Source organism: Carcharhinus amblyrhynchos, chromosome 27, assembly GCF_965287045.1.
Source record: "Carcharhinus amblyrhynchos chromosome 27, sCarAmb.v2.hapA, whole genome shotgun sequence".
NCBI lineage: Eukaryota > Metazoa > Chordata > Chondrichthyes > Carcharhiniformes > Carcharhinidae > Carcharhinus > Carcharhinus amblyrhynchos.
Window position 1 is genome coordinate 9,775,115 of NC_137350.1, and position 537,111 is coordinate 10,312,225.

Here is a 537,111-nt window from a genome sequence, read left to right on the forward strand (position 1 = left end):
CAGGCTGGAGAGTCTGCATTTGACTGAAAATGAGAAGCTGGTTTTAGAACAGGCAAGCACCATTCCTCAAACCTCTTCCTGTCAGCTGATCAGACCACACACTTTGTTTTCTAGTACCTCAAAGCCACTCTAATGTATCTACGTGCACCTTTGCTTAAAACAAACACTTCCTATCATTTGATGTGAAGGTGCAGAGAAAGGGTGGAAGCCATAAAAAGGCCAACAGCAAAGAGAGCCTCAGCAGCATAAATCCACAAGGTCGAATGTACCTGTCGTTGACTGAGGCTTTTATAGTTTACAACGTGTTATAACTCGGCACAACATTGAAGGCCGAAGAGTCTGTACTGTGCTGTACTGTTCTATGTTCTATGAAGTAGCCTCACTCAGTCTCTTTACGAGACTCATTAGAAATTGTAGAGGGAATAGTGAAATCCCGGGAATTATGTAACAGATCAAGGGGAATTTGATGCAACTTTAACTATAATGGCTTTATTGCCAACAGAGTATTTATTTACACGCACAGCAAGGCAAGGCAAGACTACGGGAGGGGAGAAATTTCCTGTCCCACTGCAGGAATCATAGCAGGTGGGATAGAAAATTTGGCAGACCGTTTAAAGGTCTGTTGAGTACAGAAGGAGAATTTCCAATCCTGAGGCGCATGCGATCAAAAAAAAATCCCACCCCACACTTACCGCTGATTTTCAAGACTTCTGGGATCCAATTGCCCCCCTTGTCCCATGCTCCGCTACCCTCCTGCTCATTAACCAGCCTCCCTGCCAGAGCGATCCACAGGGTCCTTGCTGGTCATGTGGTCCCTGGAACGCTCCCTCCCCCCGGCTCTCTCCAAAGGGCAAGCTATTCCCGATTATATACAAAATGCTAGCTGGAGTCATTTATTAAAAGACACCATTCACAGGGTGTTGGTGTCACTGGTAGGACAACATTTATTATCCATCGCTTTACTCATGATGTACAATGATTGTCCTTGAATAGCTATGTGGGGAAGGTATTCATGACATGGAGATGCTGGTGTTGGACTGGGGTAAACACAGTAAGAAGTCTCACAACACCAGGTTAAAGTCCAACAGGTTTATTTGGTAGCAAAAGCCACTAGCCTTCAGAGCAGCGCTCCGAAAGCTAGTGGCTTTTGCTACCAAATAAACCTGTTGGACTTTAACCTGGTGTTGTGAGACTTCTTACTGGGGAAGGTATTCCCAGGCTATTGTTCGGTCGACTTTCCAGGATGTTGACCCAGGAACAGTGAAGGATTAAGGGATACTCCTAAAGCAAGTACATTAAGTAGTTTGTCAGCGTGTTGGGCTGAACTGGGTGCTAGAAACCATGCAGATGTTATCTGCAAAGGCATTTCAACTAGAAACATCTGTTTGTGGTGGTGTGTAGTTTCATTTTGGAGTGGCGTAAGAAGCCATGTGAAACCCCCAGTGAGAGTAATCAGCCCAGTCATCATGTAACAATTACCAAGGACTATTTACTAAACTACAGAAATGATAAATACACATGACTCAGACTATAAAACTCCTAAACACAAACACTGTTAATATAGAAATTACCCTTTGTTCCAAAATATATATCTGTGATCCTGAATTCCTTAGGACTTTGTCATTTCCAAACAATGTCCACATTAGATAAATCTGAATCAAATTGATCTGATAGCGATCACACAATATGAAGCAAATGATCAACTCTGGGAAATGTCTTTTCCTGCTCCAGCGAAGATATTTAAACTGCCTTTGCGAAGATTCCTGAACTATCTGGACTCCAAGACTCCTTAGATGTTAAAATGGTCTCTTGAGCTGCAAAACTGACCTTGCCAGTTCTCAGATGTTACAATGTCTGCTCAGCTGTTAAGATGTTAAATTAGACAATGCTGGAAAATCTCAGCAGGTCTGACAGCATCTGTGGGGAGAGAAGAGAGCCAACGTTTCGAGTCTAGATGACCCTTCGTCAGAGCAAAGAGAATCAGCGGAGATTTATTCTACAGAGGTGGGAGGGAAGGGTGTGGAAATGAACAAAAGGAATGTAAATGAGGATACAGATGCAGCCTGATTGATTTCTTAGACATCTAGGTAAGCTGTTTCCTGATGATAGCTATTTATACTTCATTCTGTCTGCTAATCTCATTACTGGAGAGGGTTGCACCTCATCATCCCCTTTGAGTGCTGGCTACTGCTATTGCGAGGTAGATCCATGACACACCACCCACCCCTTCTTAAAAGTGCAATGCATTAATTTGAAAGATGTTTCATTTTTCAACACTTTTTTTTTCTAACCATTTTTATCTCAGAGAACATTACAAAATTTAAAAGCTTGCATTAACACAGAAAATGCCCCAGGGGATTTACACCCACGGTTCCCAGTCCATCACGCAAACCAGCCTCCCATTCATTGATTCCATCTACACTTCCCACTGCCTCGGAGATGCAGCCAGCATAACCAAGGATGCCACGTATTCCAGACGTACCCTCTACCATCTTCTTCCATCAGAAAAAAGATGCAAAAATCTGAGGTCGCGTCCCAACTGATTCAAGAACAGCTTTTTCCCTGCTACCATCAAACTTTCAAATGGACTGACCAGATATTAAGTTGATCTTTCTTTACACCCCAGCTATGATTGTAACACTACATTGTGCACCTTTTGTTTTCTTCACCTCTATGTGCTCTATGAACGGTATGCTTTGCCTATGTAGTGTGCAAGAAACATTGCTTTTCACTGTACCCCAAAACATCTGACAATAAATCAAATCAAATCAAATTAGAAGTCTGTCATACTCGTGGTAGAGCATCTGCAAAGATGCTTTCTCTCGCAGCCACATGGAAAATTTTTAAGTTGAATGGTTGTAATAGCAAACTCAATCGGAATAACTGGGTATCCAATCCCAAAGTCTCTCCAGAACTTTCAAAGGGCTGTGTTTTGTACATGCGACTAACTCGTGCTGGGCTGCTGCCAATCTTGAAATGTTGTAACATCAGTCCAAGCTGAACATTTCTTTCTCACTGGTCAAATACTTCTGCTGCTGATGGTTTAACTTTCTTGAGAAATATTCCACTGGCTTCTCAAAGCCAAGTTCATCTTCTTGCAAGAACATCGCTCCCACCCTAGCACCTACCGCCAGTTTATACTGCTTGTCATCACTGGGTGCTGCCAACACTGGTCTACCATCAACATGGTCTTAAAATAGTTGAATGTCGTTTGCCAGCCCTCTGCCCAGTTAAGGTGCTTGTTCTTCTTTCAGAGTTCTCTGGGTGGTGCTACCACACTGTTGAAGTTGCAGGGGCATTCTTCATCCTGAACGGCATGACGTTGAGCTGATAAAATCCTTGAGGCATCAGGAAGCCAAGGGCATCCTTTGCTCTCCCAGTTGAAGGTACTTGCCAATAGCCCTTCAGTAAATCTATTTTAGTGATGAATTTCGACTGTCCAACTCTTTTGATGCCGCTTTCCGAACGTGGATATGCCATTCACCCACCTGTAGTTCATGCACAGTCTCTGGGCTCCATCCATCTTGGGCACCATGACGATGGGGAAGATCTGGCAGCATGGTGGCACAGTGGTTAGCACTGTTGCCTCACAGCGCCAGGGGACCCGGGTTCAATTCCGGCCTTGGGTTACTCTCTGTGTGGAGATTGCACATTCTCCTTGTGTCAGGGTACGCTGGTTTTCTCCCACACTCCAAAGATGTACAGTTTAGATGGATTGATGGCAGTAAAATTGTCCCTTATGTTCCCAAGATGTGTAGTTTAGATCTATTAGCCATGGTAAATGTGTGGGGTTACAGGATTTGGGTGGGGAGGGAGCCTGGGCGCTGTAAGGATTCTATCATTATACAATGATTCAATCACTAGAACGCATTTTGATAATGTCATTCTGGAGCAAATACTCAATTTCCTCCTGAACCTGTGATAACTAATCTGGACGTCACATACACCATGAATCACTAACCCCATCAAACGTTGTTTAATCCGACACACACTTATAGGATTGCAGTAACTCTGTCAGTTCTCTGGCTCTTAACTGGGAGATGACTTAATCATTTCCTTAGCATTTCCTCATGACACAAATGTCATAATTTCACCCCTTGTCTTCCTCCTGCTTCATTACTAACAAGATCTCTAACCCAATATTTCATTAGCATGTTCACATGACACACACTGTGTGACTTGTGTCTGTCTGCAGTACATATTTACCTCACGTTATTTCCTTTCCATGGCCCACAGAATCTAGCTGACACAGGTAATAACATGAGAATTCTCCCTCCTGTTGTAAACCTATGGGTCCGGGCTTTCCTGTCTTTATTTCCTGCTGGGCTATCTTCAAATGTTTCCTCACCACCTCACAGGCCCCATTCAGTTGTTCCCTGAAATTTGAACCAAAATTGCGCGACCGTCGACTCTGGCGAGATCTTATGGTTCTGCTGGCGGCACATCCCAGTCGTGGGTTTCCCAACAGCGCAGGGTGAATTCAACGGGAAACCCCATTGACAATGGCAGGACCATAAGATCCACCGCCAGCAAGCGGCACTCCACCTCCCACCATTGCGAAACAGAAGCAGAGAGGGAGGAAAATCCTGCCCGTAGTCTAACAGTGTAGTCTCTGACATTGTACTTAGCAACCTTTCATGAATTAACTTCAATAGTCCTCTGATTTCCTGTTGGGTCGATCAATGACACTTGCTACCTGTTGATTATCAGCTAAAAATTTGAGGGCTTTCCCAGGCTTCCTGCTCCATTATTTAAGCAGCTCATTTCAAATAAATGGCTGACTGTCTTTGCTAAAATAAACGGCCTCAACCGGGATCTTGGGTTCATGTCACACTAACTGTAACCCCCATGATTTGCAACATCTCACTTACTGTCCTGTCTGGAGACAATACGCATCTCTTTAACCTGTGTTTAACGCTATCTCCACTCACATTGTCTACACCTTTAAGACTTGGTTAGGTGTAAAGACTCATATTGTAATCAGTATTCTGTAAACCGTGTGCCCTGTTTGTGATCAGAACTCCCCACTCACCTGACGAAGGAGCAGTGCTCCGAAAGCTAGTGGTGTTTGCTACCAAATAAACCTGTTGGACTTTAACCTGGTGTTGTGAGATTTCTTACTTCGCTAAAATAATGCAGAGATCAAATTTTGACAGATTTGAAGTCTAATGTTTAGGTTTAAATGGCACACATCATTCCTTTGTGTAACGCGCCCTGGCCTAACCTACACATGTGACCTCCTGGAACAAAAAAAAATCAAGCAGTGTTCATTGTTTGGCAGAACACAAGTTTATAATTGTTGAAGGCAGGACTCCAAGAGCTCAAAGCTGACACCCAAAGACTCCCTGTTGGCGAACACTTCAGCAGTCATGGGCATTCGGTCTCTGATCTTCAGGTAAGCATTCTCCAAGGCAGCCTTCACGACACACGACAGTGCAGAGTCGCTGAGCAGAGACTGATAGCCAAGTTCCGCACACATGAGGACGGTCTCAAGAGGGATCTTGGGTTCATGTCGCACTATCTGTAACCCCCGTGACTTGCCTGGGGCTTGTAAAATCTCACTTACTGTCCTGTCTGGAGACAATACACATCTCTTTAACCTATGCTAATGCTATCTCCACTCACATTGTCTGCATCTTTAAGACTTGAATAGCAGGTTAGCTGTAAAGACTTGCATTCTAATCAGTATTCTGTAAACTCTGTGTGTCTTTATACGCCCTCCTCTGATCAGAACTTTCCACACACCTGACAAAGGTACAGTGTTTCCGAAAACATGTAGGATTGCTATCAATTAAACTGGTTGGACTTAAACCTGGTGTTGTGAAACTTATCACTGAGTTTACTCAAAGACAAATCCAGAAGATAGAATCATTAAATCCTTACAGTACAGAAGGAGGCCATTCGGCCCATCGAGCCTGCGCCGGCCGCAATCCTACCCAGGCCCCATTCCTGCAACCCTACACATTTATCCTGCTGTCCCACTGACATTAAGGGCCAATTTCCCATGGCCAATCAACCTAATCTGCACATCTTTGGACTAAGGACATGTGGTGGAAAGCGAGAGAGATCCAGCAGTATTCCCATCATCGAGAGCAAGCAAAGCTTTTTTTCAAGCCTTCGGGGCCATCCATAGACTGAGGTCAAATGGACAAAATCCCCATTCGCTCACAGGTGTTTGTCTTCGTAAGGATGACAATACCAGCTGCCAAATCTGGGAAGAACATTTTCAACATGAAGTATAAATAAAATGTAATTTTACAAATAAATAAAAAGGAATAAAATGTCTCATTTTAAAAGTAGGGGCGGCACGTAGGCACAGTGGTTAGCACTACTGCCTCACGGTGCTAGGGACCTGCATTCGATTCCCAGCTTGGGTTGCTGTCCGTGTGGAATTTGCACATTCTCCTCATGTCTGTGTGGGCTTCCTCCGGTGCACTGATAGCCCAATGATGTGCAGGTTAGGTTGGTTTCCCCTGATAGCCCAACGATGTGCAGGTTAGGGGGAATGGCCATGCTAAATTGCCCGTTAGTGTCAGAGGGATTAGCAGGGTAAATGCATGGAGTTGTGGGGATTGGGCCTGGGTGGGATTGAGGTCAGTGCAGGCTCGGTGGGCCGAATGACCTCCTTCTGCACTGTCGGGATTCTATGAAATAAGTTTTGGTGAATCCACATTGCCGACGGATACTCTCCAGTTCCTGGGTTGGGATCCACGTAGGAAGTGTCGTTGTGGGGAGAGCTGCAACAAGTAACCAAACAGCTGAAAAGCAGCCAGGCCTGTGGCCCCCAGTGCTGTTCCAGTTGGGGGCTTCAAACATGGTGGGCCACTTGGCTGATCATCAAATTCAATGTCCTGATTCCCCCTTCCTCCCCATATCCTTAGATCCTATGAGCCCCAAGAACTATATCTAGTTTCTTCCTGATGATGATCTTTCGGAGTGTCGGTGCAGACTTGCTGGGCCGAATGGCCTTCATCTACCCTGTAGGGATTCTATAATTCTATGATATGATGATATTGAGTGCATCATTCCTTGAATTCAATCACTCTAATCCATTGTTAAAACCACCTCCTCTCACCAGGTAACAGAGAAGGAAAGGGAACACTGCTGGTTACTAAGTCAGGCAAAGGGCCATTGATAGACAAATATGTGTGCCAGGAGATCTGTCAAGTCATCATTCTGATGTGGAATGTTTACAAGGTTCTCCGAGCTGTATTTTTACCAAGTGAGATAGGAATCTGACTACCCAACTGTTTGAGCAGTTCCTGTCCAACGGGCAGGATTCTCTGATCTCGCCTTCTCCCACCCCACTGCCAGCCAGAATGGAGAACATGGCGCTCAGTGCAAGTGCATATGAATATCTTCCACTTGTCCTGGATGAGTGCTGCTTCAACAAGACTTAAATAGCTTAACCCAGCTCAAAGCAGCTCGCTTGATCCACATTTTATCGCTGTATTAAACAGTCACTCCCTCCATCACCAGTGTACAGTGATGTGGACCATCGACAAAATGTCCTTTAGGGAAGGAAATCTGCCATCCTTACCTGGTCTGGCCTACATGTGACTCCAGATCCACAGCAATGGAGTTGATTTTCAAATGCCCTGTGGAATGGAGTGCAGTTAGGGGCAGGCAATAAATATTGGCCCAGCCAGTGACACCCACCTTCCGTACAATGAATAAAAAGAAATGTACCGCAGCAACTCCTTCGACAACACTTACCAAACTCCCCACCTCTACCAAGAGAAGAACAAGTAGGTACATGGGAACTACCTGCAAGATCCCTTGGAAACCATTTATCTTTCTGACTTGGAACTATATTGCCTCACTGTCACAAGATCAAAATGCAGGAACTCCCTTCCAAACAGCATTGTAGGTTTACCTACATCAAAGTTGATTTGATTTGATCTGTTTTATTATTGTCACATGTATTAGCATACAGTGAAAAGTATTGTTTCTCGCACACTATACAAAGGATACCATTCATAGAGAAGAAAGGAGAGATTGCAGAATATAATGTCTTAGCTAGGGTGTAGAGAAAGATCAACTTAATGCGAGGTAGGTCCATTCAAAAGTCTGATGGCAGCAGGGAAGAATTTGTTTTTGAGTCGGTTGGTACATGTCTTCAGATTTTTGTATCTTTTTCCCGTTGGAAGAAGGTGGAAGAGAGTATGTCTGCATTGGATCCTTAGTTATACTGGCTGCTTTTCCAAGGGGGCGAGAAGTGTAGACAAAGTCAATGGATGGGAGGCTGGTTTGCGTGATGGATTGGGCTACATTCACGACCCTTTGTAGTTTCTTGGGGTCTTGGGCAGGGCAGGAGCCATTCCAAGCTGTGACATAACCACAGAAGGCTGAGGGGGGATCTTATAGAGATGTATAAGATAATGAAGGGGATGGATAGGGTAGAGGTAGAGAGATTCTTCCCGCTTAGAAAGGATAGCAGGACTAGAGGACACAGCCTCAAGATAAGGGGGGCGGTGGGCGCAGTTTAGATCAGAGTTGAAGAGGAACTTCTTCACTCAAAGGGTGGTGAATCTCTGGAATTCTCTGCCCGTTGAAGTGGTGGAGGCTGCCTCGCTAAATATATTTAAGTCACGGGTAGATAGGTTTCTGATAGACAAGGGAATCAAGGGTTATGGGGAGAAAGCAGGAAAGTGGAACTGATCCACTTCAGATCAGCCATGATCTTATTGAATGGCGGGGGCAGGCTCAAAGGGCTAGATGGCCTACTCCTGCTCCTATTTCTTATGTTCTTTTGTTCTTATGTTCTTAACCAGAAAGAATATTTTCTATGCTGCATCTGTAAAAGTTGGTGAGAGTCAAAGGGGATGTGTTAAATTCCCTCAGCCTTCTGAGAAAGTAGAGGCATTGGTGGGTTTTCTTAACTATAGTGTCGGCATGGGGGGGGACCAGGACAGTTTAAGAAGCTCATCACCACCTCCTCAAAAGTTAATTGGTCCTTGCTGACCTTGCTAGCAATGATCAATGGATGAATAAAGATAAATGGATTGTTAGCTGATTATTTATAGATGAGATATCTCAACTTCTCTGAAGTCTGACTCAGTTTCTGTGGCATGGATCCAAATCTATCTACTTCCTTGATGCCATGAAGAAGTTGGGATGCTTAGGAAGCAATATTTGAAATGGAATACAACACGAAAGAGAATTGTTTTTCTCGAAATACATAAATATCATGACATTTCCCCAGAGGCCCTTTTGAACATGTGTATCACTAATTATGGGTTACCCACTGCTCCTCAACTGCACAAGAGCTTGTTTCACATCACCGCAGCCTTCATCACAGCATTCGAATGAGCTTCCTTCATCATCTTGGTTTCCATTGAGGCAAAATTAACCTTACAGACGTCCTCATTGCTAAGTTATAGGTTGAAGTTTTACTTGTGGCCCGCACTGAATGCAGGACGAGCAGTCATACACCACAGCTTCTTTCATGCCAACAGCTGTTTATCAAACACAAAATTAAATAAGAACAAAATAAGTAACAGATGTTGTTGTGAGACTATTTTTTTTTTCACTCCGAAGCCGGTTAATGAGCAGGATTTTCACCCTTGTGGAGGGAGTCAGGAAAATTCCAGGCTTGACCCACACACCTCAGGAGAAACTGCCCACAAAGGTGGGATTTTCATTGTGGCGGGGGGAGGATTGGGGTGGGGGTGGGGGGTGGGGGTTGGTGGGGGGGTAAGACAAAGGGGGGGTGGGAGATGGTTGATTGGTTGGGTCAGGGTTTGCTGACTGCAGTCGGGCTAGCCCAACGTGGGAGAATGTTCAGAGGGGCTGTGGGGTCAGGAGGTGATCTATTTGAAAGGCCGATTTTGGTGTTGTGGGACTTCACCCCACTTATAATCAACCCAGAAAGGCCCTCACCGCTCATACTCCCTCACCCCCACTAACTTCCCATGGCCATCCATCCACCTCATGCCCCCCACCCATACCCTAAGGCCCCTCATGCCCACATGCCAATGCATGCCCCTTCAAACTACCCCAATGAGCCATCATGCCACATTGCCAAGCAAGGGTACTTCTAGGCCCATTCACCCAATTGACCCTCATTAGTAGAATGTGCAAAAAACACTTTACAAAAGTCATTCATTGATAATTTTGCACTTAAAAATGCCTTTTTACTACAGCCCAATAAAAATGTCAAACATCTGCACTCTTCAAAGTATCAACAGCTCAAACTGCAAGCGCTTGAAATCTCTTAACCTTGCACAAATAAAAATCATGGAATTGATATATAGATCAGTGAGCCAGAGCTGCCAATGAAGAAATGGGGTCTCTGGGGTTTTGGTGTTTTAATGAGCTAATCAACTTCTGGGCTCTCAGTGAAGCCTCATTATGTATGATGGGCTTAGAGCACAGATATCCATTAAAGTACTAAAATACCTTAGCATGGGGGTCATAGGGGGTGGGGTAGAGGGCACAGCTTGTCGTGGGGGACATGAAGAGCCATAGAAGATGGGTGGGTGGCATGGTTTGTCATGGGAACATGAGCTGTCACAGGGGTTGTTAGGAGGTGCATACCTTGTCATGCAGGACATGAGATTCATAGTGGGTGGTTAGGTAACACAGTTTGGCATGGGGTGCATGAGGAAGAAATTTTGAATTTACCTTTCAAAATGTTCTCTTATGCAGATCACAACAGCTCTGAGATGCGTTAAACCAAACTCTTTAAACAGCTTTCCTGAATCCATGAACATTGCAGAGGATGGTGACCTGTCTCTCCTCACCATGGAGCTGGCCAGGTCGGGAGTGCAGTGTGTGGGATCACGACCTGAGCCAGCCTTCACTTTTTAAAAAAAAAACATTCACCAAAATCAAAAATCCCAGGAATGGGGCTGAGAACTCCGGAATCAGGACCCGCCCACCATTTTGAACGGGCTCCCGAGACATTGCGACTCGGCAAAGAAATCCGACCCAAAATTGTATCAATCACTTCATCAGTAACGCTCAGAAAGCGAGAGTTCATCCAATGGAGTCTCTGCTGGCTGTATTGCTTCAGTAACAGAACAGTTGTAATTCCCATGTGACAACACGAAGGAAAATGTACATTTATATAGAGCCTTTAAGACAATAAAATGTTCCCAAGGCACTTCGCTGCACTGTTAAAAAGGGACATTAGACCCTGAACCATGTGTATTGTTGGGTCAGGTGGCCAAAAGCTTGGTCAAAGAGTTGGTTTGAAGGTAAAAGTGAATCAAACTCAGTTTTTACATTTTCAGATATCTCACACCCAGTCTTGGCTTTGATAATACATCCCACAGAGTGAGTATTTATTGGCATTCAGTAAATGTCAATGATCGAAATCAAGTTGGATCTGTGCATGAGAAATTTTCCATTCAGATTCATAGCCTGAGCGTTCCAATTGAACAACTGGTAGGGGAGAGCTTGCCGCAGGCGTTGGACTGCAGAATGCAATGCCGGAATAGAGTGTGAACTGTTATATAATGCTGCCTTTAAATTCTCTCAGACTCATTCAATCTCAGATTCCAAATAAAAAACCCTAAACATTGCCTGCTGTAAGCAGTGCCATTGGCGTAGCTGGTGTAAAAGAGAAGAGGAGAGGAGAGTGGAAGGAGACTCATGTGGAGTACAGGCACAGGCTAGAACAGTTAAAGTAAATGGACAATTTGTCATAGAAGCCCCACAGTCCAGAAAGAGGCCATTCAGCCCATCGAGTCTGCACTGACCACAAATCCCACCCAGGCTCTTACCCCCCCCCCCATATATTTACCCACTAATCCCTCTAACCTTCGCATCTCAGGACACTAACAGCAATTTTAGCGTGGCCAATCCACCTAACCCGCACATCTTTGGACTGTGGGAGGAAACCGGAGCACCCGGAGGAAACCCACGCAGACACGAGGAGTATGTGCAAACTCCACACACATAGTCACCCAAGCCGGGGGAATCGAACCCAGGTCCCTGGAGCTGTGAAGTGGCAGTGCTAACCACTGTGCTACCATGCCACTGTTACATAACGATTTGCACTGTTTCTAAGAGCAATCACTGAGGAGAAATTATAAGGGAAAAATGTTGTGACAAAGAAGGATGTTTAGTTTGAAGGAAAGGCAAATGCAAATATATACAATTTTGCTTTGCTTTGCTAAGCAGTTCTAAGTAGCAAGAGAAAATGGCAATTGCTAATGTAACCCAGATGGCTTATGCTAATTAACAAATGTGTGCAGGTAAAATTAACCAACAATTTGGCAGGTCACGAAGTAATTAATGTCCTGAGGTGCCCATCAATTCTGGAAAGCATTGAGCAAAACTGGTGGACATCACCTGGTGCCATTTTGTGATCACTCGGCCACGGAGCGGAGACGGGACCCAGGTGAGCGTGTCCAGCTGGACCATCCCCGGCCAGACGCCGCCAAAGCAGGCCCGCCAGGCCATTCACACCCCCCCGAGAAAAGGGCCCTGCTTCTGTTCCAGGTCCCAAATGGGTATCTGGTTTCACCAACGGAGCTAATTACGAACACAAAGAAAGCCAGCGTTGTCCAGATTGGAACGTCGATGGTGCAAACTCAAGGCTGTGAGACAATTAATGGCCTGCAGTGCCCACCTGCTGCAGGAAAGTTCAAGCAATCTGATGCACATTGCGGGGTCATAGTTCATGCATACCTGGGAATATGCTAAATAACTGAACATGGGCGTGTCAGGTCCAGGAATGGGTTGATCGGATAGGCCTCAGGCCTGCTCGACAAGTTTCTGCTTTTTTTTTGTTCAAACTTATCCTTAAATTTTTTTATGCGTCAAAACTTCTTGTTGGTTTTAGTGGAGGTTTTTTTTTAGCAATACATATCTGGCAGTGTCCCAATTATGTGATTGGTTTGTTAAAATCCACCCAAGTAGATAACTGCAAGATGGGGTTTGTACACAAGACTTCTACCGGAGTTATTTCTCAATCTTGGTTCAGTTACTTTTGTTTTTCTCATGCGACATTTGATCATCAAGGAACTGCAATCTAAGTTTAAAATCAAAATATCTCTGCCTTGGCTGCTGAGGGACTATTATGTAACAACATTGTTTCATGTTCGCTATTTCTAGGTTCTTATTAATTCTTTTATTTTAAGATAACTCAGCCCCGAACTTGCTCAGGATGCAATCAAAGTGATTTATGCTGGCGTTATTCCAGATAATCCCCTCCGGAACTGAATTTGTCATCTTTAGTTAGATTAATGGGAAGGCAGCTCATTAGCATGGGACAGGAAGGTCCAACTTTCTTTCTATTCATTCATGGGACATGGGCGTTGCTGGCTGGCTAGCATTTATTGCCCATCCGAGAAAGAAAATGCTGGAAAATCTCAGCAGGTCTGGCAGCATCTGTAAGTAGAGAAAAGAGCTGACGTTTCGAGTCCAGATGACCCTTTGTCAAAGCAATTGTGATCACTCAGCTTTGGCAAAGGGTCCTCTAGACTCCAAACATCAGCTCATTTCTCCCCTTACGGATACTGCCAGACCCGCTGAGATTTTCCAGCATTTTCTCTTTTTCCAGCATCCGCAGTAATTTGCTTTTATTTACTACCCATCCCTAGTTGCCCTCGAGAAGGTGGTGATGAGCTGCCTTCTTGAATCGCTGCAGTCCATGGTCTGTGGGTTCACCCACAATGTCATTAGGGAGAGAATTCCAGGACTTTGACCCAGCGAAGGAACGGCGACATATTTCCAAGTCAGGATGGTGAGTGGCTTGGAGGGGAACTTGCAGGTGGTGGTGTTCCCATTTATCTGCTGCCTTTGTCCTTCTAGATGGAATTGGTCGTAGGTTTGGAAGGTGTTATCTAAGGATCTTTACAGTGCATCTTGTAGATAGTACACACTGCTGCTACTGAGCGTTGGTGGTGGAGGGATTGAATGTTTGTAAATGTGGTGCCGATCAAGTAGGCTGTTTTGTCCTGGATGGTGTCCAGCTTCTTGAGTCTTATTGGAGTTGCACTTATCCAGGCAAGAGTGGAGTATTCCATCACAGTCCTGACCTGTGCCTTGTAGATGTTGGATAGGCTTTGGGGAGTCAGGACTCTGATCTGCTCTTGTAGCCACTGTGTTTATGTGGTGAGTCCAGTTGAGTTTCTGGCCAATGGTAACCCTAAGGATGTTGACAGTAGGGTATTCAGTGATGGTCACACCATTGAATGTCAAGGAGTGGTGGTCTTTTATTGGTGATGGTCATTGTCTGACATTTGTGTGGTGCAAATGTTACTTGTCACTTGTCAGCCCAAGCCTGGTTATTGTCCAGATCTTGTTGCATTTGAACGTGGACTGCTTCAGTATCTGAGGAGTCATGAATGGTGCTGAATATTGTACAATCACTAACAGACATCCCCACTTCTGACCTTATGATGGAGGGAAGGTTGTTAATGAAGCAGCTGAAGATTGTTGGGTCTAGGACACTATCCTGAGGAATTCCTGCAGACATGCCCTGGAGCTGGGATGATTGACCCTTCACAACCATTGCCGTCTTCCTATGTGCCCGGCATAGAACATAGAACATAAAACATTACAGCACAGTACAGGCCCTTCGGCCCTCAATGTTGCGCCGACATGTGAAACCAATCTAAAGCCCATCTAACCCATACTATTCCAATATCATCAATATGTTTATCCAATGACCATTCAAAGGCATGATTCCATCCAGCAGAGAGTTTGCCCCCAATACCAATCGATTCCAATTTTGTTAGGGCTCCTTGATGTCACACTTGGTCGAATGCGGCCTTGATGTCAAGGGCTGTCACTCTCACCTCACCTCCGGAATTCAGCTCTTTTGTCCATGTTTGAACCAAGGCTGTAATGAGGTCAGGAGCTGGGTGACCCTGGCAAAACCCAAACTGGGCATCACTGAGCAGGTTATTGCTGAGTAGGTGCTGCTTGATGACCCCTTCCATCACTTTATTGATGATCGAGAGTAGACTGATTGGGCGGTAATTGGCCAGGTTGGATGTATCCTGCTTTTTGTGTACCTGGGCAATTTTCCACATTGTTGGGTAGATGCCAGCATTGTAACTGCCATCTAACATACACCTTTGGTATCTGTTTGCCCTCAGCTGGGCCATTACCTGGTTCCAACCAGAAGGAAGGTTGATTTCTGAACATAAAAGCAAAATACTGCAGATTCTGGAATCTAAAACAAAAACAGAAAATGTTGGAAAATCGCAGCAGGTCTGACAGCATCTGTGGAGAGAGAGAAAACAGAGCCAATATTTTGTGTCTGACTCCAGACTTGAAATGTTGCCTCTATTCACTCCCCACAGATACTGTCTAACAAAAAACAAAGAACAACACAGCACGGGAAACAGGCCCTTCGGCCCAACGAGCCCGCGCCGCCATTTTAACATTATGAGTCCCCTCTCCACTCATGACCCTTGTCTATGCTTATGGCATTCCGCATTGAGGGAAGACTAATTTAGGGACAATTTGTTACACCAATCAGCCTGACAGCACATCTTTGGGGTGTGGGAGGAAACTGGAGCACCCGGAGAAAACCCACGCAGGCACGGGGAGAATGCGCAAACTCCCGCAGACACTGGCCCAAATCCATGTATCTGCACAGCAAACAGTGATAGTCACTGAGCTGTCGTGTTGCCCAGCATCTGGTCCAGTTTAAGCATTCACTAACGACGTGAAGTACTAGGCTACTCTCGAAACATCCAAGAGCAGCCCTTGTACGATCCATCACGTGTATGCCCCTTGTTGGACAACCTGCTGAAATTTTCTGATTTACGAATGCCGTTTCTATTTATTTATCCCTTTAGAAACACAGGCTTAGGGCCCGCTAATGGGACCCTCCTCTCTCATGTGGAGACAGTGTATGTGAAGCTTGGCCATACCAGCTGCCAGTCCCACCTCCAAATGAGGATCAAGGGCCAGGAATGTGAAACTTTGAGAGTTCATCTCCTGCCCTTTAAATAGAAGTTCTTCCTCGTTCGAGACGCTGAGAAAAGTCCCAGAAACTGGAAGTTTTGGGGCATTCCACTGCTCTCCCACCTTTATACATTCAGCCCCGTTATTTCTAACAGTAACTATGAAGTAAAGTAGTAAGCTATAATTACACGCTGAAAGCTGTCACCCTTCCCTTTCATTTTAAAACTAACCTAATTCATGCCTTTCTAAAAGTGCTTCTCCTCCTTTGCCCTTCCAGGACGCCACACGTCAGTATTGGTCCCACTAGCGTTTGCCGGAGGCACTTTTTTTTAATCTGATATATTCGCTTTTATCAACTTGATGAAGTGCCATCTTACATTGCCAGATAAATTTTTAAAATTTCCTTGAAATCTATTCCTGGCAACCCTTCACCGTCGAATCGACAGATTAAAATCTCTCTCATTATGTAAATCAGGCGTATGAGTAGGAAGCTGCTCTGTATCGAACTAATTCTTAGAACCTTTATATTGATTTGATCTACTTTCCGATATATAAATCTGTACATAGAGGCCATGTTCGTCATCTTTAAATTCGCGTGCAAAGACTGTGTGGAGGTGATTTTAACCCGAGTTAATCCCAAAGGGTGGACCATTCACGGCATGGTCGCACATGTGGGTGCCATAAGCACAGACATGGGTCAAGGGTGGAAGAGGAAAAGTACATTGTTAAAATGGCGGCACGGGCTCGTTAGGCTGAAGGGCCTGTTTCCCGTGCTGTGTTGTTCTTTGTTCTTTGCTTAGCACTGTTGCCTCATTCTGTCACGAACCCGGGTACGGTTCCCGGCTTGGGTGCCTTTACGGAGTTTGCACATTCTCCCCGTGTCTGCATGGGTTTCCTCCGGGTGCTCCGGTTTCCTCCCACAGTCTGAAAGACGTGCTGGTTAGGGTGCATTGGCCGTGCTAAATTCGCCCTCAGCGTAACCCGAACAGGCGCCGGAGCGTAGCGACGAAGGGACTTTCACAATAACTTTATTGCAGTGTTAATGCACAAAGAACAAAGATCAGTACAGCAAAGGAAACAGGCCCTTCGGCCCTCCAAGCCTGCGCCACTCATTGGTCCAACTAGACCATTCGTTTGTATCCCTCCATTCCCAGGCTGCTCATGTGACTATCCAGGTAATTCTTAAACGATGCCAGCGTGTCCGCCTCCACCACCTTACTTGGCAGCGCATTCCAGGTCCCCACCACCCTCTGCGTAAAAAACGTCACTCTGATATCGGAGTTATACCTCGCCCCTCTCGCCTTGAGCCTGTGACCCCTCGTGACCGTGTAAGCCTGTTTGTGACATAAATAAACAAACTTAAGCCCTCCCATTTTGAATTCCACACTTCTCCCTGGATATGCTGCAAGAGCACCCTCCAAAGACAACTTCTTCACACCAGCACGTCAGCACGTGGCTGCAATTTTAACTGGGTGGCCTGAGTTGCTTGTTGTCGTGGATTTCCTGCCCGCTGATGCCAGCAGCGAGATGAGAAGGAACAAGGAGAGATCAAAAGAGATACGCTCGTTTAACTTCTCTCCTGGGATCACGGGAAAGGTTTGGATTTCCCCGGCATGGACTCAGCCCCCTTCCCAAACACACAAACCCTGCCAGGTGACCCCAGACACCAATCCCACCTCTTTTCTGTCGATGGACAGCCTCTCAGCCACTTGATGCCCGGAATGGAAAGTGGACTGTTATATTTGAGGTCTAATTATGGGCTACACAGAGACCCCGTGGTAGGTAGGTGTAAATCAAAGAGAAATGCTTGATTTTACATCGTAACAATAGTACAGTCAATCCAAGACTGATTCTGGCAAGCTCCAACCAGGATCACTTGACCTGTTCCCTGAAAGGGACACATGCTCAACTACATACACAACATTCACCATTACTTAACTGAAGCTGAGGAATTAAAATAGCTCAGGCCTCATTTCTGGATCAGTGTCACGACGTACCCACCTGAAACCCATCCGGAATTACTGTTGCGACCTTTGTGGGCAACATCATACAGCCTTAGATTTCAGACGTGGGTTGGAACCATTTATAGGTCCTGTCCCAATGTTTCTATGAACATACAGATGAACTAACTAATTACAAGCAGGAGTAGGCCATTCAGCCCCTCAAATCTGCTTTACCATTTGATAAAATTGATTGATCTCAATATGGCGTCAACCCTACTTTCCTATCTGTTCTCAAAAAGAACATAAGAACATAAGAAATAGGAGCAGGAGTAGGCCATCTAGCCCTTCGAGCCTGCCCCGCCATTCAATAAGATCATGGCTGATCTGTCGTGGCTCAGTTCCACTTTCCCGCCCTCTCCCCATAACCCTTAATCTCCTTGCCTATCAAAAACCTATCAACCCGCGTCTTAAAAATATTTAGCGAGGCAGCCTCCACCACCTCAACGGGCAGAGAATTCCAGAGATTCACCACCCTTTGAGTGAAGAAGTTCCTCCTCAACTCCGTTCTAAACCGCCCCCCCTTTATCTTGAGGCTGTGCCCCCTAGTCCTACTGTCTTTTTTGAGCGAGAAGAGTCTCTCCACCTCTATCCTATCCATCCCATTCATCATCTTATACGTCTCAATGAGATCTCCCCTCATTCTTCTAAACTCTAATGAGTACAAGCCTAGTTTATTCAGCCTCTCCTCATAGCTCAACCCCCTCAACTCCGGTATCAGCCTAGTAAACCTCCTCTGCACTCCCTCCAAGGCCAAAATATCTTTGCGCCGGTGCGGCGCCCAAAACTGCACACAGTACTCCAGCTGCGGCCTCACCAATGCCCTATACAGCTGCAGCAAGACCTCCCTACTTTTATATTCAATCCCCCTCACTATGAAGGCCAGCATCCCATTCGCCTTCCTGACCACCTGCTGCACCTGCAAGCTGGGTTTTTGCGACTCATGCACAAGGACCCCGAGGTCCCTCTGCACCGTCGCCTGCTGCAGTTTTTCGCCACGTAAGTAATAGTCCTTCCTACCATTATTCCTACCAAAGTGGACCACCTCACACTTGCCAACATTAAGTTCCATTTGCCATTTCCTGGCCCATTCGCCCAGCCTATCTAGATCCTTCTGCAGACTCTCCACACCCTCCGCACAACTTGCCGTTCCCCCAATCTTGGTGTCATCAGCAAATTTCGACATCCTACACTCGGTTCCCTCCTCCAGATCATCTATATAAATGGTAAAAAGCTGAGGCCCCAGCACCGACCCCTGGGGCACTCCACTAGTCACCATCCGCCAATCCGAATAGTACCCATTGACCCCCACTCTCTGCCTCCTATTTGACAACCAATCCTCTATCCACGCTAACACCCTACCCCCTACTCCATGTCCCTCGACCTTCTGCAATAACCTCTTGTGAGGTACTTTGTCAAACGCCTTCTGAAAATCAAGAAAGACCACATCCACCGGCTCTCCTCTATCCACTGCCCTAGACACATCCTCATAGAACTCCAGTAAATTTGTCAGACACGACTTCCCTTTAATGAAACCGTGCTGCGTCTGCTCTATCAAGCAATTCCCTTCAAGATGCCTCGCAATTTCCTCCTTAATGACGGATTCTACCATTTTACCTACCACAGACATTAAACTAACCGGCCTATAATTCCCCGCCTTTTGCCTGGCACCCTTCTTAAACAACGGCGTAACATTAGCCGTTTTCCAATCCTCCGGCACTTCCCTGGAATCCAGCGACGTCTGGAAAATAACCACCAAGGCATCCACTATCACCTCCGCCATTTCTTTCAGAACCCTCGGATGCATTCCATCCGGTCCTGGGGACTTGTCCACAATCAGCCCCTCCAGTCTGTCGAGCACCGCCTCTCTAGTAACAGTAATGTCATTAAGACCCTCCAGTCCTACCACCTTTCCATCGCTAACACCCGGCAAATTATTCACGTCCTCCTCCGTGAAGACAGAAACAAAAAAGTTATTCAATACCTTAGCCATATCCCCATCCCCTACCACTAGGTCCCCTTTCTCATCCTCTAAAGGACCAACGTTCACCCTAGCCAGCCTCTTCCTTTTTATATATTTATAAAAGCTCCTGCTATCCTTTTTTATATTAAGCGCTAGCCCAGCCTCATAGTTTCTCCTATCCTTCTTTATCAACTTCTTTGTCAATCTTTGTTGACATTTAAACCTCTCCCAATCCTCTTCTCGCCCACTACTCTTAGCTACTCTAAATTCCTCCGCTTTTAATTTAACACTTTCCTTCACCTCCTTCGTTATCCACGGCTTATTACCTCTCCTCCTACTGTCCTTTTTGACCATCGGAATAAATTTCTGCTGAGCACCAAGAAAGATCTCCTTAAAGATCCTCCACTGCTCCTCAGCAGACCCTCCCTCCAACGTGCTCCCCCAGTCCACATTTGCCAATTCTTCTCTCATCCTACCGTACTCCCCTCTATTCAAACAAAGTACGCGTGTCTGGGAACCCACTTTCTCCTCCTCCATCTGCACCAGAAACTCCACCATACAATGATCACTCTCCCCAAGAGGATCCTTCACCGCAAGGTCCCTAATTCTACCCGCCTCATTACATAGCACCAGATCCAAGATAGCTCTCTCCCTCATTGGCTCCAACACGCACTGTTCCAGGAAACTATCCCGGCAGCATTCCAAGAACTCCTCCTCGAGCCCACCGCATCCAACATGGGTCGACCAATCAATATGCAGATTGAAATCCCCCATAACCTTTGACTCCCTTGGTAATCAAGGATCTATCTAACTTAGCCTTAAAAAGGTTCAGCCACCCTGCATCCACTGCTCTGTGCTCCCACATTCTGCATAATTTTCCCAGTGGCAAACGGTTAAAGGCCTATCAGTCAAGGCCAGATTCTTAAACCTGCATATCACCGTCTCCATCTCACACCAGAGATCTTTTTTAAATGATTTGTTCTTGGATGTTGGAAAGGTCACCTCCTTTACCCATTGTTCGGAGAACCATGCATTTCTGGCAGTGATAGCATACAGCAGGCTTTAGGCAGGGAATTCCAGAATTTCATCTGGAGGTAATGATGGAATAATGGTGGATGTCTGAGTCGGGGTGGTGTTCCTGTGACATGGCTGTGGTTGAGTTTACAGGGATGGGAAGTGTTGCCATGGGCCACCCTGACTCCTGCTACAACAGGGGACATGTCATAGAGTCATAGAGCCATACAACACAGAAAAGGTCCTTCAGCCCATCAAGTTTGCATTGACAACGTCTACCACTAAAAGCACACTAATTCAATTTACCTGCATTTGCCCCATATCTTTGAACGTTATGATATTTCAAGTGCTCATTCAAACATTTTTTTGACGGTTATAAGGTTTCTGGCCTCCACTACTTTCCCAGGAAGTGCAGTCCAGATCCCACCACCTTCTGAGTGAACAGGATTTTCTCAAATCCCCTCTGAATCGCCTGCTCCTTACCTAAAACTATGCTCCCTCATGATTGACCCCTCAACCAAGGGGAACAGCTGTCCCCTCCTCACCCTGCCCATACCCCTCATGGTCTTATACGGCTCAATCGTGCCCCCCCTCGGCCTTCTCTGCTCTGGAGAAAACAATCCAGTCTCGCCTTAAAACTCAAATGCTGTACCCCAGGCAACATCTTGGTGAACCTCCTCAGTACCCTCTCTAGTGCAATCACATCCTTCCTACAGTGAGGTGATCAGAACATCATGTATTACTCCAGCTGTGGCCTAATTCTGGTAGAGTTGTTGATATTTGAACAAAGAAAATTACAGCACAGGAACAGGCCCCCAAGCCAACCCCGACCATGCTGCCTGCCTGAAGTAAAACCCCCTACCCTTCAGGAGACCATATCCCTCCATTCCCACCCTATTCGCAGAGACTATTTCCTCGGGTGGGTGTAGATGTTACTGGGGGGACATCACTATAAGGTTCATGGTGGGAGATATAGGAGGGATGTCCGAGGTAGATTCTTCACTCAGAGAGTGGTTGGGGTGTGGAATAGACTGCCTGCTGTGATGGTGGAATTGGACACTTTAGGAACTTTCAAGCGGTTATTGGATAAGCACATGGAGCACTCCAGAATGATAGGGAGTGGGATAGCTTGATCTTGGGTTTGGACATAGCTTGGCACAACATTGAGGGGCGGAAGGCCTGTGTTGTGCTGTACTGTTCTATGTTCTATTCATATATTTGTCAAGACGCCCCTTAAAAGTCACTATCGTGTCTGCTTCTTCTCCCTCCCTTAGCAGCAAGTTCCAGGCACCCACCACCCTCTCTGTAAAAAAAAAGCCTCGTACATCCCCTTTAAACCTTGTCCCTTGCACCTTAAATCTATGCCTCCTAATAATTGACTCTTCCTCACTGAGAAAAAGCTTCTGACTAAAGCTTCTGTTTGGTACAGCGGCAAGGGAAATCTAGAAAACTCCTCTCCTGGATGGCATTGAGCCTTTTCAATCTTGTGGCTGTGTCCATCCAAGCAAGGAGTCAGCATTTCACCTCATCCTTGACTTGATCTTGAAGGGCAGGGTACCTAACCTCTGCTTGTTCTTGCTGTAACACTGTCAATATATGTCATACAAACGATTGTACAAAATTGACAGACAGGAAAAATAGCAGCTGGTCCATTGAACCTGCCCCGTACAACAAGGGTGCATTAGAACATCAGGACCTGATTGCGATCCTCAATTCCAATAACAGCAATTTAACCTCCAGGCAGTAGCAAAATAATAATTTTTAAATAGATAATAAGACCTAGCACAAGGGTATTGATGATGGGGAACTTGGTGTTTAATGGTGTCATTATAGATTGCGTTATTTGAGTTTTTTTCCTTCTTGAGGAAGGTCATTGCCTAGCAACTACACACTGTGAATATTACCCACCATTTGTCAGCCTACACTTAGGTGTTGTCCTTATTGTTGTCTACATGTAAGTAGAACTTACAGTTTGCCAACAGTTTATTTGGGCAGTGCAGGCTTGGAGGGCCAAAGGGCCTGTTCCTGTGTTGTAATTTTCTTTGTTCTTTATTCTTTGTTTGAACTGAACACTGCAGAATTATCAACAACTATTCTGGCCGGGTGATGGAGGACATGTCATTGAGAAAGTTACTGGAGAGTTTTGCTTTCCCGCTTTCTCTTGTATTAGGTATGACTCCAGTTAGTTGGAGCATTTGCGAGACGCATGGAACTCTGTATTGCTTGGGTTTCTTGCATTCTTGTTGAATGCTGCCTTTCTGTCAGGAGTACCTGAAATTTTGCATTTGCTTCTTATTACCAAATTACAGGTAAGACTTGGCAAACCTTTGGATATAGAGCATTCAGCTACTTACAGGAGTGACTAATTCTGTAATGCCCAAGGCACAGTTCAATGCAGTTCTACAGTGTGACAATGTGTGTCAATGTAAAGTATAAGCTGTATGTCAGAGGGGAGGCAATAGCCTAGTGGTATTATCACTAGACAATTAATCCAGGAATCAGCTAATCTTCTGGGGACCTGCGTTCGAATCCCACCACAGCAGATTGTAAAACTTGATTTAGTAAAAAAATATCTTGAATTGAAAATCTACTGATGAACATGAAACCATTGTCGATTATCGGAAAAACTCATCTGGTTCACTAATATCCTTCAGGAAAGGAAATCTGCTGTCCTTACCTGGTGTGGCCTACATGTGACTCCAGAGTCACAGCAATATGGTTGACTCTCAACTGCCCTCCAAGGGCAACTAGGGATGGGCAATAAATGCTGGCCCAGCCAGCAATGCTCATGTCCCATGAATGAATAAAACAATAATAAACCAATGCACCTCTGTGTAGCATGTCACACGCTTACATGGTGATATCACCAGAGGCATTTGGGAGATTTTCTGTCTGTTCCATCCTGGACAGTAAGCATCAGAACATAAGAAATAGGAGCAAGAGTAGGCCATCTAGCCCTTCGAGCCTGCCCCACCATTCAATAAGATCGTGGCTGATCTGAAGTGGATCAGTTCCACTTTCCCGCTTTACCCCCATAACCCTTAATTCCCTTGTCTATCAAAAACCTATCTACCCGTGACTTAAATATATTCCAGCAAGTAACACCAATCTCTCATAGCTCTGCAAACTGGATAAGTAACCCCTATGTGGCAATCCTTGATGTTAAAGTGAGCTGACCACTTCAGTATGGGACACCATACAATGTACAAGCATTGTACAGGCTAGACAAGCGATCTGTAACTGAGCAAGGTCTCTTAATATTCAAACATAGTGCATTAGGAGGTTTTGCTGTGGATTAAAGCAAAGTTTGGCCCGGCCATTTTCATTTTTAGGCTTTAAAAGATTTGAGACCAACCAATGTATCTGGATAAATTCCAGAGTTGGTGCTGCCGACAGGAAGTCTCACGTCTGGATTGCGCATATTGGAGAATCATGTGCGTCTAGACTGGAGAGGAAGTCAAGGGCAGAATAGTCATCATTTTCCCATGTACATGGCTGACAAGCATGTCGTCCCAATCGCTGTGGAAAACAGTCCATTCTGTGCGCAATGTTAATTTAACTGCAGTAAGCTATGACTTTCAACTCATTACAGACAGTAACAATGAATAGAGCAAACTCATTTTCATTAATTAATGATGAGGAAATAATTAGCATCCAGATTTGTTGTCTTAAAAGCGTTTAACTAAAGGCCAATCTACTTCGTTATAACTTTTCCATACTTAGCAATCTATCAATTTACAGTAAGCCAGTCCCACAGTGTAGGATGTGTATAATTTAACAGGAGGCTACACATTAGCTTAATAATATAGAGGCCAACATGCTTGTATTTATTAGAGTTCACCTCTATCAGCTTACACTCACGCAAAAGGTTTGTCAAAAGAAAATTCTGGTCTTCACTCCATATCTGTGGACCCCTTCTAATTCTAAGTCTCAAGGGCAGTTGGAGGTAGATGGAGAGTTGGTGCAATTGACTGGAAGAGATTTACAAAGCGCCAAGGACCGGGGTTCAATTCTGGCCTTGGGCCATTATCTATATGGAGTTTGCACAGTTTCCCCGTGAGTTTCCTTCGGGCGTTCTGGTTTTCTCCCACACTCCAAAGATGCGCAGGATAGGTGGATTGACACTGGTAAATGCATGAGGTTACGAGGATAGGGCATGGGGAGGTTGGTGGGTGAGGGGGGGTGGTGTGACTTAAATCTGTGGGGTAGCCCCCTCCCTTGACCCAGTTATAATGCCCCAGTTTTGAAGTTACAGGCCAATATCTATGATTATCACATTATTATTTATGGAAATATGCCATGTGAGTTAGTTACTGTGCTTCGTATAACAATGACAACACTTGTAAAATACTCAGCTGGCTGTAAAGTATGGTGTCAGATCCTAAGATTGTGAAAAGTGCTGTAAGTCTTTCCATCCTTCCCACATTTCCTATCCTCAAGATAAAAATATTGGAGAATGTCTGGACAGTGAACAGGATGAGCATCGTGCTGTGGGCAGAGAGCAGGTGACGGGTATCAAAACAACCAAATATAAGGCACAAAACAGCAGCTTGAATCAATGACTTATATCAAGAAAAGAGTCTGCACACACTCACTCCCTGCACCAAGAAACCATCAAACTGGCCAACCCACGTACTGCCATGATGGCCCAAAGATATATTTGTGTTTCCATTGTTGTTCAAAGCACAGTGGCAAAGAGGTCCATCACTCCCATTTTACTGGGAAAGTGACCAGATACTTCAAGTTCAGCCCTTACTGAATTAAGATTGAAGAAAGCAGTGAACTTGAATCCAAGCGCACACACATCTGGGGATCTGGTCCTTGAAATTCCTATTCAATGGCCTGACCTCGACCAATGTCGGGTATTTTGATCAGGATTGTCAGAACACATCAGCAAGTGCTGCTGTTTGCCAGGAGGATGATTGAAGCTATGGTGATGAAATGGAGGTGGTAGAGCATAATGACGGTGCAGACACAAGTGGGATGAGAGGCTGAGGTGTTGACGGTAATCATTTCTGGGAAACTATAAAGCACTATGGTGCAACCCAGTGTGTGATAGGACTGGCGTCATCTCCGGTGATGAGATAAGGGGTTGAAAACAGCACAAGTGAGGAAGGGACAAAAAAGGAAGTGAGAAGGTTTGCACAGGCAACTTAACCCTTTAACCCCTCTCCCATATTGAGAGCATTGTCAGGTTGTCCCCCTTTTTAAAGGGATATTGTGAAGGGATACTGTTTTAGAGAGTTTAAAGTTTATTTATTAGTGCCACAGGTAGGCTTACATTAACAGTGCAATGAAGTTACTGTGAAAATCCCCAAGTTGCCACACTGCAGTTCCTGTTTGGGTACACTGAGGGAGAATTTAGCACGGCCAATGCACCCTAACCAGCATGTCTTTCAGACTGTGGGAGGAAACCCACACAGACACGGGGAGAATGTGCAAACTCCAGGCATTCAGTGACCCAAGTCAGGAATCGAACCCGGGTCCCTGGTGCTGTGAGGCAGCAGTGCTAACCACTGTGCCACCGTGCTGCAACGATGTGTCTCAGTTCTTTAAGCTCATCCCACTTCTCGTGGATCTGACACAAGTCAGGACAGGAATTGTGGATGTGAGGAGCAGCTTCATACAACTTTGTTCCTGTAAGCCAGCAATTTGCATGCAGAATATTGTAAATCAAGGGATTGAAACCTGTTGTCATAACATTATATATGCTGAAGAATTACAGTGAAATAAGTGATCATGCAAACATTTGTATCACCTGATGTTTTAACATTGTCAATAATCCTTTTAAACTGAGTAGAGAGAGGATTTATTGAGCGCATTAATTGAGTGCATTTGGTCCTCCTCTTCCTGGAGACTAGCACAGCCTCAGAGTGAAGGGACAGCCCTTTAAAACCAAGATGAGGAGGAATTTCATTAATTGCCACAGAAGACTGTGGAGGCCAGGTCATTGCGTGTGTTTAAGACAGAGATAGATAGGTTCTTGATTGGAAAGGGGATCAAAGGTTTTGGGGAAAAGGTGGGAGAATAGGATTGAGAAACATAACAACCATGATCGAATCATGGAGTAGATCCAATGGGCTGAGTGGCCTAATTCTGACCCTTTACCTTATGGTCTTATGGTCTCTTTGCACCCTGTCCTAACAGGATCATCCGTTGGGTTAGTCCATGATTATGCTTGGCAAAGCACTGCACTGGTTTGCCTTCTGCAATATGGCTGACAAAGAAACTCTCCCATTCTTTGGGCAACACGGTGGCGCAGTGGTTAGCACTGCGGCCTCACAGCACCAGGGACCCAGGTTCAATTCTGTCTACTGGTGACTGATTGCCCGCGTGGAGTTTGCACATTCTCCCCATGTCTGTGCTCCGGTTTCCTCCCACATCCCAAAGATGCGCAGGTCAGGTAAATTAGACATGCCCCTTCGTGTCAGAGGGACCAGCAGGCTAAATATGGGGAAAGGGCCTGGGTGGGATTGTTGTTGATGCAGACTCAATGGGCCAAAAGGCTTTCTTCTGCACTGTGGGCACTCTATGATTCTTCCCTGTCTGCTCTCAGGCATATTGGAGGATGGGTACCCATTAATAATCAACCTGTTGGGCCACATTACACATACTGCAGAAGGCAATGGCAAACCAGTGCAGTGCTTTGCCAAGCATAATCATGGACTAATCCAATGGATGATCCTGTTGGGACAGGGTGCAAAGAGACCACAATACCATAAGGTAAAGGAGCAGAATTAGGCCACTCAGCCCATTGGATCTACTCCAACATTCGATCATGGTTTGGTCATGGTTCCATAGCAACCGAGTCCTGGAGTCCTTCAAGGTGAAGTTTCTAGTCTAGAGGTGAGGATGTGACCACTGCACCACAGGACTTCATACATATATAACGATGTTACTGAAAGTGAATTCCAAAGTACAGTGTACAGGAGAGTTGTGATAAGAAATGTTGCTTGATTGAAGTTATTATTTGACTGTACACCATAACGTGGAAATCATGATCAGCAGTATTATTGTGCTTTCATTGTGTGTCCTCCTCACTCAGCCAGAATCCTTTGAGTCTTAAACAATCTCTGCCTGATTGTTTAAAATATATTCATTCATGTGATGTGAGTGTCGCTGGCTAGATCTGCATTTATTTCCCATCTCTCATTGCCCTTGAGAATGTGGTGGTGAGCTTCCTTCTTGAACCGCTGCAGTCCATGTGGTGTAGGTGCACCCACATGTTGTAAGAGATGGAGTTCTAAGATCTTGACCCAGCCAAAGTGAAGGAACAGCGATGGAGTTCCAAGTGACTTCGAGGGAAATTTGCAAATGGTGGTGTTTCCATGCATCTGCCTTCCTTGTACTGCTGGGTGATAGAGGCCATGGGTTTGGAAGATGCAATCTAAGGAGCCTTGGTGCATTTGCTGCAGCGCATCTTGTAGATAGTACACACTGCTGCCACTGTCTGTCCTTAGTCAAGGGCGTTAAATGATGATGATGATGGATTGGATGTTAATCAAGTGGGTTGCTTCATTCTGAATGGTGTCAAGCTTCTTGAATATTGTTGGAGGCAAGTGGATGTCTTTCTCTTTTAATCCACAGGTGCTTCGGTCCGCCTTGTTGTCCAAGAAGGGACATACACACGGTGGGTCGTACAAGGGCTGCTCTTGGATGTTTCAAGAGTAGCCTAGTGCTTCACGTCATTAGTGTACGCTTAAACTGGACCGGCTGATGGGCAACACAACAGCTCAGTGACTATCACTGATTGCTGTGCAGATACACGGATTTGGGCCAGTGTCCGTGGGAGTTTGCGCATTCTCCCCGTGCTTGCGTGGGTTTTCTCCAGGTGCTCCGGTTTCCTCCCACACCCCAAAGATGTGCTCTTAGGCTGATTGGTGTAACAAATTGTCCCTAAATTAGTCTCCCCTCAATCCGGTTTCCAATGTGGAGTGCCATAAGTGCAGACAAGGGTCATGGGTGGAAGAGGGGACTCACGATGTTGAAATGGCGGTGCGGGCGCGCTGGGCCGAAGGGCTTGTTTCCCGTGCTGTGTTGTTCTTTGTTCTTTGGAAAATATTCCACTGACTTGCGATTTGTAGATGATGGTCAGGCTTTGGGGATTCAGGAGGTGAGTTACTCTCTGTAGAATTCCTAGCCTCTGACCTGCCATTGTAGCCATAGTATTTATATGGCTAGTCCAATTCATGTTCAGGTCAATGGTAACCTCCAGGATGTTAATAGTGTGGGTTTCAGCAGTGGTAATGCCATTAAATGTTGAGGGGAAATGATTAGATTCTCCCTTGGAGATAATTATTGTCCGACACTTGTGACTGTTACTGGCTACTTATCAGCCCAAGCTGGATATTGTTTAGGTCTTGCTGCATATGGCCACAGGCTGCTTTAGTATCTGAGGAGTGGTGAACGGTGCTGAACATTGTGCAATCATCAGTGAACATCCTCATGTCTGACCTTATAATGGAGGGAAGGTCATTGGTGAAGCAGCTGAAGATGGTTGGGACTGAGGATGTTACCCTGAGGAATTCCTGCAGAGATGTCCCAAAACTGAGATGATTGAGTTCCAACAGCCACAACCTTTGTGCTAGGTGTGACTCCAATCACTGGATAGTTTTCCCTGTATTCCTATTGACTTCAGTTTTGCTAGGGCTCCTTGATGCTGCAGTTGGTCAAATACTGCCTTGATGTCCAGGGCTGTCACTGTCACCACGCTACTTGAGCTCAGTCCTTTTATCCACGTTTGGACCAAGGTTGTAATGAGATGAGGAGCTGAGTGACCGCGGCGGAACAGCAGGTTATTGCTGAGTAAGTATCGCTTGATGGTACTATTTACAGCACTTTCTCTCACTTCCCTAATGATCGAGAGTAGACTGATGGGATGGTGATTGGTTGGGTTGGATTTGTCCTACTTTTTGTGCATAGGCCATACCTGAATACTTTTCCACATTGCCAGTATTGCAGCTGTTCTGGAACAGCTTGGCTAGCGACACAGCAAGCTCTGCAGCAAAAGTCTTCAGTACTATTGCCGGAATACTGTCATGGCCCTTTGCAGTATCCAGTGACTGCAGCCATTCCTTGATATCACGTGGAGTGAACTGAATTGGCTGAAGACTGACATTCGTGATGTAGGGGACCTCAGGATTTGGATCATTCGCCCGACACACCTTTGGCTGAAGATTTTTACAAATGCACCAGCCTTATCTTTTGCACTGATGTGCTGGGCTCCCCCGTCATTGAGAATGGCGAGGTTGTACGTTCTCCTCGGTGCTTCCTTCAAGAGGCTTTAAACATGGAGGAGTACTGATTCATCGGGCAAGGGGGACAGTCGGGGGTAACCTGCAGATTACCTTACCCACATTTGACCTGAGGCCATGAGACATCAGAGTTGATGCTGTGGATTCCAAGGGGAACCTCCCTCCCATCTCTAAGCCCCCATGCCATCACTCCCCTCATCTGCCAGTGGGACAGGACGTACCCAGTGATGATTGTGGTTATGTCTGCGATATTACAGGAAACAATGACAATGCTTGACTAGCCTATAGGACGGCTCTTCCAATTTTGGCACCAGCTAGAAGATTTTACAACAATCAGCAATCTTTTTATGGTCACCATTGGACTAACTTTTCTTTACTCAGAGGGTAGTAAGGACGTGGAATGCTCTGCCTGCAGCAGTTGTGGACTCGCCAACTTTAAGGGCGTTCAAATGGTCAGTGGATAGGCATATGGATAACATTGGAATAGTTTAGGTTAGAGGGTTATTAGATTGGTTCCGCTGGTCAGCGCAACTTCGAGGGCCGAAGGGCCTGTACTGCGCTGTAATGTTCTATGTTCTAACTTTAATTCCAGATTTATTCATTGAACTTGAATTCCACCAGCTGCCATGGTGGGGATTGGATTACTCATCCAGTGACATTACCACAGCGTCACTGGCTCTCCGTAGTAATGAACACTTTACGTAGGATGGTAGCTCAGTGCAGTAATGAGGGGGTGCTGCATTGTCAGAGGTACCGTCTTTCAGACAGAACATTATGATCATCCCACAGCATCAGCTTTTACAATGAGATTTGAGTCCTAAAACCTCAGTGTCCCCCCAAAGTGGGCCATCCCAAATATTTCCCCCTATACTTCCCTAGGCTAACAGGAAACAAAAATCCCATGAAGCTGTTCGAATACCAGAGAGTGTTCTGCCTCCGGAACATCTAATCCTCAGTCGGAACCATCAGACAAATTAACTGATCCTCCATCCCATTGCTTCCTATGTAGCGTTGCTGTCTCAGGATGTTTATCTGTACAAAAGCACTTCAAAAGTAATTAATTCTGCAGAGTGCTTTGAGAGAATTCAGTGATGTCAATATGCAATATAAATTCAATGTACAATTTGCTATCATAAGAAAACATGTCAAAATATTCACCCCAGCAATTGTCTGAGAAAGAAACAGGTTCCATGAAGGAGATTGCAATAATTTCATCAAAAAACTCACAGAAGTAGGATCAAAGGAATGAATGAAGCAAAAACCACTGGGAAATAAGTTGCTAAATGAGTCTTGGAGGCAATTATTTTTGACATTAGTTGGGTTTTGTTTGTATGTCCGAATTGCTTTTTGTTCTTTTGCTTCTTGGGAGCTCACAGTTTAATCGAACATGACAGTTTCATTGCACTACTCTCATGTCCATTTAGTCGCCCAAGGCACTCATGAGTTGAAACTGCACTGGGCAATATCTACACTTTAATTTATTAATGAGTTTGGATGAATTTATTTTGCCTGTAATGTTAATGAAGGAGGTAGCTGGCGTTGTGTTGTTATAGTGAAATAAATACCAACTGCTCATAAGGGATAGGTATGGGGAGGCAATAAGCTAGTGGTATTATCACTAGACTATTAATCAGAAACTCAGCTAATGTTCTGGGGACACACATTCGAATCCCGCCATGACAGATGGTGGAATTCAATCAAAAATATCTGGAATTAAAAATATACTGATGACCATGAAACCATTGTCGATTGTCAGAAAAACCCATCTGGTTCATTAATGTCCTGTAGGGAAGGAAATCTGCCGTCCTTACCTGGTCTGGCCTACATGTGATTCCAGAGCCACAGCAATGTGGTTGACTCTCAACTGCCTTCCAAGAGCAACTAGGGATGGGCAATAAATGCTGACCCAGCCAGCGATGCGCGTGTCCCAGGGATGCATAAAAGAAATTGAGTTCATTTACTTAGAATAGGCACATGAGAACCATAATACATTGGAAGAAGCTTGAAGACGTCAGCAGCTGAGGGGTGGGTGGGTGTGTGTGTGTGTGTGTGTGTGTGTGTGTGTGTGTATATAGTGTATTGTCAAGGACAGAAGTGAAACTAAGACAGGGTAGAATGACACACTTCCCTTTGAGTGATGTCATGCTTCTATCCCTGAAAGACCAATCACAACATTTGATTATTTTCACCAGCCCTTAACAACTTGGTTAAATTTAAAGCCAGAGAATCTCATGCAAACACATTACTGTTACACACACATAATTCAATTCAACTGGTCAACACATTAGCGCAGTGGTTAGCACTGCTGCCACACAGCGCCGGGGACCTGGGTTCGATTTCTGGCTTGGGCCACTGTCTGTGCAGAGTTTGCACATTCTCCCCGTGTCTGTGTGGGTTTCCTCCACATGTTCTGGTTTCCTCCCATAGTTTGAAAGATGCGCTGATTAGGTGTATTGGCCATGTTAAATTCTCCCTCAGTGTATCCAAACAAGCGCCAGAGTGTGGAGGCTAGGGGATTTTCACAGTAACTTCACTGCAAAGTTAATGTAAGCCCACTTGTGACAATAACAAATAAGCTTTAAACCAATCACTGTGTTAATGGGAAGTTGTGATATTGGTAGCAAACACTTGGGCTGTGATTTTCTGTTCCTGCGGTGGGACCCATTGTGGGGGAAGGAGTGGGCCAGCCAGATGTTCATTAACTTTCATCAGGACTGAAAGATCACCACAGCAGGTGAGGCTGGAAATTCCCACTTTTAAGATAAATGACTGCGCTCCCCAACCCTCCGCTGGCAAATATTTCTGTAAAAGTAATCAGAATACACAACATTAAGCCTAGTGAGGGTTTGGGTGTACAGTAGTCAACATCCAAGGCATAAGAGGCAACACAGAATGGAACAACATGGACAAGGGGATAAAATGAGAGGTGCACAGAGTTAGGTTTGTAGGTCGATAGGAAAAAATTGCAAATTTGGCAGAAAGAATGAGAATTTTAAAATCGCTGCAATGCCTGAACAGAAACCAGCAAGCAAAGAGTTATGAGTCAACAAGACTTGTTTATAAAGTTTAAAGTTTATTTATTAGTCACAAGTAAGGTTTACGTTAACACTGCAATGAAGTTACTGTGAAATTCCCCTAGTTGCCACAGTCCAGCACCTGTTCAGGTCAATGCAGCTAACCAGCATGTCTTTCAGACTGGGAGAAAACTGGAGCACCTGGAGGAAACCCATGCAGACACAGGGAGAACGTGCAGACTCCACACAGACAGTGACCCAAGCTGGGGATTGAACCTGGGTCCCTGATGCTGTGAGGCAGCAATGGCAATCATTGCGGCAAGTTAGCTCAGATAACACTGAGGAGAGAAAGCTGATGAGTTATAAAAGGAATCTGAATCAGATTTAAATTAGCTCATCAAGTTATATGAATACAGATGGATAGGGAATAGAACTAAATCGATGGCTTAGTGGTATTATTACTAGATGGTTAATTCAGAAACTCAGCTAATGTTATGGGGACCTGGATTCGAATCCCACCGCAGCAGATGGTGGAATTTGAATTCAATAAAAGATACCTGGAATTAAGAATCTAACGATGACCATGAAACCATTGTTGATTGTCTGGAGAAAACCCATAAAGGTTCATTAACGTTCTTTAGGGAAGGGAATCTGCTTTCCTTACCCAGTCTGGCCTACATATGACTCTAGAGCCACAGCAATGTGGTTGACTCTCAACTGCCCTCCAAGGGTAACTAGGGATGGGCAATAAATGATGACCCAGCCAGCGATGCCCATGTCTCACAAATGAATAAAAGAAAAGATTTATACAAAAAAAAACTCGGTCTTTTAAAATAGACAGAATGCGTTCAGTAATGTTTATAAAATGATGAGGGGGATAGATAGAGTGGACGTTCAGAGACTATTTCCTTGGGTGGATGTAGCTGTTTCTAGGGGGCACAACCAAAAGGTTCATGGTGGGAGATATAGGAGGGAAGTCCCAGGTACTTTACTCAGAGAGTGGTTGGGGTGTGGAATGCACTGCCTGCTGTGATAGTGGAGTTGGACACTTTTGAAACTTCCAAGCACAAGATAGGCACATGGAGCACACCAGAATGATAGGGAGTGGGATAGCTTGATCTTGGTTTTGGACAGAGCTTGGCACAATATTGAGCACCGAAGGGCCTGTACTGTTCCATGTTCTATGTAACCAATGGATAGCTCTGGTGAGGTAGCGAACTCCAACACAGGTGTGGTCTCTTCAATCAAAATTTATATGCATTAATTGTCCCGCTTATCTAAAAATAGAAAGAGGCAAGTCATTTGATGTCATTTTATCTATTTATTAAATGGTTTGTAAAGTTGGGAGCGAGCTATGGCTGCAGTTTTATTGGAGGACCCAGGGATCATTTCAAAAAGCCACAACACTGGAGCTTTGAGTGGATTCTGAACATCACCAGAAACCCGCAATTAAATCCTAGCCTTTTAAGAGCCCTACTCCACAGCTATTACTTTTCATAGTGTATTCTGCAGCTGAGAAAAAAAATGAAAGAGTTCTAATGATAGATAAAAGCAGAGCTGATGTGACGCTGATTTGAGACTAAGAGGCAGTGCTGTTCTTCAGGGGAATACGATCAAACAACTCACAGGCTGGTCTAATAAAGAATTATTTTGCAGATGAGAAGCTGGATGATAAGACCATGTGGACTAAAGTCTATATAATTATGCCAGGAAGAAAACTTACCAAGCTTTTGAGACAACGCTCTATGTAATTACACTCAATACTGGAGATTTGATTCTATGCCGTTTGCTGTTAATTTAATTATAGGGGTGACTGCATTCATAGATTTATGAAGATTTCTATACTGAGACAAGGCCATTCAGCCCATTAAGCATGTGCTTACTATCTTAGAATCATAGAATCCCCACAGAAGGAGGCTATTTGGCCCTGCGAGCCAGCACCGACAACAATCCCACCCAGGCCCCATCCCCATTGTGCCACATATTTACCCCACTAGTCCCCCTGACACTAAGGAGCAATTTAGCATGGCCGATCCACCTAACCTGCACATCTTTGGAACGTGAGAGGAAACTGGAGCACCCGGAGGAAACCCACACAGACATGGGCAGAATCTCCATACAGACAGTCACCCGAGGCCGGAATTGAACCCGGGTCCCTGGCGCTGTGAGGCAGCAGTGCTAACCACTGTGCCACCGTGCTGCTCTTGACTGCTAGATTATACTCATTTCTTTGCTCTTTCCTCATACCTCTATAATGTTTCTTAAAGTACTTGTCCATTATCCTCTTAAATGATCTTGGCCACTTGTGATAAGGCCTCCCATTTCCTGATGTCTTCACATTGGACAAACCTTCTAAAATCCTCTTTTATATTTGCAGTATCAATCTTCAATTTAAGTCACTCATAAGCAATTAACAAAATTTTTCACTATGTGCCCTTTTGAAACCTTTTGTAACTGTAGACAATGGGTCTGTATTAATCATCTCTACTCGATGGAATGTAGCCTTGTCTATCAAGCGATAAAATACTTGACAAGAATTATTTACTTTGCTTTCAAACTCCCCGTAGTATCATTTTCTTTATTCACTTGTGGGACATGGGTGTCGCTCGCTGGCTGGCCAGCATTTATTGATGTGGAGATGCCGGCGTTGGACTGGGGTAAACACAGTAAGAAGTCTCACAACACCAGGTTAAAGTCCAACAGGTTTATTTGGGAGCAAAAGCCACTAGCTTTCGGAGCGCTACTCCTTCGTCGGGTGAGTGGGGAGTCTGATGAAGGGGCAGTGCTCCGAAAGCTAGTGGTGTTTGCTACCAAGTAAACCTGTTGGCCTTTAACTGGTGTTGTGAGACTTTGTATGGCATTTATTGCCCATTCCCTAGTTGCCCTTGAGGAGGTGGTGGTGAGCTGCTTCTTGAATGGCTGCGCTCCACTTGCTGTGGGTTGACCCACAATGCTGCTCGAGAGGGAATTCCAGGATTTTAACCCAGTGACTGCGAAGGAACGGCGATATATTTCCAAGTCAGGATGGTGAGTGTCTTGGGGGGAAACTTGTAGATGGTGACATTTCCATGTATCTACTGCCCTTGCCCTTCTAGATGTATGGCCATTTTTTAACTTTATTCACATGATGTGGGCATTGCTGTCAAGACCAAGCATTTATTGCCCATCCTTAATTACCTGTGAGAAGGTGGTGCTGAGCTGCCTTCTTGAGCTGCTGCAGTCCCTGTGGTATAGGTACACAGTAAAAAGTCTGACAACACCAGGTTTTAGCCCAACCGATTTATTTGATAATACTCACAAGCTTTCGAGGTTTCCCTCTTCGTCAGGTGAATGGAGAGTTCTGGCCTCAGACAGAGCATATAAAGCACAGACAGTTTAGAGATTACTGCTGTTCAGCAGGTTAGGTGTAAGGATTCACATTCTAATCAGTAATCTCTAAACTGTCTGTGCTTTATATGCTCTGTCTGAGGCCAGAACTCTCCATTCACCTGACGAAGAGGGAAACCTCGAAAGCTTGTGAGTATTATCAAATAAATCGGTTGGGCTAAAACCTGGTGTTGTCAGACTTTTTACTGTGTTTATGCCAGTCCAACGCCGGCATACCCACATCATGACTAGTATAGGTACACCCACAGTGCTGTTAGCGAGAGAGCTCCAGGGTTTTGATCCAGCAACACTGAAGGATGTCAGGCTGGTGTGTGTGTGTGTTGGAAGGAAACTTCCCATGTATCTGCTGCCCTTGTCCTTCTAGGTTGTGGAAGTTGTGGGTTTGGATGGCACTGTCTAAGACTTGGTGAGTTCCTGCAGTGCATCTTGTAGTTGGTACACACTGCTACCGCAGTGCAGTGGAGGGAGTGAATGTCGCGGCTGCGATGCTAATCATGCAGATTGTTTTAGTATGGCATTATTGTCCAACTTCTTTTAGTACATCACGTTCTCCAAATGAAATAAGAGCAGCAGCCAGCAGTTCCTCAGTGTTGAGTATTCTATCACTGAGTCAAAAAGTAATGAGTTCAAACCCTACTTTCAGATAAGCACAAATGCAGGCTGGTACTGCAGTTCAATAATGAGGAAGGGTTACATTATCAGAGATGTCCCCTTTTGGATGTGATGTTAAACAAGCCTATGTCTGCCTTCTCAGATGAATGGAGAAGATCGTAAGTTGAAGAATCATGAACACAGAACATAGAACGGTACAGCACAGTACAGTCCCTTTGGCCCTCGATGTTGTGCCGAGCTTAGTCCGAAACCAAGATCAAGCTATCCCACTCCCTATCATTCCGGTTATTGAATCGTAGAATCCTTACAGTGCTGAAGGAGGCCATTTGGCCCATCAGGTCTGCAATTGCCACCCATGTCCTACCCCGTAACTCCATATATTTACCCTATTAATTTTTCTGACGCTAAGGGGCAATTTAGCATGGCCAATCCACCTAACCTGCACACCTTTGGAGTGTGGGAGGAAACCGGAGCACCCGAAGGAAACCCACACAGACATGGGGAGAATGTGCAAACTCCACACACACAGTGGCCCGAGGCCGGAATTGAACCTGGGTCCCTGGCACCGTGAGGCAGCAGTGCTAACCGCCGTAGGGAGTTCTCCCTAGTGACCTGGCCAATGTTTATCCATCAAAATATTTTTGTGTGTGGGACCTTGCTGCGAGCGAATTGGTCCACAGTACAATAGGGATTAGACCTCAGTTTGACTCAATAGGCTGCTGTAGGGTGTCCTGAGACTGTGAACAGCACTAAATGTACATTGTCATTCCTGTCTAACTACATTTATATGAGGATGGGAGCTCCTTGCTTGCCCTGGGATTGGGTTTTCAGAAGAAGAACAAAATGGGTGAACAGGGTAACAAAAAGCTGAAGACACAACAATAGAACTGATAGCAAGATGTGATTCCCCAAATGAAAAGCAATCACTACTTAGATTAGTCTCCAGTAGAGGCAGGTTAAGGTTGTGGAAGTGACATTTCAGACACATTCAGGAAAGAGTTAGGAGACAGGAGTCACATTTCTTCATCCGAATACATCATACTGTCTTGTGAAATGTCAGCTTTCTGTGTTGCAACTGAACTTTATTATCACAAGTTAAATGAGATCACATGTTTTGCGAAGCAGGGCACAAGATTCAAACCTTCTTTTTTTAAAGTTTATTTATTAGTCACAAGTAAGGCTCACATTAACACTGCAATGAAGTTACTGTGAAATTCCCCTAGTTGCCACAGTCTAGCGCCTGTTTGGTTCAACGCACCTAACCAGCACTTCTTTCAGTGGGAGCACCCGGAGGAAACCCACGCAGACACGGGGAGAATGTGCAGACTCCACACAGACAGTAGGAATTGAATCCGGGTCCCTGGTGCTGAGAGGCAGCAGTACTAACCTCTGTGCCACTGTGCCGCCCTGAGCAGTGTCTGACTGTCAAACCCCGACACAAAAGATACATCTTTGTACTTCTGGAGGTGACAAGGTAAAGTTGAATGGAGTAGCATTGGTATATCTTTGGGGATACAGCTTTCAGAAATCTCTGCCAGAGGCTCGGTATGTGATTAATGTTAGTGTCAGATACAATGGGTGACATGCAGAGCTGCCTGTAAGCTGCACAGTGAAACTAAAGCCAACAGTTCCCATGTCGGCCGCAGACAAATCAACTTTGATGTTACTGTGTGTATGCAGCTGCAGAAAGAAAATTAAAGGTGCTTAAATATGCCCCCCATGCACTCAAAAAGAATTAATGTGGTCCTTTCATTGCATCGGTCTTTGTGACCTTCAGACCAGGTTAGGATGGCACGTTGGCACAATGGTTTGCATTGCTGCCTCGCAACACCAGGGTTCCAAGTTCGATTCCTGGCTTGGATCACTGTCTGTGTGGAGTCTGCGTGTTCTCCCCATGTCTGCATGGGTTTCCTCCGCATGGTCTGGTTTCCTCGCACAGTCCAAAGGACGTGCTGGTTAGGTGCATTGGCCATGCTAAATTCTCCTTCAGTGTACCCAGGCAGGCACCGGAGTGAGGCAACTAGGGGATTTTCACAGTAACTTCATTGCAGTGTTAATGTAAGCCTACTTGTGATACCAATGAATAAACTTTAAACTTAAAAAAGTGATATGGCAGACTGGAGAACTACAGAAGCAATAAGAGTGTCCCTTTAATTGGGAATACCATCACTTCTTCTACCCCCGTCCCTGCTGCCCAAATCCTAAGTTTTCCTACAGGACATAAGCCACTTGGGTGGGTATCACCCGGCATTCCTCACTGCTGGGCCTGACTCCTGCCTCACCACAAGGACTGCAGTCACACTCAAGAAGAAAGTTCCTGCACCATCGTCTTCACAAAGACAATGAGGAATGGACAAGAACCTCAAGAATGATTTTATTTTTAAAAACTAAGTGGAACTATCGGATGTCTGATATTTGGTTATTCAAGATCTGTGAAACTCTGGCCAGCCAACTACTCAACCTCCTTTCTTTCTTATATTTGTTCATGAGTCCAAAGATGTGCATGTTAGTTTGATTGGCCAAACCAAGTTGACTCTCGTGTCAGAAGGACTATCAGGATAAATATGTGGGGTTACGGGGATAGGGCCTGGATGGGATTGTGGTCAGTGCAGACTCGATGGGCCAAATGTCCTCCTTCTGCACTGTGGGAATTCGATGATTCTATGAGACATGGTCATCGCTGACCAGGCCAGCGTTTGTTGCCTATCCCTGAATGCCCCTGAACTGAGCTGCTTGATAGACCATTTCAGAGGGCAGTTAAGAGAGAACCACATTGCTGAGGGTCTGGAGTCGCGTGTAGGCCAGACTGAGTAAGGATGGCTGATTCCCTTTTCTAAAGAACATCAGTGAACCAGATGGACTTGACAACAATTGCTGATAGTTTCATGGTCATGGTTACTGAGGCTAGCTTTATATTCCAGATGTAATAATTGAATATAAATCCCATCAGCCGCTGTGTATCCAGAGCATTGGGCTGGGCCTCTGGGATACTAGTCCAGTTAAAATACCACTATGCCACGATCTCCCCCAAAGAATCACACACTTGGAAAAATCTGCTTTGTCTTTCGGGGCCTTCACAAATTGCTAGCATGAAACCTCACGTTGATTGCCGTTGAATTAGGTGTGTACCTTTCAAGCACACTCCTGATTTCACCAAGGGGTTTAGTGTAAGTTAAGTCCACTGAGAAACAGGAGTTGACAGTATGAGTGCTGAGGGAGATGGTTCATTTCATCTGTCACCTAACAGAGCACTCAGTATTAATTTACTGATAGTAACTCGAGTCTCCCTGGAGATGGCAAACCTGGACCAAGTCAGATTAATTATTCACTTAATAGTTCAGGGCCTGTGACAGACGGCTGCAGCCCTTGGACGATTTCAAACACTCCAGCTTCCACGAAACCTTCATTTACACTGGATTATAGGGAGATCAAAAGGAGAGGGTGGCGGACTAACTAGGAACTCCGGAGAAAGCCACACCAAAGCCCACCAATTTCAGTCAGGCTTTGGGAAACTATAATGCCCTCAGTGTAAAAGTGGCTGCGATGATGTCAGAAGAATCAAAGAGACAGTCGTCCGAACGTCTCCAAAATAAACAAACACTGGCATTGGTGCACGTTAGCAGGAACAATGAACTCAAAAGGTTTGTAGTCACAAGTACTTTTGCTGTTGTGTAATTTTGTTATTGCAAAAGTAATTGTTCACAAAAGTAAACGGAAAGGAAAATGGGCTCTGGGAAAAAGCTTATCGCATCCCAGCATCATCTTAAAGTGAGTTGCGGACAATGAAAGTTTCCACGATGCTCTCTAACAACAATAATGCGCATTTATATACCGCCTTTAACACAGCAAACCATCCCAAGCCAATCTGCACGAGCATTACCAAACACAGTTTGACATTGAACCAGGTAAGGAGATACTTAGAACAGGTAACCCAAAAGTCTGATTGAAGAGGAAGGCTGTAAGGACTCCCTTAATGGAAGAGAGATATGTCGTGAGACTGATGGAGGAAATTTGAGAGCTTCAACCCGAGGCAGTTAAAGGCACTCCACACTTATAGAGTGGTCAAAGAGGCCAGATTGAAGGAGAGTGGTTATGACAAAGTTTAGAGAGCTGGAGGAGACGGTGGCACAATGGTTAACACTGCTGCTTCACAGCGCCAGAGACCCGGTTTTGATTCTCGGATTGGGTCACTGTCTGTGCGGAGTTTGCATGCCCCCTGCGTGGGTTTCCTCCGGGTGCTCCAGTTTTCTCCCACAGTCTGAAAGACGTGCTGCTTAGGTGCATTGACCCGAACAGGTGCTGGAGTGTGCTGACTAGGGGAATTTCACAGTAGCTTCCTTGCAGTGTTAATGTAAGCCTTATTTGTGACTAATAAATAAGACTTAAAAAAAAAGGAGAAGTGAGGATATGAAGGGATTTGAAAGCAAGCATGAGATTTATAAAACATAAGCTTTGCTTAACTAGGAGCGAATGTGGGTCAGCAAGTACAGGAGTTAATAGAACTTGGTGCGAGTTAGGATATAGAGTCATAGAGGTTTACAGCATGGAAACAGGCCCTTTGGTCCAACTTGTCCATGCCGCCCTTTTTTTAAACCCCTAAGCTAATCTCAATTGCCCACTTTTGGCCCATATCCCTCTATACCCACCCTGCCCCTGTAAATATCTATACGCTTTTTAAAAAAACAAAGTTGTAAAATTGTATGTGGGTAGAGTGAGTTCAAGTTAATGAGTGGTGCATACTGGGATGGCCAGAAGAACATAAGCATCGTCAAGTCTAGAGGTAATAAAAGTGTGGTTGAGACTTTCAACAGCTAATGAGTTGAGAATGGAGTAGAGATGGACATTGTCAGATGAGGTATTGATGATAGATTTAATACAGGTTTGAAAGCTCAGCTCAGACTTAAATCGGACATGATGGTTGCCTCAAATGATGGACAAGAAGATGGATGCAACCATTGGCTAAGGGAGAGACATCGTTTAAGTTCAAGTTTATTTATTAGTATCACCAGTAGGCTTACATTAAAGCTGCAATAAAGTTACTGTGAAAATCCCCTAGTTGCCACAGTCTGACAGTTGTTCGGGTAGAGGGAGAATTTAGCACGGCCAATGCACCTAACCAGCACGTCTTTCGGACTGTGGGAGGAAACCGGAGCACCCGGAGGAAACTCACACAGACATAGGGAGAATGCACAAACTCCGCACAGACAGCAAACTATGCTGGGAATCGAATTCTAGTCCTTGGCACTGTGAGGCAGCAGTGCTAACCACTGTGCCACGCTGCCATCCGGTGTTGGGGAAACGGAAGACTATTTGTTTCCGCAATGTTTACCTGGAGGACATTTTGCTCAATCAAGGCTGGATGTCAAGTAAACATTGTGAGAAACCAGAGGAACTGGAGCTGTCGAGAAGGGAGGTGGCGGGTGAGAGCTGGGTGTTGTCAGTGTGAAATTTGTTACTCTACTTTTGGATGTTGCTGAGGGACAGCATGAAAATGAGAATTAAGAAAGAAGCAAGGGCTAGATCCTGAGGGGACATCAGAGGTAACTGTGGGAGAGGGGGAAGAGGAGAAAGCCATTGCAGAGATTGTCTAGCTGTACCTGAATCGATAAGAGTGATAGCAGGGATAAGCAATCTCACCCAACTGGTCAAGTGAGGCATCGGAGGAGGGTGGTGGAATTAACTGTGTCAAAGACTGCAGAGAGGATGAAACCTTTGAGGAGGGGCTTATCAATTATAGGCAATTCTGGCTGTCATCTTTTGCCTAGCAAGATCCCATATAAAGAAAGGTGAATGAAGGAGAAGTTCAACTGTTTATTTTGTTAGGATGTTGGTCAAGGGAGAAGAGTTGACCAGGACAAAGGGAGAACTTCATATTCCTCTTCAAATACTCCCATGGAAAAGACATCTGTACAGTTCTACAAGGTTTTGTTATTCAGCATATCAGTATAAACCTAGCTGCAAAAACATGTCATAAATGGATGTTCTCACACCTAGCGCAGCCTCTGGGGTGCACACAGACAATTCACAAATTTACATTCCTGCCATGATCTCTTACCCACTGGGAGCATGAGTCAGAACTTTGAGCAGAGGTCAGCATGCAGTATCGGATTTTCAATCCATTAAAATCCCTCAGGTAGCCAGTGTCTTTCATTTCTGTCATGTACACATAGCTTGTCTGGAGTGCTCTGATGCATAATGGATAGTACAACAAGAATTCTTGCAAGTTAGGTATTTTGCAGTTGGCCAATGGTAAAGCCATGAACTTAACGCCCAGGGAAGGACTACAATGCCCTAACCTTCCCTCCCACTCCTCCAGTAGAGTGTCAGGTGAGGTCAAATGAACATATGTAAAACTTGATCTGCGTGTCAGTGCCCAGTTTAACTGCAACACATTTGGGGGTGTCTGAATAACCTGCCAAGGAAAGGCTGCTTTGATTTGATTTATTAATGTCACATGTAAATAGAACATAGAACAGTACAGCATAGTACAGGCCTTCCGCCCTCGATGTTGTGCCGAGCTATGTCCGAATCCAAGATCAAGCTATCCCACTCCCTATCATTTTGGTGTGCTCCATGTGCCTATCTAATAACCACTTGAAAGTTCCTAAAGTGTCCGATTCCACTATCGCAGCCGGCAGTCCATTCCACACCCCAACCACTCTCTGAGTGAAGAACCTACCTCGGACATCCCTCCTATATTTCCTAACATGAACCTTATAGTAATGCCCCTGAGTAACAGCTACATCCACTCGAGGAAATAGCTTCTGAATATCCCCTCTATCTATCCCCCTCATCATCTTATAAACTTCTATTAAGTAGCCTCTCATCCTCCTCCACTCTCAAGAGAAAAGCCCCAACTCCCTCAGCCTTTCCTCATAAGAAAAGGTGCTTCACCAGTCTCTTCAAGCCGATCTTCAGCTGGCTGTCGCAGTGATCTGGCAAACTCCTTGCCAAACCGCACCATTTCCTGGTTTTAAGGGTGCGTCTCCAAACATAGAGTGAGGATCAGGTCTCCAAACATAGAGTGTGGAGCAAGTGGGTATGAATAAATAAGTGAATGGGATTCAGCTCATTAAATAGAGGCAACACCAGAATGGAGAGGGATTGGACAACCTGTACAAGAGTGGGAGACACCAGCTAACTGTTCCAAACCTAATGGTCAGGAAATGTTTATCATCACGGGTTGTAAAGATTCTTAAACATCCATATTCTACCAGTTTTGGGAATTCTAGGGCAAGGATGAAATGCTTTCTATTGTGGACAATAAGCCGATACAGTACGATAATGGTGGATAAATAGTGTTTCATGTTTGAGTCTTTATGCCCAGAGATTTTTTTCATCAGCAACTTTGTCTCAGGAATTTGAGTGTATGATCTGATTTGATTTTGATTTGATTTGATTTATTATTGTCACATTTATTGGCATACAGTGAAAAGTATTGTTTCTTGTGCACTATACGGACAAAGCATACAGTACGTAGGGAAGAAAAGGAGATGGTGCAGAATGTAGTGTTACAGTCATAGCTAGAATGTAGAGAAAGATCAACTTAGTGTGAGGTAGATCCATTCAAAAATCTGACAGACAGCAGCTGCTCTTGAGTGGGTTGGTACATGACCTCTTTTTGTATCTTCTTCTTGACAGAAGAAGGTGGAAGAGAGGATTGAGCGCATGGTGTATGATGTTTGAGGAGCCGAAAAAAATCCAAACCATCTTCTGAAATCCTGTAGATTATGTGACCAACTGGAATCTTTATTCAATATTCAAATAAATCGCATCCCAACTCTCTGACAATCCCTTTAATTTCATCGAGACAGATTTCCCTCACTGAGTAATCAGAGAACCTCACTGGGGCCACTGTGACATTGGTGGATAATGGGCAATATCAATTCAACTTGTTAGTTATGGTTGGTGATCTGAGCAGGCTTGATGGGCTGAACGGCCTTCTTCTGCACTGTAGGGATTCTATGATCATACGTACGCCTCTCTTGATTTTCATTTCAAAGATGTGCACATCACCAGAACAAACTGGCCTTTTCTCTTGCTGAAATCACAGAACAAGGAACATTGTATAGCTATATTAAACATTCATGCACCAATTTTGCACAGTATAAATTTATGGTCTCAGTGGATGCTTGTTGCTGGGATGCACAACTTCCAAAAGACATTTTCTTTAAATCATCCCAGAGGAATTGAAGAACTGCACCTGTCTTCTTACGTAAAAGAGAAGTATCAAAATGCACACGACAGCCTATATTGACTTATTGCACCACTGAACGGGGGGGCAGCCAAGGAAAGGAGGATACTTCATAATGAAACTTACCTGATAATGCTGACTATCTAGCAATTAAAGTTTATTTATTAATGTCACAAGTAGATTTACATTAATGCTGCAATGAAGTTAGTGTGAAAATCCCCTCGTCGGCGCACTCTGATGCCTGTTCAGGTACACTGAGGAAGAATTTAGCACGGCCAATTCATCTAACCTGTGGACACGCTGAAATTATAAATAACTTGTAATTATAAGTAACAAGTAATTGTTATAACTCAGATCAGAAACTCAAAAGTATTTTATGAAGTCAGCCTGGATCATACTGGTTTTGCACTTTAAATTTGGCTAGGATTTCACCTCAGGTAAGATCCAAATAACTCACTAGGGAGCTTTATTCAAACAAATTTTATTTAAATATAGCTAACATGTATAGAAAGAAAATTAGCAGTAACTTTTACCAATTACAAACAAGAAAAAAAAATGACATTGTATAAACCTTAATATATAAATATCATTCCAAGAAACAAATCCCATAAAGAAAAGCTTTACCACAGGTTTAACATAGCAAAGACTAATACTCACGTGATGCTGGAATTTAGTTCTTTGGTTTAATGCTGCAATTCTCTTGAGGCACACACAGACAAGCTTGGAGTCAGAACAGCTTCACTCCCTTGGTTAGAGAATTGAAACCCTGACTTCTCAGCCTTATAACTTCTAGCAGCCCTTTGGATACACCCAGAACAGTTTGAAGTCAGTACAGTTTCTCAGAACACCAGGGAGAGGCTCTGGTCTAGCCACCAACAGCAGATTTTTCCACTCCAGGAAGGAAAGAAGCCTTACTTTCAGCTAACCAGCAGAATTTCCAAAACCAACGAGAGAAAGAAAAACACTTCTTTTCAGCTCGATGTCCCTTCTAAAACTAAAACTGCAGGCAGCCAAAGAAAAAATGAAACCTTAAATTCACTAGGAATGAAAAAGAAACTGTCCAAAAACACATGAGTCTTCCTCCTAACAACGCAGGATCATAAGAAAATCCCAGAGTAAAAATAAACAACCCCGTTTAAACCATTGAAGTAGCAATAAACAGACTTCTACAGACAGCCTGGCAACAATGAGAGTTGAGGTTGTGAGAGCTATAGAGAACATGATTAAAAAATATATATCTTAAAGGTACACTAACATCACATAATGATAAATAACTTGTAATGATGGATACCTGAAATGATGGATATCTGCAATAATGGATATCTGTAATGTTACATAACTTGTAAGGATATTAGTCCAAAGATGTGTGGGTTAGGTTGATTGGTCAAGCTAAAAATTGCCCTTTAGTGTAGGTTAGATGAATTAGCGGGTAAATATGTAGGGATATGGGGTTGGGCCTGGGTGGGATTGTAGTTGGTGCAGACTTGATGGGCCAAATGGCCTCTTTCTGCACTGTAGGGTTTCTATATCTGTAAGGATAGATATCTATAATGATGGATCAAGGTATTGATAGATATTTGTAATGATGATTGCCTTTAATTGTGTATAACAGTAATGATAACTATCTGGTAATTATGGTTATTTGATATCGCTAGACTTCTGTAATGATGGATATCTTGTAATGATGGATGTATTATAATGGTGAATATCTCTAATGTTGAATGGTAATGATTGATATCTGGAAATGATGAATATATGTAATTATGGATAACTTGTAATGATGGATATTTGGTAATGATATACATCTGCAGTGGTGGTCTATAATAATGGTTATTGTGCAATGATGGATATCTGTAATGATGGATATCTGTAATGATGGATTTCTGTGATGATGGATTTCTGTAATGGTGGGTATCTGTAATGAAGGATATCTGTAATGAAGGATATCTGTAATGATGGATATCTGTAATGGTGGACTTCTGTAATGGTGGGTACCTGTAATGGTGGGTACCTGTAATGGTGGGTATCTGTAATGATGGAGATCTGCAATGATGGAGATCTGCAATGATAAATACCTGTATTGATGGATGTTTCACAATGATGGAAACTGATAATGGTGGATATCTGCAATGATGGATGCTGATAATGATGGATGTCTATATTGATGGATATTTTGTAATGATGGATATCTGTAATAATGGAAGCCTGCAATGATGGTTATTGATAACGATGGAACTGTAAACTACTCCATGTCTTTAGATTTTGTCATTCACAACACAAGTAAAAATCATGCAATTTATGAGACAAATTTGGAACATAAGAGTAAATTACAACCTGAAGATTTGGTTTCTAAACTAATAATTGATTGTACTTAACGTGAGGCTATAAATTCTAGTTTTGGTCACTGGTTTTGTGAAGAACTATTGGTGTTCTCCATAGACCCATGATATGGTGCTCTAGAAGATTAGCCACTTCAGATGTGACATTTTTACCCTGATTCTTATCAGCTTGATTGCAAGTTTATTGAAGGGTTACATGTGGCTGATTCCGAGTGATAATCCAGTGTATTCTCCCATAAACAAAGAATAATGGATACCTATGAATGATTGCACGACAGTAGTATAATTAATGGGTTCAAATTACTTTATTAACCTTTAAAGTCATTTACAAATAAAAGCAAAAACTCACCAATAACTCAGGATCTAAGTGTTGTATTCTGTAATGGGGAGACATGCAGCACTGTGTATAAATACTCTTCATTGCGATACTGAGATACACAATTTCAGTTCCTGGTGCGTTCTGAGTTAACTGCTCTCGGTTGCCGTTTTGGTACGAATCCCGCAATTTGCCTCAAGTTAAAGATGGGGGATGTTGCAAAGGAGGCATGGAAATCTGCCAGATTCCCTTTTCTGATTACTGGAAGGTCTGCTAAGATACTTGTCTTGATTACTGTTAGATAGTGCCTAAAATAGATTCCAAGGAAGAGCAGGATTAGGGCTGGAATTTTACCACCAGCCCACCACAGGAATCAGAGCAGACAAGAGTCAGACCATGGAAAGGTCCGTTGACCTTGGGCAGGATTCTACAATTCCAGGTCAAGCGAAGCTTTAAAATCCTACCTGAGATCTCCAATGGCCAAATAACTTGCCAACGCTCACTGAACACACAGGGCAGCATGGTGGCACAGTGGTTAGCACTGCTGCATCAGGGCACTGGGTTCAATTCCCCGCTGGAGCCGCTGTCCGTGCATGTTCTCCCCGTGTCTGCGTGGATTTCCTCCAGGTGCTCCGGTTTCCTTCCAGAGTCTGAAAGACGTGCTGGTTAGGTGCATTGGCCATGCTAAATTATCGCTCGGTGTATCTGAACAGGCATCGGAGTGTAGTGAGTCACGGATTTTCATAGTAACCCCATTGCAGTGTTAACATAAGCCTATTAGTGACACTAATAAATAAACTTTGATTGCAGGACTGAAATATGGGCAGAATTTGTTGAAATTAAAATTAAAGTTTATTTATTATTGTCACAACTGGACTTGAATTAACACTGCGATGAAGTTACTGTGAAAATCCCCTAGTTGCCTGTTCAGGTACACTGTGGGAGAATTTAGCATGGCTAATCCATCTAATTAGCGCGTGTTTCTGACTGTGGGAGGAAACCAGAGCACGCGAAGGAAACATGGGAAGAACGTGCAAACTCCACACAGACAATGACTCAAGCTGGGAATTGAATCTAGGTTCCTGGCACTGTGAGGCAGCAGTGCTCACCACCGTGCTGCCCTGCTGTATCCCTGCAGTGCTTTCAGGAGAGAAAAAATGCAAATAATTTTAGTTCACATGTAAATCAGAGTGGTAATTGACTTGACATTGTTTTAATCATTGAGTGTATCACTGGATCCATGGTGTGATTTATCACTCATGAGTTTACATTCAGTTTTGTGTACCAAACTTCAGAAAGACTATATGGGTCTCGGAGAGGTACAGCACACATTCTCTAGCACAATACCGAGTTAAATTATGCAGACAGTTTGCACAAACTTGGTTTGTGTTCATAGAATCATAGAATCCTTACAGTGCAGAAAGAGGCCATTCAGCCCATCGAGCCTGCACTGACAGCATTGCCACCCAGACCCTATCCCTATAACCCAAACTGTTAATCCTCCTGACTCTAAGGGGCAATTGAGCATGGCCAGTCTTGGAGCATGGGAGGAAACAGGAGGACCCTTGAGTTTAGGAGGTCAAGATATTATCAAACTGAAATGTTTAAAATGATTTAAGCGATCAGCAGAACAGACAGAGAGCAGCTATCTTGACTGGAGTAATCCAGAACATAGAGTCACAATCGTAAATTAAAGCTAGGCACTTTTTCACAAAACCAATAGTGAAGTTCTGTAATTCTCTCCCTTAAGACGCTGGTGAGGTTGAATCAATTCAAATTTGAAAGGCTAATCTATATAAAATTGATAAAGTACAGGTGTCAGGGGATATGAAGTAAAGGTGGATCATTGCAGATCATCATGAGCTCATCGAATGACTACAAAATACCGCGGATGCTGGAGATCAGAAATTAAACCAGAAAGTGCTGAAAAATCTCAGCAAGTCTGGCAGTACCTGTGAAGAGAGAAGCAGAGTTAATGGGTGAACTTTTCCCTTCCCACCCGCCATGGGAATCATAGCGGGCGGGACATGGATCATGCAAAGGTCCGTTGACCTTGGGTGGGATTTTCTGATTTTGGGGCGAGCGCAGCTGGAAAATCCTGTCCAATGTGTCCAGCCCAATGTGATTCTTAGCAAGTCTGGCAATGTCTGTGGAGAGAATGGAACCTATTCTCTCTCCACAGGTGATGTCATAGAATCAAAGAAACCCTACAGTGCAGAAGGAGGCCATTTGGCCCATCGAGTCGGCACCAACCACAATCCCATCCAGGCTCCACCCCCAGATTTACCCACTAATCCCTCTAACCTGCACATCTCAGGACACTAAGGAGCAATTTTAACATGGCCAATCAACCTAACATGCACATCTTTGAACTATGAGAGGAAAGCGGAGCACCCAGAGGAAACTCACGCAGGCACGAGGAGAATGTGACACAGACAGTGACCCAAGCTGGGAATCGAACCCAGGTCCCTGGGGCTGTGAAGCAACAGTGCTAACCACTGTGCCACCCAAAATGTTAGACCTGCTGAGTTTCTCCAGCATTTTCTGTTTTTGTTTCCGATTCCAGCATTCTGCAGCATTTTGCCTTTCCCAATATCATTCTTCTTTGGAAACCTTGAGAGTTCCTAAGAAGAATCACATTAGACTCAAAACGTTAACTCTGTTTCGTTCTCTACAGGTGCTGCCAGACTTGCTGAGATTATCCAAGACTTTTTACTGGCTCGTCCTCCAGTCTAATGACTGCATTTCCAAAGTAATGCATTAGCCATGAAGTGCTTTGGGGGCCCAGGGATGTGATAAGGTGTGAGGGAGGTACAGTGGGGCAGCACGGTGGCACAGTGGTTAGCACTGCTGCCTCACAGTGCTAGGGATCTTGGTTCGGTTCCTGACTGTCGGTGTGGAATCTGTACATTCTCCCCATGCCTGCATGGGTTTCCTGTGGGTCCTCTGGTTTCCTCCCACAGTCTGAAAGACGTGATGGTAGGTGGATTAGCCATGCTAAATTCTCCCTCAGTGTATCCAAACAGGCACTGGAGTGTGGCAACTCGGGGATTTTCATGGCAATTTCATTGCAGTGTTAATGTAAGCCTACTTGTGACACTAATGAATAAACTTTTAAAACTTTTTAGAAATGCAGCTTTCTGTGCTTTTCCTCTCTGTTCCAGCAGTAAAACGTGGTACAGATGGTAAATAGAGAAAATGGCAGAATTCTATTTGGAATATCCTTGGAATGATGAACATTGTTCTCAATATTCCCAATATTCATGAGCTTCAATTATTCAACAGTAATATTCAGCAATTTAATAAGAGACTCCATTGCATCTATAAAATATCAGTTACATGGCCCCCAGGTATACGTATAATTAATTTTCTTAGGCAGTCGCTCAGAGTCAAGGACTAGCTTCCACACTTAAAAGGAGTTTGCAGACAATTGAGGATTCCAACATGTGACAAATAGGGGACTGTCTTACTGGTTCACGCCTGGTTTCTCGCCTCTTGCAGTACTACAACACTGTGACATCAGTATGACCAACCTCGCCTCTGGCGAGGGCACAAGGCTGATTTAAATGTTAAAATCAGAATTTAACTATTATTAGTGAGCCCAGGACAAAGCCGTATAGGCTTACTTGCCTTAATGGCCTCACCGGTGGAGGTCCTCACTGGCAGGGATCACACATGGGGACCTGTCATGTTGGCCTCGCCACCATGGGGGAACAAAGGTTGTTGGAAGGGTATGGGAGTGGGCGCTGGCAGTCTGGCACTGCCCACTGGGCACCCTGGAAGTGCCCCTGAGCATCAAGGGGTGGGGGGGGGCTTAAGGTGGCAGGGATGGAAAGGGCTGGGCCTACTGGGAGGCAGGCCAGAGAGGCTGCGCACTCTGCAATCAGGGATCGTCTGGGAGTTATCGGGCCAGTGAGCGGCCGGGGGGCGATTGGGTTGGGGGGGGGCCGGTGGGGGTGGTATAAGGGGATATCAGGGCAGCAATTGCTGGGGGGGGGGGGGGAGGAGTGTGAGGGATATTGGGGTGGTGACTGGTCGGCGGGGCTTGGATTGGGGTGGCGATTGGTCTGGGAGTATATCAGGCTAGCAATTATCTGGGGAGGTCAGCATTTGTGAAGGAGGGCAGTACTCAGGGTGGTCTGATGTCTGGAGAAATGGGGGCTGATATCTGGGGATGTGTGGAGGCAATATTCTGGGGGTGAGGGTGTGGCAGGGAGTAACAGATCAATAGAGATCAGCACATGCGTATAGTGCCCTCTATCTGCCAGTAGCTGGTTTTCCAGCCAGAATAGACTCCATCTACTCCTCCTACTGGTGTGAATCACACTTTGCCTTTTTTTGCAGTAAGTAGCATAAGATCATGTCTGAAAGCTCACCATAAAAATGGGCATGATTCTCTCCTGCTTTCACACTCACTTGGCACTTAGAATTCTTTTGGTAAGGACAGTAATTTGGTAATAGTCTCCATCACAGATGGGGCAGATGGTTGGAGGAGTGGCTGGGTGGGGTGCCTGGGTTGCCACATGCTCCTTTCACTGTTGACGCTTGACTTCAGCTTGCTCTTAACAATGAGAGTTGAGATAGTCAGCTCTTTCCAAGAAGCTTTTCCCCAACTTTTGGTGGTCTTGGGCCAGGAATTCCAAGATGTCAGTGGAGATGTTGTACTTTTTCAATGAGGTTTTAAGGGCGCCCTTGAAGGATATCTGTTGTTCTCCTGGGGCTCGCTTTCCGTGTCCAGGCTCCGAGTTGAGCATTTGTTTTAGGGGTCTCGGGTCATGCATCTGGACAGATCCATTGGCAGGAGAGGCACACCAATGTCAATATTCTCGCTCAGGCCAACATCCCCAGCATCGAAGCATTGACCACGTTCAGTTAGCTCTGCTGGGTGGGCCACATCGCCTACATGCCTGACATATACACATATGTATATGAAGCTGTCATTTCATGAGGATTTCAATGTGAACAAAACGAAGGAGATTGTCATTGACTTCAGGAAGCGTAAAGGAGAACATCAACGGGGATGACGTAGAAAAAGTCGAGGGCTTCAAATTTTTAGGCGTCCAGATCACCAACAACCTGTCCTGGTCCTCCCATTGCCAACACTATAGTTAAGAAAGCCCACCAATGCCTCTACTTTCTTAGAATACTAAGAAAATTTGGCATGTCAGCTGTGACTCTCATCAACTTTTACAGATGCTCCATAGAAAGCATCCTTTCTGGTTGTAGCACAGTTTGGTATGGCTCCTGGTCTGCCCAAGACTGCCAGGAACTACAAAAGGTCATGAACGTAGCCCAATCCATGATGCAAACCAGCCTCCGTCCCATTGACTCTGTCTACACTTTCTGCTGCCTTGGCAAAGCAGCCAGCATAATTAAGGACCCTATACATCCCGGACATTCTCTCTTCCACCTTCTCCCTTCGGGAAAAAGATACAAAAGTCTGAGGTCACGTACCAACCGACTCAAAATCAGCTTCTTCCCTGCTACGGTCAGACTTTTGAATGGACTTCCCTTGCATTAAGTTGATCTTTCTCTACACCCTAGCTATGACAGTAACATTACATTCTGCACTCTCTTGTTGCCTTCTCTGGGAATGGTATGCTTTGTCTGTATAACGCTCATGAAACAATACTTTTCACTGTATGTTAATACATGAGACAATAATAAACCAAATCAAATCAAAAGATTTAGCAGCAATGAAGCAGTAATGAGTCAGTCTGGTGAAGTTAAGCAAACCATGTACGGGAGGGTCACTAACTCAAAGTGAGAAGAATGGCCCATGCCAGCTTCTGTGCAGCATTTCTGTTTCACTACAGGCTGCAGCTATTGATTGAATGATAATGTTAAGACTGCATTTTAGTTATAGGCTGCTTGTACTTCTCCAAATGAAGACTGACATTGATGCTATAACACAATGAGAGAAAATTACAAATGCCAGGAATCTGGAATTAAAGATATACTGGCAGCTGACACACATTTTATACGGATAAGATCCACCTGCTTGACTTGAGATTTTCCTTTCCAGATGTTGCCCAATTTGTTGCACTCTTTGTTTTTAATTGGGATTGACACTTTGGGCAGAATTCTTTAGCCACACTCACCTCAAAACTGGAGAATCCCACCCTAGGTCAATTGCCTTCACCGGCGAGAGGTCATGCCAGCGAGGGTCACTACTGCCATGCAGTAGCCAAGACCAAATGCCATGGCCATGCCAGGGGGATCGGAGCCATTGAAGACACCTGGTGCTTGGTGGCATGGCCGGGCAGTGCCTATCGAGCGCTCTGGCAATGTCTGACTGAACACCATAAGTGTGCCAGGGGAGTGCCAAGGTGGTGGAGCCTAAGTGCGGGTGGGGCAATGACGGAGCAGATTCACAATTGACATGAAGCTTATGCAGGGGGGAGCTCTGTAAAGGGGGTGGTCAGTGGGGGAGTCTGAAAGAAGGCTATGAAACGGGGGATCATGCAAGGGGTTTATGGATTGGAGGGGTCATGTGGATGGATGGCTATGCAAAGGGCTTGTCGTGTTGGGGGAGGCTACGCAAGTGGGGTTCGTTCTGGGGATTGTGTATGGGGTGGGCTGTGGGAAGTGTGGCGATGGGGGGGAATGTGGAATATCAAGGGTCCACCAGAGGATTCATCGTGAGGTCTCCTGGTTTAGTAGGAGATCGGGGCACACTGCGCAATGGCGCCCCAGCACTCTGAAGCTATCAGCCCTACTGTACTTAGCCTCCCCCTCTCCCCTTAGACCCCACCACCCCCGTCCCCCAAACCCCCATCCTGGCCCAGCCCACTGGTGCAAAATCCCTAGCTGTCCAAAAATCTGACAGAGTGCTGGAAATTGCAGTGTCGAATCTGCCCAGAAAAAACCCAACGTGGAACACTCCCATTTATACACTGTCAAATACTTCAAATTTTATCAGGAAAATTCTGCTCATCAACTTTGTGATGCCAACACAGCAAAAGCAGAAGTGGAAACAGGTTCAACTCATTGTTTCCCTTCAGTATTTTCAGTCACGGGTTTGCGTGTTCTCCCCATGTCTGCGTAGGTTTCCTCCGGGTGCTCTGGTTTCCTCCCACATTCCAAAGACGTGCAAGTTAGGTGCACTGGCCATGCTAAATTGGCTTTTAGTGTCCCAGGATGCGTAAATTAGAGGGATTAGCAGGGTAAATATGTGGGGCGATGGGGATAGGGGGCTTAGGTGGGATTATTGTTGGTGCAGACTTGATGGGCCAAATGGCCTCCTTCTGCACTGTAGAGTTTTTATGATTCTATGAATTGTCTTTAGAAATTTTCTGCTGGTTACTCATTGAACCAGCCTTGTGCCGCTGTGGACAGGTTGACCACACCACAGAGAAACTGCCACATAGTAAAGCCGGAGGAGGTGGCTACGTGTCAGAGAACCTGAACATGATATTTGTGTCTGTTTTGCTCATCTCCAAAGGCCTGGTGGAATTCCCCTTTCCGCCCCCCCCATAGAAATTTAAAGCAGAGAAGGAAGTAATTTGGCCCATCATTTCTGTGCAGTAAAGAGGCAACCGTTAGGGGTGAAACCATGATCAGACAGGGAGACGCTGCCAGCCCAGTGCATTCGGGGTGTGCAGACACCTGCCATGGTAGTTGTCTCAGGTTAGGGTAGAGTTAAGGATCAGGGCAGCCAATGAGGTTAAATCAAGACTTTACCTGATGCAATTTTTCAAAGTTCAAAGATGTGCGGGTTAGGTTGATTGGCCGTGCTAAAATTGCCCCTTAGTGTCGTGGGATGCGTAGGTTAGAGGGATTAGTGGCTAAAATATGTAGGGATATGGGGGTAGGGCTTGAGTGGGATTGTGGTCAGTGCAGACTCGATGGGCTGAATGGCCTCTTTCTGTACTGTAGGGTTTCTACGATTTCTATGATTTTTGGTGAAGATAAAGTGTTAGATTGAGCCCGGGAGGAAATGCAGTGCCTCATCCTGTCAACTTGGATCTTGTTTGAAGGAGTCCAAGATGGGATGCAATGTCTTACCCTGTCAGCTTGGATCTGGTTTGTCCCTCATGTGGGGACCATGATTGGATTTAATTTGAATGGGCTTTTTGATTAGAATTAAAATACCCACAGGTATCAATAAAACAAAAGGCAGTTGGCCTCCTTCCAACTTTCAGTTCTTGCTCACTTGTAGACCAGAAGAAGGTCAGTCGCATGGAGGCTCTGAAATTCAATGTTGCCCGTGATTCCTTCATCAAAGAACATCAATTAATCAGCCCATTACAAAAAACTATCCAACAGCTTCATGGTTACTTTTCTTGATTTTTTTTTAAACAATTGAATCCAGATAATCAAAGTGCCACAGTGGGATATGAACTCACATTCTCTGGATTACTGATCCACTAGCGTAACCAGTAAATTAACATTTAGAGCAGAGTTTTCCAAACTTTTCTTTTCCAACAACTCTATTTACCAAATGGCCATCCCTCGCGATCCTTTTATTACTCATTGTGATAGGTGAGCCTGCTTGTTCTTCATAATCTCACTCCATTCTGTAATGTCTGTACTTTCATCCTGTTGTGTTTGAGAAATCCCCTGTTAACTTCAACCGAGAAATAAGCTGTACTTCTAAATCCTCAGCAGTATCACAAATTCGATGAGACACTGTGTTATCATTAAGACGGATAAATTTCGGTTTTTCAGCTAACTTCTCGTTGAAGACCATGTGAACCATGTCTAACGGTGCAGGGAGAATCTACAACAGCGTGGGGCATTCTCTCTTTAGCCACGCAGTAAGCAACCATGTAAGAAGTTCATCGTGCTTTTCTTAGAGTCATAGAGGTTCACAGCATGGAAGCAGGCCTTTCGGCCCAACTTGTCCATGCCACCCCCTTTTTTAAAACCAGCAAGTTAGTCCCAATTGCCTGCGTTTGACCCATATCCCTCTATACCCACCTTATCCATGTAAATTTTTTAACACTTTTTAAAAGACAAAATTGTACCCGCCTCTACTGCTACCTCTGGCAGTTTGTTCCAGACACTCACCACCTTCTGTGTGAAAAAATTGCCCCTCTTTTGTATTTGTCACGCAATGTGAAATTTCTAACAACTTGAGCGATGATTTCAGTTCTTGCTGCATCCTTTGAATAAAATCCAGAAGTTTGTTCTCAATATTGCCATGCTTAGGGTTCAGATGTCCTCGCAGTTTCCAGGGTTTTAAACTCTCATTTGCCAGTATTTCCCCGCGTATATCACACATGAGTTTTGCATCCTGACTTGCGTTTGCACACTTGATAAAACCATACCTCAAAAAATAATCTTTTATCCTGCTTTGCTTCTGATTTTAGCTGTTATTTGCAGGTTGTCACCGGAGGCCACGGCACTCTGTTTGTAACTAACGTTAGTATTGCTCAGTTCCGTCGTAGACTCGGCAGAGCAGATAGCATTCTTTCCTGAAGATTCAGATGCAAAATCCTGGCCAGGTTTATTGGCCATTGGGATCTCTGGCCCTCTATTTGGTATAAAAAAAATCCATGTTTACAATCAGGTTGTGTGCAGCACGGTGGCGCAGTGGTTAGCACAGTGCCAGGGACCCAGGTTCGATTCCTGGCTTGGGTCACTGTCTGTGTGGAGTTTGCATGTTCTCCCTGTGCCTGCGTGGGTTTCCTCTGGGTGCTCCGGTTTCCTCCCACAGTCCAAAGATGTGTGGGTTAGGTTGATTGGTCGTGGAAAATTGCCCCTTAGTATCAAGGGGACTAGTAGGATAGATATGTGGGGTTACGGGGATAGGGTCTGGGTGGGAATGTGGCAGACTTGATGGGCCAAATGGCCTCCTGCACTGCAGTGATTCTATCAGCTTGCTAGAAAGGGAAATAAAATTGGCACTAAGTGCAAGTACAGAGCATGCTGACCTGTTTATTGCTGCCTCATGTGTCATACACTGTACTGCAGTGAGAATTTACCCAGAGAGAAAATAGCTTAAATAGTCAGCTTTGGGGATTGATATGAGGATAATTTTTCAACAGCCCATGACCCATCCGTAGGTCATGACCCCCCACATTGAAAAATACTGGTTTAGAATGTTGAAAATCTCCAGTCTGGGGAAAGGGACTTGTCTTTGTATATCACATCTCACTAATTCACAACACCTCTAAACACTCTTACAGCCGATTCAATGTTTTGTTTTAATCTATCACGGGGTGTGGGTGTCATTGGCTAGATCAGCGTTTATTGCCCAGATCAGCGTTTATTGCCCATCCCTAATTAGAAACTATAGGATCCCTACAGTGCAAAAGGAGGCCATTCTGCCCACTGTGTCTGTACCAACTACAATTCCACCCAGGCCCTGTCCCCGTAACCCCACATATTGCCCCTTAATGTCCCGGGATGCGTAGGTTAGAGGGATTAGTGGGTAAAATATGTAGGGTGAGATTGTGTTCAGTGCAGACTCGATGGGCCAAAGGGCCTCTTTCTGCACTGTAGGGTTCTATGATTCTATGATATTTACCCTGCTAATCCCCCTGACGTTAAGGGACAATTTAGCATGGCCAATTAACCTAAGCTGCACATCTTTGGACTATGGGAGGAAACAGGAGCACCCGGAGGAAACCCTGGCAGACACGGGGAGAATGTGTAAACTCCACACAGACCCGAGGCCGGAATTGAACCCAGATCCCTGGCACTGTGAGGCAGCAGTGCTAACCATTGTGCCGACCCTTGAGAAGGTAGTGGTGAACTGCCTTCTTGATCCATTGCAGCCCATGTGGTGCAGGTACGCCCACAGTGCTGTTAGAGAGTTCCAGGCTTTTGATAATGAAGGAACGGTTGATAGAGTTCCAAATCCTGAGGGTGAGCAGCTTGGAGGGGGGCTTGCTGGTGGTGGTGTTCCCATGTGTCTGTTCCCTTGTCCTTTTAAGTGGTAGAGGTTTTGGAAGGTGCTGTTCATGGAATTTGAAGAACAACCCTGCTGTCATGTCACAAACACTGAGTTTGCACAAATCAAGCCCACACAAACAGCAAAGTGTAATGTTCAACAGGGACTATGTGTTGTACCATCAGCTCCTGGGACTTGCAGTCTGAAAGGCGAGAAGGGCGGAGGCACGGGAGATGAGTTAGCTTTTTTGTTCCCCCCCTCCGCCCTTCCTGGTGCAGGTGCCTCACTTAATACACCTCCAGACGGCCAGACAGGAGCTGGCGTCTTTGCTGCGGGGCACTAGGACCACGCGTGTGCTCCTGACTCCCGCTGCCAATGTTGCTGAGGCTGGCAGGTGCCTGGCATCTCCCTGGGCAATGGGTAGATCCACAGCGAGAGCCCCCCCACCACCACCGTGTACAGCCCGGAGCCCAGGCCGGCCGGGAGAGGGAGGAAAACAGGTTGCAACTCCGGAGCCCAGCTTTGCAATATTACAGACAACCAGGAGGCTGTAACCTGGGAGGGAAGGAGGGAGGGAGGCAGTAGAGAGAGAGAGCATTGCAAATACCCCTAACCCACAGAGTCAGCAAAGGATATTTAAAATCACTAAATGCAGCCTGATTTTTTTGGGGGGGGAGGAGGAGGTAAATGCTACAGAATAAAGAGGGAGTCTTTGCATTATGCATTGGGGAGGGGGCAATAGGTGATAAATCTCCCCCCATCACACACAGATCCGCAGAGTGTCTGCAATCCAGAGACAAGCTCAATGCAACAGCAGGGGAGCGCGCACACACACACACACACAGAGGGAGGCAGGGAGAGTGTCGAACAGGAAACCTCAATCTGTCCCTTGCTGCTATTTGTAACTGGTAGAGCTTCGGTGCAAGCCTGACTTCCTCTCTCTCTCTCTCTGTCTGTGTGTGTCTGTAACAGAGTCACCACACACTGCCATTTCTCCTTCTGTGGATACAAGGAGGACAAGTCCGGAGCTGCCAACTGATGCTGCTGCTGCTGTTTGGGACTCCTCATCCAGATGTGAAGGTTCAGCAATGGATTTTACTGGCTGGGAAGTAATTCGGAATATACTGGGTTGGACTGGCAGGGGAGCAAGTGGAGATTGGCTTTTCCCTTGAAGGATTCTCCTCTTGGTCTGTACAGTGAGTCTTGTCGCTGCTGTCCTTTGTTTCGGTGTGATTATCTCTCCCCCTCCTTCCCCATCCCCTCTCTCTCTCTTTCTCTCCCCTCTCTCTCTCTCTTTCTCTCCCTTTATTTTTTTTTTAACCAAAAAACTCGGACTGCCACCTGATCAAACCTGGATAGTGTGAAGTTCAACGTGTTGAAACACTTTGCCGGCTCCAGGATGGGGAATGCAGCCGGGGGGATGGAAGTGTCCCCAGTGAAAGAGGTCAGAAGCCAGCAGGCGACTGTCCCCAAGCAGCCCATGCCGGTTAACGAGGGGGAACTGGAGGAGAGATTCTCACATGTGCTGGTGAGTAACACACACATATTATAGAGTTGCCAACCTAGTTGCTCTGGAGTCTCCAGGAAACGAAGATTAACCTCCTTCCCCCCGCTTCCCTCTCTCCCCACACACCTCCCTCCAAACCTGGGGAGAAATGTCACGAGAGAGAAGGGGGTTAAAATGGTCTTTCTTTTTGGACATTGTGTTTCTTTGTTCAGTGGATATTGGAAATGGGCACTGTGTGTGTGTGTGTGTGGGGGGGGGGGGAGTAGCTGGTTGGCAGGGTAGGGTGGTTGGAGAATGAGGGGTCGTTGTAGGAAATGCATACAACTCCAGTTGGCAACTCTTAAGATTATACACCTGAGTGTGGGGAGGGGTGGGGTGAGGGGAGAGGCGGGGGCGGGTACAAGCGCTGACACTAAGGGAAAATACAAACCATACTCTACATGTACTGTAAGAGGAGAGGTGCGTGAGATTTGAACTTGTCGTGCGATAAATACCAGTGTCCCTTGTTTGATCTTAAGACCTCTCTCCCCAGTGTCGACCTACAGCCTTGGACTCGGTCCTGCCGAGAAATGATTGGTACCTGTTTGCACCCATCCAAATTCCATGTCTGCACCTGTTGACCTTCTGTTCAAATCCCAACCATGTCAGAGGCAATTTTATCACCCGGAAAATGTCCCCCCCCCCCCCCACCCACCCACCCCCCAGCTATGCCCCAAAAGTTTACATTGAAATCCAGTGGGCTGAAGGGACACTGTTTAGTATTTACACAGTCGGTGTTTCCACCTGAGTCCTTTGCAAGTGCTAATTGCTCATTTACAGTATCCACAAGAGGCCTGGCAATGTAAACAATGTCATGATGTGGAGATGCAATGTGCCAGGGTCTTAAAAACCGCTCCTGCCTTTTGTAAATAGAAATCAGCATCTTTACGTGAATTAATGTATGGAGTGCTGCATGTGGAATCCAGTTCTGCTGCTGTTTTAACATGTGCTGTAGTTAGCTCAGCTTTCCCGGCCCACTTAAATGCTCCGATAGTGTTTTACGGGCAGACAGACACACAATCTAAAGAGTTTATCAGTCGCTACAAGGTTGGAAAAGATCACAAGATAGAAACCCTCTTCTGTTGGACATTTCTTCTTAGTTAGACTGAGTGACGCGTTTACCTCCAGGACCCACACTACTACACGTGTAGAGATAATCCAGGATAATGAGTTCCATGCTCTGTCTGACAAAATCCATTTACAGTGATCGTAATTGGGATGCAAGCGCATCTCAGTAGATGGACCCTCAGAGGGCTGCATTGCTCGACCTCTTGTCTTAAAGCTGAGGTCACTGTAAAGATATGGGTTAAAATTCAACTGTGATGAAATAGCCCAAAAGTGAAAGAAAAATGATTGCCCTTGTGACTGCTTGCTAACACACAATATACCCCCTTTTAATTCAAAATGGTTTAATTTACGTGACCAATTTTAAAGTTACAGAATGTTCAGCGTGTCTCATTTACAATACTCAATTCGAATTATACAGCAATAAAACTTTATTGGTGATAAGTTTGTTGAGTTATCAAATTCAGACTGGTAACACAACGGTTAGCACTGCTGCCTCACAGCGCCAGGGACCCGGGTTCAATTCTGGCCTCGGGTTACTGTTTCTGTGGAATCTGCACATTCTCCCTGTGTCTGCGTGAGTTTCCTCCGGGTGCTCCGGTTTCCTCCCACAGTCCAAAGATGTGCAGGTTAGGTTGATTGGCCATGCTAAATTGCCCCTTTGTGTCAGGTGGATTAGCAGGGTGGATATATGGGGCTACAGGCATGGGGCCTGGAATGGATTGTTGCCAGTGCAGGCTCGATGGGCCAAATCGCCTCCTTCTGCACTGTAGGGACTCAATGATTCTAAGTTGTTCATCAGCTGAAACACTGTTATATTTATCCTGTCAGCAAAGTCCAAGTGAATTCTCCTCGAATGCATTGAAGACAGTTTGCTAACCTCTAGCTATTAAGAGGCTCTAAGGTGCCCATGTTTGGACAGCGTTTGTTGGGAGGCTGGATATTGACACTTTTGCCACAGACAGTGGCATTTTTGCATTTTTGTGGTCACCTGTTCACACTGAGAATGTCTGCAGGTGATCATACTTTGTCTAATATTTAAAGCAATGACCTTCTCAAGGAAGGAATCATTCCTAATGGTTATTGATGTGACAGAGTATGATGCAAAGATCAAATGCACCACAAGCTTTTTTTTTGTTACATAATATAAAAGCAGTTACGGCAATTGTAGCACATTTGACAACTTTGACCCTGATGCCTATAGTCAATGCACAGAATCCTGCATTAGCTGCCAGCTAACTGAGATGTACATTTCCCATTGCTTCATGTAAGTTCCAGCCAGCATCCCTGGTTCAATAAGTAATATTTACTCAGCATCATCTGCCATCCAAGAAGGAGGCCTTGCATTTGTCCAGTGCCTTCCATCTCCCCAAAGTGCTACACAGGCAATGACTTTTAAAGCTCGTTCACGTGTTCCTTAGACAAATACAGTAGCAACTTGCACACAAGTTCCCACTCACAGCAGGTACTAATTCCTGAGAGTCCTACACTCGAACTCCAGAGAGTCTTACACTCAAATAGTGGTGCTTAGTTGCAACAATGGGAGTGATTGATTTTAAATTTCAAACTGATACTGTGATGATGATTGACTAAAAGTTGGAAGCGACTGATAATTAATGTTTCACTCTGGCTCTGGAGGTAGTAAAAGCATTTGACTTTCAGCAATTGTAACTCTCCTAGAAACACAGCGACCAAAGTGGGCTAGAAAGTATTAGTTTGTTTCTATTTTAACTCTTTGTGTAGCCTGTTCCTTGCACCATCTACTGTTCCCTAACTCAGAATGCTGACTGGTGCTCCTTTTCAGCTGCCAGTCTTGAGTTAATTCATATATTACTGCCTTTGCTGTAACGCTCACTCTGTAACTGCCCCATCTCTCTAATTCTGTTGCTGGCAGTGGGAATCCAGCCTGCGTGCCAGCAGTGCATGTTAAAGTACACCAATACAGTCAAATAGTGTCCCAGTGCACAAGAAACTATATTTCTACTATTAAGCCAGGCAGTGTCACCATCTTAGGGAGCCTTCTGCAATGCCTGAAAACAGCAACTTCCTCCTGTGCAGGTTGCCGAACCTGAGGTATTTCTGTATTGTAGCAATGACGGCAATGTCAACCACTGCAGTGCATTTCCCCCTTTTACTGGTATTTTAAAAAATTATTTCGTGGGGTGTGGTCATCACTGGCAAGGCCAGCGTTCACAACATGGTGGCACAGTGATTAGCACTGCTGCCTCACAGCGCCAGGAACCTGGGTTCGATTCCCGACTTGGGTCACTGTCTGTGCAGAGTCTGCACTTTCTCCCCGTGTCTGCGTGAGTTTCCTCTGGGTGCTCCAGTTCCCTCTCACAGCCCGAAGCTGTGCTGGTTAGGTGCATTGACCAAGCTAAATTCTCCCTCAGTGCACCCCAAACAGGTGCTGGAGTGTGGGATTTTCGCAGTAACTTCATTGCAGTGTTAATGTAAGTCTACTTGCGACTAATAAATAAACTTAACTTAATTGTCCTTGAACTGAGTGAATTGTTGGTCCATTTCTGAATAAACCACATTGCTGTGGGTCAGGGGCTCATATGTTGGCCAGATGTGTAAGGGTGGAGATTTCCTGCCTCAAGGGCATTAGGAATTACAGGGGTTTTTACAACAATCAATGATAATTTTGTGATTGCTATTATTGAGACTAGCTCTATAATATAGGGGAAGTGCTGGTGTAGTGGTATTATTGGTGGATTAGTAATCCAGAGACCCAGGGTAATGCTCTGGGGACCAGGGTTCAAATCCCACTATGGCAGGTGGTGAAATTTGAATTCAGTAAGAATCTGGAATTGGAAGCTCTAATGGTGACCGTGAAACCATTGTCGAGTGTCCTTACCTGGTCCTACAGCTGACTTCAGATACACAGCAGTGTGGTTGCTCTCTGAAGTGACCTAGTAAACCACCCAGTCATTTCAAGGGCAGTTAGGGATGGGCAACAAATGTTGACCAAGCATAGACGCCCACATCCTCATAAAGCATTAAAAGGAAATCCCAGATTTTATTACCTGAATTCAGATTCCACCAGCTGCCGGGGTGGGATTTGAACCCATGCCCCCCGAGCATTAGCTTGGATTGTTAGTTGAGTGACATCACTTACAGACATAGAGGAGTCACATTGGACTTGAAGTGTTTACTCTGATTCTCTCTCCACGGATGCTGCCAGATCTGTTGAGGTTATCAAGTATTTTTTGTTATTGTTTTATCTCCCTGTGTCTGCAATTTCCAGAGAGCAAAGATTTTATATCCTGATGGAATGCCATTGCCTGCTGCCCTTTATAGTGTCCTTTATCCAGGGCTGTTTAATGAGTGCCTTTAAGATGTTTGAAGGGAAGCCCATTTGACCACAGAAGTGATTTCAAAATTACTTCTTTGGCTGGGAGTCAAATAATAGTTACTGGAGGGACCTTTTGGTGCCTGTACTTTTATAGGGCTCATTTTGAAGGGCCTCTGAATCCAGAAGGGGTCCTCATCAAAAATAATTTGGAAACTGCTACTTGGGGTGCATAACTACAATGGCAAATCACAACAGGCATCACCCTCCTAGAACACGGCTGCCAGATAAAGCTGGTATCCTCACTGCCACCTTCCAACACGGGCCGCCTGAAGTTGGCACTGCTGCAAACCCATGAGCACTTCACTATGGCTTGGCACAGCTCCTATGGAAAGCAACAGCTAATTGTCACAGCTTTCAATTTCATGCTTGGTTGGGCAAAAGGATGAGACCTCAACTTGAACTGAGAAAAGTCCTTGCAAGAGGGCAATTAGCGGCGAGGGGATCATATCTAGATGCAACCAAAATTGATTAGCTGGTCACCTATCTCCTCTGTGGGAGCTTGCTGTATACAAATGGCCAACTGCATATACTGGCAGAAAGAGCAGTGACAGCTCTTTGAAAGGAGTTCCTTGTTTGTAAAGCCCTTTGCGATGAGGTCCTGAAATGCGCTATATAAATGCAGTGTCTTTTAGAGAACAATTGGTGAAAAGGGAATTACCAAACTGTTAGTTAAAAAAAAACTACTTCACTAATGACCTTCAGAGAAGGAAACCTGCTCTCTGTTACCTGGTCTGCTTTTATATGTGACACAGTAAGAAGTCTCACAACACCAGGTTAAAGTCCAACAGGTTTATTTGTAGCAAATGCCACTAGCTTTCGGAACTGGCTGTTCCTTCGTCAGGTGGATGGGAGAACGTTTGCTACAAATAAACTCGTTGGACTTTAACCTGGTGTTGTGAGACTTCTTACTGTGTTTACCCCAGTCCAACGCCGGCATCTCCATGTCATTTATATATGGCTTCAGGTCTACAGCACGATGGTTAATTCTTAACTGACTTTTGAAATAGCCTATCAAAAACCAATAGTAGCACCTGTGGACCCCATTTAATGGCAACTTTTAATGGGAATTAAATGCTGGTATTGACTGTGACAACCTCACCTTGTGGATGAATACATGTTTTGTTTTAATTGGAAGTGATACCAAGAAAATGGTCCAAACTAGGGAACTGAAATAATAACAGAAATGAGGAGAGGTAACAGGGGCAAAAAAATGCTTGAAGTACACAGCAGCTCCCATGGAAGGAGATCAGACAGACCAAGTGTTTGGGTTGGGATTTGAACCCCTTTTGATACGGTGGTAGGCCTGCTGTATATTTCCAGCATCACCTGCTTTTTTTCTTGACCCCAGAGTGACTTGTTTGACTAATTTAGGGATTGGGGTTATCCTGTTCAAGAGTTTCCCTTAAAATGGTAAAGTCACCATAGTCCCAGATGACAATAAGCATCTATGGTCGACACTCCATAAGGCTGTGACAGTGCACAGTGTGCGTTGTTGCACAACTTACCTTCCGTTGGAGGAAACACCAGTAGTTTATGCATCCTGGAGCCACCAGGGGGTCTTGGGGCTCTGCCGCATGAGTGGGAGACTGCAGGGGCCCTTACTCGTTGTTTAGACTCGTTTTGGATGATCACGTACAGGTAACCAGCTAGCACAGTCCCACCTTTGAGGGAGGGAGCTGACTGCTAACCTGAGGATCACCACAGCTCTGACCAGTGGCAAGGTTGAGAAAGCGGGGCCTTCATGAATAACCTCAGTGGGAACTGAACCCACTCTGTTGGCAACAGTCTGCATCAGGAACCAGCCGTCTAGCTGACTGACTGTCTTCATGTTGAACTTTCATTGAAAGACAGGGTTAGATAATCCCAAATGCCTACACTGCAAATGCATGTGGAAGGTATAGGTTTAAGAGGTTACTTGGCCTTTAGTTGACCATGTGTTTTTATGTTCTATGACTAACCTTGAGCCCAGAAATTCAACTGTAAAAGGCACCCTAGATTTATAATGTGATATTTGCTTTCTTTTGCCAGTTAATTGTACCAAGCACCCTTTGAGACTCTTTGCAGAATAATTAAAATCATCAAATATTATTGAGAAATCATGTGTCGCCCTTGAGTAACTTCTATTGCAGGGGTACATGAAATATATATATGCAGACAGATATTTCATCCCTGGCTTGTGTTCCTCTAATTGTTTCATCTCTTTAAAAAGCTCGGCGTGTAGATCAGACCAGATAGCTAACAGGAGACTGGTAGATTTTGAACGTGTGACATTGAGCTGTAATTGAAGTGTAGCTTGCACTGCAGAGTTCGGCAGCTTGGAACTACACAGCACTATTAATAAACGTGTCAGTTTGTGCTGAAGTGGCCCCGTGGAGTTTAATGTGTTGCAGGCAGTCACCTCTCAGGAACACACCGTGAGGCTGTGACAATGCACGGTGATTGCGCAACTTACCTTCCATTGCAGGAAACACCAATAATTTGTGCACCCAGGGGGTCTGCCGCATGAGTGGGAGACTGCAGGGGAGCTTACTCGCTGCTTAGACTCGTTTTGGAATATCATGTGCTGCTCCCAGCCACCAAAATGTATGTTATACCTGCAACCTCTGCATGCTGAAATCCCTGGCAGAGGATTTTCAGGACAGTAAAACTCCTAATCACACATCGATACAAAAAACAAGCTAAACTGTGCAGCTAAAGGTTGTGAGTAGTAAAGTTTTAATGCAATTAATAGAATCTGTGGATGTAGTTGATGTTAAATTTATTTATTATTGTCACAAGTAGGCTTACATTAACACTGCAATGAAGTTACTGTGAAAATCCCCTAGTCGCTACACTCCGGTGCCTGTTCGGGTACACTGAGGGAGAATTTAGCACAGCCAATCCACCTAACCAGCACATCTTTCAGGTTATGGGAGGAAACCAGAGGAAACCCACGCAGACATGGGGAGAACGTGCAAACTCTGCACAGACAGTGACCCAAGCTGGGACTCAAACCCAGGTCCCTGGCGCTGTGAGGCAGCAGTGCTAATCACTGTGCCATTATTCCGCCCCACTGTCAGGCCAAAGGAGACAAGCGTACCAGGGAAACATCAGAATCAGCTACTTGTCAGTGAAAGAGGTGCAAGTTTAAATGAATGTTACTACAGCAAGAGAAAGAAGCATTTTTTTTTAGCGTTGGAGTGCGTCAGCACTCTGTGACTTCCAAATGAAGGGCCTGAATTTGAATGTCAAACTCATTCGCAGTCCCCACCTGCTGCCCTCTTCATTCAGTTTTTAGGTTAGGTCCCCCAGGACTTAGTTATTTTTGTCAATCTTTCTAGTACATTTGGAGAGTGTGGAGTAGTTATAGGCTTTCAACAAGGAGCTGGGAAAGTTTCCTGTTACTGAAAGGCATCTCGGGTTGCAGTAACTATGTGGCTGAATGGGGATGAATGGTATTAGTCTCAGGAATCTCCTAGATCTGGTTCGATTGCCTTAGGAGATCAGAGAGGAATTTCTCCTTGTTGCTTCTTCCCTAAATTTGTCTTTTGTTTCTGTTTTCCCTGGAATATGTGTGACTATGAGGTTGGCTTGTGGGTTGATCATAGAATCCTTACAGTCCAGAAGGAGACCATTCAACCCATTGAGCCTGCATCGACAACAATCCCACGTAAATCCTATCCCCCTAATACCACATATTTACTCTTGTTGGTCCCCCTGACACTGAGGAGCAATTTAGCATGGCCAACCAACCTAATCTGCACATGGGAGGAAACCGGAGCACCCGGAGGAAACCCACGCAGACGCAGGGAGAAACTGCAAACTCCACATTGATGGCAACCCAAAGCTCGAATTGAACCCGGGTCCCTGGAGCTGTGAGGCAGCAGTGCTAATCACTGCGCCACCGTGCATCCCTGTGCCACTGTGCCGCATTTAGGTTGTAAGAAGTCAACATGAGATGGGAATTGATGGACCATTGGTCTTCTCTTGACTCTGTCAAGCTTCAGCCAACCACAAAGAAGAATACAGTTCAGCTCATTGTGGTAGAGCCCTTGTGGTAGAGAGGATGTGGGGAGTGGGAGTTGCAGGGGTGGGGGAAGGAGCCAGTTAGATCCAGTGGGTAACTGAAGTAGCAAAAATGCTTAAAAGCTAGGTAGTTTAAAATCATACTAAAATTCCAGTGCATATTGTAACTAGAGAAATAGTCTCCCTGGGGTCTAGTACAGGAAAGATCTAACCTGTGCTACAGTGCACCACGCCCTTCTAGAAAACCCACATTTGTGGTTACGTTGTGCTTAGACAAGGAAGTTTAGCAGGTGATTGTGCGATCGTTAGCAATGGGAAATACAAAATGTTGACCCAAATTGCTTGTCAGCCTGTTGGTTAAGATCAAGCCCAAGATCGGGTGCAAGGCCTATTCTTGTCAGCTTGGATCTTGTATGTTCCTCTCATGGGGGACCATGAATTGGATTCAATCTGAATTTGAATTGGTTTTTTTTCGAGTGAGCTAGGGCATGGATTAAGGGTTTGTCCTGCTCACTCTGCACACTGACTTTGTAACTCTGAGAAAAGAATAACTAAAAAAATTTTTGACGCATTAGTTACTATTTCAATTGATAGATCAGGGTTAGAAAGGCAGGTACTGAGTGATGCTTGTTTTGGAGAACACAAGGGCAAGTCAGGCTGATGGCTGCTGTAATAATTCGTCCTCGAACTTTAAGAACTTTCAGTTATTCTATAGAAGAGAGAAAGCAAGGTGTGACCATGAAGAAAGGCCTATACGTGACTGAGAGATTGACAGTTGATCTTGTCACATTGATACAGTGGGTACAAGACATGGGGACAGTTGTGTGTGGCTTATTTTCCACGATACTGAAAACTCTCCTTCATTGATTAAGTATTGTACTCCCAGTGTCAAGCTGCATCACTTTTCAGTTTGGACATGCACTGACTGGCCCCCAGCAATATCAGATCAAGCATTTTCTACCCAAACCATGTGGCATTGTCTACCCAAACTCAGAACAATGTCCCAGGCAGAGCAGGTGGACAACAGGAAAATGCCAGGCTGGAATCGGATATGAAGAGCAGATATCCAGTGCAAGGAATTAATGTTGCGTTGATTCATGCGCTAGTGTCTGCCTCAAAATGGGATTGAAGATGAGGGAGGTAAGGATGGAAAGAAATTATTGAATACTTCATGGAAGGTGATCATTCTGCTTTGTCTACTATCAAAAGAAGGAAAACTGTCATGGTAAAAGAGTAAAGATTGATGCGATGTTGAAGACTTTGTGTTTGACTGTCTTTTGGGATTAGGCAGAGCTTTCCCTGCGGAGAATAAATTAGCAATGTCAAACCCACAACAAGGTAGATTGTACAGATGTCTGTGTCTGGAATGAGTTTGATTATTCTTTCCGAATTCCTGCTTTTCACATTTCACAATAAGCAGAGTCAATTTCCTACCCTTCGCTCAATGTGAATTGTGCTCTTTGAGTGAAAGTATATATCCAATGCCAACCAGTGCCACACTAGGAACCATTCCATACTCAGGGAGGCTGAGGATATTAAAACTTGGCTTGCTTGGAAACCACTGAACCAATAGCGAGTGAAGACATCCATCTCAATAATTACGAATGACTTGAGTGGGCAGCATGGTGACACAGTAGTTAACTTGGAGAGTCGGCACAGACTCAATGGGCTGAATGGCCTCCTTCTGCACTGCATAGATTCTATGGAGCTCTGAAGTGAAAAGGATTGTTTGGTATGCTGCCTCGGAGCTTTCATGTTCCTATGGCTTGGATAGATTGTTGAAGAGCTTAAATATGTAACTCTTAGCCAAAGGCAGCATTGGAAAATATTTAAAAATTTCTAGTTACTTGAAGAAAGAATGTTCGTTTATGACGTGCCATTATTGTTGTAGAAAATCTTAAATCACTCTACAGCCAATGAAATACTTTTGAAATATAGCCTCAATAATAAAGGTAAAGACGTCATACTCCCAGATGACCATGAGCTGCTCTCTCCTTTCAGGGGGAGAGCTGACTGGTGATGATTTAACCTGAGAGTCACCACATCTCAGACGAGGGGAAAGGTTGAGAAAGTGGGGCCTTCATGAGTAACCTCAGCTGGTACAGGAGATGAACCCACGCAGTGGGCGTGACATTGCATTATAACTAACTGGAAACTTCGCACTCAAAACTTGTACAAAGCAAGCCCCCCCTAAAGAGCAACCTGAGAATCGGCAGATAATTTGTTCTTAAGTGATTGTTACTCTTTGATTTTCTCCTCTTGTCTTAACCTGTGGCTTTGAGGCCTTATTACTACACAATCAGGAAAAATCCCAGGATATGTGTCCTTTAACAACTCAGTTGTTTGATTTTCCACTGGCTTTACAGCCACAGTAGACATCATTCCCACCTGTGATCCAGCTATATCGTTATCCAAGATAAACTGAATTCCTGGATGAGATCATTTCTCTATTCCATCTATTACCACTTATCTACTTTTCACTGGACTCTCCATACTCACCCTGTATAATGGAACACCACTCCCCTCACCCTGAATTCCACGTATTACCACCTTTTCTGGCAATACTCCTTCCAAACTACGCAACTGCTCATTTCTTACCATCAAAGATTGACATGCCCCTGTACCTCTTAAATTTTTAACTTCTCTACCTCCTCCTCCTGGTACATATGAGTAAACTTTACCCACACAAGTAAATTCTTTAAAGAGATCTTGCACCTTCTTATCAATCAACCTCTGACCAGGCTGTACATTCTTTTGCACCACTTTAGATTCAACTGGGCTTTCCTTTAACAAACTCCACTGGTTTATCCTACTTTATCTTTTCTGTTTTTCCAGTGTTTTTCTTAAGCCAGCAACACTGTGACTTTGTCCAACTTCATTACAGCGAAAACATCTGAGATTTCTTATTTCTCTTCCACTCTCATGTGTTTCCTTTTTAACCTGAGGTACACCGTCTTTATTATCTGCTACGAGATTTCCTTTACCTTTACCACCTGAGGATTTCTCTTTTCCCCCGTTCCTATCCCTCGTAGGCTGAAACTGATATTAGAAACCAAACTGTGATTGATGAACTAATTCAGAATCATCTGCCATTTCTGCTGCTAACTTCACAGTTCTAACCCTCTGCTCTTCCACATGAATTCTCAGTACTTCAAGAAGCGAATTTCTAAACTCCTCCAAAATAACCGTTTCTCTAAAAGCTTCATATGTCTCATCTATTACCAAGGCCCTCATCCGCCTATCAAAATGACACTGTTTGATACTTTCAAATTCTATGTGCATTTCACCAGGTTCTTTCCTTAATTTTTTGAACAGTTACCTGTCAGCTCCTGGCACAAGTTTATATGCATTTATGATGGCTTTTTTCACCTCCTCATAATCCCTCAATTCCTCCTGTGATAATGGCACATACACCTCACTGGTTTGACCTGCTAATTTTGTTTGAATCAACAATATCCACATTGTCTGTGGCCATTTCATTTGTTTAGCTACTTCCTTACGTGACATGAAGAAGGCTTCTACTTCTCATTAAACCTCGGCCATGCCTCGGACATATTTAAGCAGATCCTCACCAGAGAAGCATGATTAGGATACATTTCGTAAAGGGACAGTACCATCACCATGCCCGCCACTGAGCAATGCTTGGCATTTAGAAGGAAGTTGTCATTCAAAGGAAATTTGGCGTCTAATGTTTTGCCGTTTTACCAGGTTCGCCGGGAGCAGGTGGTGTTTTTATTGCTACATCTGTTGCTCTGAAGCACTTTGTTAGCCCATATAGTCAAAGTTTGGAGAAGGTTGGTTCCGATACTCTCAGAGAGTAAACTGACCCTCAAACTTGCCTTCGGTCACCTGGGTGGAGCTTGATATTCTAAAGAAGAACGACAAAGTCGATACAAATTCCTTTGACTGTGAGACAGAGAGAGAGTAGATTCCGTTCACTGTGAGACGGAGAGTCTAGATTCTGTTCACTGTGAGACGGAGAGTCTAGATTCTGTTCACTGTGAGACGGAGAGTCTAGATTCTGTTCACTGTGAAACAGAGAGACTGGATTCTCTTCACTGTGAGACAGAGAGACTGGATTCTATTCATTTTGAGACAGAGTGATTGGATTCTCTTCACTGTGAGACAGCGAGAGCAGATTCTGTTCAGTGTCAAACAGTGAGAGACTAGATTCTGTTCACTGTGACAGAGAGAGAGAGGGAGTAGATTCCATTGATTGTGAGACAGAGACTAGATCCTGTTCACTGTGAGACAGAGAGACTGGATTCTATTCATTTTGAGAGAGAGATTGGATTCTCTTCACTGTGAGACGGCGAGAGCAGATTCTGTTCACTGTGACAGAGAGAGAGAGGGAGTAGATTCCATTGATTGTGAGACAGAGACTAGATTCTGTTCGCTGTGACACAGAGACAGAGTAGATTCCGTTGACTGTCAGACAGAGAGAGCAGTCTCTGTTCGTTGTGAGGGAAGGAGTTTGGGTATCGAGGGCACAAGCCAGTAATTCAGATAACCTTGGCTGACATCTCTCTGTATTAATGAGGAATGCTACATTGTTGGACAGGCAATTTTAGATGCGACACTAAATTGGGGACAAGTCTCTGCATTTAGGTGGATGTGAAAGGTACAAATACTCTTATTCTGGCCTACATATGTCCCTCTAATAACGCTGGGGATTCTCTGACCTCCCTTCTGGTGCTGCTGCTGGCAATGGGATTTCCCACTGACTGCGCCCAATGCTGTCGGAATCCAGTGACAGAGGTGTGGGACCGGAATACCTCACCAGCACGAACAGCGGCAGCATTCCGGCCTCTACCAAAATCGATTACCTTTCATTTGACCAGCCATGAACCTCAAACATCAACTCTCTTTCTCTCTTCAAATGTGCTGCTGGACCTTGTGAATATTTTATTAATTCACTTACCGTCGTTGGCATTTTGCTCTGTCCCTTGCCAGTAACATTTACCTGAAGAACAATAATTACTACACCTTGGTAATTAATTGGGAAGAGCAATGAGGCAGATGTCATTATGTTCTCAAGGGAGAAATGGTCACATTCTCGGAGAGGGGAAGGATTCAAGGATCTCACAATGACATCAGTGTAATAACTCCAGGAGTCGGCTATAAAGGAACACAAAACAAAATACAGCAAAACCATAGGTCTGTGGTGAACATCAACAGGTCCCAACCGGGGTAAAGCAATAATGGACCCGCTCAGGGGCTTGCTTTATAATGGGCTCGGTGTGCGAGCTGCACCTGGTAAGAAAATTACCAATCATCAGGGAGCTCGTATTCCACAGGGATATCAGTCAGGGATTCCCCATGCAAGTCCTGGGGGTTATCACAATAAAGAAATATGAATTTGGAGCAGGAGTTGACCACTCAGTCCCTCAAGGCCATTCCACCGTTCGGTAAGGTCATGGTCGCTCTGATTGTGGCCTCAGCTGCACTTTCTTGCCTGCCCTCCATAACCCTCAACTCCCTTCTCAATCAAAAATCTGCCAGCCTGGAATCTATTCAATGACCCAGCACCCCCCTGCTATCGAGGGAAGAGAATTCCAAACTCTAACACCCATCTGAGAGAAGGAGTTCTTTTTCATTTCTGTCTTAAATGGAAGGCACCTTATTTTGAAACTTTGTCCCCGATTCCTCCACAAAGAGGAAGATCCTCTCAGCATCCACTCTGTCAAGCATCCACCTCCCCCCCCTCTCCGAAACTTATGTTTCAAGAGGATCACTTCTGATTCTTCCAGTGACTCTCAGTCCAACCTTCTCGCCCTTTCCTCATTAGACAACTCCCTCATCCAAGGATCCAGCCCAGTGAGCCATCCCTGAACTGTTTCCTGTGCAAGTTGATCTCCCCTTAAATAAGGTGACCAAAACTGTACGCAGTACTCTCGGGCACCGCAGGCTGAGTGGTTAAAAATGGTTAGCATTGCTGCCTTACAGTGTAAGGGACCCAGGCTCAATTGTGTACTTGGGTGACTGTGTGGAGTTTGCACATTCTTCTTGTGTCTGTGTGGGTTTCCTCAGGGTGCTCTGGTTCCCTGCCGTGCAGATGTGCAGATTAGGTTGATTAGCCATGCTAAATTGCCCCTTAGTGTCCCAAGATGTGTAGGTTAGGAGCACTAGCGAGGTAAATACGTGGGGTTACTGGGGTAGTACCTGGTTAAACTGCTCTGTTTGAGACTCGGTGCAGACTCGATGGACTGAATGGCACTTTAAGGATTCTAAAAGAAATAATGTCTCCCAGTGTTCTGTACAGTTGTAGCAAACTTTCCACCTTTTATACCCCATCCAGTCCAAAGGTGTGTGGGTTAGGTTGATTGGCCATGCCAAATTGACCCTCGTTTCAAGGGGCTTAGCAGGATAAATATGTAGGGTTACAGGGATAGGATTAGATTGGTTTTGGTGCAGGCTCGATGGGCTAAATGGCCTCCTTCTGTACTGTACAGAAGCTATGATCCTCCCTTTCAATAAAGGCCAACATTCTGTTTGCCTTCCTAATCGTCCTCTCCACAATCTGACGTTTTGTGATTCATGTACAAGGACACCCAGATCCCTCTGTACCACAGCATTCTCTAGTCTCTCTCCAGTCAGAAGAATATTCTGTGTTTCTACTTTTCCTGCCAAATTAGACATGGTCACATTTTCCCACTCCATCGGCAGGTGGGATTGAGAACTGTCAAAACGGAACATGCCTGTGAGGACTAATGGGTTTTTGTTAAACTACTTGTAGTTGTCTGTATTAATCCTAAACAGCAGAAACCTCTTAAGGTGCTGTCATCAGAGTCTGAGGCAGTTTGAGTGGAGAGTTTTGCTATACTGGTGTTGTGATTCATTGGTGTTTATATAAATGTCTGGTTGTTTATCCATCGTTGTCAATGAGGATCTCGACACCGTTAGTCATTTTGAGGCTGGTTGTGGTGTGTCCGAAGATGACTGATCAGGGCCAATTCAGGCACAGAATGTCCTGGCACATATTGGACAGACTTGTGTAGACACTGTAGTTGTTGCGTTGGTGGTTCTGGACTTGCGCAGTTCGCGCTTAAGTTGTGCTTCAGCAATGCACCTTGCTTCATGAGCTTGACAGCCTTTGTGGATGAGGCAGCGGCAGGTAGGGCGGTTTTGTGCCAGCGTTTCCCAGGTGGCCGTGTCAATGTCAAGTGACTTCAGAGAGGCCTTGAGTGTGTCTTTGTAACATTTCTTCTGCCCTTCATGCGAGCGTCTTCCAGCAGAGAGTTCCTCAAAAAGGAACTGCTTGGGTATGCGCTTGTCTGGCATACGGATGACATGACCTGCCCACCGGGTCTGTGCTCTCATCAGCAGTGTGTAGACTTGCTCTAGAGAGAACTTCAGTGCCTGGTACTTTGTCTTGCCATCTGATGTGTAATATTCTGCGAAGACAAGTCATGTGGAAATGATTGAGCTGTCTTGCATGCCTTCGGTACACAGTCCACATTTCACAGGCATACAGGAGGTATCTGGAATTTCAGTATCCAAGGTATAGGGCACCTCTTTTTTTTAAAATTGCACTGCTCCTGTAGAAACGTACACAAATAGGATATGGCGAGGGGCAAGGCTTTCTTCTGTTATAATATTTGCCTCTTGACAGCTATGTAACATTAGCCTGCAGCTAAGGTATAAGAAGTTAAATAGCAGTCTTTGGATTTGTCAGTTGTGTTTTTCGATTGAATTGAAGTGTCCAAAAATGTCTGAGGTATGAACTAGATACATACCTTCTTATTGTTGTTTTATATATATTTTTTAAATCCATCTTTCCCCCTTCTGGCCATTCGAGTTGGTTAACCTCAGTCAAAGAGCGTCATGAATCCCAAGTTCAATCTGGTTTCTCTTCTCTCATCCTAGTTTTCATATGACACACCGCTAATAGAGTTTTTTTATTATTCTTTCATGGAGTGTTGGTATAGCTCAGTTGGCTGGATGGTTGGTTTGTGATGCAGAGCCATGCCAACAACATGGGTTCAATTCCCCTATCGGCAGAGATTATGCATGAGGGTCCCACTTTCTCCCCCTTGCCTGAAGTGTGGTAATCCTCAGGTTAAATCACCATGAGTCAGCTCTCCCCCCTCTCAAAAATGGAGGAGAATGGCCTGTGGTTCATCAGATGGCAAGACAAAATACCAGACACTGAAGTTCTCTCTAGAGCAAGTCTACCATACAATCTTACAGTGCAGAAGGAGGCCATTCAGCCCATCAACTCTACACCAACCGCAATTCCATCCAGGCCCTACCCCATAACCCCATGCAGTTAACCTAGCTAGTCTCCCTGACACTAAGGGGCAATTTAGCTTGACCAATCAATCGAACCTGTACATTTTTGGACTGTGGGAGGAAACCAGAGCACCCGAAGGAAACCCATGCAGACATGGGGAGAATGCGCAAACTCCACACAGACAGTGACCCAAGCTGGAATTGAACCCAGATCCCTGGCTGTGTGAGGCAGCAGTGCTAACCACTGTGCCATGGGATGTGGGTGTCCCTGGCTGCATCAGCATTTACTGTTCATCCCCAATCACCCTTAAGATGATGGTGGGGTGTTTCCTCCTTGAAACACTGCAGTATATGTGGTGTAGGTACCCCTACAGTGCTGTCATGAAGTGGGGGTGGGGGTGGGTGGGTGGGTGGGTGGTCTAGAACCAGGGGACACAGTCGCAGAATAAGGGGAAGGTCATTTAGGACAGAGATGAGGAAGAATTCTTTCATTCAGGGAGCGGTGAATGTCAGCTGCTCCTTCGGGATGTGGAGAATCAGGCACTGAGTATGTTCAAGGCTGAGATTGACGAGAGTTCATTCGGCCCATTGAGTCTGCACTGGTCCTCCAGAAGAGCACCCTACCTAGGCCCAATCCCCTGCCCTAACCCCATAACCCTGTGCAGTGACCATGGCCAAGCCATCTAACCTGCACACCTTTGGACCGTGGAAGGAAACCGGAGTACCCGGAGAAAATCCATGCAGACACGGAGAAAACACGAGAGGATAAGGAGATAGCTCAGGGAAATGGTGTTGAAGATCAGACATGACCTCATGGAACAGCAGAATGGGCTTGAAGGGCTGAATGGCCTACACTTGCTGTTATTTCTTATGTTCTATGAATACATTACACCAGGTAGACTGTGTGTGTGTGTGTGTGTGTGTGTGTTTGCGGGTGGGGTTGGGGCATGGGGGTGGCACAGTGGTATTGTCACTGGACAAGTAATCCAGAAGCTCAGGGTAATTCTCTGGGGACCTGAATTCAAATCCCACCACAGCAGATGGTGAAATTTGAATTCAACAAAAATCTGGACTTAAAAGTCTTAATGACCATGAAATGATTGCGGTGAAAACCCATCTGGTTCACTAATGCCCCTTAGGGAGAGAAATCCCTTACCTGGTCTGGCCTACACGAGTGACTCCAGACCCACAGCAATGTGGTTGACCCTGTTACATATCCGCTGAAAATGGCCCAGCAAACCACTCCTTTCAAGGACAATCAGTAATGGGCGATAAATGCTGGCCCAGCTAGCAACGCCCACATCTTCTGAATGAAAAAAAATGATCATTAGAACTACATTGGAAGTGCCACTAATTAAAAGTGAAGTGAATGATTCTGGAACAAATTCTCTCTTACTGCAGTGTCAAGTTGAAGTAATAAGAAAATGATAATAATGGGTTTGATGTTCACCGCAGATGGCTAGGCAGTGCAGCACAAATCTGGCATGGATACCGTGGTCCTGCCTAAACTCACAGCAGAACCTCATTATTACTTTACCGTTTCCTGGGTGAGAGCCAATGAAACTGACGGGCCGACCAACAGTTAGGCACAAAATGGCAACAGGAGCGTCACGGTGACACGGTGGTTAGCACTGCTGCCTCACAGTGCCGGGGATCAGGGCTTAATTCCGGCCTCGGGTGACTGTGTGAAGTTTGCACATTCTCCCCGTGTCTGCGTGGGTTTCCTCTGGGTGCCCCGGTTTCCTCCCACAGTCCGTAGGACATGCGGGTTAAGTGGATTGGCCCTTAGTGTCAGGGGGATTAGCAGGGTAAATACGTGGGGGGTTATGGAGATAGGGCCTGGGTGGGATTGTTGTTGCTGCAATGGGTTGGTCCAACTCGATGGGCCGAATGGCCTCCTGTACTGTAAGGATTCTATGAGCCAGCATCTTGGGGAATCTTGGGGATAATCCCTGACAATTGAGAGGGGGAGTGAGTGAGGGATTGGGGTTTTGGAAAATTCTGTTGGTTTCAGCAGGAAGAGTTGGGATTACAGTGGGAGGCAGAAAGCTTTCTTCTGAGTCTGGGTTTTTATTCCTGACCCCTGTTGGCCCACAAGAAGTGCTGGAAAAAGCACTTTATCCTGTGGAGTGGGCAGCTACCCCCTTCTTTGCTCTGGTGGGACTCCCCAAGCTCTGCAAAATGTCTCGCAGCAGCAAGTATATTCAGAATAGACTCCCCATTCTAACCTGGGAAGCTGATTAAAATGTGTTATTGAAGGGCGTTGATCTTCCTACGATTGGACATTTTCATGATGCAAATCCCCCTGCTGCAGAAACAGAAATTCACCATTTAAAATGATTAACCCACCATGTTGTTCTCCCATTTAAGAATAGGAAGTACCCAAAAGCTCAGTAGATCTGGCCGCATCTGTGGAGCGGGACCCTCCCAGCTCAATATGCCTCTTCCTCCGATGCTTCCAATCTTTCCTTGGGCACTATCAGAACTGCTGAGACTTTCCAGCACTTTCTGGGCGGGATTCTCCGATCTCGGCTTGTACCCGCCCCTCTGCCAGCGAGAATGGAGAATTTGGTGCTCTGACGAAACTCCATCCACTGCGGCGGTACTGGAAAATCCCAGCCACGGATGAGGTCGGAGGTTTACGATGTTTCTTTAATTCCAGAAGCTGTAGAATTTTGCTTTTGTGATCCTCTCTTGCCCTTGTCATTGTCTGTGGGGGGTGGGAGGTGGGGGTAGGGGAGCGGGGGGTGTGTGTGAGGGTTTTAATATTGAGGCCGTGGGTCAAATGTGCCAAGTGATTGTTTGTGTGAATTCCTGACAGCGCTGTGTTACTGACCCTGTCAAATATTCCATAGAATAGAATCCCTACTGTGCAGAAAGAGGCCATTCGGCCCATCGAGTCTGCACCGACTCGCCAAAAGAGCATCCCACCCAGGCCCTCCTCTCCATCCTATCCCTGTAACCCCCACACATTCATAATGTGGAGATGCCGGCGTTGGACTGGGGTAAACACAGTAGGAAGTCTCACAACACCAGGTTAGAGTCCAACAGGTTTATTTGATAGTAAACCCACAAGCTTTCGGAAATGGTGTTCCTTCGTCAGGTGAGTGGAAGGTTCTGGTCAGACACACACACATAATACTGATTAGAAATCTAATCAGCATCCTGTAAACTGTGTGTGTCTTTATACGCCTTTCTCTGACCAGAACCTTCCACACACCTGAGAAAGGAACACCGTTTCCGAAAGATTGTGGGTTTACTATCAAATAAACCTGTTGGACTTTAACCTGGTGTTGTGAAACTTCTCACTGTGTTTACCCCACACATTCACCATGGCTAATCTACCTAACCTCCACATCCTGGGACACGAAGGGGCAATTTCACATGGCTAATCCACCTAACCTGCACACCTTGGGAGTGTGGGAAGAAACCCACGCAAACACGGGAGGAATAGGCAAACTCCACACAGTCACCCAAGGTCGGAATTGAACTCGGATCTCTGGCACTGTGAGGCAGAAATGCTAAGCATTGTGCCACCGTGCTGCTTTGACTGGGTTTATCGAACTCATAGAACCCTACAGTGCAGAAAGAGGCCCTTCGGCCCATCGAGTCTGCACCGAACACAGTCCCTACCCAGGTCCTACCCCCATATCCCTACATATTATACCCACTAATCCCTCTAACCTACGCATCCCTGGACACTAAGGGGCAATTTCTTAGCATGGCCAATCAACCTCACGCACACATCTTTGGAGTGTGGGAGGAAACCGGAGCACCCGGAGGAAACCCACACAGACACGAGGAGAATGTGCAAACTCTACACAGACAGTGACCCGAGCCGGGAATCGAACCCAGGACCCTGGAGCTGTGAAGCAGCAGTGCTAACCCACTGTGCCGTTTGGGGTATAAATCCAACCCGGACTGATGAGGCGGGAGGTTTTGATACCCCCCATCCCCCCCCCCCCAATGCCCCTCTGCCCCGCCACTGACCACCAAAAGGTTAAACAGCCCATAATCTACCGGCATGGATGATTGGGCCGAATGGCCTGTAGATTCGTGTAAACGTGGTAACCTAACTCTGCAGGACCCGAGGTAATGGCTGGTCAGGACGTGGCGCACCTCAGCTGTCGGGGAAATGGGCCCTCAAGCACTGAGTACCATTCCCTGGCACTGTTGCGGGGACGGGGGGGTTTGTACATTGACTTGCCGTGGCTCATGTAACAGTACCCTGGAAAGAAAAGGGCAGTTTCCGGGAGAGCGAGGTGCTCCAAGGCAGAATTTGTTGCACAAGATCGCGTCCAAATGTAATTGCAACATTTTTGACACGCACCATGAAAAGCAGTATCGTCAGGGGGAGAGGGACGATTGGGCCACTTGCAGAATGTAAGTCACAGTGTAGCAGAAATGTAATCACATCGGTTCATCATGATGTCTTCGCAGAGAGTGTGACGTCTGGCTGCTCCCCTCAGAAAATGGCTGTGGCCTTCTGTCAGATTTGGGCAGCCTGTGTTGACAGGCATCCCAGGGCCGTGTTCCCCTTTAGCAGAGAGAGTCTGTGAGATGTGGAAAGGAAGCAGCATATTATTGAGTGGAAATGCAACAAGAACTGTAACCAGTTGCGTAAAGATCTGAAACTAAGAAGGGGAAGAGCGGGCGAGCTGGGGCCTTGCTACATTGAAGGGCGGCTGCTCGCGATCTTATCTCAAGCACAGCGCACGGCAGAGTTAAGCCCCGAGCCTGTCACGCTTTGTGTTGAGAAATTAAAAAAAACAAAACAAGCCAATGTGCCACTTAATTTCCACTCACTGTGGCTTGGTACGCAAGATCACGAGTGTGCCGTTTAACCCATTCACTCACTGGAGCGGTACGCAGGAACAGGAGTACGCCGTTTAACCCATTCACTCACTCTGGAGTGGTACGCAGGAACAGGAGTACGCCGCTTAACCCATTCACTCACTCTGGAGTGGTACGCAGGAACAGGAGTACGCCATTTAACCCATTCACTCACTCTGGAGTGGTACGCAGGAACAGGAGTACGCCGTTTAACCCATTCACTCACTCTGGAGTGGTACGCAGGAACAGGAGTATGCCATTTAACCCATTCACTCACTCTGGAGTGGTATACAAGAACAAGAATACACCATTTAACCCCTTTACTCACTCTGAAGTGGTACGCAGGAACAGGAGTACATCATTTAATCCATTCACTCACTGCAAGGGATGGTACACAGGAACAGGAGTATGCCATTTAACCTTTTTGAATGGACCTACCTTGCATTAAGCTGATCTTTCTCTATATCTTGGCTGTGACTGTAACACTACATTCTGCACTCTCTCCTTCTCTATGAACGGTATGCTCCATCTGTATAGCACACAGGAAGCAATATTTTTCACTGTATGCTAATACATGTGACAATAAATCAAATCAAATCCATTCACACATTGTGGAGTGGTATACAGGAACAAGAGTATGCAATTTAATCCATTCACTTACTGCAGGGGGTGGTACACAGGAACAGGAGTACACTATTTAACCCATTCACTCACTTAGAGGGCGGTACACAGGAACAGGAGTACGCAATTTAATCCATTCACTCACTGTAGGGGGTGGTACACAGGAACAGGAGTACACTATTTAACCCATTCACTCACTGTAGGGGGTGGTATACAGGAACAGGAATACACTATTTAACCCATTCAGTCACTGTAGGGGGTGGTACACAGGAACAGGAGTACACTATTTAACCCATTCACTCACTGTAGGGGGTGGTACACAGGAACAGGAGTACACTATTTAACCCATTCACTCACTTAGAGGGCGGTACACAGGAACAGGAGTACGCAATTTAATCCATTCACTCACTGCAGGGGGTAGTACACAGGAACAGGAGTACACTATTTAACCCATTCAGTCACTGTAGGGGGTGGTACACAGGAGCAGGAGTACACTATTTAACCCATTCACTCACTGTAGGGGGTGGTACACAGGAGCAGGAGTACACTATTTAACCCATGCAGCCTTGTTTCCATTTAATTTCCAACGTGGGTGCTCTCTCTACCTCATCTCGATGTACTCACCTTTACTGCCTTCCTTTGAAAACAATTCCCAACAATACCCTGTTGATCTCCATTGGCTGAAAGCCCAGAACCTGCAAAAACTGGCTTCTCATTTTGCTTTTGTGTGAGAAAATGCTTCCTGATTTCACATTTAAATGCCTGGCTCTAATTTTAAGATTGTGCCACCTTGTCTTGGATTCTCCATTAGAGGACGCCATTTTTCTTTATCTACCCAATGGAATCCTTTTATCGTTGTAGATGCCTTAATTTGATCATTTTTCAACCCCCTGACCTCAAGGGGGTCACAAGCCAAGTTCATGGACCATTTTCTGAATATTTAACCCTTTAAACTCTAGTACAATTCTGGTGAATCTGCGTTGTAATCTTTCCAAAGCCAGCTGAAGCAGTCCATGTCAAATGCAACAAAACTTTGACAATATCCAGGCTTGGACTGATAAGTAACATTCGTGCCACCCAAGTGCCAGGCAATGGCCATCTCCAACGAGAAAGAATCTAATCATCACCCCTTAACGGTCAAAGGCATTATCATTGCTGAATCCCCCACAGTCAACATCCAGGGCATTGCCATTGACCAGAAACTAAATTGGACCAGTCCAAAGATGTGTGGGTTAAGTTGATTGGCCATGTTAAATTGCCATTTAGTGTCAGGGAATTAGCAGGGTAAATAAGTGGAGTTACGGGGATAGGGGCTAGGAGGGATTGTGGTCGGCGCAGACTTGATGGGCCAAATGGTCTCTTTCTGCATTGTAGGGATTCTATGATTCTGTATAAATACTGTGGCTATAGGAGCAGGTTAGATGTTCAGAATCCTACGGCGAATAACTCAGCTCTGATTCCCAAAAACTGTCCACTATCTACAAGGCCTGAATAATGCAGCTCCAACAAAACGCAAGAAGCTCGACACCATCCAGGGCAAAGCAACCCGATTAATTGGCCTCCCCCATTCACAAATGTTCACTCGCTCCTCTGCTGCCTGTGCGTGGTAGCAGCGTGTACCATCCACAAGGTGCACTCACCAAGGCTCCTTAGACAGCACCTTCCGCCAATGACAACTATCGTCTAGAAGGACAAGGGCAGTAGACACATGGGAACATCGCCTCCTGGATTTCCCCCTCCAAGCCATTCATCATTCTGAAATATATCGGCTGTTCCTTCACTTTTGCTGGGTCAAATTCCTGGAACTCCCTCCCTAACAGCACTGTGGGTGTGCCTACACCACAGGGCCTGAATTGGTTCCAGAAGGCAGCTCACCACCACGTTCCCAAGGATAATGAGGGATGGGCAATAGATGCTGGCCTAGCCAGCCCACCTTCTGTAGATGAATAAATAAAATATATCCTCCCTGAGATGCAGTGCCATTAGCTGAGTGTGGTACTCCAGATAGGGATCAGACCTGAGCTCAGTTCAACTGAAGCATTACTTATTTTGCCCTAATTTCCGGCCCCTGGTTCAAATAGAGTATTTTGTCCAGCCCGACTACAAAGCCTCACAAAGACTACAAACCTCAAACTGGAGGAGGAAGAGATGGGTAAAGAGGTGGGGTTTTACCCCTTGAGATTTTGCAATAACTCTACATTTTCCTTGGCTGGCGGGTTGTAAGGCAGACAGTGGCGTAGCAGTAATGTCACTGGACTAGTAATCCCGCGCCCCAGGCCAATGTCCTGGGGACATGGGTTCAAATTTCACCTGGAATTTAAATTCAGTTCATAAGTTTGAAATACATAAGAACTAGGAGCAGGAGTAGGCCATTTGGCCCCTCGATACTGCTCCGCCATTCAATAAGATCATGGCTGATCCTTTCATGGACTCAGCTGTGCTTACCCGTCTGCTCACCATAACCCTTAATTCCTTTACTGTTCAAAAATCTATCTATCCTTGCCTTAAAAACATTCAAGAGCCTCAACTGTTTCACTGGGCAGGGAATTCCACAGATTCCCTGGGTGAAGAAGTTCCTCCTCAACTCAGTCCTAAATCTGCTGCCCTTTGTTTTGAGGCTATGCCCCCTAGTTCTAGTTTCACCCGCCAGTGGAAACAGCTTCCCTGCTTCTCTCTTATCTATTCCATTTTGTAATCCTCCATGTTTCTATAAAATCTCCCCTCATTCTTCTGAATTCTAATGAGTATAGCCCCCAATCTACTCAGCCTCTCCTCATAAACCAGCCCTCTCGACTCCAGAATCAACCCAGTGAATGCACAGTGGTGGCATTTCAGAATGGGCAACATCTCCTGATCTTGCCAGTGATGCCCAAATACCCCATGAACGAATAAAGGGAAAAAAAAAAGTGCAGGCAGAGAAGAAATTGCAGTTAATAAAACTTTCTAATTGGCAGAGGGTACACAGAGTGGGTGGCGACAATAATATTGTTGACATTTTGTAGACGTGTGAAACACTGCACCCTGGAATCAGGCAGCATCTAGTGTTGACTCAGGGTTCTTTATTTTAACAGATGAATACAGGATTTTTCTTTGGATTCAGTCTGAAGGTGGGTTGGTTATTAGTATCTAACCACACATAATTCTGATGGAAAATGCTGGTGTGATTCATTGTGGAACAGATTAGAGATACAGAAACCCGTCTTATTAAGAGCACAGAGCTGGATTTTACTCAGCCCATTCCCTCGCACATAAATAATGACTTGTTTACTTCTGATTTGAGCAAAATATTGGCATATTCTACTCTGTTCATCTCCTGAAGGCACACACGTGGCCACTTTGTGTGTGCAGCACTGAGTGCCGTGGGCCATTCAACTGTGAGAGCTTCGTAGCTGAACTTAGTCTTACCCCTACAGTTCTACCAAATGTGTAAACTCTCTGGCAGGTCCCACTGGTTGCATAGTATCTTCCGAGACAAAAACAGGCTGTTTGGCCCATCAGATCTAGGCTGTGTTTGCAATGGGAGGATTGACTTGGTTTCTCTATGTTAAAACATACAGTAGCCCAGTCAGTCCAAAAGTGGCTGTTTTGGCACAGATTGGGAGTAGAGGCTGGGATCTTGCTGGCTAGTTTGACTCAACTGGGCAATCGCCATCAGAGTAGTGTGAGAGGAACAGAATAGGTAATGTCTCTATAGAATCCAAAGAATCTCTACAGGGCAGAGGGAGGCCATTCGGCCCGTCGAGACTGGACCTACTCTGCAAAAGACCATCCCACCCTGGCCCACCACCCTGCCCTATCCCCATAATCCCACACCTTTACCTTGGCTAATTCTACCTTATGTGTCTCACACACATTTATACCCAAACACCAACACATATCCATACCCATCCTCGTTCACTCCCTCAGGGTGAATGAGTAGGCACACTGTGATTGAGAATGAGTTAAATACACACACACACACACACACACACACACACACAGTCCGCCCCCCCCCCGCCACGCCCCAATGTTCACTTTTCTTTAAACTAACAATCCTGTTGCTATGACATCGATTTGCGTTTGTCACCAAGTTGGTTCTTTTCTCAATACCTCAACATTTTTTCCGAAATTCAGTTTAATCTTGTGCCTAATCTTATGTTTCCAAAATTTGTTCATGGGTCTCTTGAGTGAGAACAGAACGGAACTGTGCCCCCTCCCCAAGCAAAAAGGTTGGATCAGCCGGACAGAAGCAGTGGATTTGGAGCTGGTGGCCAAGTAATACAGGGAGGCAGGAGCTTAAAGAGTGCAAAAGATTACTAGCTCTGAAGACAGCGTGTGGTATTTGAGACACAGTGATGTTTTAATGGTTCTGTACAGAGGAAGTGTTCTAATAAGTACAGCCAGGTAGTGTGGAGTGTCTTCTGACTGGTCATTATCAATTCAAGAGCCTAAACTAAATGGAAGGCGTACATTCATAATTTTCAGTGTGTATGAAGAACAAGGCTGGTTTTAATCAGATGATGAGTGTTTTGTGTGATCTCTCTGTAACAAATCTCTCAAATTTCCATGGTAACTGCTGCTCAGGTACAGTAGTTGTGTATAAAGGTCGTGAAGGCAAGTGAGAATGTTGATTTCTGAGAGACGACCAATTACTTGTCACAAGCCACTCTCCCTCATCATTGTGGTCTCTGTCTAAATGCAGAAATGGGAGTGTGCTAACCCGGTACTTTTCAATATGCAGCATCGAGCTCAACAGCAATTTCTAAACCATGTGACTTGGCCTGTTTGAAGCCCCCAGCTCGATATTCAGAACTACTGACGGACAGACTAGGCGGCCTGGTGGCACAGTGGTTAACAGTGCTGCCTCACTGTGGGACCTAGGTTCAATTCCAGCCTTAGGTCAGTGTCTGTGTGGAGTTTGCACATTCTCCCTGTGTCTGCGTGGGTTTCCTGCAGGTTCTCCGGATTCCCCCCACAGTCCAAAGATGTGTAGGTTAGTTGGATTAGCCATTGTAAATTGCAACTTCGTATCCAAAGATGTGTAGGTTAGATGGATTAGCCATTGTACGTTGCACCTTAGCGTCCAAAGATGTGTAGGGTTGGTGAATTTGCCTTAGTAAACTAACTATTCCAGTTTTAGTTACGTCGGTTGAGTGATATATCTGGACATGAGGAAGAATCCTACTCCTCATCTTTTTCATAGCGATTCCTTTACACCCACCCGAAGAGGCCAAAGGTTTTTGGTTTCACATCAGTTTCCAATCCTCCTCCCCTACTCATGGCTGAGAGAAAGTGGTACAGCAGTCAGTATCAGGGCTAATGTTCCTAATTGTGGTACCAGCAAGGAGATTGGAGTACAAGAATAAATTAGTTTTGTTTATTTTATTTAACCTTTATTTAGCCAATGAGGAACCAATTTACATTTACAACAACAACCTGGCACCGAAAGTTACATAAAAATACAATCTAAAAATTACAAATGAGCCGTACAGTGCTACAGGTGTACAGAGCCTTCAGCGAGACCACATCTGGAGCAGTGTGTATAGTTTTGGTCTCCACATTTAATAAAAGTTGGACTTGCATTGGAGGCAGTGCAGCGAAGGTTCATTAATCTGGTGCCTGGAATGCTGGGATCGTCTAATGATGAGAGGCTGAGTGAATTGGGCTTATATTCTCTGGTGTCTAGAAAAGTGACAGGCAATCTCATTGAAACCTGCAAAATTCTGAAGGGACTTGACAGGATGGATGCTGAAGGATTGTTTCCGTTACCTTGGGAATTTAAAACATGGGGAGGATGGGCCATAGTCTCAGAATAAAGGGCCACTCATTTAAGTTTATTTATTAGTGTCACAGGTAGGCTTACATTAACTCTGCAATGAAGTCACTGTGAAAATCCCCTAGTCGCCACACTCCAGCCTCAGATACACTGAAGGAGAATTTAGCTTGGCCAATGCACCCAACCAGCATGTGCTTCGGACTGTGGGAAGAAACTGGAGCACCCGGAGGAGACCCACATAGACATGGGGAGAATGTGCAGACTCAGCACAGACAGCGACCCAAGACGGGAATCGAAGCTGGGTCCCTGGCGCTGTGAGGCAGCAGTGCTAACTGCTGTGGCACCGTGGTGAAGAGAAATTACTTCACTCAAAGGGTTATGAGTCTGTGGAATTCTCAACCGGAGAGAATTGTGGGTGCCCCATGGGTTGAATACACTTAAGGCTGGGACAGAGATTTTTGGTCTCTTGGGGAATTAAGGAAGATTGAGAGGTCAGCCACGATTGCATTGAATGGCGGAATAGGCTGAGTGGGCCGAATGGCCTATTCCTGCTCCTATATATGTCCTTGTAGTGTTAACTGCGGGTTGTTAGTCAGTTGGAAACTGGCAACACCTGGAAGAAATGTGCAAAGTGATTTGAGGTTAGAATGGAAAAAAAGGTGGAGTTTAATTGGACATCTGAGTTCACTCAAAGAAGAACAAGATTTCTATTTACTTACCATCCATTGATATCTAGAATGCATCAGTTCTGGACCTGATTGCCTGATTTTAGTTCAGAAATCCAGGTTAGGATGGAGGTGGAGGCGCTGATGTTTGATGCGTGGGAATGGAAGGAAGTTACAATGAATCTTTACAAAAGACTGGTTTGGCATCAACTGGTGCATTGTGTCTAACCCTGGACTCCGCATCGTAGGAAGTTTGTGAGGATTTTACAGAAAATGCAGCAAGGGTCTCAGCAACGAGGGGCTTCAGTGGTGAGGATGGATTGGAGAATGTAGAGTTGAGAACAGATGCGATAGCGATATTCAAAATCACGAGGGCTTCTCTCAGAGTAGATTTGGAAGAAATTTCCCTAACGTTAGGAGAATCAAGAGCCAGAGGATACTGACTTAAGGTGAATTGTAAAAGAACTAATGGCGAGATGCGGAAAGTCTTTTTTACACAGTGAGTTGTTAGGATCGGGGATGTGCTGCCCGAGGGGGGTGATACAGTGAGATTCAGCTGTGGCTTCAAAAGAGGAACTAGAGCAGCAACTGACAACAATGAAATTGCAGGGCGATGGGGAAAGGGAGGGAAAGTGGGACAGGCTATGTTGCGGAGAGCTGGTCTGGACACAATATTGGCCACTGTTTTCCAACCCTCCCCTCCACCCCCGCAGTTGGTTTTCCAGCAGTCGAGGTAGCTCGCCATTGGCTGCTGGTGGGATTTTCCAGTCCCGCCGAAGTCAATGGCCGTTTGGGTTGCTCACTGCTCACATGACCGGTGAGCCTGTCGCGAGTTTGGAGGGAGGGGAGGTGTCGCCTTTGGCGGGACCGGAAGACCCCACCAACATGAAAGGCTGGAAAACCCCGGGCAGTGGGTAATGGAACCCCCTACTGTGCTGTAAACATTCCTCAGGCGTTAGGTTTCTCTGCCGGACAGATCTTGAGAGCAGGAACAGTCCTGGCCTTCTTCGCAATCATTAATCATTGTGATTTTTAACTGTGAATCCACCCTCCAATGCCAGTGGTGGCACCTGTTAGATGTTTCCATTGACCAGTAGTGCCCGCCCCTGGTGACATGGAGAGAAGGTGCCACACAAGTGTGTTCTCTGTGCCAAAGGAGGAGGCGGTGAGGCTGTGTTTAGCAGTGGTGTTGCTGGAGCAGGGGGAGTCTAATAACAATAGCAATTAGCTTTATATTTAGGAATCAATCCAGTCAGGTCTGAACTTGCTTTATTGTTTATGTTGCCACTTTCCTCTGGCAGTCCTGATAACGATCATGCTGTGGAGATGCCGGCGTTGGACTGGGGTAAACACAGTAAGAAGTTTCACAACACCAGGTTAAATCCCAACAGGTTTATTTGGTAGCGAACGTCACTAGCTTTCACTGGTCAGTCACCTGATGAAGGGGAAAATCCCAAAAGCTAGTGGCGTTTACTACCAAATAAACCCGTAGGACTTTAACCTGGTGTTGTGAGACTTCTTACTCCTGATAACACCAGCATCGCTGACTGGTAATCAGCAGCTGGCATCTCTACCAAGGAAGGACTATTCACATCTAACAATGCGCACAAGGAGACTGTTCTATCAGGGGAGAGATGGAGAGGCGGGGAGGAGGTGGTATGCGAGGGGGGACTCGGCCTGCTTTTGTCCCCAACTTATATGCAACCATCCCAGGAAGATTGTTGGGTAACTTGTCAGAAGCGGCAGTGGTTACTGATTGACCTCCCCTGGCCCCGGGAGGGTACGGAGGCTGATGCTAGCACCTGTAATGACTTCAACAAGGTCTATAAGGCAGGCCTGTTCGAGTATGAGCTCCCTGATCCCCGATATGGGAGCCTCACGTGTGTATACATTGAAGAGCGTCAAGGTTACTGGCACTCTGCACTCTGACTGTGTATTTGAAGCACCCTATGAGTGGAATGGAGTTTGTAAATATAGGGAATCTGGTATAGGGATACCGGCCTCTGACGAGTTAGTTCACTACCCACCTGAACTGACATCAACTAACACTGTGGAAATCCAGGATTGAACCTCTGCACTCGGTGAGCTAACCCACCAGGCAGCAGTTCAGTTTGCCACTGTTGAGTATACAGTATACCCTCTTTCTCATAGGAATCATTAAACGTCCATAACTGGCCCTTTTGGAGAAAGGCAGATTGTGGTGCACACTTACACCCTTAAATTATCAAAGACTCTTTTATAGGACAGCAGTTATCTCATCGCTGGCTGACTCAGAAGTAGTGCACTCGGAGATATTTGGGGCCAAGGTGTAACAAACTGTGTTCAACTTTTACATCTTTAAATAGAGAAAAAAATGTCATTGTAGCCTTAACTATTGATGCACATTCTCTCTCTCTCTCTCACTCTGTCTTTCTGTAAAAATATAACACACACACACACACACACACACACACACACACATCTTGTCATTTTCAAGTGTTCACAGTCATAGAATCCTGACTGTGCAGAAGGAGGTCTGTCAACCTATTGAGTCTGCACCGACTCTCTAACAGAGCACCTTACCCAGATCCTATCCCACTAATCCACTCATTTATTCCGCTAATCTCCCTAATCTACACAGCTTGAAACATTAAGGGGAAATTTAGCATGGCCAATCCACCTAACCTGCACATGGGTGGCATGGTAGCAAGGTGGTTAGCACTGCTGCTTCACAGCTCCAGGGTCCTGGGTTCGATTCCTGGCTCGGGTCACTGTCTGTGTGGAGTTTGCACATTCTCCTCGTGTCTGTGTGGGTTTCCTCCAGGTACTCCGGTTTCCTCCCACAGTCTAAAGATGTGTGGGTTAGGTTGATTGGCTATGCTAAGAAATTGCCCCTTAGTGTCCAGGGATGTGTAGGTTAGAGGGATTAGTGGGTATGATATGGGGGCAGGGCCTGGGTGGGATTGTGTTTGGTGCAGACTCGATGGACCGAAGGGCCTCTTTCTGTACTGTAGGATTCTATGATCTTTGGACTGTGGGAGGAAACTGACTGTCCTCTGAAATCTTGATGTGGGTATGCCGGCGTTGGACTGGCGTAAACACAGTAAAAAGTCTGACAACACCAGGTTTTAGTCCAACCTATTTATTTGATAATATACTCGCAAGCTTTCGAGGGGTTACCCTCTTCGTCAGGTGAATGGAGAGTTCTGGCCTCAGACAGAGCATATAAAGCATGATTAGGTGTGGGGATTCGCATTTTAATCAGTAATCTCTAAACTGTCTGTGCTTTATATGCTCTGTCTGAGGCCAGAACTCTCCATTCACCTGACGAAGAGGGTAACCCCTCGAAAGCTTGCGAGTATATTATCAAATAAATAGGTTGGACTAAAACCTGGTGTTGTCAGACTTTTTACTCTGAAATCTTGCCAGGAGATCCTTACATAGGACTGTTTAATACATCTGAAATTATTTTCAACTGAATTTCAGAGAGCAGCATTCAAGTTCACACCTTCAGAGGTGAAAGATGCTAACCTTGAATCTTTTGCTGGATATCTTATCTTATTTGCACCTCTCACTCCTGGGTACCTCCTGTGACTGCTATTATATCAGACCCACATTGAGTAATTGATCTAAAATTAAGACTTCTCTTGAAGTGAAGTCAGGTGGATTTTGGACAGTCTGAGTGTTTCCACGGTTGACCTTTCTTTGATTTGATTTATTATTGTCACATGTATTAGCATACAGTGAAAAGTATTGTTTCCTGCACGCTATGCAGGCAAAGCATATCATTCATAGAGAGGGAAATGTAGTGTTACAGTCATAGCTAGGGTGTAGAGAAAGATTGACTTAGTGCGAGGTAGATCCATTCAAAAGTCTGATGGCAGCAGGGAAGAAGCTGTTCTTGAGTCGGTTGGTATGTGACTTCAGACTTTTGTATCTTTTTCCTGACGGAAGAAGGTGGGACAGAGAATGTCTGGGGTGCGTGGGGTTCTTAATAATGCTTTGCCAAGACAGCAGGAAATGTACAGACCTCATTCTCACCTCACTCCTTGGTTCAAATTGTCTGCTTACAGCTGAATCGGGCAGTGGTCCTCAGGATGTGATTGTCCATGACTGTTCACAATCTGATCAGTCTGAATGTACAAGGATTGGCAGAGTGACCTTGAGGAGGCTGAGAAAATCTGAATGTGATGAGACCAGAGCATCAGGCACGCAGGCCTGTCACTGCAGTGGTTCAGTGTTAACATCAAGCCTGTCTTATTTCAGAGGGGTTAACAAATAATTTATGAGGACAATTTAAATCTAATTGCTTTATGTTTCAACGTGTGAAAAAAAGCAAACTTGCAATTTCATACAGCCTAATCATGTCCTCTGGCTGTCCCTAAGCACTTCACAACTAATGGATTACTTAAGGAATGCAGGCAGTCTTGCGAGGTGGGCACATATGCCAAGACATTTGTGTGCAGCAAGATCCCATAAATAGCAAACGAAGGAATGAGAATGATTTAGTGCATCTGTTTTTAGTGACGTTGGTTAAGGGATGAATTGGCTGGGACCTTCCATAGAATCCTACAGTGCAGAAAGAGACCCTCATGGCCCATTGAGTCCGCGCCAAACACAATCCCGCACAGGCCCTACCCCCACATCTCTACACATTATACCCACTAATCCCTCTAACCTACGCATCCCTGGACACTAAGGGGCAATTTCTTAGCATGGCCAATCAACCTCACGCACACATCTTTGGACTGTGGGAGGAAACCGGAGCTTCCGGAGGAAACCCACACAGACACGAGGAGAATGTGCAAACTCCACACAGACAGTGACCCAAGCCGAGAATCGAACCCAGGACCCTGGAGCGGTGAAGCAGCAGTGCTAACCACTGTGCTACCATGCCGCCCTTTGCTGTTTTTGCGCATGGGATCCTTGGATCCATTTGAGTAGACAAGCAGGTCCTCGGGCCTTCAGTATGCAGGTACAGATTGCTTTCCTTCGACAGCACCTCCCAAACCTGCAACCTCTACCACCTAGAAAAGCAGAAACATGGGAATGTGACTTGCGAATTCCCCATGAGCCCCATGCCATCCTGACCTGATAATATGTTGCCGTTCCTTCACTGTCACTGGGTCACAGTCCTGGAACTCCTTCCCTAACAGCACTGTGGGTGCACCTACGCCACATGGATAACAGCGATTCAAGAAGGCAGCTCACCAACATCTTCTGAAGGACAATTAGGGATGGGCAATAAATGCTGGCCCAGCCAGCAACACCCATGTAATCCTCCCTGATAAAGTACTCACCCACAGGGTTGATGTGCTTAACAATGAGGAGTTAGTTTGCCCTAATCCCTGTTCCTTGCCCCAGTTCCTCGATTGTTCAAACAGTAGCAACTATTTTGTATTTTGATATGAAAGAGAGTCAGAAGTTCAATGCTGTCCATGTGTTAAAGTAGACAAGTCTTCCACTGATAGATTAAGTAGTGTTTGGCATCCCTGAGTAGTTGTTCCAGGCCAGGTTGCGAATTTGAGATTTTAAGATCCTAAGATTAGGTGTGGCCCAAGTGGATAGAATATTTGAAGTCACTGAGGTGGAGGGGACTGGGATACATGTATACAAAAGCTGCCTAGATATTGGCAGATAGTTCCCAATATGTGAGCATAGGCCTGCTGGAAACAAAAGGATTTGAGTGAGTTATTGAGTCTGAGCAACAGTATTGTTCACGAAAGGGACAATTGTTCCTGAAAAGATCTCCAATCGCCACTGTAATGTCTTTCAAGAATTTACAGAGAGGAATTTACAGGATTTATTTCTTGCCTCATTGGGACAAGACTTTTCTGCTGTCATTTAGCCCCTTCCAGAGGGTTCTTCTGTCTGAGGGATGGAGGGTGGGTCAGGATGCGAGTCTTGGGCCAGAATTCTCCAACTGTCCATGCCTCATCGCTGCTGCCAGTAAGGACAGAGAATTTGGTGCTTACCTCCCCGTCCTATCCCCTTAACCGTGCACATTTATCAATCCACCTAACCTACATATCTTTGGACTGTGGGGGAAACAGGAGCACCTGGAGGAAACTCACGCAGACACGGGGAAACCCTCATTGTCACCCAAGATTGGAATGGAACCTGGGTCCTTGGCGCGGTGAGGCAGCAGCGCTAACCACTGTGCTGCCCTCCAAAGCCTCTGATGCCATCTGCATTGTCTGCTAATCCATTGTTTCCACTAAAGTGAGCTGCAGTTTATTAGTTGTATTAGCTCAGTGATAGCATTCTGCCTCTAAACCCAAAGGTAGGGGCTTCAAAAACTTGACTTGAATTAGTGCCTTACCTGTGGGAGTGCTGCACTGTCAGAGGTGCTGTTGTTCGGATGAGACATAAAACTGAGTTTCCACTTTGACAGGATATCTATTTTGGTTGTCCTTCGCCTCAGCTAATCAAGTATAACACCTCTATCAATAAGATAGCAAAAGATATTTTCTCTCTCCTGTCATCTCTCACTCTCTCCTGAGAACACTGAAACCTTTCTTTCCATTGTTCTGATGGCTTTCACACCCTGTCGCTTCCATTCTCGGCAATGTCATCTAACCTCAGGAAACCCTGACTTCTCACATCTTTCAAAACACATACTTGAAGAAATTCAGGAAGTCTCCTTTTAAACATTTATCTCTTGACTAACATCATAAAAGTAGATTATTTTGTCACTTATCTCATTTGCTGTCTACACATTGCTGCAAGTTTCCCTTCTTTTGGTCATAAAAATATTAAAGCAGAATAATTTTTAGAAAAGACTTCAAACTTGTAAACATTGATATTCAGAAGGACTTGGGTGTCCTTGTACAAGCAACTCAGAAAGTTAGTCACGGCAAGCAATTAGGAAGGCAATGGCATATTGGCCTTTATTGCAAGATGAGTACAGCACAGGAACAATAATTCTTGCTAACCTGGTGTTGTGAGACTTCTCATGTTGCTCCATTTGTACAGGGTTTTGGTCACCTGGATAGAATCATAGTTGCTTATAACAGTGAGTGGGTGGTCTTAGCGCTGGAAAGGTGGGATCCAGCACATGGACGGTGCTGTCGCCCAATCTAAAACCAGTGCCGTCTGTAAGAGTGCCCTTGGAGTCCCTGGATAATGAATAGATATGGAAACCTTTGCTGATTCCTCCATCTAGGTACCCTGTTAATACAACTTAGACTGACAGCTAAACTAGCACAGACCATGTTAGCGGCCATGCTCACCGTGGGAGCAAATCCCATCTTGCTAAATCCTGCAAGAGGGCAAAACTGGGATTTTTTTTGCCCGTGAGATTTCTATTCGGGATCTTCCCTGCTTCCCTCTGACGATGCAAGCAGGTTCATGTCCAGGAAGGGTGCGAACCCGATTAGCATATATTCACATCGATTATAATACAATTGTGAATCCAATTTCAGGCAGTTCTGGTGTATAAGACTCAGGTCTGCATTGCAGAGCCTCTGATGTATGAGTTTTATTTTACTCACAATATTTATTAGTGTTGATTTATTCCCAGTTGTTTTCACTGCTCTGGAGTGTATTTAAATGAGACAAATGGTTGTTGTCGGCGTTGAATCCAAAGATTGGTTAAATGGCAAAGTTCTCCTTTCTTCTGAGACTGATGAGGGGTTGGAAATGGCTTCAGTACTTGTGACTACCTTTGCAAAGTGACTTTGTAAATGTATCACCGATTCAAATTGAATTTAGTAAGTATAAAATGGTGCCTCAAGGAGCTGTCCACAGCCAGCCGACACATGCACTGCACTTCAACTTGTGGCCAGTGTGAGGGAAAGTTAGTATTTGTAAATGGACATGACTGGATCTTTCTGAGAGCTCTGCCTTTTCACAAGCCCTCACGTCAACCCTCACTTGACATTGGGGATATCAGAACCGTGATTACTCCTGCGTAACCCCAGATCCTGATCCACCCAGTTCTTAGCTGGATTGCACTAGATCATCATCAGGAGTGAACCCCATTGCTCCCTCAGCCTCCCTTCCCAGCTCATGAACATTTGAGTAATGAAGAGAGGTTGGATAGGCTTGGGTTGCTTTTGTTGGAACAGAGAAGACTGAAAGACCTGATCGAGATGTACAAGATTATAAGAGGCATGGACAGAGTGGATAAGGAGCAGCTGTTCTCCTTGGTTGAAGGGTCAGTCACGAGGGGATACAAGTTCAAGGTGAAGGGAAGGAAGTTTGGGGGGGTGGGTATGAGGAAAACTGTTTTTACCCAGAGGGTAATGATGTTCTGGGATGCGCTGCCTGGGAGGGTGGTAGAGACAGGATTTTCCATTAAAAAGTACCTGGATGAGCACTTGGCACATTCAAGGTTATGGATCAAGTGCTGCAGGCAGATGGGGTTAGATGGGAGTTCAGGTATTTCTAATGGGTCAGTGCAGACTTGATGGGCCGAAGTGCCTCTTCTGCACTGTATAATTGTATGATTCTGTGATCCCGCTTCCTCTGATGAACGATGCACTCGGTTACAAGTCCTCATTCATACTCCATTGTAGAAGGAACCAGCAAAAATAGAGGCTTTAAAATTCAGGGCTGAGGTGAAAACATAGGCCGGAATCTTCCAAAGCTCGGCCGTGTTTCCTGCGCACCCGAGCAAATATTTCAATTGGAGAGCGTGTGCAGGAGTCAGAAATGTGCCACAGACAATCAACTGCGAGACTGAGTCCAGTAGGCACCCATTTGAACACAATTATGTACGGTTCATCTGCTTTTCTGGTTGGCGGGCCGATTGGCCAAGCGGCCTTTACGTTTCAGCTTCAGCCCCGACCCAGGGCAGGATGAACTGCCCGTGTTGAAATAACATGTTTAAAGGTGTCTGGGGACTGAGGTTTGTGTTTCAATTTGCTGCCTAGACATTCGTTGCAGCGTTTTCCCATCGCAATGGGTTTGTTAGTTCTGAGACAGTTCCACACAGCGACTGTCCCACATTAGCAGTGCCAGCCTCGCACTCTCCCTTTTCTCGGCGCCCACTCTCTTCCCAGTCTCCCTATCATCGCTGAGCCTTTCCCAGTGCGTGTCTCACATTGGCTGCCTCTTAGTTGACCAGCCAGTGTGAAGTCACCTTCTGGGGTCAGTTGCGACATGAACTACTCCTCCTGCCCACTTCCCAGCCTCGAAGTGTGCGCATCCAACAGGCAAAACATTCTGACCACAATTTGAAATTGTGTGCCAGGCATATTTTGCCAAGGCAGTGTGAAGACCTCTATTTTGGGTCCTATATTTACAATCTCTGCACAGCAGAACCTCACATGAACCCCATCGTCCACTCTCTTGTGCTCTTTGTGATCATGAAGCATTGAAGAAAAGGACAGACAAACTCCAAACTTGAAATGCTTTTTTTAAGGGATTTTTCTGCCTGAGTTTCTGTATGTTTTGGTAGTAATCAGAAAATCTGGCCATGCACTTGCAGAATGGATAATGTGGTTCAAACATGGTTGTGGTGCTTGTGAAAATTGAGTGAGAATTTCCAGCCCTTCCCATTGATGGGATCTTCCAGTCCCGCCAAAGGTGACCCCCTGCAGTGCAGGTCCCCAGTGGCAGGTTGGGTGAGCCACGCAAATTGCTGTAAGCTTTGGCAGGACTTGAAGTACCTGCTGGTGGCCAATGGCAAGGCACCTTTGCTACTGGAAAACACACCGCGGGGAGAATGGAAAATCCCACCTTACGTTGCCCCAAATCACTTGATAGTTTAACCTCTATTGAAAGCAAGAGAAAGTTCATGCGTTCGTAAGATTTCGGAGCAGAATTAGGCCGTTTGGCCCATCGCGTCCGCTCCGCTATTCGATCAGGGTTGATATGATCCTCATCCCCATTTTCCTGCCTTCTCCCCATAACCCTTCAACCCATTACCAATTAAAAATCTGTCGAACTCCTCCTTAAATTTACTCACTGTTCCAGCAAAGAATTTATATTTGTGATCATCAGGTGTCGCGTGTCATAGTCAATTCTGTACTTTTGATATAATGTTGGAAAATGCAGCAGGCAATTTGCATGGAATTAAATCCAGCAGTGAGATAACCATGCGATAATCTATTTTCACAATGTTGGCTGAGGAACTGGCCAGAGCGTTGGGACTAAACCTGCCTGCTCTTCTTCAGATAGTACCATGGGATCTTTTACATCCAAGCGCAGTCTTCTGTTTAAGTTCCGGTTTACTGTCTGGAAAATTGTCCTCCTCAGTGCAGCAATCCCTCACATTTTTTGTGACAGCAGCACATTTCAAACTCTTATCAGGCAACTCAGCGAATCAGTAGCTAATAAAACACAAAGTAAAATGTCTCAGTGTTAGGAAAAGACACTTGTTTTTAATGAGCATATTATGACTTGGAAAGAGTGGGAGAATTGAGCCAAGGAGCGGAGTTACCAACAATGACCCCAGCGAACTCCTGTCGCCATTAATCAGGGGCCTGCCTTGGATTCTTGATGTTTGACTGCACCAGTTCATTTTCGGTGGTGTTTTTTAAATTATACTCAGCAGCTTTCACACTGAGAGAAGCAAAGACACTTTCCTCTGAAAGAAAGGTGATTGGTTCTGGGTCTCCTGATCCAAATTGCAAAGTGATTCCAATTCAATCACTGCCGTGTGCTATTGCTAACTCTGCCACCTCCACTGCAGTTCCGCACTCACTGCCGCACGCACTCGTCTCAGACCCATATTTCCATGGTTTGACTGAGGGATCTACAGACATTCTGTGGAAAGCAACTTTTTACTCAGCTGATGTAGGGACTGACCCATGGGAAAAAAGATACAAAGTGAACATCCTTCGGAGGAAAGCTTTAGCGAATTAGCAGCAACACTTCCGTAAAGGAATCTTAGTGCAGGTCGAGGTCATTAGTGCAGAGCGCTGCTACTATTAAAGAGTAGGAGCGAGGGTCTGTAGCGGGAGGGAAGAGTCAGCAGTACTTGCCTATAAAAGTACGATCATAATATCCCTACAGTGCAGAAAGAGGCATCCAGCCCATCGAATCTGCACTAACTCTGAAAGAACTTCTAATTCAGGATGTCCCTCTGCCCTATCCCTGTCACCTGGCGCATTTTAACATGGCTAATCCAGTTAACCTATACACCTTTGGGTGGTGTGTGGGAGGAAACTGGAGCACCTGGAGGAAACCCACGCAGACACGGGGAGGATGTGCAAACTTCACACAGATAGTGACCCCAGGCCAGAAATGAACTGGGGTTCACTGGTGCTGAGGCAGCAGTGCTAACTTCCTGGGCAGAATTTTACTGCCACGCCTGTCCTGGAATTGGGCTGGGTGTGGCTCACAGAACAGAATTATCCGTTGGCCTGGGGCAGAGTTTTACGACCGAGCGAGGTCGTAAAGTACTGACCCCTGGGTTTACCAAAGTTGCTATATAAATGCACTTTATCTCAGTTTCTTTCTTTATCTTTCCCTTGCGTTCTCCACATTTAGAGTGGAAACTTCCTGGTTTTGTGTCTCCCAGCCTGTGCGACATGACCACTCCACCTAACCCTGATACTGAAACGGCTGCAGGCTTTGTTATTTGGCTGTTGGTAAATACACTTGGTAATGCAGAATTTTAAAATGGAGCCTAAATTCTATCCACTTACCCTGGCCCCCAGTATTATCAGTCTCAGTAATGCCAACACCTCAAGGCTACACTTGGGCTGATAAATATAGACTGATTGGTGGGCAGGAAATGCATACACTTTGCAGCTGGCAGCATGCTTCCTGCCACATTGCGAAATCAAAATAAAAACTCCACCTGAAGCTGGCATTTGACTCTTCAAATTCGTCGAGAAAAGAAAAGACTGACAATTTGATGGCGCCAATCCAACATAATTTTCCCCCAGGAAAGTCAACACTATTGAGTCCCAAAGATGTGCGGGTTAGTTGGATTGGCCATACTAAATTGTCCCTTAGTATCCAAAGATGTGTAGTTTAGGTGGATTTTTCATGGTAAAATGCACAGGGTTACGGGGAGTAGGGATAGGACCTGGGCGAGATACTCTGTCAGAGAGTTGGTGCAGACTCGATGGGCTGAATGGCCTCTTTCTGCACTGTAGAGATTCTGTGGCTGCACTCAGGGAAAGCACTCCTAGGGGGTCGCCTGCCCAGAAGGCATGTATCCTAGCTGAATATAAAGCCCCAGTTTCTGGAGCTTGGTCTTACCTGTCTGCGAGCAATGCCACAGGAGGTTGAGATCTTGAGTGGGATTGCCCAGCTGTACTGCAACCTTTGCGGACAAATTGCATTTTTCACTTAAGTCATTCTGCCTTGTATCTGTGTTAACTGGATGACAAGCAGTCAAAGGGCTGGGAATGATCACAACAGGAAATTAGTGGAGAGACTTATCAACTCAGGTAGAACACAATACAGAGAGATGTTAATGTAGATCAGTGGGTAGTCAAACCACCAAATTGTTGATGAATAGCTTGCTGGGCTGTCTGGTTTGATTACACTGTATGAGCCACACACCAAATCTGGCCCTTCCGGCTCTGTTTGTTTTCCATTTGCAAAGTGCTCCTTTGTGGTTTTGAACTTGCGCTGCCCTTTTATGAGTCAAGTGAGGTCTTTTATTCAACTGATATCCAGTGCAGAAATTTTGTTTTTTATTCTCTCATGGGACGCGGGCTTCACCGGCTGGGCCAGCATTTATTGCCCGTCCCTTGTTGCCCTGTGAGTGGTGCGCTGCCTTCTTGAACCGCTGCAGGAGTCAGCCACAATAATAAAATGTTCATTGAGCGCGTACTAAGCATTGAGTACTGGAACTCAACTGAAAACAGGAAACACTAACATGAATTGTAACAAGATCAGCCAATGAAAGAGAAAGACAGATTATCATGAACGGTCCCACCTCAACCACCAACCTCTTTTTCTTCTGGTCACTGATTGGCTTCTCATTGATTTGATTAATTGATTTGATTAACGATTCTCGCATGTACTGCGATACAGTGTAAAGGATTGTTTTGCGTGTTATCTATACAAATCATACCATGCACAGCTCGCAAAGAGTCACCACGCTCTGGCGCCACTTTGGAACGTGGAAATGGTCAACGCACAGTGAGAGCAGTAGCACGTCCCCTACTCTCTCCACTCTCTGCATTGTGGGGACTGACCGCAAAGATCTTGGGGCCTTGCATCGAGGTCAGGTTTTGCGAATTAAAGGAACGTGACCAACAGAGGAAAGAAATAAAGTTTTAAAATTAGGGCTCTTCAAATTTGTTGTGCGAGCAGGCAATTCTCTCACTTGTACTCAAGGATATAAAAGTTAAGAACATAAGAACATAAGAAATAGGAGCAGGAGTAGGCCATCCAGCCCTTCGAGCCTGCCCCGCCATTCAATAAGATCATGGCTGATCTGTCGTGGCTCAGTTCCACTTTCCCGCCCTCTCCCCATAACCCTTAATCCCCTCGCTTATCAAAAACCCATCAACCCGCGTCTTAAAAATATTTAGCGAGGCAGCCTCCACCACTTCAACGGGCAGAGAATTCCAGAGATTCACCACCCTTTGAGTGAAGAAGTTCCTCCTCAACTCCGTTCTAAACCGCACCCCCCTTTATCTTGAGGCTGTGCCCCCTAGTCCTACTGTCCTTTCTGAGCGGGAAGAGCCTCTTCACCTGTATCCTATCCATCCCATTCATCATCTTATATTTCTCAATGAGATCTCCCCTCATTCTTCTAAACTCTAACGAGTTAATCAGATTCATTTGATGAATCCGTCTCCACTGCCTCTGATGTGTATCTGCTGTAACACAATTTGATGGGGGCAGGAGTGCAGAGGAGGTTTACTAGGCTGATACCGGAGTTGAGGGGGTTGAGCTATGAGGAGAGGCTGAATAAACTAGGCTTGTACTCGTTAGAGTTTAGAAGAATGAGGGGAGATCTCATTGAGACGTATAAGATGATGAATGGGATGGATAGGATAGAGGTGGAAAGACTCTTCCCGCTCAAAAAAGACAGTAGGACTAGGGGGCACAGCCTCAAGATAAAGGGGGGGCAGTTCAGAACGGAGTTGAGGAGGAACTTCTTCACTCAAAGGGTGGTGAATCTCTGGAATTCTCTGCCCGTTGAAGTGGTGGAGGCTGCCTCGCTAAATATTTTTAAGAAGCGGGTTGATGGGTTTTTGATAAGAGAGGGGATTAAGGGTTATGGGGAGAGGGCGGGAAAGTGGAACTGAGCCACGACAGATCAGCCATGATCTTATTGAATGGCGGGGCAGGCTCGAAGGGCCAGATGGCCTACTCCTGCTCCTATTTCTTATGTTCTTATGAAAGGAACTTTCTGCATAATGACAAAATGTGCTGGGCAGTGCCAGGGTGCCAGACTGACACTGCCCTAGGGGCACCTCCCCCCAATTATCCCCAACCTCCCAGGGGAAGCTTAATGGCCTCTTATGCCTACCAGCGAGGTGAGCACGCCTGGTCCCCATTGGTGGTGAGCAGTTGTATCCCCACTTGTGGGGAACCCTCCAGCATGGAGGGAGACTTTAGCGAGCCTGGAGGCAACTGTCCCAGGCCCGCTTATGACATTGAAACAGTGATTTCAATATTATAATCAGTCCCGCACTGATTTTCAGCACAAGGATAATTACATCAGTAAACATTTCCTGGGAGACTCGGATTGACTGGAAACTGGTCGTCATTCCCACTATAGGCCTAACAATGTTTCCTGGTCAGTTGCACTACCCGAGCAGCGAACCAGAGGAATTGCCCTCGTTACTTCTCACAGAGGACTGGGATTGTGATGTCTGATGTTGTCTTTTCCTTTGGGAAGGCATTAGTTGCCCCTGAGGTAAGAATGAGGTCAGCGCAGAAGGCAAGAGTTTAGATAATAGTCGACAGGCTTGAGGCCTACTGGGGCTTGTCGGGAAAAGCGATCGAAAGTTTATTGAGGTAGAGTTGTGACATTGTCCGGAATCCTCCAGCCTCGCACGTCCCGCTATCGCTGCCAGCGAGAATGGGGAATTTGACACTCAGCTGAATCTCTGTTCATTGCAGCGGGACAGGAAAATCCCAGCTGTGGATGAGGTCTGGAAAATTCCAGCCCTGAAGTTTTAGTTTGAAAAATGTTTTAAACCTTTTAATTGTTGCTGACTGGTTTGTCCAAGTTCACATTTGGTGTCAGTCCTGGCTCAGTGATAGCGTTCAGGAACTCTTGGATGAGAAGATCTGGGAGGGTAAATTGGATGTAACACCGAGAGGGAGTGCTGTGCTGCCGGAGGATGAGTCTTTCGGATGTGGGCTGGGATCCTCCGTCCGTTTACACTGGCGGGATTCTCCGGTCCCGCCGGTTGCGAACCCCTGTCCGTGGGCTTCCCGTCGGTGTCGGGTGATGTCAATGGGAATTCCCAGGGACCAGAGAATCCCGCCACTGGCAAACAACGTGCCACTTCCCACCGGCAGGAAACACGCCGCTGGGAGTCTGGAAAATCTCACCCATGATGTTAAGCAAAGGCCCTATCTGCTGTCAGATGAAGAGGAGATATCCCTTTTTTAAATTCATTCCTGGGACATGGGTATCGCTGGCTGGGCCAGCATTTATTACCCATCCCTAATTGCCCTTGGAGGACAGTTAAGAGTCAACCACATTGCTGTGGCTCTGGAGTCATGTGTAGACCAGACCAGGTAAGGAGGGCAGATTTCCTTCCCTAAAGGGCATGCGTGAATCAGATAGATTTTTCTGACAATGATTGCAGGGTGGATTCTTAATTCCAGATTTCCTTTTTTTGATTGAATTCAGATTCTGCCATCTGCCGTGGCGGGATTCGAACCCGGGTCCCCAGAACAATAGCTGAGTTACTGGATTAATAATCCAGTGATAATACCACTTAGCCTTCCTTGGAATGAAACTGAGGAAAATCAGGGTAATTGGAACAATATTGAGCAAACAGCTAAAAAAGAGCAGATTGGGCAGGTATTTCTATCCCACTGGGATCGTCCAGTCACGCTAAAAGCCTGGATGGGGCTGGAAAACCCCGGCCGTTGTCACTATTGGGATCATAACGCAGTGACTACTCTGCAAAAGTACTTCATTGGTTGTAAGGCACTTTGGGACATCTGATTGTCGTGAAAAGCATTATATAAACTCTAGCTTTCTTTTCCTGTCTTTGGGAGAGTTAGGAGAAGTTTAGCTCACTCACTGTTATTGAAATGGCCAACACCCCAGATAGAAATGGGCCTGTTTGTTTTAGATTGCACATCAGAAGCACCCACCGTTTAAAGGATGCATCTGTAATAAGGTTTGAGATCTGGCCATGTGCAAGAAAAGTCGAGGCACTGTCAAATAGTTTGGTGGTACAGTTTCACAAAGGGCTGAAGATTACCGTGATCATATTAAATGAGCAAATTAACTGTTGAGAATTAAAAACAAACCTTCAAGAGTTTCAGTTTGCTGCATTAACGGCTTCTCTTCGAATGGTTCTCTTTTTCTGATGATTTGTTTGTGGTTACTACATCCGGTGACACGCCCAGCCCTGTTTCTCCATATCTCGAAACCTTGCTGGGTATTTATTCTGCACAACTTTAAATAATCTTCTCAAGGTGGCTTTTTCGTCTTTCGGCTGTTTCCAAACAGTTTAATAACAACCCCAGCAAACTTTCAGAATGAGTCGAAACAGTGTGCTGTCCAAGCAGGGGTGGTCATCTTTCCTGAACACGGGGAAGATTCCCTCCGTGTATAATGGAATGAAGTGATTGAAGCTCTTCTTTGTAGATGGGTTCACCATTTCTTTGACCGTAATATACAGGGGAGTGTTTCAGTCTGGTCCTTTCTTGGTTAAAAAGAGAAAATTGTATTGTCGCGTGTTTCTTGAAAAGACCAATTCAGAGGCAATTTTGCATTTATAGAACACCTTTAATTTTGAAGTATTGTAACCAATGGGAAAATGATGTGGAGGTCAGCAGACCAGCTTCCCCGGTATAAATAGGCAGCAGATGGGGAGCTTTCGGATCATGAGCTTTCGGAGCACTGCTCCTTCATCAGGTGAGTCACTTGACTGCACTCTGAAAAATTGTGATTCCAAATAAACCTGCTGGACTTTAACCTGGTGTTGTGAGACTTCTTATCGTGCCCACCCCAGTCCAACACCGGCATCTCCACATCTTCACTAAACAGGTAGTCCTCTTGGCAGCTAAGTTCCCATTCGATGATGGCAATTGAGATAATCCAATTGCCATTCAGTAACTGGGACACAATGGGGCGTTCCTCTACCTTTAATTTCATAGCTTGGGCCTACACATTATGACCAAAGAAAATTTGCAATAGCTGGCATGTGCTTTGAGAGAGGTTAATGCCAATGTTTCCATAGGATATGACCAATTGAAGGGGGCTGTCAGAGAGTGAAAGGTGGTTGTGAAGGAAAGTTGGGGAAGACAAAGAAATGGATTGAACGATGTAGGATGTGGCAGAGAACAGGGGGTCTTGCAAAAGACAGGCTGCTGGGAGCCTCAGGTGCTAAAGCAGAGACATAAACACTTTGTAGAAAGCTTTTTAACAAATCAATTGATAAGACGTGGGCTTTGCAGCTAAGGCCCAACGTTGTTCATCTCCAATTGCCTTTGAGTAGGTGGTGGTGAGCCTTGCTGGAGAGCTGTTTACCATTTACCTAGATGATCTGGAGGAGGGGGCTGAGTGTAGAGTAACGGAATTTGCTGATGACACGAAGATGAGTGGAGAAGCAAATTGCATGGAAGGCGCGGAAAATCTGCAGGGAGATCTGGATAGGCTGAGTGAGTGGGCGAGGACCTGTTAGATGGAGTATAATGTTAGCAAGTGTGAGGTTATCCACTTTGGTAGAAATAATAGTAGGAGGGATTATTATTTAAAAGGCGAAAAGCTGCAGCATGCTACGGTGCAGAGGGACCTGGGGGTCCTTGTGCACGAGTTGCAAAAACCCAGTCTGCAGGTGCAGCAGGTGATCAAGAAGGCGAATGGAATGTTGGCCTTTATAGCGAGGGGGATAGAATATAAAAGCAAGGAGGTCTTGCTGCAACTGGACAGGGCACTGGTGAGGCCGCAACTGGAATACTGTGTGCAGTTTTGGTCGCCGCATTTGCGGAAGGATATATTGGCTTTGGAGGGAGTGCAGAGAAGGTTCACCAGGCTGATACTGGAGATGAGGGGGTTAGTCTATGAGGAGAGATTGAATAGACTGGGTCTGTACTCATTGGAGTTTAGAAGGCTGAGGGGGGATCTTATAGAGATGTATAAGATAATGAAGGGGAAAGATAGGGTAGAGTAGAGAGATTCTTCCCACTTAGAAAGGATAGCAGAACTAGAGGGACAGCCTCAAGATAAGGTGGGGGGGGCGGTTTAGAACGGAGTTGAGGAGGAACTTCTTCACTCAAAGGGTGGTGAATCTCTGGAATTCTCTGCCCGTTGAAGTGGTGGAGGTACCTCACTGAATATATTTAAGTCGCGGGTAGATAGGTTTCTGATAGACAAGGGAATTAAGGGTTCTGGGGAGAAAGTGGGAAAGTGGAACTGATCCACTTCAGATCAGCCATGATCTTATTGAATGGTGGGGCAGGCTCGAAGGGCTAGATGGCCTACTCCTGCTCCTATTTCTTATGTTCTTATGTATGTCAGAGAGCAGTTAGGAGCCAATCACATTGCTATTAGCCTGGAGTCACATAGAGGCCAAACCAAAAGGGCAGCAGATTTCCAGAGGAAATCTACTCATCTAGAGGGACTTTTACGACAAATCAGCCATTTCATTTTTGACGATGGTGTTTCCATGTACCTGCTGCTCTTGTTCTTCGAGAATAAGCAACTATTTTTTAATTCATTCACGGGATGTGAGCATTGCTGTCTAGGCCCATCACTAGTTGCCCTTGAGAAGGTGGTGGTGAGCTGCCTTCTTGAAACGCGGCAGTCCATGTGGTGTCGGTGTACCCACAGTGCTGGGATATTTCCCAGCTCCTATGGTGAGATTTCAACTTATTTTTCCAAATCATTAATCCAGGTCTCGAAATGACCAGTCTGGTGACACAACTACTATGCTACCGCATAATATTGCATAATCATAGCAGTAAAAATTGACAAGTCATGTTGCAGTTGTAGAGAACTTTAATTAGGCCACATTTGGAATATTGCATAGAGTTCTGGTCAGCACACTATCAAAAGGATGTGGAAGCTTTGGAGAGGGTACAGAAAAGGTTTACCAGGATGTTGCCTGGCTTGAAGGGTATTAGCTATGAGGAGAGATTAGGCAAACCTGGTTTGTTTTTACTCGAACATCAGAGGCTAAGGGTCAACCTGTAGAAATTTAAAAGTAATAACAGGCATTGGGTAGAATGGATAGATCATAGATCATAGAACCCTACAGTGCAGGAAGAGGCCCTTCGGCCCATCGAGTCTGCACCGAACACAATCCCACCCAGGCCTGACTACGATAACCCTACAGATTATACACACTAATCCGTCTAACCTACACATCCCAGGACACTAAGGGGCAATTTCTTAGCCTGGCCAATCAACCTAACCCGCACATCTTTGGACTGTGGGAGGAAACCGGAGCACCTGGAGAAAACCCACACAGACACGAGGAGAATGTGCAAACTCCACACAGACAGTGACCCAAGCCAGGAATCCAACCCCAGACCCTGGAGCTGTGAAGCAGCAGCGCTAACCACTGTGCTACCGTGCCGCCCATGGTAGTCGGAACCTTTTTCCCAGGGTAGAAATGTCAATCACTAGGGGACATTTAAGAGGCATTTTGATAGGTACGTGAATAGGCAGGGAATAGAGGGATACAGACTGCGTAGAGGCAAAAGATCTTCAGTTTAGTAAGGCGTCATGCATTGGTGCAGGGTTGGTGGACCAAAGCCCTGTTCTGTGCTGTACTGTTCTTTGTTCTTTGGTATAGTGAAGGATCTGATTATTTTTTGAACCACCCCACCCTATAACCAGAATGGCTGGAGTATGCTCTCCTTATGATGTAAACTATATGAAATTCCCACCTATTAATTTTTTATAAAAATAGGATTGATAATAATACGGCTTTAAACACTGCCTTGATCCACTGAGGTTTCCTCTCTTGATTCTCCCAATTGGCAGACATACCCCTCTCCACCCACCACCTCCCCCCCACCCCCCCCCAAACCCACCCCCGCCGTAGGCGTGCATCCCCCTTCAGTTAAGATCGAGAGAGACTGCTTGATTTTATCTCATTATTCCTCAGGACTTTTATGTAAATTCTTCCTTCTTTCGACTTTTCTTGTCTTTTACAATGTTTAATGTGTCCAAAGTATCCACAATCTTCCTGGTACGTCAGGGCCACAGCCCAGGTTTGGTGATTTTGTAAAGAAGACAGGAGATGAGCTGTTTCGATTTGAATGAGTTGGGGTTTGGAGTTGACCCCAAGTTGCCAATTACCCAAACCACCTCGTCCCTGTTCACGTTGACTCCCCATGCGGCGCCGCACCGTGTGAGACTTCCTTGCGCCATTTCTCAAGGTGCATGCCTTCTGCTTGTCACTGGTTTAAAACTGCCCTGGCTGCCACTGTCCGTAGCTTGGCTTTGGAGACAGGTTTAACATTCAGTATCCCGTGACAGTCTGGACAGAAGCACTGAACGGGTGGCTCTGAACACGTGAGCCGTCTGCAATCTCCTGATTGCTGCATTCTCGGTGTCACAGCTGTTGCCCACAACATTGAAATGAAGAAGGAAGTGATTACATTACCAGAAACAGGGATCTGAAAACCACAGCTGCATTTTCCACACTCAAACAAGTAACTGACCCAATGAAGTCTTGGTGAAAAGGATGAAGCAAGGATTGGAGTCTCATGGATTTGGGTTGTAAATATCCATGAGTATATGGATTATTTCCTGCCCATTAGGCACCAGTTGTCTCCTTCAGTGTTGGTCCTTCATGTTTTTTTTTCAGTTACCTGCTCGCTTGAAGGATTTATTGTAAATGTAAATGAACAGCGTTTGATATAACTGACGGGTCATTTCTGAGTCAGCGGGTGAATCTTCTGCACTCGCTGGTGATGAATTTAGATGAGGGAAGGGCGTGTCATTAGGAAGGATGGGGTGTATCGGAACCCTTCTGCCTTCCTGTCTGTCAGGATTAGGCTCTGGTCAGGAAGGGCCCTCCCTGTCTCACTCCCTACTGAGCCCCTTAAGTAGTCAACTAGTGGCCACTGAAAGACCTCGTCCTGCTGTCACTGGTATTTACCCAGTGGCGGGTGGGCTTGTCATCGTGTGACCTGCATCGCAGCTAAAACTGCCCCATCAACTTAATCGCCCAGAGGGAAAGGCATTAAAAATGGGGTAATAGGACTACACGTCCGAGCTGCTTGTTCTGTTGAGTGAGGGACAGGACGTAGGGAAAAGGATGGGCCTGTGACAGCTATTCCCCGGCCTCCACCCCACCCCCACAATACATTACTTTTATCCATTCGTGGGTCATGGGCATCACTGGCTGGCCAGCATTTATTGCTATTCCTAGTTGCCATTGCTCAGAGGGCAGTTGAGAGTCAACCACATTGCTGCCAATCTGGAGTCACATGTAGGCCAGACGAGGTAAGGATGGCAGATTTCCTTTCCTAAAGGCCATTAGTGAAGCAGATGGGTTTTTCTGCCAATCGACAATGGTTTCATGGTCATCAGTTGATTCTTAATTCCAGATTTTTTTTATTGAATTCAGATTCCACCAGCTGCTGTGGCAGGATTTGAACCCGGGTACCCAGAACATTAGCTGAGTTACTGGATTAATACCACTAGGCCACCGCCTCCCTTAAACTTACCTGTGGCATAAGAACATAAGAAATAGGAGCAGGAGTAGGCCATCTGGCCCTTCGAGCCTGCCCCGCCATTCAATAAGATCATGGCTGATCTGTCGTGGCTCAGTTCCACTTTCCTGCCCTCTCCCCATAACCCTTAATCCCCTCTCTTATCAAAAACCCATCAACCCGCTTCTTGAAAATATTTAGCGAGGCAGCCTCCACCACTTCAACGGGTAGAGAATTCCAGAGATTCACCACCCTTTGAGTGAAGAAGTTCCTCCTCAACTCCGTTCTAAACCGCCCCCCTTTATCTTGAGGCTGTGCCCCCTAGTCCTACTGTCTTTTTTGAGTGGGAAGAGTCTCTCCACCTCTATCCTATCCATCCCATTCATCATCTTATACGCCTCAATGAGATCTCCCCTCATTCTTCTAAACTCCAACGAGTACAAGCCTAGTTCATTCAGCCTCTCCTCATAGCTGAACCCCCTCAACTCCGGTATCAGCCTAGTAAACCTCCTCTGCACTCCCTCCAGGGCCAAAATATCTTTGCGCAGGTGCGGCGCCCAAAACTGCACACAGTACTCCAGCTGCGGCCTCACCAATGCCCTATACAGCCGCAGCAAGACCTCCCTACTTTTATATTCAATCCCCTTCGCTATGAAGGCCAGCATCCCATTCGCCTTCCTGACCACCTGCTGCACCTCCTCCATCCTGGGACTAGAGTATTTGATTTCCCTGCAGCAGCCTGTGCCTCCCCTGTGTCTGTGCCGAGTGTGATTGTTGCTGTCCTCTGCTTACTGAGGCCTGTGTTCCATCAGTGAATGAATGGGGAGTAGCAATGGACCAGTGATCTTGAAACTGAGCACCACAGATCGAGGAACATCCCCTCCGCCTCCTCACCCCGTCCCCGCCCACGGCATCCTCTGTATTTGTTGGTGAATCGGTCAAAGGAAAAGCAAAACCCTGGCCTGTCCTTTGTGGTATTCTGAGTTCTTTATTCTGTCAGTTAATCGATGGTAGTAGATTGGTCAGGGCAAGGGAGCAAGGAGGAAGAGCTTTCTGACACAGCGAGTGGTAATGATCTGGAAACCCAGCCCACGAGGGTGGTGGGATTTTGATTTGATTTATTATGTATTAGTATACAGTGAAAAGCATTGTTTCTTGCACACTATACAGACAAAGGATACCATTCATAGAGAAGGAAATGAGAGAGTGCAGAATGTAGCATTACAGTCAGAGCTAGGGTGTAGAGAAAAATCAACTTAATGCAAGGCAGATAAGACAAATGGCAGCAGGGAAGAAGCCATTCTCAAATCACTTGGTACATGATCTCGAACTTTGTATCTTTTTCCTGACGGAAGAAGGTGGAAGAGAGTATGTCTGGGGTGTGTGGGGTCCTTAACTATACTGGCTGCTTTGCTAAGGCAGTGGGAAGTGTAGACAGAGTCAGTGGATGGAAGGTTGGTTTGAGTGATGGATTGGGCTACATTCACAACCTTTTGTACTTTCTTGTGGTTTTGGGCAGAGCAGGAGCCATACCAAGCTGTGATACAACCAGAGAGAATGCTTTCTATGGTGCATCTGTAAAAGTTGGGGAGAGTCGTAGCAGACATGCCAAATTTCCTCAGTCTTCTGAGAAAGTAGTGTTGTTGGTGGACTTACTTATCTATAATGTCAGCATGGGGGGACCAGGACAGATTGTTGGTGATCTGGACACCTAGAAACTCGAAGCTTTGGAGTCAATGGATGGTTTCAAAAGGAAATTGAGTGGGCTTTTGAAGGAAATAATCCGCTGCTGGGTTCCAGAGATCAGTAAGAAGTCTCACAACACCAGGTTAAAGTCCAACAGATTTATTTGATGGTAAACCAGAACTTTTCACTCAATTTCAGAACTTTCCACTCACCTGACGAAGGAACAGCATTCCAAAAGCTTGTGGGTTTACTATCAAATAAAATTGTTGGACTTTAACCTGGTGTTGTGAGACTTCTTACTGTGTTTACCCAAGTCCAACGCCGGCATCTCCACATTATGACTCCCAGAGATCAAGCAAAAGAATAGCACTGACTGTATTGCTTTACAGAGACTTGAGGAGGGGTGTGTGAGGGGTTGAATTAAATTGATTTATTATTGTCACATGTATTAGTATACAGTGAAAAGTATTGTTTCTTGTATGCTAAACAAATGAAGCATACCGTTCTTAGAGTGCATAGCGGGAAAGGAAAGGAGAGAGTGCAGAATATAGTGTTACAGTCATAGCTAGGGGTGTGGAGAAGGATCAACTTAGAGCAAGATAGGTCCATTCAAAAGTCTGATGGCAGCAGGGAAGAAGCTGCTCTTGAGTCGACCTTCTTCTCTGCTGCCATCAGACTTTTTCCTGATGGAAGAAGGTGGAAGAGAGAATGTCCGGGGTGTGTGGTGTCCTCGATTATGCTGGCCATTTTTCTGTGGCAGCAGGGAGAGTAGACAGAGTCTGTGGTTGGGAGGCTGGTTTGTGTGATGAACTGGACCCTGCTCACAACCTTTTGTAGTGTCTTGCGATCTTGGGTAGAGCAGGAGCCATACCAAGCTGTGATACATCCAGAAAGGATGCTTTCTATGGTGCGTCTGTGAAAAAGCACCATGGAGAGTGGGGCTGATGGTGTTGGGGGAGGCGGAGGGGGTGGGGTGATACTGATGTACAGGCTTGGCTGGTGTCACAGTGAATGCAAGCGGGCCTTTCTTCCTGTCGCTTCGGAGATGGCCTGACTGCAGCCCATCTCTCCACTGAGTGAAAAAAATCCCATCGGCTGGCACATGCGCAATTCCCAATTCCCACCTCCATGGTTCGTATCCGGCCCTATGTGCCAAATAGAATCTCGTTACGAACATCCAAAGGTATCAATGGTTTTTCAATGTAACCAGACTATGTATGGTAGATCAAACTGCAGAAAGGTTAAGGTCCTCTGTCAGAGGGTCAGTGCTGACTTGATGGGCCGAATGGCCACTTCTGCACAGTAGGGATTCTATAATCCAATGATACAATGTGTGAGGTTTGAAATCTAAGTGAAAGAGCAAATGAGACACTGTGACTGACTCACTGATGTAACTCTAGACCAATCATATCATGAGGTTAGCTGAACACACTGGTTGAACCTTAACCAACCCAAAAAAGGAATCGCTCCTTCAGGTTTCAAATGATTTCATCACAGTCAGAATTGATGAGGTTGCCCGACCAGTATGGAGGAAGTTGAAGCAATGTTCACACTCCCCCTGTGTGCTGCTGTTTGCAACTTCTAATCTTATTACAAGATCTTTTGTACATAGCTTAGTTTCAGCTGTGCAGTTGGGGTTGAGGTTCACTTCCCTTTCTCATTGTGTAGTGCTGTAATCCCCAGGGTTAAAGCGAGTCTCAATACCACATCTGAATAGGTCAATTTCTACACATTTCTAAGTCCGTGATGGTGGGTTTGAGAGTCTCCAGACTGTTTGTGCTTCCTGATCCTCCTGCATTTTGTGAGGCTTTGGAAAGGCATCTAATTTGTTATCTGGCAGGTGCCGCATGTACCCAGTTGGGTTGACTGCCGTTTGCTAGGGAAAGCGGGAGGTCCAATTCCAAAACACACGGTGGCACCGTGGACTCGGGATCAATTCCCGACTCGGGTCACTGTCTGTGAGAAGTCTGCGCATTCTCCTCGTTTCTGAGTGGGTTTCCTCCGGGTGTTCCAGTTTCCTCCCACAGCCTGAAAGACGTACTGGTTAGGAGCATTGGTCATGCTAAATTCTCCCTCAGTGTACCTGAACAGGTGCCGGAGTGTGGCGACTAGGGGTTTTCACAGTAACTTCATTGCAGTTAATGTAAGCCTACTTGTAAGACACTAATAAATGAACAACTTATTTAGGAGCCCAGGTTCCCTTTCCCCTACTTATTCCCATCTGAAGGCCAGTATCTTTCATAGAATCCCAACAGTACAGAAGGAGGCCTTTTGGCCCATCAAGTCTGCACTAACAACAATCCTACCCAGATCCATTTCCCATAACCCCACTATTCCCCCGGAACTAAGGGGCAATTTAGCATGGCCAGTCACCCTGACCTGCACATCTTTGGACTTTCATCTCAGATGTCTTCACCATGAGCCTGAAATGAGTTAGAAAAACAGGAACTCGTGTTGGAGAAAGTGTGTGTCCACAACTCCCGCCCACACTTCCCTCCTTGCTGCCATTGGCCCAGTAAAGGGTGAGTTGGGTTCTGTTCTTTACAAACCTGACTGGAAAATACTTTAAACGATGGGAATCTGGCGCAATCAGGCGCCTGCTGTTTTCCGACAGTTTCCCACTGTATTTCCGAGGGAGTTACAGCTGCCAGGTTCTCCAAGGAAATTCAGGATTAGTATAGCCTGACCTTCCAAAGATGGTAGGTGGCACCAGGCTTTACACCACAGAGAGTATCACAAGCAAAGCATTTTTATCAAGCATTTCCATCTCAGTGAGAATCATAGAATCCCTACAGTGCAGAAGGAGGCCATTCAGCCCATTGAGTCTGCAACAACAATCCCCCCCAGGTCTTATTCCTGTAACCCCACATATTTGCCTGGATAATACCGCTAACCTACACAAGGGACAATTTGGCACGGCCAATGCACCTAATCCACACATCTTTAGACTGTGGGAGGAATCCAGAGCATCCAAAAGAAACCCACGCAGACACAGGGAGAACGTGCAGACTCTACACAGATAGTGACCCAAGCCAGGAATCGAACCCAGGTCCGCAGAGCTGTGAGGCAGCAGTGCTAACCACTGTACCACTGTGGACTTCAGGTCAACCCAGATCCAACAACCTGCTCCAAAAACTCTGCGCGTATCTTGGCCACTGTAACCAATTCCTTCCCAGCAGCCAGGACAATCTACAACATTCTAAAATAACCCACAACATGCTAAACAAAAAAATCAATGTGTCCCATCTCCTGGTGTTAGTGGAACTTTTTAAAAATTCCAAGCTCTACTTTTGCCTCATGTCTATGCTTGGGAAACACTCAGGAGCTGGTAGTGTGGCTCCCCTGTCCTCTCTTTAAGGCTCAGGTCTGCCGGAGCTGCCTGGGTTGAGATCAGCAAACTTGCCAGAAACTAAACATGGAATCAAGCATCTTTTGGCCCGCGTTACTTTACCGTTAACCACTGAGATGGGAGAGAAGATAATTGGTGATGTTGAGGTTTGCTGAGAATTAATGAGTCAGCATGTGTATTTCTGTAGCCTGACCGTTTGGTCACAAAACTGTTACATTTTCTTCCCAGGTGCTATTTTCACAACTTGTTTTTCTCTGACTCTCTGACTTGAATGAAGCGGCTTTAGACTATTTGGTAATGTGGCAATTGGCCATTGGGAGACAGAAACGGCTAATGAAGGCCACTTTAATGCTAATTAGCTGATATTTCCAAGCCCGAAAGCTGTGCAGGAGATGACAGGAGAGAAAGGAAACTTGTCTTGATCCGTGTTGTCTGATGCCGCTGAAAATTCAGTACATATCTCAATCGCTAACAAACCTCTTCTCATCATAAGACACACTATAGAAACAAAGATCTATTTTTGATAAAGCCCGGCTCCCATTTGTATTATTAAAGTTTTCAAAGCAGCCTACTCCAAAATCAAATGGATGCCATCTCTACTCTTAACATTCAAGCCCGCCAGATAATTGCATTGTACAAGTGAAGAGCGCATTCAGTGGAGCACCGCGCTGTGCTAACTCAATATTATTATAATCCAGCAACTCTTCGAGAGACTCTGTGATTACAAAGCTGAAAAAAATATTTTATGAAGCATTTCCACCTCAAGCTTCAGTTTAACCCAGGTCCAACAACCTGCTCTAAAAACACTGCACGTATCTGTAACAAGTCCCTTCCTCGCAACTCAGGCAATCCACAACATTCTAAAATAATCCACAATACTCAAAACAAAACAGCCCACAAAATGCGAAACAAAAAGTCAATTTGTCCCATCTCCCAATGTTAAAATATTCCAGGATCTGGATCCATATCTTTCCCAAAACTAAATCGTTCTTCCACAGGCCGTACCCTACCTGGGTACCAAGTTTATTTGAAACAAGTCCGTTATGTTTACAGACTAATGAACAGAGGTTGAAAACCTTCAGTCACGGGGGTAAACAGATTGCTTGTAAGCATTGAATATTAGTGTGTGTGTAACTTGCATTCAAATGGCATATTTAACTTGACAGAATGTTCCAACCCACTTCCCAGGGATACAGTCTGGCCAAAACTGACAAGGCAAAGTAGCAAGAAATCCCACAACACCAGGTTAAAGTCCGACAGGTTTGTTTGGAATCACAAGCTTTCGGTGAGTTCACAAACACCCACCTCTCCACTCACCTGAAGAAGGAACAATGCTCCCAAAGCTCATGATACCAAATAAACTGGCTGGACTTTAACCTGGTGTTGTGAGACTTACCGTGCCCACCCCAGTCCAATGCCAGCATCTACGCGTCAAGCCAAAATAGGAGAGAGGAGGCCAGTTAGACATGAAGAAGGGTGTTTAAAGGAGAAATGAAGAGGCAGAGAGGTTTATAGAGGGATTTTCAGAGCTTAGGACCTAAGTGGTTGAAAGCTGCCATTATTCACCAGATATGGACACAACATAGGCAAGCAAATACATTATATACAAACCGCACACTTCTTGCCCTGCAGATAGTCAAATGAAGAAATTATTTGTTATGCAATGCTCCTGAGAAAAAATAATCACTTTATTAAGATTCGAAATAATATTCTCGTGCCTGGACATTACCTATTTAATTGGAACTTTGTGTCCTCACACAAAAGGAAACCAAAGTCCAACTTTCCTGTCCATTGAGTTTAAGGAGTTGTTTTACATTTCCAATTCTGAACCAGCAAAGAAAAGCTTTAAAAAAAAGATACTGACATTTTCAAAAATCTCTGGGTTTGGATAATCTGAGCAATTTATCGTGTGTAGTTTTTTCTTCTAAAGTTAAAGGGACCTTGTCTTCTGAAAGATGAGTGTGACAATGTCAAATCCATCAGAGTCTGGGAATGTTGAGTTGGGTACGTTCATCTCTCAGACCTCGTCACGCCTGGCATGGATTGCGCTGATCCCGGAGAACGACATGCAGGCTGACACCTCCTGGTGTCTCACAGTTTGCAATCCTCCTGGCCACTTTCTAATGGTGCACGCCGGCTCACACCCAGAAAAGGAATGAGGCCAATTAGCACATTTAAAGTAGCATTTAAATATGCAGAACCTGTTTGAGTCCCAGCGCATGGGATTCTCCAGCCTTCGGGCACAGTGTGAGAACAGCGAGAATCACTACTGGTTTCCGCTAGCACAGACCTAGCGCAATGGTCATATCGGGGGAACTTGGAGACCATTAGAGCCTCCACGTGGTCAGAGCGACAGGACCTGATGGTGCCATTGGGCAGTGCCCACCAGGCATGATAGGTGAGCAGGTCAGGGGTTAGGCAGGGGGGAGCCATCGGCAGCGTCCCGATGCCAGTGACCAAATGTTGGTGAGGGGGTGGGGGAAGGTACTGCTGATGGTAGGGGCTCCTGATGTCTGTGGGCCAATGAAAGGGTCTCCCAGTGTGCTGTGAGATCGGGGCGCTCTTGCAAAACGGTGTCTGAGCGCTCTGAAAGGGGGCTTAGTGGCATTTTTAGGCTCCGACCCACCCTCCCAGAACTGGTACAAAACTTCCAACTCTCCAAAAAAGTGTGGGAGGATTGAGGTGTTTATTTATTTGTGTCACAAGTAGACTTATATTACCAGTGCAGTGAAGCTACTGTGAAAATCCCCTGGTCTCCACACTCCGGCGCCTGCTCGGGTACACTGAGGGAGAATTTAGCATGGCCAGCACATCTTTCTGACTGTGGGGGGAAGATGGAGCACCCGGAGGAAACCCACGCAGACATGGGGAGAATGTGCAAACGATGCACGGACAGTGAGCCAGGCCAGGAATCGAACCCGGGTCCTGGCGCTGTGAGGTGGCAGTGTTAACCACTGTGCCATCCTGCAGAGGTGCTGAGTGCATCAGAGAGACTGGTGAGGATCACTCCGGTATTCTCGCCATGATAACACCTTGTCATTTTTTTGGCAGAATTCCACCCCACGTGTCACAGAACTGACCTCTTCTGGTTCATTCCTCCCTGTCACCGAAACAGTACTCCCCCCGCCACACCCCCCCTTACACTGTGTGCCTTCCCAAATGACAATGAGTAGAAAACATTCTGAGCCTACTGCCCGTTTTAGATGTCGAGATACCCGCCCACCTGACATTAAACCTACCATGCCAACATTGGACATTCCTTAACCGTTTTCGCATTGGCTGAGGCCTTTGTGCAGCAAGTCAGCCCAAGTCGGGCCTTGTGGGGGACCCGGATTGCAGTTGTGGAGTCCACCCTGCCCCCTGCAATCAATGACTCACATCATTGAAAACTGCTCTCTGACCAAGTTGAGCGGAGGCCTCAGAGATCTCTGCGATTCCTGCGCTCGCTAAAATAGAAACATTTTTCTCTCCTGATCACTCCTAGAACCCTGAAGAATTCGATTAAAGAAATAAAGAACAGTTGCTTTCAGTTATTTTGACATGAATTGTTTCTGATTAGGAGCCTTTATGTCTAGTGGTATGACTGCCTTCTGAGATCAGGCAGGCTCTATTTCTGTATATGTGCTTTACTCTCATCATCACTTCCTTGTTTTTGAGTTGCTTCATCTCTCTGTCTCTCGCCACCTGTAATTCTTCCCCTGTCATTGTAAATCCATCTACTTTCTGCTGGTCTCTCATTGTCCCCCTTCTTTCTCATTCTCTGCCCCATTTTCATCCATCTTCCCATTTCCATCCCAATCTTGCTCATTCTCTCTCTCTTTCTCTCTCTTATTTTCCCCTTTGTCTCCCTCTTATGTCAATCAGCGCATGGCTCCTGGACAGAAGAGAGTCAGCATCGAGGAAGAGGCTTGTTATTCTGTTGTCTGATCTCCAATCCGAGACTAATAATAGTGGGTGTGCATAAATCCATAGCTCAGACAGTCACGACTGCAAAGGAAATATGCTAATTAAATACAGCATTGGGAACTTTAAAGGAGAAGCTTGTTCCACAGGGTTTAATATAAGTCTGGACTAAAACATCAGTTTAGTTGCTTCTGTATTTTTTTAATCCTCATTCAGAGAATTAGATTCTCAATCACTACCTCATTGAAGAATTGTGTGCAGGGAAGTCTGATCTGGCTCTCAGAGTCATATATTTGAATAACAGGGCAAATGTGCAGAGGAGTATTCTCATTTTTCATAGAGTAATTATATCAGTGACAGCCTAGTGAGTGGGAGGCATGAGTGGCCCTCCTTCATCTTAGTGAGCCACAAGATTGAAATTAGCCTTGTTCACTCATCGTAGAGGCGGCACAGTGGTTAGCACTACTGGGACGCAGTTTCGAATCCAGCTTCGGGTCACTGTCTGTGTGGAGTCTGCATGTTCTACCCGTGTCTGCGTGGGTTTAGAACATAAGAAATAGGAGCAGGAGTAGGCCATCTAGCCCTTCGAGCCTGCCCCGCCATTCAATAAGATCATGGCTGATCTGTTGAGGCTCAGTTCCACTTTCCCGCCCTCTCCCCATAACCCTTAATCCCCTCTCTTATCAAAAACCCATCAACCCGCGTCTTAAAAATATTTAGCGAGGCAGCCTCCACCACTTCAACGGGCAGAGAATTCCAGAGATTCGCCTCCCTTTGAGTGAAGAAGTTCCTCCTCAACTCCGTTCTAAACCGCCCCCCCTTTATCTTGAGGCTGTGCCCCCTAGTCCTACTGTCCTTTCTGAGCGGGAAGAGTCTCTCCACCTCTATCCTATCCATCCCATTCATCATCTTATACGTCTCAATGAGATCTCCCCTCATTCTTCTAAACTCCAACGAGTACAAGCCCAGTTTATTCAGCCTCTCCTCATAGCTCAACCCCCTCAACTCCGGTATCCTCCGGGTGCTCCAGTTTCCTCCCACAAACGTGTGGGTTAGGTTGGCTGGCCATGCAAAATTGCCCCTTGGTGTGAGGAGGAATCGCAGTATGAAGGTGTGAGATTATGGGGATAGGGCTTGGATGGGACTGTTGCAGGCTCGATGAGTTGAATGGCGCTTTCTGCACTGTAGGGATTCTGTGTCCCCGTGGATTAGATTAAATACATCTAATGCACACCAAATATTTTAGCAGGGCGTAGAAAGTGTTGAAACATTTATGTATTAATAGAACTCTCATCAACTTTAAACGATGAAAGCTAAAGAAATATTTACACATTGGACACAGAGGGAGCACAAAGCTCTCACACTCAATGGTGTGAGCAATGCGCATGCCTCACTTCACCTGCCCTTCCTTTACCCGTGTATCACTTCAGTCACACCGCTTAACATAAAACTACACGGACAGAAGTCAGTAGAACGTGGCAACACTGCCCATGGGCAAAGGTCAACAAAATGCCTCGTGGGCCACACTCAGAACCCAAGATGGCTGCATGTAGCTCCTGGGCCCCAGGTCACCCACAATAAACTAAAGGATACAGCTAAATTTGTCGCAGCCCACCAACCATAGCACCTGGCACGTGTCGGGGGGAGACCAGAGGTTAGCGGCGGAGAGCATGGGCAATGGTTTAGTTTGAAATGTTCCACTGGAGGGACGGCACAGATGCGATGGGCTGAAGGGCTGTTCCTTCTCTGCTGAAAACCTCAAAGGTTGTGGTAACTTGTGAATGGAAGGTGATACCTTCTCCAGACTGGTTCCAAGCACTGAAGTGAGGAGGAGTATTAATTGAATTCATTGACTAGATGTAGATGCAAACTTAGCGAATAGAAGTTACATATGAACCACATTTCCAGCAGAAAAACTTCACATTTCCTCATGATGTGATATCCATCAGCCTCTGTCTTTCAGCTGAGTTGATTATGTCACCTCTCTTTTGTTTCCCTCAGCCTCCTGCTTATTTCCCCTCCCCTCTGGATGCTGACTTTTGGATCTTGCCCATTTGAAAACTGGGTACAAAATACAACTGGGCAAAGTCCAACTGGGCCTCGGGTTGGCACTTGTCCAACGTGTCCAGAAATTTCCAAAAGCAGAAGCTGGAAGTTTGATTTGTGACACTGAATTCTGTAAATTTTTCCCTTTTGTGATGGAGAGGCATTGGCTGTATGGGGTTCTGATTAAGTTTTATCACGATGAACTTGTAATGTTTACTTGGCCAGACAAGTGTGGTGTGCCAATTTGGTAGAACAGTGATCACATATTTCATAGGCAATTTATGAACTCCCCAAAGATCTTTGAATACAGATTAACTGAATGTTAATCTGATGACCTGGATGTCAGCTGTTAATAGGATTGCATTCATCTGTATAGTATCCCACTGGCATTGATTGTCCAGCTCCATACATAGGAAATAATCCCTTCGAGTAAGAGTAACTGATGTTTGCAGATCGCATGTATGTCACAGCACCTTCAGAAGAGGAATGAAGGAAATTTATGGAGGGGGTTCCAGTTAATTTATTAATCAGCTGAATCTTTCTGGGAGTGTTTCATGTTGTTAAATTTAACATGTTTCCCTTCACAAATCTGTAACGCTAGTAAAAAGGTGTTCATAGAATCAGAGAATCCCTACAGTGCAGAAAGAGGCCATTCAACCCATTGAGTCTGCACTGACCTTCCAACGGGACCCTGCCCTTGTAACTCAGTGTATTTATCCACTAATCCTCCTACCCTACACATCTTGGGGCACTAAGGGTCAATTTAACGTGGTCAATCAACCTAGCCTACACTTGTTTGGACTGTGGAAGAAAACTGGAGCACCTGGAGCAAACCCACGCAGACATGGGGAGAATGTGCAAACTCCACACAGACAGTGCCCCTAGCTGGGAATTGAACTAAGGGGCAATTTAGCATGGCCAACCCACTTAATCCTCACATCGTTGGACTGTGGGAGGAAACCGGAGCACCTGGAGGAAACCCACGCAGACACGTGGAGAATGTACAAACTCCACACGGACAGTGACCTAAGCCGGGAATCGAACCCGGGTTTCTGGCACTGTGAGGCAGCAGTGCTAGCCACTGTGCTGTCCAGAATAGTTTCCAAATAGTTAACAGCATTTTCACCAATAAAAACTCATCCCAGGGTGTTTTATGCCCTGTTTTATTAATGGAGTAAATTTATGAAAAGCGTATTTATGATTTGCTGTACTCAGCACCAGGCAATCTTCCTTGTGCCTTTGCTCAGTGTTTGATCAGATTGAAGTGGAAGTGCGCATTGGAGTTGGTGGTTTATCTTCTCAAGGAAGACCTCGAACTGAGGGGGGGAGGTTTGGCAGTGAAGAGTCATTGACCTGCTGAAGGCTTGTGTTGTAATCTCAACTGCCATGGGTTTCAGGGAAGCACTTGGTCCCTCAGAGAATGATGTTCTAACCTTAACAACATTGTCATTAGACTAAAGGTTAGTATCCCCGCCTGTCACGTGGGAGACTGGGATTCAATTCCCTGATGGGGAGCTGCCAATTTCCATGATAGCGTGTCGACAGTGTCTGTTTGGGTGTGTCATGGTGGCACAGTGGTTAGCATTGCTGCCTCACAGCGCCAGGGACCCAGGTTCAACTCCTGGCTTAGGTCACTGTCCGTGTGGAGTTTGCACATTCTCCACATGCCTGCGTGGGTTTCCTCTGGGTGCTCTGGTTTCCTCCCACTGTCCAAAGATGTGCAGGTTAGGTGGATTGGCCATGCTAAATTGCCCCTTAGTGTGAGGGGGACTAGTTAGGATAAATGTATTGAGTAATAGGGATAGGGCCTGGATAGGATAGTGGTTGGTGCAGACTCAATGGGCTGAATGATCTCCTTCTGCACTGTAGGATTCTATGATTCTAAACACCATCGTTGACACACATTTGCTCCAAAATGTACCCCTACACTTTTTTATTTCCCTTTCCGCTTTGTGAGGGGTTACCAACTCTCCAGGACTGTTCTAGAATTTCCAGAGATTGGAGATTAGTCGCCAGGAGAAGCAACCCATAAGAAAATCATAAGGAAAATTAAACTAGATTTGAGTTTTCTAGTTATGTAATAATCTTACCAAGGCTGGTTTTAAAGCCCACATTTACATTCTGCGAGGCGCACGGGGAGAGCTATTGGGGTTCCCCCATGGCGATCGTAATAATCTACCATTTGTGGAGATGTTGGGGATGGTGGGACAAAGACTGGTTGACCAATAATCTCTAGTCAATCCCATTGGGCAACAGAGAGTGTGCCACCTTTCCCGTTGGTGTGGGGTGGCAGTGCGCCTGGAGAGTGAGCCTGGAGGGAACACAAGGATGGGGGTGGGTCGAGGCAGGAGGACAAGTGCTGAAACCCCTCAGGAAGCATGCAGTCTGAGTTGGAAACCATGGCTTTGTGCAGCAGTCCACCATTACTCGCTAAACTTGTCCAGCCTCCCTCACAGATTGGGAAATAGACTGCACCCACCCCTGTATGTTTGAAATTAGAGAGTCTGTCCGTCTATCACAGTGACATTGTGTCTGTGACTGGCAGGTTGGATGGTAGCTATTACACTAATCCTTGCGGTTCCTGTGTTGTGGTAACTTCAGCAACATTTGCATTTTTAGCAGCTCCTGGGCAGTGAGGGATGGGCAATAAATGCTGGCCTTGAGCAACAACCATAAATTAATTTTAAAAAAAAATTATAGGAGCTGGAAGGAGTCACTAATTATCCTGAGTCCAGCAACTCTGTGATTTGAAAATTCGCATCCTGGTTTTCAAATCCTTCCAAGGCCTCACCTCTCGCGCTGTCTGTAACCTCATACTGCCCTTCAGAATCGCTGCTCCTTCAATTCTAGATTCATTTGTATCCTGGATTTTTTTTTTGCTCCATCATTGTCAGCCAGATTTGTAGTTGCTTAGCTCTGGAACTTCCGCTATAAACCTCTCTGCGTCCTGTAACCCTCTCTCCTAACTTGAGAGGCCCTCGAAAGCTGTCTTTCCGACCATGCTGATGGTCACCTGTTCTAATATGGATCGAATCGTGTTTGGTACAGTTTCTGTGAAGCACTTTGGGAAGTTGTATTGTTTTAAAGGTGCTACGTAAATGCAAGTTGACATTGCTATGCAATATAGTATCGACCTAGCAGATGTGGATGTGAGGAGCAAAACAAATGTGGGAGACATTCAACAGACAGATTATTCAGAGAAGTAGATGTCAACCTGGAACTAAAGAGGTTGCTTGGAGAGTTGCAGACTGATAGAATGAACCATAGAATCTACAGTGCAGTAGAAGGCCATTTGGCCCATCGAGTCTGTAATCCCACCCAGGGCCTATCCCCATAACCCCACATATTTACCCTGCTAATCCCCCTGACACTAAGGGGCAATTTAACAATCAACCTAGCCTGCGCATCTTTGGACTGTGGGAAGAAACCGGAGCACCCAGGCAGAGAATGTGCAAACTCCACACGGACAGTGACCCGAGGCTGGAATTGAACCTGCGTCCCTGGCGCTGTGAGGCAGCGGTGCTAACCACTGTGCCGCCCCTTGAGGGTAAGCTGCAGATAAGGTGCAGCAGCAGGACAAGTAAAGGCAGCCGTAGGCTCTGGAGCAACATGAGGTGATCAGGGTGCAGGGACGAGAAGTTGATTCTGCAGCATCTCGGTGAAGGCGTAATTGCTGACTGCAGGAAGCTTGCTGCCTCACAGCGCCAGGTTCTGAGGAACAGAACAGGAAACCGCACGCACAGCAGAGAGGGTGTGAACTCATAACAAAGTCATCCTCAACTGCAGATCCACCTAGAAAAAGACAATGTACGTTAAACTTCAAAGTCATGAGTGGTGCTAAACGGCCAACCTTCCCTCGGTTCAGAGGCTATCATCAGTCGTGATGACCCCCTCCCTACTACAGGCAAATATAAAATCTGTAGGTGATAATGGCGGTTTATTTTAAATAAGTTAACACCTTTGTTAAAATACACCCTGAGGCAAAGAGAGAAAGACCATGTGGGGTGTATAAAAATGCTTACAGCGCAAAATAAATTAGGTGAGTTGGCAGGACAAATTGAACATCATGCATAGTGAGCGGAAAAGACTGGCATGGCCTGCGAGGGGCGGCACGGTGGCACAGCAGTTAGCATTGCTGCCTCACAGTGCCACAGGGACCCAGGTTCGGTTCCTGGTCACGGGTCACTGTCTGTGCAGAGTCTGCACGTTCTCCCCGTATCTGCGTGGGTCTCCTCCGGGTGCTCCAGTTTCCTCCCATAGTCCAAAAGACGTGCTGGTTAGGTGCATTGACCATGCTAAATTCTCCCTCAGTGTACCCAGACAGGCACTGGGGTGTGGCAACTAGGGGATTTTCACAGTAACTTGGTTGCAGTGTTAATGTCAGCCTACTTGTGACACTAATAATCTTTAAAGTTCTGTTCCTGTATTCAGATGTCCCCTAGGACCATATTACAAGCTAGGCATGATTGGGAGTTTTCTTCAGCAAGGACAGGGAATTTGGGAAAGGGCAGGGAAAAACCTGACTGGTGAAGAAGTGTGGAAAGCTTGATGGAAAAAAGCAGAAAATGAAAGAACAGCAATGTTTGTGTGACTGCATTGTAATTAGCTTCCGACCTCCCGAGAGTAATGGAGTGAGGGAAGTTATTAGTACAAAGATCAGGGAAGCATGCAGGAAAAACAGAGTGCTTGGAATGGGAGATTTTAATTTCCACATAATCTGGAATAAGCAGAACAGCTCAAGAAATAAATGCAGTGAAAGTCTGGAATGTCTTTGGGATGGTTTTCCAGAACAGTATCTGGAATTCTCCAATCTCATCCACGCAGCCACCACTGCCTGCGAGAACAGGGAATTTAGCGCCCAGCCAAAACTCCGGTCACTGCAGCTGGGCAGGAGAATCCCAGCCGTGGGCGAGGTTGGAGAATCCCAGCCGTGGGTGAGATCAGAGAATCCCAGCCGTGGGTGAGATCGGAGAATCCCAGCTGTGGGTGAGGTCGGAGAATCCCAGTCGCGGGAGAGGTCAGAGAATCCCAGCCGTGGGTGAGATCGGAGAATCCCAGCCGTGGGTGAGATCGGAGAATCCCAGCCGTGGGTGAGGTCAGAGAATTCCAGCCGTGGGTGAGATCAGAGAATCCCAGCCGTGGGTGAGGTCGGAGAATCCCAGCCCCGGGCGAGGTCGGAGAATCCCAGACACGGCTGAGGTCAGAGAATTCTGGCCAATATATTGTAAAGCTGACAGCCCTTTCTGGGTTTAGTGAGTAATGGATTAGAATTAATAATGACCTTGCATTAGTTCAGGCGTTGTGGGGAGGAGGATATTATTCGTACAGTATAAAAGGAAGAAATAATGTTGAAGTATGTCATCTTAAAAATTAAAGGAAGGTCATTGAGAAGTGAAATCAGGAAGCAAGTTTTTATATACGAAGTTCGTGGAAATCTGGAACTCTCTCCATTCAGTGGCCCTAGATGTTGAGTCAAATGACTGAGTTCAGTAGACTTTTTGTCTGATGTTGAAAAATATGGAACAAAGGAAAGTAAATGAATCAAAGTACAGATTTAGGCATGACCAAGAGAATGGCAGAACAGCCTTAAACGGTTCGTCACTCATTCTGGTCTCTCCAAATGGCAGAAGGCAGACTATCACATGAAATAATTAAGAAACTCTCATCAATACCTTCACTAGATCATATTGGTTTTGTCACGACATGTGCAGGAGCATTGGTTGATATGCCTCTGAGAGTGCTGTACGTACAAGCAGAAATAGCCTGAAATGTATTAAATCTTTCTAACTCTTTGCCTACAACGAATCACTGATGAATCTTATCAGAAGAATGTCCCGTGCACGGTGGCACAGTGGTTAGCATTGCTGCCTCACAACACTAGCGACCTGAGTTCGATTCCCAGCTTGGGAGACTGTCTGCGTGGAGTTTGCATGTTCTCCCCATTTCTGTGTGGGTTTGCTCCGATTTCCTCCCATAGTCCGAAAGACGTGTGGGTTAGGTGCATTGGCCATGCTAAATTCTCCCTCAGTGTCACCCAAACAGGCATTGGAGTGTGGTGACTTGGGAATTTTCACAGTAACTTCATTGCAGTGTTAATGTAAGCCTTACTTGTGGGAATGATAAATAAGCAACAAAACTTAAGAATTAGGTATAATTGAAACTTCAGCTGTGCCACATCTTCATAACAAAAACACACTGTATGCCTGACAGTGAGCTGCTTATCCAATGCCCCATAGAATGATTACAAAGGCAGAGCTTAAGGTAAACAGTGTGAGTCGCTGCTCTGTCCTTGTGTCAACCTGTTTTTTTTCAATGGAGAATTATTTGGCCTGTTGTCTCATGGCTAAGGCTGATAGACATTTCCAATTTTCTTCTTTTAAGTGGTTATTGATCTCACGCTGCTGTCATTGAGGAAGGTGAGTGGGAACACAGCCTTGGAAACCAGACCCCATTCCATCAGAACAACCTCTAGTTAAGGGAGGAACAGATCTTTGGCACCTTGGCTGTTAAAATTGAACTGGTGCAAAGTCCCTGTAATCGCTTGCTTGGTAAATGCTCTTGCCCAGTGTGGAAGCCAGCTACATAACCCAGGAAGGTGCCAGGTATGGCTTGAGTGGGTTTTAATTGACCTCGGTGCTCTGGTGCTAAGGAGCAAGGGCAAACAGAACATACAAAGTATTTATGACACAGAAACAGCTGTTTGACACAATTCCCAGCCAAAGTCAACAGGCATTTCTGTTGTCAGCCCCTCGCCCACTCCAATTCCATGGCAGGCAAGGCGGTAGAGCTCTGGCAAACCAGTTTCTCTGTGTTTCTGTCCTTGGTGATCCTGCTCCCCGCTGTCTTCTCCTTACTGTTACCACTCGTACCAACCTAGCTTACCCTTTAAAGCAGCTACTTCTCTCAAATGCTGCTTTGGAGAATGAATTTCACATTCTAACCACTTTCTGGCTCAAGGAGTTTCTCCGGAATTCCCTATTGGATTTATTAATGGCTAACTTAGGATGAAGTCCCTGGCTCCACTTTCATCAGGATACATCTCCTGTACGTTTACCCAATCAAACCCTTTTGTAGCCTTGAGGACCTCCTTCAGCTCACCCCCTCAGTTTTCCTATTGAGAAGAAAGAGCCTCAGCCTCTTGTCCTGATAACCTCTCGGGTATCTAGTGTTATTTTAGTATTGTGCTCAGTTGCCACCCACCGATTTGCTGTTGCCGTGGTGTCGCCTGTGCCCACTTTCAAGGTGGCACGGTGGTTGGCACTGCTGCCTCACAGCATCAGGGACACGGGTTCAATTCTGGCCTCGGGTGACAGTCTGTGTAGAGCCTGCATATTCTTCCCGTGTGTGCATGGGTTTCCTTTGGGTGCTCCGGTTTCCTCCCACACTCCAAAGATGTACAGGTTAGATTGATTGGCCATGCTAAATTGACCCTAGTATCTCAAGATGTGTAGGTTAGATGGATTAGCAATGGTAAATGTGTGAGATTATTGGGATAGGGAACGGGAGAGGGCCTGGGTAAGATACTCTAACAGCGAGTTGGTACAGACCTGATGGGCTGAATGGCCTCTTCTGCAGTGTAGGGACTCTATGATTCTCTGTTCTTTGCCAGCAGGGCCAGAATGTGGTTAACCTAACCCTTTGGTGCAGTAGGTATGGGGTAGTGAAAATCTAAAGCACTCATCCAATCCAGTTAGAATTGCAACAGTTCTGATCTTTTTCAGAGGATCTGATTGTGAGGAAGCTTGGGTCAGTTTTAGTTTGGTTGTGCTTTGATTTTACCCACTGTAATAATGCACTTTCAGAGATTTCATTGGTGAATGATAAGGGATTTATTTACTGAGCTTCAAGAGCAGCGGCATGTCTGCAGCTAACTCTAAAATAACCCTGCCTAGGAGAACTCCCCCCACCCAGGGTGATTCCCCACTCTGCGTCCCAATTGGTCACCCAGACCAGCTAACCCTTACTCTGCTGTGTTGCCCTTAAAGGGACAATCACCACACCTCTGCACACTCGGTACCTCTTGTTTCATATTTATAGAATTCATCTCTATCCCTAGTCATGTTCGAATTGATTCTCATTTCTGTGACGTTACCAGTTTTGGTGATGGATATTGAAGAATGGCAAAAGTGGGTTTTGGAACTCTGAAATAAAAGTGGAGCATGTTAGTAATTCACAAAAGGTTCGTCTGTGTAAGACAGAAAGAAGACAGGTGAACAATTTGATGGAGATCTTTCATTGAGATTAGAAGAGAATTAATGCTTGTTAGAGGGTGAGATTATGGTGTATTGTGGAATCTATTGCCTTTCTAAAACAAACATTTTGCAACTCTCTACAGAAGTAAACAGGGTTGTATAAATGTGATTTACTTTTCTTTTCATTTTTTTGCCCCAGGTTTCCAATAATGAGGAACCGAATGCCCATTCTGAAAGGCACACCACTAATGCAGTCTCAAAAAACTTAAACGGCAGCTTAGTTAATCAGATTAAACTGACATTCCCAAAGGTGATGACACTCAGGTCACCCTGGTGTCCTCTGGTTGCGGAAGGTCTGAACCGTACTAGTGAAAACCACATGCTCCCCCTCCAGGGTTATCCAGAGATGGATATAACCAAGGAATGAGACATTGGGCACGTGGGCCAAATGGACCTCCTTGACTGCCCACTGTGTGGACCTGCTAATGGGTACCGTGACCAGGTCCAGGAGCACTCTCACAGCAAGCCATTCTTCCATATCCACAAATTCCTCATCCTTATCAGCTGCCCCAACACATTGTGCCATTCCATCCTACAATTCTTGTGGGAACCAACATGGGAATTCCTCCCTGTTTTCCATCCAGTGGAGGTGGAGAATGTGACACTTTCATGCAAGAGATGGAGGGGGGTTGGGATGGGGAGTTTATGAATCCCTATGTTACAGAAGGAGGCCATTTGTCCCAACTGAGTGTGTGCTGATCACAATCCCACCCAGGCCCTATTCCCATAACCCTCATTTAGCCTGCTAATCCCCCTTACACTCAACTTAGCGTGGCCAATCCACCTAACCTGCACGCCTTTCACGCTGTGGGAGGAAACCCATGCAGACACAAGGAGAATGTGCAAACACCACGCAGACAGTCATCCGAGGCTGGATTTGAACCTGGATCTCTGGCGCTGTGAGGCAGCAGTGCTAACCACTACGCCACCATGTCGCAGTGTTGGGGGCTTGGGGGGGGGGGAAGGGGGTGGAATTGACACGACTCCTGAATTTCAGTAACCAGCTCCTGGTGCAAAGGGGAGGGGCAGATCGGAAGACCTCGCCAGCTGCTTATAGCAAGCTGCTGTTTCCTTCCAGTGGTTGGTAAGCTCCGAGGTCTAACTTCTCCTCACATCGTCATTTTGTCTATTCTTTAACTCCCCAAACATTGCAGGTGCTGACCGCACCAATCTTGCTGCAAATCAGCCTTCATCGCCTTTACACTATTGCTTTATCGATTTAAAGTTTTACCGCATTATTGATCTGCTTTTGGAATCTGACAATCTCAGTCCAGTGGAAACAAAACTCGCCTGAAGATTGGTAACACATTTAAATGTGAAGCTCTCACTTAAACTGGCACTATTGATTCTGAAGAACGCCTCGATTGGTCCCTCAGTCTCATTGACTCAATTCGCAAAAGATCTCAATTACCTGAGCTGCCATATTGTTGCCAGGTTTCCATAGCAACATCAGAAGAACATGTGGAAATAGGGGCAAAAGCTGGCCATTTGGCCCCTCAAACCTGCTGTGCCATTCATTAAGCTCATGGCTGTTCTGATTGTTGCCTGAACTCCATTCTCTCCCCAATCACCCCCATAACCCTTGACTCGGTGGCACGGTGGTTAACACTGCTGCCTCACAGCGTCAGGGACCCAGGTTCGATTTCCGGCTTAGGTCACTGTCTGTGTGGAGTTTGCCCTTTCACCCTGCGTCTGCGTGTGTTTCCTCCGGGTGCTCCGGTTTCCTCCCACAGTCCAAAGGTGGATTGGTCATGGAAAATTGTCTCTTAGTGTCAGAGGGTCTAGTTAGGGTAAATGCATGAGGTTACGGAGATAGGGCCTGGGTGGGACTGTGATTGGTGAAGACTCGATGGGCCGAATGGCCTCCTTCTGCACTGTAGGATTCTATGACTGCCTTCTCGATCAAAAATCTAAGTCAGTCATGAACATATTCAATGATCCAGCTTCCAATGCTCTCTGGGGGAAACAATCCCACACATGAAGAACCAACTGAGGGAAGAAATTCCTCCATCTTACATGGGAGATCCCTTATTTTAAATTTGTGGCCCCTCGTTCTAGATTCCCTCATGAGAAGAAACATTCTTTGTGTACCCTCCCTTCTGAAACAAGCTTGGAATCTTAACATCACCACTCACCCTTCTAATGAGCATAGGTCTAAACTGCTCAATCCTTTCTTACAACATCTTTGTCCCAGGAACATTTTTTTGCTGGAACAAAGATACATTATACAGTAAATTTCTGAAAAGATTTCAAAATGGTCATTACATAAAAGTGGAATGCTATTTAAGTTTTCTACATAGATGATAGTCCCTGCAGTGCAGGAGGAGGCCACTCTGGCCATTGAGGGAGGGAAGTTTTCCTGTCCCGCCTGTCACAGAAATCATAGCGGGTGGGATGTTGACCTCGAGTGGACTTTTCTGGTTTTGGGCGAGGGCAGCCGGAAGCTCCAGCCCATTGAGTCTGCACCGACTCTCCAATACAGCATCCCGCCCAAGCCCTAACTCCATAGCCCCATGCTTTAACCCCACTAATCCGCACGTCTTGAGACACCACGGATTCATTTAGCATGGCCAATCCATCTAAGCTGCACATCTTTAGACTCTGGGAGGAAACCAGAGCAGACACGGGGAGAATGTGCAAACTCCGCACAGTGTTCCAAGCCAGAAATCGAACCCAGGTCCCTTGCATTGTGTGGCAGCAGTGCTAAACACTGTGCCTCCACGCTGTCCTAATCATGTACTGTAAGGAGCTTCAAAACAATTGTGATTTGTGTAATATTCACTGTATACATTCAATGTGAGTCATACAGCCCAAGGGGGTCTATACAATTCCCCTCCCTCGGAGGACCGAACTGCTTCCAGTGCAGGTATTTCCCCCATAAGTAAGGTGACTCAATCAGAACACAGTTCCCTGGTATAGTGTCACAAATCCCTTGTTCCTTTTATCCTCTGGCTCCAGGCCAACAGTATGATGCTGTCTTTCCTAATGTGGGCTTATAACCCACAGGAGCTTAGCGTCTTGATCTAGAATAGCACCTATTGTGTCATGGAACGATGAAGTTATCTGTAACATACCACATGGCAAAGTCGCACATTTCTTAGAGTGTCGCCTTAGTTGTTATGAATTTAAACATGATATCCTAATCCCTCTAAAACTATCAGCATGGACTGCAGTAGTTTTTTTTAATTCGTTCTTGTGATGTGAGCATCGCTGGCTGGGCCAGCATTTGTTGCCCACCCCTAATTGCCCCTGAACTGTGGTGGTCTGCACAACCATTTCAGAGGGTGGTTAAGAGTCAACCTGGGCCTGAAGTTACAGGTAGGCCAGAGCAGGTAAGGATGGTAGATTTCCTTCTCTGAAGGACATTGTTGAACCGGATGGATTTTCACGACAATTGACAATGGTTTCATGGTCACCATTAGACAGTCAATTCTGCCATCCATCGTGCTGAGATTTGAGCCTGGGTCTCCCAGAGTAATGGGGGAAGACGAGTCTCATGACAATATGACTACACCACCATCTCCCCAAGTACAAGTAGCCTTGTATTGAGCCAATGAAGGTTTAAATGCTCTAGTGGCACCTTGCAGATGTCTCATTGCATGAAGGATGTGTTGCAGTGAGATGCTCAGTAATCTGTGTATCTAAGCTTGAAAGCAAATAACAATATAATCAAAACTATCCATGACTTTCAAGTAGCATTGAATTGGTAGGCTTTAGACCGCAGTGACCCTGTCTCTAATAATAGGCAGGTCAGATGAGAGATTTATTTTGGGAAATATGGCTTTGGGAATGAAACCTGCGTTACATCTTTGAGTATGTAGGTCAGTTCAAACATCATTAAATATTCAGCTTTTGTCAATTCTTAAAATAGCAGTAATCCTCGACTGAATTCTATCAAGTTACAAATGGGGAAAAAGATCTTGTACCGTCACTTCCTGATCAATCAACGGAGGTGTGAAGGGAGTGAAGGTGAGGCCCTCTTATCAGAGCGCCGAGTTCAACCTGGGGGGATGCAGCCAGAGGAGAAGATCATCAGAGATGTAGAATATAGTTAAAGTGAGCATTGTGAATGAAACTCGGAAGGTTAGACAATGGCTACCAAGGGGGAAGGTTACTGAAAGGGACATTTAGGACTGATAGTTGTAAGCTCTTCCCCCACTAGAAGTGATGATGTGGGTATGCCGGCGTTGGACTGGCGTAAACACAGTAAAAAGTCTGACAACACCAGCTTTCGGAAACGGTGTTCCTTTGTCAGGTGTGTGGAAGGTTCTGATCAGCCCTTCTCTGATTAAGAGGTTGTAAGATTACTATCAAATAAACTGGTTGGACTCTAACCTGGTGTTGTGAGACTTCTTACTGTACTCACTAACCTTGTAAGTCAACCTTGTAAGTTAACCTTGTACGACAACGGATGAATGAACATCGCTCGACAGTCACCAGGCAAGACTGTTCCCTTCCTGTTGGCGAACACTTCAGTGGTCACGGGCATTCAGCCTCTGACCTTCGGGTAAGCATTCTCCAAGGCGGCCTTCACGACACACGACAGCGCAGAGTCGCTGAACAGAGACTGATAGCCAAGTTCCGCACACATGAGGACGGTCTCAACAGGGATCTTGGGTTCATGTCGCACTATCTGTAACCCCCGTGACTTGCCTGGGTTTGCAAAACCTCACTTACTGTACTGTCTGGAGACAATACACATCTCTTTAAACTGTGATCAGCGCTCCTTCCACTCACATTATCAGCCACTTCAGGTCTTGAACAGCAGGTTAGGTGTAAGGATTCGCATTTTAATCAGTAATCTCTAAACTGTCTGTGCTTTATATGCTCTGTCTGAGGCCAGAACTCTCCATTCACCTGACGAAGGGGGTAACCCCGAAAGCTAGTGAGTATATTATCAAATAAATAGGTTGGACTAAAACCTGGTGTTGTCAGACTTTTTACTGTGCCCACTAGAAGTGACCAGACTTGACCTGGACTTCAGAATGGAGGGAAAATCCCAGGGCTCAGTTAGACTTCAGTGGATGTGCTAACTAGAGGAGAGTTCATTATGGTCAAGCTAATCTGGGAAGGGCTGACTTTTCTCTCATGGGATGTTGGTGTAATTGGCAAGACCTGCATTTGTTGCCCATCCCTAATTACCCTTGAACTAATTTATTTATTTATTATTGTCACAAGTAAGTTTATATTAACACTGCAATGAAGTTATTGTGAAAATCCCCACACTCCGGTGCCTTTTCGGGTACAATGCAGGAGAATTTAGCACAGCCAATTCACCTAACCAGCACATCTTTCAAACTGTAGGAGGAAACTGGTTAGCACCCGGAGGAAACCCTCGCAGACATGGGGAGAATGTGCAGACTCTACACAGACAGTGACCCAAACCAGGAATCGAACCCGGGTCCCTGGCTCTATGAGGCAGCAGTGCTAACTGTGCCACCGTGCTGCCCCAAGCCCATGATTTGCTCAACTGCTTCAGAGGGGCAGTTAAGAGTCAGTGGGTCTGGAGTCCATGTCAGACTATGGAAGAAAATCAGTGAACCGGTTGGGAACTTACAACAATCACCCACAGTTTCACAGCTACCATTTCTGAGGCTAGCTTTCAATTCCAGGCTTCATAGAAACCCTACAATGCAGATGGAAGCCATTTGGCCCTCGAGTCTGCGCCAACAACAATCCCACCCCAGGCCCTATCCCCACAACCACATACATTTACCCCGCTAATTCCTCTAACCTACTCATCCCAGGACACTAAAGGGTAATTTAATATGGCCAAACAACCTAATCCATACTTCTTTGGACTGTGGGAGGAAACTGGAGCACCCAGAGGAAACCCACGCAGACACAGGGAGAACGTGCAAACTCCATACAGGCAGTGACCCAAGCTGGGAATCAAAACCAGGTCTCTGGCGCTGTGAGGCAGCAGTGCAAAGCACTGTGCCATCGTATCGCCCACTTGGTTTTGTTGAATTTGTATTTGACCAACTGTCATGGTGGGATTTAAATCCATGTCCCCCAAGCTTCAGCTTTTGTCTTACTAATTCAGTGACATACCACTGTACATTCTACCCGGGTGCAGAAGAGAGGCGCTCTTCATGTAGAGGCTCTGAGATCCTCTGCTGCTTCGGGAGTGAAACTTACTCCAGGACAAATGGTAAAACACTCACGATGCTCAGTTCAGCAGCCAAGGGGTGGAATCTTACGGCCATTCATGCTGGTGGGATTTTCCCACCCGGCACCAAATTCTCCATCCTCGCCGCAGCGATAGTTGGGGCATGAACGGTCAGTAAGATCACACCCAAGGTGTCTGTATTCGCGATGGGAGAGCTGTGTCGACTGTCCCATCACTTCTTGTCTGAGAAATGCCTGTGTTGTTCTTGGCAACGTTCACATAAGGATTCCTTTTTATTTTTATTATTTTCTACGTATAATTCCTTGATCAGTTGTTATCTACAAGCTGCAGTAACTGTTCCTCCCTGTGTTTACACAAAGTGAAGAAAAATACAAAACTGAGAACTAGTAGTGTTAGGGAAGTCTCACACACACCAACACACACACACCTGCACGCACACACACAGATACACACACACACAGTCCAGTTTCTGGTTAGGAATACATAGTCTTGTCTTGATGAGAGATCATTGATTTGACTAAAAAGACAAATTGCCAGGGGTGTGTATGTGAGTGTGGATGTGTGAGTGTGTGCATATTGGTGTGAACTGTCTGTGATACCAAAACCATAGAATCCCTATAGTACAGAAGGAGGCCATTCGGCCCATTGAGCCTGCACTGACAACAATCCCGCCCAGGCCCTATCCCCAAAACTCCATGTATTTACCCCACTAATCCCCTGACGCTAAGGGGCAATTTAGCATGGCCAGTGCATCTAACTTGCACATCTTTGGACTGTGGGAGGAAACCGGAGCACCCGGAGGAAACCCACACAGACACGTGGAGAATGTGCAAACTCCACACAGACAGTGACCCGAGGCTGGAATCGAACCCGGGTCCCTGGCACTGTGAGGCAGTAGTGCTAACCACTGTGCCACCGTGCTGCCCCAAAATGATCATCTCCAGAAAAATGTGGCCATAAATTTTCCTGTCCCGTCTGCCATAGGAATCATAGTGGGCAGGATATGGACCACGACATTGGTCTGTTGACCTTGGGTGGGATTTTCTGGTATTGGGATGAGCGTGGCTGGAATATCCCTCCCATAGAGTTTAACGACACAGGAAGATTTGATCTGCCACCTTTGAAACTCCCCCTCCTCTCTCTTTGGGGGCCGTGTATTTGGTTAGAGGAGGTGTCGGTACTCCCAACCTTCAGATAGGCCATTTCTGAAATTGGATTACACCGGTTCATTAACTGGTCAGTCCTGAGGAGTAGAAAGGTTTTACAGATCCTGCAACACCTTTATAATAAGGGGGAGGAATGGGGGGGACTGTTGACCCGCGCGTCCCCTTCACATTCAACGTGTGGTGCTAGAAGAGAACTCCAGAAAATGCATTGGAAAAACCAACTAAAGTGATAAATGCCCTACAAATGCCCAAAGGAAGGAAGAAAAATATGATGCCGACTTGGCAGTTGGAAGGGTAGGATGCGGGTCAGCTGTTATGGTAGGAGGGCGCTTCGCTGTTTTATCAGAGGGCAGTAGCAACCATAGACTTCTGTTGGGTTGGATCATGATAATGCTTGGCAATGGTTGCCTTCTGCGGTCTGGCTGACCAGAACATGGTCCTGCACTTACCTCCTGACATTAGGAAGGATTGACCGACTGTCAATCAAGCCACATTCTGAATACGCCTTCCGCAGCCAACCCTTTCTGACATGGCGCTTGAACCCAGAGCTTCTGGCTTTGAGGGAGGGATGCGCCCCCCCTCCCCCCTCCCCCCTCGCCCCACCAGCGCGTCACAAGAGGGTGCTTTTCTGTAGAGCCAGGCGGCCAAATGGTAGATGTTTCTCAGCGATTGAAGCAGAATTGTTCAGGCATTCACGCAAAATGTAGGAGCAATTTGGAAATCTCCGCCCCAAAGGGCTGTTCCTGCAGGGACAAGTAGGAGTTTTAGTGAGCAAGATCGGTGGATTTCAGTTCAGTGAGTGGGTGGCATGGTGGCACAGTGGTTAGCACCGCGGTCTCACAGTGACAGGGACCCAGGTTCAATTCCCAGCTTGGGTCACTGTCTGTGTGGAGCTTGCACATTCTCCCCGTGTCTGTGTGGGTTTCCTCCAGGTGCTCTGGTTTCCTCCCACAGTCCAAAGATGTGCGGGTTGGGTGGATTGGCTGTGTCAAATTGCTCCTTATTGTCAGGGGGACTAACCAGGGTAAATGCATGGGGTTATGGAGATAGGGCATGGCTGGGATTGTTGTCGGTGCAGACTTGATGGGCCAAATGGTCTCCTTCTGCACTGCATGATTCTATGAGTGTGCCCAAGGCTAAGGACCTATAACAGGAAAATGAAGTTGAAGTATAGGAAGCATTGGAATGGGGCTGAGAGGGGCTGAATGGCTGACTCTTGTTCCTTGTGTTCTTCATTACATAGTAAACTTTCCATAGCAGCTAGAGATAGATGATTCGGAAAGATGCGGGAAGCCCTCTTGACTTTGAATAGTGTGTGCCGTGTTGACACAATAAACATAAAGGGGATTCAATAACAAATACCGTTACAATGCATCAAACCAGTACTGTTCTCCAGCACCAGAATCCAAGGGGACCGCTCACCATCGATGACACTTGTTGGAATGAGTGAGGGTGGGTAAATGCTCTCCTGGTATCTGTCGTAGGGGCTTGGATAACAATCAAAGGTGAAAATATTTGCCGCCCTGATCTTCCATGTTTCATTCCAAAGCTAGCTGGAATGGCTATTGAAATGCAAGACCAGAAATTGATTTTCCAAGGCAAGCGAGGATCTGATATGCAAGGTGACCCTCTCAGTCTTGGACATGCTGAGAAGCTTCATGGCACTTGTTTCAATTTTCTTCCCTTCTCTTGTTATTTGCAAGGTCACGGTGGCTCGATAGTATCTCTGAAGTGCCCACTCTCCATATTATACAGCACATTGTCAAAGTTCGAAGGCTGGTGCAGCAAAGGGCAATCTTCTCCACACTGTCCTGCCAATTTCCGGATATCGGTTACTGGAGAGTGGCAAGGTGCAGTAGTTAAGGGCACTGCACTGCCCTGGAGAGGTGAAAATCAGCCAGAGTTGAATGCTTCATACTGTCATGTGCGCATTAGTCAGTGGGCCTGGGCTGGAGACAGAGTCACGGCTCTGTTGTGGTGCCCCACATAGTCAGACAGCTTGACTGCTTACAGGATGGCCACTTGGGTGAGGCACACAAGGATTTCCACTGCCCGTGCAGCCATATCGCAGTAAGAATCAATGCTTTCTGACGAGTATGATAGAAAATACAAAAATCATCATTTAAGATCATTTGCTGTTCAGAGCGACGTAGGATCTGAATCTCAGATGGGGAGAAGATGTTGTACAAAATATACTATAAGACCATAAGACATAGGAGCAGAATTAGACCATTCAGCTCATCGAGTCTGCTTCGCCATTCAGTCATGGCTGATATGATTCTCATCCCCATTCTCCTGCCTTCTCCCCATAACCCTTGATCCCCTTATTGATCAGGAACCTATCTATCTCTGTCTTAAAGACGCTCAATGCCCTGGCCCCCACAGCTCTCCGTGGCAATGAGTTCTACAGATTCACCACACTCTCTGGCTGAAGAAATTCCTCCTCATCTCCGTTTTAAAGGAGCGTCCCTTCACTCTGAGGTTGTGCCCTCGAGGTCCAGTCTCTCCCACCAGTGAAAACATCCTCACCACGTCTACTTCACATTAGGAACAGGGCTAGTCCATTCAGTCAGTCGAGTTTGCTGTTAGCTCCATCTCCCTATGTTTGCTTATCAGTCTCAGTCTTAAAAGCTGCAGCTGATCCCATAAATCCACAGCCTTGTGGATGTGAGAATTCCAGATTTCCTCCACCCTTTTGTGTTAAAAAATGCTCCTGGATTTTGCTCCTAAGTGGTCTGGCTCTGATTGTAATACCGAGCCCCCTCATTCTTGATTTAACAGGCTCTCTGGCAGAATTTTCCAGCCGCGTTCACCCCAAGACTGAAAAATCCCACCCAAGTTCAACGGACCTTTGCAAGTTCCGTGTTCCACTTGCTCCGATTCCTGCGGCGAGCAGGATGGGAAAATCCTGCCCTCTGCATCTACATTACTGAATCCCTTCATCATTGTAAATAGAGATAGAGTCAAGAGGTATACAGCACTGTCAAGGCCATTTGGCCCATCACGTCTGAGCTGGTACAAAAAAAAATAAGTAACTATTCTAATCCCATTCTCCAGTACTTGGCCTTATATGCTATCCTGCTCCCTTAAAAGACTGGTGTACATGCACACCAAGGTCCCTCTGAACCTTGCTGCTTCCAAGCATCCTGCCTTTCAACATACATTCCCTTGTTTGTTCTGCCCCAGCGAATCACCTCACATTTAGCTGGATTGGATTCCATTTGCCACTGACCAGCGCATCTAACCAGCCCATCTATCCAGCCATCCAACCATCTCATCTAACCATCTCATCTAACCAGCCCATCCAACCATCTCATCTAACCATCTCATCTAACCACCTCATCCAACCATCTCATCTAACCAGCCCATCCAACCATCTCATCTAACCAGCTCATCTAACCACCTCATCCAACCATCTCATCTAACCAGCCCATCTAACCAGCCCATCTGACCAGCCCATCTGACCAGCCCATCTAACCAGCCCATCTGACCAGCCCATCTGACCAGCCCATCTGACCAGCCCATCTGACCAGCCCATCTGACCAGCCCATCTGACCAGCCCATGTAACCAGCCTATCTAACCATCTAATCTAACCATCTCATCTAACCAGCCCCATCTAACCAGCCCATCTAACCAGCTTATCTGTATCATCCTGTAATTTAAAGCACTCTTCCTTACTATATACCAAACCAGCAATTTTTGTATCATCCACAAACATACTGATCAACCCTCCTACGTTCAAATCATTTATATAAACAGCAAGGGCCCCGAAGGGACCTGACTGGACACAGTCTTCCAGTCCATAAAACATCCCTTGAGCATCACTCTTGAGGTGGCACGGTGATACAGTGGTTAGCACTGCTGCCTCAAAGCTCCAGGAACTCAGGTTCAATTCCAATCTCAGGTCTCATTTTCCCAGTGTCTGCGTGGGTTTCCCCGGGGGGTGGGAGCTCCGGTTTCCTCCCACAGTCCAAAGATGTGCAGATTGGACATGCTAAATTACCTCTCAGTGTCGGGAGGATTAGCTGGGGTAACTACGTGGGGTTACGGGGATAGGGCCTGGGTGGGATTGTTGTTGGTGCTGGCTCAATGCCTCCTTCTGCACTGCCGGGATTCTATGGGGGGAGTTTTCCTGTCCCATCCATGGGGGCGAGCACGGCTGGAAAATCCCGCCCTGCCATTCTCAGCTTCCTGCCACTCAGCCCATTCCGGATCCAATTTGCCAAATCTTCTTGGATCTCGAATATGCCCTTACCTTCACTATCCTTCTTCCACGTGGGACCTTTCCAAAAGTCTTGCTGAGGTCCAAGTAGACTCTGTCAAATGCTTTGCCCTCTTTTACGCACCTGGTCACCCTTTTCATGTTGAAAAAATGAACCCTTTGATCTTCTGTACATCAAGCACTGCGATAGGGAGTTATCTGACATGCTGATAAGCAATAAGCACTGCTGCTGGAGCATTCTGCACTGCTCCTTTATTGCACACATGCTAAAACCACTGTGCCCCAATGCTGATAACTGGAGGCAGCCTGACAATAATCTTGCCGTGTTTATGAAATTAAGCTTCCTGCAGCCTGACAACCAGCCCAGCAAAGGCAGCTTGGGATGCCGTGGTGTTTCAAGCGAATGTAGATCTCTTTATTTGTCAGTGTGAGCTGTTGACAGCGAAATAACCCCTACACCAGGGTTTGTATTGGATACCTTACCAGACACTTCAGTCCAACAACACTTGCTTTTTCATTAATACTGCAGAGGAGCAATGTGCAATCTGTTTCAGGCAGAGCCGTGAGCCAGATCATCATTTTCTGATTTGTCCTGAAGAAGAGTCATACTGGACTCGAAGCGTTAACTCTGGCTGGGATTTTCCAGCCACGTGCACCCCTCCCCCCCCAAGGCTGGAAATTTCCATCTACAGTCAATGCACCTTTAAACGTACGACAATTCACACAGCGGACGGGACTGGAAAATTTACCCCTCTGCTCTCTCGCTCTGGGTGCTGCTGAACCTGTTGAGTTTTTTTTTTCCCAGCACTTTCTGTATTCATTTCACCTGAATTGCCAAGTTGGTTTTATTTGTCACAATGCCAATGATGGCTGAGTTAGCAGCCTTCTTACCTCGGAGGCAGAGGGTGATGGGTCAGAGGGCCCCAATCCTGAGGCTGGAGCACAAGATCGAGATAAAGACTCCAGTGCCGTACTGGGGGCGTGCTGCACTGTTGGACATGCCATCCGTCGGATGAGAATTTAAACCGAGGCTCTGTCTGACCTCTCAGCTGAATGGAAATGGGGCGATGGCCGAGTGGTGTTATCGCTAGGCTATTAATCCAGAAACTCAGCTAATGTTCCGGGGACCTGGGTTCGAATCCTGCCAGGCAGATGGTGGAATTTGAATTTAATCCAAAAAATATCTGGAATTAAGAATCTACTGATGACCATGAAATCATTGTTGATTGTCAGGAAAAAAGCATGTGGTTCACTAATGTCCTTTGGAACAGGAAATCTGCCATCCTTATCCGGTCTGACCTACATGTGACTCCAGAGCCAGAGCAATGTGGTTGATTCTCAACTGCCTTTGGGCAACTGTGGATGGGCAATAAATGCTGGCCAGCTAGCCATGCCCATGCCCCAAGAATGAATTTAAAAAAACATGACAGGTTATTTATTATATTGCTGGTTGTGGGATCCAGCTGTGTGCAAACCTGCAGCTGCTTTCCTTGCATTGCAACAGTGTCGCCAGGCTGTATTTCTGTGCAATTGTGAGGACTTCAGAGCCATTTTAAAAATGGTGGGTGGGATCCAATTCCAGGAGCTTTGCCACTCCTCCTGGTGCCTCCAGTGGTGGCACAGATGATAGTGCAGTACGTGAGGCCAGACTCTCATTAACAGATTATGTGAGTGAATTTGTTGGTACGGGTGCAGAGAAGCTTGACGGCTTTATGACGTTATCAGAAGCTTTTTCTTCCCCCGTGATCTCTTTTGTCAATGGCTCAATTTTTATTTGCACAAGGTAGAAATAGCAAGCACTGATAGTTTCTGTTCTTGATCCTTGAAGACCTGATTGACACTTTTAAAGGGTTGTAGCTCTAACTTTTTTTAAAAGACAAAGAATGCTTTACGTAAAGTTGTTTCGCACATTTCATTGTGAATCCAGTGTTCGTTGGTTTTATACAGAGTGAATACTAGATGGTACTGAGGCTGTGTCTACAGAAGTACAGCGGTGATCGAGTGAGTGGTGACCACTTTGTGGGAAGAAGCCGCCTGGTAATGTGTATCCATTGGTGTGGGGGAACATAAGAACTAGGAGCAGAAGGTGGCCATCTGGCCCCTCGAGCCTGCTCTGCCATTCAATAAGGTCATGGCTGATCTTCTCGTGGACTCAGCTCCACTTACCCGCCCAGCTCACCATAACCCTTAGTTCCTTTACTGTTCTTGTCCTACGCGATGAATTCACTTTCTAGTCAACCAGGGTGCAGAATTGATCCAAGTGCCTTTCCACTGCCTCCCACTCTGAAAAGCTGGGATGCGGTTTGGATGACGGAGTTTCGAGGTAGATGCGGGCAGGTGGGAGACAGAGCCACAATGATGTCATCATTCTGTGCGGCAAACAGGAAGCGATGGTGGCTGTGTGAGGTGCGATAACATCTACTCAATTAACTGACATTTCCTCACAGCCAAGGTGTCCCTGCACTGACTGTTACAACAGGGGGTGCGAGTGGGGGAAATGCTATGGAGCTGAAGGCAGGAAACAGAAAAAAAAAACGGAACGTCCACTCACATGGCTTCCTGAGCCCGAGAGGTTCTGTTCAAAATACATTCAGATTCCGCAGCTGTGCCTCTGCCAAGTGACACAAGGAGCAAAGAGGAACTGTCCTTCAAATAGAGATGATTGACGAGAGGAACTTGTGCAACAGTCGTTACTGACTGGGGCCCTTATACGCGGCAGAGGCAGGATTCAGCGGACTGATTTCCGAACCTTAATAAATGGCATTGCCATTGCTGAGTCACCGAGCATCTACAGCATGAGATTTACCATTATTCCTGACGTGATGTGGATCAGACATAACCATAACCAAGACAGCAGTTCAGAGACTGCAGTGAGGAACGCAGTGTGATGGGATATTCTGTGCTTGCTTAGATGAGCGCAATTCCACCAACACCTGAGAAACTCCACACCATCCAGGACAAAACACTTGATTAATTGGTATCCCCTCTGCCTCCCCATAAACCCTTAACATGCACTTCCTCCACTACAGTGATGGAAAGGGATAGGCATGAACCTCGGGTCAGTAGTTTTAGCTGGGGGAAGGGTAATTATGAGGCCATTAGGAGAGAATTAGGAAGCATTGGTTGGACTAGGAGATTACAGGGACTAGGAACGTCTGAAATGTGGAGTTTTTTCAAGGAGCAGCTACTGTGGGTCTGTGATAGGTATGTCCCTGTCAGGCAAGGAGGAATTGGTAGGGCTAGGGAACCGTGGTGCACAAAAAAAGTTGATTTGTTGGTTAGGAAGAAGAAGGAGGCTTATGTTCGGATGAGGCTTGAGGGCTCGGGTAGTGCAGTAGAAAGCTTTAGATTGGCTAGGAGGGAGTTGAAGAGGGAGTTAAGAAGGGCTAGAAGAGGGCATGAGATGACTTTGGCTGATAGGATTAAGGAGAATCCTAAGGCGTTCTATAGGTATGTCAAGAACAGAAGGTTGGTCAGGGCAAGATTAGGGCCAGTTACAGACAGTAGGGGGAAGTTGTGTGTGGAACCGGAAGAGATTGGAGAGGCATTGAACCATTACTTCTCTTCGGTGTTCACGCAGGACGATATGAATGTAGCTGCGGAGGTCACTGGGGTGAAGGGGTGTAAAATAGAAAGTATTGTAGTTGATACAGAGGATGTGTTGGATATTCTAGATGGGTTGAAAATAGATAAGTCCCCTGGTCCAGACGGGATTTACCCTAGGATTCTATGGGAGGCAAGAGAGGTGATTGCAGAGCCACTGGCTCTGATCTTCAGGTCGTCGTTGGTCTCTGGTATAGTACCGGAAGATTGGAGGACAGCGAATGTTGTCCCATTGTTTAAGAAGGGGAGCAGAGACTTCCCTGGGAATTATAGACCAGTGAGTCTTACTTCTGTAGTGGGCAAGGTTTTAGAAAGAATTATTAGGGATAGGATTTATAGTTATTTGGAGAGTAATGAATTGATTAGAGATAGTCAGCATGGTTTTGTAGCAGGAAGGTCGTGCCTTACTAACCTTATTGAGTTCTTTGAGAAGGTGACCAAAGAGGTGGATAGGGGTAAGGCAGTAGATGTGGCATATATGGATTTTAGTAAGGCGTTTGATAAGGTTCACCATGGTATGCTTCTGCAGAAAATGCAGATGTATGGGATTGGTGGTAATTTAGGTACTTGGATCAGGAATTGGTTAGCAGATAGGAGACAGAGGGTGGTGGTTGATGGTAATTATTCATCATGGAGTTCGGTTACGAGTGGTGTGCCTCAGGGATCTGTTTTGGGGCCACTGCTGTTTGTAATCTTTATTAATGATCTGGATGAGGGTATAGTTGGGTGGATTAGTAAGTTTGCTGATGACACCAAAGTCAGAGGTGTGGTAGATTGTGAGGAAGGGTGTCGAAGTTTGCAGGGTGACTTGGACAGGTTGCAGAGCTGGGCCGCGAGGTGGCGGATGGAGTTTAATGCGGAGAAGTGTGAGGTAATCCATTTCGGTAGGAATAACAGATGTGTTGAGTATAGGGCTAACGGGAGGACTTTGAATAGAGTGGAGGAGCAGAGGGATCTAGGTGTATGTGTACATAGATCCCTGAAAGTTGGGAATCAAGTAGATAAGGTTGTTAAGAAGGCGTACGGTGTCTTGGCGTTTATTGGTAGGGGGATTGAATTTAGGAGTCGCAGCGTCATGTTGCAACTGTACACAACTCTGGTGCGGCCGCACTTGGAGTACTGTGTGCAGTTCTGGTCCCCACATTACAGGAAGGATGTGGAGGCTTTGGAGAGGGTGCAGAGGAGGTTTACCAGGATGTTGCCTGGTATGGAGGGGAGATCCTATGAGGAGAGACTGAGAGATTTGGGGTTGTTTTCACTGGAAAGAAGGCGGCTAAGAGGGGATCTTATAGAAACATATAAGATGATTAGAGGTTTAGATAGGGTGGATGGTGATAGCCTGTTTCCTCGGATGGAGAAATCTAGCACGAGGGGGCATGGCTTTAAATTAAGGGGGGGTAGTTATAGGACGGATGTCAGGGGCAGGTTCTTTACCCAGAGGGTGGTGAGGGACTGGAATGCCGTGCCTGCTGCAGTTGTAAATGCGCCTAGTTTGGGGGCGTTTAAGAGATTGGTGGATAGGTTTATGGACGAAAAGGGATTGGTTTAGATTAGTGGGTCAATGTTTTTTTTTAAAAAAATAAGACTGGTCGGCGCAACATTGTGGGCCGAAGGGCCTGTTCCGCGCTGTAATGTTCTATGTTCTATGTTCTATGTACACACGTATAGTGAGTATTATTAATTAGATACACTGCAGCATCTCGCCAATCCTCCTTCAACCTCACCTTTCAAACTGGCGTCCTCCACCGTCTAGAAGAATGGGAGCAGCAATGTTACCACCTCCATGTTCCCCTCCAAATTACATTCCATCACTCCTGGGTCAAAATCCTGGAACTCCCTCCCAAACAGCACTGTGGGAGTATCTGGTTAAATGAGAGTGTATCAGGGCAGCATTTGATCCAGTGTGGCATCAAGGAGCCCTGGTAATTCCACAGTCAGTGAGCATCAAGGGGCAACCTCTTCCCTGGTTGGAGTCATACCTTGCACAAAGGAAGATGGTTGTGATTGTTTAAAGTCAATTATTTCAGCTTCAGGACATCACTGTAGGAGCTTCTCAGGGTAGTGTCCTAGGCCCAACCATGGGTGGCACAGTAACACGGTGGTTAACACTGCTGCTTCACAGCTCCAGGGACCTGGGTTCAATTCTCGGCTCGGGTCACTGTCTGTGTGGAGTTTGCACATTCTCCTCATGTCTGCATGGGTTTCCTCCGGGTGCTCCGGTTTCCTCCCACAGTCCAAAGATGTGCGGGTTAGGTTGATTGGCTATGCTAAAAATTGTCCCTTAGAGTAGTGAGATGCTTAGGTTAGAGGGATTAGTGGGTAAATATGTAGGGATATGGGGGTAGGGCCTGGGTGGGTTTATGGTCAGTGCAGACTTGATGGGCCGAATGGCTTCCTTCTGCACTGTAGGGTTTCTATAATTCTATAATTCTATCTTCAGCTTCATCAATGACTTTCCATCCATCATATGGTCAGAACTGGGGATGTTCACTGGTGATTGCACAATGTTCAGCACTATTTGCAACTCCTCAGATACTGAAGCAGTCTGTGTCTATATGTAGCAAGACCTGGACAATATCTAGGCTTGGGCTAATAATTGGCAAGTAACATTTGCATCACACAAGCACCAGGCAATGACCATCTCCAACAAGAGACAATCTAACCATCTCCCCTTGACATTCAATGGCATCACCATTGCTGAGTCCCCAACTATCAACATCCTGGGAGTTACCCTTGACCAGAAACTGGACTAGCCACATAACCACTGTGGCTACAAGAGCAGGTTAGAGGCTAGTATTTCTATGAAGAGTAACTCAGCTCCTGACTCCTCAAAGCCTGCCCCATTTACAGGTACAAGTCAGGAGTGTGATGGAATACTCCTCACTTGCTCAGATGGATGCAGATCCAACAATACTCAAGAAGCTTGAGACCATCCAAGACAAAACAGTCTGCTTGATTAGAACCCTATCTTAAACCTTCACTCCCTCCATCACCGATACGCAGTAGCAGCAGTGTGTACGATCTACAAGATGCACTGCAGCAGCTCACTGAGGCTGCTTTGATAGCAGCTTCCAAACCCTCAACCTCTACTCCTTAGAAGGAGCGCAGCAGGTACGCGGGAACACCACCAACTGCAAGTTCTCCTCCAAGCCACGTACCATCCTGACTTTGAAAATGCACGGCTGTTCCTTCACTGTGGCTGGGTTAAAATTCAGGAACATCTTCCCTAACAGCGCTGTGGGTGTACCTGCACCACATACGCTTCAGTTATTAAAGAAGGCAGCTCACCACCACCTTTGCAAGGGCAATTAGGGATGGGCAATAAATGCTTGCCTCGCCAGCGATGTTGCATCACCTGCAGGAATAAAAACGGACTCTCTGCCACCTTCTCCAGCGCCGTTAATGGTTTGCAATTCTTGGTGATCATTCCAGTAATTGCGATCTGCTGGCCTCAGGTTGGCTGGCAGCTCTCAGTGGTGGGGGGTCTGGCCTATGGGGGCAGGTGCAGCAATTAAATGTCCCCCCCGGAGCCGGGAACCCTGGTGGCAGGATCCCTGCTTCCAGTGAGTGACTTCCTTCCCTCCGGGCTCCTGGGCATTGCGGGGGTGCCACCATCCATGGTGGTGGATGCCATGCCTCTTTACCACTCTCTTTAGCTCCCCACCCAGTAGGTTTAGCACCAAAGGAAAACACTCAGGATCACTTTATTATTGACCCATCACTCCTTCCATCAGAATTGTCTTACGGACAAAAATGTAATAAAAATCAGCCAGTCGGTTTTGGTGATACAAAAACAGAAACTGTGGAAAGGACGCGGTAGCACAGTGGTTAGCACTGCTGCTTCACAGCTCCAGGGACCTGGGTTCGATTCCCAGCTCGGGTCACTGTCTGTGTGGAGTTTGCACGTTCTCCTTGTGTCTGTGTGGGTTTCCTCCGGGTGCTCTGGTTTCCTCGCACTGTCCAAAGATGTGCAGGTCAGGTTGATTGGCCATGCTAAAATTGCCCCTTAATGTCCTGAGGTGCTTAGGTTAGAGGGATTAGTGGGTTAAATATGTAGGGATATGGGAGTAGGGCCTGGGTGGGATTGTGGTCGGTGCAGACTCGATGGGCCAAAGGGCCTCTTTCTGCACTGTAGGGTTTCTATGGACACAGCAGGTATGGCAGCATCGACAGAGAGAGAAACAGAGTTAATATTTCAAGTCCAATATGAACTCTGAGCTTTAGTGTGTTTTGTGGTTCTGGTGGATGACATTTGGCCAGGACCCCAGCAAAATGTTCTGCTTTTCTCAGGAACACTGCCCTGTGATGTGAACGAAAGTAACACTTCCTCAGAGTTAGGTAGGCCACACTGTCCCAGAGCCTCTGAAAGTGAGAGGCAGCAACAGCAGTGCCAAAGCTGGAGATGGCAGGGTAAGGACAAACTTCGAGGGTGCGAAGAAGTCGAGGCTTGAATATTTTTTTATTTGTTCGAGGGATGTGGGTATCGCTGGCTGGGCCAGTATATATTGTCCATCCCTATTGCCCTTGCTATTTCAGATTGGCAGCTAAGAGCCAACCATATTGCTGTGGAGGCCAGACCAGGTATAGACGGCAGATTTCCTTCCCTAAGGTGCACCAGTTGGGTTTTTCCGACAATCGACAATGGTTTCACGGTCATCAGTGGATTCTTAATTCAAGACTTCCATTGAATTCAAATTTCACCATCTGCCATGGTGGGATTTGAACCTGGGTCCCCAGAACATTACCCTGGGTCTCTGGATTTCTAATCCAGCAACAATACCACTGTGCCACCATCTATAAGAATAAATAAAATTCAATATTTAGGCCCATCAGCTGCACTGGTGTGTTCCATCGGATAGATTATGGTTGATTTGGACTTCAAACCTGTGTTTCCACTTTCTCTTCACATTATTTGATATTCCTACCTAACAAAAAAAGAAAATCCATAAATTTCGGCCTTCACAATTCCACCATTCATGGGTCATGGGCATCGCTGGCTGGCTAGCATTTATTGATGTGGAGATGCTGGTGTTGGACTGGGGTAAACACAGTGAGAAATCTCACAACATCAGGTTAAAGTCCCAACAGGTTTATTTGTAGCAAACACCACTAGCTTTCGGAACTGGCTGCTCCCCCCGATGAAGGAACAGCGTTCCGAAGGCTAATGGCATTTGCTACAGATAAACCCGTTGAACTTTAACCTGGTGTTGTGAGACTTCTTAGTAGCATTTATTGCCCATTCCTAGTTGCCCCTGTTCAGAGGGCAGTTGAGAGTTAACTAAACTGCTATAACCCTGGAGTCACATGTAGGTCAGACCAGTTAAGGATGGCAGATTTCCTTCCCTAAAGGATATTAGTTGGGTTTTTTTCCCTGACAATTGACAAGGGTTTCATGGTCATCAGTAGATTCTTAATTCCAGATAATTTTTATTGAATTCAAATTCCACCATCTGCAATTGAAACCTGAGTCCCCATAACATTTGTTCAGTTACTAATAGCGATGACACCACTAAACCATTGCCTTCCCTTTTGTGGAAGAGTATTCCAGAGTTCTGCCGTCTCTGTCTGCGAGAAAATGCTTCCTGATCTCACTGTGGATTGTCTGAGCTCCTGTTTTAAAATGATTACCCCACCAGAGCAAATAGCTTCTCTTTGATCTACACTGTCAGTTTTGTATCTGAACAACATGTTTGGATCACAGCGCGACCTTATCTCTGAAAGGAAGTACAAGCTAAGTTTGTGTAACCTGCCCGCGAAGCCCCAGTATCAATCTAACGTGTCAAAGTAGCAGCTGCCTCTGCAAGGCTGAGATGTCCTGAGGTGCAACGGTGGATTAGGCTGAGGCTGAGGAAGAGACAAAAAGACAGCGCTGGAGAAATCATAGATCATAGAAACCCTACAGAAAGAGGCCCTTCAGCCCATCGACTCTGCACCTACCATAGTCCAACTCAGGCCCTGCCCCCATATCCCTACCCATTTACCCACTAATCCCTCTAACCTATGCATCCCACGACACTAACGGGCAACTGTAACATGGCCAATCAACCTAACCCGCACATCTTTGGACTATGTGGGATAGGTTTGGAATGATTAGAACAACTCTTAAAAACTGAACGGTAGGACTTACATAGGCTGCAGTCCACAAGAAGGCCTCAATTGCCTCAAACCAGTGTACAATTAGTGATTGGACTCGTTACACAGCACAGTGCAATTTACATCAGAGTGACATTTCACTACAGATTAGCACAGTTCAGATCCCTAGTAATTGTCATACCGTAACCAATGGTAATATGCTCTGAGGGTCAGCTGACCCAGTAGACAATGCAACCAATTGCAAAGTGATGTGCTGGTCAGCTGACCCAGTAGAAATAGAAGGTAGATGGGGATTGTGGGGAGCTATGAGTGTTGGCATAATGAAGTTTCTTAAGGAAACCTTTGTCTTTGATTTATTTTGTGAATTTAGTTCTTTTATTGCTTGCAGCGGAAGTATCCTTGCTGCCGGATGAATAATAATACGTAAACGAGGGAGTTTAAGGTGAAGGACAAAATATGCAAGCAGGGAGACAGAGAGAAAACAAGGAGAGTGGAGGGTGAGATGAGGACACAGTAACATCAGGGGCGTGGAGCTGGTTCTGTGAGGGATCCTGCAGGGAAGGCTGCTGTGTATGTTAAAGACCTCAAGCACAGAGAAGCACTGAGCGGCCCAGAATCAAAGGGAACAACCCATGAGGGAAGCTAAGAGAGGAAGAACAGACACTGACGTTGGCCTAAGGAGTCCTAAGATTCCCCATGTCCTCAGCCTGCACTGACTGTCTGCTGGAGAACTGCAAGTGTCTGAGTAAGCTAGTCTAGGATTGAAACTGAGGACATAAAGGGGTCTGAACTGTGCTAATCTGTATCGAAATGTCTCTCTGATGTAAATTGCACTGTGCTGTGTAATGAGTTCAATCACTAATTGTACCCTGGTTTGAGGCAATTGAGGCCTTCTTCGTGGACTGCCTATTAATCCGGTTATTCTGCACCATTATCAGTGTGGTTCCTGGGTCTAGTAATCAAGTATATTCATAGCTGCAATGTCTTGCTGAGTGTGCTGCAGTGCAGTGCCAGCCAGCAATACGCTGTACCTGTAAGCTGGCGTAGTAGAGGTGAGAGAGCTGCCAGCTGAGCCACGCTGACACCGCAGCTCCCATGGACACATTTTTACACGATGATAATCAGTTTATTCCTGTTTGTGAGCAGCGTTTTCTCCAAGAGCTGTGGCAGTGCAGCAGTGATGTGGGTATGCCGGCAGTGTGGCAGTGCAGCAGCCCAGAGATCCTTGCGTAGGCTGAGCACACATCACTCCCCCTTTAAATGGCCACAAATACATGGAGGCACACAATAATTGTAAGGTCTGTATGTTCCAGCTTAACAACAAATGCAGAAGGAACACTGCTTTCAAGTCCTTCTTTGACCATTTTAGTCACTGTCTGCTGGTGTGGTCATCTTTCTGCAGAGATGAGAAACAGAAGACCTCGTCCACTGCTTCACTGAACCTTCTCATTTAAAGTAACAGTGAAGACTTTGATTTTTTTTCCTCTTTATTATTAGCAGCATGTAAGTTTTTATTTGTTACTTTTCCAATGCTGAGGGAGTGCTGCACTGTCAGAGGTGCTGTCTTTCCGATGAGATGTTAAACTGAGGATCCTCTCTAGTGGACCCAGGAAGAATGAGAAAGTTCTGGTGTTTTGACTGACACTTTTTGCTCTTGATGAGGATCGTTCAGAAAGATGATCTGGCCATTTCCTATCTCTTTGCCGTTTGTGGCACCTTGCTGTGTACAAATTGGGTGCTGCGTTTTCAATATCACAACAGTAACCATAGTTCAAAAATCACAAATTGATTGCAGGGGGCTTTGGGATCCTCTCAGGTCAGGACATTTACTTTATGAATGGAAGTTCTTTATTCCATTCACTGTTTTTTATTTCTCTTCCACTCCTACACATTCTTTCTCATTCACAAACCCGTTTCCTCTGCCCTGTTCCTCACTGTATCCCTGTCTTTCCACCCTCCCTCATTGTCTCTCTCTCTCATTGTCTCCTCACTATCTGGTCCCTCACTATCCGGTCCCCCACTGTATCCCTCACTATCCACTCCCCCGCCGTGTCCCTCACTATCCACTCCCCCGCCGTGTCCCTCACTATCCAGTCCCCCACTGTATCCCTCACTATCCAGTCCCCCGCCGTGTCCCTCACTATCCACTCCCCCGCCGTGTCCCTCACTTTCCAGTCCCCCACTGTATCCCTCACTATCCACTCCCCCGCCGTGTCCCTCACTATCCAGTCCCCCACTGTATCCCTCACTATCCACTCCCCCGCCGTGTCCCTCACTTTCCAGTCCCCCACTGTATCCCTCACTATCCACTCCCCCGCCGTGTCCCTCACTATCCAGTCACCCACTGTATCCCTCACTATCCACTCCCCTGCCGTGTCCCTCACTATCCACCCCCTCGCCTTGTCCCTCACTATCCACTCCCTCGCCGCGTCCCTCACTATCCACTCCCTCGCCGCGTCCCTCACTATCCACTCCCTCGCCGCGTCCCTCACTATCCACTCCCTCGCCTTGTCCCTCACTATCCACTCCCTCGCCTTGTCCCTCACTATCCACTCCCTCGCCGCGTCCCTCACTATCCACTCCCTCGCCGCGTCCCTCACTATCCACTCCCCTGCCGTGTCCCTCACTATCCACCCCCTCGCCTTGTCCCTCACTATCCAGTCCCTCGCCGCGTCCCTCTCTATCCAGTCCCTCACCGCGTCCCTCACTATCCAGTCCCTCACCGCGTCCCTCACTATCCACTCCCTCGCCGCGTCCCTCACTATCCACTCCCTCGCCGCGTCCCTCACTATCCACTCCCTCGCCGCGTCCCTCTCTATCCAGTCCCTCGCCGCGTCCCTCACTATCCACTCCCTCACCGCGTCCCTCACTATCCACTCCCTCGCCGCGTCCCTCACTATCCGCTCCCTCGCCGCGTCCCTCACTATCCACTCCCTCGCCGCGTCCCTCGCTATCCACTCCCTCGCCGCGTCCCTCACTATCCACTCCCTCGCAGTGTCCCTCACTATCCGCTCCCTCGCCGCGTCCCTCGCTATCCACTCCCTCGCCGCGTCCCTCGCTATCCACTCCCTCGCAGTGTCCCTCGCTATCCACTCCCTCGCCGTGTCCCTCGCTATCCACTCCCTCGCCGCGTCCCTCACTATCCACTCCCTCGCAGTGTCCCTCACTATCCACTCCCTCGCCGCGTCCCTCACTATCCGCTCCCTCGCCGCGTCCCTCTCTATCCAGTCCCTCACCGCGTCCCTCACTATCCACTCCCTCGCCGCGTCCCTCACTATCCACTCCCTCGCCGCGTCCCTCACTATCCACTCCCTCGCCGCGTCCCTCACTATCCACTCCCTCGCAGTGTCCCTCACTATCCACTCCCTCGCAGTGTCCCTCACTATCCACTCCCTCGCAGTGTCCCTCGCTATCCACTCCCTCGCCGCGTCCCTCACTATCCACTCCCTCGCCGCGTCCCTCACTATCCACTCCCTCGCCGCGTCCCTCACTATCCACTCCCTCGCCGCGTCCCTCACTATCCACTCCCTCGCCGCGTCCCTCACTATCCACTCCCTCGCCGCGTCCCTCACTATCCACTCCCTCGCCGCGTCCCTCACTATCCACTCCCTCGCAGTGTCCCTCACTATCCACTCCCTCACTAATTTCTCCCTGTAGCCAGTTTTAGTGACCTTGTCTCCTGTGCTCTGTTACACTCGATGTTTTGGAGAGATTTTTCTTTATCTGGTGCTGTTTTTCAGAAGATAGTTCCAGAATTCTCCCTTCCATCCCCAGTCAAATCTATCTGATTTGAACGTGTTTTCTTTGCTGCCTCATAAGCATTGTGGAAATACTTGAAATGAATGATCATCTAATATGCAGAGAAATGTTACATATATTTACTGAGCAGTGATCCAGCTGGTCTCTGTATACTTACCTTATGCCTGGTCTCTGCGTACTTACCTCACCCCAGTTAGCAATTGGGTCTCTTGTCGGTATTGTTTTATTTTTAGGGGGCCATTGAAGTGGATTTGCAGTTTACAGGATATCTGTATTTAGCATTTGATGAAAGGAAATATTTGCATTGTGCACAGCACAGAGACACCAATGGACAAAGAGCCAGAAGTAGCTCTATTCCTACTGGAAGCTATTTTTAAACGCAGGGAATAAATTCAGCCTTAAAAAGATCTAGAGCTGACGTTTTTTTAAAACAGACATTGTATTTGTGAGACGGCAGACACCGTCACCCTGACTGTTGGCTATTTGTACCTTGTATTTATGGGGAGAGAGAGAAAGAGAGCAATTCAGATGTGGGTTCCCACGATCCTCCTGTACAGTATTTCCCAGGGGGACACTTGGGTTCAGAAGCAGTCAGCCACCTCGGCCTAGTTTCAGTAACACACTGTTAGGCGCTTGCTTGCAAACCAGGACTGAGATTTTGCCTCAGACCCGGGGAGGGTTTCTCAGAAATAAACAGAAAATGAGACAAGCAGAGGAGGGGCAGCACGATGGCATAGTGGTTAGCACTGCTGCCTCACAACGTGTGAGTGAGTTTACTATCAAATAAATCGGTTGGACTTAAACCTGGTGTTGTCAGACTTTTTACTGTGCCTCACAATGCCGCAGACCCAGGTTTACTTCTGGCCCCGTGTCTGAGTGGGTTTCCTCTGGGTGCTCCGGTTTTCTCCCACGTTCCAAAGATGTTCGGGTCAGGTTGATTAGCCATGATAAATTGACCCTTAGTGTCAGGGGGTTAGCAGGGTAAATGGGTGGGGTTATGGGAATGTGGTCGGTACAGACTCGATGGATCACATGGCCCCCTTTCTGCGTGTAGCGATTGTATGATTCTATAAAGGAAGAGCTTGCATTAATGTAGTGCCTTGGATGACCCCAGGGTATCCCAGAATACTTTGCAGCTGATGAAGTAGAGTACTTAAAAGGAAGGGTGTGATCTTACCAGCCGTCCACCCCACGCTCCCCCTGCAGCGAGGTCAGGGAATTTGGTGGCCAGCCAAATCTCCGTGCACTACGGTGGGACGGGATATTTCCGCCGGTGGGAACGGTGGTAAGATTTCGGCCATCGTCACTCGTGTAATGTTGGAATTGGCACGTCCAATTTACACGCAGCAAGCTCCCCGAACAGCAATGAAATAAATTTCCAGGTCATCGTTATTCAATAGTGATCATTGAGAGAGATGAATGTTATCCCTGAAGCCAGATAGAACTCAATTTTCTGTCTCCGTCCCCATCCTTTTTCAAATAGAACCACGGGATCTTTTATGTTCAAAATGGAATTCAATCTGGATAAATGTGAGGTGATTCACTGGGACTGGATAAACAAGGCAAGGGGATACAGGATAAATGGAGGATCCTGGGACGTACCAAGGATTACAGGGACCTTGGTTTTAATTTAAGTTTATTTATTAGAGTCACAAGTAGATTTACATTCACACTGCAATGAAGTTACTGTGAAAATTCCCTAGCCGCCACACTCCGGCACCTGTTCAGATACACTGAGGGAGAATTTAGCATGGCCAATGCACCTAACCTGCACGTCTTTCAGACTGCGGGAGGAAACCCACGCAGAAATGGGGAGAACGTGCAGACTCCACGCAGACAGTGATCCAAGCCAGGACCTGAACCTGGGTCCCTGGCGCTGTGATAAACGTAACGAACTAATGTACCTGTGAGTCTCTAAAGCTTAGAGGTAATCTACTTGTCCACCCAGATCTTGTGAAGGTAACCTTGTCTGGGAGTTTCTTTAATTGCTCACGGTGATCTGCAGGATTGTGGATGTTATTCCTGATTTTACTCGGGATCTTGTCCTCAATGCACTGGGGCTGTGTATTGGTTCAATGGCTGGAATGTATCCAGTTTGTCCACATATGCCTCACCATTGCATCTGTGTGTGCATTGAATGTGTAGGACATTGGTGTGGCTGGCTGCCACGTACTTTCTGTGGAATTCTGGATGTGAACTTTTTGTTCCAGTTGCAAACTTTACAATTCTGGTGCTGCATTTTTAGCGTGCACTTTGTTCTGTTGCAGGTTTACAAGTTGCTGTCTAGTTTCAGAAAGAGTGGGTAGGAGTAGGTAAATTGTTACACATTGGCTTGCTGGGCATGTGCTCTGTTAGTGATGCCCTCAATGGTGTTGCCCTCAGCTATAACATTGTAATGTGTCGACCTTGCTTGGTCTGTCCACGTTTGAGAATATGGGATTTCACCATCACAACCATTCACTCAGCTCGGCCGTTAGCTGTGGGGCAACGAGGAGAAGTTGTGTAATTGGTGTCCCACTTATGACGCATATTCTGAAATGGTTTACCAATAACTTGATGACAGTTATCTGTAATGATGTTCACAGGCACACCAAGTGAAAATGGAACTTTGTGCACAGTGCGAGTGCTTGAGGTGTTATCCAATTGTTGCATACTTGGGTAAAGTGGTTGACAATGAAGTCAGTGCCACGGACATGGAAGAGGTTGCAAGTGAGCTGATTCTCTCTGCCACCTCGTGGGACATGGGCATCACTGGCTGGCCAGTATCCATTGTCCATCGCTAGTTGCCCAAGGGCAGTTGAGTGTCAACCAGCTGTGGCTCTGGAAGCATGTGTAGGCTAGGCTGGGTAAGGACGATAGACATTAGTGAACCAGATGGGTTTTTCCGACTGTTGACAATGAGAAGTGATATCGTTGAAACTCAAGATTCTGAAGGGGTTTGATAGGATAGATATTGGGAGGATTTCCCTGGATGAGGAATCCGGAAAAAGGAAAACAGCCTCATAATTGGTCAATCATCTAAGAACTGGGATGAGGAGAATTTAATTCATAGGAATGTAGAAACATAGAACATTACAGCACAGTACGGGCTCTTCGGCCTTCAATGTTGTGCCGAGCTTTGTCCAATCCCAACATCAAGCTATCCCCTCCCTATAATTCTGGTGTGCTCCATGTGCCTATCCAATAACCGTTTGAAAGATCCTAAAGTGTCCGACTCCACTATCACAGCAGGCAGTCTATTCCACACCCCAACCACTCTCTGAGTAAAGATTCTACCTCAGATATCCTTCCTGTATCTCCCACCATGAATCTTATAGTTGTGCCCCCAAGTAACAGCTACATCCACTCGAGGAAATAGTCTCTGCAGATCCACTCAATCAATTATAAAATTCACTGAGAGGATTGTGCGTCTTTGAGATTGACTACCCAAGAGGGTTGCGAATCTCATTGAGTATCTTCCAGTCTGACATTGAGAAGACTTTTGATATCTCAGGAAATCAAGGTATGTGGAAAATTAAAGTCCAGAGGACTTTGGGGCAGCATAGTGGCACAGTGGTCAACACTGTTGCCTCACGGTGCCAGGGACCTGAGTTTGATTCCCAGCTTGGGTGACCATCTGTGTGGAGCCTGCACATTCTCCCAGTGTCTGCATGGGTTTCCTCGGGTGCTCTGGTTTCCTCCCACAGCGTGCAGGATGGATGGATTGGTCATGCTAAGTTATCCCTTAGTGTCAGGGGGATTAGTAGGGTAAATGCATGGGGTTATGGGCATTGGGCCTGGGTGGGATTGTGGTCAGTGCAGACTCGATGGGCCGAATGGCCTGCTTCTGCACTGAGGGATTCTGTGATTCTAGGATGCAGACGATCAGTTATGGGCATATCAAATGGTAGAGCAGGCTCGAGGGGCCTTATGATCGTATTCCTAATATTTAAAGGCGTACTCTGATTTGCCTTTGTAAATTATACGGAACAGATGGTGCCTAAGCACTGACATTAATATTGTGCAAACAGCTATGTCCATGGCATGTGTTAAAGAACTGGAGTAGAGGAGACTTGAATAGACAGAGCCAAGTAACTCAACTGTTTCTGAAACATTGTGAATTCCCTTTCAAAGAACCACCAGGAACTGTCACATTTTCTTAAACACTCACCTACTTTATTGAAGTTTAAAGTTCATGAAGTTTATTATATTGTCACAATTAGGCTTACATTAACATTGCAATGAAGTTACTGTGAAAATCCCCTCGTCACCACACTCCGGCGTCTGTTCGGGTGCACTGAGGGAGAATTTAGCATGGCCAGTGCACCTAACCAGCATGTCTTTAGGACTGTGGGAGGAAACCGGAGTGCCCAGAGGAAACCCACGCAGACACAAGGAGAATGTGTAGACTCCGCACAGTGACCCAAGCTGGGAATCGAACCTGGGTCTCTGACCCTGTGAGGCTGCAGTGCCAACCACTGTGCCACTTAGAAGGAAATCTCTTATCTTACTCAGTCCGGCCTATACGTGACTCCAGTCTTGTGTCAACATGGTTGACTCTTACCTACTCTTAGAGAGGCCTAACAAGTATCTCAGTTTTGTCAAAGAATAATTCCAGGGGTGAAAAACATGGGCCGCTGGTATCTTTTTGAGGTGACTAGAGATAAGCAATAAATATCAACTTTGTTGGGAATATCTATATCCCAAGAATGAATTAAAGAAACACTAGCCTGTCACAACATAAATACCCCACAATACTCAGGCAGTGACTTCTCTCGTATGATTGTAGCTATTTGACAAGGAAGAGGACCTTAGGTAGCTATGTCCATTAGAGAGACACAATCACTTCCATATATAGCTTGAGAGGTGACATTCCGCAAGCATGGGGCCAGGCATGGTGGCACAGTGGTTAGCACTGCTGCCTCAAACACCAGGGACCCAGGTTCAATCCCGACCTCAGGTCACTGTGGAGTTTGCACGTTCTCTCCATGTCTTCCCCCCCGGGTTTCCTCTGGGTGCTCCGATTTCCTCCCACGCTCCAAAGATGTACAGGTTGGATGGATTGGCCATTCCATCAGGGGAGTAGCAGGTAAATGTAAGCGTTTATGGGAATAGAGTCTGGGTGGGATGTGGTTGGTACAGACTCGATGGGCCAAATGGTCTCCTTCTGCACTGTAGGATTCTGAGGCAAGTGGTCTGGCCAGTATGAACCACTAGCCCGTACAGGGATCGAATGTGCCTAATTGGTGGCATTTTGCAACACACCAGTCTCTTGTTTTAATGAGCATTTATTAGTGAAAGTTGTTATTTGATCAATAATCTAATTTTTATGTGTGCTGTCTAGCTTTCTCTATCTAAACTCATACGAGTGTATGAATACGCCTTTGCTAGTGAGGCTTAGCAAACGACCCCACTTACAAACAATCCTCGCCTGCTCTTCTCAACTTCACAATCTCCCTCTGTCTCGGGAACTCACTCTTTGATGTCACGAATGAGATTGTTTGACAGGGCTAACGTTTATTTTCGTGCTGGAAGCTCCTTGCTCAAGGTGAACGGCTATTTATTTGGTAACCCTTCAGTTTCTGGGCCAGGAGCAGATTTCGCCACTGATGAGAAGTCATTTTAAGATTGCTTTCATTGCTAAATTTTCAAACAGTCTCAGGAATGGAGGAAACACTAATTAGCAAAAGCAATTTGAAAAGAAGCTTTGTAAAGAATAGTCCGCTATATCATGAACAGTTGACGATGCTTTATTAGGAAGTCCTGTTGTCATTTGGCGGCCAACTGGATGAGTCTGTTATGACTGTGGATGTCAGAGTGAGGTGCTAAGTACTCAGTAATCGCTTTGTGCTGTCTATATGGGTCTCAGAAATGATTATAATATATTTTAGATATTCTGTTTTCACTGCGATTCATCTTAACCAATGTTGGTATAGGTCCGGCTGAGCATTCTGGCCTTGTGCGCTGTTGGGATGTATATCATGAGTCCTCATAGAAACATAGGTTTTGTAATATGCCTTTAAGAGATAGCTACATACCATTGCCAGCAGAGGAGTGTGGCATGTAATCCAGCCTCAATTCTACTTCAGCCTCTGAGAAGAGCACATGACACACTTTCCTTCTAATGATGCCATGCTGCGATCCCTTAACGGTCGATCATAACAATAGGGACTTTGAACTTAGGACCAGGGGTTGGCCATTCTGCCCATTGAACCTCATCCGTCCACCATTGAATGTGACCATGGATGATTTGGTTGTGGCCTTAACTCTATTTTCCTGCCCCCTGAACCCGATAACCCTTGACCCCTTGCCCATCAATAACTGGTGTAACTCAGCCTTGAACAGATCCAGTGACCCAGCCTCTACTGCTCTCCCACTGCCAAATGATCCTTTGAGAGAAAGAAATTCTTATAATTTCATTCTTAAAAGAAGCATCTCTTATTCTTAAATGGTGTCCCGGAGTTCTAGTCTCCCCCATGAGTGGAAATATCCTCCTGGTAACTACCCTGTCAACTTCCTCAGGGTGTTTAATATGATCGCCTCTCATTCTTCTAAAATCCAACAAATATAAGCCCAACCTATTAAAGCTTTCTTCAATGAAGCCCTCCGTCCGAGGGATAAATTGAGTCAGACTTCTCTGTACTGCTTCGAGATCCTTTTCCAAATTAGGAGGTGACTCCAGTGAGTCCTTCCCTTTGCACTGAAAGTTCCTTTCCAGCCATGAACTCCGGCACTAGACAAACAACGCAGCTGTTTGGACATATAGGTCAGAATTTTACATGGGAATTGGAGCAGGCAAGGGGCGGGCTCTAGAAAGGTCATAGAATCATAGAAACTTTACAGTACAGAAAGAGGCCATTCGGCCCATCAAGTCTGCACCGATCAGAATCCTGCCTAGGCTCTACCCCCATATCCCTACATATTTACCCACTAATCCCTCTAACCTGCGCATCTCAAGACACTAAGGGACAATTTTTTAGCATAGCTAATCAACCTAACCCACAGACACATCTTTGGACTGTGGGAGGAAACCGGAGCACCTGGAGGAAACCCACACAGACAAGAGGAGAATGTGCAAACTCCACACAAACAGTGACCCAAGCCAGGAATCGAACCCAGGTCCCTGGAGCTGTGAAGCAGCAGGGCTAACCACTGTGCTACCGTGCCGTTGACCTCGGGTGGGGTTTTACAGTTTTGAGATGAATGAGGCCGTAAAATTCCACCCATACTCTTGACTAGGAGGAATTGTGTCAACTGTCTGACTATATTGTCCCCAATTATCATGACATTCCTATTAGCACATCCGCCATTTGATTGGCTACCTGTACGTCGGTGCCATGGTTTGTTTGCTCATCCACCCTGTGGCCCTGTTTCCATCCACACCAGCTGCAAGAACCTCAAACCTGTTGGACAATTGCGAGGACTGAGGCTCCCACATTTCCACCTTCTCCGTTACCCCTTCATGCCCTCCTGTCCCCACATCAGAAGACCTAAACGTAAGGTGTGTGACCACCTCCTGGAACAAAGCGTGGGATTTTCCAGCTGCAGGACTGCAAGATCCCACCCGAGGTGCACAGACCTGTGCATGGTCCTCCCCTCCCGCTTGCTACCATTCCTGTGGTGGGTGGGACAGGAAACTTCTGCCCAAAGTACCCAGGCAGTTTTTCCCCCTCCCTGATGCATCACAGTGTCTGCAGCTCAGCCTCCAGCTCAATGACTCAGAACTAAAGCTCTTCAAACCTTGGCATTCCAGTTCAAGTTTATTTATTAGTCACAAGTAACATTACAATGAAGTTACTGTGAAATTTCCCCTAGTCGCCACAATCCAGCACCTGTTTATGTCAATGCACCTAACCAGCGCGTCTTTCAGACTGTGGGAGGAAACCCACGCAGACATGGGGAGAACATGCAAACTCCACACAGACAGTGACCCAAGCCGGGAATCGAACCCAGGTCCCTGGCGCTGTGAAGCAGCAGTGCTAACCACTGTGCTACCATACTGCCCACGGATGTGTTTGTCTGGATTACACTGATATCCTCATTCTGCAGTTGCAGCAGAACACCTTTCCTGCAATCTTTATTATGTTTTAATCATTTGTTATTATTTTCTTAATCAAGTTATAATGAACCAACCCCACTAGCCCCAATAAGCCCCACTCTTGCTGGTAAAGCTTAAATAAAACTTTGATTACAAGCAAATTACCTGAGTTTTGAAAGATAAATGAGCAAAATACTCACCAACCAATCACCTATCTGCTTTCCCTGTTCCCTGCCTGCACCAAAATTCCCTGAACAAATTCCCAAATTCACACTTGTGAATATCTGCACTGGTTGGGGAGCTACTGTCTTCATGAACTCACCATGGCCACCCCTATTTATACTAGCTGAAATTCTACAGAGAGGCAGCGGTGGCATACAAGGCTGGCATTGACCCAGTGCCAGAGACCCAGATTAAATTCCAGCCTTGGGTGACTGTCTGTGTGGAGTTTGCACGTTCTCCTCGTGTCTGTGTGGGTTTCCTCCGGGTGCTCTGGTTTCCTTCCACACTCCAAAGATGTGCAGGCTTGGCCATGCTAAATTGCTCCTTGGTGGCCCAAGACATGTAGTTTAGGTGGATCAACCATGAAAGATTTGTGGGGTTATGGGGATAGAGGGCTTGGATAAGATACTCTGTTGGAGTGGCGATGCAGACTCGATGGGCTGAATGGCCTCTTTCTGCACTGTAGGGATTAAAAGTTTATTTATTAATCACAAGTAGGCTTACATTAACACTGCATTGAAGTTACTGTGAAAATCCTCTAGTCACCACACTCCGGCACTGTTCGGGTACACTGAGGGAGAATTTAGCATGGCCAATGCACCTAACTAGCATGTTTCTTTTATTCATTTCTGAGACATGGGCATCACTGGCTGGCCAGCATTTAGTGCCCATCCCTAGTTGCCCTTATTCAGAGGGCAGTTGAGAGTCAACCACATTCCTGTGGCTCTGGAGTCACGTGTAGACCAGACCAGGTAAAGACAGCAGATTTCCTTCCGTAAGGACATTAGTGAACCAGATGGGTTTTTCCAACAATCGACAATGGCTTCATGGTCACCAGTAGATTCTTAATGCCAGGTATTATTAACTGAATTCAAATTCCTCCAACTGCCATGGTGGGATCTGAACCCAGCTCCACAGAACATTAGTTGAGTATCTAGATCAGTAGTCTCATGATAATACCACTGGCGTATATACATTGCCTCCTTCTCTCTTTCACACTGTGCGAGGAAACTGGAGCACCTGGAGGAAACCCACACAGACACAGGGAGAACGTGCAGACTCCACACAGACAGTGACCCAAGCTGGGAATCGAACCCAAGTCCCTGGCACTGTGAGACAGCACTGCTAACCAGTTGTCTCGCCTGCAGGGAGGTTTTTTTTGTCACTCACTGACTGAAAGAAACTTAACTTTAACAGTAAGTTGTAGTTTAGCTAATATGAGTAGATTTTAGAAAGATTTTAACCTTCAAATAAACGCTTAAAACTCCCGACTTACCAAGCTCACACTCTCTGATGGGTTGCACTCCATGATGAGTTGCTGTCTTCATGCTTACTTACTTCCCCACATAAAACGTAAACCCTTGTGTACATCTGAAGTTGCTGATCCTGACCTGTTCTCGATGCCCTGGTTTCGGTTTTATAGCAACAGTGGGAAGAGCAGCTTTTTCTCAATCCTTTCAATATTCAATCCGTGAAAAAGAAATCTAAGCGTGACTAGGAACTCGATGACAGGGCTGTGTGGGTTGGATTGGCAGGTTGAGGGCCTCAGGCTGCAGTTTGGACTCTTCTGTGTTGGGATATTATAAACAGCAAAGCCTTTGAAATTTTAGCCACATAATAATGACTCACTTTAAGATGATTTGTTTATTCATAACATAAGGATAAGAAGAGTAGGGAATTCAGCATCTCGAGCCTACTCTGCCATGCAAAGGGATCATGTTTCATTTATCTCAATTACCTACGCTGTCCCAGTACCCCTGACTCCCTTTTGCATCCAAAAATCTACCAATTTGTTAAAGTTTATTTATTGGTGTCACAAGTAGGTTTACATTAGCATTACAATGAAGTTACTATGAAAATTCTCTAGTTGCCACACTCTGGTGCCTGTTCAGGTACACTGAGGGAGAATTTAGCATGGCCAATATACCTGACCAGCACGTCCTTCCAACATGGGGGGAACATGCGGACTCCGCACAGACAGTGACCCACACTGGGAATCAAATCTGGATCCCTGGTGCTGTGAGACATCAGTGCCAACCACTGTGCCACCATGCTGCCCAATCTCTCATGAGATTCGCAATGCTTAAAATATCATCTAAAATAAACATGAGAAATAGGATTTGTCCAGGAGGACAGATTGCTCGTGTTTTCAAGGACAGAATGTCTGTAGTTATCACATTCCTCCTGCTATGAAAGCCTGACAAAACACCTTCTACTGAGTGCACACAGAGCACCGATGGCCATTACACAGATTGTACAGATGTTTACCTGCCTTACTCCATTATCTTAACATAATGTTATAGTTCTGAATAGGAAGCTCTCTTCTGCCATGAGTGATGATTGTAACATTTTCCTCCTCCCCTTTCTCTCCAGAACTGCATGAACCTGCCTCCAGACAAGGTCAAGTTGCTGAGCCAGTATGACAACGAGAAGAAATGGGAACTTATCTGCGATCAGGTAACTGGAGTTTGTTCAGCGCTCAGATTTCATTTGCCTCACTTACATTGTCTACAAAGCAGCCAGTAAATGATGTGAATATGGCTCGGGTAACCCTTTTTTTGAATGGACGATGATGAAGATATGAGATTTAGTGATACCTGACAGTTTACCATTTGATCTCTGTTTTGATGGATTTTAAAAGTCGAATTTTCTTTGCAATTTCTGCCAGTTTCCAAAATGTCTTAATTTTTTTAATGGCTCTTTTTGGTTGTCAAATTTATTAAGTTTGGTGAGAATCCAGGGTCTCCGATACAGTTTATGTACTAAAGGAATTTAAATTAACAAGTCCTTATCTCCACTGAAGTTTATAGAAACATACATGAACATGGCCAGCGTAGTTTGTTGGAGTAATCTATAGAGGATCATAAAATCCAACATCCCACTGTCTTCCTTGAACTCAAAATCTTCCTCTGCTTCAGATGCTTAGAGCACCTCAACTATTCCCAATGAAAAGGCTCTACTAACTGTCCAGCTAAAATCCTTTCCCCTAACTCTCTTCCTCGCTGTCACATGGCAATTTGCAAAGAATTCTCTAACCAGAAAATTGGATTTTCCGGCCCTTCCCACCAAGGGAGCTTCCAATCTTGACAAAGGAAACTCCCCCCCCCCCCCACCCCCAACTTCTGCCCTTCAAAATACACCATGATGGGTTCCCCGGGGGCAGGATGGGGTGGGGGGAGGAAGGGGCACACAAAACGCCATAAACATCGGTGGGACTGGAAAATCCTGCTGGTGGCCAATGTTGAGCCAACTGTTCCACTGGAGCTCGGAACGCTGAGGGATGGTGTGATTGCAATAGGATACAGAACAGATCAGCCTTGGATAAGTCACATTTTCTTCCTTCTGCCCAACATGCTGTTGATAAGGTGAACGTGGCAAGAAAGTTTCCCTCTTTCGGCACGGTAGCACAGTGGTCAGCACTGCTGCTTCACAGCTCCAGGGACCTGGGTTCAATTCCCGGCTTGGGTCACTGTCTGTGTGGAGTTTGCACATTCTCCTCGTGTCTGCGTGGGTTTCCTCCGGGTGCTCCGGTTTCCTCCCACAGTCCAGAGATGTGCGGGTTAGGCTGATTGGCCATGCTAAATTGACAGTAGATGCACAGGTTAGAGGAATAGTGGGTAAAATATGGGGGCAGAGCCTGGGTGGGATTGTGGTCAGTGCAGACTCAATGGGCCGAATGGCCTCTTTCTGTACTGCAGGGATTCTTTCTATGATTTCTTGTCGGTAAGTCCAAAAGTAGGGCATACTGTTTTAAAATTAGGGGTCACCCTTCTAGGGTAGAGATGGGAATCTTTTTCTCTGAGGGTTGTGCGACTTTGGAATTCTGCCTCAAGGTTGTGGAAGCCGGATCCTGGAATATTTTTAAGGCAGAGCTAGATAGATTCTTGTTCAGCAAAGAAATCAAAGGCTATTGGGGGGGAGGGGGGTGGGGGGTGGGGCGATGTGGGGGGTGGTGTGGGGAATGTAGAACTTGAAACAAAAACAGATCAGCCAAGCTCTTATCAAGTGCTGGAACAGGCTCAAGGCGCCAAATGACCTATTTCTGTTCCTATTTTGTGTAGGAGGGATTGAGTAATGATATCAGGGCTACCACGAGCATCATTCATGTTGATCCTGTTGGGAAACCCTAGATTAGTTACAGGAGCCAAAAGCTTCTGTCCTTGTTCGCCGCTGGGATTTACCGGTGCCACCGAAAATGATTTGGCCAGGACACCAAATTTTCCGTTCTCGCTCTCACAACGGGACCCACCACGGACGTGACTAGAGAATCCCGCCCAATGTTGAAGCTCGCCAATGGGGGGGGAGGTGGTAATTCTCAAGCCGGTGAAAGATGAGGTAAATTTTCCAGTCCCGCTCACCAGGGGAATCGCCGCAGACAGGATGGAAAGTTTAGCCGACCATTTTGAGGTCTGTTGTCTTCATAGAATCCCTACAGTGCAGAAGGAGGCCATTCGGCCCATCAAGTTTGTACCGACAACCCTGTCCCACCCAGGCCCTATCCCCATATGTTTACTCTGCTAATCCTCCCACCCCCTTGACACTAACGGGCAATTTAGCATGGCCAACCTAACCTCACAGAATCCCTACAGTGCAGAAGGAGGCCATTTGGCCCATTGAGACGGCACCAACCACAATCCCATCTGGGCCCCGACTCCATAACCCCACCTATTTATCCTGCCAGTCCCCCCTCCGACACTAAAGGGCAACTTACTATGACCAATCAACCCAACCCGCACATCTTTGGAGCGTGGGAGGAAACCGGAGCACCCGGAGGAAACCCACACAGACACGGGGAGAATGCGCAAATACCATGCAGACAGTGACCCAAGGCTGGTATTGAATCCGGGCCCCTGGCACTGTGAGGCAGCAGTGCTAACCACTGTGCCACCCTACCTCGGGCAGGAATCTTCAGCCTCAGGACGGGCGCGCCTGGAAAATCCTGCCCATTGTTTCTATAACCAAACACTGCAATAGGGTAGAGAAAAGACCAGACCTTGGATAAATCCTCCTGCCCAACATCAGGCAGAATTTCCCCGCTTAGGTGCCAAAGGCCGGAGTGGCAGCAAGAACGTAAATTCTGACCATTGTGCCAAAAGCAAACTTCATTATTCTTTAATAACCATTTTCATACACTCTGCTTTTTTGCAAAGGAAAATGAGGAGATACCTTTATGCATTTACCATCTGCAGAATTCCACTGAGCCCGCTGATAGAATTAATATATTCTCCTCATAACACTGTTTTGAAAATCTGATCATTATTGAGAATCAGCTGCGGCTCTGTGGGCTGCTTGACTAATATTTGCAAATGCAAGTGATAATTCACTTGTTCGTAGCCATCTCCAGCAGGCACAATTTATTCAAGGATCAGCTTCATCAACGAAGTAGTCAGAATCCAGGACTCTGTCTGCGACTCTCCCCAGGGCGGGTTCCTAAGCCGAGCTGGGACCACGGTGGAGATGCAGCAGAATCTCAGGACGAGAGCAGGCTTAAACTGAGCCAGTTCTCCAGATGACTGAACCAGAAAAGACACTGGCAGAGGTGTGGGAGTGCTCCACTTAATGCGCGATTCTCCTGATGGGACTGCGAGGAATCCTGAGGTGTAATTCTGCAGCAGTTTGCCAGTATCTGCCTCCAGGTGGCTTTTCTCAAAACATGTGCCGAGACAGAGGGCGGGATTTTCCAGCCCCGCTGGCTCACTCCAAGGCTGGAAATTTCTGCCCGAGGTCAACGGACCTTTGCGCAGTCTGCCGAATTTACTGTCCCGCCCGCTACGATACCCGTGGCGGCAGGATGGGAGAATTCCACCCTCTGGGCTGTTCAACTGTGGCAGGCGTATCCGCTGATTCTTCTCTCGTCATGAGACGTTGGCACGTATGATTTAGGAGCAGGAGTAGTCCATTCAGCCCCTCAAACCTTCTCCGCCATTCAATGAGATCATACCTGATCGAATTGTGACCTCAACTCCATGTTCCACTGACCACCCCCACCACCAGACCTCCCCCTCCCCCGCCAATAACCTTTAACTCCCTCATTAACCAAGAAACAATTTACGTCTGCCTTAAAAGTTTTCAATCGTTCTGTCTCCACCCCTCTCTGGGAAAGCGTTCCAAAGACTCACAGTCCACTGAAAGAAAGAATTTCTCCTCATTTCTGTCTTCAGTCACAGGGCGCTTGTTTTTAGATGTTAGCATTCATTTCTAGAGGGCTAGGATACAAGAGCAGGAATGCACTGCTGAGGCTGTATAAGTCTCTCGTCAGACCCCCCCCACTTGGGATACTATGAGCAGTTTTGGGCCTAATACCCAAGGAAGAATGTGCTGGCCTTGGAGGGGATCCAGAAAGAGGTTCAGAAGAATGATCCCAAGAATGAAGGGTTTGTCACGTGAGGGGGGTTTGAGGAGTATGGGTCTGTACTCGATGGAGTTTCGAAGGACAAAGGGGGATCTTATTACAACTTACAGAATACTGAGAGACCTGAGTAGAGTGGACGTGGAGACGATGTTTCCACTAGCGGGAGAGACTAGAACTCGAGGGCGCAACCTCAGAGTGAAGGGACGCTCCTTTAAAACTGAGATGAGAAAGGATTTCTTCAGTGAGAGGGTGGTAAATCTTTGGGACTCATTGCCACAGAGGGCTGTGGCGGCCAGGTCATTGTATCTAAAACGGAGTAGATAGCTTCTTGATTGGTGAGGAGATCAAACATCACTGGGAGAAGGCAGGAGCATTCGGATGAGAATCAAATTTGCCATGATTGAATGGTGGAGCAGACACGATGGGCTGAATGGCCTAATTCTGCTCCTATATCTTATGGTCTTATGGTCTAAATTGTATCCCCAGGTTCTGGTTTCTCATGTAAGGGAAAACATCCAAAGATGTGCGGGTTAGGTGAATTGGCCATGCTAAATTGCCCCTTAGTGTTTTGGGATGCGTAGGTTAGAGGGATTAGCGGGTAAATATGTGGGGATGTGGGGAGAGGGCCTGGGTGGGATTGTGGTCAGTACAGACTTGATGGGCCGAATGGCCTCTTTCTGTACTATAGGGTTTCTGTGATTCTATGTGTGGGTTAGGTTAATTGGCCTTGCTAAATTTCCCCTTAGTGTCCTGGGATATGTAGGTTAGAGGGATTAGAGGGTAAATATGTGGGGATATGGGGATAGGGCCTGGTTGGGATTGTGGTTGGTACAGACTCGATGGGCCGAATGGCCTCTTTCTGCGCTGTAGGGTTTCTATGATTCTATGATCCATTCAGCAGTTAATTGCCAAAGTCTCGCTGCCATTTACACCAGCAGAATCTTATGGTCCCATCAATGGTGTGTACTCCCAAAGCCCCCCCCACCCCCCCACCCACCGCGGGTTTCCCAGCAGTGAGCGGAAACCCTGTTGACAACAGCAGGATGAGTAGCACACCGCCTTACGCCAGTGGGGATTTTCACTTGTTAATAGTGGGATTTCAAAAAGTTCGACCTCACATGGTGCTCTTAAATCTGCCCACATGTTCAGCTGATTACTCAGTGGTCATTCTGGTTTTGTATTTTGTTGCAAAACTGCAATCACCTCCAATGTAGCGTAGTGGAGTTGTGAATCTTTGAGAATTGAACGCTGGAAGCGACATGGAAATCATGTAGAAGCAGGAAATGGTCTCATGGTGTTCTGTAGCAGGCCACAGTAACATTACCACAGAGCGCACGTCAGTCTATCATTGTTACATTGCTGTAAGGTCAATGGTTTCCAATAAGTATTCATTCTTACGCTTCCCACTCTCTCTCTAATAAAACTCCTGACCTATGCAACCAAAGCTTTCACTTGTAATAACTCAGGAAGCTGACTCAAGCTGGTGTTTTTTTTTGTGCGTGACTCAAGGCCTTGCCTGTCAGTCAGCTGTTTGACTACAGTGGGCGTCACAGCTGTGTCTCACTCCCTCCCCGCTCCCGGCCTAAAGACAGTGATTGCAGCAAAGTCCCCGAGGCCAAAGCTGAGGGTGTCCTGTTGTGTAAGGGACAGAGAATTTAATCCCTGAGCCATGCAGAGCACTTAATTGTCAGTATCACTTTATTAAGTAGCAGTGTTGTGAAAACCTGAGACCATGGCCCCGATGGTCATGGGCGTCATAGTGTTTAGTGTGTCCCATAGCACCAGGGACCCAGGTTCAATTCCGGCCTCGGGTGACTGCTTGGGTTTCCTCCGGGTGCTCCACTCCGAAGATGCGTGGATTAGGGAAATTAGCGGGGTAGTATATACAGAGTAACGGGAATGGGGCCAAAGTAAGCTGCTCTGTTGGAGAGTCGGTGCAGACTTGATGGGCCGAATGGCCTCATCCTGCATGGTAGGGAATCTATGATTCTCTAAGGTTTGTGGAGAATGGGTCATTCGAGGGAAGCTCAGAAGCTGAATTTAATGGCAGGATCTTGTTCAATTATTCCTTTCTCTGCTTCCCACCGAGCATTTGGTGGGCTGTTGCCACAAGCAGGAAGATCAGTGGTAGAAGTCGCTTTGGGAACGACTCTTGGCAAATGAATTGCTGGGAAGACTGGAGATGGGGGCCAGGGGCTGAGGAATGGGTGCTGTGTCGGGAGGGCGTGGGAGAAATCACCCAATGTGGCGGGCAAGTGAGAGTAGCAGTGGAGAGGCCAATCCCCCGCCTCCTGTGCCACACACCGCGGCGAGGTTCCGGAGGCAGCAACCCCCACCCGCCTGCTCACCAATTTTAGTGTGGCAGCCAGATTGAAATCTGTTGTTGAAGCCCCCTATCTCTCCAAGGCGAGCCACTTTCTTGGAATGAAATGTACCATCTTAGAATCAGCACTGTGGGTGCCGGGCTCGAGGACACATTATCCATTTTTAACTCCTACGTCAGGCTCCACTCCAACCCCTGAGCCCTCCAACCTGATGTGGAGATGCCGGCGTTGGACTGGGGTAAACACAGTAAGAAGTCTCACACCACCAGGTTAAAGTCCAACAGGTTTATTTGGTAGCAAATGCCACTAGCTTTCGGAGCGCTGCTCCTTCGTCAGGTGAGTGAGAGATCATTACTTTCCCTGGTCAAAAAAGCTTTGACTGGGGGAATTAATGATCTCCTAATGAAGGAGCAGCGCTCCGAAAGCTAGTGGCTTTTCTCTCCAACCTGTCATGGGAGGTTATTGCTGAGGCAAATATTGCAACAAAAATAGCCTTTCCTACTCAAGATAGGTCAACGGCCTTTACTAATATATCAGCAACGAATGAACATCAGGCAGAACACTTCTAAAGCACCAGTTTCCTGACATATATCTAGATAATCTGTAATTAAATATTTCACTTGGCAGCAATCTCTCAGAGGCTAAGGTATGTGACAGTCATGTAGGGTGCCACAGTGGCACAGCGATTAGCACTTGCTGCCCCAGAGAGCCAGGGACACGGGTTCAATTCTCAGCTTGGGTCACTGTCTGCGTGGAGTTTGCATGTTCTCCCCGTGTTTGCGTGGGTTTCTACCCGATGCTCCGGTTTCCTCCCACAGTCTGAACGACGTGCTGGTTAGAGTGCATTGGCCGTGCTAAATCGCTAATTCAAAATTACACAGTACGAAACACACTGACTCAAAGACCTGCCAACCTACTAGCACATTGACCAACTAACTGACCCATTACCTGACTAACTGACCCATTACCTGACTAACTGACCCACTAACTGACCCATTACCTGACTAACTGACCCATTACCTGACTAACTGACCCACTAACTGACCCATTACCTGACTAACTGACCAACTAACTGACCCATTACCTGACTAACTGACCCATTACCTGACTAACTGACCCACTAACTGACCCATTACCTGACTAACTGACCAACTAACTGACCCATTACCTGACTAACTGACCCACTAACTGACCCATTACCTGACTAACTGACCCACTAACTGACCCATTACCTGACTAACTGACCCACTAACTGACCCATTACCTGACTAACTGACCCACTAACTGACCCATTACCTGACTAACTGACCCACTAACTGACCCATTACCTGACTAACTGACCAACTAACTGACCCACTGACCGACCAACTGACCCATTGACCAACCAGTGTCAGGAGGATAAGCAGGGTAAACATGTGGGGCTACGGGATAGGGCCTGGGCGTTGTTGGCGCAGGCTCAATGGGCCGAATGGCCTCCTTCTGCACTGTAGATATTCTGTTCTAATGTAAATGTGGGTTTGCTTCCTTTGCTCACAGTCTTGTCATTTTAAGACCAAACTTTCTGACAAGCCAACGGATTATTTTGCTTGCATCAATTTGACTGTTGGTGGATCTGTTGAAAGCACTGGCAGGAGATGAGTTTGAAAGGATGAGTTTGCAGTTGCTGACTGTCGGTGATAGCTGTAGTCTGGAATAGTGCTAGTTTTCCTAACCCTCTCAGTTCTCACACCTCTTTACACCAGCACTGTGAGGCAGAAGCCAGTTCGCAGATGATTATGGTGCTATCTTGTGTGAGGTGGAACTGGCCATCACCGAACACAAGAAATAAATCCCTGAACAACCAGTTACTAAACCTCTTGAAATGATGCTGAACAGACCAGGAAGTTTGATCCCTGGGTCATCCAGGTTTTGGGCACTGGGGCAGATGCCTGGATATGGAGTGGCGGGTTTGGCTAACAGAAGAACAAGGATGGTGCATGGCTACTTGCGATGGGTCGGGGCTGGTGGCAGGGAAGGGATACCTTTATTATTCATTCTTTCACAAAATGTGGGCGCTGCTGGTGAGGTCAGCGTTCATTACCCATGCCTATTGCCCTCGAACTGAGTGGCTTGCCAGGCCTTTCCGGAGGGTAGTTAAGAGGCAAGTACATTGTAGTGGATCTGGAGTCACATAGTATCATAGAATTCCCTATACAATGCAGACGGAGCCCATTTGGCCTATTAACTGTGCCCTGGTTCTCCAACTTACCCAGCCGCAACCGCCCTCCCATGGCCCCATTCCCTTAACCCCGTACATTTATTCCATTAATCCCTCTAATCAACACATCTTGGGACACTAAGGGGCAATTTAGCATGGCCAATCCACCCAACCTGCTCATCTCCCTAAAAGAGGCCTAACCTGCTCATCTTTGGAGGAATCCAGAGCACCCAGAGGAAACCCACTCTAGGCCTGACCAGGTAAAGATGGCAAATTTCCTTCCCTAAAGTGAAGCAAGAGGGTTTAAACAATAAATGACAGTCTCATATTTGACTAGTTTTCAGTTCAAGATTTTATTAACTGAATTTAACTTTCACTAGCTACCACGCTGGGATTTGAACCTGTGCCCCCGGACCCTTGGATTGCTGGATTATTGGCTTTATCACGATGCCACAGTCTCACTCCTGGCAGTCACTGAACAGCTCACAGCAAGGAGCTGGTGTTAGGAGGAGAAATGGGGATGAAATTGCAAGGGAGGGAAAGCCAAATGTATAAAAATACAGAATTAATTGTTGGACGACAGCTCAAATTTACAAAGCACCTGTTTTTTCCCCAAACGGCTTCAAAGAAGCTTGACAAAGGAAATTTGACATGAGCCACACTTGGAAATATTTGGCTATCTCAGCCCAATTAATCAGAGATATGTTTGAAGATTCGTCTTAAAAGTGGTTGAGGAAGGGAATTTCTCAGCTTGGAGTCTAAGCAGCTGAAGACACAGGCCCGGATTCTCCGATCTCATTCACCTCGCCACCACTGCCAGCGAGAACGGGGAATTTGGCGCTCAGCCATAACTCCATTCACTGCAGCAGGACTGGAGAATCCCAGACACGGGCAATGTCGGAAAACTCCAGTCACAGTCAGCAGTGATAAAAATCTGTGATGTGCAAAAGGCCAAGGAGTTGGAAGAATTTTTGAAGGGTTGTAAGGCTCATAGAATCCTAGAGTGCAGAAGGAGGCCATTCGGCCCATTGAGTCTGCACTGACCACAATCCCACCCAGGCCTTATTCCCATAACACCATGTATTTACCCTCGCTAGTCCCCCTGACACTAAGGGGCAATTTGGTATGGCCAATCCACCTAATCTGCACATCTTTGGATTGTGGGAAGAAACCGGAGCGTCTGGACGAAACCCACGCAGACATGGGGAGAATGTGCAAACTCTACACAGACAGTCACCCAATTGAACCCGGGTCTCTGGCCATGTGAGGCATCAGTGCTAACCACAGTGCTACCATGCTGCCCTTCATTGTTCATTGACATCATTCAATGTGGAGGGACCTGGCTGGATAATTAGTCTAAAAGGTATGGCAGTAAATAAAGAGGGAAACATTTTCTGCAACAATTCAAAATCTTCAATAAAATACATTCTATTGAAGAGCAAACACTCAGTGAGAAAGATCTGGGCTTACTAAAGAGCTTCAGGTTTGTATTATATTGAAAGAGGAGGCTTGTAATGTTGCCAAGAATATTAGTAAGTGCGGATTGGAAGTGTTTCTGAAAGAAGTAGAAAGCCACCAAAAAGCTGATAAAAAGGGAAAAAAATAGAATACTTTGCATACAAATTGGGCTGCAAAGAATACAGTGTAGTCTACACATTCTCACTGTGTCTGCATGGGTTTCATCCGGGTGCTCTGGTTTCCTCCCATAGTAAAAAGTCTGACAACACCAGGTTTAAGTCCAACCAATTTATTTGATAGTACACTCATTAGCTTTCGGGTTAGTCCCTTTGTCAGGTGAAGGGACTAACCCGAAAGCTAATGAGTGTACTATCAAATAAATTGGTTGGACTTAAACCTGGTGTTGTCAGACTTTTTACTATGTTTACCCCAGACCAATGCCGGCATAGCCACATCATTCCTCCCACAGTCCAAAGATGTGCAGGTTAGGTGGATTGGCTATGCTAAATTGCCCCTTAGTGTCAGGAGGACTAGCCTGGAATATCAAAACAGTTTGTAATAATTTTTCTGAGGATGTCAGAAGGAAGAAAGTAGCTAAAGTAAACATTGGTCCCTCAGAGAAGCAGAGACAGGAGAAATGATCATGGGGAATGAGGAAATGGCAAGAGTCATGGAACATTATTTGTAAATTATTTCTGCATATTAGGAGACACCAGAAATAGAGGATAACCTCAGGGCTAATACAATTGAAGAAATTAAGGTATTTAATATCAGCAATAAAAAATAACTGAGGAAACTCAAGTGCCCAAAATTTGACAATTCCCCACAGCCTGATGGCCTACACCCTGGTGTTCTGAAAGAGATAGCTGCAGAGAAAGTGACTGCTCTGGCAATGAATGTTAAATATTCCCTCGATTCTGGAATGATCCCTGCTGATTAGCAGTTAGCAATTGTAATAACGCAGTACAAAAAAGGAGGGAGAGAGAAAACATGGAACAACAGGCCCATTAGCTTGACATCAGTCATTGGAAAAGTGCTGGAATCCATTATTAGGGAAGGCTTACATAGAAAAACATAACATGATTAGAATATCAATGTGGTTTTACAAAAGGAAAATTGTGTTGGCTAATTTATTGGAGTTTCTTGAGGATGTAACTGGAAGGGTAGACAAAGGGGAGGCAGTAGATGTCATATACCTGGATTTCCAAAAGCATTTAATAAGCTGCGACACAAAAGGTTAATACATGAGATAAGACCTCATGGAGTTGGGAGTGATCTATTAATATAGATAGAGGATTAGGTAACAGTTAAAAAGTAGGGTGTCGGCATAAATGCAGCATTTTCAAGTTAGCAAACTGTGACTAATGGAGTTTCACAAGGATCAGTGCTGTGGTCTCATCTATATATTAATGACTTAGATGAAGAGAAGAGAGTATTGAAATTTATTGATGATACAAAGCTAGGTGGGAATGTAAAGTGTGAGGAGGAAACAATGAGGCTGCAAAGAGATATAGACAGGTTAAGTGAGTGGGCAACAGAATGATAGATGGAGTATAATGAGGGCACGTATGGGGTTATTCTCTTTGATTGTAAGAACAGAAAAGTGGAATAATGCTTAGAAGGTGTGAAACTTGTAAATGTTGATGTTCGGAAAGATTTGGGTTTATTTGTTTAAGGAACCACGATGGAGTGTGGGAGGAGTATGAGTCCAGAGGTAGGCTGGTTAAAAGATTCATTTTGGTTCTCCAACACAACAGTCAAGCACCCAACATCATTTAAAGGCCCCCTGAACTTTACCCTTCACCCAACCCCTCATCTCCAGTGTCCCTCCATTCCCCCCTTGGACAAGTCTAAACACCTATTTCCTTCTGATAAATGGCAAGCAATCTGCTTTGAAATGGAAATGTTAAACAGTCAATTTTAAGGTCTCACAGCTATACTGCTTTTGCTTTTGTTTTGATAGAAGTGGCTGTTATGAATGTTTGGCTGAATTCCAAAAGCTATTAATGTCTTGAGCTCACCAGATAGTCTATTGACAGAACTGTTGAGGAGAATAATTGACAGTTTAAAGATGTTATAATAATACAATCTGTTTCGATGTTGTTTCTGGGTAAATGGTTGTTTGTTTACACTACTTAATGGCCACTTGGGGCTTAACTTGTTTGTCCATAAGAGTGCAATTTTGTTTTGTGGTAGAAGAAAAGATTTCTGAATGAGAGGTTTATTGTCACAGAATTTTTTAAACTGTATTTAAACAATTCCCATTACAATTTCATGATTCCTGAGGACTATACATAGTTAATACTGGGTGAATGGCTATCGAGGATACATGGGGTTCATGGAGAGGGCATGGAGTGTGATCTGAGGGTCGATGGAGTATCATTGGGAATGTGAGGGGGAGTGAAGGGGAATGCGGGAGACATGGAAAACCTAACAGGACACGGGGGGAACATGGGGGATATGAGGTAGCATGGAATGGGTATGGAGTTTGTGAGGGTACAGGTGGATTCATGGATATATGGGGGGGCATGGAGGATCTGAGGGGCCTTGGAGGGGCATTGAAGGACGTGGGATTGGTGGAGAAGGGGTTGAAGTTCAGGGGACCATTATATGATGTTGGGAGCTGGGCTGCTGTGACACAGAAGCAAGGCGGTCCTTGCAAACAGCCTACCTTTGCACTCACACTCCTCCCACACTCCATCGCAGCTTGCAAACTGCATCACGAACCCGAACCCGAGGAGAAAAACAAAAATCCTGAGTCAAGTTATTCATAAATCGGAATGAGTTTTGGAAATCGGGAAGGGGCCAACTGACATCTCAGTCATGGAAATTCACCAGATGGACATGTTCAGAACCACTTTCCATCAAGGGAATAGAAACATGGAAAACCTTTGTAGAAAAAGAAATCATTTGACGCTAATTCCCCTCTCTCAGGGCAGGTGCTGGCCTAGTGATATTGTCGCTAGACTATTAATCCAGAAACCCAGCTCATGTTCTGGGAACTGTATTTGAATCCCGTCATGGCAGACGGTGGAATTTGAATTCAGTAAAAAAGATCTGGAATTAAGAATCTACTGATGACCATGAAACCATTGTCAGAAAAAATACATCTGTTTCACTAATGTCCTTTAGGGAAGGAAATCTGCCGTCCTTACCTGGTCTGGCCTACATGTGACTCCAGAGACACATCAACGTGGTTGACTCTCAACTGCCCCCGGGGAACGAGGGAGAGGCAATAAATGTTGGCCCACTAGCGCATGTCGCACAAATGAATAAAAAAAATTAAATGCAAAATTCTTATGCTGTCCAAGGATATGAAGGGAAATGGAGCCAGGGCAGATGGATGGAGGTAGATTGGTCAGGTGAACAGGCGAACAGCCTCGAGGTCCTGTTTGGCCTGATGCTGTTTTTTTCACGATGACGAGATGTGGGTTAGCTGCGAGACTCTTTGCAGCTAACAGACAGCCTGATAAAAGTGGTCGCTAAAATGAAGAAAGGAGGAGGCAGCGGGACTGTGAGCAGCACCCCACCACCAACAAAACAACGCTCAGCAGTATAACTAGCATCTGCCTAGTCTTTAAAGCCACGATGCTCGATTTGACATTTTAATTCTGTCTCCCCATTCCTTCCCCTCTCCCACACACACACACACACACACACACACACACTCACACACTTCCCACCTGACAGATTGCTAACTGCATTATCACAGACTGGCAAGATGTCATGTGGAAAAGATGAGTTTGTCACTGAAGGAATTAGCAACAGCAGAGATAAATCCTTTGAAAATGAAAGTGTGGGGATTAATTTTTTTTCCCCCCCCCCAGCCACTTGAGTAAATGCGAGATTTCCCCCTGGAGTTTCCTCATTAACCGGTGTCTCAGCGATAAGCGGCCAGGGCCTCGGGAGTTTGGTGAATTTACTTTGTGAAGGATTAGACGTGCGTACAGAGCCCCGCGAGCCGTTTTTCACAGGCACTGACTCAGAGCCCAAGCTGAGGGAGGGTGGTTAACCCAGAGAGGCGGGCAGATCATCCTGACAGCTGACATTTCACTGCAGATCAGCCCGAGTGCCATTTATTTGCTGACTTTTGCGCTGTCTCCCGTGTGCGCCCAGCGGATGATGTCGTTTGGAAAATAGAGACATTGCCGAATCCATCCAAAATGACAGGGAGGGTGGTGACGGCCCAGTAACCGCAGAGGAAGGTTTGAAACCATGAGAAAAGGTCCCCTCTGGGATTTCCTCTCAAATCCAGGACTGAACGACGGGATAGATGAAGATGTGGCACCGAAAAGGAGCTGAGACTGGCACAGATGGGATTGAATGGAGGAAACAGGGCAAGAAGTCTCAACGCCAGGTTAAAGTCCAGCAGGTTTATTTGGTCGCAAACGCCACTAGCTTTCGGGGTTTTGCCCCTTCGTCAGGTGAGTGGAGAGTTCTGATCACAAACAGGGTATATAACGGCACACGCTCGGTTTACAGAATACTGATTAGAATACGAGTCTTTACAGCTAATCAAGTCTCAAAGGTGCAGACAGTGTGAGCGGAGAGAGCATTAAGCATAGGTTGAAGAGATGTCTCCAGGCGGGATAGTAAGTGAGATGTTGCAAGTTCAGGCAAGTCGTGGGGGTCACAGATAGTGCAACATGAACCCAAGATCTCAGTTGAGGCTGTCCTCATGTGTGCGGAACTTGGCTGTCAGTTTCTGCTCAGCGACTCTTGCGCTGGCGTGTGTCGTGAAGGCTGCCTTGGCCCGCGCACGTGAGGACGGCCTCAACTGGGATCTGGGGTTCATGTCACACTATCTGTAACCCCCATGACTTGCCTGGGCTTGCAACATCTCACTTACTGTCCTGTCTGGAGACACCTCTTTAACCTATGCTTAATGCTATCTCCGCTCACATTGTCTGCACCTTTAAGACTTGATTAGCTGTAAAGACTCGCATTCTAATCAGTATTCTGTAAACCGTGTGTGACTTTATATGTTCTGTTTGTGATCAGAACTCCCCACTCACCTGATGAAGGGGCAAAGCCCCGAAAGCTAGTGGCTTTTGCTACCAAATAAACCTGTTGGACTTTAACCTGGTGTTGTGAGGCTTCTTACTGTGTTTATCCCAGTCCAGCACCGGCATCTCCACATCATTGAATGGAGAGGCAGGCTTGAAGGTCGTGGTGCCCCCTCCTGCTTCTGTTTCCTGTGTAAAGTTTTCCTTTGAGTGCTCACTTTAAAGGACTGGTGTGAAGTCCCAAACCCTGATTCCTTTCCAGTTACAAATTGGCAATCTCCGGACCGATTATTGAAGAAGGTGTAAAATGGGAGGTGGTAGAGGGAGTTATTTAGGCCTCAGGCTGGGCTTGGAATAGACTAGAAGTGAAAGAAAGGCATCGCAGTTTCAGAGTATCTCATCACATCGTCAGGACAACTGGTTTTCATCAAATCCTGACAGTGCAGAAGAGGCCATTCGGCCCATCGAGTCTGCACCAACTCTCTGACAAAGTATTTTACCCAGGCCCACTTTCCTGTCCTATCCTATCCTCATAGACCCACACATTTTCCATGTCTAATCCATGTAACCAACACATCTTGGGTCATTAAGGTGCAATTTAACATGGCCAATGCACCTAGCATTTTTGGACTGTGGGGAGGAAATTGGACCACCTGGAGGAAACCCACACAGACACGGGGAGAACATGCAAACTCCACATGGACAGTGACCCAAGCAATGAATCGAACCCAGGTCCCTGGCGTTGTAAGGCAGCAGTGCTAAATATGGTGCTGCCCAATGAGTTGGCCACCTCCAACACTAACACCCTGAAGCAGTACTCAGGGAATGCTGCATTGTGGGAATGCTGCACTGTGGGAATGCAGAACAGAGGGAATGCTGCACTGTTGGAATGCAGTACAGAGGGAATGCTGCACTGTGGGAATGCGGTACAGAGGGAATGCTGCACTGTTGCAATGCAGTACAGAGGGAATGCTGCACTGTTGGAATGCGGTACAGAGGGAATGCTGCACTGTGGGAATGCGGTACAGAGGGAATGCTGCACTGTTGCAATGCAGTACAGAGGGAATGCTGCACTGTTGGAATGCGGTACAGAGGGAATGCTGCACTGTGGGAATGCTGTACAGAGGGAATGCTGCACTGTTGCAATGCAGTACAGAGGGAATGCTGCACTGTTGCAATGCAGTACAGAGGGAATGCTGCACTGTTGGAATGCAGTACAGAGGGAATGCTGCACTGTGGGAATGCTGTACAGAGGGAATGCTGCACTGTTGGAATGCAGTACAGAGAGAATGCTGCACTGTTGGAATGCTGCACCGTTGGAATGCAGTACAGAGGGAATGCTGCACTGTGGGAATGCGGTACAGAGGGAATGCTGCACTGTGGGAATGCAGTACAGAGGGAATGCTGCACTGTGGGAATGCAGTACAAAGGGAATGCTGCACTGTTGGAATGCAGTACAGAGGGAATGCTGCACTGTTGGAATGCTGCACCGTTGGAATGCAGTACAGAGGGAATGCTGCACCGTTGGAATGCAGTACAGAGGGAATGCTGCACTGTTGGAATACGGTAGAGTGGGAATGCTGCACTGTGGGAATGTGGTACAGAGGGAATGCTGCACTGTCGGAATGCAGTACAGAGGGAATGCTGCACTGTTGGATTGCTGCACAGAGAGAATGCTGCACTGTTGGAATGCAGTACAGAGGGAATGCTGCACCGTTGGAATGCAGTACAGAGGGAATGCTGCACTGTTGGAATGCAGTACAGAGGGAATGCTGCACTGTTGGAATGCAGTACAGAGGGAATGCTGCACTGTTGGAATGCAGTACAGAGGGAATGCTGCACCGTTGGAATGCAGTACAGAGGGAATGCTGCACTGTTGGAATGCAGTACAGAGGGAATGCTGCACTGTTGGAATGCAGTACAGAGGGAATGCTGCACCGTTGGAATGCAGTACTGAGGGAATGCTGCACTGTTGGAATGCAGTACAGAGGGAATGCTGCACTGTTGGAATGCTGCACTGTTAGAATGCAGTACAGAGGGAATGCTGCACCGTTGGAATGCTGCACTGTTGGAATGCAGTACAGAGGGAATGCTGCACTGTTGGAATGTGGTACAGAGGGAATGCTGCACTGTGGGAATGCAGTACAGAGGGAATGCTGCACTGTTGGATTGCTGCACAGAGAGAATGCTGCACTGTTGGAATGCAGTACAGAGGGAATGCTGCACCGTTGGAATGCAGTACAGAGGGAATGCTGCACTGTGGGAATGCAGTACAGAGGGAATGCTGCACTGTTGGAATGCAGTACAGAGGGAATGCTGCACTGTTGGAATGCAGTACAGAGGGAATGCTGCACCGTTGGAATGCAGTACTGAGGGAATGCTGCACTGTGGGAATGCAGTACAGAGGGAATGCTGCACTGTTGGAATGCTGCACTGTTAGAATGCAGTACAGAGGGAATGCTGCACTGTTGGAATGCTGCACTGTTAGAATGCAGTACAGAGGGAATGCTGCACCGTTGGAATGCTGCACTGTTGGAATGCAGTACAGAGGGAATGCTGCACTGTGGGAATGCAGTACAGAGGGAATGCTGCACTGTGGGAATGCGGTACAGAGGGAATGATGCACTGTTGGAATGCAGTACAGAGGGAATGATGCACTGTTGGAATGCAGTACAGAGGGAATGCTGCACTGTGGGAATGCAGTACAGAGGGAATGCAGGACAGAGGGAATGCTGCACTGTTGGAATGCTGCACTGTGGGAATGCTGCACTGTTGGAATGCGGTACAGAGGGAATGCTGCACTGTGGGAATGCTGCACTGTTGGAATGCAGTACAGAGGGAATGCTGCACTGTGGGAATGCTGCAGTGTTGGAATGCGGTACTAAGGGAATGCTGCACTGTGGAAATGCTGTACAGAGGGAATGCTGCACTGTTGGAATGCAGCACTGTGGAAATGCAGTACAGAGGGAATGCTGCACTGTTGGAATGCAGTACAGAGGGAATGCTGCACTGTTGGAATGTGGTACAGAGGGAATGCTGCACTGTGGAAATGCAGTACAGAGGGAATGCTGCACTGTGGGAATGCAGTACAGAGGGAATGCTGCACTGTGGGAATGCAGTACAGAGGGAATGCTGCACTGTTGGAAAGCAGTACAGAGGGAATGCTGCACTGTTGGAATGTGGTACAGAGGGAATGCTGCACTGTGGGAATGTGGTACAGTGGGAATGTGGTACAGAGGGAATGCTGCACTGTGGGAATGTGGTACAGAGGGAATGCTGCACTGTTGGATTGCAGCACAGAGGGAATGCTGCACTGTTGCAATGCTGCACTGTTGGAATGCAGTACAGAGGGAATGCTGCACCGTTGGAATGCTGCACCGTTGGAATGCAGCACAGAGGGAATGCTGCACTGTTGGAATGCAGCACAGAGGGAATGCTGCACTGTTGGAATGCTGCACTGTTGGAATGCAGTACAGAGGGAATGCTGCACCGTTGGAATGCTGCACCGTTGGAATGCTGCACTGTGGGAATGCTGCACTGTGGGAATGCTGCACTGTGGGAATGCTGCACTGTTGGAATGCAGTACAGAGGGAATGCTGCACTGTGGGAATGCTGCACTGTTGGAATGCAGTACTGAGGGAATGCTGCACTGTTGGAATGTGGTACAGAGGGAATGCTGCACTCTTGTAATGCAGTACAGAGGGAAAGCTGCACTGTGGGAATGCAGTACAGAGGGAATGTTGCACTGTTGGAATTCTGTCCTTTAGATGAGGGATTAATCCAAGGCTGTGTCTGCCTTCTCAGCTTGTCTTCAAGGATTCCTCGGCATTATATCGAAGGTGATCAGGGGTATCCTTCCCAATGTCCTGACCAATAGTGTCTCTCAACCAATTTAATTGAAACATTTGATGGTTTTGCTGTTGATAGGATTTTGCTAATGTACAAATGAATTGCTGTGTTTGCTACACTGTTAACAGTCAACAGCAGTGTTTCATCAGCTGCGTATCACTTTGGGGTGTGCAGAGGGTCTGAAAGATGTTATATAAATACAAATTATTGTTTCCTTTCTTTCAGTGGTTACTTCAGCAGTTATTACACAGAATTATGTTGCCATTACAGCAGAGCAACAGGCTATTTATCTCAGCAGGCCTATGTCAGTGTTTATATTCCAGCATTATGCAGAGAATGGATTACCTTTACATTGTACTTCGCAAACAAACACAGCAGCAATACACCAAGGTGCCATTAACAACAAATAAATGAATAATCAGTTAATCAATGGTTGCTGTTGGCTGGGAAAGGACTCTGGGGGAACAGGTAGTTGGGTTAGCTTGGTTTTAATTAAAACTTAAGGTTTATTTAATAGTGTCACAGGTAGGCTTACATTAACACTGCAACGAAGTTACTGTGAAAAGCCCCTCCTCGCCACACTCTGGCGCCTGTACACCAAGGGAGAATTTAGCATGGCCAATGCACCCTAACCAGCCCGCCTTTTGGACTGTGGGAGGAAACCGGAGCACCCGGAGGAAACCCATGTAAAGAATGTGCAAACTCCACACGGGCGGTGACCCAAGCTGGGAGGAGTCGAACCCAGACCCCTGGCACAGTGAGACGGCAGCGCCAACCACTGTGCCACCGTGCTGCCCTAATTCTGCCCTGAAGAGTTTTAACGAGTTATCTGACCACACTGTGCTTGAGGTTGAAGTGCTTAATGGGGTGTCTGAAAAGAGATGCTGTTCAACTTGCCTCCACTAATAGTCCTCACTTTAATGAGCTCACAGAACAAATGTATTCGGTTGTTCATTTGAGTTCCCTACCTCCCTAAGGTACGCTCCATTTTTAGTATGCAATCAACCTGACCCTAGCCCTCTGCCAACGCTGCGTGAGCTGGTTGCTAAGGTAGTCTTCAAGCAAGTTGGGAATGACTCATCCACTCGTTTGTAACATTCTCCCTGTGGACAAGTATTGAATTTGAGAATTTGCTGTGTCAGGATTTGCAGACACTGTGTGGCCCTACAAAGCAAAACCCAAAGTGTATGTCGCTGCGCTGCCTGACTTATAAATTAAACTGGGCTGTCCGAGTGCTTGATTGGGTAACTGATTCAGATTGTATTGAGTGGGACAGGAATCATAGAATCGCTACAGTGCAGAAGAAGCCATTCAGCCCATCGAGTCTACGCTGACCCTCTAACAGTGCATCTTATCCCCCTAACTCCATGCATTTACCCCACTAATCCCCCTAACCTACACATCTCGGGACACTGAGGGGCAATTTAACCTGCCCAATCCTCCCACCCTGCACACCTTTGGGTTGTGGGAGGAAACCGGGGCACCCGGAGGAAACCCACGCAGACATGGGGGGAATGTGCAGACTCCGCGCTGGCAGTGACTCGAGATGGGAATTGAACCTGGGTCCCTGGCGCTGTGAGGCAGCAGTGCTAACCACTGTCCCGCCGTGAATTGGACAGAAAGATTTTGAGCCTGACTTGTAGGCCAGAGTTCACTGGTCTTTTATGCCCCACCACCACTGCCAGTGAGAATGGAGGTTTCAGAACTCAGCCAAACCTGTGCCCATAGCAGTGGGACTGGAGAATCCCAGCCGCGGCAGTGTAGCCTTTGCTGAGTTAGCATATTGCATAATGGCATCCTACTGCCCAAGGAATTGGGGAAACACAAAACACAGAGTTCTTGACTGTTGCCCAGTGACTTTTGCGTAGAAGGGCATGTGTGTGCATGCCAAGAAACCATAGGGCAGCTTTGTTGTGATACCGTTTGGTTGAATATTTTGCCAACACACTGTGTGATAGCAGATAACTACCAGTCACTGAGGAACCTTAGGCCAGGATGAGTCTCTGCCTTTGATTCAGAGTGTCCATCTGGCTGTATTGTAGCATGCTTGCCTCTACACCACAGCGTGCTGGCATCAAGCCACAGGAGCATAAGAAATAAGAGCAGGAGCCTGCCATACGGCCTGTTAAGCCTACGCTGCCATTCAGTATGATCGCGGCTGATATTCTACCCCCATCCCTCTCTCTTACATCCCTTGATTTGCAGAGACACTAGATTTTTGTCCATCTCAGCCTTGATTATATTCAGTGATGGAACATCCACAACGCTTTGCGGTAGAGAAGTCCAAAGATTCGTAAAGGCTTCAAATGAAGACATTTCTCCTCATCTCAGTTCTAACAGATCGACCCTTTATCCAAAGGCTGTAGCTCCATGTTCTAGATTCTCAGTCAGTGGAAGCAGCCTGTAGGATTGATGCTGTTGCATGTTTCAATGGGATAGCCTCTCATTGTTTGACACAGAGGCAGTTAGAAATCTCACAGCACCAGGGTTAAAGTCAAACAGGTTTATATTGAAGCAAACGTGGCGTTTGCTACCAAATAAACCTGTTGGGGACTTTAACCTGGTGTTGTGAGACATCTTATTGTGTTTACCCCAGACCAACGCCGGCATCTCCACATCATGACACAGAGACCACAGACCCATCTTACCCAATGTTTTGCATCACAGTTCAAACCACTCATCCTAATAACTAATTTACTGAATCTTCACTCTACTACCTTCGAGTATATCTTCTCCAGATTTGGAGAAACAAACTTCAAATAATATTTTAGGTTTAGCCTCACCAAAGCCCTGTACAGTGATAACAGGGATTTTCACAGTAGCTTCATTGCAGTGTTAATATAAACCTACTTGTGATTCTAATAAATAAACTTAAACTTCTTATTTTTGCACTCCATTCCCTTTGCAATAAAGGCAAATATGTTATTTGCCATCCTAATTGTTTGTTGTCAGGGCCCAAAGCCTTTGCAGTATCCAGTATCTCCATTCATTGTTTGCTATCACGGGGCAGCACGGTGGCACAGTGGTTAGCACTGCTGCCTCACAGTGCTGGGTTCGACTCTCAGCTTGGGTCACTGTGTGTATGGAGGCTGCACGTTCTCCCCATGTCTGCGTGGGTTTCCTCTGCATGCTCGGGATTCCTTCCACAGTCTGAAAGACGTGCTGGTTAGACGCATTGACCATGCTAAATTTTCCCTCAGTGTACCCGAACAGGCGACAGAGGATGGAGACCAGAGGATTTTCACAGTAACTTCATTGCAGTGTCAAGGTAAGCCTACTTGTGACACTAAGAATGGAGTGAATACATGTCTCTCTGAGCATCAACATTTAAAAGTTTCACGCCTTTAAAAAATATTCTGGCTTTCGAATCTTACTGCAGAAGTCAGATTGTGGAAGCTATTCTAGGATGTGGAGGCTATTGAGAGGGTGCAGAGGGAGGATGTTGCCTGGATTGGGAGGCATGCCTTATGAGGATAGGTTGAGGGAGCTAGGTTTCTTCTCCCTGGAGAGACGAAGGTTGAGAGGCGACCTGATAGAGGTTTATAAAATGTTGAGAGGTATGGATAGGATGGATACTCAGAGGCTATTTCCCAGGGCTGAAATGGTCGCTACGAGAGGATGCAGGTTTAAGGTGCTGGGGAGCAAGTACAGAGGAGATGTTAGGGGTAGGTTTTTCACTCAGAGGGTGGTGAGTGAGTGGAACCGGCTGCCGTTGGTGGTGGTGGAGGCAAACTCGCTGGGGTCTTTTAAGAGACTTCTGGATAAGTACATGGGATTTAATGGGATTGAGAGTTATAGATAGCCTGGTAGATAGGGATATGATCGGCGCAACTTGTGGGCTGAATGGCCTGTTTATGCCGTAGTTCTATGTTCTAAGTGAATAACCTCATAGTTCCCCATATTATATTCCATCTGCCACTTGGCTGCCCATTCATTTAATCTTTCCTCAGCCTCTTCATGTCCCCTTTATCACTGTACTTTCCCACCTAGCTTTGCATTATCAGCAAACTTGGATAAATACTCTCAGTCTCTATGTGAAAGTCATCAGTATAGGTTATGAATAACTGAGGCAGTGCTAACACTTGCTGCATTTCCTTTAGCTAGAGAAATATGCTGGAAAATCTCAGTAGGTCTGGAGAGAGAACAGAGCCAGAGCACTGGCGAAGGATCATCCAGACCCGAAATGTTGGCTCTATTCTCTCCCCACAGATGCTATCCAATCTGCTGAGATTTCCTAGCGTTTTTCTGTTTTGGTTTCAGAGTCCAGCGTCCTCAATATTTTGTGTTTATTCATTAGTTATAGTTTGCCAATTTGAGAATGTCCTGTTTATCATTATTTTTCACTTCCTATCCATGAACTAGTCTTTTACAAACATAGAAACACAAAAACTAGAAGGAGGAGCAGGCCATTCAACCCTTCAACCCTGCTCCACCATTCATTTTAAAGTTTATTTATTAGTGTCGCAGGTAAGTTTACATTAACACTGCAATGAAGTTACTGTGAAAATCCCCTAGTCTCCACACTCCGGCGCCTGTTTGGGTACACTGAGAGAGAATTTAGCATGGCCAATGGACCTAACCAGCACATCTTTCGGATCATGGGAGGAAACTGGAACATCTGGAAGAAACCCATGCAGACACGGGGAGAACATGCAAATTCCACACAGAGAGTGACCCAGGCTGGGAATTGAACCCAGGTTCCTGGTGCTGTGAGACAGCAGTGCTAACCACTGTGCCATGGCTGATCATCAAATTCAATATCCTTCCTTTCCTCCATATTCCCTTGCTTTCTTTATCCCCAAAGAGCTATATCTAATTTCTCCTTGAAATCACACAACATTTTGGCCTCAACTACTTTCTGTGGTAGTGAATTCCACACATTCACCACCCCCTAGGTGAAGAAATTTCTCCTCATCTCAGACCTAAAAGGTTTATCCCTTATCCTCAAACTATGATCCCTGGTTCTGGACTCACCTTCGAGAATGTTTTTTTCAGAATCTACCCTGTCTATTTCTGTTAGAATTTTTGTAAGTTTCTCAGTTGCTTTGCTTCCTTTCTCATAATCCCTCCCCCCCCCGCCAATTCTACGAAGCCTTATCTTGTGCATTAACTGTGTGCCTGGCACCTCAATGAATGCCTTTTGGAAATCTAGCTTCACTCCATCTGCTGGTCCCCTTTATCTACCCTACGAGTTATATCCTCAAAAAAGTCTAATAACTTTGTCAAACATGACTTCCCATTGATGAAGTATTTTTGTTGTTCGGTCATAACATGATTTTCTCGGTGCATTTTTTGGGCTTCCTCAATAATAGACCGCAGCATTTTTCTGACGCCAGGCTAACTGGTTTGTCATTTCCTGTTTTCTCTCTCCTACCTTTTTTGAAAAGTGGCATTACGTTTGCAACCTCCAATCTTCCAGGACTGTTCTGGAATCTAGGGAATTTTGGAATAACATAACCAGCAAGTCCACCATCTCTGCACCAATCTCTTTTAGAACCTTAAGATGTAGGTCATCAGGTTCATGGGGATTTGTCAGATTTTAGTCCCTTACGTTTCTCCAATATTACTTCTCTGTTTAAATTATTAAGTTCCTCATTCCTGCTACTCTCGATTCTGGGTTTGTAATTGCTAGTTGTCCTCAAGAAGGTAATGGTGAACTGCCCTTTTGAACCTCTGCAGCCTTGAGGTGTAGGTACACCCACTGTGCTATTAGGGAGGGAGCTCCAGGATTTTAATCCAGCTACAGTGAAGGAACAGCAATGTATTCCAGGATGACTTGGAGGAGAACCTCCAGGTGATGGTGTTCCCATGTTTCTGCTGCCCTTGTTCTTCTAGATGGTAGATCATAAGAACGTAAGAACATAAGAAATAGGAGCAGGAGTAGGCCATCTAGCCCTTCAAGCCTGCCCCGCCATTCAATAAGATCATGGCTGATCTGAAGTGGATCAGTTCCACTTTCTCGCTTTCTCCCCATAACCCTTAATTCCCTTGTCTATCAGAAACCTATCTACCCGTGACTTAAATATATTCAGTGAGGTACCTCCACCACTTCAACGGGCAGAGAATTCCAGAAATTCACCACCCTTTGAGTGAAGAAGTTCCTCCTCAACTCTGATCTAAACTGCACCCCCCCTTTATCTTGAGGCTGTGCCCTCTAGTCCTGCTATCCTTTCTAAGCAGGAAGAATCTGTCTACCTCTACCCTATCCACCCCCTTCATTATCTTACACGTCTCTATAAGATTCCCCCCTCAGCCTTCTAAACTCCAACGAGTACAGACCCAGTCTATTTAGTCTCTCTTCATAGGCCAACCCCCTCATCTCTGATATCAGCTTAGTGAACCTTCTCTGCACTCCCTCCAAGGCCAATATATCCTTCCACAAGTGTGGCGACCAAAACTGCACACAGTACTCCAGCTGCGGCCTCACCAGTACCCTGTACAGTTGCAGCAAGACCTCCCTACTTTTATATTCTATCCCCCTCGCTATAGGGTCATTGAGGTCATGCGGAAGTCATTGAGTGTCTTTAAGATGGAGAAAGAAAGGTTCTTGATTAATAAGGGGATCAAGGGTTGTGGGGAAAAGGCAGACGAATGGGGATGAGAAAAATATCAGCTATGATTGAATGGCGGAGCAGACTCGATGGGCTGAGTGGCCTAATTCTGGCCCTATGTCTTATGGTAGTGGTCATGGGTTTAGAAGTTGCTGCCTAAGGAGCCTTGGTGAGCTCCTGCAGTGCACCTTGCATATGGTACACACTGTTCATTAGTGATGGAGGGATTGAATGCTTCTGGAAGGGGTGGCAACCAAGTGAGCTGCTTTGTCCTGGATGGTGTCAAAATTCTTGAGTGTTGTTTGAGCTGCACTGATCTAGGCAAGGGGAGAGTATTCCATCAAATTCCTGACTTGTGCCTTGTAGATGGTGGACAGGCTTTGGGGAGTCAGGAGATGAGTTCTTGCTGCAAAATTCCTATTTATATGTATCACCACATGTGAAGACAGACACAAAATAATTGTTCAAAGTCTGTGACTTGCTCCTTCACCATGAGAATTTTGCCGAGGGAATATGTTCACTTGAGCTGCCATCCATCTTTTTATAGAGTTGCAAAAGTTCTTACAAGCATCCATTTTTATATTCCAGGCTAGTTTATTTTCATTTTTTTCTCCTTTTTTTAATCAACTTTTTAGTCACCGGTTGCTGGTTTGGAAAACTTTCCCAACTCTCATTGCATAAATTACTTTTATTCTTTGCACCATTTCTTTACTCAATTACTATCCCAAATCTTCTCAGTACATCACAGATAGATCGTTTGTGCTGAGTTAACATTTTGAAAAGATTCTTTACATTTTTTATCACTGTTTATTCACTTCCTGTTTACCCAACCAACTGTAACCAACACTCATGCTGATGTGATTGGCTTTGTTTAAATTTGGGGTGCGTGTTAGGGACTCGAGTACGTTACCTTCAAGTTTAATGTGAAATTCATTGTATTACGATCTTTGTTTCTTCCCCAGGGGATCTTTTACAATGAGATTACTAATTAAACCTGCTTCATTACACAGTACTGGATCTAAAATAACTTTATCCCTTAATGTGTAAGCATTTGACACCTCCTTCAGCCAGTGTTGAGCGAACCACCCATCCTGGCCTCTTCCTGAGGTGATTTTAATTTAATTTGATTTATTATTGTCACATGTATGCGTATACAGTGAAAATATTGTTTCCTTTGCACTATAAAGACAAAGCAACCCGTACATAGAAAAGGAAAGGAGAGGGTGCAGAATGTCGTGTTACAGTCATAGCTAGGGTGTAGAAAAAAATCAACTTAATGTGAGGTAGGTCCATTCCAAGGTCTGATGGCAGCAGCGAAGAAGTTGTTCTTGAGTTGGTTGGTACGTGACCTTAGACTTTTGTACCTTTTCCTGACGGAAGAAGGTGGATGAGAGAATGTCTGGGGTGCGGGGGGTCCTTAACTATGCTGGCTGCTTTGCCAAGGCGGCGGGGAGTGTAGACAGAGTCAATGGATGGGAGGCTGGTTTGTGAGATGGGCTGGGTTACATTCATGACACTTTGTAGTTCCTTGCAGTCTTGGGTAGAGCAGGGGCCCATACCATGCTGTGATACAACCGGAAAGAATGCTTTCTATGGTGCATCTGTAAAAAATTGGTGAAATCCGTAGCTGACATGCCAAATTTCCTTCGTCTCCTGAGAAAATAGAGGTATTGGTGTTGGCATGGGAGGGAATCAGGACAGGTTGTTGGTCACCTGGACACTTAAAAACTTGAAGCTCTCGACCATTTCTCCTTCAACCCCATTGATGTAGACAGGGGCATGTCCTCCAGTATGCTTTCTGAGGTTGATGACGATCTCCTTCGCTTTGTTGATATTGAGGGAGAGATTGTTGTTGTCGTACCAGTTCACCAAATTCTCTATCTCTTTCCTATACCCTGTCTCATCATTGTTTGAGACCTGAGCCATTACAGTGGTGTCATCAGCAAAACTTGAAAATCGGGTTGGAGGGGAATTTGGCCACACAGTCATTAGTGTATAAAGACTATACTCCTCCATCACTGCATGCTGGATTCCCAGACCTGCCTGACTTACAGTTACACCCTCCTGTTCTTGACCATTGACCAACTCCTTAATCCAAGGGTTTTGATGGCTTCATGGAACAAAGTCTCCAAGTAACTCTGCCACCTCCCCGCTTAGGTGTATTGGCCATGCTAAATTCTCTCAGAGTGCCCAAACGGACACTGAAGTGTGGCGAATAGGAGATTTTCACAGTAACTTCATTGCGGTGTTAATGTAAACCTACTTGTGACACTAATAAATAAACTTTAAACTTTAAATCCTGGAGCCACGAACACTTAAGCTGGGTACTTCACAAAAAAAAGAGATCTTCAGGTTTTCTGGTCGAAATTACAACTGGATTTTTTTTCTTGATTGTTTGTAGGACCTCGTAGTGTTTTGTGTCTCAGAATGAAGCTTCAATCCTGTGTTTTTAATGCAGTGAATGTACTAATTGGTTGGTAGAAATGACTGTAATTTAGAGTAATTACAAATGACTAATTTACAAATGGGGGAACAATGTAGCATTGTCAAACCGGTCTATCTAAACACTGCTGTACAACTGTGCGAAAGACTGCCAGGGAAAGTGTCAGTGTGTACTTAACCCTCAGTGGAAAGGTGTCCTTAAAGTGGTGTGAGTGCTAATTATCTACGACCTTTGATTAAATGCAAGAAATAGGTTTGCAAGGAAGCAGATCATTGTAAAATTAGCCAAAAGCAGCTTTTTTTTATATATTCATTTATGGAACATGGGCATTGCTGGCTGGCCAGCATTTATTGCCCTTATCCAGTTGCCCAAGGGCAGTTCAGAGTCAACCACATTGCTGCAGCTCCAGAGTCACATGTAGGCCAGACTTGGTAAGGACAGCAGATTTCCTTCCCTAAAGGGACAGGAGAATTGGCAATGGTTTCATGGTCACCAGTAGATTCTTAATTCCAGATAGCTTTTTGATTGAATTCAAATTCCAGCACCTGCCGTGGCAGGATTCGAACCTGGATCCTCAGAACATTGGCTGAGTTTCTGGATTAATAGTCTAGCGATAGTACCATTAGGCCATTGCTTCCCCGTCTGTCGGTCTTGAATAAATTCAATGACCTAGCCTAACTGGTCTCAGGGTGTAGCCAGGTTCTAAAGTTAGGGGGAGCGAGCACATAAAAAAAGGTGCCACGACGCATACCAAATAATTTTAAATTCATTATACATTCTTATTTTGTATTCATGTCCTTCGCAGCCCCTGCAATTATCCTCATGATTGCCTGCCCTCTCGGGAGATTGCATACCTTCCTCGCTGCCTGAAGTCCCCCCCGTATCCGTATCGCATCCCGCGATTGCAGTACACGGATCGAGGATCTCGGGAAGAGATCTAAGGGGCCCTGAGGAACACCCCATTGAAAAGGCGCCACTTTTGAAGAATGTGCTCATGGGGAGTGGTCGCTCCCCCTGCTCCCCCAGTAGCTACACCACTGCCTGGTCCCTGCCACGTTTTATATTCCAGTGATAGGTAAGCTGGGCTAGTGCGTGGCCACGTGACTGATCCTCCTTTATCGGGGCTTGTTCACTAACCATGACCCCCTGAATAAGATTGAATATCTTTAATGCAGGCTGTGTATTTTGTAACGGGTTACAGCAAATGCTGAACCGTTGATGTATTATTAGAACCATCATTAACTTCAAATGGTAAAAACAGTAGAAATATTGACACTTTGGACGCAGAGGGAGCGCACGGCTCTCACAGTCAGTGTTGTGAGCAATCAGCATGCGTCTCACTTCACTCGCCCTTGCTTTACCTACATGTCATTACCGGTAATGAAGAAAACTACGCAATGGAAATCAGCAGAATGTGACAACCCTGTGTGTGGGCAAAGGTCAACAAAATGTCTTGTGGGCCACCCTCAGAACCCAGATGGGCCACATGTGGCCTCGGGGCTGCAGGCTGCCCACCACTGTTCCATCCCATTACCAGCCTCTTCCAATAGTAATTATTTTTTCTGACACTGTCCCAGAATAGATCCATTCCCTGTTACCCCATGGACACATTAAGCCTCCCATGAAATGTATGAATGCACCCACTCCGGTGCCAGCCAGTTCCGCATTCTCACTGTAGACCTAGCGAATCATCTGGGGTGCGAAAGGAGGGCACCCACTTCAGACATTCCTTTTTATTGGATAACACAACAAGGCCTCTGAAGAGAACAAGGAGCTCTCGCAGCCCTGGCTCCCTCCCTTAGCCTTCACTACTGGAAACAGATGGTATGCTTATTCAATTGGCTTAATTTTATTCTTTCAAAGGATGTGGGCATTGTTGGCAAGGCCAGCATTTATTATCCATCCCTCATTGCCCTTGAAATGAGTAGCTAGCTAGGCCATTTCAGAGGGCAGCTAAGAGTCATAGAATGAAATCCCTACAGTGCAGAAGGAGACCATTCAGCCCAGTGAGTCTGTGCTGACTCTCTGATAGAGTATCTTACCCAGGCCCTCTCACCCACCGTATCCCCGTAACCCCACACATGTACCAAGGCTAATCCATCTATCTTCCACAACCAAAGGGGAATTTAGCATAGCCAACCCGCACATCTTTGGACTGTGGGAGGAGACTGGAGCACCCAGAGGAAACCCACAAAGACACCGGGAAAATGTGCAAACTCCACACAGTCACCCAAGGCTGGAATTGAACCCGGGTCTCTGGTGCTGTGAGGCAGCAGTGCTAACTACTGTGCCATCAATCACATTGCTGTGGATCTGGAGTCACACATGTAGGCTAGACTGGGTAAGGATGGCAAATTTCCTTCCTTAGAGGGCATTAGTGAATTAGGTGGGTTTTTTTCATTTGATGATAGTCTCGTGGCCAGCATTACTGAGACTAACTTTCAATTCCAGATTCATTCATTGAATTTATATCCCACCAGTAGCTGCAGTGGGAATTGAATCTGATGGATGAGTAAGCCAGTGACGTTAACTTTACACTACCATCTTCCCGAATTCAGTTCTTCTTGGTATTTTGTCACATTCACATCACTGTTGGGTGTTGGCTCATTCTCTCTATTTGTAGGAAATTTCTGCTTGAGCTCAGCAAGTGTAATATTCAAACCTGCTGACTCAAACATTGAGGTCAAACTTCACTGACCTTGCCCGGGGGCTGGGATTCTCCGCCTTTGCCCGGGGACTGGGATTCTCCAACCTTGCCCAGGGCTGGGATTCTCCGCCTTTGCCCGGGGGCTGGGATTCTCCAACCTTGCCCAGGGCTGGGATTCTCCGCCTTTGCCCGGGGGCTGGGATTCTCCAACCTTGCCCAGGGCTGGGATTCTCCGCCTTTGCCCGGGGGCTGGGATTCTCCAACCTTGCCCAGGGCTGGGATTCTCCAACCTCGCCCGGGGACTGGGATTCTCCGACCTCGCCCAGGGCTGGGATTCTCCAACCTCGCCCGGGGCTGGGATTCTCCAACCTCGCCCGGGGGCTGGGATTCTCCGACCTCGCCCGGGGACTGGGATTCTCCGACCTCGCCCAGGGCTGGGATTCTCCAACCTCGTCCGGGGGCTGGGATTCTCCGACCTCCCCCTGGGGCTGGGATTCTCCAACCTTGCCCAGGGCTGGGATTCTCCAACCTCGCCTGGGGCTGGGATTCTCCGACTTTGCCCAGGGGCTGGGATTCTCCGACCTTGCCTGGGGCTGGGATTCTCCGACCTCCCCCTGGGGCTGGGATTCTCCGACCTCCCCCTGGGGCTGGGATTCTCCGACCTCCCCCTGGGGCTGGGATTCTCCAACCTTGCCCAGGGCTGGGATTCTCCGACCTCGCCCGGGGCTGGGATTCTCCGACCTCCCCCGGGGCTGGGATTCTCCGACCTCCCCCGGGGCTGGGATTCTCCGACCTCCCCCTGGGGCTGGGATTCTCCGACCTCCCCCGGGGGCTGGGATTCTCCAACCTTGCCCAGGGCTGGGATTCTCCGACCTCGCCCGGGGCTGGGATTCTCCGACCTCGCCCGGGGCTGGGATTCTCCGACCTCGCCCGGGGCTGGGATTCTCCGACCTCCCCCGGGGGCTGGGATTCTCCGACCTCACCCGGGGCTGGGATTCTCCGACCTCCCCCGGGGGCTGGGATTCTCCGACCTCCCCCTGGGGCTGGGATTCTCCGACCTCCCCCTGGGGCTGGGATTCTCCGACCTCCCCCGGGGGCTGGGATTCTCCAACCTTGCCCAGGGCTGGGATTCTCCGACCTCGCCCGGGGCTGGGATTCTCCGACCTCGCCCGGGGCTGGGATTCTCCGACCTCCCCCGGGGGCTGGGATTCTCCGATCTCGCCCGGGGGCTGGGATTCTCCGATCTCGCCCCGGGGGCTGGGATTCTCCGATCTCGCCCCGGGGGCTGGGATTCTCCGACCTCCCCTGGGGGCTGGGATTCTCCGATCTCGCCCGGGGGCTGGGATTCTCCGATCTCGCCCCGGGGGCTGGGATTCTCCGATCTCGCCCCGGGGGCTGGGATTCTCCGACCTCCCCCTGGGGCTGGGATTCTCCGACCTCCCCCGGGGGCTGGGATTCTCCGACCTCCCCCTGGGGCTGGGATTCTCCGACCTCCCCCGGGGGCTGGGATTCTCCGACCTCCCCCGGGGGCTGGGATTCTCCGATCTCGCCCGGGGGCTGGGATTCTCCGATCTCGCCCGGGGGCTGGGATTCTCCGATCTCGCCTGGGGCTGGGATTCTCTGACCTCCCCGGGGGCTGGGATTGTCCGACCTCCCCCGGGGGCTGGGATTCTCCGATCTCGCCCGGGGCTGGGATTCTCCGATCTCGCCCGGGGCTGGGATTCTCTGACCTCGCCTGGGGCTGGGATTCTCCGACCTCCCCCGGGGGTTGGGATTCTCCGACCTCCCCCGGGGGCTGGGATTCTCCGATCTCGCCCGGGGCTGGGATTCTCTGACCTCCCCGGGGGCTGGGATTGTCCGACCTCGCCCGGGGCTGGGATTCTCTGACCTCCCCAGGGGCTGGGATTCTCCAACCTCGCCCGGGGGCTGGGATTCTCCAACCTCACCCGGGGGCTGGGGATTCTCAGGTGCTGCTACAGTGAATGAAGATTTGGCTGAGTTCCAAATTCACCATGGGTGATGGCAGGGCGAACGAGATTTGCAGAATCTTGGCTCGGGGCTTTGACAAACTGCGCAAGGACTGTGGAAGATTTGAGGAGCACACAGAGAGATTAGCGAGCAGCCCGGTACCGGGGCAAATAAATATGAGGAAGTGTGAGATACTGCATCTTTCAAGAAAGGTAAGCATAGACACAATGGAAAGAGGCTAAAACGGTGTGGGTGACTGTGAGGCTCTGAGTGTTTCCTCAGGAGTGAGGAAGGGAATTATTTATCACGGAATGCCGAGCCTCCTTGTGAATTCGGGAGTGTAGTCTGTATGTGGTTTAATATTGGCCCGAGGTGCAGCCATACCTGCTGGTATATTCAATTCCAGAGCCAATGGCGACCGCAGGACGCCCTCTTCGGTGAGCCCACTGCCTGGGTTAGAGCTGACTTGTTACAACTGAAGCCAACAAACTTATATTTATAGAGTAAAACCATTTGTTGCGATTGGACAAACTTCTTAAATGAGCGCTGCAGGAATGCATGGCGTTAAATCAACAAACAGGCCGGGATTTTATGTAGTTTGTGTTGTTTCTAGTTATCTGGATCTGCCCAGTGCAGGTGCTGGCCTGGTACTCCGATACTATTGGCAACTTTTACCCATATCTCGGGGAAGAAGGAGGAAGTTAAATGTTTAGTGACACAGTCAGGGCATGTCTGGAAATCAAATCTGCTGTTCAAGTCAGATGTTTGTGCTCCCCAGAGATGCAGGAATAATGCTTACGCACAATGCCAAGATAAGAAACCGAATGGAGGGCTTCCCTTGCTTCTTCTTATCTGGAATTCCAGGTCCCGTCACCGTGTTAAGCCTGCCATAAGTTTGAACTGTTGCGGGGTGTAGACATCAGTCTTGGTAACAAATATCTCATTAATTACCTTCGACTGGGTTATCAGAGATACTCAAGTTTCCAGTGACAGACAGGTCGCTAAGGCTTTGCACGATTATATTGGAACTTGCAACCTTTTTGCTTTTACCAACTTGATGTTCGGAATGATGAACGATTTTGACAGAGTGAAGAAGGATATTCTGTCTCTGGTGTGTCTATGGGGTCACAATTTTCAGGATGGTCAGCCAAAGAGTTGGGAGTGGGGTGAGGAGAAATGTTTTTACTCGGAGAGTAATTGGGATTTGGAATGTGTGGCCTGGGAGAATGGTGGAGGCAGATTCCATTGGAGCTTTCCAAAAAAGAGGGATATATATTTGAAAGTGGTGTATTTGGAGGGCTACGGAGAAAGGACTGGAGAATGGGAATCGCTGTGTCACTCTTTTGGGAGCCAGTGCAGACACGATGGGCTGAATGGCCTCTTTCTGTGCTGCAAAATTCTATGATAGAGTTGAGGTTCCGTCACTCACCTACTCACCTGTTATTAGAGTCTTCCAGAAACAATTCAGGAGCTTTTTTTTTCAGCAGCTGATGCTTTGGGGGTGTTAAAACACCTATTACCAATCCCTCCCGCAGCACCTCTACAGAAAAGATTGGATTTAGAAAGGATTGGATTGAATAGAAACTGCTCCCACTGATAGTGGAATTTAGAACAAGAGGATCCAATTTTAGGATTAAAGGCAGGATATTTAGGAATGAAATCAAGAGCCACAACACACAGAGGAAACCAGGCACTCCCCCAAATGGGCTGGAGATGCCAACACTGGAGATACTGGCTGGAGATACTGGATCACAACTAACATGTTGAAGATTGATAGATTTTTGTTCAGGAAAGGTTTTCAGGCCCATTAGATTAATGCAGTTAAAAGGACTCGGTGCACGGATCCGCCATGATCTACACGAAAGGTGACATATATCAGACCGGCTGATTGGCCTGTACCCCTTACCAGGGGCAGAATTCAGAATGCAATGCTTTGCCCTCTGAGTGGACTGCTAGGAGCTTTGCGGGGGGGTGTATGTTGGGGGACCTGGGGGTGGGGTGAGGGATGTTTAATTGGCCTGTCACCTTCCTCACTCCCCCACATTGAGTCAGGGGTGAGGGAGGTTGAGGATGGCGCTCCTGTATGGGTGAACAGCCACTTAAAGGACTCATCCTGCTAGCGCTGCAGTGAGCATGCACACACGCTCACACCTGCACACACTCTTTAAGAGGCTGGAGGTGGTATGCTTGCACAGTAAGCAGAGTCCAGCACTGAATGTGAATAGTGAGTGAAAAGATACCTTTCTGTGGCCATGTCTCAGTAATTATTTTTTTGGCTGATGAGTGTCGGCGCCCTGGGCAAGGTTTCATTGATTCCCCTGTAACTGGCGAGGAGACCACTGCAATGTCTTCTGACCATTTCACTCAGGTTGCTGCTTGGTGTGCTCGGAATCAGAGGCTTTGAGATGACCTGAATACAAAAGCAGGGATCTACTGCTGAGGCTTTATAAAGCTCTGGGCAGATCACGTTTGGACTATTGTGAGCAATTTTGGGCCCCGTATCTAAGGAAAGATGTGCTGGCCTTGGAGAGGGTCCCAAGGAGGTTCACGAGAATGATTCTGGGAATGAAAAGCTTGACGTATGAGGAGAGTTTGAGGACTGTGGGTCTGTACTCAATGGAGTTCAGATGGATGAGGGGGGATCTCATTGAAACTTATAGAATAATGTAAGGCCTGGATAGAGTAGATGCTGGGAAGATGGTAGAAGAGACTAAAATCCGAGGGCACAGCCTCAGAGTAAAGGGATGACCCTTTAGAACCGAGATGAGGAGGAATTTCTTCAGGAAGATGCCCATAAATCTGTGGAATTCATTGCTACAGCAGGCTGTGGAGGCCAGGTCATCAAGTGTATTAAAGACAGAGATAGATAGGTTCTTGATTGGTAAGGGGGTCAAAGATTACGGGGAAAAGGTGGGAAAATGGGGTTGAGAAACTTATCAGCCATGATTGAATAGCGGAACAGACTCGATAGGCCGAATGACTTCAGTCTGCTCCAGTACCTTATGGGTTTACGACTTGTTCGTAATGGAGAATGGTGCCAACTGTGTGGGTTCAGTTCCCGTACTGGCTGAGGTTACTGATGAAGGCCTTCCTTCTCAACCTTGCCCCTCGCCTGAAGTGTGGTGATCCTCAGGTTAAATCACCTCAAAGGGGAGAGTAGCCTCTGGTCATCTGGGACTGTGGCGACTTTACCTTTACTTTGAATGGACCTGAAGCAGAAGTGGAAGGAAACACTCCGTTATGACTTTGTCTTGTTCTTGGGCAGATAAAGGCCTGGCCTCAGTTAGAATGATACACGTACACCTCTGTCCAACTAGAATTCCCATGTATGCAGTGTGCCATTAAATTAAGGCAAATATGCCTGGTTAAAAAACCAGGACCGGCTTTCACTCAAACACAGGAAGAGATAGACAAGTGATTAACTAAGAGGTTGCAGAAAAAATGGCCATCAGCCACCAGGATTTGTTTTTGAGGTTTTCAAGACCAAAAATACTCACAAAATAACGTTTCTCAAAGAATTACGTTTTGTTTGGGTCATTTTGGTTCCACAACCAATCGCCCAAATTGGCAGGTTCAAAAGAAAAAATGTGTAACAAGCATATTAGAAAATTAAATAATTGGGCAAACGGTGCCCAGTGTTTCCAATCTGATTATTCTTGTTAATCCGCAGATACCACACAACCTATGACAGTGGACTGATCACTTTTATTAATAGAGACACTGCGTACTTCCTTTTACAGAGAACATGGTATCCTCAGAACTCACACTTATCTTTCACACGTCTCCTCTTCTTCACATCAGCACAAAGTTGGTCAAGAAACAGGTGGTGAAACATTCCAAAAATAGTGGAATATTGATGGGACGCAGGGAGGCTTTTAAACAATTATTTTGCAGGATATGGGCATCGCTGGCAAGGCCAGCATTTGTTACCCACCTCCAATTGTTCCTGAACTGAGTGGCACACCATTGCCATTTCACAGGGCAGTTAAAATTTTACACTTTTATTTATTAGTGTCACAAGTCGGCTTACCTTAACACTGCAATGAAGTTACTGTGAAAATCCCTTCGTCGCCACACTCTGGCACCTGTTTGGGTACACTGAGAATTTAGCACGGCCAGTGCACCTAACCAGCATATCTTTTGGACTGTGGGAGGAAACCGGAGCACCCGGAGAAAACCCCCGCAGGCACGGGTCCTACACAAACAGTGACCCAATTCTGAAATCAAACCCGGGTCCCTGGCACTGCGAGGCAGCAGTGCTAACCACTGTGCTGCTGTGCTACAGTTAAGAGTCAACCAAGTTGCTGTGGGTCTGGAATTACATGTAGACCAGGTTAGACCCGGTAAGGAATCAGATTTCCTTCCCTAAATGGCATCAGTGAACCGGAAGGGCTTTTATAATAATCAATGACAGTTGTCATGGTCACCACTACTGAGATTTTGTTTCAATTCTGGATCATTATCTGAACTATGAGGCGTTCTATCTAAATCCTGTACGAGCCACCCATGGTGCCCCAACATGGGCACCATATCACTTGGCTTTCACTTGTTATAGCTGCTTCATGTCATGACAGTGATTCAATGAAGTGGGCATTGTTGTCCTGGCATGGATAATGGTCTGGCACCTTGCCTGCTCTGCGCTAGTGAACTTGGACAGTTTATAGATTCATAGAATGATACCGTGCAAAAGGAGGTCTTTCAGCCCATCGAGTCTGCACTGACCACAATCCCATTCAGGCCATATCCCCACAACCCCATGCATTTACCCCAGCTAGTCCCCCTGACAAAAAAAGAAAAAAGAAGAACAACCAAAGAACATCCCAGCACGGGAAACAGGCCCTTCGGCCCAACGAGCCCGCGCCGCTGCATCCTCCTACACCTACCTTGCCCTGTGTGTATGTGAGTGGAACCCCTAATGTAGCCAGATTGAGGGGAGAATAGTGTCAATTTGGTAAAACCAATCAGCCTAAGAGCACATCTTTGGGGTGTGGGAGGAAACCGGAGCGCCCGGAGGAAACCCACGCAACCACAGGGAGAATGCACAAACTCCCACAGACACAGGCCCAAATCCATGTATCTGCACAGCCAGCAGTGCTAGTCACTGAGCTGTTGCGGCGCCCGTCTACCGGTCCAGGATTAAGCACACACACCGACATGAAGTACTAGGCCACTCCCGGAACCTCCAAGAGCAGCCCACGCACGACCCACTGTGTGCATGCCCCTCGTTTGACAACAAGGTGGACCGACACCTGTGGAATAAAAAGACCATATGTTAACATATAAAACTACATTACCGGTGTCGTCCCAAGGCTCTGACCCTATTTAATACCCTGACAGTTAAGGGCAATATAGCTTGGCCAATCCATCTAACCCGCATATCTTAGGATTGTGGGAGGAAACCGGAGCATCTGGAGGAAACCCATGCAGATATGGGGAGAATGTGCAGAACCCTTAGGAGTACTGATAGGCAAAGGAATCTGGCTGTACAGCTCACTGAAAGTGGCAACGCAGGTAGAGAAGGTAGTCAAGAAGGCTTACGGCATGCTTGCCTTCATCGGCCGGGGTATTGAGTTTAAAAATTGGCAAGTCATGTTGATGCTTTATAGAACCTTAGAGAGGCCGCACTTGGAATACAGTGTTCAATTCTGGTCGCCTCACTACCAGAAGGTTGTGGAGGCTTTGGAGAGGGTACAGAAAAGATTTACCAGGATGTTGCCTGGTATGGCGGGCATTAGCTATGAGGGGAGATTGGAGAAACTTTGTTCTCACTGGAGCGACAGAGGTTGAGGGGAGACCTGGTAGAAGTCTACAAGATTATGAGAGGCATGGAAAGAGTGGAGAGTCAGAAGCTTTTTCCCAGGTGGAAGAGTCAATTACTAGGGGGCACAGGTTTAAGGTGCGAGGGGTAAGTTTTAAAAGAGATGCATGAGGCAGATTTTTTACACAGAGAGTAGTGGGTGCCTGGAACTCATTGCTGGGGGAGGTAGTGGAAGCAGAAATGGTAGTGACTTTTAAGGGGCATCTTGACAAGTATACGAATGAGATGGGAATAGAGGGATATGGTTCCTGGAAGTGTAGGGGGTTTTAGTTAAGTCAGGCAGCATGGTTGGTGCAGGCTTGGAGGGCTGAAGGGCCTGTTCCTGTGCAGTAATTTTCTTTGTTCCACACAGAGTGACCCAAGCCAGGTATCGAACCCGGGTCCCTGACACTGTGAGGCAGCAGCGCTAACCACTGTGCTGCCCGAGTCCCCAGCTCGAGTTACCTGATTTACACACTGACAGGTTCGAGCTGGGATGATGGAGGGGGCACAGTGAGGAGCAGGTTGACTGAACTTCCAAAACATACAACAGTCACAGATTGATTTCCTTTGCTTTGGCATCCACTCAGTTCCATACATCCAACTCCCGGCCTATTGACACGCGAAGAAGAAAAAAAATTTAGTTGCGAGACGCTGCAGGCTGAAACAGAAATGAGCCATTCTGTCTCTGGCTGCATGCGATCTGTCACAACATGGTAACTGTTTACGGGAACATTCTTTTCAATGCTAAAGAAGATTTTTCATTACAAGAAGTGACAAAATGAAGATAACTGAAGTTAATTATCATTTAGTAGCCAGAGAAAAAGAGAAACACTCCAGAACGTGTTTAGGAGTGAACTTATAGGATGTTGTGTCATTGTCAGCAGCTGATTTTTCACTTGCGTAGGAGGCTTAATTAATTGATTTCTGATTTATAGTCTGTGGCTCTTAATAAACTGAGGACATTATGCCCAACCTTTCTGAGAGAACACATTTCATGAAGAGGCGAGAGTGTGATTTATCTCCATGTAGCAGATCGAATCAGACCAACCTCTCCGTGTTGGCGATAAATGTACCTGATATTCCCTCCACATGTATTACATTCAACACGAGTCTGAAGTTGTAAAAGCCTTTCCGTTCCCTACATTTCTTCCCCTCTCCTTCCTTGTCCGATGGGGCACCACAGTGGCACAGTGGTTAGCACTGCTACCTCACAGCGCCAGGGACCGGGGTTCGATTCCTGGCTTGGGTCACTGTCTGTGTGGACCTGCACGTTCTCCTCGTATCTGCATGGGTTTCCTCCGGGTGCTCCGGTTTCCTCCCACAGTCTGAAAGACGTACTGGTTAGGGTGCACTGGCCATGCTAAATTCTCCCTCAGTGTACCCGAACAGGCACCAGAGTGTGGCGACTAGGGCATTTTCACAGTAACTTCATTGCTGTGTTAGTGAAAGTCTGCTTGAGACACTAATAAATAGACTTTAAACTTTACTTATAATAACTCCAGGAGCCGACTGCGGCACTGTAGCACAGTGGTTAGCACTGTTGCTTCACAGCTCCAGGGACCTGAGTTTGATTCCCGGCTTGGGTCACTGTCTGTGTGGAGTTTGCACATTCTCCCCATGTCTGCGTGGGTTTCCTCCCACAGTCAAAAGATGTGCGAGTTAGGTGGATTGGCCAAGCTAAATTGCCCCTTAGTGTTCTGGGATGTGTAGGTTAGCGGGTAAAATGCGGGGAAAGAGCCTGGGTGGGATTGTTGGCGGTGCAGACTCGATGGGCCGAATGGCCTCTTTCTGCACTCTAGGGTTTCCTCTTTCTTTCTAAAAACAGCAATGCTTTCATTGCACAAAATAAAATAAAAACCACGGCCTGTGGTGAACACAACTGGTCCCAACCAGGACAGTGGAATGATGGACCCACTCAGGGGCCTGCTTTATACAGGGCTCGGTATACGAGCTCCACCTGGTTGGCTAATTACCTGTCACAGTAAAAAGTCTGACAACACCAGGTTTTAGTCCAACCTATTTATTTGATAATATACTCACAAGCTTTCGGGGTTAGCCCCTTCGTCAGGTGAAAGGAGAGTTCTGGCCTCAGACAGAGCATATAAAGCACTGACAGTTTAGAGATTACTGATTAGAATGCGAATCCTTACACCTAACCTGCTGGATTCGCATTCTAATCAGTAATCTCTAAACTGTCTGTGCTTTATGTGCTCTGTCTGAGGCCAGAACTCTCCATTCACCTGACGAAGGGGCTAATCCCGAAAGCTTGTGAGTATATTGTCAAATAAATAGGTCGGACTAAAACCTGGTGTTGTCAGACTTTTTACTGTGTTTACGCCAGTCCAACGCCAGCATACCCACATCATAATTACCTGTCCCCAGGGAGTTTGCATTCAACAAGTCCTACAAGACAATCAATCAGTGATTCCTCATGCAAGTTCTGGGGGTTATCACACTACTCTTCCAGACTAAGCACAGATAGCCAATGCCTGGTGGATGTTTGAAGAATGGGGTTTTGGGTTGCCACATAGCCAGGTCTCTGAAACATCGGCAACCTGGCGCACTGTTTGGGCCCAATTCAAGATCAACCAGAGTTAGTCATATCTTGACATTTTGACCAGAATTCTCCGGCTATCCATATCATAGAATTTGACCCTCAACCAAATCGCCATTCATTGCTGCGGAACAGGAGAATCCCAGCCACAGGCGAGGTCGAAGAATTCCAGCCTCCGTCATTTACTCCAATGGGTGTTAATATTCCTACCCTTGTACAATGGTCAGGTCCCACCAGCCTCTAGAATAATTCTGTCAACAGTAATCATGTGGGTCAGCACCATCCAACATGGCTGCCATGAGGTTCTGGAAAGGATAATGGAGAGAAAGCAGCTGGAATTATTTCAGGAACAGTTGGTTAGTGTGGCGGGGAACAGGTCTTTCTGGATCACTGAGCTAGAATGGCCCACCTTCACCCATATCAATCTTGCGATCTTGTAATGAAGTGAAATGTAATCATTCCAAGGGAGCTGTCTCTCGAGTAAACAGCCTGTGTTTGGTGCTGAGGGTTGGTTAATTCTGTCCTGAAGAGACGGAGGGATGCCTCACAGCTGTTGCAGGGGTGAGTTACACGGTGTGAGTACACATGCCAGTAACAGCAGGCCGAGGCATAAGATCCCCGTTTGAGTTCACAGTACCTGGGAACAGGTAATCTGATCCCTAATAGAAGGCACTAGGATTACAAAATTAAGATTCTATGAACAGGTAATTCTAGATTTGGTAACAGCTTGCTGCTCTGCAGATGTCTTGTTGTAATCACTGGGAGCGGTCAATGGGAAGCTAATTAAAGCTAACGAAAGCAACTGATGATCCTTCAACCTTTCAACCAGAATCATTAGTGGTCGAGAAAGATTGGCTGTAGTCTCTTCTACATTCCTGTAGCGCCTTTTGTGACCCCCGGTCATCCCAGAACACTTTACAACCAATGAAATACTAATCGAAGTGTAGCCTTGTGTCATAATACAAATATACGGGCATACAGAATAGGCCATTCGGCCCCTCGATCCTGCTCTGTCATCCAGTAAGATCCATTTGTGTTTTGAATTCCGCATTCCCACCCCCCCCCTCCACCCCAATATGCTTAGTTTCCCTTGCTGTTTACCTCCATCTTTAAGATATTCAATGATCCTGTCTCCTTCTGAGGAAGAGTTTCAGAGGGTGGAACTTTGTGCGACCATTCACATTGGGAGTGAATGGCGCCAGAAGTGCAAAATACCCATGAGAGGCCCAAACCTTGTGTTACGTCGGTGGGATTTCCCGTCACGATTGTCCCCGCCTCCCCATCCGTGACGTAACGGGGCATTTCCAACTGTGAATGTTGGGAATTCCACTAGAATTCATTAATATCTGATTATCAAGTCTCTATACCTGATAATCACACCCCCTCCTCCCTGTTACATTATTCCATTATCCCTTCACATTGGTTTGAGGGCACACTGATCTCAATTATAAAAGGTTTCCCCTGGAGAGCAGAACACACCAGAGGAACTCAGGAGAATGCTTCGCTCAGGGTGGGGAAAGGGTCATGCCCAGTCACTGACCTCTGGCACTGCCCAAGCACTATCTCTTAGCACCGCCTGGGAACCTCCCTCCAGCTGAGGGGGGTAGGGCGGGGTGTGGTGTTCAAGGGTGTTCCATTTTTAACACAGAGTAAACCATTCAGCTGTTCAGTCATAGAATCTCTGTAGTGCAGGAAAAGGCCACTTGGCCCATCGAGTCTGCACCGACAATCCCACTCAGGCCCTATTCCCCGTAACCCCGTGTATTTACCCTGCTAGCCCGCCTGATACTAAGGGGCAATGTAGCATGGCTAATCAACCTAACCCACACATCTTTGGGGACTGTGGGAAGAAACTGGAGCCCCCAGAGGAAACCCACGCAAACGTGGGGAGAACATGCAAACTCCATACAGACGGAGATCCGAGGCCGGAATTGTACACGGTTCCCTGGTGCTGTGAGACAGCAGTGCTAACCACTGTGCCACAATGCCACTGTAAGAAATATTTATTTGATTTGATTTGATTTATTATTGTCTCATGTATTAGTACACAGTGAGAAGTATTGTTTCTTGCGCACTATAAAGACAAAGCATACCATTCATAGAGAAGGAAAGGAGAGAGTGCAGGATGTAGTGTTACAGTCATAGCTAGGTTGTAGAGAAAGATCAACGTAAGTCCATTCAGAAGCCTGACAGAAGCAGGGAAGAAGCTGTTCTTGAATCGGTTGGTACATGACCTTAGACTTTTTGTATCTTTTTCCCGACGGAATATGATGGAAAAGAGAATGACCGGGACGCGTGGGGCCTGTGGCTATGCTGAATGCTTTGCCGAGGCAGCGGGATGTGTAGACAGAGTCAATGGATGGGAGGCTGGTAAGAGTGATGGATAGGGCTACATTCATGACCTTTTGTAATCCCTTGCGGCCTTGGGCAGAGCAGGAGCCCATACCCATCTGTGATACAACCAGAAAGAATGCTTTCTATGGTGCATCTGTAAAAGTTAGTGAGAGTCGTAGCTGGCATGCCAAATTTCCTTAGTCTTTTGAGAAAGTAGAGAGTTGGTGAGCTTTCTGAACTATAGTGTCAGCATGGGGGGACCAGAACAGGTGATCTGGACACCTAAAAACTTGAAGCTCTCGACTCTTTCTACTTAACACCGATTGTTGAGTTGTGAGACAGACAGTTGTTTGGAGGGAAGATTCCCAGCTGCTAAGGAAAGGTTGTCACCCTTTATATCATAGATACAGTAGATCAACCATCACATCTTAGAAAACTGTCAGACAATATCGTTGCCTTTGGTTAACAGCGACAGTGAATTATAAAATCCTTTGTTTCTGTTGAACATTCGAGGCAGGGAATGGGTATAATTGACAATCCATATCTAGAGTTTGAGTCAATCACATTTTCACCAGGAAGTTAACAAGCTCGTGCGGATGCTGTCATTGTTCATGCACAGGTTTTGCCTCATTATGAAAATGATCAACATCTGATATTAAATACCGGTGAGAAGTCAATGTTCTCTAACTATAAAGTAGTTATATGATGATCCTTAATATAACGGCACAACAATCAGAATTCATATAGTATGGTGGCAGAGTGGTTAGCACTGCTGCCTCACAGCGCCAGGGACCTGGGTTCGATTCTTGGCTCGGGTCACTGTCTGTGTGGAGTCTGCACATTTTCATCGTGTCTGCATGGATTTCTTTTGGGTGCTCTGATTTTGCCCCCACAGTCTGAAAGATGTGCTGGTCAGGTGGATTGGCTGTGCTAACTTCTCCCTCAGTGTGTCCGAACAGGCGCCAGAATGTGGTGACTAGGGGATTTTCACAGTAACTTCATTGCAGTGTTAATGCCAGCCTTCTTGTAACTAATAAAACAAAACTTTAGTCCTAGTATTTGCTAATCCTTACTATAATGGTACAGTAATCAGAATTCGTATAATGCCTTTAACGTTGTAAAATGTCCCAAGATGCTTCTTAAGAATATTGCCATCAAGATACCTAAAGAAAAGTTAAGGCAGGTGACCAAAAAGCTTGACAGATGTTAAGGAGCAGAGGAATTAAAGGAGAGAGACTTACAGAGATGGAAAGGCTTTGGGAGAGATTTCTGGAGCTCCGAACCCCAGGTAGCTGAAGGCACGACCAGCGTTGATACTAACATCAGGAATGCACAAGAGGCCTGAATTGGAGGAGTGCAGAGACCCTGGAAGGATGGAGGGCTGGAGAGAGCTACTGAAATAAGGAGGGGGAGCATCTGCAGAGATTTTAAAACAAGGATGAAAGTTGCATGAGCTTAGCTTGCGATTTGTAGTGTGAAGGACAATCCATGATATATTCTGGAGAGTTCAAGACATCTTAAAGCTCCATTAGCGCTGTTTTTAGAAAATGTAATTAAGTGGCCAAACAGTGCAAAGTCTCCTTGATGCAGTGAATCAGTAGACTTGAGACATTCTCTCAATTATATTTATTACTAATACAATTAAGGCTGCCCTGCTCCCGAGCAGTGTTGACAAGTGGGTGCATTGCAGAGGGTAATTGAGCACTTATCCTCGGCTCATGATTTGCTCCTCAACTCCACTGCACCTGAATTTTCTCAGCAAGCGAAACAAGATACTGACACACCCGGGAGGTCAGACGTGGAGCAACATTTTAAGAACATAAGAACATAAGAAATAGGAGCAGGAGTAGGCCATCTAGCCCTTCGAGCCTGCCCCGCCATTCAATAAGATCATGGCTGATCTGTCGTGGCTCAGTTCCACTTTCCCGCCCTCTCCCCATAACCCTTAATCCCCTCTCTTATCAAAAACCCATCCACCCGCGTCTTAAATATATTTAGCGAGGCAGCCTCCACCACTTCAACGGGCAGAGAATTCCAGAGATTCACCACCCTTTGAGTGAAGAAGTTCCTCCTCAACTCCGTTCTAAACCGCCCCCCCCTTTATCTTGAGGCTGTGCCCCCTAGTCCTACTAGTCCTTTCTGAGCGGGAAGAGTCTCTCCACCTCTATCCTATCCATCCCATTCATCATCTTATACGTCTCAATGAGATCTCCCCTCATTCTTCTAAACTCTAACGAGTACAAGCCTAGTTTATTCAGCCTCTCCTCATAGCTCAACCCCCTCAACTCCGGTATCAGCCTAGTAAACCTCCTCTGCTGACTGTATCTGCGCTAATGTTTTTGGTGCCTGCACCTTGCTGAGGTGTATAAAATCATGAGGGGCATGGATAGGGTGAACACACAGAGGGCCCAATCTTATCGTGGTGGTGGTGGTGGTGGTTGTGGGGTGAGGTGGGAAGGTGGGTCAGATCATTCTCTGGTGGGGGGAAAGTGAGGCCGGATCATTCTTTGGAGTGGGGGGATGGGGGGAGACTGAGGCCAGGTCGTTCTCTGGGAGTGGGGAGGTGGGGGCGCGTTGGAGTGCGGCCACATCATTCTCTGGGTGGCGGGGGAGGGGGGAGTGCGGCCGTATTATTCTCTCGGGGCGGGGGGGGGGCGGTGGCGGAGAGTGAGGCCGCATCATTCTCTGGTTGGCGGGGGAGGGAGGAGGGAGGCAGGTAAAATGTATCTCTGGTGGGAGGGGCAGGGGATGGGGGTCCGCTGCCACTCTGTGGGCGATCGGTGTTGGGGGGGAGAGGGGAGGGGGCGGGGGGGGTCACAATCGGTCTGGGTAGTGCAGAGGGGGTGTTGATAAGGGGGCAGTGATGTCTGTGGGGGTCATTGCTGCCGTTTTTTGCTCCCAGATCGCTGTCTCTGCTTTTTGCGGTCCGGGAGCGATCTGACACGGGTGCGCTTTTTCAGATTATTTTTCTAACTGCGCACGCGCCATTCAGGGCTTCGATCGTTTTGGGGGCAGTAAGCCCCACCCACAGCGCGATTCAGACTCGCGGTTTTTTTGTTCAGGCAAAGTGCGTATAGGTGCCCTGAAAACAGATTTCCAAATCGGACCTGAATTGCGCCCAGATTCTGCACTTTGAATGAAAATGGTAAAAAATCAGGCCCATAGTCTTTTTCCCAGGGTAGGAGTGAGAGGGAAAAGGTGAGAGGGGAAAGATTTAAAAAGGGACCCGAGGGGCAACTTCGTCACGCAGAGGGTTGTGTGTGTATGAAATGAGCTGCCAGAGAAAGTTGTTGAGGCAGGTACAATAGCGACATTTAAAGAGCATTTGGATAAGTACTCGGATGGGAAAGGATTGGAGGGACATGGGCCAAATGCAGGCAATTAGCAGGGAGGGCACCGTGGTTGCCATGGACAGATTGTGCCAAAGGGCTTGTTGCCGAGGGGTTTGCTCCATGACTCTCTGGCCAAAACTGCGACGGCTGAGGCTTGCCGAATGGAATTCTTTGTGGGCCTCGGGCAGGGATTTTACGAGCTTTGCCCAAGCAAGATCGTAAAGTATCAGGTTATGACTCTACTGAGCTTGAAATGATGTAAATTACATGGAAAATACATGAGAGAGATCAATGCTCAAATTTCCTCAATAACATTGGGTGCAGTTTCGGGATAAATTTCTCCTTTGCTGATTTCAGAGCTGCTATCCAGCCAGTTAAGATTCTTAATGGAGAAGCTGGTAATTGCAAAGAAAAATCTTGACTTTTGCCATCTACACAACTCTCTTCGGTTTGTTTTTATATTGAGTAATGAGGAGAGCAATCCCTTCCAGGTTAGCACAGTTGATACGCTGCAGATTAGAAGGTTTGCTCTGTTTTATGAACCAGTTGATCTGGAACATATTCTGATTTGGATGCTGAAAGGCTTGGAGGAAATCTTCTTACTCATCAGTAGTGTTTCTTTAGCACTGAAGTCTCTAATCAGGTTTAAAGTTGTGCTGATAGTTTAATTCAGCTCTAGAATCATAGAATCCCTACAGTGCAAAAGGAGGCCATTCGGCCCATTGAGTCTGCACCTACAACAATCCCACCAAGTCCCTATGCCTATAACCCCGCGTGTGTACCCTAATTAGTCCTCCTGCTACTAAAGAGCAATTTAGCACAGCCAATCCACCTGACTCGCACACCTTTGGACTGTGAAGGAAACCGGAGTACCCGGGGAAACCCACGCAGACATGGGGAGAATGTGCAAACTCCGCACAAGGCTGGAATTGAACCGGGGTTCCTGGCACTGTGAGGCAGGAGTGCTAACCACTGTGCCACACTAGGGGGTAAGGGGTGTTGTTAAGGAATCCCAGCATTGCTGCTTTTCAATATGAGATGACAAGTTGCCATTGTCAAGGTTAGTATGGAGTGGGGAGAGTGTTCAACTTCCCCACAGGACAGAATGGATCATCGACCTGTCTAAAACGTACCTGATTCTCACCTCGCCGAAATGAATGGGACTGAATATTGGGCAGGTCCGATGTGGATGGACAAAGCTAAGACAGGCAGTGACTAGGCAGTGGTCATCTGCTGGAATCAGAAGAGGAAATCAGGACAAGAAAGGAGCATTAGGCAGCACGGTGGCACAGTGGTTAGCACTGCTGCCTCACAGTGCCAGGGACCCGGGTTTAATTCCTGGCTGGGGTCACTGTCTTTGTAGAGTTTGCACGTTCCCCCCGTGTCTGCGTGGGTTTCCTCCAACAATCCAAAGATGTGCGGGTTAGGTTGATTGGCCATGCTAACTTGCCCCTAGTATCAGGGGGACTAGCAGGGTAAATAGGTGAGGGTTACAGGGATAGCGCCTGGGTGGGATAGTGGCTGGTGCGGACTCGATGGGCCGAATGGCCTCGTTCTGCACTGTAGGATTCTATGATTCTGTCAGTAGGAATTATGTAGAAATCTTTAACCAACGATTTTGTACAGATAGCTCTGTTCCAATTAATATTCTGTGTGTGCTCCAATGCTGAGCAGCTAGTGTACGGTACAGGAAGGTCACTGTAGCTGTCTCCTGCGGCGGGCATTTTGCTGACTATCTTTTCATTCTTTGCAGGAGCGATTCCAAGTGAAGAACCCGCCGTTTGCTTACATCCAGAAACTGAGGGGATTCTTGGACCAGGGCGGGGTCAGGAAGGTAAGATGCCAAGAACCCGTTCACAAAATTTCAAGCAACAGACTGGATTGGTCAGCGCAGGAATGGCCTGAACTGCAGGACGCTGATAACTGGCGCAAATTCCAACAGCGCAAAATGGCATCTCCGACAGTGTCTCCCTAACCGTCTTTCAGACAGTACATCAACTGATGTATCTGGTTGCCTTGCGCGTATAAATCGAGACAGGTTTCAGAATGGCTAAATGGGCCACTGGATGATGTAAAGACAGAAACAGGTCGGAAAGTACCTTGACTCTACTGCGTGCAAAGTTCTCTCAGACTCTGTCATACATTTCTCAGCACAACATCGAGGGCCAAAGGGCCTGTAATGTGCTGTACTGTTCGAAATACACAAGTGCGACTTTGAAGAGCCTTACAAAAAGGCTTTTCTTTTCTCCTTCTTTGAGTTATCCCTGTCCTCAGAGTCAGCAATTGGCTCATAACTGTGTTGATGTTGAGTGAAATTGAGGTGCTGACCCTGAAGGAAGGCCTCATCCCTTTACAAATAAAACTGAGGTGACAAAGCCTCCCTAAGGGGATGTGGGCCAACTTGTACTGTTAGTGACTGAATAGCACTGCAGCTGGAATCCCACACAAAGCATGCCGTCAAGTTTCAAAACCTCCCCCAGGCTGAGGGATTACACTACCCCACATAGACTGAGGGATCACTGTCCCCCCCCTACAGGCCAAGGGTTCACACTGCCCTCTACAGGCCATGGGTTCACATTGCTCCCTACAGGCCGAGGGTTCCCTGTCTTCCCCCTACAGGCCGAGGGTTCCCTGTCTTCCCCCTACAGGCCGAGGGTTCCCTGTCTTCCCCCCACAGGCCGAGGGTTCCCTGTCTTCCCCCCACAGGCTGAGGGTTCACTATCCTTCTCTACAGGCTGAGGTTTCATTGTCCCCCGCTTACAGGCTGATGGTCCACTATTCCCCTCTATAAGCCAAGATTTCACACTACCTTCTACAGGCTGAGGTTTGTATTACCCGATATAGACTGAGGGTTCATTGTACCCCTCCCCCCGCTACAGGCTGAGGGTTCGCACTGCCCCCTACAGGCCAGGGTTCACTGTGTCCCCTATAGGACAAGGGTTCACACTGCCCCCTATAGCCCGAGGATTCACACTGCCCCCTACAGGCTGAGGGTTCGCACTGCCCCCTACAGGCCGAGGGTTCACACTGCCCCCTATAGCCCGAGGATTCACACTGCCCCCTACAGGCCAAGGTTCACATTGCCCCCTACAGGCTGAGGGTTCACACTGCCCCCTACAGGCTGAGGGTTCGCACTGCCCCCTACAGGCCAGGGTTCACTGTGTCCCCTATAGGACAAGGGTTCACACTGCCCCCTATAGCCCGAGGATTCACACTGCCCCCTACAGGCTGAGGGTTCGCACTGCCCCCTACAGGCCAGGGTTCACTGTGTCCCCTATAGGACAAGGATTCACACTGCCCCCTATAGCCCGAGGATTCACACTGCCCCCTACAGGCTGAGGGTTCGCACTGCCCCCTACAGGCCAGGGTTCACTGTGTCCCCTATAGGACAAGGATTCACACTGCCCCCTATAGCCCGAGGATTCACACTGCCCCCTACAGGCCAAGGTTCACATTGCCCCCTGCAGGCTGAGGGTTCACACTGCCCCCTACAGGCTGAGGGTTCACACTGCCCCCTACAGGCTGAGGGTTCACACTGCCCCCTACAGGCTGAGGGTTCACACTGCCCCCTACAGGCTGAGGTTCACGGTGCCCCCTACAGGCTGAGGGTTCACGGTGCCCCCTACAAGGTGAGGGTTTACACTGCCCCATATAGACTGAGGAATCACTGTTTCCCCCCTACAGGCCAAGGACTTACACTACCTCTTACAGGCTGAGGGTTCACACTGCCCCCTACAGTCTGAAGGTTTACACTGCCCCACATAGGCTGAGATTTCACAGTGCCCTTTACAGATTGAGGAGCTGTGTGTCCCATTGAGACTGAGGGTTCACACTGCCCCCTACAATCCTGCATTTGATCAGTTGTTTACCCCAGTTGCTGCCAATGGTATAGAATCTGCTCTACAATATAGTGACTTTTAACAAATCCAAGCTTCACTACATGACAGCAATACGAATCCTAAAGTCTTTCAATGATGGAAGAGGGATAGCATTTCAGAGCGCTCCCGTATGTGATGGAGAAAGAACTTTCTGTTCTAGAAACAACGCACTGCAGAACCTTCTCACTTTTCTTTTCCATGTCAACGGCTGCAGTTCAAGAGGCGAGTCCAGGAGTCGACCCAGGTGCTGCGAGAGCTGGAAATTTCACTGCGGACCAACCACATTGGGTGAGTGACAGCAGCAGCGCTGGCATTTCAGAAAGCTGGCCGGCAGATTTTTTTTTTAAAGACAAAAATGATCGTAAAGAAAAAGGAACAATAATGTCCGGGGCTCTGATTTTCAATATCTGTCTCCCACGGTCTAAACCCAGCCACCATTGAACAGGAGTAAAAGCCATTGTGCTATCAAACCTGAGGCTTCATGTTACGAAGGGTCATAATCCTTTTGCCCAGGAAATCCAATCTGTTCCAGTCTCAGGGGATGTGAGCATCACAGGTAAAGCATCACAGAATTTATCTCCCGCTCCTGATCTCCCTTGAGAAGATGAGCTGCCTTTAGCTACACTCCATGTGGTGTAGGTACACCCACCGTGCTGTTAGGGAGGGCGTTCCAGGTTTTTGGACCAGCCTCAGGACAATATATATCCAAGTCCGGATGGTCTGTAGTTTGGAAGGGAACTTGCGGGCATTTGCACGAATCTACTGCTGCCCCTCTCCGTTTAAGTGGTACAGGATTTGGGAGGCGCTATCGAAGGAGGCTTGACAAGATGTATGTTGTATATACAGTAGACTTGGCTGCCACTGAAATGCAGTGTTATTATTCAGAGGCAGATTTCTCAAGCACCCTATGGTCAGCAGCTCATAGCATTGGAGTACAATGAATGGCGATTGAATTCATGCTCTCACCTGCAGAACTCTTTCCCCTAAAGCTGTGAGTCATGCACTCAGTGTGGCTGTGGGAGTGGGAATGAACCTAAAACAGGGCAGTGTCAATCCAGTCACTGGTGCCAGTGGGCCCCGCAGTGGATGTCTGCTCTAACTCCTGCCAATATAAGGCTGGAATTTTACCACCTTCTATGCTCCCCCTCCCGCACTGCTGCCAGTAAGAATGGAGAATTTGGCGCTCAGCCAAATTTTCATTTACTGCAGCGGGACTGGAGAATCCCAGCTGCGGATGAGGTCGGAGAATCCCGGCCTATTTGTGTGGAGGAGGAAAGATGTCACTGAGCTTCTGCTGAGACCCACTGGACCCGGCACATTCTAACCAGCTGCCCCGTGAGGTATTGGCAGTGTTGGAACCCCTACAGATGCATCTCCGAGAGGTAGACAGAGGAACGTTTGCACGGGTGCCTCACACCTCAGTGAAACAGCGACTCTTAATGTACGAGTTGGGAGAGAAAAGCCACAAAGCAAACAAGAAAAGACAAATTTTGGAAGAAACAAAATAAGAAAAAAAGGAATGACTTGTATTTTTTTATTCCTTGATGGGACATGGGTGTCACTGGCTGGGCCAGAAGTTAGTGCCCGTCCCTAGTTGCCCTTGAACTGAGTGGTTTGCTCAGCCTTTTCAGAGGGCAGTTGAGAGTCAACCACATTGCTGTGACTCTGGAGTCACATGTAGGCCAGACCGGGTAAGGACGGCAGATTTCCTTCCCTAAAGGACGTTAGATGGGATTTTCCCCCACAATCAACAATGGTTTCATGGTTATCCGTAGATTCTTAATTCCAGATTTTTTTTTAATTGAATTCAAATTCCATCGTCTGCCCTGGAGGGATTCGAACCCAGGTCCCCAGAACATTAGCTAAATTTCCGGATTAATAATCTAGCGATAATTCCACTAGGCCGTCTCCTCCCACTTCGTGCTTTACATCACCACTGGACATCTCAAAATGCTTAGTTGCCAACGGACTACTTTCCAAGTATATTACTGCCGTCCAACTATATTACTGTTGTAATGTAGGAAATGTGCCAGCCAATTTGTGCACAGCAAGCTCCCACAATGTGATAATAATCAGATAATCTGGTTTGTAATCACAATTCAATGATAAAGGAGACCAGGGCAAACTCCCCTGCTCTTCATTCCAATACAGTAATGGACTTGCATTCTTTTACATCCACTGAAAAAATGCATTGGGCTTTAGTTTACCAATACACCCAGAAAACAAATAGCACCCGCAACAATGCAGCACTCCCTCATCACAGCACTGGATTTTTGTGCTCAAGTTCCTGGGTAGGATTTTCTGGCTGTGCTCACCCCAAAACTGGAGAATCCCGCCCAAAGTCAATGGCCCTTTGCAAGGTCCACACCCCCCCGACCCCCCTCCCCGGCCCGAGTCACCCCCATGATGCTGCGGCAGGTGAGACGGGAGGATTCTCCCTCTGGAGTAGGATTTGAGCCCAGCAGGGTGACACAGTGGTTAGCACTGCTGCCTCACAGCACTAAGGACCTGGGTTCGATTCCTGGCTTGGGTCTGTACAGTGTTTGCATGTTCTCCCCGTGTCTACACGGGTTTCCTCCAGGAGCTCCGGTTTTCTCCCACGGTCCGAAAGGTGTGCTGGTGAGGTGGTAAATTCTCCCTCAGTGTTACCTGAACAGGTGCCAGAGTGTGGCGACTCGGGGATTCTCACAGTAACTTCACTGCAGTGTTAATGTAAGCCTACTTGTGACACTAATAAATAAATAAACTTTAAGAAGCAGGAGTGCTACGAAACGAGATTCCGCTAGCTAGAAAGTTATTTCCTTCAATCGGCCGTAAGTAGAAGGAGTTCCAGTTTGAAAATGAGGGATACAGAGAACAAGAATTTGAAAAATGAAAATCAAGAAAAAGCATGTTTTGATCCAAAGGTTGAAGAGATCGAAGTGAAAGGTCTCTTGATGCCACTTAAAGATGAGCAGAGATTTTTCTCAGTGTCTTCCCACAGCCTATACCAACAGAAACAGTCTCTGATCTCATTTGCTGTTTGCGGGGATGTTTGTGTGCAAATAGGTTTCTATGTTTATCTGAATAACAACAGTGAGTGATTGGCAAAGTGCCTAGTAATGCCCAGAGTTGCTGAGAACTTTGTATAAATATCCTTTATTATGTAACTTGTCCAGTGAAGTTTGAGCTGCTAGCTGTAATCCTAAAAGGACAAGATGGGATATGGACCGGGAGAAATACAAAGGGCATCAGGTGTGGGCTCAGAACCTTCAAAAACCCTCTCCAAATCTACCTGCCATCCCCTGATCAAACACTGCTCCCCCAATTCCTCTGCTGAAGGGTTCAGTAACTGCACCTTCATGGAACGTTGCCATGTATCAGGTGGCTTTAGATCTTTAAAGTGTAATCTGAACTACTTATGAGTGGGGTTGGGCTGTAATAATTCATAGAATCGTAGAAACCCTACAGCGCAGAAAGAGGCCATTTGGCCCATCGAGTCTGCACCAACCACAATCCCACCCAGGCCCTACCCCTATATCCCTCCATATTTACCTGCTAATCCCTCTAACCTACGCATCTTAGAACATTAAGGGGCAATTCTAGCATGGCCAATCAACCTAACCCGCACGTCTTTGGACTGTGGGAGGAAACCGGAGCACCCGGAGCAAACCCACACAGACACGAGGAGAATGTGCAAACTCCACACAGATGGTGACCCGAGCCAGGAATTGAACGCAGGTCTCTGGAGCTGTGAAGCAGCAGTGCTAACCACTGTGCTACCGTGCCGCTGAGCTCTAGGTTAGCTCCTTAATGATGAACTTGTAGGGATTCGGAACCTAGGGATGGAACAAGGCCGAGAAAGAACATTAAGGTCTATCTAGCTAACTCCAGTGGCATTCTGTGTAACTTCTGGCTGAGCCACCATCCACTCCAATCTGATTAACTGCTGATTTTTCCTTCCTCCTAGTTGGGTGCAGGAGTTTTTGAATGAGGACAACAAGGGACTGGACGTGTTGGTGGAGTACTTGTCCTTTGCACAGTGCGCTGTCACGTAAGTACCCTGGGATCTTTACTGAGGCTTTCATTTTTATGTACAGCCTTCACTCTGTCAACTGTGTCACCTTACTTCCAGATTTTATTTATCCAGTTGTGTTGCCATTCCACTTGGAATTAACTCGAGGCTGAATGACTTTATAGTGATATCAGAGCAAAATACTGTGGATGCTGGAACCGGAAACAAAAAGAGAAAATGCTGGAAAACCTCAGCAGGTTTGACAGCATCTGTGGGGAGAGAATAGAGTCACCTGTCTGGACTTGGGGTAGGGCTGGTCAGTATTAGGTTAATATAATCTTACTGACAGAACTTAGCCTCAGTTTTCATATATTGCAGAAATGAATATAAGTGATTTATATCAGCATTTATAGGCCGGAATTTTCCAGCCGTACCTGCAGTGGGCTCTTCCGGAAGTGTCGACCGTGAACCCCCACCCCAGGTTCCCTGGCAGCAAAGAGTGCGAACAACAAGAAAACCTGTTAACAGCGGCAGGACTGGATAATCTGGCTAACGGCCAATGGCGGGCCACCTTTGCTAGCACAGGATGTGATGTGGGGGGAGGTTGGGGTGGAAATCCAAATACACTACTTCGACTGGTTCCCCTTTATCTACCCTGCTTGTTACATCCTCAAAGAAGTGGAATTTAGAAGATTGAGATGGGATCTCATGGAAATGTATAAAATTCCAACAACGTTAGAAAAGGTAGATTCAGAAAGAATGTTCTCCATGATGTCCAGAACTAGAGATTATACTTTGAGGACAAGGGGTTAATCTTTCAGGACTGAGGTGTGGAGAACTTTCTTCACCCAGAGAGTGGTAAATATGTTGAATTCACTGCCACAGAGAATAGTCAGGTTATTGGAATAACTAACATCCATTGGCTGCACAGCTTTGACCCTGTACTGGCCATATCGTGGCTATTAGAAAACACAGCAAGTGGCTCTGTCTTAGAGAGCTTGTTACAGTTAAGTGTACATGGCTTCTTATGAGTAAAGTAGAGTTTATTTATTAGTCACAAGTAAAGCTTACATTAACGCTGCAATGAAGTTGCTGTGAAAATCCCCGAGTCGCCACTCTCCAGCGGCTGTTTGGGTCAATGCACCTCACCAGCATGTCTTTTGGGTTGTGGGAGGAAACCGGAGCACCCAGAGGAAACCCACACAGACACAGGGAGAACATGCAAACTCCACACAGAGAGTCACCCAAGTCAGGGATCAAACTGGGGTCCCAGGCACTGTGAGGCAGCAGTGCCAACCACTGTGCTGCCTGTAATAGGGGATAAATATTATCATTTTCAAAATGGCTGTGTAATATTTATCTATCTTGCCAGATAAAATGAAGGAAGGTTCCACATGTTTTGGCCACTCCCAGGATAGGAGTCCATCCCGGTGTGATCATAAGCTTCAGGTCCACATGATGAACAGTCCCCAGGATACAAGTTGCCAGCGGATCAACTTGAGATATCTGGCAACTGGATAGAGCAGGCTGGAATGGTCACATCTGGAGGTCAAATGTTGGTGGAGAGTTTCAGTTGCTAGTGAGGTGAACAAGCAAAGGAGATGGGCAATTTTACAAAGATGGATGCAAGCAACTGTTGTAGTTGAGGATGCAGAGAAGCTCATTTTGCCATTAAACATTACCCCAAGAGTGTGAACATACCCTATCCCTCATGTGGCCAGGGAGAAGGCTGGAATTGTTAGTGAGGGAATGGCGCTCATTGCAATGGGCAAAGTCAGACTTCCTGCATCTATTTGGAGAAAACTGCCATTCATCCGGTGCCCAATGTTGGTTAAACAGGCTAGCAACACTGAGGCATCGGGGGAGGTCGAGAGAGCTGGTGACCAAGCTGCGCTGCGTATTATCCAAACTTGATATTGGAGGAAAACCCCATAAGTTAAAAACTAAATATAAAAGGAGTCTTCCAGGAGCAGGGGACTCTTGTGGGCTCGTGGGAGACAGTCATGATCGTCAGTTGTCCATGTTTGTATCAGGGGTCAATAGGGAATGAGATAGAGCAGAACCCACCTGAACTGCTTACTCCTTATCTCCCTCTTTAATCTTTCCGTATTTCTATTCCACCAAGAACTACTTGATGTAAGAAAAACAAAAAAAAGGTGCCAGAAATACTCAGCAGGTCAGGCAGCATCTGTGGAAATAAACCGAGTGAATCTCCAGGTTGATGACCTTTCATCGGAAAGGTCATTGATCTGAAACTTTAAGTCTGGCCTAGATGTTCACCTGTGAGCTGGGGATATAGAGCCCAGAGAATTCCGGGCTCCATGGACCAACCCATAAAAATCTCTGACTGAAAATCAGTTTTCGTACCAGGATGTTGAGATTCCCTGCACGTCAGGTATGGTCACCCCAGAATGGGTGCAGAGGGTGCAAGGTGCCATGACAGGCTGGCCAGTGGTCATGGAGAGGCTGGATAGGCTGGGCAGTGGTCATGGAGAGGCTGGATAGGCTGGGCAGTGGTCATGGAGAGGCTGGATAGGCTGGGCAGTTGGTATGGAGAGGCTGGATAGGCTGGGCAGTTGGTATGGAGAGGCTGGATAGGCTGGGCTGTTGGTATGGAGGGGCTGGGTAGGCTGGGCAGTTGGTATGGAGAGGCTGTGCGGGCTGGGCAGTTGTCATGGAGGGGCTGGATAGGCTGGGCAGTTGGTATGGAGAGGCTGGAGAGGCTGGGCAGTTGTCATGGAGAGGCTGGATAGGCTGGGCAGTTATCCAGCCTCCGTGCTGCAACAATGCATTGAAGTTCAGTGAAAAAACATAAAACAACTCTCCAGTCCTCACACTCCCGCTTCCCCACACATGATTCCTATGCCCCATCCATGTCAATGCAAACCACCTCATCTCCTTTTCACACCCCTCCCCGTGGCACCCTCCATGTCAATCTCTGCCCTTTTACCCACTGCCAGGGCCCTTTATAGCTACTAATGATAGTAGCTATAACTTTGTTATAGCTTTGTGCCAACTGATGCTCTTCTGCCCATCACCCTTTGCCATTATACGTACGATGCTAACTCATCCAATATCTACTATAGGCAGACCTCAAGATCTATGCTGAGATCAAAGAAATTAAAGCACCAAGTATATATCTCAGATTTCATTTTACAAAACATTGTCATTCATTAAAAATCCACCTACATTAATCTTTAAATAACATTTTTATTCAACTGCTTAATCCTTTATAAAAATATGCACTGGAATTCATAGTCCCACTTCAAAGAATCCATAAACAGGTCGAGCTGTCAAACAAACTGTGAGGTGACAGCACCCTACTGTGACAATAGATGCTGTGAAATCAGTCACATGGCACCATGGTAAACCTGCAGCTTATGTTAACAGACAAGAGTGAAATAGCAAACAATCATTTTTTTTAAAATCTCCAAATAGGTTTTACGAAAGGTTAAAGGGCATGAGTTTAAATTCTTTGACAACTTGACAACTCCCTTGTACAGTTCATCTCAATAGTTTTGACAGTTGTTTTTGATGGTGTGTCTCTCCCAAAGGGGACAAAGCTCCCCCCAAAGGTGACCTGGGACAATGGCTGAAGGGTTACCTTGCCTTTCCAAAAGGGCATCCTGGCTATTCAAACAAATTCACAAAGTTCAGACCTGCTCCCTACTGGGTTGAATCTGTGCACGTCAGGCTTCAGTCACCTTGCACATCAAAATTACATGAGTCGAGCAACTGCTGTTTCTACTGGGCGCAATGCGCATGCGCAGATTCTGAACCAGACATATTCATACCCCCACAGAAATGGTAGGTGCCATGTTTGAAGTGGGACTTCTAAATTTGGGCCCCATCTGCCATTTTTAACCACAAGGCCTTTCTGTCATGGCAAGGATCCAGGCCTCTGTTTCTATCTGCAGACGCTGCCCTTCTTATTTTATTCATTAATGTGGCTTGCTGAGGAAGCATCTAAGAGTCAACCACATTGCTGTGGCTCTGGAATCAGTTAAAGTTGGCAGATTTCCTTCCCTAAAGGACATTAGTGGACCAGATGGGGGGTTTTTAACGACAGTGACTTTGTGGTCACCATCAGACTTTTAGTTCTAGATTTTGTTTTATTGACTTGAAATTCCACTATCTGCTGTGGTGGGTTTTGAACTCCAGTCACCAGAGCATTACCCTGTGTCTCTGCATTACTAATTCAGTGACAGTGCCACTGCCTCGCTGCTGAGCATTTCCAGCATTTTTTGTATTTATCCCACTCCTACAGCATCCACATTTTTTTGCATTAACACTTGTTTCAACTTGCAAAACCTTAGGGGTTAGAAAGTGGTCGTAGTAGAAAGTTCAGCTCAAAAAGAACATCAAATTGCACTCCTGTCCATCTCAACCTTCTCACTTTGTTGTGGTGAGACAACCCTGGTGAGTCTTCAGTGACAGCTACATTCTCCTCCCTGTTTCACTCCAGGGAATCTACATTGCAACTGTTCCATAACTCCAATATTGTCTCTCTAATGAGGTCCATGAAACTGCACTTGTGTATTCCACTTGTGACCAAATCAGTATCCGTCAACACTTCCTGGATTTTTAATTCTTTTCTGCGTATATAAATAGCCAGAATCTCATTTGCCATTTCAGTATCTATTCCATTTACAGTCCTGCTTGTATCTGGAACTAAATCTTCCAGAGCGCTGATATATTTAAATATTATGCCTATCTTTTCTGCTGTGTTCCCTATTCATCATGTCTTCCCAAAGTGATACAACATTCGTGAGTGAGGCTTGGCATTGGGAACAGAACTGTTACGATGTGGAGATGCTGGCGTTGGACTGGGGTAAACACAGTAAGAATGTGGAGATGCCAGCGTGTGCTTACCAAATGAATCTGTTGGACTTTAACCTGGTGTTGTGAAACTTCTTACGAACAGAAATGTTGCCAGAATTTCTCCCTGCGTTTTTCGTCTACTTGACGACACTGAGGCTAACTGTACTGTCCTGGCTAACCAGCTGAGATCAGTAGCTCGTGGACACCAGAACAGATCTTGAAATGTATCATGTTACTATCTCAGGGAAGATCACTAACTTATTTTAAAAAAAGACCTGAAACCCAAGAGATTTGCCAAAAAAAAATGATGCTGCGGTTTAAATTTTACTTCTCAGTTTAAACAGAAGAACTCTTCACGAGACAAGAATCAAATAAAGCAGACACTAAATACTATCTTAGGTAAACACTTTAGGGTGGGATTTTATGGCCATGCTCATCCCGAAGCCATAAAATCCCACCCGAGGTCAACAAACCTTTTTATGGTCCGCCCCTCACCCGCTCCGATTCCCGTGGCAGGCGGGATGGTAAAATTGTGGCTCTAGGCTCTCAAACTCAGAATCAATCTAGGTTAAACATTAAATTGTTGTCGATTATAAACTGTAAATTGCACAATAAATGACAAATATAACTCAGACAGATTGGCTCGGACAGTGGTCATGTTATCAATCTCAGCCACATCATCCCGAAACTCTGTCTTCCTCATGAAGAATATCAGCTTCCCTTGTAGGATGTAGCCTGATCCCTAGCTGACAGCAGCGCACAATTAACCGGAATTTCACGGATGTGGGGCAGGATTTTCCCATCCTGACGCCACGGGAATTGTAGCAGGCCGGGAGGGTGGGAGGTGGGTTGGTGGGGAGGGTGGGGGACCATGCAAATGTCCGTTGACCTCAGATAGGATTTTCTGGGCTTGGAGTGAACGTGGCTGGGAATTCCCAACCTCTGGAATTCTCTTCCACCGCAGGCTGTGAAGGCCGAGTCACTGAATGTACTTAAGAAGGAAATGGATAGATTTCATAGAATCCCTACAGCCCATCGAGTCTTTCCGAAAGACCGTCACACCCAGGCCTCCCCTCCGCCCTATCTCTGTAACCCTGTGCATTTACCATGGCTAGTCAACCTTAACCTCACAACTTTGGACTGAGGAACACCCGGAGAAAGCCCACATAGGAAAAGGGTGCAAACTCCACATAGACTGTCCAGCAAGACCGAAATCGAACCCGGGTCCTCGACACTGTGAGGCAGCAGTGCTAAACTCGGTGCCACCGTGCCACTGGATAGATTTCTGGATTCTAAAGGTACCAGCATAAAAACTAGAAACAGGAGTAGGCCATTCGGCCCTTCAAGTCTGCTCTGTCATTCATTATGATCGCAGCTGATCATCAAATTCGATGTCCTGATCCCCATTTCCCCTATATTCCTTGATCCCTTTAGCCCCAAGAGCTATATCTAATTTCTTCTTCAAATCACACAACGTTTTGGCATTTCTGTGGTAGTGAAATTCATGATTTACCACTCTCTGGGTGGAGAAATTTCTCCTCACTTCAGTTGTAAAAGTTTACCCTTATATTCAAACAGTGACCCCTAGTTCTGGACTCCCCTCCATTGAGAACATTCTTCTACACTGTCTAACCCTGATAGAATGTTAAAAGTTTCTGTGAGATCCCCTCTCACTCTTCTAATCTCCAATGAATACAATCCTAACTGACGTAGTATCTCCTCATAGTCTCTCTTGCTATCCCAGTACTCAGCATGGTAAACCTTTGCTGTGCTCCCTCTATAGCGAGGATATCCTTCCTCAGATAAGAATGCCAAAACTGCACACGATTGTTAAGGGGTATGGGGAGGGTGCTGGATTACGGTGTTGAGTTGGATGATCAGCCATGATTGTGTTGAATGGCGGGGCAGGCTTGAAGGGCTGAATGGCCTCTTCCTGTTCCTAGTTTTTATGTCTAGATATCACTTAAAATCTCCCCCTTTGACCACATTCTTGGTTACCTGCCCTAATAGTATGAAGCCTCCAGGAACCCTTTAACGCATGAAAGAAATTAGTAAAATATTTGCTGTCAGCAAAAGCTTGTGAAGCAACTTGTAGTTTCCCACCATCACATGTCAAGTAACTCAACACAGAATAAGAACCTATCCGGTGGTCACCTTTGCCCCTTTGCTTCAACTATACACTGTCTGTTGCACGTTAACCAACCAGACCTCTCGAGTACTTTCCACTACGGGATCTGCTACACATGAGGCTGGAGATAAATGCAGCAACGCTGATGGACCTCAGAATTTCCCATTTTTCTTCTTAAAAATAGCGCTCAAAAATTATAAGAAGGCTTATTTTTTTCACGAGTAGAAGAACTCTCATTGAATAGAAGTTGCTGTCACAAATGACAGTAGTGTAGCTGTGTGTACCATTGACCTGCTTCACCTGAGTGAGGTTGTATTTGGAATTGGATTAGCATCTCTTTCTGAGTAGTCGGGAGAGAAACTTTGGACACAGGTCTATTAAATGGTCAAAGGATGAGCAATAAATGTGGTCTAGCCAGCAAGGCCCATAACCCATGAAGGAATAAAGAAAAAGAGCTTGCCGATAATTCCTATCCTTGATTTTATTTGGTTTATTATTGTCACATGTATTAGCAGATAGTGAGAAGTATTGTTTCTTGTACGGGCAAAGCATACCATTCATAGAGAAGGAAAGGAGAGAGTGCAGAATGTAGTGTTACCATCATAGCTAGGGTGTAGAGAAAGATCAGTGCAACACGAGGTAGGTCCATTTAAAAGTCTGATGGCCGCAGGGAAGAAGCTGTTCTTGAGTTGGTCAGTGCGTGACCTCAGACTTTTGTATCTTTTTCCTGACGGAAGAAGGTGGAAGAGAGAATGTCCGGGCTGCCTGAGGTTCTTAATTATGCTGGCTGCTTTTCCCAGGCAGTGGGAAGTGTAGACAGAGTCAATGAATGGGAGACTGATTTGCGTGATGGATTGGGCTACATTCACGACCTTTCTTGTGGTCTTGGGCAGAGAAGGAGCCCATACCAAGCTGTGATACATCCAGAAAGAATGCTTTCTATGGTGCCTTGGGTGTGTGAGTGACATCTAGTTGTGCGCTCCGCTAGTGAGGAGTCTTTCCAATGTACTATTAATATCAGATGGTCCCATCTACTTATTTTCGAGATTCTGCAAGTGTCTAGCAACATGCCAAGCTCACAGTGATCGTAAGTTATTAAGCCTCGCTATTTTTATCCCGCCTGACTTGCCTCGCACACATTGAGCTTGCGTTCGAGTTATATACTGAATATTTTACTTCTGGGCTAAAAAGCTAATGAGGTATTAAATAAGCAGCACAGCAAAATGCTACGAGAAGCCTTTCACTCCTGTCGTTCGTCAGCCACGCTGTGACACTTACAGCAGCCGGCTTGACACCCCCACCAGATAACTGTAAGAAAACAAATTAAAAATAGTGTTGGTGTATATCGTGCGCAATAACACAAGCTGACACCGAGTTGAAGACACTAATTCAATCCCTCTGGCATTCATGAGCCCGTTTGGACATCACTCTTCTGGGTTGCTGGCTTTTTTATGGGCCTTATTATGAGTACCATTGGTTTATGGTGCGCTGTAACTCTGGCTGTGTCCACTGCGGTTAGTCTGGAACAACGTTGCTGCCATTCAAACCCAAACACCGAATCTGTTTTTTGGCCACTGAAAATATTGCCGCAACATTTTGTGTTACAAAATAAAAAAAGAAACATACATTCGAAAAACAAATAAGGCATCTCCTGCACTCGTAGACACATACTGCGAAGAGAGTCTCCTTGAAATAGTAGAAACCCTAAAGTACAGAGGGAGGCCATTCAGACCATCGAGTCTGCACCGACCACAATCCCACCCAGGCCCTACACCCATATTCCTACACATTTTACCCACTAATCCCTCTAACCTACACATCTCAGGACACTCAGGGGCAACTTAAGCATGGCCAATCAACCTAACCCGCCCATTTTTGGAACATGGGAGGAAATTGGACCACTCAAAGGAAACCCACGCAGACACTAGGAGAATGTGCAAACTCCACACAGACAGTGACCCAAGCAGGGAATCGAACCCTGGTCCCTGGAGCTGTGAAACAGCAGTGCTAACCACTGTGTTACCATGCCGTGATTAAGATAGAAGAATGTTTTATATCTTTCTTTTCATGTGATCAGAATTTTGCATTACTATTGTTATTACAGAATAGAAAGGATACCTATATTTTCCTTTTATTTGTGGGATATGGACATTGCTGGCTGGGTAGCATTTATTGCCCATTCCTAGCTATCCTTAGTCAGAGGGCAGTTGAGAGGCAGTTACTTTGCTGTGGCTCTGGAGGCACACGTAGGCCAGACCAGGTAAGGAAGGCAGATTTCCTTCCCTAAAGTGCATTAGTGAACCAGATGAGTTTCTCCCAGAATTGACAATGGTTTCATGGTCATCAGTATTCTTTTAATATTTTTTATTGAATTTCATCATCTGCCATGGTGGGATTTGAACCCAGATCCTCAGAACATTAGCTGAATTTCTAGATTAATAGTCTCGCGATAATACCACGAGGCCATCACCTTCCCTGTAATTAAAAATTTTTAAAAAAAATGCATAACTTAAGTTCCATCAGTGGAAAACTCAGTATGTGTTCTGCATTCAGCTGGCCAAAGTTCCCTGAATAACAAGTTAGCCAGCATTCTGGTCTTTGTTCCTGCTTGATATAAGTGCACGTACATGGATGTTCTTCCGTTCTCTGCCCAAAGGCAGGTCCCACCCACACCACAATCTCCACCATGAGGAGGACAAGGAGCCAGGTTCCAGATCTGGAATGGGATTTGAACTCTGTGTTATTGGCATTAACCTGATCCTTACCAGCTGATCCTCTCCCGCTCCATGCCACAAAGAGCCTGTGGCAACAGACACTTTTACTTGCATGTTGTAGCCTGGAGCTATGGATAGTGATGGTGGAGGCTCTGCTTTCTTTCCCTCATCCGGCACGGTGGCACAGTGATTAGTGGATAAAACATACCTGTGCTATTATATGCTCTGTCTGAGGCCAGAACTCTCCATTCACCTGACGAAGGGGCAAACCCCGAAAGCTTGTGAGTTTACTATCAAATGCATTGATTGGACTTTAACCTGGTGTTGTCAGACTTCTTACTATGTTCCTCCCACAGTCCAGAGATGCGAGGGATAGGTGGATTGGCCATGCTAAATTGCTCCTTAGTCAGGGAGATTAGCAGGGTAAATACGTGGGGTTATAATGATAGGGTCAGGGTGGGGTTGTTGTCAGTGCAGGCTTGATGGGCTGAATGGCCTCCTTCTGCAGAATTTTCCCATCTCGTCCCCAGTGGGAATTGTAGTGGGCAGGACGCTGACCATGCAAAGGTCCACTGACTTTGGGTGGGATTTTCTGGTTTTGGGACGAGCATGGCCAGAAAACCCTACCCTACGATTCCATGAAATAGTGGAGACAGGGTGTGTTTGCAGGTGAGTTAATGGAGGGTGAATGGGGAAGGGGTGACCTTGAGCTGGCAGTGGCCTGCACTATGAGTGTGTTGCCTGCTCCGTACAGCGAAAGCATTTCTTTGGCCTTGCTCAGTCTATCTGTGAAGCTCAGCTTGGTGAACCGTGTACTGACAATTCAACAATCCATCTTGTTTTTCAGATCTTTTAAAGAAACTGCATTGAATTTTGTGAGGAGTTTGAGTTATGTTGAAAGGTACTTTAGTCTAACACTCTGGGGCAGCCTCTCTACATACTAACTCTTTCAAGTTTCTGCACTCTGCCAAAGCTTCTGTACTAACACTGCTTGTTAAAAGTTAAATTGCACTTCTTAAAATGAATATCTAATTTACCAGATTTGCAAAATGAAATAAAATTTCATAGTTTGCTTTCCTTGTGGGAAAGAATATCTTTTCATCTGGTCGCTATTATGAGCAGAAATGTCGCTCTCCCTATCAAAACCAAAGAGCCACCTTCTAGACCTCTCTTGCTCACCTTTGTGACGGGAGTTACGTGCATCCAGACAGCGATTATTTGTGCTGAAAGAGTTACTATCTTTCCTGGCTTTTTTTTTGTTCTGGAGCAGCCTTGGGTCCTTCATTCCAGAAGAGCTGGAACGCCGGACTCGGAGACGATGGGGAAGGGATGACTGTTACACCAGCTAACTGAAGGCCTTGTCCCTCTTTTTGTTTCTTTCCCTCGTGTGTCTCAGGCACGACATGGAGAGCACGGATAACGGAGGAATCGCCACTGAGAAGAGCAACAAACCCTTAGACAGATCCGTGGAGGACCTCAGTCGAGGCAATTCGTCCCCCACCCATGGATCCTCCAGGACTAGTAGCCGTCATCTGACTGTCAGGTGAGGTGGGCGGGGACGAGGGGTGTCAGATTGAAATAGTTCGTGCTGTACCATTGCTTTCCTGGTTCTCTGGCAACACTTCATGCCAACTGGTAGCGCGTCAGGATGGTTTAAAACCAAAAGGAACTCAATTACAGATCAACGGAACTCCTTTATTATCAACCATCCTATGTAGGGCATGTTTATTCTGCCTTGTTTACTCTGAAATCTCGGGGTCAGTTTTATAAATTAGAATTCTTGATGCTCTGAATTGGGAATATGTGAAGGTAAACCCCACTGTTCTGTGACATGTCCAAAAGTTTACAATGGAAAAGGGCGTGAGATTATAGCATGAGTTCCTAATTATCACCTTCACTATTTAGACAGTGAGTAGACAGAGTGATTTGTACACCCATCATAGCACAAATATATTTAATTCGCATGGTGGCACAGTGGTTAGCACTGCTGTCAGGTTCGGTTCCCGGTCTTGGGTCACTGTCTGTGTGGAGCCTGCATGTTCTCCCCATGTCTGTGTGGGTCTCCTCCAGGCTCTTCTGTTCCCTTCCACAGTCTGAAAGACGTGCAGGTTAGGCGCATTAGCCATGCTAAGTTCTCCCTCAGTGTACCCGAACAGGTGCCAGAGTGTGGCGACAAGGGGATTTTCACAGTAACTTCATTGCAGAGTTAATGTAAACCTACTTGTGACGCTGATGAATAAACATCAATAAGTGTTCACATTAAGCACTGTAGGATTAAAGTTCCCTCCACTCTGACCCAATAATGATGCTTTAAATTCAGTATACTTCCTGAGCAGCATTCCACATGGGCCACGATACACAGTCTCCTGTGTGGACACCATTTTAGCTTCAGAATAAGGGCAGTCTGGTGCTGTCAGGACACAGTACTGAAGAAATTAGCCCAGCCAGGCCAACTGAGGGCAGCACGGTGGCATAGCGGTTAGCGCTGCTGCCTCACAGCGCCAGGGACCTGGGTTCAGCTCCTGCCTTCGATCACTGTCTGTGTGATGATTGCACATTCTCCCCATGTCTGCGTGGGTTCCTTCGGGTGCTCCGGTTGCCTCCCACAGTCCGAAGATGTGTGGGTTAAGTTGATTGGCGATACTAAATTATACCTAGTGTCAAGGGGATTAGCAGGGTAAATATGTGGGGTTAGGGGGATATAGTCTGGTTGTCGGCGCAGGTTAGATGGGTGAACGGCTTCCTTCTGCACTGTACGGATTCTGTAACTCTCTGATTCTATGAACTTAATTCCAAATAGAACATGCACTGAAATCAGAGAGACGGGATGGGGGAGAGAAAACAGACCTTTATTTCATTGATCTGGGTTGAATTGATACGGGAGGTGACAGGACAGTCTGGTGACTCACTGCAGTATCCTGTCTCCAAAATGACTTTACCATGTCAGATATTGCAAGAGACTTGAGTGGAGATGCAGGTCACATTCCAGGCAGGTCTACTTAACATAGAAATCTCCCTGACCCATCAGCCAGTCAGTGGATGTTTTTGTTCTAATCCTATTGGTTTCAAGGGCGGAAGATCTCATAAGGATTGGGGGGGGTGGTGTGGGGAGAAGGGTCACTTTGACTTTGTAAAAATGTGTAAAGTGGGCAAGAGTGAAGCAGAAACCCATTTCCTAGAATCATAGAACCCTACAGTGCAGAAAGAGGCCATTCGGCCCATCGAGTCTGCACCGAACACAATCCCACCCAGGCCCTACCCCCATATCCCTGCATCTCATACCCACTAATCCCTCTAACCTACACATCTCTGGACACTAAGGGGCGATTTCATAGCACGGCCAATCAACCTAACCCGCACATCTTTGGACTGTGGGAGGAAACCGGAGTACCCGGAGGAAACCCACGCAGACACGAGGAGAACGTGCAAACTCCACACAGACAGTGATCCGAGCCGGGAATCAAACCCAGGACCCTGGAGCTGTGAAGCAGCAGTGCTAACCACTGTGCTACCGTGCCATGCTTCTGGTTTTTATTTTTATCGATTTGAAAAGATTCGTAGAATCATAGAAACCCTACAGTGCAGAAAGAGGCCATTTGGCCCATTGAGTCTGTACCGACCACAATCCCACCCAGGGCCTACCCCCATATTCCTACATATTTACCCGCTAATCCCTCTGACACTAAGGGGCAATTTTAGCACGGCCAACCAACTTTACCTACACACCTTTCAAGCACAGATCTGCCCATTTGACCCATGCATGAGGTCAAAATTACCCTGTGCGTGTTCACATATTGAAAGGGCTTTGTCATCGTGACCCTGAATTTCAGAAGAAGTGTCCTGATTTTGTGTGAACTTCCACCATCTATCCTGCTTCTCCGGAGGCCCTGCTGAAACCAAACCAGGAAGATAGGGAAACGTTCCAGACATTTTTTTAAATTCATTTACAGGATGTAGGCGTCGCTGGCTAGGCCAGTATTTATTGTCCATCCCTGGTAGCCCTTCAAGGCTCTCGGCATTATTTGTGTCCCCGAGGTTGTGTAAGAGAGAATAAGTCAGAGTGATGGGATCCCATGCTATCATCGCATCAGAAGGTAACAGATCCAGACCCCCTGACAGTGAAGAGGGACTCTGCAGACTCTAGGGGTTGGGGTGCCAGCCTCCAGAGAGTGCGTGGCTGAAATTGCATTGCTGTTAGTGAAACGGTAACTCCAATCCGCGTTAATGACAGCTCCAGAGATATTGTTTTCTGCTGTCCCTCTGTTAGTGCTTAACAATCGTCGGTTTGCCACTGTATCAGTCTGTCTCTTCACTCATTATCTGCTTGGTTCAGTGATCGTTCAATTGCCTCTGCTTGACCGCACAATGTGAGGCTGAACATTGAACGATGCAGATAAATCTGTTGTGTGATTCAGACCATCCGTTTAACATGAATGGGCTCTTCCCTCTAAAAGGGCTGAAATTGTGAATACAAATGAACAGCACGATCAAATGAACAGAATGCATTTTCTAAGTTGTTTTCTGATGGACGACTTTGATATCGGGGCGTCTAATATGATGGACAGCTAAATGGGACGGAATGTTTGCCCACTCCTCCTATTATATAATGCACAGCTATAAGGGCGATTTCTCTCCCCAGTCTTCCTGTGTTGGGTCTGAGTGCCAATGGGCTGGGAAATTGGACAGCGCACATTCAGCGCGTGACCTTTATTTCAATTGGGATGGCTGCCTCAGAACTCATCCAGAGAGGTGATGCCACACTCTAGATGTGAAACTAAACTCCTGGTTACCATCAGCCTGTTGCCCTCACTGTCCACAAGGCCATGCAGTGGGCAGGGGGTGGACCTTTACTGGCTGCTGGTACCTGTACCACTCCGACGTATCGCGAGTCAGGCTCTGGAACGCCAAACGCCCACGCAGACGGACAGACCCTGGGCTAGGCGATGCGTTTGCCCCAGTTGTGTGTGAGGTTCCCTTGCATTATCAGCGTTGCAATGTCAGGCAGTGGTCACGTCAACGCAATGGAGCCTCGATTGGAGACCCAACGGAAACCATTCCCAACAGCTGGGGTGAAAGTGAATCTGAGGGGCACGCGCTTAGGGAAGTAAATAATTCCACAAAAGATGCCAGTCCTCTATTTGGGCTTACTGGGTGCAAACCGCCATTCCAGAATCATGTTCGAAGAAAGATGGTTCTAACAGTTGTTGTATACCAATGAATGAATACTAACCTTTCTCTTTGTTGCTTTCATGCTTCTTGGGGATGTGTCATCTTTCGGTGGGTATACGTGAAGAAAAAAATCAAAAGCTTATCAGTGAGAACCTGCCTTTTAATTCTTTAACCTGTGTCGGTTCCCTCTAAGCGATTAACTTGTCCTAAGACGTTCCCTGTGTGATGCACTGATCACCCATTGAATCCTACGATGCAGAAAAAGGTCATTCAGCCCATCGAGTCTGCACCAACCACAATCCCACCCAGGCCCTAACCCCATGCATTTACCCTAGTTAGTCCCCCTGACCCTAAGGGGCAATTCAGCATGGCCAATCCACCTAACCTACGTGTCTTTCGGACTGTGGGAGGAAACCCGCACCGACGTGGGGAGAACGCGCCAAGCTGTTCTCAGCGTCAGCGACCCAAGCTGGGAATCGAACCCGGGTCTCTGGCGTGATGAGGCAGCAGTGCTAACCACTGTGCGCCCTCTTCTGTTCAGTCCGTGTGTTGTTCAGTCCACACGGAGCTGTTGTGTGATTTGCTGTTTAATCCATTAAGCTCCCCTGTGTAAAGCTGTTTTACAAACCTCCCTAGATGCATGGACAGGAGTGGTAGATGGTGCACGTGTGGGAGTATAAGTCAAGATATCTCTCTGCATCCTCACTCCACAGTCAAGCAACAGATCCTCCGTGCCACAATTTGCCTTTTGTCTCGGACATTAATACCTCAGAGCGCCAAACACTTGCCCTCAAATGCCACCAGGTGTGATTTAGAGAGGCCCAACACCTTTTTGGCCATTGGTCAATCACCTGATGGTCCGTGTGTACCACAGAGTCAGGCTGGCTCGAGCCCAGTTATGCACAATGTTGTTTCACAGCTCCGTGACGCTTTTTAAATCTTTATATGTGCTCGTTGCTCACCCTTAGGGATGCACAAAAGACATTTAGAGTTCTCCATTACGGGTGAGTAATTAATTTATCATTGAAAATGTCAGCAGAGAGTGTCGCTGCTCACCTTGCCGCCGCTGGCCAAGAGGTTAGATGTGCCACAAAGACATAAGGCAACGTGGTGGCCATTTTGCCTGTTGCTATGGTGCAGAGCTCGTGCAGATTGCCGCCAGTGTTGTTTCCAACGTTTTAATTTTTATTTCATTGAGCTTCTGCTTCCGATGAATGGTAATGTCGGCAGCTGACCCCTAGCGGAGCTAAAGAAGCAATGCCACACACTCGATATAAATTCCCAGTCACCACCACCAGGCAGCTGCCAGACAAAGGAGTCTGCTTCACCAAGAGAAATCTGGCCTGAATTGACTGTCAGACAGAAAGACCAGGCAGAAACCAATCTCTCTCCTTTTGGACTCTTTCTCCCCCACCCTCACAAATGGAACCAGCGGGCAGTATGTAACGGGGAGTGGGGAACGTGGTGGGTAATTAAGTGGAAGCCGAAACCCCGGTTTCTGGTCAGTGGGCTGCGACGTGGAGATTAAGGCTGGAGTGTTACGGCCATTCCCGCCGGCGGGGTTTTCCCATCCCGCCGCAGTGACTGGGTGCCACGTTCTCCGATCTCGCCGTGGCAGGAGTGTGACGTGAACGGTCGGTAAGATCTCGCCCTAAGTCAGCGCCATTACACCGGTGGTTCAGCCCTCAGTGCACTCGTGGCACCATTCGAACTCCGCGGGCCACCCAGTGGCATTGGTGGATCATTAGAACGAGAGCAGGGGTTGGCCATTTGGCCCGTTGAACCTACTCCACCTTTCCATTCAATCGTGGTGAAAATAATTGTGGTCTTCACTTTTCCTCCTGGCCTTATAACCCTTAACCTCCCTTATCGATCAGCAAATCTGTCACACTCAGCCTGGAATATGTTCAATGACCTCTCTGCGGAAGAGAGTTCCAGAAATTTCTGAGAAAGAAAGTTCCTCCTCTTAAATCAGAGTGAATTCACCCTCAGAATGTGGAACTGGTCAGTGACTCCAGATCATTTATTTCTGTGCTTGTTTCCCAGGAAGCTCTTATCACACATACGCTTTGGGCAGCCAACGTTGATGGCTGGATCCTGGGTGACATGGCTATCCCCTGGGGGCACGGTTACTGACTCATTGCCTCTGCATAGCAGGGAAATGACACCATTCAGTTCCCACCTCCGCCAGAGCCAACATCAAGCAAACCATTGGCTTGCTGGAAATGCGTTCTGGTTGCTTTGCCTGGTTTGGAAGGGCTTTGCAGGAGAGGTAGGGTCGACAGTCAGAGACTTTTTCCCAGAATTGAAATGTCTCACGCTTGGGGTGAGAAGGGGAAAGTTCAACGGGGATTTGTGGGATGATGAGGCAGGGGTAGGTAATCATTGTTGGATGGCATTGCCAGGGGATGGGGCACAAGGTAGGGCAGGATATGAAGGCTGTGATTGTTGTTGCAACTTCAGGAGGGGCACACCGACCGCAACTGCAGTCACAGTGTGCCTGCGACCTCACCTCAGATTCACTGCAAGGAGCTACAAACAGCATTTTGGATGCATGTCAATGACTGCCCCCTCCCCAACCCCTCACTGCCTCCCCCACCGTTTCGTCCGCTCCCTCGCTCGCCATCTCAATCGTTGTTCGCCATTAGTTCCCCAAGCTGGGCAGTGAGCAGGGCAGCAAGGGGGTAGTGAGGGGAGCAGCGAGTGGGGTAGGGGGCAGCAAGTGGGAGGCAGCAACAGCGGGCACACACTGATGATGACAGTGGCACTGCTGCCCTGTGCTGGGAGACTGGCAGGCACTGCCAGGGTGGGTGGAGGCAGATGCGATAGGGGCGTTTAAGGGGTCTTTAGATGAGCATGTAAATATGCAAGGAATAGAGGGATATAGAGTAAGGGCAGACAGAAGGGATCAGTTTAATTTGGCGTCATGTTCAGGACAGTTAAGGATGTCACAAATAGTCATAGTCTACAGTGCACCCCACAATGTGCCAAGCAACAGGACTAAGGGGCAGAGTATTACCACCCTCAGATAGCAATGAGTTGGATGAGCTTGGGGCAGAGGCCGTGAATGTGCATGAGCCTCCACCGGATGCCAGGGAACAGCCCGATTCCTGTGGGCAGGAACACCTCCCGCCATCCCCTCAGGAGGAGGATCTGCTGGGAGGGGGTTGCTAAACCGTGAGGTTGGCCCCTTGCCCAGGTTCCGATGTGTGTACAGTCGAAGGGACTTGGACGTGAGGAGATGGAGGGGTGGTGCCCAGGGTAGAAAATAATAATGAGGAGGGAGTGATGGGGTGGGGGGGGGCGGGGGTAGGAGGGGAGCTGAAGCTGCTGTGGGGGTGCAACAAGAAATCAAACAAAGTACCAACAGAAGGAGGTGGACAGCAGTCAGAGCCTTTGTTTCTGTTCTAGCTCACTGTACTTCCTACCACCACATGGCAACAGGGCAGCAGTGCCACTGTCATCATCAGTGTGTGCCCGCTGTTGCTGCCTCCCACTTGCTGCCCCCTACCCCACTCGCTGCCCCCTCACCACCCCCTCGCTGCCCTGCTCACTGCCCAGCTTGGGGAGCTGATGGTGAACAGTGATCAGGGTGGCGAGTTAGGGAGTGGACGAGACGGTGGGGGAGGCAGTGAGGGGTTGGGGAGGGGGCAGTCATTGACATGCATCCAAAACGCTGTTTGTATCTCCTTGCAGTGAGACTGGGGTGAGGTCGCAGGCGCACTGTGACTGCAGTTGCGGTCGGTGTGCCCCTCCTGAAGTTGCAACAACAATCACCGCCTTTATATCCTGCCCTACCTTGTGCCCCATCCCCTGACAATGCCGTCCAACCCCTGCCTCATAATCCCACAAATCTCCCATACCTGCTGAGCAACCCTTTAAATATTCATTTGAATTTGCCGGGTATGTAAGTGGAAGTGGTGCCCACTTGCAGTTTCGCCATCAGGGAACCCCCGTGCCTCTTAATAAACTGAGCCCCACCTTCTCTCCAGCGACCGTATCAAACCACTTTGTAACTTTAACCATCTCTGTTGGGTCTGTTCTGCATTACCACTGGTTACTGAGACTCCAGCCCTCAGCCTGATGCAGATTCCCTTGTGTACTCCTTGCCGTTACCAGTAATCCATGAACAACGTTCGCTGACACGCACCCAGTGTGTCGCAAAGCATCGATCGTAACCCCTGCTCTCTGTATCTGTCGCAGGCACACCATGCACAGTAGAAAAGCACTGCGGAATTCGCGGATTGTGAGCCAGAAAGATGATGTCCATGTCTGTATAATGTGCCTGCGTGCCATCATGAACTACCAGGTAAGAGAAAGCCAGTTGGCCCTGAAGGCCTTGGCGTGGGCATTGGATTGGACAGAACCCTTACTTTTGTTTTCAACTCTGTACATTCCTGTCCCCTTTTCCAGGAATCTTCATACTGTGTGCCCAGGATTTCTTCAGTTGTTAACCTATTCTTCACATAGCGGAGAATTTAACTTTGTTTTCTAACGGAAGTATGATTTAATAAGCTTTCCTCCCCTCCTCCCCCACCCTTTGACTGGTGTATGCTGCGTGCTGTAATCCGCAGCTCTGACAAGAGCTTCCCAGTTCAAACCCTGACCTTGTGGTAGAGTTGGACTGGTGCCCAGAAGGTGCATTCTGACCTTGAGCTGAGAGATTTCTGAAGCTGGCGTCAGTTAGCAAATGGAAGCATAAAAGCGCGGAAGAATTCACCTTTGTCTAGAGCTTGCAGTTCACGTAGAATCAATTATTTCCTGAAAATGTTGGAAAATCTCCGCAGCTCTGTGAAGAGAGAATAGAGTCAAACATCTCCCACTCTTGAAGGGGAGGGAGCCTATGGTCACAGGTCCCTTATAATGCAGAAGGAGACCATTCGGCCCCTCGAGTCTGCACCGACCACAATCCCACCAGGCTCTATCCCCAATACTCCATGCATTTACCCTAGCTAGTCCCCCTGACGCTAAAGGGCAATTTAGCATGGCCACTCCATCTAACCCGCACATCTTTGGACTGTGGGGTGAAACTGGAGTACCGGGTTAGGAGTCTGGATGACTCATCTTCAGAGCTGAGAGCAAAGAAAATCAGACAGGATTTATACAGTGAGGGCGAAGGGAGTTGGAGCTGGAATTGGACAAAGGGAAAATCTCATCGGATTATCTTCTCTCGTGGCTCTGAGGAAGGATCATCCAGCCTTGAAATGTTGGCTCTATTCTCTCTCCACAGATGCTGTCAGACCTGCTGAGATTTTCTAGCAATTTTTGTTATTGTTTCAGATTCCAGCATCTGCAGTATTTTGCCTTTATTTGTTACCTTCGAGAACGTGACAGCCATTTTGTACACTGCAAAATCATACAAATGATGACAGACTGAACAAATGATTGATATTTTATCAATGTTAATTAGTGAATGTTGCTGAAGCCACTTTAGTCCCAGATGACTGCAGCCTCATAGAATCCCTACGGTACAGAACGAGGCCATTCAGCCCATCAAGACCGCACCGACCACAATCCCACCTAGGCCCTATTCCCGTAACCTCACGTATTTATCCTGCTAATCCCCTGACACCGGAGTCAATTTAGCTTGGCCAATCAACCTAACCCGCACATCTTTGGACTGTGAGAGAAAACCAGAGCCCCTGGAGGAAACCCACGCAGACATGGGGAGGATGTGCAAACTCCATACAGATAGTGACCTACCCTCCCTGTTGAAAGAGAGAGAGAGAGAGAGAGCTGACCGGAGGTGATTTAACCTGAGGATCAGCACACTTCAGGTGAGGGGCAAGGTTGAGAAGGCAGGGCCTTCATCTTGACCTCGTGGGATGGGAATTGAACCCACACTGTTGGCGTCGCTCCGCATCATGAACCAGCCGTACAGCCCACTGGGCTAATTGACAACTAGGGTATGCAAACAACTCGTCATGGGATCTACAACTTAAGACACAAGTTTAATGTAATATTGTGTGTGAAACACAGGAGGCGACCTTGAGCCCACACACTCCCTCGGCAGGGTGAGTGGCGGGGGCTCAGTCACTCACTGGTGAGATCCCAACCGATGCCCATTGCCAGTGATGTAATCAGATTGACGCCCATAATGGGCGAGAACCTGATTTACATAAATTTTAGTAAATTTAAATCTAATCAGAGACCACCCCTGGCCAAAGCTCCCCTCCATTAAATGTTTGTACCTTGCCAACATGATGTGACGTATAGTCAGTATAGCCCCTGGGGGAGAGGGGACATGGCAGGGCAGTGCCTCTGGCACAGATTGGCAATGCAAGATTGACATGGTGCCAACCGGTACTGGGAGCTTGTCGTGCATTAAATTGTGATGCTGGGGAGCAGAGAGGTGAGAATGGTGGGGGTGTTGGCAATGTTTGGGGGCAAGGGAGAGATGCCAGCGATGACTGTTGCGGGGATGGTGGCGAGCCCCTGAGACCTCTGTGGTGGGGAAGGTGGGGGGGGGGGAAAGGTTATGTTTTATTCTAATTGGGATGTCCTCAGTACAACCAGCTTTGCTGATGTGTTTAGGCCCCACTCCTCAAAACCTCAAAATGATGGCGTGAGGGAGCAGTGCTCCGAAAGCTCGTGGCTCCAGATAAGCCTGTTGGACTTCAACCTGGTGTTGTGAGACTTCTGACTGTGCCCACCCCAGTCTAGTGCTAGCATCTCCACATCTGTGTAGACTGGCTGCCGTTAGGTATGACCCCATAACCATTGCACACGTGCAATAACAGCATGGCCTAATTACCAGCCGGCACCATCGAGCCTTGTGCTGTCAGAGGCCCAGGGTGGGATTTTCCAGCCCTGCTTGCCCCCAAGCCCGAGACCAATGGGCCCTGGCACGGTCTGTGTCCTGTCCACTACCATTCCCATGGCAGGCGGGATGGGAAAATTGCAGTCCCAATATCTGACTGTGGTGTTACTGAGCTTGCTAGTGCAATAAATCCAACTTCTGTATGCACTGGCCCCTAAGAGTCTAGAATTGGGCATCCAGCAGGCTACCAAGGATAGATGCCCATACCTATAGCCATGCTGCCAGTCAAGTCTGAGCCACTTGAAAGCAGCTGGTCACCAAGCTCATTATGCATAAGTTCCTTCAGGTTTGGGGTCGTGGCATCATTGGTCTCCGCAGCCCTCTAGGGATTTGCGCCCCACTTGATGTCAATCGAAATCCGTGGATGTAAATTGGGCAGCTGATTGGCGAACATCTGCTCTATACTATTGGGCAAAGCCTACGTTCGTCATGTTTCAGAACATAGCATTGTAGAATGTTTCAAACAGAAAACAAACCGGAGAGAGAACGGCTGCTCTCATCTGTCCTGAGGATTTACAAGCAGCGCCCAATTTGCAAACATCCCTGGCCAACAATTCAGCTGCCTCTGACCTTGGGAGTGTCTGTTGTCAGCAACTGGGACTTGGTGACCATAAAGAGATCAGTGGTGCCCAGATCTGTCCCGAAAGGTGTGCGCGGAGGAATGATGCTGCAAGGAGACAGATCCAGGGTTTTGACCCAGAGACTGTAAAGGACATAATTCCCAGGCAGGATGGTATGTCACTTTGGAAGAAAACTTGGAGGTGCTACTATTCCCATTCCTGCTGCCCTAGCTCGCGGGGTTGGGAGGTGTTGTGGAAGAAACCGAGGCAGTTTGCTGCAGTGGATCTTGTAGATACTGCACACTGCAGCCACTGTGTTGCTAGTGGAGAGATTGGACGTTTGAGGTGGTGGACTGGGTTCCAGTCAAGCTGTTACTTTGTCCTGGATGGTGTCAGTTTCTCGATTGTTTCTGGATGTTGTGTATGTCGCATTCTGTGCCTAATTGCTGGCTCTTTGAACAATACAATCGTAGAATCTCTACAGTGCAGTAGGAGGTAATTCGGCCCATCGAGTCTGCACCCAGGCTTTCCCCATAATCCCACGTATTTCCCCCACTAATACCCCTAACCTAAGGCCAAATTTAGCATGGCCAATCAACTTGCAATCGACTTAACCACGGGGAGATCGTGTAAACTTCACACAGACAGTCACCCAAGGCCAGAATTGAACCCGGGTCCCTGGTGCTGTGAGGCAGCAGTGTTATCCACTATGCCACCATGCCCACAAGGGGCAAACTATCCCCTATTCCAATTGGTGATTGGTTCCCAAAGCTGTTAATTGGCTAATTTGCGAAACAGCGACTCAATCAATAGCTCTGGGACCACAATCTACTCTTGCAATGAGTAAAATATTCCTTGAATTATTTATCCTTGCGCTTCATCAAAGTCTAATGCCGATTATGTTGGGCAGGATTCTCCAGCCTCCCTGCAGTGATGGTCTTGTGGCAGGAGGCAGCACGTCGTTGTCCGTCGGTGGGATTTTCTGGTCCGACTGCTGCCGTTGGGGTTTCCCACTGAACCCCACCCGCTGTTGCTGGAAAACCCACGGCAGGGGTTGCGCTGCCAGTGGAACCACAAGGTCCCATCAACATAAGCAACCGGAAAGTTCCAGCCGTTAGCCTTTGCGTCCCTCTGTGGCAGAGACCTCAGCCTCACCAGCTGACATTCCTTCTCCCGAGCTCTCTCTGCCTCTCTCCAACTTTAAAACCCTCTCAGAATTTGCCTTTTCAATTACCTGTAACCTCTTCCCCACGCGGCACGGTAGCACAATGGTTAGCACTGCTGTTTCATAGCTCCGGGGTCCTGGGTTCAATTCCTGGCTCGGGTCACTGTCTGTGTGGAGTTTGCATGTTCTCCTTGTCTCTGCGTGGGCTTTCCCCCACAGTCCAAAGATGTGCGGGTTAGGTTGATTGGCCATGCTAAGAAGTTGCCCCTTAGTGCCCAGGGATGTGTAGGTTAGAGGGATTAGCGGGTATAATATGTAGGGATATGGGGGTAGGCCTGGGTGGGATTGTGTTCGGTGCAGACTCGATGGGCCGAAGGGCCTCTTTCTGTACTGTAGGGTTCTATGATTCCCTCCTCCACAGTTCAGCTTAGTCCCGCTGATCAGTTTTAAATCTTCCCGTCCTGGGACTTGTTTGTTTTCCTGGACAGATTCAAGTTATTGGGTGCCACCACGTCCGAGATTATTGCAGACAACAAACTCACAGCGTTGACTGGAGCCACTCGAACCTTCACAGCGGGATGTAGGCAGTGTTACTGGACTAAATCCTTTCCCTCTCCCTCGAGGCTTTCTAACGAAAGGGAATTATTGAATGCCAGACAGTGAGGATGTTAAATCGCACGTCCTGATGGTGTTTAATTGGGAACAGGTTCTGTTTAATGCAGTGTTATCAAAGCTGGCAAATATTTGCCCTCTGGAGAACCCAGATCCAGTTCAGCAATTTCCAATTGTGCTGAAACTGGAGTGAAGCTTCTGTGAGTTGCATTGAAGCAATTAGCACATTCCTGGCATTCGCTGTCTCCGGGCTGATCAAGTGCTTAAAATCATTTGGAAGTTACAATATGTGACATTCGTGATTGTTCCCCAGTAAACTCCCTCTTTCCAGTGCAGGAGAACCTGCTGTTCCACTAGATGGAGCAGGCCGGAGATGCTGAATGGCCTCTTCCTGTCCCCAATTTAAATTAGATATTATTTCACATTTACCTTCTGAGAAAATGGGGCGTCACGGTGGTTAGCACTGCTGCTTCACAGCTTCAGGGACCTGGGTTCGATTCCCGGCTCGGCTCACTGTCTGTGTGGAGTTTGCACATTCTCCTCATCTCTGCGTGGGTTTCTTCCGGGTGCTCCGGTTTCCTCCCACAGTCCAAAGATGTGCAGGTTAGGTTGTTTGGCCATGCTAAAATTGCCCCTTAGTGTCCTGAGATGCATAGGTTGGAGGGATTAGTGGGTAAATGTGAAGGGACATGGGGGTAGGGCCTGTGAAATTGTGGTCGGTGCAGACTCAATGGGCCAAATGGCCTCTTTCTGCGCTTAGGGTTTCTATGATTCTATGAAAATGTTTAGAATCATAGAATCCTACAGTGCAAAAGGGGGTCATTCAGCCCATCGCGTCTGTACCAACCACAATACCACCCAGGCCCTAACCCCATGCACTTACCCTAGCTAGTCTCTGTGACACTAGGGGCAATTTAGCATGGCCAATCCAGCTAACCCGCACACCTTTGGATTGTGGGAAGAAACCGGAGCACCCGGACAAAACCCACACAGACACAGGGAGAAATGCAAACAGACAGTGAACCAAACCGGAATTGAACCCGGGTCCATGGCGCTGTGAGGCAGCAGTGCTAACCATGCCAGATTTAGCCTGAATTTATTTTTGAGTATGGTAAGACATGTGAACTTACTGGATTTGAATTGTTCCCAACCTTTTTGGGTCTTTGTTTCGCTGTGTCAGTAAGTGTGTGACAGCAGATATACCCGCTGGTACACATGCACATACACACACCTTTCTGCATACATCCTCATATACACCTATACACATGCACATGTGCTCACATTCATATCCATACACACACACACGCACGCATACACTCTCATACACTCCACACAAACACATGTTCCTACACACAGCCACAGACACCACCTTTGTATATCCACTCCCACCCTTACACTCTCACACACATATGTGCGCATACCCTCATACCCATGTACCCAATAACCAACCCTTTACTGACTGCACACTCACCTACCTGTGCACCATCACCCACAGCTGGGTACACGAATTAGGAGCCTGTCAGCTGGGGAAATTCTGAAGTGGCCAGGTCACTTTAATCTCCATGACCCCTGGTGACCTGACTGGATTTTAAATCATTGCAGTGCTCCACTCTACCGCAGAGATTTTCCTTTCTCCCTGTCAGAAGCTGCAGGTGTGAGCAGACCCCTTTGAAGTCCCCTGACTATGGTACTGGCAGCTTGCTCAGTTTTAGGTTGGTTTATTGGGCCTTCCTACCTCAATGTCATGGTCAAGCAGCCAAAATGGGCCATAATTAACTTCCTCTGCAGTGCACCTGAAGGTTGGAAGCAATTCAAATCCAATAAGGTCACGTGTCTTACCATGTGCAAAAATAAATTCAGGCTAAACATTTTCCTTAGAAGGTAAACGTGAAATAAAATATAATTTAAATTGGGGATAGGAAGAGGCTATACAGCATCTCTGGCCTACTTCACCTAATGGAACAGCAGACTCTCCTGCAATGAAAACGAAAAGGGGGAGTTTATTGGGGATAATCACGATAGTTACATTTGACATTCCTTTGCATTGCACGTTGGGCCTTTTTACAAAATGAAACAGTCTTATCTGCCTATGGGGCGGCATGGTGGCACTGTGGTTAGCACTGCTGCCTCACAGCGCCAAAGACCCGGGTTCGATTCCCAGCTTGGGTCACTGTCTGTGCAGAGTCTGCACGTTCTCCCTCTGTCTACGTGGGTTTCCTCCAGGTGCTCACAGTAACTTCAATGCAGTATTAATGTAAGCCTACTTGTGACACTAATAAATAAATTTTAAAACTTGAAACCGTTTAGCTCATCGCTTATGCAACTGTGTAGAACACAATGAAATCTTATGGTGGAGTGAGACTCTAGTTTCCTCCCACAGTCCGAAAGATGTGCTGGTTAGGTGCAATGGCCATGCTAAATTGCCCTTCAGTGTATCCAAACTGGCATCACAGTGTGGCATCCAGGCGATTTTCACAGTAACTTCATTGCAGTGTTAATGTAAGCCTACTTGTGACACTAATAAATAAACTTTAAAACTTGAATTTGGGCCTTCTGCGAAATGAAAGGATTGTAAACCAATATTACCTGCCTTTTTTTTAGAACTTGCCTGTCTTTGGGGCCCAGACCGAAAACCTCATCCTAGCTTTCAATTTCCAAATACTGAGTGACATGTGAAACATTTGCAATATTTTCTGTTTTTATTTCAATGTCCTTGTTTTTTTCCCCTATTGATGTTGAACAAGCCCAAGCACAAGGTGCCGCTCTCACTGTTGTCCCCGCTCACTGTTGTCCCCGCTCACTGTTGTCCCCGCTCACTGTTGTCCCCGCTCACTGTTGTCCCCGCTCACTGTTGTCCCCGCTCACTGTTGTCCCCGCTCACTGTTGTCCGCTCTCACTGTTGTCCACTCTCACTGTTGTCCACTCTTAATATTGTCCCCGCTCTCACTGTTGTCCACTCTCACTGTTGTCCACTCTCACTGTTGTCCCCGCTCTCACTGTTGTCCACTCTCACTGTTGCCCACTCTCACTGTTGCCCACTCTCACTGCTGTCCGCTCTTAATGTTGTCCACTCTCACTGTTGTCCGTTCTTAATGTTGTCCCCGCTCTCACTGTTGTCCACTCTCACTGTTGTCCGCTCTTAATTTTGTCCACTCTCACTGTTGTCCACTCTCACTGTTGTCCGCTCTCACTGTTGTCTCAGCTGACTGTTGTCCGCTCTCACTGTTGTCCCCGCTCACTGTTGTCCCCTCTCACTGTTGTCCCCTCTCACTGTTGTCCCCTCTCACTGTTGTCTGCTCCCACTGTTGTCCACTCTCACTGTTGTCCGCTCTCACTGTTGTCTCAGCTGACTGTTGTCCGCTCTCACTGTTGTCCGCTCTCACTGTTGTCCGCTCTCACTGTTGTCCCCGCTCACTGTTGTCCCCTCTCACTGTTGTCCCCTCTCACTGTTGTCTGCTCCCACTGTTGTCTGCTCCCACTGTTGTCCACTCTCACTGTTGTCCGCTCTCACTGTTGTCTCAGCTGACTGTTGTCCGCTCTCACTGTTGTCCCCGCTCACTGTTGTCCGCTCTCACTGTTGTCCCCGCTCACTGTTGTCCCCTCTCACTGTTGTCCGCTCTCACTGTTCTCCGCTGTGTTTTCTCTTCCAGTCCGGATTCACCCTGGTGATGGAACACAAACAATGCGTGAACGAGATCACCCTCAGCCTGAATAACAGGAGTGCAAGGTGAGAGGTTCTGGGACACTCGGAAAAATGAGTTATCAGCGAGATCCTAATCACAGCCATCCCAGCCCGGCTAATATATTGTCGATGGGTGGTTTTGTTGCGATCAATTCACAACCAGAAATCTCCGGGATAGGGATCAGGAATTGGGAATTCCCATCAGTTTATCTCCTTTCCTCTTTAACCCAGAGGAATCGAGATTAATTGTGTTCGGGGAACGCAGTGTTACTGGGTCCCAGAATCAAGCATGCACACAGTGTGCTTGTCATCAATTCACTATGTCCTGTGCAGATGACAAATTAACCACTTTGCCCCTGGTGACCGTACTGAGGCCATACGAGGGTAAAGGTTATTCTCATGCCAGTGTGGGCACTGGTACAAAATGGCAAAGCGAGCCAGCGCTAAAGGCAGACTCTGAGTGGAATCTTCCTGTGCCCTGGGAAGCGTGGCGGGGGTGTGGTTGGGGGGGAGAGGGGGAATCCACTTTGGCGTGAAGCCGAATATCAGTTTCCCGGCGTGAGGGCAAAGTGTCCGAACCCTGTTCTCAGGAGCGTAAAGGTGAGATGAAAACAGGTTAGACTCCCTGATGAAGTCGGGAGGTCCTTTTGCCTACATTAGCGTCTCACTCAAGCTCATTGAAAGGCCACCTCACTGGAACTAAGCTACCCCCCCAAACTGAGACCACCACTACCCCCCCCCATGCCAACCCGGTGGAATATTCGGACATTCCAGCTGTGGTCTGCACCTGGTGGACTCCACTTCTTCCATGAGGTCAGTAAATACTGCTTCCACCTTAAGACTTCACTCTCAACATTATCAACAAAGGTTGGAAGGGGCTCGGTATAAAAGGTTGGAACAGAGAGTGGGCCTTGGGGGCAGGCTGAGGGGGAGGACTGGGTAACTGCCCGGGCACTCTTCCAATATGGCGCCCAAACCCTCACCACCCCCCCCTCATTTTTCCATATCCAGCGATGAACTTGGGCTTGAGGGCTGAGGATTCTTCTCCCCTGGCATCAGGAAGGCCATGGAGTGATTGGTCCCAAAGGTTGTCACACTTTCCAACTCCAAATGCGTGACACTATTGAGGAGAAATAGCTCTGTTTAATCAGCAACCAATCCACCATTTGGAGCAGACTCCCCCACCACTGGTATACAGCATGTCATAGTGCCCTTCAGCCCATCGAGTCTGCACTGACAATATCTACCACTAATAGCGCGCTAATCCCATTTTCCTGCACTTGTCCCCATATCCTTGAATATTATAATTTAAGCGCTCTTTCAAATATTTTTTAAAGGCTGTAAGATTTCCAACCTCCACTACCTTCCCAGGCAGTGCATTCCAGATCTCTACCACCCTCTGGGTGAAAAAGCTTTTACTTAAATCCCTTCTGAATCTCCTGCCCCTCACCCTAAAACTACACCCGCTTCGTGACTGACCCCTCAACCAAGGAGAACAGTTGCTCCCTACTCACCCCTGTCCATACCCTTCATAGTCTTATACGCTTCAATCATGTCCCCCCTTCTCTGTGCTAAAGGAAACAATCCAAGCTTATCCAATCTCTCCTTGTAACTCAAACGCTCCATCCTAGGCAACATCCTGGTGAACCTCCTCTGTACCCCCTCTAGTGCTACTGCATCCTTCCCACAGTGAGGTGACCAGAACTGCACACAGTACACCAGCTGTGGCCTAACCAACATTATACAACTCCAAAGCATTACCTCCTTACTCTTATCCTCTGTACCATGTAGTATCTACATGGGTAATTCCCAAACTTGCGACCTTTAACCACTAGAAGGATGAGGGAACACAATCTTCAACTATCCCTCTCACGTCGGACACTATCTTGAATCACAGACATGTCACCATTCCTTCATTGCTGTTGGGTCAAAATGCTGGAAGTCCCTATTTAGTAATGCTTTTGGTAATCTGTGCAGGCGCACAGCAACCCAGAAGGTATCACGCTGGCCTTGTTTCATTTAAATGCCACGCAGCGAGCACTCAACAACGTGGAAAGGGACTGGACATTGAAAAAGCTTCCAACACATTGCAGTGAAATTGTCCGCTAACAGCGCTGTGAGTGTACTTTCATCACAGGCAGCACAGTTGTTCCGTCACTAACCTCGAGAGGGAGGTTAGATTTGGTGATGACTATCAGCGTTGCCTGAAATATCTGCGACCCCAGAATGAATATTTACAAAGCAAACCGCGAAAAAATCCTCAAACAATTTCTTGGTAAAGTATCTATCGTGCTGCCCCCCTGGACCTTGTAGGTAAATGCACTCCCCTGTTTGCTGTTTAATGCGATTGAGTGTGTGCTGAATACCTGGTGCTATCTTTCTGCAGGACCAAGGCGCTGGTGCTGGAGCTGCTGGCCGCAGTGTGCCTGGTACGAGGAGGACATGACATCATCCTTTCAGCTTTTGAGAACTTCAAAGAGGTAGCAAGCTTTGCCATCTAATTTCCTCCAAGATGTGTCTGTGAGGCCTGTAATGGTCAGAATCCCACCAATTCCTGACAAATGTCTCCCGTGTTTGTTCCTGAGGATCAAACCCAATTTCATAGAATCCCCACGGTGCAGAAAGAGGCCATTCGGCCCATCGAGCCTACACCAACAACAATCTCACCCAGGCCCTATCTCCATAACCCCACACACGTACCCTGCTAATCCTCCTGACGCTAAGGGTCAATTTAGCATGGCCAGTCCATCTAACCTGCACATCTTTGGACTGTGGGAGGAATGATGTGGAGATGCCGGCGTTGGACTGGGGTAAACACAGTAAGAAGTCTCACAACACCAGATTAAAGTCCAGCCGGTTTATTTGATAGTAAACCCACAAGCTTTCGGGGTTCACCCCTTCGTCAGACGAGTGGAGAGTTCCGGCGTTCTGGAGGGGCACTCCTGAAACTTCAGGAATGGGGCCGGGAGCCATTTTCACTTCATCCATGGAGTCTCCCTGACTCCACAGAAAACCCAGACCAAAAAGCTCACTGGCCATTCTGCGCTCTGCACCAGATTTCATTCTGTAGACTCCAAAGAAAACCAGAAGAATGACACGCAGATCTGTCAGGCAGTCCTTTTTCCCACAGAGAAAGGTTTTTGGGCTGGTTGTGGCTCACACAGCCACTCCAGACCAGTTGTCTCAGTCCGAGTCAGTGTGTTGGAATGATGAGTATTCAGGCAGCTGTTTGAAACCTGGGGTCCAGGCATTAACCCACCTGATAGATCCCCCTCCTGCAGCAAGAAAGCCCACAGCGAGGGGCCTCGCCGCTCAACCACTTTACTTCACCTTTGACCTCTGGAATGTGCCTCTTTGCCAATATTTGGCATTCATGGATGGTCCCGTTACATTCGAATTAGTCACTGCGAACAGGTGGGCATTCTCGAGATTGGTCCTCTGAATGTTGCAGCTCGCTGGGCCCTGCCTGCTATCGAGTGTGGGGTTTTGTTCAGTGTCCCCTATAATAGGGAGAGGCAGGTGGTGTATTGAAGTCACTGCAGCTTCCTAACCACCATGCCTGGAATGACTTTAGTCAAATAAACAGCTGGCACTTGGCAAAAATACTACACGCTTTGGAGTTTAGTAATGCAGCCTGCTCTTGTTCAGTTCCTAGATAAAACTGACTAGAATACATTCATGTGTCTAGTCCTTCCTGCACAGCCCCGACCTGTTCCCCATAATTTGAGGGCTGTGTAAGGCACCCACTAGGCCATCCAGGGTAAGGCCCACTGACGCCCCCTGGCTGCCCAGTGAGGTAGCAGCTAAGGGGCCCCAACCTGGCTCACTGCCATACAACACTGGACTGGCAGTCCACAGCACAATGGCTATTTCCGTTTGGTCTCTTTGAGAATGTAGGAGGGAAGGGCGGGCTGATCTATCAGGGGATACACCCCTCCCCAAGATGTTCCCCACACCGTTTCCCTCCCCTCCTGCCCTCCAAAACCTACCACCCTCCCGCCCTTCTCCCTGCTCCCCAGAATCTCCAATCCGAACCCACTCTAAAATCCCTGGACTTACCTGCCTCTGGGCACCATGATCCTCTTCCCAGGCCCACCTTGCAGTTCCAGCAGTGTCCACTACTGAGTTCTGGCGCTGCTGGCATTACTGGAGCTAATGGCCAATTAGATTGGCAGCTCCCCAGCACGGGACTTCCTGTCCACTGAGGGATGGAAGTCCAACTCTCAGACTGTTCATCCCACCCCAGATTTTATAGCCGCGAGGCAGGCTTGTTAGAAGTTGGTCCTTTCGTGACCATATTTCAGAGATCATAGAATCCCTACAGAGCAGAAGGAGGCCATTTAGCCCATCGAGCCTGCACCGCCCACCCACACCCGATCCCCATGACCCCACGTATTTACCCTGCTGGCCCCTCAACACTAAGGGGCAATTTAACACGGCCAATCAACCTGACCCGTACGCATTGGACTGTGGGAGGACACTGGCACACCCAATGGAAACCCACGCAGACACAGGGAGAACGTGCAAACTCCACACACACAGTGACCCAAGGCTGGAATTGAACCTGGATCCCTGGTACTGTGAGGCTGTAGTGCTAACCACTGTGCCTTCCTTCCTGGCTGGACTGGTAAGCAATCCACAGCCCCCATGGAATACAACCCAGTGATTTTATCCTAAGGTGCTAACTGTTGTATAAAGCGCTGGGGGCTGGTTTCCCCGAACACTATCCAACATCTTCATCATTGTCCTGCATCCTGATGGGTAGCAATGAAATTAAACTCCACTAGCTCATTCTTTCCTACTATGGGGTCAACCTTCACCAGCCTCGCTCTTCTCCCCCTCCATCACTCCTTGTAGCTACTCTCTGTTCCCCACTGTGCTACATTCCTCTTGCTTTTAAAGGGGAGCACGGTGGCACAGTGGTTAGCACTGCTGTCTCACAGCGCCAGAGACCTAGGTTTGATTCCCGGCTTGGGTCACTGTCTGTGTGGAGTTTGCATGTTCTCCCCGTATCTGCGTGGGTTTCCTCCTGGTGCTTCAGTTTCCTCCCACAGCCCATAAAAGTGCAGGTTAAGTAATTGGCCATGCTAAATTGCCCCTTAGTATCAGAGGACACTAAGGGGCAATGCACTGAGTTGTGAGGATAGGGCCTGGGTGGGATTGCGATTGGTGCAGACTCGATGGGCTGAGTGGCCTTCTCCTGCACTGTAGGAGTCTATGAAAAGCCCATTCTGGCGTTACCTTTTCCCAATCCTGTAGCTATTGCCCCTTACTCCCTATTCCCACTTAAACACTTTCCCAGGTGTCCTGCGATGTTGCCTTGACCTTTCTCAATTAGTTTTTTACAGGAAATAAATCCATTGAAGAGGAATGTTGCTCATCTGCAGTTAGTCTCACTCTGTGCAAGAGTGGTCATTACTGCAGCAATATGGGGGCAGTTGGACCCAATGTCTGAGTTGTAAATGCTGATAGAAGAGATGTAATTCCAAAGCAGTATCACCTTTCTTCTTCATCAGAAAACTAAATCGATATGAAACACGGCGCACATAAAAGATTTCACTGTTTGTGATGACTCGGGCATTCTTGGAGAGATTGATAGCTTTATCTTGTTCTGTTAACTGAAATTGATCATATCACACAGTCGCATAGCAGCTTAGTCAGGGAATATAAAGATTTGGTTCAGCAGATTTTCTCACACAGTAAGTCTTAGCCTAGTGTTTAACAATGTAGGTGTCTACCACTCTGTTCTGAGTGCTCCAGACCCTCTGCTATTTACAACAAAGTACCTGCCCTTTTATGGGTGGCACTTGGCACCGTGGTTAGCGCTGCTGCCTCACAGTGCCAGGGACCCAGTTTCAATTCCAGCCTCTGTGCAAACTCTCCGTGTCTGCGTGGGTTTCCTCCGGATGCTCCGGTTTCCTCCCTCAGTGCAAAGATGTGCGGGTTAGGTGGATTGGCCATGGAATAGTTTAGGTTAGAGGGTCATTAGATTGGTTCCACTGGTCGGCGCAACATTGAGGGCCGAAGGGCCTGTACTGTGCTGTAATGTTCTATGATCTGGATTGCCCTCAGTGTCAAGGGAATTAGCGGGGTAAATATGTGGGGTTACGGGGATAGGGCCTGGGTGGGATTGTGGTTGGTGTAGGTTTGATGGGCAGAATGGCCTCCTTCGGCACATAGGGATTCTATGATTCTATAGTCAGTTCTGTGATCTGAATACAGATATTTACGTGGCATGCGATTTTGAACCTCGATGCCTATATGTTGGTTGGTGGTAAGACAAAAAGCAGGGAGTCCCAGTGTTCTTCTTTGACTGTTGTGTGTGCTTTGCAATAGGTTTTTAGTAAGTAATGAACATAAGAACTAAAGAAATAGGAGCAGGAGTAGGCCATCTAGCCCTTCGAGTCTGCCCCACCATTCAGTAAGATCATGGCTGATCTGAAGTAGATCAGTTCCACTTTCCCGCTTTCTCCCCATAACCCTTAATTCCCTTATCTATCAGAAATCTATCTACCCGTGACTTAAATATATTCAGCGAGGTAGCCTCCACCACTTCAACGGGCAGAGAATTCCAGAGATTCACCACCCTTTGAGTGGAGAAGTTCCTCCTCAACTCTGTTCTAAACTGCTCCCCCCCACCCTTATTTTGAGGTGGTGCCTCCTAGTTCTGGTGTCCTTTCTAAGCAGGAAGAATCTCTCTACCTCTACCCTATCTAGCCCCTTCATTATCTTGTAAGTCTCCATAAGATCCTTCCTCAGCCTTCTAAACTCCAACGAGTACAGACCCAGTCTATTCGACCTCTCCTTATAAGCTAACCCCCTCATCTCCGGTATCAGCCTGGTGAACCTTCTCTGCACTCCCTCCAAGGCCAATATATCCTTTCGCAAATGCGGGGACCAAAACTGCACACAGTACTCCAGTTGCGGCCTCACCAGTGCCCTGTACAGTTGTAACAAGAATGGATATTTCTCTGTACTGTGTGTATGTAAATGGGTACAGGGGGCTAACCTAGTATCTCCGTGGCCACCCCCTGGTAGTCAGCAATCTCTATCAGACAATGCATACAGTGAGCAACAGCTCCCTCTGCTGATAGTTGTATGTGGGAACTGTTTTCCTTCGGTCCCTGGGCTTGTTCGGAGTACAGCCGCAATTGGTTCAGTGTAAGCCCCTCTTCCGCAAGCACTCGCTGTGAGGGAATTGCAGCAGAACTTGTTTAAAAATGGATTAACTGCAGTGATGAGTGGCATTAAGAGGCGTAATGAGCCTGAATGTATCTGAGTGCCAAGCTCTTCATCACCTCAGTCACTGTTTCAGCCTGTCCTGGTTAAACAAAGCCCTCACGTTCATTAGCTATCGTTAGAGCTGCCATTTCACCCGTTGACAGGGTAAAAACAAGGAGAAATATTATCGCATTCAACACCTTCAGAAGAATTACATCGAACGTGCAGCAAAGAGACTGTTGTGAGGTAGCGCCCCTAATCCGCCCAGAGGTGGCACCCTTTCACAGAATCCCGACAGTGCAGAAAGAGGCCATTCAGCCCATCAAGGCGGCACCCACAACAATTTATCTGGTAAAGTTGCACTCTGGGATATTTTACAATGCTGAAGTTGTGAATACAAGTTGTTGTTTGTGGTGATGAGGGGGTATATTGATGATGTCCTGGCGTATTCAGGCGAATCTGCCAACCTGCCACCATGTGGTCGCCTTAATCTTAACCTGAACCCTACCGCTCATGAACATCTCTTCCTGATGGATGGTCACTATCTGTGCCATTCTGTCCTCTGTCCGAGGTGCCAACGGGCCTCTGTTCTCCCCATCACCTCCGATGGCGCTTTACCATTGACCCAGGTCCATCACAGCAGGCACAGGGAAGGAGTGGAGTAAGAGACAGCCCTGTGGAGATTTAAACTCTGAGTCAAGCATTCACATTTTTAGATAGAGGGTTGCTCTTCTTATTAATCTTATCGTGAATAAAATCACGCTGTACCCCCCACCAGTAAAGCAAAGAGCCATCCTGGAAGCTTAGCTGAGTGAAGGCACTGCAGATCTCCAGTGAGCGAATGTGTTTTTAGAATTTAGCACACTTCTCATTCCATTCATAGAAAATCCCCCCCCTGGTTGCCATTTTCACAAAGACGTTGTGGATCTTTATAGCAGCAGATGAGGTCTCACAGCCTCTGGCAACTTAGAACCTGCGAGTCCCTACGGTTCGATGGATTCTGTGGCAGGGATTCTCTGGTTCAAAGCTGGCAGTCGCTGCTCTAAAGATCCACAGTGTCTCTGTGAAAATAGAGCTCTGACCAATTCCAAAAGCAACTCATCCAGTTTTCATTTTCTAATATTTTTATCCACTGTGATATTTATACTGAGCTAGGAACTGTTCATAACATGAATACATAGATAGAACACTACAGCACAAACAGGCCCTTCGGCCCACAAGTTGCGCCGATCATATCCCTACCTACTAGGCCTACCTATAACCCTCAATCCCATTAAATCCCATGTACTCATCCAGAAGTCTCTTAAAAGACCCCAACGAGTTCGCCTCCACCACCACCGACAGCAGCCGATTCCACTCACTCACCACCCTCTGAGTGAAAAACTTACCCCTGACATCTCCTCTGTGCCGAGGCAGTGGGAAGCGTAGACAGAATCAATGGATATCCCTGAGTGCAATGTTCTACTGCTGCGCTGCAGTCACGTGGTGAGTAACAGTGTATCAGTCTACCATCACTTCTTAGCCAAAGTCAAGCGTCAGATACATGAGGTTACGGGGATAGGGCCTGGGTGGGTTTGTTGTCGGTTCAGGCTTGATGGGCTGAATGGACCCCTTCTGTGCTGTAGGGATTCTATGAGATCAAACCCAAGATGGGACGCAATGCTTTATCTTGTCAGCTTGGATCTTGTTTGTCTCCCCTGTGGGGACCATGATTTGAATTCAATTGGGTTTGATTTTTGGAGCGAGGAGATGGAAGAGGTTTTGCCCAGTCCATTCTGAGCATTGGTTTTGTAACTTTAAGAGTGGAGTAAAATGTTTTGTAAAAGATGTATCAATCTCCCAGCCCAGATGGAGAGCGCTGCTCCTTCAGCGGGTCACCTGATCGCTCACCTGATGAAGGGGCAGCATTCCAAAAGCTCGTGATTCCAAATAAACCTGCTGGGCTTTAACCTGGTGCTGTGAGACTTCTTACTGTGCCCATGTCACCAGATTATAAGATTGTATGGATTTGTGTTTGAGTGAGGGGTGAGTTGTGGTACAGAGCAGAATTTGCTAACTCCCTCTGTCTCCCTCCAGGTTTGCGGAGAGAAGGTGCGGTTTGAAAAGCTGATGGAATATTTCCGAAATGAGGACAGCAATATTGACTTCATGGTATGAAAAATTGGGTTGGGAACATCGCGAGCTCTACGCAAGTGCCCGTTTCGGTAAAGCCTTGGTAGATTTGTAACAGGACTGGGCTCTTTAGTGAATGTAGAAATCTATTTCCCAAGGTTCTGGATAATCAACCATCAGCATGAACCCAGTTTGCCAGTGCACCTGGGGTGGGCCTTGCACACTGACCCTGCTCACACTCGGGGCCTGCACACTGACCCTGCTCACACTCAGGGCCTGCACACTGACCCTGCTCACACTCAGGGCCTGCACACTGACTCTGCTCACACTCAGGGCCTGCACACTGACCCTGCTCACACTCAGGGCCTGCACACTGACCCTGCTCACACTCAGGGCCTGCACACTGACCCTGCTCACACTCAGGGCCTGCACACTGACCCTGCTTACACTCAGGGCCTGCATGTTGATCCTGCTCACCCTCAGGCCCTGCACACTAACTCTGCTCACACTTGAGACCTGCACACTAACCCTGGTCACACTCAGGCCCTGCTCACACTCAGGGCCTGCACACTGACCCTGCTCACACTCAAGACCTGCACACTGACCCTGGTCACACTCAGGCCCTGCACACAGACCCTGCTCACACTCAGGCCCTGCACACAGACCCTGCTCACACTCAGGCCCTGCACACAGACCCTGCTCACACTCAGGGCCTGCACACAGACCCTGCTCACACTCAAGACCTGCACACTGACCCTGGTCACACTCAGGCCCTGCACACTGACCCTGCTCACACTCAGGAACTGCACACTGACCCTGCCCACACCAGGGGCCTGCACACAGACCCTGGTCACACTCAGGGCCTGCACACTGACCCTGCTCACACTCGAGACCTGTGCACTGACCCTGCTCACACTCAGGCCCTGCGCACAGACCCTGCTCAAACTCACGCCCTGCGCACAGACCCTGCTCACACTCGAGACCTGTGCACAGACCCTGCTCACACTCGGGGCCTGTGCACTGACCCTGCTCACTGTCAGGGCCTGTGCAGTGACGCTGCTCACACTCAGGGCCTGTGCAGTGACCCTGCTCACACTTGGAGCCTGTGCACTGACCCTGCTCACAGTGTGCAATATAAACAGTTACAGGGCACACAGTGTACAGGACACACGGTGTGCAGAGCGCGCCATGTACACAGCCTGTGATGTATTACTTTGAGTCTCAGTTTAAATATACCAGACTTCAAAGAATAACCGTAGACTTATCTTGTTGGTTTTCTAGAACTGCCTTTAGATCATCTCCGCATCAGCACTAACCAGATGGGTTTTATGATCACAGTACAGTGACTCCCCTCTCTCTCTCTCTCTCTCTCTCTCTGAAGGTTGCCTGTATGCAGTTCATTAACATTGTCGTGCATTCTGTTGAGGACATGAACTTCCGGGTCCATCTGCAGTTTGAGTTCACCATGCTGGGTCTGGATGAGTATCTAAAGGTAAGAGAGCACAAAATGAAAACTGAGGATACTGGCTGGGATTTGTTAGCCTTCCGCCCCCATACCCACCCCCCCAACCTTGCAGTGTGTTTGCTGGAGGGGATTGGGGGAGGAGGGGGTCAACTGTTGGGGGGGGGGCCAGAGGATCTTGCCAGCGGAAAGAGCTGGAAAATCCCCCTCACTCTGTCTGGAGCATTACAGTAAAACCCGCTCCTAAATGCCAATGGCAATGTAACTTCCCTGGTTCACCTTAGACGTGGGGATTTCACAGGCCTATCCTCGCTGGATAACACTGACTGGATCTGATCACCAAACAAGAACCAGTGGCTTTTAAGAGCTGGAATCAGCAATCAACATCATGGCTTGTGTTTTTTAGATTAACCTTAATCCACACAACCCCTACAAACATCCCCTACTCCCCCTTTCTCCAGGAATATTTTGAATTGCCTTTGCAACCTATTTTTTGTATTGTGATACCTGCCCTAGTACTATAAGAATACATTTCAATCAAAAACTCCCATCGATTTGTTGAGCAAGCCAAATCCCAGAGGGAAACTTGTCTTACTGATCATAACCTTTGTTTTGTATTCTGAAATGAGAAGAAACCAATCTCAGTAGTGTAGAATTCCAGGAACGTTCTTTGGATTTTAAAATAAATTTAAAAGATTTATTAACAAAAAAAACATAAAATTAAAGTTACACAGTTAATAGCATCACGAACCCCCCCACCCACCCCCGCCAAATAAAAACACCTGGATAGAATATTTAAGTAAAAACTACTTGGCAACACTCCCTTATATATTTGATCTATACAAATCCAGTAATATTGCCCAAGGCAAAACTGCTGTCACTTTATTAAGATTAAACCATACAATTCCTTGATTGCTCCCAGTTTGTTGTGGAAATCTAAGAATCTTCAGAAACAAGACTTCTTTCTGCACAAAATCTTTGCTGTTTCAATGGGATGCCTGATTCAAACTTCATACTTTCTCCCGGTACAGAACTGTTCCCGGGATGTCTTCCCCACACAGCCAACACAACTCAGCTCAGCATCTTTCCTTAAAGATCCTTTTCTCTTTCATCTTCGATCCCATTGTCCTCAACAATTCTTTGAAATTAACCTTTCCAAAATGTAAAATATTTTCATCTGTTTCTTATTGCATCCCCTTTTGGGTCATCTAAAGTTTAATAATTTCCCTTGTGAAATCCTTTTGCACCCCTTTGAAACTTAACAACAGAAGAAAAATGTCCGTATCTGTCTCTGAATGGAAATTTCTAAGTTCAACCCTTTTACTTATAATCCACTCTTCTCATTGTATTTAGCATCCCTTTCATCTCTCAACTCTCCCAGACAAGTTATCTCCATTCACCTTTCCTCAGTTTAAGGAAATCATTTACACAGGCACAAACACACAGGGCACAATCTTCCCTGTCCTTCACACCACGCTCCTGCTGCAGCGAGGCTGGAGAATTTGGTGGCCAGCCAAACCTCTCTTCACTGCTGCGGGATGGGAAAATCCCGCTGATGTGAACGGCAGTAAGATTCCAGCCACAGTCCTCTTTACAGAATAACACAATATTCTCCAAAATACATAATTTTAAAAAAATCCAGCCTCACTGGTGCCTTGGAAGGCTTTGGCAAAGAATCAGAGTTTTCCAGTGAGCCATTGAAATCCCTGTTCACTTCAGCAAGACAGGAAGATCCTGCCAGGATGCAGGGTTGGAAGATTCCGGCCTTAGTTACCATCTCTTGCAATAAAGTTAAAGTTTATTTTTTAGTGTCACAAGTAGGCTTACGTTAACATTGCAATGAAAGTCCCCTAGTTGCCATATTCCAGCACCTGTTTGGGTCAATGCACCTAGCCAGCACATCTTTCAGACTGTGGGAGGAAACCGGAACACCCGAAGGAAACCCACACAGACATGGGGAGAATGTGCTAGCTCCACACAGACAGTGACCCAAGCCGGGAATCGAACCCAGGTCCCTGGTGCTATGAGGCAGCTGTGCTAACCACTGTGCTGCTGCTTGTAGCTCAATGACTCTAATATGAAAGACAATATAATCATAGAATAGAATCATTGAATCCCAGCAATGCAGATAAAGGCCATTCGGCCCATCGAGTCTGCACTGACACTGTGACAGAGCATCTTACCCAGGCCCACTCCCACCCCATAACCCCACATACTTACCTCACCAATGCCCCCTCGCCTACAAATCTTGGGACAGTAAGGGACAATTTAGCATGGCCAATCCACCTCACCTGCACATATGGGAGAAAACTGGAGCACTGGGAGGAAACCCACGCAGACATGAGGAGAATGTGCAAACTCCACACAGACAGTGACCCGAGGCCGGGATTGAATCCGGGTCCTGGAGCTCTGAGGCAGCTGTGCTAACGACTGTGCCACTGTACTGCCCATGGTCTTTATAGCTCAGAATGAATATTGTACTTCTATAGAGTAGTAATTATAGTTGAGACTCTTCCCATCCATATGCTTACAGCTTATGTAAAATTCCTCCCTAAGCTTTCCCTGGGATCCAGGTTCAATTCCGGCCTCGGGTCACTGTCTGTGTGGAGTTTGCACGTTCTCCTATGCTTGCGTGGGTTTCCTCTGGGTGCTCCGGTTTCTTCCCACAGTCCAAAGGTGTGCGGGTTAGGCTGATTGGCCGTGTTAAACTGTCCCTTCGTGTCAGAGCGCTTAGAAGGGTAAATATATGAGGTTAAGAGGAGAGCTCCTGCATATCAACAGATATGTTCCCATAGCTAAAAATAGCAAAGGGATTTGGGAAGGTTTGTGGGAAATCCAGTAAAATAACGTCTTGTATCGTTCACAGAAACTAAAGTCATCAGAAAGTGAGAGATTGCAGGTGCAGATCCAAGCCTATCTGGATAACGTGTTTGATGTGGGCGCTCTGTTGGAGGATGCAGAGACCAAGAACGCAGTGCTGGAACATGTCGAAGAGCTACAGGAGCAAGTAGCACAGGTAACCCATGTTCTGTCTGAGAGGAGGGGGGTGGTTGGTGTGGTGGCAGTGATTCATGTTCCAGCCACAGGAGATAAACAGTGTGTCTTATACCAGAGGCAGAGAGAGAGAGAGACGTGCCCGCACCAGGTGTGTTGCTGATGGGGAGGCACATAAAATAGGCGAGGTGCCCACCCCACCAACTTCCCACCCGCTCCTGGGCTCCCTGGGCACCGATATCTGCAGCCCGTCTGCTATATTTAAATAGGTAATGAATCTTGTTACTAAGCCCATTGTGCCAGCAGGGCAGGGTGCTGGACAGGGCAGGGCAGTGGACTGGGCTGGCAGGGTGCAGGGCTGGGCAGGGTGCAGGACTGGGCAGGGTGCTGGGCTGGGCAGTGGACTGGGCTGGCAGGTGCTGGGCAGGGCAGGGCATTGGACTGGGCAGTGCAGGGTGCTGGGCAGCAGGAGGTCAGAGGAAGGGATTGAAGGCCATGAAGGAGATGGAGGCACTATCCTCAGCCCAAGATCTACCAACAGAGACAAACCTATCCGGACATCACAGAGAAACAGTGTTGAAGGAGACTGCAACTCTCTACACAGCTGATCACAAACATTGTCAGCGAGGGCCTCCCACTTCACACCATTGAGCACCGAACCCTGCCAGTAACTGCAAAGGTCAGTGTGGGCCTGAATCTCGCCACCATTAGATCCTACACACCTCTGGAGCAGCCAGCTGCTCACTGATGTATCGCCAGATACCCTCTTTGCCAACCGATGGGCATCGCCGGCTCAGAGGGCACAATTTCCAGTGCCTAGTGTGGTCAGATGGTGTCCTCCAATCCCCTCTGCATCAGTGTGGTGGTCGGCGCCTCTCTCCGTTACATGGATCCGAGAGATCGTGGCCTGGAGGACACCAAAGTCCTGGAGGCAGACAGTTCACGAGGGGAGGAACGGAAACAGGAGCTGAGGGGGGAGAAGAGGGGCTGGAGGTGGAGGGAGATGATTGTTGAAGAGAGAAGTGCCCTGCTGCATGATGAGGTGGCATCCTCCTGCCAATCTCTGGGGAGAGGGCCTCCTCTCTCTCTCTTCCCAGGGCGAGCCTGGGGCAGCTTGTCTCCCTGGGGCTGTAGAAAGCTTGGGCAGTAAACTCAGAGCTGAAGACAAGGGAAATGGCTCAAGATTTATACTGTAAGAGTGGGGATGGGGTGGGGGACAGAGCTGTCATAGACAAAAAGACAAAGGGAATATAAACGGTGCTGATAAAGGCTGAGAAGGGTGCTGATACAATGTCGCTATCATTTGTTGCGTCCTGATTTGAGCACAAAAATCCTGATTAAGGGCCTGTTTAGTAGCTCAGGGGGAGTGTTTTGAGGTTGGGTAACTCGGGCATCACCACAATTGGACTGATGGTGGTAAACAGGGGCTGGGGCTTTGGGAGCGGGGGGTGCGTTTGGTGGCGGTGTGTTGGCCGTACACATGTGACAGGTGCTGAAGGCCTTGTTTGGATAACTCACCAGGCCAGGGAGGAAATCTTCCTGCTCCACTTGACCCACAAGCAGTGCCGCAGAGGCACGTACCTCACGGATTCAGCCCTCTTCACCTCCTTTCACCTGTTATATTTCCTGATGCCTGGCTACCTGTGGCTAAAATTGAATCAGGATTAAAATGAAGGAACGCGGTCTCATCAAAATAGTTAAATTCACAATCTGCTTCCTGTTAGCCTCATCCTCGATTAAAAACGAACGTGAGCAGCCTCGAGGTGGAGTGAGCTAATGTTTCAGATTTCTGGCATTTAATCCTTCCTCCCAAAGAAAGCCCACTGGCTACAGTGCAGAAAGAGGCCCTTCGGCCCATCGAGTCTGCACTGACCACAATCCCACCCAAGCCCTACCCCCATATCCCTATATATTACACCCAATAATCCCTCTAACCTACACATCCCTATACACTAAGGGGCAATTTCTTAGCATGGCCCATCAACCTAACCCGCACATCTTTGGATCTTCTGATCTCGCTGAGGTCTGCAGCATCTTGCGTGTTTCACCCATCCTGCCACCGGGGAACCCGCCGCAGGAGACCACCCTCGGCGTGACCAGAAGATCCCACCTCTGGGAATCATACAGTACAGAAGAAGGCCCACAATGCCTATGGCGGCTCCTTGACAAAGTTAGGCCCCTGAGCCTACTCTTTCCTAGTAGGCCTCTAACCTTCCAATTTTCAAATATATATGATCCCTTTTTGAAAGTTGCTGTTGAATCTGATTCCACCGCCTGCTCAGGCAGCGTACACCATTCAGGTTTGGAGGAATTGAGGTCCATTCTCTTGCCTGGAACCTTGAGGGTAAATTTGTCGGGGAACTGAGATTGTTCAATGACATACTAACACTTTGGGTCACTGGGACTGTGCTTTGCCGTTTGTATTTTAATTGCCATCTCTTGCGCTTTGTTCAGTTGACAGAGAAACTCCAGGAGGCGGAGAATGACTCCATGATGAAGATCGCAGAGCTGGAGAAACAGCTGATACAGTCCCATAAAGAGGTTGAAGGCCTCAAGGTGAGTGTGCCAGGAGCGGTACCATCGCGGTGTTAGACTGGGACCAGCCCTGCAGACACCGTGTAAGCTTGCCAGCTTCCCATGAGAGCTGAATGAACTGGGTGGGAACTGGGTGGGCAAGGGGCAGAGAAGGGCAGCTGGCTCACTCCAAGATAGAGGCTTTAGAAGCAACAAATAAAAACTCAGGCCCTCCCACTGGGAAAATATGTGACCTGGAGCATTGTGCACAGTTTTGGTGTCCTTATCTGAGGAGGGATGTCCTTGCTATAGAGGGAGCGCAGCGAAGGTTTGCCAGGCTGATTCCTGCGATGCCAGGACTGTCATATGAGGAGAGACTAAGTCAGTTAGGATTATATTCACTGGAGTTCAGAAGAATGAGATGATATTTCATAGAAACTTAGAAAATTCTAACAGGATTAGACAGGGTAGATTCAGAAAGAATGTTCCCAATGGTGGGGGAGTCCAGAACCAGGGCTTATAATTTGAGGATAAGGGGTGAACTGCGGTGAAGAGAAATTTTTTCATCCAGAGGATGGTGACTGTGTGGAAGTCACTACCACAGAATGTAGTTGAGGCCAAAACATTGTGTGATTTCAAGAAGAAATTAGATATAGCTCTTTGGGCTAAAGAGATCAAGGGATATGGGAGGAAGTGGGGGAAACAGGATATTGAATTCGATGATCAAGCATGATCAGAATGAATAGTGGAGCAGACTCGAAGGGCTGAATGGCCTGCTTCTGCTTCTAGTTTCTATGTAATAGACAGGGAGCAAATATGGTGCACTGGACCAAAGTTCAAGATTTCACAGCCAAATCCCAAATTTGACTTATTCCTACCTTGTGGAAACTGGGCGTTAGAAGCAGTTAAGTGAGGACTCAATGGGCCAAGTGGCATACTTTGTTTCCTGTATCTGACTGTCTTATGTTCTTGAGGGCAGCGACTCAATTCTCTCTCATCCCGTGCCACCCATCAGGTCCTGATGTTAATCTTTCCTTTCAAACAGGAAGGAAGCAGGGGCCTTCATAAAAGATGCTGCTATAATCCAGACCCAAGAGTAATGTTATTTAGAAGCAGGAGAGAGGCAGCAGTGATTAACTCCCTGTTGGGTTGGGCCTGCTCAGTGTGGGGGGGAGGATCGAGGATCTCGCCAGCAAGTCCTGACTGCCCTTATGCTCCAGATTCTCACAGCCTGACCAGCTCCTCCACCTCTTCGTCCCCATCCCACCACTCCTCCCCCCCCCCGCCCCCCCCCCCATCACCACGTCTGCATACTCCGCTGCCAGCTGACCGGATGTATTCCCATGGCCTTCTCGACAAGTTAGGGCAGGCGCCATTCCCAACTGATGCCTGATGGGATCAGAGAGTTCGACACAGACTTTGAATTGAACCTGATTTAGTCCCACGCTGTACGGGGTACTTACTAACTGAGCCAGGAGACACGAGTCTTTTTACAGGGTGGCACGGTGGTCAGCACTGCTGCCCCACAGTGCCAGGGATCCAGGTTCAATTCCCAGCTTGGGGTCACTGTCTGTGTGGAATCTGCACATTCTCCCCATTTCTGCGTGGGTTTCCTCCGGGTGCTCCGGTTTCCTCCAAAGATGCGCCGGTTAGGTACATTGACCCAAACAGGCGTCGGAGTGTGGTGACTAGGGGATTTTCACAGTAACTAGGCCTGCTTGTGACACTAATAAATTAACTTAAAAAGATCATAATTATATTCCGTACTTTCTAATTGTTTCTCCCTGTGGGATTCTCCGCTACTTGAAGTTTGAGCGTTGCTGTGTTAAATTTTGTTGAACTCGGCTTTTAGCGTGAAGTTTTCTCTCTGACAGGAGACCTTCAGTGAATCAGCGGCAAAGCTGCAGTCTCTCCAGGCACAGATCTCAGACCGGGACAAGACCATCCAACACCACACATCACTGGAACAGAAGCTGTCCCAACTGGAACAGCAGGGGCTGATTAAAATTCAACGTGGGGACCACGGAGATCTGGACATAGAAATCGTACCGATCATAGTGAAACAGACGGTCACAACGGCAGCGCTGGAACCCAAACCCCCCAAAGGTACCAGCTTAAATCTCCCCCAGTTCCCACTCCGAGCTCATTCCCCCAGCTGTCTGTGAGATAGATCTGATAGGCCCAGATGAGGAAGGCCCTTCAGCCCATTGATCCCTTCTCCGATAGGGCCCTCCTCTTCAATGGAGGAAAGACGATTTTGAGGGTTTGTAAAATCATAGAATCTACAACGCAGAAAGAGCCCATGCACTAACAATCCCACCCAGGCCCTATCCCCATAACCCCACATATTTATCCTGTAAGTCCTCCTGACACTGAGGGGCGACTTAGCAAGGCCAATCAACCTAACCCACACATCTTTGGAGTGTGAGAGGAAACTGGAGCAAACCCACACAGACACCGGGAGAATGTGCAAACTCCACACAGACAGTGACCCAAGCCGGGAATCGAACCCGGGTCCCTGGCGCTGTGAGGCAGCGGTGCTCACCACTGTGCCACTCTGCATCACTAGCGAGTTAGCCAGCCAACTGAGCTAAACCAATCCCGAGGCAGATTTTTTAAAAACGGGTTGATAGTTTTTCAGACTATTTCTTGTGGAGTCCAGCATCGAAAGGCACGAATAAGATAACTGAGCCTCAAATCAGAAGAAACGTTTTCCGCTATCTCAGAATTATCCTTGTAATACTCTCCAGTGGATCCTTTTGAAGAGAAGGGGACAAACCGGATAATCCTAAAAACAGACTTATCTGAGAAAACCTACACTCAACATCAAAAGGAACTTTAGCTCTGCACGTTTTGCAAGGACGTGCTTTGGAGCTGCTGTAACACAGTGATGGGATTCCGCACACATGGGTACTCTGGCCAAAAAGTGATCATTTATGGATTCTAATCTTTCGAGGAACATTGAGAATTTCATGTAAAATTCCTCTACGCTAGACTAAAATATCCGATATTTCTAAGACATCCCCGCCTTTATTGAAAGCCGTGATGTAAATCAGCGAATCTGCCTTACCCAACAAGTGCAACTCTGGGCCGGATTTTCAGGTCGCGCTTGCCCCAAGGCTGGAAACTCCCGCCTGACGTCAACGGCCCTTTGTATAGTCCACCCTCACCTGCATGGCGGGCGTGACGGGAACCTCCCACCCAGTGTTGGTGAAACTCTTTGAAAACACAATTATCCAGCTCTTCCCATTCCACTGACATATATATTTGTAATTTGAAAACATCTATTTTCTCACTTGCGTGAGTTGGGAGTATGTCCATGTTAAGATAAGGGTACCTCATCTGTACCCATGAGGGTTTGGTGCCTTGGAGTTGTCAACAGACAGGTGGGGCTGAATTCCCCTACCCCAAATTGGGGTGGAAAATAATGTTGTCAGCGGGTCTGTTTACCCATTCCCTACTCTGCTGACTACCCAGAGGATGGGAGCACAGGGAAAGAGAAGTTTTCTACTTTGTTTATCAGGCACGCCAAGCTCATTAAGGAACTTGTCTTCTGACTACCCAGGATTTTCATTGTGAGGGAGACTGTTAGCAGCTCTGTGAAGATGACCATCTCTAGCCTGGCAGCGCCAGGCGCCAGAGCAAAAACAGTTTCGTTTGATGGAACAAATAAGTCAAACTTGGATAGTCCACAACTAAGCAGCGATGATATTTGAATAACTAATCTTTCCTTTCTGTATCCTGGATCAGAGCTCTCTGGGTTGGCCGGATTGTCGTATGAGGAGAGATTGGGCCGGCTGGGCCAATCTTCATTGGAATTTGGCAGAATGAGGGGGGATCTCATTGAAAGCTGTAAATCTCTGGCAGGGCTGGACAGACTGGATGCAGAGCCGATGGCCGGAATTCTCCAACCTCGTCTGTAGCAGGGATTCTCCAGTCCTGCTGCAATGAATGGAGATTTGGCAGAGGGTCAATTATCTCCATTCTCGCTGGCAGATGTATGACATCAGCCAATGTTTCTTCTGGTTTGATGATACCAAACAAGATGGTCACAGGATAGGCCATTTAGAGCTGAGATGAAGAGAAATTAGGGGAGGCGATGACTCAGTGTATTATCACTAGATTATTAATTCACCATCTCAGTGGCACGGTAGCACAGTGGTTAGCACTGCTGCTTCACAGCTCCAGGGTCCTGGGTTCGATTCCGGGCTGACTGTGAGGAGTTTGCACATTCCCCTCGTGTCTCCATGGGTTTCCTCCGGGTACTCTGGTTTCCTCCCACAGCCCCAAGATGTGCAGGTTAGGTTGATTGGCCATGCTAAGAAATTGCCCCTTAGTTTCCAGGGATGTGTACGTTAGAGGGATTAGTGGGTATTATTTGAAGGGATATGGGAGTAGGGCCTGGGTGGGATTGTGTTTGGTGCAGACTCGATGGGCCGAAGGGCCTCTTTCTGCACTGTAGGGTTCTATGATTCTAATGTTCTGGGGGACCGGGGTTCAAATGCCGCCATGGCAGATGGTGGAATTTGAAGTCAATAAAAAATATCTAGAATTAAGATTCTACTGATGATCATAAAACCATTGTCGATTGTCGGAAAAACCAATCTGGTTCACTAATGTTCTTTAGGGAAGGAAATCTGCCATCCTTACCCAATCTGGCCTACATGTGACTCCAAAAGCCATGGCAATGTGGTTGACTCTCAAACCAATCAGTTTCAAGGGCAGTTATGGATGGGCAACTAATACTGGGAGGCCAGCAGTGCCCATGTCTCATGAATGAATATATAAAAAAAGGGTGAGGAACCTGTGATATTCTCTACCATACAAAGCTGTGGAGGCCAGTCACTGAATGTGTTTAAGAAATAAAGAGATCCGAATTTAATTTTGTTCTTCTGCTTTCTCTGACAGATGTTCCTCCTGCTCCAGCTGTGCCGAGAGATATTACTGAAGTTACCAGCCCAAGTGCCCCTCCTCCTCCCCCCTTGACAGCACAGAGTGTCACCGTCCCACCTCCCCCTCCCCCCCTGCCCAATGCGCCGGAGTCTGCGACTGCCCCGCCAGCGGGTACGCCGGCTCCCCCACCCCCACCCCCGCCTCCGCCCCCACCCCCGCTGACGGGTGCGTGTATCCCTCCTCCACCTCCACCCCCTCCCCCTCCAGGAGCGCCCCCACCCCCTCCAGGGGGCCCCCCACCCCCTCCGGGAGCACCGACGATAGCGGGCAACCCAGGTAAGGGTCATAAGATCGTTGTCGATGTTCGATGGGGAGTAGAATGTGCTTTGTTTGTGTTGGCCTTGTTATCACCAGGCTTGGGGTGAGTGAGCCTGGTTCCTGCGCAGGGTTTTACAAGTTTACCAAACAACACTTGGGCCTGGATTTTCACAGAGTCAGGGAGACCCCGTGGAGAGGTGTAAATGGCAGCTGTGACCCAATCTTGGGGATTGCCAACCCCGTTCCAAGGATTCGCAGGGGGGCCTCTTAAGGGAACAGCCTGGCTTGGGCCGCAAGGCCGCACCCTGCCCTCTCATACTGGCTGGCTCCATTGCAGAGATGGACATGTCAAAGTCCCCTTCATTTGAGCTTCAGGCATCGTCAACCATAGTTTGCATGATGGAACCCTTTCAAAGTTCAGTTCAAAAGAGAAGGAAAGGAGAGAGTGCAGAATATAGTAGGGGATGTCGAGAAAGATCAACATAATATATGGTAAGTCCATTCAAAAGCCTTGGCGGCAGGAAAGAAGCTGTTCATGAACCACTTGGTCCATGACCTCAGACTTTTGTGCCTTTTTCCCAATGGAAGAAGGTAAAACATGGTTGCCTAAGCAGAATAAATAATTAAAGTAGAGATGAATGTCCAGGGAGGTTATGTTCAGGGCACTGAATGATGAAAGCAGCATTCATGGTGTAACTTTCAGCCCTTATCAAAAATCTTCTATCTACTTACAGTTTTTAGTGAAAATTGCTGGATTACAAATGAAAATAATCTCCTGGTAATGAGTGGTTGCGATCTTAGTGCACAGTTTGGCATTTGATTGACCAAGCTTGTGCTGTGCCAATCACTTCATTGTTTTTTTCTCTTCCTGCAGCTCTTAAGGTAAAGCAACCAATCAAGACCAAGTTCCGAATGCCAATCTTGAATTGGGTGGCACTGAAACCCAATCAAATCAATGGAACAGTCTTCACGGAACTGGATGATGAGAAGCTATTGCAGGTGAGATGGTGCTCATGTTACAGAAAGCAACATGAGGGGAGACCTAGTGGTATTACCTCTAGACTATCAATCCAGAAACTCAGTTAAATTCTGGGGACCAGGATTCGAATCCCGCCACAGCAGATGGTGGAATTTGAATTCAATAAAAAAATTGGAATTAAGAACCTGATGACCTTGAAACCATTGTTGGAAAAACCCATCAGGTTCAGTAATACCCTTTAGAGAAAGAAATCTGCTGTTCCTACCCGGTCTGGTCTACATGTAACTCAGAGTCACAGCAATGTGCCTGACTCTCAACTGCCTGTGAAGTGACTTAGCAAACCGCTCAATTTCAAGGGCAACTAGGGATGGGCAATAAATGTTGGCCAGCCAGCTATGCCCATGTCCAATAAATAATAAACAGTTCAGAATCTTTAGGCCACCCTGGGTCCAGTGACAGGATTGGTGGACTCCCAGCTTGGCTCTGTTGGTCGTGCCCTGGGTCAGGAATTTCTGGGTTCAAGCCCCACTTCAGGAGTGGTGCCAGTGCTGATATGTCAGAAATGTCAACCTTGGATTCAGATGTTAAATTACAGCCCTGCTTGGCACTTGGGTAAAATCCCCATGACAATGTTCAAGGGGGTGCAGTGAATGGTTCTTGGCCAGCACCTCTGTCACTGGAAAAAACATTCCCTGCTCTTCCATCTCACTTTGTGTTTCTGGGACAAGTTGGCCACTGCACTTACTGACGTAACAACACTCACTGTCGGGGGATGTGAGAAACTAAGATACCTTTATATAATCTAATTGAATGTCAGAAGGATTAAAAGCCATGATGTGGAGATGCCAGCGTTGGACTGGGGTAAACACAGTAAGAAGTGTCAGAAAATCAGATTAAAGTCCAGATTAAAGTCCAGGACTTTAACTGGTGTTGTGAGACTTCTTACTGTTAGAACAATTAAAAAGCAGAGTTACAAAATAATTACAAAGTTGTTCTTGAGGTCTGAACTCATTATGTCGCCTTGGCTGAGAGCCCAGACAGCTATTACATGGTGGCACAGTGGTTAGCATTGCTGCCTCACAGCTCTACCGACCTGGGATTGGTTCCAGCCTTGAGTCACTGTCTGTGTGGAGTTTGCACGTTCTCCCTGAGTCTGCGTGGGCTTCCTCCGGGTGCTCCGGTTTCCTCTCACACTCCAAAAATGTGCAGGTTAGGTGAGGGATTGGCCCAGGCAAATTGGCGGGGTTACAGAGATAGGGTGGGGTAGAAGGATGGGCCAGGATAAGATGGCCCTTTGGAGAGTTGGTGCAGACTCGATGGGATAAATGGCTCTTTTAACACTCCGTGGGTTCTATGGTTCTACCATATCAAACACCTGCTCTCCAGAGGAAAGTTTGATTGATTGACAGCTCAGATTCTGTGATCTCTTGATCAATTTCACAATGTTTGGTGAGATAAGTAAGTGGTTTTAAGTGTGTGGTCTAGCTCTTGAAGCTTCACTGGGCCTGGATGATTGGCACTTTTATTAGTTCAGACCTTTCCCTCAAGCAGACGGGTCAGTGATCAAAGGATTCCACTTTTTCAAAGTATTTTTTCACATCCCATTTTAGATTGTAGAGAAATTGGTTGTAGAAAGTCTCCAGTGGGTCAATGGGCACGAAAGTGCCAGAGCCTGGCATAGACAACATGAAAGGACATAAGGGGGTGGATGGAAGGGCAAAGCGTGGCCTGGGGTGGTATGAGGGGACATAGTGAGTGGGGGATATGAGGTGGTATGGATGGGGCAGAGGGAATGTTTGAAGGGTGAATGGCGTACGAGGGATGGAGGGTCTTTGTCACTGGGACAAGGTTCCATAGTATCAAGACGGACCTTTTGGACAGCTTGCCTTCACACCCAGCCTCCACACCCAGCAGCTAGTTGGAATCATAGAATCTGTACAGTGCAGGAAGAGGCCATTCAGCCCATTGAGTCTGCACTGACAACAATCCCACCCAGGCCCTATCCTTGCAACTCCACATATTTACCCTGCTAACCCCCTGACATTAAGGGGCAATTTGCCTTGGTCAATCCACCTAACCCGCACATCTTTGGATTGTGAGAGGAAACCGGAGCACCCGGAGGAAACCCACACAGTCACAGGAAGAACGTACAAACTCCACACGGACAGAGAATCAATGTTGGAATCAAACCTGGGCAGCGACAATCCTGCCTCAGCAGGTACTTTTTCCCAGGCAGGCGAGCTGGACATTTTCCCGGTTCTCCCTAGCTGCCTCAAGAATTAAAACCTGGGCTATCAGACACATTTCTCTCACTGATTTAAAACGTAGTGCTTCTTGGCAAATGTGTGAGAACAGACCATAAATGTGCAATAATTCCATTTTCTCAAAATTCCCAGAGTGTAATTGGAGAATTCCTTGGCATCCAAACTTATCTCACCCGTTGTACTGTTGTGAGGTTACCGGTGTATGTAGACAGTGTATGCTGCGTTGGGTCACCTGATGAAGGAGCAGTGCTCCGAAAGCTTGAGATAACCTGCTGGACTTTAACCTGGTGTTGCGAGACTTCTTACTGAGTCAGTTGGGAATGGGATTCGAATTCAGTGTGAACTGCACTCCTTGACGAGCTCAATGATTGTTCCTTGGTGAACATTAATAATTGTTTCTCAGTTACCTGGAAGGGGTGAAACCATGGTCAGGTAGCCCATTGCACTTGCAGGTCGGAATTCTCCCATCCCATCTGCCACCGGAATTCTAGTGACTGGGGGTGGCGGGGCATGTAAAAATCCATTGAAGTCAGGCGGGAATCTCTGGTTTTCAGGTGAGCGCGGCCGGAGAATCCCACCCGATGTGTGCCGACACTTGCGATGGTGGTTTGCCCAGACTGGGATAGAGTAAAGGGTAGCCAATGAGGTAAAACCGAGGCTTTACCTGATGCAATTTTTCAAAGCTGCCTTGGCCTTTTGGTGAAGATGAAGTGTTAGATCGAACCCGGGAGGGGGTGCAGTACCTCGTCCTGTCAGCTTGGATCTTGTTTGATGGAGCTCAAAATGGGATGGAATATCTTGTCTTGTCAGCGTGGATCTTGTTTGTCTCTCGTGGGGATCATGATTGGACTTAATTTGAATTGGCTTTTGAAGTACGAAGTATACCAATAAAGAAAACTGCCACAGCACTTGTACAAAGAGATATCCTAGAGCACTTTACAGCTTGGGTGGGTAGTGAGTGGATAGGGTGTTATGGAGGGGAGAGGGGAAGAGGGTCTTGAGGGGACCAAAATCACTATCAAAGGGGAGGGTGTGAGGGATGGGAGGAGATGCTGAAGGACAGAGTTCCACACAATGGGGGTTAGGTGAGTCCTCTCTCTACCTTGCCACCATGCCCGTTTGGAAATCCTGCCCTCGATGTGGCTTTTGAGTGCTGTGAACATTTTATTTTAAATTCTTTCATGGAATGTGGGCACCAATGGCAAAAGCAGTACCAGTTGTCCATTACTTGAGAAGATGGTGTTTAGCTGTTTTCTTGTACTTGTTGTTGGGAAGGGAGCTCTCGGGTTTTGACCCAGCGACAGTGCTGATTGTTAATACGATACTGGCCAACTGACACTGATGCAAAACCAGTACCGGGTGTATCTTTGAAAAGAAAACCTTAAATTCGCATAGCACCATGTCACATTGGAGGATTCTTCATTAAACAAAATGATGAGAGTCCGATTGTTATTAAGTTGCAGCAATGGAATTCGCAATGGATCAGTTGGTCCTTGGTTCTGTTCTTTACGCTGCTTGTTGTTTCTCTAGGAGCTGAACATGTCTGAATTCGAGGAGCGATTTAAGACCAAGGCTCAGGGCTCATCGGTGAACATCAACACCATGAAAGTGAAGGTTACTCAGAAGGCAGTTAGTAAGGTGAACCTGATCGAGTCCAACCGAGCAAAGAATCTAGCCATCACCCTGCGGAAAGGAGGCCTGAACTCGGATGACATTTGCAAGGCCATTGACAAGTGAGTCATTGTGTGATGATGTGGCGAATGGACAGGAATCAGGTGAGATGCAGGGACGAAGGTGGGTTTGGGAGGGGTACTATTGGGCTGGTGGTGGGCTAGTTATGCAGTGTCTCCTTAGAGTTTGCTGACTACCTTGTAAGGGATGAAACTTCTGCCTCTCCTCATAGAGTGACTGACCTCCCAGAGAAGCGTTTTGTTTTATTCATTCATGGGTCATGGGCATCACTGGCTGGCCAGCATTTATTGCCCATCCCTTGTTTCCCAAGGGCAGCTGAGAGTCAACCACATTGCTGTGGCTCTAGAGTCACATATAGGCCAGACCTGGTAAGGAGTGTCGATTTCCTTCCTTAAAGGATATTAGTGAACCAAGGACTTCTTAAGAGAGCCTGAGTCTGGAAGTAGGATCTGGCATCATCATGGAGGCTTGTATGAGATATATAGCCTCCACAAGGTGCATGAGAGCCCCAAAGATTGGGTCCAGGTCAAGGGTGTGGCATCGAGCTCTCGAATAGTTACTCCCAAAGAGAGCCAGTAGCACCATGTGAGTGTCAGTTGAGGGTGGATATCTAAGCAAACCACCTCATAGATGTTTGAGTTGGATACAGGAAGATGGGCACAGTGGCAACCACACATGACCCCTGCCTATACTCTTCCCCCTTGCTGGAAGGTGACCCAAGGCCAGTATTGGTGGTGATATTTAATTTTGAAAGATGGGAAGAAAAGGTGTAAATCCATATTTCTAGTGGCTTGTTGGAAGAACTAATGGACATTGGGTATTTTTTTCAGTTGGCAGCCGGGCAAAATGATCTCTTTTAGGCCAAGCTGAAATATGCCAATCCTTGCCTTTGGATGGAATGCAATGAAGGCTCACTTGGTAGATCCCTGGAATGAAAAGATCGTTCTATGAGGAGAGATTTGGTAGAACGGGCCTTTAGTTTATAAAATTTAGCAGAATGAGAAATTACTTTGTGGAAACATAAAAGATATTGAGAGAGCTTGGCATTGTAGATGCTGAGAGGCTATTTCCTCTGGCTGCATTAGTAGACAAAGGCCTGCATTTTTAACCTTGGCCTAATCTGATCTAATGCAGGCAAAGCGAGTAGGGCCCATTCCCAAATCGGAGCCACCTCCGAACCCCATTCCCGCCATTTTTCTGTCTCTGAAACATGGTAGGTTGAGGTCAGAATTTGTGAGCCCTGAGGTAGTGCAGGATGCATATGGATGTGGAGGTGAGTTGGTCAGAAGGCCATTGGCGTTATATGAAGTTGTCTTACCTGTCAGAATTTTCCGGATTCCTCAGCAGGTCTTTCATAGTGGTTACAAACTCTCCAAAGAGGCACATCTTTTAAGGTCTTTCAAATTGCCTGTGGAGTTCACAATGGCAATCCTAACTTCAGGAGAGGTACATACAGGGCGGTGACCCTAAGTCCACACAGGCCACATACCAATGGCAGAGTTGGGAAGAAATGCAAATTTATCATTCCTGACCCCATTCCCACCTCCATCACCAGTTGAAAATTTGCCCATAGTTTCAAGATCAAAGAGGTCAAGTATATAAGACTGAGGTGAGGAAATTTATTTTCACTCAAGAGTTGTGAATCTCCGGAACTTTCTATTCCAGAGTGCTGGCCTGCTTAATTGTTAAGTATATTTAAGATGAGATTGCTGGAGATTTATATTCTAAGAGAATCAATGGGTCCAGGGATAGGACAGGAGAAGGGAAGTGGAGGTCAAATAGCTGTGATCCCATTGAACGGTGGGACAGATTACTGAGGAGTTGCATGTTCTAATCCTGCTGCTTCTTACCTTCCTGTAACAGCTGAACCAAGACCAGGAGATGAGGGGAAATCAGGGGCAAGCTTTAGCCCGGCAACTGGATTCTTTCCTTTTATTCTCTTATGCTCTTCCAGCTCTTTCTCACTCTTGTACAAATGGAATGCTTGCGAATGTGAGTCTGCATTTTGCCCTGTGGAACCGTGACCTATTTCAACTGATACAGGAACAGATGTAGGCCATTTGGCCCCTTGGGCCTGCTCCTCCATTCAGTAAGATATTGGCTCATCTGATTGTTGTTCCAGAGCCACCTTCCTGCTTATCCCCAATACTATCTGACTCCCTTGTTAGTCAAGAATTGATCTATATCTGCTTTAAAAAATATTCAGTGACCCAGCCTCCAGCACTCTGGGAAAGAGTTCCACACACTCACGACCCTCTGAGAGAGAGAATTTCTCCTCACCACTGTCTGAAATGAGAGATTCCTTATTCTTAACTTGATTAGAGCAAAGAACAAAGAAAATTACAGTACAGGAACAGGCCCTTCGGCCCTCCAAGCCTGCACCGACCAGGCTGCCCATTTGAACTAAAATCCTCTACCTTTCTGGGGACCACATCCCTATATTCCCACCCTATTCATGTATTTGTCAAGACACCCCTTAAAAGTCACTACCATATCCGCTTCCACTACCTCCCCCAGCAGCAAGTTCCAGGCACCCACCACCCACTCTGTAAAAAATCTGCCTCCTACATCTCCTTTAAACCTTGCCCCTCACACCTTAAACCTACGATCCCTCGTAATTGACTCTTCCACCCTGGGGAGAAGCTCCTGACTATCCGCTCTGTCCATGCCCCTCGTAATCTTGGAGACTTGTATTACACTTACTGTGAAACTTGTCCGTGTAACTGACATGCCTCTCATTTTCCATTTCCACGCGGCCCAGCTTTGACCTGCAGTTGCTCAACCTGGACTTTGTCGAGCTGCTGACTCGCTTCGTCCCAACCGACTACGAGCGGAAAATCCTGCTGCAGTACGAGAAGGACAAGAAGCCGCTGGAGGAACTGGGTGAAGAGGATCGCTTCATGATCAAATTCTGCAAGATCCCACAACTCTCGGAGAGGTTGAACATCATCATCTTCATGGGCAACTTCAATGACAGCATTCAGCTGCTGACGCCGGTAAGCAGCTCCGCCCCTACCCTGAGGGTCAGCGGGCATGAGAACAGGAGGAGGCCATTGAGCCCCTCAACCCTGCTCCACCATTCACTGAGATTGTGGCTGGCCTTTGAGCTAACTGTATCTCCCCGCCTTTCCCCCATTTCTCTGAATGCGTTTGGCTTACAGCAGACTATCAGTCATTATGGGGTGGCACGGTGACACAGGTTAGCACTGCTGCGTCATGGCACCAGGGACCTGGTTCAATTCTGGCCTCGGGTGACTATCGGTGTGGATTTTGCACATTCTCCCTGTGTCTGTGTGGGTTTCCTCGGGGTGCTCCGGTTTCCTCCCACAGTCCAAAGATGTGTGCATTAGGAGGATTGGCCATGCTAAGTTGCCCCTTAGTGTCAGGGGGATTAGCTGGGCAAATATGTGGGGTTATAGGGATAGGGCTTGGCTGGGATTGTTATCAGTGCAGACACGATGGGCCAAATGGCCTCCTTCTGCACTGTAAGGATTCTATGAATTTCACATTTAACATTATCAATTGATCTGGCATCAACTGATGGTATTGATATAAAGCTCCAAACTTTTCAAGCGCTTAGGCACATAATGTACTTTGACACCGCAGTGCGGTCTCAGTGATGACCATATATCTATTATTGTTATAAATTCTCATCTGGTTCACAAGTACCCTTGAGGGAAGGAAATCTCTCACTCTTACTTGGTTTGCTATACATGTGACTTCAGACTCACAGCAATGTGGTTGGCTCTGAACTGCCCCCTGAAAGGAGCTAGTGAACCATTCAGTTCAAGGGGAATCAGGGATGGACAACGAATGTTGATTTTTCCAGCAATACGCATGTCCCGTGAAAGAACTGGGGACTAGGTTGAGAAGTTGGGCGCGGCAGATGAGGACAATCACTTAACAACTTGGTGCCTTGCTGAGAGTGAGCTCAGTGGGAAGGGGGTGAAATCTGAGGTCATGGATTCTAGGACATTGGGATTCTAGAACTGCCGCAGAAGCCATGGTATCAGGTCTCTGAGGTAGAATCCCTGCAGTGCAAAAGGAGACCACTTGGCCCATCGAGACTGCACTAACTCTCCGACAGTGCACCTTACCCAGGCTCCCCAACCTATCCCCGTAAATCTGCGCATTTACCCCACTAATCCCCTTGAACTACACATCTTGAGGCGCTAAAGGGCCATTTTGCATGGTCAATCCACCTACACATCTTCAGGCCTTCGACTGAAAAGAGAGTTTGGAGATGGGACAGTGGGGTCATAGGGTAGGGTTTTTGGAGGTCGTGACAGTAACTTTGAAGAGAAGGTCACCTATCACTGAGGTGGGAGAGCAAGTTACAAAATCTACTCAGCTAAGAGATGAAAACTGTATAAGTGCAACGTTTCATTCTCTTTAATACCCATGACAATCAGAACGGAGCAACTTTTAATCAATGATCTCCTGAAGGAATGCATATAACCAGAAAGACATTTAATACAAATAAAGGCTGCTTTGGGAGAATTTTTACTTTTGATTTTAAATCAATGAAAAGATTTTTTTTTATAAACCCCAGGAAACACTTTAAATTAAATATACCACTGGGTAACAATTTCAAGCATTTCTCTCAAATAAAAAGTTGCCAATGTTAAAATATCCATCAAGTCGTGGGCAATCTAATGCCTTTTCTGGTGGTCACCACGCTGGCTGGGCTGGAGTCTGTCTGCCTCCCAGGACTCCATATTGCAAAACTGGATTGTCCGTGACTCACTTAACTCCCAATGATTGATTTAATTCTCCTTGCTTACAGCAACTGAACGCCATCATCGCCGCATCGATGTCCATCAAATCATCAGTGAAGCTGAAGAGAATTCTGGAGGTAAGCCGGGTCAGGGGTGAGTGGTAGCCATGGTGGGAGAGACTGGAAGTGGGTATGGTCTGAAATGCACGGCGATTGAAGTGTGGTGCAGGCAGGTTCAATGGAGGCATTCAAGAGGGGCATTAGATGTTTACTTGAATGATTACTTGAGGGCATTAGATGATTGTAATGTGCAGGGGTAGAAAGAAAAAGCAGTGGAATGGCCATGATGCTCATTGGGAGAGCTAGTACAGCCATGATAGGCCAACTGGCCTCATTCTGTGTCTCAGTTTCAACCCCATGGGTAATTACTCAGTAATCCATTACTCAGAATCCTTTGTCTCTTCCTGGGGCACACATTAGATTGACAGACCCTCAACAATCACACCTAGTGCATGTTTGGAATCACTATGACAGTCTGTCTAACAAAGAACGTAAGAATCTAGGAGAAGAAAGGCCAGTTAGCCTTTCATCAAATAGTCTACTCCCAACACTTTTATCTTTGTTATTCTACATTATATCTCACTCATCTACCTCCTGTCCTCCTCAACCTCACCGCTTCCCCATCCCTCAGGGTACTGAATTCACTGACTTACTGACTTCTTCATCACCTCATCCCATCTCATCTCTGCAATGTCTTCCAATGTTATTCACAGCTGAGCTCAACACTGGTCTCAGTGCACCCTTCCAGACCCCACACAGAACAAATTTATTACTTTCTAATTATGCTGCCTTGTCTTACTTTTCATCATCACTAATCCTAAAATCCCTTCTGGCTGTCCATCTTGCCAAGCTACCTCAAACTCTACACCTTCAAAGATATCACCTGCCCTATCTAGCATCTTCTATCCTGTTATCTCCTCTATCCTCTCATCAGAACCTCAGCCCTCCTGTTGCCTCCTCCACTGCCTTCCATCCCCTTGAGGAAATACCTAGATTTATTTTGCTAGACTTGCTTGTTGTATAATTACAAACCTCACCTCCTGACTGCCCAAAGAGTGCCCACCATCTATGAGACACAAGTCAGGAGTGTGATGGAAAGCTCTCCTCTTCCCTGGATGAGGGAAGTTTCAACAATACTCATGGGGCTTGATACCATCCAATACAAAGCAGCCCACTTCATTGGCACCACGTTCGCAGACATTCCACATGATACACTGCAGGAACTCACCAAGGCTGCTTAGGCAGCACCTTCCAAACTCATGACCACTACCATCTAGAAGGACAAGGGCAGCAGGTGCATGGGAACACCACTACCTGGATTTTCCCTTCCAAGCCACTCACCACCCTAACTTGATAATATATCTCTGTTCCTTCACTGTCACTGGCTCAAAATCCTGGAACTCCTTCCCTAACAGCACTGAGAGTGTACCTACATCAAGGCACAAGAAGGCGGCTCACCGCCACCTTCTGAAGAGAAATTAGGGTTGGGCAATAAATAAAAGCAAAATACTGCAGATGCTGGAATCTGAAACAAAAACAGAAAATACTGGAAAATCTCAGCAGGTCTGACAGCATCTGTGGGGAGTGAATAGAGCCAATGTTTCGAGTCTGGATGACTCTTCATCAGAGCTGATTCATATGTTTGTATGACAGTCTGTGTCCAGCTCTGACGAAGAGTCACCCTGATTCGAAATGTTGGCCCTATTCATTCTCCACAGACACTGTCAGACCTGCTGAGATTTTCCAGCATTTTCTGTTTCTGATGGGCAATAAACGTTGGCCAAACCAGCGACGCTCACATCCCACAAACAAATACGAAAAGCAAAATTGTATTATTCCAAACATGTGTCATATTAACTTGACGGAGGTGACTTTTATGCTTTGAGTGCAATTAACAACCCAGGCAGAAATTATCCTGGTTTTCCACAGTGAAGTAATGATTCCAGCTCCAACACCAAACCTAATGCGGAGACGTCGGCAATGGACTGGGATAAGCACAGCAAGAAGTCTCACAACACCAGGTTAAAGTCCAACAGGTTTATTTGGAATCACGAGCTTTTGGAGCACTGCTCCTTCATCAGATGAGCGATCAGGTCGTCTGAAGAAAGAGCAGTGTTCTGAAAGCTCGTGATTCCAAATGAACGTGCTGGGCTTTAACCTGGTGTTGCGAGACTCCTTGCTACTTGCATAATCACAAACATAGAATGCTTATGGACCAACACAAGAAAGCAATTTAATGAACCGTAATCATTCTTTTTATTTTCTTGGCGTCAAACAATATTTCTTGACATATTTAAGATTGCTAAGCTGGTGCTGTTTCACTAAGTAGCCGCACAACACCAGGTTAAAGTCCAACAAGTTTATTTGATAGTAAATCAACAAGCTTTCGGAACGCTGTTCCTTCGTCAGGTGAATGGAAAGTTCTGATCAGGGCATATAAAGGCACACACGGTTCACAGAATACTGATTAGTATAAGATGTTACTTGTAACATCTCACTTACTGTCCTGTCTGGAGACAATACACATCTCTTTAACCCATGCTTAATGCTATCTCCACTCACATTGTCTGCACCTTTAAGACTTGATTAGCTGTGAAGACTTGCATTCTTATCAGTATTCTGTAAACTGAGTGTGTGCCGTTATATGCCCTGTTTGTGATCAGAACTCCCCACTCACCTGACGAAAGCACAGTGTTTCCGAAAGCTTGTGGGTTTACTATCAAATAAACTGGTTGGACTTTAACCTGGTGTTGTGAGACTTCTTACTGTGTTTACCCCAGTCCAACGCCGGCATCTCCACATCATGACTGCCGTTTTACTAACCCAGCTATGAATGAATTTCATCACATAAATCAAACTAGCCCACTGCCTGACTGTAACCTCATTTTTAAAAAATCTATACTTCAATCACTCCCTAGTTCCACTGATGGATAATTGGTCACCTCCTCAGTAAATTCAAAATGGTTTTGCAATTAAAACTTTTTAAAAATGCACCGAAAAACATCGTAATTTAAAAAATCTTCTCAAAGGATTGTAAAATGGCAGAAAGTCAGCATGTTCATTCATTATCCTACTCTGGCAGCTGTTTGGTCAACTTAGTGCAGGGTCAACTTCCAGATGAGTATTATTATAGCCAGACTATTAATCCAGAAATTCAGCTAACGTTCTGGGGACCTAGGTTCGAATGCCGCCATGGCAGATAGTGGAATTTGAATGCAATAGGAAATTTCTGGAATTAAGAATCTACTGATGACCATGAAACCATTGTCTATCGTTGGAAAAAGTCATCTGGCTCACTGATGTCCTTTGGGAAGGGAAATCTGCCATCTTTACCTGGTCTGGCCTACGTGTGTCTCCTGACCCACAGCAATATGGTTGACTCCCAAGTGCTGTCCAAGAGCAACTAGGGATGGGCAATAAATGCTGACCAGCCAGTGACGCCTGCATTCTACAAATGAATAAAACAAAAACTGGTTTATCTGATTCCAGGTGAATTGTACATAGAAACTCTGGACTGAGATGTTTTGATTTTAAGATGCACTTCACTAAGTTTCAATTCATGCGGTCAGGCCCATTTTCTTGACATGATTTGAAGTCTGGGTTTTGGTAGGATGCTAAATAATATAAAACTAGACCTGTTGTTACAGTCCCTGAGGGGCAGAAGTCCCACAATTATCTCAATATGGTCGCCCTCCGTGTATTCTTGCTAAGAGGCAATCTTGTCACTTTTCTACTTGATTTGGGGGGAAGGTGGGGGGGTGTGGTTTGTGAATAATAAACAGTCTATAAAACTCAGCCCTACCACTTGTTGCTTACTTTCTGTTATCAGCGATTGGACAATACAATATTTCACTGTGAAAAGTAATTCACTGTAAAATCGGACCATCAATGCCCACGGCTGATCTTGTTCAATCTCTTTATCTCCCTGCAGATCATTTTAGCATTTGGGAATTATATGAATAGCAGTAAAAAAGGAGCTGTCTACGGCTTTCGATTGCAGAGCCTTGACCTGGTAAGACTGTGGGAAATGACACTGGGAAATGATAGATTGAACTAGTCTAATGATTAGTTCATTGCAATTTGCAATCTGTAATAATGTGTTGAATGGTCGAATTGGTGACTGTTTATAATCAGCTGTTGACAACGGTATCGATTTCACCTGCAGTCCCCTCTCTTCAGCAACTGATCAAAGGTGACGTGTGGGTTGTAACTTCATCAACACTGGGGGCACCATTTTGGTTTGATTTATCATTGTCACATGTATTAACATAAAGTATTGTTTCTTGCGAGCTACACAGTCAAAGCATACCACTCATAGAGAAGGAAAGCAGAATGTAGTGTTACAAGTCGTAGCTAAAGTGTAGAGAAAGATTAGCTTAGTGCGAGGTAGGTCCATTCAAAAGTCTGATGGCAGCAGGGTAGAGGCTCTTCTTGAGTCGGATGGTATGTGATCTCAGAATTTTGTCTGGATGAGAGTATGTCCAGGGTGCGTGGGGTCCTTAATTACGCTGGCTGCTTTGCCAAGGCAGCAGGATGCCACTTGATGCCATTCTCGTGGCCATTCTGCTGTTGGATGGACTAAGGCCAATGTATTTTCTCTGAAAGGGTAGCATTTAAGAGGTGGGCAGGATTGGTGTTTGGTAATCCTGTTCGTGAAAGCAAACAGAATAGGGAAAACAACAGGCTGTGGGTGATAATCAGTGTTGTATGTGGCGTGGATATGATTAGTCATAGAATTCTACAGTACAGAAGGAGGCCATTCAGCCCATCAAGTCTATACCCACCAGAATCCCGCCCAGACCCTATTCCCATAACTAGCTAGTCCCCCTGACACTAAAAGGCAATTTAACATGGCCAATCCACCTAACCCACATATCTTTGGACTGTGGGAGGAAGACAGTAACCCAAGCTGGAAATTGAACCCTGGTCCCTGGCACTGTGAGGCAGCAGTGCTAACCACTGTGCCACCGTGCCACCCTCGTGAGTGTATGCTGTGTGAGTTATCACAATTTTAAACCTGTTATATGTTTGTATGTGTTGGGTGAATTCACACAGACATCACTATATTACGGAGTGAGCTAACACAGGTTCAGTTGTCTTGTTGGCCGGATTGAGTCAATAGGTTGACACAGGTAGAAGGACGTAACATTGAATAATTGCTCTGTGTCCTTTCACCTCCAGCTCCTGGAAACCAAATCAACGGACAGAAAACAGACGCTAATGAACTACATCGTGGACATAATCCAAGGGCAGTATCCGGAACTCAGCACCTTTCACACTGAGCTACTCTTTGTGGAGAAAGCTGCCGCAGGTATTAAGCTCGAGGGGGAACTGAGGACAATGTTGACTGCTCCGTAAGGAGAGGGATTTGCTGCGAATTTACAAAGTGGGAGCAGTGATTACTCCTCCAGCTAGGGGAACCAGTGATAACTTCTTCAGGTCCTCGGCTGACCTACCCTGCCAGGATCTATACCATGGGGAGGCCTACAAGGAAGGTTCTGAATGTACCCAAGTCAGAACTGGGATTGAATCCACCAATCTGGTCCCCGTTTATTGTTTAACTCCACCCCTCCCAGTGTCTGAGATGCTGCGGCACTTTTGCATACATGTTGCTGTCTGGAGCTGTGGATAGTGTTGGTAGAGGTTCTATCATGTGACTGTTCTTACTGCCTGCCATTGGTGTGTGTTTTATTTAAGGGGAGGCGATGGTCTAGTGATACTATCATGGGATTATTAATCCAGGAACTCAGTTAATATTCTGGGGGATCCGGGTTCGAATCCCGCCACGGCAGATGGTGGAATTTGAATTCAATTTTAAAAATCTGGAGTTGAGAATCTACTGATGGCCAGGAAACCATTGTCGATTGTCGGAAAAACCCATCTGGTTCTCTGATGTCCTTCAGGAAAAGAACTTTGCCGTCTTTACCAGGTCTGGCTTACATGTGACTCCAGACCCACAGCAATGTGGTTGACTCTCAACTGCCCTCTGACATGGCCGAGTGAGCCACTGGCACTGCCACACCCGCTGGCACTGCCACAGTGCGAACCTGAGAGACATGAAAACAAAGGAGCTGAACCATGAGCTCATTATGAAACAACAGTACGAGCCTGAATCCACAACATCCGAGGAAGGGGAGTTTTCTTGTCCAGCATGCCTTCCGAGTGGGTCAAATTGCTGAAGGCAAATAAAACCAGATAAAACGTTTCCACTAATTTTTTTAAATTGTGGTTCCTTAGATTGGCAGCAAAAGTAAGTCGACGCTGGTACAGTGACACAGTGGTTAGTACTGCTGCCCCAAAGCTCCAGGGACCCAGGCTCAATTCCAGCCCTGGGTAACTGTCTGTGTGGAGTTTGCATGTTCTCCCCATGTCTGCATGGGTTTCCTCTGGGTATTCTGGTTTCCTCCCACAGTCCAAAGATATACGGGTTAGGTTGATTGACCATGCTAAATTGACCCTCAGTATCAGGGGGATTATTAGGGTAAATATGTGGGAAATGGTGGGGGGGGTGGGGATAGGGCCCAGCTAGGATTGTTGTCGGTGCAGACTTGATGGGCCGAATGGCCTCTTTCTGCACTGTGGGGATTCGATGATTCTATTCTATGGTTCAATTTCCAAGCATGCATGGATGGAAAGATCTCCACCCAATGGCTGTGCATGTAGCCCTCATCCTTCTCATCCAGTCTGCATGCTTTGACATGGTTGACTGCACCATGCTCACCCAGTGCCCCTCCTTTACCATGCAGCTGGGTTGGGTTGCTCTGGCCTGGTTTAATTTTTATCCATCCATTTGTATTCAGAGAATCACCTGCAATGACTTCTCTTTCTGCTTCTGCGTTACCTGGTGTCTTGTAAGGATCAGTCCTTGACCCTGTCCTATTCTTATTCGCATCTTGCTCCTGGGTGACATGTCAGGTTTCACATGTATGTCGACAACAACTATCTCCGTATCATAACTTCTCTCCGCCTCTTCACTGCCTCTGATTATTTTCCTCTCTGCTTATTCAGCATCCAACACAGGATGAGCAGAAACCTGCAGTTCCAGATTTACAGGACTTGTTAGTGTGATTTTATCTCTGGATTCATTGGGTGGGATTTTACGACCTCACTTGTCCTGAAACCATAAAATCTGCCTCTTGTTCATCCCTGATTGTCCTTGTTCCTCTTTTAGCACCCAAACTTAAATCGCCAAGGTGTTAAGCTCCCCAGTTCCCACCCCCCCTTAACTTTCTGTCCTCTGGCCTCTGCATTCTCCTTTAAGAGGCTATTTAAAACTTATTTCCTTGCCAAACTATTTATCATCTATGCTGCTGACTCATTATGTAGCTGAGTGTCAAACTTTTCCCAGTAACCGTGAACCATCTGGGGTGTTTTAAGGTTAAGTCCCACTGTCCGCCTCTCGCCCACTCCGACTCCCGTGGTGGCTCGAGGGGGAGGCGGGGAGTGGGTAAAATTCCGGCCGTTATCTTACTCTGGAAAGAGACCTTGCTGGAGCCAATGGATTTTTACATGTGACATGACTTCTCATCTACCCGAACCAAATTGAATATGAAATACATTCATTTGCATACAGACTATTTACAAAAACAAGCGAGCTGTTGCATCTCTCTAAGATGTTTCTCAATCATCTTCTCTCACTGAGTGACATCACTGTGATGTACCTCCTTATACAAATACAAAATAGCTAGCATTAGAGTTAACCCTTTATTCCACATGTCCTCCCCCATCTCGCAAGTTCACCTTTCCCACAACCTGTTAATCTTGTGTGCTCAGTTGGCTGAATGATTGGTTGGTGACCAGGAGCCATGCCAACAGCGTGGGTTCAATTCCTGTACCACCTGAGGTTATTCATGAAGGCTCAACCTTGCCTGAACTGAACCCTCATTTCTGCCTCTGTTGCCTCGATACTCAACTATTCTGATATTATCCTGACTAGCCTTCCACCTAATACCCTCCATGATCTCATGAGCTCATCCAAAACTCTTATTTATATCCTACTTCGTACCATGTCCCGTTCACCCAGCACCTCGTGCCTGCTGGGCAACATTGACCCCCACTCCAGCTAAGCCTTGATTTGAAAATTCTCAAGCTGTTTTACTTCCTATCCATGGTCTCGTCCTCCTGAACTCTATAAATTTCTCCAGCACTCGGCTAATTCTGGCCTCTTGTTCATTCCTGATTGTCCTTGTTCCTCTTTTAGTACCCATACCTTCAACCTCTAAGCTGCCCAGTTCCCACCCCCCCTTAACTTTCTGTCCTCTGACCCCTGCCTTCTCCTTTAAGGGGCTATTTAAAACTTATTTCCTTGCCAAGCTATTTATCATCTATGTTACTGTCTCATTATGTAGCTCAGTGTCAAACTTTTCCCAGTAACTGTGAAGTATCTGGGAAGTTTTAAGGTTAAATTTATTTATTAGTGTCACAAGTAGGTTTACATTAACGCCACAATGAAGTGACTGAAAATCCCCTAGTCACCATACTCTGGCGTCTGTTTGGGTCCACTGAGGGAGAATTTAACATGGCCAATGCTCCTAGCCAACACATCTTATGGACTGTGGGAGGAAATTGAAGCATTTGAAGGAAATCCATGCAGACATAAGGAGAAGATGCAAACTCCACACAGACAGTCACCCAATCTGGGAATCGAACCCAGATCCCTGGCGCTGTGAAGCCGCAGTGCTAGCCACTATGCCGTGATGCCAGAAGGTTATATACATACAAGTTGTCATTCACGTATTGAGGAATCAGTCTGATTTTGTTGCTATTTTTGGGCATTGCGAGTTATCCCGTTGTAATCAGCCGTTGATGAAAATGTGCCTGAGTTTCTCACTGCTGTTTTCCCTCTTGCCGTGTCTATCGCAGTGTCGCTGGAGAGTGTCGTACAAGATGTGCGGTCGTTACAGCAGGGGATGGAACTCACTCGGAAGGCGTTCATGGTCGCAGACACCAGCCTCCTCCTGAAAGAATTCCTGAGCAGCAACAGTGAGAAAGTGGACAACTTACAGAAGGACAGCAAAACCGCACAGGTGGGTAGCAACAAGCTCACTCTTCAAGCCTCGCTCCGGGGTACACTGGCTAATGTCGAGCTGAGCTGTGCACATCAGCAATGTCTCAGCGATATCCCTTGGCCTCTGCTGCGTTAACTGATTTGAACTATGGGATGTTACTTTCTGTCAGTTTAGATGCCCAGAGATGCACAAGGGAAATAAATCATCCCCAGCTGGAAAGATATTGGAATGAAGAAGTGAACAGCTGTTAGTGGTTAGCACTGCTGCCTCACAGTGTCAGGGACGTGGGTTCAATTCCCAGCTTGGGTCACTGTCTGTGAGGAGTCTGCACATTCTCCCCATGTCTGCGTGGGTATCCTCCGGGTGCTCCAGTTTCCTCCCACAGTCCATAGATGTGCTGGTTAGGTGGATTGGCCCAGCTAAATTGCTCCTCACTGTCCCAGGATGTGCTGGTTAGGGGGATTAGTGGAATTATGGGGTAAATACGGGGAGATCAGGCCAGGTGATAGATGTCTTGCCCGTAGTCAGACGAGCTGCGGAGACCCACTCCTCACCTCTGATGGGGATGGCCTCACATATGCAGTGCATCTCAGGCTCTTAACTGGCCAACTGCGACTTTCCCTGGGATCACAGCTTCCCACGATCCGTCAGTAACCCAGAAAGCCTCCAGCCAATCAGCCGACAGCCCTCCATGTCAGACAGCACCCCCATGGGCTGTGGTAGCCGCTAGCGATGCGTCCTGTAGGGATCCGCATCAGCAAGGGATCAGAGGTGACTGAGAATGGGGTCATTGGCTGACACGGGATGCAGTGGGGGTGGAACCAGGGCAGTGCTTGGCTCTCAGCAGGCCACCCTCTTCCTGAGGTCAGGTCCCTCAGTCAAACATTGGAGGTGGAATTTTCCTGTCCCACCCCACCACAGGAATCATAGTGGGCAGGACAGGCCTGTTGACCTCGGGTGGGATCTTCCGGTGAAGATGGCAGGAAAATCTCACCCTGGGTGCTTGACCACAGGCTTTGTTTTTCACACTCCCCCCCACCCCCCACCCCCCGCAGCCTCCCCATAGTGACCTTCCCAGCCACTGCGAGCTAAATACCAGCAGCATTGGGATGATATCTGTAAATGGACATTCATTGCCCTTGTCCTTCCAGGTCTGGATTGGGAATTGCTGAAGATTTGAATGGAAAACCAAGGAATTTTTTGGGAGACTTTTATTCACCCTCAAATCCCAGTGGCAGTGTTCACCGGGGTCTTATCTTTGTGCTTGTTTAATGTTGGCCGTTGTGGCTATAATTGGTGATGAGAACTAACCTTTGTGTGCACTGTTCCCTTCCACAGGAAGCTTACCAGTCTGTTGTTGAGTACTTCGGTGAAAATGTAAAGACAATGCCTCCATCCATGTTCTTCCCATCCTTTTTGAGGTTCATCAAGGCTTACAAGGTATAGAACTGAACATTGAACAATCTCTGTTTCCTCTTGGCCCACTAGAGTGAGCTGTGTTGACTTTAATGGTCACTATAGAATGTTTCTCTCCTTCCTGAGGATCACTTCTGGTCAACCTCACCATTATATGCAAGAAGCATGATTTACAGTGAAATTCGATGGCCAAACAACATAGTAATCTCCTAATAAGGTTGATGCTCTGGAGACATAGGTTCAAATCCCACCATAGCAGCTGGAGAAATTTAAATTAATGAACAAATCTAGAGTTAAATGCATGGCTCAGCAGCAATGATTATGAAACTTGGTGATTTGCTCCATCTGGTTGACTAATGTTCTTAGGGGAGGAAATCTGCTGTCCTTTCTCAGTCTGGCCTATGCATTACTTGAGACCCATAGTGAGGGGGGGCTGTCAATTAACTGCCCTCTTAAGTGGCCCAGACTATTTTAACTTTGTAAGATGAAGGGTTATAGGTAAGTCTAGTAGGTAGGGACATGTTCAGCCCAACTTGTGGGTTGAAGGGTCTGTTTGTGCTGTAGTTTTTCTATGTTTCTATTTTCTAAATGGGAGGATAACTCCGAAATTGGAAGTACAAAGTGGACTTGGGAGTTCTGGTTCAGGATTCTCTTAAGGTTAATTACAGGTTGAGTTGGTAGTTAGAAACGCAAATGCAATGTTAGCATTCATTTCAAGAGGACTAGAGAAGATTAGAGAGGGCGGCACAATAGCGCAGTGGTTAGCACTGCTGCTTCACAGCTCCAGGGACCTGGGTTCAATTCCCAGCTTAGGTCACTGTCTGTGTGGAGTTTGCACATTCTCCTCATGTCTGCGTGGGTTTCCTCCAAGTGCTCTGGTTTCCTTCCAGTCCAAAGATTTGCAGGTTAGGTTGATTGGCTCTTTGTGTCCTGAGATGCACAGGTTAGCGGGATTAGCGGGTAAATGTGTAGGGATAAGGGGGTATGGCCTGGGTGGGATTGTGGTCAGTGCGGACTCAATGGGCCAAATGGCCTCTTTCTACACTGTAGGGTTTATATTATATATATGATTCAAAAGCAGGGATGTGTTACTGAGGCTTTATATAGCTCTGGTCAGACCACATTTGGAATATTGTGAGCAATTTTGAGCCCCATATCTAAGGAAGGATGTGCTGGCCTTGGAGAGGGTCCAGAGGAGGTTCACGAGAATGATCCCTAGAATTAAAAGTTTGACATATGAGGAACGGTTGAGGACTCTGGGTCTGTACTCGATGGAGTTTGGAAGGATGAGGGGAGATCTCATTGAAACTTAGAGAACACTGAAAGACCTGGATGGTGTGGACGTGGGGAAGATGTTTCCATTAGTGGAAGAGACTAGGATCCGAGGGCACAGCCTCAGAGTAAAAGGATGGCCCTTTAGAACCAAGATGCGGAAGAGTTTCTTCAGCCAGAGGGTGGTGAATCTATGGAACTCATTGCCACAGGAGGCTGTGAAGGCCAGGTCATTCAGTCTATTTTAGACAGAGATAGATAGATTCTTGATTGGTAATGAGATCAAAGGTTATGGAGAAAAGGCAGCAAAATGGGGTTGAGAAAATGATCAGCCATGATTGAAAGGTGGAGCAGACTCGATGGGCCGAATGGCCTCTTTCTGCTCCTATATCTTATGCCCTAGTAAGCTGCTTATTTGCAGGAGGCTCACCATCACCAGCTGTGGAATTTACTAAAATAAGGACAGGAAATGCTGGATTAACTCAGCAGGTCTGGCAGCATCCGTGCAGAGAGAGAATAACACAGTTAACTTTTCAAGTCAGTGCAAGTCTGCAGAATGTTAACTTGTGTTCCTCTCTCCACAGACACTGCCAGACCAGCTGAGTTTATCCAGCAGTTTATGATCTAATAGTAACTTTCAAAAGGCAATGGTATGAAAAGCCATAAAAGTGGCAGGGTTTTGAGGGGGAAGATTGATCAAGTGGGGTGCGTCAGATAGTCAATGAGCTGGCACAGGAATGACGGACCGAATGTCCTCCTGCTGAGCTGTGTTGAAGGGGGGGTCGGGTATACGGCCTCACTCATCCTGAGGGCAACCGACCTTCCCGTTGTCCGCCCCTCGCCCGCTCCAATTCCCGTGCCGGGCAGGGCGGTAAAATCCCGGCTGAAAACGTTGGAAGAAATAAAAATGTGTCAGGAAAGAAAATGGCTGCCGATAGATGTTGAAAAAGCTCTGTGCGTCCCGATGCCCGACTAGACTGTACGAACCGGGTGGATTTATGGCAATAACTGATGCCCGGTTTGTTTGTGAATCTCTCTCTCAGCAAGCTGAACAGGAAAACGAACTCCGAAAGAAGCAAGAGGCTATGACCATTCAGAACACAGAGGACAAACTCTCACCCTCCAAAACAGAGCAGCCAGATGGGAAGGTGAGGCTTTGGAGCTGAATCGGTTACTGACTGTTTTTTATTTCATTTATTTTTTTATTAACAACTTTTATTGTTAATAAAAGTTGAGGGAGGGGCCCATCTTGGGACTGACGTTGTGCAAGGACTATTAATGGGCATATTGAGTGTTGCCCAGCAACTGATTTGAGTAGGCTGAGCCAGAGGCCTACCTGCCTCTCCCTTCACGGCCCAGGATGCTAGCAAAACAAATTGAAGAAATTTAAACCTAAATTGGCAGCCAATTTTTGAAATTCTCCTCAAGGCTTCCGCTGTATGAAATGAAACTGGTGAGTTAGTCTGTGAAGAAGTGTAGCCATGAATCCAGGTTCTATTGCACAACCAAGTGCAGCACCAGTCAACACTGGCTCCCTTGTTACCTAGTGTTGGGCGGCACGGTGGCACAGTGGTTAGCACTGCTGACTCACAGCTCCAGGGACCCGGGTTCGATTCCCGGCTCAGGTCACCGTCTGTGCGGCATTTGCACATTCTCCCCATGTCAGCGTGGGTTTCCTCCGAGTGCTGCAGTTTTTCTCCCGCAGTCCAAAAATGTGCAGCTTAGATGGATTAGCCATGCTAAATTGCCCCTCAGTGTTCCAATATGTTTAGGGTTAGGGGGATAAGCCGTGGTAAATGTGTAGGGTCACTGGGATAGGACGGGGGAGAGGACCTGGGAAAGAGACTCTGTCAGAGAGTTGATGCAGAGTCGATGGGCCGAATGACCTCCTTCTGCACCGTGGGGATTGTATGAATGCAGAGAACATCTCTCGATATTAGCAATCTCCTCAACAACTAAGGAAAGATTACTGTTGATTGAAGCAAGGCAAATTGTTAGAACTGATTATAGGAAGCAGTGGAGCTGGAGGTTACTATGACAACCCACATGATGACAACAGAACACAGTTCTATGCCTACAATGTAGTAACGTGATGGGAACACGATCTTTTTACTGTTGGGGCCATTATAGCAAGATTGAAAGCATAAACTCCCCAACTGGGCATCAGGATTCACAGTGCAATGTTAGACTCACTGCCCCTCACAGTTCATGTCTGGAGCCCGGGACTGGTATTGTCAAGTACCTGGGAATGGGTTCCACCTGTTTGCTTAGCTGGGGAAGGTGACAGCGTAATGAGAATAAATCACTGAAACATACCCACAGTTGCATTACAGTTCAGATAGCTCCGAATTATTTTGTCTGTTGTACATCCAGAAATAGTACTTTTTAAAAAGATCTCACCAGGGAAACAGTTGTCAAAAGCTGGCGGGCGGTAGTTAGTCTGTGCTGAACTCAGGAAGAGGCAATGGGAGCAGCGTACACGTGAATGGAAAGGTCCAGACTGACCCTAAGTTATGCCATGGGCCTCTGTTGATACCTGTTGCCATCTTCTGGGACTCCATAATTAGCTCACCCTGCCCTGGATTAAACTTCAGACCAGCTGCCTTGTTGGAACGCATGGGTATATCCTTGGCATGGGCAATGAGTGGTGGAGCACGAGGGTTTGTGTCAAGATTGTTGGGGCGATGGAGACATTGCGGAGCACTTCTATTCCTCCCGGCCCCTCAGGATTTTTTGTTCTCTGTAAACACATTGTTAGCAACTATGTGGGCAGCACGGTGGCACAATGGTTAGCACTGTTGCCTCACAGCGCCAGGGACCTGGGTTCAATTCCGGCCTTGGGTGACTGTCTGTGTGGAGTCTGCACATTCTCTCCGTGTCTGCGTGGGTTTCCTCCAGGTGCTCCGATTTCCTCCCACAGTCCAAAGATGTGCAGGTAATGTTGATTGGCCATGCTAAATTGCCCCTTAACGTCAGGAGATTATCAGGGTGAATATTTGGGGTTGCAGGGATAGGGCCTGGGTGGGATTGTTTTCTGGGCAGGCTGGATGGGCCAAATGGCCTCTTTCTGCACTGTAGGGATTTTATTATTCTATGAACTGTGGGGTTGGTTGAAGAATCCTGATGCCTGATGAGCTCAATGGTGATGAATGGGGTCCTTCAAACAGTGGATGCCTATAAACTGTTAGCATTTTGGCCAGTCCTTGTACAAATCCGTCTCAGATTATCCCACGATTAATCCTTGCATGCATAAAATGGGCAAAAGACACATAATATTCCTACCCTTAGAAGCCCACACTGTTATACCCCAGTAGCTAGTTGGGTAAGGGAACAAAACTAGAGCCACTCTTCACTGGGGATCGATTTAATTGCTAAAAGGAATATCAGAGGTATTTAGCTCCTGACTCTATTATTCCCAAGAGTTCAATAAGCACTCAGTCAATGCTGTCCACCTGTGTGTCCCCAACCTCAACGGACACAGGGGAAGGCGACAGTGTAATGAGAATAAATCACTAAAACATATCCACAGTCGCATTACAATTCAGATATCTCTGAATTTTGTCTGTTATACATAACAGAGACAGTACTTAAAGAAAAACTGACACAGGATTTTCCGACTGACAATCTGATTTACCCAGTATTTATGGCAAGGGACTTAATTTGCCCCTGTGTGAACTCAGTAGTGACTTAACAGGTATGAGAAGTTCCAGCTACACAGGAGCACGCGATCAGTGTGTTGTGATTATGTTGACCTTAAAAGAGCAAGTCCTGAATCTTAGACCTTGTGTGATGCTACTCGTGTGTCTGATACATGAGCACACCAGGGGAAGATTTCAATGGAAGGTTTACACTCTGCCCGAGCGCTATTTTCTAAAGCGTGATTCAAAATCATTTTCGGTTTCATAAGTGATTTCTTTTCTGATGATTCTAACTCACGTTTGACAGCAGCGGAATGTGAACTGTCATCTTTTTCTCTAGCCCCTTCCCACTAAGAATAAGGCCCCCCACATGGACCTTATGGCAGAACTGAAGAAGAAGCAGCAGGGGAAAGAGAGGATGGTGTACGAGGGCAAGGATGGAGCAATTGAGGATATTATCACAGGTAATTCACCGGCACGCAGGACTGGAAAAGGAAGAGTGGTAAAATGATATCCTAAAGTAGGTGGAGATGAGAGATATAGCAACTCCCCTCCCCATAGAGCAAACAGATAGTCAGTTCTCCTGTAGGCTCTGTCAGCTTATTCCTGCTCTAGGTATGATGCTTTGCACTGGTATATTAGTGAAATTCTCTTCCCCAAAGATACAGGTTGCTGGGCGACAGTCGGAACCCTCAAGACTCCGACTGGGACATTTTTTGTGAAGCAGGGAATGTGGAGCACTGGTGGAGTTGAGATGACGGGTTGGCCACCATCGAACTGGATGCTGGAGCCGGGGCTCAAGGAGGTTGAATGGCCTCCTCCTCCCTCCCTCCCCCTCTAGCTACGGTGCGGCCAACGACCAAATGTGTCGCCACCGAATGGAAAACAGCCATTTTCCAACCAGCGGCGACAGATTTGGCAGAAGGAAAACGCTCAGTGCCAAGAACGGACCATGGGTTGGAAAAGAAAATGGAGGAAGATGCGTGATTGATTTTAAACTTAAATGAGGGGGGAAGTAAAGCAAAAGTACAGTAATGAAAAATAACCACGTTTAATTTTTGTTTCAAAACAAGGTTGGAGGTCAAGAAAGAAACAAGAGATAAAATTGTGTTTCACTGCTGATAAGAGCATTATACGAATAGTATAACTGTTGAAGCTTGGGTAGCTGCAGTTGTAATGTTAAGAGTTATTTTCAGAATCAGAGGGTGGGATTTTCCAGCTGCGCTCGCACCAAGACTGGAAAATCCTACCCGAGGTCAGCGGACCTTTGCGTGGTTTGTGTACCGCACCGCGCCCCCACCCCACCGCCACGATTCCTGTGGCAGGCAGGATGGGCACATTCTGCCCAGAGTGTGTAAACTGAGAAGCCTGGCTTCCTTGCCAGCTATCCAAGGATTCAGAACATCAACCCTTAACTCAAATATCAGACCATCTGTGTAAAGGGAATTTTAGCCATTATGAATTTTAAGTTCGTTCCGAGGTCTCTCATATCCAAACTTCTCTCAATTTGTGTCAATTTGAGTAAAACTGCTGGATGGAATTAACTGTTCATGAATCATCAACCAAACATGGTTCTCCGGTCTCAGAACTGTGACAGAATCTTGTTGAAATGTTTGACAGGTGGAACATGCTAAAGCAACATTCCGATTGTTTTTATAATCCTTACATTATAACAAAAGATTTCTCATTTTCAAATTTTCGGGGTAAGAGAAAGGTGTGACTCCTTCTCACTAGTTGTTAAAGCGTTCAGTTAGAAACTGCCTCTGTGACTCTCACTCCTTTTACTCTTCTCTATTTTCCCTCCGTGTCCCATTTTACTACTCCCTTTTTCTCTCTCAACTGCTTATTTCTTGTTTTCTCTCTCTCTCTCTCTCCGTCCTACATCTTGCACCTTCACGAAATTCCACCACATTCTGTTCTTTTGTTTTAACTCTTACTTCCTTCATGCTTTCTCCTCTCTCTTTCTCCCTCTTGTTATCTCACTCTCTATTCCTCTCCCTCCCTCTCACACTTTGTCTGCACCACTCTTCCTGACTGGATTCTGGACAGCGCTGAAGACTGTCCCCTTCACTGCGCGGACTGCCAAACGGTCTTCTCGCCTCTTCTACGATGCCTCGTTTAATGACGAAAGTCCGCCTTAGCGAGCTCTACACCTTCTCTAGGTAAATGACCTCTAATAATTACTGTTGCATGCATTAACATTCCAGCAGGGATCATCATCATTCACCAACACAAACCCACTTACAGTTAGAGCGAAACGCACAGTAAGCAGCATTGTGGTTAATGTAGCGAATCCACCTAAAATCACAGTTGCACTCTTCGGGTGTTTTAATGAGGATAAAATGCACATCGTCTAAGGTGCAAACTTAGCAATTGCGTGGCGCAATGTTAATGTGAAATTACTTTCTCTAATAGACAATGCAAGTGTTACAATATCAGACTAAGGTAATCTCAAATCAATCACTTCAGGGTTTCGCTGTCAGAATTGCACAGGGGAATTTCAGTGTGATGAAAGGGATAAATTTGATGTACAAATCTACCATAGAAGCCTCAAAAAATCTGACCAAAAACAGGGGTTGATTTCTACACCAGGTTTAAGAGTGGGCCACTGGTGTGTGTGTGTGTGGTCACCAGTTTTGTTGTTCACCAGTTCAATGTGGACGTGACTTCAACTCCTGGGTATCTTTGCAACGCAGCCCTTATCATCTGCCTGACTCTTTGCATCCAGTTATAAGATACCCGTCAGTAAAAATCCATTTGTGGGGGGGTAGAAATTGAGGCTGACTGTTGCTGTAGATGTATCCAGAAAAGGAAGTTGGTTTATACACCGACCTCATAGAGGTTAACAGTATGAAAACAGGCCCTTCAGCCTAACTTGTCCCTGCTGCCCTTTTTTTAAACCCCTAAACTAGCCACAATTGCCCACGTTTGGCCCATTCCCTTTATGTCCATCTTATCCATGTAACTGTCTAAATGCTTTTTAAAAGACAAAATTGTACCTGCCTCTACTACTGCCTCTGGCAGCTCATTCCCGATGCTCACCACCCTCTGTGTGATAAAACTGCCCCTCTGGATTCTTTTGTATCTCTCCCCTCTTACCTTTAACCTATGCTCTCGAGTTTTAGACTCCCCTACCTTTGGGAAAAGGTATTGATTATCTAGTTGATCTACGTCTTTGATTATTTTATAGATCTCTACAAGATCACCCCTCAGCCTCCTATGCTGCAAAGGAAAAAGTCCCAGTCTATCCAGCATCTCCTTGTAACTCAAACCATCAAGTCCCGGTGGCATCTCTTCTGCACTCTTTCTAGTTTAATAATATTCTTTCTATAATAGGGTGACAGAACTGTACACGGTATTCCAAGTGTGGCCTTACCAATGTCTTGTGCAACTTCAACAAGACGCCCCAACTCCTGTATTCAGTGTTCTGAGTGATGAAACCAAGCATGCCGAATGCCTTCTTTACCACTCTGTCCATCTGTGACTCCACTTTCAAGGAGCTTTGAACCTGTACCCCTAGATCTCTTAGTTCTGTAACTCTCCCCAACGCCCTACCATTAACTGAGTAAGTCCTGCCCTAGTTCAATCTACCAAAATGCATCATCTCACATTTATTTAAATTAAACGCTGTCTGCCTGTAGAAAGAAACTTGATATTAGTACTGGAATAAAATGGGGTAGTCTTATAGACCAGGTTGATTGAAACGGTATTTGGCCCCAATGATTTCTCTGTACTGAAGGTCACGACCCTGAACTTATTTGGTATCACCTTTTGCTTTGGTTGCCGATGAGTTATCAGGCGGCATTTTCCTGCCGCACTCACCCCAAGGGTGTTAAATCCCACCCGAGGTCAACGGACCTTGGCATCGTCCTTGTCCTGCCTGCTTCGATTCTCGTAGCAGACGGGACAGGAAAATTCTGCCCAACATCTAATTGGCTGTTGGAAGTTTGGTGATCGCTAAGATTTCCCTACAGGTGTTGTATAAAAATGAGTTTGGGCAGTGGGGGGGGAGGTTGAGAGATGATTCCTGATTTGTGCTGGATTAACTGATCCCAATGCGCACAGAGGGAGAGATCAGTTTGTTCCCTACTGACTTTGAGCAAAACTGGGGAGGCAAAAAAAAGACTCTTCACCTTTCATGATCTGGAGATGATTCTAAACACTTATCAGCCAATACATTAGATGCTTTTAATGTAGAACATGGCAGCCGATTTGTGCCCTGCAATATTCTGAAAACAGAAAATGACCAGATAGGCTGTTGAGTTGGAATATTGCTGATGGTGTGACATTGTGACCCATACAACCCCAACTTCAACACACTCAGGAGTGCAAGCTGGCTGTTATTATTTCATCCTTACAATAGTTACGTTAACTGATATCTAGAGACCCCTGCCCCAGTCCACCTGCTCATGTACTCTGGCTGTCCATCCGGTGGTGAAGGTTATGACCGTGGGGCGGCACGATGGCACAGTGGTTAGCACTGCTGCCTCACAGCACAGGGGACCTGGGTTCAATTCCCGGCTTGGGTCACCGTCTGTGCAGAGTCTACATGTTCTCCCCGTGGACTACATGGGTTTCCTCTGGTTTCCTCCCACAGTTTGAAACACGTGCTTATTAGGTGAATTGGCCATGCTAAAATTCTCCCTCAGTGTACTCGAACAGGCACTGTGGTGGCTGGGGCATTTTCACAGTAATTTCATTCCAGTATTAATGTAAACCTACTTGTGACACTAGTAAAATTAAGCTTAAATATCTTTCACTCTAGCGTGGTTATCAAGCTAGGGGACTGACTTTCATTCCAGGAGGACCTGCCAGAATGCCAACCCAGCAAGGCTGGGAAGAAGAATATTGTAGTTAGAATTAGGAGTCCCACAACCAATAAATCAATCAACGTTCTCGATGGTCCAGAACTAGGGGTCATTGTCTAAGGATAAAGGGTAAACCTTTTAGGACTGAGATGAGAAATATCTTCACCCCAGGGGCTGGTGTGGAAATCACTACCACAGAGAACAATAGAAGTTAAAGCATTGTTGCTGAATTCTCCAGCAGCTCACACACCAGTTCCACTGCCAGTGAGAATGGAGAATTTGGCACTTGGCTAACTCTGCATTCAGAGCAGCGGGACTGAGAATCCCAGCCACAGGCAAGAATCCGGCCCCGTATGTTTATAAGTAGACGGATAGAGCTCTCGGGATCAAAGAGATCAATGGATATGGGGGAGAGTGGTAGGATAGAGGGGGAGGTGGTGGGGATGGCTGGATCAGACTATTAAATTGGCCTGGAATTGCCTTCTGCTCTTTAATGATCATCTCTATTTATAATTTCAATTATCTGTTTATTGCTGTGACCTCTTTTTATTCAGCAAGTTGTTTATTTCATACAGCTTGTGTCAAACCTTATTTTCCCAAATTTGCTCACCAGCCCCCTCCCCCCCTGCCTGCAGTGGGGGACAAATGAAATGTTCCCCCTCCCCCATGTGAAAAGGTTGTTCAAACTTGTTTAGAATGCTAAGGGCAGCATGTGTGCAGAATAACCACGTGTACAGATTCCTCTCCAAACCAGGCAGCCTCCTGACTTGAAAATATATCCCTGTTCCTTCATCATCACTGGGTCAAGATCCTGCTCTCCCTCCCTAACAACCCTAACAGCACTGTGGATGTACCCACATCGCACCTTCTGCAGTGGTTCAAGAAAGCGACTCACCACCACCTTTTCAAGGGCAATTCGGGATGGGCAATTAATGCTGGCCTAGCCAGCGATGTCCACAGTTCATGCAAGGCAACAATCTTACTGCGGAAACCCTTGTCCATGTCTTTGTTCCCTGGATTCTCTAACTATTCCAATCTCCCTGGAACCAGCCTCCCATTTTCCATCCTCAATAAACTTGTGCTCACCTCAAACTCTGTTGCCCATCCCCTAACTTGCACTGAAACCTCCTCACCCCTTTTTCTATTGTTAATTCCTGGGATGTGAGCGTTCTTGCAAAGCCAGCACTTGTTGCAACGGTGCCTCCCTCATGAACTGCAGTCCGGGTGTAGGTAAACCTTCAGTGCTGAGTGTCTTCCAGGTTTTTGATGCTGTGCCCACTGCCCTGCATTGGATCCGAGTCCAGCAATGCCTCAGTTTTAAAATTCTCACCCTCCTGCCACCTTGCCCCGCCACCCCCCCGGTCTGTCTCTGTCATCTTCTCCATCCTCTGCACCCCTGCAATTCTGGCTGCTCCGTTATTGCCAACGTTACTTTCTGCTTCATGGACCGAAGGCTCTGGAATCTCCACCCCACCCTTCACCTCCCACCCCACCCCCCCCCTTTACAACCCCACCCCACTAAACCTCACCCCCTCGTGTCTCTGTGACTACATCTCCCAAAAGCTCCCTCTTCCGGCAAGCTTTCGATCCTTTGCCTTAATGACTGGAATTTTACTGCCTGCCACGGGAATCAGAGCGGATGTGGGACAGACAATGGGAAAGTTCGTTAACCTTGGGCAGGATCTTATGGTTTCGGGATGAGTGAGGCTGTAAAATTCCGCTCAATATCTCCTTATGTGATTCCGTATCAAAACTTGAAATTTGTTTGATGTTGCTCCTGACATTGCCCATCACACTTTTGACTGGATCTACCATATATTAAGCTGAATTTTCCCTGCACCCCAACTATGAATGTAACACTATATTCTGCACCCTCTCCTTTCCTTCTCCCCTCTATGTTTTGTCTGTATAGCGCACAAGAAACAATACTTTTCACTATATCCCAATACATGTGATGCTAATAAATCCAATCAAGTGTTACCATCGTGTGACGCTATATAAATCCAAGTTGTTGTTTTAAAAAGCCAGCGATCCTCCTGTAGCTGGTTCTACACTGCAGAGTCACTCAGTTACAACAAGCTGTTAATTGCAGAGTTTCGCTGTGAGATATTACAAGGGCAGCACAGTGGTTAGCACTGCTGCCTCACAGAACCAAGGAGCCGGGTTCGATTACCAACTTGGGGCTGTCTGTGCAGAGTCTGCCCGTTCTCCCAGTTCGAGCTTCCTCCGCATGAGTTTCCTCCGGGTGATCCAGTTGCTTCCCATAACCTGAGAGATGTGCTGGATGGGTGCATTGGCCATGCTAAATTCTCCCTCAGTGTGCCCGAACAGGCACCGGGGTGTGGAGACTAGGTGATTTTCACACTGACTTCATTGCCGTGTTAATGTAAGCCTGCTTGTCACACTAATAAATCAACTTCAAAATCACTCATCATTAGTGACAGAGGGCATCCGTTTGACATTGATTAACATTGTGATCTCTGGCTGTGTCTCTCAGTATCTTTGTGGAGCTGTCTATTTTCAGTGATGTGCACCTGGCTCTCTCTGATTCTCTGCTTCTGAGCGCTGTGTTTCCGCTGCCTGATAGCTGCTCTTCCTGAAGTGTGCTGCTGCCTAGTGTCGGGGCTGCTGTCGTCTGCCTTTGCTTCCTGCCTCTCTGTGTGCTGCTTATCTGCTCTGTGCTCTTCTCTCTACCGCTGTGTGCAGGCATGACACTACAAGGTAAGCCCCCCAGGGTGTGTGACATTTTACTCAGCACTTTAAACAGGGAAACGCAAACCTGGCAGTGAGTTGGAAGGTTAGCAGGAGCGCTAGAACAAAGATCAGTCAGTGTAGGTGTCAGGGATGGGCTGTGTCATGTTTGCAGGCATAGGGTGGGTAACGGGATGGAGGGGTGAAGAGTCATACCCGGGGAATAGGTCTCATGTGGGGGTGTGGGGGATGACCAAACTGCGTATGCACCAGCCTGTTACATGTGGACTGACATTGTGTGATGGTATGTTCCTGCATCTAAGAACCCATTCTTAGATACAGATTGTTGGGTGCAGATTTAAACAGCAAACCTTTTCACAGAATCATAAAAATCACAGAATCCCTACGGGGCGGAAGGAGGCCACTCGGCCTATCGAATCTGCACCAACAACAATCCCACCTATCCCACACATTTATCCTGCTAACCTACGTATCCTGGGACACTAAGGGTTAATTTAGCATGACACTTAACCCACACGTTTTTGGACTGTGGGAGGAAACTGGAGGAAACCCACACAGACACGGGGAGAATGTGCAGACTCCGCACAGACAGTGACCCGAGCCGGGAATCAAACCCGGGTCCCTGGAGCTGTGAGTCAGCAGTGCTAACTACTGTGCCACAGCGACACCCCTTATAATCTAGATTATTATTACAAACTACAGGACCTTGTTGCAAAAACATCTTTGATTGGTTTCTGTAAACGTGAAGAAGCACTAAATCAATAAATAGGGGTCAAACTTAATCCATTGTTACTCAAATTCACATATCAAAGACTCAGTATGGTTTTCACACAAACATTATCTTGTATTTAGGTTATTAAAGTAGAATACAAGCAGAAAACCCAATTTTCCAATATCACTGTTCACGTAACAAGGCTCCATCTCATGCCTGACAAGGTATAACAGTAATAGTCATAGAGGTTTACAGCATGGAAACAGGCCCTTCGGCCCAACTTGTCCATACTGCCCTTTTTTTAAACCCCTAAGCTAATTCCAATTGCCCGCATTTGGCCCATATCCCTCTATACCCATCTTACCCATGTAAATGTCTAAATGCTTTTTAAAAGACAAAATTGTACCCATCTCTACTACTACTTCTATTCCAGACACGCACTATCTGTTTGAAAAAATTGTCCCTCTGGACACTTTTGTTTCTCTCCCCTCTCACCTTAAACCTACACCCTCTAGTTTTAGACTCCCCTACCTTTGGGAAAAGATATTGACTATGTAGCTGATCTATGCCCCCTCATTATTTTATAAGATCACCCTTCAGCCTTCTACGCTCCAGAGGAAAAAATCCCAGTCTATCCAGCCTCTCCTTATAACTCAAACCATCAAATCCCGGTAGCATCCTTGTAAATCTTTTCTGCACTCTTTCTAGTTTAATAATAATCTTTCTATAATAGGGTGGCCAGAACTGTACACAGTATTCCAAGTGTGGCCTTACCAATGTCTTGTACAACTTCAACAAGACATCCCAACTCCTGTATTCAATGTTCTGACCAATGAAACCAAGCATGCCGAATGCCTTCTTCACCACTCTGTCCACCTGTGACTCCACTTTCAAGGCGCTATGAACATGTATCCCTAGATCTCTTTGTTCTGTAACTCTCTCCAACACCCTACCATTAATCGAGTAAGTCCTGCCCTGGTTCAGTCTACCAAAATGTAGATTTGATGTAGAATGCAACACTCAAGACCAGCTTCTTCCCTGCTGCCATTAGACTTTTGAACAGACGTATCAGGTAGGATTTTCCAGCCTCCCCAAGACCGGAAAATCCTGCCCGAGGTCAACGGACGTCCGCATAGTCCGTGTCCTGCCTGTTACTATTTCCGTGGCAGGTGGGAGAGGAAAATTCCACCCCTCATATATTAAGTTGATCTTCCTCTACACCCTAGCTACGACGGTAACACTATATCCTTTCCTTCTCTCCAATGTACTTTATGAACGGTATGTTTTGTCTGTATAGCGTGCAAGAAACAATACTTTACGCTGTATACTAATGCATGTGACAATAACAAAGCAAATCAAACACTAGGGGGAGCACTTCCTGCATATGTACAGATGCAGTGTCAGTGCAACTGTACGGGGGGGGGGGGGCGATTCTCCCAAAAGTGTTGAATTGGCAGCAGAACTGTTCTAGATCGTACCAGCTCTGACAGGTCAGCTTCTCACCTCAATCTCTGTGCAGGGGTCCCAGTCATGAATCTCATTAAAATTCCCGGGGGAAGGGGTGTTGGGGGAGTTGGGGGGAGGGGGTGGGGGGGTGGGTTGTGCCTATTCATGCTGGAGTTTGAAGTTCTGGAAATCTGCGCGTGTGCAGTGGCCCCAAAACTGTCAAACTCCCGTTTACTGGCCAGCCCGTGACCCCCGCAGTGCTGCCTCTCCAGCGCGCCCCCTACGCCCCCCCCCACCCCAAAACAGCATGATCACGGCCCCCACAACAATTCCTGGGCCAGCCCTGACCTACTCCTGCTTCTCGTTCTATAATTCTTATGATTTATGTAAACACTACACTTCCAACAAAATAAGCCCGACTGACAGATTAAACGGCGTGGATTTCACTCCAGCTAACGTTCCAGCCGCTGAGTATTGCTGGAAAAAGAGACAAGCTGTCAAAGCTTTGTGTCTAACACTCATCATGTCTTTTTTTTCATTAATACTCAAGTTCTGTACCATTAAACAAGCATCCCTGCCTTTCTCTATTGTCATGATGTGGGTATGCCGGCGTTGGACTGGCGTAAACACAGTAAAAAGTCTGACAACACCAGGTTTTAGTCCAACCTATTTATTTGATAATATACTCGCAAGAGTATATTATCAAATAAATAGGTTGGACTAAAACCTGGTGTTGTCAGACTTTTTACTGTGTTTCTCTATTGTGACAGATAATTGATTCACCCCCTGCTCAATGTTGTCTTTCAGATGTCTGTAATGTGTGTTTGTGTTGGCATCCTTCCAGACACAAGAGATATCATAGAACATTACAGCGCAGTACAGGCCCTTCGGCCCTCGACCAATGGAACCAATCTAATGGCCCTCTAACCTAAACTATTCCAATGTTATCCATATGCCTATCCACTGACCATTTGAACACCCTTAAAGTTGGCATAAAGGGCAGAGAGCAAACAACCCATTGAGGCGGGATAGGGGTGGTCTCTTCGTGTGGTGTACCTTTGCTGACAGCAGAGAAGGCCAACCCTTGAGAAGCAGGTTCCACCTCATGGGCTGCAGCTGAAGCTGCCAAAGTGACCTTGAGGACTGTATTTTCTGTATTGGAGTTTGATGCCAAGCCGCTGTGGCCTCTGGGCATCACTGGTGGTGCACGCCAGCCCACAGTGGGTGTTGCCATTTCCGTCTTTTGCCAATGAGTGTCTCCCGGGGGTGATAATCGTAACCGATGTCTTTGTGCAAGCAGCCTTGAAGCAGAACTCTGGGCGCCATACCGGTTGTCTTGCTTTAGCTACCTCACCGTATGGAATGTTCTTGGGCATACAATCACCAACTATTCTGTGGGCCCAACGCGCCAAAACTACCTCATAGAGTCATGGAGACATAGAGATATACAGCATGGAAACAGGCCCTTCGGCCCAACTCGTCCATGCCGACCAGGTTCCCTAAACTAAACTGGTCCCATTTGCCTGTGATTGGCCCATATCCCTTGAAACCTTTCCCTATCCATGTACCTGTCCAAATGTCTTTTAACTGTTGTGATTGTACCCACCTCCTCTGGCAGCTCCTTCCATATACTCACCTCCCTCTGTGTGAAACAGTTGACCCCCAGGTCCCTTTTAAATCTTTCCTTTCGCACCTTAAACCTACGCCCTCTAGTTTTGGACTCCCCTACCCTGGGGAAATGACCTTGGTTATTTACTTTATCTATACCCCTCATGATTTTATAAACCTCTACAAGGTCACCCCTCATCCTCCCACGCTTCAGGGTAAAATGTCCCAGCTTATCCAGCCTTTCCTTCTAATTCAAACCTTCCAGTCCCTCCTTGTAAATCTTTTTTACACCCTTTCCAGTTTAATAACATCCTTCGTACAGCAGGGTGACCAGAATTGTACACAGTACACCAAAATGTGGCCTTACCAGTGTCTTCTACAGATGTAACATAACGTCCCAACTCCTGTGTCCAGTGCTCTGACCGATGAAAGCGAGAGTGCCAAACGGCTCGTGTACCTTTGTTGGTTAGTGCCAATACAGTTGGGAGCTCTGCCTTTGAGAGAGGACTGCCACATTTGTGGATAATCCATCAGCAAATGCTTATAATAGACCACAGACAGTGCGTGGTAATCAATAGCATTGATAAAAACCTGTACAGTGTCATTTCCATATCTTGTTTCCTGGGATTAACCTTTATCACTAATGCCTGTCCCTACCTGCAGGCTTAGCAATGAGCCATGCTGCGAGGAAATGAAGGTCTGAAGGTCGGAAATCAGTGGGAGCTGTAGCTCACATGTTCACTAGATTGATTCCAAAGATAAGGGGTTTGCCGCATAAAGAGAGACTGAACAGTGCAGGCCTACACTCTCTGGAATTTAGAAGAATGAATGGATCTCAAATTGAGGCATTCAAGATGAGAAAAGATATGGGTAAAGCACGCATGGAGCAGAGAGGTCGTAGTCTTAGGAGCAGTAAATTTAAAACAGAGTTGAGGAGAAACTACTTCTCTCAAAGGGTTGTGAATCTGTAGAAGTTGCTACCCCAAATTATGGTGGATACTGGAACAGTGAGTAAATTTAAGGAATTAGACAGATTTTTAATTGGTAATGGGTTGAAGGGTCGTGGGGAGAAGGCAGGAAAATGGGGATGAGGAGCATATCAGCCATAATCGAGTGGCGGAGTAGATGGGCTGAGTGGCCTAATTCTATTCCTATATTTTATGAACTTATGGGATCCTCCAGGATAGATGTGGAGCTTTACAAGGTACTCTCCAGTAGGGAAATCCTATTGCCATTTGACACACTTGTCTTAAGCTCCCGGGCCAGAGCCTGGGGACAGGATTTAAAAGCAGCATCAAAAAATGCATTTAGATTCTGAACTGAATCAACTTTCGTTAAACCTGAGGCGCAGATAGAGAAAGCAGCAAAGGCTCTGAGATTCCTCCCTGCTTCTTGGAAGGTTCAAAGAATATCGCTCAATAGTTCCCTTTTCTCGCTGGAATAAGTGCAAGTATTTCAGTGGGAGTAGATGTGCTTGAGGAGAGCAGTATCAGTCAGTGACTGTTGAACCCAGCAGATAACACAGTTCTCTCGGAAGGAAACACAAAAGTGATACTTCTCGTGGGATTGACACGTCTTCATTGACCTGTTAGTAATGACAAACCACCAGCCTGCCCTCTGCATTGACACACTAATTCCAATATTTCCCATCTCTGCTATCCAGTTCACAGCACTCAATGTGCTTCTGGTGACGCTTGTGCTCAATAAACTGAGTGTCTGTCCGCTCTTTGAGCTGGTTTGCTCTGTTCTGCTCTGTGTTAAGCATAAACCTCAATGGCCAATTTAATTATTTAGATGAGAAAACTAATGCATCAGCCTCTTTCTAAGATGCAGTAAGTCGTCTCACAACGCCTGGTTAAAGTCCAACAGATTTATTCGGTAGCACGAGCTTTCGGGGCGCCGCTCCTTCATCAGGTGAGTCTCACCTGAGTCTCCCCTGATGAAGGGGCAATGCTCCGAAAGCTCGTGCTATCAAATAGACCTGTTGGGCTTTCAGCTGGTGTTGTCACACGACTTACTGTGCCCACCCCCGTCCAACATCGGCAACTCCGCATCATCTTTCCAAGATGGTTACAGTAAGACATAGGAGCAGAATTAGGCCATTCGGCCCATCGCTTCTGCCCCGCCATTCAATCATGGCTGATATAGTTCTCACCCCCATTCTCCTGCCTTCTCCCCATAATCCTTGATCCCCTAATTAATCAAGAACCTATCCATCTCTATCTTAAAAACACTCAATGACCTGGCCTCCACAGCCCTCTGTGGCAATGAATTCCACAGATTTACCACTTTCTAGCTGAAGAAATTCCTCCTCATCTCAGTTTTAAAGGCGTGTCCCTTCACTCTGAGGTCGTGCCCTCGAGTTCTCGTCTCTCCCACTAGTGGAAACATCCTCTCCACGTTCATTCTATCCAGGCCTCTCAGTATTCTGTAAATTTCAATTAAATCCCCCCCTCATCCTTCTAAACTCCACCGAGTGTAGACCCAGGCTCCTCAATCGCTCCTCATGTGACAAACCCTTCATTCCTGGGATCATTCTTGTGAGCCTCCTCTGCACCTCCTCCAAGGTCAGCACACCCTTATTGAGGTACGGGGCCCACAGCTGCTCACAACATCCCAAATGTACCAGTATCCGAACCACCCGAAATTCCGAACACCCGCCTGACAGAAGAAGGAACGTTTTCCAATTGCTGATATTGTCACTTTGATACCAGTTCCAAATAGCAGAACTCAGTCTTTCAAATTTCACTTTTTACTTTGTGACATTTTGCTTCAGAGGCTCTGATGAGCAGCGTGGTGGCACAGTGGTTAGCACTGCTGCCTCACAGCGTTAGGGACCCGGGTTCAATTCCGGCCTCAGGTCTGTGTGGAGTTTGTATGTTCTCCCCCTGTCTGTGTGGAGTTTGTATGTTCTCCCCCTGTCTGTGTGGAGTTTGCATGTTCTCCCCTGTCTATGTGGAGTTTGCATGTTCTCCCCCGTCTGTGTGGAGTTTGTATGTTCTCCCCCGTCTGTGTGGAGTTTGTATGTTCTCCCCCTGTCTATGTGGAGTTTGCATGTTCTCCCCCGTCTGTGTGGAGTTTGCATGTTCTCCCCCGTCTGTGTGGAGTTTGTATGTTCTCCCCCTGTCTGTGTGGAGTTTGTATGTTCTCCCCCTGTCTATGTGGAGTTTGCATGTTCTCCCCCGTCTGTGTGGAGTTTGCATGTTCTCCCCCGTCTGTGTGGAGTTTGTATGTTCTCCCCCGTCTGTGTGGAGTTTGCATGTTCTCCCCCGTCTGTGTGGAGTTTGCATGTTCTCCCCCGTCTGTGTGGAGTTTGTATGTTCTCCCCCTGTCTATGTGGAGTTTGCATGTTCTCCCCCGTCTGTGTGGAGTTTGTATGTTCTCCCCCGTCTGTGTGGAGTTTGTATGTTCTCCCCCTGTCTGTGTGGAGTTTGTATGTTCTCCCCCTGTCTGTGTGGAGTTTGCATGTTCTCCCCCATGTCTGTGTTTGTATGTTCTCCCCCTGTCTGTGTGGAGTTTGTATGTTCTCCCCCTGTCTGTGTGGAGTTTGTATGTTCTCCCCCTGTCTGTGTGGAGTTTGCATGTTCTCCCCCATGTCTGTGTTTGTATGTTCTCCCCCTGTCTATGTGGAGTTTGTATGTTCTCCCCCTGTCTGTGTGGAGTTTGTATGTTCTCCCCCTGTCTGTGTGGAGTTTGTATGTTCTCCCCCTGTCTGTGTGGAGTTTGTATGTTCTCCCCCATGTCTGTGTTTGTATGTTCTCCCCCCTGTCTGTGTGGAGTTTGTATGTTCTCCCCCTGTCTGTGTGGAGTTTGTATGTTCTCCCCCGTCTGTGTGGAGTTTGTATGTTCTCCCCCTGTCTGTGTGGAGTTTGTATGTTCTCCCCCTGTCTGTGTGGAGTTTGTATGTTCTCCCCCTGTCTGTGTGGAGTTTGTATGTTCTCCCCCTGTCTGTGTGGAGTTTGCATGTTCTCCCCCGTCTGTGTGGAGTTTGCATGTTCTCCCCTGTCTGTGTGGAGTTTGCATGTTCTCCCCCATGTCTGTGTTTGTATGTTCTCCCCCTGTCTGTGTGGAGTTTGTACATTTTCCCCCCTGTCTGTGTTTGCATGTTCTCCCCCGTGTCTGTGTGGGTTTCCTCCCACAGTCCTCCCAGATGTGAGGGTTGGGTAGTTTGGCCATATTAAATTGCCCCTTAGTGTCAGGGGATTGGCAGGGTAAATACGTGGGGTTATGTGGATAGGACCAGTGTGGGAATGTTGTCAGTGTAAGCTCAATGGGCCAAATCACCTCCTTCTGCACAGTAGGGATTCTATGATACCTCACTCCAGTGAATACTGCTCATGGCTATTTGGCTTAGGGAGAGGCTCCCGGTGATTTGACCTGACTTCGCCAGCCATCCATTATTCTAGCAAGGGTTCACTCAGTGACAAAACAGGGGTTGGGGCCTCAGCTACTTTATTGCCATCTGTATCCTAGTGGCACTGAGGCCAATTAGCTTTTCTGGCTGAGCTCAGTGGACTCAACATTGACCTGGGATTGGAGGGTGATCTGTGAGAGAGAAAGGATTTATGTAGCGCCTCAAAATTCAAGTTGCTTTGCGGCCAAACTCCTCTGGAAGCAAACGCACTTTTGGAATGTAGAACAGTTGGCAATCAATTTGTACACAGCAAGCTCCCACAAACAGCTACGTAATAATGGCCCGATATACTCAAGAAAGCCAGCTGGTAAAGGAACCAATCCTTTACACTGTCTAACATTTATTCACAGAGTGAAACATTACAAGCATATGCCTCCTGTCTCAACCCCAGTTTCAGTGAGTGCCTCCACACAAACGAAGGCCCAGCTCATGCCCTCCACTGTTTATGATTAAACACAATAGATTTGCAGTTTGCAGAAGATTGTGTTTTAACCGTGTTGGTGGAGGAAGGAATGTTGGTACGGTCACTGGGGATAACTCCCTTGCTCTTGTTCAGAAAAGTGCCATGGGATCTTTTGCCTGAGTGCAAGTTGGGCTGTCAGTTTAACATCTGATCCGCAAGGCAGAACCTCTGACAGTGCAGCACTCCCTCAGCAGTACGACAGTGCCCAGTCTGGAATTTGTGTTCAAATCTGCGGGTGGGGGACTCAATCCACAACCTTCCGACCCAGGGGACCATCCTTTCAGCTTTGGATAGTGGATTGAATGGATTTTTACTGCAGTCCGCTTTACTATTGCTTAAGTTAGCCACTCAGTTTGGTAGATCTCTCCTAAAGGAAATGTCACGGTTGGATTTTGTGAAGTAAACCTCATTTAGGATAAGGAAGCGATGTTTTCAGATGCAGATCTTCTCCATTTTGGCTCACTCCATATTTCTCCTTCTCTCCGCCCCACCCACTGCAGATCTCCGCAACCAGCCGTACAGGCGAGCAGATGCCATGAGGAAAAGTGTTCGGAAGAGAATGGACGAACAGAATCTTCGTGTGACCGGAGAAGTCTCGTTATAACCAGTTGTCTGAGCTGTCGGGGGGGAGGGGGGGGGGGGGCGGGATCAGGTAAATAACTGGGCGAACAAACAGGCCGCCAGATGGGAACTTGCAGCCATAGCTCCGTACCGCGCACAGTCATCCCGGTTTTAGTAACAGATCCCTTTGGTATACACAATGTGATTCGATCGCTTGACGTAGATAATTAACCAGCCAGGAGTGGCTCTGGGGGTGGGGACTACACAGTGGGGGAGGAAGGGTATAAGGGTCCAGCTCAAATAATAAAGGCTGGGAATCCTTAACCGTATGGGAGATTGGAAGGGGAAGATAGGACTGTCGCTCTTTACAGTTGGTGAAGGGGCCCCGCGCTTATTCCCCCAACAGCACAATGCCCCACTGGGGCTCTCTCGGTTAATGACTGAAGAACCGGAAGTGTTTCGTAGATAGCTGGTCTTATTTACATATCTGCACTGCTTTAGCCACCTTGCTTTGCATATTCTGCGTTTAAAACTACTGGGGCAGAGATTGAAACCTGCCTGAAAACGATCAGGAGCATTCTCGCTGATACACGGACAATCAAACGTGGGACTAAGAACCGAATTCAGGGTAGGGGATCATCTGAACTCTGTGAGATTAGAATGAACATCTTTATCCCAATTTACAGAGCTCACTCGAATTCGAGGAGATTACTAATAGAGATGCAGTTCCGAAGGGGTGACCAAATCCCCAATTATTTAATGACACAGAACTGTATTTGGCTGTGCTAATTACAAATTAGCCTTAAAAAAAATCTAACTATATCATCTTATTTCAATGTCATCTAATGCCATGAGTAAATGGGAGTATATAGGATTGGAACCCATGTCTGTTGTGTAGTCTTAGTGGCTGACCCTGTGTTACTTCATCCAGGTTCAGACAGCTTATGCTACGTAGAGATTGGCTCTGACATGCCACCAAAAATCAGGCCTCCGCCAGCCTAGCGAAGGAGTTTCAGCACTTGTCCATCCCGTACATGGATTTCAGCACACAAATAGCTCTTTCACATTTCGTTCCAGATTGAAGCTAAAAAGAGATATTTAAGAAAGGGGCATTTAGATTTTCCCAAAGTTTTTTCTTTGCGTGAAGTCATCACCAAGATGCAGAACTGAGCCACGCAGTTCTGTTCCCCGGTCTGTGCTGAAATCAGAGCCCGATTTTAACTCCGTGCAAATGAAGGGGTTCTGAGTGAGTTAAAATCTTGCCCCGCCTCCGTTTCCCGCTTTGGCTGAGATTGTAGCCCGAGCGGGAATCTAAATTTGCACGTGATTTCCACATGCCCCGGACTAGAGGGCAGGAAATTCAGGCCAATCCCACTCCTGATTGAGATTTCGGAGTTAACATAAGAAATAGGAGCAGGAGGAGGCCATCTAGCCCTTCGAGCCTGCCCCGCCATTCAATAAGATTATGGCTGATCTGAAGTTACAGGGAGAACATTGACAAAACTAAAAAGAGCTGTTGCACAGAGCTGGTAGGAAGACCACCTCAGTATTTTGGAACCCGCAGCCCTGACCACCACCGGCTCCTCTGCAATAAAGATTGTAGGATGTACAACTCTCCGCAACGTCCCCTCGGACAGTCTGTTGGTCTGTTATGGCAGGAGGTAAAAAGACCCCCCTCTGAGTCTCAGAATCCCTTCAGTCAAAGCCATTGGGATCCTGATGGACACTCACTAAGACACGTAACCCAATCCCTTACTAACAGTGATGAACACATCCTTTTAAAACACCACTCAGCCCCTGACATCCAACGCACGCACCAACCATTGGATAAACCTATTTTTGCATCTCATTATTGTACTTTTTTTTAAAAAAAAACATTTTTTGTGAGGGATATATCTGAAAGCGATTGCACTTAAACTGTGGCATTATTTCTTGGAGCCGTTACTTCATTTGTTGCAACCATGGCAGATTGGTGTAAATCATTTTTCTAGTTGTATATGAGGTTGTAAATCATTCTTTTAAGTTATCGCTAACTATTCCATTCAGTCTCATTCACATCCAAGCAAAAAGGATCAGCAACTGTGCATTTGACTTGTCTTCACACTGCCAGGCAGGGCAAAAGGAACGTATTTCCAGCCATATGTATGTGGCACTGAGATATACTCACAGCAATGGGAGCTAGATTGTGCGGCTAGATTGGCTTCCTTACCATCCTGTTAGCTGTCTTGAGCTGGATCGGTTGAAGGGACATCAGGTGTTACCCTGTAACATTCCTGTGAAAAGCCTTTGGGAGATCCCGCTATGTTAAGAGTTCGATTTAGATTGCAGCTTGGGTGTTTTCAAGCGTATCAGACAAAGAACCGTCCTTCCACTCATCACCGAGTTCAGCCAAAAACCAAAAGAAATGATGTGACTCTGGTTGATTCAGCCAGGGTGGAGAGGTTGCACCTTTGGTGAAGACAAACTATTGAGAATTGGTGCATATCCATTAAACCTCTGCAGATCCATACGGATTCAGCAGCAAAGCTGGGAATTAGTATGCATTAATTCTGATTGGTTTCCAATGGTGTGAGTTGAAGTTGGTCCCAGCGACCTTGCTTTTGTGAATGTATGTGGGTGTGACCTGCTACCAGACATCTAGTTTGTGTTTGGCCTGGAGGTGTTTTTACAGGATATGGCCGAGGGAGGGTCCGGTGTCTGAACCATCCCCCAGGATGACTTCCCTCTGAACGGAAAGAGGAGGCTCCGGTTGAATAGGTGACTCAGCAAACATGATTTGGTTAACAGAGACTTGATGGCATGTGTGGTTAGGTATTTGGAGAGGACGTTTTGAGTCCTGAGAGGCCTAGATAGAGTGGACGTGGAGAGGATGTTTCCACCAGTGGGAGAGACTAGAACTCAAGGGAGCAACCTCAGAGTGAAGCTCCTTTAAAACTGATGAGGTGGAGATGCCAGCGTTGGACTGGGGAGGGCACAGTACGAACTCTCACAACACCAGTTAAAATCCAACAGGTTTATTTGGAATCACGAGCTTTCGGAGTGGACCCCACTCACCTGATTGCTGAACAGCGCCCCGAAAGCTCATGGTTCCAAATAAACCTGTTGGACTTCGAACTGGTGTTGTGAGACTTCTTACTGTGCCCTTTAAAGCTGAGGTGAGGAGGAATCTGTGGTGAGGATGGTGAATCTGTGGAACCCATTGCCACAGAGAGCTGTGGTCATTGAATGTCTTTAAGGTAGAGATAGGTTCTTGATCAATAAGGGGATCAAGGGTTATGGGGAGAAGGCAGGAGAATGAGGATGAGAATCGTATCAGCCATGATTGAATGGTGAGGCAGACTCGATGGGCCAAATGGCCTAACCCTGCTCCTCTCTCTAATGGAGTTATGGTGTACTCTTGGCATGGGGTCTCTCTAAGCGGGATGTACAGGTTACAAAGTCAACCCCACGGTGTTACAGCCCAGTCTCTGACTGGCGCTCCCTCCAACAAGTCAGGAGCAGGGTTTCACCAGATTACCCTCTGCAAGTTGAGGAGAAAGTCCACTTGAATCAAAAAGACTGCCACACATCACACATATGAGAGGGGGAGAGTTGGACATGAGGAGCAGGGGGGATCTGGACTGAGTGTGTTGTAGCTGAGATGTACAGAAGGTATTATGCAATTTGGATGTTGACGATTGACATTGGATGGTCAGGCAAAGAAAGAATAGTCACTTCATTGCTGTATTTGAAACGAACTGTCGTGAAACTTGTTAAGCACATATAGACATGCAGTGTCTGGGGAACAGATTGGTTTGCCTTGGTAATATGGGCTTATCAGTTGGATCCTTTTTTTCTCTCTGTGACAGGACTTGATTTGGGGGTGTGACTTATCCGTAAGACAAATCCCATATACAAGTCAATGCGCTATTTTATAACTCACTTTGTAAATATTTTGTGTCATAGGAAGTTAAGGACAGTATTCCGAAACAGGAAGGTGCCTCTGCCATAGTCCATGCGACCTGGTACAAAAGCAAAAAAAAAACTTGATGCTGGGAACTTGAAATGGAAAATATTCAGCAGCGTCCATGGAGAGAGGAACAGAGTGGACGCTCCAGCTCTGTGACTTTGCAACCGAACTAGCGGCAAGTTCGCTGATCTGAACCGCCAACTCTGCTTCTCCCTCCACAGTCGCTGCCTGACCTGCTGAGTATTCTCCAGCGTTTCCTGCTTCTGTTCCATGAGGTGGTTAGTTTATCCTGTCAGTTCTGAGCAGGCACCGCTTTGCTGCCCATCAATCCCGTTGCCCTAAGTGTCTGACGTAACTAGATCGTGCCTCCGTTGGCCTTTGCCATCTTTGAGCGGAGACCCTCCACGCCACTTGTACTTTTTTTTTTCATATTTTTCATACTCAGAGTATTACCCCACGTGCTCCAATCCTACTCGAGACCCAAAGTGTAGACTTAAACGAGCTGAAGTGTGTACAAACGGATTGTAAAAGAAATGCATACATATATTCCAGAGATTATAAAAAAAACATAAATGGATTAATTTTTTATGCACTAATAATAAATGTCTGTATTTCAAAGAAAGCTTTGCTGTGCGGTCGATGGGATTATTTAATATCGCAGGAATTATTGTTAATAACCTTTTTTAAAAAAAGTCTTCCCTCACATTTTGAATAAATATACAAGATTTGTTTTTGATTTGTCTTGTTTAAAGCACTAGATCACAAATAATCTTTTGTTTCAGGACCTAGCCATCATATAAGTGTCTTCCTTAAAGGATATTGTGTTTTTAAATGTTAACAGAGAATATAGAGCTCAGAAACAGGCCATTTGGCCCAACTGGTCTATGCTGGTGTTTACTCTCCATGTGAGCCTTCTCCAACCCTATTTTAAGACAACCAATTATTATATTAGATTCATAAAATCTCTACAGTGCAGAAGGAAACCACTCGGCCCATTGAGAACAATGCCGCCCATGCCCTATCCCCGTCACCCCACACCTTTACCCTGCTAATCCCCCTGACACTAAGGGGCAATTTAGCATGGCCAATCAGCCTAACCCACACATCTTTGGACTGTGGGAAGAAACCAAACTATCCAGAGGAAACCCATGCAGACACAGGGAGAACGTACAAACTCCATACAGACAATGACCCAAGGCTGGAATCGAACTCGGGTCCCTGGCACTGAGAGGCATCAGTGCTAACCACTGTGCCACTGTGCCGCCCACTTCTATTTTTATTCATGTGTTTATCTGCCTTTTCCTTAAATGAGCCGATGGCTCAACTGCTCCTAGTTCCACGTCGGAAACACAATCTGGGTAAAGAATTCCCAGTTGGATCTATTAGGGATTATCTTAAATTGATTGTCCTTAATTTTAACCTGCCCCACAAGTGGGAACATCTCTACCCTTTTGTAATCTTAAAGCTGTCGAGCCTTCGCTTTCCTCTAAAAAAGAGCCCCAGCCTCTTTCTTGTTAAATATAACCTCTCTTTTCCAGTATTATCTCATAAATCATTCTTACACTTTCCCTTGCACTTCCTTACCTTTTTACAATACGGAGAGAGTACAGCAAGTGTTGTCAAACCAAGATTCTACATAACACGCAAAAATGCTGGAAAATCTCAGTAGGTCTGACTGCATCTGTGGAGAGAGAATAGAGCCAACCTTTTGCCTCTGGATAACTCTTTATCTAAGGTTCTATACAAGTTTAACATCTTTAACATTTGGTTTCATATACTGCCCAGGAGGAAGGAAATCTGCTGTCCGTATCTGGTCTGGCCTATATGTGACTCCAGATCCTCAGCAATGTGGTTGACTCTGAAATGGAGGGCAGTTAGGGATGGGCCCTAACACTCACATCCCATAAAAATGAATTTTTTAAAAAATCAACTCTCTTGAAATTTTTTTGGTCGTTAGACATCATTTCTGCAAATTTGATTGTCATATATTTTGTCCCAGTCTTCCTCAATATTACCTTTACAAGTTCAATGTATCGGCAAATTTTGAAATTGTGCTAGAATCATAGAATCACTGCAGAAGGAGGCCATTCAGCCCATCGAGTCTGCACCGACCACAATTTCACCCAGGCCCTATTCCCGTGATCCCACACATTTGCCTTTCTAATCCCCTGACACTAAGGGCCCGATTTTACGTCAAGTTGCGCCCGCTTTCAGGCGCGAAGACTTGGTAAAGTGGGCTGTAAGCCGAGTAGCACGATCCGCGCCCACCATCACGCCCATTCCCCCTTTACCAATGGCTGAAAATGGTTGCCATCTTGATTTATAGGGCTGCAAGCCGGATATTAACCAGCACTTCCTCCTTTACCCGCGTTCACCCATCCAGATTCAAGGCGAAACAGACATGATCCGCAAAGGTCCGATTCAGGTGCTCCAGCTTCTGAGGAGGTAAGTTCAGAGCTTCTAGCGGCTCTCTGACTCAGATTGGTGGGGGGGGTGCGGTGGGTCAGGTGGCAGTCTGGTTGGGGGGGGTGGGGGAGGCTGGTCAGATGGCTGTCTGATCGTGTCATCAGTGGGGGGCCGGGGGGGGGGAGGTGGGGTCTGCTGCCACTCTGCGTGTGATTGGTGAAGGGAAAGGGGGGGTCCGCTGCCATTCTGCATGCAATTGGTGAAGGGAAAGGGGGGGGTCCGCTGCCACTCTGCGTGTGATTGGTGAAGGGAAAGGGGGGGGGTCCGCTGCCACTCTGCGTGTGATTGGTGAAGGGAAAGGGGGGGGTCCGCTGCCACTCTGCGTGTGATTGGTGAGGGGAAAGGGGGGGGGTCCGCTGCCACTCTGCGTGTGATTGGTGAAGGGAAAGGGGGGGGGTCCGCTGCCACTCTGCGTGTGATTGGTGAGGGGAAAGGGGGGGGTCCGCTGCCACTCTGCGTGTGATTGGTGAGGGGAAAGGGGGGGGTCCGCTGCCACTCTGCGTGTGATTGGTTGGGGTTGGGGGAAATGGGGTCCGCTGCCACTCTGCGTGTGATTGGTTGGGGTTGGGGGAAATGGGGTCCGCTGCCACTCTGCATGCGATTGGTGAGGGGAAAGGTGGGGGGGGGGTCAACTGCTACTGTGTGTGTGATCGAAGAGGGGGGGGGGGAAGAGGGGTCCGCTGCCACTCTAAGCAATTGGTGGGGGGTGGGGGGGATGGTGCAAGGGGCCAGGGAACCGTGATCGGTCTGGGTCGCGGGGGTTGTGGGATAAGGGGTCAGTAATGTTGTGGGGATGGGGCAGTGTTTGTGGGGGCCGGGGGAGGCATTATTTGGCCCGGCAGCGATGTGGCAGGGAGAGTTTTCTTACTTTGTTACTGCACATGTGCAGTTGGAAGCTCTAATCGGAGCTACAGGGTTTCGAGCGTATTAAGCCCCACCCATAGGCTTCTGCCGCGCAATTCAGAATCACTGTTATTTTTCAGGCAGAGTGCGTATGGGGGTGCCTGAGAACGGGTCTAAAACTCGGATCTGAAACACTCCCTGTTTCAAGTCCGCCCGGCACTTAGAATCAAAATGGTAAAATAGGGCCCTATGAGTCAATTGTAATATAGCTAATCAACCTAACTTGCACACCTTTGGACTGTGGATGGAAACCAGAGCACCCGGAGGAAACCCATGCAGACACGGGGAGAACATGCAGACTCCACATTGGCCCAAGGCCGGAATTGAACCTGGGTCCCTGGTGCTGTGAGGCAGCAGTGCTAATCACTGTGTCACCATGCCATCCTTACTACTGCTTCTCGAGTTCAGACTGTTCAGAAGAGGCAGTATTGGACCAGATGAAACTTTTTGCCAGTCTAAGGATCCACTCTTAACCCCAGCTCTCTAATTTCTGTTTTGTTGTTTGCTGCCCATTATGCTATTGACTCCACATGCCCTGCCCACACTCATGAGTCTCCCTCGTGGTGCCTTATGTTTTCGCATAATTTAGTGACTGATTAAGAACCAGATTATCATAGAGGCAACCCGGTTTATTTGATGAAGAAAGCATCACGGACATTTCTAATTAGCAGAGTGACTGGAGGAACTTTTTTGCAAACAGTTGCAAGTCAGTCTCCGATAATTCAAAACTCAAAAGTTCAAAAAGGGTGGTACAGTGGTTAGCATTGCTGCCTTGCAGTGCCAGAGAACTGGGTTCAATTCCTGGCTTGAGTCACTGTCTGCGTGGAGTTTACACATTATCCCCATGTCTGCGTGGGTTTCCTCCAGGTGCTGCAGTTTCTCCCATAGTCCCAAGGGAATTAAGGGTTATGGGGAGAAAGCGGGAAAGTGGAACTGATCCACTTCAGATCAGCCATGATCTTGTTGAATGGCGGGGCAGGCTCGAAGGGCTAGATGGCCTACTCCTGCTCCTGTTTCTTATGTGCGGGTTAGGTCCATTGGCCATGCTAAATTCTCCCTCAGTGTAGACGAACAGGCGCTGGAGTGTGGCACCGAGAGGAATTTCCCAGGAATTTCATTGCAGTGTTAATGTAAGCCTAATTGTCACACTAATAAGTAAACTTTAAACTTTTCTCCTCCTGCTCCTTTTAACAGCTTTTATCAGGGTTTTAATTTTGTTTGCTGACAACTATTTGAGTAGAATGATTAGGTGCAGTTTTAAATCTATATTTGCTTGTTGGAATGGTGCACAAAAGAATTCTACACAAACATAGTGTGTTACCATGGTTTAATTGAGCCTCTTTAATATTAATGGCTACTTGCAGTTTCTTTTGCATTTGCCCACAAGTACACATGTAAAGTGGTAATGTGAGGTGAAAGTTTGTGGCATTTTGGGTGTATGTGAATTCAGAGCAAAATTACAACATGCCTGCGACCACTCAGTTAGTTGTCAATCACACAGTGTTGATCATGTCAGGTCCAGGGAAAGGTGGTAAGGAGCTCTCCTAATAAAGGGAGCTACAGACGTGCACAGAAGGTTAGTAAGTGCCTGAAAAATGTTTGATCCGATTCTTCCGGGACGTGAAGCTAGATTTGAAAAAGATCCAGCACCTCAAACAGGGTGTCCCTGAGGGCCATTAGCAGCAGCAGAATTACACAGAGCCACAATCTGTAACCTCAGGGCAACCCACACTCTCCTGGGGATATCCACCTTGTGCAATGAAGAGTGCCGGAGGACATGCCAGGAGCAACAGCAGGCATACCTGAAAATGAGGTGTCAGCCTGGTGAAGCTACATCACTGGACTGATTACATGCCAAACGGCAGAGACAGAAAGCAATGGACTGAGCTAACAGGCAGAGCGATCCCACAACGAACAGGTCAGTTCGAAGCTCTGCAGTGCTGTCGTTCTCAGTTGTGAATGGCGGGGGACGATTTAACAACTAACCGGGGAAGGAGACGCCACCGATATTCCCATCCCCATTGGCGAGGGAGACCAGCACATCAGTGCAAAAGGTAAGGCTGTAATGTTTGCGACTATCTCCAGCCAGGAATGCTGAGTGGATGATGTCAGTTTTCTCCTGTGGTCTCCAGCATTATTCTGGTCGCCTCACTACAGGAAGGATGTGGAAGCTATTGAGAGGGTGCAGAGGAGATTTACAAGGATGTTGCCTGGATTGGGAGGCATGCCTTATGAAGATAGGTTGAGGGAGCTCGGTTTCTTCTCCCTGGAGAGACGAAGGTTGAGAGGCGACCTGATAGAGGTTTATAAAATGTTGAGAGGTATAGATTGGGTGGATTCTCGGAGGCTATTTCCCAGGGCTGAAATGGTCGCTACGAGAGGACACAGGTTTAAGGTGCTGGGGAGCAAGTACAGAAGAGATGTCAGGGGTTAGTTTTTCACTCAGAGAGTGATGGGTGAGTGGAATCGGCTGCCGTCGGTAGTGGTTGGGGCGAACTCGCTGGGGTCTTTTAAAAGACTTCTGGATGAGTATATGGGATTTAATGGGATTGGGAGTTACAGGTAGTTCTATGGCCTGGTAGGTATGGATATGATCGGTGCAACTTGTGGGCCGAAGGGCCTGTTTGTGCTGTAGTGTTCTATGTTCTATGTTCTATTATGGTGTCTGTCCTCAACCAATTTGATTCACTCCACATGATATCCAGAGATGGCTGAAAGCACTGGATGGTGTAAATAGAGCCCATGGAGCCTGACATTATTTTTATTCATTCATGGATCTGGGCATTTATTGCCCATTCTGATATCACTGACCATTCAAATCTTCACACTGTCAATGCAGCATGGGATGTGGAAAGATTTAAATGAAAGATAGTTGACCTGAAGCATTAATTCTTGTCACGCTGTCTCGACCACACCCCATCCCCACCAACCAAAGCCCAACCATGCTGCCTGACCTATCCAGCATTCTCCTTCACTTACTATTTTCAATTCCAATTTCTAGCCCCCACATGCCTTGATTTTATTTTTCCGGAATCTCCAGTGAGGAGCTGAAGCAAGTTTTTCAATGTCCCATCGCAGTTGTGGTTGTAAACTCAGATTTGAATCTTTCCCTGTTCATTGTGGCTCTTTCCCACGATGGGCAGTGAATATACTAATTGACCAATTCATAAAATCCCTACAGTGCAGAAGGAGACCATTCATCCCATCGACTGATAACAACCCCACCCAGGTCCTATCCCCGTAACCCCACATATTTACCCTGCTAACCTCCCTGATGCTGAGGGGCAATTTTGCATGCCCGTTCCACCTAACTCATACATCTTTTGAGTGTGGGAGGAGACCGGAGCACCCGAAAGAAATCCACATGGACACTGGGAGAACATGAAAAACTCCACACAGCCACCCGAGGCTGGAATTGAACTGTGGCGCTGTGAGGCAGCAGTGCCAACTACTGTGCCACCCCACTGCCCACATTGAGGAAGTTCTACCCATTCCATGTGAATCAAGTTGTTCTTCTAAGTGTTACGCTTTGTGTTTCCTGCACTACAACGTTGAATACGCTTCATTTTCTGCAAAGGCCCTTGGGATATTCTGAGGAAATGAGAGGTGCTATACAAAGGCAAGTCATTTTCTTTACACATTCAGTGGGTAAATAGCCATAGGTTAGATTTTCTCATGTGGTTAGGCCATGGATCTGGCACCATTCTGCCAACTCTCACTTGCCCCCATAATTGTGGATTTTCTGCTGGGAATAACTGGGACGGGAGAGCAGACGAGCAGAATAGATTTAGATGTGAGCTTTCACGTTTAGCCAGTGTAAAAATGGTGGATGCATCTCAGCTGCACAGTCTTGTGAAAGTATTGCTCAGGACCACTGCGGAAGGATTCAGTTCAGCAAGTGAGGTTGTGGACTGTCAGCGAGAGCATGCCCCCCACCCTGGAATCCTCGGACAAAGCTGTATCCAAGATCACCTCCTCAAAAGTCAACCCACAGAAAGTGACTGGCCGGGATGGGGTATCTGGATGAACATTCAGATCCTGCACGGATCAGCTGGCAGAGGTAGTCGCAGACATCTTCAACCTCTCTTTACACCGATCTGAGGTCCCTGCTTCAAGAAGACAACCGCCATCACAGTACTAAAGAGAAGCCTGGCAGCGTGTCCTAATGATTATCACCCAGTGGCTCTAACATCCGTCATTATGAAATGCTTCCAAAGACTAATCATGTCACAAATCAATTCCAGCCTCCCAGATTGTCTGGATCCATTGCAGTTCATGTATCACCACAACAGGTTTACAGCAGACACCATCTCCCTGGCCCTACACTCAACCCTGGAACACCGGGATAACAAGTGCACCTATGTCAGACTCCTACAACTCAGCTTCAACACCATTATTCCCACAAAAACTCATCTCCAAACTCAGTGGCTTAGGGCTCGGCTCCTCTCTCTGTGACTGGGTCCCAGACTCCCCAGTCCACAGACCACAATCAGTAAGGATAGGCAACAACACCTTCTCCACAACCATTGGGCGACATGGTGACATAGTGGTTAGCACCACTGCCTTATAGTTCTTGGGACCTGGGTTCAATTCCCAGTTTGGCTCACTGTCTGTGTGGAATCTGCACATTCTCCCTGTGTCTGTGCAGGTTTTTTGCGGGTGCTCTTGTTTCTTCCCACAAGCAACATACATTTTTTCTGGGCAGCACGGTAGCGCACTGGTTAGCATTGCTGCTTCACAGCCCCAGGGACCTGGGTTCGATTCCTGGCTTGGGTCACTGTGTGAAGTTTGCACATTTTCCTCATGTCTGCGTGGGTTTCCTCCAGGTGCTCCGGTTTCCTCCCACACTCCAAAGATGTGCAGGTTAGGTTGATTGGCCATGCTAAAATTGTCCTTAGTGTCCTGAGATGAACAGGTTAGAGAGATTAGTGGGTAAATATATAGAGATATGGGGGTAGGGCCTGTGTGGGATTGTGGTTGGTGCAGACTCGATTGGCTGAATTGCCTCTTTCTGCACTGGAGAGTTTCTATGATTCTATGATCCTCAACATTGGTGCCCACACGGCTGTGTCTTCAGCCCTTCCTATACTCGTTATACACCTATGTGTTGCCAAATTCCCTTCCAATTCAATTTTCAGGTTTGCTGATGACACCACTGTAGTGGGTCAGATCTCAAACATGATGAGATGGAGTACATGAATGAGATAGAGAATCTGGTGAACTGTTGCAATGACAATAATCTCTCCCTCAATGTCAACAAAATGAAGGAGATTGTCATTGGACGTCAGGAAACGTAGTGAAGGACATGCCCCTGTCTATATCAACGGGGGCAAAGTAGAAATGATCATTAGAAAGCTCACCAATGTCTCTACTTTCTCAGGAAACTAAGGAAATTTGACATGTCCACTATGACTGTCACCAACCTTTACAGATGCACGATAGAAAGCATTCTATCTCATTGTATCACAGCTTGATACAGCTCCTGCTCTGTCCAAAACAGCAGTAAACTACAAAGAGTCATGGACAAAGCCCTGTCCATCAAACAAAACCAGCCTCCCATTCATTGACACTGTCTACAGTTCCTGTTGCCTCAAAAAAACAGCCAGCATAATTAAGAACCCCACACAGCCTGGACATTCTCTCTTCCACTTTCTTCCGCTGGGAAAAAGATTCAAAAGTCTGAGGTTACTTACCAACTGGCTTACGAACAGCTTCTTCCCTGTTGCCATTAGACTTTTGAATGGGCCTACCTCACATTAAGTTGATCTTTCTCTACACCCTAGCTATGACTGTAACATTATATCCTGCACTCCCTCCTTTCCTTCTCTATGAATAGTATGCTTTGTCTGTACAGCACACAAGAAACAATACTTTTCACTGTGTACCAACACATAAGACAACAGTAAATCAAATCAAATCAAATCAAATTAAACTATTTAAAATGACAGACACAAATGAAACTAATTGTGCCAAAGTCATATCCAGAAAAAAACCAATAAAACAGGCAAATAAGGCTGGAATTCTCTAATGTCGTATGTCCCATGCCAACCACCAGTGAGAACGGAGAACTTGACACTCAGCTAAGTCTTCATTCATTGCAGAAGAACCAGAGAACCCCAACCATGGGTGATGTTGAAGAATTCCAGCTAAGAATACTGGTCTGAACTTGTATCCATTAAAATGGAACACCAGTGAAAACTGGGAAATAAGAGTACAGGTCTGAACTGTATTTTCCTTCTGGGAAATCTGCATGATCCGTACGTACCAGACCTCCAAGACATGGCATTGCAGCACAATGGCACAGTGGTTAGCACTGCTGCATTATAGTGCCAAGGACCTGGCCTTGGGTGACTATGTGGAGTTTGCACATTCTCTCCATGTCTGTGTGGGTCCTCCAGGTGCTCTGGTTCCCTCCCACAGTTCAAAGATGCACAGGTTAAGTGGTTTGGCACTGCTGAAATTGCCTCTTAGATATGTGTAGGTTAGATGGATTGACTGTGGTAAATATGTGAGGTTACAGATATAGGGTGGTGGAGAGGGCTTGGGTAAGATACTCTGTCAGCAAGCTGGGGCAGACAGAATGGGCTGAATGGCCTCATCCTGCACTGGAGGGATATCCAGGACCAGCAAGCAAACCCTTGAATGAATATAGTGGTCTTCTCCAGACATTACAGCCAAGTGGGATAAATCATCCTTGAACTGCCCAACAATATAAAATTAAACAGAATATGCTGGAAAACACTCTGCAGGCCAAGCAGCATCCATGTGGAGAGAAAGGGTGGATGTTTCAGCTTGGTGAACTTTTATCCAAACTGGAAGATGGCAAAGATGAATTGTTTTTTATACAAGTGAATAACGAGTGGAACCTGGGCAGGTTGGAGGGTAAGACTAATTGAATAGTAGTGTAAACATGCTCAATTGTGACTGATTAATGACTTGTTATATTGAATTGTTGAAATTGAAGAAAAGAAATGGAAGTCTTGATGCAACTGAAGTGCCCAAAATGGAATTCCATCCTTATAGTTTAGAAATTTCTGCCCCACTCACAGTGTCAATGCGAGCAGTAATCTTCAACTCTTGTCAGGGAACAGAGGTAGTTTTAAGAAATTTATATTTGTATTTGTGGGTATTAGAAAAAAGGCACAGCTTTAGGAAAGTTTAATTTTGTTTTTCTGTTGGTGTAAAAAGGGTTGAAACTTCAGTTAGTCTCATGTTAAACAAAGGTGCCTGCATGTCTGAGAGTTTTGATCACTTTTAACTGTACCTGTATTGTAATTAAATTAAAGTTAAAAGTTAAAGTTTATTTATTAGTCACAAGTAAGGCTTACATTTATGCTGCAATGAAGTTACTGTGAAATTCCCCTAGTCACCACAATCTGGCACCTGTTCGGGTCAATGCACCTAACCAGCTCATCTCCCACACTGTGGGAGGAAATGGGACCTGGAGGAAACCCACACAGACATGGGGAAACTGTGCAAACTCCACACAGTCAGTGAATTTAAACCTGGTACCTGACGCTGTGAGGTAGTAGTGCTAACCATCGTGCCGCTGTGCCACCTCATAAATTGTTTATGATGTGAAAGTAAAACAGAATTTAAAGAAAAACTAGGTTGTTCTTTAGCAACCCAGGGCCAATCAAGGTTAGAAAGAGCTTTTGGGTTTAGTGTTAAGCTGGACCCAGGAGAAGCTGCACCAGACCAGGGAGCTGGGAAAAACAGACTTCCCAAATAACAAAAGAAAATCCAGAAAACTGCAAGTTGGGGTGAAAATAATGTCTTAGGAAGACAGCTAAGTTATAGGAACAAAGAACAAGAAGTTGAACAAAGTCTTGGGTTAAGTTCAAGCAAAAAGCAGAGGAAGTGCTCTGAATTAAAGAGACAGTTTCAAGAATGAGATTTAAAGTGAGAAACCAGACATCAGAGACAAATCCAAAGTTTGCTGACATCTTAATACAGCTTGTGAAGCAGTCATATACTGTTAGATTGGTTGGGTACCTGAGAGATATAGGTGGGAGCTTGAATGCATGTGGAAATCTAAGACAGAGGAATACTGAATGGAGAGATTGAAATCCTGGAAGTGGATCCTTGGAGAGGACATCTGCGGGAAGGCACTGTTTGGGAGAAGATTCCAAGGCATTTTTTTCAAGAATGGAGTTTGGAAACACTTTGTGTGGAAGTCAGGTTCCAGTGCAACCAATTGGCTCATAGTATGGTAATCATCTGGGGAGAATTTGATGAGAACCCATAGTTGTATTGGGCAGCATCTGCCACTTGGTTGCAGTGCATGGTGTGTCTGACCACAGTTGGCCTGTTGGTTTACAAGGGGCTGTTAACTTACTGAGAATATTATATAAGATACCTTAAGTAACCTGTGTTATCCATATGAACCTGTGAACATGATATAGGTGTGGGTAAAGGAGTAGTGCATTATAGTTAAAAATTTCTTGTTTAATAAATGTTTTTTATTAAAAGTTAATTAGCTGTCCTGTGACTCTTTTCATCCATCTCTCAAAACAAATGAAAGTTCCAATCTATTGAGCCAGATTCCAGTTCTGGGATTTCAAGTAGTAATATCAATTGGGATTGTAATGCTGTCATCCCATAAAAATATATGGAGTGCTGTTTGCAGTTGAAGGAGTTTGATCTCTCCAACCATTCCAACAGAGGAGGATAGTCATGATCTCACGCACACCAGTAACATTGATTCTGATTTACTTCTGAGCAGACATTTCACTCGACAGCGCTAACCTCAAATCTCTATTCCGGCCTCGGGTCACTGTCTGTGCAGAATCTACACCTTCCTCGTGGATTTCCTCTGGGTGTTCCATTTTCCTCCCACAGTCCAAAAGACGTGCTGGTTAGGGTGCATTGGCCATGCTAAATTCTCCCTCAGTGTACCCGAACAGGCACCAGACTAAGGGATTTTCACAGTAACTTCATTGCAGTGTTAATGTAAGCCTACTTATGATACTAATGCGTAAACTTTAAAAAAATGGCCAATGTCTTATCCTGATGTTCTGCCCACATATTCCAGAATCCCCAGCCTGAGGAAACAACCTCTCAGTGTCAACCCTGTCTAAGTATTGTATGAATGAGGTCATTTCTTGTTCTTCTGAAATCCATAAACAAACTAATAATTAAACTTTTACATTATGGTAACAGGGGAATCAGGAACAGGAGTAGGCCACTCAGCCCCTCGAGCATGGCCCAGCCACGTAAGACTTAAAAATGGCACCTGTGACAACGCAGCACCCCTTCACGATTGCATTGCAGTGTCAGCCAAGACTGAACTTTGAGTATGATCTTACACACTTTCTGAGTGAATCCACGGAGCCAATCTTAAAGATAGGGGAGTTTCAGAGTACAAATGGATCACAGCCAGGAAGTCTATTCCAGGGCAGAGTGCAGCCCCTCACAGTAGATGGCAGTCAGAGACTGGCTTTCAGCTGTGGTCTTCACTTTGACCCAGCAATAGGTGGCAGCACTGGGGCCAAGAGCAGAACGTCAGTCTGCTGCCTCCCTCTCTCCTCCTCACCAGTGGAATGCTGAAAAAATGTCCTAACTATGGGTAGGCTGGGAATATTTAAACCTAGAGGGGGAGATTTGTTAGCAAGGAGCTGTCAGAATCCAGTTCTGTTCACCTGAGACCTGGAGAAACAGATTAAAACACTGAAGTTAGTGAATCAGGGACAGTCTAGGAGACAAGAACATTCAGGGAAGGCAGTGGCACAGTGGCATTGTCACTGGATTAGTCAGGGAACCAGGGTAATGACCTGGGGACTGGGGTTCAAATTTGAATTCAATAAAAATCTGGAATCAAAGATCTAATGATAACCATGAAACCACTGTCAATTCACAGAATCATAGAAACCCAACAGTGCAGAAGGAGGCCATTTGGCCCATCGAGTCTGCACCAATCACAAACCCATTCAGGCCATATCCCCTTAACCCCATGTATTTCCCCTACCAGTTCCCCTAACACTGTGGGGCAATTTATCATGGCCAATCAACCTAATCTACACATCTTTGAACTGTGGGAGGAAACCGGAGTACCCGGAGGAAGGTGCAGCCTCTGCACAGACAGTGATCTGAGGACGGAATTGAACCTGGGTCCCTGCCGCTGTGAGGCAGCAATGCTAACCACTGTGCCACCCCAGGGCACGTTGTAAAAATCCATCGGATTGACGAATGTCGTTTAGGAAATCTGTCGTCCTTACCTGGTCTGGTCTACATGTGACTCCAGAACCACAGCAATGTGGTTGACTCCTAACTGCTCCCTCAAAAACAACTAAGAATGGGCAATAAATACTGGCCCAACCATCAATGCCCAATCCAATGAACGAATACAAAAAAAATTGAGATGTGAGAAATAGAGATTATCCTTCTAGATAAAAGAACACACCCCTGTGAGCACTCTTAAAGCCCTTAGTTAGATGGACTACAAGTAGCAATGTGATCTCGGACTAGAATATTCCTGTGTTTTACATGTTAGATTATTAACAATGGATCTTAGTGGAGTAGATACTGCTATAAAGATTTGTGATTGATTATCCTGATTGTTTCTACTCACCCCCCTAACACCCCAAGTACTCAACTAGTTTTCCTATTCTTGCTATATTTGCCACATATTAAACTTCCCATATACATACCTCAAAATATAACTTTTCTCAGAGAAATCTATCATACCTGCATTTAACTTCATTAATACTATCTGCTTCTATTATCTCCCTTGGGCCATGCTCGAGGGGCTGAGTGGCCTACTCCTGTTCCTGATTCCCCTGTTACCATAATGTAAAAGTTTAATTATTAGTTTGTTTATGGATTTCAGAAGAACAAGAAATGACCTCATTCATACAATACTTAGACAGGGTTGACACTGAGAGGTTGTTTCCTCAGGCTGGGGATTCTGGAATATGTGGGCAGAACATCAGGATAAGACATTGGCCATTTTTTTAAAGTTTACGCATTAGTATCATAAGTAGGCTTACATTAACACTGCAATGAAGTTACTGTGAAAATCCCTTAGTCTGGTGCCTGTTCGGGTACACTGAGGGAGAATTTAGCACGGCCAATGCACCCTAACCAGCACGTCTTGGACTGTGGTAGGAAAATGGAACACCCAGAGGAAACCCACGAGGAAGGTGCAGATTCTGCACTGACAGTGACCTGTGGCCGGAATAGAGATCTGAGGTTAGTGCTGTCGAGTGAAATGTCTGCTCAGAAGTAAATCAGAATCAATGTTACTGGTGTGCATGGGATCATGACTATCCTCCTCTGTTGGAATGGTTGGAGAGATCAAACTCCTTCAACTGCAAACAGCACTCCATATATTTTTATGGGATGACAGCATTACAATCCCAATTGATATTACTACTTGGAATCCCAGAACAGGAATCTGGCTCAATAGATTGCAACTTTCTTTCCTCAATCATTCAGATCATTTTTTGCCCCTGTACTCTTCCAGCACTGCATTATCCATTGTGCACTGCAGCAATTAGAACTGTGTCCAATATTCTATGTGTGGTTTATATCTCATTATTGCTTCTCTATATTCACCTTTTCATCTGACACCCTGACATCTGATTAGTTTTGCTCACTTATAACGAACACTGAGGCATTAGCTTCAATTTATTGACGTTCAGGGAGCTCCTGCTGCCATCAGACTTTTGAATAGGTCTACCTCATATTAAGCTGATCTTTCTCTACACCCTAACTGTGACTGTAACACTACATTCTACACTCTCTCCTTTCCTTCTCTATGAACATTATGCTTTGTCTGCATAGTGCGCAAGAAACAATACTTTTCACTGTATTGTAATACATGATAATAATAAATCAAATCAAAGAAACCAGAGAATCCCTACAGTGCAAAAGGAGGCCATTTGGCCCATCAGGTCTGCACCAACAACAATCCCACCCAGGCCCTATTCCCGTCACTCCACATATTTACCCTGTTAATCCCACTAACCTATGCACCGGGATACTAATTAGCCATTCAGCATGGCCAATCAACATAACCCGCACATCTTTGGATCCCTTCCATTTTCTGCTTTCTCTCTGTCTATGCAGAGTATCTTCCAGAGTCTTTTTGTTTTCAGCTGAAGAGCTTTGCGGTTATCTACCTTGAATTTGGCCAGTTATATTGCTGCCGAATTTCCAAGTGTTTTTGAATCCTCCTGTACTCACTCTGCGTCAGCATCCATCAACATCATGAGTTAAGCCAATGGCTCTTGAGACTCCTTGAGGCAGATCATTAATGAAGATATTCAGATTCAATGATGAATATATACAAGTATGAAACCCTCTGTTCAGAAGATTCTGAGCAGAATTTTCCTGTCCCGCCTGCTATAGGAATCGTATCAGGTGGGACACGGACCATGCAAAAGTCTATTGACCTCGGGTGGGATTTTCTGGCATTGGGGCAAGAACAGCAGGAGAATCCTGCCCTCTGTCTCAGTCCCACGCTATGGGTTACAACATTCCGCTAATGTATATTGAGCGAAATGGAATTATTCCCCAGTGCGGTTTTAAAATAAAGCAGGCGGTATTTGATAATGACCTTTGGGATGTGGTTTATATCTCCTGAGTGAACTGCTAACCCGTGATTGATGTTAGCTTAACTCTTTCATACGTTAGGGCCTCATAATACAACACAGCTGGCACATTACTTTCAGTGTTCCTTCTTTTCATAACTTTTATCAAACAGGATTGGTTCAGTGCCCTCAGCACTTGGTCAAAAGGTTGCGCTTTTAAGCCCTATGGTAAGGACTTGGCACTCTGGTGCATGACTGAGGGAGTGCTGCATTGTTAGAGGTGCCAACCGATGGATGAGATATTAAATACAGATCCTTTTTATCAATTCATGTATTAGTGAAAGAGCACGGTGAGGGGGTGGAATCCTCCGGTTTTGGGACGAGCACAGTTGAAAAATCTCACCCCTAATGACAGTGTTCAAAGAGGAGAAGGGAGTGAATGCAATGTTTTGACCAACTATAAGAGACAGATTGGTTCACTGTTTGTCACACTGCAGTTTATAGGATTCATAGAAAATCATAGAATCATAGAAACCCTACAGTGCAGAAAGAGGCCCTTCGGCCCATCGAGTCTGCACTGACCACAATCCCACCCAGGCCCTATCCCCATATCCCTACATATTTACCCACTAATCCCTCTAACCTACGCATCTCAGGAAGCAAGGGCAATTTTAGCATGGCCAACCAATCTAACCCACACATCTTTGGACTGTGGGAGGAAACCGGAGCACCCGGAGAAAACCCACGCAGGCACGAGGAGAGCGTGCAAACTCCACACAGACAGCGACCCAAGCTGGGAATCGAATATATAGTATAGCTGGTTTAGACGTCGTTTTATACTTTATCTACTTTTCAACAGTCATTCTGGCCATTTTAAAATCAGCTGATTAGTGTAGTACACCACCAGCTATTCAGCATAAATATAGTGAAGAGGTCTCAGAGTTACAGTGGCTCAGAGCATTCCAGTGAGGCCCAGAGGAGCATCATTCTGAATGTACCCTGGATGTGTCTCTTTGACTCCAGCCTCAGTGAAACAAATCCAAGTGCGTACACCGCGCACACCAACAATTCCCACCCAAAATGGTAACCATGGTCATGGGACCCAAATTTATATATTAAAGTGGCACTACTGACTGAGCCAGGCAGAGCTTTAGGTGCTCAACATTACTATAGTGTGCCTGTAAGGAATAGCAGCATGATATCTCACCAACTTTTGACTGTCACCAACTTTTACAGATGCACCATAGGAAGCATTCTTTCTGGTTGTATCACAGGTTGGTATGGTTCCTGCTCTACCCAAGACCACAGGAAACTACAAAAGGTAGTTTCCATCATGCAAACCAGCCTCCCATCCATTGAGTCTGTCTACACTTCCCGCTGCCTCGGCAAAGCAGCCAGCATAATTAAGGACCCCACGCATCCCACACATTCTCTCTTCACCTTCTCCAGTTGAAAAAAGATACAAAAGTCTGAGGTCACGTTCCAACCGACTCAAGAGCAGTTTCTTTCCTGCTGCTGTCAGACTTTTGAATGGGCCTACCTCGCATTAAGTTGATCTTTCTCTACACTCTAGTTATGACTGTAACACTACATTCTGCACTCTCTCATTTCCTTCTCTGTGAATGGTATACTTTATCTGTATAGTGCGCGAGAAACAATACTTTCCACTGTATGTTAATATATGTGACAATAATACATCAAATCAAAGATATCAATAAAGGGAAGTGTGTTCTGCAATCTAGTCTTTGTTTCACTTTTGCTTTTGAACAGAGCACATGCACAATTCAGCTGCTGTTATCTTCACGATTTCTCATATTATTCCCATAGGCTTAGTCTAAATAAATGAACACACAGCCTTTTTGCCCAACTCTTAAGAGTGATTGGTGTCTTTATAATCATAATAATATCACAAGCAGTGGTTAAACAGCTGGGCAGCAAGATTAAATACAGGCAAAACATGCTAAACAGCCTTAGATCATACTACATGGCATGTTTCTTAACATTTTGGTCAGATTATTACAAAGTCACAGTGTTGGAGAGTGTTACAAATGCAGCATGCTAACTGCACAGAAAAGACCAGAAGACACAATGAGGTGCTGCTCAATAGTCAGGGTTATAGAATCAAGGAATCATAGAATCCTACAATGCAGAAGGGGGCCATTCAGCCCATCGAGTCTACACCAACCACAAACCCACCCTGGCCCTATCCCTATAACCCCATGGTTTAACCTAAGCTAGTCCTCCTGATGCTAAGGGACAATTTAGCATGGCCAATCCACCTAACCTCGGGGTGAGATTGCAGTGCACAGTGTGTCAGTTTATTGAGTGGAGCAGTGCGTCAAGAGGACTGGCACTGGGCTAGTTCCGTCAGGAAGGGTGAGTGATCAGGATGGGGGTCGGATCGATAGCAAGGAAGGGGAAGTCTAACATAGAAAAGAACAAAACTGTATAAAAATCAGGCCAGAGGAGGTTGCAATTACAACTCATTGAACTTCAGAAAGTGATTGAAAGCAGTTACAGTCACACTTATCCCAGGTACTACAGAAGGAAGGGATACTGTCAAAATATCCACAATATTTGCTAATTTGAATTGAAATATAGCTGACTACTATGTAAATTCAGGATGCTTAAGCATAAAAAGCTTTCTTGATTCAGGTTTGAATCGACAAGCAAGCCATGCACATTTGCCTATCAATTGATGCTGAAACATAGATAGACCAAGCAATATGTAAACATTGCAATGTTACACCTGGGATCAACGCTTTAAGTGCATCACCAGCAGGATTCCTGTTTGACACTCCATTGCATACCAATCTGCCTGCCTATTCTACTGTCTCAGAAACTAGAGAGCAACTTTTAAACCTGCAAGAGTAGATGACCAAAGTGTATATAAAAATGTAGGTTTGGAGATGCCAAATTTATCATTGGGACAACAAGCTCACATCCAGGATCCCACAGAAAGTACATGGCAACCAGCGAGGTACTGAGAATTTATTTAGAACTAAGGTCCTATGAAATCATAACTTAAAAAGTGCAGACACAAGGAGGAACTGTGGACAAATCAAATCCATTTCAGCTCCTCAACGACCTACTGCATTGAGGAGCAGATCCCAAATGAAATCCAGAAACAACATCCAGGGATGATGATCCTGCAGATGACTGTGTGCTGTTAAAGGCATCTCCAGGCGAGGTTCCTATTACAAGATCTAGGATTAGCCATAGATCATCTCCAGCCTTTAAAGAGTCATAGATTCATCCCTTCTCAATCCTCATGTCTGGTAACTAAACATGAACATGTTGTAAATAGGAAAGTATCATTAAAAAGAAAGGGAGGTGTTGTACTAAGCCTTTAGGAACACAGCATGACATCATTGGCAGGGAAATGTGTTATACAATCCAGTCTTAATTCCAATTTTGCTTTTGAACAGAACACAGACACACACACACAAACACACTCACACACTCACACATACACACATACATACACACTCACACTCATACATATACACACACGCACACATACACACACACACATGCACACACACACACTCTCACATGTGCACACACACACACTCACATATATGTACACATAGGCCATAAACAAACATGTGCGTGCACACACACATATACCCACACACACGGACACATAAATGGACACACGTGCGTACATACACACATACACACACACACACATCACATGCACACACACACACACACACACACGTGCAGACACATGTGCAAGGGCACACATATAAGCATGGAGCACACGCACACACATACAAGCACACAATCACACACACTGCTCTGCTTCTGATGTCTTCAATCTTTCTATCCATATATATATCTATCCTTGTGTACTTATTCTGAATAAATGAACCCACAATGCATTTAGCCGATTCCTTGTGAGTGATTAGCCCCAATGGTTAATGAAGCAAGCAGCCCATAAACAGCAGAGAAAAGACAATCAGCCCCGTTGCTTTCTGACAGTGAAGTGATCCTTTCAGACATTTCAGTGTCTGCTTTTAAAGAAAGCTGTTACTTGGCATGCAAAGTTAAAGAGCAGCACCCTGAAATCCAGCCCGGTTTTGGACATGGATGTTTTGTGAGTCTGGGGAAGTCCCCTTTGCCCCAGGTTTTCATCCATTCTAGCAGACATTCATAGATTCAAGTGGAGGGCAAACAGGCTCATTTTTCACCCTACTCTGACCGTGATCCCACAGACAGATGGCAGGGGATCAGACTGAAACTTTGCCTGTAATTTCCACCAATCCACCCAGCATCTGGTCAATGCGTAGTGTGCCTGACACTTGTCAGTTTGAGTGTCGGGCTCTCAATACCATTTCCCAGCAGCACCCTGAGAGAAATCAATTATCGTTATGGAAGTGGCAAGTCAGAATCTGACCAGACTTATTCCATCCTCCCTCTGGCGCTGGGTGAGTGCCAGGGCAGGCTCGTGGGTGGACGACCCAGTCCGAGAGCAGTCCAACTGGGAACCCCTGGTTCTATTCGATAAATGAACAGTCACCATAAACAACCTCAATTGATGAGAAGACCTTTCCTTGAAGCTTGATTGATGGATTAAAACATTCCAGTCCTCGGACAAAAAAAAAGCCACAGGTAAAAATCCCTCACAAATACAAAAGTAGACATGCTTGGCAATGAAAACCAATGTGGCAGACGATGATAAATTGAAACCTTTCAGTCCCGGGCTCCATTTGTAAACCAGTGTGCACTTCCTCTTCATGACATTAAAAATACCACTGAATGATTAATACGTCTCCCTCCTTCTCACAGGGGATTTCATCAGTCGTTACTTGCCTCCCTAGTTTAAAGATCAAATGCTAAGCTGTTTGCCTTGATTTTTACTCACATCAGTCTGTAAGAAAGCAACCACTCACAATTAAACTGGGTAGAGTGTGAATAGAATTCCATCCTTTTATTCAATTGTGCGATCAATGCACAGAGAGGACATCGATGCCTCATTCCATTTCCTTGATGTATAGCTGATGTAAAGAACATTTCAAATGAATTACGAGACATCAACCAACATTATCCAAATCTGAAAGGAAGATTCTGATGTTAATCTTTGAGAACAGTCTCAATCCAGCTTTGCAGCAAATTCACGATGGCAAAGACGTTTGCAAATTTTGCACACAGCAGGATCCCATAAGCAGAGATGAGTTGGAAGATCAGTTGGAAGGCCAGGGGTTGTTTGAGGGAGCAATGTCACTTAGGATGGCAAGAGAGGCAGATGGGGGGAACCAAAGAGGGGGACTTTGCTAAGGCGTTGATTCAGTGGTATTATCACTAAATTATCAATCCGGAAACTCAGCTAATGTTCTGGGGACCTGGGTTTGAATCCCAACACAGTAGATGGTCGAATTTGAATTCAATAAAAAAAATCTGGAATTAAGAATCTACTGATGACCAAGAAACCATTGTCGATTGTTGGAAAAACCCATCTGGGTCACTAATATCCTTTAGGGAAGGAAATCTGCTGTCCTCACCTGGTCTGGCCTACACGTGACTCCAGAGCCACAGCAATGTGGTTGACTCTCAACTGCCGTCCAAGGGCAACGGGGGATGGGCAATAAATGTTGGCCAGACAGTGAAGGCCATGTCCCATGACTGAAAGCAGAAGGGAAAAACAGCTCAGGGTGGCACGGTAGCAGAGTGGTTAGCACTGCTGTTTCACAGCTCCAGGGACCTGGGTTTGATCCCCGGCTCGGGTCACTGTCTGTATGGAGTTTGCACATTCTCCTTGTGTCTGCATGGGTTTTCTCCGGGTGCTCCAGTTTCCTCCTACAATCCAGAGATGTGCAGGTTAGGTTGATTGGCCATGCTAAATTGTCAGGGGGACTAGCAGGGCAAATGAGAGGTTGTGGGGATAGGGCCTGGGTGGGATTATGGTCAGTGCAGACTCAATGGGCTGAATGGCCCCCTTCTGCATTGTAGGGATGCAATGAAAGTAAATAGACAATCCAGATAAAATTTCTTAGACAATAGGGTGGTTGGCATATTAAACAAATCATTAGTATAGGCGTTTACATTAAAGCGGTTTCAAAAAGCGGTTTGGGCGGCACGATAGCACAGTGGTTAGCACTGCTGCTTCACAGCTCCAGGGCCCTGGGTTCGAGTCCCGGCTCAGGTAACTGTCTGTGTGGAGTTTGCACATTCCCCTCGTGTCTGCGTGGGTTTCCTCCGGGTGCTCCAGTTTCCTCCCACAGTCCAAAGATGTGCGGGTTAGGTTGATTGGCCATGCTAAGAAATTGCCCCTTAGTGTCCAGGGATGTGTAGGTTAGAGGGATTAGTGGGTATAATATGTAGGGCTATGGGGATAGGGCCTGGGTGGGACTGTGTTCGGTGCAGATTCGATGGGCTGAAGGGCCTCCTTCTGCACTGTAGGGTTCTATGATTCTATGAAAAGTTTGTGTTATTGATATCTGGGGATGTTCGAGATTATTTTGACTCTCACAGATAACGGCCAATAGCGGTCAGTTGCTCATTTTACATTTCTCTTTACTTTAATTTCCTAAAACTACAACTGAAACAAAATCAAGGGATTTATAACTTTAATCTCATCCAAAGTTAACGTCAAATGTAACTCCTCTGTGCCGATTTATCAATGATGTATTGGGAAGTGTCTGATGCAGTGATTTGGAAGCTGGACTGACCTCTGGACTATGGGGTCACAGTGATCTCAGGTGAATGCACTCCTCTATCTCCTGGCTTATTGGAAAAGAGTTTGGCTGTCCCCAGTCAAGTTCTTCACTGGCATGACTCGACAGCACAAGCCTGGCACAAAATGGGAAACATACAGAGGATGCCCACAGGAAGAAATGTGCATTAGTAACTGTGGTGTGCAGCAAGCACGAGTTACCTTTCAAATCATTGAACGCTGCTATTTAATCACTCACCTGCTTTTGATTTGATTTATTATTGCCACATGCACTAATATACAGTGAAAAGCATTGTTTCTTGTGCACTATACAGACAAAGTTCAGAGAGAAGGAAAGGAGAGAGTGCAGAATGTAGTGTTACAGTCATAGCTATGCTGCAGAGAAAAATCAACTTGATGCATGGTAAGTCCATTCAAAAGTCTGATGGAAGAAGTTGCTCTTGAGTCAGTTGGTACATGCTGTCAGATTTTTGTATCTTTCTCCTGGCAGAAGAAGGTGGAAGAGAGTATGTCTTTGGGGTCCTTTTATTATGCTGGCTGCTTTTCTGAGGCAGTGGGAAGTGTAGACAGAGTCAGTGGATGGGAGGTTGGTTTGCATGATGGACTGGGCTTCGTTCACGAATCTTTGTGGTTTTTTTTATGGTTTTGGATATAGCAGGAGCCATACCAAGCTGTGATACATCCGAAAGAATGTTTTCTGTGGTGCGTAAAAGTTGGTGAAAGTTGTAGCGGATTTACCAAATTTACTTAGTCTCTTAAGAACGTTGATGGGCTTTCCACGCATTGGCATGGAAGGACCAGAACAGGTTGTTGGTGATCTGGACATCTAGAAACTTGAAGCTCTCTCCATAGTTCTTCCCATTTTGTCCCTTCACCTCCTGCCCCTCCTTCCTGCCTGGGTGGTAGCTTAAACCTAACTCCACCTCTAACCTGGACCAGCTAACCATTGACTTGGGCAACTCAGTTTCTCGCTCCACAGATGTTGTCTGACCTGCTGAGTGTTTCCAGCACGTCCTGTTTTTCTTTATTACAGGGAAGTGATGTGGAAAAGAATGTTGGACTGTAAAGAGAGAAAAAAGAAAGAAGTTGCATTTGTATAGTGCCTGTCACCACCTCGCAATATCTCAGAACATGTTGAAACAACGTGTGTTTTTTGAAGCATAGTTGCTGCTGTAATGCAGGGATTCACAACAACCAATTTGTGCATGGCAAGATCCCACAAAATCAGCAATGTAGGGTGCAATTTTACCCCCTCCCCCACCCGTCTGCCTCCCAAGAGCAGACGCATGGGCCTGAAATTCAACTGTCAGTGGCGGGGCCTCTGTCCCTCTGCCTCCTTTGGTATTTTAGGAGTGTGCGGGCCTTAGTAGGCCTGACCATTCTTGGGCCAATTGATGCCCTTAAGTGGAAAAGCAATGGGCCTCCTCGCACTACCACACCCTGTGCCTAATGGAGGCCATCCCCTCCCCACATGATTTCGCCTCCGTCCTCTTGAACCCAACAGCCCCCTGCAAACCCCACCTCCCCAGCCTCCCGCCACCCATACAACCCAGCCTCCACCTGACTCCCATGATGCTGCAGGGACTTGACAGCATGTCAGTGAATTATTATTTTGAGTAGAGGTGACGTTTCTTTGACGGAACGCAAATGTGTCAGGAGCTGAGTCCTGGCAGACATTCACTTAACCATGTTCAAATGTGTTTTGCTTTGTTCTCGTTTTTGTCCTGTACTCGATTTGCGCAGTGTTGTCTTTCAGTTTGACGTGTCCTTTCACATGCAGTAATCTGCCACTGGATAATAATTAAATTTGAGGCTAATGAGATGATTGGCTTAGTGGGGAGCCAAAATTCACAATGTGAGGAGCAAGCAAGTGAGCAGAGATCGCCCTGAAACAATATATAGAATCTTAACGCAGGCCAGTTACAGAGAGAGATTGAATAGGTTAGGACTTTATTCCCTGGAGCGTAGAAGAATGAGGGGAGATTTGATAGAGGTGTGTAAGATTTTGATGGGTATAGATAGTGAATGCAAGCAGGCTTTTTCCACTGAGGCTAGGGGAGAAAAAAACCAGAGGGCGTGGGTTAAGGGTGAAAGGAGAAAAGTTTAAAAGGAATATTAGGGGGGGGGGCTTCTTTACGCAGAGGGTGGTGGGAGTGTGGAATGAGCTGCCGGATAAAGTGGTAAATGCGGGGTCACTTTTAACATTTAAGAAAAACTTGGACAGGTACATGGATGAGAGGGGTGTGGAGGGATAGGGTCCAGGTGCAGGTCAGTGGGACTAGGCAGAAAAATGGTTCGGCACAGACAAGAAGGGCCAAATGGCCTGTTTCTGAGCTGTAATTTTCTATGGTTTCTATGGCCACTCGGCCTGATATGACTGAACTAACTCTTTGGAAGAGCGATCCCACTCCATCACTCCCACCTCACAGCCCTTCAAATCTTTCTTATTTTGGGTATAAATCCTTTTCCTTTTCGACAGTTACTATCTAATCTACTTCAATCACTCTTTGAATTGGGTGTAGAACAGGAGGACTGGACTACACAGCAAAGAGAAAGAGAGCAAAAGAAGGAATAAGTGTAAGGAGGAGCGATTAAAAAATGCTGCCTAACCCTGTGATGCCCGCAAGAATTTTAAAATTCAGTCAATCGTCTTTCAAAGGGGAAACTAAGGGTGGGGTTTTCCTGTCCCGCCCGTCCTGGGAATCGCAGCCAGTGGGAGGAGGGTGGACCATCGAAAGGTCTGTTGACCACGGGTAGGATTTTCCAGGCTTGGGGTCATGGCTGTAATCCCGCTCTGAGTGTTAGATGGGGCTGAGGGATCTGATGGAATTGTGGTGTGATCTCTGGGGCTTATAAACTTACAGCAGCTTAATCATAAGTCATTCTCTGAATGCTGCAACCCAGTAATCCAATCTTCATTAATGTAGTTGCACAATAGATTACTTACCGAGCTCTGCTGTCCATAGACAGCCTCTCAGTAAAAGACAGCAACTTAGAATCACTGTAGTACAGAAGGAGGCCATTCAGCCCATCCAGTCTGTACCAACCACAAGCCCACCCAGGCCCTATTCCCATGATGCCACACATTTACCCTACTAATCCCCCTGACACTAGGATCAATTTAGCATGGCCAATCAACCCAACCCTCTCATCTCCGAATCGTGGGAGGAAACCGGAGAAGACCCACTCAGTCACGGGGAGAATGTGCTAACTCCGCACAGACAGTGACCCAAGGCTGGAATTGAACCCAGGATCCCTGGTGCTGTGAGACACCATTATGCCACTGTGCCACCCGGATAGCACTTTTCATGTAAGAAAGCATCGTAAGACAGGATAGTTATCAAATAATATTTGATCGCCAGTCAAACAAAGATAATTGAAAGCACCAAAAGGGGTAAGCTTTATGAGGGCCTGAATGGAAGAGGCAGGTGGAGTAGAGAGGTGACAGGTTTACAGAAGAAATGGGTGGTGAGGTGGTACAGTGGTTAGCACTGCCACTTCACAGCTCCAAGGACCTGGGTTCGATTCCCAGCTCGGGCCACTGTCTGTGTGGAGTTTGCACGTTCTCCTCGTGTCTGCGTGGGTTTCCTCCGGGTGCTCCAGTTTCCTCCCACAGTCCAAAGATGTGTGGGTTAGGTTGATTGGCCATGATAAAATTGCCCCTTAGTGTCCTGAGATGCGTAGGTTAGAGGGATTAGCGGGTAAAATATGTAGGGATATGGGAGTAGGGCCTGGGTGGGATTGTGGTCGGTGCAGACTCGATGGGCCGAAGGGCCTCTTTCTGCACTGTAGAGTTCTATGATCTATGAAATTCTGAAGTTTAACTCCTTGATAGCTGAAGGCACCGTCTCCAATAGCAGAGGAGAGAAAATTGGGGACATATAGGAGACTAAATTGGAGGATCAACGAGATCTCGGAGGGTTGTAGCACTGAGGGAGATAGTGAGGGCTGAGGGTACACAGGGATTTGAACCTTTTAATGAAAGATAGGGAATGGGATTTTCCAGCCATGCTCACAGCAAGACTGGAAAATCTCACCTGAGATAAAAAGATCTTTGAACAGACTGCCCCTGCCCGCTACAATTCCCGTGGCTTGCAGGATGGGAAAATCCTGCCCATTGTATTCCAAAAAATGTCACGGTTAGGTGGATTGGCCACAGTAAAAATGCCCCTTGGTGTCCCGAGATGTGTAAGTTAGATGGATTAGCCATGGGAAATGTGTAGGTTCGGGGGATAGGGCAGGGGAGAAGGCCTGGAGAAGATATTCTGTCAGAGAGTTGGCACAGACTTGATGGGCCAAATGGCCTCCTTCTGCACTGTAGGGATTCTATGACTGGCAGCCAGTGAGCGCAGACACTTGTGCTACCGCTCAGTCTGTCACATCCCACTTCTGCTGACTGATCTCACCACTTTAGTCACACTTTAATTTAATGAGGTGAGTCACGGTGTATCATCTAGACATGCCACAGTGCACTGGGGAGGAACAAGCGAAACATAATATGACCTAATAAAAACAGAATCTGCTGGAAATACTCAGCAGGTCAGGCAGCATGGAGAGGGAAAGAGTGAACATTCCAAATGAGGATCTTTCTACACTTCATTGTGAAGAAAACATACAACAAAAGTTATGTTAAATAATAGAGTATTTGTTCTTGACTGTTCAACTGCGGTATTTATAGTGGCTACACAGTGTATTTCTGTAACTAAAGACCCTATTCTCAGGATGACTGAGAATCATAGAATCAAGCAGTGCAGAAGAGGCCCTTCAGCCCATCGAGTCTCCACTGACACATGAGAAACACCTGACCTCCCCCTAATTCTACTTACCAGGGCTTGGCCCACAGCCTTGAATGTTATGACGTGCCAAGTGCTCCTCCAGGTAATTCTGTAAGACAACTTGCCTCTACCACTCTCCCAGGCAGTACATTCCAACCATCACCTCTGGATAAAAGACGTTTTCTTCACATTCCCCCCCCCACAACCTTGAACCAATGTGCCCTCATGACTGACTCTTCAACTATAGGGAACAGCTGCGCCCTACCCGCTCTGTCTATGTCTCATAATCTTGTACACCTCGAAGAGGTCACCCCTCAGTCGTCTCTGCTCCAACAAAAACAACCCAAGCCACTCCAATCTCTCTTCACAACTTCAAAGTTCCATCCCATCCCTGATGAACCTCCTCTGCGCTCCCTCCAGTGCAATCACATCCTTCCTATAATGTGGCAACCAGAACTGCACACAGTACTCTAGCTGTGGCCTCACCAACGTTCTATATAACTCCAACATAACTTCCCTGCTTTTGTAATCTATGCCTTGATTGATTAAGGCAAGTGTACCATATGCCTTTCTCACCACCCTACTAACATGTCTTTCCACTTTCAGAGACTTATGGGCAAACACGCCAAGGTCCCCTTGTTCCACAGAACTTCCTAGTGTCATACCGTTCATTGAATACATCCTTGTCAAGTTATTCCTTCCAAAGTGCATCACCTCTCACGCAGTGCACTGTTTCTTAGAGTTAACTTTAAACACACGGTTGTTGTCTTAATACCCTTGTCCTTTTGTTACCCTGGAGCACACGCTTGCCACTGGAACATTATTCACAGTGTCACAGAGAGAATGGATGTGTTCCCTTACTGCCCATGACAACTATGTTTTATGTAGAAAAAGGTGGATATATTCTTACTCTTGGAGTTTGGATCCCAATTAACTAATTTCAGCAGCAAGCACTTGTGAGTTTAAAAAAAAACAACGGTTATTTATTCTCACACTGACCCCAAATTAAAACACAAATTCTCACACACTCATTGTCACTCACACTCTTGTGTATGCAGAGATCAGATATCAGTGAAGACAATGTGCTTGAGCAGAGCATGATTATCTCAGTTCCTGATTTAAGCTCTCCCACATGGAAGGGCTGGGTTTCTGAAGGAAAGTTGAAATGATGGTCAGATAAAGTGAGAGAATTCTCAGCAGGCTGTGAGGCCTCTTGTAGTTGAATAGTTGCTCAGTTGGTTCTCAAGTTGACTTTAATGGAAAAGGTTATATACTCCGGTTACCTGGTGACTTACAGATTGTTTCCAGTCTGGCTCACGGACTAATTGAGCTAATAGTTTTAAAATTTAAAGTTTATTTATTAGTGCCACCAGTAGGCTTACATTAACACTGCAATGAAGTCACTGTGAAAATCCCCTAGTCATCACACTCTGGCACTTGTTCAGGTACACTGAGGGAGAATTTATCATGGTCAATGCACCTAACCAGCTCATCTTTCATACTGTGGGTGGAAACCGGAGCACCCGGAGGAAACCCATGCAGACATGAATCCACTACAGTTCACCTACCGCCGCAACAGGTCCACAGCAGACACCATTTCCTTGCACCTGTACTCAGCACTGGAACACCTAGATAACAACGACACCAAAGTCAGGCTCCTATTTATTGACTACAGCTCAGCATTCAACACCATTATTCCTACGAAACTCACCTCCAAATTCCTCGGCCTGGGGTTTGTCTTCTCCTGCTGCCACTGGATCTTGCATTTCCTAACCCACAATCGGTAAGGATAGGCAACAACACCCCCTCCATGATCATCCTCAGCACTGGTGCCTCGTGAGGCTGTGTCCTCAACTCCCTACTTTACTCCTTATACATCTATGACCGTGCGCTCAAATTCCCCTCCAATTCGATTTTCAAGTTTGCTGATGACACCACTGTAGGGGGTCAAATCTCAAACAATGATGCGACAGAGTACAGGAATAGAGAATCTGGTGAATTGGTGTGGCGGCAATAATCTCTCCCTCAATGTCAACAAAATGAAAGAGGATGTGATCAACTTCTGGAAGCGTAGAGGAGAACATGCTCCTGTCTACATCAACAGGATAAAGTAGAAAGGGTTGAGAGCTTCAAGTTTTTAGGTTTCCAGATCACCAACAACTGTCCTGGTCCCTTCATGGCTACACCATAGTTAAGAAAGTCCACCAAAACCTCTACTTTCTCAGAAGACTAAGGAAATTTGGCATGTCAGCTACAAATCTCTCCAACCTTTACAGGTGCACCAGCATTCTTTCAGGTTGTATCATGGCTTGGTATGGGCTCCTGCTCTGCCAAGGCTGCAAGGAACTACAAAAGTTGTGAATGTAGCCCAATCCGTCACGCAAACCAGTCTCCCATCCATTGATTCTGTCTATACTCTCCGTTGCCTCAGCAAAGCAGCCAGTATAATTAAGAACCCCACATACCCCGGACATTCTCTCTTCCATCTTCTTCCATCGGGAAAAATATGTAAAAGTTTGAGGTCACATCCCAACCAATTCAAGAACAGCTTCTTCCCTGGTGCCATCAGATTCTTGAATGGGCCCACATTGCATTAAGTTGATCTTTCTCCACACCCTAGCTATGACTATAGCACTACATTCTGAACTCTGTTGTTTCCTTCTCCATGAACAGTATGCTTCATATAGCTTGCAAGAAACAATACTTTACACTGCATGCTAATACATGTGACAATAATAAATCCAATCAAATAACATGCAGAGTCTGTACGGACAGCCACTCAAGCTGGGAAGTGAACCCGGGTCCCTGATGCTGTGGGGCAGCAGTGCTAACCCCTGTGCCACCATGCCGCCATAGTTTGATGGCTTTGGTGGAAGTATCGTGCAAACAGCTTCTAGTGATTCCTTTCAGCAGACCAAGATTCTTCACAAGTTCAAAGTATTTTCCATGTAAGTGTGTGGTGTTCATGTTGATTCCACGATGTGTGTTATGGTTTAACACCTCTGAGATTCACCAAGTCTAGCTTGGATGTGGAAAGCAACCATAATAAAATGGAAGGTTGATAATGACTCCACTTCCATCTGCCACAACCTCTCCCTTTTCCAACATGAAGCATGGAGACTGACAGCCTGAAAAATCCTTTCATTCCTTTATGCTGTCCTTCCTTAAACGAAGGGATGTGCAAAATCCCCAGATGGCTTTGAATGTCCATATTTAATTTTGTATTCGCTTGAGACTTGACACAGTCTGTAGCTCAAATGTCAATGGCCATATAGTTTGTGGCAGCCAATTGACTAGATTGTTTTAAAAGGATTGGCTGAAATTTCATAAGATGGCATCTCCGTGTTGGTCATGCCACTGCCACATGCAGCTAAAATTTGGTTCCAAGATCCCAGTCGTGATGCCAGGCTGATTTCCAAATCAGAAACCTGTAAGTAGTTGTTTTAAGACTCTGCAGAAGATTTCCAAGCAGACGGCCAATTAAGAGGCCAATCCCAGGAACACTTAGTAATGAAGGATAGTGGGCAGTCCTTGAAGGTAGGAGGGCCAATGGGAAGGAGTATCGAAGAGGCTAAACAGTCAGCAACCTCATCAGAAAAGCTGGATGCTGCATTTCTGGGTAGGAAACCAAGAGGGTGCCTCAAGGTGGAAGCCCTCTGAAGTCTTGTAAATGGTCGAAATGATGCTGTGGCAAGTGTTACAGATCTTCATGGCAGAAAGGGAACCCCCTACACACAACGGTCTGCAGATGTCACTGTGGGTATCACAACCCAGTGGATCCAAGCTGGGTTGCACGCTAGGTGGACCACCATTGAATATTCAGACTTCAGCCACATTGGCGGGGAGGGGGCCTACATGCCATCCAATTAATCCATACAGTGAATGATCTGTTTAGAATTATTATTGTCACACGTATCAAGATCCTGTGAAAAGTATCATTTCCTGAATGTTAAACAGATAAAGCATACCGTTCATAGAGTACATAGGGGAGAAGGAAAGCAGAGGGTGCAGAATGTAGTGTTACAGTCATAACTAGGGTGCAAAGAAAGATCAACTTATTACAAGGTAGGTCCATTCAAAAGTCTGATGGCAGCAGGGAAGAAGCTGATCTTGAGTCGGCTGGTCCGTGACCTCAGACTTTTGTATTTTTTTCCTGACGGAAGAAGGTGGGAACAGAGAATGTCTGGAGTGCGTGGGGTCTTTGATTATGCCCCCAGTTAGCACTTTGGCATCATTAGTTGCCTGCTGCTGACAGACTGGCAGGTCTAGAAATAGGCTTGAGTTCAGATCATGCCAACAGATTGGCATATCAGCTGGTAGTGAGAAATTGTCAGTACACTGGCCCCAAAACCTGCCACTGATTCCAGCTCAGAAAGATTGTTCAGCCCATCGTGTTCACACCATGCCTGTGAAGAGCCAGCCACTTGCTATTGGAGAAGGAATTGGTTCTCCAGTGATGTACATTTTGGAGTTTTGGCTTTGTTTTACAGAGTAAGGAAAGTTCCTGGCACATGTTTATCCATGTGCACCCGCTACATTTGCAGGATTGACACAGTCCATCAAGTGTGAACTGGTGACTAGGCCAGGCTATAAGTAGGTCAAGATTCTCTCACATATCATCAACCCTACTGATTCCCCTGCTGTGAAAGAGCAATAAGAAACTCCTTCAAACTCTCCCACATTTTCCACATCCTGTTCTTCAAACTGTCCCCCAGATTGTCCATCCCTCCAGTTAATAATTGCAGCCCCACTCACTTGCCCCCTGTCTTTACAAGATTATAATAACAAATCAGTAGTAAAATCAACCTCATCCCTGAGCTTCATTTGAATCTTACCATCAGTCACACAATTTTTATCGAAGTGTTTAGCACGGCTGCCTCACAGTGCCAGGGACCCAGGTTCGATTCCCAGCTTGGGTGACTGTGCAGACTTTGCACATTCTCCCCGTGTCTGCATGGGTTTCCTCCCGCTGCTCTGGTTTCCTCCCACAGTCCGAAAGACGTGCTAGTTAGTTGCATTGGCCAAATTCTCCCTCAGTGTACCCGAACAGATGCCGGAGTGTGGCAACTAGGGGATTTTCGCAGTAACTTCCTTGCAATGTTAATATAAGCCTACTCATGACTAATAAATAAATAAACTTTAAACAACTGTAACCCCTTTGAGAGCCGTGTGAAAAATATTTGTGTAATCGTGCACCAAATAGGTATGGGATTCAGGAAAAGCCGGACCTTTGTCATTTTCAGCCCATGTTCCTGGTCAGCGTCGCAGTTTCAAATCAGTGTTACTTCACCCTTGTGTGGTGGGGGATGTGTTAATGGCTTTCTGATACTTGCAAAGTCTCTAAGTGGCTGAAACAACTGGAAGAGGCTATAGAACACCCATCTCCCCGAACTCAGAACATTCCTGGAGCTCTCACACCTTCAGAGCAATGCTTGAAAAGTTGTTCTAATCCTTGATGCTCAGAGGCTTCACATTGAGTGAAGGCAGGGCTGGGTCACAGCAAGAATGAGTATCAGAGTTAATGCATAGCAGGCTAGTCGGATACTATCAAGCTCTAAAGAACAGAATTATTTCCCCCCATTATCGATGGATACATTGTCAACTGATAAATTTGCCTACATTTCTATCCAAAGCTGTACATATTTTGTGGCTAACACCATCAATTGCTTCTTCTATGGGTAGAATTTTACCAAAAAACAGCAAAGTGTCTGGGTCTGATTGAAAGCTGGTGTGTTTCTCTCCAGTTTCTCTGGCCAAATCTACTGATATTTTGTCAAAAGACAGCAGGGGTTGCGGGGGGGCATGTTCCACTTTCATGTTGGGGTGAGGTGGGGGTCTAACCATACTGGTAATGCCGGCTGCACTGAAATCAGGCACTATCTTTAAAAGGAGCCCAAATCAAATCAAAAAATAACTTCACATCACCCCCCCCCCCGCCACCCATCCCCCAGCCAACCACAACCCCCCCCACAGCAACACCAGAACCTCTCTATAGCTCTCCTCCCCCCAACATCAATCCCAGCATCCCCCCCAACATCAATCCCAGCATCCCCCCCAACATCAATCCCAGCATCCCCCCCAACATCAATCCCAGCATCCCCCCCAACATCAATCCCAGAATCCCCCCCAACATCAATCCCAGCATCCCCCCCAACATCAATCCCAGCATCCCCCCCAACGTCAATCCCAGCATCTCCCCCCCAACATCAATCCCAGCATCCCCCCCAACATCAATCCCAGCATCTCCCCCCAACATCAATCCCAGCATCCCCCCCCAACATCAATCCCAGCATCCCCCCCAACGTCAATCCCAGCATCCCCCCCAACATCAATCCCAGCATCCCCCCCAACGTCAATCCCAGCATCTCCCCCCCAACATCAATCCCAGCATCCCCCCAACATCAATCCCAGCATCCCCCCCAACATCAATCCCAGCATCCCCCCCAACATCAATCCCAGCATCCCCCCCAACATCAATCCCAGCATCCCCCCCCAACATCAATCCCAGCATCCCCCAACATCAATCCCAGCATCTCCCCCCAACATCAATCCCAGCATCTCCCCCCAACATCAATCCCAGCATCTCCCCCCAACATCAATCCCAGCATCTCCCCCCAACATCAATCCCAGCATCTCCCCCCAACATCAATCCCAGCATCTCCCCCCAACATCAATCCCAGCATCTCCCCCCAACATCAATCCCAGCATCTCCCCCCAACATCAATCCCAGCATCTCCCCCCAACATCAATCCCAGCATCTCCCCCCAACATCAATCCCAGCATCTCCCCCCAACATCAATCCCAGCATCTCCCCCCAACATCAATCCCAGCATCTCCCCCAACGTCAATCCCAGCATCTCCCCCCCAACATCAATCCCAGCATCTCCCCCCAACATCAATCCCAGAATCCCCCCAACATCAATCCCAGAATCCCCCCAACATCAATCCCAGCATCCCCCCCAAACATCAATCCCAGCATCTCCCCCCCCAACATCAATCCCAGCATCCCCCCCAACATCAATCCCAGCATCCCCCCCAACATCAATCCCAGCATCCCCCCCCAACATCAATCCCAGCATCCCCCCCAACATCAATCCCAGCATCTCCCCCCAACATCAATCCCAGCATCTCCCCCCAACATCAATCCCAGCATCTCCCCCCAACATCAATCCCAGCATCTCCCCCCAACATCAATCCCAGCATCTCCCCCCAACATCAATCCCAGCATCCCCCCCAACGTCAATCCCAGCATCCCCCCCAACGTCAATCCCAGCATCTCCCCCCAACATCAATCCCAGCATCCCCCCCAACATCAATCCCAGCATCTCCCCCAACGTCAATCCCAGCATCTCCCCCAACATCAATCCCAGCATCCCCCCCAACATCAATCCCAGCATCTCCCCCCAACATCAATCCCAGCATCTCCCCCCAACATCAATCCCAGCATCTCCCCCCAACATCAATCCCAGCATCCCCCCCAACGTCAATCCCAGCATCTCCCCCAACGTCAATCCCAGCATCTCCCCCAACATCAATCCCAGCATCCCCCCCAACATCAATCCCAGCATCTCCCCCCAACATCAATCCCAGCATCCCCCCCAACATCAATCCCAGCATCTCCCCCAACGTCAATCCCAGCATCTCCCCCAACATCAATCCCAGCATCCCCCCCAACATCAATCCCAGCATCTCCCCCCAACGTCAATCCCAGCATCCCCCCCAACATCAATCCCAGCATCCCCCCCAACGTCAATCCCAGCATCTCCCCCCCAACATCAATCCCAGCATCCCCCCCAACGTCAATCCCAGCATCTCCCCCCAACATCAATCCCAGCACTTTTTTTCACTCGTTAGTGCGACATGGGTGTCATTGGCTGGTTAGCATTTATTGCCCACCCCTAGTTGCCCTTGGGGGGCAGTTAAGTATCAACCACATTGCTGTGGGTCTGGAGCCACATGTAGACCAGACTGGGTAAGGACGGCAGATTTCTTTCCCTAAAAAAATAATAGTAACCCAGATGAGTTTTTCCAACAATTGCCAATGGTTTCACGGTCACCAGTAGATTCTTAATTCCAGATTTTTTTTATCTAATTCAAATTCCACCATCTGCTGTGGCAGGATTCGAACCCGTGTCCCCAGAACATTAGTTGAGTTTCTGGATTATTGGTCATGAACAGTGATGGAACGGTGATATATTTTCAAGTCAGGGTGGTGTGTGGCTTGGAGGGGAACCTCGAGGTGGTGGTGTTTCCAGGTATCTGCTGCCCTAGATGATAGCACTCAGGGTTTGGAAGGTGCTGCCTAAGGAACCCTGGTGAGATCCTGGGTGAATTGTGAGTTGAACAGCAGTGACGGAAAGATGGGCTTTGATGTCTGTTTGTAGGAATACAGCCTTGTTGTTCAACACTGTGATTAGACACCATGATACAAAAGAAAATACCAAAAACCACTTTCGCGTACATCTGAGACAACATCAGCGATCCACTCAATAACAGATCCAGTGCAGCAACTAATTCTGAAATTGCCGTTATAATATCCTGACTGAAGCTAATCTGCAGTCCACCAGATATTACTTAATCCAATTTTTGAAAGTGAGTGTCGTGGTTTTTTTTGTCTCCTTGACTAAGCAATTGGTGAGGTTAGAAAGCCCTTTGCTGGCTAGGAACTGTACTCCGTTCGTTAGGTTGAATATGTGGATTCCTAGCAATGTAGGAATTTCTGGAACTAGAGGATTTACCCTAAAAAGAAGAGTGTATGTATAACAACACTGTGTATGTATGTGTATGTGTGTGTATACTAGTCATGATGTGGAGATGCCGGCGTTGGACTGGGGTAAACACCGTAAGAAGTCTGACAATACCAGGTTTAAGTCCAACCGATTTATTTGATAGTAAACGCACAAGCTTTTGCGGTTTCGGCAAACCCCGAAAGCTTGTGAGTTTACTATCAAATAGATCAGTTGGACTTAAACCTGGTGTTGTCAGACTTCTTACTATGTGTGTGTGTACAGCAGCTGGGTGCTATCTAGACCATGTTTGGAGGCTGTAATGACTACATTACCCAAAGAGAATTGTGACCAGTAATTTGTCAAAGGACTGGAGAGGTATCAGGGCAGTTTGTCTTATCTATAAGTAGTTCACACCCTTGTGGTTAGGAATTCTGCTGACACTCCCTTCTTTCTACCCATTCATTCTTTTCTACATTTGATTTCATTATTCCCCATCCTCTACCTTAGATTTGATCACCTCAAATCAGATTTGAATATCCATATATTTATAGATGCATATTTACAATTTTAATAATTAATTCATGGGATGTGGGCATCGCTGGCTTTTTATTGCTGTGGTTCTGGAATCAGGTACGGACAGCAAATTTCCTTCCCTAAACAACATTAGTGAACCAGATGGGATTTTTCCGACAATTGACAATGGTTTCATGGTCATCAGTAGATTCTTAATTCCAGATTTTTTTATTGAATTCAAATTCCACTATCTGCTGTGGCGGGCTTTGAACCCAAATCCCCAAAACATTAGCTGAGTCTTTGGATTAATAGTCTAGTGATAATACCACTGGACCATTGCCTCCCCACATGAGAATAACCACTGAGTTATATAAAATGCGTAGCCTAAGAAATATAGCAGTGCGCCATGAAGGATCAAGTGGTATGTCTTTGAAATACCAATGGTCGACGGGCACTCCAAAGAACATCAGTTAAGTAAACAAACATATGAACATACATGACGAACATATATAACAAATGCATGAATAAACGTAATGAACATATGAAATTAACATATAAATATGCACAATGTACATATGAAATGAACATATGAACATATATAATGAACATATAAAATGAACATATTAAAACATAATGATCATATGAAATGAACATATGAAACAAGCATATGAACATACATACATAACAATCTATAAAACAAATATATGAACATGCATTACAAACATATGAAACAAACATACGAACATAAACAAACGTGTGAACATACACTACAAACATAATATTTAGGATTAGGCCATTTGGCCCCTCAAGCCTGCTCTGCCATTCTATAAGGTCTGCTTGTGTTTCGAATTTCTTATTCCCACCTACCCCCAATGATTCCCTTCGATTCCCGAACAAGACTCTACCTACAGAATTGATCTGCTGTATGGGCGGAATTCAGGAGAAACCTCTTTACCGAGAGGTGAGAATAAAGAGCTCACAGTCTAGTGGAGCGCTTGAGGCAAAATATTAGGGATAGATCTGAGGGCAAGCCAGCCAAACTCATGAATGAGAAAGGAATAGATGAAGATCCTGCTGATCAGGTTAGGTGGGAGGTGGAGGCTGGTGACAAGCATAAACCCTGGAGTGAACCAGTTGGGGCTGGACAGGCTGCTTCTGTGTTGTATGTTGTGTCATTCTGCACATGTACAATACACAGGGAGGCTCCAAGGGGGAGGAGTGGTAACGGTGTCAGTCAGCTATGTACCGAGATTTAAATCAGCTGACCTTGATTTATTGCTGAGCTGCTAAGGCTATTTTGGACCGGTATTCTCCAGTGTCAAGTACAGCTCAGTCCTTAAATGGTCACTGGGGCCTGGAGAGCAGGTAAGGCTGGCAGTTCGCGACCCAGTGACTTTGAGGCAGAAGGCACGCAGTTTGGGAGCAATGTTACCTGGTCTTCAGATTGTGTAGGATGAGCCGCCAATGATGCTTCTGTAAGTGAATCCACTCTTATCGGTTGGTGCAGGAAGAGATTGTGAGAAACTCGTTCTAACAAGTGTGCACTGTGACAGCTCAGACAAACCACTCCCAAACCGAACGTCCGTGTGTTTTTAATTATAGATTGGGATATGATATGTGATTCTGAGCAACATAACAGTAACTAAGAAAGAGCAGCTAAAACCTTACTCGAACCATACGTTGAATCTTTGTGTGTCCTACGGCGAGCTACTTTTAAAGAAAATGCTTGGTGTCTTTGAAGAATCCCTGATGAGTGGTGTGCCAAACCGGGGAACTTGGTGTTAGCTCTGCTTCAGTGGCTCGCGTTTCCACCCCTGAGTCAGGAGTTGTGAGCTCATATCCCACTCCTGAGATCTGAGTACTGAGGCCGATGTGAGAGTGCGGGCCTGAGGGAGTGCAGCACTGTTCAAAGATTTTTCAATCAAAACCTTAAACTAAGGGCACACGCGCTCTCATATGTTGGAGGAAGTCCTCTCAGGTATTACCCCTCATCTGTTGAATCTTAGAGTAGTTCCAGCAGGAGGCCATTCAGCCTTTTATCTGTGCTGGCCCTCTGAAAGACACTCTCACTTTGTGCCATTCCCCTGCCTTTCCCCCTTAGTCCTGCACATTTTTCCTTTTCAGATAATGATCCAAGTCCTTTTTGAAAGTCTCAGTTGATTCTGCCCCCACCATGCTGCATTCCAGATCCTAACCGCACACGGTGCTATGGAAACATTTGTTCCCCATGTCTCCTTTGCTTCTTTTGTGAATTACCTTAAATCTGCACCTTCTCCCCATGTCTGCACATTCTCCCTGTGTCCGCGTGGGTTTCCTCTAGGCGCTCCAGTTTACTCCCAAAGTCCAAAAGATGTACTGGTTAGGTGCATTTGCTATGCTAAATTCTCCCTCAGTGTACCCGAACAGGTGCCGGAGTGTGGCGACTAGGGGATTTTCACAGTAACCTCATTGCAGTATTAATGTAAGCCTACTTGTGACACTAATAAATAAATGTTAAACTTAAAAAAAAACTTTTAAAATGTTTTAAGTCGGTGCTATGTGATTCCCAGTCTCTCCTCCAACAGGGATAATCTCTCCGTATCAACTCTCTTGACTTTGAATAGGTTCTCTCAAATCTCCTCCCAGTCTCCTCTTCCCAAGGAAAGCAGTCCCAATTTCTCCACTCTTTCTACATAACCGAAGTTTCTCATCCCTGGAACCATTCTTGTGAAGATTTTCCACCCTCGAATATTTTCTCAATCTATCCTGAAGTGTGGTGCCCAGAACTGGATGCAATATTTCCACTGAGGCTGAACCAATAGCTTGTGTAGATTTAATGCAACTGCCTTGATTTTGTACTCTGTGCCCTTATTAATAAAGCCACCCTCAATGATTTATGCGCTGGTATATTGAGATCCCTCTACTCTTTAGAGCTGGCCTCTTTAATGTATATCATTTGGGCGGCACAGTAGCACAGTGGGTAGCACTGCTGCTTCATGCCTCCAGGGACCTGGGTTCGATTCCTGACTTGGGTCACTGTCTGTGCACATTCTCCTCGTGTCTGCGTGGGTTTCCTCCGACAGTCCAAAGATGTGTGGATTAGGTTGATTGGCCATGCTAAAAAAATTGCCCCTTACTGTCCTGAAATGTGTAGGTTAGAGGGATTAGTGGGTAAATGTGTAGGGACGTGGGGGGTAGGGTCTGGGTGGAATTGTGGTCAGTGCAGACTTGGTGGGCCGAATGGCCTCTTTCTGTAGGGTTTCTATTCAATTTTTCTGCATTCTTCCTCCCAAAGTGAAGTACTTCACATTTCTCTGCAGTTACTTTAATCTGCCACTTATCCGCCTATTCCACCAACCTGTCTGTATCCTTTCCACACTATCCTCATGGCTTACAATACTCTTGCATTTCATATCATCCTCAGATTCTACAGTTGTGCCCTCTGCATCAAGCTCCAAGTCATTAATGTACACCAGGGAGGGCAGGAGTTCTAACGCCAATCCCTGGAAAATGCCACCATTGTGATCAGACCCGATGATCTGATCATTATCTAATTACTGTTTGAGGGGTCAGCCTGCTGCTTTTCTTACATTTTTAAAAATTCATTCCGTGGACATGGCCATCATTCACCGGCCAGCATTAATCACACATCGCTTGTTGCCCTTGGAGGGCAGTTCAGAGTCAACCACATTGCTGTGGCTCTGGAGTCACAAGAAGGCCAGACTGGGCAAGGACAGCAGATTTCCTCCCCTAAAAGACATTAGTAAACCAGATGGGCTTTTTTTTCCAACAATCGAGAGTGGTTTCGTGGTCATCAGTAGATTCTTAATTCTAGATATTTTCTATTGAATTCAAATTCCACCACCAACCATGGCTGGGATTTAAACCCAGGTCCCCAGAACGTTAGCTGAGTTTCTGGATTGATAGTTTAGTAATAATATCAGTAGGCCATCACTTCCCCTAAATCAGTAATGCTTAACGTCAGTGTCTATTCAGGAAGGAGATGCTGACTAACTATCAGGAGCAGCAGAGGTGGTAGAGGTAATGGGTGCAGTAAAAATCAATGGCCCAGATATGTACTGTGAAAGCTGGTGTGTACATCACCTGACCTGGATAGTTTGCATCTTAGGTTGCTAAGGGAAGTGAGAATGCAGATGGTGGAAAGTGCAGCCATTATCTTCCAAACTTCCCTCATACAGAGGAGATCCCAAAGGATTGGAAAGAGGCAAATGATAGAATCCCTACACTGCAGAAGGAGGCTGTTTGGCCCATTGAGCCCATTGCATCAACAACAATCCCATCAAGGTCCTGTCCCCACAACCCCAGGTAGTTACACTGCTAACCCCCCCTGACATTAAGGGGCAATTTTAACCTGGCCAACCTACCTAACCTGCACACCTTTGGATTGTGGGAGGAAACCGGAGCACCCGGAGGAAACCCACGCAGACTCTACCCAGACAGTGACCCGAGACCAGAATTGATCCTGGGTCCCTGGCGCTGTGAGGCAGGATTGCTAGCCTCTGTGCTGCCCTATGATACCCTGTTTAATAAACAGTGTTTGGACAGTCCTAGCAACCACAGGTCAGTTTGTTTATCAGTGGTGGGTATGATTTTTTGAAACATTGATCAAAGAAAGAACAAACAGACCTGAAGTAAATGCTAAAATTGGCAGTTTGCCAATAACAACAACTGAGTTGTTACGATTTACACATACAGGGAATACTACACTCGATGGACGGGTTTTCCGGCTACAATCATCCCAAAATTGGAAAATCCCGGTCGAGGTCAATAGACCTTTGCATGGTCAGTCCCATTCCCACTATAATTGCCATGATAGGCGGGACAGGAAAGTCTGTCAGGATGTATTTATTCCCAGCGCTCGGATCAATCTGGCTGTATTACCCCACATGCTCCTCCCCAAGATCCCCACGCTCATTCCCCATTGGGCTATTAGTCACATGATCCTTCCAATCCCCTCCCCCGCCCCCCCCAAAGACATTAACTGCTACAAGATCTAAATTAATGAAGGTAGCCAGCACGGATTGATAAAATACAGATCTTGACTGACTAATCGAATTGAATCTTTTTGTTTAAGGAACAGACAGTATTGATGAGGGGAATTCAGTGGGTGTGGATTTTATGATAAAGTATGACAGCACGTGAAAAGGCTGGCTACCAAAATTGAGTTTCTGGGATATACAATTCACTGTTAATCTGGATAAAACATTGACTTCAGAACAGAAAACAGTGAGTCATAGTAGACGGTTGTTTCTGAGACTGGAGGATGGTTGACACTTGTATTCCGCAAGGAGCCGGTGCTAGGATCACTGTTTCTTCAATATATATACGAGATATTAGTACACAGGATAAGATTTGAACATCTCCCATGGCACCAAACAGAGACAGAAAGTTAGGATGGTACCAGGATATCGATTGGTTGGCAGAATGGGCAAACATTGCCAGCTGAAATTTAATACATCGAGGTGTGAGGTGTCTGCAGAAGGGACAGTTTAACTCAGCTCTGCTATCCTGTACATGATGGTGGATATACAGCAAGGGAATCTACGCTCATATGAAGCACGTTAGCCGATGCGACCAGCCCTCAAAAGGCAGGTTTTGCCACAATACTGCACTTGAAGGATATAAAGTGTCATAAGTTATTTTTGGCATCGCTGTAGCCACTGGTCATCACTGACAGTCACACCAGCCCCCAGGAGGTTGCTGCCACTTTCCTCTGTCGTCAACTAATGACTCTGAGGCACAAGAATCCATGTCTAGGGATCTTCCTGTCATGCTTGCAAGTATACTTGAACACAGTTCCGTAGCTGGTTTAGGTCCAGCTGCCTACCTCATAGAATATACTTGGTTATGCAATTATTTTCCATCCTTGGGCCTACCAGAGTTAATGAACTCTGATGTGTCACACATCTGTTTGTTGTGTGACGAATGCAGAAGGTCTGCCTCTGAGGGGGCTACTGTATTTATGGTCTTTTATAGCCAGAATATACCCATAATAGGTCACAAATTGTTGAGTTTCTATTCTTGACAGGTGACCCGTGTATCACCGTTGTAGTTAGATGCTGAGAACACAGGCCTCACAAACCATTGGCCTTGTTCCAAAGGTCAGCTTGGTGTGATTCCATTCGCCTCTTGTGAGTTGGTCAAAGGTGGTAGCTGCCTTCCCTATCAGTGTATCAAGTTCTGTGTCAACGGTCACTATGGACCGAAGTAACAGAATTCGCTAACGAGAGGTTACTTAGTCTGAGCAGGGGCGGAGGTGCAATGTCCTGTCCAAAAGAGATAGGGAGAGGTAATGTAGACTTAGTGACATCATTCTAAAGATTGTACAGGGACACAGCGATCTGAGGGCTCATGTGTTTGATCTCTGAGGGTGACTGGACATAGTGGCACAGTGGTTAGCATTGCTGCTTCACAGCGCCAGGGACCCAGGTTCAATTCCCGGAAGTATAGAAGACATAGGCGCTGGAATAAGCCATGGGGTCTCTTGAACCTATTCCCCGATCAGTACAATCATGTTTGAACTGCTTTGTCTCCATTCCCCACTGCCCCGTCCCCATATCCCTTGATGTCTGACATTGAAACTCTGTCAATCCCAGTCTTTACCTATCAATGAAGCATCTCAACCCTCTGGTTCCAACTATACAGAAAGTAAAGACAGTTTTCCACATCTCAGGTGGCATGGTGATACTGTGGTTGGCGTGGCTGTCTCACAGTGCCAGGGACCCAGGTTCAATTCCTGCCTTGAGTCACTGTCTGGGCGAAGTCTCTGCATCCTCCCAGTGTCTGCGTGTCTTTCTTCAGTTGCTCCGGTTTTCTTCCACAGTTAAAAGATGTGCAGATTTGGTGGATTGGCCATGTTAAATTGATCCTGACAGGGGGATTTGCAGGGTAAATACGTGGGGCTACGGGGATTGAGTGGGATTGTTGTTGGCGCAGGTTCGATGGGCTGAATGGCCTCGTTCTGTACAGCAGGGATTCTAGTTGCTCTTGAGAAGGTGGTAGTGAGCTGCTTTCTTGAATCGCTGCAGTCCATGTGCTGTGGGTTGGCCCACAATGCCGTTTGGGAGGGAATTCCAAGATTTTGACTGCGAAGGAATGGCGATATATTTCCAAGTTAGGACTGTGAGTGGTTTGGAGGGGAACTTGCAGATGGTGGTGTTCCCATGTGTCTGTTGCCCTTATCCTTCTAGATGGAAGTGGTCATGGATTTGGAAGGTGCTGTTTAAGGATCTTTGGTGAATTGCTGCAGTGCATCTTGTCGATAGTACACATTGCTGATACTGAGCATCGGTGATGGATGGAGTGATGTTTGTGGATGTGGTGCCAATCAAGTGGGCTGCTTTGTCCTGGATGGTTTCCAGCTTCTCGTGTGTTGTTGGAGCTGCACTCAACCAGGCAAGTGGGGAATGTTCCATCACACTCCTGGCTTGTAGATGGTGAACAGGCTTTGGGGAGTCAGGCGGTGAGTTACTCACCGCGGTATTCCTAGTCTCTGACCTGCTCTTGTAGCCACGGTGTTTATGTGGCGAGTCCAGTTGAGTTTCTGGTCGATGGCACTCCCAAGGTTTTGACAGTGGGAGATTCAGTAATGATAACACCATTGAATGTCAAGAGGTTCTTATATGTGATGGTCATTGCCTGGCATTTGTGTGGCACAAATGTTACTTGCCATTTGTCAGCCCAAGCCTGGATATTGTCCAGATCTTGCTGCATTTGAACATGGACTGTTTCAGTATCTGAGGAGTCGCGAATGGTGCTGAACATTGTGCAATCACCAGCGAACATCCCCACTTCTGACCTTACGATGGAGGGAAGGTCATTGATGAAGCAGCTGAAGATGGTTGGACCTAGGACACTACCCTGAGGGACTCCTGCAGAGATGGCCTGGAGCAGAAATGACCGACCCTCCATTATACCTGGAGGTGTGAGCTCATTCAGGGAAATGTGGCATCTAAATGAGGAGAAAGTTATCTTCTCAAACAGCAGAGCATTTTCTCAAATACAGCTGGCAATGTTAGAACCAGAGAACCATAGAAAATTACAGCTCAGAAACAAGCCTTTTGGCCCTTCTTGTCTGTGCTGAACCATTTTTAGCTTAGTCCCACTGACCTGCACTTGAACCATATCCCTCCACACCCCTCTCATCCATGAACCTGTCTAAGTTTTTCTTAAATGTAAAAAGTGACCCCGCATTTACCACTTTATCTGGCAGCTCATTCCACATTCACATCACTCTCTGCGTGAAGAAGCCCCCCCCCTAATATTCCCTTTATTTAATCATTATGCATCTTAATTAAATATTACCATCACCAACCGGCTTCCCTACAAATGGGTATTGTTTCAAAGGCCTATTGCTGAGGTGGTGGCAGGACGTGGCTGAGAAACAAAATGTTTTATCATCATTTTTCTCTCAATCAGTCTTCATAACTTGCACTCTGGTTCACACACTGACAGGGGACGCTGCTTGTCCAGGATTCTCAATTCTTCTGATTATGTTGCTTTCCCATTGCGATTCCATTTTCTTTATCCCCTTTCTCCTCTCCCTCTCCCCTAAAGGTTCTGTGTCATTTCTAGGGCTGGGTTCCTTTACCCTCAGGTACACCTAATTTTTTTGTAGTCATTCATGGGACGCTGCTGGCTGGGTCAGCATTTATTGCCTATCTCTAATTGTCCTTAGAGGGCAGTTGAGGGTCAACTACATTGCTGTGCCTCTGGAGTCACATGTAGGCCAGACCTGGTAAGGATGGCAGATTTCCTTCCCTAAAGAATATTTGTGAACCAGATGGGTTTTTTCTGATAATTGACAGTGGTTTTATAGTCATCAGTAGATTTTTAATTTCAGACTTTTTTTTATCGAATTCAAATTCCACCATCTGCCATGGTGGGATTCGAACCTGGGTCTCCAGAACATTAGCTGAGTTTCTGGATTAATAGTCTAGCCATAATACAACAGGCCATCGCCTCCCCAGCTATTCAAGGGGTTATTGTCCATTTGTGAATTAAGCAGGGAGTGTAGTTTGTGAAGGGCAGCATAGCCGCGCCTAATGCTATCCTTATCTTCCAGTCAAGATCGCCAGGTCCCGCAGGAACCATGGTTGATCCCATATCCTTCCAGTCGGGGGAACATGCTGCAAGGGCAGGGAATGTGGGAGAATGGGGTTTGTAGGAGCTCATGCTAATAGTTGTACTTGATATCTCTAATTCCTCAGCAAGGAGCTGGAAATTTTGGGAGATTGGAGCCCACTCGGTAGTCTACGGAAGCCAGTTTTTAATTCAAGTGAGAAAGAAGCTGATCCATGTGCCCCAACTAAATATGGGTCAAACACAAAAGACCTTTTTGCATTGTACGGGAACAAAGTCAATGGGAGACAGGTCAGTCTCCCTCTCTCTCTCTCGGCAGCTGCACAAACTCAAGGAGAAAAAGGCACCATTGACCCAGGAGGGCTGCCAACTCTGCTAGAATGCATTCCTGGAGGTTCTATCACAATATCTCCGACCTCCAAACATCTCAAGTTATCAAACGCCCCTTTCTTCAGACCTGCATTTTTTAAAAATTGTGTCCAAAGGTCATTTAAAAAAAAGTGCACCGATTTTAAAATCCTCCCATTACTTTTCTCCCAAAGCTGATCCCGACAATGTCCAGGAGTTTAAACAGGGCGGCACGATGGCGCAGTGGTTGGCACTGCTGCCTTGCAGCGCCAGGGAACCAGGTTCAATTCCTGGCTATGGGTCCATGTGGAGTCTGCATGTTCTCCCCGTGTCTGTGTGGGTTTCCTCCAGGTGTTCTGGTTTCCTCCCACACTCCTAAGATGTGCAGGTGAGGTGTATTGGCCTTGCTAAATTGCCCCATTAGTGTCCAATTTTGGCGTATTGACGGGGTAAATTAGTGGGACTAAAGGGATAGGACAGGAGGGTGGGCCTGGGTAAGATGCCCTGCCGGAGTGATGGTGCTGACTCGATGGGCTGAATGGTCTCCTTCCACATGGTACGGATTCTAATCTTCAATTCCTGCAGGCTCCAGTGGGGAAGTGGTAATTACAATTTGCCATTTATGCTGAAGGAACTAGTTACTGTGGGAGATGGAGGCCAATGCATTTCCATCAAGTGATCTCCACATTCCACAGCACAGTGACCAACAACCTACTTAACAGTGAAAAGGAGAGAAAGCTGTTCCGAGGTTTCCCTCCCTCCAGCAGCGAAACACGTATAAAACTAGTTTGCTGACTTTCTGGCTTTATTCCTCTTGACACCTGTCCGGCGAGGCTTGAATTCCTTCAGGCATACATCCTGTGCTCAGAGTTGTCTAATTCTTACCAGCTGTTGGAACTGAACACAATGCACCTTTTCGTTCTGCTCCTCGACTTTGCATTCTTGGGTTAAAAAAAAAGTGCATGATTGAATAAACCTTGTTGCTAAGAAACATTGATATAGGAGAACAGGGCGAAATTGGGCAACGTTAACCATGAGGTGCTTCTATTTAATGTAATTAGCAGAGGTCTGAGAATAACAGGCTGTAATTAAATTGCCTGTACTGTGCTTGGGGAGGCCCAGAGGTTAAGAGGTGAACAAGGGGAATAAGCTGAGAGGCTGAGGCACAGAGCGAATCAGTCAATTCACAATGCCTGCACGTGTCTACTCTTGCAGCCACTGTAGACTTTTATTCATGGGAAATTCTCTTTGACGTTATGCATACAAATCTTACAACAGCAACAGGAAAAATTTGCATTTATATGAGTTCCAAAGAAGAGCCATCTTGAACTCGAAACTTTGGACAGGATTTTCCAGCCTCTGTGTAGTGTGTTTTCCAGCAGTGGAGGTGGCTGCAGACAGGATTTTCCAGTCCTGCTGATGTCTATGAATGGCTCGTCCATCCCGCAAGGAGGGAATCACCTAGCTTAAGTTTAAAGTTTATTTGTTAGTCACAAGTAGGCTTACATTAACACTGCAATGAAGTTACTGTGAAAATCCCCTAGTTGCCACACTCCGGTGCCTGTCTGGGTACACTGAGGGAGAATTTAGCACAGCCAATGCATTTAACCAGCACATCTTTCAGATTGTGGGAGAAGTTGCAGCACCTGGAGGAAACCCACGCAGACATGGGGAGAACATGCAGACTCCAAGCAGACAAGCTGGGAATCGAACTCGTGTCTCTGGCACTCTGAGGCAGCAGTGCTAATCACTGTGTCACCATGCCACCCCAGCTTCAACAAGACTGGAAAATCCCACTAGCGAGTCGGGGTGGAAAATCCAGCCCATTAACTCTGTTCCCCTCTCCACAGACGCTGCCAGACTTGCTGAGCTTTTGCAGCACTTGCTGTTTTTTACTTCAATCTTTATCTTTACAGTTGTGTTTATAGAGCACCCAAAGGCACTTCACAACAGAGTTAACCATCAGTATATGACACTGAGCTCTGGCAGGAGGCAGGCACCTGAAAACTCTGTCAAAGGGATGGTTTCCATAAAACATTTCAAAGGAGAAGTCTGGGGAAGAAATTCCAGAGCTTCGGCCCAAGGAAAGTGAACATACATCCAGTAATAGTAAGCCAGGATTGGAGGAGAGCAGATATCACAGAGGGATGAAGGGTTGGAGGAGATTACGGAGATAGTGATGAAGAAAACCAGGGAAGGATTTGAAAGCGAGAGTGATAATTATAAAGTTGAGGCATTGCTGGACTGCCAGCCGGTGTAAACCAGTGAGCAGAGGCTTGATGCAAGTTAAAATAGGCACAGATTCTGGATTCAGGATTTGGTCCTGTACAAACCTCCCGGCATTAATTGCCACCATTTTATTTCCTCGCTCAGTTCCAATGTCCTTTAGTCACCCGTTGAGAAATCAGAGACCTGCTTGCTAAAAGCGGCGCCATCTCTAAGGCTAATTCCTTCCTTCCCCTGAGTTAGAACACTCCAGAACATTCTCCAGAGTGCTTTCCCATTCCTGACATTTCAACAGAAAATCCAAGTTGACACTCCAGGGAAAATACGAACGGAACATTACACTTTCGAACATTTAGTTTTCCAGATAAAACATTTTAACACAAGGACCTTTCCAGGCTCAGATGGATATATAAGATCTCTGTGGGTGGCACAGTGATTAGCATTAATTCCTCTATTGTGGAGTCCAATAGGCGTAGACAAAGGTCATAGGTAGAAGAGGGCACTCACAATGTTAAAATGGCGGCGCGGGCTTGTTGGGCCGAAGGGCCTGTTTCCTGTGCTGTGTTGTTCTTTGTTCTTTATTCACTGCTGCCCCACAGCGCCAGGGAGCCAGGTTCAATTCTGGCCTTGGGTGACTGTCCATGTGGAGTCTGCATGTTCTCCCCATGTCTTCGTGGGTTTTGCTCAGGTGCTCAGGTTTCCTCCTCTACTCCAAAGATGAGCTAGATCGGTGGATTGGCTGTGCTAAACTGCCCCTTGATGTCAGGAGGACTGGCAGGGTAAGTATATGGAGCTCCGGGCATAGAGGCCGAGTGGGATTGTGATCGGTGCAGATTTGATTGCCTCCTTCTGCACTGTGGGGATTTGGTGACATACTGGCTGAAATTCTCTGACCTCGTTCATGGCTGAGGTTTTCCAGTCCCGCTGCAGTAAATGGAGATTTGGCCCAGCTTCAAATTCTCCATTCTCGCTGGCAGCAAGTGGTGGGGCATCCAACATCGGAGAATCCTGGCCAATATTTTATACCACATATGACTGAAGAAATGTAATCATTTTCAGTTCACCGACCTTGCCACGATCCAAGAAAACTATTTTGCTTAAATGCAAATCCTTGCGTCCAGTCCCTGGCACTGTGCTGATTTACCTGCTGTGAATGAGTTAAAAATTAACCCAGGAGAATAAAAAAATTCCCAAGACTACAGAGAAAGGTTAGGGCTTTAATTCTGGAGCATAGAATGAGAAGAGGTTTGATCGAAGTTTTCTAAAATTATGATGGGTATAGATAGAGTGAAGCTTTTTCCACTGAGGCTAGGGGAGAAAAAAACTAGAGGACATGGGTTAAGGGTGATTGGAGAAAAGCTTAAAGAGAATATTGGGGGGGTTCTTCACACAGAGAGTGGTGGGAGTGTGAAATGAGCTGCCAGATGAGGTGGTGAAAGCAGGCTCACTTTTAACATTTAAGAAAAACTTGGACAGGTACATGGATGAGAGGGATGTGGAGGGATATGGTCCAGGTGCAGGGCAGTGGGACTAGGCAGATAAATAGTTCGGCACAGCCAAGAAGGGCCAAAAGGCCTGTTTCTGTGCTGTAATGTTCTATGGCTCTACTTCCTTTTCCTTGTCGCCATCCAAAGATTCCTACCAACGAGTGAATTTGTCCTGAGAGTTGAATTGGAGAAGTGCGTGATGCCCCACTTGGTTGAATAGCCTGTTGATTATCGCAGCTTGCGGCCTGAAGGCGAGGTATCGAGGGTCGGTGACAAAGTTCCCCGGCATGAATTAGTGCCTTCTGCAGTCATAAAAATTGCCCAAATATTGTTAACAAAGTGATTTACAGAAAAAGGGAGTCTTAGAAGTCAGTTCCTGTCGAGCTGACAGGCAGACGAGATCGATTCCCTGCAGGGGGGGGGGGGAGTCAGGCAGCCCTGTAGGCCACTAGCTGTGTCAACGATATCAACTGAACTAACACCAGTGTACAAATTAGGGACAGAAGTAGGCCATACGGCCTCTCGAATCTGGTCCCACTTTAACCTCAACTCCACATTCCTGCTAACCCCCAATAACTCCTCACCAACCATACTTATCAAGAACCTCTGCCTTGTATTCAAACTCTCTGTTTCCACCACCTTTTGGGGAGGTGGAATTTCGCAATTTCACAGACTCGCAACCTCCTAAGAGACAACACTTTTTTTTCTCTGTTTTAAACGGGACCCCTTATTTTCCAACAGTGACTTAGATTCTCCCACAAGTTGGAACATCTTATCCACATAAGTTCATAAGATATAAGGGTAGAATTGGGCCATTCGGCCCATCGAGTCCGCTCTGCCTTACGATCATGGCTGATGCGCTCCTCATCCCCATAACCCTTCAACCCATTACCAATTAAAAAATCTGTTTAAACCCTCCTTTAATTTATTCACTGTCTCAGCATCCACCACACTTTGGGGGAGTGAATTCCACAGATTCACAAACCTTTGGGAGAAATAGCTTCTCCTTAACTCTGTTTTAAACTTCCTACCCCTTATCCTAAGACTATGACGTTCCGAGGCTAGAATGCCCCATAAGAGGAAGCATCCGCTCCATGTCTACTTTATCCATGCCTTTTGTTGTCTTGTTTGCCTCAATTTGATCTCCCCTCATTCTTCTAAGTTCCAGAGAGTATAGGCCTAAACTGTCCAATCTCTCTTCATACGACAAACCCCTCATCTCTGGAATCAATCGAGTGAACCTGCCCCCAATGCCACTACATCTTTCCTCAAGTAAAGGGACCAAATCTGTACACAGTCCACCCTGTCAAGACCCCTCATGGTTTTGCTCCTGAATGATCAGGTCAAATACTTCCTATGTGTCATCAATGATTTCTCTACATTTGCCTCCCTGTCACACATCCTCATCAATAGCGTGTTCCTGTACATTCCACACCACCCGTGACCTTAACATTTTAGTGTTTCCCAGCAAACAGTCGCTGGGTGGCTTAACCCATGATCCAAAAGCAGTAATATTATCCCCCCATCTCAGGTCAGCAGGAGGTCTCTTGGTGATCGGGATTGCTAGACAACAAAAAGCCAAGGCCTATCTCATTCACCATCGAGCATCCATGCAGTTATCTGACACGGTGATAATGGAATTGTTGACATAGTGATCAACCTCCTGTTAATTAGCCTGCAACAGACCAGGAAAAGGCATGAGGGCAACACCAATGGAGGCAAGTTTTATGAAGCCGTTCTTCGCATCACGCTCCACCTATCAGGTCTAGAATTGTTCAGATTGTCTATGAAAAGCATTAGGCCCTTTGTGTTGTGAATGTGGAAACTGAGGGCCTGAAATTTTAGGACGGTAGGAGCTTGGAACACCGCCTTGCCGACTCCCAGAGCCCTTTAACTCTCTAACAAGTGTTGATTGGTGTAAGGTGGGACTGCAGCCCTTCAATCAGGAGGAAGTCCTGCCTTGGTGAGTTGTGATCAGAACTCCTGACGAAGGGGCAAAGCCCCGAAAGCTAGTGGCATTTGCTACCAAATAAGCTTGTTGGACTTTAACCTGGTGTTGTGAGACTTCTTACGGCGTTGCCAGGCAACCAGGCTTGTTGCAGCATTGGGAACAGCCCAGTGACAAAACAGAAGGGACTGTTAGAGTTTGGCCTTTGACTGATTTGATTCGATTACAGATAAAAGGCAAACCGAACTCAACCAACAGAAGTATTTTTGCGACCAGTTTTTTGCCAGAAATTTTTAAAGGGGTATAAATAATGTGAAGAAAAAAGCAGAAAAAAAAGTTGAGAAGGCACACAGTGGGCACGATTTTCACCCATGGCCATTCCTCATTTATGAGGCATTTGAAGATGGCGAGGAGATGTGAGCCACTTCTTGAGTGGTCAAGGTCCACCTGATGGCATTTTCAGACACGCCAGTCAACGGGTGTCTGTCACCCTGCCTGTAACAATGCTTTCATATGTCCCAGCTGTGCCAGTGTGGGTCCCTATTTAAAGTTTATTTATTAGTCACAAGTAAGGCTTGCATTAACACTGCAATGAAGTTACTGTGAAATTCCTACAAAATTTAAAATTTTGTAGAAATAGGAGGGGATGTATATCTGGCCTACCTGAACCAGGCATGAGACCTAGAGCAGCTGCTCACTCGAGGCCACTCCATAAATAGCCTGGAACATTTTGTTCAGCGAGGTCAAGCAGAACAGAATGGTCAGTCCAGGGTCCAATAAAATCTAGAATTTTGGCACACCACCCCTAGTTTTATGAGTTGCCGGCGAGTCTTCATTGAGAGTTGGGCAGATTGCCAACTCTGTAATGAGGCCTGGATCATTTCCAGACTGAAGCCTCTGGCTGGATGGTCCTAGTGGGCACAGTGGGTGTATTGCTAACTCAACAATGTATTGGCAATTTGTTTCAAATCACTCCTAACGTCAGAAAGGTGCCTGTTTGATGTTTCAGGAAGAGGGCAGATGTTCAAATTTGAAAAGAGATTTTTAACGTGCCAGAGTTTCTGCTGTTTGTGAGGTAACCCCAGTCCACATTGAGAAGTATTGTTTCTTGTGCACTATACAGACAAAACATTCAGTTCATAGTGTACATCGGGCAGAAAGAAAGATGAGGGTGCAGAATATAGTGTTAGAGTCATAGTTAGAGTGCAGAGAAAGGTCAGCTTAATATATGGTAGATCCATTCAAAAATCTGTTGGCAGCAGGAAGGAGTGTCCTTAAGCAGGAGAGACAGGTGAACAGGAGACACTCTAGATCTTATTGTCCATTAGGTTGAAAGCCCCACTATCAGTGCTAGTGTGGAGAAAAGTGTGGTGCAGAATTCAGAACCAGAATGACTTCATTCAATAGGTCGTGGATCTGTGGAATTCTTTATCCGGAATGCAGTGAATGCTGGACCACTAAACAAATTTAAGAAGCAGTGAGATAGGTTTTTAATTAATAGCGGGATGTAGGGTTATGAAGAACAGGCAGAAAAATGGTGTTGAGACCCAGATGAGGTCAACCATGATCTTACTGATTGGTGCTGCAGGCTTGAGGGGCTGAATTGCCCACTCCTGCTTCAAGTATTTACGTTCTTATAACATACAACTTTAACAGTGTTGGTGGAAACAGAATCTTTAGAGGTTGAGGCTTTGGCAGTTCATTGTGACTTTGATTTGATTTCTTATTGTCACATGTATTAGTATACAGTGAAAAGTATTGTTTGTTGCACGCTGTACAGACCATTCATAGAGAAGGAAAAGTGAGGGTGCAGAGAAATGTGGTGAGTCGAGGATTTGAAGTGGTTTGAACACAGGGATCAGAATCTTAAAACAGAAGCATTCAGGGAGCCCATTGTCTAAAGAAGGCATTTCTTAATGGGTCTGGTTAACGGCAAATAGAAGCTGGCTAATGTTTGTCATCCATTTACCTGTTTGCTCTCAAAACAGAATCACCTCACCCACTCTAAGCTGCCTGATTAACACAGCAATCCACACAGGATGCAGGAAGTCATGTCCCAGTTCTGTCTACTTTTGATGAAGGCACAAGGGAGAACATTGAAACACGGTTGGCAGAATTTCCTGCAAAACGTTCCTATCTTAACCATGTTGTGAAGATTAAATGTTTTTTCATGTTACATGATTACCTATTGCACTTGGACAAACAATGAGTATCAAGATAGGAATGCAGAGAGATTGTAGATCTCTCTCCTTCCAAGGCATGTATTCAATCTTTATACGTTTGGCTCTGCATGACTGAATGTCTGGATAGCAAAGAAGGCTAGGTGGAATTTTGCCACCCTGCCCGGCACGGGAATAGTAACAGGCAGGACAGGACCGTGCAAAGTCCTCAGGACGGCTTTTCCAGTCTTGGGGGCGAGCATGGCTGGAAAATCCCACCCTGTATCTGCAAAAGCGTGTGTTAGTGGTGGCCATAGGGTTATAGCAGGCTGTTAACTACAATCCCTGTAACTTGTGCCAACTATTAATGTGTGTACAACGCAATTACCTTTTCAGAAACAGTGTTTGTTCATACTCAGGATGTGGAAAGTGTCACTTTTCCATGGCTGACTTCATCCAGGAAGTCTGATGTTCCGCTTTATGGGGAAGGGTCTTTGGAAAGGTGGGGCGATTTGGACCGTACCCCAGCAGTTAGATGAGGTCAGTAAATGGGGAGAGAATAAAGCCATTGTGCCCTCCGTTATAACAACGAAGAACAGGCATTGCTGTGTGGTCAACTCACTACATCCAATCCACGCAACAGTCACTGCTGCAACAACCGAACAGACTCGGCAACGCTTCTTGTTTTGAACAGACTGGGTTAGATCGCCAAGTAGATTAAATCTGATGGAGACTTGAAACACAAATATTTGTCATGTCAAACATCATCAGCCATCAACTTCAGAGCAAAACCAGCTCCCAGCTTTTGACAGTTCCAGGTGGCACTGGTGAATGACTAGCGTGCCAGCACATGATCCATTTGCAATCCCTGAGGAGACTGCCTGCAGGCCTAGCAGAGACACACTCCAGTTTTAGTATTAAGCACAACTTTTTCTCCTTATTTGTGGTTTTGTTCCTGCCCAGGTTTATTTCCAGCACTGGGACTTTCATGTCAGTTTGCCTTAGCTGATTTTAGGTGAGGAAAAATAGCGGAATTGTTGCTAGCACTCACGGAAATCTGGGATTGTTCGTTGCAGAGGCAGATCAGGGGAACTTCAGGTGTTCAAAAACATGGCGGGATTTGTTAAAATAGGGACCATTTCCATTGGCGGGTAATTAAATTTTAGGTGATTGGGTTGGGCATGCAAAAAGATTTTTTTAACGATGTTGATGAGATCTGAATTACACCGTGTGAAAGTGTTCTGGGAATTTTCCATTAGAATTGTCAAAAGGAAATTGGATAACTATTCAAAGTGGAAAGAAATAGCATGGCTATTGGGAAAGTGCAGGGCAATGGGATCAAACTAACAGCTCTCTCAAAGAATTAACATAGCCAAGATAGTCATAACATTTTACAGCACAGAAAGAGGCCATTTAGCCCATTGTGTCTGTGCCAGGCATCAAACACCAATCTATTCTAAATGTTGAATTAATCTGATTTTCATGCCCCTTAATCTAATCGGATGCCACCATCAACATCCAAGGGATTACCATTGATCAGAAACTTAACTGGACTAACCATATAAACACTGTGGCTACAAGTTTTGATTTGATTTATTATTGTCATATGTATTGGAGTATAGTGAAAAGTATTTTTCTTATGTATTATACAAAACGTACTACTCATAGGGGAGAAGGAATGGAGATGGTGCAGAATATAGTGTTACAGTCATAGCTAGGATGTAGAGGAAGATTAGCTTAATATAAGGTAGGTCCATTCAAAGGTCTGATGGTACCAGGGAAGAAACCATTCTTGAGTCAGTTGGTACGTGATCTCAGACTTTTGTACCGTTTTCCCTATGGACAAAGATGGAAGAGAGAATGTCCGGGGTGCATGGAGTCCTTGATTCTGCGATGGATAACCCACCTCCTGATTTCCCAAAGCCGAACCCTAGCATAGTGCCCACCACATGTGACAATCAGGATGTGATAGAATACTCTTGACCTCATGAGTGAGTGCAGCTCCAACAACATTCAAGGAGTTCACCACCAGCCAAGACAAAGCAGATTACTTGACTGCATCCCATTCACTACAGTAAACATTCACTCTCTCCACCACTGGTGCACAGTGGGAGCAGTGGTAATAACTTATAAAATGCACTGTAGCAACTTGCCCAAAGCTTCTTCGACAGAATCTCCCAGACTCATATCCTTTACCATCTAGAAGGGCAAGAGTATCAAACACATGGGAGCACCACTACCTGCAAGCGTGGGAGTATCTGTATCACACGAACTGCAGTGGTTTGAGAAGGAGGTTCATCATCAGCTTCTCAAGGACAACCAGAGATGGGTGATATATGCTGGCCTTGCCAACAATATTCACATCCCAAGGGCTAATTATCAAATCTTTTCATGAGTTTGTTCTTTCAGATATCTATCTTAATGGACCTTTCACCGGTTTTAACTTGCGCCTCTTGTTTTAACATCCTGGTCGATCTTGCAGTCATGCACCACTTTAAGTTTAAACTTAATTATTAGTGTTTACATGTAGGCTTACATTAACACTGCAACAAAGTTTCTGTGAAAATCCCCTAGTTGCCACACTCCAGAGCCTGTTCGGGTACACTGAGGGAGAATTTAGCATGGCCAATACATCTAACTAGCATGTCTTTTGGACTGTGGGAGGAAACCGGAGAACCCAGAAGAAACCCATGCAGACACGGGGAGAACATGCAAACTCCACACAGACCCAAGCTGGGAATCGAACCCGGGTTCCTGACATTGTGAGGCAGCAATGCTAACCATGGACCTTCTCAGCATATTTTAACATCTTCAATATTTCAGTGAGGCGTCCTTTTGTGTGCTTCCCCAGGAGTAACAAACTTTCCTTTCTCCAGCCTTTCCTTAAAAGCCAATCTTTTGATCCCTCTGTGCACTATCTCAATGGTTTGAATGTTTTGTTCGTGAGAGAGAGAACAAAATTGAACTGGATATTCCAGGAGTAGTCTGCGCAGCCTGTTGTTCAACTTCAACATGACATCTCCTGACTTATATCCAACCAACCTCAAAATATAATTTAGCATGTGTTTGCTTTCATTACCGTTACATGAGAAATCATCTGATCCTTTCACCTTTAGTAGTCTCTATACGATTCACAGTGTATGTGTGCCATCTGTATCGAGTTTCATCCTCCACTCTCCTAGCCAGTTACATTTCATCAAAACTTTATTTATTTCAAAGTCAACGTCCATGGCAACCGAGACCTGAATTGAGGTGAGCTAATCATTCCAAGTTAAGTATGAAATACAGAAACAAAATGATAGATGGAATGAATAGAGTGAAATAACCCACTGATCATCCAAATCAAGGTCTTTCTGCTGTCAGTGTTCCATGTTGAAGTTCTTTGAGTTTGTTTCTTGTGTAGTGAAGGTATGACATGGACTGTTCTTAAAGCGCTGAGGAAATGAAATGAATTGCTAGGAACACCCTGATACTTTTCTATATTTAAGTCTGTCGCTCTCTCACCCACTGGGCCTTGGGTCCTGCGTACATGAGAGACTGACCAGTTTTCCTGCATACACACTGATGGGCCTCAATCCAATGGTGCCTGTAAGCACCGAAAATGTAGAAACATAGAAAGGAACCATAGAATCCCGACAGTGCAGAAGGAGGCCATTTGATCCATCAAATCTGCACTGACAACAATCCCACCTAGGCCCTATCCCTGTAACCCCATGTATTTACCCTGCCAATTCCCTTGACACTAAGGGACAATTTAGCATGGCAAGCAACCTAACCTGCACATCTTCGGAGTGCAGGAGGAAGACGGAGCATCTGGAAGAAACCCACGCAGACACGGGGAGAATGCGTAAACTTTGCACAGGCAGTCACCCATCGAACCCGGGTGCCTGGCGTTGTGAGGCAGCAGTGCTAACCACTATGCACTGTGGTGCCTCCAAGTGCTCTGCAAACTGAGAGGGAACACAATGCAACGCTCTTTCTTTAGATCTAGGTTAGTATCAGGTCTGGCTGGTTCCTGTAGATAATGTTGGTTGTGAGCCACTTCTGTGGTTGCAGCAAAACAACTCAGTACCGTTAGGCCAGAGACAGATGTTTGGGCACTCGGACACACTCTGTTAGACCAGGGCCAGATGTTTGGACAGATGGACACACTCTGTTAAACTAGGGCCAGATGTTTGGACAGCAGCACACACTCTGTTAGGACAGATGTTTGGACAGCTGTACGCACTCTGTTAGGACAGATGTTTGGACAGCTGTACGCACTCTGTTAGACAAGGGAAAGATGTTTGGCTATCAGCACACACTCTGTTAGACAACACCTAGATGTTTGGATAGCCCCACACACTCTGTTAGACCAGAGACAGATGTTTGGACATCAGCACACACTGTGTTAGAGCAGAACCAGATGTTTGGACAGCAGCACACACTATTATTGCACTCGCAGAATTGGTTCCTTTGCCTCGGGTTATCTATCTCTGCACTGAATGGTTTGCTGTCCGTGTAGAATTCTCTTCACTGCCTTCAGTGATTACGGATACCATACTTGAGCGAATAAATGCCATGAACATTTACAGCTGGAATTTAAATCAATAGCACTTTGCTACTTTTCCAAGAAAAAAACTAAAGTCACTTGCATAGACTGGGTCTGTACTCGTTGGAGTTTAGAAGGATGAGGGGGGATCTTACAGAGACGTATAAGATAATGAAGGGGATGGATAGGATAGAGGTGGAGAGATTCTTCCCGTTTAGAAAGGATAGCAGAACTAGAGAGCACAGCCTCGAAATAGCGGGGGGGCGGCAGTTTAGATCAGAGTTGAGGAGGAACTTCTTCACTCAAAGGATGGTGAATCTCTGGAATTCTCTGCCCGTTGAAGTGGTGGAGGCTACCTCACTAAATATATTTAACTCATGGGTGGATAGGTTTTTGATAGACAAGGGAATTAAGGGTTATGGGGAGAAAGCGGGAAAGTGGAACTGATCTACTTCAGATCAGCCATGATCTTATTGAATGGCGGGGCAGGCTTGAAGGGCTAGATGGTCTACTCCTGCTCCTATTTCTTATGTTCTTATGTACTTTATACCCCTGAATGGAAAGCAGCATATTCATTTTAGAGTCATTTTACTTGACAAACACACCTTTCTCAATGGTGATCATGCAAAGAGAACATCTCAATGGTTCTAGTCCACCTGCTTCCACAGACACCCTTGGAATTATTTTGCCTCAAATTCATTAAATCGATTAATAATTCACACTTAAAACAGAGAGAGGATGAAACTCTGGAAGGTGCCTAATGAAACACTAAGTTGTAGATCCTCAGGGATCTGCCACACATTGTTCTGCTTTGTCAGTCTGGTGCGTGTACTGCATCCCTCGATGCAGTACCCACTCTCTACTGCCAATATAGTATGTCATGCCAGGATCAAAACTCTCTCCCTCGCTCCAATAGGTTGCAAAATACAGTGCAAATCATAATTCTTTATTTTGCGTTTTTTTTTATCTTTGTTCTCCTCGGCACACCTGAATGTATTTGAATATAGCAGGACTCGGATGTTAGAAAGTAGGAGTATGAATTAAAGCATATGGAATTATCTGTGCCCGTCCTCCCAATTACCCCCCAGGATTGGTCTGGAGTCTCTGGGAATTACAGATCGATCTCCAGGACTCTGTGCAACCCTGAGAAAAATCACTGCAACAGTCAAAATATTGTTTTTTAATAGAATCCCTACAGTGCAGAAGGAGGCCATTTGGCCCATTGGGCCTGCACTGACTCTCTGACAGAGTATCTTACCCAGGGTCTCTCCTCCTGTCCGATCACCATAACCGCATACATTTCCCAGGGCCAATCCAACTAACCTTCAAATCTTTGGACTGTGGGATGAAACCAGAGCACCCAGAGTAAACCCACGCAGACACGGAGAGAACATGCAAACTCCACACAGACTCTGACCTGAGCTGGGAATCGAACGTAGGTCCCTGGCGCTATGTTGCAGCAGTGCTAACCACTGTGCCAACATGCTTCCCTCTTCCTTTGAAGAGACGAGGATAGCACTAGTACGAGTATTAAAATGGTTTTCTTTTATTGAACAGAGTTTAAGAAAAAACATGACAGAAGCACAGGCGGCACGGTAGCACAGTGGTTAGCACTGCTGCTTCACAGCTCCAGGAACCTGGGTTCGAATCCCGTCATGGGTCACTGTGTGGAGTTTGCACATTCTCTTCATGTCTGTGTGGGTTTCCTCCAGGTGCTCCAGTTTCCTTCCACAGTTCAAAGATGTGCGAGCTAAGTTGATTGGCTGTTAAAAATTGCCGCTTAGTGTCCCAGGATGCATAGGTTAGAGGGATTGGTGGATAAATACGTAGAGATATGGGGATAGGGCCTGAGTAGGATTGTAATTGGTGCAGACTTGATGGGTCAAATGGCCTCTTTCTGCACTGTAGGATTCTATGAGTCTAAGCAAAAGAAAGTGAACTTGGAGACTAACTTCTCAGGTAGGCCCTTGAACTGTACTGAATGGAACCAAACTTGAACAAACTGAACTGAAACACCCTAATACTGTACTGTGGATACAGTATTTTGCTTTTATCTTTTACCAATCAACTTGTTTCTAAAAAGTTCCAACAAGTTAACTTTAATATGAAATGGGTGATTAAAACACAAAATAGATTTTATGTTCCGATCAAGCAGGAATTGCTGACCTTTCGTGAAAGTATTGGACCTGCGTGTTCCGAAACAGGCTCCAAAAACCTCAATAGGCGGAATAGCAATTTGTAACTGTAACCAAAACATCAAACTGGCACCAATTGAACTGATTGACTCGTCTTAAGAGCTGCCAGAGGCCAGAAGAAGATTTACAACTCTGTTTATCGCATTGCTTCTTTAGAAGTGAGCAGTCAAAGTCCCAAAGAACAATTTGCATCTATATCGTGCTTTTCATGACCACCGAAGATCCTGAAGGACTTTACAGCTAATTACACACATTAAATATCGTCTTAAGATCATAGAATCCATACAGTGCAGAAAGAGGCCCACGGTCCATCGAGTCTGCATTGACTTCCTGATAGAGTATCTTACCCATGTCCTCTCTCCATCCTATCCCCATAACCCATAATAAGGCCATAAGACGTAGGAGCAACTTGGACAGCTTGGGCATAGACCCATCGAGTCTGCTCCATCATTCAATCATGGCTGATATTTTTCTCATCCCCATTCTCCTGCCTTTTCCCTATAACCACTGACCCCCTTATTGATGAATCCAGGACCCCCTTATTAATCATAATCCCACACATTTACCATGGCTATTCGATTCAACCCTACACATCTTTGATTAACACACAGTGTATTAATATACAGTGAAAAGGATTGTTTTCTTGTGCACCACACAGACAAAGCATACCACTCATAGAGAAAGAAAGGAGAGAGTGCAGAATGTAGTGTTACAGTCATACTTAGGGTGTACAGAAAGGTCAATTTAATGCAAGACAGGCCTGTTCAAAAGTCTGATGGCTGTAGGGAAGGAGCTGTTCTTGAGTGAGTTTGTACATATCCTCAGACTTTTGTGTCTTTTCCCTGATGGAAGAAGGTGGAAGAGAGTATGTCCAGGGTGCATTGGGTCCTTGATCATGCTGGCTGCTTTTCCAAGGCAGCAGAAAGTGTGGACAGTGTCAATGGATGGGAGGCTGGTTTGAGTGATGGACTGGGCTTTGTTTATGACGCTTTGTAGTCCCTTGCAGTCTTAGATAGAGCAGGAGCTGTACCAAGCTATGATACAACCAGAAAGAATGCTTTTTATGGTGCATCTGTAAAAGTTGGTGAGAATTGTAGATGAAATTTCCTTAGTCTTATGAGAAAGTAGATGTGTGGATGGGCTTTCTTAACTATAGCGTTGGCCTGGGGGGACCAGGACAGGTTGTTGGTGATCTGGATACCTAAAAACTTGAAAACGTTGGACACTAAGGGGCAATTTAGCATGGCCAATCCACCTAGCCATCTTTAGAGTGTGGGAGGAAACTGGAGCATCCGGAGGAAACCTACACAGACATGGGGGAGAATGTGCAAACTCGACACAAACAGTCACCCGAGGCCAGGATTGAATCCTGGCGCTGTGAGGCAGCAGTGCTAACCACTGTGCCACCATGCTCCCCATGTACTGTAGGAAACATCACAGGCAATTTGTGCACAGCAAGCTCCAAAATAGCAATGTGATAATGATCAGATTATCTGTCTTTTTGATGCTGATTGTAGGATAAATATTGGTCAGGGTACCAGTGATTGTTCCCCTGCTCACCCTGGAATAAGATTTCATACCAAACAAAGCCTTGAGTTCAGTATTTGTTAAGAAAATGAAGCAAAAATGTCACTGAAACAGAGGTCTGTGATTTGTAATGGACATCTTACTGGGAGCCTTTCGTGTCGCCAACTCTGGCTGGATATATTCTGGGAGATGTCATCACATAACCTCCTTCCTTCAACTGCCCCTCCCTTCACACTCCTCCCATTGGGCACTTAACATGTCAATCATCACAAAGCCCTGCCTTACCCAAGGCTTCTCAATGTGTCCCAGCTATGACTTTTTGAAAATCCTGTCCAAGCCGCTCCAAATGTTACTTGGCACTGGGCCAAAACTTTCAGCTTCAGGGCATGGCAAGGCGATGCATGAGATTGGGAGGGACAGGCAGGGTAGTGTCGGATAGTAAGAAGTCTCACAACACCAGGTTAAAGCCCAGCAGGTTTAGCTGGAATCACAAGCTTTCAGAGGGCTTCTCCTTCATTAGGTGAGTCCTGTGAGTTACTGTGCCCACCCCAGTCCAATGCCAGCATCTCCACCGGTGTAGGAGAGGGCAGGGCAGGACAACAGAGGGGAGGGCATGTAAGGCAGCATACAGAAGGGTAGCGTAGGACAGGGGATAGGGAAGCCATTGAGATAGAAAGATCAAACACTTGGAACGTTTCTCGGATTCTGTGTTCCAATCTGCGGTTAATCAGGAAATGGCCAGTTTTCCTCCATTGCCGTACCAGTGTGTTAAGGAATGGCTAGAATTTCCCATCTGACTAAATAGAGGTTGCAATCAAGGGGAATGTGAAGATTTAGCTTTCCTGTTTAAGAATCAACCTTTAACTGCATCCTTAACTGTGCAGAACCCTGTTTTTATCGACCAACAAAATAACAACTCCATTATGAAGTTAAATGTGCAAGTAGGGGGACAGTAACTTGTTTTCCTTGTGACACTCGAGCAATGGACGCGCTTCACCTACAGTGGGACATTGTTCGTAATTCCGTGTAGTTCCTGGAGTCAGTTTTACTAACTGACTTTGCCCTGTATTGGTATCGCTGAAATCTTTAATTTTTAACCAGAGGCTATTCAATTAAATCATAGCAGCCTGACAGAATTCTTACTGTATATCAAAACAACTTTCTTATAGATGTCGTCTGTGACTTTAAGGAGTGCCTGAGTGAAATGTCAGCCCTTGTTATCTGAATGTTTAGTGAATGACAGGGACAGTCTGAAGTGTCACTCAGAGTACATCTGATACCTCAGTAAGGTGCCAGCCCTCTGTAAATCGCCCACAGGCCTCGGCATCTGTGTCGATCTCTACATATATGGCAACTGCTCATCAATCATGGATCTGTCACACAGCCAACCTCCTCAGGACTGACTGGCAAAGAGTCAGCAATACCAGTCAACACAGAATCAGTGCAGGGGAAGGCTTCTACAAGCCAGCTGTCACTTTAGGAGATCAAAGGTCAATGTGCACAGGTCAAAGGTTGCTGTCTGGATTAGCGGTTCAGTTTGCAGGGAATGTCGCAAAGTGAAAGTTGTTGATTCGAATCCTTTGATGTTGCTGGTTTGTATGAAATGTGCGATAGAAATTGCCTTGAAAAAAGACATTAAAAAGTTGATGAACCTATTTTTATTTATCGTTAAACTATTAAATGTTGCTTAAAGCTTATGACATGATTTATTATTGTCATATGCATTAGTAAGCAGTGAAAAGTATTATTTCTTGCGCGCTATACTGACAAAGCATACCGTTTATAGAGAAGGAAAGGAGACAGTGAAGAATGTAATGTTACAGTCATAGCTAGGGTATAGAGAAAGATCAACTTAATGCAAGGTAGGTCCATTCAAAAGTCTGACAGCAGCAGGGAAGAATTGTACTTGAGTTGGTTGGTACGTGACCTCAGACTTTTGTATTCTTCTCCTGATGAAAGAAGGTGGAAGAGAGAACGTCCTGGGGTGTGTGGGGTCCTTAATGCTGGCTGCTTTGCCGGGGCAGCAGGAAGTGTAGATAGAGTCAATAGATGGGAGGCTGGTTTGCATGATGGATTGGGCTACATTCATAACATTTTATTGTTTTTTGCAGTCTTGGGCAGAGAAGGAGCCATACCACATTGTGGTATAACCAGGGAGAATGCTTTCTATGGTGCATCTGTGAAGGTTGGTGAGAGTCGTAGCTGACATGCCAAATTTCCATAGTCTTCTGAGAAAGTAGAGGCGTTGGTGGACTTTCTTAAGTATAGCATTGGCATGGGGGGGACCAGGACAGGTTGTTGGTGATCTGGGCACCTAAAAAAATGAAGCTTTCGACTATTTCTACTTCGCTCTGTTGACGTAAGGGGCATGTTCTCCACTATGCTTCCTGAAGTGATGGCAATTTCCTTGACATTGAGGGAGAGATTATTGTTATCGCAGCAGTTCACCAGATTCTCCAACTCATTCCTGTACTCTGTCTTGTCAGTGTTTGAGATCCGACCTACCACGGTTATGTCCACCCCACTATAAGAATCCAATTTGCTTCCCAATAATTACCTCAAATATTAGTCATTAGTGTGCCCTCTGACCCACCTTCCCAACCAGCTCTCACTGATTTCCAGCAGAAAGAGGGCATCCAACTGTAATTAAATATATTCCTGGGGGTTTCATCACATAACTTGTGTGGTGGAGGCAGGTTCAGCTGAGGCATTGAAGTTGCCATTAGATGATTATTTGAATCGAAACAATGTGTGGGGGGTAGAGGGAAAAGACAGGAAAATGGTACCAAGTCGGACAGCTAGTGCAAATACGTTGGGTCAAATGGCCTCTTTCTGCTCAAAACAGTTCTGTGATTTGTCCTAACACCTACCATCTAATAAAATAATGAGGGGCACAGATCAGCTAGATAGTCAATATCTTTTCCCAAAAGTAGAGGAGTCTAAAACTAGAGAGCATAGGTTTATGGTGAGAGGGAAGAGATACAAAAGTATCCAAAGGGGCAATTTTTTCACACAGAGGATGGTGAGTGTCTGGAACAAGCTGTCAGAGGCAGTAGTAGGGGCGGGTACAATTTTGTCTTTTGAAAAGCATTTAGATAGTTACATGAGTACAATGGGTACAGAGGGATATGGGCCAAATTTGGGCAATTGGGATTAGTTTAGGGGTTTTAAAGGCTGCATGGACAAGTTGGGCTGAAGGGCCTGTTTCCATGCTGTAGACCTCTATGACTCTATTAGCCGTCCAACACATCCATCCTTGAGACTCACGACCTTCCTACACCAGTTGGAAAGCAAGAACCTATATTACCCAACTGGATGATATTTGACTGTCAGCCAAACAACCTTTTTTCCACCATTTTCAATTTTCTATCTGCTAAAGAGTAAGGTCTAAAGAAAATGGCAAAAGTGCAATAGCGGTGTAATGGTGAGCATGGCTTAAGTTTCCCTCCAATTCATTCACCATCCTGACTTGGAGATATATTGGCCATTCCTTCCTTGTTGTTGAGCCAAAACCCTGGCATTTCCTTCCTAACAGCACTGTGGGTGTACCTACACCTCAGGGCCTGCAGTGGCTTAGGAAGGCAGCTCACCACCACTTTCCCAAGGGCAATTAGGGAAGGACAGAAAATGCTGGTCTAGCCAGCAGAACCCACATCCTATAAATGAATTTTTAAAAGTTCCCATCACTGCGGAATTTTATTTTTGTTCTAGTTGCACCACCTGGTTTGTACTCCATGGTGGTTTCACACAAGGGTATATTTTCTCCTCCAGAGAACGGAAGATTTTTCAACCAGACTGGTGCAACCTTCCTAAAAGCTTGTCACTGGAAGGGACTGAGTGAGAGTAGTAGCGAACACCTTTAAGGGGCGAGGTTTCAGAGGGACATGTCATCCATTTGGCCAATTGGGCTAAAACATCCAAACCCTGAGGGAGGGAGTGGGCCCTCCCAGGCAGTCTGGAGACAGGGATTGAAGCAGTCACTAGCATCTTCCGCATTCTCTGTCTATAGTTATTCCTGTTCATAAATCGCCACTCTTTCTGAGATACTACAGTGAGTCTCTGGAATTCTCTGCCCGTTGAAGTGGTGGAGGCTACCTCGCTAAATATATTTAAGTCACGGGTGGATAGGTTTTTGGTAGGCAAGGGAATTAAGGGTTATGGGGAGAAAGCGGGAAAGTGGAACTGAGCCGCTTCAGATCAGCCATGATCTTATTGAATGGCGGGGCAGGCTCGAAGGGCTAGATGGCGTACTCCTGCTCCTATTTCTTATGTTCTTACATTATGTTATGGTTTCCCGGGGGAGGAGGGGGTGGGTTTGTCCATCCATTGCTTGTCATTCCCATGTTCCCAAAGCAAGAAATCATCAAACTCTAACATACCAGCAGGTGGGCATGTTTTATACTGTTGACAGCATGGCCATGACAGATTATCCATCATCCAATCTGTTGCCGCGTTATAAACAGATTATAATGATTTCAGCTTTTTAATCTAATCGCTCTAGTCTAAATGCTATTTCACCATTTCAGAAATGTACTTCGATCCATCGAATCTCTTTTCAGATCCAATAAAAGAAAGTAGGGAATTTTAACCGATAACAAGAGGCAGTGCACTGCTGATTCATTTGACTCTGTTACTCGTTAACCAGTAAGGCATGCCCTCTTTGGGCTGAAGGTAGTTCACCGGGGGGGGAGTCTATTTGGCAGCAGTTTCTTTGAAGGTAATTCTGATGGCAGCCATCTGCTCCCTGAATGTCGCCTCTCTGAATAGCTGCAGAGCCCGCTTTGGGCAAAGCAAACAGGGGGAGGGTGTTGGCTGCCTATACTCAGAAATAATTGGTTATATTATCAGGTTTGTGTATCCTTCCAACTAAATGAGAATCTCTCTTTGAGGCGAGCATTAAAGTGAGCAATGTTGAAATGATAAATAGTGGACAGAGGCTCCCTATTGTATTTTTTTGTATTATTTTAGTGTTGGTGTATTTGGCTAAACCAGTAACTATTGCCCACCCCTATTTGCCCTTGAGAAGGTGGTGGCAAATCACCTCCTTGAACCACTACAGTCCATAGGGGCAGTGCTGTTAGGGAGGGAGTTCCAGGGTTTTAAGCCAGCAACAATGAAAGAACAATAATATATTTCCAAGTCAATACGGTGAGTGGCTTGGAGGGAAACTTCCAAGTGCTGGTGTTCCCATGCATCTGCTGCCCTTGTCCTTCTGGATGGTATAGGGTTTTAAAGGAGCCTTGATGAGATCATACAGTTCATCTTGTAGATGGCACACAATGCTGCTAATCTGAATAGATTGTGGAGGGAGTGGATGTTTAAGGTGATGGATGGGGTGCAAAGAAATGGGTCGCTTTGTCCTGGATGATGTGGAGCTTCTTGAGTTTTGTTGGAGCTGCACTCATCCGGGCAAGAGGAGGATATCCCATCATACTCCTGGCTTGAAGCTGATGCAGTAAGAAGTCTCACAACACCAGGTTAAAGTCCAACAGGTTTAATTGGTAGTAAAGGCCACTAGCTTTCAGGATTTGCCACTAGCCTGAAAGCTAGTGGCTTTTACTGCCAAATAAACCTGTTGGACTTTAACCTGGTGTTGTAAGACTTCTTACTGTGTTTACCCCAGTACCATGCCAACATCTCCACATCTTGAAGCTGATGCACAGACTTTGGGGAGTCAGGCGGTGAATTACTCACTGCAGGGTTCCTAGTCTCTGACCAACTCTTGTAGCCACAGTATTTATATAGCTAGTCCAGTCCAATTTCTGATCAATTGTAACCCTCAGGGTGTTAATAATGAGGAATGTTACGGGGGGTGGGGGAGGGGAGTTTAGCAATGGTAATGCCATTAACGTCAAGGGCAGATGGTTAGCTTCTCTCCTGTTGGAGATGGTCATTGTTTGGCACTTGAGTGGCACAAATGTTACTTGTCTTTTGTCAGCCCAAGCTTGGATATTGTCCGGACCTTGCTGCACATGGACTCAAACTGCTTCTGTATCTGAAGATTTGCGAATGGTGCTGAACATTGTGCAATCATCAATGAAAATCCCTTTGTGACCTTGTGACAGAGGGAAGGTCATTGATGAAGAAGGCTGACAATGGTTGGGTCTGGGACATTAACCCTGAGGAACACCTACTTTTTTAGTTAGATAGGATGCAAGACTGGGTGGAGAAGCGGCAGATGGACTTCAATGTGGATAAATGTGTAGTGGTCCATTTTGGCAGGTCCAATGGGATGAATGAGTACAATATCAAGGGTAGGACTCTTAGCAGTGTTGAGGAGCAGAAGGATCTTGGGGTCTGGGCCTATAGGACTCTTAAATTGGCCTCACAGGTGGAGGATGTGGTCAAGAAGGCGTATGGTGTACTGGCCTTCATTAATCGAGGGATTGAGTTTAGGAGTCAGGAGTAATGCTGTAACTTTATAAGGCCCTTGTCAGAGCCCACTTGGAGTACTGTGCGCAGTTCTGGTCGCCTCACTACAGGAAGGATGTGGAAGCTATTGAGAGGGTGCAGAGGAGATTTACAAGGATGTTGCCTGGATTGGGAGGCATGCCTTATGAAGATAGGTTGAGGGAGCTAGGTCTCTTCTCCCTGGAGAGATGAAGGTTGAGAGGCGACCTGATAGAGGTTTATAAAATGTTGAGAGGAGTAGATAGGCTGGATTCTTGGAGGTTATTTCCCAGGGTTGAAATGGTTGCTACGAGAGGACACAGGTTTAAGGTGCTGGGGAGCAAGTACAGAGGAGATGTCAGGGGTAAGTTTTTCACTCAGATGGTGGTGAGTGAGTGGAATTGGCTGCTGTCGGTGGTGGTTGGGGCGAACTCGCTGGGGTCTTTTAAAAGACTTCTGGATGAGTATATGGGATTTAATGGGATTGGGAGTTACAGATAGTTCTATGGCCTGGTAGGTAAGGATATGATCGGCACAGCTTGTGGGCCGAAGGGCCTGTTTGTGCTGTAGTGTTCTATGTTCTAAGATGTTTGATCCTTTGAAGCTTTGTTTATTACATATTATTATTTATGGAATCTGTACAGAGGCAATTTAAATAGGTGAAAATCGAGTCTGTGACACTGACTCTCTGGGGAATTTCTAATTCTGGGAGTTTAATTCCAAATGATAGAGAATTGCTTCAAGTGTTGCCAGTTGTTGTGTGTCGAAGTCAAAGGTTTAATTAAACATTGGATTGAGCTATCCAGCTTGCTCAGAATGAATGTGTCTGCGGCTAACATTTAACATCACCAGGAATACATGTTCAGTCTAAGAATTATATTTGAATATATTTTAATACAATGAAAGCCGGAGTCTTTGTTAATCTGCTATCATGAGGGCTCTTGTACTGATTGATTTCCGGATTTCCCAGTGTTTTTTCCACTGATCCGATTGATATATATGTCACTACTAAAATATGTCAGGACATGAACAGGAGTCTACACACTTCAAATGAAAGCGAAGCTTATCTTATTGCTAATTCATTTGTTTTTTTTCTCACCGTCTCCAGTTTTCTTCCCTGCACTCTGAACAAAGAACAAAGAAAATTACAGTACACAGGAACAGGGCCTTCAGCCCTCCAAGCCTGCACTGACCATGCTGCCCGACTGAACTAAAACCTCCTACCCTTCCGGGGACCACATCCCTCCATTCCCATCCTATTCATGTATCTGGCAAGATGCCCCTTAAAAGTCACTATTTTATCTGCTTCCACTATCTCCCCCGGCAACGAGTTCCAAGCAACCATCACCCTCTGTGTAAAAAACTTGCCTCGTACATTTCCTTTACACTTTGCCTCTCGCACTTTAAATCTATGCCCCCTAGTAATTGACTCTTTCACCCTGGGAAAAAGCTTCTGACTATCCACTCTGTCCATGCCCCTCATAATCTTGTAGACTTCGATCAGGTCACCCCTCAACCTCCATGGTTCTAGTGAGAACAAACCAAGTTTCTTCAACCTCTCTTCATAGTTAACGCCCTCCATTCCAGGCAACATCCTGATAAATCTTTTCTGTACCCTCTCCAAAGCCTTCACATCCTTCTGGTAGTGTGGCAACCAGAATTGAACACTGTATTCCAAGTGCAGCCTTAGTTAGATTCTATAAAGCTGCAACATGACTTGCCAATTTTTAAACTCAATGCCCCAGCTGATGAAGGCTAGCGTGCCGTATGCCTTCTTGACTACCTTCTCCACCTACGTTGCCACTTTCAGTGACCTGTGTATATGTACACCCAGATCCCTCTGCCTATCAATACTCTTACGGGTTCTGCCATTTACTGTATATTTCCTATCTGTATTAGATCTTCCAACATGCATTACCTCACATTTGTCTGGATTAAACTCCATCTGCCATCTCTCTGCCCAAGTCTCCAACTGATCTATATCCTGCTGTATCCTCTGACAGTCCTCATCGTTATCCGTAAACCCACCAACCTTTGTGTCGTCCGCAAACTTACTAATCAAACCAGTTACATTTTCCTCCAAATCATTTATGTATATTACAAATAGCAAAGGCCCCAGCACTGATCCCTGAGGAATGCCACTTATCACAGCCCTCCATTCAGAAACACGCCCTTCCACCACTACACTTTGTCTTCTATGACATCCTGCAGACCCTGACAGGTGTGAGGATTTAATCCTCAAGTCAACAACCCTCAATCTCCACTCCCATCACCACAGGTTCATTTCCCCAATGGAGAGAGGAGGCCAGCCTCCTGTCCTCCGCTGAAGGATATCTTTTCTTAGGCAATAGAATCAATGGCTTTGGAGCAAAGGCAGGGAAATTGATTTTGGGTATCAACCCCGCTGGGGAGGAGGTCTTGAGGCACAGTGCGTAGTATCCCTGTCAGAGTCAGAAGATCTGGATTCTGTTCATGAATGTGCATTCATGGCATGGCCAAACTGGTTGAGATCAATCCTGCCAGTATGTGCCAACTCAGGGCAATAAGGAATGGGCAAGAATCCTGGTCAGCCGCCTGATGGGAAGAAAGTTGCAGTTTCAACTATCACTATCTTTAATTCCAAACTACAATGTTTACATTGTGGGCGGCACGGTAGCACAGTGGTTAGCACTGCTGCTTCACAGCTTCAGGGTCCTGGGTTCGATTCCCAGCTCGGGTCACTGTCTGTGTGGAGTTTGCACATTCTCCTCGTGTCTGCGTGGGTTTCCTCCAGGTGCTCCGATTTAGAACATAAGAAATAGGAGCAGGAGTAGGCCATCCAGCCCCTCGAGCCTGCCCCGCCATTCAATAAGATCATGGCTGATCTGTCGCTGCTCAGTTCCACTTTCCCGCTTTCTCCCCATAACCCTTAATCCCCTCTCTTATCAAGAACCCATCAACCCGCTTCTTAAAAATATTTAGCGAGGCAGCCTCCACCACTTCAACGGGCAGAGAATTCCAGAGATTGAGTGAAGAAGTTCCTCCTCAACTCCGTTCTAAACCGCCCCCCTTTTATCTTGAGGCTGTGCCCCCTAGTCCTACTGTCTTTTTTGAGCGGGAAGAGTCTCTCCACCTCTATCCTATCCATCCCATTCATCATCTCATACGTCTCAATGAGATCTCCCCTCATTCTTCTAAACTCTAATGAGTACAAGCCTAGTTTATTCAGCCTCTCCTCATAGCTCAACCCCCTCAACTCTGGTATCAGCCCAGTAAACCTCCTCTGCACTCCCTCCAAGGCCAAAATATCTTTGCGCAGGTTTCCTCCCACAGTCCAAAGATGTGCAGGTTAGGTTGATTGGCCTTGCTAAGAAATTGCCCCTTAGTCTCCAGGGATGCGTAGGTTAGAGGGATTAGTGGGTATAATATGTAGGGATATGGGGGTAGGGCCTGGGTAGGATTGTGTTCGGTGCAGACTTGATGGGCCAAAGGGCCTCTTTCTGCACTGTAGGGTTCTATGTTCATTGCCATAGCAACACAGCCTTCCTGGGCTGGATTTTACCCTCCCCTCCCTCAATGAGAGGAAATCCAGCACTGGGAGATGAACCCTGCGAATTGTCCCCCTGCATGATTCTCTTGGCCGGCTGTGCTAGAAAATTAGTGCAGCATGATGGGAGAATCGCCCCCCCCGCCCTGCCCCCCCCGTCCCCGCCCCCACAGTGTCCAGAGAGCACTTGGATTGCAATCTGTTTTGGTACAGCTGCTACCTTGGCATTGACCTGACAATGTGGAAAAGTGCCCAGCTATGTCCTGTCCACAAAAAGCATTAAAAATCCAACGATTCCAACGTCATCAATCTACCCTCAATCATCAGCAAAGTGTTGGAAGGTGTTACTGCCAGTGCTATCAAGTGGCACTTACACAAATAGAACCTACTCACTGGTGCTCAGTTTGGGTTCTGTCAGGGCTGCGTGTCTCCTGCCCAGACATTAACTAAAGAGCTGAACCCAAGAGGTGAGTTGAGAGTGACTGTCCTTGATATCAGGGCAGCATTGGACCCTTTGTGGCATCAAAAAGCCCAAGCAAAAATTAAAGTCAATGGTAATCAGTGGGTAAACTCTCCACAGGCTGGAGTCATACCTGGCACAAAGCAAGGTGAGGCTGGAGGGCAAACATCTCTACCCAGGACGTTGCTGCAGGAGTTACTCAGGGCTGTGTCCTAGGTCTACCATCTGCAGTTGCTTCATTAATAACCTTCCTTCCATCATAAGGTCAGAAGTGGGGATATTCACTGAAGATTGTACAGTGTACAGCACCGTTTGTGACTCCTGAGATATTGAACCATCTGTGTCCATACACTGCAAGAGGTGGATAACATTCAGGGTTAGGCTGATAAATGGCAAGGAGCATTCATGCCAAACAAATGCCAGACAATGACCATCTCCAACCAGAGGGAACCAACCACCAACCCTTGACATTCAAAGGCATTACCATTGATGATTTCCCCCACTATCAACAACCTGAGGGTTACCATTGACCAGAAACTGAACTGGACTGGAGACATAAATATTGTGGCTACATAAGCAGGTCAGAGACTTGAAATTCAGAACTAATATTTGAAATTCCCAAAGACTGCCATGCAAACATGCAAATTAGGAACAGAGGTAGATCCCTTAGCCCTTCAAGCTTGGTCCACCATTCAATGACTGATCTTGTTGTTACCTCAACCTTACATTCCTGCTACCCCAGTCAGCCCCTTGTTAATCAAGAATCTATCCAACTCTGCCTTAAAAGACGCTTCCTTTGCCTTTTGAAGAACAGAGTTCCAAATTACATAAGAACATAAGAAATAGGAGCAGGAGTAGGCCATGTAGCCCTTCGAGCCTGCCCCGCCATTCAATAAGATCATGGCTGATCTGTTGTGGCTCAGTTCCACTTTCCCGCCCTCTCCCCATAACCCTCAATCCCCTCGCTTATCAAAAACCCATCAACCCGCGTCTTAAAAATATTTAGCGAGGCAGCCTCCACCACTTCAACGGGCAGAGAATTCCAGAGATTCACCACCTTTTGAGTGAAGAAGTTCCTCCTCAACTCCGTTCGAAACCGCCCCCCCCTTTATCTTGAGGCTGTGCCCCCTAGTCCTACTGTCCTTTCTGAGCGGGAAGAGTCTCTCCACCTCTATCCTATCTATCCCATTCATCATCTTATACGTCTCAATGAGATCTCCCCTCATTCTTCTAAACTCTAACGAGTACAAGCCTAGTTTATTCAGCCTCTCCTCATAGCTCAACCCCCTCAACTCTGGCATCAGCCTAGTAAACCTCCTCTGCACTCTCTCCAAGGCCAAAATATCCTTGCGTAAGTGTGGCGACCAAAACTGCACACAGTACTCCAGCTGCGGCCTCACCAGTGCCCTATACAGCTGCAGCAAGACCTCCCTACTTTTATATTCAATCCCCCTCGCTATGAAGGCCAGCATCCCATTCGCCTTCCTGACCACCTGCTGCACCTGCAGGCTGGGTTTTTGCGACTCATGCACAAGGACCCCGAGGCCCCTCTGCACCGTCGCATGCTGCAGTTTTTCGCCATGTAAGTAACAGTCCTTTCTACCATTATTCCTACCAAAGTGGACCACCTCTCACTTGCCAACATTAAATTCCATTTGCCAGTTCCTGGCCCATTTGCCCAGCCTATCTAGATCCTTCTGCAGACTCTCCACACCCTCCGCGCAATTTGCCATTCCACCAATCTTGGTGTCATCAGCAAATTTCGACACCATACACTCGGTTCCCTCCTCCAGATCATCTATATAAATGGTAAATAGCTGAGGCCCCAGCACCGACCCCTGGGGCATTCCACTAGTCACCAACCACCAATCTGAATAGCACCCACTGACCCCCACTCTCTGCCTCCTATTTGACAGCCAATCCTCTATCTACGCTAACACCCTACCCCCAACTCCATGCCCCCTTACCTTCTGCAATAACCTCTTGTGAGGTACCTTGTCAAACGCCTTCTGAAAATCAAGAAAGACCACATCCACCGGCTCTCCTCTATCCACCGCCCTAGACACATCCTCATAGAACTCCAATAATTCATAGGTCTCTATTGCCCTCATCTTTATCTTAAATGAACAACCACTTATTTTTAAACAGTGCCCCTAGTTCTCAATTCTACCACATCCTAACCTCATTTGCCCCCACCCCCCATCAAGATCCCCCAGATCGTAAAGATTTCAATCAAGTCATCTCTTATTCTTCTAAACTCCAGTAGGTACAAACTCAACGCCTCCAATTTTTCCTCAGAAGATAACCCACCCATTCCTGGTATTAGTCCCATAACACACCTCTGAACTAACACATTTCCATCTTTCCTTAAATAAGGAGATGAATGCTGTACGTAATAATACTCCAGATGTGACCCACCATCTACAAAGTACATGTCATGGAATGCTTTCTATTTGCTTGGATCAGTGCGACTTCAACAACACTCAAGAAGTTCAACACCATCCAGGACAAAGCAGCCCACTTAATCAACAATATTTTATATACTTAAGGGAAATATTTGCTGCCCTGTATCATCTTCCCGATGGAAGCAGGTGGAAGACAGCATATCCGGGGTGTGTGGAGTCCTTGATTATGCTTTGCCGAGGCAGCGGGAAGTATAGATGGAGTCAAAGGATGGGAGGCTGGTTTGCGTGATGGACTGGGCTGCATTCACAACACTTTGTAGTTTCTTGTGATCTTGGACAGAGCCGGAGACATGCTAAGCTGTGACACAACCAGAGAGGGTGTTTTTTGTAGTGCATCTGTAGAAATTGGTGAGAGACGTAGGTGACGTGCCAAATTTCCTTAGTCTCCTGAGAAAGTGAAGGTGTAGATGGGCTTTCTTAAGTATAGCATCAGTGTGGGGGGAGCAGGACAGGTTGATAAGGAGTTAGACTCTACCCAGGCGAGTTTACATTGCCAGCAGCTGATCAGGAATGCATTGAAATGCAAATATGCTTCAAGTCTGTGCAATGGGCAAAGACTCCTCCTAACCAGATTAAGCATTGCTTCCTGTCTTTATGTGTGCAGTTTGACTGGGTACACCGCCCCTCCCATCCTGAGGCCAAAGTCCATAAACACCTTGAGAGAAACAATTAACAATCCTCACAACATGTAGTGTGTGATCTCCACATCGGCACACAACCTTCTTATATTCTGCCCTGTGGAAAGTGGATGGGGTGAATCTGGGTGTCCCAGGGTGCAGGAATATTTGGCAGGTAGCTGGAGACGTGTGTTTGGATTTATGATGAGAGGCTGGAGTCATATCAGCCAGTCATCTGTGCCCAGATTTGTGTCTCTGTCAGTGAAGGGCTGGACTTGTGTCAGGAAAACCTGTTTGTTCACATTCTCACTGAGTGACAAGTCTAAAGCGACAGTTTCGTAGCCTGCTGCTGCTGTGTGTGTGTGTGTGTGTGTGTGTGTGTGTGTGTGTGTGTGTGTGTGTGTGTGTGTGTGTGTGTGTGTTTAAAAAAACCTGCAGCAGGAAGGTTCCTGAGTGACGTTTTTGTTTGCTGGGCAGGATAGCTGTGAAAGAGCTCTCCCTATGGCAGGGAGAGGAGAGAGTTACTGGGAGCCACTGAGTGGTTAGCATCGTGGGGTGGAATTTCCAGAGTGACTGACACCGCCCGATGAAAGACAATCTCAGCTGACTGCAGCCCAGAGAAGCCACAAGATTGTGAGTCAGATCCTTTATTTTGAGAATGTTCCAGCCTCTTTCATAAAGACGAAAAATGAATCTTTTAAAAGAAAAGCGTAATTGGAAGTTTACAAGTTCTGCAAGTTTATCGCCGAGTGTCCTTTCAACTTCAGTCTGGTTCTATTATAAATATTAAGTCAGGATTTTGATGGAAGTCACTATATTGTCTGTTCTTGCGTGTGGTTGGCTATACTGTAAACTGATGTAAACATCCACTTTTTTTATCCCTCTTTTGGAGTTTGTTTGCCCTTCTGATTTTCTGAACCTCCTGCTGGAATATTGTGTTAGTTAACACAGCTGGAAGCTAACAGTTCAGCTGCAGGACTCAAGTCAGTTTAGCCAGTGTACAGATCCAAGCCAGTGATTCGGGGGGGACACCGGCCCTGAACACAAGTCTACAGTAGCAAAGGAGGAGAAAGTGTAATCTTCAATATCTAGGGACTGGGGCTGAAACTGCTCTCTGTATGAGGCTGAGATGACAGCACATAGTAAATCAGAGAGCTGGATTTTTGATTTATTATCTCATCTCTCCACTCCCTTCCCCAAAGTGATTTGATTTATTATTGTCACACGTATTGGGATACAGTACGGTGTTGTTTCTTGCACGCTACACAGACAAAGCATACCATTCATAGAGTACATAGGGGAGAAGGAAAGGAGAGGGTGCAGAATATAGTGTTACTGTTTACCGATAGGATGGAGAGAAAGATCAGCTTAATGTGTAATTGGACCATTCAAAAGTCTGATGGTAGCAGGGAAGAAGCTGTTCTTGAGTCAGTCGGTGCATGTTTTCAGACTCTTGTATCTTTTCCCCGACGGAAGAAGGTGGGAGAAAGAATGTCCGGGGCGTGTGGGGTCCGTGATCATGCCTCTGGTCAGGGGGTAGTTGCTCTAGATCTCAAAATCACCCAATGGCTCATTCAACATATATTAAACAAATAATTATCAGGATTCTGTGATACTGGTCAACTTGGCATTTATTGTCCACGAGAAGGTCACACACAGTGAGTCTTCTTGGTCTGATACAGTCTTTGAGGTGAAGTTGCTCTCAGCTTTATTTTTGGTTCAGTACGGGGTTAAAGGTACAGGTTTAAGGTGAGAGGGGAGACATATGCGGAAAGTGGGTGGTGGGTGCCTGAAACACACTGCTGGTGGAGGTGATGGAAGCAGGCATGTTAGCAACTGGCATAGCGTATCTTGATAGACAAGTGAATGGGAGGCGATTTAAGGGATAGAAACCATGTTTCGGTGCAGGCTTTGTGAGCCAAAGGGCCTGTTTCTGCGCTGTAGTTTGTAAAGCTTATTTATTAGTTTATTTATTAGTTTATTATAAGTTTATTTATTAGTGTCACAAGTAGGCTTCCATTAACACTGCAATAAAGTTACTGGGAAAATCCACTTGTGGCCACACTCCGGCGCCTATTCGGGAGGGAGAATTTAGTACGGCCAATCCATCCAACCTGCACATCTTTCGGATTGTGGGAGGAAATTGGAAGAATCGTACACAGACACAGGGAGAAGGTGCAGATTCTGCACAGACAGTGACCCAAGGCTGGAATCGAACCCAGGTGGCGCGGTGAGGTAGCAGTACTAAGCACTACGCCACCATGCCACCCATTCTTTGTACAGTTTTCTGTGGTTAGCCCAGTTGGCTGGAGTGTGATGCAGAATGATGCCAGCAGCAGGTTCAATCCCTGGACAGGCTTTGGTATATCACGGAGACCCTGCCTCACCCTGTGCTCAATGAATGGCGGACTACAAGCTGCAATATTCCAACACTGTCTCTCTTTAATGGAGAGAGAGAGATGCCTTTGTGACTGTAGGGATAAGACTGAGGAGAACATTATGCTGAATCAGGTGTTGCATTGGCTGACAGGGCACTCACACCCTGGCTGATTTACTTTCCTCCCAGTCCACCCGAGAGGAACCCAATTGCACAGCAAGTCCAGCAAAGAACATGGGTCAAGGTTCAAAACAGGAAGTGTATGATCTACATGGCACTGGTTTATTGCACATATCTCACCCCTGGGTTCTCCATTTCCCTCCCACAGTTCAAAGATGTATGAGTTTGATGGATTGGCCATGTCAACTTGCCTCTTAGTATCCAAAGATGTGCTGGTTAGGAGGATTAGCGGGGTAAATACGTGAAGTTACAGGGATAGGGCCTGAGAGGGATGCTCTGTAGGCGAGCCAGTGCAGACTCGATGGGCCAAATGGCCTCCCTCTGCGCTGTAATGATTCTATCCTCAGAGAACCACCCAAGGTGGAGCCATTCAATGTATGTTGCTGAGATTTCCCCCAGGTAAGCTTGGACAGGACAGGTCCAGGTATAGTGCAGAGTGGTTAATAGTAAGTCTGCCTTTGATGGAAAGATCCAGCAGAGTGTATAATGGGTGGGTGCTCTGCTTTAGCCTTGCGGGAGAGGAATTTCAACTCCCCACCCCAACCACTTTCATCCATTCCCATTCCACCCTCCCTCCCAATTCTGCTGATCCAGACGACCCTGGAAAAGTCACTGTAACATATCTCAGCGCTGTTCGGCTGGGAAGAGGCAAAGAGCAGTGAGCGATTCTGTTGCTGGCAGTGACCACTGCTGGGAGTGTGGACGCTGCGATGAGGGCAAGAGTAATGTGATGCTGCTTGGTGGCACAGTGGTTGGCACTCCTGCTTCACAGCACCAGGGACCACCTCCGCACCTAGCAGGCCTTATGGCTGCCTCCAAATTTCCCTCCTAGATCCCCTGGCCTGGTTCTGGCCCACACCCTCGCTCCTTCAGCCATGAAGATCTTGCCATGTGGCGGGTGGCATGGTGGCACGGTGGTTAGCATTGCTGCCTCACAGCTCTCTGCATTTGATTCCCAGCTTGGGTCAGTGTCTGTGCAGAATCTGTATGTTCTCCCCATGTCTGCGTGGGTTTTCTCCGGGTGCTCCGGTTTCTTCCCACATTTTGAAAGACGTGCCTTGCTAAATTCTCCTTCAGTGTACCCCAAACAGGTGCCTGGGGTGTGGAGACTAGAGGATCTTCACAGTAACTTCATTGCAGTGTCAATGTAAGCTGACTTGTGACACTAATAAATGAACTTTAAAAAAAGTTTGAGATGACTCACCTGGCAAAGAATCAACTATTAGAAAAATATAAAAGTGGATAATTGGCTGAGGAGTTTGTTATTTACATTTAGAAAAATGATTAGCAAATAATGTATTGAAGACAGCAATAGGAGGTCCAGTTACATCATTAAAGGTCAGAATAAAACTGTACCAGATTATAAATGTCATGTGACTCTTGATATTAGGTTACACCCATATAATTACACCCTCCTGTTTGCCATTATGTAAAATATACATTGCAGAGCTCAGATTGTATCATTTCGTGTGCTTGTTTTCTGGCTGCACTCTGGCCTGTAGATGCGATGTGAGGTGAGGAAACAGTTCAGTGTTTTATTTAGGGCTTTCTTTAGGTAACTGTTGAGATTCTAGGATGAATTCCAGCAGCTCTATGGAGAGCATAAAATGTAAGAACAAAATCAGGCCGTTCGGCCCTTTGAGTCCATTCTACCATTCAATGAGATCATGAATGCTCTGATACGACAATTTCACTATCCTGCCTTCTCACCATAAGCCTTGATTCCCTCACTGATAAACAATCTGTCTATCTCAGCCTCTACAATCCTCTGTGGTAAAGAATTCCACGGATTCACTACCCTCTGAGAGAAGTAATTCATCCTCATCTCTGCCTTCAATGGCTGACCCCCTTACTCTAAGATTATGCCCTCTGGTCCCAGATCTCATAGAATCCCTACAGTGGAGAAAGAGGCCATTCGGCCCATTGAGTCTGTACCGACGCTCTGAAAGAGCGTCACACCCAGGCTCTCCATCCTATCCCTGTATCCTGCACGCTTACCATGGCTAATCCATTTAACCTGCACATCTTTGGACTGTGGGAGGAAACTGGAGCACCCAGAGAAGACTCATGCAGACAAGAGGAGAATGTGCAGACTCCACACAGACGGATGCTCACCCAAGGCTGGAACGAACCCCGATCCCTGCCGCTGTGAGGCTGCAGTGCTAATAATTATGCCAGCATTGCTACATGATTTATATTCTGAAATGCTTAATACATCTCATGACATTTAATAAATAAGTTAATATTTATCCTCAATACAATAATGGATCAGGGAGAGTCACTGGAACGCTAACATGACAACCTGGTATATATTTGTCCCTATCAACACCTGCGACATGTAATAGAAATCCTTTTTGCAAGCATTTATTTAACGTAAATTAATTGTTGGGGAATGTTGTTGAGTTCCATTAACAGTGGAAGCTGATGTTCCGCAACGTGTGAAATTCATAGAATCATCGAATCCCTACAGTACAGAAGGAGCCCATTGATTCTGCACCAACCACAATCCCACCAGGCCCTATCTCCCTTTCAACGGGCTAGGTTGACAAGCCATGCTAAATTAACCCTGGGAGATAGGCAGGGTAAATATGAATGGTTATGGGATTAGGGCCTGGGTGGGATGGTGGTCAGTGCAGATTCCATGGGCTCAGTGGCCTCTTTTCTGCACTGTAGGGATTCTATGTAACTCCATGTATTTAACCTCCTAATCCCCCTGACACTAAGGGGCAATGCACCTAACCAACACATCAATCCACCTAACCAACACATCTGTGGACTGTGGGAGAAAGCAGAGCACCTGGGGGAAACCCACGCAGACATGGGGAGAATATTCAGACTCCACACAGACAGTGACCCAAACTGGGAATCGAGCCCACTTCCCTGGCATTGTGAAGCAACAGTGCTAACCACTGTGCCACCGTGTTGCACCATGGTGATAGCAATTTGAGAGAAGCAAGATATTGCTTCCTGTGTAGCACCTTTGCCTCTTAGTCAGAAGGTTGTGAGTTCAAGTCCCACTCCAGAGACTTGAACATAACATCTTAACTGACACTATTGCTTTGCTGTAAGAAGCCTCACAACACCATTCACCTGACGAGGAGTCAGAGGCCCGAAAGCTAGTAGCATTTGTTACCAAATAAACCTGTTGGACTTTAACCTGGTGTTGTGTGATTTCTTACTGTGTTTACCCCAGTCCAACGCTGGCATCTCCACATCAGGAGCTCTTCACTATCAGAGGTGCTTACTTAGAGTATTACATCGAGGCTCCATTTGATCTCCAGGAGAGATCCCAGTTCTGAACACAGCAGGTGACTGCCCTGGCCAATATTTAATCTTAGCCAATAACACAAAAGCAGTTTTTGAATTATGATTGTGTGTAAATTGGCTTTGCAACAGAGACTGTACTTCATTGGCTGTAATCAGCTTTGCTATGCCTGACTTCATGAAAGATTCACAGAGAAAATAAACAAGCAATCTATAAGGAGGAGCTGAAGCGTTGTAACTCTCAACATGTGATTCACCTCAAAACCCTCTGAGTGATTGGCTGAGCACCTGGAACCACAGAATGATAGAGCACTGAAGGAGATCATTCAGCTCATCGTACCTGTCTTATCTCCTTGGTAGAACGAACGAATTACGCCCACTTCCCTACTCTTCCTGACACCCGCTCAGGCCGTGCATTCCAAACTCACTGGGTGAGATCTTCCAGTCCCACCGGCAGCGATCCCCCCATTGAGAGTTCCCCAGCAGCAAACAACGAGAAAATCCCACCCCCACCCTGTAAAAAACTGTTTCCTCCGTTCAAATAATGGTTGTAACTGCCCTGCTCCAGCACCCCTTCAGATAACAAAGGCTCAGTGTTTTAAGATAATTGCTATGCATTTTAGATGGTAGAATGTCAGGATATTGAATATTACAGTGCAAGCAACCCTTTATGATAATGACATTAAGTATTCAGAATTTTTGTGATATTATGCACACAATGCATGCGAATAAGTTTACATTTTGATTTTTGTTGATAGTAAAGGTACATTTTTGTGGAAATGTGAGGATATCAGGGTGAAGGGTGTCCACCCTAGTACCTCTTATTACTTTTAGATCAGGTCACAGAATCCCCACAGGGCAGAAGGAGGTCATTTGGCCCATTGAGTCTGCACCGACTCTGTCCCACAAAGCACCTTACCCCAGGCCCACCCCTCCATCCTATCCTGTAGCCACATCCTCCTAATCTACACATTCTGAGACATTAAGGGACAATTTAGCATGGCCATTCCACTTAACCCGGACATCTTTGGACTGTGGGAGGGAACCGGAGCACCTGAAGGAAACCCACGCAGACACAGGGAGAACATGCAAACTCCACACAGACAGTAACCCAATCGAATCTGGGTCCCTGGTGCTGTGAGCCAGAAGTGCTCACCACTGTGCCACCGCATTCCACGGGTTGGTGCATCTACTGAGCGTTAATCAAGGGCCTGATCCCCAACCTTAGATGAGCATTTGGTTGCGGGAGCTCAGCCTTTTCTCCTTGGAGAGACAAAGGATGAGGGGTGACCTGATAGATGTGTATAAGATGCTGAAAGCTATTGATCAAGTGGATAGTCAGAGGCTTTTTCCCAGGGCTGAAACGGTTGCCACAAGAGGACACAGGTTTAAGGTGCTGGAAAGTAGGTACAGAGGAGGTGTCAGGGGTAAGTTTTTCACTCAGAGAGTGGTGGGTGCGTGGAATGGGCTGCCAGCAATGATGGTGGAGGTGGATTCGATAGGGTCTTTTAAGACATTTTTAGATAAGTACATGGAACTTAGTAAGATAGAGGGTTATAGGTAAGCCTAGTAATCTCTAAGGTAGGGAGGGACATGTTCGGCACACCTTAGTGCTGTAGCTTTTCTATGTTTCTATCTGCTGCTCCAGTGCGAATATTGGTTGTAGCAGCCATTATGGTGGTTCCCAGGAACGGGACTGAAACTCTATAGACTCATGTCACCTAGAATTCTTATGACAAAACAAGAGCAGACATTTGACCCATTGGTTTGGGTTGGATTAAAACTAGGGGGTTGTCCACTTCCCCAATCACTTTGCTGCCCGATTTCAGTTTGCATTATATTGGTGTATGGAGGAAGTTGTATATGAAAAGCTATGTAAGTATACCAAGTGGATTCAAGCAACACCATGGGTCAGGACCTCCACTTTCCCATCTTTAGTATACCTTTTGTTTGGAGGGTATTAGCTATGAGTGGCTCTCCTGATGAAGGAGCAGCGCTCCGAAATCTCCTAATTTTTTTTCCCAAAAATATACTTTATTTATAAAAATTTCAAATAAACCATTGCGAATCTACATGTCTTTGCATTGCCTACAGTGCAGAATTAAACCTTTTTACAGTTCTATACAAATTACAGTCGTAACATTTCAAACTTAAAACTATATACATGACTCAAAAATTACTGTGTGCCGTTATTGCTCAGATTGGCACACAGTTACACAGGTCGAGGGTATTCTGCAGTTCCCGGGCCCTCGGTCTGCCTCTGTTAAAAGGCTTTACAGTGTGGCCTTTCCCCATTGTGCCTTTGTGGCAGCTGCCCCAAGCTTCAGCGCTCCGAAATCTCCTGATACCAAATAAACCAGGTGGACTTTAACCTGGTGTTGTGAGACTTCTTACTGTGTCCACCCCAGTCCAATGCCTGCATCTCCATATCATGGACAAGCTTAGTTTGTTTTCACTTGAATGTCAGAGGCTGAGGGGTGACCTGGTAGAAGTTTACAAAATTACAAGAAGCATGGTTAGAATGGAATTTTTTTCCCAGGGTGAAAATGTCAATTACTAGGAGACATAGGTTTAAGGTAAAAGGACGTAAATTTAAAGGAGATGTGAAAGGCAGGTTTTGTACACAGAGGGTGGTAAGTGCCTAGAACGCGCTGCTGGAGGAAGTGATAGAAGCAGATACAACGGCAATGAATAAGAGGCATCTTGACAGATACATGAATACACAGGAAATAGAGGGATACAGACTATGTAAGGGTTCATGTATCAGCACAGGTGGGCCAAAGGACTGCACTGTTCTTTGTTCTTTATACAGTAGAAAGCTTTTAGGAAATAATGTGGGTCAGGTGATATTCAGTGGGTGTGTGCCTGAGGTATGCGACAGCACTCCGAGTGACACTGTTGGTTATGTGGCCTCACTGTGGCTGAATACTAGTTGGATGGAGACGATTGTTAAAACTCTGGAAATTTGCTGTGTTGTTACAGATGAATGTACCACTTAGTGTTGCAATCTCAGGGATCGGAAATGTCAGCTTGCTGGAGGATGTGAAGTTGGGAAGAAAGAAGGAGTGTGCTTCCAGATCACCCCAAAGTGCTTCCTAGCCAGTGAAATAGTTTTGAAGTGTAGCGACAATTGTAATGTTGGAAAAGTGGCAGCTTGTTTGCGTACAGCGAGATCACACAAACAGCTGTACAATACTCAGTAAACCTGTCTTAGTCATCTTGGTAAATATTGACCAGATTTCCCCTGTTTCGTTTCAAAGTAGTGCTTTGAGGGTAGATGGAACCTGAGCTGAATGTGTCACCTGAAGGACTTACTATCCTGTGCATAAATTTGATGGGCTGAAGGGATTCCTTCTGTTTGGAATTAGCAAAATTCTGTCTGAGTGTAAAGTTGGCATACTTCCAGATAGCCTGCTCTCCCTTTGAGGGGGAGAGCTGGTTAGTGGGGATTTAACCTGAGGATCAGCACACCTCAGGTGAGGGACAAGGCCGAGATGATGGGGCCTTGATGAATAATCACAGCCAGTGCTGGAGTCGAACCCATGTTGTCAGTGCTGCTTTGCGGCGTGAACCAACCAACTGAGCTAAACCGACCTCCCAGGATTTTTGAAGCATTCAGTATAGGGCTGGAATCCTCAAATCTCTAGAGTGGTAATAAAAACAAAGAGATGTTCAATGGACACTGCAGGGGATAAGAGGAGAACAAACGACCATAATCTTCTTCCAGTTCGATGTTGTTACAGGAGATTTTTAGCTGCTGGCGGCTATTTCTCATTATAATGATCTAATGCGCTTAGAATGGTGAGGGTGCGGAAAATTAGATTCCGAATTTTATCCAGTTTAAAATGGAATAAATTGCTGCATTAACTTTGGGAATAGTACAGGCACGGTGAGCCAGATGGATTCCTTCAATGCTGAGGAATTCTACCGCGCCAGAAGAATCATAATTCCCATCCACCAATTCCATTTGCTACCTGCAGAAGAATAAAGACACAAACTGATCGGTTTATCACTCCCAGCTGTTTGTGCAACATAAATTGCGCTGAAAAATCTACTGTGTAAATCGCACCTTCATATTCAACGTTAATTGTAAAATGGTGTCTAAAATTAGAACTTTACGGTGAAGTGAATTAGTTGCGGTCCATTCAGCAAGAAAATGAGTTTGATGTTTCATTGGAAAGTCCTCATAACTTTTTTTCATAGAATGTGCAGTGCAAAAGGGGACCGCTCAGCCCATCAAGCTAGCACTGACATCAATTCCACCCAATAATCCCACATATTTGCCCTGCTAATCCTCCTGACACTCAGGGGCAATTTAGCATTGTCAAATAGCCTAATCCGCACATCTTTGGGGTGTGGGAGGAACACAGTAAAAAGTCTGACAACACCAGGTTTTAGTCCAACCGATTTATTTGATAGTAAACTCACAAGCTTTCGAGACTCCTTCGAGGGAGTCCCCTCGAAAGCTTGTGAGTTTACTACCAAATAAATCGGTAGGACTAAAACCTGGTGTTGTCAGACTTTTTACTGTGTTTACCCCAGTCCAACGCCGGCACATCCACATCGCGTGGGAGGAAACCAGAGCACCCGGAGGAAACCCACGTAGACAATGTGCAGACTCCACACAGCCAGTCACCCAAGGTTGGAACTGAATCCAGGTCTCTGCCACCGTGAGGCAGCTATGCTAACTGTTGTGCCATCATGCTGTCTAGGAACAAGATGTGGAGATGCCGGCATTGGACTGGGGTAAACACAGTAAGAAGTCTGACAACACCAGGTTTAAGTCCAACCGATTTATTTGATAGTAAACTCGCAAGCTTTCGGGTTAGCCCCTTCATCAGGTGAATGGAGAGTTCTGGCCTCTGATAGAGCATATAACAGCACACACAGTTTACAGATTACTGATTAGAATGCGAGTCTTTACAACTGACCTGCTATTCAAGTCTTAAAGAGGCCGACAATGTGAGTGGAAGGAGCATTAAGCACAGGTTAAAGAGATGTGTATTGTCTCCAGACAGTACAGTAAGTGAGGTTTTGCAAACCCAGGCAAGTCACGGAAGTGGGCATGTTTGGTACTTTGCGAGGATAAAATGAGATGGACTGAATGGCTTACTTTATCTGAACTGATCTTGTGTCCATGTATAGTTTGCGGTTGTCTTCCTCTGTAGTCCTGCCTGAGAAAGCTACCTCCGGCATCATTCGCCTTTTTTTAAGTCTTGCTGTCAGCATTTTCAAGCTCCTCCATCAACTACAGAGGTAAAACTGACAGCGGAAAGATCACAGCACGGGCTCTGAAAAAGAGTTCAACAGGTTTTTTGACAAGAAAAAGCTATCGTCAGGGCAGACTAAATCTTCCAACTTCACTCAAAAATTCATTCGCACCTCACAACCCCGCACACAAGAATGAAACATGAAATGTTGGATTTTTCAGATGACATAGAATCAAGATAACATTTTTGAAATGTACTGAGGTATTCTTGCTCAAACACGCTCAAAGATAAGGAACACTGGAAATCGTATACTCATCCCAGTGCACAGCAACTTGCCTGAATGATATTGATGTGTTGATACGTGTAATTGTCTGTGTCAAAATAGGTGTGACTTCAGTGTGGTGAGAAACAGTATCAACATGTTTGACTTGTAGAGAAATGTCCGCCTTGGAGCCTCAGTCTTCAGAGAGCTAAATGTGAACTGCTAATGAGTTTAACCCGGTGATGAAAGCTGAACCTTACAGATCCAGCTTCAATTTCTGGATGTGCCAAATTAGGTTGGAGTGAAAAGAGGGTGTTATAACCACTCAGGTTTTTTAAAATTGAATTTATATTCTGTATCTGCCATGGTAGGATTTGAACCCAGGCTCAAAGACCTAGGTCTCTGGATTGTAAGGCCAGTGGCAATTTCATTTTGCTGTTGCCCCCACCGTATGTCTGTGGAGTCCTAGAATCTGAGGTCTATGCCGGAATTTTACTGGGGTGAGCAAGGCTCGCAGGACAGAAATCTCCATTTGCCTTAGGTGATTTTACAATCTTACCCAAGCGAGGTTGTAAAATCCCGCCCATATATATCTGCTATGCACTTCAAAGGGGTTCATTTTCTCCAACGTATGTACAGTTTCAGAATTAAGGTTCTGGAAATTCAAGATGACAAAGAATTGGTGTCAAACAAATGAACAATTGTTAGTCCCTACCTGCCTACCTCTCAGCATTTTGAATTCTGTGGATCAGAGCCGCGTGTACACAGCCTGGCACAGACCTTCCTGTGTTCTCACTGATCTCCAGAAGCCTCATCAGAATCCATTTCAAGATCCTTGTCCTTCATTTACAAATCCCAGTCTAGTTTCGTACCCACCCCAGGTGTTGCTGAGGAAGATTTTCCAATCTGATATCACAGCCTCAATCCTCCTTTGACCGTGTGTGGATCACCGTTGGCTCTCTGCTCCATATTGCATGTCAGTTTCCATTCACTTAACTCATGCTTTCTGGAATTTGCTTCCCAAATCACTTTGCTTCTTAATATCCACTTTAAAATTTGAAATCAATTTCAGCTTTTACTGTTGGGAGGGAGAATCGATGGCAGTGGTTCAGTCACCTGTGAAATTTCCTTTCTACTGAAGGAATATTGGACAGATTGTATAGTGGACGGGTGATTCACCAGCGCGAGGTTTCTTGCAGATGGTAAAAGTGAAAATGGACAAGTGCATTTTTTTTCAACCAGGTCTTCAGCTTCTCTCAAGTGCTCACTTTCTATTTACCTTGCTCTTGGATATCCTTTTACTTGACAGGTACCCTCTTAATATATGCTGTTGAGTCCTTTTGCTTGTTACCTCAACAACAGCTATACTTATATAGCACTGTAATAAATCCACAGAGGCAGAAGCTCCTTCACCAAAATCCCTTTATTTACAAGTCTGACAATAACATACAGAGTTCTTTCAGTTAGCAACCCACACTTGGAGTGCCAGAGGAACTGACACGCCTGGTTAAGTCCAAAGCAAGAGCTCCCTGATTGGCCCATCAACCTAGCCCTTAATCAGGGAGTTCATATCCTAACAGGCCCACATCAATTGCTTCATTAAAGTCGTTACAAGTATCTTTAATGTAATAAGACTTCCAAGATGCTTAATAGGAGCATTATAAGACAAAGAATGACAATGAACTATAAAAGGAGATGTTAGGTCAGATGACCAAAACTTTGGTCAAAGCATTAGGGTGGGATTTTCCAAGCATTCCTGCTGATGGAATCTTTCAGTCCCACTGAAAGTGATGCCTCCGCAGTGGGTTGATCTGCGGCGATGAGGATGAAACATGCAAGATGCCATAGATATTAATAGAACCAGAAGATCTCACCAGCCAATCTCGGCCAATTGCTGACCACCTCCGCTGTGGAGAGAGGGCTGAAAATCTCACCCAGAGGTCGAGACTTTCTGGCCATGCTTGCCCCAAAATTGGAAAATCCTGCCCGAGTTCCATGGACCTTTGCCTGGTCTGCCCCAGGCCTACTAGGATTCCCATGGCGGGTGGGATGGGAGAACTGCCCCCACAGTTTGTTAAAGGAGGAAAGTGAGGTTGAGAGGTGTAGGAAACAAATTCCAGAGTTTGGGGCCCAGGGCATTGAAGGCAGGGTCACCAATAGTGCAGCAATTCCAAGTGGGAATGCACACAAGAGGCTAGAGTTAGAGGGACTTCGGAGAGTTGTGGGGCTGGAGGAGATTAGAGATAGGGAGTGGGATCTCCGACTGCACTCCCGCCCGAGGTCAGTAGATCTTTGCACGGTCCATCCCCTGCTGGCTACAATTGCCGTGGTGAGCAGGACGGGAGATTTCCGGCCCAGGATGGGAGAGGCCATGGAGGGACTGAAAACAAGGATCAGAATTTTAAAGTCAAGACACATTTCTTTAAAATTGGTGGCAAGTTTCTTTCCCCTGTGTTGTTCATGTGCATTTTTGGCATGCAGCGCTATTTTAGTCTGACCATGGTCCGTGAGCCATAAACTTAACAGTGGTGAGTCAAAAGCCTCCTTCAAGTCACTGGCAATATTTGATCTCTGTGCTGCAGTTAATTTTGAAGTTTCAGAGGTAAATGATCTCAGCACTGCCATTTAATCTTGGGAATTTGGGAGGGAGTCCAGCTTGCACAGGTGGGAGTAAGGTTTGCTCGGGCTAGCTCTCCACCACACAGAGGAGGCATCTTTAAGAGCCCTGTTAGTAGTTTCTATACCCTGTTCTATATGGAAAAAACGAGGAAGAAAGCACAGCCCATCGAGTTCGCTGCTTATTATTCAGATTTCCAATTCTCTTTCTAATTAACAGTTGGGAGGAGAAAGGACGCTTTGAGTGCCAGTGGACCACATTGGGGAGTGTGATAAGTAGTTGTTGTAACACTCTGTGTGGACCAGACGGAGCAGGATTGTCATTACCCGCCCCTTTAATCAAGCCTTTGGCCTCCCTCAGTCCCAACTGTTAGTCTCCCCAATATTGATCATTAGCTTCTCCGTGACCCCCTCCTCCTCCCTTCCTTCTCCCAAATGCTAACATCCTGTCCACTAATCAGTCAGAACCCCTCCCCCCAAACCCCCTAGCCTGATTGCAGGCCTTGTCCACCCTGACCCATCCCCCCAACTCCCCAGTTCCCGGTAGTCTCCTCACATGACCCATTGCCACTGGGGTTTCTTTCCACCTGCCAATCAAACCGTTCATTTAGCTGGCTGGTGGGTGGGTAACATTAATATGGGCACCACCTCTGCATCTCTGGATTCTTGGGCTGTTCCTTGTCTCCCCCAGCCCAACCCTCCAGAAATATCAGGACCGGTGACATTGTGAGAAAATTCTGAGGAAAGTGGGGGGCAAAGGCCAGAGATTCGTGTTGCCCTCATTTACCACTGAGACCTACCCTGTATCCAACCACTGAGCACTCTGTGCATCTGGGTAAATGCTTTCTTTCTCCTCAGTCACCTCACAACGTTGCTCCATATGCATCACTGTGAATCAAGGCCAAAGTCATCAGATCCTCGACACACAAATAAATGACCAAATCACCAGAAAATGTTTCAAAATGCTGCTGAAGGGTTTAAAGGAAAATAGTTGACAGGGTGGCACAGTGGTTAGCACTGCTGCCTCACAACACCAGGGACAACACCAGGTTCAATTCCAGCCTCGGGGTCACCGTCTGTGTGGAGTTTAAACGTTCTCCTCGTGTCTGTTTCCTCCAGTTTCCTCCCACAGTCCATAGGTTGATTGGCCATGCTAAATTGTCCCTTAGCATCAGGGGGACTTGTTAGAATAAATATGTGGGGTAGAACCTGGTGGGACTGTAGCTTCCTTCTGCACTGTAGGAATTCTATGATTTTATGAGTTTAGTTTCTACCTTTCTGAATAACTTTCCTATGCGTAAGCAGCAGAAAATGCATGAGTTTAGGATTCCTTGATACAAGGCACTTGAGACCAGCTGTAAAATCCTTGTAACGGACCCACATGGTTATAGTGTTACACTGATCCCGTGTGGCCTGTGCTTCAGGATAAAGATTGGCAGTAAGCCAGATAAACGAGGCCACCTATTTCATTCGTTCCAATTCCAGTTCTCTTCCCGCACCTTGTAGTACAGCAAAGCAGACTTTTGTCCGTTTCCAAAATCAGTAATTCCCATAACAAGTTGCTAATCTGTCACTGGGAGCTTATAGCATGAGGGACACCACTCCACATCAAGTGTGGCCGACCAGGAGCCTCTTACCACCAGCCATTGGCGTATTTGGAAGGATTTTCAGGTTGACGCACTCAACCTGTTTGACCACGTAATGCACGCACACTTTCCTTGGCCATCAAATCCTGGGGTGGAACTCAAACCAGGGCTTCCGGCTCAGAGGCAGGGATGCTAACTGTGCCACAAGAGGTCCTACTATTTAAATTGCGCCATGTCTTAATTAAGAACAGTGCTGCCAATATGAGACTCTTAACTGGGACAGCGATGTGACAGGATTTGTCCGGGTATTTAGCTAGATATGTAGGAATAAAATGACAGAATTGGGAAGCTCCATTATAAAAATGCACAATGACCAGACTGTAAACAGAAATCCGAGAGCAGGGAAGTTTACTCTTTGCCGTGACGGTAAATATTCTGCATGTGATCATACTCTCATTTCCATTAGTCCTTTCCTTACCTTCACCAACATCTCTCTCTATCTGCAGGGTTCATTGTCCTCCCCAGCTTATTCTTAAATTTTTCTGTTCTATTTCTCATTAACAGTGAGAGGAGAGGGGCCTTTTGAGTGCCAGTCTCCCAAGCATTGGCGAGGAGGCTAACCGCCATTACTCTCAGCGCCCACGACAACATCACTTTCTCTCCAACTTCTCTAGCCTTCCCAGCCAATGTCACAACTATCATGGATTCGGAGGCGAGGCAGCTGAAGGAGACTAGGGCAGGACATATTGCCAGGTTTAAGGCTGAGCGGGACCGAGGGTTAGTTGAAAAAATGAGCAACCTCGATGACAATACCATTGTCCTTTCCAAGTGCCCGAGAAAGGAAAAGGAAAATGAACCTTTGGAAAACAGATATTCTCTTCCAGACAGAGATGAAACACTGGAGAGCTTTGTGAGTAAGTCTACTTTTCATGTACCGTTCAAACTGCGGGGAATAAAAGACGCTGAAATGCCCAAAGAAATCGTCTTGCATAAAACCAATGGGAATGCCGTGGAAAAGAAGAGTTCCTTGTATGTCCAAAGCCGAAGGAGCAGGAACGAGGGATGGACAACAGGGAACAAGCTACGTGGTCCCTATTTTCAGGAGATTGATGGCAGCAGGGAAGAGAATGTGACTGATGGTGTGGAAAAATCTCTGCCTCTCTCACAACGGTCTGTGCTTCAGACTCAAATCACAGGTTTACCTCCACGGGTGAGGTTAGTATTTGTGTTTTTAATTAACGCATGACTGATTGTTTGCGTTGTAGGGGGATCATGTGTCTCAGTGTAGTCAAATATTCTTGGAGCCTTGTTGCCATCTATCTCTTGTGGTCTTTGTGGATCTAAATGGACAGAGCTATCCTTTTACTGATAGATGGTTCCATGTCAGCGAAAGGATACAGAAACATAGAAACTAGAAGCAGGATGGGCCATTTGGCCCTTCGAGCTTGCTATGCCAATCATTTTGATCATAGCTGATCACCAAATTCAATATCCTGATCCCCCCTTCTCCCAATATCCCTTGATCCCTTTAGCTCCAAGAGCTATATCTAATTTTTTTTAATGTTTTGGCCTCAACTATATCCTGTGGTAGTGAATTCCACACATTCAACACCTTCTGGGTGAAGAAATTTCTCTTCACCTCAGTTCTAAAAGGTTTACCCCTTATCCTCAAACTATTAACCCTACTTTTGGACTCCCCTACCATTGGGAACATTCTTTCTGAATCTATTCTGTCTAACCCTGTTAGCATTTTATAAGTTTCTATGTTCTATAACCAACTCTATTGGCTAAACTGAAGGTTAATAAATTAGAGTCACAGGGTGGAATTTCCCCATCCCACCCGCCATGGCAATGCAAATGTCCGTTGACCTCAGACGGGATTTTCCAACCTGGGGCAAGCACAACTGGAAAATCCCGCCCATAGTTATACAGCTCAGAAACAGGCCCTTCAGCCCATGTGTCTATGACAACTGTCAAATAGCAATCTATACAAATCCCATGTAACAGCACTTGGTCCAGAGCCTACTATGCCTTGGAGATTTAAGTGCTCATCCAGAATAGAATTCTTAGCTTGACTTCTTTCAGAGTTCATTCGGCATTTCGTTCTTTCTGAGGCAGATAGGATGAGCATCACAAGGGAGAGCACAAGGCTTTAAGGTTTGGCATAGACAGTTCAATTAGACTGTCATAGTGAGATGGGAACATCAACGTCTCCAGGTCATACACTGTGCTGCCTTCTATCCTTCCTTGTGATGAGGTTAAAATCCTGCAACTAGTGCCTACTGGGGTGGCACGCTGGCACAGTGGTTAGTACTGCTGCCTCACAGTGCCAGGGACCCGGGTTCAATTCCCAGCTTAGGTTACTATCTGTGTGGAGTTTGCACATTCTCCCTGTGTCTGCATGGGTTTCCTCTGACAGTCCAAAGATGTGCAGGTTAGGTGGATTGGCCATGCTAAATTGCCCCTTCATGTCAGGAGGACTAGCTAGGGTAAATTCATGGGGTTAAGTGAATAGGGCCTGGGTGGGATTGTGGTTGGTGCAGGCTTGATGGGTCGAATGGCCTCCTTCTGCACTGTAGGGATTCTAGGATTCTTTGATTCTACCCAAAAGCATTATTGGAGTGCCAATACCACATAGAATGAAATTGTTCAAATTGATCAATTTCTTCTCAACTAAGCAACAAGCTTAGGGGAACTAAATGCTCGCCTTGCCAGTGATGCTCACATCCTAAAGAATAAGTACATAAAAGATATCGCTTTGGCCAACAACAAAAGACACAATTCAAATACCTCACACTCCTTCTGGTAAATCCAGGATGTGACTTTATGTCTGTTCATCACTCTTTCTTCTTTCGTTCTGTTACTCTCTGTCTCTCTCTGTCTCCCTTTTCCTCTTTGTGTCCCTCTATCCCTGGGTGGAATTTTCCCATCCCGCCTGCTACGGGAATTGTAATAAGCGGGAGTGTACCATGTAAAGGTCCGTTGACCTCAGACAGGAATTTCTGGGCTTGGGGTGAGTGCGGCCAGAAAATCCCACCCTCTATCTTTGTCCTTCTTTCATCTCTCTGTCTTTTTCTCTCTCTGTCTCTCTCTCTCTGACTCCCTGCTCCTCTTTTTATTTCTCTCTCTCTCCCTTTGCCTCTCTCCACCTCTCTACCTTTCTTTCTCTCTCTCTGTCTCCCTGCTCCTGTTTGTATCTCTCTCTATTTTTGTCCCCCTCTCGCCTCTGTGCCTTTCTCCCTCTCTCTGTCACTCTCTGCCTCCCTTTTGCTTCATTTCTCCCTATCACATCTGTTTCACTCCCTGACCATATCTGCCTCTGCCCCTCTTTTGTCTTTCTCTTTTCTCTCTTCCTGTCTCCTGCTTCTTTTTATGTTGTTCTTCCTTGTACGTTCTCTTTTGATTTTTTGGGGGTAATCTTACCTTCTTGCCCATTGGCTGGCAGGATGAGCCGGTAAGATCGCAAAAGAGCCAAGAAAACAAGTTTTCTCATCTCTCATGATCTTGTCAGCACCGGATATCCGGCGAGATCAGCCTCAGGCCCAAAAAGGGTATGAGGCTGATAGCAATATTTAAATTTAAGCTAAATGCGATCAGTCTGGAGGAGGGTGGGGATCAATCGGCTGCAGTGCTCTGTGGTAGCGGGGAGGGGGAATGAAGTCCGGATATAGCTATGGGACACAGTGACAGAGACCTGTGCATGTGCAATGGTGCCCTCTGCTGCTATCAGCCGGGTTTGGGATGAACAAGGCCCCGCCTAGTCCCCCTGCTGGCGAGAAACTGGTTTAGCCTCATTTTTTTGACAGAATCAGGTAAGCTGCCCAAAAAGATGGCACAGTTTTTTTTCTATTTTCATACTCATTTGGCACTCCAAATACTTTTGGTAAAATCGCCTCCTTTTGTCTCTTCCTCTTTCTGCTGTTTCTCCTTTGACTTTCGCTCTTTGTCCTCTCTCTTGCCTTTCCTCTCTGTTACATTTGAAACTTAAATGAAGTTCACACTGAAGTGAGGGAAGCCTCCCATCATATGGGTAACAAAAAGCCTGTTGGGTTCATTGGGACTGATACAGGACAGATGTCTGTCAAAGGAATATATAAACCTTCTGCAACACAACTCTATGCACATTAATCATTCTAACGTTTCGGTTGTGCAATGATATTTAATATTGTGCAGCTTTCCTTTCTATTTGTACATGCAAAATACATCACTTGGAGTTTAATCGTGAAGGACAGGTGATATAATTCTTTGGAATGTTAATCTTTCATTTCTACCAGTGCTAGGCTCACACTTCCCAAAGACGTTCTTCCAGCCATGTGTAATGTCTGCAGCTTGAGCTCTTGGGTAGGTGCCACAGGTGATTAATGTCCCAGTGGTTTTATGTGTCTGGTTGTAGTCCAAACTTCACTGGAGGGGTGGGAGAGGGAGAATTCTGTATAAAACTACCCCTGGCATCAATTCTCCCTTTCAAAAAGCCAGGAATGAAGACTATTGAGAAGGGAAGGAGAGCCAGTTTAAAACAGGTCCCAGTTATGTTACCAAGCATCAAATTTACATTGCAGTTAAACTCTCCACAGCAAATTCCACTTGTTTTGTGCTTACAAGGTGCAGAATGTCAGGAATGGATAATGAAACTTGCAGACAGCCATCGATCCACTTGTTAACCAACTAACTCCATGTGAGCTCATTCAGTGATGATAAAACAATGTTTTCACTCATTTAAAGTTAAATCCTCCAAACAAGATGAAATACTTTGTAAAAATCAAGTGAAATTGATTCAGGATTTTTGTGGGCGGCACGGTAGCACAGTGGTTAGCACTGTTGCTTCACAGTTCCAGGGTCCTGGGTTCCATTCCCGGCTCGGGTCACTGTCTGTGTGGAGTTTGCATGTTCTCCTAGTGTCTGCGTGGGTTTCCTCTGGGTGCTCAGGTTTCCTCCCACAGTCCAAAGATGTGCGGGTTAGGTTGATTGGCCATGCTAAGAAATTGCCCCTTAGTGTCCAGGGATGTGTAGGTTAGAGGGATTAGTGGGCATAATATGTAGGGATATGGGGGTAGGGCCTGGGTGGGATTGTGTTCAGTGCAGACTCGATGGGCCGAAGGGCCTCTTTCGGCACTGTAGGGTTCTATGATTGTGTGATTCTATGACAACAAGATAGGCACAGAACGGTGGCCATGGTTAGCACTTCTACCTCACAGTTTCAGGGACCCGGGATCGAATCCAGCCTTGGGAGATTGTCTGTGCAGGGTTTGCACTTTCTCCGTGTGTGTGCGTGGGTTTCCTCTGGGCGCTCCGGTTTCCCCTCATAGTCCAGAGATGTGCACATTAGGGGGATTGGCCGTGCTAAATTGCCCCGTGGTGTCACAAGATGTGTAAATTAGATGGATCAGCCATGGGAAATGCACAAAGTTATGGGGATAGGGTAGGGGAGAGGGCCTGGATAAAATACTCTGCCAGACAGTCAGTGTAGACTTGATGGGCTGAACGGTCTCTTCTCCACTGTCAGGCTCAATGAGATTTATCCATTATACAGCCCTCGAACTCAAACTTCCCACGTCAAAATCAAACCCCTGATATAATTCATCACCTTTAATACTTCTCTAAGCTTCAAATTCCTTATATCAACATATGGTCAACTTGACAGAGTTGTAAATTCAGCGTAGTGACTTACGGGCGATCTACAGCGTTTCTGATTGATTAATCACCTTCCATCTGACACTTATCCTCCGTTCTCTCAGCCCATTTCTTTCTTCCTGTGTTGGTTCTTAATGACCCCACCAGGCATGTTTAGAGGGTGAGGGTACATGAAATGTGTTGGCTGGTTAACCCACCACCTTAACGGGTAACTCCCGGCCAAGTAAGCCACCCACTCTCAAGCCTGTTGAGGTCCTTCAGTGGAAAATTACTTCCCACTCAAAGCCCTCACTCTGTCTCCACTGCGGCAATGCCCCGGGCAGAAGACAAGCGGGTAAGAGTGACAAGGCTAATTTTTAAACCCGGGTTGGTAAAAGGACAGGAATTGAGGTGTGGGCGGGGTGGGGGGGGGTGAAATGGTGGAAATTACATAATCTAATTAGATTAGATCATCTAATTGAGTTTATTAAATTAGAATAAACTCTAATTTATTAGAGTTACCAAACTGTGCCTCCCTCCTGGACACCTCCAGAACATGCCCCCTTCCCACCCAACTGCACCCCCCCCCCCCCCTTCCCCAGTCATGCCTCCTCCCTATAATGCCTAGTCCCTCTCGACACCTATCTGATTAGCTGGCAGCTCTTAAGGGTGGGACTTCATTCCCCTTAGGGCTGAAGGCCCAGTCTCTGTTTGTTAAACCGCTCCCAGTCTGTTCTCACTGTGAGGCAACCTTTGCAAAGACATTTGAGCTGGGATTGATTTCTCCTCCAGGCTGGCTGGCGAGCACTGGATCCCTCTGTGAAATCCACTCCCCGAGGTTGTCCAATGAGGCTAAAGTTAAATTATGGGTTCAATGAGTAAATCTCCAAGAATCAGTCCAATAACTGGGATAACGTTTCCAACAGGGAGCACTGGATTACAATTCCCAGCAGGGAACACCGGATTACAGTTCCCAACAGGGGACACCGGATTACAATTCCCAGTAGGGAACACTGGGTTATACAGTTTCTAGCAGACTGCCACTGGATTATGATCAGGATGTGGGAACCGTAACTGATTTTCCCTCTACCCATCTCTCTTCCTAATTTAAAAACAAAATTACTCCCATTAACATCTTACTTTGTGCCACGGAGAACTTTTCATTCCTTCCTGGCACCATCAGCACCTCTCTGCCTTCCATCCATTACAAATCTGTCCATCTCTCCCTATCCCCAACCTATCGGTTTTTCTAGTATTCCATCTCCACCTCCTCTGCTTCCTCTCCCACAACATAAACTTTTACATTTCTACCTTTCTCCAAAAGGATCTTTTAGATCTGAAACATTAACTCTGTTTCTCTCTTCGCTGATGCGGCCAGACCAGCTGAGTTTATCCAGCATTTTATTGTTTTGATCCCTTCTTGATTCAATGATTTCAGAGTCTCTGATCTACTAACCGCAGAGTCCCGACAGTGTAGAACAAGGCCATTCAGCCCATCAAGTCTACACCAACATTCTGAAAGAGCATTCCACCCAGGAGATACATTCTTTACCTGGAATAATTAAAGTTCATTTCTTCACATTAGCACTGCAATGAAGTTACTGTGAAAATTCCCTAGATGCCACACTCTGGCGCCTGTTTGAGTATGCTGAGGGACAATGTAGCATGGCCAATGCACCTAACCAGAATGTCTTTCGGACTGTGGGGGGGAAACTGGAGCACCCGAGCGAAACGCAGACAGATACAGGGAGAATGTGCAGACTTTGCAGAGTCAGTGATCCAAGCTGGGAATCGAACCCGAGACCCTGGCGTTGTGAGGCAGCAGTGCCAACCACTGCGCCACAGTGCCGCTCTTATATAGAGAATAATTCCAAGGAATTTCAATGTGAAGTGTACTACCACACGGTAGTTTGAGGCAAATGATGTAAATGCCTTTAATGGAGAGTGTGATGAACACACGAGTAGGAAAGGAACAGGCTGGTTGAGTTCAACTATATAGGGTGAGAGGACGGTCATATGGAACATAAACACAGGCAAAGACATGTTGATCCCTGTTTGGCTGTTGTAAATATTATGCAACTCCTCTCAAAGCTCTGACTGTGAAGTTTTCTGGTAGCCACACTCTGCAAGCAACGGTTCACAAGCCGCCGGTGGTTCGGAAGGTCTCCTGTTCTGACGGCGGTGGCACACAGCGCCCCGAGCTGGGGATGGTGGACACGCGGGTCTCGGTGGGCTGTCTCCGCAGCACCTTCCTGGAAAAGAGCAGCAGCTGCAGTGAGCAGAGAGTGTAGGTGCCGAGGTTTGCTCTGCATCTCGCCCAACTTACCCAATTACTAAAAGACATTCTGATTCTGAGCATTAATCCAGAGGAGCTTTTCTGCTTTCTCTGGTCCGTGTTAGAGGAACGTAACCTGGTTCAGGTTTTCAAACACCCTGGCATGATGTAATAATGATTGGGGAGTTGTGTATTCTCAGCAGTATTTAATCAGTGAGGTTGATGCATTCCTGAACATGCTTATTCTGGAACTAAACTCGAGTTTTTAGTGCCATTCCTTGTTGCCAGTTTTGGTAACAAAGGAACCAGCCATCAGGCATTACTGTGTCTGCCTTGTAACTGCATTGCACAGAGCTTGCTGCAGCCTGGTACATAACTGCGGGGAGTGTTGTTTCGTACATTGGTCACATGCTGGGAATCCAGATGTGGGCAGTTGCAATTCTGATCAGTGTACAATAAATGAGACATCATGGTTGGGCGTGTAATCCTGATACTCATACGCATGGCCCTTGCATGTGAACTTTATACTTATTTTGTGAGCCTGTGTGCAAAGCAGAATGTGTGAGTGTTCCTTCATTGCAGTTTATGCCTCCTTGGTTAGGTAAAAATGCATGTGTGTGAAATACAGAACTGCGTGCTGATGGGGTACTAAACTGCAGGGTTAATATATCTAATAATAATCCCCATAGTGCAGAAGGAGGCCATTCGGCCCATTGAGGCTGTGCCGACAACAATCGCATCCAGGTCCTATCCCTGTAACCCCACATATTTACCCCGCTAATCCCTCTAACCTACGCATCCTGGGACACTAAGGAACAATTTAGCATGGCCAACGCACCTAACCCCACATCTTTTGAGCGTGGGAGGAAACCGGAGCACCCGGAGGAAACCCACTCAGACATGGGGACAACGTGCAAAAGATAATGACCCAGCTGGGAATTGAATCCAGGTCCACTGGAGCCATGGGGTAGCAGTATGAACCACTGTGCCACCATTCTGCTCTTTTTAAAAATAAGTTTCTCAACCCTATTCTCCCGCTTTTTCCCCATTATCTTTGATCTCCTGACAATCAAGCAGGAGAATGGAGCTGGCTGGATTGCTTTGCAGGGGACTAGCATTAACTCGATGGGCCAAATGACTTCCTCTGTGCCATGAATGACTATGACTGCATTTAGTTTAGAACACAGCAGTTAGTTAGGGTATCACCTTAGCGACATCTGTGGCTAATATTTAGGGATCTTGGTCTGGGTCATTAGAAGTGACAAGTGTTCCATGGGATTGACATTCCCAACAATTCAGAAGCATCTATAAACATGAACAAAATCACCAGCCTCTCCCCAAGGTTCTTGTTGCGGGGCTAATGGAGCTCACCGATGTTGGCTCCCGACTTCCAGTTTGCCCTGGTTAGTTCTGAAGGAGGTATTTATCTGCCAAAGCGGTTGGGGGAGATGGTGAACGGGTGAGCCAAGCTCTTGACAGATTCCAAGATCCATAGTCAACAGCTTTACTGATCTGCAGCAACTTTGCAAAATGGATTTTGAGGTTTGGCCTGTTGTGGAGGGTTGCTTCCGTGTCAGTTTTAGCAGATAGAATCTTCTTAATAAAAGTATTTGAACAGATCTGGAATTAACTGGGGGAGGATACGTGTGAGAGTTGACAAGTTCCTTGTTCCAGTTGGAAGAAGAGAGGTGACTTTTTGCTGATTTTAGTTAACTGTAACAGAGTAAGAATTTTCCATTCCTCCTCTGCTTTTTCATGAAGATGCCTCAGCAGTGCCCAAACTCAATAATATAAAGGCAAAACACTGCGGATGCTGGAATCTGAAGCAAAAACAGAAAATGCTGGAAAATCTCAGCAGGTCTGACAGCATCTGTGGAGAAAGAATAGAGCCAATATTTTGAGTCTGGATGACCCTTTGTCAGAGCTAAACTCAATACATTGTCTGATTTGATGTATTAGATGTTACTAGATGTCCCACATCAGCTGCTGTCAAACCCAGGGCTCATACTATGATAGCTTCCATCTCACCTTCCCCATCCCCCTTACCCTTCCAGACCCGGCTGGTTGATTCAGTGTCCCAGATCACCAGGCTTTCTCCGTCGGCTAGTCAGCCAGTGGCTGTGAAGTGTTCAAATGACCATCCAACTCGCAGAGACCAGGCTAAGAAAGGCGCAAGGTCCAAAGTTTCTCACACCTCACTATTGGGAGCAATGGGTAGACATCTTGATCTGCCAATGTATGTTGCAAAGCCAATCTCAGAAAAATAAATATAAGATGGTCACAAACAAATCAAATAAGGCAGCGTGGAAGCACAGTGCTGCCTCACAGCACCAGGGACCCAGGTTCCTGGATAACTGTCTGTGTGGAGTTAAGACATTCTACCTTGTCTGTGTAGGTTTCTGCCAGTTTCCTCCCATAGTCCAAAAATGTGCAGGTTAGGTTGATTGGCCATGATAAATTGACGCTAGTGTCAGGGGGTACACTAATGTCAACATATGTGTTGACCATCTTATATTTATGTTCCTGAAGGTGAACTTGGAGCATACGTTGGCAGATCAAGATGTCTACCCATTGGTCCTAACAATGAGATGTCAGGCACTTTGGACCTTGTGCCTTTCTTAGCCTGGTCTCTGAGAGTTAGATGGTCATTTGGATACCCCACCCCCCCGCCCCCCACCAAATATGTGGGGTTACAGAAATAGGGTCTGGGTGGGATTGATGTAGGTGCAGCCTTGATGGGATGAATGGCCTCTTTCTGCATTGTATGGATTCTATTCTATGATTATTGAGAGAGTAGTTGGAGTATGGAACTCACTGATGCAGGGTCGGCTGAGCCGGGGGATGGAGGTGGGGAGGAGGTAGTGTTGTAGGGTTGGTATTGTCACTGGACCAGTAATCCAGACACTCAGGGCAATATTGAGGGTTCAAATCCCACCATGGCCGATGGTGAAATTTGAATTCAATCAAAATCTGGAATGAGAAGTCAATGATGACCATAGAACCATTGTCGATTGTTGAAAAAACCCAGCCGGTTCACCAAAGGGAAGGCAAACTCCTGTCCTCTCCTGGTCTGACCTATGCGTGACTTCAGACCCACAGCAATGTGGTTGACTCTTAAACACCCTCTGGAATGGCTTAGCAAGTCAGGCAGTTCAAGGGCAGTTAGGGATGGGTGATAAATGTTGGCCCAGCCAGTAATGCCCATGAATGAAGAAAGAATCCTACCCCCCATTTTCATTTTTATCTGTTCTTCTTACTCCCCCACCCACCATGCCTCGTACTGATGTTTGTCTGACAGTAATGGGGAAGTGAGAATGCTGGTTATCACCAGAGTGTGACACGAATCTCTTCAGAGAAGGTTTCGGAAGGAACCAGTTATCGTATGATTTTCAAACTATAAACCAGGCCTCTGGTCACAGGTGTCTGTGTCAAGTGCCTGTTCAGAGGGATGTGCAAACACTGCTGAGTAATGCGGAAAGAAAATAAAATGATCTCTGAGGGATTTTTGGAAATGGGATCCATAAACAGAAAGGGGCTCTCAATGGGTAACACGGTGGCATAGTGGTTAGCACTGCCACCTTACAGCGCCAGAGTCCCAGGTTCAATTCCTGGCTCAGGTCACTGTCTGTGTGGAGTTTGCACATTCTCCTTGTGTCTGCGTGGGTTTCCTCCGGGTGCTCCAGTTTCCTCCCACAGTCCAAAGAAATGTGGGTTAGATGGATTAGCCATGATAAATTGCCCCTTAGTGTCAGGGAAACTAGCTAGGGTAAATGCATGGGGTTATAGGGATAGAGCCTGGGAGGGATTGTGGTCTTTGCAGACTCGATAAGCTGAATGGCCTCCTTCTGCATTGCTGGGATTCTACGAGAGTGTTTGATCCTGCAGTGATTCTACTCATACAGCGTAGGTGTACACGAGCCTTGGTTTAAATTACAATGGAATGGTTGAAAGTAAGGACAGGGTGACAGCCTGGCAACTCAATGACCCTCTGTCTTGGTTTGCTGGGTTATATGGCAGTGGGTAGCTTTATATAATGGACTGTTTCCATTCAGAGCTTGGCTTGTTTAGCCCATGAAGCCAAGTCCAAATCCTTGGGAATGTAAACACCAAATTCTGGTCAACCACCTGATACCTTCAGTCTGCCTCCAAACTCAACCTCCAGAACAGGGGTCACTTTGACGCTATACTTTGTTCATGTTCAAACCAATGCAGCAGATTGTGACAGATTCATCCTTCCCTTCCTTCTGACTTTTATTTTATCTACACTGCAAATTTCTTTCCCTTTACCTTCATGCTATCCATGTTTTGTTCTCTTCTCTCTCTCTCTCTGTCTTCCTCCTGAACTAGTGGTGACGACGCTAACATGGCACTGAGTCTGGATTTAGCAGCGGTAATGCCAGGCTCGGAGATGCGGCGGAGGCCCCGGCGGTACATTAGCCCAGGCGTGAATCGCAGAACGTCAGATCGGTTCAGGACACAGCCCCTCACGCTGACTGAACGGTGAGGTACACGCGGGCGGGAGGGAGGCTCCTGTATGATGGTGACTTGAATATTTACTCTCAAAGCTGTGTGTGGGTTGGGTTGATTGGCCATGCTAAATTGCCCCTTAGTGTCAGGGGATTAGCAGGGTAAATACTTGGGGGTTATGGAGATAGGACCTGGGAGGGATTGTTGTCAGGTTCGATGGGCCGAATGAGCTTACTTTGCACTGTAGAAACTCAATGATTCTGAGATTGAGGAAAGAGATAGGGTGGTGTTTAAATCCAACTCTCCTCCCGGTGGTGAACAATCGCCCCAGGCAGAAAACATCTGAACTGACTGTTTAATAACATTGGAGCAACTCTGATATTTCATCTGATTTCACCTCTCCTCGCAGTTTCACTCGCACCCTTCAAGGTGCCGGCTCTTACAGGGCTGTAAGTTCATGTGCAACCCTACATACAGTGTGTTGACAACCTATTCAATTCTTGAGGCATCTCAGTCACGTCTTATCCTAGCCTACATACTGTTATGGATACTTAGTTGTTGCTGAGTAGTGACCGTAAGCAGATACCCTGGTCGGTTTTTAATCACAGTAAGAAGTCTCACAACACCGGGTTAAAGTCCAACAGGTTTACTTGGGTAGCGCAAGCCGCTAGCTTTCAGAGTGCTGCCCCGTCATCAGGTGAGTGGGAGTTCTGGGCATATAAGCTCAATTTACAAGATAATGGTTGGAATGCGAATCTTTCCAGCTAATCAAGTCTTAAGTGAGTGGAGACAGCATTAAGCACAGGTTAAAAAGATGTCCAGCTAGGACAGTTAGTGAGATTTTGCAAGTCCAGACAAGTCATAGGGTCACAGATAATGCGACATGAACCCAAGTTCCCGATTGAGGCCGTCCTATGTAGGCGGAAATCTCCATATCATGGCCTTTAGTCCCCACCCTATCCAAAGGACTTTGAACCCAGCTGTTACACCTAAGCTCTTGACATCACCCTGCTCAGGACTGCCAGGGAGGCGAACTGGGGACTTTCCAGTCTGTGAGGATGTATGATACACAGAACCACTTATCCGTCACATGCTGTAACAAGCCTCCCTAACCTGTTCAACTGCTTACAATGAAGCAAGCTCGAGAGAGGGAGAGAGAGGCTATGCGATGAAACCATTTGAGTCTGAGTGTTTGTGGCATCTCAATGAACAGATGACTCCTCGAACGATTGTACCGGAATAATGTGGCTTGATTTACCTGGAATGTTTAAGCCTCAATTTGAACTCAATCCTTCGGATAAGAACGGGATGATAAATTCCACCTGACACTTTAAGCAGGTTGACTGCCCAATTTTAAAAATGTCAATCAGAAAAGAGGACACGTGCTCTTGCTATGGAAATAACTGCAATCTTAAAATTAGAGTGAGATCAATCAGATCTGAAATGAAAACACTTTGTTCACACATCGGGGATCAGAAATGTGGAACTCTCCTCTCCGAGATTTATTATTCCTCAGCAGAAATGGTCGAGCGCTTCAAGTTTTTGGATGTCTAGATCACCAACAATCTGTCCTGGCTCCCCCCCCCCGATGCCAACACTATAGTTAAGAAAGCCCACCAACGCCTCTACTTTCATGGAAGACGAAGGAAATTTGGCATGTCAGCTACGCCAACGTTTATAGATGCACCATAGAAAGCATTCTTTCTGGTTGTATCACAGTTGGGAATAGCTCCTGCTCTGCCCAAGACCACAAGAAACTACAAAAGGTCATGAATGTAGCCCAATGCATCACGTAAACCAGCCTCCCATCCATTGACTCTGTCTACATTTCCCACTGCCTCAGAAAAACACCCTGGACATTTTCTCTTCCACCTTCTTCCATCGGGAAAAAGATACAGAAGTCTGAGGACATGTACCAACCGACTCGAGAACAACTTCTTCCCTGTTGCCATCAGACTTTTGAATGGCTCTACCTCGCACTAAGTTGATCTTTCTTTACACCCTAGCTGTGACTGTAATGCTACATTCTTCACTTTCTCATTTCCTTCTCTATGAATGGTATGTTTTGTCTGTATAGCGCACAAGAAACAATACTTTTCACTGTATACCAATACATGTGACAATAATAAATCAAATCAAAATTCCTCAGGACTGAGGATGACTTACTGCAGTGGGTTCTGAGATGGCTGATAAGTCCAATGTGTGACCTGCACACCGCCACATGCTGGGCTGGAGGTGTTTGATGGGTTGGGTGAGTGGGTTGTTTGGGGGTTTGTGCACCCTCTCCAACACCTCAACTTCTGCGTGTTCTTGGCAAAGTCCCTTAATGTGTTCCTGGCTGAACCTTCATCACACACGCTTGGGGTCCTCCGTGAGTCAACAAGGATGATTGATTTCCTCACGGAGGACCCCTCAGGCGTTCCCGCTGCACTCCTGGGAGTCTCCTGCCACCATCTGAGTTCCGAGTGGACCAGTCGCTTTGGGAGTCTGGAGTCCGCCATACGAATGACATGTGCCACCTGGTGAGGCTGGTTTTGGGTGATTGGTGCCTTGATGCTGGGCGTGTCGGCCTGTGAGAGGATGCTGTGGTTAGACCGCCTTTCTTGTCACTTGATTCCAAGATGCTGTTGGTGATACTTCTCCCGTGCTTTGAGGCACCAGCTGCAGGTTATCCAAATTTCCGGAGCACTAGGAAGATCTCCAAGATATAGTGACCAATGGGCTGAGAGAAGTTTTCAAGACTTGAAATCTACCAATATTTGTTGAGTAAGGTTGTCAAGAGATGTCGAGCAAAGGTGTATAAACACAATAAAACACCTGATCGGCCATCATAATAATGGAGGAAAAAAATTAAAGTTTATTAGTGTCACATGTAGGCTTACGTTAACACTGCAATGAAGTTACTGTGAAAATCCCCTAGCCGCCACACTCCAGCCCCTTTTGGGTACACTGAGAGAGAATTTAGCACGGCCAATGCACCTAACCGGCATGTCTTTCGGATTGTGAGAGGAAACTGGAGCGCACGGAGGAAACCCACGCAGACATGGGGAGAATGCGCAGACTCCATGCAGACAGCGACCCAAGCCGGGAATCGAACCTGGGTCCCTGATTCGAGGAACTGAATGGATGACTTCTGCTCCTGTGTTCAAAGAACAAATAAACTTACAGCACAGGAGCAGGCCCTTCGGCCTTCCAAGCCTGCATCGACCATGCTGCTCGACTTAACTAAAACCCCCTATGCTTCCGGGGACCATATCCCTCTATTCCCATCCTATTTATGTACTTGTCAAGACGCCCCTTAAAAGTCACTACCGTATCGGCTTCCACTGCCTCCCCCGGCGACAAGTTCTAGGCACCCACTACTCTCTGTGTAAAAAATCTGCCTCGGACATCTCCTTTAAACCTTGCCCCTCACACCTTAAACCTATACCCCCCTAGTAATTGACTCTTCCACCCTGGGAAAAAGCTTCTGACTATCCACTCTGTCCATGCCTCTCATAATCTTGTAGACTTTTAGTTGTTAAAAATTCAGTAAACTTTTAACATCAGCAAAGATCAGAAATTGAGCCACAATCGCTAACCCTGCCTTTCATCTCTGTCTGCATCTGAGTTGATAAAATGTAAGTGACAAGATGCCCTTGTGCATTCCGATTCATCTTCTGACCTAGATATCCTGTTTTGTACATAAAAGTTGATTTTATTCGCATGTTGTTAATGGTAAGAACCCCAACTAGTTCACTTATGTCCTTCCCTGGACTTGCCTACATGTGACTCCGGGTCCACAATAATGTGATGGTCTCTCAAAAGCCCTCAGAAATGGCCTCGCGAGACGTCCAGTTCAAGGGCAATTAGGGATGGGCAATAAATGAGGGCCGAGATAGCGATGCCCACATCCCATGCATGAATAAAAAAAAGCCCATGAAGAATATAACATGCAGAGAGTGCAGAGCAAGCGGTATGTGATAGCATGACCCAGAGGCACAATGCAAATTGTATCAGCGGTGCAAGATTCCAACATAATGTCACCCATCACCGATCTTCCTTTTATCCTTGTCCCTTGCTCAAAACATTTTACAGCTTGGAATTTTCCCAGTTTTGATGAAAGATATCTCACAACACCAGGTTAAAGTCAAAAGAAACCAAAAGAGAAAATCTCAGCAGCATCTGTAAGGAGAGAACCTTTAAGAGTCATCTGGACTCGAAACGTCAGCCCTTTTCTCTCGATGTAGATGCTGCCAGACCTGCTGAGATTTTCCAGCATTTTTTCTTTTGGTTTCAGATTCCAACATCCCGCAGTAACTTGCTTTGAACCAGGTTAAAATCTAACAGGTTTGTTTGGAATCACGAGCTTTCATCCACCCCAGTCCAATGCTGGCATCTCCACATCTTGAAGAAGGGTCACAGACCTGAAATCCCGTGTCGGATTCTCCGACCTGCCGCAGCTGGGATTATCCGGTCCGCTGCAATGAGTGGAGTTTTGGCTGAGTGCCAAGTTTTCCATTCTCACTGGAGATGGCAGCAGGGAGAACATGAACGGCTGGAGAATCCTGGCCTCTGTTTCTCTCACTGCACAGATGCTGCCAAACCTGTCTCCATCAGTTTTTAAATTTCACCTACAGGCATGTGGTTTGTAAAGATCGAATTATTAAAATTTAGATTATGCTATGATGGGGAAAGATGAGTTTTGTCTTGTTGCTCAACATCCTTCTGTACAGCGTCATCAGTGACTGATACTCAGTCTCTCTCTCTCTCTTCTTGTCAACTTTACAGAACTTCAGTGCTGAACACCGGAAAGGCGATCTCAGAGGGTGAGTACCATACCTGTACTCCCACCCGCAATCAATCCACTCGAAATATTGCTGATGCAAACTCCTTTTAGAATGCTCTCAGAAATGGCCTGGCGAGACATCCAGTTCAAGGGCAATTAGGGATGGGCAGTAAATGCGGACCAACCCATGGATGAATTAAAAAAAGCCCATGAAAAATGTAACATGCAGAGAGTGCTAAGCAAGCGGTGTGTGATAGCATGATCCAGAGGCATAAATGCAAATAAGAACATAAGAAATAGGAGCAGGAGTAGGCCATCTAGCCCCTCGAGCTGCAGTGCAAGATTCCAGTGTCACCCACCTCCGATCTTCCTTTTGTCCTTGTCCCTTGCTCAAAACGTTTTACATCTTGGACTTTTCCCAGGGTGTCCGAGGGCAAATTCTTGCAGCTAATTGCATATCGGCTCTCAGGCATTTGCACATTCTGAAACTTTAAGAGTTGATGTTCTGACTTTGTGCATGTGGCAGTGAGCCACTCACACACATCAGGAGCACCTCTGTTCTTTTTGGATATTGTTTCCCCTTTTTACCCAACACAAGCAGTGTTGTGAATTGGTGCACTACTGAGTATGTCTATTTTCCTTTCATCATTTACCCCCTTCACTGAGAGACTCGTTCACCCTGTGTTTCTATCCCAGATTAGCCAGAACTCAGACACTTTGTACGCGAGCCTAGACTACGAGTGTTGGAGGGTTGGCAAAGGGGAGATGGGGGAGGGAAGGTGCAGGAGGGGAGGTGGGGGAAGCAGAAGTGGGGAGGGGAGGTGGAGGAGGGGAGCTGGGGGAAAGTGAGGTGGGGAGGGGAGGTGGGGTAGGGGAGGTGGGGTAGGGGAGGTGGAGGAGGGGAGGTGGAGGAGGGGAGCTGGGGGAAAGTGAGGTGGGGAGGGGAGGTGGGATAGGGGAGGTGGGGGAGGGGAGGTGGGATAGGGGAGGTGGGGTAGGGGAGGTGGAGGAGGGGAGCTGGGGAAGGAGAGGTGGGGGAGGGGAGCTGGGGGAAGGAGAGGTGGGGAGGGGAGGTGGAGGAGGGGAGCTGGGGGAAGGAGAGGTGGGGAGGGGAGCTGGGGGGAGAGGTGGGGAGGGGAGCTGGGGGGAGGCGAGGTGGAGGAGGGGAGCTGGGGGAAGGAGAGGTGGGGAGGGGAGGGGAGATGGAGGAGGGGAGGTGGGGGAAGGAGAGGTGGGGAAGGGAGGGGAGGGGAGGGGAGATGGAGGAGGGGAGGTGGGGTAGGGGAGGTGGAGGAGGGGAGCTGGGGGAAGGAGAGGTGGGGAGGGAAGGTGGGGGAGGGGAGGTGGAGGAGGGGGATGTGGGGGGGAGAGTGGAGGGGGGGAGGGGGAGGTGTGGGGGGCAATGGGGATGAAGAGTTCAATCTTCGCCTCAGTACCATAATGTCAGAGGTCGACAATATGAATGCTGTTGTTTTTGATTTCCTGCACTAATTTAAGAAATGTACTGAGCCTAATTCAGGCCCAGAGTTTGGAGCAGCTTCACACAACCAAGCTGGAATCTTCCACCGCTCTGTATCCAGGACTGTGCCATTGAATGGCAGAGTAATCTAATCACAGTGGTTTCACAAAATAATCCTGGTTTTGATTCATTCAGAATTCAACATCTACACGAACAAAGGAGTCTGCATCATATGAAATAGAATTAACTTTCATTACCATACTACTCTTTACAACCCCAGGGCTTCTCAAAGCTCTTCACAATGGAGGAACTGTTTTCAACTGTAGTCAACATTGTAAAGTAGGAAACATCACACACATACTCACACTCACACACACCCATTCACAGTCACACACACGCACTCACACACACACTCACACACACACACACACACACACACACACACACACTCATACACAGTCTCACACACACAGTCTCACACACACAGACACTCACACAGTCTCACACACTCACACACACACTCACATATACACACACTCAGTCACACACACACAGACACACATACACACTCATATACAGTCTCACACACTCAGCCTCACACACAAACTCACACACAGTCTCACACACTCACAGTCACACACACATGCACACACACTCATACACAGTCTCACACACTCACAGTCACACACACACACACTCATACACAGTCTCACACACTCACAGTCACACACACACGCACAAACACTCATACACAGTCTCACACACTCACAGTCACACACACACACACTCATACACAGTCTCACACACTCACAGTCATACACACACACTCATACACAGTCTCACACACACACGCACACACACTCACAGTCACACACACAAACACACACACACACGCACACACACTCACACACACACACACACTCACAGTCACACACACACAGTCTCTCACACACACACTCACAGTCACACACTCACACAGTCTCTCTCTCACACACACACATACACACACACACCACAGTCACACACTCATATAGTCACACACTCATATAGTCACACACACTCATACACTCATATACACACACTCACAGTCACACACAGACACTCACAGTCCCACACACACATTCACACAGTTACACACACACTCACAGTCACACACTCACAGTCACACACACACTCATACACTCACATACACATACACACTCACAGTCACACACAGACACTCACAGTCACACACAGACACACACAGTCACACACACACACTCACAGTCCCACACACATACACACCCACTCACAGTCACACACACCCACTCACAGTCTCACACACCCACTCACAGTCTCACACACCCACTCACAGTCTCACACACACAGTCACACACACTCACACAAAAACTCACGCACACACACTCACTCTCTTCCACACACACACACACACACATTGCAGATGTGATATTGATATAGATCAAATAGAAAGAAAGCAGGAGGACCTGAGTCCTGCCAATCAGGAAATGGTTAATGCCCAGACAGCAATGATGAAAATCTCCAATGTTCAGAGAGATAAGCCAGGGAGCAGAAATCATTGCAACAGCCAACCTGAATAGTGGATACTGTTGGAGTTAGTGATGGATGTTTATTTCTTATGAAGCACATACACGAAGGGTGGAATTTTACAAGAAAATTTCTAAGTGTCCAGCTAGCATGAAAATAGGAAAGTTTCAGATCTGTCTTTTGGGTGCGTTTTTACTCCGAATCTTCTGCACATAGTGCTTGGAAAAATGGGCTAGACTGTTTCTAGCTACTATAGGCAGTGGGTGGGGCTTAATTTGCCAGCCAGCTTGTTCAGGTAACAGAGGGAGCTATTGCGCATGTGCAGACCTCTGTGGCTGCACACGCGCAATTCCAACAGCAGCCTGCCTCAACCCAGCACACCACCCCCATGACCGATTGCGAGCCCCACACTGCCTGAAAATATTGCCCCTGCCGCCCCTTCACCTCCCCCCGACCAATTGCATGCAGAGTTGCAGCGGCCCCGCTTCCTCCCTGCACCCCTCCGCCATCCATGATCTCCAGCACAGTGCGTAGTTGGGCTCCCCTCCCACCCCAACCAGGCCACCCTCACCTGGCCTGACACTGCCCCACCAGGTTTAGCCCTACAGCCCCACCCCCCCATAGGCCCCACCCCAGTATACCATACCCCCAGAAGGCCCTGCCTGCCTAGACCTGGTGGACAGTGCCCAAGATCCCTGGTGGGCATTGCCAAGATACCAGGCTGGCACTGTGGAAGGGGTATCCCCCCCTTGCCCTTGGCCTCCTTGAGGGGGCCTTAATGAACTCCAGTTCATGTGGAGCACTTGTTTTCCTCGCTGGAGAGAACCTCTCCCAGTGAGGCCCACAAATGCAAGTCAGCCTGAATAATTGAGCTCCGGACTCACCACACACATGGAAATTATGATTGAAATCAACAAATAATTCCCGGTGAGAGGCCGATCGTGCCGGAAATCCGGTGCCGTTAAGATCGTGCGAAATGAGAAATTGGGCATGATCTTGATTTCTCGACTCTTGTGCGATTTTACCAGCTCGCTCTGCCCATTGATAGGCAGGGAAAAACCAGTAAAATCACCTAGGTGTCTGTCACCCCAGGACCTCCAGTTAGTATAATATCATCCTCAGGAGAAATTTAAAGGATATCACCAAAGGAAACATGGAAAAGTCTTGTTTGAGTATTTAAATAAACTCCCACCACACTGCATTAAAAGGAATCACAGAATTGCTTCTGCACAGATAGAGGCCATTCGGCCCATCATGTCTGCACTGGCTGTCCGAATAAGCAATTCATTAGTGCCATTGCTCCACCTACTTGCCATCACCCTGTGCATTCTTACTTTTCATATTCTCTTTTGAATGTATCGATTGAACCTGCCTCCACCACGCTCTCAGACAGTGCATACCAGGCTCCAAACACTGTCTGCATGGAAAGGCATTTCCCCGTCTCACTTTTGTTCCTTTTTACCAATTACTATTAATCCGTGCCTTCTTGCTTTCGATCTCTTCATGGGTGGAAACAGTTTCTCTCTATCTATTCTGTTCAGAGCTGAAAAGAATGTACCCCAGCCACCTTCACGGGACAGAGGTTGACCAGAAACATGTCAAAAGTATCACAACTGTTAATCATTTATTGGGTCCTGGTTTGACGGTGAAGTATGACAGTAAACACAAAGTAGGTTTACTGATAGAACACAGCATTACAGATCTCCACCTTCCCACCTACCAAATAAGCCCAGTGTCACTGCCATCAATTTTCATACACTTTGAATGCATCATTAAAATAATCAAATGAACTAATTTATGGCACAGTGGTTACACTGCTGCCGCACACCACCAGGGACCCGGGTTCAATTCTGGCTTCGGGTCACAGTCTGTGTGGAGTTTGCACATTCTCCTCGTGTCTGCGTGGGTTTCTTCTGGGTGCTCCAGTTTCCTCTCACAGTCCAAAGATGAGTAGATTAGGTGGAATGGTCATGCTAAGTTGCCCCTTAGTGTCCCAAGATTAGGTGAATTAACCATAGTAAATGCACAGGGTCACGGGGATAGGCTGGAGGGGAGGACCAGGGTGGGATGCTCTTTCAGAGAGTCAGTGCAGACTCGATGGACTGGATGGCCTCCTCCTGCACTGGAGGGGTTGTATGGTTAACTAATTAACATCCCGGGTTCAATTCCCAGTTTGGGTCACTATCTGTGTGGAGTTTGCACATTCTCCCAGTGTCTGTGTGGGTTTCCCCTGGGTGCTCCGGTTTCTTCCCACACTCCAAAGGTGTGCAGGTTAGATGGATTGGGCCATGCTAAATTGCCTCTTGTGTCAGGGGGATTAGCAGGGTAAATAGCGGGAATAGGGCCTGGGTGGGATTGTGATCGGTGCAGACTTGATGGACAGAATGGTCTCCTTCTGCACTGTAGGGATTCTATATACTTTGAACCCCTACCCAGTTAATCAGTCAATACCCACCAGGCGTGTAGCCTTAACCGTAACAATATCATTAATATATTAATGTTTCGGATTGGTGAGATTTAATCAGGACAGGTAAATTTAGTAACTTTGGCACCTCCTTCCTCCTCCTTTAATTCACTGTTGTCGCCATGCCAACGTGATAATCCTTTACATTTTGGAGCTTGTTGCTTTCTAATGATTTCTTTCCCTCCCCAGCCGCACCCAAAAGGATTGTATCTGCGGGTAATCCCTCACTCCCTGTTAACTAAAGCAGGGAGTAAGTAATGCTGGTGCAGCCTGAACAATGAGCGCTTGTGCTGCTAATAAACTCACTGCGCGCCTCACACACTCAGTGGCAACATTAGCAAGGGCAAATTCAGGGGATATGGCAAAACTTCACTTGCAATAAATATCTCAGAGAATTCCAGGTGTTTGAGGAACAAGATACAATTGGGACCAGCGTCAGTAAATCAAGCTTATGTGTAAAATCAAGGATTTAAGGGATAATCCTGTCAGTGCCACAGTTTGTGAGCTGCCTGTCAGTCAGAAATCCTCTGGGCTACTGCAATAGACTGAGGGTGACTCACTGATGCTTCAGAACACCAAAGCTTTCTTGCCAAAGCAATGATTAACTCTATATACAAATAGAGGCTGACAGATTAACTCTGCCCCCAATACTGCTCCTTCCTGTCTCCAACTGCTGATCCTCTCTGACCTGGGGTACGTATTCCTAGCACTCGGTTGGCTCAACTTCCCACCTCGACACTCCACAGGGTCCGGGCCAACCTCAGGGAACACTCCCTTAAAGGGACCACGCTGCCACACTCCTACCCCACCTCCCCCCAAACTCCTGGAGTCACCTAAGGAGAAAACCTCACAGAACTCCTGGCTAGTGATTCCATCCCTGTTTTATCTGGGTGTGAATCGTACAGCTCCTGCAACAATAGCCATCTTCCCTGGAGCAGGACCACAAGCCTAGCCCCCGCAGCAACACAAGTTAGTAGGGCTTCAGCAGTTTCGCCTTCTCATATTTTTACCCTTGCAATAGTATTTTTGTTAACCTTTGGTAATACTGGGTCTCTCTCTGTCCACATTCCAATGTACTTTCAGGTGCTGGAGTGTGACCACTATGGGGTTTTCACAGTAACTTCATTGCAGTGTTAATGTCAGCCTACTTGTGACATTAGTAGTGAAACTTGAAATGTAGCTTCGCTGAGACTGGCAAGGACAGTATCATATCCAATGCCAGCACTATCTCTTGTCAGTGATGCCATTGTCTGTGGCAAGGGCAACCTGCTGAGTGCATCCACATTTGATCTCTGCGTTCCTGATCGACGTTGAAAGCGTAATTGTACATGGCCAGTAATGAAACCATTGAGGGCACTGAGTGAATAAATAACTAAATAACTTTGAGTCGTAGAGGTTTGCAGCATGGAAACAGGCCCTTTGGCCCAACTTGTCCATGCTGCCCAGCCCAGCAATGGCTTCTGGTCCGAAAGTAGGGCGGAATGTTATACTGAGGAAATCTTTTAACTGCATATATCGCCGCCAAGCTTTCCTTATCGACTTGGGAATGTTTATTTTCCACCTCAGGCAACATCCTGGAGGCAATTGGCCTTTCCACTCCGTCAGGCATCCCGTGGGACAACTCTGCTCCCACTCCATCACCAACAAGGACTTGGCTGGATCAGAGTGCACCAATAATGCCGACAGTTACAAAACTTGTTTGATTTTCGTGGTTGCTTCTTTCTTGTTTTCTCCCCACCTCCAAGGTTGATGTTTCTTTAATTTGGAGATGCTGGTGTTGGACTGGAGTGGGTGCGGTTAGAGGTTTCACAACACCAGGTTAAAGTCCAATTCGTTTATTTGGAATCATGAGCTTTCAGAGCGCTGCCCCTTCATCGGATGATTCCAAATAAACCTGTAGGACTTTAGCCTGATGTTGTGAGACTTCTTACCGATGATTCTTTGGTAATTGATGTAGCGGGGCGAAGGTGGTAGATACATTTTGTAGAAACTTGCCACAATAGTTCACCATCCTGAGAAGGGACTTTAATTCAGGGGCATTTATTGTCTGTGGGACCTTTTTTATGGCTTTGACATCTCATACAAGAGTAAATACCACCCCAGACTTTGTACTCCATCAGAGTGTCAGTCTGCATAAGCTCAAGAATGGGATTTTGGAATCGTGCGATTCTGAGGCAAGAATAGTATCACTGAGCTGCGGTGAATGCAGAGAACAAATGCTATACCAGACAGATAGAGGTGCTGGCATAAGAACTATCCAATAGAATGATCCCAGAACTGTGGTTATTCCCATTTGGTGCTGAGGCTTTTGCCTGGGAAGAAACAACTTGAGCAATGTGTCAATGGTGGTCTTCACATTTACGAATGTGTTGGACAGTGTAGGTGTGGAGAAAACATCTTCACTTGTAGGAGAAACCAGAATCAGGGTGTATAATTCCAAGTTAGTTTCTAATAAAATACATTTGGAACTAAGGGGAAATCCTGTCAATCAGAATGTGGAGCTCGCCGAGAGTTAAATTGGGTGTTGGGTTTGCTGTGAGTGTTGAGTTGGGTGTTGGGTTTGCTGTGAGTGTTGTATTGGGTGTTGGGTTTGCTGTGAGTGTTGAGTTGGGTATTGGGTTTGCCATGAGTGTTGAGTTGGGTGTTGGGTTTTCTGTGAGCATTGAGTTGGGTGTTGGGTTTGCTGTGACTGTTGAGTTGGGTGTTGGGTTTGCTGTGAGTGTTGAGTTGGGTGTTGGGTTTGCTGTGAGTGTTGAGTTGGGTGTTGGGTTTGCTGTGAGTGTTGAGTTGGGTGTTGGGTTTTCTGTGAGCATTGATTTGGGTGTTGGGTTTGCTGTGAGTGTTGAGTTGGGTGTTGGGTTTTCTGTGAGCATTGATTTGGGTGTTGGGTTTGCTGTGAGTGTTGTATTGGGTGTTGGGTTTGCTGTGAGTGTTGAGTTGGGTATTGGGTTTGCTGTGAGTGTTGTATTGGGTGTTGGGTTTGCTGTGAGTGTTGAGTTGGGTATTGGGTTTGCCATGAGTGTTGAGTTGGGTGTTGGGTTTTCTGTGAGCATTGAGTTGGGTGTTGGGTTTGCTGTGAGTGTTGAGTTGGGTGTTGGGTTTGCTGTGAGTGTTGAGTTGGGTGTTGGGTTTGCTGTGAGTGTTGAATTGGGTGTTGGGTTTGCTGTGAGTGTTGAGTTCGGTGTTGGGTTTTCTGTAAGCATTGAGTTGGGTGTTGGGTTTGCTGTGAGTGTTGAGTTGGGTGTTGGGTTTTCTGTGAGCATTGAGTTGGGTGTTGGGTTTGCTGTGAGTGTTGAGTTGGGTGTTGGGTTTGCTGTGAGTGTTGAGTTGGGTGTTGGGTTTTCTGTGAGCATTGAGTTGGGTGTTGGGTTTGCTGTGAGTGTTGAGTTGGGTGTTGGGTTTGCTGTGAGTGTTGATTTGGGTGTTGGGTTTGCTGTGAATGTTGAGTTGGGAGTTGGGTTTGCTGTGAGTGTTGAGTTGGGAGTTATGTTTGTTGTGAGCGGTGAGTTGGGTGTTGGGTTTTCTGTGAGTTGGGTGTTGGGTTTTCTGTGAGTGTTCAGTTGGGAGTTATGTTTGTTGTGAGCGGTGAGTTGGGTGTTGGGTTTTCTGTGAGTGTTGAGTTGGGTGTTGGGTTTTCTGTGAGTGTTGAGTTGGGTGTTGGGTTTGCTGTGAGTGTTGAATTGGGTGTTGGGTTTGCTGTGAGTGTTGAGTTGGGTGTTGGGTTTTCTGTGAGTGTTGAGTTGGGTGTTGGGTTTTCTGTGAGTGTTGAGTTGGGAGTTATGTTTGTTGTGAGCGGTGAGTTGGGTGTTGGGTTTTCTGTGAGTGTTGAGTTGGGTGTTGGGTTTGCTGTGAGTGTTGAGTTGGGTGTTGGGTTTGCTGTGAGTGTTGAGTTTGGTGTTGGGTTTGCTGTGAGTGTTGAATTGGGTGTTGGGTTTGCTGTGAGCATTGAGTTGGGTGTTCGGTTTTCTGTGAGCATTGAGTTGGGTGTTGGGTTTGCTGTAAGTGTTGAGTTGGGTGTTGGGTTTGCTGTGAGTGTTGAGTTGGGTGTTGGGTTTGCTGTGAGTGTTGAGTTGGGTGTTGGGTTTTCTGTGAGCATTGATTTGGGTGTTGGGTTTGCTGTGAGTGTTGTATTGGGTGTTGGGTTTGCTGTGAGTGTTGAGTTGGGTATTGGGTTTGCTGTGAGTGTTGTATTGGGTGTTGGGTTTGCCATGAGTGTTGAGTTGGGTGTTGGGTTTTCTGTGAGTGTTGAGTTGGGTGTTGGGTTTGCTGTGAGTGTTGAGTTGGGTGTTGGGTTTGCTGTGAGTGTTGAATTGGGTGTTGGGTTTGCTGTGAGTGTTGAGTTGGGTGTTGGGTTTTCTGTGAGCATTGAGTTGGGTGTTGGGTTTGCTGTGAGTGTTGAGTTGGGTGTTGGGTTTGCTGTGAGTGTTGAGTTGGGTGTTGGGTTTGCTGTGAATGTTGAGTTGGGAGTTGGGTTTGCTGTGAGTGTTGAGTTGGGTGTTGGGTTTTCTGTGAGTGTTGAGTTGGGTGTTGGGTTTTCTGTGAATGTTGAGTTGGGTGTTGGGTTTTCTGTGAGTGTTGAGTTGGGTGTTGGGTTTTCTGTGAGTGTTGAGTTGGGAGTTATGTTTGTTGTGAGCGGTGAGTTGGGTGTTGGGTTTTCTGTGAGTGTTGAGTTGGGTGTTGGGTTTTCTGTGAGTGTTGAGTTGGGTGTTGGGTTTTCTGTGAGTGTTGAGTTGGGTGTTGGGTTTTCTGTGAGTGTTGAGTTGGGTGTTGGGTTTTCTGTGAGTGTTGAGTTGGGTGTTGGGTTTTCTGTGAGTGTTGAGTTGGGTGTTGGGTTTTCTGTGAGTGTTGAGTTGGGTGTTGGGTTTGCTGTGAGCGTTGAGTTGGGTGTTGGGTTTTCTGTGAGCGTTGAGTTGGGTGTTGTGTTTTCTGTGAGTGTTGAGTTGGGTGTTGGGTTTTCTGTGAGTGTTGAGTTGGGTGTTGGGTTTGCTGTGAGTGTTGAGTTGGGTGTTGGGTTTGCTGCGAGTGTTGAGTTGGGTGTTGGGTTTGCTGCGAGTGTTGAGTTGGGTGTTGGGTTTGCTGTGAGTGTTGAGTTGGGTGTTGGGTTTTCTGTGAGCATTGAGTTGGGTGTTGGGTTTTCTGTGAGTGTTGAGTTGGGTGTTGGGTTTGCTGCGAGTGTTGAGTTGGGTGTTGGGTTTTCTGTGAGTGTTGAGTTGGGTGTTGGGTTTTCTGTGAGTGTTGAGTTGGGTGTTGGGTTTTCTGTGAGTGTTGAGTTGGGTGTTGGGTTTGCTGCGAGTGTTGAGTTGGGTGTTGGGTTTTCTGTGAGTGTTGAGTTGGGTGTTGGGTTTGCTGCGAGTGTTGAGTTGGGTGTTGGGTTTTCTGTGAGTGTTGAGTTGGGTGTTGGGTTTTCTGTGAGTGTTGAGTTGGGTGTTGGGTTTGCTGTGAATGTTGAGTTGGGTGTTGGGTTTGCTGTGAGTGTTGAGTTGGGTGTTGGGTTTGCTGTGAGTGTTGAGTTGGGTGTTGGGTTTTCTGTGAGTGTTGAGTTGGGTGTTGGGTTTGCTGCGAGTGTTGAGTTGGGTGTTGGATTTGCTGTGAGTGGTGAATTCCAGCATATTTCTTGTAGTTCCAGCACAGAAAATTTTGCCTCCTACTAGTTGCCGTCTGGACTTGCCCCATTCTGTGCCCGCCAGCTCTGATTTATTGTATTCCCGGTTTCTTTTCTCATGTGACTCGCCTCCACACTCCAGCCATCATCCATCCTTGTGACTCACTGCCTTCCGATGCCAGTTGGAAAACGAGAACTCTCGTTATCCAATTGGCTGATGCTTTACTGTCAGAGCCACCTTGTTTCAATAATTTTGGATCTGGTGAAGAGAAATGCTCAAAAAAATCACAACAAAATACATACATGCTGAAACCTCTGACCTCACCTGCGACTGAGATTCTCCATTCCCGCTGCAACGAATGGAGTTATGTCTGTGCGCCAAATTCTCCGGTACCACAAGCAGTGGGTGGGAATGGATGAGATTGGAGAACCTCTCCCACAATCTTTTTTGATGCCTGATGATATTCTTCCTCAGGGTTGCACCCACGGCATCCTGGAGAGTGATCTTCAATTCCTGGATTAGTGTAGATCCTTACACTGCAGGAGAGGCCATTCGCCCCATTGGGTCTGAATTGATTCTGTGACAGAGCATCTTGCCCACACCTTCTCTTGCCCCGTGCCTGCAATCTCACACATTTACCATGGCTAATCCCATTTAATTTACACATCCCGGGACACTAAGAGGCAAAATAGCATGGTTAATCCATCTAATCTACACATCTTTGGACTGTGGGAGGAAACCGGAGCACCCGGAGGAAACCCACGCAGATATGGGGAGAACGTGCAAACTCCACACAGACCCGAGGCTGGAATTGGACCAGGGTCCGTGGTGCTGTGAGGCAGCAGTGCTAACCACTGAGCCATCCCTCAGTCTGAACAATTGGCAATCCTTACCTTAAGTTTATTATTTACTTATTAGTATCACAAGTAGGTTTACATTAACGCTGCAATGAAATAACTGTGAAATTCCCTAGTCACCACACTCTGACACCTGTTCGGGTACACTGAGGGAGAATTTATCATGACTAATCCACCTAACCAGCACGTCTTTCAGATTGTGGGAGGGTACCCATGCCAACATGGGGTGAACTTGCAGACTCCTGACAGACAGTGACCTAAGACCGGAATCGAACCCGGGCCCTTGGCGCTCTGAGGCAGCAATGCTAACCACTGTGCTACCTGGTTCTGTTTAGAAAGTTGAATGAGTGTTGGTATCTCATTACCAATGGACATGCTTCAAACATTTTAGCAAAGTAAACTAGCCTCATTAATGAGATCTACATAACCTTCCCTTGATATCTCTTCACATCAATATAAAGGTATGTTTCACGTAGGACTGATGTGTTTGTCCCTTCAATAACCCTGGTTATCCTTCCCTTTTACAGAGGATGAGAAGATGGATGCAAGATCAAAGCTGAGTGTGGCTGCAAAGATGTCTCTGTTTAAAGTAGGTGCCAGACTGTGGAATATTTAGTGTGACGCAGAGTTGATTCAGCACCTTAGGCAGGATTTTACAGCCTCGCTCTGGCGAGACAGGAAATTCCCGCATGAGGTCAATGAAGATTCCATTGTTGGTTCTTCACCCACGCTGATCCTGTGGTGGACAAGGTGATAGAATTCCGGCACTTATCCCTGTTCATACATAGCAGTGGATTGTGGAATGTATTTGAAATCTTTCACATTTTTATGAATTCTCATTGGTGTTGTCAGGGGGTGAGGTGGGAAAGAAAACTATTGAGGCAAAGATAGTTTCTGAAAGAGTCTGAACTGGCATCAAACAGCTCCCTTTTCCCAGTGCTTTGTCCACAGCCCCGTATGCAAAGCAATTGAATTGCTCATCTAAGTGCCTCTTAGATGTTGTGAGCATTCCTGCGCCTTGTCTTAAATCTATGCCCCCTGGTTACTGACACCTCTACCCTATCTAAGTCCCTCTTAATTCTATACACCTCAATCAAGTCCTCCTTCAGCTGTCTCTGCTCTAAGGAAACAACCCCAGCTTATCCAGCCTCCCTTCATAGCTGATACACTCCAATCCAGGCAACATCCTGGTGAATCTCCTCTGCGCTCTCTCCAGTGCAATCACATCCTTCCTATAGTGTAGTGACCAGAACTGCACACAGTACTCTAGCTGTGGCCTAACCAGCATGTTATACAGCTCCACTGTAGCATCCCTGTTCTTATATTTGATGCATTGGCTCATGAAGGCAAGTATCCCATAGCCTTCTTAATCACCTTGTCCACCTGTCCTGCTGCTACCAGGGATCTATGGACAAGCACTCCAAAGTCTCTCCAGTCCTCTGTACTTCTTAACTTCTACCATTCATGGTACATTCTTTACCTTGTTAGCCCTCCCAAAATGAATCATCTCACATTTTTGGATGTTAAATTTCATTTGGATTTTTCTTCCCATTTAACCAGCCCATCCTTCAGCAGCAGCAATGAAATCATGCCTGACTAATTTGTTAAAGTTCTTTGAAGGTGTACAAGCAAAGTAGATCATGGGGATGTAGTATATGTAAATATCCAGAAGGTGTTTGATAAGGTGCTGCACAAAAGGTTAATTCACAAGGTTAGTCACATGGGATTGGGTGCAATTCATTAGATAATGGATTGAAGGATTATGGGGGAAGGCAGGAAAATAGGGATGAGGAGCATATCAGCCATGTTCGAATGGCGGAACGGACATGATGGGCTGAATGGTCTAATTCTGCTTCTGTATCTTATGAACTTATAAAGCTAGTTTGGACAATTCAACAACCACTCTTGACTATTTTGGTTGAGTGAATTTAACTGGGTTCATTTGGAAACTGGTACCAAAGTCAGGGAATGAAATTCAACTTCCCGGGATCATAAATAACTAAAGGAATAGTAAAGAAGGTGTAAGGCCAATGAGGTCTAATGCAGGTTGCAAAAACATAGATGTTGCTCTGAAATGGGATTGAGAGGTAGCAGGCTGGTTTGCACAGCTACATGTGAGAGAAACTAGAATGAGGAGTTACACATACCTTCTTTGGGACAATGGGTGGAATTTTACTACCCCTCTCCCTGGTGGGATCCTTCCAGTCCCTCTGAAGTCAATGGACTTTTGAACGCCGTTTCCCAATCCCACCCCAGCCTCGATGGGATTGTAAAATTCTGCCCATATGCTGCACGGGGAATCTACTGCTAAGATTGTCCCAGCTACGGAGAATGATTCTGTATTTCCATTAGGAGCTGGAGAAGGCGTCGCCTGCGGATTCAGCTGCATTGCTGCGGCCTCGTAGCAGTAACGCTGCTGTGGAGCGCAGACTGCGACGGCTACAAGACCGTGCTCGGACTCAGCCAGTCACCACGGAGGAAATGGTGGTGGCAAACAGGTACGGGGATGGATAGGATGCTAAGGTCAGTAACAGTGTTTGGTGGAGGACGAATACTGACTTTTACCTTCCGCAAGTTTATTCTTTGCGCAGGGCAGTAGTGATACAAACTCCTTATGATCCCCCCAACTCCAGCTGTTCCAGATGTTTCCATTGATACTCCTCTGGAGGATGGGCCAATGACCATCACTTGTCTTTAATAAGGATAACAATGTGATTACCAAAGCATGTATTTTTTTGAGACATTGAATGGGTGAAAGTTATTTTGAATCATAGAATACCTACAGTGCAGAAGGAGGCCATTCAGCCCATTGAGTTGGCACTGACAGAGTATCTTACCCCCTCCCCCACCTTATCCCCATACTCCCACACATGGCTAATCCACCTAACCTACATACCATTGGACACTAAGGGGCAATTTAGCAAGGCCAGTCCACCTAACCTGCACATCTTTGGACTGTGGGAGGAAACTGTAGCACCCGGAGGAAACTGTGCAGGCAATGTGCAAACTCTGCACAGTCACCCAAGGCCAGAGTTGAACCTGGGTCTCTGGTGCTGTGAGACAGCAGTGCTAACCACTGTGCCACCCACCATTATTCAGTAGATAACCTACTGAGCATGACACGAAACCTCTTCAGTCTTTCAGACATTTCAGCACTGGAGAGAGAGAGGGACGCAGGCACAGCTTTTTTCCCAGCACTGCGTACTCTGAAGAAGTCACTCCTGGTTATAAAGGAATCTCAGGAAATGTTTACAAAAGCACAGATTCTACCACCAAAGTTGGGTGTTGGGTTTGCTGTGAGAGTTGGATTGAGTATTGGGTTTGCTGTGAGTGTTGGATTGGGTGTTGGGTTTGCTGTGAGTGTTGGATTGGGTGTTGGGTTTGCTGTGAGTGTTGGATTGGGTGTTGGGTTTGCTGTGAGTGTTGAGTTGGGTGTTGGGTTTGCTGTGAGTGTTGAGTTGGGTGTTGGGTTTGCTGTGAGTGTTGAGTTGGGTGTTGGGTTTGCTGTGAGTGTTGAGTTGGGTGTTGGGTTTGCTGTGAGTGTTGAGTTGGGTGTTGGGTTTGCTGTGAGTGTTGAGTTGGGTGTTGGGTTTGCTGTGAGTGTTGAGTTGGGTGTTGGGTTTGCTGTGAGTGTTGAATTGGGTGTTGGGTTTCCTGTGAGTGTTGAGTTGGGTGTTGGGTTTGCTGTGAGTGTTGAGTTGGGTGTTGGGTTTGCTGTGAGTGTTGAGTTGGGTGTTGGGTTTGCTGTGAGTGTTGAGTTGGGTGTTGGGTTTGCTGTGAGTGTTGGATTGGGTGTTGGGTTTGCTGTGAGTGTTGGATTGGGTGTTGGGTTTGCTGTGAGTGTTGGATTGGGTGTTGGGTTTGCTGTGAGTGTTGAGTTGGGTGTTGGGTTTGCTGTGAGTGTTGGATTGGGTGTTGGGTTTGCTGTGAGTGTTGGATTGGGTGTTGGGTTTGCTGTGAGTGTTGGATTGGGTGTTGGGTTTGCTGTGAGTGTTGGATTGGGTGTTGGGTTTGCTGTGAGTGTTGAGTTGGGTGTTGGGTTTGCTGTGAGTGTTGAGTTGGGTGTTGGGTTTGCTGTGAGTGTTGAGTTGGGTGTTGGGTTTGCTGTGAGTGTTGAGTTGGGTGTTGGGTTTGCTGTGAGTGTTGAGTTGGGTGTTGGGTTTGCTGTGAGTGTTGAGTTGGGTGTTGGGTTTGCTGTGACTGTTGAGTTGGGTGTTGGGTTTTCTGTGAGTGTTGAGTTGGGTGTTGGGTTTGCTGTGAGTGTTGAGTTGGGTGTTGGGTTTGCTGTGAGTGTTGAGTTGGGTGTTGGGTTTGCTGTGAGTGTTGAGTTGGGTGTTGGGTTTTCTGTGAGTGTTGAGTTGGGTGTTGGGTTTGCTGTGAGTGTTGAGTTGGGTGTTGGGTTTTCTGTGAGTGTTGAGTTGGGTGTTGGGTTTGCTGCGAGTGTTGAGTTGGGTGTTGGGTTTTCTGTGAGTGTTGAGTTGGGTGTTGGGTTTGCTGTGAGTGTTGAGTTGGGTGTTGGGTTTGCTGTGAGTGTTGGATTGGGTGTTGGGTTTGCTGTGAGTGTTGAGTTGGGTGTTGGGTTTGCTGTGAGCGGTGAGTTGGGTGTTGGGTTTGCTGTGAGTGTTGGATTGGGTGTTGGGTTTGCTGTGAGTGTTGGATTGGGTGTTGGGTTTGCTGTGAGTGTTGAGTTGGGTGTTGGGTTTTCTGTGAGTGTTGAGTTGGGTGTTGGGTTTGCTGTGAGTGTTGAGTTGGGTGTTGGGTTTGCTGTGAGTGTTGGATTGGGTGTTGGGTTTGCTGTGAGTGTTGAGTTGGGTGTTGGGTTTGCTGTGAGTGTTGGATTGGGTGTTGGGTTTGCTGTGAGCGTTGAGTTGGGTGTTGGGTTTGCTGTGAGCGTTGAGTTGGGTGTTGGGTTTGCTGTGAGTGTTGAGTTGGGTGTTGGGTTTGCTGTGAGTGTTGGATTGGGTGTTGGGTTTGCTGTGAGTGTTGAGTTGGGTGTTGGGTTTGCTGTGAGTGTTGGATTGGGTGTTGGGTTTGCTGTGAGCGTTGAGTTGGGTGTTGGGTTTGCTGTGAGTGTTGAGTTGGGTGTTGGGTTTGCTGTGAGTGTTGGATTGGGTGTTGGGTTTGCTGTGAGTGTTGAGTTGGGTGTTGGGTTTGCTGTGAGTGTTGAGTTGGGTGTTGGGTTTGCTGTGAGTGTTGAGTTGGGTGTTGGGTTTGCTGTGAGTGTTGGATTGGGTGTTGGGTTTGCTGTGAGTGTTGGATTGGGTGTTGGGTTTGCTGTGAGTGTTGAGTTGGGTGTTGGGTTTGCTGTGAGTGTTGAGTTGGGTGTTGGGTTTGCTGTGAGTGTTGGATTGGGTGTTGGGTTTGCTGTGAGTGTTGGATTGGGTGTTGGGTTTGCTGTGAGTGTTGAGTTGGGTGTTGGGTTTGCTGTGAGTGTTGGATTGGGTGTTGGGTTTGCTGTGAGTGTTGGATTGGGTGTTGGGTTTGCTGTGAGTGTTGGATTGGGTGTTGGGTTTGCTGTGAGTGTTGGATTGGGTGTTGGGTTTGCTGTGAGTGTTGAGTTGGGTGTTGGGTTTGCTGTGAGTGTTGAGTTGGGTGTTGGGTTTGCTGTGAGTGTTGAGTTGGGTGTTGGGTTTTCTGTGAGTGTTGAGTTGGGTGTTGGGTTTGCTGTGAGTGTTGAGTTGGGTGTTGGGTTTTCTGTGAGTGTTGAGTTGGGTGTTGGGTTTGCTGCGAGTGTTGAGTTGGGTGTTGGGTTTGCTGTGAGTGTTGAGTTGGGTGTTGGGTTTGCTGTGAGTGTTGAGTTGGGTGTTGGGTTTGCTGTGAGCATTGAGTTGGGTGTTGGGTTTTCTGTGAGTGTTGGATTGGGTGTTGGGTTTGCTGTGAGTGTTGAGTTGGGTGTTGGGTTTGCTGTGAGTGTTGGATTGGGTGTTGGGTTTGCTGTGAGTGTTGAGTTGGGTATTGGGTTTGCTGTGAGTGTTGAGTTGGGTGTTGGGTTTGCTGTGAGTGTTGAGTTGGGTGTTGGGTTTGCTGTGAGTGTTGAGTTGGGTGTTGGGTTTTCTGTGAGTGTTGAGTTGGGTGTTGGGTTTGCTGTGAGTGTTGAGTTGGGTGTTGGGTTTGCTGTGAGTGTTGGATTGGGTGTTGGGTTTGCTGTGAGTGTTGAGTTGGGTGTTGGGTTTGCTGTGAGTGTTGGATTGGGTGTTGGGTTTGCTGTGAGCGTTGAGTTGGGTGTTGGGTTTGCTGTGAGTGTTGGATTGGGTGTTGGGTTTGCTGTGAGCGTTGAGTTGGGTGTTGGGTTTGCTGTGAGTGTTGGATTGGGTGTTGGGTTTGCTGTGAGTGTTGGATTGGGTGTTGGGTTTGCTGTGAGCGGTGAGTTGGGTGTTGGGTTTGCTGTGAGTGTTGGATTGGGTGTTGGGTTTGCTGTGAGTGTTGGATTGGGTGTTGGGTTTGCTGTGAGTGTTGAGTTGGGTGTTGGGTTTGCTGTGAGTGTTGGATTGGGTGTTGGGTTTGCTGTGAGTGTTGGATTGGGTGTTGGGTTTGGTGTGAGCAGTGAATTGGGTGTTGGGTTTGCTGTGAGTGTTGGATTGGGTGTTGGGTTTGGTGTGAGCAGTGAATTGGGTGTTGGGTTTGCTGTGAGTGTTGGATTGGGTGTTGGGTTTGCTCTGAGTGTTGGATTGGGTGTTGGGTTTGCTGTGAGTGTTGGATTGGGTGTTGGGTTTGGTGTGAGCAGTGAATTGGGTGTTGGGTTTCCTGTGAGTGTCGAGTTGGGTATTAGGTTTGCTGTGAGTGGTGAATTCCAGCAATTAACTGGGTGCATCATCACCTTCCAAACCTGTGACTTTCACCACCTTGAAGAACAAGAGCAGCAGATACCTGTCTCCAGACTGGGTAGCACGATGGCACAGTGGTTAGCACTGCTACCTCACAGCGCCAGGGACCCCAGGTCCAGTTCCCAGTTTGGGTCACTGTCTGTGTGGAGTTTGCACATTCTCCCTGTGTCTGTGTGGGTTTCCTCCGGGTGCTCTGGTTTTCTCCCACACTTCAAAGATGTGCAGGTTAGGTGGACGGGCCATGCTAAATTGCCCCTTAGTGTCAGGAGGACTAGCAGGGGTGACAGTGGCTGGGTGGGATTACTGTTGGTGCAGTCTCAATGGGAGGGATGGCCTCCATCCGCACTGTAGCAATCCTAAGATCAAACCCTTTTTCACACAAGGAGAAGGGCGGAAATGAAAATCTCTCACCCTCCCCCTGTGGGGGCAATTGGGGATTGAAAATTGAAGCAGGTGGATTTTAAAGCTATCAAAGTACACGGATCAAAAACAAGATAAAGGAAGTTTAGGTGATGGTCGGTCCAGATCTAAGAGAGTGAGGCAGCAGCCTGGAGGGCCTGAATGGCCTAATCCTGTTCCTAACCCAAGGGACAGTCCAGAGAGAAGGGAAGGATTCAACTGAAGATTTTTTTTTAAATTGTGCCCAGCCTTCCTGTTGCTTCACTAACTGGAGAATTCTCTGCTGTCAGCGTCCCTCAGGCACAGACACCAAAGGAGCAGGATGTGGCTGAGGAGAAGGACAAGGTGGCCCAACAGGAGGTGGAAGAGAGAGGGGACGCAAATTCAAAGCTGAGTCTGAACCAGAAGATGGCCTTGTTCAACAGCTTGTGCCAGCCCGTGCCAAAGAAAACACCCTTGGATGGACGTCACGGGCGCAGACAAAAGGGGGTGCGGTATCACACCCAACCAGTCACCATCAGTGAGGTCCACCTGGTAAATACTCTTTGCATCTTATTGTTACCAGAATGGCGAATAATTTTCTTCACTCTGTCTGTCACAGTGAAGAAACCTTAAGTGTCTGGAGTGTTTATGCAATAATTAATTACTGAATGTACTTGCTGCTGAAAGGTTTTGTGTTTTGTGTGGAGATTGTGATTACAGTTTCGCCTCATGGCTTAGTTGTTCACTCAGACATGAAGATTAGGTAGGCCCAAAGGCTGCTCTGTGCTGAGCCAGGGCTTCAGTTGCGACACTGTGGCTAACTGCGTTGTGCCAGAGAGATCAATCGGCCTGTCCTGCTCACACTTATATCCACTGATCCCTGATGGGAGATGCATGGACATCGGGTGAGGATGGGATGAGTCTTTAACTGTGATAACTTCTATAGTTGAATGGCCTTCTAGCACCCAACAGGATCACACTTTAATAAAGACTATTTGAGCATGGCCTTGTCAGTCCCCATTCTCCTAAAGCCCTGGAGGTATCTTAGAAAAGGATCAGGGTGAATGTTGGACTAGAACTTCCAAGGAGTAGTAATCACAGTAAGATTGCCATTCTGCTCCGTTTTTCCCACCTTAGCTGGGAGCTGTATCTCTATTGCCCAACCTCCTAAATCAGGCCCAGTGATAAAAGTGCAGCACAGCGAGTTGTCAAGACCACCAGTGCAGTGCGGTGCATTCCCAAGGCCATTGGTGAAGTGCAGTGAGTTCTCGAGGCCACTAATGCAGCACAGTGAGTTCTCAAGGTCTCCAGTGCTGCACAGTGAGATCCCGAGGCCTCTAGTGTAGCACAATGAGTTCCTGAGGCCACTAATGCAGTGCAGTGAGTTTTTGAGGTCTCCAGTGCAGTACAGCGAGTCCCCAAGGATTCCAGTTCAGGGGAAGTGAGGCATTGTCCTGTATTGTATCACTAGCTGGTGTAAAGTGGGTAAGTAAAAGGTTCAGAGACATGCTGAGAAGCCAGGATGAAGATAGTTGTGTAAGCTCAGTTGATAGGATTGGGAAGCATGTAGGATGAGTCCAAGGTTGGGAGTGGAAGGCATCAGTGGCTTTTGCAGGGGGAGGGGGACAGTATTCATTTGGAGTCTAGGATAGGTCTGGGGGGGTTTGAATGATCAGTGGGGAAGAGGAGTGGTTGGGTGGTCAGTGGGTGATAGCCACGGGCTAGTTGAGGTTAGGGGTTGCAGTCAAGTGGTTGGGTGGGTAGTTATGGGACTGGGGGGATAGTCAGAGGGTTGGGAGGGTGGTCACAGAGATTGGGGGTATAGTCAGGGAAGGGGTTATAGTCATGGGGTATCAGGAGGGTTGTAAGCAGGGGAATGTGGAGTGGTCAATGGGTTAGGGGGCTAGTGTGTGTTGTGGGAGGTGGGGGGGTGGGTTCCAGTTGGTAGCTGTGGGGGTGGTCACTAGTATAGTTACACGGGCATTAGCAATGGTTTCAAAGCTTCCAACCTTTCCTGGGAAACTAAAGTTTATTAAAGTTAATTTGTTAAAGTTTGCTTATTAGTCACAAGTAGGCTAACATTAACTCTGCAATGAAGTTACTGTGAAAACCCCCTAGTCGCCACACTCCGGCGACTGTTCAGGTCATTGCACCTAACCAGCACATCTATTGGACTGTGGGAGGAAACCGGAGCATCCGGAGGAAACCCACGCAGACACGGGGAGACTTCACACAGATAGTAACCCAAACCGGGAATGGAACCTGGACCCCTGGTGCTGTGAGTGAGCAGTGCTAACCACTGTGCCACCGTGCCATCCCTATGCTACAAAGAGAGTCAGGACCATCTGAGATCTCAGACCTGAGTTGGGGTAACGCGTGATTCCCAGTGCAAGAAAATTGTCCATTGGAATATGAATTTCCTGGGTGATTCCCATGCACAGGGCATCGAGGATGTTGTCAGGGGTGGTGGTGGTGGGGGGGTCCTCCCCCAGTGTATCTTCAGTGCCCTCCGAGGTTGGAAGTTATGAGCTGTAGGGCAATGTACCTGAAATATCATGAGTTCAAGCCTGAAAGTTTAAGCCCCACTGCAGTTTCAGCGCCCTACTGAGAGAGTGCTACACTGTTGGAGATGCTAAACTTAAGATCCCTCTGTCTGTGAAGGGTCTCACAGTGTGATTTATAGAAGAATAGTGAGTTCTCACCGTGTCTTGCTTAAGTTCCTTCTCTCAATCTTATGGGTGGCACAACAGTTAGCACTGCTATCTCATTGCGCTAGGGACGCAGTTTCCATTCTCAGCTTGGGTTACTGTCTGTGTGGAGTTTGCACATTCTCCCCATGTCTGTGTGGGTTTCCTCCGGGTGCTCTGGTTCCCTCCGACAATCTGAAAAATGTGCTGGTTAGGAGCATTGGCTGTGCCATATTTTCCCTCAGTGTACCCGAACAGGCGCCAGAATGTGGCGACTAGGGGGTTTTCACAGTAACTTCATTGCAGTATTAACGTAAGCCTACTTGTGACTAATAAATAAACCGTAACATCAAGGACAACTTAATTGGTCACGTGCACCAATTTTGTTATTTGTATTTTGTTGAAGCGATATCACTTTAAATGTGATTAGCTTATCATGAAGTGTTTTGGAGGCATTGAGAACTTGGTAAATTGATTTATAAATACTGAATTGTCCCTACGTGTGAGAAACCCAGATAAGGAAGACTTTACTGAAGAGGATCACTGTTTATTCTCACTTCTACCTCTTGTGCTATTAATCACGCTAGCTTTGAAATGAGACTGGGAGTATTAGCAAGCTAATCCTTCATATATTGCCAGGAAAGGAGCGAGAAATCTCAAGCTGGTCAGAACAGAAATGGTCGCATGTCGAGTCTCAATTGAGACAAGGCTGGGAAAGTGACTTGAAGTTTGATCAAAGGGGAAGTATTTTTAATAACTAAAAAGGGATGTGGCAAGGCAGGAGTATTTAGGAAGAGAATTCTAGAATGCATTGTAAAATCTATTCTAAACTAATTGGTGAAGTATGAAGATAGTCAGAAATACTTGTCTTGATAATAGGTTTATTTACAGAATGCAGCATTACTTGTGTCCAGTGACATAGTAACCCCGTGCCCCAACAGTCATCGAGTCATAGAGGTTTACAGCATTGGCCCAACCTGTTCCTGCTGCCCATCTTTTTAGCCCCTAAGCCACTCCCAATTGCCTACATTTGACCCATATCCTTCTATACCAATCTTACCCATGTAACTTTCTAAATGCTTTGTAAAAGACAAAATTGTACCCACCTCTACTACTACCTCTGGCAACTTGTTCCAGACACTCACCACTCTCTGTGAGAAAACTGCCCCTCTGGGCCCTTTTGTATGTCTCCCCTCTCACCTTAAAACCTATACCCTCTAGTTTTAGACTTCCCTATCTTTGGGAAAAGGTATTGACTCTCTAGCTGATTTATGCTCCTTATTATTTTATAAGATCACCCCTAAGCTTTCTATGCTCCAAAGAACAAAGTCCCAGTCTATCCAGCCTGTCCTTATAACTCAAACCATCAAGTCCTGGGAGCATCCTAGTAAATGTTTTCTGCACTCTTTCTAGTTTAATAATATCCTTTCTATAATAGGGTGACCAGAACTGTACACGGTATTCCAAGGGTTGCCTTACCAATGTCTTGTACAACTTCAACAAGGCGTCCCAACTCCTGTATTCAATGTTCTGACCATTGAAACCAAGCATGCTGAATGCCTTCTGTCTACCTGTGACTTGACTTTCAAGGAGATATGAACTTGTACCCCTAGATCTCTTTGTTCTATAATTCTCCCCAAAGCCCTACCATTAAATGAATAAGTCCTGCTCAGGTTCAATCAACCAAAATGCATCACCTCACATTTATCTAAATTAAACTCTATCTGCCATTCATCAGTCCACTGGCCCAATTGATCAAAATCCCATTGCAATCCTAGATAACCTTCTTCACTGCCCACTATGCCACCAATCTTGGTGTCATCTGCAAACCTACTAACCATGCCTACTAAATTCACATCCAAATCATTAATATAAATGACAAATAGCAGTGGGTGCAGCACCGATTCCTGAGGCACACCACTGGTCACAGGTCTCCAGTTTGAAAAACAAACCTCTACAAACACCCTCTGGCTTCTGTCATCAAGCCAATTTTGTATCCATTTGGCTACCTCACCCTGGATCCCGTGAGATTTAATCTTATGCAACAACCTACCATGTGGTACCTTGTCAAAGGTCTTGCTAAAGTCCACAAAGACAACATCAACTGCACTTTTGAAAGGTTACTCTTTCAAAAAACTCAATCAAATTTGTGAGACATGATTTTCCACTCACAAAACCATGCTGACTGTTCCTAATCAGTCCTTGCGTCTCTAAATGCCTGTAGATCCTATCTCTTAAAATATCTTCTAACAACTTACCCAATACAGATGGAAGGCTCGCCAACCTGTAGTTCCGAGGCTTTTCCCTGCAGCCCTTCTTAAAGAAAGGCACAACATTTGCCACTCTCCAATCTTCAGGCACCTCACCTGTGACTATCGGTGATTCAAATATCTCTGCTAAGAGACCTGCAATTTCCTCCCCAGCCTCCCACAATGTCCTGGGATACACTTAATCAGGTCCCGGGGATTTATCTACCTTGACATGTTTTAAGATTTTAAGCACCTGCTTCTCTGTTATATGTACACTCCCCTAGACATCACTATTTATTTCCCCAAATTCCCTAACATCCATGCTTCTCTCAACAGTGAATACTGATGAGAAATATCCATTTAAGATCTCACCCATCTCTTATGGATCCACACATAGATGACCTTTATAAGTACTCTCGATACTTAATTAAACAATGCTCTTCACTGGTGCGTCTTAACAATGTAATCAACAGATGTAATCAACAATTAACATGCAAGGTAGTCATGACTGAGTAGAGTGGACAGAACTAGTTGGGCTGAGTCAAGAATGTTGTGCAGATGCAGAAGGATAGAGGTTGCAAATTGATACATAGGGTCAGATGAGGGTGCAGAGCAGGAGAGGGACAAGGCGTTGGGATGAAGGTTTTAAACCCATGAGCTGAAGAATGGGGATTAGTCTGGGATAGGGAAGCTGGGTGTGATAGCCCCCATGATCTGCATGGGGAATCACTAATTGACCTCCCAGTTGGGCTCATTGAATACATGCTCCCTAGGGATTGGTAATTAGCCAATCAGATGGAGATCGTATACCGAGCCCTGTATAAAGCAAGACCCTGAGAGGGTCCATTAACCTTTTAGTCCTGGTTGGGTCCAGTTTATGATCACCACAGGCTTGTGGTTATTATTTATTTTCATTTTGTGTAATAAAAGCACTGCTCCTTTACAGCTGACTCCTAGAATTGTTATTCTGGGTTTGGGGTAGGGGAGCTGGGTTTAGGATTGGGGTGTGGGGATCAGGATAGGTGCCTTGTACAGGATAAATGTGTGTGACAGGTTTGGATAGTTTGGTAAAGGCAAAACGCTACAGATGCTGGAATCTGAAACAAAAACAGAAAAATACTAGAAAACCTCAGCAGGTCTGACGGGATCTGTAGAGAGAGAGTACGCCAATGTTTCAAATCTAGATGACCTTTAGCCAGAGCATCGTTTGGTTGGAAGGGGAATTTCGAGAGATGATGTGTGCAATTGTGGTCACCTAATTACAGGAAGGATATTAATAAGGTTGAAAGAGTACAGAGAAGGTTTACAAGAATGTTAACAGGACTTGAGAAACTGAGTTACAGAGAAAGGTTGAATAGGTTAGGACTTTATTCCCTGGAGCATAGAAGAATGAGGGGAGATTTGATAGAGATGTATAAAATTATGATGGGTATAGATAGAGTGAATGCAAGCAGGCTTTTTCCACTGAGCCTAGGGTAGAAAAAACTAAAGGACATGGGTTAAGGGTGAAGGGGGACAAGTTTAAAGGGAATACTGGGGGGGGGTGGTTCTTCACACAGAGAATGGTGGGAGTGTGGAATGAGCTGCCAGATGAAGTGGTAAATGTGGGCTCACTTTTAACATTTAAGAAAAATTTGGACAGGTACATGGATGAGAGGGATGCGGAGGGATATGGTCCAGGTGCAGATCAGTGGGACTAGGCAGAAAAATGGTTTGGCACGGCCAAGAAGGGCCAAAAGGCCTGTTTCTGTGCTGTAGTGTTCTTGTTTTGCTTGAAAGAGTTCTTTTGTGGAAGGGGAGGGGGAAGTTAGAATTTGAACTGGCTGAATGTGGTGGATTTTTTTTTTGGCTACTCCTACACTCAGTGAGAAGTAAATCTAGTCTTGTGATGCTGGAGCGTCAGCGCTGGGACGTCATTACTGATGTGAAATGGATGAGAACAGGGTAGGGTAAAGAGTTAATAAAGGAAAAAAGTGGTTCTGCTAAAATGAATCACTTTTGTACACCGCAAGTGAGAAATTGGCACAGGACCATAAATTTTACTTCAAGTCTTAACAACGTTTCAGAGAAATGTAAGGATTGAGAAGCAGGATTCTCTTTCAGTTAGGAGTTGCGACAGTATCCAAACAAACAGCTGGTTTTCAAAGCTTAAAGATCATTGTGTTTGATGCAAGGTTCATGTCGATGATAGTGTTAGATGAATTTAAAGCAATAATCAGACTCCCTCAGGAACGGACCTTGCCAAGGAGAGAAATATGTAGAGGATCTGATTTCAATTGCTGTGTGTGTAAACTTGACTGGTAAGGGGTTTTTTTTTGCGGGTGGTTGGGGGGGGTACTAGAAGCTGCTTTCGATCATTTTGGATCGGATTCACCATTGTGAAGCAGAAGCCCTCAGTGCGTTGCCTGCGGCTGGGATCGAACCTGCAACACTCGGACCCCTGAGGTAAGAACGCCACCAACAGAACCCCACGCTGCCTGCGAGAGATGCCTGCCTATGGTGTCGGTCTGCAAGCAGGAAATACTTCACATTCTCAGCAGGGTCTGCTCGAGAAAGTGGAGGAAAGTGAGCACACAGTGAGTTAAGGCAGTTTAGCCGGTGTGCATGTTTAATCTCTGCGGTCGGTTGCCACAGTCGTGCCTGCCAGTTTGACCTGGGGCTGAGGGTTTAGTATTTCTCAGTTGGATTGCCAGGTAAAATGCCGTGCTCAGAGAAGTGTTCAACTTCAGGGAGGAGAAAGGGGGCATTGTCCAGTGAGGGAATAACGAGTGTGCTTTCAGACAGCCGATTGCAAAAGGCGGTCACCAAGACACTTATTATGATTGTAACAGAATTTCCCTCCTGGGCTGAAGGAGTGCAGGGAGTGTGAGAGGACAGCGTGGAGATATTGAGGGTTTCGCTAAAAGCACCCACGGCAGTATGGATCAGGTCAGTGGAATCACTAAGGCTAATCTGGCTGGAGGTCGCTCAAGAGTGTTTCTCACACAGAGCCACAAATTCAGGCACTGGTAAAAATATGCGATTAATTCTTCCCCCTCAAACTCGGCAGTGGGCTGGGTCAGGAGTCAGTTCAATCTCTGCAGATCCAGACTCCCTCAGGCAGAACGAGACAATATTTAGTGCTTTGATCTCTGCAGCTAGATTACTGTCACTTCTACATTTACTGCTGAACTTTTCTTTAGTGAGTACCAAAGAAAGTACCTTTGGGCGGCATGGTAGCACAGTAGTTAGCACTGCTGCTTCACAGGTCCAGGGACCTGGGTTCAATGCCCGGCTCGGGTCACTGTCTGTGTGGAGTTTGCACATTCTCCTCGTGTCTGCGTGGGTTTCTTCCCACAGTCCAAAGATGTGCAGGTTAGGTTGATTGGCCATGTTAAAAATTGCCCCTTAGTGTTCTGAGATGCGTAGGTTAGAGGGATTAGTGGGTAAATATGTATGGATATGGGGGTAGGGCCTGGGTGGGATTGTGGTCAGTGCAGACTCGATGGGCCGAATGGCCTCCTTCTGCACTGTAGTGTTTCTATGATTCTATGAGCATGTCACGGTTTTGAATTTCTCTCACACTCTCACATCCTGATAACTTGCCACCAGTGGCAACTGGCAAATCAAAGTCACTCGTGATGAAAGCTTAGGTTTTCACTAGATCCAGTCAATGCTGTGGGAAGGAACACAGACACCTGGGCTGGAATTTTATCACCATTCAGTCCAGCGGGATTTTCCCATCCTGCTGCATTGAATGGAGATTTAACTGCCTGCCAATGACCAGTATTGGGCATTCTCTGATATCCAATCAGGCCATGTTCTGACAAAGGTCACAGATGAAGTGGCTGGCACTGGCGGACATGGCACAGAACGGAGGGGGCGATGCCAGTTTACTCAACCGTGACACAGATAGGGGAGGCAGAATGGGTGGGCAAGTGGCACGTGGAAAGGGTGACACAGTGGTTAGTTAGTGCTGCCTCACTCTTCTAAACTCCAGTGAATATAATCCTAACCGACTTAGTCTCTCCTCATATGACAGACCTGGCATCCCAGGAATCAGCCTTGGCTGTACACCCTCTATAACAAGGACATCCTTCCTCGGATAAGGACACCAAAACTGCACACAATACTCCAGGTGTGGCCTGACCAATGCCCTATACAATTACAGTAAAACATCTCTATCCCTATACTCAAATCCTCTCACTGCAGGCAAAATCAGTAAATAAACCAATAATTTCCTATAGACCACGGCCCTCCATATTGACGGGGTAGCTCGCGTTATTGATTGGATACAGAGGCCTGGGAATTAACAGGGACGGGTTATGCAGTTGACAGCGGACAGATGAGAAACGTTGGCTTTCCCACATGCTGCAGAGTTTTCTCTCGGTAGGCGAGAGGGGCTGGTTTCCTTAGCTAAACGTTCAGAGACGAGCTTTGGAGTAGGCTACAGAACAGGTGGGTCAGAGTTAGGCATGGTATCTGATCCCTGACCCAGAGGGGGATCTTCCTGTATGAGGGGTCTGTGATTAGATGTGAGGGGGTGATGATGGTGGGGGATGGGGGGGGGGGCAGGGTGGCATTACAGGAAGCATTCCTGCTGCTTCTGGCCCACAAACAGTGCTATAAAGTCAGTTAACTTCTCCCTCCCAGTGAATAAGAGACCATCAGCCTCATTAACATATTTGGATTCCTGGAACCTGGTTGGTTGCCTACCTCTTTTCACATCTCCTTAAGAATCATAGAACCCGACAGTGCAGAAAGAGACCCTTCAGCCCATCGAGTCTGCACCGACCACAATCCCACCCAGGCCCTACCCCCATATCCCTACACATTTTACCCGCTAATCCCTCTATCCTAAGCATCCCAGGACAGTAAGGGGCAATTTTAGCATGGCCAATCAACCTAACCCACACACCTTTGGATCATCAAATCCCTAAAGTACAGGAGGCCACCATTCGGCCCATCTGCACCAACCACAATCCCACCCAGGCCCTATCACCATAACCCCACGCATTTACCCTAGCTAGTCCTCCTGAGGCTAAGGGCCAATTTAGTGTGGCCAATCCATCTAACCTGCAAATCTTTGGACTGTTTGACGAAACCGGAGCACCCGGAGGAAGCCCATGCAGGCATGGGGAGAATGCGCAAACTCCGCACAGACAGTGACCCAAGCTGGGAATCGAACCCGGGTCCCTGGCACTGTGAGGCAGCAGTGCTAGCTACAGTGCCGCTGTGCCGACACCATCCCACACCCCCCCACACAGTATGGCAGGCTGGGGATGGGTTGAAGATGTTTAAAAACTCATGTCATTCCAGACCCTAAACTATCCATTCTTGCATGTTAAAATTGAACTTCCTTTGGGCTTGACCCGATTCCGGTTTCAATTCAAATCATCCACCTCTACACACCCGCTTGCCTCCCTCTTGAGGTCATCATGCTCTATCCAGCCTTCTCCAGTCAGTAAACTAAGCCAATCGAGTTAATCATTTTCAAATGGTCATAGATTAGAGGCTGGGATTGTGTGGGCTGGAATCCCAGTCAACAAATGTCTGAGTAGCTTTTGCATGATTCTGCAATTAAAACTACTGTCACACTTTCAGCTCCAGGAACTCCCGGAACAACGGCACCAGCCTCTGCCCAGCCCACAAGCGCAGATTCTTGCAGAGAAAGCAGCGACGGACACTTTAAGTTCCTCCCCAGCTCAGGAAGTGGCGGCGAAGCCTGACATAATGTCAGAGGCATCAATCGCCAGCCCTGAGGGCAGCAGAGAGGCAGCTACTGGGGAGACACCCAAGGAAGTTAAAGGGATATTGAAAACACAAAGAGTCAGCAAGGAGTGGGATAGCAGCGCAGAGGGTGACATCCTGCAGGAACAACCTGGGAAATATGAAGCAAACGGCACAGCTGATACACTGCCAGAGAGCAACTCCATTCCAAATGCCCTGTGTGAAGAGTACAGAGAGCAACCCAACACAGACAAGGAGGGCGTAATCCCAGAGCTGGAGGGAAGTGAAGAGGAAGTGAGAGTAATCGGCAAAGATGTTTTAGAGACACAAGACTCAAGTGGAGATGACCAGAGAGAAACGACAGGTAAACGCGGTGTTTATGCTTTACAGTTTATCTCTTTGCCAGTCTATTATTGGTTATTGTATATCGCGTCATTTATCCTGGATAGAAGTTGCAGTGCTTCAGTTGTGCTGTTATCCTGAATTCAAGCGAGTTTTTTAAAATTCCGTCTCAGGGTGCAGGCGTCACTATTGCCCTTAGAGGTGCCCACAATACCCAGCAAATATTGCCCATTCTTGAGCAGGTGGTGAGCAGCCTTTGTGAATCCCTGCCGTCCATGTGCAAAAAGTGTTCCCAAAATACTGTTGTGGGAGGAGGTCCGGAATCTTGTCAATGAAGGAGGAGTGTGAGCCCAGATAGGGTGTGACTTCAAAGGAGCTTGGAGGTGGGGGGGCGGTTTCAAGATGCACCAGTGGTGGTGTACTGGTAATGTCATCGGATTAGTAACCGAGCACCCCTGGGACATGGGTTCAAATCTCACCTTGGAGGATTTTAAATCCAATTTAAAAATCTGGAATATAAAGCTAATCTTAGGAAGTATGACCATGAAACTATCATTGATCCTCATTTAAAAAAAAGTGTTTGATAAGTTACTGCGCAATGAATATGATAAGGACCCAGCGTGTTGGGATAGTATATTGGTATGGATAGAGGATTGGCTCACTGAGAGAGTAGGGATTAGAAGGGTATTATCAGGATGGCAATCTCTAACTAGTGGAGTGCCACAGGGATCAGTACTCGCACAGTTATTTACAATGACTCAGACTAGGGAGGTGAATGTACTGTTGCTAAGTTTGCAGATGACATAAAAACAGACAGCAAGGCAAATAGAGAGGATGACACAAAGGGGGGAGTTTTCCTGTCCCGCCTGCCACAGGAATCATAGTGGATGAGACATGGACCATACAAAGGTCCATTGACCTCAGGCGGGATTTTCCGGGTTTTGGGGTGAGTGTGAAGGGAAAATCCCGTCCAAAGAATCTACAGAGGAATGTAGATAAGTGAGTGGGCAAAAACTTGGCAGATGGAACATAAGAACATAAGAAATAGGAGCAGGAGTAGGCCATCTAGCCCTTCGAGCCTGCCCCGCCATTCAATAAGATCATGGCTGATCTGTCGTGGCTCAGTTCCACTTTCCCGCCCTCTCCCCATAACCCTTAATCCCCTCTCTTATCAAGAACCCATCAACCCGCTTCTTAAAAATATTTAGCGAGGCAGCCTCCACCACTTCAACGGGCAGAGAATTCCAGAGATTCACCACCCTGTGAGTGAAGAAGTTCCTCCTCAACTCCGTTCTAAACCGCCTCCCCTTTATCTTGAGGCTGTGCCCCCTAGTCCTACTGTCTTTTTTGAGCGGGAAGAGTCTCTCCACCTCTATCCTATCCATCCCATTCATCATCTTATACGTCTCAATGAGATCTCCCCTCATTCTTCTAAACTCTAACGAGTACAAGCCTAGTTTATTCAGCCTCTCCTCATAGCTCAACCCCCTCAACTCTGGTATCAGCCTAGTAAACCTCCTCTGCACTCCCTCCAAGGCCAAAATATCCTTGCGCAGGTGCGGCGCCCAAAACTGCACACAGTACTCCAGCTGCGGCCTCACCAATGCCCTATACAGCTGCAGCAAGACCTCCCTACTTTTATATTCAATCCCCTTCGCTATGAAGGCCAGCATCCCATTCGCCTTCCTGACCACCTGCTGCACCTGCAAGCTGGATTTTTGCGACTCATGCACAAGGACCCTGAGGTCCCTCTGCACCGTCGCCTGCTGCAGTTTTTCGCCGCGTAAGTAATAGTCCTTCCTACCATTCTTCCTACCAAAGTGGACCACCTCACACTTGCCAACATTAAATTCCATTTGCCATTTCCTGGCCCATTCGCCCAGCCTATCTAGATCCTTCTGCAGACTCTCCACACCCTCCGCATTATTTGCCTTTCCCCCAATCTTGGTGTCATCAGCAAATTTCGACACCCTACACTCGGTTCCCTCCTCCAGATCATCTATATAAATGGTAAATAGCTGATAATGTCGGAATAATGTTGGAAAATGTGAAGTTATTCATTTTGGTAGGAAGAAAAGGAGCTGAATATGATTTAAATGGAGAAAGAGACTGCAGAAATCCACAGCACGGAGGGATTTGGGAGTCCTCGTGCATTAATCACAAAAAGCTAGCATGCAAGTTCAGTAGGCAGCTGCAAATATAAATGTTAGCCTTTATTTCAAAGCAAATGGAATATAAAAATTGGGATGTGTTACTAAACCTATGCAAGGCACTAGTTAGACCACACCTGGAATACTGTGAAAAGTTTCCTCCCCTAATCCAAGGAAAGATATATTGGCATTGGAGGCAGTCCACAGAAGGCCCAACCCCTAGGTTGATCTCGGGTACGGAGGGATTTTCTTATGAGGAGAGATTGAGTAGGTTGGGTCTGTACTCATTGAAGTTTGGAAGAATGAGAGGTGACCTTATTGAGACACATCAGATCTTCGGGGGCTTGACAGGGTCAATGCTGAGAGGTTGTTTCCCCATGTGGGAGAGCCTAGAACCAAACAGCATAATCCCAGAACAAGGTGCCATCCTTTTAAGACAGATATGAGGAGGAATTTCTTCCGAAGGTAGTAAATCTGTGGAATTCTTACCTCAAAGGGCTGCAGAGGCTGGATCATTAAGGCTGAAGTAGACAGATTTCTAATCAGTAAGAGAATCAAGGATTGCGCAGGTAAAGCAGGAAATTGGAGTTGATTGTATCAGACCAGTCATGATCTCACTGAATGGCAGAACAAATTCGATGGGCCAAATGGCCTGCTTCTGCTTCTACTTCTCTTGGTTTTATGGTCTTGCCAGTGACAACCGCATCCTGCAAATGAGTTTAAAAAAAACCTTGTCCTTGAAGCTGATCAGGCTGTGGATTTGAGATAGAAAACATTGAAATATAGAAGATAGGAGCAGGAGAGGCCATTTGGCCCTTTGAGCCTGCTCTGCCATTCATTACGCTCATGGCTGATAATCCAACTCAATGCCCTAATCCTGCTTTTTCTCCATAACCTTTGATCCCAATCACCCCAAGTACTATATCCAGCAGCCTCTTCAATGTTTTTAGCACACATTCAATGTATGACTTAGTGTCCTGAGACTTGTATAGTTGGCTTAACATTCACACTGAAGTTGACTGCCTAAATGCAGTCTCTCCCCATTAGCTATTGTCCGTAGTGGGAACAGGCCTAGGTTCCGGGAAGCAAGGTCCTCAGAAGGGAACTTTAATGAGAAAAAAATTGGAACCCAATTCCAGAATCTGAATGCAGAATTGGGAGAACATGATCCAGCAGTTAGCAGTGAACGCAGTGGTATATAACTAACTTAGATATTCAGTCACTTCCGTCTACAACAGCCACCACATTCCCTGCAGCCTGAACACTGACAGCAGGTAGTGGGTGATTAGTTATTCACTTCCTTGTTTGCTGTTTGGAAGTGGGTCTCAGTGAAACGTAAAGGGTGACGTAAAGGAGTTATTAACAAACTACCCAACTGAATGCACTTCACGACTTTGAGGGTTGTGGAGATAATTGGCTGGAAATTTCCCAATCCCTGGCCCGTAACTCTCTGCTCGTTAAAATGAATGGAATGAGTGGTAGAAAGGGAAAACCCCACTCATTAGTTAATGAGGCCATGCAGGAGCATGCAGGAGCATGCAGGAGCATGCTAAGGAGCAGCAAAGTAAACACTAGAATGTGGGAAATGGAAATAGGCAACACTCATAATCCATCAATGTCGCAACACTCGACAAAGGTGGCACCGTGGTTAGCGCTGCTGCCTCACAGTGCCAGGGACCCGGGTTCTATTCCAGCATCGGGTCACCATCTCTGCAGAATCTGCACGTTCTCCCCATGCCAGTGTGGGTTGTCTTGCAAGTGGACCTGACCCTCCCTCATCAACCTGCCTCCCCTCCCCAGTGGCCAGTGCCCAGGGAGCCAGACCTGGACAATGAGAGCGGTAACAGCACACTCACAGCTCAGCCAATTCCAGTCTGCAAACCCAGAGCCCACGGCCAAATATTTTACAGCAGCAATCACTAAATCAACGTTAGGATCAGGAACCAGGTGCTCTGGCTTCCTCCCACACTCCAAAAATGTTCAGGCTAGGTGGATTGGCCATACTAAATTGCCCCTGAGTCTCCCAAGATGTGTCGGTTAGTGGGGTAAATGTGTGGGGTTACGGAGATAGGGCTGGGTCAGGCCTGGTTGTGTCAGAGAGTCGGTGCAGACTCAATGGGCCAAATGGCGTCCTTCTGCATTGCAGGGATTCCAAGAAACAAGGCAACAGCAATGCATGGAAATAGTAGAATATAGATCATTAAATGTATAACCTGGTGTAACCCCTGAGAAACAAGGGGAGGGTTAGTGAGGAAGTCAAGCTTTCTGGGTGTGGAATGAAGTATCTTTCAGGCGACATTGGAGAATGTTCCCTACTCTCAAAATTATTTAAGCCAAGTTTATTTAATGCCATAAAAGGAATGAAACAGTTAATTCTGGAATAGCAGTTGAACTGAAATTGGGAGTGTAAGACAAAGGGTCACAGCAGTAAAAGAGGAATTTAAGACTGGTGTCAAATCTTCACATGGAAAATAATTAACACGTCAAATGAGCTCGAGGCACTGGAGGTGAAAACACCTGACATCATCTAAAAATCACAAGTAGATGCAGCAAGACATTAAGGTCATTCCTGATGGATGAGTTAACTGGGCCAAAGTGACCGTCCTCATCCGTAATTATCCTGTGAACTCGTGAGCAGAGGAATGGAAGCTCGGGTCCCTGATCCTAACGTTGATTTAGTGATTGCTGCTGTAAAATATTTGGCCGTGGGCTCTGGGTTTGCAGACTGGAATTGGCTGAGCTGTGAGTGTGCTGTTACCGCTCTCACTGTCCAGGTCTGGCTCCCTGGGCACTGGCCACTGGGGAGGGGAGGCAGGTTGATGAGAGAGGGTCAGGTCCACTTGCAAGACAATCTTTGGAGTTCAATGTGACTGTGATGGTAAGAGGCGCACTTTCAATATATTCAGTGGGCACTGTTAGAGCCAGTGTAAATGCTGAAGCTTCCTCTGTTACGATGTTGCTTTAAACAACTTTCTGTTCCATTAATACAGACACCGAAAAATCCGCAGTGCTTTCCCAGGACATTTTCTCAACACCGCCCTCCTCACCGCCGTGGCAACAGGAAGACGACGGCTCCCCTCCACAATGCCGGGAGGCCGATATCTATTCCACTCCACTTGGCCAAGAGCAAGGGAAAAGCTCCTTGAACCCGTTACTTGACGAGAACAATGTGGAGCAGTCCCTGACTCCAATTCATGTGGGAGCCTCTGTTAAGGACAGGTACAGAGATTGAGAACTAATCCCCTCCTACCCACCAGTTACACTCTAATTCCTCCTGCTACCCCAGCCTCCACTTCTCTCACTGCCTCAGATTGTTTTGCCCTGATAGGCTCTGGATGCCCTGTATCCCAATGTCCACCTGACCATGCTTCCTACAGAGTCTGGTGTGCTGTTTGACTGTGGAAGGCAGCACTGCTTAGAATGGAACTTTTCTTATCTGACATTTCTATATGAAGGGTAACTGCGCAGTGATTGTATCAGTTACCCTGGTTTGGGCAAGTGAGCAAGTGTAGTGCCCGCAGTCTGTCAGAGAACAGCCAATACTAAGACCACCATGAAATAATTAGCCTGATCTTTCCTCCAGTATAACCCTGAGTGCCACCCTGGAGCGGCACGGTAGCACAGTGGTTAGCACTGCTGCTTCACAGCTCCAGGGACCTGGGTTCGATTCCCGGCTCGGGTCACTGTCTGTGTGGAGTTTGCACATTCTCCTCGTGTCTGCTTGGGTTTCCTCCGGGTGCTCCAGTTTTCTCCCACAGTCCAAAGATGTGCGGGTTAGGTTGATTGGCCATGCTAAAATTGCCCCTTAGTATCCTGGGATGTGTAGGTTAGAGGGATTAGCGGGTAAATATGCAGGGATATGGGGCTAGGGCCTGGGTGGGATTGTGGTCAGTACAGACTGGATGGGCCGAAGGGCCTGTTTTTGTACTGCAGGGCTCTATGGTTCATTCCATCGCACAGAGTGTCTCACAATCCCGTCAAATCGCATGTCATATCGTGAATATTGAAGAATTGTTTCTTCAGTCAGATAACAGACAGAACCAAATTCTGACCATGGCGGAATTTTACGACCTCGCTTGAGTGAGATTTGAAATTCCCACCCGAGATCAATGGACATTTCCGTTGTCCGACCCTCGCCCACTCCAATTCCGTGGCTGGCGGGTGGTAGAATTCCGAAGCATATCTCACTGGCTTACTTCCTGCTAACATCATGCACAATCAGCATGTGCCAGTGAAATCACTTTAAGGTGTAGTTTTCGTTTGAATAGGGAGTGTTTTCTTCATGCAAACTGTTTGCTTTGCATATTAAAGATACTCCGCCTCAGGGGATGAGGGACTTTCCTGTGTGTTCCGCGGCAATGATGTGGAGATGTCGGCATTGGACTGGTGTAAACACAGTTAGAAATTTCACGCCACCAGGCTAAAGTCCAACAGGTTTATTTGGTAGCAAAAGCCACTAGCTTACAGAGCTCTGGCTGCTCGTTACCTGACGAAGGGGCCAGCGCTCCGAAAGCTAGTGGCTTTTGCTACCAAATAAACCTGTTGGACTTTAACCCGGTGTTGTGAGATTTCTTACTGTGTTCCACAGCAAGCCATTGAGTGATGTGTATAATTGTGTGAATCAAACCACCCATTCCAGTCTCACCTGATATTGTCTCTGTCCCCGCCCCTCTGTTACCAGCACTCTCATCCAGGCCTCTGCTATCTCGGCAGTTGACCATTCCAATGCACATCTGGCTGCCCTCCACTTTCTGCACCTCACCATCTTGAGGCCAGCCAACACTCTGCTGTCCATGTCCTCATGTCCCTCCCTGGCCTCCCCCTCCCTTTCTCTGTGACCTCCTCAAACTGCACAATTGTCCAAGATATCTGCATTCTGCTAATTCCAGCCTCTTCAGCCTTCCTAGTTTTAATCATACCACTAAGATGGGTATAGAGGGATATGGGCCAAATGCGGGCAAATGGGACTAGCTTAGTGGTTTAAAAAAAAGGACGGCATGAACAAGTTGGGCCAAAAGGTAGGGGATGGGGATATGGCTAAGGTCTTGAATAACTTTTTTGTTTCTGTCTTCACGGAGGAGGACGTGAATAATTTGCCGGGTGTTAGCGATGGAAAGGTGGTAGGACTGGAGGGTCTTAATGACATTACTGTTACTAGAGAGGTGGTGCGCGACAGACTGGAGGGGCTGATTGTGGACAAGTCCCCAGGACCGGATGGAATGCATCCGAGGGTTCTGAAAGAAATGGCGGAGGTGATAGTGGATGCCTTGGTGGTTATTTTCCAGACGTCGCTGGATTCCGGGGAAGTGCCGGAGGATTGGAAAACGGCTAATGTTACGCCGTTGTTTAAGAAGGGTGCCAGGCAAAAGGCGGGGAATTACAGGCCGGTTAGTTTAACGTCTGTGGTAGGTAAAATGTTAGAATCCGTCATTAAGGAGGAAATTGCGAGGCATCTTGAAGGGAATTGCTTGATAGGGCAGACGCAACACGGTTTCATTAAAGGGAAGTCGTGTCTGACAAATTTACTGGAGTTCTATGAGGATGTGTCTAGGGCGGTGGATAGAGGAGAGCCGGTGGATGTGGTCTTTCTGGATTTTCAGAAGGCGTTTGATAAGGTACCTCACAAGAGGTTACTGCAGAAGGTCAGAGGACATGGAGTTGGGGGTAGGGTGTTAGCGTGGATAGAGGATTGGTTGTCAAATAGGAGGCAGAGAGTGGGGGTCAATGGGTGCTATTCGGATTGGCGGTTGGTGACTAGTGGGGTGCCCCAGGGGTCGGTGCTGGGGCCTCAGCTATTTACCATTTATATAGATGATCTGGAGGAGGGAACCGAGTGTAGGGTGTCGAAATTTGCTGATGACACCAAGATTGGGGGAAAGGCAAATTGTGTGGAGGGTGTGGAGAGTCTGCAGAAGGATCTAGATAGGCTGGGCGAATGGGCCAGGAAATGGCAAATGGAATTTAATGTTGGCAAGTGTGAGGTGGTCCACTTTGGTAGGAAGAATGGTAGGAAGGACTATTACTTACGTGGCGAAAAACTGCAGCAGGCGACGGTGCAGAGGGACCTCGGGGTCCTTGTGCATGAGTCGCAAAAACCCAGCCTGCAGGTGCAGCAGGTGGTCAGGAAGGCGAATGGGATGCTGGCCTTCATAGCGAGGGGGATTGAATATAAAAGTAGGGAGGTCTTGCTGCAGCTGTATAGGGCATTGGTGAGGCCGCAGCTGGAGTACTGTGTGCAGTTTTGGGCGCCGCACCTGCGCAAGGATATTTTGGCCTTGGAGGGAGTGCAGAGGAGGTTTACTAGGCTGATACCGGAGTTGAGGGGGTTGAGCTATGAGGAGAGGCTGAATAAACTAGGCTTGTACTCGTTAGAGTTTAGAAGAATGAGGGGAGATCTCATTGAGACGTATAAGATGATGAATGGGATGGATAGGATAGAGGTGGAAAGACTCTTCCCGCTCAAAAAAGACAGTAGGACTAGGGGGCACAGCCTCAAGATAAAGGGGGGGCGGTTCAGAACGGAGTTGAGGAGGAACTTCTTCACTCAAAGGGTGGTGAATCTCTGGAATTCTCTGCCCGTTGAAGTGGTGGAGGCTGCCTCGCTAAATATTTTTAAGAAGCGGGTTGATGGGTTTTTGATAAGAGAGGGGATTAAGGGTTATGGGGAGAGGGCGGGAAAGTGGAACTGAGCCACGACAGATCAGCCATGATCTTATTGAATGGCGGGGCAGGCTCGAAGGGCCAGATGGCCTACTCCTGCTCCTATTTCTTATGTTCTTATGTTCTTAAAAGGCCTGTTTCCATGCTGTAAACCTCTCTGACTCTTTAAAGTTAAAAGTTTATTTACTAGTCACAAGTACATTATCACTGCAATGAAGTTATTGTGAAATTCCCCTGGTCGCCACATTCTGGCACCAGTTCAGGTCAACAAACCTAAGCAGCACGTCTTTCAGACTGAGGGAGGAAACCCATGCAGACATGGGGAGAATGTGCAAACTCACATAGACAGTAACCCAAGCCGAAATTGAACCTTGGTCCCTGGCGCTGTGAGGCAACGGTGCTAACTACTGTGCTATCATGCCACCCAATGGAAGCCATGCCTTTGGCAGCTCTAGAATTCCTTCCCTTCTCCTCTCCATCTCCCTGCCTCTCCTTCCTTCCTTTTTTCGAAAGGCTCTGAAAAAGCTTAGACCAAGTTTTTGGCTGTTTCCCCCAGTGTTTCCTCTGTGTCAGAATCTTGCTTTATTATGCTCTTGTGAAGCACACATAGGAGAGTTTGATTGCAGTCTTGTTCAGTAAGTCGTTGCTGTATCTCACTAAGTGTACTCCACGCCAGGTTGCAAAGGCTGAAGGGTGGTGAGGAACAGTGGAAGAATAAAATGAACAAGCGGCAGAGTGATGTCCGTGTCCCGTTGACTGAACGCTGCAACCAGCTCCAACGGGCCGAAGATGCCTGGAAGAAAAAGGTAACAGAGACTCGACGGGTCAAGGTTGAGATGGTGAGAGTTCAGAGCTGTTGATACTGGGCGTGTACCGTGCAGCCAGTTTTGGACAATTCATGTTAAAATAAAATAGATTGTTGTATCGTTGGAAGGCAGCACATTGGCACAGTGATTAGTGCTGTTGCCTCACAGCGCCAGGGAACCAGGTTCAATTCCGGTCTCGGGTCACTGTCTGTACGGAGTTTGCACATTCTCCCCATGTCTGCGTGGGTTTCCTCCAGGTGCTCCAGTTTCCTCCCACAATCCAAAGATGTGTGTGTCAGGTGGATTGGCTAAATTAATGTCAAGGGGATTAGCAGATTAAATGGGCATTAAGGGAATAGGGCCTGGGTGTGATTGTGGTCAGTACAGTCTCGATGGGATGAATTTCCTCCTTCTGTACTGCAGGGATTCTATTCTATATATCTGAGTCACTGGTCAGTCATTAGTCAGTGAAAAGTTCCAGGAAGTGATTTAGAAATAGCAGGAGAATGGAATGGGAATCTGTATAATTAAACTGGTGTTAAAAGGAGCTGCGCAAGATGTTACGTACCGACCTAAATATACCCCAGTACCCAGCTGGTACCCAGCTGCTGATATCACTGGTTGGCATTTAGATCTCTGTGAAGTTTACTTGACCAGCAGTTACAGGAGTGCAAGTTGTCTGTTTCTGATTCCTTCTCCCTTATTTTATGGCACTTTACCTCTTCTTCGTTTTAAAAATAGAGCTTTCAGCTTATGCCCGCGTCCAGGAAATGGTGAAGCAGATTCTGGAATTAAGCCATTCATTTTCCGATGTGTAGTAATAACCGGGAACCAGAGCCTGCAACATTCAGGGAATGCTGGAGAGTGCTGATTTAGCCTGTGACAGCCACATTAATACACTGAACTCAGGTCCACTGATAGCTCAGCTTTCTAAAGCAGTGAGTCACTGATCTGTAAAGCCCAAAGACAGCCCTCTGAGTTAGCTGATTGATGTCAATGGGTAGCAGTAATGCATTTTAGCTCCCACAGAGGTGGCACAGTGGTTAGCACTGCCGCCTCACAGACCCAGGGGCCCGAGTTTGATTCCGGCCTTGGGTCACTGTCTGGGTGGAGTTTGTCCCCGTTTCTGCGTGGGTTTCCTCCGGGTGCTCCAGTTTCCTCCAACGGTCCAAAGATGTGCGGGTTAGGTGGATCGGCCGTGCTAAATTCCCTCTTAGTGTCCCAAGATGAGCAGGTTAGGGGGATTGGTGGGATAAATGCATGGGGTTGTTGGGGGGGTGGGGGTGTGTAGGAGGGGGGTCTGGTTCGGCTGCTCTGTCATAGAGTTGTTGCAGACTGGCTGGGTTGAATCATCTACTGGGATTTCATGATTTCCTTCGACTTGGAAAGGAAAAATTGATGAGTGGCGCAGTGGCACAACGGTTAGCGCTGCTGCCTCACAGCACCAGAGACCTGGGTTCGATTCCCGACTTGGGTCGCTGTGTGGAATTTGCACATTCTAGGCTTGGACTTCCTCCGGGTGCTCTGATCTCCTCTCACACTCTAAGGATGTGCGGGTTCGGTGGATTGGCCTTGCCCAGTTGCTCCTTAGTGTCAGGGGGATGAACCAGGATAAGTGCATGGGATTGTGGGGACGGGGCCTGGTTGGGATTGTGGTCAGTGCAGGCTCGATGGGCCAAATGGCCTCCTTCTGCACTGTAGGGATTCTATGATCTTGATTCTGTGACAATACCATAGTGCCACCTCCTTCACAGGCCTCAGAGAGGGTTTCCAGTCCATTGGCTCTTCCAATGATTTCCAAGTTTCAGTTGTGTAAAGAGGGCAGGAATCCCTAACCACTCCTTGCTTTGAAGTCGGAATGTTGCAATCCTCTCGGAGTTTTTTTCTACTCTTACGACGTCAGCGAACGCGGTTCTGATCCCCGGGTTCCCTCTGCAGGAGGCTGTTATTGCTGATTAGAAAATTGATGTGCCAGGTGGGGAATGTGGCTGAAGTCCATGCCAAGGAAGAATTTATTTCCTACTCCATCATTTCCATTGCATGCTTTTCCCCTACTTCACACCACCCCCTCTCCCATCGCTGCTCCCTTTTCATTTAGCAGGGTGGGTTGCTGACTCGTTGCATGTGTTCACCCTCTCCTTTGATAACCTTTTTTTTTCCTCCTTTCTGTACATCTCTACCTCTTTGTCCTTTATCCTGACTGTAGGAAGAAGATGGGAGCCTGAGTGATGCAGAGCAGTCACAGTACTGGGTAAGGGAACCAGTCTGCAGGGAGGAAGAGAATATGATGAAAGTCAGGAACAAATTGTATCGCACGGTTGAGTGAAATGCATTTAATTTGGTCAAAGCCATTGCAATCCCACCTTACATCCCATAGACAGAACAACCTCCCGGCCTGCCTCCCTCATTAAGAGGGAAGGAGCCAGGAGGGATCGCGCTGACTAATCTTTTGTTTGCAATCTATTAAACCCTCACTGATATACTTCTGTGTTATTCTTTCTACTTCCCAGTAGTTTTGGGCAGCGCGGTGGAACCGCGGTTAGCACTGCCGATTCACCGCACCAGGGACTGGGTTCGATTCTGGCCTTGAGTCACTCTGTATGTGGAGTTGGCACGTAATCCCCATGTCTGCCTGGGTTTCCTCCAGGATGCTCGGGTTTCCTCCCACAGCCTGAAGATGTGCAATTAAGGTTGATTGGTCAGGCTAAATTGTCCCTTAGTGTCATGGGGATTAGCTAGGGTAAGAATGTGGGTTATGGGGATGGGGTCTCGGTGGGATTGTTGTTGGTGCAGACTCGATGGGCTGAATGGCCTCTTCTTTCCCTGTACGGATTCTACGAAGCTGACCAGTTTTCTCACTGTTGCCACAACAGACGTGTGAACAAACTGGAACCAGATGGGAAAATGAAGCTTGTGGACACACACAAACAGACACACACCTCACCTCACAGTCACACTTTGTAACAAAATCCTAACTAGAAATCAAAAATTTGGGTACCATTTGTAAAATAAAAGTCATTATCACTCTGACCTGTTCCTTATAAACCTTCAGATCTCAGGCAACAGTGCACACACCTCCCTCCCCCGTAATGTTTCTTCAACATAATTGCGATGTTTTTAAGAGCTGCCTGCTTGTCATGTGCAACTCGCAGACAACGAACTAAAAAAAAATACAGTGTCTGAGACTCCCAGTAACTCAGTTTAAACCTTGCTTTAAAATCTACCACCAGCAATAGGGAGTGGGGGGGTAGACTGGTTCTGCAACTTGCAGTCCCTGCTGCTCTGTAATCCCATCTCCCAACTGGTCCGATCAATTGTGACAACCTGCAGTTCCCATGGAGAACACAACTGCCTGTCTACTTGTGGAAGACTAACAAACTGAAACTCTGACTCTCAGTTGAAAGGTTCTAACCGTTGGCATGTCTGTAATCCTCGCTCCTCTCATATCATCGCCCACTCCACGGTCCTGCACATTCTCCACAACTGGTGTGACTGCCCCGTTAGTAAAGGAATGAAATGACTGAACGATGGGTACGTTCCTTTCCTCATGCTTTGCATCATCCCGTCTCTGCTCAGAAACAGCCTTCCCCTCGTCACCATCCCATTGAGGACGTTCTCCTCCTATCCTTGAGTCCTCTCCTCCCAGCCGCAGAGGGATGGGTGCAGTTCGAAAAGAAGGGGGGCACACAGAAATAAAGATAAAGGGGGGATTCCATGTTGATTAAAAGTGGGGTGGGGAGGTGGGTTAATGGATTTGAGATAAGAAGTAGACATTGGGAAATGTTACAGAGGGCTGGAGTGCATTACTTTTGAGTCTTGTGTTATGGCTGCTTCACCGTTCAGACTGCACTCCCATGAGAGGTAACAGCTTCAGGAGAGATGGGGAGAGAACTGGTGATGGGGTTGGCAGGTGGGGGAGTTGGCAGGTGGCAGGGGTGGGCAGGTGGGTGGGTGGCAGGTAGGGGTTTGGCAGGTGGGGGGGTTGGCAAGTGATGGGGGCTGGCAGGTGGGAGGGTGGGCAGGTGGGGGGGTTGGCAGGTGGGAGGGTGGGCAGGTGGGGGGGTGGGCAGGTGGGAGGGTTGGCAGGTGGGGGGGTTGGCAGGTGGGGGGGTTGGCAGGTGGGGGGGTTGGCAGTAGCAGGATGGGCAGGTGGGGGGGGGCGGGCGGGCAAGTGGGAGTGGTAGTTAGGGGGCAACAGAAAGCCAAAGATGAAACATTGCTGCTGCTCCTGCGCTTCACCTCGTTGTTAAACACTGGGATTAAAGTCACCCAATGAACAGGGATGGAGTTTATCCGCAGGGATATGTTGAAATATGGGGTGAGATTCCCTGGCCTCCCAGCCTCGTGTTCCCTGCCACTGGGAGATGGCGTGTTGTTCACTAGCAGCGGGATAATCCCCCGCTCTGCCAGTGGGAATTCCCATTGATGTCACCCCACACTGGCGGGAATCTCACGGAAGGGGCTGCACCACTGGCTGGACCGGAGAATCCCACTGGTGTGAATGGCCGGTGAATTCTGGCCATAACTTCACTGATAGGGTTCCTGTTATATAATTAAAAAGTGTTCCACACATCTGTAATCCAAAAGTTACAGAAGCAGCATGATAGCACAGTGGTTAGCATTGTTGCTTCACAGTTCCAGGAACCTGGGTCTGATTCCCAGTTTGGGTCACTGTCTGTGCAGAGTTTGCACATTCTCCCTGTGTCTGCGTGGGTTTCCTCTGGGTGCTCCAGTTTCCTCCCACAGTCCAAAGATGTGCAGGTTAGGTGGATTGGCCAAGCTAAATTGCTCTTTAGTGTCCCAGGATGCGTAGGTTAGAAGGATTAGCGGGTAAATCCGGGGATAGGGCCTGGGTGGGATTGTTGTCAGTGCAAACTCGATGGGCCGAATGGCCTCTTTCTGCACTGTAGGGTTTCTATGATTCCTATTAACCCTGGCAATCTGAACTTTAGCTTTGCATCTCCAAGTATTCATTGTGAATTTAATCTCTGAGGCAACACAAGAAGCAACAAAGACAATGTCACCACAGTCCCAAATGACCATGCTCTCCCCCTCAAAAGTGGGAACTGATGGCCATTTAATCTAAGGATCACCGCACCTCAGACGAGGGACAAGATAAAGAAGACAGGGCCTTCATGAATAACCTCGGCCGGTACTGGAATCGAACCCATACTATTAGTATCACTAACCAGCCATCCAGCCAACTGAACTAAACTGACCCCGAATGATATTGCTCTATAAATATATTTTTGGACCAGGTTGCTTCTTTATTAGTGGAAGGAATGAAGTTATCTTGTATTTCTGTTGACCTTAAACATCTGTCTCCCTGTCTGTCTTGTCATTATCCTGTTCTAACCTTTCTCCATTCTGTCTCTTCTGATGCCAGGACCCTGTCTATTCCTCTATCTATTCCCCTGTTATTAGACAATGCCAGTACATCATGTATTATGACCAGGTGAGCTCCTTCCCTATCCATGACTCATGCCTGTTAATACTAACTGTGAGACTAAGTGCATGCTCCTGTTGCCCAGAGTGACACCCTCGCACTAACAGTTCATTGAGCTGTGCTTCAAGTCTAAAGATTTGCTCTCTCAGTATTACTGTGCCAATGGGTCAGTCACAAGAATATGATTGATCTGATGCATTTTTTCACAGCTGTCCTCAGTTCTTCTTTATCATTCCTCTCTCTCTCTCTCTCTCTCTCTTCCTGAAGGAAGCTTTTTCTTACAAGCTCAGAGAAGCGACGTTAAATCAGAGTGGCCCTGAGTGTCTTTGGAGACGAAAGGTGACCAATTAACTCTTTCCTGTGTCTGTGTTGGGTGTATAGGGAACAATAGATACCTGAGAGGAACTGCTAATCCCCCTCCCAACCCCATCTCACCTTTATAACTGTGTCCTCAGGTAGCACCAATCAAAAATGGTGTTATGAGCTCAACTAATTATCTTAGATTAGACCTCATCATGAATGTGCTAAGTTAACTATTTTAAGATGATCAGTCGAGCTTCTAATGTGGCTTGTGTATACTTGCTCAAAGTGACATGCATTTATAATCAGGGATCCATTGTCTGCACACTAAAGAAACCTGCTCAAGCCTTCTGCCTTTTGATTGCCAGGAGCTTGAAGACTCTTTCATCCCCCTCTCCCTTTGCTTCTTCCAATGCAATAGTCAGAGTTGATTTGCCAACCAGTCAGCCAATCAGCCCCCTTGTTCTCCTGCTGTCTAAATTGTTGTGATTGGTTGAAATTTGGCATTCTGGCATTTGTCCTGATGAGTGTGAGATGAAAAGCTTCAACATCACATCTCCCTTTTCAGCAATATTTGAGTTCTGTGTTACCAGGCAACTCTTAAAATTAGTGAAAACAAAAAGCTTTTTCTTCACACAAATGGTGGTAAAAATGTTGAATTCTCTCCCTCAAAGGCTGTGGATGTTGGGGACATGTGAAACTTTTCAGAGATTCTTCTTAGATAAGGTCATCAGTGGGGCAAAGGTGACTAAACAGAGCTGAGATAGAATTGAACGGTCGATAAAACTTCCCAAGCTGAACCACCTTCTCCTGTGTGTGTATGAACTTGTCTGGGGGTGTGTGTGGGTACTTGTGTGGAGGTGTGTGCGTGCTTGTGTGTACTTGTGTGTTGTGTGTGCTTGTGTGTGTGTATTTGTGTGTATGCATGTGTTCTTTGTATGTGTGTGTTGTGTGTGCATGTGGTGTCTGCATATTTGTGTGTGTACTTGTGAATTTATGTGCATGTGATGTGTGTGTGTATGTTGTATATGTGTATGTCTGTGTGTGTGCATGTGATCTTTGTGTGTGTATTGTGTGCACATGTGGTGGCTGCATGTTTGTGTGTGTACTTGTGTATTTATGCGTGTGTACTTGTGTGTTGTATGTGCATGTGATGTCTGTGTATGTGTGTGTGTGATGTCTGTGTATGTGTGTCTGTGTGTGTGTGTGTGTGTGTGTGTCTGGATATGAGTGAGATTGCGAAAATTTCGCTTCCAGCATCAACAAACACTTTCTGTTGTGAGAGTGATTGACAGGAACGAGTTTGGATGCGTATGGCCAGGGGGGCAGAACACCAAAACAATGAGATCACAGCAAGTCTGGGTAAGCTGGCCGCTCCAGCATGCTTGCTAACTCTATTTTGAGTGCAGTAATACCTCTGAGTGGATCCCACTGTAGCCTGTAGGGGTATTTTTTTGAATTGACAGATGTCACGAATCACAGGTCTGGAAGCCTCAGGCTTTCTGTTACACTTTCACGATGTGGAGATGCTGGCGCTGGACTGGGTTAAACGCAGTAAGAAATCTCACAACTCCAGGTTAAAGTCCAACAGGTCTATTTGATAGTAAATACCACAAGCTTTCAGAAAGAATAAATCAAGTCAAATCAAAATCAAAATCCTAGCTACGGTGAAGGGAGTGAATGTTTGATGTGGTGGGGTGCTGCTCAAATGGGAGTGCTTTTACTTGGATGGCGGAGAGCTTCCTGAGTGTTGTTGGAGCTGCACTCATCCAGTAGACTCAGTCGATCATTTCTCCATCAGCAACTCACACCTACCAACAGCTGAGTGACACTGGCCCAAATTGATCAAACATTGGACCTAACAGCTAGAATTTTGATTTTGATTTGATTTCATTTATTCTTGTCACATACATCAGTATACAGTGACAAGTATTGTTTTTTGCATGCTATACAAAGCATACCGTTCATAGAGAAAGAAACAAGAGAGTGCAGAATGTAGCGTTACAGTCATAGCTGGTGGGTAGAGAAAGATCAACTTAATATAAGGTAGGTCCATTCAAAAGTCTGACGCAGCAGGAAAGGGGCTGTTCTTGAGTCGGTTGGGACATGGCCTCAGACTTTTGTATCTTTTCCTGATGGAAAAAGGTGGAAGAGAGAATGTCTGGGAGTGTACTGGTGGGAATATGTAATTTCCATTGAGAAGCATAAACTGGTTTGAATTGGGTCAGCCTGTGTTTTGTGATAGTATCACTGTGAACAAGAAGTGATCTTTTACATCTCACATTGTCTAGAAAGGTTGGTAGAACCTGAATGACGGACTAAGGGGTGGCACAGTGGTTAGTACTGCTGCCTCACAGGACCAGGGGCCCAGGTTTGATTCTTAGCTTGGGTCACTTTCTATGTGGAGTTTGCATGTTCTCCCTGTGTCTGCGTGGGTTTCCTCTGGGAGCTCCAGTTTCCTCCCATAGTCCCAAGATGTGCAGGTTAGATAGATTGGCCATGCTAAATTGCCCTTTAGTGTCCAAAGATGTTTAGGTCAGGTGGATTAGCCATGGGAAATATGCAGGGTTACGGGCATGAGGTGGAGGTGGGGATCTGAGTGGGCAGTTCGTTCGGAGAGCCAGTGCAGAATTGATGGGCCGAATGGTCTCTTTCTGCACTGTGGGGATCTATGGTTTAATTCTATGCAGCTGCAAAGGAGAGAATTAAGATATCCCTATAATCTGGGATACGCAGCCTTGTACATCAGTCTAACCTGGTGTTTTCCATGATCTGTGATTGACAGTTCCTGCATCAATTATAGCTACATCTTTCAATGATGAGTTACTTGTCAGCTTGGAAATGAATCAGTGGCCTCCTAACAACAACAACTTGCATTCAAATAGTGCACTGAGCAGAGTAAAACATCCCAAGACACTTCATAGGAGCATCATGAGACAAAATTTGACACCGGGCCACCTAAAAACAGATTGGCGCTAGTGTCTCAGTCAAAGAGTTAGGTTTTAGGGAGTAACTTAAATAAAGAATGAGCAATGGAGTGACCATAAAATGTAGGAGCAGAAGTTCTCTCCACCCTAGTTATGACTGTAACACTACATTCTGCACTCTCTCCTTTCCTTTTCTATGAATGGTATGCTTTGAGTAGCGCGCAAGAAACAATACTTTTCAATGTATGTTAATATATGTGACAATAATAAATCAAATCAAATCAAAGTAGGCCATTCAGTCCATTGAATCTGTTCTATCATTCAATGAAATCATGACTGATCTGATAATCCTCAACTCCACTCTCTGGCCTATCTCCATAACCCTTAAATCCCTTAATGATTAAAAATACGTCTGTCTCAGCCTTGAATTGATCTCGTGATCTAGCCTCTACATCCCTCTGCGATAAGGAATCCCACAGATCCACTCCCCTCTGAGAGCAGAAATTGTTCCTCATCTCTGAGAGTTTTTGGGAATGAATTACAAAGCTCGTGGTCTGGGCAGATGAAAGCATGGTCGACAACGGAGCTTAGAAGGATGGAGTTTATTGCTTTAGCTTAGACAATGAGGGGGCAATCTCATTGAAACTTAGAGAATATTGTAAGGCCTGGATAGAGTGGATGTGGGAAACATTAGTGACTAGGGTCTGAGGGCTCAGCCTCAGAGTAAAGGGATGATCCTTTAGAATTGAGATGAGGAGGAACTTCATCAGCCAGATGATGGCGAATCTGTAGAACTCATTGTCACAGGGGGCTGTGGAGGCCAGGTCATTGAGTGTATTTAAGACAGAGATGGACAGGTTCTTGATTGATAAGGAGACTGAAGGTTACAAGGAAAAGCCGAGAGAATGGGATTGAGAAACTTATCAGCCATGATTGAATGGCCGAGCAGAATCAATGGGCCGAATGGCCTAATTCTCCTATATAAAAGGTAAGGCTTATATCAACACTGCAATGAAGTTACTGTGAAAATCCCCTATATGATGTAATGACAATAATGGAACAATGAAAACTGGGGACTGACGACAGGTCTGGATTGGTTTAGGGTTGTGGAACTGGAAGAGGTACCGAGATAGGAAGGGTAGAGATCATGGAAGGATTTGAGATATTTAAAATTGAGGCATTATTGGTGCCAGTGTATCTCAGCAAACACTGGGATGATGGAAACTTGATGCAAGTCAGGATACAAGCAGCAGGGTTTTGGTTGACCTCATTTTTAAAGAGGATGGCAGCTGGGTATGAAGAGCAGTGGAATAGGTGTGTCTGAGGTAAAAGAAAAGACATAGATATGGGTTTCAGCAGCAGATGTTGGCACTGCTGCCTCACGGCACCAGGGACCCGGGTTCAATTCTGGCCTTGGGTTACTGTCAGTGCGGAGTCTGCACATTCTCCCCGTGTCTGTGTGGGTTTCCTCCGGGTGTTCCTTTTCTCCCACAGTCCGAAAGATGTGCTGGTTAGGTGCATTGGCTATGCTAAATTCTCCCTCAGTGTGCCCGAACAGGCACCGTCGTGTGATGACTAGGGGATTTCACAGTAACTTCATTGCAGTGTTAATGTAACCTATTTGTGACACTAATAAGTAAACAGATAGGTTGAAATGAACACAATTGGAGATGGTTGATGTTACAGTGGTGTGGTCTTGATGATGGATAATAAAAGGTTGTAAATTCACATCATTCTTGTTTGATGACATTCCAATGGGGCTACGATCGTCACATCCAACATTACTATATGTCTCTCACAATGGAAATAGTAAAGTGGAGGCATGGCACATCTCTGTTAATATTGCCTACAGAAGTGTGAATATTGAGGAGGTTAGCATAGCAATGAGACACTGTCAGTCTGGCTCAAAAACCTCTGTCTCTGTGCTATATACTCCGGCATTTCTGTACAACACCAACCACTGCTGCCAGGGCTGCTTAGGGCACTTTCACCTATCAAAACAAAACAGATGGAGCAGATGGCAACCAGAACACAGAAAAATCAAACTAAATTTTAATTTGAAAATGTGTTGATTAACAGTTGTGCTGAATGTCCTTCCATCACGCCACCTCACTCAGCTATTTACCGTGAAAGTTGGGTGGCATTTAAATGCAATCAAATTCTTCTCACTTGTGAAAGAAAATGATTGAGTTAAGAGGCTCATAGGGAGAGGAGAAGGTCATTCTGTCTCTTGACCTTGCATGCTTTTCAAGTAGAACGTGACTTAGAGGGACCTCACTTCCATTAACTCCATGTACCAGCATTTTTAGTGTATCTCTCTTTTACCTAACAAAAATCCATTAGTACCAGGTTTAAAATGATCAGAACCACTCTGCTATTTGTATGAAGAGTGGTCCCTGACATCTAAAATCAAGGATTGAGCATGGGTCCCTGGTGCCTACAAGGGAACATTAGCCAGGCTTATGCAACCTGTCCTCATAAACTAACCCTTATAGTCCTGTTGCTATTCAGGTGAATCTGAGCTGCCTCTTCATCACAGACAGTCCTTACACATGTCCTTGCTGAAATTTGATGCTTAAAGTAAGATTTAGCTCAATAAAACGATGTTTCCTCTGGGGAGCAGCCGTTCTAGTGTTCGAACAGTTGCCTGGGCTGTCTGCCACTTGCAGCTCAGCCTCTCTGATATCTAACCCCACCAACAAATCCTCCTATTCTCCTTCATATTCTTCCCCTTCAGCCGCTCCACAATCTAATCACTCTCCTTATGAAGGAGGTTCCCCTGAATTCCCCCTTGGATTAACTAGTGACAATATTGTATTTTTGGCCCCTAGTTCTAGCTGCAATGACCTCACCCAGGTCTATGAGTTGGAGCCGCTGGAATATGACCTCCTTAATTGAGGCTGGTTAAGGCTTCCCGATCAGCAAGATTTACAGAGACGTATAATGTGTAGTATCTGGGTCATCAGCACTCGGGATGAATACACTGGTCAATTTTGCAATGTTTGTTGACTCAAGTTAAATAGCTTCAAGGGTTTGTGGTTTTTGAAATTTCAAAGGGCCTGGATGATTCATATTTTTATTATCTAGCACTCCAGATATTTTTCAAGCCTAGGAAAAAGTTACAAATGGAGGGGGCTGGATATAGCACTTGGGGTGAACGGAATCAAAGGTTATGGGGAGAAAGCAGGATTAGGCGATTGAGTTGGACGATCAGCCATGATCGTGATGAATAGTGGAACAGGCCCGAGGGGCCAAATAGCCTCTTCCAGCTCCTACCTTCTATGTTTCTATTACATATGTTCAAAGCTTTGTTTTTAAACACAAAGATATGTTGAGGGACAGGTAGTATTGAGGAAGCAAGGGGACTGCAGGGAGACCTGGACAGGTTAGGAGATTGGGCAAAGAAGTGGCAGGTGGAACACAATGTGGAAAAGTGTGAGGTTATGTACTTTGGAAGGAGGAATGGAGCATAGATTATTTTCTAAATGGGAAAATGTTTAGGAAATCAGAAGCACAAAGAGACTTGAGAGTCATTGTTCAAGATTCTCTTGAGGTTAACATGTAGGTTCAGTCGGCAGTTAGGAAGGCAAATGCAATGTTAGCATTCATGTTGAGAGGGCTAGAATACAAGAGCAGGGATGTACTTCTGTGGCTGTATAAGGCTGAGGTCAGACCCCATTTGGAGAATTGTGAGCAGTTTTGGGCCCCATATTTAAAGAAGGATGTGCTGGCCTTGGAAAGAGTCCAGAGGGGATTCACAAGAGTGATCCCTGGAATTGTCGTATAAGGAACGATTGAGGACTCTGGGTCTGTACTCGTTGGAGTTAAGAAGGATGAGGGGGGATCTTATTGAAACTTACAGGATATTCCGAGGCCTGGGTAGAGCGGATGTAGAGAGGATGTTTCCACTAGTAGGAAAAACTAGAACCAGGGAGAATAACCTCAAGCTGAAGGGATGATCCTTTAAAGAGATGAGGAGGAATTTCTTCAGCCAGAGAGTGGTGAATCTGTGGAACTCTTTACAGCAGAAGGCTATAGAGGCCAGGTCATTGAGTGTCCTTAAGACAAAGATAAATAGGCTCTTGATTGATAAGGGGATCAGTGGTTATGGGGAAAAGGCAGGAGAATGGGGATGAGAAAAATAAACCAGCCATGATTGAATGGCAGAGAAGACTTGATGGGCTGAGTGGCCTAATTCTGCTCCTAGGTCTTATGGACTTATGGTCTTACATCCCTCTGTACACTATGGTGTTCATTGACTCTGGAAAGTGTACAATGGATCAATGAGAATGGAAGCATCAGATATTGGCATGGGGGCATAAGGAGGTGGATGGAAGGGCAGAGCTTGGCATAGGGACATAAGGAGATGGAGAGTTGGGGGCATGAGGTAGCATGGATGAGGGATGGGCAGTGTTTGGAGGTGAATAGGATGTGAGGGGTGAGAGTTGGAGGGCCTTGTATCTCTTTTCTTCACTGGGACAAAATCACTGAGGTCAGGTTTTTAAACCGCTCACCTCTGCACCCAACAGTCCATGTGGCTGTCTCTGAACTTACTCCCTTGCCAGCCAGCCTGACTCCAGCCCACACTAGATCCCTGGCAATGAAGATGTTGCCTTTGTGGGCACTTTCTCCCGTGGTGGGCAAGTTGAGCCAGGAATTTCTCCCACTCCACCTACCCATCTCGAGGATGGAAATCCAGGATTTTTCCAAGGGAGAAGAGAAGATTGAGGGCAGACCTGACAGAGACCTTTAAGAGTATGAAAGGGTGGATGGAGGGAAGATATTTCTGCTTGCAGATGACACGTGGTGGCACAGTGGTTAGCACTGCTGCCTCACAGCACCAGGGACCCGGGTTCAATTCCGGCTTTGTTGACTGTGTGGAGTTTGCATGATCTCCCCTTGTCTGCATGGGTTTCCTCCGGCACTCCAGTTTCCTCCCACAGTCCGAAAGATGTGCTGGTTAGGTGCATTGGCCATGCTAAATTCTCCCTCAGTGTGCCTGAACAGGCGCCAGAATATGGCGACTAGGGGATTTTCACAGTAACTTCATTGCAATGTTAATGTAAGCCTACTTGTGACACTATTAAATAAACTTAAACTTAGCAAAATAACTTCTGAGAGGCTGGTATCTTCAGCAAAATTGATTTATTTCACAATAGTTTACAATACTCAGGCCTTCCCAGTATATATTATTCACTCTGAGAGTGCTAGTGACTCAGACACCCCACGTTATGCTGGAATTCTCCCATCCCTCCCACTGCTGGAATTTTAGCAGGTGAGTTATGGGCAATGTGAAACACCATTGATATTCGGGTGGAAATTTCCAACTTTTAGATGAGCACGGCTGGAGAATTCCACCCTATATATCCCTATGAAGCTCAGTGATTAGGAAGCCCTTAACTGGCCTCAATTTGGGAGCTCATATTTCAGCAGATCCAACTCAAGGGCCTCGTAATTGCAACTAGAACTAGAGGCCAAAAATATAATATTGTCACTAATTAATCCAAGAGGGAATTCAGGAAAAGCTTCTTTACGAAGAGCGTGTTAGATTGTGGAGTGGCTGAAGTGGAAAAATATTGAAGAGAGTAGAATGAATCGTTGAGGGGGTTTGGAGTATAAACTCCATTGTAAATTTGTTGGGCCCAATGGGTTCATTCTGTGCTGAAAATATTGTGTAATAATTGAAGAGCAGTTAGTCCATCGAGGATGGTCCCTGAAGTATTATAACTGGGATCTTCCCACCCACTTTACTGCTATGTGAACCCCAGGAGGAGGCAAAACAAAACTGGAGAAGAATCAAGAAGCCAATGGGGGGCAAATGGGTGGCATGGTGGGCACTGCTGCCTCTCAGTGTCAGGGACCTGGGTTCGAATCCCGACTTGGGTTACTGTCTGTGTGGAGTTTGCATGTTCTCCTCATGTCTATGCTTGGGTTTCCTCCAGGTGCTTAATGTTTCCTCCCACAGTCCAAAGATGTGTGGGTTAGGTTGATTGGCCGTGCTAAGAAATTGCCCCTTAGTGTCCAGGGATGCGCAGGTAAGAGGGATTAGTGAGTATAATATGTAGGGTATGGGGGTAGGGATTGTGTTCGGTGCAGACTCGATGGGCTGAAGGGCCTCTTTCTGCACTGTAGGGTTCTATGATTCTATGATTGTATGATTCTAAATTGCCCCTTAGTGTCAGGAGGATTAGTAGGGTAAATACATGGGGTTGCGGGAATAGGGCCTGGGTAAGATTGTGGCTGTTGCTGGCTTGATGGGCCAAATGGCCTCCTTCCGCACTGCAGGATTCTATGATTCTTTGAAAATAAGGGACCTTACACAATCTTTTCCCTCAGGCTATAGATACTAAAACAGCAGAACACAGATATTAGTTTAGTCATGCAATCCACTGATAGAGACATTACTGCTTCAGTGTGCTGGATTGAAATGCAGATAACTCACTCCATATGAAGGAAAATTATTATTAAAGCTGCTCCCTGAGGTTAAGCAGTTTGCAACAAGGGGAAGATTTAAACTTCATTTCCTCCAAATGTTTTAACTGGCCCAGTTGATGCAAGTGTTGGTGATGAAGAATGGTGTTGGTATTGGAAACAGTTCAGTTTTCCCACAGATTAGAAGGGCTTTCTGACCTTTGAATTCTGCATTAATTTTCATTCACTTGAGTGCTCAATGGACACAGTGCACACCTGTACATTTCACAGCATTACTTTAATTGGTGTCAAGACCAGAAAACATTTTTTATCCCAACACCTCAGCTATCTTTATTACTGTACGGTAGTGAAATGTTATAAAAGATCATGTTACCACTTGGTAATACAGCACTTGAGCATTGCTGAGAAAAAGAGACGTACTGTCAAAGCTTTTCACCTGGTACTCATCATAACGGAATCACCAGGATACCAAATCAGAAAGAGGACAACAATTTATACTGCATGGTATGAGAACGCTGATCAGTTGGCAAATGGACTCCAATTCATGGAGTCATTGCCATGGAGAAAACACCAGGGAATAGTTAACTGCCAAGCTTTCGTTTAAAGTCAAACCCAGGCAGTTCATTTCTGATTCGTCAAAGCAGTGGGGATTTCCAATGGTAAAGTTTATTTTGATCTATCCTATCCATTGCTTTCATAGTCCTAAGCACTACATTTCAAAATCTTTGCTTAATCAGCCATATTGCAGGGAATACAGGCCTTGATATGTAATCTCTCTTCATAATCTATCCTTCAGAGGCTTTTTCCTGTGTGCGCTGATGCCAAACCTCTGCCGCACAGCCACTGATGTACCTAGTGGTCATGCAGTTACCTCCTGCACAGCTGTTTTACTCTTATTAGACAACTGAGTGTTTTCCCTCTGTTTTAAGAACTATAGTGTTAAGATACCTTTGTACTCTGCCAGAGAACATCCACTAACACCGGGGGACAGATATCACTGGAGGAGCGAAAGCAGCTGATCAGTATCAGCGAGGAGCAGTGGAAAATGAAAGGCAAGGGGGCATTCAATGACTCCACACAGTTCACAGTGGCAGCACGCATGGCAAAGAAAGGTCAGTCTCAAAATGCTCAATCCTGGAATGTTTAACGAGTGGAAAATTAACGCTTGACATCTCGAAAATGCTTTCTTACGGACACAACAGAAAATTAGAAGTAAAAACAGAAAATGTTGGAAATACTCAGCAGGTCAGGCTATGAGAGAAACAGAGGGGGCGATTTTACCAAAAAGATTTTAAGGGCTAAACAGGTGTGAAAACGGGAGACAATTGCACCCAATTTTTCAGTGAGATTTCAGCCACAATCTTATGGCACTTAATGCGAGAAAAGAGGCAAAGAATGATTCATGCCAGTAGAGGGAGTGGATCGTGCCTATTCTCTCTGGAAAGCTGGCTCCTCACACAAGAGGACACTACTGCACATGCACAGGTCTGTGTTCTGTGCAACAGAATAGAGATATGTCACAACCCGTCCCCCCAAATTTGGATATTGCCCAGATACCCCCTCCCCCTGGATATTAACCACCCCCCCCCCCCCCACCCCATTCCCCTAGTGACTTGCCAGTAAGATCACCCTCAGAGTTAACATTTCAGGTCAATGACCTGAACTAAAAATCACAAGGATTGCTTCCATTTTCCAGCTGATGGAATGTATTTTCCACGTTTCATTTCATTTAGGTTTCAACCATCTTTCTAGCCTAGTTGAGGAAGCATCATGGGAAACTTGTCTCTGAGCCCCTGCTAATATCTTCACTGAGGTGGCCACCCCAAGCTCCTCAAAGGTCAGGAGGTCGATCAGGTTGCTAGAATCACAAGATCACATGATCAGAACCATGATCAATCTTAAGGGGCCCTCGAATGACTGAGTCACCAGGGTCTAACATGTGGTTTGCATCAGCTCAGCATGAGGGCAGCCTACCACTGCAATGAGGGGGCATTAGGCAGGCTACCTTACTTGAATATGCAAAGGACCTAAAGCGACTCTGAGGCAATGCCCCTAGATGCTTCTTTTCCTGGTTTCACTAATATGGTGACTGGCACAGTCCCAGTGTGGAATGCCACCATGCACATTGCCCACCACTTTGGTGCCTGTTTGGCATCTGCAAAACGGGCATGGTGCCAACACATGTCTGGACCTGACCTCCAAGTTCCATTTCTATTTATTGAGCTGCAAACAACTGACATTTGAATTGCATTGAATACTGGGAGAGGAATTCTCACAAAAAAATGTGTCGAATGGGTGGAGAAACCATCAGGCACTGCCCGATCCTGCCCTATTCTACCCGCTGCCACCGGCAAGGCTGTCACCCCTGCTCCCCGCTGGTGTGATCCTCATGGGTGAGAATCTTGACCAGTGAGGGAACTGAGATTAGTGAGGCTGGACGATAGCATTGGGGGCTTGTTAATGACATGTAAAACACGTCATTTGTACTTAAATCACGCCACTTTTGAATGCCAGGGAGATTTTGCTGGCAGAACGGAACTGGCAAGATTGTGGGAGGCGAGAAACTGGGCACAGACCTGATTTTTCGCCTCTTGCTCTAAGATCGCACCCCGGGTATTAAATGGGTCAGATTAACCTGACAACAAACCCAACTTAATTGAAACGCAGATCCCTCAGGCAGCGCTTGCAAATTTAGTGTGGCAAATCACCGGAGTGAGAGTATTAGCAGGATTAGGTGCATTGACCAGGCTAAATTCTCCCTCCGTGTACCCGAACAGGTGCCGGAGTGCGGCGACTAGCGGATTTTCACAGTAACTTAATCACAGTGTTAATGTAAATCTATTTGTGACACGAACAAATAAACTTTAAACCTGTTATCACCATGATTGCTCTGGGGGCAGTGAGACTCGATAATTACAATACTTGCTAATCCCACCATCATTGCAGTAAAATTTGTTGACTGAATTTTCAGCTGCTCTACAGCTGGTAAGATTGCACCCAAGGTCTTTACACATCTCTATCCATCTCCACACTGACCCTGGCTATGGGTCACCTGCCTGCTTCCATCAATGGGTAATGTACCCACATTAACTCATTATGTACCAAACCCATCTCCCTCTAAGCCGGTATCCCATGGATATGGGAGTTACTTCAGTTTACTTCAAATCTTACATTGTTATAAATCTTAATATTCTTGACTAATACAGGGAGGAAGGCCCTTTCAGAGCAGCTAAATAGTGAGCGCGGGCAGGGACAGTGGCCCATTTCTCCATGCTCTCCCCCACTCAGGGGAGCCCTGCCTATTTATATAGAGTTCAGATCGCCACTGCTGTTACGATCAGTAAGCTCAGCACAGATCATAAAGTGAACTTTGACCCTGATTTAGACAGTGCAGTCCTGACCAAACTAATATAAAGCAGGAAGCAAGTTTTGTGGTCTGGGTTTGGAGCATTGGTCTTTTTTTGAGTCATTTTAAGTTGGCACATCACAATGTCGTTATCTTGTTGTAGTTAAGATTTTATAATTATTCTGAAATACCATTTTATTGAATTGCAGGGTTAGTAACCGCAACCACAGGAAATAATGATGAGATAATTATTCCTTTCAAGAAAGCTGCCACAGCAACAAATACACCAACCAAACCTCTGGAAGGTGAGTGGAGCTTCTCGATGTTTCAATAAAGTCAAAGCTTTGAATGGTTTGAGAAGCAATGATGTTTGAAATGTGAGTTAAATGTAAACGTACCAAGCTTATTCGTTCAGTTGTGTGAAGATCTTGTTGTGGCGTCTTGCCTGCCAGATGAAGGGGAACCCACGCTGCCAAGGCCCACTGCGACACAAACCAATCAGGCATTGGTGAGGCCAGAAACAGGCCCATCCCTGGAATCAAGAGCCCTAGGGCAGAACCTCACCTACCAAGAGCTGCTGGCCAATCAGAGACCAGAAGCTCATCAGCACCACAGGGAAGATGGTGGCTACTGCAGGAATAACATCCACAGGGGAACCAGGGCTATGGAGTGACTAGGCCACAGGGAAGTAATGGGGGAGAGCATTACAGATTGAGAGGGCCCTGGGGTATAGGAGGTTCAACAACAAGGGCAGAGGCTTGGCTCCATGTGGGGCCCTTTCCATTTCTGATCTCCAGTCCCTCCCAACCCTCCCTAGGAGGTGACAAGCCGGCTGTATGGTTTTAGCTGCCACGCTCAGCACATGCAGGCCCAATTACAGCTGAGTTAATATTAGCAACAGCGTGATAAGACCCTTCAATGGTTAGTGACTGGGCATTTAAGAATGTCGATACGTGGCAGAGAGGGAAAGTCAGCCAAGCACCTTTTGGACTGAGGCGGGTAAGCAGCAGGGTTCTAGTCACCATCCTGCCTAATTACACGCCTTTCCCATCTTCAATCTCACCACCAGTGAGAGTATAAGCTTCCGCCCTATACCTGGGGAAATGCTTCTTGTTGAGATGTGTTCTCCCTGGCAAGGCCAGCATTTGTTGCCCATCCCTAATAGCCCTGGAACTGAGTGGCCCCATTTCAGAGGGCAGTTAAGAATTAACCACATTTCTGTAGCTCTGGAGTCACATGGAAGCCAGACCAGGTAAGGATGGCGGATTTCTTTCCTTAAAAGGCATTAATGAACCAGATGGGTTTTTATATGATAATTCCCAATGCTAACCACTGTGCCACCATGCCATCCCAATATATAACATATTACATAATAAAATTATGTGAAGAAGCTTAAAAATTAAGTATATAAACACACCAAAAAAAATCTGCTTTCCAATTGTAAGCAATATCTTTGTGGAAGGGTTTAGCACTGTGTCTCTCCACCAGTCACCAGTTTGAGGTCCACAGTAACTCTCCTTTTGCTGGAAGAATTGGGAAATGTAATTGTGCCCGTTGTTGTCACATGATTCACCTTTCTCAAGATCTCTTAACGTTTTAAGTTTATTTATTAGTCACAAGTAAGGCTTGCATTAACATTGCAATGAAGTTACTGTGAAATTCTCTTGGCCGTTCCAAACCCTCAAATCTTTTGTTTCAGAGATTACAAGTTGTCCCGACATGCCCCTGGAGAGTGATGCCACGCTGGATAACCTGGAGAGCTTCCTCAATAAGCTACATGCCAAATGTAAGCCCCGATCCAATGCCATCATGTTGGACTTGTTCTGTTGGTTAGCCCATCACGGAAGGCCAATATCTAATGAAGGATTAGCCATTAGTGGATGGTACTGTACTAGAGACCTAACTTACTTCTCACACCCTGGTGTAGTATTACACAGCACTGTAATTACCGTGCAGTTACAGTCTTGGCAAGTGTCTTAAGCACATATGCCTGGAAGCATTACCTTGGTTCAAAGAATAATGTAGAACTCTCCATTGCTATTGATATAGTTGAAGAGCAGTTGGCTTGGATTGGATAAATCCACCCATGGGCAGGTTTGAATATGAACTCTTTATTAAACTGTTGCAGCATTTACAAATGGTATCACTAAATACACATTGGGTGGAGTTTTATGGCCTTGCTCATCCCGAAACCATAAAGTTCTACCAGAGGTCAACAAACCTTTTTATGTTCCGCCCCTCACCCGCTCCAATTCCCGTGGTGGAAGGGATGTAAAATTCCCTTTTACCCTTCCTTTGAATGGCACAGCCTGCCTCACCCAAAGACCCAATTCTAACCTAATCCGATTACCAGTGGAGCGATCACTTTTCAGGAAATAATTTGCCGTACAAAGCGTTTTGAGATATTTCAAACTGGTGGAGTTCTCCGTAAACACAGACCGTTCTTAACTGCCTTCACTTTCTGGATCCCATTCAACCATGCAAATGTAAGGATAATGAGGGAAAATGATAGTCAGATGGCTGGGACAGGGTTTTACCTTTCTAGGAGGGGTGAGGGAGTTAGAACAGAAACTGACTGGACCACACACTCCCACCCTGGCTCTGTCTGATCATCAAATCAGGTGTCAAAGAGGGTTTGTGTTTATTGTGAGGGGACTTGGTGATGAAAATAGGGAGATTATGCTTCAGTTTGGTGAGACCACATCTGGAGTATTGTGTTCAGTACTGGTCTCTTTATACAATGAAAGGTGTAAATCCATTAGAAACAGTTCAGGAAAGGTTCACGAGACTCATGCCAGGAATGGGCGGGGTTGTTTGATCAGGAAATGTTGGATGCAGGTCTAAACACAGACCAGGGACCCAGCTGGGACTTTCCTGTTCCCTTTGAGCCGATTTGTCACCAGCTTAATCACCAGGCAAACTCAAAGATGAAACTTAAGGTTGGATTTGCCAACCATTCCTGCCAACGGGATCTTCTGGTCCCTCTGAAGTTGAACCGCCCCAACCTCCACCACGCCCGCCCCACCCTCCGCGCTGCCCCCTTCTCTGCGGTGGACAGGGCAGGTGAGCCATGCAAAGGCCCAAAGACCTTGGCAGAAGCAGCAGATCCTGCCAGTCACCTCATGCACCCACAGGAAGACCCTAATGGTGTGGGGAGCAGGGGGGGGGTTGGGGGGATTGAGGGGTGCATTAGGAGGTCTAGGCCTCCAATTTTTTTCTCTCACAAATTGCCTTCGACGATACAACACTGAGAGAATGTTGCGCTGCTGGCAATGCCACCTCTCCATAGAGATGTGAACAGGTCTGATTTCTCAGATGGCCAGAAAAGACCCAATGGGACTGTGTAAAGAAGAGCGGGGTATGGGGGGGAAGGGAGAGTGGGGGGGGTGTTTCCTAATCCACAATATTTTGCATGTGGTAGAAACCTGAGATTTCCTAGCCAACTATTATCCCATATTCAGCACCATCAGCACAGTGTATCTAATCATTGTCCCATTACTGTTTGTGGGAGCTTGCTGTGTACACCTTAACTTCCCTGTGTCCTTACTTTGAAACGCTGACTACACTTCAGAGGTACTTCATTGGCTGCAGAGCAGTTTGGGACTGCCTGAGGTCGCAAAGGGTGCTACGTGAATGCAAGTTATTTCTTTTGAGGTTGGGTAATTGAACAAGGAATAAAATCTAATCGCCTAGGTTCCTAGGATGTTGGTGTGAATGACGTAACTTTGTGTAATTTTGATCCCAGCTCAGAGCAATGTGGAGACGACAATCACAGTGACTGAACAGACCGTGAAGGAAGTGATGAGGCCAGATGATGACGATACTTTCAGTAAATTCTACAAACACGTGCCCACCGTTCTGACTTCCGATGTGGTGAAAATCGAGGAGAGTTTTGACGCTATTTTCGAATCCAGCACCCCAAAGTAAGAGTTAAGCAGTTTTACTCGAGGGGATTTACTTTGAACAGTAGAGAAGTGGTGGCATTTCTTTTGTTTCAATTTAATTGCTAAAGAACTCCGGAAAACGAGAGCAATGAAGTCAGAGGTGGACAGATGTAGAAAGGAACAAACTGTAAAGAGAAACGTAACAGCAAGATATCTCTGGATTAAATGGTAGGGGTGTGGATGGAGCAGAGTTTGTAAGGAGCATCCAGGAGGGTTTCTTGAAACAGTACGTAGATAGTCCAACTAGGGAAGGGGCCGTATTGGACCTGGTATTGGGGAATGAACCTGGCCAGGTGGGCAGTTTTGGCCGCCGTACTTACGCAAGGATATTTTGGCCTTGGAGGGAGTGCAGAGGAGGTTTACTAGGCTGATGCCGGAGTTGAGGGGGTTGAGCTATGAGGAGAGGCTGAATAAACTAGGCTTGTACTCGTTAGAGTTTAGAAGAATGAGGGGAGATCTCATTGAGACGTATAAGATGATGAATGGGATGGATAAGATAGAGGTGGAAAGACTCTTCCCGCTCAGAAAGGACAGTAGGACTAGGGGGCACAGCCTCAAGATAAAGGGGGGGCGGTTTAGAACGGAGTTGAGGAAGATCTTCTTCACTCAAAGGGTGGTGAATCTCTGGAATTCTCTGCCCGTTGAAGTGGTGGAGGCTACCTCGCTAAATATTTTTAAGACGCAGGTTGATGGGTTTCTGATAAGAGAGGGGATTAAGGGTTATGGGGAGAGGGCGGGAAAGTGGAACTGAGCCACGACAGATCAGCCATGATCTTATTGAATGGCGGGGCAGGCTCGAAGGGCCAGATGGCCTACTCCTGCTCCTATTTCTTATGTTCTTATGTTCTTAATTTCCTCCTCCAGTCAAATCAGAGAACAAATAGTAACAATGGTGAAGCTCTTTCTGAATGGATACCTAACACGGTTCCTCACTTGGACCTACGTTGACTTTCACTTTTGACTTCCTGCAGACTGACCTCCGAGTTAACAGAGCACAAACGAGCTGTGAGACCTCTACGCAAGACGCAGTGTTCCCGCAATCCACTGAGAGCATTGGCCGCACGAGAGGACATCCGTCAGGAGTACACAGAACAGCGTCTGAATGTGGCTACGGTGGAGGTCAGGAGGATCCGGGCTGAGAGATGTAAGTTGGAGCAGGTTTCCTCTTCGAATTCTCCCTCGGTGTGTTGGAACATAGCATCCCAGAATCCTCCATACAAGGATCCAGCACAGCATGGGCCATTTGGCCCATCGTGCCTCTGTTGCCTATCACATCTCTTTTGCATTCTTTCCAAGGCCTTAACAAATAGACACCATGTGCTTACAGATCCTCAAAGGGAAGATACCTCCACGTCACCCTCTTTGTGGCTGAGAGCATGCTCTCTTTTCATAACTTTTACAGGGACATTGGGTGGGATTTGATGGCGAGACCACACATTCCCACCTGAGGTCAATGGACATTTCCATTGTCCAGCCCTTTCCCACTCTGGCTAGGCGGTAGAATTCCAGCCATTAACTGATTTTCCAAGCCTCCCAGATTGAAATATTCTCTTGAGTAGAGATCCTATTGTAATGTGAACTTGGAAAAATAACTGCACGCAGTTAGAAAAATTTTGATTTTGTTTTTGGGAAAGATGTTTCTTCTACTGATCGCCTCTCCTCACTGCTATGTCTGAGAGGTAGTCCATCCACGTCTGGCCAATAGGAGGCTTTCCTTCAGTCTGTTGGCCCCGTTACTCAGGCTGCTCTTAAACCATCACCCAAGTGGGTTTCAATGGGATCGTTCTGGATGATTCCACTCGTCAGCCTTGTCCTCTGCTAGCCTAGTATTCAGGAGATGACCAAATCCCAGTCCTAGCGTAGTCACAACACCACGATCGTACACACATTTACAGTACAATTTATGAACATTTCTAATAACCCTCCCTCCAACAAATCAGTAATCTCCTTACCCAGTGTGTCGATGACCCTCCTCACCCCCTTCTGCAGAACGTAACCCTTCATTCTCCATCCCTCCTTCCCCCTAGTGACAGTAGACCTCACAAAACAGGCAGGTCATCTGATCCTGTCAGTCTTTTTGCTGAGAGGGAGAGGTTAAAATAATCTTACTATCTATTCCATTAGAAATAGATGTCTTTATATATTTCAGTACTTCAGTGTGAGACACAGATGATCATAATCTGATGTCATCTTAACTTTTTGATGACGTACAGATTTGGTTTAATGTTTATTTATTAGTATCACAAGTAGCCTCCTACGGTCCAATAGACATACTGGTTATGTGCATTAACCACGCTAAATTCTCCCCTCGATCAGGCACAAGAGTGCAGCGACTAGGTGATTTTCACAGTAACTTCATTGCAGTGTTAATGTAAGCCTACTAGTGACTAATAAGTAAACTTTTTTTATTAACACTGCAATGAAGCTACTGTGAATATCCCCAAGTTGCCATACTCCCGCACCTGTTTGGGTACACGGAGAGAGAATTTAGCACGGCCAGTGCACCTAACCAGCACATCTTTTGGACTGTGGGAGGAAACCGGAGCACCCAGAGGAAACCCACGGAGACGGTGCAGGCTCCAACAGACAGTGACCCAAGCCGGGAATCGAACCCGGGTCCCTGGCGCTATAAAGCGGCAGTGCTAACCATTGTACCATCAACAGCTCATTTGGTTGTTTCCAGTGTATACAGTGGATCTTTTCTACTCCTATTATGGATGTAATAGTCTAACTCAGGAACATTTTGCATGCTTACAGTGGCGAAACACTCCAACTACGCAGATGTGGCCTTGGCAGGGCTAGCAAGCAAGGAAAACTTTAAAAATGTGAACCTGCGGAATGTGAAGAAAACAGAGCAGATATCCAGTAACAGCACGGTCCCCTTCAACACAGTGATGCTCCTTCAAGTGAAAGGTAACCACTAGCCGGTGCTGTCATTTCCTGAAAATTAGAAGAACATTTAAGGTTTTGAGAAAACAAGGGTCAGGATTTTACAGTCCCGCCACAGTGTGTGTGTGTGTGTGTGTGTGTGTGTGTGTGTGTGTGTGTGTGTGTGTGTGTGTGTGTGTGTGTGTGTGTGTGTGTGTGTGTGTGTGCTCCCCTGATCCCCATGGATGTATGGGTCATTTAAATTGCTGTTTGCGTCAGCAGGACTGTAATCATAGAATCCTTAAGTAGAGGAGGAGGCCTTTCAGCCCATCTACGCTGCACCGACTCTCCGACACGGCAACCTATCTAGACACACCCACTGCCCTATCCCTGTAAGTCCATGTATTTACCCCGCTAATTCCCTTAACTTGCACATCTTTGGGACACTAAGGGGCAATTTAGCAATGCCAATCCACCCAACCTGCACATCTTTGAACAGGAAGAGGAAATCGGAGCACCAGGAGGAAATCCATGCAGACATGGAAAGAATGTGCAAACTCCACACAGACAGTGACCCAAGGCCGGGAATTGAACCGGGTCCCTGGCACTATGAGGCAGCAGTGCTAACCACCCGGGTCTGTGGCATTATGAGGCAGCAGTGCTAACCACCTGGGTCTGTGGCATTATGAGGCAGCAGTGTTAACCACCCGGGTCCCTGGCGCTATGAGGCAGCAGTGCTAACCACCCGGGTCCCTGACACAATGAGGCAGCAGTGCTAACCACCCGAGTCCCTGGCACTATGAGGCAGCAGTGCTAACCACCCGGGTCTGTGGCATTATGAGGCAGCAGTGTTAACCACCCGGGTTCCTGGCGCTATGAGGCAGCAGTGCTAACTACCCGGGTCCCTGGCGCTATGAGGCAGCAGTGCTAACCACCCGGGTTCCTGGCGCTATGAGGCAGCAGTGCTAACCACCCGGGTTCCTGGCGCTATGAGGCAGCAGTGCTAACCACCTGGGTCCCTGACACAATGAGGCAGCAGTGCTAACCACCCGGGTCCCTGGCACTATGAGGCAGCAGTGCTAACCACCCGGGTCCCTGACACAATGAGGCAGCAGTGCTAACCACCCGGGTCCCTGGCGCTATGAGGCAGCAGTGCTAACCACCCGGGTCTGTGGCATTATGAGGCAGCAGTGCTAACCACCCGGGTCCCTGGCGCTATGAGGCAGCAGTGTTAGCCACCCAGGTCCCTGGCGCTAGGAGGCAGCAGTGCTAACCACCCGGGTCCCTGACACAATGAGGCAGCAGAGCTAACCACCCGGGTCCCTGCCGCTAGGAGGCAGCAGTGCCAACCACCCAGGTACCTGGCGTATTGAGGCAGCAGTGCCAACCACCCAGGTACCTGGTGCTATGAGGCAGCAGTGCTAACCACCCAGGTACCTGGCGCTATGAGGCAGCAGTGCTAACCACCCAGGTACCTGGCGCTATGAGGCAGCAGTGCTAACCACCCGGGTCCCTGGCACTATGAGGCAGCAGTGCTAACCACCCGGGTCCCTGGCGCTATGAGGCAGCAGTGCTAACCACCTGGGTCCCTGACACAATGAGGCAGCAGTGCTAACCACCCGGGTCCCTGACACAATGAGGCAGCAGTGCTAACCACCCGGGTCCCTGACACTATGAGGCAGCAGTGCTAACCACCCGGGTCCCTGACACTATGAGGCAGCAGTGCTAACCACCCGGGTCCCTGACACTATGAGGCAGCAGTGCTAACCACCCGGGTCCCTGGCGCTATGAGGCAGCAGTGCTAACCACCCGGGTCCCTGACACTATGAGGCAGCAGTGCTAACCACCCGGGTCCCTGGCACTATGAGGCAGCAGTGCTAACCACCCGGGTCCCTGGCACTATGAGGCAGCAGTGCTAACCACCCGGGTCCCTGACACAATGAGGCAGCAGTGCTAACCACCCGAGTCCCTGGCACTATGAGGCAGCAGTGCTAACCACCCGAGTCCCTGGCACTATGAGGCAGCAGTGCTAACCACCCGGGTCCCTGGCGCTATGAGGCAGCAGTGCTAACCACCCGGGTCCCTGGCGCTATGAGGCAGCAGTGCTAACCACCCGGGTCCCTGGCGCTATGAGGCAGCAGTGCTAACCACCCGAGTCCCTGGCGCTATGAGGCAGCAGTGCTAACCACCCGAGTCCCTGGCACCATGAGGCAGCAGTGCTAACCACCCGGGTTCCTGGCGCTATGAGGCAGCAGTGCTAACCACCTGGGTCCCTGGCACTATGAGGCAGCAGTGCTAACCACCTGGGTCCCTGGCACCATGAGGCAGCAGTGCTAACCACTGTGCAGCCAAGCAGAGGGACAGTAAAATCCCAGCCAGGGAGTTCAGACGTTCAGTTCAAAAAAATGAGTGCGGCCTTTGTGATCTTGTCTGCAATCGAACCCTTGTAAACATGGACTTTGGAATGTTTGACTGCAACTGGCTTTGTCCCTTCCCTGTTTTGTTAGCTTCTGAATAAACTCGCCTGCAGTTCCACAGACGCAGAGTCAGCTCTCGAGATTAAACGCCAGCTGGGAGTCAGACACTGAAACTCAGATTGCGACTGGAGAAGGAGTGCAAGATTTGAGGACAATATTGTCAGTGGGAGACCCGCGTCAATTTAGCTCCCTAGCCTGGTTTAATTTTTTTTTAATTCATTCATGGGACATAGGTGTCTTTGACTGACCAGCATTTATTATCCATCCCTAGTTGCCCAAGGGCAGGTGAGAGTCAACCATAAAACTCTTAAACTCTGCGTTGGGTAATCTAGCTCTTTGGCTCTTTAATAAATCTCTACCTGCTGCTATGTGTAATCTGTCCAGTTGCCTTAAGGCACAGTTAAGTGATGACTTTTGTGTGTGTTTGCGTGTGTGTGCGTGTGTGTGTGTGTGTGTGCGTGTGTGTGTGTGTGCAGCTCAGGATAACATAACCCTCTCTTCCCGGTCTCAGGTCGCAGGCATGTTCAGGTCCGATTGGTGGAGCCGAGAGCCAGCTCGCTGAACAGTGGGGACTGCTTCTTGTTGGTCACTGCCCAGCACTGCTTCCTTTGGACTGGAGAGTTTGCAAACGTGATTGAACGCTCCAAGGTATGACCATCAAATCTGATCAGGCGAGTTAGGGAAATTCATCGATAAAGATTTTCTCAGCAGGTTCACCCTGCCCCCTCCCCAATGCCAGGCCACAGGCTCTGAGGGGACCCCCTCCTAACAGGGTAAGCCTCTCAATCTTTCCACATATAAGAGTCCCACCCACCGCTGGGTGAATAGCAGGAGTGTGGGGTTGAGGGCCTTGAGTGGGCATTAATTGCCTAATTAAAAGCCTCAATTGGTGTTGAGGTGAAAAGCCTGCCTATAGGCCTTCCCTCTGTGGACTCGGTTGAGGTACTGGTGGGTAGGTAGTGAGATCTCACCAGCCTCCCTCTTGATCAAACGCACCCGACATGGAGGACGGCACTAAATTCCGCCAAGTAACTGTGACAGTTGGCAAGGAGGGCACACGAAGTGGCGGACTTGAGTCTTTGTCCCATTCACACCTTCCACCTCAATCCTGTCCCAATGTCCTTTCCGCCATCACTCGGCTCTCTGGACAACAATGAAACTGTTGGCATTTTTATGGGATGACGCCTCAAATATTTGTTTGATTCCATTTCTCATTACCAGGACATTTCCGAGTCTATGTACCACGTGGTGATCACTTAGTGCAAAACTTTGATCTATCGCTTTGGTCAGTCTAAGAGATTGCTGCTTGTTCTGTCTCCAATTCACTGGAGTGATCTAATATTGGCCAATGGTTCCCAGTAGGTAATCATCCTCTCTTACTACTTGTAGGCATCGGAGTTGGCGGGTTTCATCCAAGCAAAGCGGGAGCTGGGCTGCCGCGCAGCAAGCGTTACCGTTATTGAAGAGGGCATCAACAGTCAAGGCAAAAGGGCCAAGGAGTTCTGGGAACTTCTGGGTGGCCAGGCTGAATATCAAGGTGAGGAATGGTCAATATCGCTGCACCTGCAGATGACTCAGTCACAGATATGGGTGTGAATAACGGAAGGAGCGCCAGTGAAGGGATAGACTGTCAAATAACGATAGGATTTATTGCTGTGTGAATCAGTTAAAAACTCCTGTGATGATAATCTCACTGCAGTTTGGGACAGGTTGAGGTGAAGAGAAATTGGAAATGGAATGTTGATTACGGTCATAAAGATATCCAACTGATGTTGCTGCAGATGCTTTGCTTAGTTAGTGCCATTTTTGCATATCCAATACTAGGAAAATCTATACCCACGCCTTAGTTTTGCTGCCACTGTAGCTTTCCTTTGGTGTCACCCATTGTTGGAACGCAGAATTACAGAATAATTTCAAGTCGTTAGGACAATGTGAACTGTTAAGATTGTAGATGAGTAAAGAATGGGTAGCTGGAGTGGGGCACGTTGTTGAGTGGTATTGACAACTTAACAGTTAGTATCGACACCACCAGCAATACTATAATTATCACAACTGGCACACTCACTACAGAGTAAACATCACTCCCACTGACACACTCACTACAGAGTGAACATCACTCCCACTGACACACTCACTACAGAGTGAACATCACTCCCACTGACAAACTCACTACAGAGTGAACATCACTCCCACTGACACACTCACTACACAGTAAACATCACTCCCACTGACACACTCACTACAGAGTGAACATCACTCCCACTGACACACTCACTACACAGTAAACATCACTCCCACTGACACACTCACTACACAGTAAACATCACTCCCACTGACACACTCACTACAGAGTGAACATCACTCCCACTGACACACTCGCTACAGAGTGAACATCACTCCCACTGACACACTCACTACAGAGTGAACATCACTCCCACTGGCACACTCACTACAGGGTAAACATCACTCCCACTGACACACTCACTACAGAGTGAACATCACTCCCACTGACACACTCGCTACAGAGTGAACATCACTCCCACTGACACACTCGCTACAGAGTAAACATCACTCCCACTGACACACTCACTACGGAGTGAACATCACTCCCACTGACACACTCACTACACAGTAAACATCACTCCCACTGACACACTCACTACACAGTAAACATCACTCCCACTGACACACTCACTACAGAGTGAACATCACTCCCACTGACACACTCGCTACAGAGTGAACATCACTCCCAGTGACACACTCACTACATGGTAAACATCACTCCCACTGACACACTCACTACAGAGTGAACATCACTCCCACTGGCACACTCACTACACGGTAAACATCACTCGCACTGACACACTCACTACACAGTAAACATCACTCCCACTGACACACTCGCTACAGAGTAAACATCACTCCCACTGACACACTCACTACACAGTAAACATCACTCCCACTGACACACTCACTACAGAGTAAACATCACTCCCACTGACACACTCACTACACGGTAAACATCACTCCCACTGACACACTCACTACACGGTAAACATCACTCCCACTGACACACTCACTACAGAGTAAACATCACTCCCACTGACACACTCACTACACGGTAAACATCACTCCCACTGACACACTCACTACACGGTAAACATCACTCCCACTGACACACTCACTACAGAGTAAACATCACTCCCACTGACACACTCACTACAGAGTAAACATCACTCCCACTGACACACTCACTACACGGTAAACATCACTCCCACTGACACACTCGCTACAGAGTAAACATCACTCCCACTGACACACTCGCTACAGAGTAAACATCACTCCCACTGACACACTCACTACAGGGTAAACATCACTCCCACTGGCACACTCACTACAGAGTAAACATCACTCCCACTGACACACTCACTACAGAGTAAACATCACTCCCACTGACACACTCACTACAGAGTAAACATCACTCCCACTGACACACTCACTACAGAGTAAACATCACTCCCACTGACACACTCACTACAGAGTAAACGTCACTCCCACTGACACACTCACTACAGAGTAAACATCACTCCCACTGACACACTCACTACACGGTAAACATCACTCCCACTGACACACTCACTACACGGTAAACATCACTCCCACTGACACACTCACTACAGAGTAAACATCACTCCCACTGACACACTCACTACACGGTAAACATCACTCCCACTGACACACTCGCTACAGAGTAAACATCACTCCCACTGACACACTCGCTACAGGGTAAACATCACTCCCACTGACACACTCGCTACAGAGTAAACATCATTCCCGCTGACACATTCGCTACACAGTATACATCACTCCCACTGACACACTCGCTACAGAGTAAACATCACTCCCACTGACATACTCGCTACAGAGTAAACATCACTCCCACTGACACACTCGCTACAGAGTAAACATCACTCCCACTGACACACTCGCTACAGAGTAAACATCACTCCCACTGACACACTCGCTACAGAGTGAACATCACTCCCACTGACACACTCGCTACAGAGTGAACATCACTCCCACTGACACACTCGCTACAGAGTAAACATCACTCCCACTGACACACTCGCTACAGAGTGAACATCACTCCCACTGACACACTCGCTACAGAGTACACATCACTCCCACTGACACACCCGCTACAGAGTAAACATCACTCCCACTGACACACTGAGCCTCCAAGTCTTCACCTGCTCGAAAGCCATCACCTGTATAAATTTCCTGTCCGCACTTTATCAGAGCTGTCTCATTGCAGATGTTCAGAATCGATACTTACCTTTTCAGTTTGAAAGTTCTCTTTCTTTCTCCAGAATCATTTGTTCAGATGAAAATACATGGAGACCTTCTTGTCTTTGTATCTAAAATTTCCTTTTTTTTTCTTAACAATGCTCAACATATTTTTGAAGTCATGTAGAAATGGAAGTAATTGTCCTTTAGGCAAAGTCTGTAGAGTATTTACACTGACCCAGTCTGCTGGATGGAGATATTGTTATGTTTTTGGCAGTAATCACAGTTTAGTGTCAAGAATAGGATTGATATGCCATTGAGTGCCCTTGGGCTGTGGAAGTTGAAACTCTTTCTCAAGAGTTTAATAAAGACTATCGACTTACTTTCCTGCTGCTTTCTTTCTACTTTATGATGTTCCCACTTCCTCACACTACCTCACATTTAGAATTATGTAGAATCATAGAAAAACGACAGCACAAACAGGCCCTTCGGCCCACAAGTTGCACCGATGATATCCCTACCTACTAGGCTTACCTATAACTCTCAATCTTATTAAGTCCCATGTACTCATCCAGACATCTCTTTACAGACCCTAATGAATTTGCCTCCACCACCACCGACGGCAGCCCATTCCATGCACGCACACCCTCTGAGTGAAAAACTTACCCCTGATATCTCCTCTGTACCAGCCCCTTAAACCTGTGTCCTCTTGTGGCAGCCATTTCAGCCCTGGGAAAAAGCCTCTGACAGTCCACTCTATCCATACCTCTCAACATCTTATACACTTCTATCAGGTCCCCTCTCATCCTTCGTCTCTCCAAGGGGAAAAGACCAAGCTCCCTCAACCTATCCCCATAAGGCATGCCCCCCAATCCAGGCAACATCCTTGTAAATCTCCTCTGCACCCTTTTCTGTGGCTTACCCTCATTTATTCTCACAATCTCACTCACTGTCTCACTGGAACATTCTTCCCCCATTCTCACATTCTTCAGGAAAAAAGACAGTAGGACTAGGGGGCACAGCCTCAAGATAAAGGGGAGGCGGTTTAGAACGGAGTTGAGGAGGAACTTCTTCACTCAAAGGGTGGTGAATCTCTGGAATTCTCTGCCCGTTGAAGTGGTGGAGGCTGCCTCGCTCAATATTTTTAAGAAGCGGGTTGATGGGTTCTTGATAAGCGAGGGGATTAAGGGTTATGGGGAGAGGGCGGGAAAGTGGAACTGAGCCACAACAGATCAGCCATGATCTTATTGAATGGCGGGGCAGGCTCGAAGGGCTAGATGGCCTACTCCTGCTCCTATTTCTTATGTTCTTATGTTCTTAGATCTTGGCCGGAGCTTTTGTAGTGATGGGATCTGCGCTGAGAGTGACCCCCTCCCCCCCACAGTGCGGGTATTCAATGGGAAATCCCCTTTGACACTGGCAAAGCCAGAAGATCTCACCGCTGGCTAATTGGGGAAGTGGGGGGGGGGGAGGCTACCTCCACTGCTGCAAAACATGCCATGGGGAAGTGCAGAAAATCCTGCCTGCCCTTTACTATCATGGTGTGATATGAATGGAAGCAAGTTGGCAGCCTATCTGATCAATCACTGTGAATATTACTGATGTTTGACTGTTGATCCTGCAGCCGCGGGGGATCCAGAGGAAGATGAGCTGTATGAAGTTGCAATCACGGAAACAAACCACATCTATCGTCTGGTTGAAGACAAGCTTGTCCCGGACACTGAATCATGGGGGAAGATCCCTCGCTGCTCCATGCTCAATTCGAAGGAGGTAGGAGCACTCAGTGCATGTGTAGTTTTGGACCATGAGGCTTGTTTGGATATATGAATGCACGGCAGAGTATCAACATTACATAGCTCATTCATTTTTCAGAGTCAATAATTTGGTTGCAGGTGTTGGCAGCATTTTAGAAATCCTGTAATACAGGTATTCTGTATGAAACTTACATAAAATCAAGTGGACTTTCCAAAAACAAGCCCACCTATATTATTGTCAATGTTGGTTTGAAGTTATTCTAATCACACAATGTTCAAACCAGTTGATGTCTCAGATGTTGCCAAATCTGGAAATGGCAACATGAGTCGTTTGTTATTTCCCTGCCTCTGGTTTGGACTCGGGATGGGTGTGCAGGTGATATGTCTGACCTGGGATTCTCAGTCACATTTTTTGCATGGCCACACAACAGCTAATGCTTCTTTCTCTATCCCTGTTCAGTCCCTGTCAGTGTACAGTGTGCATAGTGAACTGATTTAAACTTACCATCCATCTATCTGAAAGAGTAGTGGTCCCAGTTCTGTAGAAGATGTACCTGCAGCAATGATGGTGGGTAGTTCTGGGATATAGTGAGATAACATATGGGATGATATTGGCATCGTGCTGATTTTCCTCTGTTATGCTTTATCCCAGCATCATATATTGTCCTGTCCTAACAACTGAATTTAAAAACATACTGGAATTCCATTTTAAGATAAATAAGACCAGTTCAGGCAAGTTTTACTGGTACCCTTCTTTTCCACATTTTACTGGATTTTCTACCTATAACAATTCCAGGAGTTGACTGTGAAGGAACCATGCTTTTATTGCACTGAATGAAAATAAACAATAACCACAGACCTGTGGTGAACACAACTAGTCCCAGCCAGCACCAAAAGATTAGTGGACCCTCTCAGGGTCTTGCTTTATATAGGACTTGGTATGTGAGCTTCACCTGATTGACTGATTACCAATCCCCAGGGAGTTCATATTCAACAAGTCCAACTGGGAGGTCAATTAATGGTTCATGCAGTTCATAGCGGTTATCACAGTTCCAAAATGAATATCAGGTGGGAACCAACCCTTGGGTATAGTTGTTGGGGTGAAAGCTCACCCACTGGCACGATATATTGGAACAGTATAGAATCCCTACAGTGCAGAAGGAGGCCATCCAGCCCACCATACCTGCACCGACAACAATCCCTATCCACAACAGGCCCTATCCACGTAACCCCATGTATTTACCCTGCTAATCTCCCTTAACTAAGGGGCAATCTAGCATGGCCAATCTATCTAACCCATACACCTTTGGAGTGTGAGAGGAAACTGGAGCACTGAGAGGAAATCCACACAGATACAGGGAGAATGTGCAAACTTTACACAGACAGTCACCTAAGGCCGGAATTGAACCCGGGTCCCTGGCACTGTGAGACAGCGGTGCTAACCACTGTGCCATCATGCTGCCTGCATGCTGTCCGTGATTTATAGAATCATAGAGTCCGTACACTACAGAAGAAGGCCATTCGGCCCGTCGAGTCTGCACCGAACACAATCCCACCCAGACCTTATTCCCCTAACCCTTCATATTTACCCTGCTAATCCCCCTGACACTAATGGACAATTTAGCATGGCCAATCAACCTAACCCGCACATTTTTGGACTATGGGAGGAAACCGGAGTACCCGGAGGAAACCCACACAGACACGGGGAAAACATGCAAACTCCACACAAACACAAACACAAACCCTAATTCCAGGGCAACTAATTTGCAGTGTGCCCCACAGTTGTAGGACTGTCCATCAGTGGTCTTCCTTGCTATTAGCACGTACAGAGGAAAGTGACGTGCTCTCGGCAATATCAGGTAGTGCCACATTGCTGCTGAACAGTACTGTCCGTGTAATCACGTGACCATGGCCACAGCCAATCAATAGAGGAGAGAGAAACCTTACATCAATCTGAAATGTTCACCGGAATTCTATGGTTCCCTATCGGTAGGACAGGTGAGCCATGCAGAACGCCATCGGCGGGACTGGAAGATCCCACCAGTGGCCAATTGCGAGCCAACTGCACTGCTGGAAAACATGGCAGTGGGGGGAAGGCGGAGAATCCCAGCCTCAGTTTCAAGCAACCTTTCCGTCCCTCCAGCTCAGGAATGCTGCAGCCAATCCATCGCAAAGCATTGCTAATGCTGCACGGATCAGAGAGAAAATCTTGGAATTCTGACCTCCTGCGATATAGCCTATCATTCACTGAGGCCATCAAAGCAGCACCTTCAAGCGTCCCACTGCCCTTTGAAAAGTGATGAGTTACACCAAGCAATCACTATATTGATGGAATTAGCAAGCTTATACAGAACCAGAGCTCACAAGCAGCTAACGAGGTGAATTACTGGACAATTAGTTTTCAGTTAGAGGAGAGAGTTCTGCACACACAAAACAGTTCCTTTTATATCAATCTGAGCTACAGGAACAGACAAATGGTTTAAAGCCCCAGCTGAAAGTTGTCTCCTCGTCCTTCCTGCTTTTATAATAAGCTTTGATTTAGTTTGATTTATTATTGTCACATGTTTTAAAAGTATTGTTCCTTGCGTGCTACACAGACAAAGCAGAGCGTTCATGGTCAAAGAAAGGAGAGAGTGCAGAATGTAGTGTTACAGTCATAGCCAGGGTGTAGAGAAAGATCAACTTAGTGTGAAATAAGTCCATTCAAAAGTCCGAAGACAGCAGGAAGAAGCTGTTTTTGAGTCGGTTAGTACGTGACCTCACACTTTTGTATCTTTTTCCCGATAGAAGAAGGTGGATGAGAGAATGTCTGGGGTGCGTGGGTTCTTAATTATGCTGGCTGCTTTGCCGAGGCAGCAAGGAGTGTAGTGGGTAGGAGGCTTTCAAGGGAATGCGGCATGACAAACTTCCTTTATGGTGATGTCATGCTGCAATCCCTTAAAGACACATTCCAACACTCCTGGACCCAAAAACCTAAGAAAAGCAGCCATTTATTTGGCTGTTTCTGGGATGATTCTCTTCTGACCTGGGTTGGTCTGAAGTAGCTACTTCCCTGCTCAGGACTGTGTTAAAATTGCGATCTGGTCTGGAATACATCATCAGACCCCACGTGAACATACAGAGGAAGACTCCACTGATTTTCAGCAGCTGTCCTTGTCTGCTGGGGAGACCAGGTTACGATCATGGTCAGGGAGATTGTGGTGCCTTCAGGCCAGGGAATTAACTCGAGCCATTTTGACTGCCCACTCCCCCTGGTTTCCCCAAAGCACTGAGGGTTTTTAAAAAAAAAGGTTTTTTTTTAAGTGGATTGTGTCGCATTGTTCCACTTCATTGAATTAACTCTTCTCTCTTGGTTTCCAGGTGCTGGTGCTAGACTTTGGCAGCGAGTTGTACATCTGGCATGGCAAAGAGGTGACACTGGCACAGCGCAAGATGGCACTGCAACTGGGCAAACAGTTGCTGAGTAGTCCTTACGATTACAGTAACTGTGTGGTAAACCCCCTGGACCCCGGAGCCAAGAGCAGCATTTCCTGGCAGTGAGTTGAGAACAGTGTGTTTTGGTGCCTGGATTCAGTCGGGTGGGAAGCAGTAACATTGCGAAGTGAGCCACAGTCAAATGCTCTCTCACAGTGGGGTAGAGACAGGCTTACCCTATCTGATATGGGTTTGCATCTAACCCAGGCATCCCAGCAAACCTCACGTCTTATCCAAATGACTGTGATTTGGTTTATTATTGTCACATGTATGAGGATACAGTAAAAAGTATTGCTTCTTGTGCGCTATACAGACAAACCATACCATTCATGGTTGGTATGTAGGGGAGAAGGAAAGGAGAGAGTGCAGAATGTAGTGTTACAAACATAAGAACATAAGAAATAGGAGTAGGAGTAGGCCATCTAGCCCTTCGAGCCTGCCCCGCCATTCAATAAGGTCATGGCTGATCTGAAGTGGATCAGTTCCACTTTCCCGCTTTCTCCCCATAACCCTTAATCCCCTTGCCTACCAAAAACCTATCTACCCGTGTCTTAAATATATTTAGCGAGGCAGCCTCCACCACTTCAACAGGCAGAGAATTCCAGAGATTCACCACCCTTTGAGTGAAGAAGTTCCTCCTCAACTCCGTTCTAAACCGCGCCCCCCCCCCCTTATCTTGAGGCTGTGCCCTCTAGTCCTGCTGTCCTTTCTGAGCGGGAAGAATCTCTCTACCTCTACCCTATCCATCCCTTTCATCATCTTAAACGTCTCAATAAGATCCCCCCTCATACTTCTAAACTTCAACAAGTACAAACCCAGTCTATTCAGCCTCTCTTCATAGTCTAACCCCCTCATCTCTGGTATCAGCCTAGTAAACCTCCTCTGCACTCCCTTCAAGGCCAAAATATCCTTGCACAAGTGCGGCGACCAAAACTGCACACAGTTACTCCAGCTGCGGCCTCACCAGTGCCCTGTACATAGAGAAAGATCAACTTAATATATGGTAGCTCCATTCAGAAGTCTGACAGCATCAGGGAAGAAGCTGTTCTTGAGTTGATTGGTACGTGGCTTCAGATTTTTATATCTTTTTCCTGACAGAAGAAGGTGGAAGAGAGTATGTCTGGGGTCTTTGGGGTCCTTTATTATGCTGGCTGCTTTGCTGAGGCAGTGGGAAGTGTAGACAGTCAGTGGATGGGAGCCTGGTTTGAGCGATGGACTGGGCAACGTTCACAACCCTTCCTTGCGGTCTTGGTCAGAGCAGGAGGCGTACCAAGCTGTGATACAACCGGAAAGGACGCCCTCTCTCCATCTGTGAGACCGAACATGGAGCTCTGGCAAAGGTGTCTGGATGTGAGGCACATCAACACTGAGACTAACCCTATCCTCGTTAGCCCCGAGTTAGTATTATCCAACAGACATTCATCATCAGCGACCTAGGATTGTTTTATTCCTTCTCGTGTCCCACTATAACTCCTGGAGTGAATTGAGATTTTACGGTTTCAGTCACTTGCTAGTAGGCATGTGCTTAAAGTGCAAATCTGCATCTAATTGGTAGCCAAATCGGCAATCACTGTCTGAGAGATCTTAACAAAACAAACTCAGGATAACAAGGGAACTCTTTAGTTCCCACCTGAATGTTAGCAGGTAGTTTATATGCCATGTGTGTTCAGCGGCTCTGCGTAATGGATGCTCAGATCAGAGTCCGGGGCTGGAGTCACATTGGCAGGATTTTCTGATCCTGCCACAGTGAACAGAGATTTGGCTGGGCGCCAAATTCTCCAGCCTCGCTGCAGCGGGAGCACGATGCCAACGGCAGGTAAGATTGCACCCTCCATGTTCAGGATCTCTTTACCTGCTGATATTTGAATCTGAAAGCCCTGAGAGATGGCAGGCATGGAAGCTGAAGAAGTCATACCGATTCTGGAAAGGATTGTGAGATTGGCGATTTCTCTGCTCTTTTCTCTCTGCGTCTCTATGGATGGGATTTTCCAGCCTGTCCCGCCAAAGGAGACTCCTTGCAGACCGACAGGTCAGCCACACCAAACATTGTAGACATCAGCAGGACTGGAAGATAGTTCCCGTATCCATTAGCGGGATTGGAAGATCCCACCAGCATTATCGGTGGGACTGGAAGATCCCGCAGCATTATTGGCGGGACCAGAAGATCCCACCAGCGTTATCAGTGGGACTGGAAGATCCTACCAGCATAACCAGTGGGACTGGAAGATCCCATCAGCAGTATCAGTGGAATTGGAAGATTCATCAGCAGGACTGGAAGATCCAGCATTCAACAGTGGGGCTGGAAGTTCCCACCAGCATTATCAATGGTACTGGGAGATCCCACCAACATTATTGGCAGGACTGGAAGATTCCACCAACATTCATCAGCAGGGCTGGAAGATCCCACCAGCATTATTGGCGGGACTGGAAGATCCAGCCAGTATCCACCGGCGAGGCACCTCTGCTACCCGGAAGCATGCTGCTGGGGGGCTGTAAAATCTCACCCTCTGAATTTCTTCTCTCTTTTTTTCTTTCTCATACTTTGACTCACACGAATGTTAAGTTTTACTGCAAATGAATTTCTTGATCATTTTAACTGATATGTGGTCAGAGTAGGGAGAGTTTATTAGAGTGGGGAGGGAGGCTTTTATTGAACTTAGACACCAACACCAATCAGTTGGATCTGAATTCTCTGCCTGCCTTCTGTAGATTCGATGTACAAGACACCTGAGATACTGGGCAAACCATCGGAGCTGAAATGGTTCACAAGACATTAATAGAGCTTTTAAAATTAAGGAGTTTGTTAAGTTGAATATGAAGTCACCATAACCTCAATGTTCATCCATTTATCATTGTCACCACAATGGTGAGGGCGGGATTAGGAAATAAAATCGTCATGACTTAAGTGGTTGGTGTATGGAGTATTTTACCAAGGAGAGTAGCTCAGACATTCCTTTTCAGAAGAAAAGGAATGAAAGTAAAGTGAAATAAAGTAAGATACAGGTGTATAGGAAAGAGAGCAAGGCAGATGGAACAGCTCTTGAATGGGTCTCACTCAGAGACAACACCAAAGTGGTTGGTCAAATGGCTTTTTGCCGCCCTCTAAACCTCCAAACTTTGGGGTGGCACAGTGGTTAGCACCTGGGTAAGATGCTCCTTTGGATAGTCGGTGCAGACTCGATGGGCCAAATGGCCTCCCTCTGCGCTGTTGTCATTCTGTGGCTCTATTGTCCAACTGTTAGAATTTACTGAGTTCGATTTTCCGTCTCACAGAAATACTCAAACAAATGTTCCTTTCCCTTCCACAGACAGGGGCGCCCTGACTGGGTAATCTTCGGTCGATTGTCTGAGCATAATGAAACAATTCTGTTCAAGGAGAAGTTTCTGGACTGGGCAGAGTCGAAGCAACCGGTGCAAAGAGAAATTGAGATCACAACCGAGTTCAAGGTACTTTTTAAAATGTATTCAGGGATGTGGATATCGCTGGCTGCCCTTGAGAAGTTAGTGGTGATCCACATTCTTAAACATTGCAGTCCATGTGGTGTAGGTACACCCATGATGCTGTCGGGTAGAGAGTTACAGGATTTTGATCCAGTGACAATAATGGAGGTTATTCACTTCGGTAGCAATAATAGGAAGACAGATTATTACTCGAATGGGTATAAATTGAGAGGGGTGGATACTCAAAGAGACCTTGGAGTCCTCGTTCATCAGTCGCTGAAAGTAAGCACGCAGATGCAGCAGGCTGAAAAGAAGACAAATGGTATGTTGGCCTTCATAGTGAGAGGATTTGAGTATAGGGATAGGGATGTTTTGCTGCAATTGTATAGGGCTATGAGGCCACATCTGGAATATTCGGTGCAGTTTTGGTGTCCTTATCTGAGGAAGGATGCCCTCTAGTTTTAGACTTCTCTACATTTGGGAAAAGATATTGACTATCTACCTTGTCTATGCCCTTCGTTATTTTATAAACTTCTATAAGGTCACCCCTCAGCCTCCTACGCTCCAGAGAAAAAAGTCCCAGTCTACTCAGCCTCTCCTTATAACTCAATCCATCAAGTCCCGGTAGCATCCTAGTAATTCTTTTCTGCACTCTTTCTAGTTTAATAATATCCTTTCTATAACAGGGTGACCAGAATTGCACACATTATTCCAAGTGTGGCCTTACCAATGTCTTGTACAACTTCAACAAGACATCCTAACATTCAATGTTCTGACCGATGAAACCAAGCATACCAAATGCCTTCTTCACCACTCTGTCCACCTTCAAGGAGCTATGAACATGTACCCCTAGATCTCTTTGTTCTGTAACTCTCTCCAACGTCCGACTATTAACTGAGTCAGTCTTTCCCTGATTCAATCTATCAAAATGCATCACCTTGCATTTGTCTAAACTCCATCTGCCATTCGTCAGCTCACTGGCCCAATTGATCAAGATCCCATTGCAATTGGAGATAATTTTCTTCACTCTCCACCATGCCACTAATCTTGGTGTCATTTGCAAACTTACTAACTATGCCTCTATATTTTCATCCAAATCATTAATATAAGTGACAATGGACTATAAGTGCTCGTATGTCTATAGCATCTTTCACTGCCCAAGATTGTTGAAAGCTCTTTACAATCACTGGAATATTTTTGAAGTGTAGTCAGTTTTGTGATGTAGAAAACGGCAATAAACCATTAGAAGTTGATGGTAAAATTTGGAAACTTGTTGGCTTTGGCTTTAGAGGTTAAATAGACTACACCTGGTCCAATTGTTAGCCATTTCAGTAATACAGGAAATTAAACCTCCAAATATCTTGTAAATGTTTATGTAGGGTCATTTACGAACATAACAACATAAGGAATAGGAGCAGAAGTAGGCCATCTAGCCCTTTGAGCCTGCCCCGCCATTCAATAAGATCATGGCTGATCTGAAGTGGATCAGTTCCACTTGCCCGCCCTCTCCCCATAACACTTAATTCCCCTGTTTATCTCTCTTTTTGTTTCTCAGTTAGAGTCCCAGATTGACCTGAAGCCGTATGATGCTAAGCTACTGATTCCTCGGCCGGAAGTGCCATCTGGAACAGTCCTGGATGGAGTCAACGTCCAACGTGGTTACGGATTTCTACAGATGGACGATGAGAGAACGTCAGAACTGAAGACCATTGACGTGGAGATCTGGCACGTTCAGGAGTTTGACCACAGCAAGCTCCCCAGGGGGAGCTACGGCCAGTTCCATGAGGGGGACACTTACGTTATTCAGTGGAAATACACCATCAGCAGTCTGGGTAAGGGAATGAGTGGACGCCACACACTGTACCTATTGCTCAGCTTGTATCAGTCTGCCCTCTGGTGGCCATGTTTAGTAAACAATAACAATAATTTACATTTCAATTGCAACTTTAATTTTAAACATATCTTCAGACACCTTACAGAAGTCTTATTAAATGAATATTGACACTAAGCCACATCAGGCAATACTGGGACAGGTGACCAAAATGTTGGTCAATGGTGAAGAAGATGATAAAGAAAGGAAGGATAGACTATGAAGCTAAACTAGCACTAAATATAAAAAAGGATAGTAAGAGTTTTTATAAATATATAAAGAGGAGGAGGCTGGCTAGGGTGAATGTTGGACCCTTAGAGGATGAGAGGGGGGATTTAGTGGTGGGGGATGAGGAAATGGCTGAGGCCTTGAATAAGTTTTTTGCCTCGGTCTTCACGGAGGAGGACGCGAATAGTTTGCCGGGTATTAAAGATAGAAGGATGGTAGGAGTTGAGGGCCTGAATGCGATTACTGTCACTAGAGAGGTAGTGCTTGATCGGCTAGCGGGACTGATGGTGGACAAGTCCCCAGGACCGGATGGAATGCATCCCAGGGTTCTGAAGGAAATGGCAGAGGTGATAGTAGATGCCTTAGTGATTATTTTCCAAACCTCGCTGGATTCCGGGGAAGTGCCGGAAGATTGGAAAACGGCTAATATTACGCCGCTGTTTAAAAAGGGTAGCAGGCAAAAGGCAGAGAATTGTAGGCCGATTAGTTTAACGTCTGTTGTGGGAAAAATGCTTGAATCCGTCATCAAAGAAGAAATAGCGAGGCACCTTGAGAAAAATTGTTTGATAGAGCAGATGCAGCACGGATTCGTTAAGGGGAAGTCGTGTCTGACGAATTTATTGGAATTCTATGAGGATGTGTCTAGTGCGGTGGACGGAGGGGAACCAGTGGATGTGGTGTTTCTCGATTTTCAGAAGGCGTTTGATAAGGCGCCGCACAAAAGGTTGTTACAGAAGGTTAGGGGGCATGGAGTTGGGGGTAAGGTGTTAGCGTGGATAGGGGATTAGTTGTCTAATAGGAGGCAGAGAGTTGGTATCAATGGGTGCTATTCGGATTGGCGGTTGGTGACTAGTGGAATGCCCCAGGGGTCGGTGCTGGGGCCTCAGCTATTTCCCATTTATATAGATGATTTGGAGGAGGGGGCTGAGTGTAGGGTGTCGAAATTTGCTGATGACACAAAGATAAGTGGAAAAGCAAATTGTGCGGAGGGTGTGGAAAGTCTGCAGAGGGATCTGGATAGGCTGAGCGAGTGGGCGAGGACCTAGCAGATGGAGTACAATGTTAGCAAGTGTGAGGTTATCCACTTTGGCAGGAATAATAGTAGGAGGGACTACTATTTAAAGGGCGAAAAGCTGCAGCATGCTACGGTGCAGAGGGACCTGGGGGTCCTTGTGCATGAGTCGCAAAAACCCAGCCTGCAGATGCAGCAGGTGATCAAGAAGGCAAATGGGATGCTGGCCTTTATAGCGAAGGGGATTGAATATAAAAACAGGGAGGTCTTGCTGCAACTGTACAGGGCACTGGTGAGGCCGCAGCTGGAGTATTGTGTGCAGTTTTGGTCACCGTACTTGCGCAAGGATATTTTGGCCTTGGAGGGAGTGCAGAGGAGGTTCACTAGGCTGATACCGGAGTTGAGGGGGTTGAGCTATGAGGAGAGGCTGAATAGACTGGGTTTGTATTCGTTGGAATTTACAAGGATGAGGGGGGATCTTATAGAGACGTATAAGATAATGAAGGGGATGGATAGGATAGAGGTAGAGAGATTCTTCCCGCTCAGAAAGGACAGCAGGACTAGAGGGCACAGCCTCAAGATAAGGGGGGGGGGGCAGTTTAGATCAGAGTTGAGGAGGAATTTCTTCACTCAAAGGGTGGTGAATCTCTAGAATTCTCTGCCCGTTGATGTGGTAGAGGCTACCTCGCTAAATATATTTAAGACACGGGTAGATAGGTTTTTGGTAGGCAAGGGAATTAAGGGTTATGGGGAGAAAGCGGGAAAGTGGAACTGAGCCACTTCAGATCAGCCATGATCTTATTGAATGGCGGGGCAGGCTCGAAGGGCTAGATGGCCTACTCCTACTCCTATTTCTTATGTTCTTATGTTACTGGACTAGTGATCCAGAGGCCTGGGCTTGTGATTCAGTGGCCTCGACTAGTGATCCTGGGCATGAACTAATTATCCTGGGGCCTGGGCTAGTGATCCTGGGGCCTGGACTAGTGATCAAGGGGCCTGAACTAGTGATCCTGGGGCCTGGACTAGAGATTCTGGGGCCTGGGCTAATGAACCTGTGGCCTAGGCTAGTGATCCGGAGACCTTGACTATGATCCGGAGGCCTTGACTATGGTCCGGAGGCCTTGACTATGGTCCGGAGGCCTGGACTATGGTCCGGAGGCCTGGACTAGTGATCCCGGGGCTTGCATTAGTGACACTGGAACCTGGGCTAGTGATCCTGGGGCCTGAACTAGTGATCTAGAGGCCTGGACTAGTTAGTGATCCTGGAGCATGGACTAGTAATCCTGGGCTAGTGATCAGAGGCTTGGACTAATGATCCGAAGGCCTGGGCAAGTGATCCGGAGGGCTGGACTCATGATCCTGGGGTCTGGATAGATGATTCAGGCACCTGGACTGATAATGCAAAGATATGAATTGAAATCCCTTTGTAGCAGCTGGTGATTTTAAATTCCATGAATTAAATCAATCCGGAAATTCAGAAAGCTAGTTATCGTGCCACTACTGAATATCATGCTGCATTATGGGTTTGTTTGATGTCTCAATGATGAGACATTAAACCTGCATGTTTAAACATAACCCATTTATCGTTAGTCTGTAACAATGTACAGATTCCAGTCAGTGCCGTTATGCATGATCTGGCTCCATGCAGGCTGCTTCTTTCTATAGTGTTCTACCGGTCTGTTACCGTGTGACTCTCTGCATCATACCGTGGGCGGTGCTGTTCCCTCGTCCCAGTGTTAACCCTTGCAGTGCCAAGCACTTTTGCACTACAATGTCATGCAAACACATGCAACATTGTGCAATACTCGTAACAGCAATGGTGACAATGTAACCACCGGATTGATGCAAAACCCTAAAAGGGTCAATAATATCATTTAGGGAAGGAAATCTGCCATTCTGACCCAGTCTGTCCTCTGTGTGACTCCAGACCCTCAACAAAGTGCTTGATTCTAATAATTTTAAGGAGTGATTTTAGGGGAGGGGATGTGGAAATTTCAAGGAATGAATTCCGGACTCAAGTGTCTCGGCTGTGGAAGGTATGACCACAAATGGTGGAATCAAGGATGTGGAAGAGGCTGGAATTGGAGGAGGATAGAGATTGCGGAGGGTTGTAGGAGGTATCAGAGGGACAACCAAACTGATTCAAACTTAGACAAGGGTTGTTGGCTTGGGATCCGAGTTTCTATGGTGGGGTCTAAAGACAAATGGGATCAGTCTTCCCTGTGTTTAGTGGGAGAAATTTTCTGCTTATCCAATATTGGATGCCAGGCCAGAAGTCTGACAAATCAAAGACCCTGTGATTGGGGTTGGGGGCAGGAGGTGTTGAGAATGGTGATGGTGAAGTAGGGTTGGGTGTCTTCACTGGACATAGTACCATAGAGTCCCTGCAGTGTAGAAGGAGGACATTCGGCCCATCGAGTCTGCACTGTCTCTGTGAAAGAGCACCCTACACAGGCTCAACCCAGGTCCTTGGCACTGTGAGGTAGCAGTGCTAACCACTGTGCCACCCTCACATGAAACCTGACATGTTTTTGTGTAAGTCGCAGGTTAATTTGCCTGGTGTAGGGTGGAGGAGGGACCTGAGAGAGAGTAACCTTTTACTTAAAGGTGTTTTTTTATCCTGAGAATGTCCTTCAAGCAATTCACCTGATGAGACATTGTTAATATAAAGGAGGCAAATTCCCAAATCCTGACAAGTCTCTGAGATCCAACTCTACATGGGTCCCAAAAAAGGCTGATGAACAAGGAAACATATGGTTCCTTTCTATGAGCTCGACAGAGGCCCGGTTAGTTATCTGTGTGGGCAGAAGGGGGCAGCAGAGCCCTTCTCAGCAACCTCATCTGCCTTCTGCAAAAGGAAGAGTTTCCACTCAGTTGATGCTCAGCCGATTTCCAACTGTGGTAACCACACTGAGGCCTGAATTTCCAGGATGCATCCTGCTGTCTCTCACAGGCCCACTACAGTGGTTAGCACTGCCGGCTCACAGCGCCAGGGACCGGGGATCGATTCCTAGCTGGGGTCACCATCTGTGTAGAGTTTGCACATTCTCCCCGTGTCTGCGTGGGTTTCCTCTGGGTTCTCCGGTTTCTTCCCAGTCTGAAAGACATGCTGGTCAGGGTGCATCGGCCTTGCTAAGTTCTCCCTCAGTGTACCCGAACAGGTGCCGGAGTGTGGCAACTAGGGGATTTTCACATTAACTTCACTGCAGTGTTGATGTAAGGCTGCTTGTGACACTGATAAATAAACTTTAAATTTATTTTACATTCAAATGAGCATTGATTGGCAACAGGCGTGAATGGCAGTTCTGCCTTGGAGAATCCTCGGCCAATCAGATTGACTGACAACTCTCCAACCTCTCCAGGCATGGGCACAGCGCTGCAGTGGCCAGAAGAGGTACTGCAGTGCCACACCTGAGCCTAAGTCCTGGGATCCCACTTCAGGTAAGCATCAAGGACTTCAAGAGCAACAGAGTAGGAGATGCCCTGGAAGGTCATGGTGTTGGAGTGGGCAGGGGCATGAGGGGACGGAAGAAATCCCAGTGTTGGGAGGTAGGGCAGGGGTGTAGGAGGGAGGGCCGAAGCTCCTAGCTCCCTGAGGGGAGGGTGCCTCAGATTCTAAGGGACCTCATTTCCCCACCTCCACTTTCTGCTCAGATGGAAAAAATTCACTTTTCTAGTTGGCACCTGATCCAACTGGTGCCAACTGGCACAGAAATTGAGGTTGGACAAGAGAAGACCCTGAAATGGCCATTAAGTGGTCACCAAAGGGCCTTAATAGGAGCATGAGGTTCCTGTCCACCCCACCATAAAATTGCATCAGGGTCAGAGCAGGCACAATCCGTGCAATTTTATGTTCCCCTTCATCTTGGAAACTTGGGGATAATCTAAAGTTGGGGGAAGGTGCCACATAAATCATAGAATCCCTACAGTACAGAAGGAAGCCATTCAGCCCATTGAATCTGTACTAATCACAATGCCACCCACGCCCTATTCCCGTAACACCATATATTTGCTAATCCCCCTGACACTTTAGCATGGCCAATCATGTATATCTTTGGAGTGTGGGAGGAAACTGGAGCCCCTGGAGGAAACCCACGCAGACACGGGGGGAATGTGCAAACTCCACACAGACAGTGACTCCAGGCCAGAATTGAGCCCAGCACCCTGGCACTGTGAGGCAGCAGTGCTAACCACCGTGCCACCCACAATTCAAGTACAATTCTTTCTTTAACGCTGATTCAAAGCAGCTTAGATCTGGGGTCCAAGTTATAGGACTCACTTCCACACCAGGCTTGGGATTTATCCAACTGACGTCAGCGGAGCGTGGCTACCTTATGCTGAAACTGATGTTGTAAGGATGTTTGTTTAAAATCGCTACTGTAAATAAAGATTCTGGTGTAACTGAGACCAGGACCTGATGGAAAACAGATGGGGTACTAACCTGCCCTTATTAGAGAAACTATAGGTGGGATTCGCCAATCTCATCTGTTCCCTCTCCGCTGCCAGCGAGAATGGAGAATTTAGCGAGGTTGGACGTTTCCGTCAATGCAGTGTGTCTGAGTTGGGATCTCCCTGTGCTGTCTCGCAGTGGCGAAGCGACAGAGGCCGGATCAGCTGAGCAGTGCCGGTCCTGGGAAGGAGCGATCCGCGTATTTCTTCTGGCAGGGTCGCCTATCGAGCATCAGCGGCAAAGGAACCTCGGCACTGACCACAGTGGAACTGGGCAAGGACAGAGAGGCGCAGGTAACACCATTGGATCAGAGGCACGGGGTAGGATGGAGTGGCAATTACAGAATTATAGTCACCGTAGCTAGTCAGATTACTGCTGTGACACCGCACCATCCAAAATCAGACCAGACAGTTATAGGGACAGAGGACCATTCAGCCCCTCAAACCTACCCTACTATCCTTATGTGATCATGGCTGATCTGAACATCAATCCCATTTGCTTGTGTTCGCTCCATATCCCTCGATACCCACACTTCACAAAAATCTATCAATCTTAAGCTTGAAAATTACAATTGGTCCAACAACCACTATCTTTGGTGATTGTAGGAAATATTTTACTCCTGTTAGTTTCTGCTGCGCTGTGGATATGTTGTATGTGGGAGAGACTTCTGGATTTCACTATCTCGTGTCTGGAAAAAATATCATTCCTAAATAGGCTAGTTCTAGTTTTCAGATTCTGCCCTCGGCTTTCACTGGAGTGTCCAGCAGACAGTGTACTGAAAGGACTGAGCTAAGGGCGTATGTGGAATTGGGAAACAGTCCAGTTCAGCTGGTCAGCTCGCTGTAAGCCTGGGTTACTGACTGCTCTTCCATACCCTTTTTAATATAATCGAGCTTTGAAAACTCAATTTTATTTGTCTGGCTTCCACATATCAGATCGATTTAAAGGGAGGCAGGAAGGAAAGGGGACATCCCTTCCTCCCCCCACACCCTCCCGCGCCCACACAAAAAAGTGGGACCTTTTCTGTGCCACCTAACCAGATGGCATCAGCAAACCAAGCTACACAATTCTCTATTCCTTCATCCAACATATCTGTATGGTGAAAAGCTGTGGCCTTAGTACAGACCCTTGGCACATCTTCACAATTTAAGTAAGTACCCATTATCCTTCTCTGACTCCTTAATTTCCTATCTTAGCCAATAGGTTGCCTCCGATTCCTTGCCTTCAATTACTTACCTTGTTGAGTGCCTTTCATCTGTTAAGATCGCCATAGACACTCCTGTATCTACCAAATCAGTTGTTTACCCCTGCCCATCACATCCTAATCTACAATTACCTTGCAATTGTGTCATTGCTTGTATATGCCATGTTTGTGAACTAACCTCCCTGTCCTGATGAAGGAATAGCACTCTGAAAGCCTATGATTCCAAATAAACCTGTTGGACTTTAACCTGGTGTTGCGAGACTTCTTACTGTGCCCACCCCTGTCCAACGCCACCATCTCCACATCATTTATTTTGTTAGACATGGACTACATAGAGCTCATGGTGTAGAGGGTAAAATATCAGCATGAATGGATAGAGATTAGTTAAGTAACAGGGAACTGGCCGTTATCAGGTTGGCAGGATGTATTAAGTGGAGGGCAACAGCGATCAGTGCTGGGACCTCATCCATTTACAATGGATATCAATGATTTGGATGAAGGGACCAAGTGTATAGTGGCTACATTTGCTAATGACACTAAGATAGGTGGGCATGTGAGTTGTGAAAAAGACATAAGGGGCAGAATTTTCTGGCCACGCTCACCCCAAAACTGGAAAATCCTGCCCAAGGCCAGTGGATCTTTCCATGGTCCACCCATCACCCGTTATGATTCCTGTGGTGGGTGGAATGGGAAAATTCACCTCGAGGAGTCTGCTAAAGGGACACAGTAGCCCATATATTCCCCCTTGTTCACCTTCTCTCGTTCTGTTTGTGTATGAGAAATACAATGTGCGGCACTCCATCAAAAGCATCCTGATAATAGAAAAGACCTTCCTGCTTGATATTTTGTTAAAGCGAATCAAATGTGGCTTTGCTGTAACAATGCTGCTGATTGGTTGACCAAGGGTTAAATGTGTGTGTTGTTGCCTAGGTGCTGGTGTCCCAGGGGAAGGAGCCGCCTTGCTTTCTCCAGCTGTTCCAAGGAGGAATGATCATCCACAGTGGCAGGAGGGATAACATCAGAAGCTCAGAAGGTTTGGATTATGAACCTTTTTTTAAAGAAGCAGAATTTGAGTCTTTTGTGTAGAAAACTGTGCAAAAACAATAATCCCTGATGGTTGTTTAAAGGAAAGAACTTCCACTCCCCCAGACTCGCCACATAAACACTGTGGCTACAAGAGTAGGTCAGAGGCTAGGAATACTGCGGCAAGTAACTCACCTGCTGATTCCCCAAAGCCTATCCACCCTCTACAAAGCACAAGTCAGGAGTGTGATGGAACACTTCCCGCTTGCCTGGATGGCTGCAGCTCCAATAAGATTGAAGAACTTGACGCTATCCAGGGCAAAACAGCCCGCTTGATTGGCACCATATCCACAAACATCCACTCCCTCCACCATTGATGCTCAGTAGTAGTAATGTGTGCTACCTACAAGATGCACTGCAGCAACTCACCAAAGATCCTTAAACAGCACTTTCCAAACCCACGACCACTTCCATCCAGAAGGACAAGGGCAGTAGATACATGGGAACACCACCACCTGCAAGTTCCCCTCCAAGCCACTCACCATCCTGACTTGCAAATAAGTCACCATTCCTTTGCGGTTGCTGGGTCAAAATCCTGCAATTCCCTCCCTATCGGCATTGATGCTTTCCTGTCAGCATCTGAAGTGTTGAATGGACTTACCTCGCATTAAGTTGATCTTTCTCTATATCCTAGCTATGACTGTAACACTATATTCTGCACCCTTCCCTTTCTTCTCCTCCATGTATTCAATGAACAGTATGTTTCGTCTGTACAGCGCACAAGAGATAATACTTTTCACTGTATCCCAGTACATGTGACAATAATGAGTCAAATCAAAACAGAATCTCTCTGCTTTTGTACTTGGAGCCTCTCTTTGGAGAGCCATTTATCAAATGTGCTTTGGTAACTATTCTCACAAGGGACTGTCACCTTCAAAACTGTGTCACTCCACACTTTTTCAAACGTTGCCATTGAGTATCTGTTGGTCTTTCCCAATCCCTTCTGCCCAGATTCTAAGTTATTCTGCCATCTATCTTCAGCAGGGCTTTGGAGGTTGTTCATCGTGCAGGGAGAGGTTGCAGTTGAGGGGAGCCTCCTGGAGGTGGCGTGTGAGTGCAGGAGCCTGCGCTCCAGGGGCTCTCTTGTCCTGGTGAACACTCAGCAAGCTCGCATCTACCTGTGGCATGGCTGCAAAGTTCAAGCCAATGGAAAGGAGGTCGGCAGGACGGCAGCCAATCACATTAAAGAACGGTAAGGGTGGAATTGCATTCAGAAATCTGCCTGCCAGAGTGAAAGCTGCCGAGAATCTTTACGTTAGGAAGGCTCTGATTTTTTTGTCTCTGCAACTCACTAGCTCCCTCCTCCTCCAAAGGAAAAGAATTGCAGCGCAGGTATCGAACCAGTTGTGCCAGCACTTTTATTTCCCACAAAGTGCAAAATTAAATATACGTCTCCCGACACCAACATACCAAGAAACAACCTGAGGGTCATGCAGTAACTATGGTCATCATTGCTTCAGAGGATGAATGAGACTCTGCACCAGACGAGGACAGGATTGGGTGGACGGGACTTATTCACTACCTGGGCAGGGCAGAAAAATATTCAAAAGAAATTGCAGAAGAGCAATTAGAACGAGATAACAGTGTGGAAGATTTGGCCTAATGGATTCTACATCCTGTTTTGTTCCATTGTGAAAACAACTCACCCTCAGATTATCAGTCCCTCACCTTTAATCTGACAGAATGAAGTTCCTAATCTCACCCCAGGATTTAAAAACACAACCTAAGGGGGGGTAGTGCAGGAAGGTCAGAGGGGATATCTTCCAGATGAGGTGTCCAACTTGGAAATGCACCTACTTATTTTTTTGTACTTCTAATGGGTGTTTAAGAATCTCAGCGCATTAATCAAAATAGCAAGCGAGTTCTCCAGATACCATGGGGAACACTTATCCCTCAACCAACCCATTGAAATAGCACTTTGCTGTTTGCTGTGGGAATGACTGATGAGTTTTCTGAGCAAACAATAGCAGCTAAACTCCAGACTAATTCCGTTGTGTTCGATTTCTGGGAGTCGTGATTCAGCTCAGTATAAATGCAAAAATCAGCCACGATCGAATGGCGAAGCAAATCCAATGGGCCGAAGGGCCTAATTCTGTTCCTATATCTTATGAACTAAGTTCTTTATTTCCTTAGCCCTCCTCAGGAGCTGGGTCAATGGAGTAGGACAGACGTAACGGTGTGTGAGTTAGAAGAAGGCTCTGAGCATCCGGATTTCTGGTGTGCACTGGGACAACAGGATCGGAAAGCGTATGACTGCATGCTACAAGGTAGTGGAACTGGGATTCTGGGCTCAAAATGGGGTGGGTGTAGAGTCTGGATTGACTGACTGGAAGCAAAGTGAAGTGGGGCGGGGAGTCAGGGTGTGGGATTGACTGGCACTGAGTATACTTTCTCTTTATTTCAGACTGAACCTTTTATACAGTTAAATTCTTTATTATCCAGCAAGCGTGGAATATGGGTGGTGCCAGTTAATCAAAAATGCTGTTTAACAGAAGGTTAAATTTTCATAGAAACCTTACTGCGCAGAAAGAGGCCATTTGGCCCATCGAGTCTGCAATGACCACAGCCCCACCCAGGCCCTAACCCCATATACCTACATATTTACCCACTAATCCCCCTAACCTACGCATCTCAGGACACTAAGGGGCAATTTTAGCACAGCCAATTAACCTAACACACGCATCTTTGGACTGTGGGAGGAAACTGGAACACGCGGTGGAAACCCATGCAGACACGAGGAGAATGTGTAAACTTCACACAGACAGTGACCCAAGCCAGGAATCGAACCCAGCTCCCTGGAGCTGTGAAACAGCAGTGCTAACCAGTGTGCTACCAGTATAGTATAGTGCAGTATTGTAGCATGAAATAATATTTAAGTACTCAGGAAGTGAAGAACAGTATTCTTTTTACAGCTAATCTTCCACAATACATTCAAGTATAAAGATAAACATTATGCAGTGTATAGGATAACTTTATAACTGTTTGCACTTGGTAAAGTGACAGTTTGCATTCAGAGAACATCAGAAATTCCAGATTATAGAATCATAGAGTCCCTACAGTGCAGAAGGAGCCCATTTGGCCTATCGAGCCTACCCCAACAACAATCCCACCCATGTCCAATCAACATGGCCAATCAACCCAACCCACACATAGGGCAACACGGTGACATAGTGATTGGCACTGCAGCTTCACAGCGCCCGGGACAAAGGTTCAATTCCGGCCTCGAGCCACAGTGTGGAGTTTGCACATTCTCCCCGTGTCTGCGTGGGTTTCCTCCGAATTTTCCAGTTTCCTCCAAATATGTGCGCATTAGGGTGATTGGCCATGCTAAATTTCCCGCTTAGTCTCAGGGGGATTAGCAGGGTAAATAGATGGAGTTACAGGGATAGGGCATGGGTGGGATTGTTGTTGGTGCAGGCTCAATGGGCCGAATGGCCTCCTTCTGCACTGTGGGGATTGTATGATCTTTGGAGCATGGGAGGAAACCAGAGCCCGGGTTAATGGAGAATTCTGATTGGTGGGGTGCCAGACAACACAAAGTTTACTCCAGCTCCAGTGTGTTCTGGGACATGCTAAAGTTGGTTGCTCGCTGCTAATTAGCTCTATTCAATAACCCAGGTATCTCCCTCCGGAATGTTGAGTATTCTCTCTTATGTCCACCAGATCCCGGGAAATACAACTTCACCACACGGCTCTTCAGGATGACGGCTTCCTCGGGGGAGTTTACAGCGACGGAGCAGTTCAGTCCCGCACGCCTCACCAGTGGGATCATGGCCATGCCATTTCTACAGGAGGACATCTGCTCAGTACCTCAGCCAGGTGAACACTCCTTCCTGCATGCAGCCCAAACAGGTGCACAAGCCAAAGAGAGGGTTAAAGTTTCACAAAGCAAGGAGCATTCAAGGGCTGTCCCTCTCCAAAGCCATCATTGCCAGCTTGGTCTAAGTTAGTTTGGTTTTGTGTCAGACACTTCCAGGTTAGAACCCTACTCTAGAAATGATGAACCGAATCCAACCAGACACCACATCAAAAGTAAGAATGATTTTAGTGGTGTAAAGCCACTTTGAGTATTTTTTGAGGTTTAGCCACTGTTGTAATGCAGGAAATGGTGCAGCATAGCAAGATCCCACAGGGATCTGTCTGACACCACCTTGCAGCACCAAAGCAGGTTCCCCCCCCTCCCCCATCAAATTTGCTTGTTCTTTACTGAAGATCCCATCTGCCTCTTCAAACTGTTGTCAAACTACAGCGGCAGGTGGATCCCCTGTGCCCTAGCCAACATTCCTCCCTTGCCATTTACCAGAGAACGGAGCTCATAACACACTATCGGGGCATTTGCCTTGTTGCTGATTGTGGGATCTTGCTCTGCACAGAATGGCTGCATCGTGCAGAATGACCGACCGTCAACACAGCAACTCAAAAATGGGATATTTCAAAAAGTAATATTATTGTAACTATGTAAATAAAAAGTATATTAACTTGTTATACTAACTGGGGGGCGGTGGCTGGTGGGGGGAGAGGTGGTGATGACCTAGTGCTATTATTATTAGACTATTAATCCAGAACCATAACTAGTTTTCTGGGGACTTGGGTTCGAATCCCACCACGGCAGATGGTGGAATTCGAATGCAATAAAAAAAATCTGGAGTTAAGAATCTGCTGATGACCAAGAAACCATTGTCGATTGTCGGAAAAACCCCATCTGGTTCACTAATGTCCTTTAGGGAGGGAAATCTGCTGTCCTGACCTGGCCTGGCCTACATGTCACTTCAGAGCCACAGCAATGCGGCTGACTCTCAACTGCCATCAGGCAAACCAGGGATGGGCAATAAATGCTGGCCAGCCAACGAGGCCCGTGTCCCATGAATAAGCAAAGAAAAAATCTCTTGTGGAGTTGTAATTACGATTGACTGTGTTTTATTGACAGTTTATGAAATTGTAAGAGGTGCTGTATTTTTCTGGGAGAGTTTGAATGCCTGTGTGTTTATTCCATGAGCATTTCAATAGTTCCCCAGTGTTATTACAGGGCACATTGTGTCAGTACCTTGTGGAAATTGGAAGGATTGGGTATGCACAAGGAGGGCACTTAGGGTACGGGGGTGGGTGCGGGGTGTGGGGTAGGAAGGGACATGGAGTATGGGTAGTGGGGGGGGTGCGGTGGTGAATGGTTAATAGTTAGGGGGCCTAACCACCTTCTTGCGAATTGGGTCAATATCTCGGTGAATTCTAAGCTGCCCACCTTGGCATTTTCCCCATCTCCATTAGTACCTGGAAGCTGCTTCAGGAGGTCCATCCCTGGTCCATGGCCATCGCCTCAAGATGAAAATACAGTGGGATCGGCACTGCCAGGTTCTCACCTCGCAGGTGAAAATCGTGCATTGAGTTCCTAAGCTCCCTCTGGAGTAAATGGAAACCCAGCCGAGAGGAATCAGAGTGCTTCCTGTGCCCCACACGGGTAGTCACGACTTTCTCTTCACCAGTCTTGGCCTTGCCATCTCTGCACTCACCTCCGGAGGGATTTCCCCACAATAACTAGCTGCTTGCCAGTGAATAGTCCCACTCACCCACCAACGGTAGCTTCCCATCTGTTTCAGGTACATTGACAAAGCTCATAGAATCATCACAGAGCAAAAACAGGCCATTTGGCCCATTGAGTTGACATGGACTCTCCAAAGGAGCATCTTACTCAGACCCTTTCCCCATAAACCCACTTATTTACCCCATTAATCCCCCTAACCTGCACACTTAGCCTAGTTAATCCACCTAACCTACACATCTTTGTAATGTGGGAGGAAACCGGAGCACCCGGAGGAAACCCATGTAGACACAGGGGAGGACATGCAAACTCCACATAGACAATCACCCGAGGCCAGAACCGAACCTGGATGTCTGACACTGAGAGGCAGCAGTGCTAACCACTGTGTCACCATGCTGCCTGGAGGGTAAGGGACTCCCAGACCTCAGTCTAGGTCTGCTGCCTAAAATATAAATGTGCTGGGGTTTAATGTTGATCTGAATGTCTGAATTGTTTGTGAATAAATGTCTCACTTTGCACATTGGATTTCTCCAGCGTTGTTCCTTGTGGATAACCAGCTGGAAGTTTACCTGTGGCAGGGCGGTTGGCCGTCAGACAGTGAATGCACGGGTTCAGCGAAGCTTCGCTGGGACATGGAGAGGAAATGTGCCATGGAGACCACGCTGCAATACTGCACAGGTCAGTCACACAGGGAGATGGAAATCCTGAGCTAACACAATCCTTTGACATCGTTTAACTATCTGGAGGCGGCAACTGGTACCTTTTTTGTGTTTGTCCCATCAGAAAAGAACCCCAGGCGACCTCCGAAAGCATACCTTGTGCCTGCTGGCACCGAGCCATTGACCTTCACCAATATCTTCCCGCGGTGGGAATACGACCTGGAGATTGGACAGCAGGTACCGTCACCCCTCGGCCACTAAACGCTGCTTAATAGAACGATTATTGTTCTCTCCTGAGCTGGGCTGTGGAAGCAGGAACTCTCCAGAACCTCAATCATTCGTCATTCCTTATGAATGATCTCCTCTCTGGGGTGGTGCAGGGTGGGGGGGGTGGGGGGGGTGTCCTTATGAATGATCTCCTCTCTGGGACGGTGGGGGAGTAGGGGGAGGGTTCGATTCCCGGCTTGGGTCACAGTGTGGAGCCTGCACATTCTCCCCGTATCTGCATGGGTTTCCTCCGTGTGCTGCAGTTTCTCCCACAGTATGAAAGATATGCTGGTTAGGTGGATTGGCCATGCTAAATTCTCCCTCAGTGTATCCGAGCAGGCACTGGAGTGTGAGAACTAGGGGAGTTTTCACGGTAGCTTCATTGCAATGTTAATGTAAACCTACTTGTGACACTAATGAATAGTGTCATTATTCATTTTAAAAAGAAAACTTTTTAAAATAAAAACTTCTCTAACCCTCCTGTGAAGTGCCTAGGGAATTTTACTATGCAACAGGTGATTTACAAATGCACAATTTTGTTGTTGCAATGATGCACTTTCCTAATTAAAGAGTTGTGAAGAGAGCACAATATAAACTGGAGCTACATCACTCTGGGCTACATCACTGTTTCAAGCTAATGCCTGGTGTATAACCCATCTTTTCAGGTATAATTCAGTCCACCTTGTTGACCATCAGGGGGCATACATGCGGTGGGTCGTGCGATGGCTGATCTTGGATGTTGCTTCGAGAGTTGCCTTGTGCTTCACATCGTTAGTGTACGCTTAAACTGGACCATCTGACGGGCAACATGACAGCTCAGTGACTATCACTGTTTGCTGTGCAGATACATGGATTTGGACTGGTGTCTGCGGGAGTTTGCACATTCTCCCCGTGATTGCGTGGGTTTTCTCCGGGTGCTCCGGTTTCCTCCCACACCCCAAAAACGTGCTCTTAGGCTGATTGGTGTAACAAATTGTTCCTAAATTAGACTCCCCTCAATCTTCCCCAATAGGTGTAGACAAAGGTCATGGTAGAGGAGGGCACTCATAATGTTAAAATGGCGGCGCGGGCTCGTTGGGCTGAAGGGCCTGTTTCCCGTGCTGTGTTGTTCTTTGTTCTTTGTCAGATGTTTAACTCCTTTTATGAGCTCAAAGTTACACAAAATTATTACAATCCAAATAGGATAGAGTTAGACTTACTGCTGTGACTAGAGTCATAGAGCTTTACAGCACAGAGAGACCCTTTTACACATCATGTCTGTGCTGGCCATCATACAGCCATGTACTCTAATCCCATTTTCCAGCATTTGATCTGTATTCTTTGACAGCTCAAGTGCTTCTTAAATGTTGTGAGGGTTCCCTCTCTACCACACTGAGTGCCAGACTCCCACTACCCACTGGATGAAAAAGATTTTCCTCAAATTCCCTCTAAATCTTCTGTCCCTTACCATAAATCTATGTTTACTGGTTATTGACCCCATTGCTAAGGGGAAATGTTTCTTTCTATCAACTCTATCTATGTGCCTCATAATTTAATACATCTCAGTCAGCTCCCCTCTTCAGCCTCCACTGCTGTAAGGAAAACAAGCCCACCTAAACCAGCCTCTCTTCATCGTTGAAATGCTGCAGCCCAGGTACATCTTGGTGAACCTCCTCTGCACCCTCTCTAGTGCCATCACATCTTTCCTATAGTGTGGTGACCAGAACTGCACGCGGTACCCTAGCTGTGGGGGAACGAGTGCTTTATACAGCTCCAGCGTAACCTCCCTACTCTTATGTTCTACGCCTCAGTTAATTAAGTGAGAAGTCTGACACAACCAGGTTTAAGTCCAACCAATTTATTTGATAGTAAACTCACAAGCTTTCGGGGTTTGCTCTTCCCTGCCCTTGCCCTGAAGGGCAAACCCTGAAAGCTTGTGAGTTTTCTACCAAATAAACCTGGTGTTGTCAGACTTCTTACTGTGTTTACCCCAGTCCAACGCCGGCATCTCCACATCAGTAATTAAGTCAGATAGCCCATGTGCCTTCTTAACCACCTTATCGATCTATCCTACTACCTTCAGGGATCTTTGGACATGCACCCCAATATCCCTCTGGTTGTCTGTACTTCCTAGTGTCCTACTGTTTATTCCCTTGCCTTATAAATCCTCCCAAAATGAATGGCCTCATGCCTTTCAGGATTGAATTCCATTTGCCACTGTTCTGCCCATCTGACCTGCCCATCCATATTATCCTGTAATCTTGGACTTTCCTCCTCGCTATTTGCCACACCATCAATTTTTGTGTCACCTTTGAACTTACTGATTATACCCCCAATATCCACTCTAGATCATTAATGTACACAACAAATAGCAAGGGACCCAGCCTTGATCCCTGTGGTACACCACTGGAAGTCGTGACGTAGAGATGCCAGCGTTGGACTGGGGTAAACACAGTAAGAAGTCTCACAATACCAGGTTAAAGGCCAACAAGTTTATTTGATAGTAAACCCACAAGCTTTCAGGAGTGGTGAGTGGAGAGTTCTGGTCTCAAACAGAGCATATGTGGGTTTACTATCAAATAAACTTGTTGGACTTTAACCTGGTATTGTGAGAATTCTTACTGTGTATACCACTGGACACAGGATTCTAGTCACAAAAGCAACCTTTGACCATCACCCTCTGCTTCCTGCCACTAAGCCAATTTGGTTCCAATTTGCCAAATTGCCCTGGGTCCCAAGGGATGTGAAACAGGTGATGGTTAATGGGTGTCTTCACATCTCTCCAGACTTTTATTTTGAATAATTTGAATGGAAAAAGAGAGAGTATGGCTGGAATTTTACCGCCCCACCCGCCACAGGAACCAGAGCGGGTGAGAGGTGGACCATGGAAAGGTGCGTTGGCCTTAGGCAGGATTTTATTGTTTTGGGACGAGCGAGGCCGTAAAATCCTGCTCTTTGAGACAGGCTGCAGATCCCCAAAGATGTGAGGGTTAGGTTGATTAGCCTTAATTGACTCTTAGTGTCAGGGGGATTAGCAGGGTAAATACGTGGGGTTAAGGGATAGGCCCTGAATGGGATTGTTGTTGGTGCAGACTCAATGGGCTGAATGGCCTCCTTCTGCACTGTAGGGATTGTATGATTCTTTGACTCTTGCCTGTTTTAAACTATTGCACAAAGTCAGGGCCTACCTATGTGTGTATATGCAATGGTATTTGTCATTTAGAGGGACTTTCTTCACCAGCGTATTCCTTGTATGTTTTAGGTACAGCAGGGTGTTGCCAACAGAGTGCTCCTGGTTCAGGATGCTTTATCAAGACTGTGCAAGACACAATACTCACTGGAGGAAATTATGTCGAGACCCTTACCAGAGGGCATTGACCCACATAGACTAGAAACCTACCTATCTGATGAAGATTTTAAGGTAACACTTGTGGTGAATAATCCTTGTGATAGCACTTGGATGCCTGGCATTAATTGGCAGGAATTGCTTTTCAGAGCAAGTTTTGTTTGAAAGACTAATGGAGGCTAATACTGGGTGCTGACATTCATATTGGCACTTAATACTGAGTGCTGGGCACAGTGGAACCAGGGACCCAGGTTCAATTCCCGGCTTAGGTCACTGTCTGTGCGGAGTCTACACATTCTCCTCATGTCTGAGTGGGTTTCCTCCCACAGTCCGAAAGACATGCTGGTTAAGTGCATTGGCCATACTAAATTCTCCCTCCGTGTACCCAAGCAGGCGCTGGAGTGTGGCGACTGGGGGATTTTCACAGTGACTTCATTGCAGTGTTAACATAAGCCTACTTGTGACACTAATAAATAAACTTCAAAAAAACCTGCATTGATCACATCCAGTACATATGTGTGAACAATGTGATCAGCTATCATAGTGATGCCTCTACTGTTGTATAGCCTTAAAACATTTACTGTCCAGGTCCACAGGTGAATAATGGCACCTTAGGTGAGGCTCAGAAGGCAATGGGTGTCCAAAGAGCCTTAACTACAGCGAGGCATCTACACCCTCAAGAGAGGCGAGCAGAAAGTTTAAATCTGCTTTGCGTCAGTGTTTGTTTTGTGGGTTTTTTTCTGTTTGCTCATTCATTGTGACGTTGTGACTGTTTTGACAGTCTCCTTAATAGTGAAAGGGTTCCATTGATCTGGAATAAGTACTTGGTTTATTTAAAGAACACACATCATGAGCCAAACAATGGCTGATCTAATATTTGCCCATTTCCCCATCTGTGCTCAATGATATGGAGCTATACAAATTTAGCAGGCCTTTTATTTATTGTTGACACTCCACTCCTTGGCTAATCTATCCGAGGAAGTGAGCGGATCCCTATCTCCCAGTACTCAAGGCCCCATAGTGCTTCTGCTGGGCCTATCCAATTAGATCCTCTCCCCTGTGTGTTCCCCTGCAGATTAGTCCTTTTCAAAGATATTCCAGTTTGCTTTTGTACACTTCCATTGAATCTGCTTTCGCTGTCCTCTCCAGGCAGGTCATAGCAGCTCACTATATAACAAAAAAATAAAATTCTCCTCTCTCGTTCATTTGCCAATGAAATGTTACACAGGAACATAGGATTGGGAACAGGAGTAGACCATTCGGCCCTCTGAGCCTACTAGAGACATAGAATCGTCCAACACAGGAGAGGCCCTTTGGTCCATCGAGTCCGCACCAACCTATTAGAAACTCCTGAACTTCCACCTAATCCCATCTGCCTGCAGTATTTGGCCAATAGCCCTGAATGCAATGATGTGCCAAGAGCTCATCCAGATACTTTTTAAAGGATGTAAGGCAACCTGCCTCCACCACCCTCCCAGGCAGTGCATTCCAGACCGTCACCACCCTCTGGGTAACAAAGGGAATGCTGTGCCATTCGATAGGATTACAACTGGTCTAATTGTCATCTGCACTCCACTTCCCTGTCTGCCCTCTCCCAACCCCCATAATCCTTCACTCTCTTGTCCATCAAAAATGTATCAAACTCAACGTGAATAAATTCAATGACCCAGCATCCACTGCTCTCCGGGGAAGAGAATTCCACAGAGCTCAGAGAGAGAGAGAGAGAAATAAATATTCCCTGTCTCTGTCTTAAAAGGACAACCTGTTACTTCTTAACTGTGTCCCCTGGTTCAAGTCCCCCTGGACATGAGGAAATATCCTCCCAATGTTCACCCTATCAGGTCCCAATAAGACTATCTCTTGGTATTGTTCAAAAAAGAAGTGCTGGAAGACCTTTTGGTATCTTGATTAACTCGGGAGAAGCCCGGAAAGCCGTTGCCATCTGGGACACTGTACTGTATGTTCCAGAAAGACGTGCAAAGAACAATGGCCGAAACCCTCTTGTCTCACCCACTGGGGGGGCGCAATTTGGGTGATACAAAAAATTTGACAAACCATTCAAAGGTCCTTTGAGCTCGGGTGGAAATTTGAGGTCTTGCAGCATGCAGGGCCAAGGAATTCCTCCCCCCCCAGTATATAAATGCATGAGTTATGTTTCCCAAAAATGTCTCATTTAGTTCAGTGACGGCACGGGCTCATAATTAACTGTTCGTTAAAACTACTCCACTTTAAGCATGTGTAATAAGCCTTCGGAGGCGGAAGTCCTTTCACCAAAATCCCATTATTTACAATTCCAATAGCAGTACACAGAGTGCTGTCAGTCAGCAGGCTACCTTCAGGAGTGCCAGAGGAACTGACACACCCAGTTAAATATCAGGAAAAGACTCTCCGATCGGTCCATCAATTGACTCCTTAATCAGGGGGTTCATATTCCAATAGGCCAACCGCAATGACCTGATTGAAGTCACTATTGCATGTAACCAAGACAATTTCATAGGTGTCAAAATCATCTCTGTGGGATCCTGCTGTTTGCAAAACTTCCGACACATTTTGCCATATAACACTTATTTAAAAGTAACTCATTAACATGAATATAGGAAGGTCCCTATATTGGACCTCCCTGATCCTCGCACATTAGGCGTAGACTAAAATCATGAATAGGTCACTGAGACAGTGGGACGGCGGCGCGGGCTCGTTGGGCCGAAGGGCCTGTTTCCCATGCTGTGTTGTTCTTTGTTCTTTGTTCTATGAAGCATTTTGAGACAGGCCTGAGATTCGTAACATTTCTGCATGCCTTATTTTTCCTCCGTTCTTTATTACCTCACTTTAATTAGCGTCGCTATTGCATTTTTTTTTCACTAGTTTGGAATTTTTGTTGTCCCGTTTTCCTCTGCAGAAAATTGTGCAAATGTCAAAGGAGGAATTTTACAGACTTCCCACCTGGAAGCAGGTGAATTGGAAGAAGGCCAAAGGACTGTTCTGAGGAGGCGGTTCAGCCTAGTCTGCCCAGGAATGTTTACAATTCCACCCACTATCCCGCCGCAGTGTTCACCACATCACATAGGAGAAGCCAGGAGAGTGAGGCTCATCGATATAATGTTATGTCTGAGTAAAAAATGTCTTCCATCTGTTTAAACTTCTGTACAAGTGCACAGATTGGGATTGGATGGGAAGCTGGGTGTGGGGCATGACTTGTGGATTAGAGTCACAGAGGTTTACAGCATGGAAACAGGCCCTTCAGCCCAACTTGTCCATGCCATCCAGTTTGTGCCATTAAGCTAATCCCAATTGCCTACATATGGCCCATATCCCTCTATACCAATCTTACCCAGGTAACTGTCTAAATGCTTTTTAAAAGACAAAATTGTACCCGCCTCTATTACTACCTCTGGCAGCACGTTCCAGACACTCACCACCCTCTGAGTGAAAAAAATTGCCCCTCTGGACCCTTTTGTTATGTCTGTGGATTTTCTTGAAGACCCCTTCATTTTCTCATCTCAACCAAAGTTAATTCCCGCTTCTCATGCTGGGATAGCGTTGCCAATCCTCCAGGAATTTGAATTCAAAGGCCAGAAATTGGTTGTTACCAGCCAGGGCAAGGAATCAAAGACATAGAAATAATTTTTTTCCACACTTATCTATTATAAATATATTGGGGGTGGGAGAATACAAAGGCTGTCTGACCAGGAGGGAGATCACGTGGTGGTGTCTCCAAAATACGTCCCAGTTGAGTCGATAACCCCACGCCGGGGTCCCTGTGCTTGACATGCTTTTCAATGACTGTTTCCCTGAACGTTAACGGTTAGGGCCTGCTCCATCCTTCACGGGGCACCTACTGCCTGAGCTCAGTGCATTTTATTTGGCATCTACAGTCTTTGGCCTAACTTGTCCATCCATCCCAGGACTTGGAGGAACAATGTTATACGGGCAGCCGTTGGCAGAGAGCAGAGAGGAGACATAGCACAGTGTGTAGGCTAAAGGAGACATGGATAAGGCGAGGATAGATGGAATCATCAGCATGGACTGTGAAGACAGAGTTCAAAGATGAAATTACAAAATGCATAAACCATTTGAATAGAGACTAAGAAAACTCTTTCACCCCCATAGAATAGTAGATGTGGAACAGACCTGAAGAAAATGGTTATTCTGGGTTGATCATGCTAGAAGTGGAAATAGTATCTATTAAGAAAGGGAAGTGAAGGTTAGAGAGGTATTGGTGGATCTGTTTAGAGAATGGGAAAGCAGGAGGAAATCAAGAGATATCTGTAACTGAGATAGCTGTGCAGAAGTTTAAGTTTTTTTTTAAAGTTTGTTTATTGGTGTGACAAGTAGGCTTACATTAGCATTGCAAATGAAATTACTGTGAACATCCTCAAGTCGCCATACCCCGATGCCTGTTCGGGTACATTGAGGGAGAATTTAGCACGTCTTTTGGACTGTGGGAGGGAACTGGAGCACGCCAGAGGAAACCCAATGGATATGGGGAGAACAGGTAGGCTCTGTACAGACAGTGACCCAAACCAGGAATTGCACCCGGGTCCCTGACGCTATGAGGCAGCAGTGCTAACCACTGTGTCACCATCATTCACTGTAGAGGAATGGGCTGTGTGACCTTTTCTCATCATTTTTGTCTTTATGTATACCTACCATCATCATATACACCCCCCCCCCACCTCCTTCCCACCACCCCCCCACACCTTGATGGGACAGCCAGCATCCCCCAGACACAGTGAGATCCCTCCTGCTCGTGATGCACTTGTACAGAGGTTACACGTAGAATCTTGAGGCTCTCAGTCTCACCAGAGCAATGCATTGTCATGTAAAGTTTAAGTCAGTGTTTTCATTTTCTTTGTTTTCTAATTATATTTTGTAAATGCTATGAGTTTATATTACCAAGAAACCTGTCCAGCCTTAAGTTACCATTTGCAATATTGACAAGTCCCAGTGGCATTGACCTAAGGCCCATAACCATTAGGTTGAACCCTTTAAGGATTGACTGAAGGTGGTTGTGACCATTGAACCTACAGGATCTTCATTAACTTTCGACCGCCCAGTGTTAGGGAAATTAAAAGCTGAGGCTAGAGGTTACTGAAGGTAACGTATCCACTGAGGTCCCTCGTTGCAGTTAAACAGAAGAATTAACCTAGCTTAAATAACCGGGTTAACATCATTGATATCATGAAGAAAGTCATCTGCTAGGAGGTGACTAAAGATGGTGGTGTAGTGGTTATTGTCACCGAACTTGTAATCCAGGGTAACGCTCTGGGGGAACCAGATTCGAATCCCGCCATGGCAGATGGTCAAATTTGTATCCAATAATCAAATCATAGAATTGCTACTCTGCAGAAGGAGGCCAGTTGGCCCATCGAGCCTGCACCGACCACAATCCCACCCAGGCCCTATTCTCCTAACTCCATGTATTTACTCCATTAATTCCCCCAACACTAAGGGGCAGTTTATCATGGCCAATCAACCTAACCCACATATCTTTGGACTGTGGGAGGAAACCGGAGGAACCCACGCAGATACGGGGAGAATGTGCAAACTCCACACAGACAGTGACCCAAGGCTGGAATTGAACCCGGGACTCTGTAAAGTAGCAGTGCCAGGCACTGTGCCACACTGGTCTGGAATAATCTGGAATTTGGACCATGGTACCATTGTCGATTGTCATAAAAACCCATCCAGTTCACTATTGTCCTGTAGGGAAGGAAATCTGCCATCCTTACCTGGTCTGGCCTACATGTGACTCCAGAGCCACAGCAATGCAGTTGACTCTTAAATGCCCAGTGGCCTATAGCAAGGCACTGAATTCGAGGGGAATTAGGAATGGATAATAAATTTTGACCCAGCCTGCGACGTCCAATCTCCATGATAAACATGATCAAAGGCCACAGTAGTTCCCAGGCTTTATCTGATAATATTTACAGATAGTCAAACCCTGTGATGTGTTAATCCAGTCCTCAAAGGGTTCATCATCACTCATTGATAAGAGACAAGAGGAGATTCTTTCTGTTTACCGGCTTCATCAAATTGTGCAATTTAGGGGTTAAACAAAACCCAAGTGTCATAAAGCAGCTGAATTGACACACCGCAATACAAATATAAACAGCTTCTCCTGTCTCACTCCTGGGTGGAATTTAATCTTGGCGATGGGGATGGAACAGGGGAACGAGATCTCTTGTAGAGGCAGTGCAGTGCCACATCACTACTATTGGAGAAGGTTTGCCAGAATTGAGTGCCTGTCAGGCACTTCACTGGCCAGCCTTAGGACTTCCCTGGACTTTGGATCCCAGGGGCAGACGTCTTTTCTGCTGAGTGCTGTTGGCCAATAAGATGTGGGCCGGCAGTTCCCCCATTACTGGAAGCGCCACCAGTGGAGGTGGCTGCTGCTGGTACTGCACTCAGGCCGAGAACCTAAAATTGTGGAGAGACGTCAGCCACTGGTGAGTAAAGCTGGGATGGAGGTCGCAGGGAGGGGCAGGGGGAAGGGGTTTGCCAGCTTGCTGGGCACGGTGCTCAGGAAAAAGGGCAGGGAGATTGACTTTCTGCAGGCATCCCCTTCCCGATGCTGTGTCTCTTAATAAAGTCTTTGAATGAGAGACAACCCCCTTTCCCCCCAAGAAGGCAATCTCCCCATAATCATTGCCCTGCCCATCACTTGTGGAATACCAGCAACTGCAGGATTAGGCCCTAAAGGGGGAAGTAGTTGCCCAGTTTAAGGGCCTCGATTAGCGTGCGAGCAGGAAGGCCGTTCATGAGTGTTCCTGCGTTGGACTTAACCAAGTGAAGGTGATGGACTTCCCTTCCCATCCTGCCCCATCAAATGATCCCCCTGCTTCTAAACTCACCTGCCAGTTGGGCATCAAATTCCGCCCCTATAGAGTCCACAGTGCTTCCAAAGACTTGTGCCAATTAACTCTGATTTCAGAGGAGGTGCCAAATACTGTTGATTTTATTTGGAAGGAGTTTTCCTTTCCTCCCCTATCCTCGTTGACCTTTGTTGGAGTCGATACCCATGACACTAACTTTGCTGCCTCTATCCAAGTGATTAGTCTTCATGCAGGAAGCTTAATTATGATTGCTGACAATATTTAAATATTCCCGATGTCAGAGAGATCAGTGGACCCTCCGAAGTGCAGTGTACGGAGCAGCCATGAGCTCAGTGCTGCTGGTGTGTAATCTCCCAGTCGCCCTGATGAAGGAGCAGTACTCTGAAAGCTCGTGATTCCAAATAAACCTGTTGGACTTTAGTCTGGTGCTGAGAGACTTCCCAGCCCAGTCTAACACCAGCATCTCCACTTCACTGTAAAACCGGGCATTAACATGCCACAAAACTGATATAAAAGCCACCATCTCTTGTCCCACTCCTGTGCGTTATGCTTACGCGGCTTTTAAAGTCAATATTTAGTGTTTTTTTTTATAAAGTTTGCACAATTCCACAGGTTTCTGAATGTCTTTGCCAGAGTGTTTGCTGTTCTTGCTTGTTGTGAGCAAGTTAAAAGGAATCGATTCCCAGACTCTGGGATTCCCTCAGTGCGTCACAGATTAACCCCCTCAAAAAAATTATTTGGCAGTAGTGTTTTTCTTTTGTGAAATGCTGAATCCTGAAATTGTGATATTTAAATCTCTTTTTTTTTAATGTACAGTTTTAAGTCTGCTTTTCAGGGTCTCTGGGAGGTTTTACTGTTGAGGCTGTATCAAAGAACAGTGTAATTAATATAATACAGCGATTATTAAAGCCAAATGGAGTTATTTTGTGAAGATTGTGAGTGTGTGAGTCAGTCGATCTATGTGAGTGTTATATTTTCTTCAGAGTGTCCATGGGGCAGACTGCGCCCTGGTTCAGAATGGGTCGACGTTACTGAGGTGACGGCGAGATTGAGAGATTCAACACTGAGACCACCAAGAAAGGCTGAACTGATCATTCATCTGGTATTGTTAGCCTAGATTCACTCGCATTCTTGGCTCACGTACTCAAGCTCCACTGCAGAAAGCTGAGGGACATGATCGCAGCTGTCGGTGGCTCTGTTGTTTGACTAAGATGCCCTCCATCCAGCGAAAAGATCCATAGCACCAATCAGAGAGAGAGTAATAGACCTGTTCCGATATCCTGTTTTAAAAAAAATGTTGACTTTCAACCAGCTTCACAGACGAAGGCAATTTGGCCCATCAAACCTGCACCAACTCAGCATCTCACCCAGGCCCAACCCTCGCCCTATTCCAACAGGTCATAGTTGTAGGGTAAAAGAAGGAAGGTTCAGACAGAGGTAAGGAGAAGTTATTTCTTACAGAGGGTTGTGAATCTATGGCGCTCATTGTCCCAGAGTGCAATGGATGCAGAATCAATCAATGGATTCAAGAAAAAGATAGATCACTATTTGGTCAAAAATGGGATAAAGGGCTGTGGTGAAAATGCAGAGATGTGGACTTAGAATAAGATGGAGATCAGTCATGATCATATAGAAGGGCAGAGCGGGCTAGACAGGCTGAACTGCCTACTCTCACTCCTAATTCCTATGTTCCTGTTACCCCATGTATTTACCCCACTAATCCACCTAACCGGTCCATCTTTGGACACTAAGGGATAATTTACCATGACGAATCCACCTAACCCACCCATCATTGTTTGGACACTAAGGGGCAACTTAGCATAGCCAATCCACCTAACCTACAGATCTTTCAGCTGTGGGGGAAATCAGAGCACTGACAGGAAACCCATGCCAACATGGGGACAATGTGCAAACTTCAGGCCCATGGTGCTGTGAAGCAGCAGTGCTAACCACTGTACCACCATGCCACCTATTCTCCCATTCTGGGAGTTTGATTGATCATGATGTGTGATACTCGATATGGGGGCATGCAGGATAATGCAGTTTGTTACAGTGCTTTTGCGCTGTGGAAAAGGTGAGATCAGCTAATGTCCCTTTGCTCCAAAGATCGGTCTAAGACTAACATTTACAACTGTCTGTCTCATATCTGAAAGAATGCCATCAGTAACGATCAGAGAACTGGAATAGCCTGAAGCTACACCCAGAGCGAGAGAGATGGGGAGCAAAACCAAGATGTGGAATCATGTCATTCTGAGTACTTTTTTTACAGAAACACCCATTTAATATTTTGCTCCACATCTTTGCTTTATCAGAATTGCACTAGGAACAAAGAGAGAAACTCACACAGGATCCCGTCCTACGCTTATTTTATTAATCTGTAAGAAGGCACAATCAATAATACATGGCAATTTTAAACACAAAGGCAACACGTTTAATATATTAAAGTACAAAATAAGAATAAGTGCTTTTGTTATATATACCATGAATAGTGGTGGAGATTAACAGCGATTCCAGGCCATGAAAGGGATTAAACGTGCCAATCTTAACCCTGGACAGCCTGAGATCTTTAAAATATCTTGATGTTTGAAAATTGGTTCCTGATCATTATGAAAACTAAGAATGCCTAGTCTATCCACAGCAGGAGACTCGGGTGACAAATATTTACTTGACGACATTGAACGGTATCTGCAAGAATATTCACATTTCTATCCTTGCCATAAATGTTTTAAATACACAATAGATCAAAGATCAAGCCTGTGCCCTGAGCTTCTCAACAATTTTAATACTACATGACCAGGAAAGACAATGTATCTCGTTGACCAAGATGGGATATAAAGGGTGGAGTTTTCCCGTCCCGCCCGACATGGGAATTGTAGCGGACAGGACCATGCAAATGTCCTTCGACCTCGGACAGGATTTTCCAGCCTTGGGGTGACAGCCTTCAGCCCAAAGGTCTGGAGGACTTGGGTCAAGACCTAAGTTAATGTCAACTCAACTATTACTATGGGATAGTGTGGGATGAATACATTGAAGAGGATGATCAGCCACGATCATATTGAACAAGGGAACTGAATGTTTTATCTCCAAATTTGCAGATGATACAAAGTTGGGTGGGAGGGTGAGCTGTGAGGAGGATGCAGAGATACTTCAGTGTGATTTGGACAGGCTGAGTGTGTGGGCATCTGCATGGCAGATGCAGTATAATGTGGGTAAATGTGAGGTTATCCACTTTGGCAGCAATAATAGGAAGACCGATTATTCCTTGAATGGGTGTAAATTGAGAGAGGTGGATAATCAACGAGATCTTGGTGTTCTTGTACATCAGTCGCTGAAAGTAAGGATACAGGTACAGCAGACAGTAAAGATGGCAAATGGTACGTTGGCCTTCATAATGAGAGGATTTGAGTACAAGAATAGAGATGGTTCGCTGCATTCGTATAGCGCTCCGGTAAGGCCACACCTGGAGCATTGTGTGCAGTTTTGCTGTCCTTATCTGAGGAAGGGTGTCCTTGCTATAGAGGGTGTACAGTGAAGGTTTACCAGGCTGATTCTTGGGATGGCACTTCCATTATATGAGGAGAGACTAAGTCATTTAGGATTATATTCACTGGAGTTTAGAAGAGTGAGAGGAGATCTCATAGAAACTTATAAATTCTAACAGGGTTAGATGGGGTAGGTTCCCGATGGTGGGGGAGTCCAGAACTAGGGGGTCATAATTTGAGGATAAGGGGTAAGAGGCGAGCAGAAATTTCTTCATCCAGAGAGTGGTAAATGTATGGAATTCATGGAAGTGGTTGAAGCCAAAACATTGCCTGATTTTAAGAAGAAATTAAATATAGGTCTAGGAGCTAAAGGGATCAAGGGACGGCGCGGAACTTGGTGGCGGGGGGGAAACAGGATTTGGAATTTGATGATCAGACGTGATCAAAATGAATGACAAACCAGGCTCAATGGGCCAAATGGCCTACTCTTTGCTTCTAGTTTCTATGAAAGGTGGAACGAGTTTGATGGGCTGAATGGCCATTGCTGCTCCAAAGCTCCTATTCGGAATTTTGAAAATGCGATCAGGCAGTGATTTTATTTCTTGATCTAATGATCATTTTGTTCCTCTAAGATTTGTTGTAATGTTGAATGCACCTAACCAGCACATGGGAAAAAAACCCAGAGCACGCAGAGGAAATCCATGCAGACACAGGGAGAATGTGCAGACTCCGCACAGACAGTGACCCAAGCTGGAATCAAACCCGGATCCCTGGCATGTGAGGCAGCAGTGCAATTCACTGTGCCAGCATGTCAGTGCAAGCTCAATGGGCTGAATGGCCTCCCTCTGCACTGTAGGGATTCTATGATTTCTAGTGCAACGTGTCCAAAACTGAACAGATCGCCAGTGAAGATCGCAGAATTAATTCATTAATCTCGATATGAATCGTGATTTTGTACCGGTTTAAGGAAAGCTCTCGAGGGACAACATCCCTCCCCACCCATACAATTGGCCAAGACCCACATCAAATTAATCAGCGGGGCAAGTTTCACAAACAGCCTCTTTAAAATTCACCTTTTATTTAGGTGCTGGGACACTAATAAGACTATCTTAACTATTAAAAAGTAGTTTTACTAAGAGGTTGGCTGATGGGGCCAGTTCCTGTTAGTGACCAAAGCCAGTTTCCGTTACTTGAAACTGGGTGACTTACAGGTGATGATTATTTTTGCGATTAATCCATTTTCAACCAAATTCGCAACACTGCACCGGATTCGTACTTTTAAATTATATTCAGAAATATATTTTAATGGCAAAATTTACATTCTAAAAAGTTTGCTGTCTGGGCTGACTCAGAGCCAATTTTATATTTGTGTTCATCCAAGGAGGTTTGATAATCAGCCATGATCAAAACGAATGGCGGAGCAGGCTCGAAGGGCCAAATAGCCTCCTCCTCCTTCTAGTTTCTACATGTGCGTGGGAACGTGAATGGTAAACTCACTGCTGGAAACCAACACAATTCTGAGTGCCATTTGTGCCAGATTGCTGATTGTAAAGCAGAAACTCTGCCTTATCTTCCCCGTACCAACCCCATCGCTGGGTCAAAATCCTGGAGCTCCCTCCCTAACAGCACTGTGGGTGTACCTCCACTTCTGCGACTGAGGCAGTTCAAGAAGGCAGCTCACCACCACCTACTCAGGGCAATTAGGGATGGGCAATGAATGCTGGTCTAGCCAGAGATGCCCACATCCTGTGAATTAATTTTTTAAAATCCTTTTAGTGTGGTAAAGGTCTCAAGCTGGTCACCCCTCAGCCTTCTCTCTTCTGGGAAGCGAGCCTCGGTCTGTTCAGCCTCAGACTGGGGGGGGGGAGAGCTACTGATAGTCATACCGAGCGGGATTTTCCGGCCACACTGGCTCCAAAACCGGAAAATCCCCGCTAAGGCCGATGGACATTTCCATGGTTCGCTCCCCGCCCACTCCGGTTCCTGTGGCGGGCGGAACAGGAAAATTTGCCCCACTCTCTCTGTTCTGCTTTCATCTTTGTAAAGTGAAGCACATTCTCAGTCTTTCAGTACAGTGAGATACAGCCTTGCTGGCAGGACCTGCCCCTGGCTGGTAGCACACAAGTCAAAGTGCTATCAACCCCTGACGCAAACATAACCACCCAATAATTGAATAAGAGAATTTTGTTACTCCTGCAATTAAAGGGCCTGATTCTCCCATCCTGACGTGCATGTTTTTTTGCTGCGTCGATATGGGAGAATTGCGTCTCCGGAGAATAGACGTGTCAGGACCGTGGTAGAAACTGATAAGAGTGGTGGGCAATTTAAATCATTTTTTAATGTATTTTAAATGTCATTATCGGGCTTAGCAGAGCATTCTCCAGGCCTGATAGCATCTCTCACCATCTCCCAGGAATATTTCATTTTGGCAGGGTTTAGAAAAGCTCCGAATTTGCGGGGAACTGGTGAAAGACCCCACCTGAGTGAAGGGGGGCATTTGGGGCCCACCCAGGAGGTCAGGCAGCAGAGGGCTGCCCCCCCCCCCCCCCCCGGGCACCCTGTCAATACCAGTCTATGCCATCTGACAGTGCCCAAGGGGCAAAGTGTCCATGCCTATTAGGCATTGCGCAGTGTCAAGAAGGCAGGGCCAAGGGAGTGGGGCCTAACAGGGGCAAGGGTGGTCTAGGGGACACAGGGGTGGGGGCCAATGGGGCAGGGCCTGTTGTGGGCAGGGCCAAAAGGTGAGCCTATTATGGGCAGGGCCTAGCGGGCAATCAGTGGGGGTGGGGAGTCCTGCTGCCACTCTGCATTGGGATCGGTCAGGGCTGGAGGGAGACCAGCTATTGGGGTGGACTTGGTGGGTGGATGGCGGGGGAGGGGGGGGGTGGTCTGCCGGGACAAACGGGTCTACTCCCGAGGCGCTGGGGTGGTCTGCCTCTTGTGGGGTGGGGGCAATTGGTGGGGTGTCTGGGTGGGCGGATTGCCACTGCTCAGTGGGGAGAGGGGAGGCTGGAGATCTGGGGCGGGGAGATGTTGAGACTGGCCTGGGAATTGTTGTGGGGGCTGCGATCGATCAGTGGGGGGAACTGAAGGGTCCCAGGCTGGCCAGCGTTCACGGAGACTGACAGACTGGTGCCACTGCGCATGCACAGAGTTCCAGAGCTGTCAGACTCTGGTGTGAATAGGTCCCACCTCCGAGCGTTTAGTAAGATTCACAATTGTGACCTCTGCATTGCACAGAATGTGAGAGGTTCGGGTCTGAAGCTGAAATGGAAAAACAGTCATGATTTACCTCGTTATCTCACCAATTCAGCACTTTTGGAAGAATCACCTCCAAAATTGCGATTTTCTTGACGTTTTCAGACTGGTGAATGTGAAAGCAGACCATCCCAAACCGGAGCCTGGCCTTGCCCATTGTAAAATATACTTAAAGCCCGACTCACATTCTCCCCTCACACAGCAGGAAATGGTCACTCTGTTTCAAACAACAACAACTTGAGTTTACGCAATCCAACATTCCGAGGCATCATCAGACAACGGTTTACTCTGAGCCAAAAAGTTAATGAGTTGGGCCGGTGAACAAAAACCCTTTCTTTCATGGAATGTGGGTGTCTCTGGCTAGGCCAGCAATTATTGCCCATTGCTAATTACCCCCAAGAAGGTGGTGGTGAGCTGCCTTCTTGCACAATGCAGTCCATGTGGTGTAGGAATGTGGGGCATGTAGAAAGCAAAATATGAGGACAAATTACAGAGTGACCTGGGAGGGGGAGATTGGGAAAACTCAAAGTGGCGGCTAAATATGGCACTTGGGGTGAATGGGATCAAAGATTGGGGGAAGAAAGCAGGATCAGGCTATTGAGTTGGATGATCAGCCATGATCGTGATGAATGGCAACGCGGGTTCGAAGGCTTGAATGGCCTCCT

At 46.6% G+C, this 537,111-nt stretch overlaps 2 protein-coding genes across 10 annotated transcripts; both read left to right on the forward strand.

The window, feature by feature from the left end:
- Nucleotides 1–59,798: 59,798 nt before the first annotated feature.
- Nucleotides 59,799–310,741, forward strand: LOC145359337 (formin-like protein 1). The gene is made up of 27 exons (XM_080213936.1): nt 59,799–60,334; nt 165,417–165,500; nt 213,612–213,692; nt 215,951–216,024; nt 219,686–219,769; nt 230,241–230,294; nt 230,790–230,936; nt 238,766–238,871; nt 247,370–247,446; nt 249,788–249,881; nt 256,699–256,773; nt 258,116–258,226; nt 261,063–261,212; nt 263,645–263,746; nt 265,579–265,810; nt 268,613–268,933; nt 269,790–269,914; nt 273,689–273,891; nt 276,612–276,846; nt 278,637–278,705; nt 282,559–282,639; nt 283,809–283,938; nt 287,490–287,653; nt 288,974–289,075; nt 291,367–291,471; nt 294,302–294,425; nt 310,625–310,741. Exons 1-27 carry the CDS (start codon nt 60,206–60,208, stop codon nt 310,726–310,728), a joined length of 3,363 nt encoding a protein of 1,120 aa, XP_080070062.1. The 5' UTR covers nt 59,799–60,205; the 3' UTR covers nt 310,729–310,741.
- A 41,822-nt stretch (nt 310,742–352,563) lies between these two features.
- On the forward strand, nt 352,564–527,173 carry svild (supervillin d). 9 transcript variants are annotated; one of them, XM_080213807.1, is made up of 35 exons: nt 390,596–390,825; nt 406,252–406,902; nt 413,414–413,584; nt 417,920–418,072; nt 422,810–422,847; nt 435,263–435,324; nt 437,088–437,233; nt 442,249–442,492; nt 452,460–452,949; nt 458,068–458,296; nt 462,414–462,543; nt 464,750–464,794; nt 467,930–467,998; nt 468,257–468,328; nt 478,613–478,760; nt 481,204–481,299; nt 482,694–482,780; nt 484,740–484,917; nt 485,910–486,082; nt 487,696–487,851; nt 490,795–490,931; nt 491,673–491,820; nt 496,195–496,340; nt 499,685–499,860; nt 503,107–503,245; nt 504,795–505,071; nt 510,938–511,092; nt 512,934–513,036; nt 514,068–514,278; nt 515,220–515,353; nt 516,750–516,905; nt 519,157–519,300; nt 519,406–519,518; nt 522,790–522,948; nt 525,770–527,173. In XM_080213807.1, the coding sequence occupies exons 2-35, from the start codon at nt 406,388–406,390 to the stop codon at nt 525,854–525,856; spliced, it is 5,487 nt and encodes a 1,828-aa protein (XP_080069933.1). In that variant the 5' UTR covers nt 390,596–390,825; nt 406,252–406,387; the 3' UTR covers nt 525,857–527,173. The 9 variants fall into 9 exon arrangements, with proteins under 9 accessions (XP_080069938.1, XP_080069933.1, XP_080069934.1 ...); XM_080213808.1 differs by having other exon boundaries at nt 514,071–514,278; XM_080213809.1 differs by lacking the exon at nt 467,930–467,998.
- Nucleotides 527,174–537,111: the final 9,938 nt, after the last annotated feature.

Coding starts and splice junctions, on each gene's coding strand:
- LOC145359337 (XM_080213936.1), top strand. CDS start 60,206: ATGGGGAATGCAGCCGGGGGGATGGAAGTGTCCCCAGTGAAAGAGGTC. Junction 60,335..165,416: donor AGAGATTCTCACATGTGCTG/GTGAGTAACACA, acceptor CTTTCTCTCCAG/AACTGCATGAACCTGCCTCC. Junction 282,640..283,808: donor GATTGCAGAGCCTTGACCTG/GTAAGACTGTGG, acceptor TTTCACCTCCAG/CTCCTGGAAACCAAATCAAC.
- svild (XM_080213807.1), top strand. CDS start 406,388: ATGGATTCGGAGGCGAGGCAGCTGAAGGAGACTAGGGCAGGACATATT. Junction 406,903..413,413: donor GGTTTACCTCCACGGGTGAG/GTTAGTATTTGT, acceptor GTTTTCTGGTAG/CCACACTCTGCAAGCAACGG. Junction 491,821..496,194: donor TGGCCAGGCTGAATATCAAG/GTGAGGAATGGT, acceptor TTGATCCTGCAG/CCGCGGGGGATCCAGAGGAA.